At 37.6% G+C, this 576,716-nt stretch overlaps 27 protein-coding genes, 3 long non-coding RNA genes and 1 pseudogene across 61 annotated transcripts in view; 18 read left to right on the top strand and 13 right to left on the bottom strand.

Moving 5' to 3' along the window:
• Window positions 1-399, bottom strand: part of LOC137035362 (uncharacterized) — a 2,657-nt gene extending 2,258 nt beyond the window's left edge. Inside the window, exons 1-2 of the long non-coding RNA XR_010897059.1 lie at window positions 264-399; window positions 94-177 (exon numbers count right to left, since the gene is read on the bottom strand). This is a non-coding gene — a long non-coding RNA (uncharacterized lncRNA). The remainder of the gene's footprint in view (window positions 1-93; window positions 178-263) is intronic.
• A 65,563-nt stretch (window positions 400-65,962) lies between these two features.
• On the bottom strand, window positions 65,963-80,031 carry wdr3 (WD repeat domain 3). Of its 3 annotated transcripts, XM_067408658.1 has the most exons (28): window positions 79,293-80,031; window positions 77,937-78,095; window positions 77,021-77,207; window positions 76,708-76,917; window positions 76,498-76,616; window positions 75,672-75,750; window positions 75,349-75,444; window positions 75,113-75,208; window positions 74,886-74,987; window positions 74,116-74,213; window positions 73,903-74,004; window positions 73,587-73,817; window positions 73,380-73,473; window positions 71,163-71,264; window positions 70,958-71,043; window positions 70,727-70,865; window positions 70,061-70,117; window positions 69,860-69,960; window positions 69,480-69,591; window positions 69,054-69,188; window positions 67,911-67,961; window positions 67,768-67,833; window positions 67,589-67,681; window positions 67,355-67,405; window positions 66,883-66,926; window positions 66,611-66,739; window positions 66,381-66,474; window positions 65,963-66,263 (listed from the first exon to the last, which is right to left on the bottom strand). In XM_067408658.1, the coding sequence occupies exons 2-28, from the start codon at window positions 77,945-77,947 to the stop codon at window positions 66,108-66,110; spliced, it is 2,841 nt and encodes a 946-aa protein (XP_067264759.1). In that variant the 5' UTR covers window positions 77,948-78,095; window positions 79,293-80,031; the 3' UTR covers window positions 65,963-66,107. The 3 variants fall into 3 exon arrangements, with proteins under 3 accessions (XP_067264759.1, XP_067264760.1, XP_067264761.1); XM_067408659.1 differs by lacking the exon at window positions 77,937-78,095; XM_067408660.1 differs by lacking the exon at window positions 77,937-78,095 and having other exon boundaries at window positions 79,369-80,031.
• On the top strand, window positions 77,160-106,459 carry gdap2 (ganglioside induced differentiation associated protein 2). 2 transcript variants are annotated; one of them, XM_067408662.1, is made up of 15 exons: window positions 77,160-77,239; window positions 80,002-80,037; window positions 85,250-85,473; window positions 87,212-87,351; window positions 87,515-87,668; window positions 88,241-88,329; window positions 88,447-88,523; window positions 88,831-88,990; window positions 92,757-92,907; window positions 93,468-93,544; window positions 94,731-94,807; window positions 95,315-95,454; window positions 96,974-97,028; window positions 98,026-98,169; window positions 103,061-106,459. In XM_067408662.1, the coding sequence occupies exons 3-15, from the start codon at window positions 85,277-85,279 to the stop codon at window positions 103,100-103,102; spliced, it is 1,503 nt and encodes a 500-aa protein (XP_067264763.1). In that variant the 5' UTR covers window positions 77,160-77,239; window positions 80,002-80,037; window positions 85,250-85,276; the 3' UTR covers window positions 103,103-106,459. The 2 variants fall into 2 exon arrangements, with proteins under 2 accessions (XP_067264763.1, XP_067264764.1); XM_067408663.1 differs by lacking the exon at window positions 77,160-77,239 and adding an exon at window positions 78,577-78,594.
• An 8,380-nt stretch (window positions 106,460-114,839) lies between these two features.
• On the bottom strand, window positions 114,840-119,254 carry tent5c (terminal nucleotidyltransferase 5C). Of its 2 annotated transcripts, none has more exons than XM_067409694.1 (2): window positions 119,141-119,254; window positions 114,840-117,986 (listed from the first exon to the last, which is right to left on the bottom strand). In XM_067409694.1, the coding sequence occupies exon 2, from the start codon at window positions 117,970-117,972 to the stop codon at window positions 116,812-116,814; it is 1,161 nt and encodes a 386-aa protein (XP_067265795.1). In that variant the 5' UTR covers window positions 117,973-117,986; window positions 119,141-119,254; the 3' UTR covers window positions 114,840-116,811. The 2 variants fall into 2 exon arrangements, with proteins under 2 accessions (XP_067265795.1, XP_067265796.1); XM_067409695.1 differs by having other exon boundaries at window positions 119,137-119,253.
• Window positions 119,255-125,754: 6,500 nt separating this feature from the next.
• Window positions 125,755-229,706, bottom strand: man1a2 (mannosidase, alpha, class 1A, member 2). 7 transcript variants are annotated; one of them, XR_010897214.1, is made up of 16 exons: window positions 228,926-229,706; window positions 226,733-227,202; window positions 208,915-209,173; window positions 186,508-186,604; window positions 160,881-160,999; window positions 157,559-157,639; window positions 145,692-145,786; window positions 144,816-144,939; window positions 144,643-144,736; window positions 137,679-137,794; window positions 137,374-137,593; window positions 136,933-137,105; window positions 130,509-130,624; window positions 129,375-130,137; window positions 128,122-128,203; window positions 125,755-126,010 (listed from the first exon to the last, which is right to left on the bottom strand). XR_010897214.1 is itself a non-coding variant. In XM_067410696.1 (15 exons), the coding sequence occupies exons 3-15, from the start codon at window positions 227,041-227,043 to the stop codon at window positions 130,005-130,007; spliced, it is 1,938 nt and encodes a 645-aa protein (XP_067266797.1). In that variant the 5' UTR covers window positions 227,044-227,202; window positions 227,827-227,864; window positions 228,926-229,706; the 3' UTR covers window positions 127,910-130,004. The 7 variants fall into 7 exon arrangements, 3 of the variants coding, with proteins under 3 accessions (XP_067266797.1, XP_067266796.1, XP_067266799.1); XR_010897211.1 differs by having other exon boundaries at window positions 125,757-126,010; window positions 128,122-130,137; XR_010897212.1 differs by lacking the exon at window positions 125,755-126,010 and having other exon boundaries at window positions 127,910-128,203; window positions 129,367-130,137.
• Window positions 200,658-200,774, bottom strand: LOC137036529 (5S ribosomal RNA; annotated as a pseudogene).
• An 8,210-nt stretch (window positions 229,707-237,916) lies between the features above and the next one.
• Window positions 237,917-249,956, bottom strand: trim45 (tripartite motif containing 45). Its single transcript, XM_067409871.1, has 6 exons — window positions 249,144-249,956; window positions 244,293-245,044; window positions 240,187-240,316; window positions 238,947-239,061; window positions 238,699-238,825; window positions 237,917-238,611 (listed from the first exon to the last, which is right to left on the bottom strand). The coding sequence occupies exons 1-6, from the start codon at window positions 249,614-249,616 to the stop codon at window positions 238,460-238,462; spliced, it is 1,749 nt and encodes a 582-aa protein (XP_067265972.1). The 5' UTR covers window positions 249,617-249,956; the 3' UTR covers window positions 237,917-238,459.
• Window positions 249,957-250,679: 723 nt separating this feature from the next.
• vtcn1 (V-set domain containing T cell activation inhibitor 1) lies at window positions 250,680-254,629 on the bottom strand. The gene is made up of 5 exons (XM_067410041.1): window positions 254,463-254,629; window positions 254,290-254,354; window positions 253,662-254,021; window positions 251,406-251,663; window positions 250,680-251,159 (listed from the first exon to the last, which is right to left on the bottom strand). Exons 1-5 carry the CDS (start codon window positions 254,492-254,494, stop codon window positions 251,035-251,037), a joined length of 840 nt encoding a protein of 279 aa, XP_067266142.1. The 5' UTR covers window positions 254,495-254,629; the 3' UTR covers window positions 250,680-251,034.
• A 4,829-nt stretch (window positions 254,630-259,458) lies between these two features.
• On the bottom strand, window positions 259,459-297,762 carry LOC137036484 (protein mono-ADP-ribosyltransferase PARP4-like). 8 transcript variants are annotated; one of them, XM_067410687.1, is made up of 38 exons: window positions 297,626-297,762; window positions 296,362-296,535; window positions 296,118-296,248; window positions 295,714-295,852; window positions 295,276-295,471; window positions 294,008-294,113; window positions 293,790-293,868; window positions 293,611-293,709; window positions 293,345-293,503; window positions 293,100-293,237; window positions 292,860-293,018; window positions 292,368-292,519; window positions 292,156-292,287; window positions 291,617-291,715; window positions 291,312-291,495; window positions 291,062-291,209; window positions 290,582-290,724; window positions 290,163-290,294; window positions 289,989-290,075; window positions 289,748-289,912; window positions 282,412-282,455; window positions 282,171-282,249; window positions 281,914-282,051; window positions 281,583-281,790; window positions 281,356-281,426; window positions 280,870-281,057; window positions 280,688-280,787; window positions 280,404-280,574; window positions 280,029-280,109; window positions 279,844-279,924; window positions 279,655-279,750; window positions 278,926-279,171; window positions 278,353-278,561; window positions 277,307-278,256; window positions 260,940-261,088; window positions 260,744-260,846; window positions 260,530-260,662; window positions 259,459-260,455 (listed from the first exon to the last, which is right to left on the bottom strand). In XM_067410687.1, the coding sequence occupies exons 4-38, from the start codon at window positions 295,837-295,839 to the stop codon at window positions 260,254-260,256; spliced, it is 5,553 nt and encodes a 1,850-aa protein (XP_067266788.1). In that variant the 5' UTR covers window positions 295,840-295,852; window positions 296,118-296,248; window positions 296,362-296,535; window positions 297,626-297,762; the 3' UTR covers window positions 259,459-260,253. The 8 variants fall into 8 exon arrangements, with proteins under 8 accessions (XP_067266788.1, XP_067266786.1, XP_067266789.1 ...); XM_067410686.1 differs by lacking the exons at window positions 259,459-260,455; window positions 260,530-260,662; window positions 260,744-260,846; ... (1 more) ...; window positions 296,118-296,248; window positions 296,362-296,535 and adding exons at window positions 273,312-273,368; window positions 276,090-276,559; window positions 276,634-276,766; window positions 276,848-276,950; window positions 277,044-277,192 and having other exon boundaries at window positions 297,626-297,743; XM_067410685.1 differs by lacking the exons at window positions 296,118-296,248; window positions 296,362-296,535 and having other exon boundaries at window positions 297,626-297,743.
• A 129-nt stretch (window positions 297,763-297,891) lies between these two features.
• On the bottom strand, window positions 297,892-315,748 carry LOC137036485 (protein mono-ADP-ribosyltransferase PARP4-like). Its single transcript, XM_067410694.1, has 36 exons — window positions 315,636-315,748; window positions 315,232-315,370; window positions 313,977-314,172; window positions 313,566-313,671; window positions 313,348-313,426; window positions 313,169-313,267; window positions 312,903-313,061; window positions 312,655-312,792; window positions 312,415-312,573; window positions 311,950-312,101; window positions 311,738-311,869; window positions 311,160-311,258; window positions 310,856-311,039; window positions 310,607-310,754; window positions 310,117-310,259; window positions 309,699-309,830; window positions 309,523-309,609; window positions 309,282-309,446; window positions 308,965-309,008; window positions 308,724-308,802; window positions 308,467-308,604; window positions 308,136-308,343; window positions 307,909-307,979; window positions 307,423-307,610; window positions 307,290-307,340; window positions 301,738-301,786; window positions 301,454-301,624; window positions 301,185-301,265; window positions 301,004-301,084; window positions 300,815-300,910; window positions 300,231-300,374; window positions 298,855-300,130; window positions 298,580-298,728; window positions 298,384-298,486; window positions 298,170-298,302; window positions 297,892-298,095 (listed from the first exon to the last, which is right to left on the bottom strand). Exons 2-36 carry the CDS (start codon window positions 315,355-315,357, stop codon window positions 297,894-297,896), a joined length of 5,568 nt encoding a protein of 1,855 aa, XP_067266795.1. The 5' UTR covers window positions 315,358-315,370; window positions 315,636-315,748; the 3' UTR covers window positions 297,892-297,893.
• A 338-nt stretch (window positions 315,749-316,086) lies between these two features.
• LOC137036486 (uncharacterized) lies at window positions 316,087-318,193 on the top strand. Its single transcript, XR_010897209.1, has 3 exons — window positions 316,087-316,376; window positions 317,171-317,232; window positions 318,060-318,193. It is a non-coding gene; the product is annotated as an uncharacterized lncRNA (long non-coding RNA).
• Window positions 318,194-320,413: 2,220 nt separating this feature from the next.
• On the bottom strand, window positions 320,414-333,393 carry LOC137036481 (protein mono-ADP-ribosyltransferase PARP4-like). The gene is made up of 34 exons (XM_067410684.1): window positions 333,262-333,393; window positions 332,742-332,943; window positions 332,342-332,447; window positions 332,124-332,202; window positions 331,945-332,043; window positions 331,680-331,838; window positions 331,432-331,569; window positions 331,192-331,350; window positions 330,673-330,824; window positions 330,461-330,592; window positions 329,870-329,968; window positions 329,567-329,750; window positions 329,318-329,465; window positions 328,838-328,980; window positions 328,418-328,549; window positions 328,242-328,328; window positions 328,001-328,165; window positions 327,684-327,727; window positions 327,443-327,521; window positions 327,186-327,323; window positions 326,855-327,062; window positions 326,294-326,364; window positions 325,811-325,998; window positions 325,629-325,728; window positions 325,345-325,515; window positions 324,924-325,004; window positions 324,739-324,819; window positions 324,550-324,645; window positions 324,242-324,385; window positions 323,229-324,138; window positions 323,019-323,128; window positions 322,823-322,925; window positions 322,609-322,741; window positions 320,414-321,854 (listed from the first exon to the last, which is right to left on the bottom strand). Exons 1-34 carry the CDS (start codon window positions 333,385-333,387, stop codon window positions 321,626-321,628), a joined length of 5,196 nt encoding a protein of 1,731 aa, XP_067266785.1. The 5' UTR covers window positions 333,388-333,393; the 3' UTR covers window positions 320,414-321,625.
• LOC137036482 (uncharacterized) lies at window positions 333,298-336,306 on the top strand. The gene is made up of 3 exons (XR_010897207.1): window positions 333,298-333,425; window positions 335,149-335,296; window positions 335,418-336,306. It is a non-coding gene; the product is annotated as an uncharacterized lncRNA (long non-coding RNA).
• Window positions 336,307-336,572: 266 nt separating this feature from the next.
• ccdc93 (coiled-coil domain containing 93) lies at window positions 336,573-350,053 on the bottom strand. 2 transcript variants are annotated; one of them, XM_067409235.1, is made up of 23 exons: window positions 349,965-350,053; window positions 349,313-349,426; window positions 349,115-349,209; window positions 348,870-348,981; window positions 347,323-347,421; window positions 347,152-347,208; window positions 346,847-346,947; window positions 345,970-346,006; window positions 345,310-345,411; window positions 345,101-345,151; window positions 344,538-344,624; window positions 343,474-343,587; window positions 343,325-343,387; window positions 342,826-342,899; window positions 341,512-341,593; window positions 341,326-341,400; window positions 340,785-340,856; window positions 340,591-340,699; window positions 339,764-339,846; window positions 339,593-339,630; window positions 339,373-339,457; window positions 337,915-338,028; window positions 336,573-337,780 (listed from the first exon to the last, which is right to left on the bottom strand). In XM_067409235.1, the coding sequence occupies exons 1-23, from the start codon at window positions 350,046-350,048 to the stop codon at window positions 337,724-337,726; spliced, it is 1,905 nt and encodes a 634-aa protein (XP_067265336.1). In that variant the 5' UTR covers window positions 350,049-350,053; the 3' UTR covers window positions 336,573-337,723. The 2 variants fall into 2 exon arrangements, with proteins under 2 accessions (XP_067265336.1, XP_067265337.1); XM_067409236.1 differs by having other exon boundaries at window positions 345,310-345,408.
• A 2,072-nt stretch (window positions 350,054-352,125) lies between these two features.
• On the top strand, window positions 352,126-362,411 carry plcd4b (phospholipase C, delta 4b). Of its 2 annotated transcripts, XM_067408795.1 has the most exons (16): window positions 352,126-352,220; window positions 353,133-353,173; window positions 353,612-353,770; window positions 354,409-354,637; window positions 354,877-355,006; window positions 355,092-355,323; window positions 356,633-356,834; window positions 359,195-359,339; window positions 359,571-359,723; window positions 360,321-360,464; window positions 360,533-360,686; window positions 360,899-361,015; window positions 361,181-361,359; window positions 361,443-361,575; window positions 361,769-361,918; window positions 362,282-362,411. In XM_067408795.1, exons 2-16 carry the CDS (start codon window positions 353,152-353,154, stop codon window positions 362,368-362,370), a joined length of 2,238 nt encoding a protein of 745 aa, XP_067264896.1. In that variant the 5' UTR covers window positions 352,126-352,220; window positions 353,133-353,151; the 3' UTR covers window positions 362,371-362,411. The 2 variants fall into 2 exon arrangements, with proteins under 2 accessions (XP_067264896.1, XP_067264897.1); XM_067408796.1 differs by lacking the exon at window positions 352,126-352,220 and having other exon boundaries at window positions 352,912-353,173.
• A 1,284-nt stretch (window positions 362,412-363,695) lies between these two features.
• Window positions 363,696-371,027, bottom strand: znf142 (zinc finger protein 142). Of its 2 annotated transcripts, XM_067408793.1 has the most exons (9): window positions 370,992-371,027; window positions 370,833-370,884; window positions 370,257-370,371; window positions 369,768-369,902; window positions 368,858-369,685; window positions 368,174-368,351; window positions 365,176-368,065; window positions 364,987-365,092; window positions 363,696-364,180 (listed from the first exon to the last, which is right to left on the bottom strand). In XM_067408793.1, the coding sequence occupies exons 3-9, from the start codon at window positions 370,318-370,320 to the stop codon at window positions 363,702-363,704; spliced, it is 4,680 nt and encodes a 1,559-aa protein (XP_067264894.1). In that variant the 5' UTR covers window positions 370,321-370,371; window positions 370,833-370,884; window positions 370,992-371,027; the 3' UTR covers window positions 363,696-363,701. The 2 variants fall into 2 exon arrangements, with proteins under 2 accessions (XP_067264894.1, XP_067264895.1); XM_067408794.1 differs by having other exon boundaries at window positions 370,833-371,019.
• Window positions 371,028-371,354: 327 nt separating this feature from the next.
• Window positions 371,355-377,017, top strand: bcs1l (BC1 (ubiquinol-cytochrome c reductase) synthesis-like). Of its 2 annotated transcripts, XM_067409863.1 has the most exons (8): window positions 371,355-371,503; window positions 371,588-372,026; window positions 372,232-372,371; window positions 372,442-372,636; window positions 372,816-372,879; window positions 375,546-375,718; window positions 375,899-376,016; window positions 376,645-377,017. In XM_067409863.1, the coding sequence occupies exons 2-8, from the start codon at window positions 371,707-371,709 to the stop codon at window positions 376,895-376,897; spliced, it is 1,263 nt and encodes a 420-aa protein (XP_067265964.1). In that variant the 5' UTR covers window positions 371,355-371,503; window positions 371,588-371,706; the 3' UTR covers window positions 376,898-377,017. The 2 variants fall into 2 exon arrangements, with proteins under 2 accessions (XP_067265964.1, XP_067265963.1); XM_067409862.1 differs by having other exon boundaries at window positions 371,355-372,026.
• A 768-nt stretch (window positions 377,018-377,785) lies between these two features.
• Window positions 377,786-384,556, top strand: LOC137035621 (sterol 26-hydroxylase, mitochondrial-like). The gene is made up of 9 exons (XM_067409092.1): window positions 377,786-378,049; window positions 378,269-378,459; window positions 378,655-378,854; window positions 382,449-382,646; window positions 382,744-382,907; window positions 383,004-383,170; window positions 383,634-383,715; window positions 383,803-384,003; window positions 384,125-384,556. Exons 1-9 carry the CDS (start codon window positions 377,810-377,812, stop codon window positions 384,254-384,256), a joined length of 1,575 nt encoding a protein of 524 aa, XP_067265193.1. The 5' UTR covers window positions 377,786-377,809; the 3' UTR covers window positions 384,257-384,556.
• A 363-nt stretch (window positions 384,557-384,919) lies between these two features.
• Window positions 384,920-391,768, top strand: LOC137035858 (sterol 26-hydroxylase, mitochondrial-like). Of its 2 annotated transcripts, none has more exons than XM_067409584.1 (9): window positions 384,920-385,162; window positions 385,461-385,651; window positions 385,805-386,004; window positions 389,749-389,946; window positions 390,046-390,209; window positions 390,306-390,472; window positions 390,934-391,015; window positions 391,102-391,302; window positions 391,397-391,768. In XM_067409584.1, exons 1-9 carry the CDS (start codon window positions 384,923-384,925, stop codon window positions 391,526-391,528), a joined length of 1,575 nt encoding a protein of 524 aa, XP_067265685.1. In that variant the 5' UTR covers window positions 384,920-384,922; the 3' UTR covers window positions 391,529-391,768. The 2 variants fall into 2 exon arrangements, with proteins under 2 accessions (XP_067265685.1, XP_067265684.1); XM_067409583.1 differs by having other exon boundaries at window positions 385,006-385,134.
• A 1,901-nt stretch (window positions 391,769-393,669) lies between these two features.
• On the top strand, window positions 393,670-401,298 carry LOC137035919 (sterol 26-hydroxylase, mitochondrial-like). The gene is made up of 9 exons (XM_067409728.1): window positions 393,670-393,912; window positions 397,716-397,906; window positions 398,077-398,276; window positions 399,717-399,914; window positions 400,014-400,177; window positions 400,274-400,440; window positions 400,569-400,650; window positions 400,737-400,937; window positions 401,032-401,298. The coding sequence occupies exons 1-9, from the start codon at window positions 393,673-393,675 to the stop codon at window positions 401,161-401,163; spliced, it is 1,575 nt and encodes a 524-aa protein (XP_067265829.1). The 5' UTR covers window positions 393,670-393,672; the 3' UTR covers window positions 401,164-401,298.
• A 901-nt stretch (window positions 401,299-402,199) lies between these two features.
• On the top strand, window positions 402,200-421,453 carry mcm3ap (minichromosome maintenance complex component 3 associated protein). The gene is made up of 31 exons (XM_067409359.1): window positions 402,200-402,279; window positions 402,578-404,054; window positions 404,405-404,640; window positions 404,754-404,835; window positions 405,667-405,814; window positions 405,904-406,103; window positions 406,234-406,373; window positions 406,523-406,720; window positions 406,897-407,165; window positions 407,576-407,738; window positions 407,838-407,998; window positions 408,120-408,343; window positions 408,424-408,701; window positions 408,794-408,894; window positions 409,083-409,214; window positions 409,310-409,414; window positions 409,600-409,752; window positions 409,863-410,060; window positions 410,162-410,230; window positions 410,330-410,464; window positions 412,800-412,953; window positions 413,701-413,965; window positions 414,044-414,141; window positions 414,858-415,248; window positions 419,371-419,634; window positions 419,729-419,858; window positions 419,967-420,140; window positions 420,232-420,379; window positions 420,478-420,629; window positions 420,754-420,901; window positions 420,983-421,453. The coding sequence occupies exons 2-31, from the start codon at window positions 402,668-402,670 to the stop codon at window positions 421,154-421,156; spliced, it is 6,477 nt and encodes a 2,158-aa protein (XP_067265460.1). The 5' UTR covers window positions 402,200-402,279; window positions 402,578-402,667; the 3' UTR covers window positions 421,157-421,453.
• Window positions 421,454-421,929: 476 nt separating this feature from the next.
• On the top strand, window positions 421,930-429,604 carry lss (lanosterol synthase (2,3-oxidosqualene-lanosterol cyclase)). Its single transcript, XM_067409361.1, has 22 exons — window positions 421,930-421,977; window positions 422,490-422,658; window positions 422,754-422,892; window positions 423,120-423,228; window positions 423,627-423,748; window positions 423,851-423,947; window positions 424,040-424,175; window positions 424,303-424,411; window positions 424,499-424,617; window positions 424,778-424,875; window positions 424,965-424,992; window positions 425,106-425,162; window positions 425,244-425,315; window positions 426,482-426,532; window positions 426,621-426,770; window positions 427,689-427,785; window positions 427,873-427,978; window positions 428,056-428,121; window positions 428,215-428,295; window positions 428,825-428,995; window positions 429,077-429,155; window positions 429,249-429,604. The coding sequence occupies exons 1-22, from the start codon at window positions 421,964-421,966 to the stop codon at window positions 429,384-429,386; spliced, it is 2,208 nt and encodes a 735-aa protein (XP_067265462.1). The 5' UTR covers window positions 421,930-421,963; the 3' UTR covers window positions 429,387-429,604.
• Window positions 429,605-430,794: 1,190 nt separating this feature from the next.
• On the top strand, window positions 430,795-442,557 carry lmln (leishmanolysin-like (metallopeptidase M8 family)). 3 transcript variants are annotated; one of them, XM_067409079.1, is made up of 18 exons: window positions 430,956-431,066; window positions 431,180-431,247; window positions 431,568-431,665; window positions 431,757-431,787; window positions 431,903-431,985; window positions 432,115-432,232; window positions 432,742-432,920; window positions 433,043-433,148; window positions 434,947-435,041; window positions 435,589-435,706; window positions 435,792-435,899; window positions 435,979-436,055; window positions 436,188-436,298; window positions 436,722-436,854; window positions 437,741-437,900; window positions 438,000-438,130; window positions 438,348-438,558; window positions 438,835-442,557. In XM_067409079.1, exons 2-18 carry the CDS (start codon window positions 431,242-431,244, stop codon window positions 438,933-438,935), a joined length of 1,866 nt encoding a protein of 621 aa, XP_067265180.1. In that variant the 5' UTR covers window positions 430,956-431,066; window positions 431,180-431,241; the 3' UTR covers window positions 438,936-442,557. The 3 variants fall into 3 exon arrangements, with proteins under 3 accessions (XP_067265179.1, XP_067265178.1, XP_067265180.1); XM_067409078.1 differs by lacking the exon at window positions 431,180-431,247 and having other exon boundaries at window positions 430,795-431,066; window positions 437,774-437,900; XM_067409077.1 differs by lacking the exon at window positions 431,180-431,247 and having other exon boundaries at window positions 430,795-431,066.
• Window positions 442,558-443,210: 653 nt separating this feature from the next.
• osbpl11 (oxysterol binding protein-like 11) lies at window positions 443,211-461,633 on the top strand. 2 transcript variants are annotated; one of them, XM_067409780.1, is made up of 13 exons: window positions 443,212-443,505; window positions 443,952-444,020; window positions 444,605-444,780; window positions 445,032-445,111; window positions 446,215-446,403; window positions 446,527-446,725; window positions 451,103-451,245; window positions 453,332-453,472; window positions 453,592-454,045; window positions 454,139-454,325; window positions 456,583-456,765; window positions 458,012-458,165; window positions 459,490-461,633. In XM_067409780.1, exons 1-13 carry the CDS (start codon window positions 443,426-443,428, stop codon window positions 459,571-459,573), a joined length of 2,139 nt encoding a protein of 712 aa, XP_067265881.1. In that variant the 5' UTR covers window positions 443,212-443,425; the 3' UTR covers window positions 459,574-461,633. The 2 variants fall into 2 exon arrangements, with proteins under 2 accessions (XP_067265882.1, XP_067265881.1); XM_067409781.1 differs by lacking the exons at window positions 456,583-456,765; window positions 458,012-458,165; window positions 459,490-461,633 and adding an exon at window positions 454,608-456,576 and having other exon boundaries at window positions 443,211-443,505.
• Window positions 461,634-461,917: 284 nt separating this feature from the next.
• tgfbr2l (transforming growth factor beta receptor-like) lies at window positions 461,918-476,280 on the bottom strand. Its single transcript, XM_067409364.1, has 7 exons — window positions 476,055-476,280; window positions 471,496-471,646; window positions 469,436-469,638; window positions 467,414-468,246; window positions 465,786-465,927; window positions 465,585-465,712; window positions 461,918-464,614 (listed from the first exon to the last, which is right to left on the bottom strand). The coding sequence occupies exons 1-7, from the start codon at window positions 476,110-476,112 to the stop codon at window positions 464,336-464,338; spliced, it is 1,794 nt and encodes a 597-aa protein (XP_067265465.1). The 5' UTR covers window positions 476,113-476,280; the 3' UTR covers window positions 461,918-464,335.
• Window positions 476,281-476,853: 573 nt separating this feature from the next.
• On the top strand, window positions 476,854-492,229 carry snx4 (sorting nexin 4). 3 transcript variants are annotated; one of them, XM_067410393.1, is made up of 14 exons: window positions 476,854-476,975; window positions 478,077-478,201; window positions 481,524-481,662; window positions 481,747-481,896; window positions 482,234-482,281; window positions 482,736-482,791; window positions 482,900-482,972; window positions 483,308-483,369; window positions 485,112-485,177; window positions 486,525-486,614; window positions 487,539-487,638; window positions 488,298-488,443; window positions 488,871-488,985; window positions 490,939-492,229. In XM_067410393.1, exons 1-14 carry the CDS (start codon window positions 476,889-476,891, stop codon window positions 490,984-490,986), a joined length of 1,305 nt encoding a protein of 434 aa, XP_067266494.1. In that variant the 5' UTR covers window positions 476,854-476,888; the 3' UTR covers window positions 490,987-492,229. The 3 variants fall into 3 exon arrangements, with proteins under 3 accessions (XP_067266494.1, XP_067266493.1, XP_067266492.1); XM_067410392.1 differs by having other exon boundaries at window positions 482,900-482,987; XM_067410391.1 differs by having other exon boundaries at window positions 482,900-483,047.
• Window positions 492,230-494,021: 1,792 nt separating this feature from the next.
• znf148 (zinc finger protein 148) lies at window positions 494,022-503,944 on the top strand. Of its 2 annotated transcripts, none has more exons than XM_067409851.1 (7): window positions 494,022-494,148; window positions 495,842-496,303; window positions 496,519-496,644; window positions 496,885-497,008; window positions 497,098-497,181; window positions 497,413-497,531; window positions 498,320-503,944. In XM_067409851.1, exons 2-7 carry the CDS (start codon window positions 495,956-495,958, stop codon window positions 499,931-499,933), a joined length of 2,415 nt encoding a protein of 804 aa, XP_067265952.1. In that variant the 5' UTR covers window positions 494,022-494,148; window positions 495,842-495,955; the 3' UTR covers window positions 499,934-503,944. The 2 variants fall into 2 exon arrangements, with proteins under 2 accessions (XP_067265952.1, XP_067265953.1); XM_067409852.1 differs by having other exon boundaries at window positions 494,036-494,148; window positions 495,846-496,303.
• Window positions 503,945-504,384: 440 nt separating this feature from the next.
• Window positions 504,385-524,594, top strand: slc12a8 (solute carrier family 12 member 8). 2 transcript variants are annotated; one of them, XM_067410565.1, is made up of 14 exons: window positions 504,385-504,879; window positions 505,289-505,351; window positions 505,506-505,652; window positions 505,775-505,966; window positions 506,064-506,295; window positions 515,233-515,346; window positions 518,095-518,182; window positions 518,607-518,694; window positions 519,431-519,577; window positions 521,703-522,348; window positions 522,424-522,515; window positions 522,615-522,732; window positions 523,416-523,476; window positions 524,168-524,594. In XM_067410565.1, exons 2-14 carry the CDS (start codon window positions 505,316-505,318, stop codon window positions 524,337-524,339), a joined length of 2,133 nt encoding a protein of 710 aa, XP_067266666.1. In that variant the 5' UTR covers window positions 504,385-504,879; window positions 505,289-505,315; the 3' UTR covers window positions 524,340-524,594. The 2 variants fall into 2 exon arrangements, with proteins under 2 accessions (XP_067266666.1, XP_067266667.1); XM_067410566.1 differs by having other exon boundaries at window positions 505,481-505,652.
• Window positions 524,595-524,744: 150 nt separating this feature from the next.
• heg1 (heart development protein with EGF-like domains 1) lies at window positions 524,745-537,838 on the top strand. The gene is made up of 13 exons (XM_067410560.1): window positions 524,745-525,510; window positions 527,629-529,143; window positions 531,409-531,522; window positions 531,746-531,868; window positions 531,976-532,067; window positions 532,225-532,280; window positions 533,238-533,398; window positions 533,637-533,771; window positions 533,880-533,922; window positions 534,397-534,434; window positions 535,238-535,325; window positions 535,439-535,616; window positions 535,878-537,838. Exons 1-13 carry the CDS (start codon window positions 525,231-525,233, stop codon window positions 536,019-536,021), a joined length of 2,967 nt encoding a protein of 988 aa, XP_067266661.1. The 5' UTR covers window positions 524,745-525,230; the 3' UTR covers window positions 536,022-537,838.
• Window positions 537,839-540,389: 2,551 nt separating this feature from the next.
• Window positions 540,390-563,083, top strand: kansl1l (KAT8 regulatory NSL complex subunit 1-like). 3 transcript variants are annotated; one of them, XM_067410563.1, is made up of 16 exons: window positions 540,390-541,087; window positions 541,370-542,362; window positions 548,030-548,171; window positions 549,345-549,518; window positions 549,638-549,762; window positions 551,568-551,769; window positions 554,396-554,531; window positions 555,224-555,361; window positions 558,507-558,653; window positions 558,729-558,856; window positions 559,012-559,133; window positions 561,285-561,345; window positions 561,433-561,539; window positions 561,659-561,779; window positions 561,852-561,913; window positions 562,779-563,083. In XM_067410563.1, exons 2-16 carry the CDS (start codon window positions 541,431-541,433, stop codon window positions 562,834-562,836), a joined length of 2,655 nt encoding a protein of 884 aa, XP_067266664.1. In that variant the 5' UTR covers window positions 540,390-541,087; window positions 541,370-541,430; the 3' UTR covers window positions 562,837-563,083. The 3 variants fall into 3 exon arrangements, with proteins under 3 accessions (XP_067266664.1, XP_067266663.1, XP_067266662.1); XM_067410562.1 differs by having other exon boundaries at window positions 541,360-542,362; XM_067410561.1 differs by having other exon boundaries at window positions 541,339-542,362.
• A 4,125-nt stretch (window positions 563,084-567,208) lies between these two features.
• Window positions 567,209-576,716, top strand: part of map2 (microtubule-associated protein 2) — a 130,201-nt gene continuing 120,693 nt past the window's right edge. Inside the window, exon 1 of the mRNA XM_067408733.1 lies at window positions 567,209-567,256. The gene's annotated coding sequence lies outside the window, so the exon portion shown is untranslated. The remainder of the gene's footprint in view (window positions 567,257-576,716) is intronic.

Below are 576,716 nucleotides of genomic sequence, written 5' to 3'. Positions count from 1 at the left end.
TATCAGCTGATAAAAATTAGTTTAATTGTGTATATTTATATTTAATGCCATCTACAGTTGCAGCAATCCACACGCACATGCTTCCAGACAAACCTGAGAACTCCGTGAAGAGCCAGATGATGTCGGAGGGAGATTTGAGAAGGCTTATCTTCAGATAGATCGGGGAGCGGGCTGCAGCTGCGCTGAAATGATTTATATGGTCAGAAACACACACATGCTCTCTCAAACTCACATACTCAGTACTGCTCTTCTCTCACACTCACTTATTCGTACTCTTTCACATGTTTACAAGCAAAATTTCGAATGTATGATCTTCATGTTCTCCCATCATGCTCTCAACACCCTAGATGTGGCCAGACATACTGTACACAATACAACGTTCTGATGTGTCTGGCTCAGGCTGGCTGTGAAAAGTAGTTGTGGTCACTGATGAATCTTTAAAAATACCACCAGCACACTGGCCATGCAACAGCGGTCCAACAACTCCTTCACACCAAAGTCCTCGTGCTCTAGTAACATAGTGATGCATGCAAGTTGCTCCCATAAAATGTTTCTGTTATTAGTAGTACTTTGAGCATCACTGTGATTATTGCTCATACTTAGGGTTAAGGATATAAACAAAGCCTTTAAACTTAAACTTGGGTGTTTAAACATCTTAGATTTTTGTGATGTCTCAATTCATGTGGCTTTTTGAGAATTGTGTCATTTTTCTAAGCAATCGATTATGCCTAATTGGCTGGTAAAAATAATAAATATTAATATTTAACATTAAAATAACTATGGATGCAAATTAACTATGTTAAATGGAAAAAAAGGCTCCCAACCATATCGGGGGACACAACATCATAGAAACAAAAAACAATATCTTTGTTTGTATTTCAACCACATAGCAACACTCTGGCAAGAAACCATCCATTCCACATCAAGCTTTTTCATGGGCAAATGCCACTTTTGAGAAACAGATTTTTCTTTTTCTTTTACTAATTTTGTTGTTGTTTTCAATATTCAGACGGTGAACCTGTTGGATAGGGGATATAGTTTAGAAGACAAAGGGGGACAAATACAATATATGAGTTCAGTCTGAAAAGACTGTTGAAACTTCCCACATTGTGCCTGGTTAAAGGGATAGTTCACCCAAAAATGAAAATTATGATTTACACAACTGTTACATGTGACATTTATACCCTTCAAGCCATTCTAGGTGACAATCTTCTTTCAGACAAGCATAGATATATTTAAAGAAATATCCTTAGTCCTCCAAGGTTTATAATGGTAGTGATTTTGAAGCCCAAAAAAATTCATCCATCCATCATAAAAATAATCCATACGACTCCAGTGGGTTAATAAAGGCCTTTTGAAGCAAAGTGATGCGTTTTTGTGAGAAAAATATCCATATTTAAAACTTTATAAATTCAAATAACTAGCTTCAGGCAAATGACCGTAAGCAGAATGCACAAGTCGACTTGCACAAAATGAGTAATCCCTGAAGTGATGTATGATAGTGATGTATGAAGTTTAGACGCCTCTCACGCAGTGTTGTAGTACTCGAGACTCTGACTCAGTCTTGAGCTCAGTCTCGAGACCATATTGAATTAGGAATTGGACTCATTCCCGAGTCATTCAAAAAAACAAAAACAAACAAACAAACAAACAAAAAAAACATTCCCATTCAAAATATTTCATGATTAGGTAGCTAGTAGTGGGATGTCCGGATCATTTTACTGACTCGGATCTTTGAATCTCGTTCAGCAAAATTAACAAATCTTTTTTGAAATGTTACATTTTAAATTCCCCAACACATAGCCTACTAGCTACTTGCGCAAACGTTTATCACACTTGTTTAAAAAAAAACCAAACAAACAAACAAACAAAAAAAAACATAGGCTAATATAGCCACGAAGGCCAAATTATGATTAATTAATTGCTTAGCAGGGTTTGAGGCTATGCAGTCCGCTAGTTCACCTCCAGATCAGAGTCGTTCTTTCTTTTGTCACCTCATCACGTCTGTTCCCCAGAAAGATTAGATAGGCCTACCTCTCGTGTCTAGAACTCCAAACTTTCAGGTCTCGGTCTCGACTCTCTCTGACTCAGCCATCTCTGGTCTTGGGCTGCGTCCGAAAACTGGAAAATGCTGCCTTCCGAGGACACATTTCAAGGTATTAAGGCATCAAGGCACGCCGAATCCAATGTCTCATGAGATACCTTCCTCAGATCGATTTTTGAAGATGTGTCCTTAACTGCCTTTGATATCCCAAAATCCTGTGCTTTCCATTCTGTGACAGTTGAGCTAGAAAAATAAAGATGGCGTCCGAAAGTTGCGTTTGCTGCTCAGTTTGTGTATAAATGTACAATTTTGACCAACATATTTCAATTTTGATATTTCTATCAAGAAATTACTACTGTAGTAATTAAATCTTTGTTTAGTTCTCACCAAAGCTCACGCTATATTGCTGTAGTAGATCATTAAACTCAGAAGTCTGTCCGAAATCAAGTTTCGTGAGGTACCTTCATGCACAAACGCTGCCGTACAAGTCATTCTCTTATAAGATAGCGAGGCAGCAAGACAGCTACCTAGGTTTTCGGACGCAGCCAGCGGTCTTGACTTGGACTCAACATACTCTGAACTCGGTCTTGACTCGGACATGAATGAGCTGGTCTTGACTACAACACTGCTCTCATGGTTCAAACAAATAGGACTGGGCAACGAACTCACTCTACTCTTCAGTTATATTGAAATCCTCCAACATTTCTCTTAAAAAAAATAATGTTTTAGACCTACTATAATTCGTGACCAGTGTTTTATGTTTTGCTCTATCCTCTGCGCTTCCGCGTTCGTCACTGTGGCTGCGTCCGAAAACCTAGGTAGCTGTCTTGCTGCCTCGCTATCTTATAAGAGAATGACTTGTACGGCAGCATTTGTGCATGAAGGTACCTCATGAAATTGATTTCGGACAGACTTCTGAGGCAGTGTAACAGTTTAATGATCTACAGCAATATAGCGCGAGCTTTGGTGAGAAGTAAACAAATATTTAATTACTACAGTAGTAATTTCTCGATAGAAATGATATCAAAATTGAAATATGTTGATCAAAATCGTACATTTATACACAAACTGAGCAGCAAACGCAACCTTCGGACGCCATCTTTATTTTTCTAGCTCAACTGTCACAGCTGCCTTTGATATCCCACAATCCTGTGCTTTCCATTCTAAGGATACATCTATGCTTCCTTCAAAAATCGATCTGAGGAAGGTATCTCATGAGAGAGGAAGTGAAGCTAACATTGGATTCGGACGTGCCTTGATGCCTTTTTACCTTGAAATGTGTCCTTGGAAGGCAGCATTTTTCAGTTTTCAGACGCAGCCTGTGTCATGCCAGAGGCTATTCTTCCGCTGCAAATCGATGCGTATAACCATCTGTCTGAAGCTAGTTATTATAGTTAATAAGTTTTAGTAAATAGGATATTTTTCTTACAAAAACCCCTTCGCTTTGCTTCAAAAGACCTTTTGTTAACCTCCTGAAGTCATATGGATTGCTTTTATGATGGATGGATGCATTTTTTTTTTTTTTTTTTGCTTCAAAATCTAACCCCCCTTCACTGCCATTATAAAACTTGGAGGACCAAGGATATTTTTAAATATATCTCTGACAGTTTTCATCTGAAAGAAGACTACTTGTGTATGAAGACTGTAAAATTAATAATGTAAAAAAGTGTAACTGAAAAGGATTGCATGGACAAAAAATCATTATAGAAGTGGTGGCTTGGCACTTAAGATTGAATGGGTACTATGTAAATCGTGTATATGTGTGACTTTGCTTTGCCAGATAACATTGACCTGACACCCAGTGGTATCAGTAGTAATCTAATCTGATATCAAACTTCATTTGACTTCTTAAAGATGAATGTGAGCTAAATTTATCCTGCAATGGTGGCCTGCTGGGTTGCCAGAGAATGTGTAAATGAATAGAAAGTGTACGATGAGAGATCAGTAGGGGCTGATGCTATACACTTTTCTATTAGCTCACCTTACTGTCATAGGAAAGGAGAGAGAGCAAATGAAAAAGAGAGAGGGCAGGTCTGATGTGGTTAGCAGATGCATGTGCGTTATTGCAGAGAGGGGATTTGGACATTCTCCATATACTACGCTATAAATATCCTCCTGACGTTTATTACTCTCACAAGACTTCAGGTGCTAAAACACTTGGACACTAGTCAATTTTTCGTCCTTTTTAGACTCTTAAATTGAAATTAAAACATGTTATATTCTAAATTAAAACAAAGGAACAGAATAATCACAGTGATAAATTAAGCAGGCAATAAGTAATCACATGTAGTACGCCACAGGAAGTTGCTTACACAGCTTTTTAGTAAAACAGAGGATGTTTTAAAAGTATAATATTGTTGTTAATTTAATACAGCATACCAAAATGTGTGAGAGATGCAAGAACGTGTCTTGTGTGAAGGGGGTCCCATTTCAGATAAGAGTCCAGTTCTCACTAATAACTATGACTTTTGCCTCAATAAACACCTTATTAATGCTTATTAAGGGGTGTAGAATATGGTCATGCAGAATAAGGCAATAATATGTAGTTTATAAGTACTAATAAACAGCCAATATCCTAGTAATATGGATGCTAATAATCAACTAGTTAATAGTGAGAATTGGACCTTAAACTAAAGTGTTACCGTGAAGGGCTCTGATTGTGCAGTCACAATTACCATTGCTCAGCAAAATTTTGCAGTAAATGTGACCGCACCATGATCTTTCTAGTTAATCATTACAGTTGTTAATGAAATCAAGCACTGCTGGTCACCAGCATAAGGTATGTTTTTAATGCTGTGACAAGCATGGGATGCTGGTTGCTGGCTTCTGGTTTGCTGGTCACCAGCATGAGAAGCAGGAGGACCAGCTACTCCAGCTCTGTTTTGCTTGAGAACTTCATATGCTGGTCCACCAGCTAGACCAGCACTATACCAACTCTAACCAGCAAGCCTGGACCGACATGGAATTCATGCAGGTTTATGTTGGATTTTTCAGCAGTGTACAGAGGCCTTTTTGCTGCTCTGATCATTGGCAAAAGTTGTATTTTCAGGTGTATCCAGGTGGTCTGCATATGCTCAGAGTTTCATAGAAACACATTCTTTTATACAGGCTTCAGGCGTGACACCTCTGTCATCAGATGACTTTTATAAATTCTTTCATTTGTAGGCAGAGGGTGATGGTGGGAAACGTGGTTGATGGAGGAAGTGCCAAAAATGAATACACTCCATGCTATGCATTTTTTTTCTTCACGCTCGTTTTAATTCTTCTCCATTATCCTAAAGCTGCATGAAAAACAAAGTTCATGTGGTCAAGTACTGAGAATGTAAGCAGTTTGTTAGGTTAGTGGACTTTCTGGCCTGTCTGAATGGGGACACAGTTGATTAGAGATTTAAATTTGTATCGCAGCTGAAAATGAACTGAGACCACACGGAACCGACATGTAATTTTTGCTCGTACACGTTCTCGGGGGAGCCCTTACTAATACCTCTAGGTAATTTGGAGCAGCTGTCCACAGCTGGGTCGGCAAAAGAGAAAAGAGGAAACAAGAGAGATAGAAGAGGCAGATCTGGCGGATTTGGTTTTCTGTGTCACACATATCAGATTAGGAGAGCATTGGGAATGGACTTAAATTGCAGGCTATTTATCATACTGTACAAAGATATTAAGTTATTTCAGCCTGTGTACAGATAGAAGAGTGTACGTATCATTGGCGTAGCGTACAATGATTTGGTCATCTCAATGTTATGATAATCCACCAAAGAGAATCTGACACGTAACTAGTATGTGACACATGATTATAGTGAAATATTGGGGAAACACTAGTGCAGATGGTAAACTTTTTGCAAGTGAATATCGAATCGGACTTTCTGAGGAAGACTAATGGTGTTAAAATATTTCTAAATTAAATAAATATGAGGTAGAAACAAGTAGTTTGTTCTATAACCAATGCACAAACTGTACAGAACCAGACTTCAACACTGTAGGAAGTGTTTGGGGGTAACTAACTAAACGTAGTGACTACTTAACATTGGAAAGTCTGATTCATCATAGTTAAAAAAAAGTACAAATATTAGTAGTGCATTACGGTGACCGAGAGAGCTCAAAGCGCTGCAACTGAAAAAAACACATGCAAATAGGAAAAACATCAGCAAATTAAGAAAACATCTTCAACACATGTGCTGCAAAATTTCACAATGCAACCAAATACAGATACGCGCTGCAAAAGTTCACAATACAACCAAATACAGAAACATGCTGCACACAGCACAGTTATAAAGTAGCTCAACATGCACTATAGGCAATTTTCTTTGAATGCCTCTTCTGTGGCCTTTTATGGCCAACCAAAATCAGAATGTTCTTTTAATTACTTTAATGTTGCTCTGTTACTGAAATGTGCAATTTTACCCTACAAATGTCATTCTCCTTTATGCAGCATGCTGGATAAGTAGAACTTCAGGCAGGCAACAGGGCTGCTTGTATAGGACTCAGTATTGTGATGAGGGTGGGATTTAATGTGGATGCCAGGGCCTGAGAGGGTCCAAAATGTAACAGAGACCACAGGGTTATGAGACTTGACGCACATCTCCAGTTGGATCTGCCCTCCGAGGTGCACGGCTGAAATTAAACTAGTGTTCTGAGAAGTGTCTTTCTTAGTCATCTTACTTCAGAATAAAAACAGCTTGAGGATTATAAATAGACCTGGTCCATCTATTTATTTCATTCAGTGCCTGAAAGGGCTCAGTCTTATGGTCAGGTTTCAGATGGTCGAGAGGAGGGGGGCGTGTGGAATAGATATACAACCACAAATGTGTGTGTAGGAGTGTGTGTGTATGTTAAACAGAGTTCGAGAGCCAGTTCTCAGTGCATGCACATCAGAAACTCAAGGTCATGGTTAATGCTTTTTTCCCTCTGGTGATCTCCCAGTGGATCAGGTACAGATGATCCCAGTCATATTTCATGTGTCACACACTTAAAAAGGGGAAAGTAGTCATTCGTCAGCAAGCACGGCAGCTGCTGCCAGTCTACAAAACAACTTGTGTAAGCGGTCGCAAACAACAGCATCAAAGATCCTGCTGTCATTATAGTTTTCAATGTTTCCTTTGGGATAGTTCACCAGAAAAATTAACATTCTGTTATCCTTCACTCAACTTGATGTCGTTCCAAACTTGTATGACATGAGATATTTTGCAGAATGTTAATTTTGTTATTATTTATATACTGTTATAGTATTTATTAATATTATGATTATTTTTTTATGTAATTTTTTGTTAATATTGAGAATTTTTTATTTTATTTTATTTTTTCAGTTTTCATATAAATTTTTATCATTTTGTTATGTGCTTCTCTCATTTTTATTAGTTTTTGTTTTTTTAAAAATGCTATTAAGCTTTAATTTATATTTATTTCAGTTTTAGTTTTAGTAATTTTCGAACTTCAACTTATTTCCATTAGTTGCCAAGGCAGCATTACTAGTTTTTCATGTAATATTTATATTTTATTTTATTACAGCTTTATATCAATTGACGAAAATTATTTTAATGGTGTTAGTTTTACTTTTAGTTAACAATAACACTGGTTTCAACTGTTGTTGTACACACAATGAATGCCAATAGGGTCCAGAACAACAGCATTGAACCCCTCTGACTTTCATTGTATGAACAAAAAGAAACATTCTTCAAAATATTTTCTTTTGTGTTCATTAGAAGAAAGAAAGACATACAGGTTTGGAATGACATGAGGGGGAGTAAATAATGATTTTGAACTATCTTTTTAACACTGGAAGAGTGTTCACATTTCAGCTCTGTTGACCTTCTAGAAATATCTTGAATACGTAAAGATCTCTATGTTTCTGCTGATTTTTCAGAGTTCCAGAGTTCACTGCAGGGTTGAGAGAAGTCAACGTTAAGTTTATGGTCATGAAACAAACACAGAACAAGATGAAGAGAGGGTGATGGGCACACAAGAGGAAGAGAACAGGAGAAGGCGGAAACAACATTTAAAGGGCAAAAGGAATAGGTAATAATTTTAAATGCTTATCAAGGGAATAGGATATAACGATCTGAGCAGATCCACCATTCCCTGCATGAACCCCCCCTCTCCACTCTAACATGCCTTCCCACCCCCTCCCAGAGCACGCTTGCCTCCCTCTGTGAGGGGCCATGACGTCAGGCCCAGTATTTCACGGCCAGACACGGGCGATGACACAGGCAATTTGGCCTGTGAGTTCTCTCCAGCCTCGGACATGGTGTTACGATTACACGCTTCACTGCGGCTCCAACATGCCAAGGAAGGAGGAGTGGGGGGGTCTTTTAAACTAACTTTTATAGAGTACAGCTCTATCGATCTCTCTCCCCATAAAAAACAGAGTGGCTGATAGATGAGGCGAAACTGATCAGGTCAGCTGGAATGCCAGAGAGATGCCCACAATACCTTACAGAGGCAGTTCAGCATCATTTCCTTTTTAAAAAAGTGGTTCTGGGGTGGTCTTTGAGTTTGATCATGTAAAATAGATGACAATAATTGAAACGGACTATTTTTTTACTGCCAGTTTAAGTTTCATGGGCTCAGTGGGTTAAAAGGTGTCATTTTGTGTTCTGTGCTCTATTGAATCACTCCACCATTCAGAGAGGATGGTGGAGGATGCAGTTCTTGTTGCTGAACATAGGATATGAAATACAATAAATACAGATGTAATATGGCAAACTATTTAGGATCATACCAGGCTTTTTGGATTTTGAACAAACCCCTAAATTCTGCACAGCTTTTGCTTGACCTGTGCTATGAACTCATGCTAGCCTTCTGACACTCAACCAATCTTTACTGTCATACTGACTGTTTACTGACTAGGCACTGCGAATGCAAGTTTTCTTGCACATGTAAAAAATATGTGAATCGAATTACATAAAAACAGATAATCTGAAATCTGATTGGATTCATTTGGATTAATGATTCAGATTACTTTCAAATTTTATTCCAATCTTACACTGATTGTTACAGTTAAATTGTGACAGTAAGTCAATTCAGCAAAATGTAACTGTTCTCTCAAATGCAGAAAGCACAAACATTGTACAAAGGTGTGTTTCACCACTAGTGAAAATGCTTCTATTTTGTATTTTTCTAATTTGTTCTAATTTCCATTTTATCACCAACATAAACAATTTGATAACATAAACAGTTTGTCCCCCTTTTGGTATAATGATAGCAGCATGAATTACACAAGTTGGTCAAAGATTATTTCCTTTTTCAATGCCCAGAAAGGTACTTAAAACATTTAAAACAGTTCATGTGACTACAGTGGTTCAACCTTAATATTATAAAGTGACGAGAATAGTTTTTGTGTGCCATAAAACTAAATGACGATAAACGACAAATCAGTGGTTCGTAGCGCCAAAATCACGTGATTTCAGTAAACGAAGCTTCGTTATGTCATAAGTGTTTTGAAATTTCAATAGTTCACATGACTTTGGCAGTTTGATACACGCTTTGAACCACTGATTCGAAATAAAAGATTCGTAAAGCTAGGAAGCTTCATGAAGCAGTGTTTTGAAATAGACCATCACTAGATATTGTTGAATAAAGTTATTTTGTGCACAAAAGGTATTTATAATATTAAGGTTGAACCACTGTAGTCACATGAACTGTTTTAAATAAGTTTTTAGTAGCTTTCTGGGCATTGAAAAAGGAAAACAGATTTTATAAAAAATATCTTAATTTGTGTTCCGAAGATGAACGAAGGTCTTGCGCGTGTGGAACGACGAGTAATTAACGACAGAATTTTTGGGTGAACTAACCCTTTAAGGAGTTCACATGATCAATGTCACTTTATTGCATTTTATTGTATTGTACCTGAAAATATATTTCCATGTTTTAAAAAAAAATTGCAGTGTAGCCTCAGACTTTTGAAATCCACTGAATTCCAAAAAACACATTCTTTTATGAGATGATAATGTATACATACGCATACACTGACACAAATACAGTCTTAGAAACAATATTTCCATCTCACTCATTTCGGACCACAGCCAGGCTTATCCTGTAGGTGTTGCACCTTTTTTTTCTGGTTGCATATGGATCTTTTAGCTCTGGTCAGTCAGATTCCCTGGAGATGGAAGAAGTACTAGTGTTATATGCGTCTAATTTTCCTTGCTTCTGTTGCTCTCCTCTCTCTCTCTCTCCCCTGCTCCTACTCATCGCTCTGGGATAGAGGATTAATGTGTTGATGTACATTAGCTCCTGGGCCAGATGGTTTCTTTCATCACCTTTTTCTTTGCTTGCTTTCTCTCTCTTGCTCTCTGGTTCTTTCTCCCTCCAATCTACTTGTGGTGACAGAGCAAAACAAACTTGAGGTGCGTTAACACCTGACCATGAATCTTCATCTCGTGAAGACAGCGTGGGTAGCTCTGTTGTTTGAGTTACTTTCACTTCCTCTCAGATCCTTGAGGAGGTATCATTAAATGTCTGTTCTTTTGCACCCAATTAAACAGGAATAATACAACTGCCCTGACTAGTAAGTTTATAGTTTGAAATTGATACATAGACTTTTTATAGCATAAATTGTTTAATGAATTGAACATGATTTTAGCACTTTATTTTAGTGATTTTAGCAGATACTGTGAGTCTTTGGGTAACAGGCAAGAGCTACAGGGTGCTCACTGCTGGCATTGACACAATGAAATTTCAGTGATCACTACAATCCCAAGGTATTTCTCAAAAACTACAGGGCTCTAATTGCCTCATCCTGCCCAAATTTACCTATAGAGTGCTGCAGGAATGAGTCCTAAAACCCATAAATGAGTTACATTTTCTGGATCATTTATCCCAGTCAGTGGGTTTTTGGTTAAATGGCAAAAATAAGGTCTGTAGTTAACACCAGAAAAATATATTTTCACAATATATATTTATTCTACAACATAATAATATGTAGCAACATAGCAATATGGTTTATTTATTTATTTTTATTTTTTTATTTTACCTGTCATGAAAAAGGTGGTTGCTAACAAGTGGTTAAATGGGACTACAAAAGTTATCAGGGACATTAAACGTCATCACACAAAAGGTTAATTCACCCAAAAATGAAAATTCTGTTATTTACTCACCCTCATGTTGTTTCAAACCCTTAAGACTTTTGTTCATCTTCGAAACACAAATGCAGATATTTTTAAGAAATCTAAGAGATTTTCTATCCCTGCATTGACAGTCCACACAACTACCACTTTGACGCTTTGAAAAGTTCATAAAAGTACATTCAAATTGAGCGGTTTAAGCAAAATTTTCTGAAGAGACACAATCGCTTTGTATGATGAACAGTTTGAATTTAGGCTTTTATTCACATATAAACATTCACCAACACACACATCAATATGGTAAATTGAAACTCAAGCATGCTTGCGAGAACCAGAGTTTTATTCTCGTGTGTTAAGCAGCAAGAACCAATGAGATTTGTTCTTACTCATCAAGCAAGTACGGTAGAGCTTCTGTTTATGTCCGCTGATGTTTATATGTAAATAAAAGCCTAAATTCAGTCTGTTCATCATATAAAACAATTTCCAGCAGGGGAATAAGGTTTAAGCCTGTAATGTTGGCTAATACTAGCATTTTATGTGCTCCCTTTTTATATCTGCTCTAGTGTTTTATAGGTAGAGCAAGGAGGTTAGGGCTGCATAATATCCTTCCTTACATGCCCAGCTTCCATGGTGGTTAGCTGAAGTGATAAGTATAGTGGGCACACGATTTGATGCCCTGCACTTATTCACCCTCCTTCCCCATGAGGAGTGAGGAGTAGTCTTCCCCTTGTATGGACAGCAAGAGGGAGTTTGTAGCCTGGTGGATAAATGATAAGGTTTTGTCTCCTTTTAGGCTCGCTTCCTAGTCTGCTCCTGAAACACCCCTTAGAGTGGAGCAGGATTAAATGAACCATCCCAGGTGAAAAAAAGTACATTGCTATAATATACATAGAGTGCTCTATTTTTGTGCACTCATGTACTTAATATACTAAAAATTATTTTTTAGTACTTCTTGAGAACATCTAAGTGTACTCAACTGTGCTATTTTGAGACAGCATGAAATATGAACTAAAATGTGCTTTTAATATACTATCTCTGTATTTAAAACATGTATTTAGATACCACTTATAGTACATTTGAACCTATAGTGTACTACAAGTGTTAGCTAAATATATAAATATTTAAATACAGAGATAGTATATTAAAAACACATTTTAGTTCATATTTCATGCTGTATCATGAAATATGAACTAAAATGGCACAGTTGAGTACACTTAGATGTTCTTAAGATGATCTTAAGAAGTACTAAAGAATAATTTTTAGTATATTAAGTACAAAATTAGTGCACAACAATAGAGCACTTTAAATAAGTAAAATAGAGCACTTTTCATGATACAGCATGAAATATGAACTAAATACATTTTCAGCATCAGGAAAATCAGGCCTTTTCTAACAGAACATGCAACACAACTTCTTGTCCAGGCTCTGGTCATTTCTAGGCTTGATTACTGCAATGCTCTTCTGGCTGGACTGCCATCATGCACAATCAAACCTCTACAAATGATTCAGAACGCTGCAGCACGTCTCGTCTTTACCGAGCCCAAAAGAGCCCACATCAAGCATCTCTTCATCTCTCTACACTGGCTACCACTTGCTGCTCGCATCAAATTCAAGGCGTTGACGCTTGCTTACATATCTATCACAGGCTCAGCACCCTCCTACTTCCACTCACTGTTACGAGTCTACACTCCTACCAGAAGCCTACGGTCTTCAAAGGAGCAAAGGCTTGTGGTACCATCACAGAGAGGCACGAAATCACTCTCCAGGACATTCTCATTCACTGTCCCTTGCTGGTGGAACGATCTTCCTGCCTTCATCCGGAATGCTGAATCCCTGGCAACATTCAAAGACAGCTGAAAACTCATCTCTTTCGTGAGCACTTAACCTCATCTTAAAAAAAAAAAAAATCACTTCCTCTCTATTGTAGCTTATGATACTCTGAGCACTGCCAATAACTTTTATTGTGAGCACTTCTTGTCTATTTGCCTCGTCATGACGACTCGCTCGTTGTATTCCTCACTTGTAAGTCGCTTTGGATAAAAGCGTCTACCAAATGAATAAATGTAAATGTATATTATAGAAGTGTACTTTTTTTTTTCACCTGGGATATGGATAAGCTCATAGATTTCCTTTGGTTTTTCGTTTATTTCCCTCTCCAATTAATTTTTGAGCTTTAAGTAGGGAAATTGCTCCTCTTTGAGAGGATACTTGTCTTGGTCCTTCCCTGTTACCATGCCACTACTGGTATTGGACTTAGATAGAGTGTCTTTACCGAAGTAAGTATTGAGCTATTCTCCCCAGTTATGTTAGGGTCTTAAAGTAGAATGTAAGCTCCCCTGTGGTATTTAAAGGATTAGTTCACTTTTAAATAAACTTTTCCTGATAATTTACTCACCCCCATGTCATCCAAGATGTTCATGTCTTTCTTTCTTTAGACGAAAAGAAATTAAAGTTTTTGATAAACATTCCAGGATTTTTCTCCTTACTTGAATGGGCACCAAACGATTGAAGGTCAAAATTAGTTTCACTGCAGCTTCAAATTGTTCAACACGATCCCAGATGAGAAATAAGGGTCTTATCTAGTGAAACCATCGCTAATTTTCTGAAAAAAATTGACAATTATATACGTTTTAACCTTAAATTCTCATCTTGAACTAGCTCTCTTCTTCTCGTCTATTTGAATTCCAGCAGTGTAGACACTGCTAAGTGAATTACTGCCATCCACAGGTCAAAGTTTGAACTAATTTTTATATGCAATATGCTAGTTCAATAGTATATAACTATTATTTCAAACTTTGACCTGTGGAGGGCAGTAATAGCCATTATTTAGCTTAAAATTAAATAAAACCACCTATCATAAAGAAACAAGAACATGCTCTTATTTTTAATTAATGATACATTCTTTATAACAACTTGCTTACAACATTCTTCATTCTTTCATGCATACATATATTTATGTCTAAATTTAAAGGTGCAGTAGGTGATCTGGGAAATGCTAACATTAGCCTGCTAGCATTGAAAGCATACAATCCCACCCTCCCTGCAAATCTCCGTCCAAAGCCACGCCTCCTCCAAAACACATGAACGTGCACACACACACACCTAGCTTCACATGAGACAGCGTTAAACTGTCTCAAAGCACATAACATTACAATAAACGTAAACAACTTACAGAGCTTGTACCTAACTGCTGCAGATTAATTTCAGTATTGATACTGTTGACATGGAAACACATAATTCTTAGTCTGAGGATGTGAACAGCTCCGGTTAGAACGTCACGGGTCGTCATCTCTTAATTACTGTAGTTATGATGTGAATGAAGCTTAAGCTCATTGTTTTCATCTAGTGTTATCTAGTGAAACCATCGCTCATTTTCTGAAAAAAATTTAAATTTATGTAAGTTTTAACCAGAAATGCTCATCTTGAACTAGCCCTTCATCTTCTTCTCTATTTGAATTCCAGCACTGTAGATGCTGCTAAGCGTAATACTGCCCTCCACAGGCCAAAGTTTGAACTAATTTTTATATGCAATATGCTATATAGCAATTAGTTCAAACTTTGGCCTGTGGAGGGCAGTAATACACTTAGCAGTTTCTACACTGCTGGAATTCTAATAGAGGAGAAGAAGAGAGCTAGTTCAAGATGAGCATTTAAGGTTAAATGCTTATATAATTAAAAAAAAAAAATTCAGAAAATGAGCACTGGTTTCACTAGATAAGACCCTTATTTCTCATCTGGGACTGTGTTGAACAGTTTGAAGCTCCAGTGAAACTAATTATGACCTTCAATTGTTTGGTGCCCATTCAAGTCTACTATAAGGAGAAAAATCCTGGAATGTTTTCATCAAAAACTTTAATTTCTTTTCGACTGAAGAAGGAAAGACATGGACATCTCGGATGACATGGGGGTGAGTAAATTATCCGGAAAAGTTTATTTAAAAGTGGACTAATCCTTTAAGGCCAAGTGCACAGATCCAGTACACTGATACACATCCGATATTCTCTGTTTATGGTCACTTAAGACATAACCTACTGTGTTTATGTGAATACTCGCCAAACCTGCCATTTTTATATAATTTGGTGTATTTGTCTATTCAAGCATGAAAAGACGCAAAAGAGAGCTTTATTCAGTACCTGTACGCTGAGAACCTGACTGTATTGAGTTATTTCACGTCGTCACCATTTTTCAGATTTATCCATATGTCTGCTCTTCTCTTTCTCCCATAAATGTACATTTTTTTTAAAGTTTTATGAGGAATGCACCAAGTGTATGCCAACGAATGTACTGCCAGGTAGATCAGCACGTTACAGTTCAAAATGTGCTTTACCCTGCAGGACATCGGTTCTGACTGTACCTCTTCCCAAATTGCTCTTCCCTAACATTTTCATCTCATTTTTATTTGTTGACAAAAATGTCAATATATTTTTGTCATAGGTTTTGTCATTCAAAACTGTCTTTTACTTAGTTATCGTCTAGTCTCCGTCAGTAAAAAAATTTTGTTGATGAAAATTGACAAATTATTAATCAATGAAATACTGTTTGTAGGGCAGCAGCAGTAATGTTGTAGCCTGTAGGCTAGTTAGCAGGCTCCCTTTCTTACGTCTTAGCATAGAGCAAAAAGAACAGAACTAGAATCACATGACTTCTGTTTCTTTTACTTCCCCTTTGCATTAGTTGGCGCCATAAAGAGGAATATTGCTCCGTTTGGGAGGGTGCTTTCTAGGTAGAGTTCACTTATCGTAGGTAGGGTATGAGCTGCTCTCCCCCAGTTATCTGCTGGTCTTTAAGTAGGGCATGGCTCCCCTGTTGCCTATTTGGGGTATAGAGCCAGAGTAAGCAAAGCTATGCATTGCTCCTGGCTTGTTATAAAAGCACTTGCTCAATTAGTGCTTATAGGTCTCTGAGCAGGTCCCTGAGATTACTTGGACAGAGTTGAACTCTCTCCCCTATGGTTCCATGGTAGATAAGCAGAGCTTTAGATCCACTGCAGTTTCCTTAGGGGTTAACTTGAGGGCCTTTCCTCTATCAGCCCTTCCTCTATGCTTCTATGTATTTCATCTCCTTTTTTGATGAAGTGAGAGCCTTTTCTCCCCCTGAGAAGTAGTGGTGGATCAAAGGTTGTAGATTTGTTCTCCCTACTCTTTTTCAATATACTGACATAGCTAGTATCAGAACCTTGAGCTTGGGGCATTTAGGTTTTACCTGCCCTATGAAGGACTTCCCTTGCATTAGAGCATTGAAGCTGAATATTTATCTTGCTATTAGAGAAATTAAAGCTTAGGGAGTGGCTCCACTGTTTGAAGCCTTGACTCTATCTGATTTACCTATAGAAACAGGTTATTTTATGCCCACTATGGTTTACCTACTCAACCTAGTGAGGCAGGCACCTCCTCAGTATGGTGGAGTGGGCATTTGTTCCATACGACGCATCAAAGTTCCACTTCGAAAGAGAACATCTCAGGTTACAACTGTAAACCTGGTTCCCTGATAAGGGGAATGAGACGTGGCATCTCGTAGCCATGCTACAGGTTGCCTGCACTTCTCCTTTAGACAAAAGAGTTGATAACGTATTTTGCAGGTGCCCTCTTACACTCACTGGTGTTCCACTCATGACATCATAGACTGCCGTTGGCCAATAGTTTGGTACACATCTTCAGACACCAGGCACTGCCTGAGGGCGTACCCTATAGTGTCAACTCAGTCAACTCCCCTTCTCAGAGAACCAGGGTTACAATTTTAACCTGAGAAGTTTTTCTTATTTAATTATTGAAATATTATTTCAAAAACTTAGGGGGTACTATAAATAAATATTTCAGGACATAGGGTGACAAAAAGGTTTGGGAAGGAATTCATTATATCAAGACTTATATAATATATATCAGTTAACATTTTATTTGTGATTTCAGAAAGCAGGATGAGTAAAATGCAGGAGCTTTGCTTCCATGAAAGAAAGAAATATATTTCCAAATTTGCGCTGGAGGAAGCATCTTTTGCTGATTTGATATATGAGGCATTTTCTCCCTGTCCATTCCAGCCCTGTAGGAGGCAGTTTCATCCCTCTCTGCAGGGGAGCTCAGATTTATGGAGCTGAAACTGTATGCCTGTATATATGCCTTTTAGCCTGTGCTCCCTCTCTATCAACATCAATGTAGTTTATATAAGGAAGCGAATCATATTTATTTCTCGAAGCAGTTCATTCAGCATGGACACATCGGGCAGTTGTCCAAACACAGGCGGGCCGCCGTTTACAGGCCGTATCTGTATTTCTCAATGTTTTACTGCAAGATTTCTGTGTTTGTGTAGCATTACCGACTGGGTGCCTCATTTGAACTCCGGATGTATGGGATGGAAAAACTGGCCAGCGAACATGATCATTACAAGCGGCTCTGATCACCCAAACATATCTCTCTCTCCTGCGGTGCATCTGTTTCTGGCTGCATGCTTCTCTTGCAGCGCTCACCCTCCTGTTGTTTAGCCATAAACGAATATAATATCTTTAGCATGCCCCGGGGCCAGGGGGCTACTGCCTCTCAAGGCTGCCGGTCGAGGATGTGTCCAACTGCATCTGTAAACAGACGCCCGGCTGAGCACACGTCCTCGGTCCGGCAATGTAAACACACCGGCACTGAACGCACTTACAGGGTAATGAGAGCAGTACATAATCCCGCACACATGAGAGCAATCAAAAAATGTGTTTCTAACTAGTCGGCCCCCACCTTCTCCCACCCTCTTCCTTGTTCTATCTGTCGCTTCTCCCCAAAGCTGTATATGAAATCCTTCACTCCATGTCCATACTGTAACGCTTCGATTCTCAAAACATCCATTCGCTAATGTACGGTGGTACTCAATTCTGAACATGAAACCCATGGATAACAGGGTCCATCTGTAGCATACTTTTTGTGTGTGTACAGGAGTGATTGTGAGCGCACAATGTAAAGACATTGTTCTAGGCCTAATAAATCAAAAGGATTGCAATGCATTGCAACATCTAGAAGACATTTTTGATGTTCTGATGCAATGTGTGCATGCATGTGCAAATGAGAAGTATGTGGGATTTCTGTCTATGAGTGTGTCTTTTTGACCTGTTCACCACCCCTGCTGTGTGTGCATGGTATCCTCCCTCCATTTATCACTGTGTGGTCCCCTGAGGAAATGAGAGGCAGGGAGCAGCTCCCTCGGTGCAGGGGAGATATACAGCTGGCTCTGCCCAGACAGACAGCTTCCTCTTCTGACATATGGACCAGAGGCAGGGGCCCCAGAGCCAGCCTGGAGCATCCACACAATCATATTGTGCGTGGAACAGGCATCCACCTCTCAATTACTGGAAATTAAAGTCATTTGAAAATAAAGCAAACTCGCGTAATCCTGAGTAGGGCACCCTTGAAAGCTGTGATAATGAATTAAATTAAATAAAGAAATGATTTTAAATTATATTGCAGGCAATATTTGCATGCTTAAGTACATAATTGCTAGTGTTATTTTAGTGTTATTTGTATATTTATTAATATTTTAAATTAGATTTTATTTTAATTTTAGGAATTTCATTAGGTGCTTTTGTAATTGTATTACTTTTTTTATTTTATTAATTCTATTTAGCTTTAATATAATCTCCTGTTTTAGTTTTAATAATTTTAGTACTTCAACTTAATCTTATATTTATTTCAGTTTTTTGTCAAGACAACATTTCTGATTTAAGTTTTATTTTATTTCTATTTTATTTTACTTTAATTCAGTTTGTATGTTTTTTTTAAACAAAACCTGCATTGAATTTGCATATTCCAAATTGACAAAAAAAAATTGTCTATTACAAATATATATATATATATATATATATATATATATATATATATATATATATATATATATATATATATATATATATATATATATATTGGTGGTATGGTTCTGTTCTTGGCAAGAACTCCCTGCCCATCCATTCAAGGTATAATATGGATAAGAGCAGGAAGCAGCAGCAATTAATTTTATCCTAACCCTATCTCTACCCCTAAACCTAACCCTATCCAAAGCTCGTTCCTAAAATTAGATGTAAATGATGAGTGAATAACACTGATGTAGAAGCGCCTACCCCTGGTTCTAAGCCTAAACTTGACATAAACTTTAAACTTGTCAAAAAAAAAAAAAAAACAAGTAAAAAAACACAAATCTGAGTGGAATGTTGTTCCAGGACCAACAAAGATGTTGATCCAGGAACATGTACCGCATCTGCACCTGAGTGATCTGTCAGTGTTTCGTTTCTCTCTGTGTCCCACCCCTCTCCTGTACCTCCCCCACACACTCTGTTGGTTCCCTAGTCTTGAGTTACTGCTCGTTTGATCATTTCTCTTGCCCTTCTATCGCTCTCATTAATCTCATACAGGAAGAGAAGGCAAACTCATTCAAGGTTGTGACAGTAATGTTTTTCCTAGCTTTAGGTAATGGAGGTGTGAAGTGAATCTCAGCCTCTCTCATCCATCCATCCAACTTCACTCCCTTAATGATGCATCAGACTGGTCCATATGAAGATTACTGAGAAATACACCATTTTACACTGTTCGGTCTGATATTTTTAAAAAAATATACTTTTCAAAGAAGTCTGTTATACTCACCAATGCAGCATTTATTTGATCAAAAGTATAGTAAAACATTAATATTGTGAAATATTATTACAATTTAAAATAAATGTTTTCTATTTCAATATATTTTAAAATGTAATTTATTCCTGTGATGGCAACGCTGAATTTTCAGCAGCCATTACTTCAGTGTCACATGATCATTTTAATATGCTGATTTGGTTCTAAAAAAATGTATCTATTATTATTATTATTATTATTATCAATGTTGAAAGCAGTGGCCCTGCTTAATATTTTTGTGGCAATCCTTGCTAAATAAAGTATTAATGTATTTCATTAAAAAAACCTTACTGACCACAAACTTTTTAACAGTAGTGTAAATATTTGCAGTGTATTGCTTGCAAAAAAAAAAAAAAAATCAGATTACATTATAAATGGCAGAGAAAGATTACTCTTGCCTGCATAATGATGCACATCTTGGACCAGCCCCACATACTGTATCAACATTGGCCTCACAAATAGTGAGTTTGTGAGTATTGAAAAAGGCATGCTATAGTGGTTAAAAAAATTACACACCTCACCTTTAAAAGAACAATGAATGACTGAACAAGAAAGTTTTAGAGAGAAAAACCCCTGTGGAATGGTAAGGCGCCATGATATGACATATCTGGCTGCTGATTCTTCTACTCTGCAGGCTGCTAATGATCTCTTAAATGTGAGGTGAGGACTCAAGGGTGGTTACTGATGGTCACAGACCTGTCCAAGAGCCTGGGGAACACATATTACTGATGATAGTCCCCTCGCACCAGAAAGGCTCCAGATCACTTATGGGAGTCTGGGCTTCTGGAGAATCCAGCATTCAGATTATGCTCAATGAGTATGGCAGAAATCATGACGTTTGGCAAGTCCAGTACTGATGTGGACTGTCAGAAAATGAAATGAGGCTCACGCAGAGTCATTTATTTCACATGCAGCCATTATTCTGAGATCATACTTTAAGTACAGTATTCACGAACACACACCCTTTGAAAGCTAATTAAACTCCCAGCTGTTTCATTCATTTCAGTAGGGTTTCCTTTTCTTCTCAGATTTCAGTATAATTTTAGCACTTAGCCACACTTGAACAGATTTATTCAAATTCTGAGTTATGGAACTAATTGTAGTGTAATTGTTTTAGAAAGGAAATTAAATGTCAAACATGAAATGTGTTAGTGCAGTTTTAGTAGCCTCCACTTTTAATAGATGAATCAAATGGGCGAAAATCCCATTTCTATAATTTTACACAGCGTAAACACTGTTAGGAGGGAAGAATGTTGGCAAAGTGAAACGTACAAGGCCTTATGATTGTTTTCTTTAGTGACATACTGATCTCCTCCATTTAGTCTCATGTACAAGCATGAATGGGGCACATTATCTGTGTGATACTGTTTATAATCATCATTCAAAAGGGAAGAGTGAAAATGATACTCACCACAAGCATTTTTTGTCACGGATACAGTTTTGGCAGGCCTGGGTTAACTTAAGCACTGTATGTGCACTGATTTATGGGAAACAGAAAGCGATGATGCCTCTCTCATATTCATGTGTCCACAATGCCCTGCACTGGGCTGCTTTTATGCGCCACAGTGGGCAACTGTTGACCAGCTGTTTGAGGAAGCTGCAGTTGTGTCTAGCACTCACCAGCATCCCTCTGCCACAAAGAGACACCTGTAGATGCATCATGCAACAGATATTTGCACACATAGTAGAGGATGGGAAGTGTATAGAGGCAGGGTGTGTAAATATGGCAGCTCCCTAATTCATGTGTGCCGGCTCTTATTGATCATTAGTGGTTGGAACTTCATTTGATTTGTGAATAAACTTGTGCTCATGAGAACTTCATATAGTAAGATCTCACAGAGGGGACTCAAACAAGAGAAATGGAGATTTATGTCCCCAGTCTGCCAGTTGGGGAACATGATTAACCAAAATGCCTTCATCCTTTGCCAGTCTCTCAGACGCTCTCTTTCCCAATGTTTCAATTTTTCAGTGTTTTATAGGCATGACATTTAATGGTTCGTAGTGTAATAGCATATTGGAAAAGTAGAATTGGGTGTAATAATAGTTACAAAGAAAGAAAACGGAGACAAATAATAGGGCAATATAAATAATATACAGTAATAATGTCAAAATATTTTATAATTATTACTGTAAAAATGACTAACGTATCATATAACTATAACTATTTCTATATATTTATATATAATTGTAAAAAAAAAAAAAAAACTAAGTACTGATATATATGTTTTGGCAATATTCTAAGAGTGTTATAATAGTAAGAAAATATAAATAATATTAATTTAAACAATATCAAATATTATAGACAATGTTGTCATATATTTATAATGAAATATATATTAGTTTCTATTTAAGGAAAAGTTTAACCAAAAAAAGTAAAAAAAAATAATTATTATAAAAAACTAATTGCTATATATATTATATATGTTATATTATATATGATATATACTTCTTACTCCATACAACATTTTGTAAGAAATGTAGGTGTTTGGTTTGATAATAATCTTAAATTTGATAAACAGATAAGTGCTTAATTCCTGTTTTTATCATCTTCGTCTTCTGACGAAGGTGAAGCCATTTTTGTCTCTAAAGAAGTTTGAAATGGTTATGCATGCATCTCGCTTGGATTACTGCAACTCATTGTATATCGGTGCTACACGTCTTCACGTCTACAGTTGGTTCAGAATGCAGCATCTCGGCATCTCGAGTCTATCACACCAGTTTTGATTTCATTGCATTGGCTGCCATTCAAATATAGAATTGATTTTAAAATGGTATTGTTTGTCTATAAGTCTCTTCATAATCTTTCTCCACAGTACCTATCTGATTTGCTTCATCCATACACTCAGTCAAGAGCACTCAGATCAGCTGATTCTGGTTTATTGCAAGCTCCCAGGGCACGTCTCAAAAACAGAGGCGATCATGCTTTTTCTGTTGTTGGCCCTAAGTTGTGGAATAGTCTTCCAATTCATATTCGAGCTGCCTCAACTCTATCTATTTTTAAGTCTACTCTTAAAACTTATTACTTCTCCCTGGCATTTAATATTTCCTGACTTGCTGTGCAAAGATCCTTTATTTTAGTGAACCTCATCCATTCTACAGTGTGTGTTTTATAGATTGTGTCTTATTGTTTGTAATCTTGTTGACTGTTCTCTTTTGCATACTCTGTGCAGAACTTTGGTTGACTTTGGTTGTTTTAAATGTGCTATATAAATAAACATTGTATTGTAAAAGTTTTTGTTACGGTATGCTGGTTGAGAGACGAGGCAGATACGGATTTCCACAAATATGTACTCTTTACTTCAATAAACAAAGGCAGGAACACCAACATACATATGTACACAACAAAGAACCGACAAGGAGTGAATGGAGTGAGTGCAATATAAAGGGTGTGTTAATGAGAGAGTCCAGGTGCAGGTGATCCGTGATGATGGGGAGATGACGAGGGAAGTGAGTGCAGGTGTGGAGAACAGGAGGATACTGGGAACTGGAGTCCAGGGGAACAAGGGATCTGTAACAGTACCTCCCCCTCCCGGTAGGCGCGTCCTCGCGCCGTAGATGTAACAACCGGGAGGGGGGCGGGCGCCCTGGAGACCTCAAACCGGAGCAGGGGGAGGAGTAGACTGGAGTGGAGGTCTCCAGGGCAGGTCCAAAAACCATGGCGGGTCAGGAGCCGAAGGCGACCATGGCGGGTCAGGTGTGGCGGGCAGCCATGGCGGGTCAGGTGCAGCGGGCCGCCATGATGGGTCAGGAGCTGAAGTGCTCACGCCGTCAAGCCCAGTCGGCGCAGAAGGACCGGCGGGAGATGGCGGAACGAAAGGCTCTGCCGACCGAAGCGCAGCCGGGACTCCAGAAGGCCGCAGTAGAAGCAGTAGGACAGCCAACAAAAAGAACACCGGGGGGAGTGAGGAAGCCAACTGAAACTGAGGGACGGAGTGACGGAGCGGAGACGGAGGAGTGTAGTCCAGAGGGAAGGGCAGGCTGACGAGTGCACAAGGTGTGAGTGGAGGCAGGATGGATACTGGTGACGCTGGTGGACTAATGGGTAACGGTGGAGCAGAGGGAGGTTGGAGCCGGGGTGTAGGTAATCGCCCAGAGGTCCGAGGTGGAGATCTGGGCGAGGGGGCTTGAGGTGAAGGTTCCGTGTAAACATAACTGGATGGAGGTGGGAGAGGGAGGCAGGGAGGGAAAACAGTCTTTGGGCTTGAGGGTTCAGACACACAGTTCATAGGAGCAGCTGGCTCGGCGGCGGAGACTGGCGCTGCTGGCTCGGCGGCGGAGACTGGCGCTGCTGGCTCGGCGGCGGAGACTGGCGCTGCTGGCTCGGCGGCGGAGACTGGCGCTGCTGGCTCGGCGGCGGAGACTGGCGCTGCTGGCTCGGCGGCGGAGACTGGCGCTGCTGGCTCGGCGGCGGAGACTGGCGCTGCTGGCTCGGCGGCGGAGACTGGCGCTGCTGGCTCGGCGGCGGAGACTGGAGCCGCTGGCTCGGCGGCGGAGACTGGAGCCGCTGGCTCGGCGGCGGAGACTGGAGCCGCTGGCTCGGCGGCGGAGACTGGAGCCGCTGGCTCGGCGGCGGAGACTGGAGCCGCTGGCTCGGCGGCGGAGACTGGAGAACTTGGCTCGGCGGAGACTGGAGAACTTGGCTCGGAGGAGACTGGGGTTGAGGGCCATTTCATCCCCTCAAATACAATTAAAATCCCCACAGGCAACTGAGCGTCGGGCCAGTTAGTCAAGTAAGCAAGCTCAACGAACTCCTCCACATACCTCTCCAGCGAACGTCCTACCTGCAAGAGCCCGATAAGGCGATCGCTGGCTGTCAGGGTGAGAGGCGATGGAGGAGCTGGATCCAGGGAGCTGGGGAAAGTCTCCATTTTTTTTTTTTTTTTTTTTTTTTCTGTGGAAATCCAACGTCTTTGGTCGGTTCTTCTGTTACGGTATGCTGGTTGAGAGACGAGGCAGATACGGATTTCCACAAATATGTACTCTTTACTTCAATAAACAAAGGCAGGAACACCAACATACATATGTACACAACAAAGAACCGACAAGGAGTGAATGGAGTGAGTGCAATATAAAGGGTGTGTTAATGAGAGAGTCCAGGTGCAGGTGATCCGTGATGATGGGGAGATGACGAGGGAAGTGAGTGCAGGTGTGGAGAACAGGAGGATACTGGGAACTGGAGTCCAGGGGAACAAGGGATCTGTAACAGTTTTATTATAAGGCAAGTGTCCTGTAGGTCAAGGGGCATGATTTATAAATGTTTTTTTTTTATTATTATTAATTAATTATTCAATTATTTGAAATTATTCAATTATACAAATATGTGGTCATGTCTCACACATGTCTCAGATTTTCCTGCTGCTTTCCTACCTCCACAAAACTCTATCCATTTCCGTTCTGCCCATCTTCTCCCTGTTCCTTTCCTCTCCATCAGTTCTAGGCGTAGTTTTCTGGCAGTCTGGCGTAGTCTTGCCACCATCACCTGCTGAATCCCTCTCTCCGTGTTCCCCAGCCCCCACAGGTTGAGTTACACCAGATGTGGAGCCTTGCTGTTGGGAAGACTAATTGTTTTTCACTGCTACAATCTCATTGGAGCTTTTTACATGTTCATAAATGTATTTAACATTAGTTTTTGGTCTTCTTTTTCAGACGTCCCAGGCCACAGTCATGTCTAGTGAGGAGAGCAGAGCTGAGAGAGGAATGACTTGCTCATTGAAGTACATGGAACATTTTCCTCTGCCAGCTTCAACCACTGGAGTGGAGCGAAGCCATAACCATGATAGATAGTCCCCATGTGAGCATGTGTGGGTTTGTACCTGTTTGTTTGTGAATATCGTGTCTATTTACACATACATACATACTCTGGACCTGGCTGAATGTGTGTCTGTGACCATTTCAGACAATTTGTGAGGCAGGGTGTGTAGTTCTGCACTTTGCTGAACGTGTGTATGTGAGCTTCGGTCTCTCGGGCCAGGCCATAACAGTGATGGATGGTCCGTGTGTGTGGAGGCCGTTATTATTTGTTATGTGAGCGGGTGTGTGTGACAGCCGTTGTGAGCCGTACACCTGCTGTGCGAGCTGAGAGGCCGAGCGGGAAGAACAGCTGTACGCATTGATTTAGCAGCTCACTCCACAGTCTGCAGGAACAAATCAAGCAACAGCTAATAAAACCTGCCTTTATGATCGCGGCCCAACTGCCCCCAAAACAACTGGCTACATCATGTGTTTCTCTAACACCCGCTATTGCTCAAAATTAAACCCTGGACTAAGGTGTCACTTCTGGCCCCAGCAGGTTTAAATGTCTGAGCTAACGAGTATTTGAAGCTGATGTGAAACCAAGTGCAGATTTTTTATTTTTTTTTTCCTTCACTTTTTGGGAAAAAACATTGTAAACCAAAACATTGTAGGTTGTAAACGCAGGGGGTTAGTGTATATATATTTACCTAGGGCTGTCAATTGATGAAAAAAAAAAAATCACAATCACATGATATGCTAATGAAATTAATTGCATATCAGTATTTCCTGAGAAACGTCTCTAAACGAAGATTTAACTCAAATATTTTGTGGCCAATATTAAATAGGCCAGAGGTTTATAAACTGGGGTCCAGAGAAAACTTCTTGAGAGACGAAAAAAGATTTTGACAATGCAGACATGTGCACTTAATATGTTATTGAAATGTGTTTTTGTTCACAGAATTGTACAAAATTTTCATTCTGCTTTTTAGTTAGAAATCATGAGATGAATAATTGGGATTATCACTTTTTATCTATATACTATACTTATATATATATATATATATATATATATATATATACACACAAACCTGTATTTAAAATTAATATTTTCAAATATATTTATTTTAAATATATATTATTATTAATGTTTTAGCAAAAAAAAAATACAGATATTATATTGCAATATTTTAACAATTCCATGACCATATAAAAATAAATTATTATTTTTTATTATTATTATTATTATTTATATTTCTATATAAATGCCATCAAAAAGTTTTGAAAACCCCTGGAATACTGTATAGTCAATAAAAAAATTAACTATATTGTAGGGCTGGGTTTTGACATAATTTTAATAATTCGATTCGATTTCTATTCACAAGCTTTCAAATCAATTCCAATTTCGATTTGATTCCATATCGATTATTTTGGATATATATCAGATACAGTACATGGCAAAAAAAATCTCTCAGCTAATGCTGTAAACTACACATGGGAGTCAGTTGGTACTACATTACTATAATATTAAAATGAAATGAAATAATTTATATACAAACACCTTAATTACACTAAAGGATTTTTTTTTTTATAATAAATAAAGTTCTAAAACTAACTTTAGAATTAGGCCTACATAATTATATTTCTACTCCAATTCATTTTTTGAAATATAAACATTTAAATCGTGGCTGTCATAACATGGTGTATTCAAACATGCACTAAATATTGAAGAACAATAAAAATTATAATAAATAAGTAATGTGGTGCATATATTTATAAGAATGCTACTCTCTAGAGTTAATTTTTATAGCTAAGGAGTTTATGGTCCATGGTTTTTCTGAAGTAAATGTCATGTAACGTGACAGTGTTTACAAGCTGTTTTATTGAAGTCTTTCCGCTGTTGAAACACTGAGTGATTACACGTGACATGAAATGGATTTCGGTAAGTTGTACTGTATCTTTTAACATACCTTCAGATGTTCATTCATGTTTATTTCGTGCTGTAACTGGTATTAAAGCGGAGGATAGGATCAGTTCACGTGTGTCATGCTGCTGCCTCTCTTGAACTGAGCTGCGCTACAGCAATCTGTCACGTCACATTAAAGAGCATCAAAGCGGTATTTATTTTTTAAATTTCATAATAAAATGGACATAATTTGAAATCTGAGACTTTCATATCAAAAGTAACAAAGAACAAAGATTATTGATATGTATTGGATGGGAGGCGAGCTAGCAACTTAAAACAGGATAGGCTAATTTATTCTTGGGATTTAAGAATCTATATCGGTTCGTAAAAATGAGAAATTATCAATTCAGTCAAGAGCCGTCCACTGTTTGCACAGAGCGTGAACGGCTCCTTACTCACTATCTGCTGCCAATTCTCAGTGACTGTGTCCTGTTGGCAAGAGTCCTGTTGGTCAAGGGGCATGATTTATTAAATGTTAATTTCTTTTTAATTAATTATTAAATTATTTGATTATTTAATGATTGAATTATATATTTTATTTATTATTACTAATTGTTGTTTTTTATATTTTTGTTCCTAATTTCATTGTTTTGGTGTTCATAAGGTTCATGTGCTGGTGTCATCTCAAGAGTGTTAGCATTCCTGAAGAAGATTAGCTTTCTGATGCAGGACTTGTCTGTCTTTACACAGCTGTATGTTTGCTGTCTGGCCTGTGGGGGACTGTATCCCGTAACAGTGGCCCCATTGTTAGTACCGGGAGCTATGGTGTGTGGACAGACAGAGAAAGGGGAACCAGTCGAATACCAGAAGATTGGACATGGCTCCTGTTTCAGTGAAATCGACATCTGACACACACACAAACACAAACTAGAATGACACATATACAATATATGGCCATCAGTATGTGGACAACCAAAACACCACAGACTCATAATGATGAGTGTTAATTGGGGCAGTTGACTAAAATATGCAGTTATATATCTCACACACCAAGATTTACAGCAAAAATTCCTTTCTAGATAATCTGAGGCCATTTCACCAATGTCGTCTAGGCACGCGCATAAACAACCACACATGTGCAAACATTTTTTCAGCAGCCATTTGCTCCTCTATCCACACAGTATCTACAGCCTGGTGACAACTGGCCCATGGAGTGCTGGTGTGATGCTGTCATAGCTGGAGAATCGCCCACCTGTTAAATGGCCAGGGTGCTACACTGTCAGAAGAACTGGAATATTTGACGCACTAGGTGCTACACTGTCATAAGAACCGCAATATTAAGCAGGCTGGGCGTGATGTTGTGATAGCCACTGGAACATTGTTAAAGAAATCACATGTTAAGCCCAGATGGGCCCCTGGTGCTTTGGTGTGAAAGTGTAGACTGGCTGTGGCTTATTGTGCTCAACCAATGGCTTGTTAGTAGTTGGTTATGTCATGGTGATATAATTGATATATTGATGATATTCAAGTATACTCTAAGGTTATCAGATTAAATGAAAACAAGGCACATTTTAAATTCATATACAGTAACAACCCCTGAATCAGAAAAGTATAGTTTTTATGTATGTTGACTCTAAATTACATAAAATCAATATTATTATTAAATAATGAGCACATATGAACTGTAAAAACTGTTGTTGCAGTGCCTTTATTCACCTTAAAAATAAAGAAACCTTCCAACAATCCATTGCACACTTTTTGACATCCGGGGCACGTTCAAGCTCAAACCGGTGCGCAACGTTTTGCTACAGTACGTTTTCTGGGTTGAACGACATGTTCCCTGGAAACGGTGTGCAAAGGTGTGCAAGAGTTTGAGATACGTTTTCTCTTGTTTGGTGGGTGTGTCAGAAATGTCAGCCCAATCAGCGGCCAGATGTATATAAACCATGCAGTATTAAAGAGACAGCTCGCACAATGGGTATTAATGTAACATAAAAATACTAATATATTTTGCTATTGTATTGTGAAATGACACTTTCATAAAATTTTCTATACTCCTCTGATTATATAATGGTAAATATTACAATATCAAAGCACAACAACAGTGATCAGCAATAATGATAAGCCTAACACTCACAATAAAAATAAAATAGATCATAAGACTCGGAGGTAAGAAGTGGATTATCCTTCACCTGAAATGTTTGTCTTTTCATCCTCAAATTCAAGGCAAGTGTTGTATCAAAATAATTAGAAGTTTCCACAAATCCCTTCACTCGATTTGGATGTTCTCTTTTATTCTGGACGGCAAGGGCAGTAACTGTAACATCGAGTGTATTTTGCAGTATTAAACACGTATTTATACCGATTTCATCAGGCTCCGAAAATTCTTCAAAAAGAACACAAAGATTGGCCTTCTCAGCTGCCATAGTTGCAACTTTTGCGTCATCAGAACAGGGTGTTCAACGCACTTCCGTTTCCGTTTAAAAAACGTTTTGCAACGTTTTGTCGGAGCTGAGCGCAGCCCTGGTCACCCTAAGTGTGTTTTTGGTTTGTATTTTGTTTGTGTTCCGGTCCTTTATTTTGTCATTTTCACAGCCTTAGTTCCTGGTTTTGTCACGTGATTCCCATGCCCTCATGTGATCATGTCATGTGCTTCCCTTGTCTAATATGCCATGTTCTGATTGGTTCCCTTGTCTATGTGTCACGTTCTTATTGGTTCATTGTTTTATTGTGCACAGGTGTCTTGTTTGCGCATTAGTCTATATAGCAGTCATGTTTCATTGTTCCTTTGTCTAGCTTTGTTCCCTGTAACCTCTGTTGGTGCCTGTACTCATTCTGAATGGGTAGATATGTTGATTACTTATTGTTGACAGCTGGTTGAGATGATGCGATAATTGGATAGCTTATTTGACTTCCTCCCGAACTACGTTAAAGGTGCCCTAGAACCAGTTTTTACAAGATGTAATATAAGTCTAAGGTGTCCCCTGAATGTGTCTGTGGAGTTTTAGCTCAAAATACCCCATAGATTTTTTTAAATTAATTTTTTTAACTGCCTATTTTAGGGCATCATTAACTATGCACCGATTCAGGCTGCGGCCCCTTTAAATCGGGCGCTCCCTGCCCCCCAAGCTCTCGACTGTAATACAGTGCATTTACAAAGTTCACACAGCTAATATAACCCTCAAATGGATCTTTACAAGACGTTCGTCATGCATACTGATGCATACATGCATACTAATATTACACACTGTTGGAGAGATTTATAAAGAATGAAGTTGTGTTTATGAATTATACAGACTGCAAGTGTTTAAAACTGAAAATAGCGACGGCTCTTGTCTCTGTGAATACAGTAAGAAACGATGGTAACTTTAACCACATTTAACAGTACATTAGCAACATGCTAACGAAACATTTATAAAGACAATTTACAAATATCACTAAAAATATCATGTTATCATGGATCATGTCAGTTATTATTGCTCCATCTGCCATTTTTCGCTATTGTTCTTGCTTGCTTACCTAGTCTGATGATTCAGCTGTGCACAGATCCAGACGTTAATACTGGCTGCCCTTGTGTAATGCCTTGAAAATGGGCTGGCATATGCAAATATTGGGGTCATACATATTAATGACTATATAAAGACTTTCAAGTGTAATTGGTACTTACACAATGTATGAATAATTGAGTCTGTGAATGAATTTATGAAAGAATTAATAAATGGAACGAATGTGTACTGTAGTCTTGTACTGCAGCAAGTTTTATGAATCTGCTTTTGCCATAGTCTTAAACCTGAGTTTATTGGCAAGGCTCATGTAGGCATATATAATCAAAATAAATGAAGAATATTGTGGAATGGTCAGTTGAAGTGCTTGTGATCTGAGGATTTTTACAAACTGTATACGGCAAAAATCGAACCATGTAGGATTTTTGTGAGCTCTGTCATCGAGTGGATTTTAATAAGGAGGAGCTTAATGATGCTTTCCATGTGGGATTGAACAAACCCTTTACGGTCCATGTTACAAGGTGGGAAAAATTGGAGGCCAGAGGCCACTCCCATGGCAACCGTGGCCCAGACGCCTGTGCTTCCTAGTCCTGGTGGTGCTAGGTCCTGGCACCATCGGCTGTGCTTCCTGTTATGGCAGTTACCATCTGGTGTGTGTGGGCCACATACACTTCCTCCGAGGCAGCAGCGAACAGCTACAGCTCCTCCAGAAGTGGTAGCGACTGCTACAGCTTCTCCAGAGGTAGCAGCGAACAGTTACAGCTCCTCCAGAGGTGGTGGAGACCGCTACAGCTTCTCCAGAGGTGGCAGCGAACAGCTACAGCTCCTGCAGAGGTGGCGGTGACCGTCTCTGAACTTTTTATCTGCCCTGTCACGGCCATGGAAGCCATTTCTGAGCCCTTGGCTTGTCATGTTATAGTTAGGGAGTCTGTCCAAGAACTCACTGTGTCCTATGCTACGGCCACGGAGGCCATGAACTCATTGGGCCCTATTGTCATGGCCAGGAGGACCACTGATCCCCTGGGGTCATTTGCTCTGCTGAGGTGGTCATCTCATCCGCCAGCTCCACCCTAGTGGTACCCATCTCCCCTGGATACACCATGGCCACCTGTTCCTCCATGGTGTAGTCCTTTGCTCCATGATCCAGGCCCTCTTCCGCTTCATGGGCCTGGCCCTCCATCACTCCCCCTGTTCCGCCTCCACTCCACAACCCTCCTGTACTCTTCACATATGTGCAGGGTTATTGTTAACTAAACCTAAAGATAAATCCATAATAAAAACCTTTTTTGCTTGAAATAAAATTATCTTTAATTGAAATATATAAAAATGTATATATATATATTTTTTTACTTATTTTATTTCAGCTAGCTATATATTTTTAATTTTAAAATTTTAGTAATTTTGTTCATTCAAAATATTAATAAACTCAATTAAAATATTACTGGCTCTGTTTTTGTAACATAAATTTCCTAATGATTCATTTATAAACATTTTTTTTAATAAAAAAATACTTTTTTTTCTGTGAATTTAAACTATATTTAAGCATAAAAAGTCCACTGATTCAATCATTCATTTATTCAATTTAAAATGAGTTTTAAAGTCCAATAAAAGGCCGAATACTGTATATATTTCAGTAATAAAAGATGGTAGATATACTGACTGTAATGTAACAAGTCTTTTAAAGCCTCTACATTATTTGAGGTGGCAGTTATGAAATGTGAATGAAGAATTTGGGTAAAACTACAGTGCTGAGAGATTGACTTTGACAACTCAGTCTCACACACTCTGGCTGCCTATGATATCGGTTTCAGGAGTCCCCCTGGAAAGTAAGGAGCCGATATGCTAAAATAATCATCCGTCCTTCTGTGTGTGTAAGAAGTGGATTGTGTGAATGTATATTTTTAGAAGAGCTACAGGCTACAGCATGAGCATTGGCACACGTGTGCATTTCTGTGTGTATATGATCACTCTCAGTGTGTGTGGGTTTATGTGTTGGCCTGCTATCCTTATGTTTTTTCCATGGACAGATTTGGAAGGAGAGCCTAATGTGCCAAGAAGACCTACAGCTGCAGCATTTCATCACATTTTTATTACAGGTGCATATACAAATAACTAGCCACTGTGAAAGCAATGGACCTGAACATAATCTGAGATACACTTCACCTCTCCCATAATCCACTTTAGAATCTGCTGTGAACAGGGTCCTGTATGACAGAAAAGGTATCTTAGGAAAGTATAAATTATCATGTCATACAATTGTCATGGTGGGTTGCAAATCAAGTAGATTGCAGGATCTAAGCACAAACAGTTTTAAGTTTATTTCAGCAAAGAACTCAGGTTACATAAAACACAGGACAGAACAACCTCCTAAACGTAACAAATAACAGACAACTGAATTGAACTAAATACAGGGCTTATATACACAGGGACTAATGGGTTAATTGATAAGGCACAGGTGAATGGAATGCAACAATCAGACACACTTGAACAGAAAACTAAAACAATCAGTAACCAGGGATACTAACAGGCAGGGAATGGAGGATGACAGACCTAATTAACAAACTAGAAAACTAATCTAGAAACTGACATGAACAGAAAAACAGATGTGAGAGTGGGCGCTGACAAGAAGCGGCTTCAGACGAACAGAAAGCCACCAGGGCAGCAACGGCAGTTCAGGGGGCCAGAGAGGCGCCAGCAGTTTTGGGCACCATGGCAGTGGAGGTAGCTCAGGGGTCTATGGTGGTGCAGGTAGTTCTGGGGCCCAGGGTTGGCCTCCATGACCTTGACCCAGGGGATTCGCTTGGCCATTATAGCCAAGGACATATAGCAAAAATTTTCTTGGGAGGAGCTATGGGGTTGTGGACTGGAGCGGACTTTGGAATGGACTTATGGGCTGGAGTGGACACTGGATCGAGTAGAAGAGGACTCTAGAGTGGGCTCATGGGTAAGCTCGGGGACTATAGCGGGTACTGGGCTGAGCTTGGGGATGAGACAGGGTACTAGGCTGAGTTCAGGGGCGAGAGAAGAAATATGACTCTGGTCAGGGGCTGGAGTTTTCACTGGACTCTGGTCAGGGGCTGGAGCCATCACTGGATTCTCCCTCACGGGATCAGACTGGTGAATTTCTCTCACGGGAACAGATTGGTGAATTTCTTTCACTAGAACAGACTGGTGAACTTCTCTCACTGGAACAGACACAGGAATTTCTCACCGGATTCAGCTGAGGTGTCAGGACTGGAGGACAGATGAAACTCTGGACATTCAGAACTTCTCGTTGATAGAAATGATCTATCGACCAGAAGTTCTACTAAAATAACCACAGGTATGGAGATTTCACCCGGTTCATTACCCTGGTCAGATGACTCAGACATAACTGGTTCCGGGACGGACATTTTGGCAGGCACGTGCTCTTGCTCGGGGTCCATGGCGGAATTCAACTCCAGCTCTTGGTATGCGGGGGACTCGGGTTGAAGGTCTGTGGGGATTGGCTTCGAGGATAGGATTGGGTTTGCCACACGGGAAGCTGATTGGGAGAAACTGAGTGGTGTCTTGGTGTTCGTCCACCTCATCAACAGTATATGGTGATATACACAGCCCCAGCACCAGATCTAGGAATTGTTCCAGCAACAAACTGATATCTTCCAGGGGTAACAAACGACAGACATCATCATCCAATCCCCCTCAAAAACAGTAGATAAGAGTAAGGTCATTCCACACACTTGGGTAAGAATGTTCTAAGAACTCTTGCACATACTTCTCAATATTTCTTATATTCAATTTACAGCTAAAACAGCTGCTTTGAAACTGCAATTCATAACTAAGTACTTAAACTACAGTTAAGCCCCTTTAAAGATATTGGTTTCACAGACAGGGCTTAGCCTAAGTTAGGATTAGGCCTTAGTTCAATTAGGACATTTAAGTAGCTTTAAAAATGTTCACTATAAAAAAAAAACATTACTGGTGTAAATCTTGCAACAAAACAATGGCACTGACATATTTAAAGATATGTCAATGCAAGTTGCTTTCAGGTAAAACGGCTCAAACATACATTTTAGTCTAGGACTAGGCTTAAGCAATGTCTGTGAAACTGGGGGTAAGTTTACCTCAAACATACAAACCAGTATCATGATTAAGTTTACATTTTAGCTAACCTCGCCAATCAGTCTACAGTGAGTGTAGCTAGTTTGCATCAGATAATAACAGTGTCAATGATCTAGTGCTTGCTTAAACACAGCTGTCAGACTTAAAAATACTTGCCTGTAATTAAGTCTCTCCTAAGAACAGAGATAATTTGGTAAAGGAACTGTTTAAAGCCAAATTGAAATAAGCTAAAAATTCCAGTTTGGTTTTAGGAATAAATATAGTACGGAGTCTGCTTTATTAAGAGTATTAAATGACATTTTGCTTTCTGTCAACTTTGGGGATACAGTAATTTAAGTGCTTTCAGAATTGATTGCAGCATTCGACGCTTAGACCCTCTTACCTGTGGTGTTCCACAAGGCTCCATTTTGGCTCCAACCTTGTTTTCTCTGTACATGCCTTAGGTTCAATTGGAGAGTCTTTTCATTTTTATTATTTATTTATTTATTGCAGATGACACCCAAATCTATTTGCCTTTGAAACTTAATGACAAGAAAGGTTTGGAAAGCTTGCTTGCATGTTTAGCCGATATAAGATCTTGGATGTCTTTAAACTTTTTACCCTTAAATGAGGGTGAGATGGAAGCAGTTGTTTTTTGGGCCCTCTGTGGGTAAAACAAATTTTAATTTTAGCATTTTAAATTCCTACTTCAAACCGATGGGAACTGGCAATTATTTTTGATTCCTCCCTTAAAGGGTTAGTTCGCTCAAATGAAAATTCTGTCATTAATTACTCACCCTCATGTCTCTCCAAACCCATAAGACCTTTGTTCATATGATATTTTTGATGAAATCCGTGAGATACCTGGCCTCCAATAGACTGCAACAAAGTTACCATTTTCAAGGCCCAGAAAGGTAGCAAAAAATACATTGTTAAAATAGTCCATGTGACTACAGCGGTTCAACCTTAATGCTATAAAGCAAAGAAAACACATTTGTGCGCAAAAACCAAACAAAAATAGTGAACTTATTCAACAATATCTTCTCTTTCATGTCAGTCTCCTATGCTTATTATGTAGTAAACACAGTGCAGCAATTCCGGGTTCTACATCAGAATGTCGGCTCATTATTAGCCAGTCAGCAATATTGTGAAATATTATTAAAATAACTGTGATATATTTTAACATGTACTTTATTTTTGTGATGGCAAAGCTGAATTTTCAGCATCATTAGTCCAATCTTCAGTGTCATATGTTCCTTCAGAAATCATTCTAATATGCTGATTTGATGCTCAAGAAACAATTCTTATTATTATCAATGTTGAAAACCGTTGTGCTGCACATAAAGGTTCATAGTAAGAAAGATCAACTATAGATGCAAGGGCAGGTGGGCTACAACAATGGCATCTCATAGTTTAAAAAGTGTGTCAGAGAATGTCATTTTGTTTTAGTACTGTAAAATGAAGAAATTTATGCTACTAAATTGGTCATAATTACAGCACAGTATAATAAATCAAACTCTTCACACTCTCCCGGTCAATTGGCTACACCTTTGAAAGAATACAAATTTGAATAATAATAGGCATTTCTGCACTTAAAATAAATGGTAAGAAACTATTTCAAAAGTGAACAGCATTTCTTGTGGTGGCTCCATGTGTTTGCACAGTAATATAAAAAGTCAGGACCTGGGGGCCAATTCATACTCGTGCCCAGGGCTCCTTAGGAACAGCCCTTAAATTATATGAAAGGGAAAGGGCTGCCAGACAGAAAATTAAGGAGGAAAAAACTTTTCAAGTTGAAATATTCACTGGACACAACTTCTGGGCCCCAGACGTCCCTTTACGGCTCTCAGTCCCCTGCTCTCAGAATGAGTTTCCGCTCCATTTTTCCTACATCAAGGAACTGTCTGCACCCCAGTCCTTCTTACCCCCGCAGCCCTCTCGATAGTTTAATTATTGCACAGCAATGTCAGCGGATCCATTTTAGGTCTCCGATTTACTGCGAGCTTCTCACTGATGTATTGAGCCCCAGTCACAGGTATGAAGGCTCGGCCTGTCGGCATCCAATGAACACTCGCAGATCCGGTGGGGGGCTCCATTTGTGAAAGCCATCATCCTGCTTTACGCCTGTGACCTTCACATGTCCAAATGCTGTAAATATCCCAGTGGCCTTTGCAGAAATGCACACGGGCCGCTCACCCAGCTCACAGAGCCCTCTTGGCGTTAGAATATTATTAAACCCTGAAAGAAGGCCACATGTCTGGCCTCTTGTAATTATGGCCATGTGTGATTTTTCACACCTTTACCTGTTGAGTCAGATTGATTTGACTGGCAGTATTTCACATGAAAACTGAGGTAGGTCAAGAGTATGAAATGAATGATTCCTCTATGTATTCTCTTTCTAAAATGTGATACTGTATGTTTTACAATGGATGTGATACCAAAAACAATGAACTCTGTTAAAGCCATCACTGCCTCTTTCTCTGTCTGTAAATAGGCAGCGTTACAGCAGCACTGGAGAAAGTCACGGCTTTGGGTTACATGAGTTGCTGTGGTCCTGAGCAAGAATGGCAATTTAAAGAGCTCTGTGAGTGTAGGTCCCTGAGAGCACTTCATCAAGGCCCTGGAGCCAGAGGAAGTGGACTTGACTGTCAGTTACCGCACAGGAAAGGACCCAGTGTAAGTTTTACAAGTGTGTGTCTCTATATAATTCTTCAGCTTGCTTTGTCAACTTCACATGTTCTGTTTCAGTTCTGTCTCTTTTTCATGTAAACCTTTCATTTAAATAGAAAGGGAAAAAATACACAATAGTCGCTGCATATAATTAATAAGAAATGTTTTCTGCATAATTAAAGGTACAATATGTAAAATTTTTGCAGGAAAATATCCAAAAACCACTAGGCTAGTGTTATATATTTTGTCCAGCTGATTACAAACAATATCTCTAATGTTTTCAACTACTTGTAAATCATGAGAAAATTCCCATTCTAAACAGTGACACGGGGCAGTGCAGTCGCCTGTCAATGATGTCAGTTACCCTTTGTTACCACCTTTACTGATGTAGAAACCACATGACAACAGTGCCGTGGACAAATGCGGAAGTAGTGTCTAGCGTCCAGCACACCACCAGTTTGCTTCAAGCAGTTCCTTATTTACTTCTTGCACGTTTTATGGTGGATTATGTTACTTATTTATGGAACATAATTACTGTTTACCATCTGCCGCTGGTTCTGCCGACAAGGACAGCTCCCGTAAACTCATGACCGGAAAAGCGGAAGCGGCGCCGGCGACTGTGTCATAATAAAAGTCCTGCTGCTCGTGAGGCGTGTGTTGATCAATCGCTCCAGCTCCTCGTTCAGCTCCCGCAACACTCGGTCCTGCTCTGCTTCATACTACAGTAACGTTAATAATCGCATCCACGAACATGAGTTCTTCCAGACTCCAATCCCTATTCTTTTGCACCGTCCGTTGAGATGGAGACCACGTCCCAAGTTTCCGCTCTAAAACCTGGCGTCATCAAACTACGCCTTTGTTTTGAATAGGCTTCTAGTGACCTCTAGCGGAAAAAAATATCACAAATTGTACCTTTAAATGTAAGCAAATTTGTGACATTAAGCATGTGAACCTTTCTGTACAAAAGGTCAGATTTCCTTGTTTCTAGTGCTTCCACCACCAAATACTGTGACATTTTGAAATATAATTTTTATTATTATTATTATAATTTGTAATTAACATTTTTATATGAAATTAACAGAAAAATAGAAACATTTTCAGTAATGGTTTGAGATTTTGACTGTATGAATATATGAAAGGACACTTTTCTCTTTTTGAGAGTATGATTCATGTTTTAAACATTTACTGTATAATGTATTTTATAATGAATTTATCTGGATATTTATTTTATGAACATGGCATCAACTTGTCAACCAATGTCAGCTGTCCTTAGGATCCAAAGGTAAAATCTGAGTAGTTTACTGTGCTGCTGCATGTCACGTAATACTCTAACAATTTTAAACCAGCATTCTGCTTGTTTTTTTTATCATTATTATGCATGCAGGTTTTATTAATTGAGAAATCACATGGAATATTTGTTATTTTAAAAATGAATTTATCCATTTATAGGAAGTAAAATATTGTAAATGCTTTCCGTTATATAAGTTTTATCCTAAGATCTTGGTGCATTGACATATTATGCATCAACTTGCCATCTGCATAACACTTAACGTGTGGTCATTCTAGAATACTTTAATATCCATCACACACACCTCCACAGACATACTTTAAACATGGCAGTTTCTAAGAAAACTGTGTGTGTGGCATGTCCTACACATGTTCAAACATTTGCAGAGAAGGGTAAAATTTTGTGTCTTCATGACAGCCAGGTTCCTGTCAGGATTCATATCACTCCACAGCCTTTAGTGCCATGCGTCTGTCTGGGGGTGAAGGCATCTCTCACCAGCACATCTGGCCAGCAGGAGAAACCTACCAAAGTCCCTTCTGCACACATACATGCATGACCAGACAGAATGTTTTGAAAGCATACTATTAATTCATTAAGCATTTAGAGAATATCATATATTACATGGGACAGAGGTTAAGTGTGTATTTGTCATACAAATCTAATGGTTTTTGAATGTGTTTTGACTTATTAAATTTCCCAGGCCTGTATAGAAGAACGAGTCTCTGAGGATTTTTTGTTGCGAATGATTATAACATATTACTTTTTTTAGACAATCTACTGCACATATGTGGACTTTTAAATAGATCCTAATTAGAGGGAAAAGTCCCTTTTGTTTCACCATGTAATTGCCCGACCTATGACCTCTGAAACATGGGCTCACTTCAGGCTGTGTTTGAATACTGAGACTGACAGAAAACATGTAAATCATTTAAAGCTGATGAAAGCTGTGTGCTTTTGCCACTGAAAGGTTTGGAATGTTCTTAGTAGAGTTGTCAAAAGTACCGACTTCGGTACCAATCAGTACTGAAATTTTAAAAATGTGATGCTTTGAGTGTTGTTGAGCGGAGTCGTAAACACTGCTGATTGGCCATTGTGTTGACGCACTCATCGGATATGTCTGTGATTGGCTACAATGATCAACACATGGCAGCGCTTGATAGCACACGGAAGTGCTTGAATATGAAAGCATTTTGAAAGCGGGAGCATTTGAAAGCAGGCGTCTATCAGTGGACGCAACAGCGCTCAAAGCGTCATATTTGTAAAATTTCAGTACCGAAGTCGGTACTATTGACAACTCTAGTTCTTAGACTCATAAAGACAATGGATGCGTCCGAAATCGCATACTCTCTTGAGTAGGTACTTATTTTGAATAAGTACTTGTAGCACAGTTCGTATATAAGGGAAGAAGGAGGCGGGAACCGGCGAACATTCAACATAACTTTAATATAAAATAAACAAAGAACAAAATGAAAGTAATGCCGGCAAACCCTCGCGGACGTCTGCCGGCCACACGAACATAATAAAACATAAAATAATATCCAGGCCTGGTCCTCTCTCGTCCTTCACTGTCAGTGCTCCTCCTTTTATGCTCGCGGAGCTCATCCGTGAGAGACTCAAGGCCGGTGCACCTCGCAGGTGGAGCTCATCATTTCTCGCGTCTCCGGCCTCGCACCGTTCCCTCACGGCTCTCGCCCGCCCTGCTCGCCACATACCCCCATCGGGAGGTACTCCCGAAACTGCGCTCTACTGCCCCCCGGGGCCTGTCTTGGCGGCCGCAGCACCTGGGGGTAAGGACAGACAAGATGAGAGAAAGGAGACGGAAGCAAGGGGAGCGACAGGACGAGAGAGGGGAGAGAGGAAAAAGAGAGAGAGAAAAAAAAAATTCCCGGACACACTGCAGCTCAGTCCTCAGCCATGCGATGGCACTGGACGCTCGGTGGACGGCCCGATCCTCAACCGCCTCCTGGCGGTCGGCGATGGCTTCTCCGGCTGAGGGCAGCTGGCAGCGAGTCCGCCGTCCCCTGCTCCTCCCCTTCATGGCGGACAGTAGCAGGCTCCGGCCCACGGCAGACGACGGCAACTCCTCCGCTCCCTCCTGGATGGCAGCCACCCCACCTCATCCCAGGAGCACAGCATCGGGGTCTCAGTCCCACCTGTCACAAGGCTCCAGCACCACCGCCTCAGGCAGCCTCTCACGGTCTTCACTCCCGCGCTGCCCGAACTCCGCAGCACCACGATCCCCCTCAGCAGCAAGGGCTCTTCGACAGCATGTCCGTCCTTCCTCCCGGGTTTCGGCACCAATGTAACACAGTTCGTATATATGGGAAGAAGGAGGCGGGAACCGGCGAACATTCAACATAACTTAAAATAAACAAAGAACAAAACGAAAGTAATGCCGGCAAACATAAAATAATATCCAGGCCTGGTCCTCTCTCGTTCTTCACTGTCGTCGCTCCTCCTTTTATGCTCCCGGAGCTCCTCCGTGAGAGACTCAAGGCCGGTGCGCCTCGCAGGTGGAGCTCATCATCTCTCGCGTCACTGGCCTCGTGCCTTTCCCTCACGGCTTTCGCCCGCCCTGCTCGCCACAGTACTTACTTTGCATCTGCTAAAAAAGTGTGTTCTACATATTGTGAATGTGTGTAGTATGAATGCAATGTTGTCATTGTCATGTTGTCATTGTCATATGTCCAGTTACATTGCTTACAAATCCTCTCCCTTGGCCTCATGGGATAGTAAAGTTTACTGTTTTTTTTTCTTTATAAATACTGTTTGCCTACTATATATTAGGAAAGTATGCAATTTTGGATGCAGCCAGTCACTCGTTTCATTTCTGAATGAATCAGTGTTTTGATCAAATTGATTGACTGAATGATTCAATGACTCACTCAAAAAGACAGTCAGTTGTTGCCATTTACTGGCGTATTGATGTAAACACTGACACTGAAAAATCTCCACCACTAATGCACAGACTGACAGACTCTATAACAAACACTGACAAGTAATGCAGAGTTACAAACAGTGAAAAAAGTGCCAGTGCTGTTAAATATCAGCACTCTTGGAATGGAACTCTTGGGATATTATATAATCTTTAATTGAAGGAGGAGAATAAAACTATTTCACAATGGATTAACAATTATACAACCTGCAAATATGAAGAACCATTGTGTTTCAGGAGAACTAAGACTTTGTATCTGTTGATAATCTGTTGATTAACTCACATGCAGCCACCAGGCTACATGGTTCCATCTGTGTATTATGCATGATCCGGACAGATTACACTTGGCAAGTGAATTTGGAAAGGCGAATTTGGCAAACAAGCTGTGTGTAATGTGGCAGGTTGGAGAAGAGAAAGTTGCTGGTGAAAACTAAGTGGGGGGACAGCAAGTGTTGGGTATTATTGTTTGAACTGAACGGGTAAGATTACATAAAAAAAAAACTTTTCTTCTCTGTATTTCTCCTCTTCTCTGGCTTGCTTCCTAATCTAGTTGTGACAAACCTGACCTCGTATATTATGAATGTTGTTGGCTCCTTGTTGAATTGTTTTTGTTACTCTCTTGGATAAACGCATCTGCTAAATATAAATTGACATGCCATGCTGTTGACAATAAGTTTCCCTTTTGAGCGGAATGATGATGTTTAGTTCTGAATCTGTTTTGATCTCCTCTAATCTGAGACGTGGTGCTCTTTTAGTGTGAACAATATGCACCGTTTTTGAACATGGTCACCCTTGCCATCACCCACTCCTACTTGCAGTTCACCTTCACTATATTTAGCTCCGCGTCTCCTGCACCGTCACTCTGAACGCAAGCCCCTGCTGACATTCTGATTTCATCTGTGTTTGTCAGCCTGTCAGGCTCCTGTGCCTGCAGACATACTTGGGTGTGAGATAAACTTTCTGATAAGCTGTGAACAATGTTGTTACACATTAATGATTGATGCTACAGAAAGATGATGGATGAGCGTCTAACCCCTCAACCTCTTTCTTAATTTATTATATCAAATCTTAATTTATTATATCAAATTTAATTGTTAGAGGAGCACAAACTTAGTTGACACAACATGTGTTGGTTAACTTGTAACCAGAATTAAAATAAAATGGTAAAATTAATTTATATTCCTCCTCTCTTGTCCAAACAGCAACGGTAGTCACCTCTTCAAAACATATTCATAATCATAGTTAATTCCTATTTCATTGAAAAATCAGTTTAGCTTCAGATATTTGTAAAACTTTCCTATGGTTAGGAAAGAAAATTACACAAATACTCACAAATGTTGTATTGGCACATCAGTATATTTAATAAAATAGTGTGTAATTAACATCAAACATTTAAATCTGTTTTGACATCCACAGTGGTCTTTTTAATACATCTGTGTCAAAAGTGATCTGCCAATGCAACATAAACAGAGTCTGTTTATAGAGTCTCATGCAAAGAGAATTATGCATTCATAATTCCTTTAAGGATTTTGAATGTGTATTAAACTGACATAAATAATGGTCTAAAGCTCTTTTTAGTGTAAATGTGCATTAAACAGGTTTAGTGTTTGCTGTTTAATCTGTTTCTGCTTTGAGCATGTGCAGCAATGTTTCTTAGGAAAAAGTGATGATGGTTAATGTGCAATGTTTGATGTTGTTGGTTTAAAGCAGAGGTTTTATGTCTGTGTAGGCTGGGCCTGAGTTAGTTGTGCATGATGGGAGTAAGTATATGTACGGTTATGTACTGAGTCCTGAGGTGGTTTGTTTTTCCAGCTGTTAGGAGGGAAAGCCCAGTCCCTTGTGACCTGTGTTTCTCCAGCTGTTCTCAGATCAGCCGACTCAGCTGGGACCAGAGCAGGACCTCGATAAAAGGGTGTCTCTCACATGACTCAGTTTGTTTCTCTGATATTTAAACTCACATTCTCCTTGATTTTTGTCACAGGATCTGATGGTTTCCACTAAGATTTCCTGAGGGAAGGAGAAAATGTTTTGTTCCATATGCAAAAATTTTATGGAACTTTCCACCCTTCATTATTTTTTTTACCCACCAGACACAAACTTTGCACACAGTTTCAATGATATATATAATCTAATATATATTGTATAATAAATATATACAAACCCGATTCCAAAAAAGTTGGGACACTGTACAAATTGTGAATAAAAACAGAATGCAATGATGTGGAAGTTTCAAATTTCAATATTTTATTCAGAATACAACATAGATGACATATCAAATGTTTAAACTGACAAAATTTATCATTTTAAGGGAAAAATAAGCTGATTTTAAATTCAATCAACACATCTCAAAAAAGTTGGGACAAGGCCATGTTTACCACTGTGTCGCATCCCCTCTTCTTTTTATAACAGTCTACAAACGTCTGGGGACTGAGGAGACAAGTTGCTCAAGTTTAGGAATAGGAATGTTGTCCCATTCTTGTCTAATACAGGCTTCTAGTTGTTCAACTGTCTTAGGTCTTCTTTGTCGCATCTTCCTCTTAATGTTTTCTATGGGTGAAAGATCTGGACTGCAGGCTGGCCATTTCAGTACCCGGATCCTTCTTCTATGCAGCCATGATGTTGTAATTGATGCAGTATGTGGTCTGGCATTGTCATGTTGGAAAATGCAAGGTCTTCCCTGAAAGAGACAACTTCTGGATGGGAGCATAATGTTGTTCTAGAACTTGGATATACCTTTCAGCATTGATGGTGCCTTTCCAAATGTGTAAGCTGCCCATGCCACACGCACTCATGCAACCCCATACCATCAGAGTATGTTTTCCCAGTTTTCCAAAAAGAACTTCAAATTTTGATTCGTCTGACCACAGAACAGTTTTCCACTTTGCCACAGTCCATTTTAAATGAGCCTTGGCCCAGAGAAAACATTCCAGGAAAGCATTCCTGTATGTGATGCAGTGCCGTCTAAGGGCTCGAAGATCACGGGCATCCAGTATTGTTTTTCCAACTTTTTTGAAATTGGGTTTGTACATACATACATACATACATACATATATATGTATATATAACAACAATTGAAGATGACAATTCCCGTAATTCTGCGCTCAACTGCATCATCAAGCTATGCCTTTGTTTTGAATAGATGACCTCTAGTGGTGAAACATTACATATTGTGCCTTTTAATTAAAAAAATAAACAAAAAAAAAGGTTAAATAGAGAAAAAAAAAAACCTTTATAACCTATAGTAAATTTACACTATCATTCAAAAGTTTGGTTTTTTTTTTTTTTTTTTTGCAAGTACGCATAAAATTGGTCAAAAGTAAAGACATTTATAATGTTACAAAGATGCTGCTGTTCTTTTGAACTTTCTATTCATCTAAGGTGGAAAAAATGTATCGCTGTCAACAAAATATTAACCAGCACGATAATATAATATTATATTATCATCATTGATAATAAAAAGAAATGTTTCTTAAACACAAAAATCAGCATATTAGAATGATTTCTGAAGGATCATGACACTGAAGACTTATGAACGATGATGCTGAAAATTCAGCTTTGCCATCAGAGGAATAAATTATGTTTTAAACATATTCAAGTGAAAAATGGTTTTTATTTTTGTTACTGATGTCAAACTTTTGAATGGTAATGTATCTTGTTTAAGGGTGGTAAACAAGACAAAATACTGATTACTAAAATGACATTTTTCAGAGTTAATAATGACAGTAGATGAAAAGATGAGGCAATGAGGATAATGTAGCACGAAACGGTTAAGAACATGCAGGAAAAAGCACCAGAAAAAGAGTAGCATGAAAGTGATATGACAAACATTGTACCCTTGAAAGTGTACCCATGAGGTTTTGACTGCTGTATGGAATATAAGTCCTCTGGTCTTAAAGGGTTAACATATTAGTGCGGACGGTCCCAGCTGGTCAGACACGTCTGTCAGCACAGCTATTACAATCCTCTATGCCAAGGGAAGGGGAGCAGGGCCAGTGACCTTGGAACCAACTGAACATTATTTTTTGCCTGCCACCCAAATACAAATTACTTTTAGAATTCGCTTGTGAACATATGTGTATGAATGCGTATGGATTTAATGTGAACATGTCCAGTGCTTATAAGGTGCCATGTTTACATAAGTCCTTGTTCAGGAGAATGGTTTTCTGCTTTGACCCCTTAAACTTCATTCAATGTGATAATGCAACAATGGGTCCGTATGCTGAGTGTGAATATGTGTGAGTGCTGATGTCAGTGAGAGACCCTGAGGAGTGTAGGAGAGCGTTAATTTTGCTACTCAATAAAGAAGCTTTGTGGCCTTTACTTTAAAGCTGCATGTGGAGATTTAGGGAGGTCTCATTTTTTATTGTGAGTGATAATCATTGGTCAGGGGGTTAGTATGAGATCCATGGTCTACTTTTCCCCAAAAGGGTCAAGAGGTTATGAGCAGACATGAATTCCACAGAATTCCAAGGGATGCGAACACTCATCTCGCGCTGCATGTTTGTTTGTGCTTTCAGCTTGCGAGGACAGAACGACTCAATAGAAAAACACACGTCTTTTCTTCTCTCAAAACAGACACTTCAGGCAGAACTCGCATTCACAACTCAGGTGAACGTGATTTAGTTTGCTGTAGTGTGCAGCAGTCTCATAACCCTATTTGTGCTTTTGCATAACTGTGACTTCATATCACACAATGTAACTTTATCCACCTTATTTTAAAAACATAAAAGTGCCATTTAAGTAAGGGCGTGGCCTTATTTTTTTTTGTGTGTGTGTGTGTGTGTCAACTTTGATGTCATTGTGACTTTAAGGGAAATAAATAGAAACATTTGCTAATTTAGCTGTCATAGCACAAAATGTAAAATTATTCAAGGACAATAAGAAGGTATGAACAGCCATTCAATACCATTCTTATTAATATACAGATAGTATCTATATATTTAAAGTGACATTAAAGGTGCAATATGTAAGATTTTCTGTCCGCTAGAGGTCGCTAGAGGCCTATTCAAAATATTCAAAACAAAGGCTTGATGATGCCAAGTTTGAGAGCGGAATCTTGGGACATGTGGTCCTCAAATCACAGCCGGGGGAAAACAACTGGGATAGGACTCAGGAAGAAATCATGTTCATGAATGTAATTATTAACGTTACTGTAGTATGAAGCAGAGCAGGACCGAGTGTTGTGGGAGCTGAATGAGGCCGATTGTGCGATTGTGTAACACACGGCCCAAACTTTTATTATGCCACAGTCGCCGCTTCCGCTTTTCCGGTCATGAGTATGAGGTAACGCAGCTCTGTTTATCATATTAGATACATTTGAGTGTGTTGAAAATGATGTTATAACGTTACTCTGTGCGTTTGCCCGCTGGCTGCTGTGAGACACTGTTACACACTGCAGTAAGATAGATCGATTTTAGAATATCATATTAAATGCTGGATGGCTTGTGTTGATAAATGGCATGCAATTCATTTTAAAATGTATTGTATGATGGAGAAAATTCTGTATTACTGTTACTAAAAATAAATCTGCATCTGATTACACTATGTCAGCTACTTGACAAAATAGTGTTTTTCTCCAAGGCATGGTAAAGCATGGTACTCGCAAAAAATCAAGAAAATTTAAACAATAAGACTAAACGTGTTGAGCTATATAACAATAATTAGTTTTCTGTCTATAAATATATCAAAACAGTTGTTCCCTTGTCTATTAAAACTTGTACTATAAGTGTCTTTGGTGTTTTTTTTATGGTTTCTTCAAAATAAAACCGGAAACCGAGGGTAACGCGGGTATGAGGCAATGGACAGGCGACTCCTCACACGTCCTGGAGACTTTGATAAAATTTCAATATTTTTAGAGTTTACAAATAGTTGGAAACATTTGGGATATTGTAAGTACTCAAGTGAACAAAATATAAAACACTGGTCTAGTGGTTTTTGGATATTTTACTGCAAAATGCTTACATATTGCACCTTTAATATGTAATTTATATGTATAATGTAGCAGGGCTACATAAGGTCTATATGTACATATTTAATTTTCATATAAAATTAAGATATTTAACAACTTAAAAAAGTTAGCCTATAGGTTTTGAATTAATAGCGATGATATATGAAATTTCATTTAACTCATGGATTTAGTGAATAATAACCCCATGAATTACATTAACACTATAGTAACATGCCACTCTGGGCCTTCTGTGCCAATTCTGTTAGTTGGGGGCTAATTTATTTTTATTTTTTTTCACTTTAAAATAAAAATTATATTTTTTACTGCACAAATCCCTGATTAAGAATACACATGAAAAGCTTTGGCATTCAAATTAATACAATGCCACAGATCATTCTATTCCAGTGAAACAAAGTTAGATCAATTAATCTTAAAAATGTATCTTAAGGTGTGGCTTTATATCTCACAATGTGACTTTATTTATTAAACTCACAATAACAGCAATAAACATGTTACTTGAAAAAGTACCTGTTGACAAATTTCTACTGGCATATCTAGACTGAAAAAGTCTAGAAAGAGTGAGAATGTGTAGCCAGCAGCTCATGAGAAGTATAAGTGAAAAGAGTGGAGTACGGTGACAGGTCTGACAGGCCAGGCTGTCACAGTCCTCAAGACCTTGAGTTAAATATAGATGGAGGGATTGGATGTGCTCTTGGAGACATGAGCTGAGGCAGAAGGAGAAAGTGATGAGCTCTCCACTTGTAGGATCTTTCTAAACCCTAGCACGTCTGTCCATCACTTGTCTGTTGGCACCTTAGCGCTCAAGTCTCCTTCATCTCACGCCTTCCCTCAGCAAACATCTCCAGCTTTTAGAGCCCTGTGGTTCTGTCCCGATACAAACTGCCACATAAATCAGGTGCATCAGGGGCCTGCTAAGTGAGTGTTTGAGCGGCTTTGCTTGTGCAGATGAGTGAAGGTGAACACATGTGGGTAGTCTCCATGTATCTGGCATGTTTCTGAGACAAACAGTACTATCATGCGTTTCTCCATTAACATTTTTGCCATGGCGTTCCTCTTGAAGGTAAGACTACACCACACTGGTTCAATAACAAGCTGGCAGAGAGGCTAAACGTCTGAATAGTGTAGTACAAGATGAGCTTCTAGAATTCAAGTCATCATGAGAAAATGTCTTAACCATGTTGTCTTGCTGCTGTTCCCGTCCCTTAAATGACACGACAAGTTTTAACTGATACAGGCCTTTATGCAAAAGACTATGTTGCCAATGTTTAAAGGCCCCTTGTGGTTTGAGGAAAACCAGTGCTTCAGATCCATTGTCATCAGCTGTGGGTTCAGTTATTATGTAAAGTTATCATTGTCCTGAAATGGATGGAGGTTTTAAAACGTATTTAGAGATCAAGCTCAGTGACTCAGTTAAGCCTTGGTCCTGGCTACCAGGTCATAAAAATGGCTCACCTCTGATCCAAAACGTGACGGAATGACAACACGCTGGAGGCTTCTGGTAGTAAAGTTGGCTCAAGTGTGATCCTGGACATGGCATCTTAGTCTTAGCATCTCTGATCTGGACAAGTTATCAGCGAGACTTTGCTTGCCAGCTAATAAACATGACACTGGGATCTGTACATTGCATGCTTATACCAGCTGAAAGGCTTTTGCACTTGGAAATAAGTTTATCAGCAATTTGCAATATGGTTGTTTGCTACTGCTTTACATTTTGCAAAATTAATTGTTTCATTGGCATAGTTGAGTGTTTTTATTGAGTGTGATTTTTTATTTTTTTTTGGTTTTATTATGGTTTCATATGAATTTGGAAAATGTTTATACAATTAATCATTAATTACTCACCCTCATGTCGCTCCACATCAGTAATGCCTTTAATCCAACTTCGTAACACAAATTAAAGGGATAGTTCACCCAAAAATTAAACTTTGATGTTTATCTGCTTACCCCCAGGGCATCCAAGATGTAGGTGACTTTGTTTCTTCATTAGAACACAAATGATGATTTTTATCTCCAACAATTGCGTTTTGTCAGTTGTATAATGCATGGCAATGGTAACAAAATCTACGAGAGTAAAAAAAAAACATGCACAGACAAATCCAAATTAAACCCTGCAGCTCTAGACGACATATTGATGTCTTAAGACATCAGTAATCTTTTAGTTTTAAGTCGGTTTGAACAATCCAGATAGGTGCAAGTAAGTACCATTTTGATTAGCTGTCTTACCTACAATGTTTGTGCACTGTGTAAACAATAAGTGACGTATACATGCAAGAGAGATCACTTCCGCCACTTGCATAAACTACGCCAGAGCGCGTACACATCTCACGCACCGGATGCTGTGCGCGCACTAAAGGCAGTTGGACATAGTGGTGTATTAGAGGTAAAAAATTATATAAATACTGTTCGGTTTCTCGCACAAACTGATCGTTTTGTGTCTTAGGACGTCAATGTGTCGCCACATTGTTTAATTTGGATTTGCTTGTGCATGTTTTTTTTACTCTCATAGATTTTGTTCCCATTGCAATGCATTTTACGACTGACAGACCACAACGGTTGGAGTTAAAAATCATCATTTGTGTTCTACTGAAGAAACAAAGTCACCTACATCTTGGATGCCCTGGGGGTAAGCAGATAAACATCAAATTTTCATTTTTGGGGGAACTATCCCTTTAAGATCTTTTTGATGAAGTCTGAGAGGTTTCTGTCCCTCCATAGAGATCCAATGCAACCACTCCAAGGTCCAGAAAGGTAGGAGAGACATTATTAAAGTACTCCATGTGACTCCAGTGGCTTAAAATCAGTTTTATGAAGTGAAATGTGTGCTTTGTTTGTGCAAAAAAAATAAATAATAAAAAAATAATAATAATAATTTACCACTTTATTTACAAAATAATGTTATTCAAAGCGTGTTGAGCAACAATGTCAAGCAAACAGCTCCCGCGTGAACTTTTGACATTTTGAAATAACCCTTTAAAATGTTGTGGTAAAAGCATAAAATATATATATATATATATATATATATATATATATTTTTTTTTTTTTTTTGCATGTTGGTAGGACCACATGACTTTGATCTGGCAGAGAAGCATTTTTCAAATATTAATAACCAGTGAAACATTTTTTTACTTTTTTTTTTTTTTTTACATTTTCTGATTTGCACCCCAAAAATAACAAAATGCATTTTAATTCTGAAATTACAAACATGCTCATAGAACACGTGTATTCATGTCATTGTATGTATAAACTGGATATTTTTTTAATATGATAGGACAAAAAAACTTTGTATCATGTCATTAGCAGTTTACTGAGTTCCCAAACCAAGTGGGTCCAAATTTATTTTAATCATTTGATACATTGCACTTATTGTGTACATACATGTTTTTACATTGTACTTATATTTAAAAAAAATACTTGCATGTAATTACATCTGTAATTAATTTCTGAATAATTACACTGTTGACCCATCCCTTACACCTTAACCCAGCCTTAAACCCATACCACCAAACCTGTCCCTAACCTTACCCATATCCACCTCAACAGCAGCAAAAGTGTTTTGCAATACAATATGAAAACAATAAGTACATTGTACTTATTTTTATGTAAGTACATAGTAGTTAAGGCCACCTAATATAAAGTGGGACCACAAAGTGTGACATTAAGTTAAGAATAGAATGAAAGAGATGAAAATACTTTAATGGCATGATCTTGATATCTTGAGTAGATCTTTTCTCACTAGTATCGTATGTCTGGACTCAGTTCCTTTGGTGTTTCTCTTTTTGGTTGGCATGGATGTGAGATTAGTTTCCAGCTGTCCTAGTGAACCTTATCGCACTTCAATATTCTGGTTTGTCAGAGAATGAAATAACTTTTCTGTCCCCGGAGGCAGAGTGAGAGCGGCTGGGACCACCTGACACTGGATCACCCTCATGGAATCCTGGGAATGGTGGTGTTCATTCTGTGGAGCCACACCACAGGAGATCTGGCATCCTTGAATTGTGTTTATTTGTTGGCACCCTGTCGTGAAAACCTTCCCATCAACTGCATATTAATCTTGTCAGCAAATTTCTAAAGGTCTTTCTTCCTTTGCATCCACACCTCTCCCAGCTCAAGCTTCTGATGAATTTATGGCCCTCTCCTCACCTCCTCACGCGCCTCAGCCTCGCTCCTGTTCTCCTCCTGTTTCTCTGCTCCTCTTCTCCTTTTCTTTCCGGTCCATATATATGTCCTCAACACACACATGCATAAATATACAGGGTTCTTTGGTGACATGTAGCCATCATAGAAGGTACTAGGAGCTCCAGTGAAGAGAAACCTCTCAATCCTGCTGCAAGGGAGCCCTTCTTTTGACTGAAGCATTGGCCACAACCATGACTGAATACTCCTACTAGAAAGTAATCACTATTGGCTAACATTCCCTCACTGTGCTTTAAACATATGAGTTACATATAAATATGAATGTATTGTTTTCACATTACCATCCCCACATGGTGTCTGTGCATGCAAAGCACCAGATAAAATGAAAAACATCTCCTGCCCAGCATTAGTTTAGTTACAGTATGTATTAATATTTTTATATTTTTAGTTTTCATTTTAATTGTAGTTTAAGTTTAATTATGTGCGTATTTCAGTTTTAGTATTTTAATATAAACTTATTTTATTTCAGTTAGGTGCCAAGGCAGCATTACTATATTTTATACACATTTTACTATACACATTTTACCCCAAAAAATGATTCCAGGTCTGCAGATTCCATATGGATTTGCAAATTACTCATTTGAGGTTTGATTTAATAATATTTGGTAGTTGAATGGCCATTGTTTATACATTGTGGCCATTGTGTATTTTTAAAAGTAATATATTTAATATAATATGCACTGTAAAAAGTAATAACCTCTATTTACTCAATAAAATTGTAGCAACAGATTACAATTAATATTATTAATTAAATTCAACATATAAGAATTGAGTTAGAATTAATCAAATTAATTCCGTAAAAGTCAACCATTTAAAATGTGTAAATTAGCAAACATTACAAAAACCAAACTGCCCAACTAAATGCAACACTGATGGTGACCATAATGGTGACCATTTATTTTCATTAAAATCAATATCAACATCTAAACCTCTGTTAATTCTTGTGTTTTTCCTTCAGTGTAATATATAAAATTACTAAAATTTTACTATACCCTGTCAAAATCTGACAATAAAAGAACATAAAATTGAGGCCAAATTCTTGTATGTAAAACATCTACCTGTAAACTTCTTACAGTAGCTTCACAACCTTATGAAAATGGGTCAGTATATAAATTAGGACATAGGCTAAAGGTGTCCAGTTCAACTCTGCACTTTTTCTGTTGCTTCCCATCAAATTATCAGGTGCTTAATATTTGTGTTTTACAGGCTTTAGCCTGAACATGTGTGTTGGGAATCAGGTTACAGGGGAAGTCTTGTGTTTTAGGGGTCCAGAGAGACCTATAGTCAGAATGAGAGCCGAGCGTGTCCCCAGTACAGCACAGTTACCACAAACACAAGACTGCCAGAGAAAACTCAAGTAGAGCGCTGACATCATCATAACAACAGCTAATCCTTGTTTTGTTTTCAGAAAAGCGATCGGTTGAATGATAAGCTTGATTATTTGGTGTGTTTCTCTATGATGATGCGGAATTGACAATGGCCATATACTCTATGGTGACCCAGCAGACATATTTTCAGTCATGGCTAAAACAAATGATACATAAACACCTGCAGTGTAATGCACACCCTTTGGAACACTATATTAACAGTCTGGGGAGTTGGTGTGCCATACTGAAGCCCAAATGTCATGCAAGGACCAGGGTTACAGAAGACCTTTAATGCCTAGATGCAAGCTGCTTAGATTTACTGAGATGTTGAAATATGGGAAGAAGATCTGGGCCTATCGGAGTACAGCAGACTGAGCGAAAGCGAGAGGGAGGAAGGATCTGTCACAGTAATGAAGCAGTCTACACTTCTTAAAAAGAGGGTCAGGGTGGGTCATAACTCACACCAGGCTCTGAAAATAATAAAGCACCACAGTACAGGATTTATAACTTTCCAGCTCCTTCATGTTATATATTCACAATTTGTTATATCATGCAAGATTTCTTTGAAATTATAGATCCTAGTGCAGTATGTTTAAATTCTTTTCTCACCACTGAAAGAAACCCATGCTGAGGAAAACAGACAGTCCTGCAATATCACACAACTGTCACATGATCCTTCAGAAATCATTCTAATATGCTGATTTGATGCTCAAGAAACATTTCTTATTATTATCAATGTTGAACACAGTTGTGCACAGTTGTTCATAATTCTTTGATGAATATAAAGATTTATTTGAAACTTTTGTAACATTATTTATGTCTTTACCGAGACTTTTGATTCATTTAATGTGTGTTTTCTAAATGAAAATATGGATTTCTTTAAAAAATAATAACAAACCCCAAACAATTGAACAGTCATGTACTGCTGTCACGATCACCGTCTGCCCCTGTCAAGTTTCGGACTACATTTCCCATCATCCCCCCTGTCAATCACATGCACTCACTCCACCAATCACCTGTTGCCACATACAGTCATGCACACTCCACACTAATCACCACACCCAGCTGATACGCATTACCTGGACTATAAAGGACTCACACATACACCACCTCACCGCGAAGTCTTGTTTACCCTGTGTGACATTTCTGAGCGTTTCCCTGTGTTTATTGTCTGCCTGTTTTTCGTTACCGATCCTGCCTGTTTCCTGTTTATCGACCCGTTGCTGCCTGTCCTGACCCTTGCTTTGTATACCGACCTGTGAGTGATATCTGCCTGTCCTGATCATTGCCTGTTCCTTTACCACGATTCTGCCTGTTCCTTGCTGTTCCTGTTTGCTCCTGTTTGACCCTGCCTGTACGACCACTCTCACTTTAATAAATGCTGCACATGGATCTCTGCTTCAGTCCCGCTTCGTTACAGAAGACTTCGCCACCACCACGATCCAGCAGCTTTCCCGGAGGATCTCTACACGGTATGGACATTAATCAATTATTGTTGTGGAGTACGCAGGGCACACGATCACTGGAGGATTACATCACAGAATACCTGAACATTGCATATTATTCAGATCTGCCTGACTGTGCACTTATTGACTTTTTCTGCGATGGTGTCAACCAACCACTCAAAGAACAATTAATTCGTGAGGGACCCCGTTCTTCTCTTAGTCATTTCCTGGACTATGTGTTATTGACTGTTGGTTCTCCGTTTACCGTGGGGGTCGCGGAGGAATGCGACACCGAGATAAACCACGTAATGGCCGCTGCGCCAAAGGACATTCACAAAATGGCGGCTACCACCATAACAACACCGAGCCACATCTCCGCTGATCGCCCAGAGCCACGTCACGCCTTCGCTGATCGCCCAGAGCAACGTCACGCCTTCGCTGATCGCCCAGAGCAACATCACGCCTTCGCTGATCGCCCAGAGCAACGTCACGCCTTCGCTGATCGCCCAGAGCAACGTCACGTCGCCACTGATCGCCCAGAGTCACGTCAGGTCTCTAGATCAGTCCGGGAGTGGAGAGGGTTGCGTTCCAGTGTGACCGATCCACCGTTGATTTCAGTCCGAGCAGCTGGCATCCCCAAGTCTCCGTCGGCCGCTTCGCTCTCAAGCCCGCCGGCCGCTTCGCCTCCAAGCCCGCCGGCCGCTTCGCACTCAAGCCCGCCGGCCGCTTCGCACTCAAGCCCGCCGGCCGCTTCGCACTCAAGCCCGCCGGCCGCTTCGCACTCAAGCCCGCCGGCCGCTTCGCACTCAAGCCCGCCGGCCGCTTCGCTCTCAAGCCAGCCGGTCGCTTCGCTCTCCAAGCCAGCCGGCCTCTTTGCTCTCAAGCCTGCCGGCCGCTCCGCTCTCAAGCCAGCCGGCCGCTTCGCTCTCAAACCTGCCGGTTGCTACGCTCTCAAGCTCGCCGGTTTCAACGCTCTCAAGCTCGCCGGTTTCAACGCTCTCAAGCTCGCCGGTTTCAACGCTCTCAAACACGCCGGTTTCAACGCTCTCAAGCTCGCCGGTTTCAACGCTCTCAAGCTCGCCGGTTGCCATGGACTCTTGTTCGCCGATTGCAGTGGACTTATGCACCCTGGACGCGATGGACGAAATGGCTGCTTTGCCAGTGCCCACGGGCAAGATGGCCGCCCCTGCGGTGCTCAAGGATGCAGGGGTTGTTCCAGCCATTGAGTCCGCTTCAGCCAGTGAGTCTGCTCCAGAAACCGCTCCAGTCGGTGAACCATCGCCTCATCCTCGGAAGAGGAGGAGGAGGAGGAGGAAGGCTCCATCTGTTCTTCCCCCTCTTACGTCCAAACGTCTTGTCCTGCCGGCGCCACCTGTGCTCCTCGCTCTGCCGGCGCCACCTGTGCTTCTTGCCCTGCCGGCGCCACCTGTGCTTCTTGCCCTGCCGGCGCCACCTGTGCTTCTTGCCCTGCCGGCGCCACCTGTGCTTCTTGCCCTGCCGGCGCCATCCACGCTTCTAGCCCTGCCGGCGCCATCCACGCTTCCAGCCCTCCCGGCGCCACTCAGGAGTCTTGCCCTGACGGCTTCACCCACACGCCTGGCCCTGCCGCCGCCACCGAACCCCTTGCCCACGAACCTGCGACGGGCCCCGATGAAACCCCTAAGAACTTTTGGGGGGGGGGAGTATACCTAGGGGGGGGGTGTGTGTGGGTGGGAACCCTGCACGGCCGCGGTCATCAGCGGTCCCTGAACTGCCCAGACCACCTGACCTGCCGTGGCCGCCTGAGCCACCTGACCTGCCCAAGCCACCTGACCTGCCGTGGCTGCCCAAGCCGCCTGACCTGCCGTGGCTGCCCGAGCCGCCTGACCTGCCATGGCTGCCCGAGCCGACTGAACTGTCGTGGCCGCCCGAGCCACCTGACCTGCCGTGGCCGCCTGAGCCACCTGACCCGCCGTGGCTGCCCGTAGCACCTGACCTGCCGTGGCTGTTCTGGAACCTGCATTGGAGATTCCGTTCCTGTCAGCTGTTTAATCTCCAATGCACCCACCCCCCCTCCCTTATTGGTGTCATCTACGGCGCGGAGGTCGCGCCTTCCGGGAAGGGGCGTTATGTCACGATCACCGTCTGCCCCTGTCAAGTTTCGGACTACATTTCCCATCATCCCCCCTGTCAATCACATGCACTCACTCCACCAATCACCTGTTGCCACATACAGTCATGCACACTCCACACTAATCACCACACCCAGCTGATACGCATTACCTGGACTATAAAGGACTCACACATACACCACCTCACCGCGAAGTCTTGTTTACCCTGTGTGACATTTCTGAGCGTTTCCCTGTGTTTATTGTCTGCCTGTTTTTCGTTACCGATCCTGCCTGTTTCCTGTTTATCGACCCGTTGCTGCCTGTCCTGACCCTTGCTTTGTATACCGACCTGTGAGTGATATCTGCCTGTCCTGATCATTGCCTGTTCCTTTACCACGATTCTGCCTGTTCCTTGCTGTTCCTGTTTGCTCCTGTTTGACCCTGCCTGTACGACCACTCTCACTTTAATAAATGCTGCACATGGATCTCTGCTTCAGTCCCGCTTCGTTACAACTGCGGTCTGGATCACAATAGTGTTACAAGCAGTGAAACATCCCAGAGCTGGTATAATAAATATCAACACTCTCAGGATGCTGCTCGGCCAATCAGAATGGAGGACCAGAACTAACAACTGTATAAATTCCATACGGGCACTGTGTAAGGGACTCAAGGGAAACAAAGCCACACTTCCCCCCTAACAGTACCTCAGCGAAGTGTGATCTTACATCCCTATGAGCATGAAATTTCATAAGAGAGGGGCCGTTAAATCCCCCTTCCCCTTCAGTGTGGAAAGAGGGATCTCATTGTATAAATATTACACTGTATGCTGGTGTAATAATGAGATTCGAAATGCATTTGAAATTAAATACTAGGTGCCACAATAAATACAAGACACTGTAAAATGTTCAATGATAGATTTAAACCGTTTTCGCATCGTAATAACGGCCATGTCATCGAAGTGCACATAATATTTTATTGCGTAGAGAGATTTATGGCCCTGTGGCACTTTGGCCAGATAAAATGTAACTCAAGACACCAAAAGCACTTTTGTCGAACCAAAAAGATTTTTCTTCTCACCCAATACGAGATTACATCTCGCTCTTCTGGAGAAGATCTCTGGAGGTCAGGTCTGGCTCTGTTTAGCCCGTGCTAAAAAGGTTATCTGTAGCGTATGAAGGTGCTAAGCAGAGATCTTTCAGTGCCTCAGGGAGCGTCTGTATGTGTGTGTGTGTTCCGCTTGTTTGTGCAGAACTTCAGATGGGGATCACTCTTAATGGTTTTATTGAATTAATCACATGAGTGGGAGACCAACCTTGGCCAGAGGCTGCAGGAGGCCCGGCGTCCTGCCCGTCGTGGTGATGGCAGCCCATCGGAATGGCTTGTTGCTCCGCATACAGAGAGGGAACGAGCGCGGGGGCCACCCTTTAACTTAATTAAATGCTAATATGAAGCAGTCAGTACGTCTGCCTTTGTTGTACGGGGGTGTTGGGACGGATCTGGGCCTCTTAGTGTGTGCTGAAGCTGCTGAGATGTTATTAGTGCAGGATTACACCAAACCCCGGGGCTTTCAGAAGGGAGATGGTGGTGGAGGGAGTCCTGTGATGTGGGACCAGTTGAGGTGTGATCACTGGCCAAAAGATTAGAGCGAGATCTACGTCTCAATCCGGTTGTGTTGACAGATGGAAGGGAAGCGGTGTGGAACCTTGAGCGCTCTCTCGAATAGGACGGTGGCAACGCTCCTTGACTTATTTTTTGTGCTGTGGTCAATGAAATAGGAGAAAAATGAAACATTTTAGGCAAGCCGATGTGTTTATATCTCTTGGTATACCTTCACATCAGAAATATGGGATCTTTAGTGCTAATTTGAGAAAGTTTTACTGCTTAGTCTATAAAAATGAAGGCATATGTTTGATGATTGACAGGTCACTCTGCGGTCTGGGTGGTCTTTGCGGTGCTAGTGTGGGGGGAGGGATGGTTATGACAGCTTGCATGCCTTCAAGACATTTTTATTTTGTCCTCCTCCTTTTTTAAAAAAAAAAAAGTAAACCTTAAAGGGATTGACCATACCCATGTCAGGCATGAATATCGCATCCCCGAAGGCATTTCTGACATGTGGGGCTCCGAGTCCACATGTTCCCAGTAAAAAAGAAAAACCATATAGTCTCTAATGAATACAACCTTTCACTGACTTTTTCTGTGTGTAATTCGCTTTTTACGGCTCGTTTTTGACTTGGTTTACTTTCAATTCTTCACAGACTGCAGAAATATATCAAGTCTCGATGCCAGAGGAACTTCACGGGCGTTCTTTGAAGGCTCTCACAGCCCAACTGATTTGAGCCTCACAAATACATCAGTCTAAATACAGATTCTTAGCTGTGATCGATGTTGTCCTCGCACACACACCCCGTCTGGTGGTCTTAGACGTCCATCACGCAGGGATGTTTACATACCAGACCCTGGTGAACTTTACAAACACCCATTAATTGGAGATAATTACATCTGTTTAGAAACAGAGAGAAACAGCATACAGAATTTAAACTGAGCAGTGGACAAAACAATGAGATCCCTAGGACAGGAGATCCTATCATCCCCACTGATCCTCTGCTCAAAATCACGGATGTTGGATTTTCCTACCCACACCTGCTGCCAGACAGCTGAACCCAGGGATATGCAGGGACGGCCGGGGCTAGTTGTCACACTTGTTACCAGTTTCTATATAAACACAGACCTTAAAATCTTGGCTACAATGAAAAAAATCATTGAACATTTTCATTTTGTTTTATCACCAAGGACAAAAGATGCAGTTCATTTAATGTACGTTGACTTTTTGTGTCATACTATAATAGTAAAGTTGTCATAATGGATTTTTTTCAACTTTTTGACCCCAAGGCCCTCCATTGTCCACAACAATATTCAAAGAACCCATGACTTTTCCAGTTGTTCTTGATTTACTGGATAAAGATTAAGGATAAGAATTTTCAAAAATATTTTTTACTCAATTTTTTCAGTTTTTTTGAGTGGGTGAGTTCAGAAAGATGGCACAGACGATAACCTTTGAGATGTTTAGGCTCGTGATCCTGATTTTGGCCAATTGTAGTTTTAATAATATTAAAACAAATTGTATTAAAAGGGTTATGAAATATAACTCCCTGCTAAAAAAACACACATTTGTGCAAGTGCACTTTTGACTTTTGATGTGTGACAACTAGCCCCGGTCTCCTTCTTGTTATACTTCAAAAATGAAGTATGTAGACTATAAATTGTCTTAAAAGCCAAAGCAGGCACAACGGGTGAATAACACATGGGTGTGACAGCCTCTGTTGCGTTCAACCATTTTATATGGTTGAATATTAGTTAGGAACATGGGAAGAAAGTCGGGTCCATTTTCAGCATGTGTCGGTTTGTGTGTCCGCTGTGTGTGCATCTATAACTGAGGTTACATTGACATCTGAAACAACATCTGCTCACGTCCAGATCTAGCCCCAGCTACTCCTAAATATATTGGATAAGATTGACATTCATATTGTGTGTGCATGACTTAAAGAGATAAAACAAGCTATTACTATGAGTTTCTGTATACTACCAGTGTCTTTTCAAAGCTTCCATTTGTATATTTTTCTTTTGAAAGCACATAATCACTATGCACCAATCAGTTTTTTTTAGCAAAGCAGTGATCATTCATTGTCAATATGTTAGTATATGGGATGGAAAACTTTCATTGGCAAACGGAAGGTCACTTTGCTTGTGTAATGCAGATTTATGGCTGGATATATTTAGATAATGATGTAGATCAAACCTTTGAAAAACATGTCAAGGACGTTTTTCATTCATCACCCCTACTATATGTGCATCGTAAATCTAAAAGTTGTGTGCCATTATAAAAGTGTTTTGGGAACAAATCTTGACATTGTGTCCATAATCGATTTGTATTTATTTTCCTTGTTTAATTGGACAAATGAACTGCATTCCTCTGCCACAGTATAGGAGCATTATTGTTGGAGAAGGATAAACAGACGGTGGTCCAGAACGGATTGTAAAAGACTAGGATAAACAGTGAACACTGAGGAAAGGATTGAATGTCTGTTTATAGGGAGTATTATGAAGTGCATGACTCTGAAATGACTAATTACATCAGCTGTGTGGATTTCTGGGGAGAGCTCTTAAAAATGTCTCTCTCTGTGTGGGTTCATGATTGTAATGGGGTTCACAAAGCAATGGGGCGCTTTCAAAAGCTCAATCGGTCTCCACACCTTTGGCGAATCAATGTGTACTGGCTCAAAAAGGAGAACAGGACCATCTGACACAAATATTACATTCTGAAATTGGATCTTGGTTGTTTTATCTCAATTTAAAAGTAAATACACTAGAGCACAGGTCATCTGTTATTGCTTGAAATCATTTTCATAGGAGTGAATTCAGTGCTGACCGGCTGAATTGACTTTCAACATTGAAATGTGCTTGCCAGCTGGGATTGATCGAAGAAAAAAAAGGGGGGAAAAGAGGAAGGTGAGAAAGTGAATAAAATGTGAGCAAGCTAGAAATATAGATTAAAGGAAACTGAGAGAAAATATGTGTGTGCAATTCACCGCACTGTAATTATTCTGGCAAAATGGTTGACAACCAGATTTATGGTTATCTACATATTTTTTTTTTTACATTCAATAAAATGTTTGCAGTTAATTACAAGTGATAAACCAGTTAGCAATTGCTAACTATTTAAGACGTTTCTAAGAAGCCGAGCACAAACATAACACCAAGTATTGCTCATTGAGCAGCTTATGTAACATTTGTGTTGATCAAGTCAAATAATAATAATAAAACACCTCCATCTACCCACTCAGTAAAACAATATCTCTCATCTTGAGATTTGAGAAAACATTGAAATGGACAGTCACTGAAAGCTTTTGTCAGAAAAGCGTTTTTGGAAAAGCAATGCTGCCACCCAGTGGTCATTCCACTTACAGTAATCAATAAATATTAAGTAAGTATTAGCATTTTAATCGATTAGCCCAGTGGTTCCCTAACTTTTTTCCTTGAAGCACTGGTTTACTGAAAGGTTACCAGCCAAACACACACACACACACACACACACACACACACACACACACACACACACACACACACACACACTTATATCGATTTGCCTTCTTTCCCCCTCTTTTCTCTTACATCAGGCAATTTCTGAACCCACTGTGGATGTGTTTTTTCCCTAAACCATAAATCTCACTACTATTTTGCCCTGGTCTATTGTCCAATATTAAATGCCATGGTTATGTTTTTGTACATGTACACTGTTTTTGTTTATTTCTATGTGCTGTACTAAGTAATGTTTACATATAAAGTGATATACTGTAAATCAAGAGACACATCAGAACATTTTAATTTTGAGTTTGAGTTGAGTGACACAGATCCCCAACCACTGAGTCATCTGGCTGATTTAAAGCATGTACTGCCCGCTTTTCACCTCATAACATATTTTCCTCTTTATTACTTTGACTGCACATCAGTAATTGTGGAGATGTCAGGAACATTTCATACACACTCTCTCCATGCTGTGGATGTTATGAGCGCTCAGTTATTGCTATGAAAAATATCAACCACAATATAAAATAAAATTATTTCTGGACTTAACTGTAGAGTAGAAATTGTTTCAGACCTAGACCACTATTATTCTGTTGTGCTTACAACTAAAGCAGGAGGTTAAAAGGTTAAAGTTCAGACATCTAAGAGAAGGCCTGATGTCTCCAGCATGCTAAATATTCAGTCATTATCAGTGGGTTATGTTTAAATGAATGTGCTTTTCCATTAAAACACAGCTGTGTTTGATTAGTGCATCCTGTTTGATGAGGATTAACACAGAACGTGTTTAACATCAAACTTTTTCTGAGGAATTTTTAATATTGGTAGGTGTGACATTTATAGCTTTGAGACCCAGACCGGTCTCATAAAATGCTGCAAGCCTTTTTACGACTTTATAAATATACACTTCATTTGCTTTTTTCATTACTGTTAGATTGAACAGGTCTGAAAATGGTGTCTTAAGGGATTTGTTTCATTATTTCCAAGACACTAATGATTAGGATGTTAACACGCAGCAGGAACGCGAGGTGTGAGAGGTGGGTGAGAATCGCTGTTAAGACCGAGGAGCACTAAATAAGAGTGAAAAATGTTGCTGAAATAAGCAGCTTCAGTTTCCAGGTGGTGAATTATGAATCCCACATACGTATGAGCTTGTAACTCTAAATTCAGGCCAGGTTATGAGCTCAGTAAAGTCAGAGTGGATCTTCCACCAGTTAAAAATAAGGTCACCACAGCCTCAGTCATACACAAATATTGAACTAATTTATTTCCTCACTATTGAAAACTCTTTTGTTTTTATAGGCTCGCAGTGATCAGTGAGAGTGAGAATCTATTTTGATGACTCACTTTATCTTTTCCACAGCATTAAGCATAACTGAAAACATATGGGAATTAAAGTTGTGTGAATCAAGGTTAATCTGGGACAGTGGTAATGTGGAGCACCTAAAATATGATGTGTACATTTCCTCACCCCGTCATAATAATAAAAAATATTTATATCTAGAGTATCCTCATTTAATCTTGACCTCTCCAAATCCAACATTACATTCATTTGCAGTCCTTGCCATTGAAACATGTTCATTATGAAAAGAAGAACTAATGCCATACAGTATCATGTGCGTGAAACATTTCACAGTAAAACAGCTGTGAAACGGCCTCCTATTGTTGTTTAGCTTCTCCTCGGTGGTGCTACCTCACTTTCGTCCTTACATTGAAAAAATATATATTTTTATTGAGCTTTTTGGTTACACTTTATTTTAATGTGTCCATTTTACAATGTTATATTTAAAGGGTTAGTTCACCCAAAAATGAAAATTATGTCATTTATTACTTACCGTTCCACACTAGTAAGACCTTCATTAATCTTCAGAACACAAATTAAGATATTTTAGCTTAAGTCCAATAGCTCATTGAGGCCTCCATAGGGAGCAATGGACACTTCCTCTCTCGAGATCCATAAAGGTACTAAAAACATATTTAAATCGGTTCAAATGAGTACAGTGGTTCAATATTAATATTATAAAGCGACGAGAATATTTTTGGAGCGCCAAAAACAAAAACAAAATAACTACTTATTTAGTGATGGCCGATTTCAAAACACTGCTTCATGAAGCATCAGAGCACAAATGGATCAGTGTCGAATCATGATTCAGATCGCGTGTCAAACTGCCAACGGCTGAAATCACGGCTGCGTCCGAAAACCTAGGTAGCTGTCTTGCTGCCTCGCCATCTTATAAGAGAATGACTTGTATGGTAGTGTTTGTGCATGAAGGTACCTCACGACATTGATTTCGGACAGACTTCTGAGGCAGTGTAACAGTTTAATGATCTACAGCAATATAGCGATAGAAATGATATCAAAATTGAAATATGTTGATCAAAATCGTACATTTGTACAAAAACTGAGCAGCAAACGCAACCTTCGGACGCCATCTTTATTTTTCTAGCTCAACTGTCTGTCACAGAATGGAAAGCACAGGATTGTGGGATATCAAAGGCAGCTAAGGATACATCTGTGCTTCCTTCAAAAATCGATCAGATGAAGGTATCTCATGAGAAAGGAAGTGAAGCTAACATTGGATTCGGACGTGCCTTGATGCCTTCTTACCTTGAAATGTGTCCTCGGAAGGCAGCATTTTTCAGTTTTCGGATGCAGCCTATGTGACTTTGGCTCTCCGAACAGCAGATTCGACACACTGAAAAATATTCTCGTCGCTTTATAATATTAATATTGAACCACTGTACTCACATTAACCGATTTAAATATGTTTTAGTACCTTTATGGATCTTGAGAGAGGAAATGTCATTGCTACCTATGAAGGCCTCACGGAGCCATCGGATTTCAACTAAAATATTTAAATTTGTGTTCTGACGATTAACGGGTGTGGAACGGCGTGAGGGTAAGTAATAAATGACAGTTTTCATTTTTGGGTTAACTAACCCTTTAAGTAAAGTAATAAAAATAATTAAAGGGTTTGTTCACCCAAAAATGAAAATTCTGTCATTAATTAGGCTACTCACCCTCATGTCGTTCCAAACCCGTAAAATCTTCGTTCATCTTTGGAACACAAATGAAGGTATTTTTGATGAAATCTGAGAGCTGTTTATCTTCTCCATAGACAGCAGATTAATTACCACAGTCAATGTCCAGAAAAGTAGTAAAGACATGGTTAAAATAGTCCACGTGGTTGCAGTGGTTCAACCTTACTTTTATGAAGTGACGAGACAATATCAATATCTTTGTCGCTTCATAAAATAAAGGTTGAACCACTGCAGTCACATGGACTATTTTAACAATGTCTTTAGTAGCTTTCTGGGCCTTGATAGTGGTAATTAAATTGCTGTCTATGGAGGAGTCATAGAACTCTCAGATTTTATCAAAAATATCTTTTTGATTTTTTGTGTTCCAAAGATGAACGAAGGTCTTACGGGTGTCTAACGACATGAGAGAGATTAATTAATGACAGATTTTTCATTTTTGGGGGAACTAAGCCTACATGTACTTACTATAGGGTTATGGTGTGATTTAGGGTTAGATGCATGTAATTATGCACATTTTAATTTTAATTACTAATAGTAACTACTTGTAACATGTAACAAGACTTTATTAAAAATAAAGTGTTACCACATGCCAGATTTTTATTTAGTCTTATTTTGTTTTGTTATTTTAGAGTAAAAACTTAAAAAAATCCCTAAACTAGGTTACATTTACAATGTTGTTACATTTGCAAACATGTTTTCATAGAATCTGTTGCATGTTTTTTTCTCATTTTAGGCATTTCAGAACTAATTTAACAAACAAAGATAAGATTTTTTGCTGTGCATACAGATACAGTACAAGAAAGATGCAAATAGAATATCATCATAATGGCCATGAATTTGGTTGAAGTTTTGCACCATAAATAATTCTATATGTATAGATTCATATATATAGATATTAAAGAACAACAGCCTCAGTGAGTTGATTTGTGGAGAAATTAAACTTTATGGACTTTAACAGATACAAATGACACATGAACTTATAAAAACATCAGCATGATTGCTCTTCAGAATTGTAAAAGCACAAAGCTATACAGTCTGCTATAACAGTTGAAAGCCATCAGTTTTGTCATTGTTTCATGTGATTGTAAGCACGGCTCTTTCACGTTTCCTCCTCTTTCTCTTCTTCTCTTCAAAACGGTCTGTGGCATCAGCAAAGAACATCACGTCCTCTTTGCTCTCGATCTCACGCTGCAGGAACTGAAGACCAGCGCTGTTGAAACCCAGGACATCCTGAAAAACATGGGTAAGCAAGAACACACATGCTTACACAATCATATCTGATCATATGAGAGGAGTGATCACAGTGGCTAAACCCATTCTGTTTACTGTGCTGAAATCGGGACTCACCCTGATCTCTCGCACTTTAGAGATCGTGTTGGTCCGTAACTCGTCGATGACTGACAGCAGCATCTGATTACTGGTGATCTGACCAAAATGGACTCTAGGAAAATGGTAAGAGAGAGAACTGTTAGTCAGGACCAAAATCACATGGGCCTAGGAAAATAATCAGCTCAATGCTAATAGAGAATGTCATTTAATTACAAAATAGTAAAATAAACACAAATCAAAATTAATACCTGAGCAGGAAGAAGAGGCAACGGCAAACCAGCTCCACCTCCAGGCCCTGCTGTACGTAACCATTGAAGAGCTGCAGCAGATCCGGGACATAGGGAAACGGCAGCACCAGCAGAGACACCTCTAGCTCACTATCAACACACCAGAGAGAAAGAAAGATAAAGAGAAAAACACAGCTTAGAATCAGACTGACCCGTAAAACATAACGGCACATAACAGATGGGAAAATGCATGTGTTAGAGTGCTTTTGACTGGGCTGATGAAGAGCTCTTACCTGGACCGAACCTTCTTCATCACTTCCAAAACATATCGAGAGGGCTGCAGATATAAATGGAAATCATGGGAAATATGAGTGGCGAAACTTGTGCTTTAAGAAAATATAATTAAAAATTAATTCAGCTCTTTACTGTGGTGTATTAAGAAGAATCCACCGATATCAAAATCATGTTGTTAAAATTATGTTATGGTCAACAACCAATAAATATACAATACTGAAATTCTTATTTGTGTAAAAAATACATAACAGAAAAATAAAAAAGAAAGAAAGTAAAAATAATCATTTTATTTGCTACAAGTGAATTCAGGCATCAAAACATTCAACAGTGTTAAGTTATTCAATATATACCTTTAGAAATTCAATAATATCAACCATTATCTGATACGGTGCATATTGTGCATCCCTTATTATTAACCAAATATGACAACCAAACAAGCCCAGTACTCATAATTAAAAAACAAACACTCACAGAGACATTTCCAAAAGCCACAAGGATGGGGTTCATTTTAGGGGGTGGTAACTGCAAAAAAGCGAAAATAAAACAAGTAATTCACCTGCATTGTTAGATTTAAAATCCTTATTTTATGATACTTTTAAAGCTCCATTCCTAATTATGTGCAGACTAAAAGGGAACTTAAATCAATTATTTTGTTTAGTCTCTAAATGGAATTTGAGTATGCTTTTTTTCTAGAAAACATCATACCTCCTTCCCTGCTGCTTCACAAGCGGCTCTGTGCTCCTCCAGCTTTTTACTTTCCTCTCTATAGAGCTCAATGGCCTCCATTATTCGCTCAGCCTATAGAAACAAAACACGAGTGTCATTTCTCCATTACTGTTTATAAAGGAGAGGAGCTCTTTATGTGTACAGCTCTGCAGACTTACAGCTTTCACTGTCTCAATGGTCTTCTTCCCAGCAGGCTCTGCCTCTCCTTTAGTCTCTCCAGGAACCTGCGAGTTACATAAGGAAACACTGAGAACACGCTGAAACTTAGAAGGCAAAACTGATCTCTAGGAGAACCACTTACCACGGGTTCATCACCTTTAGCCAATGACTCCTCAAATTCTGCTTCCCTTTCCTGAGGAGAAAAATATTAGACACGTCAGCTAATATATTGTAATTTTATGTATAGAGTTCATTTTTACAGATGTACTTTTAAAAGCTGATACACTTGTTTTTTTGGGAGAATGAAAATACCAATAAAGTTTCTTCTTTTTTTTTTCTGGGCCCAGGTATGCAGTAAACATACAACTGTTTTACATAAACCAGTGAGCATTTTACAGCATTATAGGTACCAAATTATGTTTTATATATTACAAATACTTATAAATTATCATGCAGTAATATCTATTTTTAAAAATCTAGTGATCTACACTAAGTTTGTGGTCGGTAAGATTATTTAAATTTTTTTAAATATTTTATTTTATTTATTTTTTTAAAGAAGTCTCTTATCCTCACCAAAGCTTCATTTATTTGATAAAAAATATAATAAATAAATAAAAGCAGAAATATTGTGAAATATTATAACAATTAAAAAATATATATTTTCTATTTTAATATATTTTAAAATGTAATTTATTTTTTATGCAAAGCTGAATTTTCAGCATCATTACTCCAGTCTAATATGCTGATTTGGTGCTCAAGAAACATTATTATTTTTAAAACAATTGCTTAATATTTTTGGATTTTTTTTTTTTTTTTTGATAAATAGAAAGTTCAAAAGAACAGCATTTATTTGAAATAGAAACCTTTTGTAACATTATGAATGTCTTTACTGCAATTTTTGATCAATTTAATGCATCCTTGCTGATTAAAAAATTAACAATGTCTGTCAAAAAAAATCTTACTGACCCCAAACCTTTGAACAGTAATGTCTATCATTTAAAAATGAAAAGGACCTCAGCTAATTAGATTTAAGTCTTGACAAACCCAAGTCAAAAGATAATATTATTCTTAACAAATTAATAATACATCTGTAATCAAATAATGTAACACTTAAAGGTTAAACTCAATAAACATTACAAATATAACGTGTTTGAAGTCTTTGTAAAATTTCTTGCACACTTATGACAAGCCACTGCATATGTAAATGTAGGTCTTAAAATCAGTATTTAATTCCATCAAACCTGTTTTCGGCTGTGTGACATTCTGCTGAAAACCCAGCACTCACCATTTCCTTCTCCTCCTCCAGGATGATGGGCTCCCTCGTTCTCTCCCACAGCCTGAGGGACTTATCATGAGACGAGGAGACGATGTGGTCTCCATTGGGGCTGATGGCCAAGCACCAGACCTCACGATGATGTCCCTGAGGAACATATCCAGAGGGTCAAAAACACAGTCACGGGTATGAAAGGCTCTGTAATAATACAACAGTTCCAATACATCTTTGTCTGTGATTACATTGATTAGGGCTTAAGCAAAAGCAGACTGCGGCTTACGTAATGCAATCAGCCTCTGCTGCATATTGACTGGACTCTTATTATAACTCTAATCCTTTCAATATAACAGCTACTTCCACCTCAGCGACCTTTGGAAAACTCATTTCGGCTATGGAAAAATGCCTATTGAACACTGTCCAACTATCAGAGAAGGTCACCTCCAATGTCTGGATGTGCTCAAACTTGTCAGCGTCCCACTGCTTGATCTTTCTGTCCTTTCCCGCGGTGAAGAACAGATGGGTTTTAGGGACAAACTGAAGAAACATGACACTATAGAGGAAAAAACAACAGGGAAAAAACAGGATGACAAATAATGACCATCTGGGCTGATGTCATCCAGCGACTACAGCCCATGAGCGCTGAAGAGTAGTCAACACCATAGGTAGGTGACACCTGACCGAACACTGAAATCACTGTACTTGTCATCAACCGGTATAATATTCACTAATATAACAAAAAAAAAAATGTATAGGTAATGTAACAGGGAAAAGACTTTGCCAGCAATGTGTCACTATACGAGCAGCAGAGTTTTTATTACCTGTCATCATGTGCAAACATAGAACGATGACAGTCTCCGAAATCCAAACCCCATATCTTCACGTTTCGGTCTGCTGATCCTGTGGCTATTAAAGCACTGTCCTACAAAACAAGCACAGTAAGCCACAAACAACATTTTAGCACAATTACGTCATCCGTCAAAATGACTTGCGGGATGTGTAGTGTTAGTTAGTGCACTCACATGTGAAATGTCCAGGCACAGAACGGGCAGCTTGTGTCCATACAGCGACAGGAAGAACTAGAGGAAGTTGAGACAGAGGGCAAATCTCTTGTTATGCACAGCTCACATATCTGTCCTGTTGTTTTGAACTAAAGGCATATTACATTTGTGGCGTTTAGTTAGCTTATATTGTGCTGACATTTCTCTGACATTTAAGACACTGTGGCCCCATTTACAGTTGGTATTAAGTGTGTATAATTGGAATTCAATAGTCTTCACTCAGGAAATTGAATTGGACTGACAGGAAGTAGAATTTGCCGAATTGCAATTTCACAGGTAATTTAAAATGACATGTCCTGCTTCATCACTGGTCCATAAAATTAAAATAATTTTAATAAAATGTAATAATTTACTTTGAAAAAACAATACAAAAAAGTATTTTAAAAAAAAAAATTGTATATTAATCCAATAAAAAAGTAGCTCTGGAAATACATTTGAGACATATGGTATTACAAGGTGAAAATGGTAAGATGACCTGAGATTAATATAGTGTTCGTATCTTTATTGGTGGTGCAATATCCCTCGGTAAATGTAATTCAAATAAGTCGTATAGATTTAACATACGAGACGCCATCTTTTGGTGTGAGGAAGGTATTGTAATGCTGCAACACTGTTCTTGTGGTTTACCTTTAGTGTGTCTGTGTAAAAGATTTTGACCGTACAGTCGAGAAGAGAGACGGCCAGCAGTCTCTGGTCAGGACTGTAGCGCACACACAACACATCCTCATCTAACTGCAGGGTGCGCGTATGCTTTACCGTCAGTCTCCTGAGGATTACACAAAGCAATAATACATTAAAGCCAAGGAGAGAAACCTGGATGAGAGAGTCGTGATTTGTGATCACAGACAATAAACTCACTTGTTATTTCCAGAGTCCTGATCCTTTATGAGCTCAAAGTCCCAGAATTTCACAGTCTTGTCAGCACCCCCAGTTACAATCCCTCTCTGTGTGAACACAGACACAAATCAAATGAAAAAAGCCAAAAAAAGCTTAAATCCTCAGGAAGTCACTGTGGTGTTTTACAGGGATGAGAATTTAATCCATGGAGAGATCAATGTTTGACCTGGTCTGGAGAGAGACACATGGACCAAAGAGCTCCTTCATGTGCATCAGTCGTCTCGAGGAGGCTTCCTGAAGCCAGGTCAAAAATTTGAATCTTCCCGCTCTGACAGAAGACAAATAAGGAACAAAATAAGGAACAAGTTACACAAAAATAATGAAAAATGACCAAAGAACTAGTGTTTGTAGTTTAGGTCATTATTTATGGACTAAAGGGTTAGTTCACCCAAAAATTAATATTATTGGCAGACTCCTGTGTCAGCATCACACGCATGCTTCGTGTTGATCACAGCACGGCTTTGACAAATACTGAGCCGGCATTCAGACGTAAACACGGAAGCCTGCACTGCATTCACTACGTCAACCGCGTAATTCAAATTGTTAAATAAAGTCGTTATTTTTGTCTTGTTTTCTCGTCTCTTCATAACATTAAGGTTGAACCACTGCAGTCACGTTGATTATTTTAACTATGTCTTTATTACCTTTCTGAACCACAAAAGGTGCAATGACGTTGCTGCCTACGTGTGTTTTAGAAACCCTCGGATTTCATCAAAAATATCTTAATTTGTGTTCCGAAGATGAACAAATGTCTTACGGGTTTGGGAAGACATGAAATTTCTGTCATTGAGGATGAGTAATGACAAAATTTCATTTTTGGGTGAACTATTCCTTTAAAAGGAATTGAAAAATACTAATATTTTAAACTTTTTAAACTTATAAAACATCACTTCCGACCAACTGTCATGCAAGCGTTCACTTGTCACTGACTTCCAACCTGGCACAATGTTTTTACACACCAAGATTGAATATCAGTTTGTTACTGATAAAATAACTAAATTAAAATAACAAAATAAAACATAAATATTAGATGAAAAACTAATATTAAACAAATAATATTAAACAAATATTAAACAATGTTTTTAATTTTTTAAAAAATGATTTATACCAAAATAATGCCAAAATAACACTCAATCCCAAAATAACTGTTGAATAAGTGTGCAAAAATTCAATTCAATTAAAAACTAGTTTAATATCAGTCTATTCCTCACACACAAAAAAAAAAAAAAAACAATAACATATGGCTTCTGAAGACTTGTAATGTAGTGCACAAGTAGTATGGAATACTTTACAGTACTTTTTGTATTTTTTGGAGCTTGATAGCCCATAGTCACAATCTACTTTTTTTTTTTTTTTTGAATGGATGTATGGAAAAGAGCAGCTCAGATATTCTGCAAAACATCTTTTGTGCTCCACAGAAGAAAGTCTGCCATGCCGGTTTATAATGAGGTTCTAATTAGGGCTGGAAAGCAAATTTTTAATCGAATTAATTACATAATGTGGCGATTAATTAATCTAATTAATCACAAACTTATCGTACATCAAATTTGGCTGAGAAATTATCCCCAAAAGATAATTTGAAGTCATTATTGTGTAAAGCATCAAATAGACTACAAAAAGTAGATTCAGAAATAAATATTTTATTTCATTCAACATAGAATTTATTACACAAACTTTTGGGCCACAAGTTTGAGTAAATGATGACTGAATTTTAATTTTTGTGTGAACTATATCTTTATAGAACTATAGGCCATCTATAACTTTATTTTTTAATCAATATGGAAATATGAAATTGTAAACATATGGTCAACTGATGTTTCATAAATCATTTTCTTAGAGAAGTTAATTTACTGAAGGCTACCAAGAAAACTAGGTTACTAAGTGCAGCACGAATCTCTCCACAAAACTCAAATATAGTGTCCTCAAGGCTCTTCTCTGGCTCAGATATTACGTGTGCGCGCTTGGTTATGGACGGTTCAGTTGTGGGCACTAACCGACAAAAACATAAATCGGCGCCTAATATTTGAATGCGATTTGTCTTTAAATCACATCAGTTGATCTATTACGTGCGATGGGTGCTGCCACCGCAGACAAAGCCCAAAAGCACGTTTGAATTTTGCCCTGCATTATGTTCATCATCAGTCAGCTGTAGAAAATGTCTGATGACCTATGTGCGTCTATGGGCGGGGCAAGTGCGTTAAAAAATGTAACGCGCTATTTTTTCCCCTAAATTAATTAATCTAATTAACGCATTAAACTCCCGGCCCTAGTTTTAATATATAGGACGGGTTTGAAATTAAATGTTAATGTAATGACAGAATTTAATTTTTGGATCTCTTTGAACTCTCATCGATTGATGTTAGAGAAGTGAACAGTTACATACCTTCGTTCCTAAGATAATCTGTCTGTCTCCAGGAACAAATAACGAGCAGAGAGCATATTCACATCCCATGGTACGAATGACCTGCAAGGTGGACCTGACGGAAGTTTTTGCCAAAAAAAAAAAAAAAGAAGAAAATTTTTTTTTGCCAAAATCTATAATGCGAAAAAATTATATGTGATGGAAAATATTTGGCTTCACCACACTCACCTATTCCACACTTTGACGGTCTCTCCAGAGGCGGAGAGAATGGCTATGTTATCTGAGCTAAAGGCCAGCGTTCTGACATCTGTACGATGACCACTCAGTGTGAGCCGAGAGGTTTTAGTGCCAGTAGGACTTTTCTCTGTGGTCTTCAGTGTATAAGTCTCCACTGTGTTATTCTGTAGAAGAAGAGCAAGCTTCATCTCTCCATTAGGAGCCATAAGGCAGTCCATTGATCTGCAGGTGAAAAAAAAACATTGCCATCAATACTTGATAACGCATACAAGGGGAGCTATGCTTGATTGCAGGAGTACTGTCTGACCTGATCTTGGATGACGCTTTTATATTTGCCAGTTTTTGGATTTCATCACTCAACTTTCTTTCAACTACAGGCTCAGGTACATCCTCTCCTCCCTCTCGAGACCTGCAAAACATAACAGTTATTCAGGATACTATTCTTTATTAATTGGTATTAAGCAGCACTGAAGAAGAACTCCGCAACAATTTCACATTTCAAAACAGAGGTCTCACACACTTTGCTTTTTTCTTGGCTCTCTTTAGTTTTTTGTCCATTTTTTTCTGGACCTCCTCCTCTGATAGTACAGTAAAGACTTCAAGCGTAGCATCCAGGCCCTGTGGAGATTTTTTTTTTAAAGTTATCATATGATACAGGCTCAATTCCTTATAGCTGGATAACACTGTTGTGAAAGATTTCCTACCTATAAACTACTCACACACTGAAGAAAGAAAAAGCTACACTGCAGGCAGCTAACAAAACACTGAACTAAACTGAAGCTATTTAAGAAGCAATATATTCATAAATATAAATAGAAAATATTAAACTACAAAATTTAACTTAATTTTAAAAATAGCAGTTGTGTTATCTGGCACATAAATAATGAGGAAATCAATTAAGGTGATAGCAACAACTCAATTAGGTACATCTATACTATATATACACAAATAAACTAGAAATACCTAATCTACAGCAGAATTAAAACATTTCTCTACAAAAAAAGATGACAATTTTGCACAAGGCCTTAAGTGCACAGACTCAAATGTAAACCTAGCACTACATCTGAATCATTGAATGGTTTCTGTTTCGAATTAACTGATTCATGTGAGAAATTGAATAAGAAAGAGGAAATAGAGAATGTTAATTTTTGCCTAATTATTGTGTAGCTGCTTTTAGTTAGTGACTTCTCAATGTTATTGACCAAGATAATGAAAGTGGAATCCTTTTCAGAAGGATGCAAATTTTTTTTTGGAGAAAAAAGTATTCACAACTATGAAATATATACTTACATGGCATGCAAACACTTTAGCCTTGGCATCTGTAACCAAGGATACAACCCTGTCTCTGGCTTCCCTCAGAACAGAACCGGCTTTCTTACAGCTGAGTATCCGCTGTAGACAGAAATCAGATCTTTGGTAAACATATGAATGAAACCCTTTTAAACAATGCCATGTCAAGTCACTGGTATCCACTGAACACAAACTGAATAGGGTGAACTGGATAGAAGAAATATTACTTCTTCTGGCTCTTCATCAAGTCCTTCCTTATCCTCCTCCTCATCCTTAATAAGAGTTCTGACTTTCTTTTCCTGTGGTTCCCCAACTTCTTTACCCTGTGAAGACATTTGGTGTTATTCTGAACACATTAAAATGAGATCATTGTCAATTCTCTAAGACTACAGAGATCATTCAAGACCGTACTGAAATGTAATTCAGCCGACACTGTAATCCAGCATGAGTGATATCTCTTTACCTCCTCAATGTACTCAATGTCCCAGGCTCTGAGCTCACTGTCAGCAGACCCTGTAAGCAACCTATTCTCCTGGTTCAACAGGACCATTCCCCATACCTACGGAGATCAGACAAGGTTGCACTGTATTATAACACCAACAGATATTTGAACAGTGCTGGAGACTCATTCTCCAAAAGTAAAATAAGAAAACACCTTATGAGCAATTACACTGGCTTTATGTCCACCTAGGATGCCAAAGCGGCAAGAAAACACATTTAGTGTGTTGTGTTAATTATTTCAGAAAGATCAAGAAAGACGCAACAGTGTACAGCGATTCGATTTACCTCACTGCGATGTCCCACCATGGTCTTGAAACAATGCTGTGTGTCCAAGTCCCACCACTTTACAAAACTGTCCTTGGAGCTGAGGAAACATGACACACACAGAATTATTATAGAGTCAGTACACATAGTATCAGCAATTAAAGGCCCATTATTATTATTTATATGGCTTATTAATATACAGGTGCGATTAGTGAACTAATTGCTTAAATGAACAACTACTAGTCGACTAGAAAAATCATTAGTCTAGGGCAGCCCTATATATATAAAATAAAAATTATATTTTTATATATATATAAAAAATTAAATAAAAATAATATATATTATTCAGAATTTTTTGATATTTTTTATATATTTTTACTAGTGGGTGCAGGACACTATAGTTCATTTATGTGTAAGTGAGGATAGCAAAATAAAGTAAACTGTGACATATTATACCCAAAAAATCTTCATACAGTGGACTACCAGTAAAATTTATAAAAAATTTGGAAACAAATATTATTCAGACACTTTGACCTGACCATGTTTTGCTTAAGTGTTATCTGACATGATTGAGATTAATTTTTTTCTGACAAGTTTAACTCTGAGATCTTGTCATATTTTATTACCATTTTTTTTTAACTACAGTGAATAAACTGTATTAATGAATGAAATGTTCAAAGTGTCTGAATACATTTTTGTTTGACTGAATATATATATATATATATATATATATATATATATATATATATATATATATATATATATATATATATATATATATATATATAAATAATAATATATTTTCAAGTGTTGAATTCATTCAAATGAAATGTAAAGGCTGCTTTACCTTGTAATCAGCAGATTTTTGTTCTCCAAGAACAAAACTTGTGTAACTTCATCTTTGTGTCCTTTGAGTCTGTACAGACCGCTCTCATTGATGATATCCCACACAATCACATCTGTGTCCTGAAAGACAACAACATGAAAAATGACTTTAGTTCATGCAAAAATTAATATCCAAAAAAAAAACTACTTTTTTTTTAAATTGTAGTCTCACTCTTGAGCCAGTGACAAGACGAGCGCCCAGTGCATCGTATCTAATGACTGAGACAGCTGATTTGTGTCCACTGAAGGAGATGTTGCTTTCACCGTTCAGCAGGCTAAAGATGCGCACACCTCCATCCTCATAACCCACCGCTATGTGGACACCATCAGGAGAGGGACACAGGTACGTCACCTCATGCTTTTTACCTTCAAGTATTAGAACCTGAGATAATTAAAGGAGAGAGAAAGTGAGTGTAACATTTAGCAGTTTATATAAACTGATGAATCAATGTACTACTAAGTGGTCTTTTAAAACATTTAAATACCTTCTCAGCTTTGCGGACATCCCATATGAAGACATGTTCACAGGCTCCCACAGCGACATATCGACCTTTCTCACCACCCTTGAGGGTCACAAACGCGAGGTTGGCCTTCTGACTGCCTATCACCCCGAATACAGCACTCGCCACATAGCGCAGGTACTGCTTAGTTAAACCCATGGCAAACCAGAGGCTGTAGACACAAAATAAAAGTAGGGGAATCAGGTAAGTTGTGTCACTTTCTTAATCTAGAAAACTGCACAATTTGTCATGTGAACACATATTTAGAAAAGGCCCATCATACCATATATTGTGGCTTATCAAAGTAAATTTTCTACATGGCAGTTTTATATAACAATAATATTTAGTAATGTATGTAATGAATATGAAATGTATAAAAAACATTTACATTATTTGGCTAAATATTCTGGTGCAATGGAAAATGGAAAAAACAACATTTGCTTCAAATAAATTAAATAAATTGATACTAGGGCTGAGCATTGACAAATTGAATCACAATTGAATGCGATTCAGAAGCTTGCGATTTCATTTTGATTTGATTACCTTTGTTTCAGTATTGATTAATTTGGGGCCTATCAGGTACAGTACATGGCAAATTTCCTCAAAGAAAAAAATCTCTCTCAACTAATGCTGTAAACTATACAGGGAACCACAGCTGGTACATCATTATAATATTAGGTTAAGATTGATTTGTAAGCTACTTAAATATAGGCTAAATTACACATGAGGAAGTTTTTAATAATACATTTTTAATGACAATTATTTTTCTACTCTTTTTTTTAATGTAGGCCTAAACATTTAAATGGTGGCTGTCATAAAACGGATTTATACATTCAATATCGAAGCACATGTTAAAGGATTAGTTCACTTTCAAATTAAAATTTCCTGATAATTTACTCACCCCCTTGTCATCCAAGATGTTCATGTCTTTCTTTCTTCAGTCGAAAAGAAATGAAGGTTTTTGATGAAAACGTTCCAGGATTTTGCTCCATATAGTGGACTTCAATGGAGTCCAAACGGTTGAAGCTTCAAAAGCAGCTTCAAAGCGTTCTACGCGATCCTAGACGAGGAATAAGAGTCTTATCTAGAGAAACCATTACTCATTTTCTAAAAAACAAAAACAAAAAAAAAGGTTTTAACAATAAATGCTCATCTTGAACTAGCTCTCTTCTTCTCTATTAGAATTCTGGCAGTGTAGACACTGCTAAGTGTATTACTGCCCTCCACAGGTTAAAGTTTGAACTAATTGTTATATACTTGCAATAGCATATTGTATATGACATGACAATTTAGTTCTAACTTTGACCTGTTGAGGGCAGTAATACACTTAGCAGTGTCTACACTGCTGGAATTCAAATGGAGAAGAATAAGAGAGCTAGTTCAAGATGAGCATTTATTGTTAAAACGTATAAAATTAAAAATAAATAAATAAAGTAAACTGTAATTTCGACCTTCAACTGTTTGTTATATGGAGAAAAATCCTGGAATGTTTTCATCAAAAACCTTAATTTCTTTTCGACTGAAGAAAGAAAGACATGAACATCTTGGATGACATGGGGGTGAGTAAATTATCAGGAAAATTTAATTTGAAAGTGAACTAATCCTTTAAGTACAAATACAATGAATATGCAATAGCCTATAGTGCATATATTTAGTAAAATGCTCCTCTTGAAGTTAATTTCTGTAGCTGGATAATGAGTTTTTGGACATTGAAAGGCTTTTCTATTCTTTTCCAAACTGCGTAGGAACTCTGTTCGCCTCTAAATACTATTATATTCAGCTTGTTGAAAAATGATATTATTATATTGAGCTTGTGGTGGCCAACATAAATGCTCCGTGAAACGGCTAACACATAACATGGGGCAAATGCCACTTCACTACTTCATAAGTCATATTTTTCATCTCGATGGCAGCATACATTAGTTTTACCTTGTCAACATTAACAGATTAAACCAGATCTGTGCTAGTGACGTTGTTCAATGGTATTTTAGATTTTCGGCTTTACCAAATGAGGCTCATAACCACCTCTAAAAACTGCGATAGCCAGTTATAATGTAAATTAATCAAACAGACAATCTATATACGGAAAGTGAGCAACTATTCCTGCAACACCACGTTTTCAGGTCCATGCGACAATGTACACAGCAACGCGAACCACATGCAGTTCGTTCAATTATGTATATATAGAGAGCGAGAAATATTAGAAAGTAACAAAATCCAAATTAAGCCACTGTGTATAGAAAATGCAGTTACATACTTTGTCGATTAGATATTGTATCTGAAGTCCTTTAAGAAAATATTGCTTCTGTGGATGTGGAGAACGTCTAACTTACATGCTTTTCGTCGCATGTGTGACATCCAGTAAAGACAAAAGAGGTAGATTACCGAGCAGAAATACGATGTTACTTAATCAAATGTTTCAGGGATTCGGGTTTATGTGGATATTTGTGTATTGCTAAAATATATGATTGGATGCTTCATCATTACTTCCACTCCTTATGCGTTTAATTTATCTGTTCTTCTTATGAATTATGTGCCCGCTATCGATTACTTCGGTCTGTGAAGTCATGTCGCTGTCCATGAGGCGTACCAAAGTGCTTATAATTAAAATATTAATTGATTTTTCTATTCATTATACTTTATTATGCTTAATTTAATTCTGAGGTGACAGTAGAACGTCACTTAAAATCTATGATACTGTATTGGCTTGGTTTGTGCGTTTTCTACATGTATCGACAACATAGCTACCGTCCCTGCTGCAATCCCGGAAGTGATGATATTTGTCCTCGTGAATCAGCTGATAAGGAAACTCGCTGAATGTTGCAAACACGATGTGTTGACCACAAGCAGCTAAAATCACATTTTAACAATGGTCTATTTAAAAGCGGAAGCACAGGCGGATGACAGTGATCTCTAGCACTATATTTAACGGACTAATTTGAGCTAACGTGGTTTTGTTTTTGCAGTTGGCCGGACTGAATAGCTGCATCAGTGGACATCTGGTAGGTTGCTGGTCATTGCTATTGATGGTGTTTGTAATTTGTTTCATTTTCATCAAGTCGATATGGTTAGAATTAGTATGAGGTGTTGTTTTCCTTTCTATCCTTAAAGCAGTATTGTGCTGCATGATTTGTATGTGCTCTTTGCAATCGAGATGAGACTATCTCTTAACTCCTGGCTTTGTTTTTGTCGATGAAATCTAATTTGGGGAGTCGACCTTTACACATGCAGCTCATTTCTGCTGAATATCTTATCTGTTCCTGGAGTCCTGTCTGTCTGGACACTGATAGAGCCTCTCTGTTGTGCTTCAAAGTCAATTATGTTCATAAACAGAACACTTCTCACATTGCAGCTGCTGCACCTGGCACAGAAATTATTGCAGAATACTTTTTAAATTATTGTCACACTTTGGAAGATTAGAAACACATCTTTTTCCATTTTGAAGAAAGCACCACACTATTCAAATCTAATCACAATATATTATGTGGCTCTCAACCAGGAGGTCAGGGTCCACTAGGGGGCCTCAGCAAACTTCCAAGATGAGGGGAGGTTTCCCGGACAGAGATTATACCTAGTCCAGGAATAAAATGGCCTTTTAAGACAGATTAACAGAAATCTGCTTTCACTGTCATGGTTTAAAATAGTTCTAAACTTAGTCTAGTCCAGAGTTTAATAAGCTGATTTCCTGGAGGAAGACTAGAGCTACTCCAGGACTAAACTGAGGTTTAAATTAAATCTACCAGGAGGAAGGTTTAAAGGTGCCCTCGAATGAAAATTTAATGAATTTACCTTGGCATAGTTGAATAACAAGAGTTCAGTACATGGAAATGACATACACTGAGTTTCAAACTCCATTGTTTCCTCCTTCTTATATAAATCTCATTTGTTTAAAAGACCTCCAAAAAACAGGTGAATCTCAACATAACACCGACTGTTACGTAACAGTCGGGGGTGTACGCCCCAATATTTGCATATGCCAGCCCATGTTCCCAATATTATGAAAGGCATTAGACAAGGGCAGGCATTAACGTCTGGATGTGCACAGCTGAATCATCAGACTAGGTAAGCAAGCAATAACAACAGCGAAAAATGGCAGATGGAGCAATAATAACTGACATGATCCATGATGATATGATATTTTTAGTGATGTTTGTTAATTGTCTTTCTAAATGTTTCGTTAGCATGTTGCTAACGTAGGCTACTGTTGGTTAAAGTTACCATCGTTTCTTACTGTATTCACGGAGACAAGAGTCATCGCTATTTTCATTTTTAAACACTTGCAGTCTGTATAATTCATAAACACAACTTCATTCTTTATAAATCTCTCCAACAGTGTGTAATGTTAGCTTTAGCCATGGAGCACAGCCTCAAACTAATTCACAATCAAATATAAACACCCAAATAAATACTATACTCGCATGACCCGAAGCATGCATGCAGCATGCATGATGAACATCTTGTAAAGATCCATTTGAGGGTTATATTAGCTGTTTGAACTTTGTAAATGCACTGTATTATAGAGTCGCAAGCTCGATGGGCAGGGAGCATGAGATTTAAAGGGCCAGCAGCTCCTGAATTGGTGCATAGTTGATGCCCCAAAATAGGCAGTTAAAAAAATTATTTAAAAAAGAAAATCTAGGGGTTTTTTTTGAGCTGAAACTTCACAGACACATTCAGAGGACACCTTAGACTTATATTACATCTTGTAAAAAAAAAAAAAAACATTCGATGGCACCTTTTAACTTCAGATTAACGTTGTTTCAAAGAAGACGCATATATTTCATATATATATATATATATATATATATATATGTATGTATGTATGGTATATTTTCTTTTTTTTGGTGCTGTTCACTTTATTTAAACAATTTATTTTGATTTAACACCATTGTTTCTGGTTCATATGTGATTTCTTCATGTTGACTTGACTTGACTTGAAATGGTTACTAGAACTCACTTGAAGTTTTCATTTTGAAATAACATGTTTCAGTCAAGTAACCCAATCAAATAAGACTTCCCATCATGCTTTGCACCGGGCTGAATTGGGAGAGTAAATGTTGAAAAAGTGTAATTTTATGCATTTTTTTTTTTTTTTTTTAGAAAGATGAGAATATGGAGAGACTTCTTACTGTTTAATGTTCTATTATGTAAAAGTTTTTGTTATGTTTGTGTTTTTTGGAGATTACCATTGTGGTGATGTGTAGAGGTTTTGCTTGGGTCGAGGACCTGCTATCAAGAATTGTCTATTTTATATAGTGAAGTAGTAGTATAGTATAGTAGTGCTTTGGATCAAACCAGCCCATTTCTACCAAATCAATTTCTAGACTATCAACACTGATTATCACCTGTAAATGGTTGTTTAGTTTGTTGCTATGTAAAAGCATTAATAATCATGGGCCAGTTGTTCAAAAGTAATCTGATCGGATTACGGCCATTGTATTGGATCAAATCTTGTAAATGGGTTGTTCAAAAGGAAAAAGGGATTCTGAAATCAGATTAGATCACGGAATCCAATCCTAGTTTCAATCTGGATCAAGCCTTCAGTTTGTGTTGTTCAAAACTTGTCAGTAGGATTTGGATAACTTTGATCCAAAAAAACAGGATTATCCTGATCCCAACAGGGGGTAGGATTTCAAGGTGGATTCCAGGAGGAAAATGTAGTAAAACTTTAAAACTGGTCAAAAAAATACAACATTTATATCATGTAATATACATACACATTTTTTTTTTTTTTTATTTTGCTCTTGATTAGTTTAACTGTTAAATAAATTAGAAGTAGACATTAGCCTACATATTTAGCCTTTCGGTAACCTACTGTAAAGTAAAAAAGATTTTGGTGCCATAAAACAATCCCCAAACAGCTGTAAATATCCAACAAAAATATTATATTTAATTCAAAACCCATATTCTTTCTATCATCATGTCCTTTTAGGGGCTCTGTAGAGCACTGGAAATCCTGATTTGGTAATCTGGAAAAGTGTATATCTGGATCACAGTGATCCAATCCAAATTTTTCTTTGAAAAACCAGCAGAAAAGTAAGATGGATAACCTGATCCTGGATAGCAAAACATGGGATTTCCAAATCCAGATCATTCTGATCCAGATTAAACTTTTTGAACAACTGGCCCCATAGGATTATTATATACACAGAATGCATCTATTTAAATAGAATTCATTACAAACAGATGTCCAGGCATTTCTCTTTTTTTCCCCTACAGTTGATGTATTTTGCATGCTTTAAAAGAACTATCTCTTGTTTAGTAGGGCTGTCAAACGATTAATCACGATGAATCGCATACAAAATGAAAGTTTGAGTTTGCCTATTATGTGGGTGTACTGTGTGTAATTATTATGTATATATAAATACACACAAATTAATGTATATATTTAAGAGAAATATGTTATTTATGTACAAAATAGTTTTATATATAATATAAATTATATAAAAATATAAATAAATACATATACTTGTAAATATTTCTCAAATATATACATGAATGTGTATTTATATACACATAATAATTACACCCAGTACACCCACATATATTAGGCAAATTCAAACTTTTATTTTGTATGCGATTAAACACGATTAATCATTTGACAGCCCTATTTAGTAAAGTTTTTTTATTATTATTATTATTATTGCAGTCTTCTGCTGCCATTGTTTTCCTTGGATTTGCTTCTCAGTTCCATGCAATTTTAAGCTTTTCTTGGTTCATTCCATGTCTTCTAGGCAACCTCTCTCATGCTAATTCAGATTTGCACAGTTGGTTTTAAATTAATCCAGTTTATTTTAATTCAGGACTGCATAGTCCAGGTTTTAGTAATCTGTACTTAATCTGTGTTTCAGAAAGCTGTTTTTTAAGACATGATTAACTATTCTAGATTAAGGCTTATCCTGGCTAGTTCACCCAAAAATGAAAATAATGTCATTTATTACTCCCCTTCATGTCATTCTACACCTGTAAGACCTTCGTTCATCTTTGTAACACAAATTAAAGGGATAGTTCACCCAAAAATGAAAATTTGATGTTTATCTGCTTACCCCCAGGGCATCCAAGATGTAGATGACTTTTTTTCTTCAGTCGAACGCAAATTATGATTTTTAACTGCAACCGCTGCCGTCTGTCAGTCAAATAATAGCAGTGATTGGGAACTTGAACAATAAGAGTCGAAAAAACTTCCATAGACAAATCCAAATTAAACCCTGCGGCTCGTGACGGCACACTGATGTCCTAAGATACGAAACGATCGGCTTGTGCGAGAAACCGAACATTATTTATATAATTTTTACCTCTAATACACCACTATGTCCAACTTCGTTCAGCTTCCTGTTAGTGAGGTCAAAAAACGCGTTCTGAAGACGGAAGTGATGTCTCGCCCATATACTTCAATGAGCGCAAGACATCACTTTCGTTGTCAGAGCGCGATCAGACCTCACTAACAGGAAGCTGAACGAAGTTGGACATAGTGGTGTATTAGAGGTAAAAATTATATAAATAATGTTCGGTTTCTCATACAAACCGATCGTTTCGTGTCTTAGGACATTAATGTGTCGTCACGAGCCGCAGGTTTTAATTTTGATTTGTCTAAGCAAGTTTTATTTACTGTTATAGTTGAAGTTCCCATCTACTGCTATTATTTGACTGACAGACGGCAGCGGTTGCAGTTAAAAATCATTCGACTGAAGAAAAAAAGTCACCTACATCTTGGATGCACTGGAGGTAAGCAAATAAACATCAAATTTTCATTTTTGGGTGAACTATCCCTTTAAAATATTTTTGATTAGGAGGAAGTGCCATTGCTGTCTATGTCTCTGGATTTAATCAAAAAATTTTAATTTGTGTTCCGAAATGAACAAAGGTCTTAGGGGTGTGTAACGACATGAGGTTGAGTAATAAATGACATTATTTTCATTTTTTGGTAAACTAACCCTTTAAAATTGTTTAAAGGGATTTTATTAAAATAGTCAAACTTAATCGAAATGCTACAAATTCTAAAAAATAGGATGCATAACATTCAACTAACCTAAAGTAAATTTTAGATCACAAGTGATTTCACAGCATTACTGTGCTTAAAAATGTAATTAAGTCAGTCATTGTAACCATCCACTTACATGTTTAAACTGATGCAGACATGTGTGTGTATGATTGCTAATATGGCTCAGGTCACACTACAGTCTCTGTGTGTAAATGCTTCTTTGTGTCTTTCAGTTCAACATTTTTCAGTGAAGCAACAGCATGGATCCCTTGGGAGCTCGTTCCCAGTTTGTGGAAGTCCAAAGCCTCCACACATGGGACCAGCTTCAGGGAGTCCACGATGAGGTGGATGGAGAAAACCACTTAAGGGAGGAGAAAGACAAGCTTACAAATCATGTCAACTCCTTAACGTCCCCTTTCCCCTTCAGACAAGACATCAACAGCAAGATTGTACTATTGTAGGTGATATTTATTGCACTGCTATTGATATTCCTTAAACCTTCTGCTTTTCCTAGATTCAAATTTCTGCAGTTATTCAAGCTCAAATTGCTTAAAGGTGCTATAGAGGATGTTTTGTTTTATACATTTCTGAAATATTACTTGAAACTGTCTTTACTAACTGATAAAAGACTATTTATTAGGTGCACTGAAAGTAATAATATTAATATACATCATCTGTGCACGAGGTAGGGCCTTAAAAACATCAGCCAATCGTTTACGTGATCATCGCATAAACGATTGGCCCTCTGGCTTGTCAATCACTGCCATTACGTTCCTTGTGAGAGACGTGCATGCTCCAGTAACTTTCCACAGGCGCCGCATGCAATGTTTTTGTCAGGTGTTACAACTGCAGATTATGAGTTATCTGCGGTGAGTCCGACATAATGAATCCACTAACACGATACAGCGAATGCCGGTGGTAAACAAACACTTGTGTTCCAATACTCGTGCACGAGTTTTGGGAAGCGTTCCCTCTAAATGTGAAGGAGGGGGGCTGTTCTTACGCATGCGCTCATTTCAAAAACTCAGTAACAGTCTTTGGTTTAAAACATGTCTAAAACATCCTCTATAGCACCTTTTAATAGGGTTTTGGCTATAATGTCAGCCTTCGCCTTAAAATCCTAAGCATCAAACTTGCCTAACTCTTTTCTTTTGTTGTCTTAGTTTAATAATTGAATAATTTAGGCCTAACCCTTTTTTTTTCCTCTGCAGTCTGCACACACTGTGCTCTTTGCATCAGTTATTTGCACCAGATCTTTACTTCTTTTAGTCATTACCTCGTGCACACAAATCCCCCTTATAGCTCAGTCACATGCGACCTTCTGAGAAGTCCTTCTTGCTGTGCTTTCTGACTGATATAGCTGTGTTATGGCAGGATCAAATTCATAGTTTCTCTTTTTTAAGAAAGGGGAAATTCATTTCATGGAACTTCTCTATAAAGTCCATTTTATAAAACCGGTCCTTCTGGAAGTTCAGGCAGGAAAAGAATTCAGCAGTGCACATTGTTTTCTGCTAGCAGGATTTGTTCATAGAGACTTTATCCTTTCATTTTTGACTGTATACTTGTATATGTTTGTGTTCGTTATCTATCAACTTCATGTAAAGCGTACTTGGGTCCTTGAAAGGTGCTATATAAAAAAAAACATTATTATTATTATTCATCGGATTTCCATGCAACTGCAAAACATGATTTTTATTTTTCTTATCATTTTTCTTTTAAAAATGGCATGATTATATTAAGTTAATAATGTTATACTGTTAAAAAAAAAATGTATCAGTGTTGTTTTAGAATTTATATAGTGTTTTAGTATGTATTAATAATTTGTGCTTTTACTTTTATATTTTGAGTTTTCATTTTAATTTAAGTTTTAGTAATTTTGTTATTTTATTTTATTTTTTTTTGTTTTAGCAACTTTAGTACTTTAACTTATTTCACTTAGTTGCCAAGGCACCATTCCTAGTTTCTAATTTCTTTAATTTCTAATTAAAGTTTTTTTATATGTTTTTCCTTTTAATATTAATAGTTTATTTAATTTCAGCTTCATTTCAGTAAAAAATATTTTTAATGGTTTGTTTACAAATACAACACTGTTATTTATATGCTATATTTGTACTCATAGCTTTTCCATACCTTATGTGATTTTCTGGATGTTCTGTATGTGATATGTTGGGTTATATCATTCCCTCATTTTACAGTAATGGAGATGTGGCACTTTTAAACTGCACTGCAATCGTCAATACAAGCAATGAGACTCTAACGGACAAGAACCCCGTATCAGACAGTATCCACAGATATGCCGGACCTGAACTACGGGATGAACTACTCAAACTGAAAGGTAGGGGGCGCTACCTGGATAATAAATGAAGAACTGTTATAAGCATTTAACTTAGATCTTAAACTTTAATGCTTTTTGTTTTTGTTATACAGTTTTGGTTACAGATATTATCTCATCATTTTGTTGGAGTGTAAATGACTTGGCTGTGCTAATATTTTTCCAGGATGTCGAACCGGTGAGGCAAAAATGACAGAGGGTTTCAACTTGGCTGCACGCTTTATCGTTCACACAGTTGGACCCAAATATAAAGCCAAGTACCGGACAGCTGCAGAAAGTTCTCTATACAGCTGCTACAGAAACGTCATGCAGCTTGCCAAGTAAGCTGGATCATTGCAATAAATTTTTTGAGTCAAATGTCAGTCTGCTCACACACATGATTATACTAAGTAAACATGCTTAGTTTTTCTATCTGTCACTCACTCACTCAATCTCTAAGATCATACCAGACAGTTCAAATACAGTCATTTTAGGATGAACTGTTCCATGGCAATAAGGTGTTTATTAAAGTAAATTTCTTGTTCAATACCTGATGATTATTAATAGCGATGATGTAAAGAATAAACATTATGTGCTTGTGGTAGGAAAGGAAATTATCTAAGATTTGGATTTCAACTCTGAATACATAAGCTTTTGGAATTTTGAGCTCACCCTTGGGCCTTAGATAAACGGCATTCATCTATTGTTTGGGAATGACTGTGTGTGTGTGTGAACAGGAGCTGTTGATGACAGTAATGCTTGATTATGCAAATTACATGTCTTCAAAGATACTGCTGTCTGCTGCTATGTTTTTTTTTTTTTTTTTTTTTTTTTACCAAATGACAGATGTAAGCCATGTATAATTGAAGTGAAAAGAATATTTTTGTGTATGCTCATTGTGTTTCTGTCGCAGGGAACATGCCATGGTTTCTGTGGGTTTTTGTGTGGTCAGCACAGTCAAAAGGGCATATCCACTGGAGGACGCAACACATATAGCATTAAGTAATTTACTTTTTTATTATTATTTAACATAATTACACCACATGTTGAGGCCAGTCCTTTCTAAAGAAATTCAGAGGAACCTCATCAAATGTGTTTTCCCCACATTTATGTTTCTAGGGACCGTTCGTAGATTTCTGGAGAACCATGGTGAAAACATTGAGACGGTGGTGTTTGCTGTTTCAGATGTTGAGGAGGTGTGTGCCGTTTCATTTTCACTGTTACGCAACCGACTCCATCATTTAACTCTCAACTGCGCTCTTATTTTATTATGAACTTCTTGTTTTATTTCAAGGCCAACTTTAGTTGTGTTTTGTGGCTGAAACTGCTGAGTGTGAACTACAGCGTTATGCGGTAGAGATTCATGTGTTCCTCTTTAACAGTTGCAAAATGAATATAAAAAGATTTGTATCAAATGCCTGTATGGTTGTGTATGTATGTATGTATGATTGATTGATTGATTGATTGACCCTGGATGTGTTTGTAATTGATTCTGTTTTCCAGCCAGTGTACAGGAAATTAATGCCATTGTATTACCCACGTTCAAAGAAAGAGGAGAGGATCAGTCTGCCTCTCCTCCCTGCCGACATCGGAAATTCAGAGGGGGAACCCGTGGTCCCAGAGAGACAGATCCGCATTGCTGAAAAGCCTGGTAATCTAGAGGGTGAGCTGAGTAATTGTTCAATGTAACATCTTGCAGGCAGGTACACTAGTGTTGAAACGTTTATGACAGTATGTTTTTTTGTGAATATTTTGAATTTTTTTTTATTTTATTTATTTATTTATTTTTTATATATATTTTAAAATATAATTTATTCCTCTGATGCCAAAGCTGAATTTTCAGCAACCATTAAGGGGTGGTCACTCTACACTTTTCATTCCATTGACTTCCATTCATATGCACGTGAATGCTGGAGACTGGAAAAGCAAGTTCATGCTAAGAATCGCATTTTGGCACATTACAAAGTTCAAGTTTGGTGAACTCTGACCTACGAATTCAGATCATGTGAAGACGTGTGACCAATAGAAGATCGATAAGCCAAGGCCTTATAATAAGTCTTATCTTGGCTCAATTTAAAAAAATAAATAAATAAAAAAACACATTTTTGCAGTAGAGTAGTTTGAATATTTTTAATTTTTGTATTTTTTGTTATTTGTCATATGTTGAATTTATGTTTGTGATCATGGCTTTACTCTTTTACACATTTTTTTCAGGATTCTTTGAATAGAAAGTTTAAAAGATCAGCATTTATTTGAAATAGAAATATTTTGTAATCTTATAAATGTCTTTACTGTCACTTCCATTTTAATGCATCCAGTATTTATTTCTTTCAACAACAACAAAAAAAAAAAAATCTTACTGACACAAACTTTTAAATGTAAGTGTATATTTCTTCAGATTCCCAAACAACCAGTAGTAATAAATGTTTGCGATAAGGTTTGGATAACATTCATCTGGAGGACATGCATTTCTCAGAAACATTTTATATTGTAAAGGAGATTTTTTATTTTTTAGCTGTTGCAGAGAAACATCTGCAGTAATGTATTTGATTAACAGCATGATTAACAATGGTCTCCCAATAATGTAATAGATTAATTATTATGAGCAGCATGCAGCAGATCTAGAGCTGTTAAATGAGCCATTTTGTCCTTCCTGGCTATTCATCTCGTTCTGTTGTGGGTGTTTCATGAGTTCAGATCAGCTGGAACAGCCTTGTCCCACAACAGGTGCTCTGACTGTAGCAGAATCTTCAGCTTTCAGACAGGCCCAGTGTGAGCACAGCTAGAGTCGTGTGTGTGTGTGTGTGTGTGTGTGTGTGTGTGTGTGTGTGTGTGTGTGTGTGTGTGTGTGTGTGTGTGTGTGTGTGTGTGTGTGTGTGTGTGTGTGTGTGTGTGTGTGTGTGTGTGTGTGTGTGTGTGTGTGTGTGTGTGTGTGTGTGTGTGTGTGTGTGTAAAGGCACCAATGTTAACTTGCCTATATGAAAATTGGTGTATGTTTGGCTCACTTGCTTGCCATAGCACTCCAAGCACATGTGTATATTTATTTGTTAGTGGGAGATTAAACTTGTATATTTGTTGGCTTGCCATTATTTCAAGCCTAGATCATGTGGATTGTGAGCCAGCTGTGTTAAGGTGATCAAGTCTCACTAGAGCTGTTGATCCAACTCAAACAGGCCACATAAGCCAGGTCCCATGTAAATAAACACTGCACTTTCCTGCCTGTCTTTGAATGCTTTAAACCAGGACTTGGAAAGGCAGCCCAAGTTCTGTTACCAACTGAACTATTAAATAAACTTTTTCCAAATTAAGGTCATTTAATATTCTGCTTTATCAGTCTCATTCTGGATGTTTGCTTGAGCTTGAATGACAACAAGTTATAATCTGAACAAACATCTCTTAACCAAATTTACCTCTCCATATACTGAAGTGGCACAACAGCTTCCAGACTTCCTTGTTAATATGAAGTTAAAGGTGAAGTGTGTACTGGTGTCACCAAAAGGAATTTAAACTGATATTGCTTAGCTAGACATTAAGTCCAACACTAAACACGCACCTTTGGTCTTTCAGGCTGGCTGGGTAGCTAAAAAAAAACCTGAAACAAAGCAATATTTATAAAGGTCCACATTGTTACTGTTCACACTTACACTACGAAACCTGATTCATCTGTATGACTGATCTTCTATATTCAAATATTTGTATAATGACTTTTCCCAGACAGTCAACCTACAAAGCTGTGTTAGTTGAATGTCTTTTGCGTCACTCCACATTCTCTTCCTTCGCACATAAAATCTTTTAAAATGTATTTTAGGTAAGTAGCCTTATAATTAACTATAAAAAGGGGTATAATGCTTAGTCAGTTAGACCCAAAGATTAAGCTCCTTACTTGGGAATGGAATCCCATAAGGTTCAGTGCTGGGCCCTTTCTAAAGCAGATGATGCGCAGTACAGAAAGTTTAGTTTGCTACTAAACTTTGTCACTTATTTTTTATAATGATTTATTGTCTAAATGTCCTGTTACGTATTATTGCTATCTTGGGTTGGACCAAAACCCTGCTGAGGGTTTTTAATGAGGATAAGAAGTGTTTGTTCCTCTACAGTCTTTCTGAAAGACATTTAAAGGACACATTTTTAATGTTCATAACCTAGCTCTGCCGCACCGTGTCACTGATCTGGCTGATCTCTTCAAATCCTTGTCCTCATACGTGCCCTTTTATCATTGTGATGCAGGTCTGCTTGTCATTTTTGGAGTAATATTAAAGACAGCAGGTGACTTGGCCTTCACTAATGCAGCCCAGCTCTTATGGATTAGTCTATGAAGCCATGTAGAGGTCTCAAAGCATGCCTCAATCCACACACTTGCCTAATCTGCTTTCTCCAGTTTTTCTGGCCAGTTCCCTTAATCCCCATTTAATTTTTTTTTGTCTTTACGCTTTCTGTTATTCATGTACTTATTACCCTTACAAAAAGATGTGCTGTATACCATGGATGTTTCAGATGGTAATGCCATGATATTCATTGCTTTATTCATTTACCATGGTATTTATTGAGAGATTTGTATTCCTTTTTTTTTTTTTTTTTTTTTTTTTTTTTTTGATTAGTTCATTGTCTCTCACAAAGTTTAATGTCACATTGTGGTGAAGTGCTCCTGAAATTCAAATACCTTTTAGCTTAAAAGCCAAAAGCCTTACTCAAAAGAGATTGCTGATTGCTTTCTGTTCAGCAAGGCAGATCATAAAAGGACCATATGTTGCATTACAAAAACAGAATCTCGTACTTTGCTTCAACATGCTGTAATGATTCTGGCCAAAGATAATCTTCAAGAGACATCTGTGTCTAATTGAGTCCTGATGATGTCTCACCGTAGGTTTGCTAGCAGCTGACTGTTTGGCTGTGATCCTCTTATTTACCTGTTAGAAACCTCTTTGACAGACTTGTAGAGACACTATCATTTCTGGCTAAATTGTTTGCAGACTGACCTGTGACCATGTGGTTGAGCTGAGGAAATGAGAAATATTTAGTTTGTTGTTGGACTGGACTTTCTTTTCATGTCTGTTCAGATATGTCTAAGGTTGGCCCATAATAGAGATTTGGCATACACATGTAAACAAGAACAACAGACGAGGATTATTTTTACATTTTTCCTGGCTGTACATCACACACGCCACTGGCTTTCCCAGCTCTAATTGAGGGTGGGAGGCCATGTCTGGTTGAATGTACCACATTGTAGCGCTCATTGAACCTGGTAATGTTCATTCCAAGTGTGAGGATTTATTTACTTTTTTTACTTTTTATCACAGCAAAAGCATTTGTGCTTCAACACACTTATATGGTGTATTCGTTTTGCTTGTCTTGTAATATTCAGAACTTTGTGGTGTTCGCGAATACTTTCTAATAAGTTCATAATACTGATATTAATCTAATTTCTGCAGATGACTCCTGGGATGATTCACTAGAATCCGACCTGGGGCTGGTAGGAAGTCATGCGTTTGCTCGAATGGAAGGGGATGTGGATAAGCAACGTAAACTCATCCTTCAGGGCCAAATTTCAGAAGCAGCCCAGCAGAAACAACACCAAAGAAAGTAAGATGTCTTGTTGTCACATTATACTGTTGCTTTTTACAACTATATTTCTTAATGAAACCTCTTACAAATATTTACCATATTAGCTTACTGTAGTTATTTACAAAACAGCGTAGTTATTGACCATACTGTACAATCTTTGTCAATTAATGTGATTAATCTTTTAAAAATTAAGTAGGGCCGGTTGGTATAACATTTTAAACATTTAGATACATTTTTTTGAATGGAAAAAAACATTGATAGCCCTGATATAAAATTAGCCTAATATAATCCACCCCTAAAAGCCTTCCTGTCATCATATTTAAAGACTAGTCACCACAGTTTTGCTGTACTACCTACCATGAAACATTGGTTATCATGGCAGATGTTTGAAACGCTGGAAGCTTGGCAGAAACAGCATTCTAAAAACTGTCAGCCATGTTTAGCTATATACAAACTAAGGAAGCATTTGTTACGTTACAGACGTATTTATACTATAGAACTAGGTTCTCATATGTTTGTTATTTGTACATCACTACAAATGACCTAGAATGTCTAGTTTTTGGTGTCTTTTTTTACAGCTATAACCGCTGGCTTTGCAGAGCTCGTGCAGAGGACCTCTCAGACATAGCTGCGTTAAAGGCACTATATCAGACTGGTCAGTCTTTCTCTCTTTGAGTGTCTTTTATGCATTTTAATAATGTGTGTTTTAATTGTAAAGCTGTCAGTTTCACCCAATAAGTACAGTCAATTAAAAAAATATCAGTGATAAAATAACTAATTTAATCATGCCCTCTGACCCATATGTAAATTCCATAATAAGGGATTTTGCCTAAAGCAAAGTTTGTTGTTGTTTGTTCTTTGTTTGTTGTTATTCACACAAGGTTTTAAGGTGCATTTTTGACTTGTCACAGAGTCTTAAAATTAAACATTTAGTTAATTGGCATAAAAAGTAATTTGATGAAAATATTTAATGTCTGTGTAATTGTAGTAGTATGATATGATGAATGTTTGGTCACATGTTCACTTGTTCTCTGTGTTGCTGTATTTCTGTATATCTTTATGCACATGTGGACTTTGTGTTCTCTCCATCTGTCTGTTTGCACTCTGGGCAGGAAACCTTTTGTTCCGCCTCATTGAGCACAACATCAGGGGTTCTGTAATCCATTTCTCTCGTTTCACAATTTCAGGATAAAAAATAACCACCAAAGTAACGGTTTCTGTGTTGATAAATATTTATCATCATCATCTTTTTTTTGTTGCATGGCTCAGATAGTGACTGAAAGCTGACTATCGGAGTTCAAAACTTTACCACAGACTGTACACATTATATTTGTCTTGCTAAATTAAAACTTAAATTTCTTCTTTTAATCGTCTTTTTAGAAAACCGCAGAGCAATACTACTTTTTATAACTGAATGTCTAAATTACACTGACTTACTTGCCCAAAGGGGGGCAGACTTTCTCTAGCTGTACACCTCAACATGCATGTTCACTGTGCCACGTGAGGATGGACTATACTAAAACATCTGGCTATGCACATCCAGATGTTTCTCATAATAAAGTTCAAAACATTGATTTCAGTGTGTATGTATATGCATGCATATACATGCATAACTCTTACAGTTCTGCAGGATGAGTTCATTAAACAGGGTGATGCTGAAATGTCTAATGCATTTCTTCGGATATGACATATGAGAAAGCTGTCAGCAGAGGGAACAACCTAGGGAGCTGTGTCCCTCCTGACCATCTGACCATCAGTTAGGGACTCAAGCATCTTTTAGGTGTGAGGAAACATCCTTCCATAATGTATTTATATCATGATGTTTTTTTTCTCGTTTTCAGGTGTTGATATATGTGGTAGAACGGTTATGGTTGTTGTCGGCAGGAATATTCCAGTTACACTTATTGATATGGAGAAGGTAAAAGAGAAAATTCTCATGCTTCCATTTGCCATGTTCTGTGTATGGCAGAAAAAAATCTGGTTGACCAATTGCCCTGTATTCAGGATATCTTACAGTGCACCAAATGTTTCACATTTTGCCAGATTTAGCAACAAATGCTGCCTAACCAGATGAAAGCTCAACTTAACAGTGTTTTTAAAAAAATGTTTATTTAAAGGATTTAGTTCACTCAATTTAAAATCCTGTTTACTCACACTCATCAGACCTGTGTGGCTTTGTTTTGTTTCCCCCTTCTGTGGAACACAAAAGGAAAAATTGAAATGACATGTAGAGTAAATGATGACTGCATTTTCATTTTTGAGTGAATCTGCAACCTTCTTCTGATGATGTCCTCATTTGTAAAAACGGTGTTAAAAATAGATGAAAAAAAAGTATTATAACTATAGTTTAGTTCTTTTAGTATTTCTAGAATTTATAACTATAAAAAAAACAAGTTAACTAAGTTAACATGTGTTTGTGTCTTAGGCTTTGCTGTATTTCATCCATGTGATGGACCATATCACAGTGAAGGAGTATGTGATGGTGTATTTCCACACACTCACCAGTGAACACAACCACCTGGACACAGACTTTTTGAAGAAGCTCTATGACATTGTGGATGCCAAGTAAGAGTTATTTCTGTTCCATTACAGAGATACTACAAACCACCCACATTTCCTGCTCTCTACGGCCTTACAATATTTTCAAGATGACTTTGACCCAGTTTTTGGCTGAGGTATTCTTTCAAACCATAACTCACAGACTCCCATGGAAAAGCTAATCACAGTTTCATATAAATGCTGGCTTGGTGAGTTTGTTTTTATGAGCTTCTTGTGCCAAACAGTACTGTCTCCTCAAACCCAAACCCAAAAACACCACATATGTTGTGATAATCATAAGGGAATGTCTTGGGCTTCCTGTTCGATGAATGTCATAAAGATTTATACACCAAAGCTCAACCCTTTTCTAGGTTATTACAAGCTTGGAAAGAAGTTTGAAGTCAATCCACACACTGCTGAGTCATGTTTCCTCTGTTTTACCTGCTGCTTCTCTGAAGTATTACTCTAAATTGCTGCTCAAATGGTGATTGGTTCCTTTAAGGAAAGAGAAATAAAACTATTTTTGCTCAGATCAAGCATTTGCTCAGATTTATCAAGATTCGAACACTGAGAGAGATTACAATGACTTTGACACCTTGTAAACCTAAAGTCTCGATGTTCTCCTCTCACCCATCGATTTGAGAAAATCAGCAAACATCCACCACCAGAGGCCTGCAAACACTTGCATGGATGTAGCACCACGGTATGGCGATTGTTCTTTTAGTCAAACAGGACCTCATGATTACGGTTTTCCTGGCTTAGTTGAGGATTCTAGTCTTTGTTGTAAGTCAAAACCATGGGAGGTGATTGGTAGGTCAGCCATTCGTAATTTATACGGGGGACACTCTCAGCATGCAGGCAGAGGAAACCACAGTCTTGAAATAAAAAGCAGAAATGCTCTCCAGCTCCAGTCCCTCACACTTTCCGTACATTGTGGAGATCAGCGTGACTCATAACTCTGAGAGCCAGGCCAGTTTGACTCGTGTCGTTTATTATGAGGTATCAGCAGAGCAGAGCAGATCATCATTGTATTATTTATCCTAACAAGACATTGGTCTTTAAAGAAGCGTTTTACAGACATAATCCTGAGCAAGAGCGATGGGGTTCTGTAATGGTTCGGTAAGCAATCGCGGCCATGTTTATACCCGAGCTAGTCGGTGATGCTATGACTCCCTATGACCCCTGCTGTAGGGTTTTGGACGGGATGGGCCGTGTCCATCGTGGGAAAGGGGAAAGGTTGACAGACGCATTCCTCACTCTTTTCGAACACCCCTCGCTTCTGGCCGTCCATATCTCTATTCATCTGTATGTTTTGGACAACAGCGTGCGGCTTGGATGTAGCTGCTCCGCTGGACTCGATTCACCAACTTTTGCTCTTTCCTAAAAAATGCACTTTAGCTCTCTTTCTAATGGGTTTATTGTTTTTGTTAAGGCAATAATCCTTTCAAAGCCCAGTGCGCCAGAGGAATTCACTATTTGTGTAATAAGTAATTGGTTGGATGTGTTGATAATGTTTCTAAAGCCAGGTTTCCCTTTGTGTTTTCAGGTTTAAGAAAAACCTGAGGGCTTTCTACTTCGTTCACCCGACGTTCCGCTCCAAGGTAAATGAAATCAATTCATCAACTTAGATGCAAGTCTATTAAAGGCAGCACTAAATGTTGATCTCGTTTTGAGCTTTTCTTTCCGAGCTTGTACTGGTCTGATTTGTGGCGGTCAGCTCCACATGTTTCGCATTGACTAAGTAAGAAAGACCGTGTATGCGCCTGTGTAACTGAATATGTTGAAAAGCGTCTCTGAGACCACATTGAGATTCATGATGTGTCTGCACTAAGTGTTCCATAGTGTTCCACAGAACCAATTCAGGTAATTGAAGTGCTTATGAGAGCACGTTGCCACTGCCAGGCGTTGCTTTCATTTGCAAAATTATTCAACAATTATGCTTTGTGCACTCCAAATGTAGAGGAACCTCGGCAATTAAGTGTCAGATAATTGTTCATTTTAAAATGCATCCATTTCAGTCAGAGAATGCTCGAGCCTTGTAACAATCCCAGGTGTGAAACGTGTTCAGGCATTATGGATGAGTCATTGGAGTAAATGCTCAAAATGACTACAGAAACGGCTTTAGGAGCTGCAGAGTTTGCACTTAGCAATTTTGTAGTTGTCCATTGTAATACTGGTGTATTGTCTGTCATTTGTCAGTTACATTTGAGGAAAAATGTGTATAGTGAGATGAATAAATGATTATAAATTAGATTTATAATGATACATAAGATTTGCATTTCAAAAATGCTGTTCTATTCGTCATTGAATCAGAAAATACCAAAATCTTTTTTTTTTTTTTTTTAAACAATTTTACTTAAAAAAAACAAAAAAAACAGCCTTGGTGAGCAAAACAAAATTGCAAACCCCATAAATAAATAAATAAATACACATAAGTTTGACCACCTGAGACTGACAATGAACCTTTTCTGCAGGCTAAGCAATGCCTTTAATTGCCCATTTGTTACAAAAAAATAAGGAAAAAGTGCTATTTTGTACTCTTTTCATGGAAAGTTCCATCTTTGCCCATCTTAGGCTTTTGTTTGTGATTCCCATCAGGTCTCTACATGGTTCTTCACAACTTTTAGTGTATCAGGCCTTAAAGAGAAAGTCCATCACATAGAGAACCTGCAGCAGCTCTTCACCTGCATCCTGCCTGAGCAGATCGACATCCCTCCTTTTGTCCTGGAGTATGACACACGGGTAAGTATTCAGTCCTTTCACACACACACCTCAGTCTTATCCTCAAAAATTCTTTACCACACTACAGTTGTCCATTGAGGAAGGACAATTACACTTGGAAAAAGAGTTGTGTACATAACCTGACCTTTACTATTTTTTTTCTGTATTTAATCTGTATTAAATTCTGTCAACATTTATTCACGGTTACATTAATCAAATTCTCTGCAACACCAAAGTGACGTTTGAATTTTGTTACTCTCTTCCATGAAATGACAATGAATATGAAGAACCATAAAAGTGGTCTGTGCGACTTATGTATTTATGTTCCAAGCCTTCTGAAGCTATATGATAGCTTTGTGTTAGGAACAGACTGAAATTTAATTATGTTTGAGACCCATCTGCATGTTGGTGGCTTGTGAAAGGAACAATGGCATGCTCCTTCCATCTGTGGTGCTAAGGTCAGCTCCTTGGACAAGAGTGATTGACCCTTAAGCCTCCCATACTAGGGTAACAGTTGTAAATGCACAGTATTTACAAGTATAAGTATAACACAGTATAATGTGTTATATATATATATATATATAATAATTTTTTTTTTATTTTTTTTTCTGTATGCTCAGAAGCCATTAGTCTAATAATAAACAGATTGAAAGCTGCAAGTCTAATAATAGATTGAAAACTATGGCTCTTAAATCTCTTACAAATGATCACCTGGCACTAGATCTGCACGTTTAATCATTAAAAGATTGTCATTATTTCTGTTGCAAACATTCAAATGATCACAGAAGTACTGGGTTAAATAAATTGTTCAAACATAAGCACTGATGTCTACAGTTACAGTAGCGATGAAAATAGAGTAAATCACTTTTTGAAAACAACTTGACACTGTTAAAAATGTATTAGTCATTGAATCATTCATTCAAAAACCCTAATTTATCCACTAATGAAACAAGCTAAATCTTTATGCGCGAGTCATTGAATCATTCATTCAAACCGATTTAAAAAAATAATAATAATAATCAAATGAATTATCATTTTGCCATTTTGTTTAGTTGTCTGTTCAGAATTTTGGGAGAATCGTGATTTTTTTTTTTTTTTTTTTTTAAGAAAAAAATTGTGATTCTCAGTTTATACTGAATTGTGCAGCTCTACCCAGCTCTAGTTAAAATCTTTTCCAAATCGTCGAAACTGGAAAAACACGTACCGATGTACTGATGTGCATTTTTAGCGATCTAAATAAGCCTGTTAAAAGTGAAAAAAATTGTGTTCATTCAATTTTATTTTTGACAATACAATGTTTTCATATTTTTCTTCACTTCCAATGTGCTTGAATTATCTCATGCCAGGCTTTTGTTTTGTGCAACTATTCCTATAAGAGTGTAACTTTTCATAAAATGACCCATTTTATTATTTAAGTCTCTGACACCTTTCAGAGAACCGGATCTTTTCTGTAACACAAATTCTCCCCACAATCTCACATCAACAATCATCCAGGGATCATGTTATGTGTTGTGGTTTTCAGAGGGCTGAAGATAGTCTCAGTGTTGTTTCAGTTTGAGAAAACACATGTATAGTTAAAAAAAAAAAAGTTGTGTCTAATGTTTTTAAACACACATTTAGGAAAATTACTCTGCTTAAACATGTAAAAGATTTTCTCAGTGCTTAAGGTAATTGAAATATACAACTTGACCCATTTGAGATGCAATTTTATGCAAATTCTTTAAACAATTTTCCCTGTATGACCTGCTCTTTAAATGCAGCCTTAAGCACCGTTTTATTTTTAGTGAATCTGCTATATAAAAATATTTACTTTTTTTAGGCCTAAATGAGGTCCTTTTTTGTTTTGAAATGGATTGTGTTTGGCTTGTGGAAAGGAGATGCTAAAATAAGTCGTAAGTATGGGTGGAGGAAAGTCTTTCCCTTCAGACTGAAAGAGGCCTCAGCCATGAGAAACTCTGTGCTGCCGCTCGCTCCGACTCAAAGGAACACATCACATTTCATTTCTTAAGATTACGCTTCAGCTTCTCATTTGGGATCGGGTGAAATATTAAAGGAAACATGGAAACAAAAAAATCAGCTAGTTACTCTGGAATATGAGTAGACAAATTATGGCTGTAGTCGTCTGGCATTGCAGAATCTCATACAATTATAACGTGTCACTTAGCATGTTTTTCCCTCGATGTAGAGAACGTTGTAGTCAGTTTGAAATTTTGTGTTGCCTTTGTTAACTCACTATTGAATCCAAGCAAATTGCTCACACTAATGTAATAAAAAGATTTGTCACAGCTAATGGCAGACTTTATCCATGCATTGATTGGATCCATATGGACTGGACTCATTTAGTTGATTTTTTTTTTTCATCAAGTCATTCCTTAGCTCTTAGTTTTGCCGTTTCACCTACTCCCTACTGGTTTTTATAGCCATTCTATTTTATATTTTTTATTTTATTTTACCACACAAATGTCTCATTTAAAGCGGTGTCCTTAAGAGTAGAAATGCCATCTGACAAACTAAATGATGTATTACTGTATGGTCATATAGGATTTTTTAGATGTTGTTTTTGTCCTTTTGTTCCTGGGTTTAAAGGGCAGTGGATTAAAAGTAAATGAAAGCAGGAAGGAAGACACAAAGGTGAGGCAGCTGTGAAGAATCGATCATGCCACTAATGCGTTAAATGGATGGTCTTTCTCGTGCCAGGTGCATGTCGCCCTTTATTTATGTGTTCGCTGAGCAAGAGTGCAGACGCACAGATTTGATTAGAAACAATTTTTTTTCCCTGCAGGCTGTGTGTGTATTTGATTTGCATGAAAGACATTTTGTACTTGTGCTTTAGTATGTTAACACAAACTCAATGACTTTTCGGGTAAAAAATGCAAGCATTAATAAGTATGTCTGATTTTTGTTTTCATCCTTGCGCACTTCCAGTATGGGTAAACGTCGAAGTCACTTTAACCTTTATGATCAGAAATCATCTGTATCATCAAACCCAGGATCCCTTGGATAATATTCCACATGTTGTTTCGGTTGAAACCAAAGGCATTAAAGCTTTTCTCTGAAATTAAGTTTTACTTGTAGATTCATTTTGACTTTTGTGTTTTCATCTTTACTAGAGGTTTTTTTTTAGTTTTTTTTTAGGGAATATTCATGACCATTCATCAATGTGTTGATCACTTGAATGGATAAACCCATTTTCTCTTAATGTGTCTGCCCTTATTTTATGCAAGTATAGCGTGTGTTTTTGGTTTCCATGCCTTAACCTTGAATTCACTCCTGGACTACCATGCTCAAGTGTTTCCTGTCATTCTTTGATTACCCAGGAAGTTAATGGGCAGGAGGGGAAATGGCAGAATGAGTAAACTTTAATGCCAGTTTCACTCGGCTTTCTCTCTCTGCCCATTTGAATAGATGCAGTGCCATGGAAAGTCCAGCCACAGTCACCTCAAATAACCCAGTCAACTTTCCATAAAGCATCGAAAGGCCCCTAAAGGGTTTTTATTTTGGTATCTCACCTCTATACTGTGTTGGGTAGTAACAGGCTATGTAATCTGGATTACATAATCAAATTGCAAAAATCTTTCATAAAATACTTGTAGATAATTGCATGGGTTTTTTTATGAATAACATGAATTGTATGTTGATTTATAATCAAGACAACAGCAATAAAATAGTTTGGTAACACTTTACAGTAAGGTTCCATTAGTTAACATGAACTAAATGCTTTAGAAATATTTTTAATTGTTAGTTTATAGATGAAAAATAGATGAATAGAGATATAATAGGTGTCCGCACACTGAAATTTCACCTCCAAAGAGTTTGAAAGGCTCAACATTTTGACCAGACAGATCTTTATCAGGCACATGAAAATGAAGACCTGACTGGTCAAAATGTTGCACTGTTTGGTAAATAAACTCTTTGGAGCTGCAATTTCAGTGTACGGACATCTCTTTTCTCTGTTCATTCATTATTTTGTTATCCTGCACCTGAGCCCAATTTTGGTTTTGGATGTGCATTGCTTTTTTTGTATTTTTGAATATTATTGATTATGATTGGCTCCGAGGCTGAAGTAATTTCAGTAGGCCTCCACATGAATTCTGAAGACGGCAGGAGAGTGAACCGACATACATGATCCCAGCCTATTTTGTTGTAGAGTTACATACACTGAGCTTCCTCATTTGACCACATACAGAAAATGTGCAATGCAACACTTGTGTTGCAAGACGTCTTAAATCCATCACACACACACAAAAAAAAAATTTATGGAGAGGACTTGTTATTGTTGAATATGTTAATTTAGTCAAATTAAAATAAGACAAGATTTTTCTTGTGTGAATTGAAAAATTCTGGAGCAGGAGAAAACACCAACGCTCCAACTACCTCCTCATTTGAGCTAAAATCGCACAACTTCAAAAAATCTGCTTTTGCATTCATTCGACCTGAAGGCCTAAAGCACTTCTGCTAGACTGGCCTCACAGCTTCAGATAGCGAATCATCTGCTGTGCTGTGAGTCATACAGTAGCAACAGATTCTCATTAATTCCCAGCACATCACTTTCCCCTAAGTGTTCATTTGGCTATTGGAATCCTTACATACATTCTAATCCTCCAGTATATCCTAGAAACCACATCCCTTATCAAATACTTGCATAAATATTTACCTACTGAATATGTGTATTTCTATGGTAAATACAAGCTCTTGGGTTATGTACAGTGTAGCTATATTTAAATCTATCTTCATATTTGTGCTGACGGGCTCTCTAGGATGTAGGTGTGTCTTGGGCTTTTGCTGTGGTAATAAGGAACCTCTTACTAATTTGCCTTCAGGCTTTTTGGAGCGCATTAGTGCCTCTCACCCAGTCCATGACCTAATGTAAACTTTACTACTATTTATTCAACTGTGTTCTCTACTCTTCCAGGTTAACAGCCCCTATTACATGGCTCAGCCCTCAGGCCTGTGATGGTAGCAGATAAACTCAGCACTGAGGAGTTTTCCCGACACTCAACCCGATGACCCTGACATGAATTCAAGATGGATGCAGTCAAAAGTGCTACGTTTTCTCAGTGACAGTGAGAGACTGTTGATCGATAATGCTGTATAAACACAACCTGCTGAGAAACCTGCTGAACTGCCACAGACCCAGATATCATTGAAGGAACCTCTGGCCTGACCAAAGCTATTCATGGACAAGGTATGTGTGTGTGGTGTGGATGAAGAGACTGATTTTGACGAACATGCCCAACATACTAAACCAATATTTTGTACCATTGTGAAACACATGTACCAGTGTCTACATGAGTAATGGCTGGAAATTGACGAAACCATTCTGGATTTCATTTCTCATGTCCTTGTCCATCTAATCAAATTTAAAAGCCTCATATTTTGCCTGTCAAATTTAAAAGCCTCATATGTTTTGTAGTTTCATTTATTTCCATGTCTGCACAGTCACCAGAAGGAGCAGCATTGTGCTTTTATCTTGAGTCTCAAGCACTTTTACAGCTTTATCTGAGGTATTAAACAAACATCACTACAGATTCTTGAGCTTTGACAGCAAGCAAATTGTCCGTGTCTGTGTGTGTGTGTGTGTGTGTGTGTGTGTGTGTGTGTGTGTGTGTGTGTGTGTGTGTGTGTGTGTGTGTGTGTGTGTGTGTGTGTGTGTGTGTGTGTGTGTGTGTGTGTGTGTGTGTGTGTGTGTGTGTGTGTGTGTGAGCAGATGTGATGTCAGAAAGATTGCTCTAAATTCAGGTTGGCCTGTTGAGATTTCAGTTACCCTGTTAATAGTACTTTTCTTCTATTCCTGTCAATGGTACATCAGTGTTCTGGTGGGTTCCCCTGAGGTACACTAAAAATGCTAGTGTGTCGGTTTGTATTTTATTTGGTGAAGCTGATTTACATGCATGGCCAAAGGAATCTCACAGGCTGAGAGCTGATCTCAAAGTGAAGCCTTGTAAATAGGTAATTGTAGATACTGCAAATGCTGCCTCTTACTATTAATTCTGGTTTGTTTTTTAGTCAGTCTTTACTGTAGCGGTTCAGTGGTTTAATGTGCTAAATTTTGTACCGTTTTAAATGAAATATGATGTATGAATTATGAAGAGAGTGCTCTTTGAATAAATGGAATATCGAATATCGTGTTTGGGTGTCTTTTCAGGCCGAAAACTGTTGTTTCATAATTTTGTAATTTGTAAATTTCTCATTTTTAAAATAATTAAATAATCTGCCAGTACTCATCAGTTGTGCAAAAAAAAAAAAAAAAAAAAAAATGTATTCAGGTTAAGCAAAAAAATCATAGCTGTCCTTTTATGAAACCACGCACCGAACACAGGGGTCTATCAAACTTGGTAACGTTTTTTTTTTCTTGGTAAAGTTGTTTCAAGGCAAACAAATCTCTTTGCAATTAAGACATGGAATTATTTTCGTGGATGGAGGGGAAGCGGTGGTTTTGTCAGAAACCTTTCTGTTCACATGAATCAGATTTTAATATAGAGACACTTTGTGTGGAGGAAAAATAATCATTAGTATAGCAGCCACTGATATTTTCCCACAGAGTTGTACAATTACACAACCATAAACGGTTTGGTGCATAATGCCGACTAGACTGGATGGAAAGACATTTTAACCATTCAAGCCAGGGTGTGATGTTACATCCAAACCATCAGGGGAATAATGTTTATCATTATTTATATGACAACATAAATTTAACATGGCTGATGACAGTGAAGCAAAAAAATATATCTGGAATATTTACTAAATATCTTTTATTGGACAGATGTGCCTACTCTTTAGTGCTTTTTGTTAACACTGAGAGCCAAAACTGATCAGTTGTTGAAAACAACATTAAAGTGTTTTTCACGCTCCAAGGCAGTATCTACAGCGTGAAAATGTCTCCATCACCTTTGCATATCTGGCCACGTCAATTCCTTCCCCAATCTTTGCAAAACTGAATTTCATTCACATTGAGTGGACGGCCCTTTTCACGTCCATCCATATGTTCTCAGTCGGATTGGTCAAATAGCACATTATATACTTCAGTCATGCTGTTTGTTTTTAATCATTTAAGCACCACTGGTAAAGCAGCAGTCCAGCAGAGTGCCAGTGTCTCTCTGTGGTGGCGCATGTGGTGAGGAAAATGAATCAGTCTTTAACAGAGCTCTCACCATGTCTGAGGGGTCAGTCGAGCTGTAACACCTGGACAAGATTGCTTTGGCTTTATACTGTGACTTAGACCGAGTATGACAACAACATCAGGAATCAGCAGGGGTATCTGGGAAATGGAGACATGACACTGTGCCTCTCATCATCATTGGCTGGTCTGCAGCCTCGCAAGAGCTGTCCTTAAATAACCCTCCTTACAGCAGTCTTTTTTTTATTTTATTTTTTTTAGAAAATGCATTAATATATATTCATACATTCAGGTAATTCACCTAAACTCAACAAGAACAGATTTTTCATGCTTGTGCAATGGATCATAAACAATTATTGCAACCGTGGAACAGTCCGTAAGACACAACGGTAATGTAAGACAGTGCTAGAGGGAGACTGGAAGGACAGCTGATCGTTCTTGCAGTGCAAACCACGTGTAACCATATGTCAGACTTGCGAGTGCCTTGTTGGAAAAGTGGGTTAAAGGATTAGTTCGCTTTCATATAAAATTTTCCTGATAATTTACTCACCCCCGTGTCATCCAAGATGTTCATGTCTGTCTTTCTTCAGTCGAAAAGAAATGAAGCTTTTTAATGAAAACATTCCAGGATTATTCTCCATATAGTGGACTTCAATGGCCTCTAAACGGTTGAAGGTCAAAATTACAGTTTCAATGCAGCTTCAAAGGGCTTTAAACGATACCAGACAAGGAATAAGGGTCTTGTCTAGCGAAACAATCGGTCATTTTTGAAAAAAATGTAAATGTATGTGCTTTATATAAACAAATGTTCGCCTTCCAATTGCTTCCGCCAAAACCGCACTTTTGAATTCTTCAAAAAGCTCATCCCTGGATATTACAACATATTACTGCTACTTTCCATGCACTTGATTGGCATCTCACTCATTTTGACACTGTTGAGCACTGTTACAGCTGAGAGAGAGCAACCTAAAAACCTTTCAATCTTTTTGGCATCCAAATAACAAACACAGCTGCGCATAATGGAGTGCAGAAATATCAAGAATATTACATTTTGAGGGTATAGCTACAGTGTATTCATACAGTTATATGCATCATATCTTCTACATTTAAATTTTATTATGAACGACTGCTATTCAAAGAGTCAAAAACACATCTTCTTAGGCCTGCCTAATGCAGAGGAAGCCACCTCTTTTTCAAGTTGCGTAGATGTTGATATTGGAAGCGTCAGAGTTAGAGCCCCCTCTCCTTTAGTTGTGGGTTTATTTAATAAAAAAGAAAGGGGGAAAAAAAAAGATGAATAAATATCCATTTAGTTTAATTAGACTGCTATTTAGCATAAGTCTAAACTATAGTGAGAATAGATTGACAATACACTGTGAAACGAAACAGGGAAGTTAATGAAATGAATTGAGTTTGTTTCACTCAAATAATGATAGTTCATTGTACTATTGAACATTTTTTTTACAAGATGTAATATAAGTCTAAGGTGTCCCCTGAATGTGTCCGTGAAGTTTCAGCTCAAAATACATAGATTTTTTTTTAACTGCCTATTTTGGAGCATCATTAAATATGAGCCGATTTATGCTGTGTGGCCCCTTTAATTCTCGTGCTCTCCGCCCATGGAGCTCGCGCTTGCCTTGAACAGTGCATAAACAAAGTTCACATAGCTAATATTATTGACTAAACCGAAACCAAAATATGAGTGAATGTAATTTAATGTATATGAGTTTACAGTACTCAAACCATTTGAGGAAACTGATTGTCTTAAACCATTTAAGTTTTAAAACCAATAAGTATGAGTTAACATAACTTATCGGGTTTTACAGTGTATAATTCGCCAGTTGAGAGAGAATGGTTTTCTTGGTTTCTTAGTATTTAAAAATGATTTAGCAATTTACGCATTCTACTCACTAAAATAATAGTAAAAGACAAATAAAAAATGTGAATTCTATCAGTTATTTTTATTCATAGCTTCCACAAAATCATAAATGGCTCTGGTCACATGTACGCAAAATGATAAAGAGAAAGTCCACTGATGAAAAATCTCTAATTACTCCTCATGTCATTTCAAACCTGCATGATACAGGTTTGTTGACTTGCTTTCTTCTGTGGAGCATTTAAAAAAGCTGTTTTGAAGAATGTTGGTTGGCTATCCAAATAGTTTTGTCCATACAATAGAAGTCAATAGAAACCAAAACTGTTTGGTTACCAACATTCTTCAAAATATCTTTTATGTCCTGCCACATAAAGTCATATGGGTTTGAAATCACTTGAGTAATGAGGACAGGTTGTTTTTTTGTTTTTTTTTGGGGTGAACTATTCTTTTAAAGATCTCTTTATTATGATCTCATGGTTCTTTATACCCATCACAATGTTTGCTGACATCCAAATTTATTGATGCACTAACAAAAGCGTAGCGATCCAGATTTAAATCTACTGAAACGATCAGGTTTAAGCAGAATGAAACTGATTGATTGCCCTTATAGGCAGCATAGTGATTAAATGGATTTGGGTGAATGAACTTAAACGCTAGGTCTCTTTTATCAGCGCTGGTCTGGAACTGAAAACATGGCATTGATTAGCGAAGACCATCTGCTTATTGTACTGCTCGTTATACTGACGAAGATCTCCTCCAGTTGGAGGGCAGGAGCGAGTCATCGTGCTGTGTGAGCAATACTGCAGCTCAGTGGGGGGCAGCAGTACACTTACTACATGTCTGGTTTGTTGACTCAATGTAGAATATCACATTGTTTATCCACACGGATCCATTTATTGTAGTGTTCTGACTGTAAATGTTTCTGGGAAATGTTCACGCAAGGAACGTTTTGGCGCGAAGATGTTTATTTGAAATGCGAGAGCAAGATGAGAAAACTTCATGAAAGTAATGATGACATAAGTCATTTTTACGGACTGACATTTATAAGGGGTCTAATGTTGTAATTGCACAAAAGCGAAGCAAATTAAATAAACCCAGAGGTTTATTAGAAGAAAATAGTTTTGTTTTCTTTCCATGCTTGCAGCACGGTGACAAGCTCATACATAAAGGCTAAATTAAAAATAATAATAATAAATAAATAAAATAAAATACCATTCAGTTTTTAGTTTAAAACAAGATCCTGATTGTATCTTACTGAATGTTGTCAGGAGGTCAAAAGTCTATAATATGCAGGAACTGGCTGCATGCAGGAATCTGAGTATTTTATCAGTCATGTGTATTTAGTAGACAAAAATAGGAGGCTTACCCCCAGTTTCACATACAAGGCTTATGCTATAGTCCTAGACTAAAGTGCATGTTTGAGCTTGTTTAACTGAAAGCAACTTGTGCTGACATATCTTAAAATATGTCACTGTCATTGTTTTGTCTAAAGATGCACACTTGTGCATCTAGTTTAGGCTAAGCCTTGTCTGTGAAACCATGATACTTTTTTTTTCTTTTTTGGTTTACAATCAACAGTTTGCATTCGTACAACTTTTCTCAAATAGTCATGGTGTTTGACAAATTATTAAAAAAAATATATATATATATATATATATATTAATATTGCAAATGTTCCTACTAATATATAACATCATAAACAGTGCATCTAAGAGAGACCAGTGCCAATTGTCACCCTTTTACTCCAGTGAATAGCATATTTTTATATTAAGTTTATTTTTGAATGTCAGTTTAGGCACATATCTTGAAGTCTTGACAGCAGCTGAATGTTTCCACTGTTATTGCCAAAGGAAAAAAAGATAAAGGCTACTGACCGCATAGCAAGGTAAGTTATCATACTGTCTGAATGGCTTTTCAGCAAAATAAAACAAAATTCATGAAGCAGCAAAAATATAAAAGGTAACAAAAAGCATTGTTTAGACCAACAAATATTTTATAAACAACAAAACAACATTTTGAACAAAATTTAAGAACAATGTTTGAAAGCGACATTAACCTACTGGTACAGAAAACATGAATTTGAGTTAGGGTGAAGTCAGCTAAAATGGGCCACGTTTTGGTAAATGACTTATAATATACCATCAAATGATATTTTTTTATATCTCTTAAATACATATGTATTTTTTAAATGTAAAAAAGTATAATTGTTTTAAAAAAATGAGTTCGAGCATCAGCAGGTCAATTCTTGAGCAACGGCACAACATTCAGGTAAAACGGGCCGATATAAAAAGAGGCTGAAATCATTTTATTTTTAACAGTAAACTGTCTTTACAACACACCATAAATTTATTTTATTAAGTAGAAAGTTGAACAAATATTTTTATTAAAAATGAACTGATCATGTTGTTTCTGTGCATTGGTGTGTTTTGTGTGCATGCATGTATGCTTGTCAAATATTTGTTAAAGATTGAACATCTCTGACCAAAAAAAAAACCTTAACATTTCCTATAGCTATAGGTCTTAATATTGTACTGTACTGTACTGTACTGTCCTCCTGCCATACTGTCTGCAATGCATTTTTTTTTTTTTTTTTTAAAGACTTAAGATTTTGTATGGATACATCTTAGCTTATAATCCTATTTCTGTGTAAAAGTGTGTTATGCAGCCCATTTTAGTCATTTCTTAATAAAATGACGTTTTTCATAAAAATCTAAAGTTTCTTTTTTAAATTAAACTTTTTTTTATTTGAAAGAGAATGTCAAAACATTGTTCATAAACCTTTGCTTTTTTGCTATGCGTACTTATTATTGCTTTAGAACCCTTATTAGTAATGAATAAAATTTACTATGTCAGTCTCGCTTTCCTTACAATTTCTCTGACAAGCTTCACACTCTGCCCTGCCCTCCTCAAAAAACTCAGACCAGTCAGAACTATTGTTACATGTCAACAAGTGTTGAAGCAACAATGCAAGATCAGTTAGTGTGTTTGGCTGTAAAAATTTAAAGAAATATGACGCTACAACCTTATTTGGCCCATTTTACCTGATAGCCCATTTTAGCTGACTTCACCCTATTTGCATTGACTCAATACAAGCCTGATCTCTCCTGTAATATACAAAAATTGAAAAACGCCGTTGAATTCTTAGGAAATAATGCGGGCACAACGCAAAGTGGAGGACCTCGGGTGTGCATTATTTTCTAAGAATTCAACAGCCCGGAGTCAGTTATTCCTTACAAAACGTCACACAGTTAGTTCCAACAAGCATGTATATTCACACTGTAACAAAAAAATGTCTTCCTGAAGACAATCACATGCAACAGGCGCTAAGTCAGACTTGTGACTCAGCGGAGAGCATGTGGGGAGCTTGAGGTTGCGGCTCAGGTTCCTGAACACCATCACACCAGGGGGAGGTGCAAAGGAACTTTGAGAGGTATGATATGATTGTTTCTGAGAAATGCTACAGACAAGGTCAAATACCTAGCTTCAGTAGAGTTTACTCCCCCCTTACCCCACCCGTCTCGTTCTCTCTGTTTCAGCCACAAGAACATCTGGCATCCCTCCCTCCATCTCTCACCTGTTTCTCAGGACCTTGAGCTCCTATAAATGGCACCTCTTGAAAGATGTTGATGCAGGCAGTTTGTTTGAGCAGCCTGCCCATTTCCTGGCCAGGAAAGACAGTTTGCTTAAGCTGCTTGATTTCTCAGAGGATTGATACTTTTGTTGCAAGCAGCAAACTTATCACGCTGAACCCCTGTGAACCTCTACGGCCTTACAGGAGTGCCATGGGAATATTTTTTACAGATACAGCTCAACATATCACAAAGCGGATGTCAAACACACAATAATGTGTTTATCTTTTCTTTTAACTGCTCCTGACACAGTAGCTGTGACCATTACATACATTATATATTAACTACATACAATTTATAACCTGGGAAATAGACATTCCCTTCTCTTTGCCTCTAAAATGCAGTCGGTCCTGAAAACAAGTCTCAAAAGCAGTTTGATTAATAGCTTTGTGTTAGTAAAATCTCAGTATTCATCTTTTATAGTCTTGTAATGGTCTGATGCAATAAAATTTAGGAATAATTAAAGTCGGTCTGACAAGAGGCATAAAAATTATGGAGAAACACATGCTCTCTCCAGCATAACAGAAATCTGGCATGTTTTATACAACATAAAAATGCTGTTCTCTGCTCAGTCAGATGCCCCTTATGCAGAAAGGTTAATTATTTAAAGCAGGGAACTTTCTCTTGGCCACGTGTGCCATAAATGATACTACTAAAGAGAACGGAGAGGGAGGATTCTCTAGATATTGTACCGTACTGCTGTAAAGATTGTGCTGTGTGCTGTGCTTTCATTGTTTCCCTCTACATGTTTTCTATCAGCACTGTTCCAGAAATCAGTCATTGTTGGCCAGCCATTTTCAATCATTATTGTTCTCCCAGCAGCCTCCAGTGACTGAGCATTGGGACATGCAGTAACTGTCCTGAGCCCTTGATTATCAGCCACACACACACACACACACACCTGCATGTTTTACCCTTCATTTTGAGTGCATGGAATATGGGAGAGTTCCAGATGTTACCAAGTGAACTGTAAAAACAAGTCCTCCCTCAACATTCTGTTAATGCACACAATTAAATGCAACCATAGAAATGTAACAAATAGAATTCCACTATCCAGTTTTTTTTTTTCTTTTTTCTAACAGGCATTACAACCAAGAATGCTGTGATGACAGACAAAACTCAGAAGAAAAACATTTTATATTTCTGGAAAATAGTGTTCTATGACATTGTATTATGTTGAATAACCACATTTTTTGTGTCTATTTGTGGTCTAAAATTAGACCCTTGGGGTAAAATGACCCCCTCAGACATCTTTTCTTTCATTAAAATCTATAGGTTGAGTGAAATCATTCCATTTGATTTCACCATGTTTTTATTATGACATACTGTATCTTCTTATGGGCAATTAAATATGTACAGGCATATGAATATTTACGTAAGTCACAGAATAAGTTTACCTTTCAGATAAATCTCTTTTACTTGGAAATTTGCTTTGTCATTGATTATTCAACTAAATTGTCAAAATAAACTTTGAAATAAGAGTAGCTGATTTAGTATTTTACATTAATGGCACATATAAATAAAAATAGCAGGGCCATTAGGGCCAATAGGTAGGGGCCATTTTACCTCTTTTAATATGACATTTTATAACTAAATTAGCAAAATGTTTCTATTTCTTTCCTATAACAACAACAACATTAGCTGATGCATCATCCTGCACACGCTAAACATTTAAATATGTTACAGTATAAAGGAAAATCTACATTGTGGGAAGATGACCACTTAAGAACATGTTAGACACACAAATACATGTTAAAAAAGGCATATATATTAGATATATATATATATATATATAGACATTCAGAAATTTATATTTATAATCGGTTTATAAAAGTATTTAAAATTGGAACAATTTTGAATCATGTCTAATGAATACTAACAGGGAAGTTAGACATTTATTGGTGTGCTTATTTAAATGTAACTATCTGTAAAAAAGAAACCAGTTAGGGAATTTCAGTACACGCCTACATAAGTTAACAAAGATCAAAACCTTTGTGCTACTTTTTATGGCGAGCTTCTCATTAAATCACACTACAAATCTCAAGATAAATGGAGACATGTTCAAGAATAGGAGGCAAATAAACAAATTTAAGTTCAATTTAGCACACATTAAAAGCAAATCAAAATATGTTTAAGCATAGTGTAACCAAACCTTTTAATTTTTAGCCCACTGTGACTGATATAGACCAGGACTATGTATATCAGCCACAGAGAGCAGCTCCAGCCTGCAGAGACTGCTGATTCATACTTGTGCTTTTAAGGGCAGTGGAGCAATGCAGCAGAGATGAACACCACATGGGCCAGAGAACCCTTGGGAATAAACACCTCAGTGAACACTGATCATTCAAACACTTGAAACTATCAGTCTCCACCATTACGAGAAAACATTGTAATAAAGTGTCCCTCCATCTCAAACAGCAAATCTACTGTAGTAGTCAACATTGAAGCATAAAAAAAAAAATAAAAAAAAAATCCAATGTTAGAACACTTGAAAACTTAATTTTCAAAGAAAAGAGCATGAGAAAGAATGGGCTTTGAATACTTTATTATTTTCCCCTTGATACACATTTTCCTTATTCTCAATTCCATCCAAAGGAAAATTATAGTGAGGTAAAAGTGCTTAGAAACAAAATGGCATAATGAATTTACATCATTAAATCACCACGCCGACATCAGAGAGCCGACATAACTACTTCAAAATAATAGTGCGACTTATTCCATTTTTCACTTTTTTTAAACTCACAATCATTAGCATCCTCACAGACAGACAAGACAAATAATCACACACACAAAAAAAAAAAAAAAAAAAAGTAAACAATGTGCTGAAATCCACAACTCTACTTGCAACGTTGCAAAAGGGCTTCAAAAAGGCCTCAATCATCAAGACTTGCACTTTAGACAAGCACATCCAAATCCAATAAACCTCCCCTGCGCACGCACACACACAGTTACAGATGCATTCAGAGCGGTTACAAAAGCTCCAACACCTTTGTCTAAAGAATAAAGGGTAACACTGGGGAATATGGAATTACAGCTGACAGAGGGGACAGAGAAAATAAAACAAAATATGAATTCAATACACAAAGCATGTTTCCCCCCCCCATTTTTAACACTCCCTTTCCATGAAACATACTCTACACAGACTTCAAACAGGAAATGAGCCAAGCCTCATCACACCAGGCCTTGTCTAAGTGAAGCGCATTTGGACAGAAGATAAAAAGCATACTAAACAAAAGCCATAATTCTTTGATTTTAAAAGATTCTAATACACATCAAAAAAAAAAAAAAAAAAAAAAAAAAAAGGGGAGGACAGATTAAGGCTAGATTAATTATGCTGGCCAACAACTACAGATCATACAAGTGCCCTTTATATGCAGCGTAAGGAGAAGGAAAAAGAAAGAAAAAAAAAAAAAAAAGAAAAAAGGGGGAAAACCAGTTCTGAAACAGAAGTACTTGTTCCTGGTGCGCTGACTTTTTCCTTAATATCTCAGTTATAAGACAAAGCATTTCAAACAGTTAAACTTCTCAGGCCGTTTGCTGAACAGAAGTTACCATCAAAACACTGTAGCCCTTTATGTCCCTGAGACAAAAAAAAAAAAAAAAAAAAAAAAAAAAAAACCACGAACACCTTATAGCTTGTGTGTTCACAGGGCTTTGGAGTATGACAAGGCCGGTAAAGTGCATTTATTGACAAGGGTATTTTAACAATATTAGCCTTAGAGATTTTGAAAACGCCGTGTAATGCACAGTACTTGCTTTGGTTAGGAGGATGATGTAGAAGGAGGCATGAAAATTATTTAACTGGAACGACTAGACAACTACACTCAGAAAAAGCAGGGTGTGACATGAGAGTTGATAAGGTATGATGGACAAAAATAAATAATTTTTAGTTGTCTGTCATTCATCCTCCACCTTTAATGGAACCAAATGGTTCTGAAACCAGAGAGGATTGAGCTACAAGGTCTTTACATGCATTTCACATATTGTTATAAGCTAAGCCCAAATGGGGGACCACAAAAAAAAAAAAAAAAAAAAAAAAAAAAAAAAAAAAAAGGCACATGTGCGGTGTTGCTGGTTCAAACATTGGTCCAAAGTCTGCATGTCCCAAAAATATACAAAGGTGTAGGGGGGCCCAAAAAACAAAACACCACAACAAAACTAGAGTAAAATCCATTCCAGATCAATATGCTTTGGGGTGTGACCCACTGAAAGGGAGGCTATGTGACCCTTCTCATTACCCTAGAAGTCTGTGACAGCAGATAAGAGAAGGAACGTGGCCCTCATGGTTATCTTGTGCATGTGCTTGTACAAGCTGAAGCAGCAGGAGCTGTGGCGCGTGAGCAGAGACGAAACCTGAGGGGCAGGGGGCAGCTGTCAGCCATTACGTAAGAGCAGCTAGCAGAGTACTAGACTTCTCTGAATGGACGACTGTCGAAAGAGGAACTACACGTGGGCATGATGGGATGGGGGGGGGGGGCATGGGGGTGGGGTGGGAGACTGACAAGAATAGGCAGTCACAATTTAATACTGTCTAAATGTACAAAATAAAAAAGCATGGAATTGATTCTACCCAACTGACAATTGCAACTGTTCCTTGAAGCCATTACATCAAATTCACTGACAAAGGACTAAGACAGGAGACACTGAAGCCCAATAAAGACCAAGAGCAGCAACATCGATTAGAGCTAAACCTGGAAAGGAATCCATCCCAACAGGATTTTACATCCACGCATGGGTATATCCCCTGGCTACAGCGGTGAACCCTCCCACACTTCAATTACCAGAAAAGGCCTTGTGACATACCAGCGTTCACCTCTCATCTACAGTGACGCAAATCAGAAGCACGGGAAAGACAGTCGCCCCACTAAAAATTCCACCCCATACGGTGTCCATTCAAGGCACATCCAGAGAGGTGCAGGAAGGGATAATTTTAGAGCGCCGTGACACCATTTGGCTAGGCTGTTAGTTGGAGGTCTGGTTACATACAGCAGTGCTAAGTCTGCTAATGGCCACAAAAAGCTCAGGAGGACCGATCGTCCAACAGTTGATCCTTGTATGGACAAACCATGACCTCTCGGTCCCATTTAAACATGTACGCAATGTTAATGAGAGATGAAGGAAGATTAAACCACTAGATCAAAGGCTCCTTATTAATCTAGTTCATTAAAATGACTTTTTACTGCTCTCTCTGCTCTATGGGATGAGGACAAATCATCTTTTTGTACATGCTGCAATCAATTTCAATCTCACCCTGGATATAACTGGCAAGACTGAACAAGTTTACAAACTGCACAATTTCCCCAAAATGAACAGTTGAACAAGTCATCTGTATGCATTCACACAGCAAACTGAAGCGCATTGCTATGAATACTTCAACATTATTCTGTTCACATTTCTATTCATGAGAACAAAAAAAAAAAAAAAAAGCTTTAGCTGCCCACTAGTGTACCAAAAAACAATCAAAATCTCCTGATAACTTGAGACCTAAAATACTTATTTCACCTGTGCTCACATTTTTCATCTTTTTCTCTCCATTTTTTGTATTTTTTTTCCCTCTGAATTTCAAAGAACATTATTATTATTTTTATTTTTTTGGCCTTTATATTTTGTATCACAGGAAAAATATAACTATGCCCCAATATGCATTTCCTTCACTTTTAGGGTTATAATTAAGGCACTGTGGGAATTGTTTCTCTTCAACATTGAAAGAAAAAAAAAAAAAGAAAAAAAGTGTCTCTCAGAGCAGGGACAGCAATGAGAGCAATAAACAAACCTGAAACTTTAGATTATTAAGTAAAAAAAAAAAAAAAAAAAAAAATTCCAATCACTAAAATATATCACTTTGAATCAGAAATGTCTTGGCACCTCTGCAGAGAAGGAATTAAAAGGAAAAAAAAAAAGAAAAAAAAAAAAGTAAAGAAAGGAAACATTTGTCATTTTAAATATCCTTTATGCCTACAGAGGGAAGCATCCCTTATGGCCAAATATCTGGCTTTTCTAGCCAATTCATGGATCTTGTTGTTGAACAAGCATTTTGTGTCTTAGTTACAAGGCAACCAAGTTGGAATGGACTGGTTACAAGAGGCCACATAGTAGTTGTTGAAGTTCAGGTCTCTGACATACGGAGCCGGCTGGTAGTAGCAGGTAACATTGGACGCGTCCGGTATGGCATTCTGCTCGGCGAGCACCCGAAACGCCGTCAGCGAGATGAGGTTGAGTGTCTGCCGCCTCTCATGTCCCATGAGACACACGGTGCTCTCGTTCACAACCCGCCGCAGGATCATGAGGTAGTTGTACTTGTTCTTCTCCTCACCGACAAAGTGGCTTTGCAGATAAGCCTCCAGTTTGCGCTGTTGCTCACCAATGTCGGGAAAGTCAATGAAGAAACGGGAGCACATGTAGCGCTCCAGGGCCTTAAATTCGTCTTCGTCCGTGGGCCTGAAGTCCCTCACCAGGAGGTTGCAGTATTTGAGCAAACCACCTCCGCGGATCTCCTCCGGCCGTTTGGTGGCGATCAGCTTGTTCCTGAGGTGGTCCAGAGCCACGGCAAAGTCACCGTACACGCTCTCCCCGACCACAGTAGGGTGGAAGTGCCGAGACATGGCGTTTTCTGAAAGGCCGTAGTATGATAGCACAGAATCCAAAATGATCTGGAAGGAGTCCACGCTGAACTCGAACTGTCTCCGGATCGAGTCCACAAACTTAAGTTCCACATTGCGGCCATTGTTATTGGACAGCGAGATGAGGGACCATCGGTCCTGCTCCGTGTAGACTTTGACCAGCTTCTGGACGTAGGCCTCTTTCAGAGTCATAGGAGTGATCTTCTCTTTGTTCACCCCCTCAGGCAGAAAGTCTAATAAAGTGCTCAGAACCACATCTTTGATGAGCTGGAACTCCTCTTCCCGAGGAAGGTCTACCCTGAAGATGACGTCCAGGTCTTTGTAGCTCCAGCCAATGTCCTTTACCAGCACGTGGCTGGCAGTGGAGCCATTCAGACGCACATCTTTGACTGTAATGCCCCTCAGCTCCAGACGGTTCCTCACCATCTGTACAATATCCTTTAGCCGGACCTCCAAGGTGGGGAAGTTGCCACGTCCGTGGACTGGCACGACCTCTGTCAGCACGTCGTTCAAACGGCTCACTTGCTCCCAGGTAAGCACACTTTGCGACTCACTTTCGCTGCTAGATGAGGCTGAGGCCATGTTTATGCTGTTTCCTAGGACAAAAATATAAGTGCAAAAACAATTTCACTGATTTTCATTTAAAAAAATAAAAACTCTTCAAAAGATGTAGATCGTGAATATTTAGTTGAATAATGAGCCTGAACTGAAGTTAAACACCATGTACTTAAGGAACATTATATATATACACACACACAGTTTAACAGGATCACCACTCTCACATAACAGAAAAGCTAACAATGATTCTCAGGCTTTCCAGAAAGCCAAACAAAAACAGAACTGAAGCATTTATAATGGATCACACTCAGCTGCTCATCAACCAATTCATCATGATTCCAATAATAATTAAAAAAAAAACATCCTAACAGATCCCAAAACAGCGTTACTAAATCATGCACACTTATGAATAACTTGAGGACACTTATTCTTTGTTTGGTTCAACCCTGTCAGAATAACCTTCATATTTTGCATGTGTACATTGTAATTGTAGATCAATCAGATTAGGGGTTTCAAATATACAAATGGAATCACATGAAAACTTTATTTTTAAATTAACCACAACAGTTATATTGTAGCGTATTAAATGATACCAAAACAGTCTTTAAAGTTTTTTTGTTTTTTTTTTAATTCCCATCGATGCCTTGCAGGGATATTTTATTCTGTTTGGTAACCGCAATTGCCTTAAGAACTAAAAGTTAATTTTTATATATACTTTTTTTCTTTTTTTTTTTTTTTTTTTTTAATAAATGGTGGGATAATATAGGAAAATGCCTGTTTGAATCCTTTTGAATTGATTCCAAATTATGATGGAATTTACAATAAAAGATGTTACATGTTTGATCAATTTGATACATGGCTCTCGGCACTCTCGATAATATGAACTTTATCACAACCACAGGCAAATGTAAGCAAGTAAAAACATACGTACAATGTTCCAAATACAGTGCATATTGTAAACGAGCTCTTTAGCTTACTCGGAGTGTGATGCGTAAATTAAAAATCGTTTGAAACAAAGCGCACGTGAGATCGAAAGAGCCACAACCTGCGCGAGGTAAACGTTCAAACCAAACAAACCAAGTAATATAGCTGAATTTAATCCGAAACTAACGTTAAATCTCCCGATTGAATCCAAATCACACAGACCCAACGCGCTTATGTGAAGTATAAATATGAAAAACGTCGCACCTACTTTTCTCAGGAAATCCACCTGAAGTGCTCAGCAACGTGGTCGGCACAAATTAGTGGATGTCAAATAAGGTTTAGCGCCAGCACCTCCATCCATCTGCTCAGTCGTCAAACGCCAATGCTTCAGTTCTGAGAGCACACACATGCGCGCGCTCTTATAACTGCCTACAAAACAACCTGATTCTCCGCACCTCCACTGCGCACTATTTTTCTGAAGCCATGCCATCATCACGTGGTTCACACATACAAATATTTATTTTGTTTGGCAAATAAATAATCTAAATACATAATAATCTGCACTGTACTTACCAATACTCCGGTGCCAAGCTCCGCAATACAATGCATCTGTGAACTAAAGGCTCTATGTGGAATTCAAAAACATACGGCGTTCTTTTCGCTTGTATCAATGCGCCAGCCGAAGCCTGTGATTGGCTGACTAGGTTTTTGTGTTGCCAGGCGACCGCAGGCACATGTAGAATCTGACGTCCGGTTCATTATAGAGAGTAGCTGAGGCTTGGGAAGCTAGTGCGCATTTGATTATAACCTGAGGGTTTTGCTGAGATTATTCAGGGGTTTTTTTTTTCACAGGTGCTTTAGATAAACAGGGCTATCAGGAATATTTAAAGCTCAGTTACTTCTTTTTGTCAGAGTGAAACATTATAAAATAATTTGCTAATGTCTCATAGTGATCACACACACATTAAAATTAAATTAGGCTACATGCTATATTAAAGAAAAAACTGGAAAAGGAGGAAGAGATATGTTTTTTTCTAAAGCTTCAGAATATTCAAGAATGTAATTAGGTAGGCTATTACTAGAAATATTTGCACATAGTGATTATAAATAGGACTAACCTAACACTATCCCTCACATAAACCTGATTAGTATCAGCAGAGGACAAGCCAAACAATTTATGAGCCTTTAACATTTTGAGCACCATTTCAAAAGCATATATTCACTATATACATTAAAAAAAAGGGCCTAGCAAAAATATGCCACCCACCCACACACACACACACACATGCTCTATAGGTGGTGTCTTTCATAACTATGAGAAAAACAGACACTAATTAATATTTGTCCTTGAAAAGCTGGATCTACGAGAAACTCAAGAGTCATTACAGACAGACACTGAGTGGTCCAAACAGAATGAGACTCTCATGAGTGTCAGTGAAATTGTGAGTGAGCTTGAGGGAGTAAAACGGAATAAGTGAGTGTAAATTGGAACACAATTGGAGAAACCCTATACAGTGCAACATCAGCACATACAGCATATCGCTGATACTTCTGAGTAAATCAACAGAACTAGTGCAGCCTCCAGTGGAAATATGAGGGAGGGAGATTCCTGTCTGTTTGCTCTCTTCTAAATCTTTTTTTTTTTTTTTTTTTTAGCAATGATGAGGGTATAAATGACATGAGAAAGCGAAACAGGAAATGACTGCTCAATTGTATGTGAGGAAACTCCAGTTTTGTGCACAGGGTCTGAATCACAATCAGTTTTGTGAATGACGGAGAACAAGAAAAAGAGAGAATGAGAGAGTGAACGGAGAGAGAATTAGAAACTGGATCTGAGGGACTGTCCTAACAGTTTTGTGTTAATCTAACATGACGTCAATGGTGAGCACTTGCACATAATTATACAAGATAAGAAAGAAAACACACACACAAGATGCTATTCCCTGCTCCGATGACATTTATGATGGGAGCGTCATTCCCAAGCTGATTCATACACACACAGCAAGGAAAATTAAAGATTGTTATGCATTGCACCATATCTTAACCAGTCAATTAAATGTTGACAGCAATGAAAACAATAAAGTTTTATCTTAGCTTTTGCCTCATACACTCTTAAAAATTAAGGCATCTGTGGTTCCATGGAATTTTTCCATTCCACAAAAGTTCTTTATAGTGGAAAAAGGTTCTTTAGATGATTTAAATGGTCTTCACACTGAGGAAAAAATGTAATGGTTCTTCTAAGAACTGTTCTTTGGGGTTCTTCTGTGGTATTGCTGTGAAAACCCCCTTTTGAAACCATTATTTTTTTAGAGTGTATGAAGGGTGTTCAAATCAACAGTTATGCTTCTGGCTTCTGAAAAGGTTGATGCATTTGAAATAAAATGAAGCATGAACAATGTGCTACGTAAGAGAACTATGTGAAAGTATCTGGGTTATTACTGCCCAAACTGGTTAGTGAACCTTTTCTAGATTAGATTATTTTTAACAACTTTTTGACAACTGAAAAAAAAGGACATGAGTCATGACCACAAGATAAAGAGGGAGAGAGAGATTCTAGATGACTTACAGGAAGCTCCATCACAAAAGTTTGTCACTGCACTCAGAAATAAATAATGACTGTAACTCCTTAAACTAATAAAAAGTTTAATGCATTAAATCAATCTGAATTTTCTGAGATCTGAAGTCATTCCTTTGTTGGATTTGCTAGCATACGAGAACACATACACAACCATCAAACCAAGATTTATTTCAGCATCATCAAACATACGGCACCAAATGTCACAGTTAAAGCCGTTGAGAAACATTTAACAATACATGGAGTCTTGTGAGGCTAAGCAAGCATTTTCCTTCCCAGATGGATTTATAGAATAAATAAACTTTACAGAGAGCGCTGGATCGAGTAGAAATTAAGCAGTGTTTTGTTCAAAGGTGAATGCCATTTAGTTGGTGAGGAGGGGCAATGCCACCTGCTGCATCTGGGCCCAGCGCCAAGTGGAAATGACTCACTGTCCACACTACGGATGGTTAACCGGCGGCCATTAACACATTAAACACACTGAAGGAGGCGCGCACACGCACATACAGGCCATTAACACATTAAACACTCCACTACGTATGAGGACGTCCACGCAATTGTTTTTTTCCTCTTTCTATCATCAGCCCAGTGACTCATAGTGACATTCATAATCCTCTCCTTCCCGTGACATCAGCAACCCTCTGGGATCTATTGATTAAAATTCAGAGCTCCTGAAATACAAAAACAATGCAGAGGGTCTTGTGTGTCCACAGGAGAGAGGTCCGGTTAATACTGGAGGGACTGGAGCGCCGGTTCTCAACTGCTGGACAAATTCGCCTGTCAGCTGGTAGAAGCTAGTTACAGGGAAAATTTGAAAATTCTGTCATCATGTACTCACCCTGGGTGACATTCTTTCTTCTGTGGAACACGAGAGAAGATATTTTGAAGAATGGTGTTAACTGAACAGTTTTGATGACTCACACATTTTTTGTTTTCCCCAGAAGAAAGGAAGTCATTTGGTTAGGTTTGGAACAACATGAAGGTGACAAAATGATGACAGAATAAACATTTTTTGGGGAACCTTTAAATCAAGCAGATGGGTCAATGACACTCTGTATTCATTTATTCAAAAGGTTTTTAAAATGCAATTCATAAATGATAAGAAATATGAATTTCTTGTAAAATAAACCCTTGTTGAGTTAAGTAGTGGCAAATTATCATTATTTCTTAGAGAGATAACTCTACAAGCATGGATTCTGCAAGGTGTCCCGTGGTATCTGGAAACAATAGCAGCAGATCTTTCAAGTCCTGTAGGTTGCGAGGTGGAGCCACATCCCACAGATGCTCAAATGGATTGAGATCTGTGGAATTTGGAGGCCAGGGCAACACCTTGAACTCTTCATCATGTTCCTCAAACCATTCCTGAACAATGTGTGCATTATCCTGCTGAAAGAGGCCATTTCCACCAGAGAACACCATTGACATGAAGGGATGGACCTGGTCTGCAACAATGTTTAGGTAGGTAGCACGTGTCGAATTTATGTCCACCTGAATGGCCGGACCCGGGGTTTCCCAGCAGAGCCTTGCTCAGAGCATCAAGTCAAGTCACCTTTATTTATATAGCGCTTTTTACAATGCAGTTTGTGTCAAAGCAGCTTTACAGTGATAACTGGTATATAATTTGGCTGCACAGCAGCTCTTAAAGAATAGTGTCAATGCAGGCAGATCAGAAGCACTGTTGAATAAATGTCAAGAATACTATTGAATATCAAATGTCAAGTGTCCCCAACTAAGCAAGCCAAAGAGGATAGCGGCAAGGAACCCAAACTCCAACAGGTGACATCAGGTGGCAAATAGGTGTTAAAATGGAGAGAAAAAAAACCTTGGGAGAAACCATGCTTAGTCGGGGGGCCAGGGAGTGCCATCACTTCCTCAGGTAAACAGTGCACATGTACACAGCCATCCACGTGATGTCAAAGAAACGTGACTCATCAGACCAGGCAACCTTCTTCCAATGCTCCAAGGTCCAGTTCCGACACTAGTGTGCACTGTAAAAAATTAATGTGATTTTAACGGTAAAATACTGTAAAAAAGCTACGGAAAACGATTGTAAATAGGTTAACAGTAAGTTAAAAAACTGTAAAAGCTCTAACCAGACATTCATGCAATTATCACAGTAAAATGCTGTAAATTTTAGGATTTTTATAAGTAAAAAAGACAAAATCAATGTGTAATTTACAGTCAAAATCTGTAAACTGATGTTTCTACAATTCCCTGTGTGACACTCCACATTTGAAAGTATTTTGTTAAAATAATCATGTTTCTTAATAGTTTTTTGTTATCAGTTATGTTCATTAGGGTTACCATGATTACATCTTCTGTTGTTTAATGAATGTTTATTGCATTATTTAAGTATTGTGGGTTACCATGATGGTGTTTTGCGTTTGCGTGAATGACTCTTTGCACATTCTTTATAATAGTATATACTTCAGCTAGTGGAAAAGCTTCTTGTGATGAACTGGCTTTCTCTTTCACCACCTGCATTATTATGGTGGTTGTCAGTATATGTTAAAGGTACAAAACAGATTTTATTGCATTGTTGAATTTATTGGTTTACATTCAAATTTTCTTAAATTACAGTTTTATACTGTAAAGTTTACAGTTTGTTCTGTACAGTTTTTCTGTATTTTTTACAAAATTATTCTGGCAACCACAGCAGCCAAAATTATTTTGTAAAAACTACAGAATAGTTTTTTAAAGTGTGGCCATTAAAGACACTTTCGAGGGTGGACAGGGGTCATCATAGGCTCTGATTGGTCTGCGGCTATGCAGCAGAGTGTTGTGACACATTCTTTCATTAACATTTTACCAGACCTGACAGGATAGCCTTCACTGCCTTCGTGCTTTGAGCGCCCAACACTCTGTCGCCAGTTTGTGGTTTGTCCTGTTGGTAAATTCTCACCACTGCTGACCGGTGGCAACGCACAAGCCTTGCTATAACAATTTGAAACTTGTCAAAGTCACTCAGATCTTTAGTCCTGCCCATCTCTTTTGCATCCAACATGTTGATTACGAGAAAGCATTGTTTGCTTAGCATCTAAATCTACCCAGACCTTAATATGTAGCCTTGTTAGGAGATGATCAATGATATTTGCTTCACCTGTGACTGATCATAATGTTTTGGCTCATCAGCATATAGTAACATTGAGGTCAGATCAGGCATGATAACAAACATCATCTTGTGTAACCCATAATTTAGAAATAACCTCGGCAAATAAGACAAATGTGGCTGTGATCGTGTTGTAGGTTGAGTTTTCAAGCATTTGAAGCATTTTTTTTTTCCTCTCAGAAATACAACACACCCAGGGGAGAAAATATTTGTAAAGATCTTTTATGAAATGCCCTTTTCAATTTGGCAGCCTAGCACAGTATTCCCTTGAAGAAATGGGATCCTGTGTTTTCACAGTTCCAGTCACTCAAGCAGGAAGAAACAAGTGTATGTACACTGTACATACAATGCAATTTTAATGATCTCTGTAAATCCATTTCCCTTAAAAATGATAACTATGCTTTTTCAGCAAGGGGTATATAAACTTAAAGGGATAGTTCACCCAAAAATGAAAATTCTATCAACATTTACTCCCCCTCAAGTTGTACCAAACCTGTATAAATGTCTTTATTCTGCTTTACACAAAGGAACAATGTTTGTAATCAAGCAGGAAGTAGTAGGAAAATATAATACTATGGTAGTCAAAGGGGGCGAGATCTGCTTGATTACAAACCTTCTTCCAAATATCTTCCTTTGTGTTCAGCAGAACAACAAAATGTATACAGGTTTGGAACAACTTGTAAATGATCTAAATGATGAACTATCCCTTTAATAGTGCTGCATATTAAATTACTGGTGGTCCGCATGCTCTTCTGAAAGTCAAATCTATATTTGCTCCAGTGGTACTGTAGCTCTCAGCACACCTTCTCTCAAATCAGTTTGCTATCATTAATAGAAGTTACCAAATAACCTACCTGGTTCACAGTGACCTTGGTGCTTTTTTGTAGCTGCGTACACTTGCAACATGCCAGTTTCTCCAGCTTATCACTCACTGTTTTCCACAGAGCAGCAGTTGACTCTGTGGCCTATAAGATGACCCTAAATTACACTGATTTACTTTGAAACAATATTCACTAAGAAATAATTACAAAGAAACAGCACTTACTCCATTTATATTTATGTACAATTTTGAAAAATAATTTTTACAATGTAGTCTCTGAAATTTTTATGAATGGTAAAGACCACTCTGTACATAAAATTTAGCATTTGTTTTTGCTTCGGCTGAAGCACAAGATGCCTCCATTCATGGAAACTCAAGATTTTGCATTTAATTATGAAAAAAAGTAAAAAAACAAGCATTTTCACCAGTGGTCTTAGAGTTTTGGACCCCTCTGTATGTGTGGAAATCAGTCATCGTTCAGCAGATGATACCGAGGGGTCGCATGGTGTCACTAAGGTTGTTGAAAGAGGGCAAATGACACCCAGCTCATGACCTTTGCCTCCTGCTTTTGCCACCCATCCATCCTGTCCTGTCACGCTGTGGTCAGACCAGACAGCTCAATGACAGCGGACAGCTGAAAAAAAAAAGGAAATCCCTCATTTTTGCCCTCAAAACACTGCTTCTGCTAAACAGAGAGAGCAACAACAACATCCAGCTCATGTGTGAAATATTGTTTGCAATGGGGATGACGTGTACACAGAGCAGGGGTAATGTGCCAGGACCAGTTCACCACGACCTATAATATCAATGTGTGCTGCCAAGAGCAAAGGAGCATGAAGGCCTTAAAACAAACAGACAGTGCCTTTATCAATAACATTATTCCTGAAATAATGGAAATGTACATACTGTATCTATTTTCGATCTATATATTGAATGTGTTAGTAGAATATAAGAACAAAGGCAATTTACCATATTTACAAATCCACAAGGTTCCCACAGCTTTAGATCATTGAATAATGTTTCTAGTCCTTCATGATTAAGATTTAAAAAATATTTTAGATCACAGGAGCAGATTCCCATGTATAAAGCACCAATATAATTCAGTATGTATAATATATAATTAATAAAACAAGCCATTAACAGATTAATTAGTTCATGGTACCTAATGCAATAACTAATATCACACAGAAACTGTAGTGTTACCATTCAAACACTTACATTACTGTTCAAATGTTTGGGGTCACAAAGTTTTTAAATGTTTTTGAAAGAAGTCTCTTCTGCTTATCAATGCTGTGCATGATCAGAAATACAATAAAAACTAATATTGTGAAATATGAATAGAAAATGGTCATTTTGAATTGTATCTTAAAATGTCATTTATTCCTGTAATGGCATTACTCAGGTCTTCAGCGTCACATGATCCTTCAGAAATCATTCTAATATGCTGCTCAATATTTATTATCAATGTTGAAAACAGTTGTGCTGCTTAATGTTTTGTTTTGCAAAACTGTGATGCATTTTTATCAGATTTCTTATGAATAGAAAGCTGAAGAGCATTTATTTGAAATAGAAATCCACTGTAACATAAATGTCACTTTTGATCAATTTAACGCATCCTTGCCAAATAGTAGTATTTTTTGTTTGTTTGTTTTTAAATAAAAATTACTTGACCCCAAAATTTTGATCGACGGTGTTTATATTTTAAATATATTATATTTTAAAATTCATCCTATGGTTTGAATGTGGCTCAATGGAGGATTCAGCCAGTCCTATGTAAGCATGAATATGAAAATTATATTAAAAAGGTGCTAAAGAAGATGTTTTGTTTTATAGATTTTTGCAATATTACTTGAAACTGTCTTTACTAACTGATAAAAGACTATTTATTAGGTGCACTGAAAGAAATAATATTAATATACATCATCTGTGCACGAGGTAGGGCCTTAAAAACATCAGCCAATCGTTTACGCGGTCATCGCATACACGATTGGCCCTCTGGCTTGTCAATCACTGCCGTGACATTCCTTGTGAGAGACGAGCGCAGCTGCGCGCTCCAGTAACTTTCCACATGCAATGTTTTTGTCAGGAGACAGGAATAACAACTGCAGATTATGAGTTACCTGCGGTGAGTCCGACATAATGAATCCACTAACACGACACAGAGAATGCCGGTGGTAAACACTGGTAAGCACAAGTTTTGGGAGGCGTTCCTTTGAAATGAGCTGTGAAGGAAGGGGGTTGTTCTTGCGCATTTAAAAAAGTTAAAAAACTCACTAACAGTCTTTGGATTCTCAGTCGATGAAAAAATCCTCTCTATCACCTTTAACTACAGAAACTTGCATGGCTTTTCTGCCATTGAAGTTTAGTGATTTTTATTCTGATATTTAGTTTTTCATGATGTATCCAGGTCTTCTATGACTGCATTTAAATGAAGACATCTGATCCACCTGAACTATGAACTCCACTGTAAGTGTTTTATACGAGTCAATAAGAAAAGACTTGACAATAAAAGCTTTTGTTTTATTCAGTTCACTTTTTGTAACATCTTTATTGAATTTGTGTGGCATTTTAAACATATTTACAATTATTGTTTTTTTTGTTTGTTTTTTTTTGTTCAGTAAAAATACAAATACAGAACACCGCATTTTCAAAACTACCCAGCAACACCAGGGAAGAGTGCTGGCCTGGGCTTCACTCACCATTAGTCAAAGTCATGTCACTGAGAGAAAAGAAAATGACACATACAGGAGTAGCAGGACACCACTGCTGCCATCTAGAGGGGAGGAGAGGACGCGTCTCCTTCAGGCTGGGATGAGTGGTTTAGAAACTGAAATGACAGGATACAAAGAGAAAGACCCTTCAGTGGGGCCGATCGATGACCCCCAGCATACAGTCAGTGGTGCTCAAGTCTTTCTGAAAAACTGATTCCCAAACAGATTATTCATGACCTAAGATAAAATAATTAACTTCCCCTTCTCAGATCAACTACATGAAATATTCTGTGGATGTGCCATTTTATACAATAGAAGATTACAACAAACAAACAACCAACCAAACATGAGTTAGAGAGCATAAGGCTGAGCATGTCTTCCAAACAGACTGAATCAATATTCATTAAAGGTCAAATAAAGCAAACAAACTTTTTTTTAAATAAATAATAATAAAAAAAAAAACTTCAATACAATTGGCTGCAGGTCATGTTTGATCAAACTCAAGTGAATCATCTGATATCAGGAATCTGTTTCTGTCTGCCACCACCGGATTTCAGAAAATATGTCCAGGGACGTCCAGAGTGTTTACAGCCCAGGACTGAAACATTCATGGAAAGTCATGTTAAAACTCACATGAAATATTCAGAGATATGCATTTGACTTGAAAGAAAACACATCCAGAAACTGGAATGACAAGAAAAAAAAAAAAAAGAAAAAAAAAAACGTCTTTGACCTCCCAAGTCAAGATTATTCCCAAGTCTAAAACATCCTACACCATGGGCTTTGTTGTTATGCAACTGTATTCAAAATCTTTGCACTGGTTTTTGTGTTTTATTTACTCTGGGTTTATTGTACAGGGCACACCCAGTGTATTTTCTGAACTCTAAACCCCCATAAATATATAAATCTCTGTCTCATTGGCTATGATTAGTGGTAAAACTCAGCTGTTGAAAAAATCTGGTCTGGTCTAACAGAGCAGCACCATCGACAAATGAAAACAAATGGTGAGGACCATGAGCATTAGCATCTAAAGCGATGTGACTTCTCTCCACAAGCCACAGCTACTGCTTCTTCAAGTGTTATTGATTCAATGTATGGCAAAACCAAACGCCAGCCCATCCATGTTTCAGAAAGCAGAATGAATGACATTGAGCATTCAGAAAAGGATGAAAAGAAACATAGGAATGGAGAGACACAGAAAAGCTCAGGTTTCTGGAATGACAGTGGTGACTGTTTCATAGGCAGCAGCTGTTCGATAGCAGCACATGTCTGTTTTTACCTGCTAACCTTAACAGAGACGTCGGAGAGACAGTCTGAAGAGAAATCCTGGAGAAAAGAACATCCCTGGTTGCCTGTGGCCTAAATTCAGCCTCAGCTGGAGAAAGATTTCACAGGAGGTCAAATCCAACATCTGCTGTCTCCAGGAGCCCAGCTCAGAAAGCGAAAGGCTCTGAAGGCAGTCTGGTCCAGGAACCATTTATCCACCATTTTGAAGTGATTTAGTACTGAGCTGATGACACGAAATGCTGCCAAATTGGAAAAAAAGAAAGAAAGAGTGAACTTGTTAAAATCCTTCCCTGGTGAGAAATGCACATCCGTTTCAGGAGGTCTTTTTGTCCGCAAATGCGTGTGTATGGACGTGTCAGACCAGCGGCCACAAGAGAGAGACGCACACGATCAATTCGGCAGTCTGTCCTTCAGAGAATATATGAGAGAGACATAGATAAAGAGAGTTCAGTCTGTTTCCGGTCCCCTCCGTTCACCGAAGTCCCATGATTCACAGTCCAGGAGGAGACACTGGTTGGTGGGTACAGTTCTCTCCTCTCCTTTGCACTAGCAGCTGCTGTCTTTCACAAGGAGGGAGGTGTATAGAAAAGGGGTGAGCGAGGGGGAGGGCGCCCCCCCGGTGAGTCCACTCTACCGCTGGGTCTCGCTGCCAGGCAGGGTGATATTGCCCAGGTGCAGGACGGGCAGAGGGTGGGCCTCCGTGTTGAACACCCAATTCTCAAGAGGCAGCAGCTCATCACTGGAGAAAAGCAGATATAGATACCTACAAAAACACACACACGCAAGGATCATAAAATTAACCCGATACCAGTTCCAATCTAGGTCAAAGATCTGATGTATCCCATTCAAAACACATTTGTGAGAAACTGCAGTGCCTCAATGACACCAGCAGGTAGCAGTAATGACCGGCTGTCTTTCCTCTCCAGTTTAACCTGCAAATCCCACTTTTAGCTGATAGTCACTGCCTTTCACAGTGCTATCCATATGTTGCATTTTTAGATTGACCATTATATTAGTAACAGACCATTATTACACTGTTTAACGTACAAAAATAATGTGTACTCGCATAATGAACAAACTATTCATGTTACTATTCATGCAAAACAGTGTATCAGTAAATGAAATGACTTTTACTTGAGTGTTTCAGCCAGGAAGAAGCTTTGCTGGACGTCATCATAGGTGGGGTTGGAGGAGTAGACGTCTTTAACACCAGAGAAACCTCCGCTTACTCGACAGTATTTATCTATAGCCTGCAGAAAAGACGGGAAAAGTTGTATTCGGAAAAAAATAAACACACACACAGTATTACACACTACTGTCAAAAAGTTGGGGGTCAGTAAGATTAATTTTTTTTAAAAATGAATAATTAATTTTATATTCATCATACATCTATTAAAACAATTTATCAAGGTTTCTACAAAAATATTAACATCGAATAACACTGATGGGAAAATGTTTTACAAGCACCAGATCAGCATATTAAAAATGGTTTATTTCGGAAGGATCATGTGACACTGAAGACTGGAGTAATGATGCTGAAAATTCAGCTTTGCCGTCTCAGGAATAAATTACATTTTAAGAAATATTAAAATAGAAAGGTTATTTTAAACTATAATAATATTTCACAATATTAGAGTTTTTACTGTGTTTTTGATCAAATAAATGCAACCTTGGTGAGCAAAAAAAACTAACCAACCCCAAACTTTTGAACAGTACTGAATATATATTTTTTATATTCAACCCCATGACAATTTAATTGTTTAGTATTTTTTTCTTGCATATTTGTGAAAAATAGTGAAGGTCTATTTGATAACACATGTTTTTGTTCTTAATATGTTCATTTTTCATATTTTCACATACAGTATGTGACAGTATGTGACGTTCTGGAGAAAACAAGAAAATGGAGGCCTCTTAGATGAACATTTCATGGTAAAGTTTGTTAAAAGACGCTCAAGTCATGATTGTATGTCTTTGATTTGAATAGTGCACATTTCTTACATTTTCTTTGAGTGTCAGACTACTGTTCCCAAATTCAATTAAACTATGTGATATCTTGCCATTTCTAATAAAGTTACCAGGCAATTGGTGAGTAACTCAGTCTAGGCCAATTCCAGATGTACTTTTCCCTGTGCATTAGCTCAGAAAGACTTCTAAACAGTATGTGCAATATCAAGTGAAACCTTGTCCTAATCACCACTTTATGACTGCAAATCAAATCAATGCATGACTGTGTACTAGCAGTAATGACAAGCCAGAAATAGAACATATAAGAAGCCGCTCTTTTTCTCCAAGAACCAATAATGCTCCATTAGCGCTGCTCCAAGCCTCTCCAGGCAGGAGTGATGGAAGCCATCTGTGCCAGGAAAACATGGCATGATGAGCTCACCTACCTGGAGCAGATCTGCCTGAAACAGCTGCTACACTGAGGACTCGCCATACACCGTTAAAACGCAACAGATCCAGCCTCACATTAAAGGGTTGGTTCACCCAAAAATTAAATTTCTGTCAATAATTACTCACCCTCATGTCGTTCCAAATGCTTAAGTCATTTGTTCATCTATGGAACACAAATTAAGATACTTTTGCTGAAATCCGAGAGCTCTTTGACCCCTCCATAGATAGCAATTTAATTACCACTGTCAAGGCACATACAGTGGCATGAAAAAGTATGTGAACCCCTTGCAGAATCTGTGAAAATGAGAATTATTTTAATAAAATAAGAGGGATAATAAAAAAAAAAATCATGTTATTTTTTGTTTAGTACTGTCCTGAGTAAGATATTTTACATGAAAGAGGTTTGCATTTAGTTCACAAGACAAAACAATAGCTGAATTTATTCAAATAACCCCATTCATAAGTATGTGAACCATTGATTCTCAATACTGTGTGTGGTTACCTGATGATCCACGACTGTTTTTATGTTTTGTGATGGTTGTTCATGAGTCCCTTGTTTGTCCTGAGCAGTTAAACTGAGCTCTGTTCTTCAGAAAAATCCTCCAGCTCCTGCAGATTCATCAGTTTTCAAGCATTTTTTGCATATTTGAACCCTTTATAGCAGTGGCTGTATGATTTTGAGATTCATCTTTTCACACTGAGGACAATTGAGGGACTCAAACACAACTATTAAAAAAGGTTCAAATATTCACTGATGCTCCAGAAGGAAACACAATGCATTAAGAGTCGGGGGGTGAAAACTTTTGAAAAGGATGAAGATGTCACAATTTTTCTTATTTTTTTTTTTAAAATATCATTGTTTTTCATTTAGCACTGCCCTTCGGAACCAACAGAAGATACTTGCATGTTTCCCGGCAGAAAAATTAAGTACAATTTTCCTTGATATTTGAATTCAAAAGTTTTCACCCCCCGGCTCTTAATGCATTGTGTTTCCTTCTGGAGCATCAGTGAATGTTTGAACCTTTTTTAATAGTTGTGTTTGAGTCCCTCAATTGTCCTCAGTGTGAAAAGATGAATCTCAAAATCATACAGCCACTGCTATCAAGGGTTCAAATATGCAAAAATGCTTGAAAACTGATGAATCTGCAGGACCTGGAGGATTTTTCTGAAGAACAGAGCTCAGTTTAACTGCTCAGGACAAAAAAGAGACTCATGAACAACCATCACAAAACATAAAAACAGTCGTGGATCATCAGGTAACCACACACAGTATTGAGAATCAATGGTTCACATACTTATGAATGGGGTTATTTGAATAAATTAAGCTATTGTTTTGTCTTGTGAACTAAATGCAAACATCTTTTATGTAAAATATCTTACTCAGGACAGTACTAAACAAAAAACATGCATTTTTTATTATCCCTCTTATTTTATTAAAATAATTCTCATTTTCACAGATTCTGCAAGGGGTTCACATACTTTTTCATGCCACTGTACATACATACTGCCAAGTAAAAAAGAAAGTAAAAAAACGTTAAAATAGTCCATGTGTTACTACGTTTCTGGACCTTGAATGTGGTAATTTTGTTGCTTTAAAATATCTTAATTTGTGTTTCAAAGATCTTACGGGTACTATTTAGAGAAAATAGTACAGAACTTTAATATCAGTAATTAAATAATAAATATGAATAAATATCGTTTATTGGCCATAAAAAGAAAATAAGTGTCAGCTAATTCTGCCTCAATTTAAATATCATTCCTAGACAAAATTACATCATTTCCCCCATAAAACATCTCTGCAAACACTAAAGCAGTTCATCAAGCCGACAAAATAAAACCAAAGCCATTTGTTTAACTTCCGAGATATGGTGAGAACTGGGAAAAATCCTAACTGATCATGGTGATGAGAGTTGATGCCAAATAGATCAACACAACAGCATTTATCTATACAAAGAACAGTGCTAGGAACGCAAGGAGAAGAGACAGTGAGACCCTGGGAAGAAAGAGGTGCACAGAAAGAGCTGGAGACAGAAAATGATAAAATTAGAAGAGAAAAAGAGCCGATAGCAACGAAGGAACTCTGGTGACAGGGAACAAGTGAGCTTTATTCTGCTTTCTTTTTCCTGACAGAAATGAGGATAGTGAAAATGAGGGAGAGAAGGAGAGAAAGAGCCCAGGCACCGAGTGGCTCATCAAAAGAAGCCCAAATACAGAGAAACAGTACTGTAACGGCAGAACAATGACACCCAATCAGAGAGAAAACAATGACGCTCCATTCTCAAGAGCACTTTGAAACAGTTCTAAAAACACAAACACTCTCCCCAAAAAACACAGCCCAGGTCTTGCTGGAATAATAATGGCATCAAAAGAAAGGGAGGCATAAATCTAAAAAATCCTGATGGAGAGGTACAGGACTAATACAAGCAGCAAAAAGATGCCACAGATAGAGCGACTGGGACCACAGATGGATATCAAAGCGATGAGATATGGGTTTAGATACTGAAGAACATTCTGTGCCAGACACACAGTCTGACCTTATTCTGTCTCTGATATCTGGCTGAACTCTGATGGCTGGAGATACCAGCCGATGAGAAGCGAGTTGAGCTTCTGTTTGTGCTGGTGAAATCTGCACAGGCATTATTAAAGTTTTGCTCCCTTACTGGGATACACTGATATTAAAATTCTAACTGACACAATAAGTTGATAATTATTTTCACGTTTTAGATGATAAACAATGCTGAATATGCTAAAAAGCTCAATATTTTTTGTCAACACTGAATCACTGTCATAATGCATAGTATGAAATATGGATAACTATTTATTTTGAGATTCGACAATGTCCATAAAATAGAAATGGGACCTTTATTATAGTATAGCGCAATAAAAAATGCTCTTGAAGGGTTAAATCTTTGCTGTAATCTAGTGCTATCCTTTTAAATAGCAGTAATATAATAGCAAAAGTCATCTAAAATCTCATAAAGCAGTTTTCACAATTAAATATACAATATTTGGTTTTAGGCACTCCTTTCTGAGGACACTAAATAAATGTAATATTTACCCAATATCCAGTAAAAACAGATTTTCAGATTAACTGCTATCTTCATTATATAGGACCCGTGCTGGTAAAATGAGTCGTAATGAGCAAATTTACAAAAAACTCCAAAATTACGTATTATTTGTTGGAATCCGACAAAAAAAATGACTGAGCTGTACCTGTTTGAAGTCGATATTCAGCAAAGTCAAAGTTAAGTTAAAGTCAAGTTAACCCTTAAATGCATGACTGTTTCGCCAATCATTCTTACATATTCGGGTCTAATAACAGTTACAGTCATATTTGATTGCGTTCAGTACTTGTTCTGCAGTATTGCTGAGCCATTTCATGTTTTTCTTTTTATTTCGTTTTCTGTCTGCATGAGTCGTCACTTCAGCATTGTGTATCAGACATTGCCACCTTGTGGAATAAGGGTGAATTGCACTTATTCCGTCATCTAAGATTCAATTATTGTTGTGCAGAAAAAATATATGTACACTCATACACACCTCGGGTCGTTTGCGACCCTATACAATTTTTACAAAAAATGAATACAAAAATAGGCATTCTTTTATAATTTTATGATTTTTTTCTTGTTATATTCTTTATAATGAATTGATTGAGGAATACCAAGAAGGTTGATGTCTAACTTTAAAAAATGAACGAGGTGCAGGGTTGTGAATGACGTCCTGGGTCACTAAAGACCCGAGGTATGCATTTAAGGGTTAAAGTTTTCTGAAGGTTCCAAAACAAAATCACCTAGCAATGATATATTAAAATCCCTGGTAATGCCACCAAATTTGGCACAAATCAAGGCAAACACCATATCTATATTTATATCTATATATATATATATATTTCCCAAACAGTTAACCAAACGTTCACTTAAGAAATAACAGATAATGTTTGTGTGAATATTCGCCAAAACTGCGATTCTGTGTATATCGGGATTGCGCGTCTGTGGTGTCTTTGTGCACACGCTTTGGATTTGTCAGCGTAAGATAGTTTTGTTTACATCAGCATGAGTTTGAAAATCACATTCCATTGATTCAGACTCATACCATTGAGAATTCGCTATGAATATTCACAAACTTTGAATGCTGCGCTTAACAATGATACCAAACTCGTCATCCAGAAGTGAGCAGATAAAAATGGCATTTTTCATGGCCAAAGGAAAGATACTCCTTTCAGAAAATGTACAAATAAAGATACTTTTAAAAGTTTAATTGCTATTTGGAGCATTGGGATCACTAGACGAGGGCTTAATGAACTAATTTTTGTGACCAAAATTGATATTTTTCACTTGTTTTGCCGGTCAATTAAGGCCCCAGTATACTTCAAATGAAATCGAAGAATGAACTGATGTGGCGTCATTTCAAACAAAATCAGGCCAAAACGAAGTTCGTTTTGTGTTCTTTTTGGAAGTTCGAAACGGCTTGCCAAAATGAACTTTCAGGAAAAGTTCGCTCCAGCTGCAAAACACCTTCGTACTACCATTGGTCAGTGACGATAACGTAACAGGAGGTGTGCGCTGAGGCTCCGCCTTCACTCGCGTGAGACGCGTCTTTGACTATTTTGTGTTTGTCGAGGTAAGATCTCCACGTGTGAAAACATGAACACACTGGATAGCTGCTTTATAGTACAAAATGAAAAATGAGGCACTAACTGTTTTTCATGTTTGATACTGTAAAGCTGCTTGATTTTAAGCAATCCATTGAATAAAGTGCTATATGAAGACGTGACGTGACTGGAGTGCTAATTTGTAGAGCTCGTGCTAACATACCCATGTTGTTATGATCAGACGCTTTTCTTATGCTTTCTATAAAAATGCTTGCAGTTGTGTTTATTTTGTTACTGAGAAGAAAGTGCATGGCACATATTTACATATTCATCTAACTGTCGGTCTCAGCAGTGTGGGCGGCGTCAAATGTTCGTTTACAGTATATCGCTGGTCACGCATTTCGAACTTCATTTTACCCCTAAAAGAAGAACGAAAAAGAACTTTGTTTGAAGTATACCGGGGCCTTTACCAATACAGTCCTGATGTATTGTGCATCAGTAATGTTTGTTACTGTCATGAGTGTTTCTGTCATATAGATGAATGCATCAGGAAAGGTAGAGAGAGGAGCTGACCTGCGCTGCTTCCCAACCCCACTGCCTGTACTTGGGGTCGTGGGTAAATCTCCACATGTACCAGTATGTCTCGATGACCTCAGGCCTCAGGATGTAGTACTTCTCATTCTGTCTCACAGCCACGGCCTCCAGCCCGCTGTCAAACTTAAAGGCCTCTGGGCCGAGCTTCAGTACTGCAAAAAATAACAGGTTTATGTATTAGTTGAAACTTCGGCCCTCATTGCGCTATAAATGTGAAAACTATCTGTCTGAGAGCTTGTGGCTGAGCTGCAATCCATCAAAGTCTCTCAGTCAAGTTGTCTGAAATGGGAACAACACACTCTCAAAATAACCTCCAGTGTTACCATGGCAACACACCATGCTACAAAATATATTTGAAGTCCAAAGATCTAATGCGTTTTTTTTTTATACTCTTCATACTGCCCCCTCTTATTCACTAACCAGTGCGATCGTAGCTTTCGTGGCAGGTGTGAGCAATTTCTGCTCCGAGCTGCAGATAGTGTCCAGCTTTATCATCCGGTGACCCATCAGCCCCCAGGGCAAACATGCCCCCAGCAAAGCAAGTCAAATGACCCATCTTACGCTCCAAGTGGCCATTTTTCCACTCCCCAATGAAAGTAAGACCGCCGTTGGACTTACGAATGAGGTGACGCTCAATAGCCTGCAGAAAGAGAGAGAAGAGAGAATTAACAGATAGACACCGGTGCAGCACAAAACAAGTTGTCATGGCAACCAGCAGCCCTCACCTCGATGGCATCGTCGTAGGTCTTGCGTGCCTCTGTGTCGGTTTTGTCAGACATTAGCCAGGCCTTCAATAGGTATTCATAGAAACTATCACCCAATCCACCTACAGATGTGTGATCTGCAGAGCAAGAGAGACAAACGAGGAGAGGTGAGACTTTAGCTTTTCACAAGATTCACTTTTTCCAGACTGTTCAAAAGTTTGAGGTCAGCAAGATTTTTAGTAAGCAATTAATTTTATTTAGCAAGGACACATTAAACTGATTAAAAGTGCCATAAATATCTCGCAATAATAATGTAAAAACATTACCATTTCAAATAAACGCTTTTCTTTTGAAATTTCTAGTCAAAGAATGCTGAAAAAACATCACTGTTTCCACAAAAATATTAAGCAGCACAACTGTTCAACAATAATGATAATAATAATAATAGTTTCTTTTGCACCAAATCAGCATATTAGAATGATTTCTGAAGGATCATGTGACACTGAAGTCTGGAGTAATGATGCTGAAAATTCTGATTTTCCATCACATTAAAATATATATATATTTTTATACACATTTATTTTATAATATATAGAAAACGGTTGCTTTAAATTGTAATAATATTTCACAATATTATAGTTTTTACTGTATTATTGATGAAATAAATGCAGCTTTGTTGAGAATAAGACACTAAAAATAAAAAAAATAAAAAACCTTACCAACCCCAAACTTTTGAAAGTATGTATGTGTTTTACAGATTTTCTTTTTAAAAAACAAAAAACAATAACAATACTGATGCCTCATCCTGCACTACAGATTTATAATATAATATAAGAATAAAAATGCTCTCTAGAATAAGAATGCTCCTCCCCCAAATACCTGCAAAGCACAGTTGTGACATTTTAGGCTAAATTAAAAAGGGATGAGGTAAAAAAAAATATATATATAAGATGACAAAGTCTTGTAGTTTGTTGCTAGTTGCTATTTTTTTTATTTTATTTTTTAAAAAGAAAATAGCTTAAAAGTACTTGAAACGTACTTTTATTGAACTCTAATAATGCTAGTTAAGCTTAAGAGTAAAGTGAGACTAATAAATCCTTCAAAATGACAAAACTAGCCCAATTAGATACTTCTCAAGTCTTAATTTTGTGAAAATGCATTAAACTGGAGTAAAAGAAAAGCCAACTATGATTCTTACTGTTATTCTACTTGTTCAGATTTGGTTACTCTCTGTTCAAAGCTCAGTCTTTTAATGTGCCTGAATGCTGCTATAAAAGTGTATTCAGGCTTGACACAGACCCTCATTACAATAAAAATGCGCTGAAGTGAGCATGTTTTCGCTGGCGTTTATTCAGCATGGACACACACCAGCACACACCTAATCACTTATAAACACAGCCATTGAGTGTGTGTTCCACTTTGATACAGCTAATGACTGCAGAGTGAGTGTGTGTTTGACAGGCTGGGAGTCATTTGTGCTGGTAATGGCTCGTAATGGGCACCTACAACAGAACATGTAAACAATCTGTGTTGACTTGTCGGAGGGAGCTGTTGAAATTAAGACAGATATATCTGTCTATATTGAAGACATGGATAAAAACAATATTCAAACATAGGCACTAGGTTATTAATTCTGATATTGAACTATGGTGCCCATGATATCAAACATAGATCGAGTCTATCTATCTGTTATATATCTATGTCTGTCTGTCTGTCTGTCTGTCGATCCATCTAATACAGTACTAGTCTATCGGTCTATATCTGTCTACCTGTTCATATATCTGTTATATATCCATCCATGCTATCCATCCATCCATCCATCTCATCTATCTTATCCACCCATCCATCTCATCCATCAATCCTATCCATCCATCCTATCCATCTTATCCATCCTATCTATCTCATTGATCATCCATCCATCCTATCTATCTTATCCAACCATATTATCTATCTTATCCATCCATCCATCATCCATCCATCTTATCTTATCTTATCCATCCTATCTATCTCATTGATCATCCATCCATCCTATCTATCATATCCAACCATATTATCCATCTTATCCATCAATCCATCCATCCTATCCATCTTATCCATCCATCATATCTATCTCATTGATCCATCCATCCAATCTTATCCATCCATATTATCCATCTTATCCATCCATCCTATCCATCTATCCTATCTATCTCATTGATCATCCATCAATCCTATCTATCTTACCCAACCATATTATCTATCTTATCTATCTTATCATCCATCCATCCATCCATCCATCCATCCATCCATCCATCCATCCATCCATCCATCCATCCATCCATCGTATCCATCGTATCCATCTTATCCATCCATCCTATCCATCTTATCCATCCATCCTATCTATCTCATTGATCCATCCATCCAATCTTATCCATCTTATCTGTCTTATCCATCCATCCATCTTATCCATCCATCCTATCCATCCATCCCATCTATCTCACTGATCCATCCATCCATCCTATTTATCTTATCCAACCATATTATCTATCTTATCCATCCATCCTATCCATCCTCTCTCTCTCTATTTGAGTACCAAGATACACACAAAAGCTTGTTAACCCATCCAGGGAACAGACAGGATATACACATTCTCCAAAGAAGAACAAGAGAGCAATAAGCATGATGTGTTCAGGAGACAGAGGAGTGTATACTGTACACTTGCTGTATATAGTGTCATGGAAGAGTGAGGGAGGAGCCCATTAGCACTGTCACAGCTCATAGCTGCCAAGGCTAGAGAGCTGTGCTGCATTCAGCCTGCTGGGAGAGACCTAGCAGGTCTAGCATTCAGGAGATGAGCTGCCAAAACCCATTATGAAAGGTCTTTAGAGGAGACTGGGGGTGGAGAACAGATGCAGAGGTGATGGTTTTACAAGAGAGAGGTGTGAACACGCAAGTGACATGGCTAAAAATTGCATTTGCAATAGCTGGTTCAGAGTGAGAGCTAAATAAATCAATGAGGCAGCAACGAGGCAGGAAGCTGAAGCACTTTATGAGAGATCCTTTACACAGACACTGAGACAAAGTTAAAGATGTATTTTATGCTAATGGATGCGAGGGACTGGCTTGGAAGAGGCAAGACGTTGAAGCAGAGATGAATTATTCAACAGGAGAGAATAAAATACAGGGAAAGAGAGGGAGGGAGAAAAAAAACAAAAGAGAAAGTGAGAGAGAGAGCTGTCCAATCACAGGCCACTCATAAGTAACTCCTACCAGCCTGTCCTGCTACAGGAAATGGGACATGTTGGAATATGAGGGGGGGGGAAATGGATGTTTACATTTTCTGAAAATATTATAAGTGTAGAAGCCGCTGATACAATGCTGCAGGTAGTTCACAGCATTGCCATGTGGTTGGCAAGGAATATTGTTGTTGCTAGGGTGCTACTTACTGCCAAAATTCAAAAGAGCCCAGGTGTATATGATATACTGGTTCCAATGCTTATAACACAATCCGGATAGAGCCAGAAAAAAATGTGAAGTATAAGAAGATAAAGTTCAGACAGGATGTGTGGAACTTGACTGTGAGAACCTTGACAGGTTGAAAACAACAGAGAGAAGAAAACAAGCTGCTCAGAGACAGCAAAAGGAATAGAGAAAAAAAGAACAAAGAAAGAGATATGGCTGAGGTGAATGTGTACGAGTAGCAGAGAAAAGAAGGTGGTAGAAATCATAATAATTATAATGAAATAACAAACTATCAATAATTAAGATAAAGAATAATACATAGATGGTTCAGTGAGAAGGCGGAAAAAAAAAGAAAAGTTGTGACAGTGGAAAGATTGATTGAAGCAGAGAGACTCATAAACTCCCAAAAATCCCAGTCAGACCTCCATAAACCATCTGGGCCTTTATTTCACAGCCTCTTCTGGCACTGCTGCCATTCATAGAATGCCTGGATTTTCACTTCTGCCAATCAAAAACAACCCACTAACGGCCTCCCGCTGAAAAGTAAATGCACTCAAAGTCTTTAAATAAAAAAATAAAATAAATAACAACAGGGTGGATTTGAGTAACAGAGATCCAGGCAGGAAGTCTCTAAAGAGAGGCTTTGCCGACAGCGAGCGGACAGGTTATGGATAGAGAATGATGGGCTGAGGAGAAGATGTGGATCTAAAACCTAAAGGCCCCTGGAGGTGATGCTGTACAGACAGAGAGAGAGAACTGAAGGGACAGTTCACACAAACATGAATGTTCCGAAATCATTTCCTCACCCCATATGACTTACTTTCTTGTGTGACGCTCAAAAGATGATGTTTAGCACAAATGCTCATTTTCAGTACCTGGCTGTACTGTTTAATTGTATAGAAAATAAATTGTGTGTTCCAAACAGAAAACAAAGTCATACAAGTTTGTAATGAAATAAATGATGAGCGAACATTTTTAGGGTGAACTGTCCCTTTAAGGGTCCATGGGGCAACTGCAGTGTGGGAGGGGGAATAATACTCCACTATAATGGCCTGTCACTCACGCTTAGTTTTCATTTAGAAAATAGATCTCTAGTGCACGTTAATTATATTCTACCCCTTTGTACACACACATCTTTACACTTTACTGGATTTTAGTGTGTTTGTGTGTGCATGCTTACTCGCAGTGGGTTGATCAGGTTTAGCCTTTAGACACAGGGCACTAATTAAACCCTCATCTCGCTCAGTAATTAAGAGTTTGTTAAAACACAGCGGAGTGTTTTCACTACACATAATTACTAATTATATATAAAGAAAGAAACTTCCTCACATCCCATCTTTATTAAAGCTCGCTGATCAGCGAGGAGATGAGGATAAGCTGCTATTCTGTCGTCATTCATATTTATAGAATAATAAACCCTGGCAGAGGGATTATAAAAATCATCTGTGTCTATAAAAATACTTCATAGAGTTATATTTTGGATCCTCTGTTTGATTTGAATCTCTTCACACGATTATTGCAGCAATAAGAATACCGAAACAGGGCTCAGTAATAAGGATAACCTGCTGGGCTGAAGCAAATGTGAGAGGGTTTCAGATTGGTGCGTTGTCACTAAATCTTAGATTTGTTAATCATATCAAGATTTTGATCATTAAGAATTTTATTTGAAAGTAATTAATACTTTTATTCAGCATGGATGCATTAAATTAATCGAAAGTGAGAGTAAAGCCATTTATAATGTTACAAAAGACTTCTATTTCAAATAAATGCTGTTCTTGTTAACTTTCTATTCACCAAAGAATAAAAAAAAATCATCATGCATTGTTTCCGACAGCACATATAATAATAAATGTTTCTTGAGCAGCAAATCAGCATATTAAAATGATTTCTGAAGGATCATGTGACACTGAAAACTGGAGTAATGATGCTAAAAATTCAGCTTTGCCAACACAGGAATAAATTACATTTTAAAATATATTCAAATAGAAAACATTAACAGTAACAGTAACAGTATTGTTGATCAAATAAATGCAGCCTTGGTAAGCATAAGAGACTTAAAAATTAAAATCAATCATACCATCCCCAAACACAGTGTAGTGTATATCTAAAAAGAAGAGTCAAATAGCGGTTTAACAGAGTTTCTGCTGAAATCGCAAGACTGACCTTTGATATTCTTGGCTGCATCAGTAAGAATGAGTTGGAAAAATACAAACCAATCAGTATTGTTTTGCATTGTATGGCATCATTTTCCAACAAAATACTATTTATGAATTTAAAATTTATTATTTTATTTTTTTTGTAAATAAAACAACACTTAAGAAGAATATTAATATTTATTTCTGGTATTTGTCAAAAATGTTACATATATACAATATACAGTAAATAAAATATTTTTTTATGATAGGGCCAGCTAAAAATTAAGGGTGTGTTCACACTTGACATGTTTGGTTCGATTAAAACGAACCCTGGTGCGATTGCTCGGTTAGTGCGGTTCATTTGAACATGTGTGAACGCTGCCATCCAAACCCTGGTGCGCACCAAACAAAAGGACCGAGACCGCTGAAAAGATGGGTCTCGGTCCCCTTCCAAATGAACTCTGGTGTGGTTTCAATGATATATGAATGCAACACAGACCAAAAGCATGTAAAAGAACCAAAAACAGGAAGAGGAGACCCTAAAAAAGACAGAATCCTCACGCATATCGGTTCTTCTCGTCATAGTCGCGAATTTGCCCATCACAGGCATCAGATGCGCATGTCCATGAGCAGATCGTTTGTGTGTGTGACGGAGGGATTCCCGCTGCTATTTTGACTCCTTTACACATTTTATAAGCTCTTCAAGAGTTCCCAGCTGGCCAAAATACCATCATATGCCGGCTACGCGAACACAACAAGCGCATTTTTTCTCAGCAAACAGCATTGTTTTGGATGTACGGTAAGTTCCGTCTCAAAACAGGCAAAAAGTCATAAAATCCGACCAGTCAGGTTGTGAACATATCCATATGCCTTTAGGTTTGGTATCTTTTGGTTCGGTGATAAAAGACCAAACGAACTGAACTACAAGTGTGAACGCACCCTAAAAGTAAAAACTGAGCTTGACGAGGACAACAACAAATATACCTACTTTAAATCTATTACATCAGTTTACTTAACCAGCACTCGCAAAGCTTTTCCAAACAATAGGCAGCAAAATGTTTAATCTAAGGTATGTAGCATTCATAGATTAATGCAGTCCCAGAATATGGTGAATTTAGAGAAACAAAATTCATCTAAAATATTAGAAAGAGTCCAGGGAAAATTATTTTTTTTTTTTTATTTATTCAGAGCTGAAAAGATATTCTTCCATCGAATTAAAAATGCAAGACTTCACCCAACAGTTGTGTATGCCATGTATCTTTTTTGTTTATCATAGCATCAAGTTCACGTTGTGGGTGTTTGGAACCCTCTGCATTTCATACGGTGTGGGAATTCACACAAAGACTTTCCGGAAGTGGAAAGAGAGAGTTGCTTGTGCAGCACAGAGGATGTTAGTGGGAGGTACTCACGCTGGCCCCAGCGTCCTGTTCGAGGGTTCAGGTAGTTGGGGTAAAGCCCGTTGGGTCTGTCCATCTTAGCCAAGAGCTTCCGTATGTGCATCACCTAAACCAGAACATAGTTCACAACAGGACACAAACACAAAGGGCGAATAGTTACACAACATTCATATAGGCAGTCGTACCTTCTGATAGTAGGCAGGGTTTCCGGTTAGATATGTCAGGTGCACAAACTCCATGTGCAGCGTCCCAAACTCCGCCAGAATACTGCTTCCAGCTGACGCCCAGCCCCAGTTACGACCCACTCCACTGAAAAAGGCAGAAGGAAACACCCATGACATTTACGTAGAGTATGTTCCTTACTAGCCTGAAGCAAACAACCACCTTTACATATTTACAGCGTGTAGACAATGAAGAATTACGGTGAGCTCATTAAAGTCAAACTGCTTCATTCCTGCTCCAAACTAATTCCCTGCCACCCATTACTCCTCCATCAAGTCCAATATCCTGTGTTCTACTTGTACTTCTCATTTCCATTTAGAATGTATCCACACCATTCACTAAGAGTGTGTGTGTGTGTGTAGACTGAGAAAGGCTGCTCTACATGAATGGGGATTAATAAAAAGCAGAGTCGTTCTTTCCCTTGGGATTAAAAACGCCCAAAATGCAGTGGTTTTGTCTGTTCCTGAGCAATTTCTTCTAAACACCTAATTAACTGACAAAAACCATGTCAGGCAGGATTTGACCCTCCTCCCACCTCCCACACAAAAAAAACCTTAATGTACATTCACAATGCGCTCTGCAGATTAATTGTGCAATTTTCATTTCATTCTAATGAAATTATGTGGAAAGTGGAGTTAAACGGGAAGAAAGCCACAGGGACTTTTACAGACGCACAAGGTCTGACAGCTTTCCATTATGTGGCAGTCACCATCAGGACAGTGAGTGGAGGACAGACAGCATGGGAAAAAGATGAGGAGGCGGCAAAGATAGCCAAAAAAAAAAAAAAAAAAGGAGAGAAAGGATGTTAGAGTGAAAGGGAAGGTGTGTATGGAACATACCTCTTCAAATTGACCATGGCCCAGGGGATGCCTGTTGGGGTGTTGAAGGCAGGAAGCAGCTTTTCTGCCAGCTGGACAGCCTTCACCTTAAAAACCTAAAAGAGACAGAGACATACAGAGAATAGAAATAAATTATGAACCACAAGGGAGACAAAGCACACAGGTGGACATAAAGAATAAAGTCAGCTCTAGGCAATATAAAAAAAATAAAAAAGAAATGATAAAAAAAAACCTCTGTGGGTGAATCACACAAAAACATCTCAGGGTCTTTTTTCTTTTGATTTCAAGGTGAAATAATCAATTATAGTTACACAATTGCATTATGATAAATGTAATCTATTCAGGAACAATATGATTCTTTGATTTATTGTTAATTTTCATGACAATTAAAAATTAAAACTTTGTGAATACATGGGCTTTATTTAATTACAATTATTTTCAAAGGTTATTATAATTCCTGTAAAAATAATGTAAATGCATTTTTTTAAGTTGACAAAATAATTTTTTCTCAAAAAGAAAAAAAAAAAAAATTAATAATAATAAATTCAGTAACCAAATACTTCAATACATACATACCACACATAATTTACAATGTAAACAATGTGCACTACTGTTCATAAGTTACTGATTAGTAAGAAAAAAAAAAGAAAACAAAGAAATTAATACTTTTCAGCAAGGATGCTTTAAAGGGTTAGTTCACCAAAAAAAAATGAAAATTTCTGTCATTAATTACTCACCTTCATGTCGTTTCACACCCGTAAGAATTCGTTCATCTGAACACAAATTAAGATATTTTTGGTGAAATCCAATAACCTCCATAGACAGCAATTTAACAAACTTTCAAAGTCCATGAAGCAACGAGAATACTTAAAAATAATGACTTTATTCAACAACCTCTTCTCTTCCAAGTCAGTCTCCGACACAGTTGTTTTATTGAACGCAGTTCTGAGCTTCCGTGTTCTCTTAAGTCATTATTTTTGTTTTGTTTTTGTGCACAAAAAGTATTCTTGTCACTTCATTAAATTAAGATTAAACCACTGCAGTCAAGTTATTTTAACAATGTCTAGTACCTCTCTGGGTAGTGGTTAAACGGATCGTTGTTGATCCATGATCCCCATGGTTCAGCACGCATGTGATTCGTGGATCAATTGCATGTTTCACCGCAATAGAGTGAAAAGTTATCATTTGCACGTGTTTTGTCTTGCTAGTTCACACATTAAATAGATATAAAACCATTCCAGCGCTAGAAGAGGCAAAAGAGGATTTAATTCAGTATCGCACACCACGCTGTTAACAGTGCACACGGACGCACATACATACAAGGCTCGCGCACAGAGAGAGAGAGAGACGCGTTTCATATAGCTCGCGAACTACAAATTGAATTCTCTTTCGCGTCCTCAATGCACTTGGATGGTCACATACACGCATTATGTCAGTCAAAATACCTCTCTCTGCAAGTATTCTCGTAAACACATTCGGTTATGTCTTTATTGAATGAGGTGAGTATTTGGAATCGGATGTGTGTGTTACTCTTAAAGTGACAGTAACCTATAAATACTTTTTCTGTCATATAAATCAAACAAAACACTGCTTTAACAAAGATGAATCCATATTAAATTTACACAGTGAACAATGTAATTTTATATATAATTATTACATTTCTGTACATGAAAATTAATACTACAGTTAAATCTTATTTGTAACTTTATGTTGTATTTATCTATGCTTGCAATTGGTGTACAGTATTTTTTATTTTTTTTAGTCTGTTCACTTTCCTTTAATAATGTTTAGTTAGGCTAGTAGTTTCTGCTGTGGTATCAGAGTAGTCAAAATGGGCTAAGTAATAAATGTAAAGTTACCCCCCAACCCCCAATTTTTATTTTTTTTTGAGCTGATCCGAAAAATGATCTGATCCGTGACTTTATAACAGTGTTATGATCCGAACCGTGAGTTTTGTGATCCGCTGAACCACTACTTATGGGCCTTGACAGTGGTGGTTAAATTGCTGTCTATTGAGCCGTCAGACAGCTCTCGGATTTAATAATAATAATAATAATAAAAATAAATACTTCATTCATCAGTCATCCCTTTTAGGGAAATTCAAACATCCAGTAGCTCACACTTAACAATTACAAACATTAAAACAAACAAACACCCAACTAATAATAAAATTAATCACCACATCACTTAAAACTAAATCGTACATAATAATTTCATAAAATATATCTTAATTTGTGTTCCCAAGATGAACGAAGGTCCTATGGGTTTGGAACAACATGAAGGTAATTAATGACAATTTTCAATTTTGGGTAAACTAACCCTTTAAATTGTTTAAAAAAGTGAAAGTAAGAACATTTATAACATTAAAAAAAGTTTCAAATAAATTTAGTATTTTTAACTACTAGTCATCAAAAATAATAAAAAACAATGCAACAAAACAGCAAAACTGTTTTCTTGTTTCTTGAGCATCAAATCAGCATATTAGAATGATTTCTGAAGGATCATGTGACACTGAAGACTGGAGTAATGAAGCTGAAAATTCCGCTTTGCCATCACAGCAATAAATTACATTTCGAAACATATTAAAATAGAAAACAGTAAAAAAAAAATAAAAAAAAATTGTAATTATATTTCACAACCAAGAGATTTTCTCTCATAGAGCGCCTTTCAAAAAATCAATCTTACCAACCCCAAACTTTTGAACAGTAGTGCATAATGACACTTATCACAATGCAAAAATCCCTAATGGTTCTGAAACAGGCTTAAATTTTCTTTTATCAACAATATTCTTATTTATTTAATAAAATGATTTTATCCTGAGGTAAAATATATCCAAGACAAGGTCTTGATTGATTTTGTGTGATTCACCCCATAGACCAACTAACACCACAGACTCTGACTGGAGCGCTAAAATCTGTCCACAGCCTCAGCAGAGGGAAACCGACTACACTGCCTCACACAAAGAGAGAAAAAGAGGAGGTGAACACACATTTGAGACAGAATAAATACCCAATGAACAACACACCTGAATGTGTTTACTCACTGACTGTCAGATGGGAGATGACGCACTGGGGTTTGTTTGCCCTCGTCATAAATTTCATCATTTGAGCTGATTCAACCTTTGTGAAAAGCTGTAATTTAGCATCAACAACTACTACTGCTACAGCTACAGATGGACACATACAAAGCAAAGACAAGCCTTTCCTTGACAACATGATTAGAAAACATGTTTTTGGTGTGGAATAGTGGAATCAGAGCTGGTAAATGGAAGGTTCACAACTGTGCCTCAAATTAGGCACTTCAACAAAAAAATGAAAGTTCTGTCATCATTTTCTTGCTCTTATGAAATTCAAACAGATTTTGGAACATATCAGACGAGTAAATGAATTTTCTTTCTCTCTCTTTTTTTCTTTCTTAGATTTCAAATGTGCACCAATCAATATTTTATTTTCTCCCCAGTAGCAGCCATCATAATTTCAGCAAGACTGTCTGACTCGAACTCTGCAATCCCACCAAGTGCTTTTGAGCAACAATGGCTAAAAAATATCTTGTACTGATGACTCACTGGCAGAATTCTCAAAGCAGGGTAAAATCTGTCACTCATATCAGAGCGGGAACTGTGCGGTTGATCGTGTTTATTTAGGACAGAAGATAAAATGAAGACGTAGCAGAGAAAAGACCTGTGGTTCTCAGACAAACTGCACAGCTGCCCGAGCCACTGCTGAGGTTTTTATTTCCAACCCGTCTAACGGATGTTTATGTGTGGAGTCTATTAAAATGCACAGCAATTCACTGGAATAGATGTGCGAGGAGTATACAGCCTTTCATTATTTCCGACAAGCACACAGCAAGTAAGATGACAGTAATACCACAATGCTGTTTACAAAAGGAAACTTGCATTTGAGAAAAACAAGGCTGGGGAAAAAGAATAAAGGCAGATTCTATTTGCACCTAGATATTGTGGAACAAAGCAGGTGCAAATGGTCACTCAGAGGATGGAGAAAATGTTGAACAAATAAAGGCTGAGAAAAGAGTAGAGAAACTGTGAGAAACAGGCAGAGAGTAATACAGAAGACAGAGAAAGAAGCTAATTTAGGCCGAATGAGTGCTTCCCTCGGGATTTTACTAGTTGGAGCAGTATGTGTTTGTGTGCGTGTAATTCCCAGAATGCAGATTCTGAAGCTGAAGCCTAATCTGGTTGATGCAGATCATAAGCGCCAGAGATGATCCTGTTATTACACATATGAGGATATGAGCATGGACATTCCCCTCGATACAGCTTCCGCTCTCCGTACACAAACGCACACACGCACAAATGCATACACCATGGCGCCCTCAGCCTGAGATGTTCCTTAAACGTCTAATGGAAGCATATAAAGAGATTATGGGGAACACATTGGAAATGGAGGGAATGAGTGTTTGTACAGAGGATTCCACAGGGGTTCAGGGTTAAAGCTGGATTTCTGCCCTCTCTCTCTCACTCTGGGTCTCGGTATGTTTGTGCATCTGCAGTCTTTTATGAAAAACCTTCTGCCTGGTGTTTATTCTATCAGTCGTCATGGCAGCGCTATCGGGTGCTGCCAATCAAGGCAGACACAAACACCACCAATCCGACGCAAGCACAGCCAATCAGAGCATCAGCACCAGAGACGTTGTTTAATGAAGAAATTAGGCTGTCGTCTGTGAGAATGTTCATACGCATTTAGTCAAAAGCTTCTCATGTCCTCAAAGCAAATAGGGACAGTCAGTACATTTCTACAAACACATTTTCTGCCTTTATTTAAAATGATTCCTCCAAGTTTATAAATAAACTGCATGGCTTTAGAATAGACAAATCAGAGTCTACAAGGAAAAACAATGCACAAGGTGTCAAAAAAGACAATCTTCATTAAAGAAGCTACTCTTGAATGAACTACATACGATGTTGCTTTCAGAAGATTCCTCAGACCCATTAATCAAGAATTTAATGTTTAAAAAAAGGAGACACAAGCGATTTTGAGACATTGGCAGCCTGTTTGAAAACTAGCATCCACTTCAGCTATTTTAAAAGTTAAGCTCACTCATCTCGAACCCGACATTAAACCATATGTTAAACACTTGGGTTTTATCATTGATAGTGACCTTAAAATGGACAAACAAGTCAATTAAATTGTCAGATCCAGTTTTTTTCATCTTCGCTAAATCTCTAAAATTAAGGAGCATATTACGCCTATACTTGCTTCCCCCTCATTGGTTGCCTGTAAGATATAGAATTGATTACAAGGTACTCACACTAGTCTATAAATCCATTCATAATCCATAATCCATCATATCTCTCTGACCTCATTTCAATTCAATTCATCGGCCCTCTAGATCACTTCGGTCAGAGAATCAAAATCAACTAATGATGCCAAGAACCAGACTGAAACATAGGGGTAATAGAGCGTTTGAGGCAGTCGGTCCCAAATATTTGGACTAGTTTACCACTACACATCAGATTAGCATCTAATCTGTCTATTTTTAAATCCAAAATTAAAGCTCATTTACTCTCTCTTGCTTTTAATTTTTTTTTTTTCTTTTGCTTTATTTCTGTTTGTTTTTAGTTTAACCTATGACTGTAAAGCACTTTGGACAATGTACATTGTAATTATATGGTGCTATATAAATAAAATGACTAAATGACTACAAAGCTGGATTTGTTGTCCCCATTAATGAACCTCATATTTCACTCCAAAACAAATAGAAAATAATTATATCTTTGTCAATAAAGAAAATGAAGCTTACTTTTTTGTATTAAGCATACTATTATTTAAGTCTAATTGAAAAAAAAATAATCTCACTACAATATATGACATTTAAATTGTGTATATTTGTAAAGTAAAATTAGATAGAGGGTATTGGTATTTTACTGTTGTGTTTTTTTTAATACAATCATTGTCAACCATTGTCATTGTCAACCATTGTCATTGTCAACCGTAATGCATTAAAAATAGTTCACTTTTGAGCTTTTTTTATAATTCCAATTATTCTCAATGATGATTTGCATTAGACTTATCATTGAATTTTCTTTTCCTGTTTTTTGGATGATTTTTTAAATCAGCATAAAAGCAGTATAACTACTATTATCATGTTGTATAAAATTAAATAACTTATTAAACATTACAGGTAATGCGAAAACTTTTCCCCCATTACGTATGAAAAACACATTGCAAATCCTTTTTAATGCAGAATTTATTTTTCCCCCTTGCTTTTGATTTTTGGAATTAAATAACACATGGACGCTTTTTGTAAGATTGACCAATTATTTCGTCTCAGTTCTCCGCTCGGCCAGCATACGGTGTGTCTCATTTTACATCGATGAGTGTGGCAAACAAAACCACAGCTGGGATGTCAAAATAAACACTAACACCGGTGGTCTAGATGTACAAAGCCAACAAATCTTTATATAACCACTTGTTAGGCGCTCAATGATGTTAACTTAACAGCTCATAAAACATCTTTCTGGCAGTTTCCAGAGTGTTTTTGGGCACATTCTCATCTACAGACCAAGCAACTACAAACCAGAGGCTCTTAGAAAACCAGATATGTTTATAAGGAAATGTCGGTTTAGAAGGCCAGTTATTTGTATTCCAAGAGGAGATTTGATAGGTGACGGCATGACTAAAGTCTGCAGCACATCAAACATGCAGAAGAGTAGTTGACAAACATTTTCTCATCCATCAAATCCCTTCTTAAATCTCTGTCCTTATCTTGCCTCCACTGGGCCCGGGGCTGCGGTTCTGTTCTGCCTTTGATGAGATCCGTGTTTGACAATAGAAGAGTCTGCTGCTCCCTAATGTGACACCGCATATTCTCCACCACTGTGAAGGATATACAACCACAGGACAGCGCATCAACAGAGAGAGTGACGGGGAGGGCGAGAGGGAGAAAGAAAGCTAACCGCTGCATAATGCCTGGAGCAAATACCATTTCCACACACCATCGCTGCTGTAATAAATTTGCAAATCAAGACAAAGAACAAATATTTGCCTGTGTTCTTCACTTGCAGCCTATGATCCTATTTGGCTTGAAGAAATGCTAAGAAATAAAACCTCCATCAGCACTGTGTTTAAAGAATCCTACTGATTTGTACAGTAATTGGGCTGTCAAACATAACGTAACAGCCATCTCAAAAAGAACTGCCAAAATGTCTGAGTATCTGCAGAAGCAAAAGGTGAAAAAGTTATATTTGATTTTTGCACAAAGAATCTGGATTTGTATTTCAAAGATAAGAATTAACAACGTGCTCTCTAAATCCACTGGAAAATTACTGTTTGACATGAGACCTGAAAGTAAGTCATCTAAAATTGCTGGTGTGCCAGTGAGGTACCTGGAAAAAGTTATGAGGGTCTTAACCACAGAAGGAAAAAAAATTCTATAAAAACACATTCCAAGAAGTATTTAGAAAGAGTTATTCAAAACCGTTATTGAGCCAGTCACTTTTTATGACCATAAAGAGGAACAAGTGCTTCTTGCTTGTCTTCACACGTCTAATATTGAATGCCTTTAGGTAAATACAAAAAACAAAACAAAATATAATTATTTCCAATATAATTATTACAAATTATTATTAGTTAACAGTGCCTTACAACTTTAAGATTCTGTACTGAAGACCCTTTATTTTAGGACATAAGTGTATAAATAATAATAAAAAAAGTCAAAAATATAAATAAATAAATAAATAAATAAAAAGAGAGAGAAATGCACACTGCTTTCCATCATCAGTCATCTCCTCTCTAATGAAGACAGGTTGCTGAGTGGATGGCTTTATTAAACTCCTTTCATTCACATCATCTCCAACTTAACCCATTACTTTCCATCTTTCTCTCCCTCTATTTTTCAACAAAGCACATTGAAGAATGTGTTTTTTTTTTTTTTTTTCAAATGCATCGCTTCACTTCAGAAGGCCTTTATTAACCCACCGGAGCCGTGTGGAGTACACGTTTATAATGGATGGATGTGGATGGAAGCACTTTCTTCAGCTCATACTCGTGACCCCTGTTCACTGCCATTATAAAGCTTGGATGTGTCAGGACATTTATTAAAATATCTCTGATTGTGTTCATCAGAAAGAAGAAAGTCATCCAGTCACCTAGGATAGCTTGAGGGTAAGTAAAGCTTGGGGTAGTTTTCATTTAAAAGTGAACTAATCCTTTAAAGGTGCCCTAGAACTTTTTTTTTAAAAGATGTAATATAAGTCTAAGGTGTCCCCTGAATGTGTCTGTGAAGTTTCAGCTCAAAATACCCCATAGATTTTTTTTAATTCATTTTTTTAACTGCCTATTTTGGGGCTTAATTACAAATGAGCCGGTTCAGGGTACACGGCCCCTTTAATTCTCGTGCTCCACGCCCCAAGAGCTTACGCTTGCCTTAAACAACATAAAAAAAGTTCAAACAGCTAATATAAGCCTCAAAATGGATCTTTACAAAGTGTTCATGCAACATGCCTAATCGCGTAAGTACAGTGTTTATTTTGATGTTTACATTGATTCTGAATGAGTTTGAGGCTGTGCTCCGTGGCTAACGGCTAATGCTAAACTGTTGGAAAGATTTATAAAGAATGAAGTTGTGTTTATGAATTATACAGACTGCAAGTGTTTAAAAACGAAAATAGCGACGGCTCTTGTCTCCGTGAATACAGTAAGAAACGATGGTAACTTTAACCACATTTAACAGTACATTAACAACATGCTAACAAAACATTTAGAAAGACAATTTACAAATATCACTAAAAATATCATGTAATCATGGATCATGTCAGTTATTATTGCTCCATCTGCCAATTTTTGCTATTGTTCTTGCTTGCTTACCTAGTCTGATGATTCAGCTGTGCACAGATCCAGACGTTCTGCCCTTGTGTAATGCTTTGAACATGAGCTGGCATATGCAAATATTGGGGGCGTACATATTAATGATCACGACTGTTACGTAACAGTCGGTGTTATGTTGAGATTCGTTCTTCGGAGGTCGTTTAAACAAATGAGATTTATATAAGAAAGAGGAAACAATGGAGTTTGAGACTCACTGTATGTCATTTCCATGTACTGAACTCTTGTTATTCAACTATGCCGAGGTAAATTCAATTTTTGAATCTAGGGCATCTTTAAGTTTGCAGAAAGAGTCACGTATTTCCAATGATCCTGGGTTGAATATAACTATGCTACTAACTACTTTTGAATGGTTGTCAATGAAAGAAGCAGACTTTAGCTTCATGGTGTATAAGATACACAGCATGTACCAAACTACTCTGCTCTGCCATCATGAATCAACACTGCCGAGGGATGCAGGGGTGAGAGGAGCTGAGGAACAAGGGAGGAAGACGAAAGAAGACGAAGACAAGAGAGATTAAAGAAAAGGATAAAAGAAAAATCAAGAGGACCAAAAGACAGTGGAAGAGAGGACAGAGGGACAGCAGAGTAAACATCATCCATCACTGCACAGGGGCTCTGCTGGAGCCGGCTGACAGGCTAAAGAAAGAGAGAGAGGGATGGAGGATGTGGTCTTGCACAGGAGAGATAACCTCTAGAGCTGATAAAAGTCCTCGGTCTTTAGATCAAATTCTCTTCTTGAGAAACACCAGCTGGACATGAGTCCAGTACAAAACTCTCTCTAGTCCTGACTCTCTTTCATTCCCTCTACCCCCAGCGGCTCTCTCCATCATGCATGATCAAAAATCTCTTGGAGGCATGGCTTTTCAGTCTACGACACTCTGCCTTCACTCACTGCCTCTACCATCTGCTCTATGCTGCCTACACCGCATATAGGGGACATATGTATAGACACTCTGCCTGCGCCAAGGAGATTTAGAGTAGAAAACCTAGAGAAAGCAATTCATTAGCACTCCTATATATCTGAATGGTAACTTCTTGGCTGTTGCATTATCCCCCCTGAAAGAAAGCAATTTTAAATCTGCCATCGCTCATGGGCACTCAATGATTCTGGAAGGGCTTTTGAATGGTTGTCAATGGAAAAAGACGCATTGGTTCCCATAACGCTGAAAATACTGTATCTACCAGGCACATCTTTATGAAAAAGTGACTACTATAAGGAATTAAAGCTCTAAATTAAAAGGTAGTTCTGGGTGATGGCAATAGAAAGGTAATTTTCATATTATATATAAATGACCAATATTAAAATGATATACTATTTTGTCTAATTATTAAATCAAGAATGAAATATGAATCTAAACTCCAGCATTTTAAATGCTACAAGTGAATTTAGGCATTACAGCATTATAATGTAGAGCATGAAAAATGGATATTCATTTTGAGATTTACTAAGGATTATATTTAACTTAAATTTTTAGTGCTTTATCTAATGATTACGTTTCAGTTAGGGATGACAACAAAGGTAAATGTAAAAATAGGGGAAATGAGCAGCACAATGAAAAGTAAAATATTGACAGACACTGATAAATTAAAAAAATATATTGTGCATCTTTACAAAAAAGTGACTCAAAAGCTACTGTAAAGAAAGAAAGGACCGAAAGTAATGTAAAAAACACACAAAAAAAGCACCAAAGCCTAATTAATCTGCTGAGCGCTGCTTTTGTTTAAGCTAAACCAACATTTCAATGTCTTTCACAACATCAGTGCCTGCTTTGATTCTGATCTCTGTAAACAAAATCTCTGTACATGTTGTTGCCAAATGATGATGCCAAATTTGGGCACATTTTGTATGTAGCCTTTTTGGTGACTATATGCAATTACATACATATATAATTATATTACATACATATATAAATGCACTGTTAATCCAGATTTAATGACTCGTAAAACAATTCATTTATTCAGATCGCTTCTCTCTGTGTTTGCCAGTGGCAGTAAAAGCACTAGTAAATTTGACACTCTGCCTCCAACATTCGGCACATGCTGTATTGCATGTCTATGACAGCGCATATGCGGGAAGCGCTCAGATGAACATAGTGTGACTGTGCTGGACCTGAGGCCTGACACCCAGGCATGTCAAAACACTGTACTGACAGAACAAAAGGTCACTAGGGACAGAGAGACAGGCAGGGGACAGATGAGTGTGATGACTTTGTATGCAAGTGTGGCGAGTTCCACGTCCAGTATCTAAACTCATCTAATGAAGTGTGTGGAGTGGCAGCGAGGTCGTGCCGCATGGTTGCAGTTTAATTCCTTTGCATTTTCACCTTCAGACTAAAAGGAGAACATTATGATATGCAGTAGCAGAGATACGCAGCCCAGTGATGAGGGAAAAGAGAGGGAGAGTATTTGTGCCCTTCTCCATTAATGTCTATGGGCAGATAAGAGAGAATGGAAGCGTTAATTAACGTGGGCTTGAGAGAGGGACATTTATTTCCCCTGAAAAAGCTGTTCCTAGTTCTCTGAGCCATCATCACCACAGTAAGATGAACTCTCTCTGTCCAGAAACAGAGGCCGGTACACACTTCGATCATCCAAAATAACTATGGAACTGCACAGACAGAGAAAAAAATACTAGGGCTGCACGATTAATCGCATGCTATTCTCACGCGCATTTCGTCAGTAAAGCCGGTTCCCTGATTACCGCTAAATCACAATCACCTGCTTTCAAATGGAGCGCCATTTAATAGACTGAGCCGTAGATCACTGAAAAGCCACGCAATATCGCGTTCATATCGCAGATGAATCGCCTGCGATAATGAACGCGATATTGCGTGGCTTTTCAGTGATCTACGGCTCAGTCTATTAAATGGCGCTCCATTTGAAAGCAGGTGATTGTGATTTAGCGGTAATCAGGGAACCGGCTTTACTGACGAAATGCGCGTGAGAATAGCATGCGATTAATCGTGCAGCCCTAAAAAATACACTCGCAAAAATCAATAAGAAGTGATGATAACATACCTCCTGTCCGGAGAGGTAGTATGCAGCCAGAAGCCCTCCAATGAAGCGGATGTTGACCTCAAAGACAGATACTTCTGCATTCTGTAGAAACACAGGGAAAAATGAGAGCGAGTAAGAACACAATAGTGATTGCCCACTTTTTCAAGGTCTTTGGATTGCAAAGTACGTTTCCCACAAGTATTTCAAAAAAGACTAAACAAAAACAATCACCTAAGAGTTAATTCAAAACAAACTTAATTTTGGGGAAATGATAATAAAAACCTTCAAAAAGACATGATTGCAAATTATATTAAATAAAACAATGACAATACAAAACTACTGACATCAGTACAATATAAAACTTGTAACTTAAAGTCAGATATAAATCAGATTATATAATTAAGATTTTATGATTTTCAAAGTCTCTTATGCTCATCAAGGTTGCACTTATTTGATCAAAAATACAGTAAATACGGTAATATTGTAAAAATATTATTACAATTTAAAATAACTTCTTTATTTGAATACATTTTAAAATGTAATTTATTCCTGCGATTGCAAAGCTGAATTTTCAGCATCATTTCAGTCTTCATTGTCATGTGACCCTTCAGAAATTAATCTAATATGCTGATTTGATGCTCAACACACATTTCTTATTATCAGTGTTGAAAATAGTCACGCTGCTTTATATTTTTGTGGAAACCATGACACATTTTTTCAGGATTCTTTGATAAATAGAAATTGGAAATGAACAGCATTTATTTAAAGTATAAATATTTTCTAAGATTATAAATGTCTTTACTATCACTTTTGCATCCTTGTTGAATGAAAGAATTAATCTATTTTAAAAAATTGTAAATTAAATTGTAAAAAAAGAAAAAAAGAAAAAGAAAACCTTTAAGAGCCCAAATGTTTGAATGGCAAATGCAGGAATAAAATACAATATATTTAAAGGTTTTTTTTTTTTTTTAGCAAAATATTTAAATACATAATCGTTTGCGATTATAAAAGAACAGTATTGTTAAAACAATCTTTATGGAGAAAACAAAGGTCATTTTTACTTCCAGAAGTCAACTGTTGCACTATATATGCTAATTTAAACAAACATTTAAGCAGCTTCATTAATGTGCATGAAATATCGACACAACAGCCATGCAGTGCTCTCAAATTAACTTCAATTCTACGTCAAAGCTGATTCAATGATCTCTCAGAGAGACTATGTGTGTATGTGTTTGTATCATCAACATCCATTTTGTCAGCTTCAACCTTTATTTAGAGAAAATTACCATGAAGCATTTTTCCACTCAAACAAAGATCACAGCGCAAACAGCAGCTAATCACACACACACAGCACATCTTAAAGTCTAGTATTGCAGAATAACTAAATGAACCAATGCAGAAAAAAACATCTAAACAAAGTGAAGTTCAATGGCATGGTTGTGGAAGCTCCCAAAATCCTGTTTTAGCCCTCTCACAATCCCATAAGCCACTTAAAAACAGCACCTGTTTTTGAATATTGCTTATGAAATACAATCAGGTTTTCCAGTTGTGAACATAACGCTTCTAAAGCACCTTATATTGACTAGGTTTTACACTAATTTGATAAGACAAGAACACGCTGTAACCAACCCCTTTCACTTAGCATTCATTTAGCATGTCTATTAATTTTGACAAAAGTGAACATGCACCAGATTAATTCAGATATGACCGTTCCCTGACCAAGGTCCATTAATTCAGTTTTTGGTTTAACAGCTGCGATTAATGCTGATGGCAGGCAGCCTCATCCATCATCACAACAGAAGCAAAGAGAGGGAGAGAGAGAGACACGCATTCTTCAATGGAACACAAAAGAACTTATTTTTAAAAATGTCTCCGTGTGTTTTTGTACATATAATGAAAGGCAATCGGGTTCAATCAGATGTTTTGGATGTTCATTGTATTGACAGAAACAGCTGAAAGAGTCTCATATTTTAGAACAACATCAGGGTGAGGAAAATTTTTCATTTTTGGGAAACTATTCTATGTTAAACTATTTATTTCATTCTAAAATGATAGACAACACTTTATGAGACCCAATTGGTTGAAAAAATGAATTTGAATGTATTTCAGAAATTCACAAATAATACATTAGGTATCATGAACTAATAGTGAACAGTCAAAATATAATACTATATTTTAAAATGTAATTTATTACTGTGATATTATGAAATAACTTAAAATAACTGTTTCCTATTTTAAAATGTAATTGTAAAAGCTGAATTTTCAGTATCATTACTCATTACTTCAGTGTCACATGACCCTTCAGATATCATTCTAATATGCTGATTTAGTGCTCAAGAAATATTTAATACTATTACCAATGTTGAAAACAGTTGTGCTGCTTAATGTTTTTGTAGAAACAGAATTTCACATGTTTCCCTTCCTCCCCTATGCTTTGCAGTTTATTCCCCTCCTCCAAAAATTACTTCCAGCACCTCCATCCCACTGTGACACGCTAAGCCCTCAACGGCCAGACCCAACGGTCCAAGTGTGAGTCATCCCCTAAAGTGCACATGCTTCGTAAAATACACTTGTCCAAAAGTAACAGTGAGGAGGGGAGAGAGAAGAAATTAGGTCACTGCTCGAAAAGCCAAAAAGATGAACTAAACACGCAGAGGAGATTCCAGGAGCTGGGAGTCCTTCTAAGAGAAAGGCAGCAGAAGGGAGACGGGAGAAAAATGACAACACATGGAGACCAGAGAGATGATAAAGCTGAGAAGACCATACAGGTTCTCCATATCTGATGAAGGAGAGGGCGGTAAAACAACTGGTAGAGAGAGAAACTGGAGAAATCCCATTAATGGGTCAGAATGTGAATGCAGAGAGAGAAGAAGAGCAGGAGACACAGGGCCCCTGGGGCCACTCGCTGGCCCCGCTCGTTCTCTGATGTCTCTTTTGTCTTCCATTTTTTCCTCAACATCACCGGCTAATTCTGGAGGCAGAGCTCCGCCGGTTCGCATTGTTTCCATGGCGCCAGTCTTGTCTCCTAGATACGGTGATGTGTCGCATCAACTCTTTTCTCACCACACGTTTTCCACGAAGTGCCACCATAATCTGATCAAAACCTGAAAGATTCACACACGCTGAGGACTGAAGTCTTTGAGGAGTTATGGGGTGTCGAATGACTGTTAATACAGCTGTGTCAGCCGGCTGCCAAAGTATACGGCTTACCACTGTGAAATAACAGTGTCCTGAGATATCACTGTGTCTATAAACAAAAACAGACTTGCTTTGCCCCAAACCTACAAAGACAAGTGCTGTTAGTGATCTTGTGTGAGTTCATGTTTGAGTCTTGGCCACTTACCACACTGAAATCCAGGTTTTGCTCGATCCACTCCTGGCCGTCCTTAAACTCGTCATGGAGGCCCATTATGTAAAGGGTATCCAGGGCGTCTACTATAGTGGCCCCCATCTGGGAATTACCTGTGGAGAGGATGTGAAATATTTACTGAATACATATGCATACCATTAAAAAGTATGGGGTCATAATTTTTATTTTTAAAGAAATTAGTAAAATTATTCAGCAAGGATGCATTAAATTGAATTAAAAAATAACTAAAGACATAAACGTTACAAAAAAAAAAAAAAAAAAATCTCTTTATTAAGCTCTCTATTTATCAAAGAATCCTGAAAAATGTATCACTGTTACCACAAAATAAGCAACACAAATGATTTCAGAAGGATCATGTGACACTAAAGACTGGAGTAATGATGCTGAAAATTCAGCTTTGCCATCACAGGAATAAATTATATTTTATACCCCTGAGGCCGGATTTACTAACAGCTTGCACCAGCACAAACACTCTTTTGGCGATAAAAAACTACTGTCGGGATTTACTAAAGACACGCAGTGCATAATTAGAGCTGAAAAGGCGTGAATTATTACATATGCATTTGTAGGAGTTTCCCTTTCAGACTCAAAAATTATGGGAGGAGAGTATTTAAATGATTTACGCAACGTGTAACACGCGGTGTCTCCTCTCGCGTTTTTCGCGTCGGTGTGCACACTCACATTGGCACCCTTTGTTTAGTCATGAGGCGTTAATAGTGGACGTTAATCACACGCGATGTTCGTTCCGGTGTGTACAGGCCTTTAAAGCGGAACTCAGTAAGATTTGCAAAGCTCCCCCTACAGGTCATAAATACAAAATGTATTAAAATATATTAATTAAATTATTTCACAACATTACTGTTTTTACAGTATTTTGATCAAATAAATGCAGCCTTGGTGAGTATTTCTTTTAAAAATATAATTTTTGAATGGTAATGTACACAACTATTTTTATTTCCAGAGGACTTTAGAGGAATAATTATGATTATATGAAGAAAAAGACTGAAATTTAAGTTCTTATGGACACATAATCTTCCCTTTTAGTCAGCTGTTAAACCCTGCGAATGGATCATTAAGACAGTGATTTGAACTCAAAAAATTGATCAGTCTGATTTGTGATGAAGGATTCAGACATCACTACTACAATTCTGAATGCTCAAAGGAGAGCTAGAGCAGATATCAAGATTTAGCTGAAACTTTACCTTACCGTTGTATTTCTGTTCTAATATTTTTAAATTTGTTTGATCAAAGAACATGGGGAGCTCCTGTAACATGATCACCTTCTGTTAAAGGGCCCTGTTCGAGTTCAAGATCAGATTTCAGGAATCCTGTTATCCCACAAAGAGTGGAAAACTATCTAGACATGCTGTGTGGCAACTCTCTCTCAGTCTGTAGAACCGCAATATTATCATCATCATCATTATTGTCAGGAACTCTAAATCACTCTAAAAATACCCAGCAGCCCTCAGCCTCTTAGCTCTTCTAATCTGTCAGGACTGCTGCTTCAGTTTGTCCAGAGGCACCCCAAATGGCCCCAGCCCTTCACAAACCACAAACACTTTTGCCTTTCATCCCTCTTTTTTCAAGACCTAAAGCCCTTACGTCATTTAAGACTATACTTAAATTTACTGCCTTCCTCTCCATCGCCCTTTCCAATTCATTTTTCTACACCTTATTTCACTACAGAACCGTCACCAAAGACGTATTAGTCCCTCATCTGTGAGTTCACCTCAAATAAAATAAAATTACTCAAATTAATCCAAGAAAATAAAATGGCTGCAAAAGATTTAGATATAATCCAACTGGCTGCACATTCATTCCTCACTGCCTCATTTACACTCCAATAAATACAGTGCCTATCTTGACTAAAATCCACACTCTCTGGCACTCTCCTGGACTGGAAATCAGGCCTCATCATACTGAATGAATCTTGATTGGCATTTACACAAGGCTGGCATTCTGGATGCCAGACTTTGCTGGTGTAAATCAAATTAGACTCAATAAAGTTACTTGGGGAATTCCAATGGTAATCAGTCCAAGCTTCTCTCTCTACTTCCTACAAGCCATCTTTTCATCCCACGCTCCCTCACTTAGTGTCATCCATGCCAGTTTCATTTGGTGACAGATTGCAAGCTGTTCTAATATGAACGCACAAGTGGCAGCCGGCGTGATGATTTCATTCTTCGGATTCATTTTTTTCTTCAGATTCTCCACTGCCTCATCTTGAGAAAGAAACACTGGAGAGGTTTTCAGTGGTTGTGGTGTGGTTCAGAGGTTTATTTAGTTAAATGCAAGAGTTTTTGACTCTGGGTACTTATTTATACAAAAAAAGGAGGTAAATCTTTACTTTGTTGTATCTCCAAGCCAAAGACATGAATGAGAAGGCTTTTCCCACTCTATCCCACTCTAACTCTGTCTTGTCTCAAAGGTTTATCAAAAGGAATGGAGTGGGGGACAGAGCCAAACCCCATCCATATCTCACAGTTTAGTGCTCACCATTTCTGCTGCCACTGATTCTCCCTGGACCTTGAATGCAACATCTGCTGTGTTCATCAACAAACTGCCCTGGCTAAGTGTGTGCGAGAGAGAACAGTAGAAAGAAAAGAGAGCGTAATGAACAAGAGACATTAGACCACACAGATGGAGTTGATGGAGATTTTTATCTTGTATATATACACGCACTACCATTAAAAAAAACATTGGGTGGGTACGATTTTTTTAAATGTCTTTGAAAAAAAGCTTCTTATACATGCTCACCAAGGCTTATTTATTTAATAGAAAAGAAATTTCAGTAAAAACAGCAATTTTATTAAATACTACAAATCGTTTTCTATTTAAATACATTTGAAAATGTTATTAAAAGCTGAATTTTCAGCATCATTACGCCAGTCTTCAGTGTCACATGATCATTCAGAAATCATTCTAATATGCTGATTTGATGCTCAAGAAACATTTATGATTATTATCAATGTTGAAAGCAGTTGTGCTGCTTAATATTTTTCTGGAAACAGTGATACATTTTTTCAAGATTATTTGATGAACAGAAAATTCAACAGGACAGCATTTATTTAAAATTTAAATATTTTGTAACAATATAAATGTATTTAATCCCACTTATCAATTTATTGTGTCCTTGCTGAATAAACGTATTAATCTTACTGACCACAAACTTTTGAACAGTAGTCTATACCTTTCTATATCTTTATACAGAGTCTATATCTTTATACACAAGGGTGCACATAACTTTTGGTCTGGTTTTCAAGGGAGCGCGTGAAGATGCTGCATGGTACTCAAACTTTACGCAACACTCTTATCCTACAAGTTGTCATCATCACTTTCGTCCTGAACGCTCTCCTCACTATCTTCTTTGCTCTCAAACATGGCAGATGATGAAGATGATGATGTTTTGTTTTTATTTTACTAACATTAATGACACAGACAACAGCAAGAATATTAGGCTGCTGTCACTTTAAGACCAAATGCGTGGACCGAATATACTGACACACATCCAGTTTCTTTTTCAACCATTAATTTATGACATAACCAAGAGAACACTTGCCGAAACTGGTATTTTGACATAATTTTGTGTGTATGTGTCCATTCAAGCGCAAGTAAACTTGAAAGAAAAATTAATTTAGTGTCCGAGCGCTGTCTGAATGCCTCTCTCTTTCTGTCTCTCAGCATGCGCGCGCTTCAGGTGTGTGAGGTGCGCAAGTCCTGATTTTTGACTCTCCTTCTGTGTTAAAAATCATTTGAATGTGTAAATTGGCAAGAAAAAACACGTCCAAATGATAAACTTTCACATTATGATGGTTAAACTTAGCAGTTAATCCACAAATCACATGCATGCCGAACCACAGGGCCTGGTCCGTATGGATCATGGATAAACTGCGATCCGTTGCACCCCTAATAATTAATGATCACACTTATCATCATGATAGCTATCTTACCAGAGATGGAGAAAAATCCTACTCCTGTGTCCCTGTCCCCAAAAATGCTCGTACTTAAAAGCGCCTCCACGTTTTCTGGTACGCATCATTTATTTTTACCACGCATGCTCACCTGTGCACCAGTTATGTGCACCCCTGTTTATACAGGCTAAACTACTGCATAAAGAGCTATATGAAGATTATAATATTGCCTGACCAGATTATTTAAAGCACTTTTAAATTGCTTCAGATCAGACCTCCAGAAAGACCTACAATTAAAATCCACAAATCAAACTGCTCCAGTTTTAACCTATGCATCAGTAAGGAACGTAAAACGTGGGTGTGAACTAAACACCATAAAGCCTAATTGCCTTGTGGCTCTATTCTGTATGCATCATCTCTCTCAAGGAATGTTTTATTATCACCAATTTGTATTCTATAAAGTGCATTGAGACCAAGCACAAAAAAAAAAAAAAACATTTCCAGTGCAATTTCCACAATTGAGTCATGAGGCCAAAAGCAATGCTGAACTCTAAATAACAGTCAACTGGTGAGCTGGTGAACACGGCCGCTGTGATTGGCTGTTTAGACGCATCTTAATATGAGTAACCATAAATGAAAGGTTTCAGCATTTTGCAGGGTCAAGTCATCACGCTCCTGGTGAATCAGTGCATGATGAAACTATTACCAAAAATGCTGGGAGTATACAGATGCAGAATGGCTAAAAGGCACATTTGAATTCAATGTTTATGTAACATCCTGTTGGTGGAATTAATAAAAACGGCATCTGAAGCAGTGGTTTTATTTATAAATATCCTATTTTCCAATTTATTGCTCCGTTTTTACCAAAAGATAAGTATCGTAGTGACGCAATATTTGTTTGGTTATTTCTAAGGCTCACTTGAATTTGTCCTAGAAGTGGCATTATGATTTCTTAAAAGCCCGTCTTCATATAACATATGCTGCCTAGCAGTTGCCTTCGGTGTCAGAGGTTCTTCATCACATTATGACATGTGTGTTAGGTATTGCAGGCTATTTCAGAATGGACAACTTGCCTTTTCCCCGAGACACTTAACTTTGCTGATGCTCTTGAAATGAAAATCCAACATTAATTTCAAGCTCCAGTGCAGTTAACTCTAAGGATATTAGATTAACTTTTTAAGGTCACAAACTTATTTCTGTATTTCCTCCCCCCGAGAAATCTGAGAAGCAAAAGGAGAAAGCAGAACATGAAACATACTGTATATTCTGACCAGATAAAATGCTGCACAGTCAGAAGTGATCACCTTCAATCATCAGACTGAGACTCTAGAGCTCACGTTCCACAGACACGGGCTGCGTATTGTTTGCTGGAAGCTTTCGGCTCCGTTTTTCCATCAATTCTGCATTTACTTTTATTTCATACAGGTCTTAGCCATTACTTATCCATACAGGCTCAGATTGCAAACCCACTGGAGTGTGACTGGAAATGTGGGTGCTGCAAATGAAACTACAGGCTCTGCAGATCTTAGCTAGTGGAAAGTAGCAGCAGAATTGTGTAAATATTGAGAGAACGCAATACTGGAAAGCTTGAGTGTGCGTAGTGTGTATTTGCCATGGTTGAGGAATTCTTTTGAAGTTTGGGTTATTGGAAATGAAAACAAATCACATATATTTGAACTGTGGGGTTTCCTGAGAATTCTTTCCTCTTGTATTAATCCCATTCCAATTTTCGGTTGTGATTTTAAAATTACAAAGCTTAATACCACAGGCCTCAATTTGCCAAGACGTAGCCGCGAAATGTCACACACTGATATTAAAAGAAAGGTTCACTGAAAATCATGTTTAGGTCCTCACCCCAATTAAGTGTATCAGTGAAAGAATGAAATCACGTTCGCCTCATCAAGTATCACGGTCACCATTAAAGCTAATGAATAGCTCACGGTCCAGTCACATTAATTCTGCTGTGATACAGTAAAATGCTAAGGATCATTATTAGCAGTGCTTGCTATTATTACCACTTACACATAGGGTTAAGAATTTTAACAATTGCTTAATTCACATACACACTCACTTTTTTTTTTTTAATGATTTTTGAGTTTTAACTATTTCTTAGGCTCACCTAGGATGCATGCACGTGATTAAAAATACACTGAAAACAGCAATATCATGAATATCACAACTCAAAATAACTGTTTTCTACTAATATATTTTAACTTTTTTTTTTTTTTTTTATTCCTCTGATGGCAAAGTTGGATTTTCAACAGCCATTACTTCAGTCACATGATCCTTCAGAAATCATTGTAATATGCTGATTTGGTACTCAAGAAACTTATCTTTTTAGTATTTTGTGGAAACATTTGTCAGGATTCTTTGATGAATAGAAAGTTCAAAAGAACAGCATTTATCTGAAATATGATTTTTTGTAGCAATGAAAGTCTTTACTCTCACTTTTGATCAATTTAATGCATCCTTGCTAAAGTTAAAAACCAAAAAAAAAAAAAAACAGTAGTTAAGGTAAAAATATATGGTATTCCTACCAACTCAGCAGCAGAAGCGAATGCCAAAGGATAAAAATACTATAGAATAAAACACAGAAATAATGACCATGGCTCTCCATTTGATGGGATGTGGGCTTTTTGTATTAAGCTGGGTGCACAGTGTTTTTTTTTTATTCCCAACAGTTCTTGACTGTTGCTTGTTAGATTGTATGCTATGACCCAAGAGGCATCCTTGGGTAAAAGCAAAGGCAGACAGTCAAACATCAATCGTCTTTTATGTCAGACTTATACACATCATAGCTAAGATTTTCATGACTGACAGTGTAGACTGGCCATTTTAAGTCAGCAGTTCACAGCTATCCTGCTGTCCTCATTCACATGTGAAACTGAAATAATACTGCACAAAGCCAAGCAAGTCCTAAAGCCTGGCCTGGAGTCAGATGTGGCTGGGCAAAAGTGGTCTGCCTGGTTCTTTACTAGACAGCTGTCAGAACAGTCACACTGCAGGACTGTGACCCACAATTAAGCACACAGTACTTCAAAAGGTCAAGATAAATTGCTACGGCATTTCATAAGAATCTCATGCTAAGCATTACAAGATGATTATCCTCCATCACCAAAAGATAATTTATGACTAGCTCATAAATTCAGGAAAAAAGCAAAATAAAAATAAAATAAAAACAAAAACAAAAACAAAGCAAAATGGAACTTGACTCGACTGCATTAATGTATAATTTGTTGGGCTCCAAAAGATTCATTTACCTTTTGATGCAATAAAAAAAAAAAAAAAAACTTGCATGCTTGATTCATTTATTTTTCTATAATCTGAACTTTAGAGTCTGCCTGCACCTTGAGAAAGAGTTTGAAGGCCAGGTGCCACCACGTGCGCTCTTCACACTGTAACACACACATACAATCACAGTCCATGTACAGGTGCTCTGGTCAAAATAACACATTAGCACTCAAGTCACGTACATTCAGCTCTCAAGGGCACACTGGTGTCTGTCTGTCTCTCATGATCTCTTAATAAATAACTGCAGACATTTCAACAGCTTATTTCGATCACCGTGTCTCCTTTCTTACCAAATCTCTGCCTCCTTCCTGCACTCTTCTATCTCTGCTCTGCTTGTAATTTGGTGTTTGCTGTGTTCTAAGCTTGCTGTCACTCACTGCAAGTGGCTGATGAATATTTACTGAGTCACAGCACTTTGATGAATGGTTGTAGTGGTGATGCAGAGTGAGAGGTGTGATCCTGGTTTCTCAGACACACAGACTCTTGCACCATTTTAATGCTGCAGAGACTCATGGGGCACGGTATTCTCCGGGTAGTGCGGCAAGGACAGGGTCGGTATCATGTTGGAGAGTAACCGACTAAAAAATAGCAATGCCACTGACTTAACTCAATTTTTCAGTACAAACATAGCAGCTTGTTTTCAAACCAGAGCAGCTTTTCCAGTTAACAGCAATTAGTTACTATTAATACTATTATTATATACATTCACAAATAATATATTTAATCAAATAGGGCCATTTATTACGTTTCTGATTCAGTTATAATAATAATTATTATTAAATGACTATACAGTGCTTGCGTGCCAAATAATTACTGCTCTGAATTATTGCAAAATTGCAAAAAAAAAAAAAAAATTTAAGGGGTGTAAAATAATTCAAAAAATAAATTAAAAAAATAATTATATAATTATATAAAAATAATATATATATTATATATATATATAAAATTAATATATATATATATATATATATATATATATATATATATATATATATATATATATATATATATATATATATATATATATATATATATATATATATATATATATATATATATATATAAAAAAAATAAAATATCAATAAATATAATATAAATAATATAAATAAAATATTTGTACTGTAGCTACGTTTTTGTCTGCATTAACTGCATTGAAACTGTCAAGCTACAAGCCAACACTGGCATGTTATGACTTTTGTTCCATATTTTCTCCTTAGACATCTTCCATTTCTTTTCCCACACCTTTTAGTGTTTTGTTTCTAGGTCTCCTCTAACATGTCAAGGGCTTGCGTGCATTCCTGGTGGACTGCACAGAACCAAATTTGTGTGATTTCCCACCTGTGCTTGGCATCTTCTCATCTATTAAAAGTTTAATCCCAGCAGAACCTTGGTAGAGCGGGAATGGAGCTGGAATCAGTCAGTCAGTTGGGAACGTTTGCAGCATTTTCTTTCTGTGCCAGCTGGAAACATGCTAACTCAAAGTAAGCCTCATAGCACTAAACTGAGAACAATAAATACAAGCCACTTCAGAACAGTGCTGTGTGGTTCCCTCTACATTGTATGGATGTGTGCAAAAGTACATATTTTAAAAAATCCTCAAAAAGGGTATCCTTCAGGGTCAATGTCGCTAATCTAAGCGACCATCAAGACCCATTCATACTGCACTCTTGCCCTAAAAGCATCGGAGAGGACTATGAATCTTCTTGAAGTTGCAGAAAGCAGTGGTCTTCAGAAATACAGCTATGCAAGCAGACATCATGCAAGACGTGTAGGCTGTATACACACGTATTCACATGATTTATGGCGCCACGCATGACACATACAGCCCTACATTTTGCGCATACTAATTTTCTGAAGGAGTTCTGTTCTCAAAGAATCCATCACCTCAAACTCAGAGATGGCAGAGCTGGCATGACCTAACTTATTGAATGTGTTTGCCATCTGCAGGGAGCGGTGTATTGGCTGGGGACTAGACTTTTGCTAAGCAAGAATGCAATTTGCCTGTTTTATACAGCTGTACTAAGTACTGCAGAGAGGTTTTTCAGGTATTTAAAAACTGTATCAAGTAAACAATTAATACGCATCCACATACATACAATTTGTGTGTATATAATATGTAAAGGCACAGTAAGCATGTTTAGCCGCTAGAAGTTGTTTCAAAACAACAACAAACACATAGCTTGATGATGCAGTGAATGAATCATGGAAATTGTCGTCTTCACCACAGCCGACGGATATCTGACGGGGCAGAAATCATGTTCGTGGATGAGCTCATGTATTTAAGTTTTATTAATGTTACTGTGGTATGAAGCAGGGCGGGGCAGAGAGCCGTAGGAGGGGAACTAATCAGAGACACCTGCGTGACACACCGGTCTCAAGTCCCATGGAGGAGTGCACACTAGGCGTTTTTGTTTAGTTTTTGTAAAGTGAGGGACATAATCGATAATATCAGTTTACACATCATTAAAACAACAATTACAATATTATCATAGACAAAATATATTGCACAGCCCTAGTTGAAAGTTGTTATAATGTTAGGGTGAGTACACCCTAGGTGCTCTGAACTGTGCCCGAGTGTGTTTGACCCCCAGAACCCAGTTCGGAACAGCTACTACTTTTGTGCGCGCTCCTGTTATTATTACTAAGGCAAACATCTTTATTACTCAGATAGTACACATTTCAATTAATGTAATTAATTCAAGTGTATTTGGGTTTATAACGGTTCTGGTTCTCACCTTATTAATGAACAGGAATTGTAGTTTGCGAATAAAGCTGCAGATTTCTCCATTAACCTGTTAACCCGCACTGTCACGCCGACGCACCAAAGCTTCTTTGTTTAAATTAGCTCAAATTTACTGTTAGATTTAATATAATTACCTTGACAAACTATACATCATTAAAAAGATCTAAGACTCGAGCTTCAATTTTTAATCTTTATTTTATACTCAACATCGTATAGTGACTGTTATTTGTTAATATGCGTCGGGAGTTATGAATATGAGAAACGGAGTCGTTACCTTTTCATTGAAATATGAGCATCAGCTTCAGCCATTGAGAAAAAAACTCTGTACGATCATCCTGAAAAAACTCCACAAAATAACATCCCTCGGGGCTTTTAGCTTAAAAGCATGCACATTTGGAGAAATATTGATGGACTGTCATACGTTTATGTCAATTTTCTATGCAGAGGAGTCATATTTATTCAATTTTTACCCAAAACGCGCTGTAGTTATTATATGAGCGCTGTATACACTGACTACTGTGTTTGTAACATACCAGTAGCCGGAGGGCGCTCTGTGCACCTTTAGTCCACAAATTATACAGCATGAACAAGAGGCAGTCATGTGACATACACAGAACTAACAGAGGCTACCAGACATCGCTATAATCATTGATATAAACATACAGAACGTCACTTTTGAAAGTAATAAATACACGATTGTGACGATATGTGGTTTATCTGTGTTCTTCACGCCATATCAGGTATTCATAATAGTAGATTATATTTATAATGCAATGCTAATCGAGATAGCTTTTCTCATTGTGCAGAATAGCCTAAAATGATATATTTTCTGTCTGATTTTTGATCCAAAGCCACATCACATCAAAGAAGGTTATTTAAAACAATCGACTTGTAAGTTTGGAGAACAAACGTGGTTTTAATCTTATAAATTGTCATGTTTTGTTGGTGTGCTAAGCTAATATGCTAACGAGCCCAGAGATGCACCTGTTCTAATCTAAAGCTAATGCAAATAAATAATTTTTAATAGTAAAGCTCACTTTTTTTTCTCTCTTTTTTTTCCAAGAAAGGCATTAGATACATTTTGAAAGAAGGTGAAGTGAGAAGTTTGGTGAATGAAATGAGGGATTAAATCTTGAATAGAACATTAGTAATTATAATAGAAACAAAAGAAAAGAATAATAAGAGCCATAAGCTGGCTGGAGAGGTGTGAATGTGTTCAGGGGAGACTGAATCTGAATGGGGCTGTTAGCACCACAAACACAATATAGACAATACCCTTGAATAGATGACAATAAACATCAGTTAACATTTTAGAGTCCTTTCTAAATAAAGTCTCATGACATGGTCTTGAAAAACATGTAATAAAACTCAGAGTTTTAAACCTATCATCTTCAGATTTGAAATATAATATGGTCAGACATGTGGCTTTAGCTGCAGTGCATTTCTAGATTGACAAGGCCAACTTCACTTTCATTTTCATAAATATATTTCATAAAAATAAATTTCTAATAACTTTTCAAAATTTCAAAGCTATTTTAAACTATTTTCTTCTTTGTGACAATAATTAATTATGAGATTACAATAAACTGCAAAGTGTCTGCTTTCAAATGAGACCTTACTTATGCTTTTAGTGCAAAGGGTTCATGAACTGTATCTGTTTTAGTTTGGGTATGTCATTTTTTGGGATTTTCCAAAAGCGGGGGTTCTGGCTAACAGGTTAACTTACTCTACTTGTTGCACACTGCAGTAAGCTAGATCGATATTAGAATGTCATAATAATAAAAGATGGATGATGTATGTTGCTACATGTACGGTGGCCGAGAGAGCTCAACGCGCTGCAAATGAGAAAACATCTTCATCAGTTTGACAACACATATGCGCTGCAAACTCCACAACACTTACAAATAGTGAAACGCGCTGCAAATAAAGAAAACATCTTCATCAGTTTGACAACACATGCGCTGCAAACTCCACAACACTTACAAATGGTGAAACGCGCTGCAAATAAAGAAAACATCTTCATCAGTTTGACAACACACGCGCTGCAAACTCCACAACACTTACAAATAGTGAAACGCGCTGCAAATAAAGAAAACATCTTCATCAGTTTGACAACACATGCGCTGCAAACTCCACAACACTTACAAATAGTGAAACGCGCTGCAAATAAAGAAAACATCTTCATCAGTTTGACAACACATGCGCTGCAAACTCCACAACACTTACAAATAGTGAAACGCGCTGCAAATAAAGAAAACATCTTCATCAGTTTGACAACACATGCGCTGCAAACTCCACAACACTTACAAATAGTGAAACGCGCTGCAAATAAAGAAAACATCTTCATCAGTTTGACAACACACATGCGCTGCAAACTCCACAACACTTACAAATAGTGAAACGCGCTGCAAATAAAGAAAACATCTTCATCAGTTTGACAACACACATGCGCTGCAAACTCCACAACACTTACAAATAGTGAAACGCGCTGCAAATAAAGAAAACATCTTCATCAGTTTGACAACACATGCGCTGCAAACTCCACAACACTTACAAATAGTGAAACGCGCTGCAAATAAAGAAAACATCTTCATCAGTTTGACAACACACATGCGCTGCAAACTCCACAACACTTACAAATAGTGAAACGCGCTGCAAATAAAGAAAACATCTTCATCAGTTTGACAACACACATGCGCTGCAAACTCCACAACACTTACAAATAGTGAAACGCGCTGCAAATAAAGAAAACATCTTCATCAGTTTGACAACACATATGCGCTGCAAACTCCACAACACTTACAAATAGTGAAACGCGCTGCAAATAAAGAAAACATCTTCATCAGTTTGACAACACATATGCGCTGCAAACTCCACAACACTTACAAATAGTGAAACGCGCTGCAAATAAAGAAAACATCTTCATCAGTTTGACAACACACATGCGCTGCAAACTCCACAACACTTACAAATAGTGAAACGCGCTGCAAATAAAGAAAACATCTTCATCAGTTTGACAACACACGCGCTGCAAACTCCACATGTTTTCTTTATTTGCAGCGCGTTTCACTATTTGTAAGTGTTGTGGAGTTTGCAGCGCGTGTGTTGTCAAACTGATGAAGATGTTTTCTTTATTTGCAGCGCGTTGAGCTCTCTCGGCCACCGTATACATGGCATGCAATTAATTTTAAAATGACCTTGAATTTGGTAATTATGTTACTTATGGGGGATAAAAAAACCTCTTGGATTTTATCAAAAATATTTTAATTTGTGTTCCGAAGATGAACGAAGGTTGTACAGGTGTGGAACGACATGAGGGCGAGTAATTAATGACATAACAGACAGCATCAGGTCTATTATCTGGTATGAATGCATTTTTTAAATTTTAATATTGACAATGAAAATCTATACACACTAGTTAAATCCACACACATACAAAACGCAATTTAAACAGAATAAACAAATTCTCTCAAGTACAGTCATTTCAGAGATTAAATAAGCCTTCGCTATAAAAGTTACATCTGCATTGTTCACAGAAAAGAGGCCATTTGAACACAGATGGATGAATACATCACAGGCTTTAGCAGAAATGTGTCTAAGCGAGACATTTAGAGGAAAAACGCATGACTAACTGTCTGGCACTGTGCATACATCAGCGTTTAGCACGTGCTTGGGATGTATTCGCGCACAACTGGCATATTTTGTACGCAGATGAGAAAAGCCTAAACCCCAGTGTTAAACCGCTTTGTCTCTGCATTGCAGAAGGGGGTAGCAGTGCTTGGCACCTGCCTGAGCCGAGCTGCAGTCGCGCCTCTGCAGCCGTATATGAAGTCACCGCGGAGAAGACAACATGCCACAGGGCTCATCCCCAGCACTCATTACATCATTACCAACACAGTGGGTCATGCACTGATGGATCTCTAGACCAAACTCATACACACACGCGCCACAAGCACTAAACTCACACGCTGAGAAGCTGTGCATACTTCCCCATGTGCTCCACAGTCAAACAGAAAATCACACGCATCATTAAGAAAATATTAACCACCTAGGGAACACAATTCGTTGGGCAGTGCCGAGATGCATATATAATTGGAGATTTCAGCGAGGCTGGTGGCTGATGGGAATTACACAAATGAGGTCATAAATACCAAAAATGAATGGAGAAGTCAAATGCACCAGCTGACTGAGGCAATATTCTCTCATTCCAATCCCTTGTCTTGTCCCTTAGATGGCTGCTTTCCCTCCTCTCTTTTATTCTCATTGTCTGCTCCCCTACATCCTGAATACGATTACAATTGTACAGTTTGCTGAATTTTTCTACAAAAAAAAACAAAAAAAAACAAACAAGAGCGAGATCTATTTTTAATATTTTTACCTGTATGATACAAATGTTCAGAAGGTCATTGAAATTCTATTATTTAATACTAAAATTTTGATTTCCCAGCCTGTAATATTGTTATTGTAAATATGTTTAAGTTATGTTAAGCTCTGAAATATTTCATTGCAATATTTGATCTTCGCAAATGGCATCTTAAAATCAAAACAACTGTAATTGTCATGGAAATTCACTGTCCAATCAATACACTGTTATTGGCAAGTCAACATTATCAAAACTCTAATAGCGATATAAGTGCCATCAGTTCATGTTAAAAAAAAAAAAGCTTTGTTTACAGCATTTTCAATTATTATGTACCACAATATTTGTTAAGAGTACAACTACAATTGTACTTATTTTACTAGCACAAATTAAACAATGAATGAAGTTTTAAAACATTAAAGACAGAACTACTGTGAGCTACAGGGTTGTTTGTTTTGTTTTTGAAGCAATCATCATTAGTTCAGCTATTTATTTTTTTAAAATAAACGTGTTTAACAGTGGAATTCCTGGTGGAAACTACATTATTCATGATTCTAAAAAAAATCTCCACCAATCTGAGAATCGCAACAAGTAAATCGTGCCCACTCCCATGAAGCACTGTGAATGACGTAATAGTCGATCTTCTTATGCTCACACACTACTTAAATATTTGGGTAACACTTTATTTTAAGGCAATGTAGTTATACTTACTATAGCAATAACAATAAATTATGCATAATTGCAAGTAACTAACCCTAAGCCAAACCCAAACCGTAACTCTATAGTAAGTACATGTAGTTAAAGCTGCTGTCCGTAACTTTTTTTTGTGTTCAAAATTTGCAAAAATTATATAATGACAATGTACAACATGAATCAATTTTCCAAACCGTGTTTTTGTCTTACCATGAATCATTAAGGTACACTTATAATAAGTAGGGCTGGACGATATGGCCAAAATTTATATCACGATATAATTCTTAATTTCGGTCGATACGATATAATTCCGATATCGATATGAACTATATAATAGCCTCAGAAAAACTGCCAAGAATGGCCACAACGTCTGAAAAATGAATTTGCCAAATCTATGAAATCTCTTCCTATAAAACTATATAATATTTAAGAAATAAAAACAGTACAAATAAATTTATGTTCAGCTTTTATTTGTATTTAGCCTTCATACAAACATAAAAAATAAACATAAGACTCACTCACTTTTGTAATATTAATATCTTTAACATTAAACTATAAAGTAGGCTGATTTTATTATCCTTAATATAGATAAAAAAAAAAAGTGCTTCAGCCAAGATAAAGATTGTGAAAAGTAAAAACAGAAAAAAAACAGTGAGAAACAACAAAAACACATTGCTGGGGCAGGAACATTGTTGAGTGTTGATGACACTAGGGGTGCAATGGTTCAAATTGCTCATGGTTCGGTTCGTATCACGGTTTTAGGGTCACGGTTTTGGTACAGTTCGGTATGTGCTATTAGCACGTACCGAAACCGTGACCCTAAAAATAAGACTACTGTCAAATAAAAATAAAGAAAATAAGAACAAACGATCAAACTACAAGCAAATAAATACATCACAAATAAGTACAATAAAGCAAATATTCAAATAAAATAAACAGTGCTTTTCAGGTTTTCAGGTATCTAACAGCAGTTTTCAGGTACAGAATGGATAAAGTAATCAAATATAAAATATCACTGCATATTATCTTTACTGTATAAAATAAATAGTATTAATCATTATTGAAGTTACAAAAACTATTCAGTCAAGAGCAGTGAGTGATTTCTTTGTTATTTCTTGTTTGATTTAACATTAAAAACAGGCAGCAGGAATATTTTTTTCCCTTTTAAGACATGCACGATCCAGTAGCTACATATACTGTTACACATGCGATGTCTTTCTCGACTGTTATACGTTCACTTAAGACATAACCGACTATGTTTGCTAGGATACTCGCCAAGACGGGCATGTTGACTTAATTTTTGTATGAATTTGTCCGCCGAAGCGCAAGACGTGAAAGAGAACTCAGTATTTGCGCGCTGACTGAAATAAGCGTGTGCGCGCGTCGCATGAGCGCACACAAATCTTCTCACAGCGCGTGCGAGTTCTCTTTCGCGTCTTGTTCTTGAAGGTTTAAATCAGCAAAGCTTAAATGAGTTTAGTTTAAACACAGATAGCATCGTGTGCTGTTCAGGTCTCACCTGCGCTCGCGCGCTATCAACACCCGGGTGATGACGGCGTAAATGGACATTAGAGCATACGGCACTAGCTGTTAACAGTCACTCTTTGTAAACTGTTTTGTCCACGCTTTCTGATTATCGTTGTTGTAACGTTTTGTGCATCCATCGACTGAAACATACATTATCTGAACTCTGTCTGTTTTCCACGTTGCTATTTTAAACAAACCATATTAACTAATAGATACGCTGATGGCAGCGTTTCTCTGTGGTGTACGTCATCACGCAAATAGCCAATCGCGTTCTGCTCTTTCTAACGGCTGCGCCTCAAGTAAGTGAGAAATGTTGTAATGTAACGTTATATATCGAAATACCGGAAATGTGTTTAAAAATCATATCATCGTTATCGAAAAAAATTATATCGCGATATATATTGATATTGAATTATTGTCCAGCCCTAATAATAAGTGGTCTGAAACTGCTACTAGTGGACTATTTCAGACCGGACTGGTAGGACCCGCCGTAGAGAAAAAAAATTCAGACTGCAGCTTTAATCAATACTATTAAGTAATTATTTGAATAAGTACAATGCAACTACGTCACCTTAAAATAAAGTGTAAACAATATTTGAATATACGCATATTTGCAATTATAAAATATTTTTTCCTACATATTTTTTTTGCATATATAATAAACATTTAAATGAATAGTTTCATATTTGTCCATTGTTTTTATTTTGATTAGGTCTTTCTGGGGATTGTAATTCTTTCCCTCATTAAAGCCATTACATACAGCTTTATCACTTTTGTACCTTTGTCTTTTTGTCTGATTTACAAATACTTTATTGCTTCAAATCAAAGATTGTAACGTTGTGATTCACCTCATAGCTGGTTAGTTTGGCTCATGGCTTATAACTCATGAACGAAGACTTTTTAAAAATCCCTATATGAAAAATATTTTTGGAACCAAAGCTGCTGAAAAAGTGGATGGCCACGGTTGCACTCTTATGTATTACAATGGTTTTTGCTGGATTATTATCCCTGCAAAAAAGCTGCACACATTATGCAAAATTATCTTTGAAAAAAGCTGAAACAAATTCAATTATTTTGAACTACAAGAATCAGAAAAATCCTAGAGGGACTTATACCATGTAAATATACATTTTAGTGGCAAGAAAACTGATTTCTTGTCAAAGTAAAAAAAAAAAAAAATTTTTTTTTTTTATGAAATACATCTGCATTGTGATCAGATTTACAAACACCATGACAAGTTATGCAGCCCACCTCTAACATTAGAGCATCTAGTGGCCGAAATGCCTGCTAGAGACCAAAATCACTGCAAGTGTGAACATGGCTTAAGCCCCACCCCTTTCAACCAGTCAGGGAGAACCGCTGGGCTCTCATTTTATAACACAGCTCCTCATGGATTGTGCTCTTTTATTCCTGGGAACAGATATGAGGGACAAAAATGACCTAGTTATGGACAATGGTCTGAGCACCAGACTCTCGGCAAGGGTCCTCAGCTGATTAGCTGCAGGCTGGTGGGTAATGATTAACCAGAGCGCTGATTAAAGACTCCGTAGTCTGGATGCTCTGCCTCTTATCAGCCAGCATACACATTCTGACCTCAGCTAGCCCTGCCGTTACTATGGCAACAACACTGGACGTCGGGATGACGGAGAACATAATGGCCCGGTCTCCAGCTGCGGGTCTTGAGGGCTGTGCCCAGGCTAAAATTGTCTGGATTCAGCCTTCCCTCTCTCTCTTCACACAGCAGCACATGATAAGACAACTTCCTGCTCAATGTGTGAAGGGTTCATACTGAGGTTAAGCTTGACGAGTTCATTCAGCCATATCATGGCGGAAAGAAATGAAAACACAACGCTTGACCACTTTGGAAAATAAAAATCTCCACCTCTTTGTTTGTTAAAAACCTTTTAAACGGTGCAATCTTAATGACTGCACTAAAAAAATTATAGATTTTTTTTTTTTTTAAACCCAAAAGCTGGGTTCAGCCGGTTGGGTCATTTTATTGGTTAAATTTTATCCCCGGTGCTGGGTAGTTTTGGTGTAACTCAGCTACTGGGTCAATTTTACTGACAATGGTGGGTCTGTGCAAACCAGTTAAAACTGGATAAATTTGTCGACGGATGCTTTGTGTTCTGTTCTTCCGAGAGAAAATGTGCATGGGGAATCTACCTGAATGAAATTAAGATTTGTGTTACATTGTTTTTCTATTATTACAGTAGAAAGAGAAAAACATATGCAGTCCCACATTATAACTTATTTGTTTATATGCGCATCGCAGCTAAAATCTGCTGGGAACGCTAGCCTTCTACAAACGAAGGATACACCAGATTTACACTCAGGGCAAATAACACGCCACCATATGCAAGTTTCACCTCCCACCAAACGAATGGAGGACTAGGGCTGACACGACACAACATTGCTGTCATCTCATGTAACAAAGTTGCGACGCGCATTCAGTGTAAACAGCTCCGTTGACTCCAGTGGAGGCACTCTTTGATAATGTGCTTGCATAGAGCTGTGGTCGCACCATTCGTTTGGCAGGTTAAAGAAAACGTAAATGTCTTACAGACGAGATGACATAAGGTAAAGTTGTTTTTTTTGGTAACTTTGTAAACATGAACATTAGCATAATATTGCCATTGAATGAACTGGAACAGACATACTGCCTACTGATACCAGTTTTCTTCTCAAAGATTCTCAAAGACCGCTCCTGCCACTTCCTTTTCTAAATTGTTTTAATATTTTATGATCGTCAAAGAATGTCTTATCATTGAATAAAAATTATTTTGTATGAACTGTCCTTGTCCTAGCCTATATATAACATAATATATATATTTTTTAAAGAAATTCATACTTTTATTCAGCAAGGATACATTAAATTGATGGTTAAAACATTTATAAAATGTTAAAAAAGATTTATATTTCAAATAAATGTTGTTCTTTTGAACTGAACAAAATGCATCACAGTAACAAAATAAAGAAAAAAATAGGGGTGGGCGATACGACCAAAATCTATCGTTTTATCTTTGTTATTAAAAATAACAAAGATGCATATTACAATATAAGATGCAAATCAAATAAAGAGTGCTTTAATATTTTCAGCTACAGTAGGCATATTTAAATGTAGCATTCAAGAAAGAAATGAAACAAAAATGTAAAAATAAAACACTACATAGACATCACTCTATGAATGAATCTTAAAGCTACTTAAGTTATTCAGTCCATAAGTGCAATAAGACATAAAAGAGAACTTAGTTTGGTACTCACACTGTGTGACAGGCTTTTAGTGTGCGTGCACTTCGGGAGTATGTGCTCAGAAAAGCTTGTGTCAGAAAACGCTGCAAATAGTAAACTTTTGTGATAACAAAAAACTGCAATGTCACGTGAGTGTAACCGTATCTTCTGGTATATACAGTACACCCAACATTACCGCTGCATTGCTAAACGTGATTTTAATCGTTCATGAACTAAAACCGTGATAGTGCACACCTCTATTTTAAATTGTAATAATATTTCACAACTTTTACTGTTGTTACTGTATTTTTAATCAAACACCTGCAGCTTTGATGAGCATAAGAGACTTTAGAAAATTTAACAGGCTCCAAAGTTTTTAAATGGTAGTGTAAATCAATTCCATTTTAAGCATTAAATCATAATACATCAGAAACAGAGGAGCAGGCACTCGCTTCACAGTGTGAGCACACATGTTGACGTGTGGTTATTTTAGAATTATGATATCGCATGCATAAATGTGGCAGTTGGCTTACGCAATCTGACTCTGGGGTCTGGTCTGAGAATATTACCCGCAAACAAGGTGTTTGTTTACAGATCAAAGTGTATACCATCAGCCATCTGTCCAGTGCCTTCCAGCAGTAAAGTCTCAGGCTTTTATGGGTCAAATGTTTTTACACACACACACACACACACACACACAGAAAGAAAATCAATGGATGTCGATCGGGAGGATCGATAATGGGCGAGTCCCTGTCCCACCGCAAGAGTAAGCCACTGGAATGGTCAAAAGAGTCCTTTTGACCAACACATCAGATGTACAGTCAAGAGGTCAAAGCCCCAGTATGGAATTAGCTGAAAAGCATTCTTAAACAAGGTTTAAACACAAAAGGTGATGTGCTCCAAGACATAGTCAATTTAGTCAAATTTTTTGGGGCCTATTGTAATGTCACAAGTACTTCAATTGTGCAAAAGAGTATTTCACTTGTGACTAAACTGTCTTTAAATGGGATAGTTCACCCAAAAATGAAAAATTTGTTCATTTACTCACCTTCATGTCATTCCAAACCTGCATTAATCCATACAATGAAAGTCACTGGGGTCCAATGTTGTCGTTTTGGATCCCACTGACTTTTCACTGTATGGACAGAAACAGTTCTTCAAAATATCTTCTTTTGTGTTCAACAGAAAAAAGTTTGAGTTTAGAATAACATGAAGGTGAGTAAATGATTACAAAATTTTTGTGTGTAAGAACTGTATAATAAAAACTACTATAGTTCAGATTCACCTCACAAGGGTTAAGGTTGTTGCATTTTGTGCTTCATATATTTGTGTATTGTATATTTTTGGTATATTGTATTTATTGTCCCTCTGTTGTGTCTGCAATATTACAGTAATGTTTTTCTAAATGCTGAATGTTTACAACAAGGTTTGCACCTAAGTTTGAATTGAGTCTGGTTTAAGGTCATGTCCACCAAGCACAGGTCAGAAAGCTATATTAGCAATAAATGACCTGACACATACTCAACAAATTGGATAAAAACTATAACCTTTTATTCTACAAACTATCATAATCCTCACAAAAGCACTGCGGATTATGCATAATAATGGAAACGTCGCTCACAGAACACAGAATGAACTGTAATTGTTTTGACATTTATTGTTGAAGGTGATGGGTGTGTTACAAAAGCTGTGCTTTGACAGAGTAGCAGCAGTATTTTAAAGGAAAGGAGTTGAGAGAAATCCTCTTGCAGAGAGTTTTAGCTAGCTCTGAAAAGTTTTAGTGGACATTAAATGCATCAAGACTGTTGAAAGGCCGGATTTTAGTATGCTGCATCATCTTTGTTTCTAAAATCACCACCGCTAGATAAACTCACTCCAGCAACCAATCATTTAGTTGTTGAACTAACCCACCCCTTATGCTGTCAGATTACTAAAATACATAAGCAAACATCATAGATGTGGGGTGGGCAGTTTAAATTCAGCCAACAGAATGTGACAATATGAAACAGTCAGCAACGTCAGCTCACTCATCAATGGCTCTATATATAGTTTCGGCAGCTTTTCTATTTCAGGCTAGCCAAAACAACAACAACAACAAAACAATATAAGCTAGTCTGAACAACGAATCTGCTTTCTGACCTAGTATTAAGTAGAAAAAGTATCACTTCATAACATTGAAGGATTAGTCCACTTTTAAATAAAATTTTCCTGATAATTTACTCACCCCCCATGTCATCCAAGGTGTTCATGTCTTTCTTTCTTCAGTCGAAAAGAAATTAAGGTTTTTGATGAAAACATTCCAGGATTATTCTCCATATAGTGGACTCCAATGGCCTCCAGATGGTTGAAGCTCAAAATTACAGATTCAGTGCAGCTTCAAAGGGTTTTAAACAATACCAGACAAGGAATAAGGGTCTTATCTAGCGAAACGATCGGTCATTTTAAAAAAAATACAATATGCTTTATATAAACAGATGATCACCTTGCGTGTGCTTCCGCTTTCCACATTCTTCAAAAAGCTTACGCTGTATGTCTTACGCCTTCTCTATTTAACTTATGGAAAAAAAAAAAAAACTGAACTGGCACTGCATTCGCTCCGTAACTTGAATAGGGAAGGCGTAGGACATACAGCGTAAGCATTTGAAACACACTGCTAAAGAAGTTCCAGCTCCACATAGTACAGACACACGGAAACATACGTGCACAGAAACTTGTCAGTGCTACCCTATGACTTTATCTGTAAAATAGACTCACAGCTGTAAGGCTACATGGCAAGTCGCTGTTTGAAACCGTTAAACTTGCATCTTAACTAGGGATCGACCGATATGCATTTTTCAGGGCCGATGCCGATACCGATTATTACAGATCAAGGAGACCGATAACCGATATTTTGAACCGATATGTGTCTAGTGTAAAAATGAAAATTAATGTCAAAATTAAGAATAAAAAGGCCAAACCTAAATGATAACTTAATCAGGAATAGGGAGCTTGCGTCGCGTCAGGGCGTCAGAGCTCGTGCTTGATGCCCTTTCAGCTCTTCAAAATTGCATAATGGTAATTCTGAATCTGTATGATATTATGTGATATGATATGATATAATATTTCTCCAAATATGCGCAATTTTTTTGACTAAGAGCCCTAACGGAACGGACGCTGTTCAGTGAAGCGATGTGAACAACACAAAAAAAAAAAAAAAACAGCAGGCGTGAGTGAATTCATTCGTGTTGATAATCTATTCACAATATAACGTTAAGTTGGCCGAATGGTGAGAGAAGTAGGTTTTAGTTTCACTATCTCAGCACTGATGTGATGATCCGTTAAAGCATATCACTGCAATGACGGACATTGACCGGGAATTCACAGTATAATAACTGAACGGGGCTTGTCATCATAAATCGATTATATTTAGGTGTTTTGCAACTTCAGTGTAGTGATTTATTGCAACTTCAGGAAGGTTTACTGCATTCTTACCTTCGAGAGATAACTTATTGATATGTGATGATGATCACTGAAGCAGCTCCTGTGCTTTTGGTGTGAGACCGGAACATTTTCCAGCCACGCCAGCCGTATTGATTGGCCAGGCTCGTGACTCCCAACAAATCAGACGGACGATGGGCGGGGCTTAGTCTAGGCCACAGAGCGGTGCGCTCTTACTGAGGTGGCTGGATCAGTGCCAGATCGCGCATTTCAAAATAAAATGGTTTTATCTGCAAATCGGTTTTGAAAATGGCCGATGCCGATAACAATAAAAATGCTTAATATCGGCGCCGATAATCGGTCGACCCCTAATCTTAACCAGTTAAACTTACATATTTGCTATTAGCAGAGATGCTGAAAACTGTTGAGACACTAGCCGCTTTTCCATTATAAATTTGCGCAAACATTTTTGCGATATTTTCTAAATGTTGATAAAAAACTATTGCGAAATGACAGCGTTTCCATTAACCAATGTTATGCGACTAAAACACTTGCGATGCGTCATTTTCGAAAAGATACTTTCTGAGACTTATTTGGAGCATAATATTTGCCACGGCTTTTTCATTCTTTAAATGCCATTTCAATTCTATAAATGCACCGCCAGGTGGTGAGGAACGAGGAGTGAGGAAGCTAAGGAGCTATGAACGAGGGCGCACAGGTGCATAGACATCTAATACTATTCGTTTTTATTATGTTAATTAATTGTTAATAGATTAATATGATTAGTATTAGAGATTTCCTTTGATAACCCCATCCTCGTTTTTTTGTCTTGTACCCTCCCATGCATTTGAGGCACTGAAGCTGAGGCACACACACACTTTTCTATTTTATGTTTAAAAAATTCATTTCCTCATCATTTGTGTTTTATCTAAATATGTGAAAGAAGCCAGCCAACACCATTAAATTAAGACGGGATAAAGTCATCAGAAGATCTTGACCAGGCAGACACCGCAACATTGCCTCAACCAATGGCATGAGTGCCACACAACTTACATAAAGAGTCTGTTTGAACATAGGAGTGTTTCACTACTCTTGAAGTCAGAACTTCAGAAGAAGCAAAGCATAACGTGTTCTGCCAAAAGATCGGAGGGTGAAGAATGTGTTTTAATAGGGTATCTGAGAGAGAAACTTCTGGAAAAGAAGAGAAAAGTCATCCAGAAGTGTTCCACCAGTCTCTCTCAAAAATACACCCAAGTACGTTCACACAGATTGATCAATACATGTACGGCTGAGGAGTTCATTCCACATGTAAGGTAGAAACAGCGAGAGGCTTATTAAATATGAAAGTGAAGTGTGAAAGACACTTCAGCACACCGCACTGCAGCATGAGGCACAGAGTCTCACATCTCCCTTGTTTTTCCACACTCTCTCTCCTTCTCATATCTTTGTTCTTCTTCAAAAGCTCCCTTATATTTTGTTTAAAACACAGCACTGCCTCATATGAGACTCATTGGTCTTTCAGAGAAAGAACAAATAAAACCTCATCTAAAATCTTGGCAAGTTTCAGAGGAAGACGAAGTCGATTTGCAAGGCTAAATATTTAAAGACAATATTAAATGGCATTGACAAGACATTTAAGTAATGTTATTAATAAATTATATTTAATTATAAATAATTAAACAATTATATATTTAAAACTGCTGCCAAAATCACTGGCGCATTCATGGACTAATGGTTAGAGAGTCAGACTGCTAAGCCGAAGATTGCGGGTTCGATTCTCAATAGCAGGCACCTTGAGCAAGGCACCTAACCCACACTAAATTGTGCACTAAATTGGATAGGCTAAATGCAGAGGACAAATTCTAAGTATGGGTTACCGTACTTGGCCTTCACATCACTTTCACAATTTAAAAAAATAAAGTTAGAGACTAGGTCCTGTGAACATTAACTTTCAGCAACGTCGCAACTTGGCGTATTATGAATGTGCAGTCTTTCAAATCAGCTCATCCTATCAGGATTCAGAGTCAGAACTATTTATTTTATATTGTTTTTCCCTGCACACACAGCCTTGGTTACATCAGTAGCAGAATAAGAAGCAAACAGGATGAATTGCGTTTTCATGATCTTTGTTCAGGCACGCTCACATGTACACACACAGATCAGATTCAGTCCCACTAGTTGAATCTTCTTTAGCTCTGGAGCTGAGAGCCAGTGATAAACAACACACCCAAACAACAGAGAAATGATTCGGGAAGGCGAACTGCACAAGCACGTCTTATCGTTTGAGGGTGTGAGTTATAGATGGCAAAAGTGGATGTAGATGGGATTGTGTGTGTCTGTCCTTACCACAGTAACCCAAATCATCCCACAAGAACAGTCATTTACATGTAAATGAGACTCTAACATGCATGTGCGCTCCTTACTTACCGAAGATATTGGTGGAATGTCCTTTCTTGGCGAGGGGTTTGAGCTCGTTGTGGCCCCAGCCATATTGCCTGTAGCTGTCCCACGCATGTTTCATCATCTAGGACACAGAAATGACAGGAAGTTAGCCTTACCCATGATGAATACCAAAAAGTATGGTGAATATCTGCATTACAGCACCCACATCCTACTGACTGATTCATCTACTGCTGCCTGCCTTCATGACATCCTCATCGTAAACCTTTTAAAAATGGCGACTGGAAACAACTGCATTGTTCAATGCAAAATGTAGTAACATGAAAGCCAAAAAAGCTGTTTGATCTGATAACGAACAACGTGTTTTATCAGGGTAGAATAACACAGGGATACACAAAGGCCTTTGATGTAAAAGATGAAGCATCGCATCAGAGATGTCCCGTTACCCAGAAGCCCCCGCTGTGACCGTGACCGCGTCTGCTGTGCTGTCAGTCCCTTTTCAGGTCACTGGCCAGCAGCACCCTGTCAATGTATCTTCACTCTGTGCATGTGTGTTTCTCTTTTTTTTCCCCCTACTGGGGAAAGATGAATGGACACAGTGTGTGTCTGCGTCTCTAAGCGTGTCTTTGTCTCAGCTGTGGCTCTAGGCATGCTCTCTCTGAGCTCTCGCTCACATCCATTAAACGGCTGGCTGAGATTCAGCTCCGAGCCACTCCACATTTAGACATGTCTTCAAACATTACCACTTGGAGGAACACTTCCTGCAAAAGCAGAACCCTTGTGACAGGGATGATAAAAGGTGTGTGAAAAGCAAACGAATGAAATTATAAATTCTGCTCCAAAAGCTAGTGAGTTGCATTGCTGTCTACAGCTTACAGTACATAGGCTGTTGCCTTCTGAAGCCTAAAGTATACTTCGGTTTTTACACGCACGCTAGGGTGTGTGTACATCGTGTGCAATGTAAATTTCATCATCAGTATATTACGAGTACTTTTGTGAAGGAAATTAAGAGACAACTTTAAACGAGCACAAAGACATTTTTATCAGTCATAACTTTCTAGTGTACGCGTCGACCACCACACTACCATACTACCAAATTGAGAATATTTTGTAGGTCTGGGACAATACTATCCATACATCGTGATTCATGGATTGTTTCTGGTATTTTCCAAATGCATCGCAAATCGATTCTGAGCTTACTTTTTAACAGCAGATGGCGATCTAGGCTATTTTTTAACTGCATACTCAAATGCTCATGAAGAAGAGCGCTCGTGCGTTCGGATGAGTCTGACAATATATTTGCACCTCATAGTGCTTTTATGACGTGAGATTAACACCCTTGTAATTCGCTTCAACCATTTCAAACTTTATGAATGATTATTTTATAGCATGTTCAAGTGTAAGGAATTGGAAGGAAGCAGAGTACGGCTGTTCCTAAATGACGCAGTGCCATCTGCTGTTAAAAACTAAGCTCAGAATCAATTCGAGAGAGAATTGCGATACATATGTACGATGTCAGAATCGATCCAGAATCATTTCTCGATTCACGATGCATCAATGTATTATCCCAGCCCTAATACTTTGAAAGGCTGTGTTTGCCTATACACATACATTTTCAGGTCAAAACTGAAGTATACCTATAGTATATAATGAACTATACACTTGTACACTTACACTTTGTACTCCAAGTGCATACATTTCAGCATGGTTAGTTTTTTTTTACTACAAAGAAGCATTTGCCATTTTCCATTTGAAGGGAATGACTTTTCAAATTTGCCTGATGTGTTGCCGCTTGCTTTAGGCAGTTGTCAGATATGCATCACAAAACTGAATTCTTTTATGCAGCATCTTAAATGCAGCAATCATGCCACAAGAACCTAAAAATACAGTGAGCCTGCCAGACCACAAAGATAAAAGAACAAATCCTGTTCTCAGATGGAACCTCATAAATTACCAATTAGGAACATCCTATGAATAATGTGAAACACATAGGAAAGGTGACAATTCATTCCAAAAGAGTTTGACTTTAGCATGTTTCTAAGCCAATACCTCCATAATCCAAGTATAAAAATAGCACATACAAATATTGGGTTAAATTTGGCCAAAACAAGGTATATTGTTGTGGCCTAACGTTTAAAATGGCCCTAGCATAAGAAAGCATGCCCATGATATCTTAAAATGCTGTCTAGAAAGGCAGCTCACTAGGATTCAGAACAGAGCTTATGAACACAGACGCAGTAGACACCTCTGGAGTTCGTCTTACTGTTAAGTGTTGTTGTAGGCTGCCATCCCAAGCACAAGCCATAATTTTCCTTCTCTGTTCTCAGTCTAAAAAACAGAAACCCAGGAGAGAGCCAAAGCAATGAAAAGAAGTCAATAATTTCATTTTGTTCTCTGCTTTCAACCTTTCCATGTCACGCTGTGCACACAAAAGATTATGAATTATCACAATGCAGTCTTTCCTCTAGGTTTCCAACAGACCAAAAGCTTGCGGCTGATTAGACTGATTGTTAAACCCCCTTTAGTGTAGACAAATTAAAGCCAGCGATCAGCAAGAAGCCTAAAATACGAACTGTAAGGAGATGGAGAGCTATGAGTCTAAAGATCTCTCTTTCCCTTTCCTCTAAATTCCCACTTGATCATGCATAACTTCCAACCTCCCTCTCATGTTTTATTCAAGGGCTGTTCAGGGTCGTTCTGCCTGTCAATTAACAGTTGTTTTGACTAAGTGGAGGGCCTTGTGAAGCGTTGAGAGCAGAGCCTATCCGACATGAAGAGAACTTAAATTGGCGGTTAAATTAAGCCCAGGCTTTTAACTACCCCATGAAGACATGTCTGCAGGGACGCAAGCGCATGAGAGATAAACAAGGTGAGCCAGTCACAAGTGGCTGGGGAGTACATTTCTAAGATTTTTTTTTTTTTTTTTTTTTAGACAATTCTGCAAAGATGACCATTCTGTAATTGTTTACCCTCATCTCATTCAAAATTTGCTGTTTTTTCTCTTAAACAAAAAAGGCAATTTTTGAAGAATATGCATACCGCTCTTTTCCGTACAATAATTCATAAAGACCACATCTAGAAAAAAAAAGCTAGGAGCTAAAGGCTAGAAAAACAATCACAATTAAAAATCATATAAGCAGTTGATTTGACTCAAATGCCATATTGCAAATTCTTCTGAAGCTATTTGATAGCTTTGTGTAAGAAACATACAAAATTTTAACCATTATTCAGAAGAAAAAAAGAAAAGAATTGGCTCACAAGAATGATTAATTCACTGTTCCGGTTCCCGAGTTCAGTGCACTGACTCAAAAATCTGGTTGTAGCAGTTCTTGAGTAAATAATGGCACTTTTCCACTGCATGGTAAGGCTCGTTACGGCTCACTTTAAATAGTACCACCTCGGTTGAGGTTCCAAGCGTGCCGTACCGATTACAAAATGTGACGTGTAAACACTGCAGATCACGATTGGTCAGAAAGAATCGTCACTACCAGAGTCATTGGATTTTCAACACAAGACACCAAACCAAACGGCAGTAGAGGTGGCACTATAACGATAAGTCTATAATCCCACCCACTTTGAAGCAGTACTAAACTCAAGTGGAAAAGCAAAGTAGCCAAAGTGAAGAGAGCCGAGCTGTAGCGTGCCAAGTCGTACCACACAGTGGAAAAGATCCATAAGGTACTGTATAACTTGAGAAGACTTGGAGCATATAACAAGACTTATGAACCAATTTTATCATGATATTTTAGTGTCTTTGTCTTTTTTGGAACATAATGGATGTGGCTGCTAGCTCGTATGGAAACAGTGGTCAATATTCTTTAAAAAAGGTCTCCTTTTTTGTTCCACTGAAGAAGAAAAAACAAGGATTTTGAACTGTACTGTAGGCCTAAATAATACAGTTTTTGAATGAACTATTTATTTTTCAATTCATTTCAAAATGTAAAAAATATAACCCTATAATTTGGGTAAATTAGGTTTCAAAAAAGGTAATCTTGCTTTTTCCACATATAAAAACAAGACGAAGCAGCATTAGGTCCAAGAAACATTAATTGATTACAATATTCAATTATTTTTCCATTTGTTTTTTTGTGCAGTTACAAGGAGAATAGGTGGTGAAGGTGGATGAGTTTAAATAGGGGTTCAGTTGTCTAATGTAAAGTGTGGTAGAGAAGTGAAGAAGAGAGTGTAGGCAGGGTGGAGTGGGTGGAGAAGAGTGCCAGGAGTGATTTGTAATAGAAGGGTACCTGCAAGTGTGACAGTAGTGAGGCCAGCTTTATTGTATGGCTTGGAGGTGGTGGCACTGACAAAAAGACAGATGGCAGAGCTGGAGTTGGCAGAGTTAGAGAGGCTGCGATTTTCGTTGGGAGAAATGAGGATGGACAGGATTAGAAATGAGCATTTTAGAGGGACAGCACAGGTAGGAGAGTTTAGAGACAAAGTGAGAGAGGCAAGACTGAGATGGTTTGGTCATATGCAGAGGAGGGATGCGGGGTATGCCAGGAGAAGATGGAGCCACAGGGTAGGAGTAGAAGAGGAAGACCAAAGAGGAGGTTAATGGATGTGGTGATGGAGGACATGCGGGTAGTTGATGTGGAGGAGGAAGATGCAGAGGACAGAGCAAAATGGAGACGGATGATCCGTTGTGGTGACCCCTAATCAGGAGAAGCTGAAAAACAAAATTTTTTTTGTAGCTTCAACCTCAAAGGAAATAACATGAATACACAACAGAAAGGGACAAGAAAGAACGAGAGAGAAACAAATAAGTAGTCTAATAAAACACGACAGCGCTTCAGTTATTTAAATTTTAGAAAGGCATTATGACCTTTCATTCACAACTCTACAGTATTCCTCCATGGACTGTGTGTTCATTCAGTGTGTCACATCTAGTGCTGAAAGACTGTAGTTCATCAGGTTTCTGAAAAATGAGGTTCCTGTAAATGAAGGCAGCGCCGTATCACTGCGTTTGAAAGTGTGTTTAGTCTTAATTAAAGTCCTAAATGCGCACCAGTTTCAGCAGTCTGCACGCAATGACTAAGCATGCGGACTCATGAAGATTGCCAGAAAAAAAACAAAAAACTGTTTGGAAGTCTCATGTGACAACCCTAAAATTAAAACACAAAAGCCCAAAATTAAGAAGTGAAATAGTTTGGATTCTAAACAGAAAATTGACAAAAGGCAAGTAGTTCTCAAAACCAAGGCTCATTTGGACAATGAGACTTTCTCATCTATGCGCCTTGTGCATTGCAATTTCCAAATGTTATGTTCTAAAAGCTATTTGTATTCATCAAGTGGTTCTGTAGTTTACTCTGTAAATTCAGTATTCGGTGCATCCGCACAAAGCGACTAATTGATTTACTGGATCGGTCCCTATGGATCAGCACTCGTGTTCATATCAATTCCAGAGCAGACAGATACGATCATCTCCACCCTCCCATCAATCGAACACAGCACATTGTAGAGAGAACAAAGAGAGCGATAGATGAGCCTTGTCGGCGCTTTCTGCTCAACTGCTTGAGTGATGGGGCCAGCCTATTGTGCATTTCAATTACCATCCAGCTGCCAGCACACTTGTTTGAACAGTGATCAGTGCTCATATCAGCTCTGCAGGTGGATTGGTTATGCCCGTCAGGCCCTGCCTTCAGACTCCATGAGAGTCAGAGTGTAAAACAAATTAGATTGTATGTTCTCAAAAACGTAAGTGGTTACAATGCATCACCCTCTTTCCCGAGGGCACCGTCACCTTTCTTGGAGCCATTTGCTGCTTTCAAGCGCTCTAATATGATTTTTCTTCTCATTATCATTGGCCTTTTATTTTTGGAGTGCATGATTGCCAGGGAGTAACAAAAGCACTTGGGCATGTTACAAGGGGCATGCTGATGGTTTTTCCACTGCACGCTGGGAATGAAGCGTGAGAGGGAGATCCTTTTAGAGCACATCACACTGTCTGGAAGAATTCCTAGAGCAAAGACAAAGCCAACGCTGGAGCAAAGGGTGGAGAGAGAGAGAGACAGAGAGACAAAAGAAAGACTAATAGGCTTCCAAAGAAAGTCAGAAAAATGAGAAAACAATGGGAACAATAGGAGGAAAAAGGAAACAAGAGACAAGGCAGACAAACATTCGGTAGAAAGAGGTGAGTGGGAGAATCAGTCGTTTCAGCATGGATGAGCTTACTCTTATGCCACAAACGCTTTAGTGCAGTATATGAATGTGCAAACTATACATTTACAAAATTGACTCTTTCGTGAACTGCCTGAATGTTTAATTGACTAATCAGTCTTAAAGGGATAGTTCACCCAAAAAATAAAATTCTCTCATCATTTATACATCCTCATGTCGTTCCAAACCCGTATGACTTACTTTGTTCTGTGGAACAATCAATCAAGAGTCAATGTTTTCAGTCTTCTTTTGTGTTCCATAGAAGAAAGCAAGTCATATACCATGTATGGAACGAAATCAAACAAGTGGTTCCCCACATGAGGGGAGTTCACAAGGTGGGCACAGAAACTCACATGCTTTGAGGTCACATATGGATGAAAAGAAAAAAAAGGAAAAAAAAGCTCCAAACTAGGTGTGTTACAATATATTGGTATTGACGATAACTGAAAAAAAATGAAAAAAAAGAAAATAAATATTGATATTGTTTTAATACTACACAACACATACAATATTATTATATTATTCAGAGCCAGTGTCATCTGATTGACACTCCAGCATAAAAAGGTAGAGGTACTACACCAGTTTTAAAACAGAAAAAAAAAAATAAGATGACAACAACACAGTGTGTAGCTAGTACTGTTGAACAAAATCACGTCGGAGGAGATGACAGACGAAAGCGAGACACTCTACTCACAATCAAATATTGATCGCTCGCCAATGTAGGAGTGTTTTGGATTCAATAAAAAAAGATGGAGAGTTCGACACCCCAGTCTGCATGAAGTACCAATCAACAGTCAGTTTTTTTTAAGCTTTTGTACAAGTTATGGTTACAAACCCTCTTTCTGCCTCTCTATACTTGTATTTTGGGTATGATTCAATTCACAAAATAAAGATAAATTTGATTAAAAGCATTCTTTTCTTTCTTTTTTTAAATTTCTATAGATATCATAATATCATTATCGTAAATTCTTTTGGCCAAGATAATCATGTGAAATACGGGTATGGTGTCAGGTATGGGAGGGGGTCTAAGGTTTTAAGGACAGTGTCTTCAAGGACAAAAAGTTGGAAATGACTTTTCTAAAAAATGCATAGGAGTCACTACTGTGTGCATTGTTCCTAATGAAAAATCTAATAATCATTGCTGAGGACGGTGAAGTTTCACCTGGTCAGCTAATTACTGCGGAGCTTGAAAATACAGCATTCAGAACAAGCAGTGGGCGCACACACACACAAACACACACACACAAAAATGCCCTCCACAGTTTCCTCTAGGGGGAGCTGCATTAATTAGCATTAACCCCCACCAGGCACATGCAATTCATTCATAGATCACTCTTTGCTCTACAGCAAACCAACTGAGACGAGCAACTGTGAAAATCTGCAGCGAGGTCAAATAAGAACTGCCGCTCTGAAAGTATCAGGCAACAGAGCTGCAATTACCAGTTGCCCCCGGTGAAGGCCTGAGTCTCTGTGATTGATTTAGACTCCTCCCATTTTGCCACAGAGCTGCAGTTTGAAGTTATGGAGCTATAACGTGCCCACCCGGACAGACAGAATCCTATCTAACAGTCTCACTGGAGTAAATGTGACGACGCAATAGAAGCCAGACGATGATAAATTGACTTTAAGAGCCTTCTGAGACTGAACGACTCAGGACAGTTCGTTTTGGAGACAGCCTTTAAACATCACACCCAGACATTACTGCGCTACCTTCTGACATGTCAAATATAACCCATCATTCAACTAATTCAGATATATTGGGCCTTCAATTGCTTTTCACATCTTGCTGGAAAGAGCCTCTCTCTCCATTGTCAAGATTTTGTAAAGTTTAATAAGAGCCAGTTCTTATTAGCCACAGGTGTGAATAAAATACTTTGATGTTCTGAAGTCAGGTAATTTCTCATGTAATATGACCTCTGATGTTGTGTTAAACAGATGATTACCAGGTTTAGCTAAAAGATGAACACTAGGAGAAAGGCCCAGGAGTTTATAAGGATCAGCTCCCATGGTCTCTGTCACGAGTTGCTTCCTCAAGTGTCAAATACAAATATAAATCGGTGCAAAGCATCCATCATTCTAGGCGCTATCTATTTGGTAAATAAGACAATGCCATTTCCATCCTAGCCAAGAACCTAAAAACAGTAATATTGTGAAATATTATTACGATTCACAAAACCCATCCACATTTTTCATATTTCACCACAAAAAAAGAAAAAGAAAAAAGACTATTGTTGAGTTAATTATGTGTTTTAGAACCATTAGGGTTTTTTTTTTGCATTGTCAATGTATTTAATAAATACTGAATTCTCCAAATTCACATTAACCCTTGAAAACAGTGAATACAGTAATATTGTGAAAAATTCCAAAGAAGAACATTCATACGAAACAGAAGTTTTCTGTAACAATGCAAAGGTCTCTTTACTGCCACTTTTGATCATTTTAATGACATTTCTTTTGCATCCCTCATTTATCTTGCTTATCTTGAAGGATGAATCCTTTGTGTAACCTTCATGTCTTCCAATCACCCAAAATCCTTTGCACACATTTAAATTCACAAAAATAGAATTGGTGGAAAATGAGTAGGCACTGAAGTCATCTAATTTCATTATGTAATGCAAGACAAAAAATGATTTTAGAGATGAAGGCATTATGTTTTCTTTTGTTTTGTTGTAAATTAAATCACATAATGCTAAACTGTCCATTATGTAAATCACTGGGAGACCACAGACAGCTGTCATTCACTGTACTGCATTAATAAAAAAGCCAGACATTATGAAGATTTTAATAAAACGTTTCTTCTCAATTTTTAAAGGTGCCCTCGAATGAAAAATTGAATTTATCTTGGCATAGTTAAATAACAAGAGTTCAGTACATGGAAATGACATACAGTGAGTCTCAAACTCCATTGTTTCCTCCTCCTTATATAAATCTCATTTCTTTAAAAGACCTCCAAAGAACAGGCGAATCTCAACATAACCCGACTACGTAACAGTCGGGGTGTACGCCCCCAATATTTGCATATGCTCGCCCATGTTCCCAACATTATGAAAGGCATTAGACAAGGGAAGGCATTAACGTCTGGATCTGCGCAGGATCTGGCTCATTTATAATGATGCCCCAAAATAGGCAGCTAAAAAAATGAATTTAAAAAAATCTATGGGGTATTTTGAGCTGAAACTTCCCAGACACATTCAAGGGACACCTTAGACTTATATTACATTTTTTTTTAAAAAAGTTCTAGGGCACCTTTAATAGCATTTTCAGAAACCTTTATGATGCAGCCATGCAGATTTACTAGACCATCCCATTCTTAATGCTGAGAAGGAATCTATCAGAAGGACTGGTCTAGGAAGGAAGGAGCCTCGCTAAAAAGCAGCCTTCTAATTGAGACACTTCCAAGTAGGTGTGTTGGAGCAGATCGGGGCTAAACAAGGTCCTCCAGGAGCAGGATTGGACACACCTCATGGGGTTATATTGTACTGTATGGTGTTGTATTTTATTGTATCATTTCATATTCCAACATCTACTTTTACTATAATAAAATATGATTAAATGAGTGAAATAACAGAATACTAGAGTTGTCAAAAGTACTGACTTAGGTTCTGAAATTTTAAAAATGTGATGCTTTGAGCACTGTTGAGCGGATTCGTAAACACCTCTGATTGTGCCATTGGCTCATTGGATATGTCTGCGATTGGCTTCAATGATCAACACTTCAAAAACGTTGTAAATAGTCAATGACACTCTTCACAGTGCTTCCGAGCACTTACACAGATTCACTCGGGAGCGTTTGAAAGCAAACGCTTTCAAACGATGGAAAATCAGAGGAGCTCAACAGCGCTCAAAGCCTCACATTTTTAAAATTTCAGTACCGATTGGTACCGAAGTCGGTACTTTTGAAAACACTAAAGAGTACAATAGGACACAATATGACAACAAAACAATATGATAAATTATAACTTATACTGTACTGTCAAGTCTTATCCTGTTGTACTGGTACTGTATTTGTTGATTTTTACTTGATTTTCAAATACAGGCCCAATTAATTCCCTCAGTGACCTTGACTGCTGCGTATGGTCTCAACTTCTCCCAATCTCATCTTCACGACATATGCACAGCCACGAACCTGCCCTCTGATGCTCTTCGGGTCTCAGCACCCCGCAGGGTAAGTGCTCACACTGCCAACAATACTAACAGTAACAGAGCAGCACAGAGCTCCAGATTCTCATAGCAACATGCCACAAACACAACACACGTCAGATAATTGGCCTGGCGGCTAGTAGATGAGCTTTGACATATTACAAGGTGGATGCGGGTAATGAGAGTTCAAGTTCAGTTCAAACTCCAGGTCCCATTCCCCTTGACCAGCATAGCCAAAGAAATCATAAAATAAACATTTTATCTATGATAGTTCTAAATTCTGTCATTATTTACCCTCATGTTGATCCAAAAAAATTTGAGGAATGCTGGCGAGCAAACATTTTTTGTTGCCCATTGCCTTCCATTGTATGGAAAGGGGGGAGGGGAGACATTTTTCAAATATCTTCTTCATTTTCCAAAAAAAAAAAAAAAAAGGTCATACAGGTTTGGAATGACATGAAGGTTGATTAAACAATGACAAAAAATAGTTCATATAGTTCATTTTTGGGTGAACTATATACTAAGAAGTTCCCACTTTCACAGTAACAAAATCAATCCTTCACAGTGAAATCTGTATAATAAGCCAATACAGTAATCTATAAAGTTCACATAGTCCATCACAGTAAACATTAAGAGTAAGCATGTCAGCCATGTCAGTGACTGTCACTGATTGTTTCAAGCCCTGCGGCCACCATCAGAACAAGCAAAAGCAATGAGCAAAAACACACTAAGATGGTGAGAAGACTAGGGCTGGGTATACTTTTTAGGCACCGGCCGAATTGCCTCAATACCATCAAGTATCAAAAAATGTCTTGTCATTCAGTACCAAATTTCCATACCTTAAGGGGTTAATCTCGTCAACGTCAGTAAGCCATTAAGCGAAAATAGGGCTTGAATTTTGGCACTGGATGCGGGTATTGCTATTATTTTTACTCATTCCCGCAAATTTCCTGCTTATAAAGCAGGAAATTCCCACAAATTAATCCAAACAGATGATCAACAGTAATGTGATGAGTAATTCTTTCTGTGAGACATAGTTTCACAAATAGCGACAAGTGATTCTCTCCCTTTCAAAATGCGCGAAAGGCTTCACATAATCTTTCAAAATGAAATTGAGGCCCTGATGCAGCATGCCAAGGAAAATCAAAGTTTTTTGAGGTGATGTAATCTTGTTAAAAGGATTTCATAAAATCTGTATCGAAAAAAGTATCATTCAGGAACTGGTAACAAAAAATGTTTCAGCCCTAGAGAAGAGCCACACACATAGAGAGAGTCCATTATCCCTGTAATGGCTGAGTGCTGTGAAGGAACTGAGGAGCTTGTGTTGAGGGCCCCTTGGACAAATCAATATGACTGTAAGCTTATCACTAAGTTAATGTAGAGGGAGTATTATAAGTAATTACATTCAGAGAATTGTCAAAATGAGACTTCTGCAAGTGTGTGGAGAAGGGTTTATGACAAGATTATAAAAACCACTGCTCTGGGATGATAATTCCATTTAAAATCCAGAAGATTGAACAAAACAGGCACTCTGAAAACTCAAATACATACAAAAGAGAACAAGTGAGACACACAAAGAGCCAGAGTGAAGGAGAGCCAGTTTCACACCAAGCAAAAGCAGCACGAATTTCTTTCTCCACCCATATTAACAGGTATTCACACAGCCTGTGTAAGCAGAGGCATACATGTGAGTAGAATTTCAGTCTATTTTTGTTCCACATAGCTTGTTGAACTCATACTTCAGTTTAACAGTCGACAGATATAGATTTTTTGAAGGTCAATGCCACTATCTTAGAAAGCAGGGTGGCCAATGGCTAATGTAAAGCTGATATATATTATATATATGTATGATATCACACTATTTAATTTAAAGACCGTAAATAACATATGGTCCAATAAAATTTTATTTATTTTAGATATTTACTAAACCGGGACTGGTCACAGACACAGACATGAAGACGTACAGTGGCATGAAAAAGTATGTGAACCACTTGCAGAATCTGTGAAAATGTGAATTTTAATAAAATAAGTGAGATCATACAAAATGCATGTTATTTTTTATTTAGTACTTTCCTGAGTAAGATATTTTACATAAAAGATGTTTGCGTCTAGTTCACAAGACAAAACAATAGCTGAATTTATTCAAATGGCCCAATTCAAAAGTTTGTGAACCATTGAATCTCAATACTGTGTGTGGTTACCTGATGATCCACAACTGTTTTTTTGGTTTTGTGATGGTTGTTCATGAGTCTCTTGTTTGTCCTGAGCAGTTAAACTGAGCTCTGTTCTTCAGAAAATTCCTCCAGGTCCTGCAGATACATCAGTTTTCAAGCATTTTTGCATATTTGAATCCTTTGCAGCAGTGACAGTATGAAAACACAGATCTCAAAATCATACAGAGGACAACTGAGGGACTCAAACACAACTATTAAAAAAGGTTCAAACATTCACTGATGCATTGAATTTAAATATCAAGGTAAATTGTACTTAATTTTTCTGCCGGGAAGCATGCAAGTATCTTCTGTTGCTTCCGATGGGCAGTACTAAATGAAAAACAACGATATTTAAATATAATAAGAAAAACTGTGACGACATCATCCTGTTCAAAAGTTTTCACCCCCCAGCTCTTAATGCGTCGTGTTTTCTTCTGGAGCATCAGTGAATGTTTGAACCTTTTTTAATAGTTGTGTTTGAGTCCCTCAATTGTCCTCAGTGTGAAAAGACGGATCTCAAAATCATTCAGTCACTGCTGGAAAGGGTTCAAATATGCAAAAAATGCTTGAAAACTGAAATTTCTGCAAGACCGGGAGGATTTTTCTGAAGAACAGAGCTCAGTTTAACTGAAACAAGAGACTCATGAACAACCATCACAAAACATAAAAACAGTCGTGGATCATCAGATAACCACACACAGTATTGAGATTCAATGGTTCACAAACTTTTGAATGGGGTTATTTTAATAAATTCAGCTATTGTTTTGTCTTGTGAACTAAATGCAAACATTTATGTAAAATATCTTACTCAGGACAGTACTAAATGACAAATAACATGCATTTTGTATGATCTCACATATTTTATTAAAATTATTCACATATTCACAGATTCTGCAAGTGGTTATCATACTTTTTCATGCCACTGTACCTTTAATTTCATCAAGCCGATTGCTCAGTAAAAACCCCACAGTCATCATGTTTTCAGGCCATTTCAAGTTTGATTTTGACATGACAAAGCAGTGATATGAATGAATGAATGAATGAATGAATGAATGAATGAATGAATGAATGAATGAATGAATGAATGAATGAATGAATGAATGAATGAATGAATGAATGAATGAATGAATGAATGAATGAATGAATGAATGAATGAATGAATGAATGAATGAATGAATGAATGAATGAATGAATGAATGAATGAATGAATGAGGCATTTATATAGCGCTTTCATATTTACTACTGTACACCCAAAGCGCTTTACAATCATATCAGGGGTCTCTCCTCATCCACCACCAGTGTGCAGCATCCACTTGGATGATGCGACGGCAGCCACAGCACAACGGCGCCAGTGCGCTCACCACACACCAGCTGTATGTGGAGAGGAGAGAGAGTGAAAGAGCCAATTCAATGGATGGGGATTATTAGGAGGCCGTGATTGGTAAGGGCCTATGGAGGGAATTTGGCCAGGACACCGGGGTTACACCCCTACTCTTTACGAGAAGTGCCATGGGATTTTTAATGACCACAGAGAGTCAGGACCTCGGTTTAACGTCTCATCCGAAGGACGGCGCTTGTTACAGTACAGTGTCCCCGTCACTATACTGGGGCGTTAGGACCCACACAGACCACAGGGTGAGCACCCCCTGCTGGCCTTACCAACACCTCTTCCAGCAGCTACCTGGTTTTCCCACGAGGTCTCCCATCCAGGTACTAACCAGGCTCAGCCCTGCTTAGCTTCAGTGGGCAACCGGTCTTGGGCTACAGGGTGATATGGCTGCTGGTGATATGGCTGATATCTAATTGACAGTTGTTTACTTTTTTAATTAGTCTTCCATTAATGCCATTATTGTCTTCATTCATGGCGTTTCCATGAGAATGCGCACTAACCAATCATATCCAATCATAGCTCGATGGAAGCATTGCCTCCTTTCACGTGACTTTCCCCCATTCATTCAATTACCCCCCCCACTGCATGCTTTAGCGGTTCTGTTTTAACTGAATAGGATCAAGGGAGGAGAGCCTCCCGCGGTAACTTTACCTGCGGGTGTCACGCATGGACAGTGTTACTTATAAAAACAAGTGACTTTTACACTTTGTCACATTTTGTAATATTTGCATTGTTTTATTTTTGTAATATTGATTATTTTCTCATCCAGTTTTTTTGTTTTGTTTTTGAGGAGGCACTGCCTTCCCTTGCCTCCTTGGAGGAAACTCCCCTGATTCTAAGTTTGCTTAATAAATATGAATTTAAATCTAATTAGATTTCATGATGATGAATACGTTTGCAATAATTCTTAATATCACACTCTTGATAGCTATTTTATAAATTACAGATGGTATTAAAGTGTAATAATCCAACAATTGCTTTCCTGTAGAGAAGCAGCTGTATTACACTGCAGAAAAGTATGATAGCAGAATGCAAGTTTTTTTTTTTTTTTTGCTTGGTGTGAAACAGATCTGAGATTCAAGCTACAATATCAGAATCTATCATATAAACTCCTTTAACAAATACACACACACATACACACACACGCAAGAGCAAACCCTGACAGGCACCATTAACAATGTACACAGCTAACTTCTCTTCCTTCTTATCTTTCTTCTCTGAGCTTTAGAAACACAGCACCTAATCCACAAAGATGAATTCAGCGCTTTCATTTAATCAGACAAATCAAGAGAGGTGAGCTACTGTAGCAAAGGAGAGAGCGGGACATTGTGGGAGCGTCTTATCCTGTCAGCTTTAGTCCCTTCATCAGGCTAATCAAAGCTAGCACTGCGCTAATTCAAAAACAGTTCAGTGAATCACAAAACACACACAAAAACAGCTCAGAGGGCAGATTTGTAGTTACTTTGCATGAAACCATGCTGAAAGACAACAGCTAGACGGTTTGGGCACATATCAATCTGGTTACACTAATTATTTTGTGTGTTCTGTATGTGTGAGGTAAATCAAGTGAGTGTTGTCGTGTTTTGTTGTATGAAGTAAATATAGTGTGTAAACATTGTGAGGTAAATCCAGCATGTTTAAACTGTGCATTTATGAGAGGCAAGAATGTTAACATTTAGTATTTGTATAAAGTAAATCTGGTGTATTAGCATTTAAGTGTGTAATAAATCTAGTTTTAGTTTTTGTGTGACACCATGTCCTAACCAAACATGAAGCAATAAGATTCCAGCGACAAGCAATTTGTCTGTCCACAACAGACAAGGCTACATGGTGCACCAAAATCAAACACAAATTACAGCCAATCAGAAGAGACTGTGGGTGAGTGCTCTCTGCAAGCACTCTCACTCATAACAAAATGCATAAGCAAATAATAAAATTCATAAAAATGAAATCATTTTAACATTATTCAAAACATATTGTATGACCGATACACTCTGTCATCTAATACACTTTTACACAGTTCAGTTTGAATGTTCTTGTTTCCTTTAAGTTACTTTCAACATCTGAGATAAATGCATGATGTCTTCCATTATGGCTATTAAAGTCATGCAAAAATAATATTCAAAACACATAAGTATCTGAGATCATCACTGCACTTTCAACAGTGACATTGCAGAAACAAAAATCATTTAAACCATAGGCTCCCTTGTTTGACGCAGTGTATCGCCGCTGCTGGTCAGGACAAGAACTCAGATTAACATGGGAACAATCCATCAATCCATCAATCCATCCATCCATCCATCCATCCATCCATCCATCCATCCATCCATCCATCCATCCATCCATCCATCCATCCATCCATCCATCCATCCATCCATCCATCCATCCATCCGTATGAATTTTTATGACCATGGTAAGGTTTGAGCACTTTCCTATAATTACACTAAAATGCATAAACTGAGCTATGATTAAAACATTACAACTCTTTAGTCATCATACACAAACACAGCTGCTATCGTTTAAAACAAGCAATAAGAATGGTGTTACAATAAATGTTCATCAATAAATTTTGATCCAGCTTTCATTATATTTCTTGGGAGAGTCAATTTTTTGTGAGAAGTGTCATCAGCAGCCAGACTATTCACTAACTTTGAGAAAGTAAAGTGGCTGCCATTAATGCAAAATGAAGGCAATGGCAAAGGTGGGTTTAGGAAAATTGAGAGATGCTTTTGACATAACAAAGTGCATTTAAATGAAGGTAGGCCACACACACACACACACACACACACAGAGTAAAAAGGGTTAAGGCCCCAAAGTGAGCAGCAGATGGGCCCGCTGTGAGTAGTCCGCTGAGAGATGTTAGAATGCTAAATTTCATCCCGCAGAGTATTCATACAAATGTATGTGTCTGTAAGGAAGAAAAAAAGGGACGGTTGGCTCATATCTTTTGATAAATGGCAGATGTCCCCGCTATAACTTACATAGTACTAAAGGATGCCCCCGCCTAAAGAAGTTGATGCTGCCTCACCATCACCGCAATATAGTGAACACTGTGGGTGTAGAAATTAATCATTTCTACGATGCATCGCAATGCAGACGTGGACGATTCTGCATCGATGCAGCAATAGACCATAATCGATTATGGCCTACTGACGTTTCTTTGATGTCATTCGTCGCATACGTGCTCCTCGCAGTAGCGTAAATTGGTGGTTGGAGGCGACACACTAAAGCGAATAATAAAAAAATGCACCACTATTTTAACATTTACAGTGTGCGAGCACGCAAGTGTGTGAGCATTACTCTAACTTAAGTATACTTGACATTTTCATGCGCTTTTAGTATTTACTAGTGTTTATTAGTTCTAAACGCTCCTGTCGTATGCTAAGAATTAAGTTTTGTTTGATGTGTACAATCTTGGAGCAGATAAAATGAGCAGATAAAAATGACGTCAAAGAAACGTCAGTAGGCCTAATCAATTATGGTCTATACTGCCACATCGATGCAGAATCGCCCACGTCCCCATTGCAATGCATCATAGAAATGATTAATTATAACACCCCTAGGATTCACTATATTGCGGAGATGGTGAGGCCGCATAGTCAACTTCTTTAGGTGGGGGCATCCCTAGTGCTATGTACGTGATACATCGTGGAATCGAATCGTTGACATGATAATCGTAATTGAATGGAATCGTGAGACCAGTGACGATCCACACCCCTAATGAATGGGCCAATAGATAGAAATGCACCTTTCATATGGATTATATAAGCAGAGAGTAGTTCCTTAAAGGTGCCCTAGAATTAAAAATTTAATTTATCTTGGCATAGTTGAATAACAAGAGTTCAGTACATGGAAATTACATACAGTGAGTCTCAAGCACCGTTTTTTCCTCCTCCTTATATAAATCTCATTTGTTTAAAAGACCTCCGACGAACAGGCGAATCTCAACAATAACACCGACTGTTACCGACAGTCAATATTAACCAATATTTGCATATACCAGCCCATGTTCAAGGCATTACATAAGGGCAGGACGTCTGGATCTGTGCACAGCTGAATCATCAGACTAGGTAAGCAAGCAAGGACAACAGCGAAAAATGGCAGATGGAGCAATAATAACTGACATGATCCATGATATCATGATATTTTTAGTGATATTTGTAAACTGTCCTTCTAAATGTTTCGTTAGCACGTTGCTAATGTACTGTTAAATGTGGTTAAAGTTACCATTGTTTCTTACTGTATTCACGGAGACAAGACTGTCGTTATTTTCATTTTTTAAACACTTGCAGACTGTATAATTCATAAACACAACTTCATTCTTTATAAATCTCTCCAACAGTGTAGCATTAGCCATTAGCCACGGAGCACAGCCTCAAACTCATTCAGAATCAAATGTAAACATCCAAATAAATACTATACTTACGCAATTAGACATGTTGCATGACGAACACTTTGTAAAGATCCATTTTGAGGGTTATATTAGCTGTGTGAACTTTGTTTATGCACTGTTTAAGGCACGCACAAGCTCCGTGGGCAGGGAGTATTTAAAGGGGCCACAGCCTAAATAGGCTCATATTTAATGATGCCCCAAAATAGGCAGTTAAAAAAATTAATAAAAATAAATCTATGGGGTATTTTGAGCTGAAACTTCACAGACACATTCAGGGGACACCTTAGACTTATATTACATCTTTTAAAAAGATGTTCTATGATAAACCAATTCAAATTGAAAAGTACATATTTCAGGCTTTCTGTAGATATATTTCTCATATCTGTGAGGCAAGTAGCCTATACGCTGAGTTTCCATTCATTTTTGTGACACGCTCCAGTTTAGGGAGACCGAGACAGCAGAAAGTGCATCCTGTATGTTTTCTTTACTTTAAAAAGGCATAATGTTTTCTTGTTATTGTGAGTTTGAGTTTTATTGTGAATGTTGTATTACTCTTAACTGTATGACCAAAAATGACTTGTTTTAAGTAGTTTCCGCTTTTATCAGAAAAAAATGCTAGTGATCGCCCAGGGGCCACCATGTTTTGCAGTAAGAGTGCTATACTTCAGTTTCCACACTCTGCACTAACACTTGGATATGCGGCTAATAATATCGCACATTAATCTAGGTAACATTAGAGCGAGCAGCTTTGTAAAGTTGCTACTATTTACATGTTTCAATTGATAAGCCATATTTGAGGTCGATGGATGAAAGGCGAACGTTTGAATTTCCTGCCCAACTTACTGTAATTACCACAAGGATCCACCATTAACTATCTGTCTGAGTGATTTTGCCACAAGGTCTTTTTGTTTTGCGCCTAACCAACTTATATAATTTTGGTCAACTAAACCTCTTCTTGTCTACTAATGATTAGTTGACTATTAGGGGGCAGTCATACATTGCACATACAGTAAAGGATCCACATTTCCAATCTAAAACACATTAACACAGAGAGCAGATGGCAGTGACCTGCATTCCCTCATCCACGTCACTCTGCAGACCTCTCATTATGGCTAATTATGGGATTGTCTCATATTGTTTCTTGTTCCATGCATCACAAAGTTCAAACATTACCCTAACTAATCACAGGTAGTCATGTTTGTACTATTATACCTATTGACTAGCTTAGCATAGAGCTAAGAGCACAGAGCTTATTTTCTGCAATAATCCAAAAGCCCATGGAAAAATCCTAATAGTTTTTTGTTGAGGGAACCAGGGTGATGGTAGCTTTACAAAAAAAGGCCTACAAAAATAAGGCATCACTGCAGCACTCTATGGTGCACATTCACAGTGTAAAGGCCAATTCACACTGCACCAACAGATGCCAACCAACATGGACAGTCACCAGATTACGGTGCGTCACTTCTCAGACATTCCATGACGCAACAACAAGTGCCGACCAATGGCAACAGATGCAGACAGGGGTAACACACTGATCTTACAAAACCCAACGAAGTGTCTGTTGCCGTTGGTTGTCGTCTGTCACTGCAGTGTGAAATGGCCTTAAACTGTTTAAAACATTTTAATTATGTATGGTGTGGGTTGTGCCCCCCAATATGTTTCACCATATGAACTAACGTGACCCACTGTGTTTCACTACACACCACAGAGAATCTTCACGCTCTTTGGATGCCACCCCTGCAGATATGCTAGTCATTTTTACCAGCGGAGACAATGGGAGAATCAGTACCTGTACGGTCGAAGAAGCAGAAAAGATCTGAAGACAGAAAGACCAACAAAGACAAAAACGAGCATAACATTGGTATGGCATGCAACCTTAGTAGAAACTCCCAAGTGGCTTCTTTTTTGTTGGACAGGTAAGGGAATTAATTATTGTGTAGACCGATCTCAAACTCCCTAGTATCAGTATAATTTACATAAAACTCAAAAACAATCATGCTGATTCACGCCGATAGTGGGCAGTGCGGCAGCATCTAACACCATTGTGGTATTGATAATAAAAGTACAAGAAAGTACAAGAAGAACAGCAATGCTAAAGCTAGCTAAAGAACTACTGAATGCCCCAGACAATCACAATAACATGTTATGTTTTGGATCAGGAATTGAGGAAGGGGGATAATATTCAGCAGGCGAATAGGATCTTGGATGACACCGGATCAAAATTTCATTAACATTGGTTAAATCGGTTCCTTTCAAAACTGTTGAAGTGTTAAAAGTGACTTTAAACTGGGATTTACAAAAGACGTTATCCCATGGTTAAACGCATGGTGAAAAGCTCTAAAGCAACAATCATCTCAGCTTTAAACTCAAGGACACTAATTACTCCTGGAACATAACCATTACCAACTACACACACTTATGTGAGGACAAAACGATCATTTTCCAAATTACTGAAACAAAAGAAAACCATTTATTTCAGGTTTAGGAGCACATTAGAGACAAGTAGCAATTTGAAAGTGAAAATAATGGCATTTACTGCAAGCATTGCTGACTCATCATCTGCAGCCCACAGGCTGTTGAGCTTTATGTAAGAGGTCCTGAAGTGTCACCGCCAACTGAAACATTAAACATGATCAATACTAAAAGTCAACTAGATCTGAATATCATTTGTGTCCACAGCACAAACATTGCAGGAAACACACACACACAAGAGTATGAGAATTGGAACAGTAATGCTTGTCTTAGCAAACAACGCTAATAGACGTTTTCCAATCTGCTTCAGTTAGGAACAGATCTTACACAGTAAGACAAATTGTGTGGTACATCTGGAAGAACTAAAAGCAAAATCTGCATTACATCAGCAGTAGAAATCTGTCTGTTCCAGTCGAGCACAAATCAGCCAGTGGCTATTACTTTTTCAAAGATATTCTCATCCAAGACTGAAACCCATTTTGAAAAGCTGATAATTATACCTGTGGATAGCTCAGATTTAAAATGAAACAGATTAAACGGGCCAAAACTGTTCAATTTAAAAAGGAATGTGAAGTAATTAACTGAGAGAGAAAAAAAAAAACTTTTGTTCATTTCTAAGAATGTTTGCAACTCCTATAGTCCTCTCTGAGTTGGGCTAGACTATGACAAAAAATAATAAATCACGATTGATTTGGTCAATACTGTAATCACAATTATTTAACACGATTATGAGTGGGCAGTATGACCAAAACCTTTTGAGAGTAATTTATTTCATGATAGCAATTTATATATAATGAAGTAATTATTTTCCTGGAAAAATGTTTGCTATGATATCAAAATTTTAGATACCAGCGAAATTTCATAATTCTCGATACCAATTTCATTACCACAGTAGAATAATAGGCTAACTAATGCAAAAACTCCTCAAACAATTATTGACAAGTTAAGAGTAATTAGTACAAAAAAGCGCTAACTACTAAAAATAGGACAAATACAATAAAAAAAAAATGTATAAAATAAAAACTGAAAAACTTAAAGCACCATTTATCTAAGTATAGTATTCAGCAAAATAAACAGAATAATCAAACAAATAAAACAGCATAGTCTTCACTGTATGAATTTGTTTCCATCTTACTAAAGCTACAAAAGTCATTCAGTTAAGAGCAGTGAGAGATTTTCTCAATTTATTTTGTTGTGTTTGACTTACATTAATGTCACAGACAGCAGCAGGTATATTAGGCTGCTGTCACTTTAAGAGTTTTCTTTTGCACTTTTAATAGCCCTTTTTAATGTTTCGCAGTAGTAGGGCTGGGCGATATATCGCATGAGATTGTCACGCGCATTTCGTCAGTAAAGCCGGTTCCCTGATTACCGCTAACCGGCTTTACTGACGAAATGCGCGTGACAATGTCATGCGATATATCGCCCAGCCCTACGCAGTAGGCTGCATTTTATGAAAGTCACGTTACATGATTTTACTGATTTGCAAGTTTAGTTTGTGTTATTAAGGATGAGCAAAAGTGCACCACTGTAAAGGAAAGGAATTTATCTTCATTATCATGTTTCCATAATATATGGACATCAAAATCGATTTTGATTCGATAATCAATTCATAGTGAACTTGCAAGCACACTATTCATTTTAAAGGATATAAACACAAACTCCCATACCTCTCTGATTTTGTCCCTCTTTTCCTTGGTGTCAGGATCCCCTGGGTCACCATCATTGACCCCTACCAGTTTGGGCATGGGTACTGGAGGCAGTGGTTTGGGACCATCTTTCTTCTTCAGGTCCTCAGCTACCTTGGTCTTCTCTGTCTGGATCTCTGCCTTCAGCTCCTCTTTGGATTTGCGGAGCTTTTCCTTGGCTTCCTGCAGTGCCCGCTCATGATCTGCCCGGATCTTGTCACGAAGACTCTCTTCTTCCTCCCTGCAGGTACGCAACGAAATATATAAGAGTTACTTTAATTACAATTTACTTGAACTAACATTTAGATTTAAATTTATATCAAATGTATTTTATATAATTTAAAAAATATTATATGATTTATTAATTTTTCATTAATTAATGTAAATATAAATCTATATATGTTATACATGTAACACTATGTGTTATAATGCCTGTTTATAATTTTAAAGTTTAGAGTCGTGGCCTTATGTTAGACAGTCAGACTTGTAACCCGAAGGTTGCAGGTTCGATTCTCAATACCGACAGAAAAATGTAGGTAGGGGAGTGAATGAACAGCGCTCTCTTCCACCCTCAAATCCCATGACTCTTGAGCAAGGCACCTAACCCCCAATTGCTCCTTGGGCGCCGCAGCAAAAATGGCTGCCCGCTGCTGTGGGTGTGTGTTCACTACTCACTGACACTATTGTGTGTGCACTAACTTGGATGGGTTAAAATGCAGAGGACTAATTCTGAGTATGGGTCACCATATATGGCCGTCATACCACTTTGTATTTATTCCACCCATAGTACACACTAACAACAGGAACAGGAAGCAAATCTCTTTCGTCTCTCCAACAAACAGCCCACATAAATATCTTAATGTTTTGTTACCAATCTTCTAGAAAAAAATGGTAGAGATTTAATTGCAGTGAAAACATTTACAAACCTTTACACAGCTCATCAGCAAAGCTGAGATAGACAATCTACTCTCAGGTATTTTTTTTCTACAAAGGGAAAACAGAGCATCTTAAGTAATGCCGCTGAGCCTGCGCTGATGAATCTACAGCTCCGTGGTAAAAGTTATATTCGTATGTTATAACCTTGCAGTCTGAATTGAAAGTGATGGGTTAAAAGGGAAGGATACGAAGAAATAAAACAAAGACAATAAACAGTCCTATCTGTTTTTCCAATTGTATTGTCTCTGCTGGCAGAAAACATAAAAACAAACAAAAGGCATACAAGTGACAGAACTGACTTAGAGTGCTTTCACACAGCAATTTTGGTGTGCACCTGTGTTGGATTGACATCAGAGTTCGCTTCGTTTGGATGATGTGAATGGCATTTTTCGAACATGAGTGCACAGCTGCAAACATACCCGAGTCTGCATAAAAAGGGTGGTCTGGTGTATGCTTCATCTGAACAACGGTTGAGGTATGGTTCACTGCTGATTAGGGGTGTAACGATACTAAAACTAAATGTGACATGGTGATTTAAATGATGTTTGCGCTTTCACTTTGGAGAGTGAAAAGCTTCAGAAGATTATTTTTACGATGCCTTTATAACCTTTTTGGATCTTTGAAGTTTTAAAGAAATGGGCTTTAAATAGAGGTACAAAAATCTCTCAGGTTTCCTAAAAATATCTTGAAGTTGAACAAAAATCTTATAGCTTTTCAAACAACATAAACATATCATTTTGGGTGAAATATACCTTATAAATACAGTAAGCTGAGTCTTGGATAAAACTAACTCTATATCGCAAATCATACAGTTTACATCAACGATACATATTGTCTAATTTTTTCAGGTCAAGATCTCAATATCAGTACACCCCTACGACGAATACAGTCATACTAAAAACAGCTAAATGTATGATTCGAAAAAACTGTTTGTATGCATGTTCTCCCTCACTTTCCTGACATGTATATCTCATTTAGGCTCACCTTCAGCAGAAATGGACTTTTTTTTTTTTTTTTAGAACATTTGCAGTTAGGGGTGTAACGGTACAAAAAAAACCTCACGGTTCGGTACGTACCTCGGTTTTGAAGTCACGGTTCGGTACGGTTTTCGGTACAGCAGGTAGAGAAAAAACAAAACATAAAATTGCTTTTTTATTATTAAACAGTGGTTAACTGAACAAATTGCGTTTTTGACTTTAAATATAATTAAATTAAATTATAACTTAAAATTTCTTAAGGATAAAAAAAAAAAATTATCTTTGTTAATGCTATAAACTATTTAGGGAGCCCTTACTTGTACATTATGCTACTATAATATTAAAGGTTAACAACTGAGCTCAAACTATTAGCATAAATTCAATTGCTTTTTTTTTATATATATAAAATAATCACTCAAATAAAAAATTGTAGGCCTATGTAAACACGTAAGCTGCACCTAAGGCAGTTTTTGCATTAACTTCTAAATGTTTTTACGCCATTTCCATGTTGAAATATAATCATTTCTACACAGTGGCTGTCATTTTTACAACAGATTAATTTAAACGTACATTAAATAGTATAATCAGGATATCATTAAAAGGTTAAGTAAAATATAATGATTATATAGGCGAATACACTGCATATATTAAGCGAAAGTAGGGCTAGACGATTAATCGAAAAGTAAATCGAAACCGAAATTCAGAACCTCTAACCGACATAATTTTCCCATGTCGGTTATTTCAGTTTTTTTAATCCCCCTTAAAGGGTTAGTTCACCCAAAAATGAAAATTCTTTCATTTATTACTCACCCTCATGCCGTTCCACACCTGTAAGACCTTTGTTCATCTTCAGAACACAAATTAAGATATTTTAGTTAAAATCCGATGGCTCAGCGAGGCCTCCATAGGAAGCAATGTCATTTCCTCTCTCAAGATCCATAAAGGTACTAAAAGCATATTTAAATCGGTTCATGCGAGTACAGCGGGTCAATATTAATATTATAAAGCGACGAGAAGCGTCAAAAATAACAAAATAACGACTTATTTAGTGATGGCCGATTTCAAAATACTGCTTCATGAAGCATCGGAGCATAAATGAATCAGTGTGTCGAATCATGATTCAGATCGTGTTTCAAACTGCCAACGGCTGAAATCACGTGACTTTGGCGCTCCGAACAGCAGATTCGACACACTGATTCACTGTGCTCTGATGCTTCCTGAAGCAGTGTTTTGAAATCGGCCATCACTAAATAAGTTGTTATTTTGTTATTTTTGGCGCTCCAAAAATATTCTCATCACTTTATAATATTAATATTGAACCACTGTACTCACATGAACCGATTTAAATACGTTTTTAGTACCTTTATGGATCTTGAGAGGGGAAGTGACATTGCTTCCTATGGAGGCCTCACAGAGCCATCGGATTTCAAGTAAAATATCTTAATTTGTGTTCCGAAGATGAACGAATGTCTGTGGAACGGCATTTTTGGGTGAACTAATCCTTTAAAAACATACTACCGCGTGTGTAGCCACATGACTCCGCCCCATCCAGTCAATGGCATTGAAGCAACATGGAGGTGAATGCCCAGTCAACACACAGAGACGGCGCGCACAAGCAGTGAGCCTTGTGTCTTCACTAAACTTTGTCAGTTGTATGTTCTACGGTTCTACGGGACATTCAAGCGATTAGATGATCGGATGCATATTATTATATCAAGCTACCATGCACAAAACGCAAAGATCGTGCGCACTGAGAGGAACGCAGAAACTAGTTGTCAGCGCTGTCCTGTGATTTATCACTAAAGTAGCTTAGAAACACAAAAGTTATTATAGCATGTATTTTCCAACTTTTGAAGGAATTATTTACAAACCACAGCTTCACAATTAATAAAGAGACAGTATGACAGTATGACCCTTTCATTAGAAAAAATACCCCACCTTTAATAGTCAAGCATATTTACAGTACAAACCTTGTAAGTGAACTATGAGGGCAAAAAACAAAAAAATAAATAAAATAATCATTCATTAAATCGGAATCAATATAAATTGTTCAATTAATTGAGGTTTTGATTTTAGGTCATAATCATCCAGCCACAAGTGAGAGAGTTCATTTCTCTAGCGAACTAACAAACTTTGGAAACAGAATGGCTTTTCTGAGGTAAATACTTCATGACATATTTTTTACAAGCTTTCATTGTAAAAATGGCTTCTCACCGCTGTTGAAACACTGATTGAGCGATTACAAGAAATATGATCGTTTCAGTAAGTTGTACTGTATCTTTCATCATACCATCAGATGTTCTTTCATGTTATTCTGTAACTAGTAGGCCTATTAAAGAGGAAGAGATGATCGCATTCACTCGCGCTCCACGGTGCCGGTTGAACTGATGTACTGCCTGTACAGTGATCTGTCACGCCGCATCAAATCACATCAAAACAGCATTTTTTGTTTAAATTTCATGATTTTGTGGACAGAATTTGAAGGATGACACTTTGTTTCTTATCGAAAGTAACAAAACGCAGAGCTTATTGCAATTATTGGTGGTTAATGGTGGTTAGGCAACAATGTTGCAAGCCCTGTACCGAAGCGTGAAAGCACCCTTAATGAATCAGTCAGAAAGACTCAAGATCATTCTAAAAGAACCTGTCACTGAATCAGTTTTTGAATAAATATCTGACTAAATTAGCGAACTGAAAATCCTTAATTCCATTTGTGTCTGACTTACAATGAACCATATGCACTTAAGACTCCGTGACTAAATGTACATGGTGTTATGAAAAAAAAAAGACAGTAATTATGGTAATTTCGAATGCACAGAGTATTTTGTAATAAATGGGATTAAAATTGTATTAACAGAAACAATGTGTTACAACAATATTGTTGTTTTGTTTAGTATGTATGTAGTTAAGAGCAATTATGGAGGTGGAGTGTGGGAGAATGCACAGGAGACTCATCATATAATACAAGCCACAGTGTAACATAACGCCACACAAACACACACACAGAGAGAAGAAAAAGGGTGGAGACAGAGAAGATTTTTAGGTCTTGTGAATCAATGAAGCACACCAGACCAAAGAGCGAGCAGAAGGGGATTGTAAGGAAAAGAGGTCAGATGGATACAGTGACACAGACAGTGATATGCCGGGGAGACACAGGTTATCTCAGACTGGTTCCTTCATTGTTACGGCCTGGAAACGTTCGCCAGGTGACAGTGAGACTGAGTGGTGAAGACCGACAAAACATCTGCTAAAGTATACTGGCTTCACATTCATTTGAATGCATTACTTACTATATAGTTTATTACTGAAAATTTTAGCCACTATTTTGCATTAAAGTGCTTAATTAGCTTAAGAAATATATGCAACGACACACTAGGTTGTGGCACCAGAGGATAAGAGCTGTAATTACAGTAAAGTATTACTGAGTGCTGATGTGCGCATTTTTGATGCGGGAGTTAAATGGCTAGTCTGCAAACAGGGATGTGTGTGAGTTGAAAAAATGTGGGCACTAATGGCTCCTTGCAAGGGACATGAGAGCAAAAGGCCTCGCTAATGACAGTAAACACCAATAACACTCTGCATTGCATTAGCGTACAGACATCTAAAGTCTATGGTAATGCTCCACTATAATGGATTCACCTACAAATCTAAGCCTGCAACCACTCGCCCCCTCTCACATTATTATTTTGGCTGGGTTTTTTGGGGGTTTTTTTTGCCTGAAGTCTCTCTCTTTTTGAAAGGCTTTCTCAAAGCTGGGTTATAGTCTAGGTGATTTCATGGAAGGCTCATAATGTCAAACATGCAATTAGGAGCATGTCAACATATTTTTGAATCAATTACCCCAACTGAGACAAAGTCAGTCCAGGGCAAATCAAAGTGTGGCCGAATTAACATGTTTAGTTAAATCCATTGCATACGCTACAACTTTCATGAGCAATTCCATTATTTCCAGGCATTATGTGAACCCACCTACATCATCCAACAAGCTCTAGGTGGAATATTCTTTGGAATATTCATTATACAAGCTCCCTGTAAAAGAGTTAACATAAAAAAACCTTAAAGAAACACCATTTTGACTAATTTAATCTATAGTGAATAATGTATCCAAGTAATAAGACCTACATGAATACAGGGATTGTCGGAAAATGTTTGTCTAATTAAATGATGCGGGGGAAAAGAGGCATGAAGGCAATTTAACAGCCAGAAATCCTTATATAGTCTCTAGAAGGCCGTTCTAACAGGATGTTTTCACTTCTTTAGGATCTAAATACCTTCATATATATATAAAATTAGGGTTGCAAATTTTCGGTACATTTCCGGAAACTTTTCAGAAACTTATCATGGGAAGTTGAGCTGGGGAATTTTGAAAATATTCCAAGTCGGAAACTTAATGGGAATTAAAGGCAATTAATTGGAAATTTGGGGCAATTTATACAAACTGTTTCATATACAAACAAAAATAAACATTTTGTTTGGTGATAAGCAGACATGCATGCAAACTAATACAAATAAAAATGATATTTCTGACTTTAATTTATTTGCATGAAATAAACCCCCTAACTCCCCCACCCATGTCATGTTTGACAGTTTATCATGAAATATAGAACAAAAAAAAGTATATTTTTTATTACATGAATAGACAAAACTTATTAATAACAAACAATTACATGCATGTATTTTTCACCAAAACATTTTCCAAGAGTGTAAAATGCACAGAGGGATTTCCTTGAGCATTTTGAATGATGATGCAAATGAATCACTGAATATCTGTTGTGTTGGAAATGATTCACTGAATCTTAAAGGTTAAAATAAGTATAAATAAATCAAAATTCTGATGACTCAATTAAATAAATCAATTTATGAACCAAAAAACAAAACAAAAACACAAACTCAGGAGTCCCTCAAGTTACCTTAAAGGTGCAATATCTATTTGTAAATTGTGAGAAAATTGCAATTTTAACCAAGGCTCCAGGACATGTGAGAAGTCTCCCGTCAATCGCGTCATACCCGCATTACCCTCGGTTTCCGGTTTTATTTTGTAGAAACAATGGAAACGCCAAAGATGTTTAGTCTTATTGTTTAAATCTAATTTTCTTGATTTTTTGCGAGTACCATGCTTTACCATGCCACAGAGAAAAACACTATTCTGTGAAGTAGCCAACATAGATGCAGCTTTATTTTGAGTAACAGTATTACAGAATTTTCTCCATCATACAATATGTTTTAAAATGAATTGCATGCCATTCATCAACACAAGCCAATCAGCATTTAATATGATATTCTAAAATCTATCTAGTGTACTGCAGTGTACAACAATGTCTCACAGCAGCCGGCGAGCGAACACACAGAGCGTTACCTCATACTCATGACCGGAAAAGCAGAAGCGGCGCCGGTGACTGTGGCATAATAAAAGTTCGGCTCACGACGTGTATTGCGCAATCGCTCCAGCGGCCTCGTTCAGCTCCCACAACTCTCGGTCCTGCTCTGCTTCATATTACAGTAACGTTAATAAACATGATTTCTTCCCGAGTCCTATCCCAATTCTTTTCCACCGGCCGTTGAGGTGAAGACCACATGTCCCAATCATCAAGCGTCATCAAGCTACGCCTTTGAATAGGCCTCTAGCGACCTCTAGCGGCAGAATACATTACATATTGCACCTTTAAGGGTTGTGACATATGAAAGTAAAAACTGCATTAAAAATGCACAATATTCTTGACGTTGGTTAACTTTAATATTTTAAAATTTATAATATTGAAAATATGGTAAATAACTGACATATCACCTAGCCATATGAAACCACCTAGACACATGAAAGATTTTTTTTTTTTTTTAAATCCATACTTGTTGATCTCACTACTGTAATGGATACAGCAAAATGGTGGTGTTGTATAATGGATGTTAGATAGCACTGTCATGCCAAAAGAACACTGGTAAATTCAGCAGAGCTCACCATTGTCAAGAGACAAGCACTGATTATATTACACCCACCATGAGCAGGTGTTAAGATGCTCAGCTTCCATCAGTTTTTAGCGCTCAACACCATCTACCATCATTCTACCCACACATCCACCTTCAAAACTCAACTGCTTCACAAGTCAGAGCTTATCGTGGAAACACTGTCTAGCAGAATGGTTCCAGAAGCACTTTTGGAGCTGTTATCCCCCCCATGTGTGGCTCTCCAGGTTCTCATTCTGGCACAGCAGATTAATTCTGTACGCCTCAGGAGACCCAATCTATCTCAGACAGACCCATTCCTCAGCCCCATCATTAGGCTTTGATCAGGATTCATTTTCTGCCTTGCTCGTATAAAGAGACAGATAAGAGATAAAGACAGAGAGAAATGCAAAGAAACACCTAAAGAAATCTGAAGCATCAAGAAGAGCTTGAAGTATTCAGCCGCGTTATTGAGGAACACACTGCTTCACTCGCCCACGGATAAAACAGCTGACTGTATTTCCTTTCCATTAGTATTTAGTGTAGTACATATCCACAGTGCATGCAAATGTTTATGTGAAAGTACTTGCATGTGATTCCCCTTGAGAACTGAGCTCATTTTCAACAAAATACCACCTACACCTGTGAAGCCACGTGGCTACTGGCCCATTTCACAGAAACTAGAAAATAAGGTCAGCAACTCATATTTCCAATATATAGTTCAGGAAGCGCCTTCTTCCTCACCCTCCCCACCATTCCTCGCTTTCTAGCCCCATCTTGCCTTTCAAGAGTTCAAAGACACAACGCTGTTTGGTGGTTTCTTTCTATATCACTCTCAGCCTGAAGCTGCTCTGGGGAATAACAGCCTCCTGGTATCAAATGATGCATACAGGTCTGACTACAGCCTTTAAGTGGACAGCACTTGAGCGAAGCAGAGCCTCTCTTTATTCCTGCCTAAATTTTTCATGTCTGTATTTAAAAACAAATCTCTTTTCTGACTTCCATTCGTGTCTAATTTGATGTAAAGCTGCCTCATGAGGATGGACAGCTGTGTGCAGTCGACTCTCAGTCATTTTTAATCGCTTCAATCATGAAAAACAAACCAGGAGCGATATCAACCATGATTTTTAATGTTGCCATCTTGACTCATTTCATCAGACAAATGTTTAGACATTTGTACACAAAATTGGATTAAAAAATGCTAACTTTTTTTACTTTCGAGATGATAAAAAGATTTGATTCAATTAATTAAAAGTGCAAAAGTGAGGTCATGTGAAAAAGTATGTGAAATGTTCATCTTAGCATAGATGTAGGCAATATAGTTCAGTATAGTTTTATAGATTTAATACATCCCAGAATAAATATAAACACATTCAACTACAACAAATTTCTGCATCTCTAGTTTAAACTGTTCCTCTTGATCCAAACATTGTATTTCCATTTTCGCCATTGACGTTGAATTTGAGAATAATTTTAACCACCGATTAGGCTCTGAAAGATGATCAGCAATCTTTTTGCTCGGTCACGTCACAACAAATGCCCCCTTTAATAGCAGATTTCTATCACCTCTAACTGGAATGAAACTAAAATATGTTTTCTACAATAACATAACCACTATTTTTGAGGAGCACACTATCATCTGGACAGGTCTCTCTGTCCGTTTCCCTGCTCTAATAGAAACAAGCCTCTAATAAAGTGCCTGAGCTCAGACACTTCAAATTAATCTGCCCCTTTCTAAAGCTTTGGCAGGAGCAGTTACATTTTTCACTCAGATCGAATCTCCAAACTCAAACGTAGCTCATCCAATTTAAACAGTATCAGGACTAAAATTGAAAAATAAACTCAGGGTTTGGTTTAACTCAAGCTGACCACTTTCGCACTTACAGAGGAGACTTAAGCTCCATGTCAGGTTGGCAGGTGTGAGTACTAACTCAATTAGCGAGAGTCACAGGGCATCTGTTACATCAGCCCACCACAGTGACACACTTTCTCAGAGAACATGAGCCACTAACAACTAACACGTCCACTAATTTTCCAACAACTCAGCAGGCCAACCAAATGGGGGAGTTCACGCTTTTCTACACTGATCAAGAGGGGATTCCTTGAGAGACAAAATTAAATCGTAACACACTCAGTACTGGCTTCCTGGAGAAAATACCTACAGACCAGCAAAGTTTACTTTAGCTTTCCCTCAGGAGGTTAAGTAACCTTGTCGTTTTTAGAGGTATTTGTGATTTAAATCCCTTCTGAATCCAGTATGTCTGTGTTTTTCTTGCACAAACTTCTGTAAATATTAGAGTTGTTTGGCTAGCTCAAGCAGTCCTATGAGCAATCTAATCCCATCCAGATAGAAATAATTATATATTGTGGATATTTTCACGATGCTTTTAATTTCTTTTGACCTTTGTTGGATACCGTAGCTTAAGCTAATTTTACATTGTGCATAAATCTGCCTTATGGCCCTTCATTACGGATTTAGACCTTTTTGCCAACTTTCTGGGTAAAATAACAGTTGGTGGTTCATGCACTGCCTGCTGGCATCCCATCTGATGTTTAAAAAAAAAAAAAGAAAAGGAAGAAAATGGCCCCGGCAGTGAGAGACAAGATATTTATAAACATAAATTAAAGGTGCCCGAGAATTAAAAATTGAATTTACCTTGGCATAGTTGAATAACAAGAGTTCAGTACATGGAAAAGACATACTGAGTTTCAAACTCCATTGTTTCCTCCCTCTTATATAAATCTCATTTGTTTAAAAGACCTCTGAAGAACAGGCGAATCTTGTTACGTAACAGTCGGGCTCATTAATATGTACGCCCCCAATATTTGCATATGCCAGCTCATGTTCGAGGCATTACACAAAGGCAGGACGTCTGGTTCTGTGCAGAGCTGAATCAGACTAGGTAAGCAAGAGAGAACAAAGAGAACAATAGCGAAAAATGGCAGATGGAGCAATGATAACCGACATGATCCATGATATTTTTAGTGATATTTGTAAACTGTCTTTCTAAATGTTTTGTTAGCATGTTGCTAATGTACTGTTAAATGTGGTTAAAGTTACCATCATTTCTTACTGTATTCACAGAGACAAGACTGTCGTTATTTTCATTATTAAACACTTGCAGTCTGTATAATTCATAAACACAACTTCATTCTTTATGAATCTCTCCAACAGTGTAGCATTAGCTGTTAGCCACGGAGCATATAGCCTCAAACTCATTCAGAATCAAATGTAAACATCCAAATAAATACTATAATCACATGATCCGAAGCATGCATGCAGCATGCATGACAAACACTTTGTAAAGATCCATTTTGAGGGTTATATTAGCTGTGTGAAGTTTGTTTATGCAATTATAGAGTCAAGAGCTCGGGAGGGGGCGGAGAGCGCGAGCAATTAAAGGGGCCGCAGCCTGAATCGGCGCATTTCTAATTATGCCCCAAAATAGGCAGTTAAAAAAAATTAATTAAAAAAAAAAAATCTATGGAGTATTTTGAGCTGAAACTCAGGAGGAGAAAACCCGCGTAATTTAAAAACTATTTTATTGTGTCATGAAATGTAGTTTTAAAAGTTTTTTCAGGCAGGAATGTAGTTGTTTAAACCTCAAATCTGTGGTTTATTTATAAAGATAGCACCTATTTGAAAATTTGATCTGACGTTGTCGGAGTTGTGAGATCCAGCCGATCACCGGGTGCTCAGTGCTAATGTACCCAGCCGAGAGCAGCTGTACCTGGGCTAGTCCTTCTGACATTCGCTGCTGACTCAGATGTCTCTGTAGTGGTTAAAAACAATATATCATTCATCTTATTATTTATAATTTGTTCCCGGGCATATCGTTTTTGCTGAGGGCAAAGCGAAGTTTTATCACTTATATATATATATATATATATATATATATAAATATATAATATATATATTTACGTTTGACTGAATTGCCCGCTTGTCTTTATTTCTCATTGTATAGCTTGTCATATTTTATACTTATACTTTTATAATGGTTATTATTGATAATTAAGTTCTGCAGAGTGTAGCTCCACCCTTTTGGTATGGCACTGTTGTGCTTGGTACCCCAATGAAAGGGTCCCAAAAAAGTGGTACGGTACGGTTCGGAATTAGGGTACTATTCACAACTTTTGACAATGGAAACGGCAAAAATTGCGTACCGTACCGAACCACTCAGTGGAAACGAGCCATAAGAGTCTCCATCATAAACATGAAAAAAAAATTCAAACTTAATCATATATACACATACAAATGTTTTTCAATGGGTTTCATTCAGCACACATCTACAGGACATGACCTTCCGCAAAACTCACATCCAAACAATGGATGTTGTTTGATAATACAGAGATCCAAATTCCTCTCTAACCAGTAAATGAAAATCACAGATGTTAATAATTGTGGTTTTCTAAATAAATGTTTGAGTTAACCCTGTCCAAACAGCACTAAAAGCAGCAAAGGACTAATCACACTGCTGGACTGGTGAAAACCAACAATGATCAGGCCCAGGTAAACAAGGGTATAGGCCGCTCTAGCATGGCACACAGACAGTCATAACAAGACATGGGTTGGCACAGATCACAGTCCCCCAGGTAAGAGGCGGATCAGTCAGAGCGCTTGTGTTTGGCTTCAGAGCTCATGGCCAGGATGAGCTCTTTGAGTCATGAGCGAAAGCAGATGGGCAGCAGGTTCAATAGATATGATTCATCACACATTCATAACCTTTACTCTGCTTTTTTTTTTTTTTTTTATTTACCAAAACTGATTCAATTTTAGGCAAATACAGATGGAGCATTACATAAAGATAGTGGAATGATGCAGAAACCAACTTAAGATTAGAAAGTAATGACTGTACACAAACAGAACACGTCGCAGTAAAAGCTGCTCCAGACAAACACATCCATGAATCCAAACTGAGTTTAGGTCACTCATAATAAAGCAATAAGCCCAAAGAAGCCATTGTTTACAGAGATTTTAGAACAATTAAGGGGCGTTGTTAGGCGTGACATACGAGGACTGAAATTGTCCGTTTAATAATGTACATTTGGGAACGCAATATGAGCCGAACATCTTCCCAAACTTGTAAAGAAAAATGCTTATAAACTGGCCGTTGTCGGCAAAAGAGAGGTTTTAAAGGTGCCCTAGAACATTTTTTTACAAGATGTAATATAAGTCTAAGGTGTCCCCTGAATGTGTCTGTGAAGTTTCAGCTCAAAATACCCCATAGATTTTTTTTTTATTAATTTTTTTAACTGCCTATTTTGGGGCATCATTATAAATGAGCCGATTCAGGGCTGCTGGCCCTTTAATTGCTCGTGCTCTCCGCCCACGGAGCTCGCGCTTGCCTTAAACAACATTAAAAAGGTTCAAACAGCTAATATAACCCTCAAAATGGATCTTTACAAAGTGTTCGTCATGCAGCATATAACTCCTAATTTAGTGCTTATGCTAGTTAGTTACTTGTTAAGTTTAGGTATTGGGTAGGATTAAAAATGTAGAATAAAGTCATGCAGAATAAGGCATTAATATGTGCTTATTAATTGCTAATAAGTAGCTACTATTCTAGTAATATGCATGCTAATATCAATTTGTTAAAAGACCCTAAAATTAAGTGTTACCAGACAATCCAACCAATTAATATTTTTAGTAATAATGACTAATTAAACAAATGAGGTGGATTTTGCTGATGTTCAACATCACACTCATCTACTTAACCAGTTATCATTTCTTTTTACAATTGATTTTACTGATAAATGGTTTAGACAAGTCACAGAGCTATAAACAATTAAAAAATTCTCTACATCAGTTAAAGGACATATAAAAATAATGTAACATTAATATAAAAATATATTAATGCATTCAAAAACACACACACACACACACACACACTCCCCATTCAATTACACACACACACACACGCATCTTTCATTAGTTGAAGGGCTAATGCTAATTATTTCAATTGGACATCTAAGACAATGCCTCATGACTGTAGTGTCAAACAGCTGTTGTATGTGTTTGTGTGAATGTCAAGCTAAATGAAAGGGGCATGATGATAACAGCAGAGAGAACGTGAACATGCCTGTATGTGCAAGCATGAATGCCTATTTATTACCATCACGCTTGTCTGATGGGGAAAATGGAGCATGGAATATGACTGTGCCACCTGAGCACTTACTAAACATGATAAATAAATGCAACTAACTCATCTAAGATGCAGAGAAGACACTGAGCTAAATATATACTGTCATTATGATATGCGCCATATTTACAAATCATCACATTAAACAGCACAACCATGCCAACTGAAGACAAATCACATGGTCACCATGAACATTAAAAAAACGTGGTTGAACATGTGGAGACATCCCGCAGCAGACAGGATCCCATTACCTGTGTAGTGTGTCTAGCTTTTTGACTACAGTCTGAGGAATAGGCAAATGTTCAGAACAGACAGATCAAATGATGTTTAGTAGGTTTAGAAATCAAATCAGCAGAAAGAAAAATAAAAACAAATAATAATAATAATAATAATAAATATAGCTGCAAGCAGCGATGACGGTGGCACCACGGCTTCAGAGCAACTGTGCACAGCAGGCAATGAGCATTTAAAGCGGTTAAACATAAAAGGACTATGTCAATTTCACACCACATTTACTGCAGAAGCTGATGCTCCTATGATCACAAACCACAATAGCCACATCCATGAGATTGTTTAAATTGAGATTAATTTCATGTCATAGAATGTCATAAGTCAATTTCAAATGAGTGCTGAATATCATCCTAATCTGCCATGTCTGTGTTTTTTCTCAGACAACCCCTATAAAATTTTTAGAGCAAATTATATACTATTTTTTGTGCAAACTCCACAGTGCTCTGAAAAGTGTAATCCAGTCTTAATGTGAATGTCTGTGATTGCTGATGTTGTATAATCCTAACACTAAATCTTATGCACCATCTTACGCATTTCTTTCTTTTTGCAGCCACTTTGCATCCATATTTTTTGCAAATTGGATATCAATCATCGAGGACAATCAAGATTTCTTTTTTTCAATATCCAAAATAATCCCATTTAGCAAATTTTAACTTCTTTTCGGTGGGGGATAGAGATTACAGATGAAAGTCTAAGCAATCAAATGGAAAGAATTTGCATACGAATAGTCTGGTTTATATTTTTTCCAATATAAAATAAGCATAGATAAGCAAATGTTCACGATATGATAATTGTATATCCTCATACTTCTATACTACTACAACCCTACTGGTATTAAGATATGTTTTGGTCACAAGTTGACGAGGGAGACACATTCTCATTTTCACCTTTAGTTTTAATCCAAATATTTTGTCCACTTTCAAGTTTCAACAACTTCTGTCGTGATTTCTTCAAAGGGAGGGTCTATGGCCGGCCAGAAGTATGGGCATTTTCAGATCTTTTGATCTAAGGGATGAAATAACAGCTTGCTCACACAATTTACAAATTAACGCAAAAGGAGAGCGTTCATATGTAACATACATACAAAACATACAGAGAGCAGCAGATTTAATTACTGTTTTGACAGCCGCAAGACCATGTGCTTGGTATGTCTTCAAATTAAACTTGGCTCTTCAGCTGACAATGTTTAAATGTCGTCCGACTAGTTCCCATAATATTTACGCATTAGGTCAGTAGGTGGAGAGACGGGGGTCTTTTGTGGCAGTTCGAACACATTTGACCACGAGAGTCTAATCTACGTACGAAAGCAATCCAGTCAAATGCGTTTTCAACTACCTCTGGAAGTGGTCGAAAGTGGACAAGCTCAAAACCTTTTAGACACTGTTTACAGCTGGATTTAGCATCATCCACTTCTGATCGACCAAAATGCATCTGACCAGGAGTAAACAAGGCAGTGCTGGGGAAAGTTACTTTGAAAAGTAATGCATTACAATATTGCGTCACTCCCTAAAAAAAAGTAACAAATTGCTTTAGTTACTTTTTATGAAAAGTAATGCGTTATATTACTACTTCTCACCTGGGTTGGGCTTGCTTGTTTGTTTTTTAATTACAACAAAAAAGTTTTATTTTTAGAAAATCTTAAGGCCCTTTCACACCAAAAGTGAAATGAATAATGAAGGAAATGCAAATTTATGCCTTGTACAGTAAAGGGCGCAGCTCCAACAAACCTTTCAGCTGTGCCGCCATTCTGGATTAACAAAATAATAGGATACAGGAGAAGAAAGTTCTTATTTCTAAATATAAAGTAATCATTTTTTGTTTATTAGTATAGTTGAATTGGATCAATGAAGGTCAGCAGCAAATTCTGAGATTCCATTTCACTGTTTTTATTCATTTTGAGGATTACTGAATGTTTTTTGCAAGTGAGATGAGTAAATGCATGTTAAATTTAGTGTAGAACTACAATAACCATCATGTTCACAAAGCGGCACACACAACACCTCTGCACTTTATTCCTCTCAACTTGGGGACAGGAGAGCTCTCAGTCAATAAATGTGAAAAATAACTTAGATATTTTGTTGTAAATTGAAAAAGTAACGAGTTACTTTACTAGTTAATTGGAAAAAGTAATCTGATTACGTAACTCAAGTTACTTGTAATGCATCACCCCCAACACTGAAACAGGGCCTCTGTCTCTCACACACACATATACATGCAGAATGTCTGACAGTATATATACACATGCAGAATGTCTGACAGTATATATACATGTCTATCAGCTCAGCAGGTTTATTTTCTAGTGTGCTTAAGAGACTCTGTTCAATCCAGCCGGTAAAATTTCAAGACGGTCCTCAGTCACACTAATGCCTAGCTGAGACAGAGTCAGCATTTGCCACATGAAATGTGCCATACATTTCCATAAATGAAAGCTTGGGTGACCACAAAAAAACAAACACCCGAGCTGCATTTAAATCAAATGTTTTTATCACTGCAAGAAAGTATTGTATTGCAAAAAGCGTGGGGGAAAACTGCTATGATATTAAAGCACTGGATGCACAGAAAATAAGCTGACATTTTGATAACATCTTATGTTGCTCAGGGAAAAAGTCATGCGACTTTCAAACAACATTAGAGTCAAAGATTCAATGCTTTTTTTTGTTTTGTTTTGTTTTTTGGAAGTTGCACGCAAACCTCACTTGGTTTGACGCATGTAGTCTTTTTTATTTAGACAAGATTTTAAACCCAGCAAGCAACGCATCAGTAAGCCATGGCTTGGTTCTTAAGGCAGAGTACAAGCAGCAGCTCAATGGTGAGAGCAGAAACAACACATAGAGGCCCCTGTAACAACAAAGAAGCAGAAAGCGCTTTCTTTCACCGAAGTTCACTTAAACTCTCAATGAATTGTGGTGCACAACTGAAGAGAGAAACAGAGAGCCACACAGAGAGCCGAACCACTGACTGTGTGGAGAAGAAAAGCCTTTTATAATTTTGGAAGTATTGCTAGGAGAAAAAAGTAGATGATAAAAAACATCAATCACAGAATGCAATATTTTTAGAAAACTGAAAGGAGTGTCTGTTTTTTGTGTAGGAGTACTGTGGTTCTTTGCCTTGCAGTTAACATACACTTTTCCGAAATTATCTTGGAAAGTTTTTGAATTTGAAGCCTAATAAAAAAAACATTCCCAAAGATTTCAGACTCTAAATCACTTCACTGCTATGGATTGGGGGAATAAAAAAAGCTTTCAGACGTCACAGGGCCATTAACAACATATGCACTGAATATACATTTAAAGCTTTTTCCACCTGCCATGAAATAGACATGAAACACCTAGCGGTATGCCGCTTTCCAATTACAAAGTGCATGGTAAGATTAATAATATTAACAGAAAGAAAAAATCTCAAACAATCCTTTTTCTTTAAATGACTTTTTTTTTGCTCACGCATAGATTTGCATAGAAGCATTTCAATTTGTTTTGCGAATAAATCATCACAGTAATAAAGCCATCTCTGAGATCTCACCTGTGCCGATGCTCATCGTGAGCTCCCACGCCATGTATAACCTGTCTGCTGCTGTGCCTCGCTTCCTTCTCCGACTCGATGTGCGGTATCAACACGTCCTCCAAGCCAAAGTCAAAGCGCTTGTGTTTGGAATTGTCCGGGAGGAAGAAAAACGCTCCAAAGCACAAGGTGATGAAGGCACTGAGGATGAGGAGGAGGATGAACTTCTCGGAGAGCCGTAAGGTGGCTCTGTGATGCGGGAATGAGGAGGCACCTGGCGAGAGGGTAGGTATCCTACGTCCCGAGAGTGGCAATAGAGCCGGCGTGGTCATATTTTGATGATGAACTGGAATATGGTGGGATAAGTGTCAAGGTTGTTTTTGTGTAAGCCACACTATTATCTCATTGCGGTAAAGGGGAGCTTTACCGTCGAATGTCTTCTTATCATAGAAATTGAGGTGTCTTGTAGATCACAACTGATTCCACTTGCTCTGAAAACAAAGAAAGATATTTTCAGATACTGACTGTCATAACAGCATTCAACAGAAGCTTGCCATTAAAAATAAACTTCAGTTTCCATGGCAATTATATTAAGCAGCAGAAAGGACATGAGTCTAAATTTTATTAAACAACAGATAGTTCCAGCCATCTAATTCGATTCCTCGGTTCTAGACTAGCAGTCATTTTATAGTGATTAGAAGTAATTTGGGATTTTATTTCTGCAATATATATGTGCCCTTCAAGTGGAGTAGGAAATATCGCAATTAAGAGTTACGAGCATATGAATAAGTGGAAAACTCTGAACTCTAGATGATACACAAGTTGCAGAGTGTCAATTTGAAACACTAATATAAATATATTTGAATTTGATATATATTAATTTGTGAAATCACAATAAAAGGTACAAGTTTCCTATGTGCACTTGATGGTAGCAATAGATAGAGCAAAAATAGTAAGAGTGGTATTCTAGTGTACTACTTTGACACCGCCTTGCATACTTAATATTAGTAGGTATAACATTTGGTTTGAAACTTCAAGAGTGTTAAAAAAAGTATGTTCCATAGTATGAATGAATTTCTGACGTACTACATCTGCCATGTTGTCATGTGACCTACCAATGTCAGCTGTATCACTTCACTGCCATTCACAACGCCTGTCTCATGGCCCCATGGGATAGTAAAGTGTTCATCAAACAAAAATCACAAGTGGTAGGTCAGTCGGGTAATTTCATTTACAGTTTTATAAATTTGGACATACTACTCATCTCGCATACTGTTTTTCACCTACTATATTGTAGGAAAGTAGACTGATTTGGATGCGGAGAGAGGTTTTCTGAGCCAAGAGAGGAAATCTGTGTCGCTCCACTCCACTCAAATACGCTGACCTAGGCCAGCTTTTAGTCCGTTTTGCATGGTGACAGGCAAAGCCTAGTGGTTTGGCTTACTATTTTTGTTAGTGGAAAAGAAATACACCAACTAATCGGTCAAATTTTGTCTGAAACGCAACTTACTTGATATTAATTACACTAAATTGAACTCTATAAATATTACACACCCAACTGTGCGGTTTTACTGAATAAAAGCAATGCTGTGAATGTGATTAGCTATAGTACTGTGTAACACTCCAGCATGTGTGATATTGCTTAATTGTAAGGATTAAGAAAGGAATCTTAACCCACTTATCAAGACCTTTTCCCTACGATTACTATTCCAAAACAAGGGCTAAAAACAAAAGGGCTAAAAACAAAAGGGCTAAAAACAAAAGGGCTAAAAACAAAAGGGCAAAACAAGGGCTTTGGTTCAAACGTACATATTTAAAGACAAAAATTCAGCACGAGGACGTCCAAGCAGACGTTATAGTCCAAAACTACTTAAAATATTGTTTATTTGATGGTCTGGTTTGGACTATATCACGCTCTGGCAAAGCTTTACATTCATGTCAAACACAGGTTAGCAAACCAGCAAATGCGAATATCCATTCAAACGAGATCAGCATTATATCAAAACAACAATCATATTAATGAACATGCGCCAAATATGTTAAAATCGTCATATAGACTGTCTTTGAGACACTTTGAGCATGACAATGTGACACCTGTACAAGTGCTTGATTACAGCGCCACATCAAGCGGTTCATGCTCAAACGCCGGTCTTATCTTTAATATCAGCCAGTATTTTTTACAGATGCATGGATGAAACAAATTTGCACACATACCGTGAGGGTCTTTTTATCATTCTGATCCATGATCCTTGCTTTGATCCGAATGCTTCTCGGTGTCAAGGCGGGTTGGGTCGTGTCGTTATCTTCACGATGAACGGCGAGTCCGCCCTCACCGCCGCCCGTTAGGCGTATTTATCTTAAACTAGCAATACGTTATCGATAGCGAAAAAATCAGTTTGATAAGACAAAATAGCATCGCAACCTAGGTAAACATGAAGAAAACTGTCCGACCGGATAGTGAACACAATGTTACGAGTTTTTGTTCTGCATGTTAACGATAAAAGTTCCAGTCACATCATGCGCTTACAGCGGTAAATATCGCGGAGCGCGCGGACGGCGTTTCAGCACAGGCCTGATCCGCTTGATGCCGTGGCAGCGTCTCTGAACTGGAGAGCGATATCAAGAGCCGACACAATAATGAAAGTAAACCATGGGTGTATCGCAACCGCTGGGTGATCCTATCTACATAATGCCCTATTTTAATAAAAGATCAAGCCGGCCTGCGCTGGACGTGTGCTGCGCCTTTTTCCTCCACTAAAGGCATTCAGCTGGCAGCCTTGTAGCGGACTGATCCCGTCATGCCGCTGCTGCATCACCTTGTCGGTGCCTCTGGATAAATCGGCGCCATAGACCGTAAATCCACAATTAATGCCTGAAAGTTGTCAGGTTCACGTTCATGTCCCTGCTTCTATGCTCTGAAACATTCGCGATTACCACCACCGCCTCCCTTACGTCTTCGTTTCTCCTTTATTTCTGTAGCCGTGTGCGCCGCCAGGCTCCAATATCCAGGATGTTGTTACTGCAACAACTACTCCTCCTCTTCTCAGTCCTCCAACATCCAGTCAGCTGCCGTTTGGTAAACCCAGGGAGCGTCGCTAAAGTACGAGTCTCTCTAGGCAACGCAAACTGAATAGTGGTAGATTGTGGACAGAAGAGAAAATAGAGCATTTATAGAAGTCATTTTTCAAAGTTCCTAAAGTTGACTTGAAATACTCTTTTTTGCTTTTTATGTCTACTTTATCATTGTTTTTTGTGTTTCTGTATGCTTGTTTAAGTTTAGGCTATGTTCAGTTTATGAAAAATTAAACATGCACTGTAAAAAACAATTATTGGTTTAACTTTAAAAAGTTACCTGGTTGCCTTTAAATTTTGAGTTCATTGAAATTTGATTTAAAGAGTTAGTTCACCCATAAATGAAAATGATGTCATTTATTACTCACCCTCATGCCGCTCCACACCCGTAAGACCTTCGTTAATCTTCGGAAAACAAATTAAGATATTTTTGTTGAAATCCGATGGCTCCGTGAGGCCTCCATAGGTAGCAATGAAATTTCCTCTCTCAAGATCCATAAAGGTGCTAAAACATATTTAAATCAGTTCATGTGAGTACAGTGGTTCAATATTAATATTATAAAGCGATGAGAATATTTTTGGTGCGTCAAAAATACAAAATAACGACTTATATAGTGATGGCTGATTCGAAAACACTGTTTCAGGAAGCTTCGGAGCATAATGAATCAGCGTATCGAATCATGATTCGGATCGCATGTCAAACCGCCAAACTGCTGAAATCACGTGACAGCTGATTCGACACGCTGATTCATAACGCTCCGAAGCTTCCTGAAGCAGTGTTTTCAAATCGGCCATCACTATATAAGTCGTTATTTTGTTTTTTTGGCGCACCAAAAATAATCTTGTCGCTTTATAATATTAATATTGAACCACTGTACTCACATGAACTGATTCAAATATGTTTTTAGTACCTTTATGGATCTTGAGAGAGGAAATGTCATTGCTGGCTATGCAGGCATCACTGAGCCATCAGATTTCAACAAAAATCTTAATTTGTGCTCTGAAAATAATTTTTTACAGTGTGCACAATATGACTAGATTTCTGAACAGTTCACAATAAAGTTTATGCAACGAAAAAACTTTAAAAGGTTAAGATGATTATTAGTTGCATGCATTTTATAATTATTTAAATAATTATAAATAAATTATTAATAATAAATAAAATATTCCAAAAATAATAACAATAATAAAAATACAAAATAAATAAGAATATTTCAAAAATAAAATAATTTAAAAAAATAATTTAAACTAATTTTTTTTGTGATTTAGGGATAATGACCGACTGACTGTATCCTTTACTTAATTTCAAAATGATCAAGTTTGTCATTTTACAACATTAAGTTACAATTAATTATTAATAACATTAATAAGTAAACAGATTAATTATTTATATGATCATATATAGAGTATGCAATCATAGGAATCAAATATATGTTAAAAAATGTAGTGACGCAATCATAGAAATTATTTACATATAATCAAATATATGTTAAACTTTAGATTACGCAATGTTTGGAAAGATATACATTTAATCAAATATATGTTTAGAGGACTTTGAGGACGCAGTCTTGGGGTTGAATATAAAATAGTTTGCGCCCTTGTACATCATGCATCCATCAAAGTGCATGTTCACATTCTGCTGAGCAGCCGAAAAATGAGGCCATTTAGATCAGCCTGTGACTTAGTCCTTGAGCTGCCATAAGTGTAGTTCTTTTCACTTGATTTAAGGATGATTTACCAGACTAACCCACAGAAAGTGTCAGTGCTGTTGAAGGCTGTGGAGAAAAAAAATCGTGTGTGAGTCATACTCAAGAAGTCAGTGCCAAGGGACTGGATCTGCTGTCAGTCAGTTTAAGAGGCACACATTTGACACCCTGACAGAAGTCGCTGTCAGAAAGAAGGATTTTCGCTCTGCTGAGTTTCTCAGTTTTCTGTGAGAATACGACACAGATCACTGGCCAAAAGAAGAATCACCTTAAACCTCAGACCCTATATACAACAAAAAAGACTGGATTAATAGAAAATAATTCACCGCAAACCTCTGTAAAGGCAAAAAGAAGACAAAGATACTGGAAAAAGGAGGGGAAATGGATGATTGAAAGGTTTATCTATTACTTTAAGAGCAGTAGAGGTGAGACTGAGACCATCCTCCAGTGGGCCTGCATAATGAGTCAGGATGTGTTCTGAGCCTTTGAACTGAGGAATGGTGAATGATGATAGTTTAAACTCTGCAAGCAAATGAATGGGATACAGCTTCAACCTTGAGAAGTCCAGGCAAGGGCGAGTTGATTGGCTCTGCAGGACCAAAGCGGCTGTCAATTGCATATCCTGTCACCAATAAATGTAGATAAGGGTGACTGTATCTGACATTCCAGTTAATGAGGCGACACAGCACCGCCCATAATGCTAAATAAAAAGGGGAAGTGAGTAGAAGCAAAAACCGTCTCCGTAACAGAGGCACCCATGGAGAAATCTAGGTTAAACTAATAATTAAACAATAGTCTAACAGTTACAGTAAACAATATAATCACATCTGAGTCATATAAAACCAAATAAAACAATTAGGTTAAGGTGAAACACTTAAAACGCTTGCCTTAACTTTAATGAAACAATTAATCAGCATCATACAATGAAGAACAGCAGCACAATTTCATCTTATTGTTTTTATATAACAGTTCATTAAAGAAGAGGTTAATATTACTTACATGTTGTTGGGCACAATTACCAGTTACTAATGTGTCCAAAGAATATAGTTCTAAACTGTCGCAACACACAGAATGAATGATCCTTGAATGAATCAGTGTTTTGGAACGAATTAGTTGAGTGAATGATTCAGTGACTCACTCATAAAGATGGTTCAATTCCTGAATGAAACAATCACTGCATCCGATTATGCCTACTTCTATACTATATGTGAAAGTGTACAAATTCATATTACTCATAAAACAGTAGTGTGTCCTACTGCTTCAGGTGAGATTCTGGGCGAAAGTCCAAACAGCGTTTTTGCGCCCTTGAAGGGCACTTCGAGAAAGGGATGACATTTGTAGGGTTGTTCCAAATGAAAGTGAACAGCTGAATCCCTTCACGAAGGGCCCTTCCACAAGTCTGTTAGCAAAGACTACATGTTCTTTGCAAGTTCTTTGCCAAAGTAATTTTTGATAGCTAAGAACTTTACTGTATTAACATAAAAATTACTCGCTAAATACGATGTGCAGTACATAAACATATTAAAGGATTAGTTCACTTTAAAATGAAAATTACCCTTAGATTTACTCACCCTCAAGCCATCCTTGGTGTAAATGACTTTCTTCTCTCTGATAAGCATAATCGGCATTATATTAATAAAGTATCCTGACGCATCCAAGCTTTATAATGGAACGTATGAGTAGGGAGCTCAAGAAAGTACATCCATCCATCCATCATAAACATACTCCACATGGCTCCAGGGGGTTAATAAAGGCCTGAAGTGAAGCGATGCATTTGTGTAAGAAAAATATCCATATTTAAGAAGTTATAAAGTAAAATATCTAGCTTCCGGGACACCGCCTTCCGTATTCAACTTACTAAGAAAGTGTAACACCTCTTGCAGTTCAAAACGCTTACACTACATCCTACGCCTTCTGTATTCAACTTACGAAAAAAGCGTAACTGACACAGCTGGCAGAAGCTAGATATTTTACTTTATAACTTCTTAAATATGGATATTTTTCTTACACAAACGCATCGCAGAAAGCCTTTATTTCCCCTCCGGAGCAGCGTGGAGTACTTTTATGAAGGATGGATGCACTTTCTTGAGCTTCAAACTCATTGGTCCCATTCACTGCCATTATAAAGCTTGGATGCATCAGGATATTCATTAATATAACTCTGATTGTGTTCATCAGAAAGTAGAAAGTCATATACACCTAGGTTGGCTTGAGGGTGAGTAAAGCTTGGGGTATTTTCATTTTAAAGTGAACTAATCCTTTAAAGGGTTAGTTCACCCAAAAATGAAAATTCTGTCATTTATTACTTACCCTCATGCCGTTCCACACCCGTAAGACCTTCGTTAATCTTCAGAACATAAATTAAGATATTTTAGTTGAAATCCGATAGCTCCGTGAGGCCTCCATAGGGAGCAATGGACACTTCCTCTCTTGAGATCCATAATGGTACTAAAAACATATTTAAATCGGTTCATGTGAGTACAATGGTTCAATATTAATATTATAAAGCGACGAGAATATTTTTGGAGCGCCAAAAAAAACCAAAATAATGACTTATTTAGTGATGGCCGATTTGAAAACACTGCCTCATGAAGCATCGGAGCATAAATGAATCAGTGTGTCGAATCATGATTCGGATCGCGTTTCAAACTGCCAACAGCTGAAATCACGTGACTTCGGCGCTCCAAACAGCAGATTCGACACACTGATTCATCTGTGCTCCGATGCTTCCTTTTGGGTGAACTAATCCTTTAAGTATTCACTTTTATAGCTGACTTGCTCATCATTTTATTTTATTTATTTGCAAACATTTGGCCACACCTTAGTTCTGATCTTATACAGTTAACACACGCTGCCTTGGATTCATTTTATACTTTACATCTTAAAAATTATACTATTTGATCAACTAATAATATAGATCATATGCTTCATGTCCCCTTCATGACTTTTTTTTTTTTTTTTTTTTTTTTTTTAAATCCCCTCTCTTTAATAGTGCAAGTGAGCATCTCTATCTATGTTACTAAAAATATATGAGTTGCCCAAAGGGGACTGAACACTATGTTATGCAAGTTGTCCTGGAAACCACATTTCTCCTGGTGAATGAATTATTGACAAACTGCTAATGTTAACTAATCCAACTGAATAATTCAGTCGCAACACAGTCCCGGATTCAAAACTCTCGTTATTCTCCCCTTCAGTGCTTTCGCGGGCGTGATAAAGAAGCTTTTAGCCCGGGTTGTCAAGCTTTGTCACAACAATCTGGTCTCGTCACTGTGACATGACATGATGCTGACAGGTGGGGAAGCGTTCTCACCTTGCGAGGGATTGATGGGAGATTAGAGATCTGAGGCAGACTGTAGTCACATATAATGAATACGGTAAAAGCAGAGTGTGTACATCAGACAGAACGATTTACAAAAGGGCATGTGGAGGAAAAATAACAAGAGCAAGAGAATTTGTGTATAACTCAAGTGTGAATGATAAATGAAGTGTAGATAGAGACGAGCTTGTAGAAGTAAACACTGCCAAACAAGACAATGCTTTTTAGACAGAGATATGACAAAAACAATGAGAAGAGAAGGCAGCTGAATGACTGAGTGCATCAACAGATATGATAGCGTGCAGCTCTCGAGCCCATGAGGGTTACGTAAAGGCGTTCACAGAAAAAGTGCACACCGAGGAATACGAGGTCTCTGGAAAACAGGCAATGAGTTTAACGATGCACATCATTAGTGACGTCTTCTGGACGACATATAGCAGCCATATTATTACACAACTGAGTATATAGGCTAAATGATGAGCCAAAACATTATGACCACCCACCCACCTAATAAGATATTGGTCCTCCACATGCTGCCGAAACAGCGCCAACCCACTGACCTGGACTCTACAAGACTCCTAAAGGTGTCCTGTTGTATCTGACACCAAGACGTTAGCAGTAGATAGGCCTACTTCAAGTCCTGTAGGTTGTGAGGTGGAGCCGCCGTGGATTGAATTTGGTCCAGCACGTCCCACAGATGCTTAATTGGATTGAGATGCCAGGACAACACCTTAAACTCTTCATGTTCCTCAAACCACAATGTGTGCAGTGTGGCAGGGTGCATTATCCTGCTGAAAGAGGACACTTCCACCAGAGAACACCGCTGTCATGAGGGGGTTTACCTGGTCTGCAACAATGTTTAGGTGGTGGCACGTGTCAAATTTATGTCCACAGCTTTCGACGGTGGACAGCGGTCATCATAGGCACTCTAACTGGTCTGCAGCTATGCAGCAGAGTGGGATGCATTTTGTTGTAAGTAACACTTTCCTTTCATAACCATCATTATAATTTTGTGTGACTTGTGCCATTGTAGACCTTCTGTTGGCTCAGATCAAACGGGATAGCCTTTGTTTTCCTTGTGTATCGATGAACCTTGGGTTCCCAACACCCTGTTGCTGGTATGTCCCTCCTAAATTCTCACCACTGCTGACAGAAAGCAACCCTCAAGCCTTGCAGTTTCTTAGATACTCTGACCCAGTCGCCTTGCCATAACAATTTGGCCCTTGTCAAAATCACTCAAAATCACTTTATTCCTGCCCATTTCTCCTGCATCCAACATGTTGATTACGAGAACGGCATATTCACTCGGCCTGCACCAGCCAAAGCATTTGACCATGTTCTTCACCAACACATCAAGATAATGACACTCTACTGCATCTTTTCTTAAACTTCTTTCCATCTAACAGCCATTTAGATTCTATCCAGGTCATGGCATCAGTGTAACAGACCCTCCCCCCCAAAGGGGCTTGAATCTGTGATGTGATCTGTGATGCGCGCTGTCAAATCCTATGCATGCAGATGAATGCAGTTATTTTAGCACCCTAGAATGCATATGTGGGTCACAAATGAGATTCTTTGAGATCTCTGTCAATCAAAATACATTTCATTGATAATTTAGATTATGTGTGGGTGACCATATCAAAAGTGGCAGTAAAGACATTTATAATGTTACAAAAGATTAGATTTCAGATAAACACTGTTCTTTTGAACTTTCTATTCATCAAATAATCCTGAAAAAAAATATTGTACACAAATATTTTGTACAATTGTATACATTAAATGTTTCTTGAGCAGCAAATCAGCATATTAGAATGATTTCTGAAGGATCATGTGACACTGAAGACTGGAGTAATGATGCTGAAAATTCAGCTTTGCATCACAGGAGTAAATTACTTTGTGAAATATATTCAAATAAAAAACAGTTATTTTAAATTGTAATAGTATTTCACAAAATTACTGTTTTTACTGTATTTTTAATTAAATAAATGTAGCCTTGGTGAGCAGACGAAACTTCTTTTAAAAACATTAAAAATCTTAGTGGTTCCAAACTTTTGGACTGTACTGTATATATATATATATATATATATATATATATATATATATATATATATATATATATATATATATATATATATGTGTGTGTAAAGAAGGGGTATTAATTGGGTATTAAGATGAAAAGCACTTCATACAAATATCTATCATTAGAATAGATAAATCCAGATATTATATTGGACAGTTCTGATAAACTCAGTCAGTTGTTTGCAGGCTTACAGAACTACTCATCTCCTTGACTGTGTGAGCTCAGAGATTTCAAAGAGAAAACTGAGAGTTCAAAGCATGTACGGTGTCCTTCTGAAGGACTGTCAGACTGATGGCTACTTTAATCCACTGCTTTGTATGTGCATGGCATAGAGGGAAAATATTAGAGGTCATTGTCTGAGATCTTTCAGTCCTTTTTTCAAGTGAAAAATATATATTATATAATGTAATGTACATTTTAAAAATATATATTATGTAATATAATCGTACGATTTTATTTTTTAAATAAGTATTTAATATTAGGTGGTCACATGAACAATTAATGTATAATTTAATAGTAAATTAAATATTACAAGAAAGGCATTAAAACAAATGTTTATTACAGATTATGTATTTCAGTAAGGGTTAGTGTTGCTTTCAGTCTTCACAGGTACACTTTTTAATAAGGACTGATTGACAGAGAAAGACAGCTCCTCTTCACTGAAATTTAGCCATGTACTTGCAAAGCAATGTAACTTCCTCACAAAGCACTACTGCCATCTAGAGTTAGAAAGAGCAATCCAGTATGTTGCCTAGAGATTCACTTAGTTCTATTGTTTTCAATACTTTCCTCAAAGTCGGTGATCATTGCCCAAAATCAGTACAAATTAAAGTGGCAAACCAAATAACCACATAGAAATGATATTTTGCTCAATAAGTAATGTAAAACCACATGGCGGTGAGACCTAAAGTACTTAAAGAACTTCTGTCCTGTATGTTTTATAGATCTGACTACACAGAAAATATACTATGCAAAAAAAGATCACAATTAAACAGTCACAATTTGACAAGTGCCTACAAATGGAGAGGTAAGAGTTGTTTAATCCGAGGTACCAGTTCAGCATAAACAAAGACAGCTGAAATGTAAGGATGCATATAATAACAGTTTTTGGAATGGAGTCATGCACACATAAAAATAAACCATTATAACACAAACCACATTGTTTATATAACAGGGTATTATCAAGGGAAACATGCTTTTTATGATAAAACAATAGAATAAAACAATACAACAGACATTAACAAAATATCCAGACATTAATAAAATGTTTTAGTCAACTCATGCAGATTATGATAAAATATGGATGAAACAAATATTTACAATGATTGTACAGTAAAAATACTTTAGTTTTGAATGTGTAAATAAAACACTAGTTTTTAAATTGTTATAATACTGATACAAAAGTATTAGTGTTGACACTTTGTAAAACAGAACAGATAGAATGTAATTTTAAATATAATTTCTCAGTTGCGGCCATGATTATGAAGGGGCACAATAAATATTGGCACTGCTGATGGTTATGAATTTATGGTAAAAATGTGATCAGACAGAGTGTATTTTTGCTTGTTGTCTCAGAGCTCCACAGTCCGGAGATGACCACGAGGAGAAACGGTGCCCAGGTTATGCAGAATACACTCTGAAGCCTCCACTACACTGCCACAACATGACCAGTGGGGCTTACCGGGGTGTCCTTTATGACCATGTCCACAGCCCTGAAACCCTCCTAAGTGCGCACACACACAGATACAAGCATGCCCTTTCATTGGATTAAATTAATATTAGATGAAAACAATTTTTTGTGCTACATTACCTGGCATGGTCCCTGTGCAGCCACAGCGTGCCTCTTTAGCTCCCCCACTAGAGCAGAAGGAACAGCAATGGAATATGCCACGGTGACGTCTGAACTTCCTCTTCACATTTAAAACGAAAGGTGATCCCTGGAAACCACAGATTGTTGGAATATCAGTCCCAGAATCACTGATACATCCTTCAAACTGGCCAATAATGTTGTTGTTATTATTTTTAAACACAGCTGTTTTGGTTCAACTGCACAGTTACCTGGACGTGCTGTGCTTTAACACAGACCCACACAGAGTAAAGACCTGCTTCAGCAGGGGTGTAGGACACACCATAGGAGCCATCACTGTTATCCACCACTAGCGCTTCCACAGAGCTGTAATGCCACAGAGGGGAAAACACACATGAAAAAGAGAAGTCACAGTCGGATGTATTTAAAAAAAAAAAAAAAGGGGGGGGGGGGGGTGTTGAAGATCTTAAAGGGTTAATGCACCTAAAAATGAAAATTCTGTCATTAATTATTCACCCTCATGTCGTTCCACACCCGTAAGATCTTCATTCATCTTTGGAACACAAATTAAGATATTTTTGATGAAAAGCTGCCTGACATCTGATAGACTGCAATGTTATTACCACTTTCAAGGCCCAGAAAGGTAGTAAAGACATTATCAAAAGAGACTTACATGGAAGAAAAGAAATGGTTGAATAAAAGTCATTATTTTTGTTTGTTTCTTCCATACAAAAAGTATTCTCTTCGCTTCACAACATTAAGGTTGAACCACTGTAGTCACATGGACTATATTAACGATGTCTTACCTTTCTGGAACTTAAAAGTGGTGATAATGTTGCAGGCTATCAGAGGCCAGAAAGCTCATGGATTTCAGCAAAAATATCTTAATTTGTGTTCTGAAGATGAATGAAAGTCTTGTGTAAAAAAAATTTACACATAAATTCTACAAATGCACATAAAACTCATGCGCTCAACTGAGGTGGATACTTTTTTTTTTTTATCTGATAAGATGACATGAATATCTACAATAGAAACATTTACTGAATAAATCCCTCGATGCGCCTCAACATTTGATGTTATTGGATAACTGGACCAATCAGCAGACAATTTCTTTGCACGACATCTCAAATGTTGGTTTGATCATTCCGAAATGCCTGAGCCAAAGTCTGTCATCAGAATGATTTGGTATAATGACCTATCAGAAGCGTCTCACATGATTGAGTTTCCCAATTGCAACATCTTAAATTTTTATTACAGCTAACACCAATTTCCCAGGAAGCGACAATTTTGATCTCTTGAAAACATGGGATCGAAGCACTCCTTTATTCACAAATGTTTAATGTGATATTCCAACTTTGCACATAAGTTAAAATCACAACTTTGGATGGAAACTTCACTAATGACAAAGAACACTTCGGATCGGAGTCAGAATGAACCCGCCCCGGTCACATTTTTAAAAACATGGTGGTCTTAATTTTCCTGTATACTTACCAACCCTTCTTCTCCTTGTGCACTATGCTGACCAGAACAGGGTCTCCACCTCGACCCATCTGTTCTCCAGAAGAGTCCCTGCAAACCAAAGTGAACTCTCCCCGCTGGCCTTCACGACCTCGCTCCACACCTGGGAGTTATTCACACACAAGGACAGACATGTGAGTCGACACACAGGCTATGCAACGGAAGCAGCAACAGATCATTTATTCCATATTGTGATGTACATCTGAGTGAAGCGATTTACTAAAAAAAAATGGATGGATGAAGGAAGATCTGAATGCGAGCTTATAGTCATGGGAGACCGATAAATGATTGAAGAAGTCTGTCATTTCACAGCAAGATCACAGTTACAATATTTTGATTAAGAGGTAAAAAACAAAAAACAAAATTTTATATATATGTGTATATATTTATATATATGTGTATGTATGTATGTGTGTATGTGTGTGTGTGATTTTCATTGCATTCCTACTTTAAGAAAGACATTTTTCTAAAAACAACTTAGATTTTTTTTATTTATTTTTTTTATCCACCTTATTTTTAACGCAAGTGCAGCCATTGGGTGGAGGTGAAAAAAAAAGAAGGTTGAAAGACGACTTTTAAAAAGTCTTGCACATTCAAAGAGAATAGCTTACGTCCACGTTGCAAAATAGGGTGGAAAAAGGAGGGGTGGGAAAATACCATTTTATCTTAGTAAACTGATCTGATGACAAAAACTGCTATGGAGTGTCTCGTATTTCCATTAGCACTTTACAGAAGAGCACACAGAGCAATTTCTGTGACAGTGGGAACCCTGATATGGATGGCCAACCTGTACAACCACAGGCAAGCAGCAGTATATTGACCTCCTAAAGTATGGCATGCTGGGACAGAGCTGGATAAGTGGCCGTTTTACACTCCAGGAGCACCAGTACATAAAAAGGTTGGGTTGTCATGGAAGCCTGGAATGTTGTCTGCTATTTATCCCAGTGTCCTGCCCTAGGCCTTTGGTGTGTGCACTTGTGTATATATGTTTGTGTGTTTGTGTGTGTGTAGGGGATCAAATGCCAAAAAATTCTCACTTTCATACTTTAGATCTTGTCACAGAGAAAACTTCAAATATACAATTTCATCTGAACTCTATGGTTTCTGAGGAACAAGCAATGAACTGTCATGTTTGACAAACAGAGCTTAAGATTCCACAGTAAAGCCACGAAACCAAACTCTACTACAGTATGTGACCACATAGTTTCATGAGTAAACACTCAACAGCGTCACATTTTTAAAATTTCAGTACCGAATTGTGGTCGGTATTTTTGACAACACTACTGTACGATGACTCTCGTGCATATGTCAAAAGTATACTTTGGGCTTTACAACGTGTCCTAATCAGACACAATGCAATAAGATTCCAGCGACAAGCAATTTGCCTCTCCACACCAGGGCTGTGTTTAAAGGATTAGTCCACTTTCAAATAAACTTTTCCTGATAATTTACTCACCCCTCATGTAATCCAAGATGTTAATGTCTTTCTTTCTTCAGTCGAAAAGAAATTAAAGTTTTTGATGAAAACATTTCAGGATTATTCTCCTTATAGTGGACTTCAATGGCCTCCAGATGGTTGAAGGGCAAAATTACAGTTTCAGTGCAGCTCATAGACTGTAAAAAAAAGATGGACGACGCGACGCCGCTTCCTTCCATTGTAATGAACTGAAGCCAAAATGGCCGACCGAATGGGCGCTGACATGTTACGCAATACGTCAAAAAAAAAAAAGTTTGGAGCCTGGGCATGCGAAGAAGGAACTGTCAGTGGAGCCAGAGGCGGAGCAGCGGTATCAAGCTTCCGCCCAAACGCACTCGCAATCAACCACGCCCCCTGAACTTCTTACTCGTTTTTTTTATTGGCGGTTCACATTGAACTTCTCTTTTGCTTGCTGAAATAAGGTAAGTTAAATACAAATACAACATCTAACGACTTAAATTTAAAGACATAATAATATACTATATTAAAACTGACGTTGGCTATTTTTTAAATGATTTAAAATGAACAAGTCTTTCACGATGTGTTGGACACTATGGTTGGACAGCAAAATTAACGATCTTTAGTTAATGCAGTCTGTCAAAGTTATCATCATACAGTTTATGGCGACCACATGCATTTTTTTTCTCATATAAAATAAATATATTTTGAATGGATTGTTTCATTTTTGTTATCTTCATTTTAGGATTAACGTTAAACAAAATGACCTCACATTTCACAACCACCACAGAGTTCAAACGTAAGTATAAATAACATAAAAATATATAGAAATAAATGTTCTATTTTGATTTCAGCGTTAAGCTTCTAATTTAAGAATGATATAAGCTAACTCAAGTTTTATTAGTTATTTGTCCCAGCTATATTCAATCCGTCCGGAAATCAACAATAGCTGCATAACGTAGCTGCTAATTCAGTAATGTTAGATAAACTCAATAATATGCCACTAGAAACAACTCAATGGTAATCCTGCCATTTTAAATAAAATTAAACTAACGGTAACATTACAGGAGATCGATTTGCTGTAAGTGCTCTATAATTAATTAGAGTAGGCTATCATTAGTTTTGTCCTGCTAATTATTATTTTTATACCCATAAAAATAATTAGTAACTGCCAGATAACAATCACCTGCTTTTTTTCTGTCATGGCTAACGTTAAGCATGTTATCTTAGCTAATATCATTTATTAATTAGCTTATAAAGCCCACATTTAACGTTACCGGAAAAAACTGAGTGATCCTTCAGATCCTGTAGGTCGGTTAGTACAGTTTACTGCTGAACAACTCATTTTGTCGTTGTAAAAATAACACAAAAATCGAAAATTAAAAGTTAGTGATATATCTTCAATCTCCCCTCGAAGCTCCGACAGTTAAGAGAAGCTGTCAATTAAAACTGTCAATCAAACCGACACGCCCCGTTTCTATATCATCAAATTGCTAGCTAAAATCAAACTTATCACAAAAAAACACAATTGAATATATATCAGCGTGATAACTACCTTAAATGACCAAAACCATCTTTCTGAAATTTTTTATTGGAGAGTAATTAATTTTTTTTTTTTTGACAAGCGCCATTCGTTTGCATTGAGAGGGCAGGGTTTATGACTTGTACTGCATCCAGCCTCCAGGGGGCGATGATAGAGCCCGTGGCATCACTTTTCAGAACGTATGAGACACACCCGGTGCAGCTTCAAAGGGCTTTAAATGACACCAGATGAGGAATAAGGGTCTTATCTAGTGAAACGATTGGACATTTTCAAAAAAAATTTTTAAATGTATATGCTTTATAGAAACAAATTTTCGAAACGAACTGTCATTTTCACAAAAAAAAAAAATTAAATATATATAAACAAATGTTCGCCTTGTAAGTACCTCCCCCAAAACCGACTTACAAGGCGAACATTTGTTTATATACATTTACATTTTTTTTTTTGTGAAAATGACAGTTCGTTTCGCTAGATAAGACCCTTATTCCTCATCTGGTATCGTTTAAATCCCTTTGAAGTTGCAATGAAACTGTAATTTTGACCTTCAACTGTTTGGAGGACATTGAAGCCCACTATAAGGAGAATAATACTGGAATGTTTTCATCAAAAACCTTAATTTCTTTTCGACTGAAGAAAGAAAGACATGAACTTCTTGGATGACATGGGGGTGAGTACATTATCAGGAAAATTTTATTTAAAAGTGGCCTAATCCTTTAAGTCCACTTTTTTATGCCCTTCACTCACTAACTTCTCTCCATCTCGTTCACTCGGATGTACTTCATTGCTTACATTGCATGAGTGCCCACTACTGGCTGAACCCTTGCAATGTGTTTAAAATGAACACATTAAGCCCTTGATCACTTGGAATATGCTATGGAGTTGCTGTGGTGACGTCACAATCGTGTTGTTGGATCTGCCTAAAGTAAACATATGAGTAAAATCTAGGGGTTGAGGGTCTGTCCAAATAAACTTCTTTCATCCACCTGACGAAGCTGAACATACATCAAAATGGTGGTGGGGATTCCCCCGAGGGGAAGTGCTTAGGGAAGTTCACGAGTACATGTCTAAAAGTGGAGTTAAACGCAGCCCAGACATACTCACCTTCTCCCTGGATACTGCATTTGCTGGGATCCACAGTCTTGGCATGTACAACTCCTACCACAGGAAATCCCTCCACCTCCCCAGCACTCTCCTGTGGAAGGAAACAGATGCTGCTGGCATTATCATGTGCGATAGTCGTTGGGTGTGGATCATATCCTGACTCCACAAGGTTCATCAATCTCCTCATAGTAACTCCTTTGGCACTGAGGATTTCGGCATCTGAACCGCACGTGAGCAGACGCTCTGCAAAGTCCACTCCACCGCGGACATCAGACAAGGCCTGCTGCAGTTGAGCCTTCTGCAGATGAAGTTGGTTCCTGCGCTGCAATTTCAAGTCCTCCAGTGACCGCAGCAGTGAACAGCAATGTGCCTCCACCGCGCTGGCATAACTCCGAGCAAACGCCCGAATCTCACCTGCCAACGTGTCAGTCCGTGCCTGCAAAGCCTCTTGGGATGTGTCCACACGTCTCAGTGAATCCTCCAGACGAGCAAGACGAGGCCTTAAGCTCCTGACTACCAAATCCCTGATGCGATCTCCATGGCGACTGATGACCTCATGGGCAGAGTTGCAGTGGTGGTCGCGGTGAAAGGTGGCCGCACACTCCAGGCACACGGTGAGGTCACATGGCTCGCAGAAGAGCCGTAGCTCCTGACCAGGATGCAGCGAGCACAGAACTGGTCTAGTGAGACGACCCTGAGATTTCAGCTCCTGTAGGCTTTGGATAGAGTGAGAGGAGGTCCTCTTCTGTCTCCTGCAGGGAAGATACGCATTACAGGACTTACTTTGCATTCAAGTCATGATGGATTGTATTTAAGAGTAAGAGCACATGAACGCCACCACAAATTCGTCATTTTGATTGGAAAACCCTGGATTTTCTTTAACCTGAGAGGTTCTGAATTGGGGGCATTTCAGTCTGAAAACATGGTGGAATCAATGGATGAAGCATCTGTATTGACAGTAAATTTGTGATTAGAATGAAATTATTGAATTTCCCCGATGTACAATAAAACATACCAGTTTGCAAAACGTAAAGAGATAATTTAAAATAAACCATACACATGAGTCGACATTTTCTTAATTTGTGTTTAAGTGAAAGTGCAATAATTCTAATGAAATTACAAAAAAAATAATGATCATAAATTGAGCCACATAATCATGATTATTAGTTTAAAGGGGTGGTTCAGTGTTTTTTTTTGCTAGGCTTGATTGTGTTTTGGGGGCGCAGTCTTAATGCTTTTGTTTTTTTTTTAAAAAAGCTGTATTTTTCATATATTTTACCTTTATTCTACACCTCTGTATCCATTGTTATATGAACGGCTCGTTTGACTTCCTGCTTCTATGAAGCCACTCCCTCCGAAATACGCAATGTGCCCAGATTGGTTAGCTGGCCCAGTGTATCCAGAGCCATCGTGATTCGCTGAAGCGTCCGGAAACGCCACGCCTCTTACCATTTTAGTTGTTACCGGTTACGTGGGCTTCGGTGAAAACGTAAACAATGGCGTCTATATTGCTGTATCAAATTGAACCGAACCTCTGCAATTGCGTTTATGAATGGTATTTCATTTAGTATTTATGTCAAAGTGTTTAGATGCTGTCACTGCTGTTTGTTAGCTTTCAATATACAGTTTTATCCTGATTAAAGCTTTAATGTAGCCAAATACATGACTGAGTAGTCGCATTTTTGTAAAGGTATCGTTTAATTTATAGCATGAACAACTGTTTGTCTATGAACATAGAAGTTTGTTGGTGTTTGTAGAATTTAGCTAACTGGCTAGCGAAGCAAAAATGCGGTGGTCTTTGTTTACATCCTTGATGCAACCAAAAATAGCAACAGATGATAAATAGCAACGGATGAAGCTCGTTGTAGTCCAAACCGGTCGTTTTTGTAGGCATTAAACTGCCATAACTTTAAAAGACAATATCTCCGTTTGCATTGAACTTTCAGCGATGTAACTTTGCAGATACTGTTTATGCTCAAGCAGGAACATTACACACTAACTAAAAGTTAAAAGAGTGAAATCGCATTGAACCACCCCTTTAACCATTATCATGCCGCCCTATGATTCAAAATCACATGATGCAGATTCTTCATCATTTAGTAGAAGCAAAGTTTTTGCTTTATTTATTTATTTTTTGTAAAAAATGTGCAATCATCCATATGAGATCTAACCATAGTGATTTGAAAGCACCTGGTATTGTAATAACAATTTCCCAATTTGTAAACAAACTTCCCTGGAGTACTTGAACGCAACATTATGCAATGGCTGGTTAAATGACAACGCATTAGGACGGGTGTACAAACTCAGTCCTGGAGGGCCACTGTCCTTCAGTTTAGCTCCAACTTGCTTCAACAAACCTGACTGGAAGTTTCTAGAATGCTTAGTTTTCTGTAAACTCAGGCTTGATCCAGGGTTTGTGATTAACTCTGAAAGTGAGTCATTGACTCGTACATCCAAACAGATTTATAAAAAAATAATTAATTAATATTTTGTCAGAACCTCTAGTAAATTACATGTTTTTTTCATTTAGTTGTCATTCAGAATCGTGATCTCAGTTTGAAACAAGTTTTTCAATTTATCCAGATTTATTTAATATGCATATAAAATATAAGAAAGATAAGAAATATTTATTTATTTTGTTTTGTTATAAAAATTTTGTTGTTTGCCTTAATTAAAAATGCATTGGTTAAATTTTATAAAGGTTATTATTTTTTTCAATAATTATCGGTACCGAACAATATGAAACATTATATCGTGATATGTTTTTTAGCTGTATTGCCCAGCCCTACATGTGCACCTGAAAATGTGACACGTGCAGCAAACAGGCAGGAATAAACACTGCTGCTGCAGCGAAAGTTTGAGACGGCAGCTGAAAGAAAATATCTGACTATCAATGCATGCGAGTCAAATAAACAGGCCTATTAATTTAGTTTCACAAAAAGATCAAATGAATACATCTAAGTTTATTCATTTTAAAAGCTTTATATATTAATGCATGTATTAGCAAAGTTTAATATTAATTGTAAATTAATATAATTATTATATGAATTATTTATTGGGGTTGGAGCTGAATTCTGAAGGACAGTCACCCTCCAGGAGCAGGATTGGACACCCCTGCATAATTAGGGGCTGTTCCTACAGGACACATCTTTGTGACAGGCATTTGACCATTCAAGGTGTAATGTTACATATGAATAACCATAGGTCTTGACCTTTGACCCTTACCCAAATTTCTAATATGGTCACCCTCATTTAAAGGATTAGTTCGCTTTCAAATTAAAATTCTGATAATTTACTCATCCCCATGTCATCCAAGATGTTCATGCCTTTCTTTCTTCAGTGGAAAAGAAATTAATTTTAATTAAGATTTTTCTCCATATAGTGGACTTCAATGGAGCCCAAACGGTTGAAGGTCAGAATTAGAGTTTCATTGCAGCTTCAAAACGTTCTACACAATCTCAGACGAGGAATAAAGGTCTTATCTAGAGAAACCATCACTCATTTTCTAAAACAAAATGATATAAGTTTTAACAATAAATGCTCATCCTGGGCTGCGTTCCAGTTTGGTTTTAGACATGCACTCGCGAACTTCACTAAACACTTCCCCTCGGGGGAATCCCTGCCGCCATTTTGAAGTGCGTTCCACTTCGTGAGGTGGACGAGGGAAGTTTATATGGACAGACCCTCGCTCTCTCGATTTTAACCGAGGGAGCGAGTCTACTACATATGTACACTTCAGGCAGCTCCATAACCCACAATGCAACACGATTGTGACGTCACCGCATATCGCGTTTAATTTACCCCACCACAAACAACTCTATGATATATTAATTATTTTTTAAACATTTAAAACACACATATACATATAGAATGCTGTATTAAACAATTTTGTAAGGGGAAAAAATAAATAATAAATTAGCTTCATTGCGGATTCCAAGTGATCAAGGGACATTCCAGTTCAGCCCATACAAAGGTTCCACCATAAGTGGGCACTCGTGCATTGTAAGCAATGACGTACATCCGAGTCAACGAGACCGAGTGAAGTTAGCAGGGAAGGGCATTTAAAAACCGAACTGGAACGCAGCCCTGAACTAGCTCTCTTCTTCTCTATTAGAATTCCAGCAGTGTAGACACTGCTAAGTGTATTACTGCCCTCCACAGGTTAAAGTTTGAACTAATATACTTGCAATAGCATATTGTATATGACAATTTAGTTCACATTTTGACCTGTGGAGGGCAGTAATACACTTAGTTGTCTACACTGCTGGAATTCAAATAGAGAAGAAGAAGAGAGCTAGTTCAAGATGAGCATTTATGGTTAAAACATAAAATTTTTAGAAAATGAGCAATGGTTTCTCTAGATAAGACCCTTATTTCTCTTCTGGGATCACTGTAAACTGTAATTTTGACCGTTTAACCGTTTGGGCTCCATTGGAGAAAAATCCTGGAATGTTTTCATCAAAAACCTTAATTTCTTTTTGACTGAAGAAAGAAAGACATGAACATCTTGGATGACATGGGGGTGAGTAAATTATCAGGAAAATTTAATTTGAAAGTGAACTAATCCTTTAATGTTCCAAAATCACATACTCTATGTTTAGGTAATTCTTTTTTATACAATATAAGTCAGTGTAAACCAAAATATGTGGGTCTCAATATATTTTTTTTTAAAGAATGTAATACAGGTTGGAACGACATGAAGGTGAGTAAATGTTGACAATTTTCATTTTTTAGAGTGGGGGTTAACCATTTCTTTAACATCTCCATTTGTTTTCCAGGAATATGAAACGACTTGAGGGTGAATAAATTACTTTGTATTTCTTGTGCATTACCAAACAGTAATAAACTAACCTGTGGGCCTGACTGCAGAAGTCGCATAGGTTGACACAGCAAACCTCACAGCGCTTCCCCGCGCCACTGTCGCTGCACAAGTCGCACAAAACGCTGCTGTCCACTAGCAGTGTCTCCATGAACACCTCGTCCAGCGCAAGATGATCAGTGGTCAGCCCCTCCACTCCCGATGGCGGCAGATTCACCTCTGAATCGCACTCGGGACACAGGATTGTTGAGCCAGAATTGTGCCCGTGCGCGTCATCTTCAGGCGAGCGTCGTTCCCCGTTCACGCGACGCACAGAAAACGGCTCGAGCTGGCGAACGCAGTCCGCGCAAAACGTGTGCAAGCAAGGCAGGATTTTAGGTTCTCGATACATCCGATTACAAACACCACAGATCGCTCTGGACTTCTTTCCCGTGTCCCCATTGCTTGTACTCAAGACTGTTTCTCTATTTTCTTCTTGAACTAAACTCTCTTTGCAAAGTGACATCGTACTTGTTATTTTTACCAGGATTTTACTATAAATTTATTCAAAAACAAATTGTGGTATGACAGCGGTAGCCTGGTTTTGGTGCCATTTCCAAAAAAAAAAAAGCAACTCAGACCAAACTTTCTGAGAGTTAACTTTTTCGCTCATGTTATTTGAGAACATGCCTCGCCATCCAATCATGTTATGTGTTCAGCTTTGGGGGCGTGGTCTGAAATCTGACCTATTCTAGCAGTGTAAAGAAGCACGTGTGGAAGATGGGTGTCCCCATCTGCTGGCTAGACAGATCAAGTTAATGCTTTATTTCTTGCTGAAATGTAATGAATCCATTTACAAAATACCTTTAATTAATCCTTTTACAAAAGTTATTTTCAATATGGGCATTTGTCTAGCCTAAACCAGGAGACACTGTAATTGTAATAGACTAATAAAAATATACAATGTAATACAAGTGTCATGTTTTTGGATATAGGATTGACAATATCAGTCAGCTATTAAATAGCAAAGGTCTTTTGTTATCACTTTACATTAAAGGGTTAGTTCACCCAAAAATGAAAATAATGTAATTTATTACTTACCCTCATGTCATTCTACATCCATAAGATCTTCGTTCATTTTAGGAACACAAATTAAGATATTGTCGATGAAATCCGATGACTCAGTCAGGCCTCTATTGAAACGAAGGTCTTACGGGTGTAGAACGACACGACGGTGAGTAATTAATGACAGAATTTTCATTTTTGGGTGAACTAACCCTTTAAAGTATTCATTCATCTTTGTTAACGTTAGTTAATAAAGATACAAATGTTATTTATTTTATGTTAGCTCAGGTCCACTGCATAAGATACAACTTTTGATTTTATAACAATATTAGTAAATGTTGAAATTAATAAATGCTTTAGAAATATTTTTCATTGTAAGTTCATGTTAACTAATGTAATTAACTAGTGGCATAATTGTAAAGTGTTACCTTTTTTATCATTAGTGAATTTCTAAACAGGGTTATTGGGGCCTAATAGATGCAATAGTAAAATAGATGATGTGTCTCAAAAATGAGTGTATTGAAAATCCTTTATTGGTGATGCAAACATTTTCCAAGAACAGTTTCAATAAAGTGAAATAAGCTATGATAAACAATATTACATACGTTTGCAGATTAGCTGATGCATTTTGTCAATAACAAAATAAAAGATGTTTCATATGAAAGAATTCATAGGATTTATCATGTGAAACCTGAATTTGGATATATATCCACTTCTACAGCACAGAGTAAAATGTTTAGAGTTTAAAAAAATAACAGTTTTTCTTTCTATTGGTAAATGTCATTATGGTTTAGGATTGATTCAATTTTAGTACGTACTGTAAGCAACCAACCAAGAAAATCATGTCAGACTTTTGTACTGTAACTGACTGACCATGAGTCAACCACTGAAGAGACGTGTCTGGATTACAGAGAGAATAAGGATGACTGTGAACGGAAGAGAGGATGACACTTTTGTAGATGCAGCACTGAAAATGAAGAATGTCTTCACCATCACTCTGTTTTCTGAGGAATAATAATCATAAACAAATAGCAATATTAACTTACTAATAGAAACTCATGATCAACATAGCCAAGTGTAATTCTGTTTACTGAGTGACATCCATTTTGTTTGTCCACACTGCAAGTTGTCATCAAATTTGTTTTAACAAACTTGATTTGCTCTGTGTAAATATTATGACTATGGGTGAGTCCTGCTTAATAATTAGTTCCATCTTTACATTTTTGTTTTGTCAGTATCTACTATTTTACCTGTTAGAGTTGCCTCTGAGATAGCTTTCGCAACACTGTTCTGGATAATACAGGTGTATGTGTCATTCTCTTTTACTGGGTCTTCAAGGACAGTAGCAACTCTCATGATTCCAGCAGAGTTGTCAATAAATTTGGTGCTGCTGTTTAAAAGCTGCCCAATCGGACTCAACCAGCTAACCTCTGGTTTGGGAAACCATTTATAAGCCTCAGCGAACAGAGAGCCACCTGCCCGTTGAGTAAATGTGGGAGCTGTGAAAGCTGCAAATAAACACACAGATCAGGGTGAAAAGCAGCATCCAGATATGAGCAGATATACACTAAATATGTGTATATATATCATTTAAATATATAATTTCAAAGTACACTATTGATGTACACTGTAAAGATTACTGAAGTATGTTTAACAAGAAGATACTATAAGTCTTTCTGCTTCAAAATTTCATGTATAATTAAAACACAACATGCCATTTCATTGTAATTCATTTCTGATTGAATTTTTTTTTCAGTGTATCCAAATATAGTCAGATTAATTAAGTAATTTTAAATAATATTTAGTAGTAAATATTATATAAGAATAATAATATTATAGAATTACTTCTCTATACATCTCGGAACATACAACAGTGTATGTAAATTATGAAAAAATGTAAATTTTCCCATGATTTACTCAGGGAAAGTCATTGAATAATGTAAACACAACTTTTGTGTCTTTATCAGCTTTTATAAAACGGTTAGTTCCTGTCCTTGATTCTGATTGGTCAATAGCTGTGTTTTATTCATGATAAAACACATCTATGCCCACTTCACCCAACGGTTCTGTGTATCACTACACAACACCCTTAGCAACCTAAAATGTTTGTTCTCAATTGATATTGTTCATTGAAGCTTACTGTATTATGTAGAAGAGTGTTGGGAGAAAAAGATAGAGTGAGTGAGTTTATTACCTGCATTCAGATTTAGCATTTTACTTCAGGTCAGTCCTATGTTCATAATAAAAAATCTATTTAAATGCCTGCTGCAATAGAGTGCCCCAGGGATGACGCGTTTTTGTAGGCAAAACCCGGAAGCAAGTGAGCATTTTAGGCCTTCCGGTTCCAACGTCGTAAAGTCTATGGGCTTTTTGAATGGGTTTTTGCTAAATCGTCTGAAATAAGGTCTGTGGTTAACAAAGCCTCTAAATACTTTCCCGTTTTGATCTATGACATAAAACACACCAGTTATAACCCACTTGTGATTTTTTAAACTTTTACTGTGTCTTAAATTCGGCGGTTGCTAACAAATTGCTAAAAGGGACTACTTCCTTTGGCGGGGACTTTAGACGTCATCATGACAAACAGGACATTTGGACAGCATTTCTCATGAAAAAGTGGATAAGTATTCATACACAGCGCAGATCATAATCAGTGAGCATGTTTTTAAATAGAGTTGTTTTCTAAATAAAGTTTGAGGACGCTTGGTGGTGACAAAGTTGATCCGCGACCATGGTGTGCTGTAGTCCGTTTATAGCCTACTGTTAGCCTTTTATATCTGACAACTTTATTTAGGCTTTAAAATCTATAAATGTTGTGTTAACTTGTAAAGATTATCTTGATAGACAAAACGTGTAAGTGTCATAACCCTTTGTTAAACAAAGAGCTTATTTTCTGCGATTTTCCAAAAGTCTATGGGGAAAATTAATAGGCTTTCAGTCGAGGGAACCCGTGCGCTTATAACTTCTGGGTTGGCCTACAAAAACGCGTCATCCCTGGGGCACTCTTGTCCTTTTAACAGTTAAGGGGTTTTCCCGTGACTGACAGCGCTAGTCAAAGCATTTGTCAGTTGCGTATTGTTCCATGTTCACAACAATTTAGTCTTTTCAATGTAAAAGTCTTCGCTACTGACCATCACACTCATAAAGACAGTCTTTGCCTCCATCTAATGGCGTAATAATGTAACTTCTGTTGCTGTTCACAATCAGGGACTATTTTTCTGGCGGAAGGAAGGCTTTTAGTAAAAGTTGCATTGATACATATTTTTGTTTTAATATTTGTATTGTGTGGTAACCGTTTTATAAAAGCAATAAGGTACTCGAGGCTAGTGCTGTATCGTGAATAAGTCACAGGGTTTTGAAGAAATCATTTGAGAGAGTGATTCAGTGACTCACTCATAAAGAGAGTCACTTGTCATCACCAACCTGCAGATCTATAAAGCAGAAATATAATGTCTGGTTTTAAACATTAATTTACTTTAAAATAAATAAACAAAGAATGTATTTACCAGCCACTTTAAGGTTAATGCTGGTTGTCCCTGAGACTTTTGGTGCGTTGACAGTGCAGCGATACACACCCTCATCCTCCATCTTCACATTTCTCAGCAGAAGGGAAGCGTTCCCCGTTGATATAGCAGCTGAGAACAGTTGAGCCCTGTTTTTGAACTGTGTGTTCTGCCCCTGGAGCTGGGCTGCTTTGTTCTTGTATTCATAGACCACACCACTGAGAGCATCTTTTAGCCAAGTAATTGATACATCACTGAATTGCTCATTGCCACTGCTGCTAAGAAACTTGCAATCCAGGACCACATTCTCATCAAGATTCCCCACAGTAGAGGGACTACTGCTCTCAACGGTACCTTGGGAGGCTTGAAATCAAACATGCAGACAGACGTTTAGTTTATACCTCAAAAGCCCAAATGCACTATTATAAGTTATACAAACTATTAAAGTGATGATACAAATTTTGATCTAAACTATCCAGATAGAAATTTGTTGCCCATTCTCAATGGGAAAGTGCCCGAGCAACATAGCTCAACAACATTGCCTGTCAACATTGCTCAAAAAGTTGCCCCATATATCATCACCTTTAGAGTTATACAGTAATCACACAAAATACATGAATGTTTTACTAACCTGAGAATGCAATAGCCAAAATGAAAATGATGAGTCCAGAAATTACTACTATCAGAACAATCATACTGCAAAAGACATACATTTGATGAACAACATTCAATATTAACTCACTGTGTTATAATTTTCTACCTGAAATGGCTTAAAAAAAAAAGAAAAGTTGCCCATTCTTCTACCTCGTAAAGATTATTTGTCCAATTGTAGCCATTCTGGTAACCTGTTCCTACTTTCAAGCAGTATCTTTAATGAATCGAAGTACCACTCTGCTCAGCATCTCTGTAGATGGCATAATAAATCAACGGGCTAAGAAGGACGAGCACTTTCTAATCCCCTCAGACTAGTTTCAAACTTTACTTCCACTGAAGGAGTTCAGCACCTACTCCCTCTGTCAATATTACCTTTGAGAGGAGTGTCTTGACACTCTTGATAACACACATCTTGACAAGAGTAACCGTTTCACCTAAATAATTTACAGGGATTGTGCTCACGACACTAAACACAAACGGTTGCAAATGGTCCTGGGGGGCCACTTTCCTGCAGAGGTTAGCTCCTCCAACATGCCTCAACATACCTGTATGCCTGGGAGGTCTAATTGGGGTTAGAGCTAAACGTTGCAGAACAGTGGCCCTCCAGGAGGAGGATTGGACACCCCTGGGCTAAACAATAATCCTTTAGCTTCCTTGAGCCAGTTTATAGACCAGGGGTCTCCAAACTCGATCCTGGAGGGCCACTGTCCTGCAGAGTTTAGCTCCAACCCAAATTAAATACACCTGAACCAGCTAATCAAGGTCTAATGGGGCATACTAGAAACTTCCAGGCAGGTGTGTTGAGGCAAGTTGGAGTGGCCCTGCAGGACAGAGTTTTGGAGACCCCTGTTATAGACAATATTGTTGTTTTTAATACCTCAAATAAGAGTCAAAGTCACACAATTGTAAGAGCACACAGAGGAAGAGCCAGAAATGTGATTTCAACTAAGGGAGACCCAAAACAATAAACTGTACAAGGGGCCCAGAAACCCCACTGATGGCCCTGGGTAACGTTTCCCAAAAGCATCTTAAACCTAAGTTGATCGTAGAACCATTGCCACCAATGAAGCTATGATCAACTTAGGCTTATGATGCTTTTGTGAAACGCTGCCCTGGTCAGGTGTGTTTACACATTCAGTTCTGCTTCATTGAACTCCGTCTTGCTGTCTGCAATAATGTGTCATTTGATATCAGCAAAGGCACACATTGCATTAGATTACTTCATGTCCTTTAACTTGTTTAACTATCAACTATGTAAGTCAAACCTTTGTTCTGTCAGTGTTCACTTTTTTCTAGCCCTGCACTTAAAATAGCCTGCCAATAATCTGTAATAACAGTAATTGCAGTATAGCTTACAATAATCAGATTTTTACAGTTTACATTCAGTATGGAAAGCGTGTTTTCCCTATGGAATGAACTGGAATGACTTTTTATCTCACAATTCTGATGTTTTTTTGTTTGTTTTTTCACACAACTGCAAGTTCATACAGGTATTTCAAAATTCTGAGAATATAGTTATAAACTTGCAGTTGAAAGAAAAAAATTCAGAATTTTGAGATATAAACTCGCCATTGCAATGAAAAAGTCAAAAATTTTTATATGATTATGTGAAATCATATACCAACTGAAAAAACACTGTAATGCACATTAACGTGGGAAAAAACTGTGGTATTGCAACCCAGGTGACTTTTTACTGTCTTACTTCACTTTTCACAAAAATGGACAGAGAAGTCTGAAACTACTGGCTCTCACCCATAACTGGTATTATCAGGAGTTCAGGTTATTATGATGAAATCAATCCTGATGTGAAAAAATTACAAATATTATTTCAAAATGGAAGTACATGGAGATTATGTATAGTGGAGCACAAAGAAATTCTGTTTAAAAAAGTACTGTGTAAAATCACATTGAAATTTGTGAGAATGTATAAAGGACCATGAAATGATTTAAGAAAAATAGCATGAGATCCAGATTTTACACCAAATACTAAGCTTTTTTTCTTCAGAACTGAATGGAAAAAAAACACTTTGATTGTAGCAACAAAACATGGACTTGCTATTGGTGAAATATATTGGTTAAAAATGTTACTTTAAAGAGAAATGTAAAAAAAAAAAGTTCGTCAACTGCTGAGGCACTGTAAAAACCTAACAGTCAAATTTATGAAATTGAAATGAAATGCTATATGTTTTGCACAATAATTAATGTGGAAGAGGTCTGTTAAGGTTTAATGTTGTAATGATAGGATTTATAAGAGTTTCTGTTATGTCTGCATTTTGGAAGAATACAGACTGTGGTTATGTAGAGACTGTTAAGACTATCACTGTTTTGTTTAAAAGTGGTAATTGCACTTGCAGTGTCTCATTTTTAATAATTTAATGTAATAATTAACCCCACGTTTCACAGACAAGGCTTAAGCTAGTCTCAGACAAAAAATGCATGTTTGAGCTGCTTTAACATGAAAGTAACTTTTCTCTGTGACATATCCTAAAATATGTCAGTGTCATTGTTTTGTCTTAAGATGCACATGTTTTTTTTTTTTTGTTTTTTTTTTAGGATACGTTTATAAAAGCTACTTAAATGTCCTAAATGAACTAAGGCCTAACCCTGCCTCAATCTAACCCCTGTTTGTGAAACCAGACCATATTGAAGTGGCAGCAAATATTTGAGTGGAGTTTAATTGTACATTAGGAAATTGAAATTAATGTGTGTGTGTATATATATATATATATATATATATATATATATATATATATATATATATATATATATATATATATATATATATATATATATATATATATATATATATATTTAAACCACCTTGAACATTTCGTTCATTAGTACAGTTTATTCACTATAGTTAAAAAAAATGGTAATAAAATATAACAAGAACTCTGTCAGAAAAAAAAATTATCTTAATTATGTCAGATAACACTTAAGGTCCCACTTTTGGTCCCAAATTTTTATCAGTTTTACTGATAGTCCACTGTATGAAGAATTTTTGGTTATAATATGTCACATATTTGGGTATAATATGTCACAGTTTCCTTTATTTTGCTATCCTCACTTACATAAATGAACTATAGTGTCCTGCACCCACTAGTAAAAATATATTGAATATCTTTTTAATTCTATTATTATCTGTTACATCCAATGTCTTTAAGCAATGTTGCCATGTATGTTCCGAGTGTTTTTGTGCAGGAGAAGGTGTGGCCTCTACAGAGGTCCCGATTGGTCTGGGCCCGGTTGGCTGATTCCTTCTGCTGTGATATAAGGACCACCCCAAACACCTTATGAAGGCCGACTTTGTGCCATTTTGTTTGTTGCTCTGTTTTGATTTCTCTTGTGTTTGTGTGTCCTTTGTAGAATTTGTTTTTGTTCAGTTCGAGTTATAATTTTCAGTATTGCTTTTGCCTTTAGTTACCTTATGTAAATATTATTTGTAAATATTCCAAGGGAAGTAGGGAGTGTGATGCCATTTCTTTTTGCATATGTCTTTATTTTATGTTTTGAGTTAAGGATGTTAGGGAAGTTCCTTTGTAAATTTTCTTTGATGCTTTTTTTTGGTTTAGGGAATTTAGATGGTACTTAAATTTGTTATTTTTGTTTGTTATTTAGGCCTGGTCCATTCCTGAATTTAATCCCTTTGTTTGTTTATTTTCATTATGTTGTGTTAATAAATTGACCTTTGTTGAAAATTTATCATCGAGTGAGCACACATTCATTTATGTTACTGCTGGCCCTTAAAATAATGACAACAAAAACCTATTAAGCTTTCCCAACATTATTGCCCAGGAAAATAGATACAGTAGGCTACAGTTTCATCTCTTTGTGGGATAACATTTTAAAAATAACGTTTTTATTTGTTGACCCAACCTGACATTTTTTAACACAGTTTAACATTTTGGTTAAAACATCCTTCATTGATTTTATTGTTCATTGTGGTTTTATTGTTCTTTCTTTTGCAGTTTTTTGGTTACATCTGCATAGCTGTTGGTTTTCTTTGGATGGTGGCTGATATCAAACACCAAGGTTGGGATGTATTGTGTCAGATGTTCTTGTCAGTGTTTGAAGGACTGTTTCTGCCAGATCTGTAACAACTCCCCCACCTGTCAGAGTTTGAAGGACTGCTGTTGCAAAATTAAACCATACTACGAAAGGCGGTATGAGGAGCTTCTGTCTGTGGAAACAGATAAACACCTGGACAAAAAATAGCCAAAAAGAGAGCAAAAAGGATATGTTCAAATTACATTGTTGCTATTGAAAATAGTGAGTTTAACACAACCACACAAATGTCTGAAGAGGCTAGGAAGGCTTTGTCTGAAATATCTCGCCCCAATTTTTATAGGCCTACACCAGATCTTTCTGGAAACATGAACCATGCATGACGGCACGTCTGTTTGATATAATTTGTCGCATTTTATAATTTGCCTCATTTGTAACAATAATTCATCTAGAGGATATGCCTATGTGTATTTCTTATTTGTTTTTGAAAAGAAAATCAATGAAAAAATCTAATGTTTCCATTGTTTTATGAATTCAATTCTAAAAAAGTATCCTCTACATCAAGATTAAACTAGCATTGGGTGTTTCGTGCTACTAATAAATACAAATTGCAAAACAAACAATTCCACCCTACTAAAAAAAATAATAATACAGTAATCTGATTGTCAGACAGCCAAAACTTTCTGTTAAAGAAGCCTATATCTTTGATATTTTGTGTTTCTGCCTGACCAGAAGTGAGGGGTGACAGTGACTAAAGTAATCAGGCACAAATGCTAAATAGTTGCTATAATTACAAATGGCTCTACAAAGAAAATCCTAGTCTATGATTGTAAAGATTTATTGTATATACTATGATTATTTTAATTAATATTATTTATTTTTGCCAAAGAAAGTTTAGTATGGAGCATCAGTGTCTGCTTACACAGAATATGAGACATTCCGTGACTGTGTGTGCAGCTCCTTGAGACATTGTAACAACAATTAATCTACAGTATATGTCTATATCTCATTTGTTTTTTGTATTTTCTGTTAATCAGTTTCAAAGATCAGATTCTACCACATTCTACTTCATACCACAGTCCAAACCCAAGTGTATGTTTATTTTTTACTGTCACTCACTATGTGGTTATATAATTATACTGTAACATGAAAAACACATACACTTCACATAAAATGATGCTTTAATAAACTGTTTTAAAACCACTAAAATAGACCAAACATAAAATAAATTATCATCCTATTGACATATTTGGCTTTCAAGGTGGTCTTTATTTTTTAAAAATACACTTCCACCAAAAAGTATCTGGACTAAAAAATCTTAATGTCTGAATCCCTTGATTGAATGCAATTTATACATCCACTAAAAATCACTTTGAGACCTGAATTTATTGGCAAATGGCATTTTTTTTACATATCTAATGCAATTCAGACATTTTACGAGACAATTTTCCAAATATATTGTTGTTCATCCAAAAATCAGCAAACATAAACTGAAGCTCAGCCATTCTTGACATGCGAGAACAAACCTCATTGATTCTTGTGGAAGCTCAAACGTGCTGACGTATCACGAGAGAATGAACTTCACATTCTTGACTAAAACTCAATGCTGTAAACATTGTTCGCTGATTAATGTTTATATGTGACTATGATTAATAAATGCCTAAATGAATCTAATCATCATATACAGTGATAGTATCTCTTCAGAAGACTTATAAGTCCCTCAATTCATGTGGATTTATTTTGCAATCTTTTTATGAACATTTTGAAACGTCAGAGTTTTGGGTAAACAGACTTTCAATGGAGGGACAGAAATGTTTAATTAAAAATGTCTTCATTTGTGTTCCGAAGATGAACAAAAGTCTAAGGACTTGGAACTACATGAGTATAAAATAACAAGCAGCAACTGTAAATGAAGAGAGAAGTGTGTGTCCAGTTTCTACATGACTGATACACCCACACGTCTCTCCAGAACAGCTTTGAGAGGGGAATATGGGTTTGGAGAATCACAGCCCAGCAATTGACGTGTAGATGATTCCCAATCCCGGCCGATCTCCAGCCGGCTGCACACACACGGATACTGTCTGTCTGTCCGACAGGCCCAGTCCACGGCTCTCTTCACTGCCTCCCAGTGCATCGGTCTGAATGGAGAAGAGCACAAAGTTACGGATCCAAAAATACAAGAGTGAATCACTATGAGGACGTGTGCTCGTACCTGGGCTCCTGGGACTCTTTCAGCCGGAAGAGAGACTCGAGCAACTGTCCCACTGCCAGCTTCTTCACCCGGATCAGTTGCAGCACCAGCAGAGTCGCCACCAGTCTCAGAATGTCCACGTGAGCCTTCACACCTGACAGACAAAACATGTGACTGATTAACTGATTCTGACTGTCTGAAAAATAAAGTAAATTTGACTTCAAAAAACTTATACCAAAGGAACGGATGCCTTTCTCCTTAAGGAAGACATTGGCAAAAAAGTCTACGTCCAGGTTGAGGAAGCTGCTCAGCCTCTCAGTGCACTCCCAGTATCCATCCTACATCCAAACACAACACATACATTCATATTCCCTTGACTTACACATTTACATACTGTATATAATGTAGTTTATTAAATTATATGTAAAAACCTCATGTTGAAGCTCAAACAGCTCATTCCAGGCCACTGTGCCAGGTCTGCTTGCTTTATCTGCCCTTACTGAAAGATTCAGGATGTTGTCAAGCTGTCTGTATTTTTCTGTCCTAGGAAGACCAATCTTAGGAATGCTATGTTGTTTATCTTCATGGAGACAAAGTATATAAAGACAAGACAATGATATAAAAATTAGACAATTTTTTCAAAGATTTTTCCCTCCAAATCAACATTGATCACAGAGGAAACCTCATCAATGTGAGCCAACTTACACTGTACTGAATCTGCAGTGCCTAGTTGCTGTTGTAGCTTTTGTCCTTGTACTTGTTTTTGTGTTGCTTGGTGCATTGGTTGTGGTTGTTGTAGATAAATTGCTTCAGAATGTCCAGTGGATGAGGAACCAAAACGGCCAAAAGGCTCATTTGTACTTTGGAGGAAATCATCACAGCCACTTGATGTAGGGGAAGATATACTTGATGTATATATTACGGGAAGACGAAGGACCTCGGGGCCGGCAGCCCTGCTACTCCTTGAAAAAGTGTCCACCCTTCCAAAACCAGTAAGAGGAGGAGTAAGGCTGGAACTGTTTAGACTGTATGAGTACTGCTTAGATGCAAAACGAGGAGGAAGAGGACGACCTGCAAAGTCAGGAGTTGTAGTGGCAGGCTCAATCTCTGAGAAACTGTGAAGGGCAGGAGTTTCATTTGTTGAAAAAGATGCGCCCACCCTGCTAAAAAAAGCTGGAGGAGCAGAGCTGGGAGACGAGTACGACACAGGTGCAAGATTAAAAGGCTGAGGAGGACCTGTAAAGAGACAAGCTGAGGTGTCTAGATTGGGTGCTGCGGCACGGCGAAGGGCATAAGTTTTACTCTTCAAGCGAGGGGCATAAGTTATATTCTTATGGCGAGGGGAAGAAGTTCCACTCGTGCTGCTAAAGGAATCAAGGCTGCATTCTATGGAAAGAGATTCCGCTGATGCAGAATTAAGATGGGGAGGAGGCACTGAGGCAGCAGGTGGAGGTGGAGGTGGAGGGGGAAGCCTGTCAGTCACGGAGTCAGATATGGACTCATATCTGGCATCAACAGAAGGAGGTTGAGAAGAAATCCAGTTAGTGAGGGAGGGAGGTTCCATTGATCCACGAATGACACCAACTTGATGAGGAAGGGGATCACCAAATAAGGCACCTACAGGAGTCGTGTCTGTTTGGGATTCAAGGCTGTAATTTGAGGAGAAAGGTTCAAATGAGAAACAGGCAAATTCATGGTGAAAAGGCATTGAGGTGGCAACTTGGGTGGTAGTAGGAGGAAGTAACCTGTCACTCATGGTGGCACCACCAGAAGGAGGAGGAGAAGGTTTCAATGTCTCAATAAGATCAAGATCCATATCAACATCCACTGAGAGGAGACAGGCTTCTTGATAATAAGATTCATATTCATCATAATCTGCTCCTCCATAACAATCCAGCAGATCAGGAGACATGGAGCAGCTACTGGACGATTCCGCTGCATCTGTCTGAGAAAAAAAAAAGGTTGAGAATACTGAAGATCTGAGTACTGAATGATGTCAGATTGGATCACTACACTACGTGACAACAGCTGTAATGAACTCTTTTGTTACGTATATGTGATCTTCTTCAGCAGCAATAATATGCGCAGCCTTGAGCTTCTCTTCAGTCCAGCCCATATATGGCAAAATATCCACATCCTCCTCTGATATGAGTTTAGGAATATCTGTCAATCCAGTGTCAAGCTCATTCTGGTCCTACAAAGAGCAAATAAGGACACAAAATTCATTTTAGTTTATCTTTCATTTATCACACTTTAGCAGATGTTGATATATCAGACAAATATATGGAATATTTTCATTATCAATATTTGGAAGATTTTCATTATCTAGCATCTGCAATAAATCTTGCTGGTGTGCATCTTGAGACAAAACAATGGCACTGATATATTTTCAGATAGGTCAGTACAAATTGCTTTAAGTTAAAACAGCTCAAACATGCATGTTATTCTGAGCTTAAGCCTTGTTTCTGAAACCAGGGTTTAGTGTCCAAAGTAGGAAAATGCAATTCACAATGTGCACAGATGGTTACCTTTTATTTTTTATTAATTGTTTTATAAAAACTAATAATTAAATTAGGCAGTTACAAGGAAAAGCTGCCTAAAACCATGTAAGAACCATAATTTGAATAACTAAATGATTAGACATTAAAAGAATAAATGCTTGAGAAAATGATGTCTTAAACTTGTTTTATTAAGTTTATGCATTAAGAGTAATAAAAAAGTAATATGTAATGCTATTTATGTACATTTGTTTGGTCACTCTTTATTCTATAATGATTTGTTCTGTTTTACTATAGAAGCATCTTCACAAATAGGCATTTACTATGAAAGAAAGATGGGGCAGCATAGTTTGAGTTTTTTGATTGTTTCTCTTGACTACGAAAGAAATTTTCAGTAAACAATTGAAACTTGAACAAAAACTTTGCCCGAAAGAACAATGAAATATTACTGCTACACATTTAAGCCCAGTTTCACAGACAAGGCTTAGATTAAGCCCTGATTAGCCTTAGTTCAATTAGGACATTTAAGTAGCTTTTATACACTTTCCCTAGAAAAAAAAAAAAACATTGCTGGTGTGCATCTTGAGACATAACAAAGGCACTGACATATTTTAAGATAGGTCAGTACAAGTTGCTTTCAGTTAAAACAGCTCAAACATGCATTTTAGTCTGGGACTAAAAATCTTAATTTTACAGATTTATAAATTAGATTTAAGTTGTTGAATTAATTTATTCATTTTTAATACATTATCAGTAATCATACCCTCTCTTCAATGGCGAAAAAGCTTGTGAACTGGGACAAGATGGAGAACTCTTTACTGAGCTCAATGATGTAGGACTTCAGCTCTGCTTTCTTCCCCTGTTAGAGAGACACAAGACAGCAAATCAAGTTCTTCTGTTAGCAGATTTGCCAGTTCTAATAAAAACAGCAACATGCAGCCAAATATTGTACCTCATGTTCTGCCTCATTGTTGCCTAGAATGCCATCTTCATAATCTCTGATGATCGCTCTTGCTGTTAACTTGTGAAGGAACTACACACACACACACACACACACACACACACACACACACACACACACCTCAAATGTCTGATAAACAACTGATGATGTTTCAGATTATATGAAGTATTGAAGATGCTCACTCACAGTTCCTTTCGTCTTTTGTAGTTCTGTGGTGGAAACCATTGTTTTGATCTCATTCCCACTCAAATCACCAAACAGTGTGGCCTAAAAGAGTGAATATTACACAATTAACAATAAATAAATACATATAAATAAATAGCTGGGTATTAGATATTTTGATCTTGATAAATCTCACTCTGAAAATGCTTCATAAGGTGATGTTTTTAACCACTGTATTCAAGGAGATTGAATAAAAATTATAATTTAAGATCTAAAATACTGCAGAAATTTCATTAAAAATAATCAAGGCATGTTTTCCACATGCTTGTCACTAAATGAACATAAGAAATAATATAATCATTTTCATTAATATGCACCAATATATCAATACAGCAGGTCTACCTGAGTGCAGTGCGGCACAAAGCCGTATATGAGAGTGTGACAGTCACTGAAGAGGGCGTGAAGCTGTGAGGGGGCTTGAACAGGAGGGGGCGCTGTGGGATTAAACTGCTGCCACTTCACTGCCACTGATCTGCAGCCTGGAGACTCCATACGCTGAACCTGAGCGCGCACCTGAAATTACCAGCAAGTCTGTAAATATCAAGCCTCAGAGCGGCCCATGTTGAAAAGATAATGCTCCTTTTTTGTTAATAAAAAGCAACAATCCAATGAAAAGCGTGATTCACCTTCTCTGCCCAAGTGTGTTTCATCTTGGTGTCAAAAAATTCATACGTTCCTCCACTGGCTTGAGCCAAAGCTCTGAGCATATGACGATTAGCTGTCAAGCTAGAGAAACACAATCAAACTGTAGGTTCAGAAATTAACTAGAGTGAGAAATAGATTTGTGTTGAACTCTTCAAAGGCAGACCTGAGTCCGCAGGTGAAGAGGCGCGTGTGGCAGGAGTTTTCTCGGACCAGCTGTAGGGTCAGAGGCTGATTCTGAACATGTCCATCAGAGAGCAGCAGGATGTTCCTCACGCCCCGACAGGGAGGCAGCAAGCTCAGGATACGGAGAGGACGCCACAGCTCAGTGCCGCCACCAGCACCACTACAGGACTGAAGACACCAGACATGCAATGATAAGCAAATCAACTTTAGTGATCAACTTTAGTGATTAATCAAGGGGTCAAGGTTCAGCTGGTTAGTGTGGTACAGTTAGACCCTGATGGCAGATGCTGTAACTACAACACTATGGTGGCAAAACATCTTAAGTTCAAATGAAGTGAAGATGATGCATTATGGGAATGGAATGATGTCTCTTGATGAAAGGAATCAAAAAACCTGAAGAATATCTCAGTATGTCCCCTTTCAAAACACAGAAACACTCATCTTTAGGCATTTTAACATTACTCACCATAATAAAATTTCTGGCTGGTTCAGATGCTTCATCTAAAGGCACTGGTGCAGGAAAAGCTTCCTTGTAATCTTAAAAACACACATTTTAAGAATAACATGTCAATATGTGAATGAACAGTTCTTCATCCATAATGCTTCACTACAAATCACAAGAATAATAGGGAAATGAAAGTATCAACATGATGATCACTAGAAGAGCAGCAGACTGTCTCAGTGAGCACTAACCAGTGCTGAAAGAGATGATGTTGATCTTCAGTGAGCGGTCCAGAGATTTGAGGACTTGAAGGGCAATCCTGCGGGCGTTCAGCATGGCGTCTCCCTGCATGGACTTGGAGGAGTCCAGTAGGATGACCACATCGCTCACACTGGACGGACCTCCAGAGCTGGACACCCCGCTTGACTTAAAGTCTGGATAAAACACCAGCATGCAGGCCTGCAGGGATCAGAGAGTGTCAGAGAAGGACCGATCTGTGTGGATTTCAGGTCTGGGTGTGTGAAGGAAAGAGAGACATTTTTGTCTGCTGTATGAATCAGATGTGACTGATCGTTTCATTACCTGACTATCTTTATCCGGATGGTTCTCGACCCACATCCTGGGCATGTGGATATTAGAAAGACTGAAGGACACCTGTAACCCTTCAGATCCAAGAGTTTGTCCCGGTAACGTGCTGATCACTGCCTTACAGTCTGTCATCTGAACAGGAAAAACACTGATACTGTTAATAATACCGTAATTAACCAAATATGTTTTATTTTCTTCAGACAATATAACAAGTATTTAGTAAGAAAATCCACAAATATGAGTAAAATAACCTTGGTTTTGATGCGGTGAGAAGAGCTCAAGTTGATGATCTCGTAAGGCATTTCAATGGACATAGACAGAGAAAACTCCCTGAGGAAAGAGAAAGGAACAAATGAAAGAGAGTGTGATGTTATGAAGACAACATGGTTTGCTAAATAAAATAATTGACTTTTATATTGTTACTCATCAGCAGATGCATTTTGATTTTTAGTGAATTTCTCTGTGGATTCTCCAGCGTTTGAGACTCTCACCCTTCTGACTGAAGCTCCGTCACACCGATCTTTTCAACAGTTGTCTGAAACACAACACAACTTCTTTCTTTAATGGACTAAATGTAAGTTAATACACTGTAAATTATAGGAATGCACCAATATGTACATTTGGCCAGTACTTATAAAGATGATTCTTTATTTTTGGAAGTCAATAACCAATATATCAGCCGATAAATCTAAATCTTAATGAAAATGTTTGAGAGCCTGATTACAAAAACAAAAGGCTCACTAAAAAAAGCACTTCAACATAAATCAAACATATACAGTGGAAAACTGCTTTTGACTCTAATGAACAAAGAAACTGCAAGGAAATATCTAGATTTACCAAATGTAGCCTAGTTTGAACTAGGTAAGGATTTCTTAACTTTTAAAATGATTTTTTTTTTTTTTTTTTCATTTCTTTCATTTCTATGGCCAACTTTCTTTTCTAAAAAAATCTATTGCCTGACCAAAAATATCATTACACATAAATAATGCAAAGTAGTCATTGGACAACATTACTTTCATAAAGAATTAAAATACATGTGCCAGGGATAAATACATGTGCCAGGGATAAATAAATAAAATATTAAGTTTACTCAGATCCAGCATGTTTGTATATTTAAGAACAGGTACAGTAGCACAACTAGAAATGGTATGGGATTGTATGACCTTTTTGCTGCTTCGTCTGTGAAGACACCAATCAAATCATGATGGTGAGCAGTGTGCATCTGTGTGGCTCAACAGGAAGAAATAATCCATAATTTATCAGCTTTAATATATTGGCTTAATTTTCTTATTGGCTCGATTACAATGACATTAAAAATAAGCATTTATCGGCCGGTTCATATATAGTGGACAATATGATATATTGTGCATCCCTAGTAACTCAAACAGTAGTTTAAAAACAGTGACTGAAGACCAGCCGTGTCGTACCTGAGTCGTCTGATTAAGGGCGGCGCTCTGTTGCCATGGTGCCACACTGCCAGCCAATGAGAAGACTATAGAGCCTGATCTCACCACCAGCTCAGTGATGAACGTCACCTTGATCAAAACTGTGGCTCCGGGAGGAAGGTTCCCCACGCTGATTGTAAATACATCCTGCCTCACATAAACACATGACCTTAAAGAAGCCTTCTGATACAATATCAGAAAGAAACAGTAGAAAGTAACTCACCGGTGCATCCTGGTCCATCAGGTAGGCTCCATGGCCTTTTTCTATGGCTTGCTTGTACTCCTTACGAGCCTGTTCTTTTTCCTTTACCTACAGGACAAAGAAAGACATTGAAAACTGATGAGAAAGCAGTTATGAAGAGCAGAGGCTGTATTCGACAAAATCTGAATGACCTGCACCTTTCCAATGACGTGTTTTCCATTGATAAAGGCTTCAAATCCACACACTGCTGCCGTCTCCTCCAGCGGAAAGACGTACTTTGCTTCAATGGGAACAGCACTCTTGTTTGTGTAGGTCTGAAAAATGATGACCTGGTGACAGAGCAGAAAAAGATTTGGTTATGGTTGAAGTTTGAAATTGTCGGTATAATTTCATCATTCTTTCTGGCTTTTATTTTTAAGTTTTTTTTAACTTCTTAATCACCTTGTCATGTATTTTTTCCCTTATGCCCACCATTTTTTATATTTCATAACATTGTTTAACAAGTGAACCTTGGAGTGAGAGAAAACAGTGATGCTTTGACTGAAAAACTCTCTCACTGCACTGCCTGCTTTATATCGCTCATATACTCGCAGTAACATCAACTGTAGAATCACACCTGACACAGTAGGTCCATCAGCTTGCACCTCACATTGACAGCCTGAAGAGGAAGTTTCTGACCACTGCTGTCCAACAAACCTGCAGTCATCTCCTCCAGAGGGTTCTTAGTGGACTCCAAACCCTCACTGTCATCACTGGACACTAAAGAAACACATCAAACAAAATCCAGTGATGAACTTCACAAATCCAAACAAAAGCATTCAGCATTAGAGAGTATCAGATGAATTCCTGAGGAATGATTTTCCTCTCCAACATGTCTCCATGTTCACCATAATTATGAGGAGTTGTTCAGCGTGACTCAAACTTTGGTCACTGTTGTGCTATATGTTGAATCGCTGCCCACATGGATATGGGCTCCACCATCATGTAGTTAGATTTTTATGGATTTTAATGGATTTGACAGCCCTTGCTATCATCTACAGATTCCTCCACATATAAAAGCTCTCTCTACATGTCCTGTTCACTGAACGTTACTCACAGACGTCAGACGTGTCAGCGAGCTGTGTGAGCTCCACAAAGGTGTTGATACGAGGCTGGAACTCTTTTAGCTCGTCCCCCTCCAGAGTGTACTGAACCACATACTTCAGTCTGATCTGCTCTGTGTTATAGACGACAAACTCATCATCCTGTCAAATACAAACCCACAGACACAAACACAAAGCTCACATTAGATCCCCAAAACATGAGCAGAACATTTAAGTACATAGAAAATGACTAAGAAAAGCACCTCAAATTCAGAGAGTCTGTTGGGGGTGCGGCGGACTCCATGTACGCTGTGGTAGCCATCAGGGGCGCAGGTCAAAGTGGCATCTTTCTTCAGCAGGTCTTTGCAGCGACCCAACGCCACTTCACACACCAACAGCAGCCGAGAGCCGTCAGTTACACTGGGCTTGGAGTATTTCACACTGGTCCTTTAACACAGAGAAAAAAAAACTTACTGACTGACTCAAATCTTCAGTTGTCATGAAAATGGAGTCAAAGTGTTTATAAATCTGTTATATTAAAGGATGGTAATGCAGAAGACCACTGACTTTAGAGAGTTACTGAAGTAGATTCCTCCTCCAAGATTCCCGATATCCGTCCTCTCAATTCCATGCTGTTCGACTCCAACTCTGGGCAGCAGCAGACCTCTACATAGAATATTTCATCAGAAATGTATATTTAAAAATGAACAAATGATATTACATGATTATTGCAGAAGGGTAAATCATTGAGTAGACATTACAAAAATTACTTCTGTCAATTTAGTCTGTTTTTTTTTGTTGTTTTTTTTAAAGTTTTTCAGGGTAGGCCTACATGATGATTTTAGTATTGCTAATTTCCTCTATTTTTAGATTTCGATTACTTTTGCTATCATTTATAAATAATTTAATAACAAGGTTAAATATAATCATATTCCATTTAATGCAAATCTCAACAATGATGTCGATTTTTGTACATTACAATGTTGGGATTCCTAAATTCACTTAATATCAGCCATAACAAGAAACACGGTTCAATCACACTCACTGAATCGGTCTTCTCTTACTCCTCCACAGTATATGGTCTGTCATAGACATAGGTTTGTGTGGTTTTCTCACTGTATGTAAATATATTTTTTAAAGAATATGCTCTTACCTTGACAGTATTCCAACAAAACTACTGGGACTAGTGGAGTGAAGGAGGGGCTTAATGTTGCCTAAATCCTCCCAAAACATCTGAAGCTCCACCCCTCTGCTTACCCGCAGAATCTGCTGAATCTGAACAGGCCTGTAGTGGACACAACATTAACACCATCATAATATATTCATGTTTGAACTTCAGACCTCAATCACCACCATCAAGTTTACCTGTCCTGAAGCAGTTGAGAGACAACATGAAACTCAGGGTTTAGTGGCGGAACAACCTCAATGCTGCACCTCAGAGCTCGATACTTTCCCACAGACGAGGGCGAGGGGCTTCCCAGAGTGGATTCACTCACATTCAGAATGTCTCTGATCAGCTGAGGACGACAGAAGAGTTAAAAGTTAAAGTCTGCACTGTGGAGTTAAAAATCCAGATTGGAGAATCTACAAAAATACCCAAATGTGAAGGAATTTCATTCAGTATTTGTTTGACTGTCTTTAATTTATGTTGATTTATATTACATAATCATTGTATTACAGTAATGATGTATCTATATAACTGAGAAACATTTTTGAGAATAATGAGTATTACAAAACAAAAACAAAAATATGAGGTAAAAAGAGCTTCATTATCACGAAAACAATGACAAAACTTAGATAAAATCTTAATAGTCATAAAGGAGTAATAACTGTATACTATAATTGCATACGTGTTACCTGACAAAGGTCTAGTTTCTGAGACACAAGCTTGTGTTTGGAAGGAGGGTCGATCATTCTGAGGGGTAGAAGAGTGTTGACCTCCTCTAGCAGGGCCTTGACTTCATCCTCTTTCTGAGTCTTTTGTGCCTGCAGTAACAATCCCTCCACCCTGCTCACCTGCAACAGTACAGAGTCATTAAACGAGACTTTCCTCCAAAAAAAACAAAACGCCCCCTATAGGTCGTTTTTCAAGCACCTTATTACGACCTGTATTTATGTTTTAAAGTCACGCACCCTCTTGCTGGCGTAAAAATAATGACAGTGTTGTGTTACGTCTGTCGTCATGAAATGACGTATGACTGTTGTTACCAATCAAAATGCGTGTTCATTTAAATGCAATGTGTGGAGTTTTTACACCATTTCTCTTATTTCCATTTAGCAAAACTCTTTTTTTTTTATTAACGATTAAATCCAGCCCATCCCTAAACCTACCCCTTAGTGATTTATAGTGCATACTCTTTATGAGCACATGTGTTCCCTGGGATCGAGCCCACGATCACATGATCACATAATTTGCATATTGTTATTGCAATGCTCTGCCACGAAAAGCTACACGAAACCCGAAAAATGACACAGATAAAAGGGAACAATGCATTAAAATGAAAGTGTCCTGTTGTCGAGAGGGGCACCACTTTAGTAAACGCTCCTTATGGGACATATAGTAGGGAAGTGACAAACGACCTATATGGTCGTATTGGTTGGAGAACATGTTGCACTAAACACACAATATTCATGTGAGCTTCATGACTAGATGTGTGTGTTTAAACTCATTCTCACATCATTAAGGCTGATACTGGAGACGGGGACTGTCAGGATGTTACTAAGGGAACCAAGAGCTTCGGTCCAGACCAGCTCCACAAAGACGCCAACTTCCTGTGATAATGTGCTGCAGTTCAGCTTCTCCTCCAACAGAAGCTAATTAAAAGAGTGAACAACACTAGTTACAAACCCATTGGACATGTTATATATGCATATACTGTACAGTGTCAAATGAATAAATTGATCTGTATATCTGTTTATCTAACCTGCTGCAGGCTGTAGGATGCCAAGCGCTCAACCTCAGGAGGAAGTGTGTGAGTCTTTGTGAATCCTTGTGTCTCCATCTCCTTCATCAACAGCAGATACGCTTCCACAGCATCCTCAGACGTCACACAGCACACAATCTTGTCCTGCACCACTGCGCTCTGTATTGAGTGTCAAGACTGTCAAGTTTCATTACCTCTCTCACAATATATGAGTCCTATGATAACAACATCTAAACAGTTTAAATGGTGTTTGAGTTGATCAAACCTCAGTTTCACTCAAGATTGAACACAACACACGATACTGCTGGCCTGCTCGTCCTCTGGCACTCTGCAGCTCCAAAACAGACAAAGTCTTGGGTTTGACCTGCAACACAGACATGAAAACACTTTCAAACTCAGGCAGTGATCAGTGAGATCAGTGGAAATAAGACATTTCTCACTCACCCTCTCAAAAACTGAATACTTGGCCACTTGAAAATGTGAAGGAAATTCAGGCAGGTCATGGTCGCCTTCTTTGTAAACTCTGCATTGGGTAAATTAAAGGATGAAGTCAGGTAAACTATCACATCTAAACTGATAGAAACTGATGTGAAAAAGTAGAATAATTAATAAACTTCTCAATAACACTCCAGCAGTGACAGTGACAAAAAACAAAAGCGCACCTGAACCTGCCGAGATGAGGCCCATCCTTCTCAAGAGTCTCAATCTCAGTCTTTGGGAGTTCAGACTGACCTTTGAGCTTCTCTTTTTTTAGTATCTGGGTCGACACTTTATGGTGGAAAACAACACTATGTCAACAGTGCCACAAAAATGCATGCTTTATCATTTAATACTCTTATAACCTAAATGTAATGTCAAATACACTTTACAACAAAAAAGTACAGCAAACTAAGAGCACAAACGTACACAGATACTGAAAACACACCCAGTGTTAGCAAATACAACTAATCTGGCTGTGACACTCCCATCCATTGTGTGCCTCCCCCTCCATTCACATCTCATGTGACTTGACACAAACATCTGTTCAATACTGAACTGATTGATTTAAATTAGGTGGTTTAGGAATCTCTGACCTGGATGAGAGATGAATTCAGAAGTGGGATAAGCCGGCTGTGATAAGCAGGCCAAATCATGCTCCGTCAAAGGCAGGAGATGCCCTTCATCCAGACAGCTCCACACATACTGGATCCCAACCACTGGGATCTGGAGCTTCTGGATACTTCGCTGCCGGTTACTGCTCAGGTCATTCACACTGCTGGTGACTACAAAAGAGCACTGGAGAAGAAAAAAGCAGGTCAGAAGATACACTGCAGCTCTTTACTGACTTTAGTAGGACTATTGCACTGTAGTGAGAAATAACATGAAATTACCCTTAGTTCATTTTAAACAAATCAAATGTTTGTACACTGTGTCAGTGTCATATGAAACCCAACTATTGCTAAAACAATCATTTGTGTAACTGCTCTTAGTTTGATTAAAAAGACAATCATGTAGTAGTTATTGAGAAAATATTGATGCGCACTACGAACCTCTCTGTTGATGACATAAGAGATGTTTCCTCCATTATCTAGAAGAGCTAATTTCAGCTTCTTCTTCTCTTTATAAGGCACATTCTTCACATCTACCACCACAGTACAGTTTTCAAACACTGTCATGATGCCACCGTGTCTGAAACATGCCGAGAAAAGCGACAGTAAATAACCTACTGTAAATATAAATATTGATAACATGATGAACACTATAAAACTGAATGTTTCTATTCATTAAACAAAGCAAGCTTAATGCATAATACTTATATTGGTATATACAATTTAAATGATCTTTCTCTTGATATAAAGTATTTAAACAGTCGACAATTATCCAAATCCCGCTGCAGTTTCTCTCTTGATAGTGTTGTCATGTCATGTCATTAGCAGACTGAAGAACATCTTACCGTGAGTCCAGAGACGCGTTTAGATTTTAGGAAAATGTCACTAACGAAGACGTAAATCTGTTGTGCAAAGTTGAGTATAAAAAAGTGCTTCCTGACTCATACATACGGTAAAGACACACCCCCGTTCCTCCCTGAGATTAAAAACAAAACATTAAACGGGCGCCATCCAGTGGTTAAAACGGGAAAAATGCTATCTTAAAGGATTAGTCCACTTTTAAATAAACTTTTCCTGATAATTTACTCACCCCCATGTCATCCAAGATGTTCATGTCTTTCTTTTTTCAGTCGAAAAGAAATTAAGGTTTTTGATGAAAACATTCCAGGATTATTCTCCTTATAGTGGACTTTAATGGGCACCAAACAGTTGAAGGTCAAAATTAGTTTCAGTGCAGCTTCAAATTGTTCTACACAATCCCAGATGAGAAATAAGGGTCGTATCTAGTGAAACCATCGCTCATTTTCTGAAAAACATTTAAAATTATATAAGTTTTAATCATAAATGCTCATCTTGAACTAGCTCTCTTCTTCTTCTCTATTTGAATTCCAGCATTGTAGACGCTGCTAAGCATATTACTGCCCTCCACAGGTCAAAGGTTGAACTAAATTGTTACATACTATTGAACTAGCATATTGCATATAAAAATTAGTTCAAAACTTTGACCTGAGGAGGGCAGTATTACGCTTAGCAGTGTCTACACTGCTGGAATTCAAATAGAGAAGAAGATGAGAGCTAGTTCAAGATGAGCTTATTAAAACTTATATAATTTTCAATTTTTTTCAGAAAATGAGTGATGTGCTGCGTCCCAATTCGCATACTATGCGTCCTAAATAGTATTCGAAAAAAGAATTAGTATGTCCCAAATCGTAGTATGTTGAAATGAGTATTCCAAAGATATCCGGATGGTGTACTTTCTAACGGCTAATATTGCCCATAACACATTGCGCTGTTGACGAGGATTCGATTAGAACTACAAATACGAATAAAAAGTGTTTAAAAACTACAAACATGACAGACGTGCGAGGTATGACGGTTAAGATAAAAGGGCTTGAATGATTAATAAGCAGTTTCTAACCTGACAAAAAGATATTTATTAAATGTTGTCCATATTATATTTCATCTGCAACAGCATTGTGAACTTTTATAACGATGTGTTTGGTCATTAACTTTTAAATGCATCATTATGCAAAGATGAGGAGAGTTCTCTGCATGAAAGACCCATGACTGGCAGATCAACGTGCGACTACATTTCTCTCCGAAACGGAAGAAAATAAATTTAATTCAATGTGGAGGATTTTAACTGTGACAAGATGATTGACAGGGTAGTTTAAACAGTTACAGGTTGAGTAACTAAGCAACAGAACGTCCGTTAAAGACGCAGTTTTGACAAGGTAGTATGTCCAAAAACTTGCATACTCTTCTACTACACACTCAAAAGTATGTACTTTTTCTTTACAAAAACAGTACATACTTTTAGGACGTAGTATAAGTAGGCGAATTGGGACGCAGCAATGGTTTCACTAGATAAGACCCTTATTTCTCATCTGGGATTGTGTGGAACAATTTGAAGCTGCACTGAAACTAATTTTGACCTTCAACTGTTTGGTGCCCATTGAAGTCCACTATAAGGAGAATAATCCTGGAATGTTTTCATCAAAAACCTTAATTTCTTTTCGACTAAAGAAAGAAAGACATGGAACTCTTGGATGACATGGGGGTGAGTAAATTATCAGGAAAAGTTTATTTAAAAGTGGACTAATCCTTTAATTTGATCTAAAATACCATAAACCTTTTAAACCGCTATAAATTAACATTAGATATCCTTCACATTTAAGATAAGCCTTTTGTTTACAGTTTTTTAATTTTATATATATATATATATATATATATATATATATAAAATTTATTTTTTTCATTTCGGCTAATCGAAATTAAAAAGAGAAAATTGTGTTTTATTTTACGTTAAAAATATAATAATAATAATAATAAAACAAACAAACAAGAACCCAAAGATTTTCTTTGATATCACTGACACCGACTCACATTATTTTAATGACGGATAAAAATTGAGCAGACAAACTAGTCCACAAGGATTTTTGCAAAATGAATCTCAAATCTCTACTACAAATACAGTTAATCGCAAGTAACGTGATCACGGCACTCAAATTATTGTGTCCATTTACACATGAATATAATCACAATAACAAATGCTGCTAGTAATTACAAGTGGCTGTACAAGTAATTACTAGTTTGATTATATAGATATATGATTCCCCCATCTCTGGCATCTCTGGTATAAATGGTTTAAAGCACCAGTGTGTAAGTAGATCACTGTGAAACTAATATTTACATGTTTATATATATTTATTTTCATTTTAAAGAAAGACAACACAAGCAAAATTTTCAACAACACACTTGTCATAAATTTTGTTACATTTTAAATGATAAATCAACATACTGCATCATGATCACAGATAATGTGATGAACGACATCAATGGTTGTTCTGCTAGGACATCTGTGTGAACTTGAGGAGAAATTACTTCATACATCCACCAAAATCAGTAGATTACAAAAGAATTATTAGATTAGATGACAAAAATGATTACACTAGATTAAAAAGAACTGATGCCTAGTTCTGAAAAAAAGCTTTAAAATGACACTGGATATTTTCTATATTTTAAGCAAGCAGCAACTGTAAATGAAGAAGGAAGTGTGTGTCCAGTTTCTACATGACTGATACACCCACACGTCTCTCCAGAACAGCTTTGAGAGGGGAATATGGGTTTGGAGGATCAAAGCCCAGTAACTGACGAGTAGATGATTCCCAATCCCGGCCGATCTCCAGCCGGCTGCACACACACGGATACTGTCTGTCTGTCCGACAGGCCCAGTCCACGGCTCTCTTCACTGCCTCCCAGTGCATCGGTCTGAATGGAGAAGAGCACAAAGTTACGGATCCAAAAATACAAGAGTGAATCACTATGAGGACGTGTGCTCGTACCTGGGCTCCTGGGACTCTTTCAGCCGGAAGAGAGACTCGAGCAACTGTCCCACTGCCAGCTTCTTCACCCGGATCAGCTGCAGCACCAGCAGAGTCGCCACCAGTCTCAGAATGTCTGCATGAGCCTTCACACCTGACAGACAAAACATGTGACTGATTAACTGATTCTGACTGTCTGAAAAATAAAGTAAATTTGACTTCAAAAAACTTATACCAAAGGAACGGATGCCTTTCTCCTTAAGGAAGACATTGGCAAAAAAGTCTACGTCCAGGTTGAGGAAGCTGCTCAGCCTCTCAGTGCACTCCCAGTATCCATCCTACATCCAAACACAACACATACATTCATATTCCCTTGACTTACACATTTAGATACTGTATATAATGTAGTTTATTAAATTATATGTAAAAACCTCATGTTGAAGCTCAAACAGCTCATTCCAGGCCACTGTGCCAGGTCTGCTTGCTTTATCTGCCCTGACTGACAGATTCAGGATGTTGTCAGGTTTCACAAAATGTTGTTTCCTAGGAAAACCAATCTTACGAATGCCACATCGTTTATCTTTATGAGACAAAGGATAGAAAGACAAGACAATGATATAAAAATTAGACACGATGGAAAGATTTTTTTTCCTCCTGATCACAGAGGAAACCTCATCAATGTGAGCCAACTTACATTGTACTGAATCTGCAGTGCCTAGTTGCTGTTGTGGTTTTTGTCCTTGTACTTGTTTTTGTGTTGCTTGGTGCATTGGTTGTGGTTGTTGTAGATAAATTGCTTCAGAATGTCCAGTGGATGAGGAACCAAAACGACCCAAAGGCTCATTTGTACTTTGGAGGAAATCATCACAGCCACTTGATGTAGGGGAAGATATACTTGATGTATATATTACGGGAAGACGAAGGACCTCGGGGCCGGCAGCCCTGCTACTCCTTGAAAAAGTGTCCACCCTTCCAAAACCAGTAAGAGGAGGAGTAAGGCTGGAACTGTTTAGATTGTATGAGTACTGCTTAGATGCAAAACGAGGAGGAAGAGGACGACCTGCAAAGTCAGGAGTTGTAGTGGCAGGCTCAATCTCTGAGAGACTGTGAAGGGCAGGAGTTTCATTTGTTGAAAAAGATGCGCCCACCCTGCTAAAAAAAGCTGGAGGAGCAGAGCTGGGAGACGAGTACGACACAGGTGCAAGATTAAAAGGCTGAGGAGGACCTGTAAAGAGACAAGCTGAGGTGTCTAGATTGGGTGCTGCGGCACGGCGAAGGGCATAAGTTTTACTCTTCAAGCGAGGGGCATAAGTTATATTCTTATGGCGAGGGGAAGAAGTTCCACTCGTGCTGCTAAAGGAATCAAGGCTGCATTCTATGGAAAGAGATTCCGCTGATGCAGAATTAAGATGGGGAGGAGGCACTGAGGCAGCAGGTGGAGGTGGAGGTGGAGGTGGAGGGGGAAGCCTGTCAGTCACGGAGTCAGATATGGACTCATATCTGGCATCAACAGAAGGAGGTTGAGAAGAAATCCAGTTAGTGATGGAGGGAGGTTCCATTGATCCACGAATTACACCAACGTGATGAGGAAGGGGATCACCAAATAAGGCACCTACAGGAGTCGTGTCTGTTTGGGATTCAAGGCTGTAATTTGAGAAGAAAGGTTCAAATGAGAAACAGGCAAATTCATGGTGAAAAGGCATTGAGGTGGCAACTTGGGTGGTAGTAGGAGGAAGTAACCTGTCACTCATGGTGGCACCACCAGAAGGAGGAGGAGAAGGTTTCAATGTCTCAATAAGATCAAGATCCATATCAACATCCACTGAGTAGAGACAGGCTTCTTGATAAAAACAATCCACGGAATCATCTTCATCATCATCTGCTCTTCTATAACAATCCCGCAGATCAGGATACATGGAGCAGCTACTTGTCGATTCCGCTGCATCTGTCTGAGAAAAAAAAAGGTTGAGAATACTGAAGATCTGAGTACTGAATGATGTCAGATTGGATCACTACACTACGTGGCAACAGCTGTAATGAACTCTTTTGTTACGTATACGCAGTGGTGTACGGGCGTACTTCCTATTTATTAAATATAGGCATTTGGTTGATGAAACATTGATTGAAATTAAGATACAATTTCTACAAAATGAAATTCACTTTAAAGAAAGACTTACTATAAAACAAAACTTAATGAAGTGGTCAAACTCATGTCTGACCCGGTGACATTTAAAAAAAAAAATAATAATAATATTAGGCTATAGCCCAATATTTAAATATAAATATGAAACTAAATTGGCTACATTTTTATACCTCTGGCCGACGAATGCACCGGCGCATTCTGATGGACTTTTTTTTCCTCATGACAGCTGAAACTGTTGGGGGGGGGCTCACAGACTTGCAGTACGCCACTGCGTATATGTGATCTTCTTCAGCAGCAATAATATGCGCAGCCTTGAGCTTCTCTTCAGTCCAGCCCATATATGGCAAAATATCCACATCCTCCTCTGATATGAGTTTAGGAATATCTGTCAATCCAGTGTCAAGCTCATTCTGGTCCTACAAAGAGCAAATGAGGACACAAAAGTCATTTTAGTTTATCTTAGCTTATCTATACTTAAGCAGATGTTGATATATCAGACAAATATATGGAATATTTTCATTATTAATATTTGGAAGATGTTCATTATATAGCATCTGCAATAAATCTTGCCGTTGGACCTTTAGGTCCAGTTTCAAAGACAGGGCTTAGATTAAGCCAGGATTAGCCTTAGTTCAATTAGGACATTTAAGTAGATATTTAAATGTATTAAAAAAAAAACTTTTTTGCAACATGGGACAAAACAAAGCCCTGACATATTTTAAGACAGGTCAGTGCAAGTTGCTTTCAGTTAAAACAGCTCAAACATGCATTTTAGTTTGGGACTAGCTTAAGCCTTGTCTGTGAAACCAGGGGATAAAATCTTATTTTTACAGATTAATAAATTCAATTTAATTTGTTGAATTAATTTTTAATTCATTTTACATTATCAGTAATCATACCCTCTCTTCAATGGCGACAAAGCTTGTGAACTGGGACAAGATGGAGAACTCTTTACTGAGCTCAATGATGTAGGACTTCAGCTCTGCTTTCTTCCCCTGTTAGAGAGACACAAGACAGCAAATCAAGTTCTTCTGTTAGCAGATTTGCCAGTTCTAATAAAAACAGCAACATGCAGCCAAATATTGTACCTCATGTTCTGCCTCATTGTTGCCTAGAATGCCATCTTCATAATCTCTGATGATCGCTCTTGCTGTTAACTTGTGAAGGAACTACACACACACACACACACACACACACACACACACACCTCAAATGTCTGATAAACAACTGATGATGTTTCAGATTATATGAAGTATTGAAGATGCTCACTCACAGTTCCTTTCGTCTTTTGTAGTTCTGTGGTGGAAACCATTGTTTTGATCTCATTCCCACTCAAATCACCAAACAGTGTGGCCTAAAAGAGTGAATATTACACAATTAACAATAAATAAATACATATACAAATAGCTGGGTATTACATATTATGATCTTGATAAATCTCACTCTGAAAATGCTTCATAGGGTGATGTTTTTAACCACTGTATTCAAGGAGATTGAATGAAATTACAATTTAAGATCTAAAATACAGCAGAAATTTCATTAAAAATAATAAAGGCATGTTTTCCACATGCTTGTCACTAAATGAACATAAAAAATAATATAATCATTTTCATTTATATGCACCAATATATCAATACAGCAGGTCTACCTGAGTGCAGTGCGGCACAAAGCCGTATATGAGAGTGTGACAGTCACTGAAGAGGGCGTGAAGCTGTGAGGGGGCTTGAACAGGAGGGGGCGCTGTGGGATTAAACTGCTGCCACTTCACTGCCACTGATCTGCAGCCTGGAGACTCCATACGCTGAACCTGAGCGCGCACCTGAAATTACCAGCAAGTCTGTAAATATCAAGCCTCAGAGCGGCCCATGTTGAAAAGATAATGCTCCTTTTTTGTTAATAAAAAGCAACAATCCAATGAAAAGCGTGATTCACCTTCTCTGCCCAAGTGTGTTTCATCTTGGTGTCAAAAAATTCATACGTTCCTCCACTGGCTTGAGCCAAAGCTCTGAGCATATGACGATTAGCTGTCAAGCTAGAGAAACACAATCAAACTGTAGGTTCAGAAATTAACTAGAGTGAGAAATAGATTTGTGTTTATCTCTTCAAAGGCAGACCTGAGTCCGCAGGTGAAGAGGCGCGTGTGGCAGGAGTTTTCTCGGACCAGCTGTAGGGTCAGAGGCTGATTCTGAACATGTCCATCAGAGAGCAGCAGGATGTTCCTCACGCCCCGACAGGGAGGCAGCAAGCTCAGGATACGGAGAGGACGCCACAGCTCAGTGCCGCCACCAGCACCACTACAGGACTGAAGACACCAGACATGCAATGATAAGCAAATTAACTTTAGTGATCAACTTTAGTGATTAATCAAGGGGTCAAGGTTCAGCTGGTTAGTGTGGTACAGTTAGACCCTGATGGCAGATGCTGTAACTACAACACTATGGTGGCAAAACATCTCAAGTTCAAATGAAGTGAAGATGATGCATTATGGGAATCGAATGATGTCACTTGATGGAAGGAATCAAAAACCCTGAAGAATATCTCAGTATGTCCCCTTTCAAAACACAGAAACACTCATCTTTAGGCATTTTAACATTACTCACCATAATAAAATTTCTGGCTGGTTCAGATGCTTCATCTAAAGGCACTGGTGCAGGAAAAGCTTCCTTGTAATCTTAAAAACACACATTTTAAGAATAACATGTCAATATGTGAATGAACTATTCTTCATCCATAATGCTTCACTACAAATCACAAGAATAATAGGGAAATGAAAGTATCAACATGATGATCACTAGAAGAGCAGAAGACTGTCTCAGTGAGCACTAACCAGTGCTGAAAGAGATGATGTTGATCTTCAGTGAGCGGTCCAGAGATTTGAGGACTTGAAGGGCAATCCTGCGGGCGTTCAGCATGGCGTCTCCCTGCATGGACTTGGAGGAGTCCAGCAGGATGACCACATCGCTCACACTGGACGGACCTCCAGAGCTGGACACCCCGCTTGACTTAAAGTCTGGATAAAACACCAGCATGCAGGCCTGCAGGGATCAGAGAGTGTCAGAGAAGGACCTATCTGTATGGATTTCAGGTCAGGGTGTGTGAAGGAAAGAGAGACATTTTTGTCTGCTGTATGAATCAGATGTGACTGATCGTTTCATTACCTGACTATCTTTATCCGGATGGTTCTCGACCCACATCCTGGGCATGTGGATATTAGAAAGACTGAAGGACACCTGTAACCCTTCAGATCCAAGAGTTTGTCCCGGTAACGTGCTGATCACTGCCTTACAGTCTGTCATCTGAACAGGAAAAACACTGATACTGTTAATAATACCGTAAATAACCAAATATGTTTTATTTTCTTCAGACAATATAACAAGTATTTAGTAAGAAAATCCACAAATATGAGTAAAATAACCTTGGTTTTGATGCGGTGAGAAGAGCTCAAGTTGATGATCTCGTAAGGCATTTCAATGGACATAGACAGAGAAAACTCCCTGAGGAAAGAGAAAGGGAACAAATGAAAGAGAGTGTGATGTTATGAAGACAACATGGTTTGCTAAATTAAATAATTGACTTTTATATTGTTACTCATCAGCAGATGCATTTTGATTTTTAGTGAATTTCTCTGTGGATTCTCCAGCGTTTGAGACTCTCACCCTTCTGACTGAAGCTCCGTCACACCGATCTTTTCAACAGTTGTCTGAAACACAACACAACTTCTTTCTTTAATGGACTAAATGTAAGTTAATACACTGTAAATTATAGGAATGCACCAATATGTACATTTGGCCAGTACTTATAAAGATGATTCTTTATTTTTGGAAGTCAATAACCAATATATCAGCCGATAAATCTAAATCTTAATGAAAATGTTTGAGAGTCTGATTACAAAAACAAAAGGCTCACTAAAAAAAGCCACGTCTGAAGCACTTCAACATAAATCAAACATACTGTCAGGGTTCTGTCACTTCGGTCTAGTTTATTTCTTGGTTTTGTGACAGAGCTCTGACACTCCCGTTCTTGTCGTGTTTTTGTGTGAGCGTACGGTCTCGAGTGTTCTCGGGGCTGTGCGCTCTCTTGTCTGCGTGCCTTGTTTCATGTTGGGAGCGTGGCGTTCGGATCCCGGCACTCGTGTCTAGTTTGGTTTCGGTTTCGTGTCGGGATTCGGACATTCGCGCTCCCAGTCCTGTCTTAATTGTGAGCGCACGGTCTCATGTTTTGTGTAGCACGCGGTGATTTCCACCTGCCGCATGCTTTCATGTTGTGTTTTTGTGATGTGTTGTGTTAGCACGCAGTCTGTGTTTCACGGGCTGCGTGCTTCCATGTTGTCTTGTTTTGTGTGAAGTTTTCATAGTCACGTGTTCATGTCTGGTCTTGTGTAAGCACATGGCTTGTGATTTGTCTTCATTGGCCAATGGCCATGTGCTTGTGTCTTTGTTTTGTTTGGTGTGAGCACATGGCTTGTCATGTGTTTCTTTGTGCCATGTGCTCTCATGTCTATTGTCTTGACCCTGCCCACCTTGTTACCTCATTATTGGTTGATTTGCCCCACTGTCCTCCCTCATTACCTGCCTCATTTGCTCTCCTATTTATTAGGGCCCAAGCGAAAATTCGCGCAGGGCCCTCTTGTTCTTCTAAGGATTATTATTATTATTTTTTTTTTTTTTTTACGTCTTCCGGGGCTTTTTGGGGGCCTTAACATGCTCAAAAACTCTTGAAAATTGGCACACACATTGGAATCCGCGGCCATTAGGACGCCGGAGAGGCTGGTACCCGGGCGTGGCAGGGGGGCTCGACAGCGCCCCCTTGAAAAAAGTCTGAAAATTTGAGATAGGACTAACTGCAGAACCACAGAACCATACGTCATGACAGTCTGAGGACGACAGTGCCAGACTAACAGCCTGAGGGCGGAAGTGGGCGGAGCCAATTTATCTCCGTAGGCATCGCTCCATTTGGAGCATTTTAAAGTTTAAAACCATGTTAATGTGAAATATTGTATTAAAACGATCTAACTGAAATTATAGATATAGATTCACATTGTGTTAATAGCTTAATCATATACACAATCACGTTAAGATATATATATATAGCCTATGTGTGTATTAAAATCCCCTTGTAACCTTTTAATATTTTAAAAGTTCATAAATTTGTTTTATGTCTTAAATGATTAACTGAATATAAATTGAACACAACAAAGCTTAAACACTAAAATCGATAAACATTTATTAATTTGTCATAAAATATTTTACTTAAGCATTTCAGAATGAATCATTGTTTTTCATAATATATAATACGCATTACACGGTTGTACACTAGAATGCATGAATTAAACACATTCAGATCCATCAAACCCAAAAACAAAAGATATTTATTTAATTTTAATAAAATGTACTAAAATGTAAGAGCAAAAGCATTATATAGCCACTAGCTGTGCTTTGCTCTAAAAAAATACAAAATCAAACCAAATTGAGTGTAGATTGAACAGCAGGTACATGATGACAAATTAAATCTAAAAAAATAAACTTTTTTTGTAAAATGTCCATATCATCCTTAATTTGAAAGCAAAACACTAAAGGCTCTTTGGCCAGTTGTCTGTCATCATCTGTTTCAGCCTGTGAAAGTTCTTGTTCCTGGTCTTTTTCTTTCAATATCAGAAAGCACAGCTCTTCCACTAAACCCGTAAAGACCTTTGATTGTTGTGCAGCGCAGAAGTCTTCTGTGATCCGTGGTTCCTTCATGAGAGAAGGGTATAAACAAATGGGATGAGATGTTAAAAGTGTATTTAACAACACTTTGTGTTGTAGTCAGGATGCAGCACAGCATGTATAATAAAGTTTTGACATTCTGTTTTTCTCATGTTTATATATTGAAGACTTAAATCATACTCTGTCACCAATGAAATTAATCAGTTATGTTCAGTATAATTTTTTTTTTTTTTTTTTTTTTTTAAAAGGCAAGCAATTCACATGGCTTTTCACGCTACATTTAACCCCGGGTTATCGTCGTCCTAAACACCACTTTTAACCGTGGGTAAAGTAACGCTCCACATATTGCTTGTATATTTACATGCTTTTGACAGTCACAGAAACACTGTGCATTGTATATAAATAGAAAATTCAGCATTGGAAAGAAAAAAAAAAAAAACAAATGCTGACAGAAAATGCAACAATTGCAGAGCAGAAAATACTGTTTAATTCTTTTATAGTCTGAAATGTTAATTCAGGATAAACTTGATCTATATGTAATGAGGAAGTTGACTATATGTAATGAGGATGTGCAATGCCTAAGCATTTATGAAAACATATTGTGTGCTTTGTTCATCCAATCAGTGACACTGACACTGCAAATAAGGATGTTAACCAGGGTTTAGTAATGTACAGTGCATATGAATACTCAGGATTAATTGTTAACCTCAGGTAAATGATGATCAGTGTGAAACGTGAATCAAGATAACCCAGGATTCTGTTTACCTGGGGTTAACAATCACCCAGGGTTAACTATTTAAAGTATGAAAAGCCCTCATATATGTTTTTCATTCTAATGAAAAGAGAAGTTCATACATTTTTAAAAACTTTTAACTTTTCCTTTTTTTTGCTTACCATTAACATGAAGATCCCACACAGCCGGTCAACTGTTTCTAAAACAATAGAATATTATTAAGTTATTCCTGAAAAGATGTGACAGATATAACACACCATCTGTATAAGTAGCTTATGTGTTTATGAAAGTCTTATAAAACTAACCTTGTTTTTGATCAGCTTCTCTTGTTCTGGGGTGATTCTGCTTGTCAATTTACTGCATTGCAAAATCAAAGAAAAACTTAGATATATAACCATAAAAATTGCATAAAAGAAACAAGTTTCATTCTTCTAAAGTCAAAATTACTACTTACTTCATTGCAAAAACAACATTTTAAATTCAGAATACAAAAGAAACGTTCATACCTCCATGAACGACAGTTTTTTTTAAGTGAATTTGAAGCTGTGCATTCAACCTGTGCCGTCTGGTCGGTTTAAGAGCACTGGGCAGTGGAAGTTGTTGCAGCACGTTTTGCATCGCTGTAAATGAAGTAAAGCGGAGCATCTCCCGATACTAATATGCCTCTAAAATCCACAAAAACACTGATCAGTATTGTAAAATGTAACCAATTAAATAAAATACAGTACCAACAACAAGTAAAATAACAAACCATGAATATGTAAACACCCAGGTGAAAAAATACTATAGTAAATACTATAGTGTTTTTGAACCATACTGTATTTACAACACTAATGAATGCTACATAATACTATAATATTAACTATAGTGAACTGATAAACTAGTATAAATAGTATACTTTAGTTTTTACTACAGTAAACTGTAGTGTATATTGTAGTATAATATACCCTAAAATTGTAGAAAACTTAGTACAATATTGGGTAAAGTAATTTGTTTATATTATTATAGCTGCCATATTATCACAGCAACTATAGAATTACCACAATAAATTAATTCAAGTATTTATAGTACTATAGTATGGTTCAAAAACACTATAGTATTTACTATAAATGACTATAGTATTTATTCACCTGGGCGCAAGCAACGTGAGACGATTTGTAAAATATCAAAAGACGTGATAAAGTGACTTTGAAGCCCATTTACAAAATATCTGAGTCATGTTAAGTGTTAACGATCGAATAAATACACAACACATAAACGTGATCGATTAAAAGCACAACACAAAGAAACTTTTTACCGTGTTCGCTTCTTCCGCCATGATTGTTTGCTTGTTTGTCGTCAACTCCGCCCACATCCAACGTGAGACTATTACTCCGCCCACTTCCGCCCACTTCCGCCCTCAGGCTGTTAGTCTGGCGCTGTCGTCCTCAGACTGTCATGACGTATGGTTCTGCGGTTCTGCAGTTGGTTATTATTGGAAAATTTGGTCCATATATTAAACATGCTTGCACGTATTAGTATGAAACTCGGTACACATATAGACCTCATCGGGCCGAACAACTTTCGCGCTCTAAGTTAATCGCCACGCCAACAGGAAGTCAGCTATTAAGGGTTGTTTGAAAAACGCATGCTCTGGAATTTGATATACTCCTCCTAGACGATTAATCCGATCGCCACCAAACTCGGTCAGCATGAAGTCAAGACACTGATGATTAAAAATTGCCAGGGGATTTTTGATATCTCGAACGGTTTGGCCGTGGCGAGGCAACGAATTTATGGCGAGAAAAAGGAAACAGGAAATGTGTTATAACGTCTTAATACATATATTGATCTTTATGAAACTTCACGAGTGTGTTCGTTATAGGAGTCTGATCACATGGATGTGACTATTGTGAGTCAAAGTTATAGCGCCACCAACTGGCAGCAGGAAGTGTATCACTTTTTGAAATGTTTTGAGATCACCCTCTTATTTTTACCTGATTTGCTTCAAACTTCATCAGTGTAATGTCAATACACAGCAGATGTAGACCTATGACAGGATTTTTGATATTTGAAATATTGTTGCCATGGCAACAGGTCAAACTGTAATAATATTCTTGAGTGTTTTTGAGGCTCTTAACATGCTTCTAATTGCATGAAACTCGACACACACATCAATATTGTCAACCAGTAGACATGGACAAAGCCATAGAAATGGGCGTGGTGGAGGGGCTCAGTAGCGCCACCTTTTGACAAAAGTGGGGGTTAGTTTTTCCTACAGTCACCAAACTCGGTACACATATTATTCTCATCAAGCCGGACAATTTTCTAATTTACATTCATTAGCTCCGACCAACAGGAAGTCAGCTATTTTGGTTTGAATGTTAATTTTTTGAAAAAACAGGCTATGAATTTTATACTACTACTCCTACAGGGTTTATCCAATTTACACCAAGCTTTTTTAACTTGTTGCTAACACATTGAAGTTGTTTAATTGCAAACGGATTTTGGATATCTCAAACGGTTTGGCCGTGGCGAGGCAACGAATTTATGGCGAGAAAAGGGAAACAGGAAATGTGTTATAACTTCTGCGTACATTGATTGATGTTTATGAAACTTCAGGAGTGTGTTGGTTGTAGTAGTCTGATCACATGGATGTAACTATTGTGAGTCAAAGTTATAGCGCCACCAAATGGCAGCAAGAAGTGTATCACTTTTAAAATGCTTTGAGATCACCCTCTTATTTTTACCTGATTTGCTTCAAACTTCATCAGTGTAATGTCAATACACAGCAGATGTAGACCTATGACAGGATTTTTGATATTTGAAATATTGTTGCCATGGCAACAGGTCAAACTGTAATAATATTCTTGAGTGTTTTTGAGGCTCTTAACATGCTTCAAATTGCATGAAACTCGACACACACATCAATATTGTCAACCAGTAGACATGGACAAAGCCATAGAAATGGGCGTGGTGGAGGGGCTCAGTAGCGCCACCTTTTGACAAAAGTGGGGGTTAGTTTTTCCTACAGTCACCAAACTCGGTACACATATTATTCTCATCAAGCCGGACAATTTTCTAATTTACATTCATTAGCTCCGACCAACAGGAAGTCAGCTATTTTGGTTTGAATGTTAATTTTTTGAAAAAACAGGCTATGAATTTTATACTACTACTCCTACAGGGTTTATCCAATTTACACCAAGCTTTTTTAACTTGTTGCGAACACATTGAAGTTGTTTAATTGCAAACGGATTTTGGATATCTCAAACGGTTTGGCCGTGGCGAGGCAACGAATTTATGGCAAGAAAATGGAAACAAAGTGTTATAACTTCTGCATACATTAATTGATTTTGATGAAACTTTGGCTTAGTCTTCGTTGTACAAGGCTGATCACATGGATTTGACTATTGTGATTCAAAGTCATAGCGCCACCAACTGGAAGCAGAAAATGTGTCACTTTCAGCATACATTGAGATCACCCTCTTATTTTTACCTGATTTGCTTCAAAATTCATCAGAATAATGTTAAAACTTGGCACATGTAATCCTTTGAAAATGGGCAGGGAGGAGGGGCTCTATAGCGGCACCTTGTAGTGCAGTAAATATGGAGTGAATTTGACATAGTCCTTTGATGTTTAACCGTTTTAAGTGCCTATTGCCCGCTGTGCACAGTTGCCCTGAAGCCACCGGGGTGGCGGTGCCACCGGGCTTGGGCCCGCCATCGCTGCTCGCAGCTATATTTTTCCTTGTGTTTGCAGTCCTGTGCTGGTTCGTTGTCACTGAATGTCGTATTTCTCCTTGTGTGTCGTCAAGTCTAGGCCATTCAAGTCAAGTTTAAGTTCTAGTTTGTTTTCCCCCTCGGGGTTGTTGTGTTTTTGTTTTATTTCATTATTAATAAAAACCCTCTTTCTTCCTGCAATTGAGTCCTCACTCCTTCCACCCACCCAACCTGACACATACAGTGTAAAACCGCTTTTGACTCTACTTAACAAAAAAACTGCAAGGAAATATCTAGATTTACCAAATGTAGTTTGAACTAGTTAAGGATTTCTTAACTTTTAATTTTTTTTTTTTTCATTCCTATGGCCAACTTTCTTTTCTAAAAAAATCTATTGCCTGACCAAAAATATCATTACACATAAATAATGCAAAGTAGTCACTGGACAACATTACTTTCATAAAGAATTAAAATACATGTGCCAGGGATAAATAAATAAAATATTAAGTTTACTCAGATCCAGCATGTTTGTATATTTAAGAACAGGTACAGTAGCACAACTAGAAATGGTATGGGATTGTATGACCTTTTTGCTGCTTTGTCAGTGAAGACACCAATCAAATCATGATGGTGAGCAGTGTGCATCTGTGTGGCTCAACAGGAAGAAATAATCCATAATTTATCAGCTTTAATATATTGGCTTAATTTTATATTATTGGCTCGATTACAATGACATTAAAAATAAGCATTTATCGGCCGGTTCATATATAGTGGACAATATGATATATTGTGCATCCCTAGTAACTCAAACAGTAGTTTAAAAACAGTGACTGAAGACCAGCCGTGTCGTACCTGAGTCGTCTGATTAAGGGCGGCACTCTGTTGCCATGGTGCCACACTGCCAGCCAATGAGAAGACTATAGAGCCTGATCTCACCACCAGCTCAGTGATGAACGTCACCTTGATCAAAACTGTGGCTCCGGGAGGAAGGTTCCCCACGCTGATTGTAAATACATCCTGCCTCACATAAACACATGACCTTAAAGAAGCCTTCTGATACAATATCAGAAAGAAACAGTAGTAAGTAACTCACCGGTGCATCCTGGTCCATCAGGTAGGCTCCATGGCCTTTTTCTATGGCTTGCTTGTACTCCTTACGAGCCTGTTCTTTTTCCTTTACCTACAGGGAAAAAAAACATTGAAAACTGATGAGAAAGCAGTTATGAAGAGCAGAGGCTGCATTCAACAAAATCTGAATGACCTGCACCTTTCCAATGACGTGTTTTCCATTGATAAAGGCTTCAAATCCACACACTGCTGCCGTCTCCTCCAGCGGAAAGACGTACTTTGCTTCAATGGGAACAGCACTCTTGTTTGTGTAGGTCTGAAAAATGATGACCTGGTGACAGAGCAGAAAAAGATTTGGTTATGGTTGAAGTTTGAAATTGTCAGTATAATTTCATCATTCTTTCTGGCTTTTATTTTTAAGTTTTTTTTAACTTCTTAATCACTTTGTCATGTATTTTTTTCCTTATGCCCACCATTTTTTATATTTCATAACATTGTTTAACAAGTGAACCTTGGAGTGAGAGAAAACAGTGATGCTTTGACTGAAAAACTCTCTCACTGCACTGCCTGCTTTATATCGCTCATATACTCGCAGTAACATCAACTGTAGGATCACACCTGACACAGTAGGTCCATCAGCTTGCACCTCACATTGACAGCCTGAAGAGGAAGTTTCTGACCACTGCTGTCCAACAAACCTGCAGTCATCTCCTCCAGAGGGTTCTTAGTGGACTCCAAACCCTCACTGTCATCACTGGACACTAAAGAAACACATCAAACAAAATCCAGTGATGAACTTCACAAATACAAACAAAAGCATTCAGCATTAGAGAGTATCAGATGAATTCCTGAGGAATGATTTTCCCCTCCAACATGTCTCCATGTACACCATTATTATGAGGAGTTGTTCAGCGTGACTCAAACTTTGGTCACTGTTGTGCTATATGTTGAATCGCTGCCCATAAGGATATGGGCTCCACCATCATGTAGTTTGATTTTTATGGATTTTAATGGATTTGACAGCCCTTGTTATCATCTACAGATTCCTCCACATATAAAAGCTCTCTCTACATGTCCTGTTCACTGAACGTTACTCACAGACGTCAGACGTGTCAGCGAGCTGTGTGAGCTCCACAAAGGTGTTGATATGAGGCTGAAACTCTTTTAGCTCGTCCCCCTCCAGAGTGTACTGAACCACATACTTCAGTCTGATCTGCTCTGTGTTATAGACGACAAACTCATCATCCTGTCAAATACAAACCCACAGACACAAACACAAAAACTCATATTAGATCCCCAAAACATGAGCAGAACATTTAAGTACATAGAAAATGACTAAGAAAAGCACCTCAAATTCAGAGAGTCTGTTGGGGGTGCGGCGGACTCCATGTACGCTGTGGTAGCCATCAGGGGCGCAGGTCAAAGTGGCGTCTTTCTTCAGCAGGTCTTTGCAGCGACCCAACGCCACTTCACACACCAACAGCAGCCGAGAGCCGTCAGTTACACTGGGCTTGGAGTATTTCACACTGGTCCTTTAACACAGAGAAAAAAAAAACTTACTGAGTGACTCAAATCTTCAGTTGTCATGAAAATGGAGTCAAAGTGTTTATAAATCTGTTATATTAAAGGATGGTAATGCAGAAGACCACTGACTTTAGAGAGTTACTGAAGTAGATTCCTCCTCCAAGATTCCCGATATCCGTCCTCTCAATTCCATGCTGTTCGACTCCAACTCTGGGCAGCAGCAGACCTCTACATAGAATATTTCATCAGAAATGTATATTTAAAAATTAACAAATGATATTACATGATTATTGCAGAAGGGTAAATCACTGAGTAGACATTACAAAAATATATATATATTTTTTTAAGTTTTTCAGGGTAGGCCTTTATGATGATTTTAGTATTGCTAATTTCCTCTATTTTTAGATTTAGATTACTTTTGCTACCAATTATTAATAATTTAATAATACGGTTAAATATAATCATATTCCATTTAATGCAAATCATATAATTATAATGTTGAGATTCCTAAATTCACTTAATATCAGCTATAACAAGAAACACGGTTCAATCACACTCACTGAATCGGTCTTCTCTTACTCCTCCACAGTATATGGTCTGTCATAGACATAGGTTTGTGTGGTTTTCTCACTGTATGTAAATATATTTTTTAAAGAATATGCTCTTACCTTGACAGTATTCCAACAAAACTACTGGGACTAGTGGAGTGAAGGAGGGGCTTAATGTTGCCTAAATCCTCCCAAAACATCTGAAGCTCCACCCCTCTGCTTACCCGCAGAATCTGCTGAATCTGAACAGGCCTGTAGTGGACACAACATTAACACCATCATAATATATTCATGTTTGAACTTCAGACCTCAATCACCACCATCAAGTTTACCTGTCCTGAAGCAGTTGAGAGACAACATGAAACTCAGGGTTTAGTGGCGGAACAACCTCAATGCTGCACCTCAGAGCTCGATACTTTCCCACAGACGAGGGCGAGGGGCTTCCCAGAGTGGATTCACTCACATTCAGAATGTCTCTGATCAGCTGAGGACGACAGAAGAGTTAAAAGTTAAAGTCTGCACTGTTGAGTTAAAAATCCAGATTGGAGAATCTACAAAAATACCCAAATGTGAAGGAATTTCATTCAGTATTTGTTTGACTGTCTTTAATTTATGTTGATTTATATTACATAATCATTGTATTACAGTAATGATGTATCTATATAACTGAGAAACATTTTTGAGAATAATGAGTATTACAAAACAAAAACAAAAATATGAGGTAAAAAGAGCTTCATTATCACGAAAACAATGACAAAACTTAGATAAAATCTTAATAGTCATAAAGGAGTAATAACTGTATACTATAATTGCATACGTGTTACCTGACAAAGATCTAGTTTCTGAGACACAAGCTTGTGTTTGGAAGGAGGGTCGATCATTCTGAGGGGTAGAAGAGTGTTGACCTCCTCTAGCAGGGCCTTGACTTCATCCTCTTTCTGAGTCTTTTGTGCCTGCAGTAACAATCCCTCCACCCTGCTCACCTGCAACAGTACAGAGTCATTAAACACACAATATTCCTGTGAGCTTCATGACTAGATGTGTGTGTTTAAACTCATTCTCACATCATTAAGGCTGATACTGGAGACGGGGACTGTCAGGATGTTACTAAGGGAACCGAGAGCTTCGGTCCAAACCAGCTCCACAAAGACGCCAACTTCCTGTGATAATGTGCTGCAGTTCAGCTTCTCCTCCAACAGAAGCTAATTAAAAGAGTGAACAACACTAGTTACAAACCCATTGGACATGTTATATATGCATATACTGTACAGTGTCAAATTCATTTAAGATGTTTATCTGTTTATCTAACCTGCTGCAGGCTGTAGGATGCCAAGCGCTCAACCTCAGGAGGAAGTGTGTGAGTCTTTGTGAATCCTTGTGTCTCCATCTCCTTCATCAACAGAAAGTACGCTTCCACAGCATCCTCAGACGTCACACAGCACACAATCTTGTCCTGCACCACTGCGCTCTGTATTGAGTGTCAAGACTGTCAAGGTTTCATTACCTCTCTCACAATATATGAGTCCTATGATAACAACATCTAAACAGTTTAAATGGTGTTTGAGTTGATCAAACCTCAGTTTCACTCAAGATTGAACACAACACACGATACTGCTGGCCTGCTCGTCCTCTGGCACTCTGCAGCTCCAAAACAGACAAAGTCTTGGGTTTGACCTGCAACACAGACATGAAAACACTTTCAAATTCAGGCAGTGATCAGTGAGATCAGTGGAAATAAGACATTTCTCACTCACCCTCTCAAAAACTGAATACTTGGCCACTTGAAAATGTGAAGGAAATTCAGGCAGGTCATGGTCGCCTTCTTTGTAAACTCTGCATTGGGTAAATGAAAGGATGAAGTCAGGTAAACTATCACATCTAAACTGGTAGAAACTGATGTGAAAAAGTAGAATAATTAATAAACTTCTCAATAACACTCCAGCAGTGACAGTGACAAAAAACAAAAGCGCACCTGAACCTGCCGAGATGAGGCCCATCCTTCTCAAGAGTCTCAATCTCAGTCTTTGGGAGTTCAGACTGACCTTTGAGCTTCTCTTTTTTTAGTATCTGGGTCGACACTTTATGGTGGAAAACAACACTATGTCAACAGTGCCACAAAAATGCATGCTTTATCATTTAATACTCTTATAACCTAAATGTAATGTCAAATACACTTTACAACAAAAAGTACAGCAAACTAAGAGCACAAACGTACACAGATACTGATGGATCTGAAATGGTCAATATTCATATTCATGCATTTTTATTAATATTTACTTTTAATCAATTATGGCTTATGATTTATCAGTTTTACTTTTGCATTCACATATTCATGTACTCCTACTTTATATATTAATTCTTATCATATTTTCAAGTTTTTACTTGTTATTGTACCCTTATGGTTATTTTTATTTTATATCTAAGAGTATGTATGCATGTTCAGTTGTTCTCCAAGTGTTCCAATGTGACAGGTCACGCTGACACGTTTGTGGTTAGACATTGGACGCCTGCACAATTAACCATTTGAATTTGAATCTGATCAAAATATGTCTGTTATTTTTCCTGATGACATTTAAAAGGGTAAAATTTGCAAAATTCCCCAAAGGGGGTTAAAACAACTTTTTTTCCTCTATTTTTGACACTGGACCAGTAGATGACGTGATGGGTGAAATTAACCTTTTCTTTTAGAACAAAAACATCAATTTGAGTGAGATTTAAATTTCCCTATATGCTCATGGTATAAAGCTGATCGAGTTATTGATAATTCAGCTTTTTCCCCTCCTTTGCTCTCCTTGGCTTCTGCTTCTTGTCTCTTATCTGCAAATGTCTTAATTATTGCTCTTTTTGATCTTCATCTATTAGATACAATACTCTGGATTTTACAATACTCTAAATTTTATTATTAACAATTGACTAATACTTTGTGATGGTTATTTTACCTTTTGGTTTTATTAAGTATTTTCATTATCGAGTAAAGTTTGCGTGTGAGGCTAAATTTAATTGTAATGAATAAATAATTTTTCATCAACTTATATCTACTGCCTGGATCTCATTTTCACAAGTTTTTGCATCAGATACTGAACAAAACACACCAAGTGTTAGCAAATACAACTAATCTGGCTGTGACACTCCCATCCATTGTGTGCCTCCCCCTCCATTCACATCTCATGTGACTTGACACAAACATCTATTCAATACTGAACTGACTGATTTAAATTAGGTGGTTTAGGAATCTCCGACCTGGATGAGAGATGAGTTCAGAAGTGGGATAAGCCGGCTGTGGGGCCAAATCATGCTCCGTCAAAGGCAGGAGATGCCCTTCATCCAGACAGCTCCACACATACTGGATCCCAACCACTGGGATCTGGAGCTTCTGGATGCTGCGCTGCCGGTTACTGCTCAGGTCATTCACACTGCTGGTGACTACAAAAGAGCACTGGAGAAGAAAAAAGCAGGTCAGAAGATACACTGCAGCTCTTTACTGACTTTAGTAGGACTATTGCACTGTAGTGAGAAATAACATGAAATTACCCTTAGTTCATTTTAAACAAATCAAATGTTTGTACACTGTGTCAGCGTCATATGAAACCCAACAATCATTTGTGTAATTGCTCTTAGTTTTGATTAAAAAGACAATCATGTAGTAGTTATTGAGAAAAAGTGATGCGCACTACGAACCTCTCTGTTGATGACATAAGAGATGTTTCCTCCATTATCCAGAAGAGCTAATTTCAGCTTCTTCTTCTCTTTATAAGGCACATTCTTCACATCTACCACCACAGTACAGTTTTCAAACACTGTCATGATGCCACCGTGTCTGAAACATGCCGAGAAAAGCGACAGTAAGTAACCTACTGTAAATATAAATATTAATAACATGATGAACACTATTCAACTGCATGTTTCTATTCATTAAACAAAGCAAGCTTAATGCATAATGCTTATATTGGTATATACAATTTAAATTTTCTTTCTCTTGATATAAAGTATTTAAACAGTCGACAATTATCCAAATCCCGCTGCAGTTTCTCTCTTGATAGTGTTGTCATGTCATGTCATTAGCAGACTGAAGAACATCTTACCGTGAGTCCAGAGACGCGTTTAGATTTTAGGAAAATGTCTCTAACGAAGACGTAAATCTGTTGTGCGAAGTTCAGTATAAAAAAGTGCTTCCTGACTCATACATACGGTAAAGACACACCCCCGTCCCTCCCTGAGATAAAAACAAAACATTAAACGGGCGCCATCCAGTGGTTAAAACGGGAAAAATGCTATCTTAAAGGATTAGTCCACTTTTAAATAAACTTTTCCTGATAATTTACTCACCCCCATGTCATCCAAGATGTTCATGTCTTTCTTTTTTCAGTCGAAAAGAAATTAAGGTTTTTGATGAAAACATTCCAGGATTATTCTCCTTATAGTGGACTTCAATGGGCACGAAACAGTTGAAGGTCAAAATTAGTTTCAGTGCAGCTTCAAATTGTTCCACACGCTCATTTTCTGAAAAAAAAATTGATTCAATCATCAAAGTTTTAATCATAAATGCTCATCTTGAACTAGCTCTGCTAAGCATATTACTGCCCTCCACAGGTCAAAGTTTGAACTAAATTGTTATATACTATTGAACTAGCATATTGCATATAAAAATTAGTTCAAAACTTTACCTGTGGAGGGCAGTAATATCTCTCGGATCGTGTTGAACAATTTGAAGCTGCACTGAAACTAATTTTGACCTTCAACTGTTTGATGCCCATTGAAGTCCACTATAAGGAGAATAATCCTGGAATGTTTTCATCAAAAACCTTAATTTCTTTTCGACTAAAGAAAGAAAGACATGGACATCTTGGATGACATGGGGGTGAGTAAATTATCAGGAAAAGTTTATTTAAAAGTGGACTAATCCTTTAATTTGATCTAAAATACCATAAACTTTTTAAACCGCTATAAATTAACATTAGATATCCTTCACATTTAAGATAAGCCTTTGTTTACAGTTTTTATATATATATATATATATATATATATACATTTTTTTTTTTTTCATTTCGGCTAATCGAAATTAAAAAGAGAAAATTGTGTTTTATTTTTACGTTAAAAATATAATAATAATAATAATAATAAAACAAACAAACAAGAACCCAAAGATTTTCTTTGATATCACTGACACCGACTCACATTATTTTAATGACAGATAAAAATTGAGCAGACAAACTAGTCCACGAGGATTTTTGCAAAATGAATCTCAAATCTCTACTACAAATACAGTTAATCGCAAGTAACGTGATCACGGCACTCAAATTATTGTGTCCATTTACACATGAATATAATCACAATAACAAATGCTGCTAGTAATTACAAGTGGCTGTACAAGTAATTACTAGTTTGATTATATAGATATATGATCCCCCCATCTCTGGCATCTCTGGTATAAATGGTTTAAAGCACCAGTGTGTAAGTAGATCACTGTGAAACTAATATTTACATGTTTATATATATTTATTTTCATTTTAAAGAAAGACAACACAAGCAAAATTGTCAACAACACACTTGTCATAAATTTTGTTACATTTTAAATGATAAATCAACATACTGCATCATGATCACAGATAATGTGATGAACGACATCAATGGTTGTTCTGCTAGGACATCTGTGTGAACTTGAGGAGAAATTACTTCATACATCCACAAAAATCACTAGATTACAAAAGAATTATTAGATTAGATGACAAAAATGATTACACTAGATTAAAAAGAACTGATGCCTAGTTCTGAAAAAAAGCTTTAAAATGACACTGGATATTTTCTATATTTTAAGCAAGCAGCAACTGTAAATGAAGAGGGAAGTGTGTGTCCAGTTTCTACATGACTGATACACCCACACGTCTCTCCAGAACAGCTTTGAGAGGGGAATATGGGTTTGGAGGATCAAAGCCCAGTAACTGACGAGTAGATGATTCCCAATCCCGGCCGATCTCCAGCCGGCTGCACACACACGGATACTGTCTGTCTGTCCGACAGGCCCAGTCCACGGCTCTCTTCACTGCCTCCCAGTGCATCGGTCTGAATGGAGAAGAGCACAAAGTTACGGATCCAAAAATACAAGAGTGAATCACTATGAGGACGTGTGCTCGTACCTGGGCTCCTGGGACTCTTTCAGCCGGAAGAGAGACTCGAGCAACTGTCCCACTGCCAGCTTCTTCACCCGGATCAGCTGCAGCACCAGCAGAGTCGCCACCAGTCTCAGAATGTCCGCATGAGCCTTCACACCTGACAGACAAAACATGTGACTGATTAACTGATTCTGACTGTCTGAAAAATAAAGTAAATTTGACTTCAAAAATCTTATACCAAAGGAACGGATGCCTTTCTCCTTAAGGAAGACATTGGCAAAAAAGTCTACGTCCAGGTTGAGGAAGCTGCTCAGCCTCTCAGTGCACTCCCAGTATCCATCCTACATCCAAACACAACACATAAATTCATATTCCCTTGACTTAAACATTTAGGTACTGTATATAATGTAGTTTATTAAATTATATGTAAAAACCTCATGTTGAAGCTCAAACAGCTCATTCCAGGCCACTGTGCCAGGTCTGCTTGCTTTATCTGCCCTTACTGACAGATTCAGGATGTTGTCAAGCTGTCTGTATTTTTCTGTCCTAGGAAGACCAATCTTAGGAATGCTATGTTGTTTATCTTCATGGAGACAAAGTATATAAAGACAAGACAATGATATAAAAATTAGACATTTTTTTCAAAGATTTTTTCCCTCCAAATCAACATTGATCACAGAGGAAACCTCATCAATGTGAGCCAACTTACACTGTACTGAATCTGCAGTGCCTAGTTGCTGTTGTAGCTTTTGTCCTTGTACTTGTTCTCGTGCTTGGTGCATTGGTTGTGGTTGATAAAATGCTGCAGAAAGTCCAAGGAATGAGGAACCAAAACGGTCCAAATGCTCATTTGTACTGTGGAGGAAACCACCAAAGCCACCAGATGCAGGGACAGAGAGTGGCGCAGGCATGGAATGACCAAAGACAGCGGGGGCAGCAGTCTTGCTTCTGCTTGAAAAAGATGCGCCTATCCTGCCTAAACCAGTAGGAGGAGGACTAAGGCTGGGAGACGAGTACTGCTCAGATGCATGATGACGAGGAAGACCTTCAAAGACAGGAGCAGTTGAGGAGTCACACACCATCCCTGAGAGACCTTGAATAGTTGAAAAACGTGTGCCACGTTTTGCAACAGTAGGAGAAGTAGGGCTGGGAGTCAAGTATGGCATTTCTGCATAACTAAGACACATTGGGGGACCTGCAAAAGAGTAATCGTCTAATGGAGGAATATGAAGGGGAGGAGGCACTGAGGCAGCAAGGGGAGGTGGAAGCCGTGCAGTCATTAATTCAGTCGTGTAGGCAGATAAGGACATCATAGCATCACCAGAAGGACAATGAGGAGAAATCCAGTTAGTGTTGGAATGAGGTTCCACTGATTCATGAATGACACCAACATGATGAGGAAAGGGATCTCCACATAAGGCTAGTGGGGTTGTATCTCTCTGGGATGCAAGGCTGTCCTTTGAGGAGTAAGATTCCACTGATGGTGAGAAACATGCAAGTCGAAGGGGAAAAGGCATTGAGGCGGCAGTAGTAGGAAGAAGCCTGTCACTCATGGAGGCACCACCAGAAGGACGAGGAGGAGGAGGAGGAGAAGAAAGCCTTCTAGCCTTGGAGAGACGTTTCCCTGACCCAAGAATTAAATGGGCCACAGGACTGGGAGCATCCATTGAGGTGCCAAGCTTGGCGGCAAGGCACGGGGAGGGTTGAGGCTTTGCATCACTTGCATCAGAACTAGAAGAAAGACGATTATAGGGTCTTGCGGAGCCACTGAAACCATGAATGCTACCTTCAAAACGTGAAGGACGCCAGCTACTGGTGTAAGGAGGAGAAGGGGGAGATGCAGATGCTTCTTTTACAAAATCATCAATAAATCCATAGGCATCCCCTGAATCATCTTCATCCTCATCTAATACTGCTCGTAAACAAGCATGACGCAGCAGATCAGGAGATGTGGAGCAGCTACTGAATAATTCCTCTGAATCCATCTGAAAAAATAAAAAAGTAAATAAAAATTATTGTTGAGAATACTGAAGATATGAATACTGAATGATGTCAGATTGGAGCTGTAATGAACTCTTTTGTTACGTATATGTGATCTTCTTCAGCAGCAATAATTTGCACAGCCTTGAGCTTCTCTTCAGTCCAGCCCATATATGGCAAAATATCCACATCCTCCTCTGATATGAGTTTAGGAATATCTGTCAATCCAGTGTCAAGCTCATTCTGGTCCTACAAAGAGCAAATGAGGACACAAAAGTCATTTTAGTTTATCTTAGCTTATCTATACTTTAGCAGATGTTGATATATCAGACAAATATATGGAATATTTTCATTATCAATATTTGGAAGATGTTCATTATATAGCATCTGCAATAAATCTTGCCGTTGGACCTTTAGGTCCAGTTTCAAAGACAGGGCTTAGATTAAGCTTAGATTAAAACTTTACTGGTATGCAACATGGGACAAAACATTGAAGCCCTGACATATTTTAAGACAGGTCAGTGCAAGTTGCTTTCAGTTAAAACAGCTCAAACATGCATTTTAGTTTGGGACTAGCTTAAGCCTTGTCTGTGAAACCAGGGGATAAAATCTTATTTTTACAGATTAATAAATTAAATTTAAGTTGTTGAATTAATTTTTAATTCATTTTACATTATCAGTAATCATACCCTCTCTTCAATGGCGACAAAACTTGTGAACTGGGACAAGATGGAGAACTCTTTACTGAGCTCAATGATGTAGGACTTCAGCTCTGCTTTCTTCCCCTGTTAGAGAGACACAAGACAGCAAATCAAGTTCTTCTGTTAGCAGATTTGCCAGTTCTAATAAAAACAGCAACATGCAGCCAAATATTGTACCTCATGTTCTGCCTCATTGTTGCCTAGAATGCCATCTTCATAATCTCTGATGATCGCTCTTGCTGTTAACTTGTGAAGGAACTACACACACACACACACACACACACATACACACCTCAAATGTCTGATAAACAACTGATGATGTTTCAGATTATATGAAGTATTGAAGATGCTCACTCACAGTTCCTTTCTTCTTTTGTAGTTCTGTGGTGGAAACCATTGTTTTGATCTCATTCCCACTCAAATCACCAAACAGTGTGGCCTAAAAGAGTGAATATTACACAATTAACAATAGATTTTATTTATATATACAAAAATATATATATAAATTTTTTTTTTCAAATAGCTGGGTAATTCACATCTTAATATTTTTTTGTCACTAAATGAACATAAGAAATAATGTAATCATTTTCATTAATATGCACCAATATATCAATACAGCAGGTCTACCTGAGTGCAGTGCGGCACAAAGCCGTATATGAGAGTGTGACAGTCACTGAAGAGGGCGTGAAGCTGTGAGGGGGCTTGAACAGGAGGGGGCGCTGTGGGATTAAACTGCTGCCACTTCACTGCCACTGATCTGCAGCCTGGAGACTCCATACGCTGAACCTGAGCGCGCACCTGAAATTACCAGCAAGTCTGTAAATATCAAGCCTCAGAGCGGCCCATGTTGAAAAGATAATGCTCCTTTTTAGTTAATAAAAAGCTACAATCCAGTGAAGAGCGTGATTCACCTTCTCTGCCCAAGTGTGTTTCATCTTGGTGTCAAAAAATTCATACGTTTGTAGGGTCTGCACAGTCTCAAGGATGAGCAGGTCCCACCATAAACTGTGTTTAAGCCTCAATTCACGGAACTTTGGTTTGTAAATCTTACATCGATTCCGGCCCGGCAGACACTAATGGATCACGAGACCTTCTTTTTATGACTATTTCGATAAGTCCCAAACCTCTCCTCTGTGACTTCAAAGGAGATGCGAAAACCACGGATCGGGTTTCGAAAGACAGGCCCGAATTCCAAACGGTCATAAAAAGAGAAAATACACGCACGCACCCACAGACACACACTCACATACAAAGACTGTATACACAAATATTATACCTGCAAATATGAATGTACCTGCCATTGTAGTGCTCGCTGCATGTATGTGTTACTAGTATAGAATCGTAGAATTGACTGTAGTAGGTTAGTTTTCATGTTAAACGATAGTAATAGAGTGTAAAGTGTATCTTCTTTATATGACGAGCGACACCTGTCGAGTTTGATCTCTCCGTAAAGCTGTGAATCCGAGCTATTCACTCATGTACGTTACATTTCTGCCAAATGCATCGTTCAATGTTTAATAATACTATGAAGGAAATGCACTGATTCAACATACCATAAATTTATTCGGGAGACAGGACAAAGGAATGTGGAAACCCGCCAAATTGCAACGCTATCATTGGAGGACGTTATCAGTAAGGCGTTCTGGTTTGTTGTCTTTAAAACACCATGACACGCGTCTTTTCTGCACAAGTTTTCTGCACGAGTTCCTGCCGTCAAGACGGACTCTCTTCTTTATTTTCCGGTCATATTACAACAGTTAAACCCTCGTTTGAAACTTCGCCGAAACAACCTCCGGAAGAAGAAGCAACTATCAAACAGAGCGCTCCAAAACTCCAAGCACCCTGACTAACCTATGCAAGTATAACGTTTTTACGATCTTAAATACTGAGGTTCCTTGCTGGCTCTTAAAGGTGAACTGTTGCAATTTGACCTGCTTTGATCATCTCTTTCGTTTCTGCCTTTCCCTCTACTTTGTATGTATTTGTATTTACTTGTGTCCATTTAGCCGTATAACCTGTGTATTACCCGTTTCGTATATTAAACTCATTTTATCCATGCTTTTTGTTCACTTGCTCATTTTAGCAACAACCGAGTCACTTTAACGTTCTGATTCTAATATCCTTGCTCTATATTTGAAGGCTATGATAGAAAGTTAGTCTCCCGGCCCGAGAATAACATTTCTGTCATGATAATCTGTGGATAATTGTCCGTTTCGGTGGACGAACTGATAGTTTTCCACATAATTATTCAACCAGAACTAATCATATATGTGATTGATTATAATTCGTTGTAGTTAATTCACCATATATGTTTAATTCCCCGTTGGGTCGATATATGAACGTCATAAAGCTTTCTGAATTATGATATTCATATTTCATCCATAAATTGATTAATAACTGTACATCGCTACATTTAAATGGTGGAGAATTCGGGGCATGAATAAACAAAGGTTATGAGCTTAAACCACTGTCAATTTAAAAGTGTGCATTTGATAATTCCAGTCAGAATATGTCAGACGATGCGCATTTTGGTCACTAATTGCTGGCTTGTTAGATGCTGATAAAGTGATGGCTTGAATTGACATCTCTACTGTAACTGAAAGAGTCTACTCTTGACACATTTTAGCATATGTTCAAATGGTATCAGTGTAAAGTTAATCTGATTTTAGCGAAGAAATCCTAATCTCAGTATTAGAGCGTAAGCCTGTGTTGACGAAGGAATCTCAGCTCAGCGGCATGTAAACTGTACCAGAATTGATTATTCTGCTTTGGTTGGAGAAATACCAATTGCAGTATTGCTTAACCTGTTTCTGATGAATGAATCTCAGTACAGTGTTATATAAATGTAGATTTGGGTAATGCTCCACTGTTATAGTTAAGATTGATGTCATTCATCTAAACTTTGCCTGCACCTACAAGCATAGCTACCTTTTGACCAAAACTGTGTTTCACTCGCTGAAAGGAACATCAGTATTCATGCACAAGACGGACTTAACTATATATGCTTAAACAAGCTTTGACTTACAGCAAACTGTGTAATTACCCTTTAAACAAGTACAAGACGTTGTTTAAAGTAGAGAGAAGAGTTTACATGAGTAAAATTTGCAAATGGCAAAACATATTTGCATTTTACTGAATGTAAAATCAAGTTTTTGAAAATCTGAAAGTATAGGCGTCACATTTTAACTCTATACGTAACTTGTTTGAAATGAGCAGACAGTCTCAATAAACTGTTTGAATTGCTCAGATGTGCATTGGTTCCCATGACAACGACTTGTCACAGGAAGTGCTAACTCATCACCCTGTGATGCCATATTGTAAACAAACCAGGCTAGGTGGCTAAGCTAACCTCACCTAGCAGCCCTGCACCTCAGGCTAAGCTAAATAATAGCTTCTACAGTTAGTGGTTAGCATCATTTATGTGAAGCCTTTAACTACAGCTTGTGTGTATGCAGTGTGAACTGATCTAAACCCATTCTGCTGTTTTAGTCACTTCTTTAAATCTTTTTATTGATTTTAATTATAATAGCAGTCAGCTATTAATTTTTACTAGTATTATTTCTTTCATCTTTGTGATTTACTTACATCTTCCTTTTTTTCTTCTGTGGTTTAATTTCCCAATATAACCACAAGCAACTAGACATACTCTCCTTCTTGATTTTGTTTATTTACAACAGTTGCTTCCAATTTTATGAACCAGCTACAAAAGTAATCTGAACAATTACTAGGGCATAATTTTGAGCACCACTAATAAGCAGAATCTAATAGGAAAGCTCTCTTCTTCCTCTCCCTTTTTCTTTCCTATTTGTTCAGAGGTCAAGCCTGTCGTGAGCCATCAGTAAGAAATACTAAGAAATAATTTGACCACAAGAACCATCTTAAGTCATTTGTTAAACCTAGCTGTATTTTATACACCTGGCTGCTCACTGTGCCTTTAGCCCTAAATTCTGTTTGATCTTGCAGTAGTCTCTTGCCCTTACTCTCACCACAAGCGTGCCTAAATGTTGCAGATGCTCAGCCTAACTGCCCAGATGGCAGACCAAAAGGACTGGCTAGGTGTCGTGAGGAACACCCTCCTAACCAGTGCTGCTGATCAATTACAGCACCAGAGCCAAAAGCAACTGGACAAAGATGGAAGAGAAGTAAAGGCAGATGACTCAAACCAGAGGTATGGTCACAATGATCTGACTGAAGTCAACTTCTTCCTGGCCCACATCCTCACTGTTTTGAAACAGGAGGTGAACAACCTCAAACTCCAGATCACAGAGACTCACTAGGAGCTGATGCATGCTAAAAGCCACATAGACCAGCTAGAGATGGAGGCTCGGGACAGACACAAGGACCCTGACAGAATAGAGACACAGAAGAAAAGAGAACTGAGACTCTCTTACCTGCAGCAAACAGAACCACTGCAGGAGAAACATCTCACTTCACTGCATGGAGTCAGCAGAAGAACCTCCCCCAGCCAAGCACAGAGGTACAGAGGGGGAAGCCAAAGCCTTCTGCTTGACACCTTATCAGCCAATTTCCTGAAATCCTCTGCAGCTGCAGAAGGAGAAGGATTAATTCAGACAGACCCAGGTACCAGACCTACCACAGGGAGAAGCCAGGGATGGGAGCATCCTCTTCCTGCAGACACAGCAGGATCTCCAACAGCAGGCAGCACAAGGACGACTGGACACGCCTGCATCGGACCTGCAGGAGCTTCTAACGCTAGTAAGATAGCTCCTTGAACAGTTCTTACCTGAGGAGTACTCAGAAGTAGAAGCTTCTGACCACTCACACAACACCAGCTCAGAGACCTGAGCTTGTCTACTGTCTACATCAACCGCAATGGAACGACCACCACTCCAAGAGACACATACAACCAGAGCCCATCACAGCCTTCCAGCCTTGTGTGCCAGTGGTGTGTCTGATCTCTCTACACCTTCAACGCCGTTCGCTGTTGTCCATAGAAAGAACAACAACGATCGAAAGGGGGGATGTAGCGTCTGGACCAATCAGCCACACAATTATTCATGGTATTTAATGAATTACCCATAAACTCACTCTCACTATCAAAGTTCTCTGAACTCATCCCCCTAAAACTGCAACCAACATCCCAAGTGTAGCTAGCACACAGGCACAACTAGGTGTCCTGTTACAGTTATATGGTACTTTTATGATCCATAAGAATGCTGTAGAGACTAGTGACTCATCCTTCCTGAGAAGGACAAATAAACTCTCTTAATCCTACGTATTCTCTATATAACCACTTGGGAAATGTATAAACATGTATCCAAGTTTCCCATCTCATGACTTTCCTTTTATAGGCTTTATTCTATGTATTAATTCTCTCTTTTGAACTATTTTGGTATTAATGTTCCATAGTTGCAAATGTATAGTTAACTGAGATCACATTGGCAGCATGCTTGGTATCTACGGACTCCAACTTTCATTTCCTATTTGGTAATTTATGTTACATGTTACTAACTCTGTGACACATTAGTATGATAAGAATCTAGAGGGTTCTTCTCTCAAACATCCAATCCAGTGTCTTATGCTAATATCTTGCTACAGAACAAAGACTCGTAAAACTTCCCTCCGAGGGGGGAACTCCTTATTGGCTCAGACACCTTAAGAGGGTGTGATGTCTCCACCCCTTATATTCATGGATCACAAGATAAAACACTGCTCTTCCTGCTCTTCCTCCTCTTCTTCTCTTTTACTGATGAATGCTGACGTCAAGATGATGCTTTAAGAAGCTAGAAGCTTCTAAGGAACCCCAAGCTTGTGCCAGGCCTCGGCCTAGACCTTCCATTCACCAAAGATCCTCTGAATCCAGCCGGTTCTCTTTCGTCAAGAAAATATCAGCAAAGATTCAACAGGAGCCTCCACAAATTGCATCAGGACAGTTTTAATTCAACTTGGAGAGACATGCAAGTATCAAACTTAGTCTCATTATCGGATACATTGAGTATCCTTACCCCTTTTAAAGAAGGGCCTGTTAAAACTAAACTGATGGTTTGCTCAAGGCTGTTGATCTGCTGAAATGTCCAACAATGATGTAGCCTCTTGCTTCCTGTACTCTGCTCTAGCTCTCTCTCTCTCTTGGTAAACTGTATGCATGTATGTGTGTGAATATTAGAGTAGTTTAAGTGTTTAGTCTAGTTAATAAAGTCTTGTTCATGCCACACGTAAGGTTGTCCGTGTTTTGCGCTCATATACGGGAGTCCCTATTCATGTCGGTCCTGACTACAGGCTTTTAGTAGAATAAGATTATTTCCCATAACCTGGAAATGAACATTTCTTAGAATTAATAAACCATTAACACTGTGTGTTCATTGAACAACAGGTTAATTGATTGTAATATTAATTTTATTACATTAAGTTAATTTTATTGACTGATTAAAATATTAATAATTAATTATAACTAGTTATGATTAATTATTCATATTTATTTTGAGCTAATTTGCTACACGTTCCTCCACTGGCTTGAGCCAAAGCTCTGAGCATATGACGATTAGCTGTCAAGCTAGAGAAACACAATCAAACTGTAGGTTCAGAAATTAACTAGAGTGAGAAATAGATTTGTGTTGAACTCTTCAAAGGCAGACCTGAGTCCGCAGGTGAAGAGGCGCGTGTGGCAGGAGTTTTCTCGGACCAGCTGTAGGGTCAGAGGCTGATTCTGAACATGTCCATCAGAGAGCAGCAGGATGTTCCTCACGCCCCGACAGGGAGGCAGCAGGCTCAGGATACGGAGAGGACGCCACAGCTCAGTGCCGCCACCAGCACCACTACAGGACTGAAGACACCAGACATGCAATGATAAGCAAATCAACTTTAGTGATCAACTTTAGTGATTAATCAAGGGGTCAAGGTTCAGCTGGTTAGTGTGGTACAGTTAGACCCTGATGGCAGATGCTGTAACTACAACACTATGGTGGCAAAACATCTTAAGTTCAAATGAAGTGAAGATGATGCATTATGGGAATGGAATGATGTCTCTTGATGAAAGGAATCAAAAAACCTGAAGAATATCTCAGTATGTCCCCTTTCAAAACACAGAAACACTCATCTTTAGGCATTTTAACATTACTCACCATAATAAAATTTCTGGCTGGTTCAGATGCTTCATCTAAAGGCACTGGTGCAGGAAAAGCTTCCTTGTAATCTTAAAAACACACATTTTAAGAATAACATGTCAATATGTGAATGAACTATTCTTCATCCATAATGCTTCACTACAAATCACAAGAATAATAGGGAAATGAAAGTATCAACATGATGATCACTAGAAGAGCAGCAGACTGTCTCAGTGAGCACTAACCAGTGCTGAAAGAGATGATGTTGATCTTCAGTGAGCGGTCCAGAGATTTGAGGACTTGAAGGGCAATCCTGCGGGCGTTCAGCATGGCGTCTCCCTGCATGGACTTGGAGGAGTCCAGCAGGATGACCACATCGCTCACACTGGACGGACATCCAGAGCTGGACACCCCGCTTGACTTAAAGTCTGGATAAAACACCAGCATGCAGGCCTGCAGGGATCAGAGAGTGTCAGAGAAGGACCGATCTGTGTGGATTTCAGGTCTGGGTGTGTGAAGGAAAGAGAGACATTTTTGTCTGCTGTATGAATCAGATGTGACTGATCGTTTCATTACCTGACTATCTTTATCCGGATGGTTCTCGACCCACATCCTGGGCATGTGGATATTAGAAAGACTGAAGGACACCTGTAACCCTTCAGATCCAAGAGTTTGTCCCGGTAACGTGCTGATCACTGCCTTACAGTCTGTCATCTGAACAGGAAAAACACTGATACTGTTAATAATACCGTAAATAACCAAATATGTTTTATTTTCTTCAGACAATATAACAAGTATTTAGTAAGAAAATCCACAAATATGAGTAAAATAACCTTGGTTTTGATGCGGTGAGAAGAGCTCAAGTTGATGATCTCGTAAGGCATTTCAATGGACATAGACAGAGAAAACTCCCTGAGGAAAGAGAAAGGGAACAAATGAAAGAGAGTGTGATGTTATAAAGACAACATGGTTTGCTAAATTAAATAATTAACTTTTATATTGTTACTCATCATCAGATGCATTTTGATTTTTAGTGAATTTCTCTGTGGATTCTCCAGCGTTTGAGACTCTCACCCTTCTGACTGAAGCTCCGTCACACCGATCTTTTCAACAGTTGTCTGAAACACAACACAACTTCTTTCTTTAATGGACTAAATGTAAGTTAATACACTGTAAATTATAGGAATGCACCAATATGTACATTTGGCCAATACATAATAATTCTTTATATTTGGAAACCAATTACATATAGTATCAGCCAATAATAATGTCCGCCAATGAATCTAAATCTTGTTTGAGAGCCTCATTACAAAAACAAAAGTCTCTCTAATAAAAGCCACATCCCAAGAACTTCAACATAAACAATAAAACATAAACCAGCCGTGTCGTACCTGAGTCGTCTGATTAAGGGCGGCACTCTGTTGCCATGGTGCCACACTGCCAGCCAATGAGAAGACTATAGAGCCTGATCTCACCACCAGCTCAGTGATGAACGTCACCTTGATCAAAACTGTGGCTCCGGGAGGAAGGTTCCCCACGCTGATTGTAAATACATCCTGCCTCACATAAACACATGACCTTAAAGAAGCCTTCTGATACAATATCAGAAAGAAACAGTAGAAAGTAACTCACCGGTGCATCCTGGTCCATCAGGTAGGCTCCATGGCCTTTTTCTATGGCTTGCTTGTACTCCTTACGAGCCTGTTCTTTTTCCTTTACCTACAGGACAAAGAAAGACATTCAAAACTGATGAGAAAGCAGTTATGAAGAGCAGAGGCTGTATTCGACAAAATCTGAATGACCTGCACCTTTCCAATGACGTGTTTTCCATTGATAAAGGCTTCAAATCCACACACTGCTGCTGTCTCCTCCAGCGGAAAGACGTACTTTGCTTCAATGGGAACAGCACTCTTGTTTGTGTAGGTCTGAAAAATGATGACCTGGTGACAGAGCAGAAAAAGATTTGGTTATGGTTGAAGTTTGAAATTGTCAGTATAATTTCATCATTCTTTCTGGCTTTTATTTTTAAGTTTTTTTAACTTCTTAATCACCTTGTCATGTATTTTTTCCCTTATGCCCACCATATTTTATATGTCATGACATTGTTTAACAAGTGAACCTTGGAGTGAGAGAAAACAGTGATGCTTTGACTGAAAAACTCTCTCACTGCACTGCCTGCTTTATATCGCTCATATACTCGCAGTAACATCAACTGTAGGATCACACCTGACACAATAGGTCCATCAGCTTGCACCTCACATTGACAGCCTGAAGAGGAAGTTTCTGACCACTGCTGTCCAACAAACCTGCAGTCATCTCCTCCAGAGGGTTCTTAGTGGACTCTAAACCCTCACTGTCATCACTGGACACTAAAGAAACACATCAAACAAAATCCAGTGATGAACTTCACAAATCCAAACAAAAGCATTCAGCATAAGAGAGTATCAGATGAATTCCTGAGGAATGATTTTCCCCTCCAACATGTCTCCATGTACACCATAATTATGAGGAGTTGTTCAGCGTGACTCAAACTTTGGTCACTGTTGTGCTATATGTTGAATCGCTGCCCACATGGATATGGGCTCCACCATCATGTAGTTTGATTTTTTTGAATTTTTATGGATTTTAATGGATTTGACAGCCCTTGCTATCATCTACAGATTCCTCCACATATAAAAGCTCTCTCTACATGTCCTGTTCACTGAACGTTACTCACAGACGTCAGACGTGTCAGCGAGCTGTGTGAGCTCCACAAAGGTGTTGATATGAGGCTGGAACTCTTTTAGCTCGTCCCCCTCCAGAGTGTACTGAACCACATACTTCAGTCTGATCTGCTCTGTGTTATAGACGACAAACTCATCATCCTGTCAAATACAAACCCACAGACACAAACACAAAGCTCACATTAGATCCCCAAAACATAAGCAGAACATTTAAGTACATAGAAAATGACTAAGAAAAGCACCTCAAATTCAGAGAGTCTGTTGGGGGTGCGGCGGACTCCATGTACGCTGTGGTAGCCATCAGGGGCGCAGGTCAAAGTGGCGTCTTTCTTCAGCAGGTCTTTGCAGCGACCCAACGCCACTTCACACACCAACAGCAGCCGAGAGCCGTCAGTTACACTGGGCTTGGAGTATTTCACACTGGTCCTTTAACACAGAGAAAAAAAAACTTACTGACTGACTCAAATCTTCAGTTGTCATGAAAATGGAGTCAAAGTGTTTATAAATCTGTTATATTAAAGGATGGTAATGCAGAAGACCACTGACTTTAGAGAGTTACTGAAGTAGATTCCTCCTCCAAGATTCCCGATATCCGTCCTCTCAATTCCATGCTGTTCGACTCCAACTCTGGGCAGCAGCAGACCTCTACATAGAATATTTCATCAGAAATGTATATTTAAAAATGAACAAATGATATTACATGATTATTGCAGAAGGGTAAATCATTGAGTAGACATTACAAAAATTACTTCTGTCAATTTAGTCTGTTTTTTTGTTTTGTTTTTTTTTTAAGTTTTTCAGGGTAGGCCTACATGATGATTTTAGTATTGCTAATTTCCTCTATTTTTAGATTTCGATTACTTTTGCTATCATTTATAAATAATTTAATAACAAGGTTAAATATAATCATATTCCAAATCTCAACAATGATGTCCATTTTTGTACATTATAATGTTGGGATTCCTAAATTCACTTAATATCAGCTATAACAAGAAACACGGTTCAATCACACTCACTGAATCGGTCTTCTCTTACTCCTCCACAGTATATGGTCTGTCATAGACATAGGTTTGTGTGGTTTTCTCACTGTATGTAAATATATTTTTTAAAGAATATGCTCTTACCGTGACAGTATTCCAACAAAACTACTGGGACTAGTGGAGTGAAGGAGGGGCTTAATGTTGCCTAAATCCTCCCAAAACATCTGAAGCTCCACCCCTCTGCTTACCCGCAGAATCTGCTGAATCTGAACAGGCCTGTAGTGGACACAACATTAACACCATCATAATATATTCATGTTTGAACTTCAGACCTCAATCACCACCATCAAGTTTACCTGTCCTGAAGCAGTTGAGAGACAACATGAAACTCAGGGTTTAGTGGCGGAACAACCTCAATGCTGCACCTCAGAGCTCGATACTTTCCCACAGACGAGGGCGAGGGGCTTCCCAGAGTGGATTCACTCACATTCAGAATGTCTCTGATCAGCTGAGGACGACAGAAGAGTTAAAAGTTAAAGTCTGCACTGTGGAGTTAAAAATCCAAATGGGAGAATCTACAAAAATACCCAAATGTGAAGGAATTAATTTATGTTGATTTATATTACATAATCATTGTATTACAGTAATGATGTATCTATATAACTGAGAAACATTTTTGAGAATAATGAGTATTACAAAACAAAAACAAAAATATGAGGTAAAAAGAGCTTCATTATCACGAAAACAATAACAAAACTTAGATAAAATCTTAATAGTCATAAAGGAGTAATAACTGTATACTATAATTGCATACGTGTTACCTGACAAAGATCTAGTTTCTGAGACACAAGCTTGTGTTTGGAAGGAGGGTCGATCATTCTGAGGGGTAGAAGAGTGTTGACCTCCTCTAGCAGGGCCTTGACTTCATCCTCTTTCTGAGTCTTTTGTGCCTGCAGTAACAATCCCTCCACCCTGCTCACCTGCAACAGTACAGAGTCATTAAACACACAATATTCCTGTGAGCTTCATGACTAGATGTGTGTGTTTAAACTCATTCTCACATCATTAAGGCTGATACTGGAGACGGGGACTGTCAGGATGTTACTAAGGGAACCGAGAGCTTCGGTCCAAACCAGCTCCACAAAGACGCCAACTTCCTGTGATAATGTGCTGCAGTTCAGCTTCTCCTCCAACAGAAGCTAATTAAAAGAGTGAACAACACTAGTTACAAACCCATTGGACATGTTATATATGCATATACTGTACAGTGTCAAATGAATAAATTGATCTGTATATCTGTTTATCTAACCTGCTGCAGGCTGTAGGATGCCAAGCGTTCAACCTCAGGAGGAAGTGTGTGAGTCTTTGTGAATCCTTGTGTCTCCATCTCCTTCATCAACAGAAGGTACGCTTCCACAGCATCCTCAGACGTCACACAGCACACAATCTTGTCCTGCACCACTGCGCTCTGTATTGAGTGTCAAGACTGTCAAGGTTTCATTACCTCTCTCACAATATATGAGTCCTATGATAACAACATCTAAACAGTTTAAATGGTGTTTGAGTTGATCAAACCTCAGTTTCACTCAAGATTGAACACAACACACGATACTGCTGGCCTGCTCGTCCTCTGGCACTCTGCAGCTCCAAAACAGACAAAGTCTTGGGTTTGACCTGCAACACAGACATGAAAACACTTTCAAATTCAGGCAGTGATCAGTGAGATCAGTGGAAATAAGAAATTTCTCACTCACCCTCTCAAAAACTGAATACTTCGCCACTTGAAAATGTGAAGGAAATTCAGGCAGGTCATGGTCGCCTTCTTTGTAAACTCTGCATTGGGTAAATTAAAGGATGAAGTCAGGTAAACTATCACATCTAAACTGATAGAAACTGATGTGAAAAAGTAGAATAATTAATAAACTTCTCAATAACACTCCAGCAATGACAGTGACAAAAAACAAAAGCGCACCTGAACCTGCCGAGATGAGGCCCATCCTTCTCAAGAGTCTCAATCTCAGTCTTTGGGAGTTCAGACTGACCTTTGAGCTTCTCTTTTTTTAGTATCTGGGTCGACACTTTATGGTGGAAAACAACACTATGTCAACAGTGCCACAAAAATGCATGCTTTATCATTTAATACTCTTATAACCTAAATGTAATGTCAAATACACTTTAAAACAAAAAAGTACAGCAAACTAAGAGCACAAACGTACACAGATACTGAAAACACACCCAGTGTTAGCAAATACAACTAATCTGGCTGTGACACTCCCATCCATTGTGTGCCTCCCCCTCCATTCACATCTCATGTGACTTGACACAAACATCTATTCAATACTGAACTGATTGATTTAAATTAGGTGGTTTAGGAATCTCCGACCTGGATGAGAGATGAATTCAGAAGTGGGATAAGCCGGCTGTGGGGCCAAATCATGCTCCGTCAAAGACAGGAGATGCCCTTCATCCAGACAGCTCCACACATACTGGATCCCAACCACTGGGATCTGGAGCTTCTGGATGCTGCGCTGCCGGTTACTGCTCAGGTCATTCACACTGCTGGTGACTACAAAAGAGCACTGGAGAAGAAAAAAGCAGGTCAGAAGATACACTGCAGCTCTTTACTGACTTTTAGTAGGACCACTGCACACTTTGGTGTCACTTTTATTTATTTTAAGCATTATAAATCATAAAGCACAATTCACATGTTACTGTAGTGAGAAATAACATAAAATTACCCTTAGTTAAAGGGTTAGTTCACCCAAAAATGAAAATTCTGGCATTTTGTTTCTTACCCTCATGCCGTTCCACACCCGTAAGACCTTCGTTAATCTTCGGAACACAAATTAAGATATTTTAGTTGAAATCCGATGGCTCAGAGGCCTCCATAGGAAGCAATTAACACTTCCTCTCTCAAGATCCATAAAGGTACTAAACACATATTTAAATCGGTTCATGTGAGTACAGTGGTTCAATATGAATATAATAAAGCGGCGAAAATATTTTTGGTGCGCCAAAAAAACAAAATAACGACTTATTTAGTGATGGCCGATTTCAAAACACTGCTTCAGGAAGCATCAGAGCGTAATGAATCAGCGTGTCGAATCAGCTGTTCGGAGCAAAGTCACGTGATTTCAGCAGTTTGGCTGTTTGACACGCGATCCGAATCATGATTCGACACACTGATTAATTTATGCTCCGATGCTTCATGAAGCAGTGTTTTCAAATCGGCCATCACTATATAAGTCGGGTTTTTTTTTTTTTTTTTTGGCGCACCAAAAATATTCTCGTCGCTTTATAATATTCATATTGAACCACTGTACTCACATGAACTGATTTAAATATGTTTTAGTACATTAATGGATCTTGAGAGAGGAAATGTTTCCTTCTTGTTAACGAAGGTCTTACGGGTGTGGAACGGCATGAGGGTAAGTTATAAATGGCATAATTTTCATTTTTGGGTGAACTAACCCTTTAATTTTAAACAAATCAAATGTTTGTACACTGTGTCAGCGTCATATGAAAAACAGCTGTTTATCTACATCTGCTAAAACAATCATTTGTGTAACTGCTCTTAGTTTGATTAAAAAGACAATCATGTAGTAGTTATTGAGAAAATATTGATGCGCACTACGAACCTCTCTGTTGATGACATAAGAGATGTTTCCTCCATTATCTAGAAGAGCAAATTTCAGCTTCTTCTTCTCTTTATAAGGCACATTCTTCACATCTACCACCACAGTACAGTTTTCAAACACTGTCATGATGCCACCGTGTCTGAAACATGCCGAGAAAAGCGACAGTAAGTAACCTACTGTAAATATAAATATTAATAACATGATGAACACTATACAACTGCATGTTTCTATTCATTAAGCAAAGCAAGCTTAATGCATAATACTTATATTGGTATATACAGGTTAAATGATCTTTCTCTTGATATAAAGTATTTAAACAGTCGACAATTATCCAAATCCCGCTGCAGTTTCTCTCTTGATAGTGTTGTCATGTCATGTCATTAGCAGACTGAAGAACATCTTACCGTGAGTCCAGAGACGCGTTTAGATTTTAGGAAAATGTCTCTAACGAAGACGTAAATCTGTTGTGCGAAGTTCAGTATAAAAAAGTGCTTCCTGACTCATACATACGGTAAAGACACACCCCCGTTCCTCCCTGAGATAAAAACAAAACATTAAACGCGCGCCATCCAGTGGTTGAAACGGGAAAAATGCTATGGTAAATTTAATCTAAAATACCATACTTTTAAAATGTATCTGCCGTTGTTTTCTGTTTTCACTCTGCAGCTCCAAAACAGACAAAGTTTTGGGTTTGACCTGCAACACAGACATGAAAACACTTTAAAAATCAGGCAGTGATGGAGGCTACAAGAATCACTTGTTGGAATGTGTGAAAGGTCCTGAGGTCCACTTATAACGTACTGACACCTAGTGACATTTCAGTGATGGATAAAATAGAGCAGAAAACGCGAGATAGGTATAAACGGAGGTCGGAGCCAGCTGCAAGTGGGTGGAGCAACTGCAAGTGGGTGGGACATTAAGCCGCAAGTGGGCGGTACAAACTAATAGAAGATTTTGATTGGTTTGTTTAATGTCATGTAATATTGTTCACGCTCCTGGTGGCGGTAGCGCGTGAATTTGGTTGCGATCCGTCAAACAGAAGAAGAATAAGAAAAAGAAGACGAAGAAGAAGCTGTCTGACAATATGTTTTTTCAAACAACTGCAATCTGCTCTCCAGGTTATGGATACAGTAGACCATAAACAGGTAACATTAATGTAGCTTAATTGCATGTCAGTTTTGCTAATGATTTGGACTGTACTGATTTATAAACTGTTCTTAGCGTTTGCAAATCGATTTAGGATAATTTATCATTTTAAAATTATTGTTTTTTCTTTGCTTTCTTTAATGTGAACATGAAACTAAAATTCCAACTCATTGGAATTTTACACACACACACACACACACACACACACACACTCTCGCATGCTCACATTGTTTTTTGTGATTTGTTGGCACATTCCATAGACGTAATGGTTTTTATACTGCACAAAACGTATTTTCTATTGCCCTACACCAACCCCTACACCTAAACCTAACCCTTTACAGGAAACTGCACATTTTTAATTTAAAAAAAAATCCTTCTGCATGATTTATAAGCCTTTTGAAAAATAGGGACATGCTGTAATGTCACATAATACCCACCGCATCACTGTGTGTGTGTGTATATAATATGTAATATGTATATATGCACTAATCAGTTATAAGATAAGTAGAACTGTGTCAATTTGGGTTTCATGTTGACAATAAAATGTATGGTAGTTCAGACCATGCATATTTTTCTTTTTTCACTAATTGAAAATTGGCATTCAAACTTCAATATTCATAACCATGCTTATCAGCACTGTTGATAAATTCTTTTGTTGTTGTTGTTTGTCATTAATCCAGCCTGCCAGCCATGACACTGCCTTGCAGGCACTGGCATTTTTTTACAGAACTTTATTTTGCTTATCTTTATTTAATGTTAATTTACCTCTGTCTTTTTTGTTTTTAACTGATAGAGAGCTTGCCCCCAAAAATCGAACCAGGACTGTGGTCAGAGACTGTCCTCAATGACATTACGGTGAGATTTTTTTTGTAGGCATAATATACTTGTGATCACAAGTCCTGCTTTTAATATGTAAGCCCCAAATGCATATGTTGTGTGTTTATCACAGCAGTTAATTTATTGATGTTTGATTTCATCACTAGGATTATGAAAGACAAAGGATGTCAAATAACTGTGGAGTATTTGTCTTGATGGCAAGTATATGTAAATGAGGAGCAGAGAATTGTAATCACTCGCAGTCTTTTACCCATTTGATTTTTTTTTAATTATTATTGTTTCTTTGAATACAGTATGCACTGTATGTTACTCTGGGGAATAAGTTTGACTTCACTGAAGTAATTTTTTTTTTTTTTTTTTTTTTTAGATTTAGCTTTAGTTTTAGCTTTAGTTTTTGTAGTTATATATTTTAAATACAATTCAACATTATACTAATTTATGTAATTGGCGAACATAAGGAAATGGTGATGTGCTGTCGTGCTTGACAATTTCTCGTTAGAGTAAGTGTTTTTGTGGTGTTTTTAAGAAACCTTTAAAGAAAAGAAAAAAATAATTCTTGTTCACTTGTATGCTGTCAACAGTTAATTCTGTTCAACAAGTCACTGAACAGAATGATACAGTGAATCACTCATAATACTCAGTAAAACTATATTCTGCAAACCCTGGGTGAAAGAAATAGCAAAGTGTTTCAGATAAAAATCATAATAATAATTATTATGATTGTTCTTGAAATGTTTGTGCATGTTAAACAATAGATATAAAGTCATGCATATCTTGTATGGCATGGGGAAAGTTTTAATTCAGGTCAACCCTAGTGTTCATTGTGGTTTTTGTGCACCCACCAGGTTATGCTGGGAAGGGCAAGCGAGGTGAGCTTTCAGGAATTTACAGCGAAGCCATGCATCCAGGATTTTGCAATGTCCACTGCATACAGGATTATTGTTCATAATTTGTTTTAGAAATAAAATAATTTACCCACCCTGAGTCTGAATTGTGATTTGAGAATACATTTATTTGTGTAATGTTCTGAAGAACGTTAGTTGGTCATTTGCTGTAATTTGAGTAAAAACAAATATGAAAAATAAAAAATGTTCAGTACAGGTGAATAGTAAGTAACAGTATTCAACATTTTCTTTATGCATCACACATTTATTTCCTGAGTGCAATTGCATCTCACTTTAATATGTTCTTTGTTAGGCTACTGTAGATTGTAAAATACAATATCCAGAAATATGCTTGAATTACATTACAGCTAAAAGGATTTAAAATGGCATCATCACAAAGGATGACAAACGGTGTAAAAACGTGATTCAGTGTTGACAATGAATGGTATTTGGATACAAACAATAATTACAAAAATGTAAGAATTTCAATTCAAACTATGAAAATGCGTTATTTATACATTTTTTAAGATACTATGAACTCCAGCCTACTTGTGGCATAAGCTCCACCCACTTGCTGTTGTTGACGTAAGCTCCTCCCACTTGCGGGTCTCCGGGCTGCAGCGATATCTACTTGGAGAACGCAGACAATGATTTTTGCACAATCATTTTAATTTCTTTTCCCAATCTCTACAACAAAAACAGTTCGTTATAAGTAACAAGTAAGTGCCCTCCTCTAATATTGGCACCCTTAGTAAATATGAAGCAAAGGCTGTGAAAATAAATCTGCATTGTTTATCTTTTTGATCTTTCATTAAAAAAAAATAAGAAAAAATCTAACCTTTCATTTAAGTAAAACAACTGAAAATGGGGGGTAAATGTTTTTTTTCTAGTTCACAATGGCCACAATTATTGCAACGTCCTTTCCCCAAAATAACAGCTCTGAGTCTTCTTCTATAATGCCTGATGAGTTTGGAGAACACCTGACAAGAGATCAGAGGCCGTTCCTTCATACAGAATCTCTCCAGATCCTTCAGATTCCAGCTCCATGTTGGTGCTTGTTCTATTCAGTTCACTCCACTTATGTTCTTTAGGGATCAGGTCTAGGAACTGGGATGGCCATGGCAGAAGCTTCATTTTGTGCTCAGTGACACATTTTTGTGTTGATTTTGTGTGTTTTGGATCATTGGACTGATGGTAGATCCATAAGATTTCTAGCAGAAGTGGTCAGGTTTTGATTTTTATCTGTTAGTATTTGATAGAATCCATGATACCATGTATCTGAACAAGATGTCCAGGACCTCCAGCAAAACAAATAGGCCCACAAGATTAAAGATCCAGCAGCATATTTAAAAGTGGGCATGGGGTACTTTTTATCCATGTGTGCACCAAACCCATCTGGTGGGTTTGCTGCCAAAATGCTCTTTTTTTAGTTTCATAGAACCAGGTCCCGTTTGAAGTTCCAGTCTTGTCTTTTTTTTGGATGAGCAAGGAGGATTTTTCATGAAACCCTCCTAAACAACTTTTGGTGATGTAGGTGCTGTTTGATCATTTTTTTTAGGCTTTCTGACCCCAACACTCAACTAATTTCTGCAATTTTCCAGCTGTGAACCTTGGAGAGTCTTTGTCCACTCAAACTCTCCACCTGACCGCGCATTAGGACGATTTAGGACACTTGACATTTGATATTCAACAGTATTTTTGACATTTATCCAACAGTGCTTCTGATCTGCCTGCATTGACACTATTCTTTAAGAGCTGCTGTGTAGCCAAATTATGTACCAGTTTTCACTGTAAAGCTGCTTTGACACAATCTGCATTGTAAAAAGCGCTATATAAATAAAGGTGACTTGACTTGACTTTAGACACACGTCCTCTTCCAGGAAGATTTAGTTGATTGGAACTTCTTAATTATTGCCCTGATGGTGGAAATTTTCAATGCTTTAGCTATTTTCAACAATCTTTTGCTGCACATCATAACTATATTCTTTGGTTTTTCTCATTGTGATGAATGATTAAGGGAATTTGGCCTTTGTGTTTCCTCATATTTGTACTCCCGTGGAACATGAAGTCATGGCTGGACAATTTCATGCTCCTAGTCACCCTGGTGTACTAAAAAATGTAAATATGAATTGGAATATACGTCAGAGATATTTTATTCAAAAGAATTTCTAGGGGTACCAATAATTGTGGCCAACATGTATTGGAGAAAAACATTTATTTCATAATACATTTCCCCCTCCCCTACTTTCAATTGTTTTCCTTCGATGAAAGGTAAGAATTTTGTGAATTTTTTGAATGAAAAATCGTAGACGCTCTTGTTACAATTGGAATTTTGTTACATTTGAAATGTCAACATACTACATGAACATACTGTAGATAATGTGATGAACTACATCAATGCTTGTTCTGCTAGGACATCTGTGTGAACTTGAGGAGAAACTACTTCATATATCCACAACAAAAGAAGTTTTGTAATTTAATCCAAATACTTTAGAAAACTCTGGAATACTAATAAGGTATGTAACACAAAGGGACCACCAAGAATAGTACAGAAAACATCAGTTTTCCACAATATTTCATGAAGGAAAAAATTTAGACAATATAAAAATAAAAAAAATAAAAAATGACTGATGCTAAAGAAGGCATTAAGAGTTAGGGTGTGTAAACTTTTTGAATTGTACTTATTTTGTCTTCTGGGAAACATGTAATTATTATCTTCTGAAGGGCAGTACTAAATGAAAAAATATGATTGTTAAACAAAGAAAAATTTAGACATCATCCTGTTCAAAAGTTGTCACCCCCGTGGCTGTTAATGCATTGTTTCCTTCTTGAGCATCAGTGAATGTTTGAATGTTTTGTACTATTGTGTATCAGTCACTCAACTGTCCTTAGTGTGAAAATATCTAAAATAATACAGTCATTGCTGTCAGGGGTCAAATATGCAGAAGATCCTGGAAAACCTGAGTATTTGCAGAACGTGGAGAATTTTTTTGAAGAACATTGCCCAGTTGAACTATTCAGGACAAAAGGGAACCACAAACAACTATCACAAAACATGAAAACAGTCATGGATCATCAAGGTAACGACAGACAGTTAAGATTCAAGGGTATGTACATTTTTGAATGGAGCAATTTTTATAAATTCGGTCAGTTTGTCTTGTGGAGTATATGTAAACATCTTTTATGTGACATAGCTTATTCAGGACATTACTAAATAAAAATAACATGCAATTTTTATGATCTTTCTGATTTGTTAAAATTATTCAAATTTTGCATATTCAGAAAGGGGTATGAAACGTGAGCAAAACCATAGCTTAGGATGCTTTTGCAGTTTGTCAGAGTCGGAGAGTCACCAATTGCTGTTTACATTAATGTTCAAATGAAATAAATGACATTAATATTCTAAGTAATCACTTTGGTAATCTAAATTATTTTTTGGATGTAACTAATTTGATTACCACCCATTTAAATGTAACTGTAATGAACAATAATAATAGTTACTCAAATTTTGTATTTTAAATATGTAACTAAGGTACATGTATTCCATTACTCCACAACCCTGCTGATACACCCACACGTCTCTCCAGAACAGCTTTGAGAGGGGAATATGGGTTTGGAGAATCACAGCCCAGTAACTGACGTGTAGATGATTCCCAATCCCAGCCGATCTCCAGCCGGCTGCACACACACGGATACTGTCTGTCTGTCCGACAGGCCCAGTCCACGGCCCTCTTCACTGCCTCCCAGTGCATCGGTCTGAATGGAAAAGAGCACAAAGTTACGGATCCAAAAATACAACAGGAAATCACTATAGGGCTTTTCACCGTGTGCTTATGTTTCTCATCACAGCTTTTAACCCTGGGTGAAGGTACATTTCACACTTGTAATTTAGAAGTGGGGTTAACACCGCTTTTTACCCGGGGTTTTGAAGCCCTGCTCCAAAGCAGGGTTAGCACCGCTTTTGCAGTTTGACATTTGTGATGCCAAATGTGTGTAGTGTGAATCGATGATCGTGTTACAATGTTAAGGCAAGATGCTTTGCAACAGACAGCCAATCGTATGTCTTGTATTCACATGCTTTGAACAGTCAAGTTGTGTAAACAGTAGTTTCAGCGTTTAAAGGATCAAATGGTGAAAAAAAATGCAACATTTGGAGTGAAGAAGAGACCATTTCATTCTTACCTTTATAGTCCGAAAAGTCCATTCAGTATAAACTTCAGTATATACAGTCGGCAATAAATAATACAAATAACATGGTGCGTTCGTCCAATCAATAACACCGACACAGCAAATATGCAAATAAGAACGTGAACCAAGGGTTTTAGAATGCTCAGTGTGAAATGTCAGTTTATGATTACGCGGCATTAATCAATTACTCCATGTAAAATGATTAGCAGTGTGAAACGTGAAGCAAGATAACCGGTTTACCTGAAGTTTAGAATGATCCAGGGTTAACTACTGTAGTGTAACTTCAAGTGTGAAAAGCACTAATGAGGACGTGTGCTCGTACCTGGGCTCCTGGGACTCTTTCAGCCGGAAGAGAGACTCGAGCAACTGTCCCACTGCCAGCTTCTTCGCCCGGATCAGCTGCAGCACCAGCAGAGTCGCCACCAGTCTCAGAATGTCCGCATGAGCCTTCACACCTGACAGACAAAACATGTGACTGATTAACTGATTCTGACTGTCTGAAAAATAAAGAAGATTTGACTTCAAAAAACTTATACCAAAGGAACGGATGCCTTTCTCCTTAAGGAAGACATTGGCAAAAAAGTCTACGTCCAGGTTGAGGAAGCTGCTCAGCCTCTCAGTGCACTCCCAGTATCCATCCTACATCCAAACACAACACATAAATTCATATTCCTTTGACTTACACATTTACATACTGTATATAATGTAGTTTATTAAATTATATGTAAAAACCTCATGTTGAAGCTCAAACAGCTCATTCCAGGCCACTGTGCCAGGCTTGCTTATTTGTTTTCCCAGAAACAAGGATTTCTTCCGTTTTTTTAAAGGAAAGCCCGTAGTGTCTTTGGTTTCAGCATAGTGAGAAATTAGACATACATTTTACATGTGCTTAATCCGTCTAAACATTGAACAAATTGGGAAACTCAATGTGAGTCAACTTACCAGGTGCAGAAAACGCAAAGGGTTTTTGTTGTTGCTGAGATGCTCCAAAGCTAAAGGCTGAGAAACCAGAATACCCTAGAGGCTCAGTTGTGTTTTGCGGGATAACAGGAGCGCTACCATATCCAACAGCAGCAAGCTTACAAGTTTTAGGTTGACCAAAGGAAATAGAGGCAGCATGAAGAGGGGGAGCCAGTGATTTTTCCATGTAACACATGGAAATAGGTGCAGATATTTTGGCAGCAAGAGAAGGAGAAGGAGGAGGAGAAGAAGGAGGAGGGGGAGGAGTTATGCAGAGAGGCTTCGACATAAGGTGAGGAGGACCACAAAAGGCTTTCTCTCGAAGAGAAAACACTGGGGTGTCGACTGGCTTTGCTAGCAAACTGTTTGCTGGCAAACTGGGTTGTCGAATTTTGCAAGAAAACCTCTCTCTCCTGGAGCAAGGTGAGGGCATCAAGGCAGGAGGAGGAGGAGGAGGAGGAGGGCGGTGAGTAATGGACAGAGATTCCATTGACACATAAATAGAGGAGTCTTGAAGGTGTTCATGATGAGAAGCACGCACTGGGGCACCAGTCATGATGCCAGGGGAAGGCTGAGGCTGTGGAGCACTTGCCATACATTGAGAGAATTGCATGTTACGAACAGGCATATAATCTAGGTTTTCAATCATCATTTCTTCCAGTGCCGAGTTTTCATAAAGATCAGTGCTACTAAATATAGGAGTGAAGCATGTCTTTAAATAAGGAAAACCATAAGAAAGAGAGCTGGACACCGTCTCATGGACAGTGGGAGCTGCAGGCGCTGCTTCTAAGTCATACTCTTCTTCATAGCAACTCCCCACAGAACGTGTAATACAATCAAAATCCAGGAGATTAGATGCGGACATGTCACTGCACCATTTCGCTGATTTCAACTGGAAAAAATAAATAAAAAAAATTCACTTTTGTAAATACTGAATGATGACAACTTTGATCACTACATTACGTGACAACAGCTGTAATAGACTCTTTTGTTACGTATATGTGATCTTTTTCAGCAGCAATAATATGCGCAGCCTTGAGCTTCTCTTCAGCCCAGCCCATATATGGCAAAATATCCACATCCTCCTCTGATATGAGTTTAGGAATATCTGTCAATCCAGTGTCAAGCTCATTCTGGTCCTACAAAGAGCAAACGAGGACACAAAGTCAATTCTTTCATTTATTTTACAGATTTATTTATTTATTAGATATATGTTTTTGAGTTAATTTTTAATAAATATCATGCAAAAAGAAAATAAAAAAAGTTGTCATTAATTGTGATGATATGTTTAGAAAAATCATACCCTCTCTTCAATGGCGACAAAGCTTGTGAACTGGGACAAGATGGAGAACTCTTTACTGAGCTCAATGATGTAGGACTTCAGCTCTGCTTTCTTCCCCTGTTAGAGAGACACAAGACAGCAAATCAAGTTCTTCTGTTAGCAGATTTGCCAGTTCTAATAAAAACAGCAACATGCAGCCAAATATTGTACCTCATGTTCTGCCTGATTGTTGCCTAGAATGCCATCTTCATAATCTCTGATGATCGCTCTTGCTGTTAACTTGTGAAGGAACTACACACACACACACACACACACACACACACACACACCTCAAATGTCTGATAAACAACTGATGATGTTTCAGATTATATGAAGTATTGAAGATGCTCACTCACAGTTCCTTTCGTCTTTTGTAGTTCTGTGGTGGAAACCATTGTTTTGATCTCATTCCCACTCAAATCACCAAACAGTGTGGCCTAAAAGAGTGAATATTACACAATTAACAATAAATAAATAAATAAATATACAAATAGCTGGGTAATTCACCTAAAACATCTTAATATTTTTTACAGCCTTCTGATTTATAGTACATATTTTGACCTTGATAAATCTCACTCTGAAAATGCTTCATAGGGTGATGTTTTTAACCACTGTATTGAAGGAGATTCAAAATTATAATTTAAGATCTAAAATACTGCAGAAATTTCATTAAAAATAATCAAGGCATGTTTTCCACATGCTTGTCACTAAATGAACATAAAAATACTATAATCATTTTCATTTATATTCACCAATATAACAATACAGCAGGTCTACCTGAGTGCAGTGCGGCACAAAGCCGTATATGAGAGTGTGACAGTCACTGAAGAGGGCGTGAAGCTGTGAGGGGGCTTGAACAGGAGGGGGCGCTGTGGGATTAAACTGCTGCCACTTCACTGCCACTGATCTGCAGCCTGGAGACTCCATACGCTGAACCTGAGCGCGCACCTGAAATTACCAGCAAGTCTGTAAATATCAAGCCTCAGAGCGGCCCATGTTGAAAAGATAATGCTCCTTTTTAGTTTATAAAAAGCTACAATCCAGTGAAGAGCGTAATTCACCTTCTCTGCCCAAGTGTGTTTCATCTTGGTGTCAAAAAATTCATACGTTCCTCCACTGGCTTGAGCCAAAGCTCTGAGCATATGACGATTAGCTGTCAAGCTAGAGAAACACAATCAAACTGTAGGTTCAGAAATTAACTAGAGTGAGAAATAGATTTGTGTTGAACTCTTCAAAGGCAGACCTGAGTCCGCAGGTGAAGAGGCGCGTGTGGCAGGAGTTTTCTCGGACCAGCTGTAGGGTCAGAGGCTGATTCTGAACATGTCCATCAGAGAGCAGCAGGATGTTCCTCACGCCCCGACAGGGAGGCAGCAAGCTCAGGATACGGAGAGGACGCCACAGCTCAGTGCCGCCACCAGCACCACTACAGGACTGAAGACACCAGACATGCAATGATAAGCAAATCAACTTTAGTGATCAACTTTAGTGATTAATAAAGGGGTCAAGGTTCAGCTGGTTAGTGTGGTACAGTTAGACCCTGATGGCAGATGCTGTAACTACAACACTATGGTGGCAAAACATCTCAAGTTCAAATGAAGTGAAGATGCATTATGGGAATCGAATGATGTCACTTGATGGAAGGAATCAAAAACCCTGAAGAATATCTCAGTATGTCCCCTTTCAAAACACAGAAACACTCATCTTTAGGCATTTTAACATTACTCACCATAATAAACTTTCTGGCTGGTTCAGATGCTTCATCTAAAGGCACTGGTGCAGGAAAAGCTTCCTTGTAATCTGTAAAAACACACATTTTAAGAATAACATGTCAATATGTGAATGAACTATTCTTCATCCATAATACTTCACTACAAATCACACGATTACAAATCCCACGCTCACTCTGTTGTGTCAATAATATCTCTGAATTTAAATTACTCAAAACTCACCTATTTTCTGAATGTTATACCTCTTGATTTGATTAATTGATTACTCTGCATTATTACTAATATTTCTCTGAATGTTATGTCTCTTAAGTACTGTTTTGTAATTTTGTACTTGACTATTTTTCTGTATACTTCCATTATTGTTTCTCATCATTGTCTACTTGTATTATCTCTTCACTGTTAATTGTTCACTGTAAAGCGTCCTTGAGCTCTGGAAAGGCGCTATATAAATAAAAATTATTATTATTATTATTATTATTATTATTAAGAATAATAGGGAAATGAAAGTATCAACATGATGATCACTAGAAGAGCAGCAGATTGTCTCAGTGAGCACTAACCAGTGCTGAAAGAGATGATGTTGATCTTCAGTGAGCGGTCCAGAGATTTGAGGACTTGAAGGGCAATCCTGCGGGCGTTCAGCATGGCGTCTCCCTGCATGGACTTGGAGGAGTCCAGCAGGATGACCACATCGCTCACACTGGACGGACATCCAGAGCTGGACACCCCGCTTGACTTAAAGTCTGGATAAAACACCAGCATGCAGGCCTGCAGGGATCAGAGAGTGTCAGAGAAGGACCGATCTGTGTGGATTTCAGGTCTGGGTGTGTGAAGGAAAGAGAGACATTTTTGTCTGCTGTATGAATCAGATGTGACTGATCGTTTCATTACCTGACTATCTTTATCCGGATGGTTCTCGACCCACATCCTGGGCATGTGGATATTAGAAAGACTGAAGGACACCTGTAACCCTTCAGATCCAAGAGTTTGTCCCGGTAACGTGCTGATCACTGCCTTACAGTCTGTCATCTGAACAGGAAAAACACTGATACTGTTAATAATACCGTAAATAACCAAATATGTTTTATTTTCTTCAGACAATATAACAAGTATTTAGTAAGAAAATCCACAAATATGAGTAAAATAACCTTGGTTTTGATGCGGTGAGAAGAGCTCAAGTTGATGATCTCGTAAGGCATTTCAATGGACATAGACAGAGAAAACTCCCTGAGGAAAGAGAAAGGGAACAAATGAAAGAGAGTGTGATGTTATAAAGACAACATGGTTTGCTAAATTAAATAATTAACTTTTATATTGTTACTCATCAGCAGATGCATTTTGATTTTAAGTGAATTTCTCTGTGGATTCTCCAGCGTTTGAGACTCTCACCCTTCTGACTGAAGCTCCGTCACACCGATCTTTTCAACAGTTGCCTGAAACACAACACAACTTCTTTCTTTAATGGACTAAATGTAAGTTAATACACTGTAAATTATAGGAATGCACCAATATGTACATTTGGCCAATACATAATAATTCTTTATATTTGGAAACCAATTACATATAATATCAGCCAATAATAATGTCCGCCAATGAATCTAAATCTTGTTTGAGAGCCTCATTACAAAAACAAAAGTCTCTCTAATAAAAGCCACATCCCAAGAACTTCAACATAAACAATAAAACATAAACCAGCCGTGTCGTACCTGAGTCGTCTGATTAAGGGCGGCACTCTGTTGCCATGGTGCCACACTGCCAGCCAATGAGAAGACTATAGAGCCTGATCTCACCACCAGCTCAGTGATGAACGTCACCTTGATCAAAACTGTGGCTCCGGGAGGAAGGTTCCCCACGCTGATTGTAAATACATCCTGCCTCACATAAACACATGACCTTAAAGAAGCCTTCTGATACAATATCAGAAAGAAACAGTAGTAAGTAACTCACCGGTGCATCCTGGTCCATCAGGTAGGCTCCATGGCCTTTTTCTATGGCTTGCTTGTACTCCTTACGAGCCTGTTCTTTTTCCTTTACCTACAGGACAAAGAAAGACATTGAAAACTGATGAGAAAGCAGTTATGAAGAGCAGAGGCTGTATTCGACAAAATCTGAATGACCTGCACCTTTCCAATGACGTGTTTTCCATTGATAAAGGCTTCAAATCCACACACTGCTGCCGTCTCCTCCAGCGGAAAGACGTACTTTGCTTCAATGGGAACAGCACTCTTGTTTGTGTAGGTCTGAAAAATGATGACCTGGTGACAGAGCAGAAAAAGATTTGGTTATGGTTGAAGTTTGAAATTGTCAGTATAATTTTATCATTCTTTCTGGCTTTTATTTTGACATTCTTAGTTTTTGATCACCTTGTCAAGTATTTGTTCCCTTTTGCCCACCATTTCACTTTTTATATTTCATGACATTGTTTAACAAGTGAAACTTGGAGTGAGAGAAAACAGTGATGCTTTGACTGAAAAACTCTCTCACTGCACTGCCTGCTTTATATCGCTCATATACTCGCAGTAACATCAACTGTAGGATCACACCTGACACAGTAGGTCCATCAGCTTGCACCTCACATTGACAGCCTGAAGAGGAAGTTTCTGACCACTGCTGTCCAACAAACCTGCAGTCATCTCCTCCAGAGGGTTCTTAGTGGACTCTAAACCCTCACTGTCATCACTGGACACTAAAGAAACACATCAAACAAAATCCAGTGATGAACTTCACAAATCCAAACAAAAGCATTCAGCATTAGAGAGTATCAGATGAATTCCTGAGGAATGATTTTCCTCTCCAACATGTCTCCATGTTCACCATTATTATGAGGAGTTGTTCAGCGTTACTCAAACTTTGGTCACTGTTGTGCTATATGTTGAATCCCTGAGGATAAGGATATGGGCTCCACCATCATGTAGTTAGATTTTTATGGATTTTAATGGATTTGACAGCCCTTGTTATCATCTACAGATTCCTCCACATATAAAAGCTCTCTCTACATGTCCTGTTCACTGAACGTTACTCACAGACGTCAGACGTGTCAGCGAGCTGTGTGAGCTCCACAAAGGTGTTGATATGAGGCTGAAACTCTTTTAGCTCGTCCCCCTCCAGAGTGTACTGAACCACATACTTCAGTCTGATCTGCTCTGTGTTATAGACGACAAACTCATCATCCTGTCAAATACAAACCCACAGACACAAACACAAAGCTCACATTAGATCCCCAAAACATGAGCAGAACATTTAAGTACATAGAAAATTACTAAGAAAAGCACCTCAAATTCAGAGAGTCTGTTGGGGGTGCGGCGGACTCCATGTACGCTGTGGTAGCCATCAGGGGCGCAGGTCAAAGTGGCGTCTTTCTTCAGCAGGTCTTTGCAGCGACCCAGCGCCACTTCACACACCAACAGCAGCCGAGAGCCGTCAGTTACACTGGGCTTGGAGTATTTCACACTGGTCCTTTAACACAGAGAAAAAAAACTTACTGAGTGACTCAAATCTTCAGTTGTCATGAAAATGGAGTCAAAGTGTTTATAAATCTGTTATATTAAAGGATGGTAATGCAGAAGACCACTGACTTTAGAGAGTTACTGAAGTAGATTCCTCCTCCAAGATTCCCGATATCCGTCCTCTCAATTCCATGCTGTTCGACTCCAACTCTGGGCAGCAGCAGACCTCTACATAGAATATTTCATCAGAAATGTATATTTAAAAAAGAACAAATGATATTACATGATTATTGCAGAAGGGTAAATCATTGAGTAGACATTACAAAAATTACTTCTGTCGTATATTTATAGTCAGATATTAGAGGGGTTGTTTTTTTAAGTTTTTCAGGGTAGGCCTACATGATGTTTTTAGTATTGCTAATTTCCTCTATTTTTAGATTTCGATTACTTTTGCTATCATTTATGAATAATGTAATAACAAGGATAAACATAATCGTATACCACTTAATGCAAATCTCAACAATGATGTCCATTTTTGTACATTATAATGTTGGGATTCCTAAATTCACTTAATATCAGCCATAACAAGAAACATGGTTCAATCACACTCACTGAATCGGTCTTCTCTTACTCCTCCACAGTATATGGTCTGTCATAGACATAGGTTTGTGTGGTTTTCTCACTGTATGTAAATATATTTTTTAAAGAATATGCTCTTACCGTGACAGTATTCCAACAAAACTACTGGGACTAGTGGAGTGAAGGAGGGGCTCAATGTTGCCTAAATCCTCCCAAAACATCTGAAGCTCCACCCCTCTGCTTACCCGCAGAATCTGCTGAATCTGAACAGGCCTGTAGTGGACACAACATTAACACCATCATAATATATTCATGTTTGAACTTCAGACCTCAATCACCACCATCAAGTTTACCTGTCCTGAAGCAGTTGAGAGACAACATGAAACTCAGGGTTTAGTGGCGGAACAACCTCAATGCTGCACCTCAGAGCTCGATACTTTCCCACAGACGAGGGCGAGGGGCTTCCCAGAGTGGATTCACTCACATTCAGAATGTCTCTGATCAGCTGAGGACGACAGAAGAGTTAAAAGTTAAAGTCTGCACTGTGGAGTTAAAAATCCAGATGGGAGAATCTACAAAAATACCCAAATGTGAAGGAATTTCATTCAGTATTTGTTTGACCATCTTTAATTTAAATTTAAATTACATTCATTTGATTTAAATTACATAATCATTACATTACAGTATTTTAGAAAATCTGTGTATTACAGTAATGATCTATATATTTAATTGAGAAACATTTTTGAAAGTAATGAGCATAGCAAAAAAATGAGGTAAAAAAAGCTTCATCATCATGAAAACAATATCACAAAACTAAAATCTCGATAGTCCTAAAGCAGTATAATAATTTTATATAACTGTTTATGTGTTACCTGACAAAGGTCTAGTTTCTGAGACACAAGCTTGTGTTTGGAAGGAGGGTCGATCATTCTGAGGGGTAGAAGAGTGTTGACCTCCTCTAGCAGGGCCTTGACTTCATCCTCTTTCTGAGTCTTTTGTGCCTGCAGTAACAATCCCTCCACCCTGCTCACCTGCAACAGTACAGAGTCATTAAACACACAATATTCCTGTGAGCTTCATGACTAGATGTGTGTGTTTAAACTCATTCTCACATCATTAAGGCTGATACTGGAGACGGGGACTGTCAGGATGTTACTAAGAGAACCGAGAGCTTCGGTCCAAACCAGCTCCACAAAGACGCCAACTTCCTGTGATAATGTGCTGCAGTTCAGCTTCTCCTCCAACAGAAGCTAATTAAAAGAGTGAACAACACTAGTTACAAACCCATTGGACATGTTATATATGCATATACTGTACAGTATCAAATGAATAAACTGATCTGTTTATCTGTTTATCTAACCTGCTGCAGGCTGTAGGATGCCAAGCGCTCAACCTCAGGAGGAAGTGTGTGAGTCTTTGTGAATCCTTGTGTCTCCATCTCCTTCATCAACAGCAGATACGCTTCCACAGCATCCTCAGACGTCACACAGCACACAATCTTGTCCTGCACCACTGCGCTCTGTATTGAGTGTCAAGACTGTCAAGGTTCATTACCTCTCTCACAATATATGAGTCCTATGATAACAACATCTAAACAGTTTAAATGGTGTTTGAGTTGATCAAACCTCAGTTTCACTCAAGATTGAACACAACACACGATACTGCTGGCCTGCTCGTCCTCTGGCACTCTGCAGCTCCAAAACAGACAAAGTCTTGGGTTTGACCTGCAACACAGACATAAAGACACTTTCAAATTCAGGCAGTGATCAGTGAGATCAGTGGAAATAAGAAATTTCTCACTCACCCTCTCAAAAACTGAATACTTCGCCACTTGAAAATGTGAAGGAAATTCAGGCAGGTCACGGTCGCCTTCTTTGTAAACTCTGCATTGGGTAAATGAAAGGATGAAGTCAGGTAAACTATCACATCTAAACTGGTAGAAACTGATGTGAAAAAGTAGAATAATTAATAAACTTCTCAATAACACTCCAGCAGTGACAGTGACAAAAAACAAAAGCGCACCTGAACCTGCCGAGATGAGGCCCATCCTTCTCAAGAGTCTCAATCTCAGTCTTTGGGAGTTCAGACTGACCTTTGAGCTTCTCTTTTTTAAGTATCTGGGTCGACACTTTATGGTGGAAAACAACACTATGTCAACAGTGCCACAAAAATACATGCTTTTTTTCATTTAATACTCTTATAACCTAAATGTAATGTCAAATACACTTTACAACAAAAAAGTACAGCAAAACAAGAGCACAAGCGTACTGAACAAAACACACCCAGTGTTAGCAAATACAACTAATCTGGCTGTGACGCTCTGTGTCCCTCCCCCTCCATTCACATCTCATGTGACTTGACACAAACATCTATTCAATACTGAACTGATTGATTTAAATTAGGTGGTTTAGGAATCTCTGACCTGGATGAGAGATGAATTCAGAAGTGGGATAAGCCGGCTGTGATAAGCAGGCCAAATTATGCTCCGTCAAAGGCAGGAGATGCCCTTCATCCAGACAGCTCCACACATACTGGATCCCAACCACTGGGATCTGGAGCTTCTGGATGCTGCGCTGCCGGTTACTGCTCAGGTCATTCACACTGCTGGTGACTACAAAAGAGCACTGGAGAAGAAAAAAGCAGGTCAGAAGATACACTGCAGCTCTTTACTGACTTTTAGTAGGACCACTGCACACTTTGGTGTCACTTTTATTTATTTTAAGCATTATAAATCATAAAGCACAATTCACATGTTACTGTAGTGAGAAATAACATAAAATTACCCTTAGTTAACTTTAAACAATCAAATGTTTGTACACTGAGTCAGCGTCATATGAAACCCAACTATTGCTGAAACAATCATTTGTGTAACTGCTCTTAGTTTTGATTAAAAAGACAATCATGTAGTAGTTATTGAGAAAATATTGATGCGCACTACGAACCTCTCTGTTGATGACATAAGAGATGTTTCCTCCATTATCTAGAAGAGCTAATTTCAGCTTCTTCTTCTCTTTATAAGGCACATTCTTCACATCTACCACCACAGTACAGTTTTCAAACACTGTCATGATGCCACCGTGTCTGAAACATGCCGAGAAAAGCGACAGTAAGTAACCTACTGTAAATATAAATATTAATAACACGATGAACACTATACAACTGCATGTTTCTATTCATTAAACAAAGCAAGCTCAATGCATAATACTTATATTGGTATAACAGTTATACAATTTAAATTTTCTTTCTCTTGTGTATATAAAGTATTTAAACATTCGACAATTGTCCAAATCCCGCTGCAGTTTCTCTCTTGATAGTGTTGTCATGTCATGTCATTAGCAGACTGAAGAACATCTTACCGTGAGTCCAGAGACCCGTTTAGATTTTAGTAAAATGTCTCTAACGAAGTCGTAAATCTGTTGTGCGAAGTTCAGTATAAAAAAGTGTTTCCTGACTCATACATACGGTAAAGACACACCCCCGTTCCTCCCTGAGATAAAAACAAAACATTAAACGGGCGCCATCCAGTGGTTGAAACGGGAAAATACCATACTTTTAAAACCGATTTAAATTAACATTCGATGTTCCTCGCATTTAACACATTTACAGTTTTTAATCTTTTTTTTTTCTTTCGGCTAATCAGAATGAAAAAGATAAGAAAAGTGTGTTTTATTTTGACGTTAAAAATATATGAGATGATTAAGACCGCAAAATAAAAAACAATAAATAATAATTACAAATCTGGTTTGTGACCGACACTATAGTATAGACACCTGACATTATAGTGACGGATAAAAAAAGAAAGCTGAAAACCATCTGACATCTGATCTAACATGATCACTGTACTCAAATTATTGTCTATTTACACATTAATATAATCACAATAACAACTGCTGCTAGCAATTACAAGTGCCTGTACAAGTAATTACTAGTTTGATTATATAGATAGTGTATGATTCTTCTAATAATCATTCAATTTAGAACCTTTAGAACTTGTGTCATTTTTTCCTTTTTCACAGAAAGTGCATCAGCATCTCTGGTATAAAGCACCTGTATGATTATACAGAAAACATTCTGTGACTGTGTAGTATGTATGCATTTAACACAATTTTGCTTGTGCTGTCTTTCTTTAAAATGAAATATATACACACATATATTTACTATATGAAACTGCTCCAAGACTCAAAGGTTGGAGATCCAAATGCAGCTTTTATTAGAGGAACAATCCAGAAATGTAATCCAAAATACAGGTAACAGGTCAATATCCAGACAAGCAATCTAAACAAGCAAACAAATCAGGGAACACAGGCAAAAGGATAATCCACAAAAAGGCAAGCAATCCCCCCAAAAACAAGAGATAAGAAACCAGGGAGAATGCTCAGAGATGCAGTATAACTACTAACAAAACCTCACAGTGAATGACAGAGTGAACAGGCTAGATATAGGCAGAGGTAATGAGGTAAATGAGACACAGGTGTAAACAATCATGGCTTCCAAATGACTGATGCTCAAGAAGGCAACATTATGCATTAAGAGTTGGGGAGTGTAAAGTTTTTGAATTGAATGAATGGTAAATTGTTCTTATTTTGTTTTCTGGGAAAAATGTCTTATGAAGGGCAGTACTAAATGAAAAAATATCATCTTTAAACAAAAATAGAAAAATTTAGACATCATTCTGTTCAAAAGTTACCCTGCAGCTCTTAATGCATTGTGTTTCCTTCTTGAGCATCAGTGAATGTTTGAACAAACTTTTTGTACTATTGTTTATTGGTCACTCAATTGTCCTTTGTGTGAAAAGATGAATCTAAAATCATACGGTCATTGCTGGACAGGGGTCAAATATGCAGAAGATGATGGAAAACCTGGGAATTTGCAGAACCTGGAATTTTTCTGAAGAACATTGGCCAGTTTAACTATTCAGGTCAAAAGGAACTCACAAACAACTATCACAAAACATGAAAACAGTCATGGATCATCAAGGTAACGACAGACAGTTAAGATTCAATGTTTAGTATTTTATTGAAAAATGATAGTTACCCAAATTTTGTATTTTAAGTAAGTAACTAAATTACATGTACTCCATTACTCCACAACCCTGCAGATACACCCACATGTTTCTCCAGAACAGCTTTGAGAGGGGAATATGGGTTTGGAGAATCACAGCCCAGTAACTGACGTGTAGATGATTCCCAATCCCAGTTGATCCGACATGAGCCTTCACACCCGGCATCTTGTATAAACATCTTGATCCCATCCCAGCGATTATTAAAAGGGAACATATGTTTTGTTCCAACTTTCGGATTTAATTCATGTTGAAGCACTGATCCCATTCCAATTGCCATGTGTTTTTGGTGTATGTATTTAAAGCTGTTTTCAGGTCTGTAAAGGGTATAGAACATTTGACTGGTTCTTTAGATAATGCTTCTTTGGCAGCATTGTCTGCTTGCTCATTACCAGAAATCCCTGATGTGATGACACACGTACTGTGATAAAGGCCTATAAACCAGTTGCTCTGATGTCTGTCATTAATGGTAATCAAAGAACAAATGTAACAGAGAAAATTGTAGCTTTAATAAGGATTAGCCGATATTTAATTTATAGTTTATCCAGTGAAGACTGTAAAGTGTTTGATAACTTTATTAAACTTCTGTATAATTCCTATCTGTTTGACAGGTTGAAAGGTCACAGGTAAATACGACATTTATTATAATGTTGAAATTGTTATACTATAATGTTTTGGGGGTTTTTTTGTTTTTTTTTTATCAATTTCATAGAGACATCAGTACTAGTATTAGTATATCAGTATTTGAAGTTACTAAAATTACAATATAAAAATATTAAAAACTCTGTTTTTACAGAAATCACAGAAAAAATGTGATTAGTTAACTTTATAAATCGACTGACAGCACTTACAGCATATATGATAGCACACATATATGTACAGTGGCATGCAAAAGTTTGGGAACCCCTGGCAGAATCTGTGAAAATGTGAATAATTTTATCAAAATAAGAGATCATACAAAATGCATGTTATTTTTTTATTTAGTACTGTCCTGATTTAGACATTAAGAGCTGGGGGGGGGTGTGTGAAAACTTTTGAACAGGATAAAGATGTCCAATTTTTTCTTATTTTGTAAAAAAAAAAAAAAAAAAATTTATATATATATATATATATATATATATATATATATATATATATATATATATATATATATATATAAATTTTTTTTTTTTTTTTTTTTTTTTAGTACTGCCCTTCAGAAGCAACATAAGACACTTAAATGTTTGCCAGAAGACAAATTAAGTACAATTGACCTTGATCTTCAAATTCAAAAAGTTTTCACCCCCCGGCTCTTAATGTATCGTGTTTCCTTCTGGAGCATCAGTGAATGTTTGAACCTTTTTTAATAGTTGAGTTTGAGTCCCTCAGTTGTCCTCAGTGTGAAAAGATGGATCTCAAATTCATACAGTCACTGCTGGAAAGGGTTCAAATATGCAAAAGATGCTTGAAAACTGAAGAATCTGCAGGACCTGGAGGATTTTTCTGAAGAACAGAGCTCAGTTTAACTGCTCAAGACAAACAAGAGACTCATGAACAACCATCACAAAACATAAAAACAGTCGTGGATCATCAGGTAACCACACACAGTATTGAGAACCGATGATTCCCAAACTTTTGAACGGGGTTATTTAATAAATTCAGCTATTTTTTTGTCTTGTGGACTATATATAAACATATTTTTTTGTTAAATATCTTACTCAGGACAGTACTAAATAAAAAATAACATGCATTTTGTTTGATTTCTCTTATTTTGATAAAATTCCTCACATTTTCACAGATTCTCCAAGCGGTTCCCATACTTTTGCATGCCACTGTATGTGTATAATATATATTATACACACACACACACACACACACACACACACACACACAAGGTTTGCCTAATATATATGGTTTGTCCATATTCATTAATATCAATTTAGATTATAATCTGGTTTTATAAAATAACTGGAAATTCAATCAATATTCAGGGATTGACTTGATAGGTAGTGTAGAATCTATTGTATGCATTGTTTCTGCCTACACTAGTATACAAACAATATATTCAATATTTTTTAATCATGAGAGTCGAAGAGAGTGCTGCTCATTCACTCCCCCCACCTACATTTCCTGCTGGTATTGAGAGTCGAACAAGTCCGACTCTCTAACCATTAGGCCACAACTGCCCCATGATGAGAGAAGTTGATGTAGTGGCTTAAAAGATGCTGATTCTATTTTGTATGTGGATTGAGCTTAACCAGCATCAGTTTAAAGACTTATTTTTTGGTGGTTTTCCCTTTTATTATTATAGATATTTTGTAGACAGGAAGTTATGTAATGAATGTGTGTGTGTGCATGTCCAGTTGTTATGATGCTCCCTTTGCCCTCAGTTTAGACAACAGCATCTCGTTCTTGCGGCACTCCTGAAACAGACAAGAACATGCATGTTATGAATCTGTTTCCTCAATCCAGAATATAAAGTAGATTAAGGTCTACACCCTTCATAAAGGAAGAGGGAGGAAATTCACATAAAACAGATTTTTTTGTGAGTATTTACCTCTTTAAAGTCTTTGACGGTTTTAAAGTAAAGTCTCTGTTTATCCAGCAGCTCCAGGTATTCATCATTCAGCTGATCTCTGCGCATCTTATTCTCCTGTCTTTTCTTTTCCATCTTTAAGTGCATAAATACACATGTTAGAAAACCACACTAATGCAATTCCTGTTAAAACCACAAATAGAGTGGAATGAACCAACTTATATGCAAAATGGAAATAAATGAGCAATAGAGCTCCAGAGGCTGACGTCACGCAATCTAAACTCCCATTTTGGCAGGCCATCAGGAGAGCGCTAGAGCAGCTATAGCATTGGTATCGATAGTGGTCAAACAATAATTTAAACCAGACCTTACCTAGAACCTAAAACCTTACTATCTCAACATGGTGGACTGCTGCTGTGCGCCAGGATGCCAGAACAAAGCAAAGGGGAAATCATTTTATTGTATTCCTAAGGATCCCGATTGAGGACTGAAATGATTCATCCCAATAAAACATGCTAACCAACACAACAAAACAGAGAGATGGGAGCCATCATTTTGGTACACATTATCTTTAAGGTGTCTAGTATTATTATATGAATTCACAATTATTCAGATGTTGATGGCAACAATAGTGACGTTGGGAAAATAAAGATGGTTGTTTTTGTTTATTTTAATCTTAGTATTCCTATAAGTGTTGTATAAGGGTTATGTTTAATAGTAACCCTAAAATGACATAAAATAGTTTAAAATGTGCTAAATAACTGGTCTGATATAGGCTATATAAGAATTTTCAGTATACACATTATTGTGACCAAACATAAAACACAATTTTTCACACACTTTTCCATAAAAATTAAAAAAAAATAATTATTGATTATTTCAAGGGGCAACTAATTACACTATTTTCATGTTTTGGAAAATTTTGAGATTAAACAGGTTAAGATTTCATGACATTTATGATGTCTACTGTACAGTGATATGGCTATGTTGGCTACCTACAGTACAAGGACAGCTAGAGTCGATTAAGTTAGCCAACAACACAGATGACTTTCTCTTCCAATGACGACAAAGCAGGTTTAAGCTGGCAGACTCTAAAGTTAAATATTCATCACAAAATTAGATTGCGTTCATTGCGTACCCCTCCAGGCTTTTGTAGGCTTTTAAAGAGATGAGGTAGTTGTAGATATCAGGATACTGCAGGTCAGAAAGGCTATCTGTTCCTTTACTGATACACGTTAAAAGCACCCCGGGGGCATTATAGGGATCTGTTATGTTTAATCTATTAAATCTTGCTATGTACAGGTCTGTCTTTTGAGGATGAACTCTCTTTCCTTGAAACTAGCGGCATTCATTTCATATTCGCTCCTGGCTGTCCCTGCCTGCCAGTATGGTGTTATAAACAGAGTGGGTCACGTGACATCCGGAGCTCTATAGTAGCATATTTCCTCTATTATATGATGTAACAATCTAGTTTCGTACTTTTATGCGGCTCTGTTTGATTCCTTCCACAATTTGCTCCATTTGTCTGAGAAACTGTTCTTTACTTCCTGATGAAGCCATGGCCCTAAAAACAAACACACACGCTTTACACACATGTACCTGTGCCTTCAGGAAAGACGTGTCTAAATTAATCTTTAAGGCTGTTCCTGTAATATTTTGAAATTCCTACATGGATCCTAGAGCTTTATTTGATACTCACTGCTGGAAATGATCATGTATGGAGTTCAGCAGATTAACCTGTGAAAGTAAAGATGTTGTTTCATTTCCACTGCACATCCTTTTAAACACTACACTCTGATTATAGTGTCTGATTCTATTCATAAATACAAGAAAATTCATTCCCAATAGCATAGCAAAACTAAGCCGATACCTCCTTCTCCAGGTAAACTTTCTTGTCATCCAGGGTGTTGTAAAGCGTGAAGAATTGTTTTGTTTCTTTGTGTGTTGCAGAAACTGAAAAATACCAAATGTATAATTAAAGAGTGCTTATTAAAGCTGTAAGCCATTTTATGATGGGTTTGATTGCAGCCCATCCAATCAGATCTATCTATTATATATCTTTTAGGGGGTAGTTCACCCCAAAATGAAAATTCTGTCATTACTCACCCTCATATCATTCTAACCCTCGTCAGACTTTAGTTCATCTTCGGAACACAAATGAAGATCTTTTGATGAAATATGAGAGATGTCCATCCCTCCATTGATTGCTCTTGCAACAACCACTTTGATGCTTCAAAAAGTTCATAAAGAGATCGGAAAACTAATCCTTATGAATCGAGCGGCTTAGTCCAAATATTCTAAAGAGACTCCATCGCTTTTTATGATGAACAGATTTAATTTAGGCTTTTACTCACATGTAAACACTGATCAGTGAACATAAACAGAAGCTCAACTAAACCTGAATGACGCACACGAGCAAACCTCTTCTGGAAGCTCAAACGTGCTGCGTAACACACAAGAATGAAATGCACTGGTTACACAGCAAGTTTGAGCTTCCAGAAGAGGTTTGTTCTTGTGTGTTATGCATAATTAATTGACAGCATTTTAATTTTGGGGTGAACTAACCCATTAAAGTCGCAATGTTATTGAAGTAGCAAGAGATCTTTCCTTCGTGTCATACAAATGAAATGGATAAGTGAGAAAAAAACCATGCATTTAGAAAATAGATCACGCCAACTTTAAAATACCAACACACACCTTGGCTGTAGAGCTCAATGAAGCGTTTCTGATACTGGGTCAGCTCGGCTCTGTTGGGAACCTCGTCAATCTTTCGCTGCAGAATGGCAATCTCGCGATTCCTCTTTGCCTGCAGGGGACAGTAAAGAAAAACACTGAGTGTAAAGAATCTCATGCAATTTTTTGAGTAAAACCATCAGCTCAACTTGACCTACCATGAGCAGACGAATCTTCTGTAGTTTTTCTCTGTCGGTAGTGTACTGCTGATCAATCATCATTTTCATCTCCTACAAAAACACATGCAGAGAATGAGTCTGAGAAACAAAACTAGACTGCCACAGTCCGGCTCCGTTTCAAAACTTTGGAACACAACCACTAAGAGAATTGTTTCAAAAAGGTAGGCTGCCTTCTAAGATACCTTCTTTATTGTTAAATTGTTAAAGACTTGATTTGAGGATTGAGAATTTTAGGGGTTTTTTGTTGTTGTTTTCTCCACCATAATATACCACCATAAAATCCTGTTGGTGTGGGGTAATAAGCCAAATGGCATTCAATCGGCCATAAAACTCAATAAGAAGAAGATAGGCTAAATTCTTTTGTTCAAATACTATCCCCAAAGCATTGAAAGAGGTAAGACAAAAAATTTTATCCAAGAAGGTATTGATTAAAAAAAGCTATATCATATTAAACTTTTTGGGTTTTTATCCAATATTTGTTTGTGCTCTGTATGATTATATTTAAGATTGTCACCAGCACCTTCTTATCATCTCCTTCGTCTCCAGACTCCAGCTTCAACTCTTCAATATTCTGCTGCAGACGAACCATTTCCTCCTATACACACATATACATTACCATTAATGATACTCAAGTCTTCAACATTACTCACTAAAACAGAACAAACCAAAGCAAGTTAATGTGACATGGTTGTTACTATAAACGTACGCGGCAGTGTGAGCGGAAAGTTTGCTCTTGATGTTTCAGGTTTTCATTCATGGCCACCAAAGCACGAAGTTTCTCCAGCAACCTAAAATATGAAAACAAACATAGTACTTAAAAAAAAAAAAAAAAAAAACAGACACTGACACTTAAGAATCATCATGCTTTTTGGCTTTCAACTTTTAGAAAACGAAGTGTGAAGTCAAGTTTCTCAATTGATTTAAATACACTTTGGTGTCATCGTGGTGCTAAGCTGATGGCACAATGCTCTAATAAACATAAAATATACAGCAAAAAGTCTATTTCTAATTAGACTGAACTATGTATTCACACATTTACTCTTGTTTGGCAAATTTTCAAATAGTTTTCAATGGGAGCATTGCATTATTTAAAATATCAGCAGCGTAGAACCCGGAAGCGCTGCACTGTGTTTACTACATGAAGAGCATAGGAGACTGACATGGAAGAGAAGAAATTGTTGAATAAAGTCATTATATTTGTTTGTTTGTTTTTCGCACAAAAAAAAGTATTCTCGTCACTTCACAACATTAATGTTGAACCGCTGTAGTCACATGGATTATTTTAACGATGTCTTTACTACCTTTCTGGACCTTGAAAGTGGTAATAACATTGCAGTCCATCGGAGGCCAGAAAGCTTACAGATTTTATCAAAATATCTTAATATGTGTTCCAAAGATGAATGAAGGTCCTACTGGTTTTGAATGACATGAGGGGTGAGTAATTACAGAAATGTAATTTTCTGAACGAACAAACCTTGCAAAGTCTTGTTTTCTGAGAAATTAAACAAAATTAAGTGAAGTTTATGCTTAAAACAAGAACAAATATCTTTAAATGGTTACGAAAATTACTTTTTCATTTGAATTAAGTAGATTTTTCTGAACCTGTTGGCAGATATTTGTTCTTGTTTTAATCATAAAATCACTTTCACAAGATTATGAAATTGTCTTATGTCATTTTGCTTTTAAAGTAAATGTATCTTTATTTAAAGATATTAGATATTTGCACTGGAAAACAAGACAAAACTACTGAAAAAGAACATCACTTTTTTTGCAGCGATAAAACTGTACAATAAAAGTTATTTCCATATTCTATTTGTAAAACAAATTAAACAGTAATGGAGATCTGTTGGAAATTGTATTTTTTTTTTTAAACGTTGAAGTGTTGCTAAAGCACCTCATTGTGTGCTTCCTAGACATTTACATTTAAAGAACATATTGACATGTCATGTTCCCTTCAATTTATTTATTTACCTTAATAAAACCTGCTGAAACCCTGATTACAGGTGCTCTGTTTACTTACCCAGAATCAGCCTGAGACTCCACATCCTCCAGTGAGCTCAGCTCTCTCTCTAGCTTTTCAGTTTGCGCTGTGGCCTAAAAAAACCCCACATACATTAAAGTCGGCATGAAATGGCAGATGCGATAGTCTTTTCTCCCCTATTGTGATGTATATCAGAGTTAAACGGCTTCTCGAACAAGAAAAAAACGTAGGCTGAGACTTGATTTTGTCCATCAGAATTGATTAGATCAAGTGTGATCTCATGTGAGTGACAGGTTGTCCTGCCCTCGCACCAGTAAACATCATCAGAGAAGAGATGAGATGTTGAACTTACTTTGATTAAAAATTATGAGGGAACATTAATTGAAAAAACAAATAAATAAATAATGTGCACTGAAAAATTATTTATAATAAATACTGCAATATTCCATAAAAATAGTCAATTTTGATTTCATGGTGACTTTAACAGTCCAAGTAAACACGTAATCTGTCAGTATATATCTATATCTATCCGTCTTACCTCGGCTAGTTTGACTTTAGCATCCTCACATGCCGCTCTGGCCTCCTGCTGTTTAGATTGCAGCTGAAATAAAGCAAGAAACAATGAAGAAAGAAACAAACAGAAGAAATAATGACTGTGATATTAGCAATGTGAGGTATGAGCATTACCTCTGCCAGCTCATTTGTTTTTTGAGTGATTTGTTTGTTGAGTGATGCCAGCTGACGTCGGTGTTGTTGCGCAGGCCCATATCTCTCTGGCCGATCCTCCACAGAGCGCTCTGCCTGTTCAATGACACGTATGTACAGTAAAGCCTGGCATACATTAAAAAGCTTTTAAAAAGATTTTACAACACTAGGCATTAGACACTTGACGCATTTGTAAATGGTTACAGAGATGACTGAGGATCACAAACTACCACTAAATTCAAACTCGAATACCTCCCTTCTATATAGTATGTGAAAAACAGTATGCCATCAGAATAGTATGTCTGAATACAGAGTATTCGAAAAACAGTAGGTAAAAAAGTACCCATTACCACTCATTACTTCCACAGAGATCCTGAAGTGCGCATTTATCCCATGAGGCCGCATTTACCAACTGACGCTGGTACGTCACATGACAGTAACAACACGGCTAATGTAGTACATCCGAATTTAATTCATACTACCCATACTCATACTATATAGAACATACTTTTTAACGGTTGTGAAGTATGTTCAAAATCAAATGTAGTACCAACTCATTATGTGATTTTGTACCAGATTTTTCAAGTCGTTCAGAAAACAACAAACTCATGCAGGAATATGTGCCTCACTGCTTGGAGACGCATGATAAATGAAAATAATATGCGTTCTAAAATCGTCTCAAAACATCAAACATGTTTGATATCCTCCGACTGGATGGAACCAAAGTCTGTGCCCGTCATACACAATGGGAATTACTGGGATTTTCTGGGAAAACAAAATCTGCAGACTCTGCATGCATCTTAAATCAGCTCCCTAGTTCAGGGCACTGATCAGGGAATTAGCCATTTTAAGGGCAGTCTTAATCATAAAATCCTTCCAGTGCAATGAAACGTTTGCTCCCTTAAAAGTCTTATGTCTTATAATATATAATGTCTTAAAAGTCTTCTTGTTTTATAATTAACATTTATAATTATTTTACAGCAGAAATCTTGCAGGTATATGAAAGTATTTTTCATAATGTAGTATGGAGTTTTCACTATGCTCACCTTTTCGGCATACTCAGTGGCAATTTGCTTGATCTCCTCAGACTGTAGCCCAACAATCTGCCCAACTGTGCTGGCTGACAACTTCCCCTACAAAACACACACAGAAATAGTGTGTAAAATAATGAGACTATTGACCATTTTTATATATTTTCTTGGTAAAAGGGCATCTGCTGAGGACAAACATTATAAGTAAATAATCAAATTTTAAAGCAAAAGTTCACCCAAACATAAAAAGTCATTCCGACCCCATATACTTCTTTAATTTTATTTTTTTTTAACCTTTCTCTACCTTATTTTTTAACCTTACTCCACCTTTAAAATTTAAAAATTAATTTTATGTCATCATTTACTCATCATAATGTTGTTCTATGACTTTCTTCAGCAATTTGTGGGGAAGAAAAAAAAAAAAGATTTTTGGATAACGTTGTGACTTCAAAGACAAAAAAAATCGGAGACTTCTCAACTGAAATTTTCTCAAAATATTTTTTTTATGTTCAACAGATAAAGCAAGTCATATATTTTTAGTTAACTTTTGAGTGAAATATCACTTTAAACTACTATACCTCTTCAGTTGCCATGGCAGCCATTCCAGTCATCAGGGCCTTGATTCTGAGCTGTAAAAACAGTCAAACAGAGCCTCTGATTGGTTAATGAAAAATTAACATTGGTCAGATAAATAGTGGGTGATTAGGAACGCGATAAGACATGCTGCATGACTAGGAAGTGAGAGTTCATTAAAGGACAAGTGTAGGTTCATAAGATCCTAACTGACCTCCTCTGCTGCCTGCAGGTCCTCTTCTTCAGACACCTGGGCCATTCCAGGTGGCACACCCTGCGTGCCCTGAGCCAGCACTTGCTTTTGCTCCACTGCCTGCTAGAAACATCATCACATGATCAGACTAACAACAAATCAAAACTAACAAAGGTCAGTACCAAGCCCTTCTCTCCATCTGTGATCTATTATACCCAGATGGACACCACAGGGGTGGTTCGAGGGTTGGTGCGTACAAAAATCTTCAAAGTCAACAGACATTTTCTGCCAATTTTGCTCCATGTAGAACTGAAAGCTGAGAACTGAAAACATTTTATATTAGTCTAAATGACATTACACTGGGTTTGGATGATTGAACTACAATATACACCAGACATCAAGCCAATAGTCAAATGTCTCGCTTGCATTAAGATTTTGTTTATTTACCAGGAGTAATCCCATACCTTTTAATCAGTATATAAATAATATACATCAAGAAAATATAAGAACAACTTCTAGCCAATTCTAGGACAGTGCAAATCTTACTGAAATGACCAATACTTCAATGGAATTTACTCATTTATCCATTTTAACCATGGACAAATGAGTCAGCTGCTTAATTGTAACCTTCCCTGACTGGACTTTTTAGGTGATGTGGCCGAAAGAACATCTGATACTCACTGTGCCTGCTTTAGACTGTTTGCTGAATCCATAGCGCCTGGAAAAAACAGAAAATAAATCATTTGCAATGCTTCATGTTCACATTACAGACAGCATGCAGCTCACGGCAAGAGTCGGTTTCAAAACACACCAGACTACAGGAACGACACACCACATGACAGGAAATTACATGAACAAAACCTTTAGATGCAATTTGTGAAGAACAGGGCTTGGGCAGATGCAAAAGTAAAGACATTATTGCAGTTGATGCAAAGCCATTACATCTCACTGAAAGTCAATCTGTGTCACTCCCATTCTCAGAAACTGAACCTCAACAATACATACTCACTGTATATACTGTGATATGAGAAGATACGGACTGATGAGTGAAATAAAAGACACATGGAAAGAATAAGAGGAGGAAATGAATAATGAAAAGATTAGAGGAGTACAGAAACCTCTGAATTACAATAATAGATGTCATTAATGGAGATTTTTTTCTGACGCAGTGATGCCAATACAATGAGCCAGGGAACAGACCAGTAAAAATAAAGGAAACAAATCAGAGGATGAATGAGAAACAAAGAATCTGAATAAAAACTGGATAAATACTGGATTAACCCCACCTCCACACACATGCACACACACACCTGCCCCCTCTATTTTGTACTAAATATATTGTACACTTAACAAAAAACCCAAAAAAATGTTGGTACCATATTTTAATGTTATTTATCAAAGTGCTACTTTTAAAACATATGTATATATCACAGTTTCCACAAAAATATTAAATAGCACAACTGTTTTCAACATTGATAATAAGAAGAATCATCAAATCATCATATTAGAGTGATTCTGGAAGAATCATGTGACACTGAAGACTGGAGTAAGAGTGTACCTGCCGAACTCCAGCAGGGTGGAATGAACCCGAGACTCTTCATCCAACAGCTCACCAGCATCTACCTGCCGTTTATAACGCCTCTGAGGAGCATACACCTCCTACAACCAAACACACAATATATAACAATATTTCACACCTCACAATCTATATATCATCAAATATATACAAAGGAACTGATGGCACATCAGCTCTGTAGCTGGGCAATATTAAATTCAGCAGAGATGAAAAACCCAGTAAGCCAAGCATCATACTTTAAATCTCATGATGTGTTGATGATGTATAAAAGGTTATTAGATACTTACACACACATTCACCACAGTGCTAATGGCTCTTTCCTTCCTTAATGCAAACTCCTCATCCTAAAAGAAACACATTTACTGAGACTTCAAAGATTACAGATTGTAAAATGTTTGATATATTACAGTGTTAATAATACATTATATTTATATTTCAGTGTTGACCTGTTGTCTCACCTCAGGAAATGCATGTGTTTTCTGGAACTGAGAGATGGAATATGACCTGACATAATCTCCCATCTCTTCCCGGGTTTCAATCGCCTTTTTTACCAGCCACTATAGGCCCCACAAAAGATGCATCGTAAGAATTCTTGCACTGTATTTCAAGTCATTTAAACTAAATACACTCCTTTAAGTTTGGGGTCAGCAAGGTTTTCTTTTTTGAAAGATATTAATATTTTTATTCAGCAAAGAGGCATTAAATTGATCAAAAGTGACAGTAAAGACATTTACAAAAGAAGTTGACTTCAAATAAGTTTTAACTTTCCATTCATCGAAGAATACTGAAAAAAAGTATTATGGTTTTCACAAAAATATTACTGTTTTGAACACTGCTATTAATAAGAAATGTTTCTTGAGCAAGAAATCAGCAAATTAGAATGATTTCTGATGGATAATGTGACACTGAGTAATGGCTGCTAAAAAATCAGCTTTGCTATTACAGGAATACATTTCAAAATATATTAAAAGGTGCAATAGAACATGTTTTCAAAAGATGTAATATAAGTCTAAGGTGTCCCCTGAATATGTCTGTGAAGTTTCAGCTCAAAATACCCCATAGATTTTATTTTATTCATTTTTTTAACTGCCTATTTTGGGGCATCATTAAATATGCGCCGATTCAGGCTGCGGCCCCTTTAAATTCTCGTGCTCCCCGCCCCCAAGCTCGCGCTTGCCTTAAGCAGCATAAAGTTCACACAGCTAATATAACCCTCAAAATGGATCTTTACAAAGTGTTGCAGCATGCAGCATGTCTAATCACGTAAGTATGGTATTTATTTAGATGTTTACATTTGATTCTGAATGAGTTTGAGGCTACACTGTTGGAGAGATTTATAAAGAATGAAGTTGTGTTTATGAATTATACAGACTGCAAGTGTTTAAAAATGCAAATAGCGACGACTCTTGTCTCCGTGAATACAGTAAGAAACGATGGTAACTTTAATCACATTTAACAGTACATTAACAACATGCTAACAAAACATTTAGAAAGACAATTTACAAATATCACAAAAAATATCATGGATCATGTCAGTTATTATTGCTTCATCTGCCATTTTTCGCTATTGTCCTTGCTTGCTTATCTAGTCTGATGATTCAGTTGTGCACAGATCCAGACGTTAATACTGGCTGCCTTTGTGTAATGCCTCGAACATGGACTGGCATATGCAAATATTGGGGGCGTACATATTAATGATCTCGACCGTTACGCAACAGTCAGTGTTATGTTGAGATTCGCCTGTTCTTCGGAGGTCTTTTAAACAAATGAGATTTATATAAGAAGGAAGAAACAATCGTGTTTGAGACTCACTATATGTCATTTCCATGTACTGAACTCTTGTTATTCAACTATGCCGAGGTTAATTCAATTTTTGATTCTAGGGCACCTTTAAAATAGAAAACAGTTATTTTGAATTGTCATAATATTTCACAATATTACTGTTTTTACTGTATTTTTGACCAATTAAATGCAGCCTAGGTGAGCATAAGATATGTAAGTGTACCTGTACAACAGGGAAGATGTGGATGAAATCCAACCCTTGGATCTGATGAGGCTCTAATCGATGAGGACATTTCATTCTGGGCAAAACTGACACAATCTTCTCTGTCAGAGCACTTAAACAAAAAAGATACAGACAATCACATTTACCAGAATTTAGTTCAGTCTGAGCAGGAATGTTTTTGTCGGTCTTCATTCTTCTTATGTCACTGCATTACGAGAAATAATGTTGTTTAATCTACGACTCACATTTTCTGACCGATGGTGGAATTTTCTTGGAAGAGCAGATCAACGTCTATGTCAAAGTTGCATGTAGTTATACACCAGGTCATTCCTCCTACCACCTAAAGTAAAAGCAGGGACTGTTCATAATTAAACTAAAGGTGTGTAAAACACACAGTCATGTGGTTGGGAGAAAACCATACAGGTGTGTAAAATCTGATGTACCTTGTCAAAGGGTGACAGTCCCTTAATACGTGCTCTGAAATAACCAGCCGCAAGCAACAGCTCCAAAATCTCAGCAAGCTTGACACTCTGCTCCTCATCCTCACGTGTCTCCACCTGTCAGTCAGTACATATAGCTGTCAGTATGTTTATTTAAAGAGTGTCAGCACACAAAGTCTAGATTTTAAGTTAATATTTTTCTGTTACTTGTCACTGAAGAAAATAAAGGAAGTATTTATTGATATTAATGAACTTTAGTATATTCAAACAAAGTTTGAGCATGCATACATTTGCAGATACCTCATTTATTATATTAAACCTGTTATTTATTTTCTTAATGCACATGAATTGAATTATATTACTGTAAATTGTTACTCTATTGACAATAAACAAACTCAATGAGGGAGGGGTAATAACATTTACATTTTAAATGTATAAATTTAGCAAACGCTTGTATCCTCACTTTTATATAAGTGAGGAGGACATATGTGTCTCTTTACAATTGGAACACAACACTTTATACAGTATTTATATTTAACAGATACGTTAAGAGTCTGGTTTCTCTGATTGAATGCATAACCTTAAAAACGAAAAAACTGTCTGCAAATGCAAATGGGCGCACATGAGAGTTTAAGTGTTTTGTTTTCAGTGCTACCTTGATGAGATTGCCCTCCTGATCATACTGCGCTCCGATTTTCGAGCCCGTTCTCACTCTCTGGAACACAGAGGTGGCCGCCATGATGATCACGATGTGTCACGTGAGATGAATAACGTGACGCAAAAGTTGTCACAGTCAAAACCGGTCAAAACGGTCAAAACCCTTTAAATGCGCACCGATGCGCACTACCATAAAAATAAATAAATTAATTAATTAATTAAAAAATAAATAAATAAATAAAAATAATTATATATATATATATATATATATATATATATATATATATATATATATATATATATATATATATATATATATATATAGTGAACCCGTACTTATTTTGTCTGACAAAGACAACATACTAATGTTGTACATGCTTGGTTTAGGTTGGCCAGAGAGAAAAAACAAACATACACTCACTCATCCAGCTGACTGGCATGATACTTATAAGGGCAGTATGAGGAACAGTTCTTCTCATTTGTTCAGCTGGTCATAATTGTTTTGACATTTATTTTTATGGCAGGAGCATAGAAATGTGACACCGGGTTATTACTCCTGAACCAAGCTATAGAATTGGGAATATGCATAAATGACAATAATAAGACAAAGTGGCTATTCTGTAGACTTGTCTGTGAATTAATTTGTTTAAAAGTAATATTTTTTCAGTATGTTTTCTGTATATTAAATATGTTTACTTCATGAGTAGGCCTACTTGATGACAGTAGGTATACTCTTTTGATTTGATGTGAATAGACTATATAACTATATCATCTGAATTATACTCCTGTTACCAAGGACATTTTAATGTTACTGTCTTATTTAGAGAAAACATGACAGTGACCTTAGTTGACTTCATTGGCCTTAGGAGTTCATTAGGGCTTCTTGAGGACTAAAACCCAAGAGGATGCTTTCTGTGCACGCTGTTGAATACATGCTGATACAAATTTAAGCTGCTTATAAATAGGGCTAAACAGCGATTCAAAAATTGTACATATATATTATTACATAATGATTGTTACATTTAGTGAACCACCTATAATTTTTGATATCAACTAATCACAAAATATGTATTTAGGTGTATTTCCTGCACGTATGTGTGAGATTGCTCATGCATTTAATCAGTCTTGAAGTTCAGATGGAAATGTAAGAAAATAAAGGCCTAAAACCAGTATGATGGTTGAAGCATCTTCAACAAAAGTCAAATAAAAAAAAACAGATTTATTTATTTATTCAGGGCATAAAAATACATAATCCTGACATGTTTCTATTGCACATCAGGATTCCAGGTGCAGCATATTCACTTCAGAATATTTGGTTAAATGTTCTACTCTGTTTAATTCATGCAAACAAGAAAATAGAACTAATAAAACAAAAAGATACAATGTATCAAATGTACATGTCTAATCAAATTTTTATTTGTATTAAAAATCATACTAATTGAAATTAATATACCTTTAAATATATGCACTCAGCATTACGATATTTCTGCATATATGTCCAGGTGGTCTTGAAGATGTTACTGGTCTAAGTGTTGTTAAACTAAAATGTTTTAGAATATTTTGGGTTTTGTCAGCAAATTCAATGCTTTGCTTGTATTTGTATCTTTCCCCATTTGTAAGTCAATTTTACCAAATTAATTTATGTAAATATAAATGTAAATGTGGGTTGTGCATGGCAAAGACTGGCACCGTTCTGTACATCCTGCTGATTTAGTATTCTTAGGTGTCTAAATGGGTTTATAATTCAAGACCCTTGGAAACAAACTGTCAATTAACTCTTTTGAATTCATTTTGAAATTTATGTTATATACTAAAATGAATCACAAAATTCAAAATTGTGCATTTTGTGCATAAGGTGAACTCGTTTATAATGTTTCTTTTTGAAAATACTTCTATAATGTAGACTTTGTGTATTGTTTATTATTCATCAATTGTTTGAAATGCAGCTTGTTTTTTTAATTTTTCTGTATATATTGTGGAATTATAGAAATTATTTATGCTGTAAAATTGTATGCTGCATTTTTAACAAGAGCAGAAAACAGAACTATTGCACCTAATAAGGCAGAGGGGGAAAAAAAAGGAAAAGTGGGAGTGTCTAGGAAGGAATGAGGCAGAGGAAGGGGTGTAAGAAGGAGGCTGTGGCTATGCATCACTGTGAAGCAGCCTGGACTGCGGCTTTGTTTTCCCAGACCTGCACACGCAGCAGCAAAGACACAGAGCCCATCCTCCTCATCGGATGTTTGTATATCAGACGGTGAGTTCTGCTTTTTCTCTTTTCCTGAGTCACTCCTCAATATTTGCTTCAGCCCTCTCCAGACTCCCTTTGCTATGTGTTAGGAACATTACTTTGTCAGCATTTACTGTTGTTAGTGACTTACATCAGAGCATATAGTATTCATTTGAACTAAAACTTTGTAACTGCAATATTTTAGGACTGTACACATTTAGAAACAAATGCTGTTTTTTGCTAAAGGCTCTATTTAGGGTATAAATCACAGTGAAGATCAGAAATGCTATACATTATCCGTTTATTCAATACAGAATAATGGCAGGAAACATAAAAACATAATTTGATTCTGTTTTATCCACTTGGGAAATAACAGAACATAATGATGGTGCCAGTAGAGGATCGTGTGAATCTCAGAGACATATTTAGCCATGACTCATGAGTCTATGTCACGCCTGACTGGATTGCTTCACATGTGCCTGAATGAACTTGTTTTTTTTGGGGTTTTTTTTTCAATTTGGAGAACATTACTATTTTTTCCTCATTGTAAAATAGGGCATATTGGTTATGCAATCAGTCTATTTCTAGATTTTATTTAGCCTGTCCTTGTTTTCACTGAAGAAAAAAAAAAAAAAAAAACAGATAGGACAACGTGCAACAACAATTTGAAAGAAGCTTGTGGGCTCTTGTCTCATCATAGTACAGCACTCATAAGGAGCCACATTAGTGACACCTCAAAACAAGCTGTTAGTGGGACTAAATGCACAATATATTCAAGAACACTGTGACGGAGAGATGTTTACATTGAGCTATTTGATTCAACTCTCAACTCAGACTTCTCAGCAGTCTATCTTTAAATCATTATTATTATAGTAGTGTTAACATGGAAATTATTTGAAATTTTTTGAGTGAGACAGTGATACTTGTTTTTGTCTGCAGAAAAGGTGCACTGTAGAAAATGGAATCACCTCAAAAATGCTGTGAGTAGACAGACTCTGTGTGTGTGTGTGTGTGTGTGTGTATGTATGTGTGTGTACACACGTTTTTGTGATTTATGAGGACACAAATTTGTATAATGACACGGATATTACACTGTATACACATTTTTACGACGTAAAAATGAAATATGAGGACATTTCATGAGTCCTCATAATTAAAATAGCTTTAAAAACATACTAAACAATGTTTTATTAAAAATGTAAAAATGCTAAATGTTTTCTGTGATGGGTAGGTTAGGATGGGGATAGAATGTACAGTTTGTACAGTATAAAAACCATTAGGCCTATGGAATGATAGCAAAACAAACCTGTGTGTGTGTGTGTGTGTGTGTGTGTGTGTGTGTGTGTGTGTGTGTGTCCATTTAAAGTAAGCTTGTTCTTTCTGAACATTACTAATGGCCATTTCCCATTTTCTGACAGGTAAACAGAGTCATCAAAACCTTGATGCAATGAAGGCAGGGATGTTTCTGCGGAAGGTGAAGTCTCGTATGTGGAAGCGCCAGCGGCACTACAAACTTCAGGAGGACTGCAAGACTATCGCATATAAATCCAGCTGGGCAATAAACTCTTATTCTACCTGTATGACCTGAGTTAATATTTTTAGTGTTTATCATGGTTTATATGCTTCAGTAAACATGTTAGATTGATAAAGATTGTGTGCATAATTAATCCAAGACTGGGGTAAAAATGACTGATTTTGTTAGCAAAATATAGGCGGAGTGCCAAAAAAAAAACACTCAGACTTATTTGCGAGGAAGCCATTAGGTTGCAAATATTGATTGGACTTTGTAATTTGATTGTAATTTTGAAAAAAATCCAAAAGGTCTTTGTGATGAGAAATAAAAGTAGATACGTTAGGGAAGTAGATCAGAAAATAGTTGGAAGTCTGGGGAGAAATGCATATTGGTGTGTAGCAACAATCTTATATGAATTACCATAATATGAAAGGGGATGCAACAACTGTCATTCTCACTTTTTCATTATCCACCATGACAATGGTTTCTGAAAAAAAAGGAAAAAACTTGAGATGAATATCTTTAGCTGCTTCTAATGAAATTAAGAGCTCCATTGATTTACTATGAACAATAGTAAAGATTGATCAGTTAGTAATAATGAAGCTTGCTTTCCATGCACTAAAAATAAAGTTTATTAAAAACTGAGAAGAAGGGCTCTGAAAAATTGAAATAAAAATCTTTATTGATTTATTTTTTTTCCAGTCTCCATCAGTGATGTGGAGGCTGTTCGTGAGGGACATCAGTCGGAGGCCCTTCTCACTGTAGCAGATGAGTTTCCTGCTGACCGCTGCTTCACGCTGGTGTTCCGTGGCCGCAGAGGAAACCTGGATCTGGTGGCTGAGTCAGCGGAGGAAGCTCAGTCCTGGATTCAGGGCATCAAAGCCCTCATGGAGAACATGGAGAACATGGATGAGAGCACCAAACTTGACCAGTATCCTTGTTATAAAAATGATATTTTCACCCCCTTTTTATGGTATATATTTACTTGAGGCAAGTTCTGATCTTTATCATATTTTATATATTTATTCAAAACAATAAAACAGTAATTCATTTTTTATATATTTTAATTTTAGACAGATTGATTGATTGATTCATTGATTGATTGATTGATTGATGAACTCCAGCTGTTTACTACCAACTTATATTATCAGCCTAAATCACTCCGTTCAGATGGATTTCAGACTGGTTTTTGAAAGCAGATCGAAACAAGGATGGCAGAATGAATTTTAGGGAGACAAAAAAACTGCTGAAAATGATGAATGTGGACATGGATGAAGAACATGCGTACCGTCTTTTTATGGTGCTTAAGAGTTGTTTATGTGATTTTGCATCATACATTTGTATCATGTTGAACCGCATTATCATTTTTTGATGTTTTCTCACAGATGGCAGATAAGTCTGAGTCAGGAACCCTGGAAGATCAGGAGTTTGTGGAGTTCTATAGGATGCTCACTGAGAGGAAAGAGGTGCTGGAGTTATTCCAGGACTATTCCAGTGATGGACAGAGCTTGTCTCAGTGTGATCTGGAGGAGTTCCTGAGAGAGGAGCAGTTAGAGGGGGAGGGCAGTTATGAACATGCCCTTCAGCTGATTGATCGCTATGAGCCTTCAAACACAGGTAATGATCAACTATCAACTACTGCTATACTCTTCAGTTTATAATTTTTGTAATATATATGAATATTTCCCACTCTTTTATATTTAATTAAATAGTTGAAAAAAATGTATAATTTAAATAAATTCTGATAAAGTTTACTTTTTATTTTAATGTAGGAGGGACAATGAAACAATTAGCTGAACTCCAGCTTCTTAACTTTAGCTTTGCTTAAAGTTTGCTTAATATAGCATTTTTATATATTAAAAATATACATTATTCATTTTATTACATATTTTAAAGGGATAGTTCACCCAAAAATGAAAATTTGATGTTTATCTGCTTACCCCCAGTGTATCCAAGATGTAGGTGACATTTTTTCTTCAGTCGATCACAAATGATGATTTTTAACTGCAACCGCTGCCCTCTGTCATTCAAATAATTGCAGTAGATGGGAACTTCATCTATAAGAGTGAATAAACCTTGCTTAGACAAATCCAAATGAAACCCTGCGGCTCGTGACGACACATTAATGTCCTAAGACACGAAACGATCGGTTTGTGAGAGAAACCGAACAGTATTTATATCATTTTTTACCTCTAATACACCACTATGTCCAACTCCGTTCAGCTTCCGGTGAGTGAGGTCTGATCGCGCTCTGACAACGGAAGTGATGTCTTGCGCTCATTGAAGTATATGGGAGAGACATCACTTCCGTCAACAGAACGCGTTTTTTGACCTCACTAGCAGGAATCTGAACAATTATTTGAATTATTATTTGAATGACAGAGGGCAGCGGTTGCAGTTAAAAATCATCATTTGTGTTCGACTGAAGAAAAAATGTCACCTACATCTTGGATGCACTGGGGGTAAGCTGATAAACATCAAATTTTCATTTTTGGGTGAACTATCCCTTTAATTATAATTTTTAAATGATTATTATTTTTATTCATGTTTTTTTAATTCATAAAAATAGTTTCAGAACAGTAACTGGTAGACCCATGCAGTACCACCGTTAGTCCCCAAGGGATAATGACATGTACCCCCTTTTGAAGACCCTTGCTTTAGGTTTACAAGTATGTCTCTGAATGTATGAATATTCAATTCATTTTGGAACTGGTTGGTTTGATTTGAGGGTTGATTTGAAATTTATTTGTATGCCTGTGAGGAAAATTAATGGAAAATACTTCTGGGTGCTCTTTTAATAATGGAGTAGTTGAGCACTTAATCTAGATCGCTGGGCAACAGTGAAGTGGTTCTTTACTCATCATGATTACTGAGTAACGGTGGAAGTTTGATCAGATAAGAGGCTTCATTTTGTCTTCTTGTATAGCCAGAATGAATCATTTGATGACAATCGATGGGTTCCTAATGTACCTGACGTCTCCTGAGGGATCCATCTTCAATCCAGAGTGGCAGGGCCTCTTTCAAGACATGAGCCAACCTCTCGCCCACTATTACATCTCGTCCTCACACAACACTTACCTCATGGAAGACCAGCTAAAAGGACCAAGCAGTGTTGAAGCCTACATCCAGTGAGTTCTGCTTACTTATGGTTATACTGACATGTGTGTAGCAGATAAAGTGGCTGCAATCAAGCGCATGACGAAGGAGTAAACAACAAAAACAGCCTTTAATGATAAATCAGCGAGAACACGCAGGAGATTTCAGGAGTAATAGTATAACAACCACATAAAGATGTAAACAAGACCGAACAAAGTGAATGAACTGAAGGCTTTAATGGTTAGTTATAGACCTTTGTTCATCTTAGAACACAAATTAAGATATTTAAAACACCTCATGTGAGTACAGTGGTTCAACCTTCATGAAGCTTCAAAGTGTTACAAATCTTTTCTTTTGTTTCAAAAGAATCAGTGGTTCGGAGCACCAAAATCACATGATTTCAGTAAACAAGGCTTAGTTACATCATAAGTGTTCTGATTTCAATAGTTCAAGTAACTTTGTCAGTTTGATACGCGCTCCGAACCACTGATTCGAAACAAAAGCTTTGTAAAGATTCAAAGCTTCATGAAGCAGTGTTTTGAAATCAGCCATCACTAGATATTGTTGAATAAAGTCCCTATTTTGTTTTTTGTTTTTGGTGCACAAAAAGTATTCTCGTCGCTTTATAATATTAATATTGAACCACTGTACTCAAATATGTTTTCGGTAGCCTTCTGGATATTGAAAAAGGAAATGATCTTGCTGGCAATGCAGGTCTCACTAAGCCAATGGATTTTATCAAAAATATATTAATATGTGTTCAGAAGATGAACGAAGGTCTTACGGGTGTGGAACGGGTAATAAATTACATAATTGATTTTTTTTTTCATTTTGAACCAACCCTTTAATTACACAGACTACACTCAAAAAAATAACTCTTTGAATGAACATAAAAAAATCATGGAAAGGATTTCCACATGATTAAGTTGCTTTATTTCAGCATTATGCAATTCTGTTATTCTAATTTAATGCACTTACGTTGGGTCGATTTAATTTATTAAGGTTGATTCAACTTATTTACTATGGTTGGGCACAGCTTAATTTAATAGTGTCAGCCCAACTAATTTGCAATGTTTTGGAAAATAAATAAAAAGCAATAAATAAATAAATAAATTGTTTTCATATACATTGTTTTTTACAATTAATTCTTCTTGTTTAATTTTGTGATTTATATAACTTTTGTGATGTTCTGTGTTGGAAATCTAGATGTAATACTGGATTCATCTTAATACTTGCCTTAACCAAAAACATTGTAAACTGATCATAAGTCTATTAGTGGCAATGGTTTTACAGTCAACATAGGCTTACAATGCTTTTGGGAAATGCAACCCAGAGCACTACCACAGTGATTACTTTCTTATTAAAGTAATTCGAAAATTTGTTAGCAGGTCCTCAACCCAAGCACAAGTGCAACAATTCACCACAATGGTAACCCTAAAACTATTAATTAACAGAAACTTTTAAATACCAACATAATAGAACAGTAAACATTAAAAAGTCTTTCCATTTTCTCATCTTCCTAAAAACTGCTTAAAATAACACTTTATATTTACACTCCTAGTTCAGCCCCTTTGCAAAGCATGATGGGAAGTGAAAATCCTGTTTGATTGAGTCCTGGTTGGGTTACTTGATTTAAACATGTTATTCCAATATGAAAACATCAAGTTAAGTCAAAGAGTAATCATTTCAAGTCAATTTAACATGAATCAATCACATTTAAACCAGAAACCTGATACAATGGTGTTGAATCAAAATAAATTGTTTAAATAAACTGAACAGCATCAAAAAATCTTTTTTTTTTTTTGAGTGTAAGTAAATAGAACAGGTGCGTAAATGAGGAACTAATAAGTACAGGGAACTCAGGCAAACCAGAACAGGGAAAACAGAACCAAAATACAATGAAACAAAACAGACATAGAACTACACGTTACAATGTGTCTGGTTCATTTCCCTGATCTTTGATGATGTAATTTGCAGAAAAGGATCTTTTTGAGCATGTAATTATTAATATCTCACATGCATACACTCTTAAAAATAATCGTTCCAAACAGAGTGATGCCATAGAAGAACCATTTTAAGTTCCCCAAAGGACCTTTCAGTGAACATTTCAAAAAAAAAAAAAAAAAAAGAATATTTCAATAATCTGAAGGATCTTTTTCCACTATAAAGAATCTTTTGTGTGAAGGAAAGGTTACATAAATGTTAAAGGTTCTTCATGGAACCATCAATGCCAATAAAGAACCTTTATTTTAAGGAGTGTAATAATAGAGTGTTTCCGTTTACTCACTGTAACTTCAGAGAAAGCATGTGTCCGCTTAGTTGAATGCGTTGTGCTTTGCTCTATGTGTTAATGACTGTTGCTGTTCATTTGTGCTGGGTTGAACATCTAAAGGGCTCTGAAGCGAGGCTGCAGGTGTGTAGAGGTGGACTGCTGGAATGGAGCGAATGGGGAGCCGGTAGTTTACCATGGACACACATTCACATCTAAGATTCTCCTCAAAGACGTGATTACTACTATTGCCAATTATGCCTTCAAGGTGATCTAAATGCCCCAACACTTATACAAATACATAATTATTTGCATTATATATATATATATATATATATATATATATATATATATATATATATATATATATATATATATATATATATATATATCATTATTAGTATTAATATTAACATTATCTTAATGTTGTTGTTGTTGTTAATGTAAATTATTTGCACAGGTACAGATTTCTTAATCTTCCCATCATTCCTACTTTTAGGCATCTGAGTATCCGCTCATTGTGTCCATTGAAAACCACTGCAGCATAGATCAACAGGAAGTCATGGCTCGATATTTCAGAGATATCCTGGGCGACATGCTGCTGACGAGCACATTAGACGGCGGAGTGGCCAGTGAACTCCCATCCCCAGAGGTGAGCTCAGGTTAGCTATTCAGGGCCTTATAGATAGTGGTGCACTTAACTGCTCTTATTGACTTCTGTTTGAAAAACATGACTGACATGGATCTTCAAATAATGTATGGTCTCATAATCATAATACTTATACTGTAATGGGCACTTTCATTATCTATTGATGATCACATGAAAAAGTCAGATTCACATCACCTATTGTTAGATATTGTTTTTTTTTTTAAATATCTGTTACAATGGAGGTCTAAAAGTCAGACACCATGTTGAAACTTTGGGATTTTTTTCATTTAAACCTGGAAATAAAAAGTAAGTTTAGAATATAAAAATGTGAAATGTAAATTGTTCAACTTCTCTCTCAGATTGTAATGCAGATAATATATTTTGTAATGAAAATATATATTTTAATTGCAGGTAAATTAGAAAATAGCATTTTCACTTCAGACTGTATGTATTTTATATATATATTTCTAAAGTGTTTTTACATAAAAAGAACATTTCATTTTAAATCATATATAGAAAATTCAGTTTTTATATAATAATATATTACTATTTAATATAAGGGATGTAAAACAAGTGTATTTGTTGACACATTTCTTTCAGGCACTTAAGAGGAAAATCCTGTTAAAAGGGAAGAAGATTGGAAATGAACCAGAGAGCTTCACAGGTGAAGTTAGTGATGAGGACGAGGCAGCAGAAATGAATAAGGACAGTCTGGCATCAGAGAGTCCACCAACAGATGCAAAGGTAAAAGTGGAAATATTGAGATATTGAGAAATATTGAAATATTGATTGTTTGCTTTTTCCCTTTGTAGAAATCGAAACAAAATCTATGCAAGGAGCTCTCAGACCTTATGTTCTGTAAGAGCGTACATTTCCACAGCTTTGAGCATTCCCGCACCTCTGCTAAGCCTGATGAGATGTCTTCATTCTCTGAGTCTAAAGCCCGTAAATATTCAAAGGAAGCAGGTCAGAAAGACTTTTAAGGGATAGTTTGCCCAAAATTCTTGTTAGTATATTTTCAACCTCATGTTGTTCAAATTCTGCTGTTATTTTTTTTCTGGAAAACAAAAGGAGATTAAGCCGCTTTTTGCCTTTTCATTTCTATACAAAAATATAAATATTATGTAAAGTGATGGATGATAAAATTCTGAAATCTTTTTTTTTTTTTTTTTTGCCAGGATCAGATTTTGTTCTGCACAACACAAGGCAGCTAACAAGAGTGTATCCAAGTGGAATGAGGACGGATTCATCAAATTACTGTCCACTGGACATGTGGAACATGGGATGCCAGATTGGTTAGTATGGTAGATATTGAATTACATAACATTATGTGAGTAACACAGTGGAAGAATGGCAGATAAACCTTATAAAAACACTCAATGTAAAGAGGAGCAGGGAAACACGGCTAATGTGTTGTAAAGTGGACGATGTATTTACTGTAATGTGTTTCTGATTCATAGTGGCATTAAACTTCCAGACAGCAGGAATGGAAATGGATCTTAACGATGGGCTATTTACTCAGAATGGCCGCAGTGGCTATGTTCTAAAACCTGAGATACTACGCAACAGAGAAAGACTCTTTGATCCTGAAAAACCAGAGGAACGTGAGGATTACCACCCTTTACTCTTCTCTGTTAAGGTATTAAACAGTATTTGTATTCCTTCCACCAATTCAGTTTGAGATTATATTTGTTGATGGTTCTTTGATTTTTTTTTTAAAAGGTTATTAGTGGACAACAGCTCCCTAAAGTAAAGCAAAAAGAATGGTCCATTGTAGACCCCCTGGTAAGAGTGGAAATTTATGGCGTTCCTCTGGATCAAGCCAAACAGGAAACCAAACACATTGACAACAATGGTGAGGAAGTGAAGATGAAATGGTCTGAAGTGTTGCCAAATCTGATCAGAAATCTATTATAGTTCAATATGTAACTTTACTGTGGAAATAGACATTTCATTGACTTAAGATGACTAATTTCTAGAATTTTCCATTGGAACCATTTAATTCCTGCTACTTGAAGTATTTTTTCTGTTATTTTTCTTCTGGGCAGGATTCAACCCATGTTGGAACGAATCCTTGCGGTTCACAATCCACACCCCTGAGCTGGCACTGGTGCGTTTTGTAGTTGAAGACTATGATACAGCATCTAGGAATGACTTCATAGGGCAATACACTCTTCCTTTTACCTGTATTCAACCAGGTAGGCCTATATTAAGGACAATATCATTAGATTTTAACAAAAGAAAAATATTCTCGGTCTCATTCATTAACCATGCAAAATCCACACAAAAATCTTCATTCATCAATAAATTTAAGATAAAATTGAGAACCAATTGAAACTACATTTACACAGGTTCCAGATGGCCTTAGAAAAATGTGATGTGTGCGTGTATATATCCTGTTGTGAATCCGGCAGAAATTTTGTGTGCAAATCTTTTCTGCTCACATAAAAAATGCTTGTACGCAATTATTAGTGAATGAGACTCAGCGTCTTTAGGCCTATACTCTTAAAAAATTTCATATGAATTTGGCTTTCTTGCAAATAAAAGGTTTCTCTTTCCAGGATATCGCCATGTGCATCTGTTGTCCAAAGATGGAATGAGTATCCATCCATCCTCCATCTATGTTCAGATCAAGATCACAGAGCTGTGATTTCACAATTCTAGTTTTATTTATAATGCTTGAAACTTGTTCTTAAGTGTTCATATTTCTCAGACAAATCTGTAGATTTTAAGAGTCCCTCTGTAGCAGTTGCATGGTGTTAGTAGTGCCTTCTCAAAGAAAAAAGACCCCTAAGTACGGTGCAGATATGCTTATTTGGTAAATGCAAGTTTTACTTTTGATTGTTTAATCTATGCAATATTAAGTGTACTGATAATCAGAACAATTATTTATTTTTCCTCCTGTTTGAAAGTTACACAATAAGGATAGCTTTCCTGTAGCTCAGTGGTTAGAGCATGGCACTAGCAATGCCAAGGTCATGGGTTCGATCCCAGGGATTGCACATACTAATGTATAGTATAATGCAATGTAAGTCGCTTATGGATAAAAGCGTCTCATAAATGTAAATGGATAGAACACAGGTTGTACATTATCTGAATTGGTAACACTTTACAATAAGGTTTCATTTGTTAACATTAGTTAACTACATTTGTTGAATTAAAAATGAATACTTCTACTGCATTTATTAATCTTAGCTAATGTTAATCTCAACATTTACTAATACATTTTTTAAGATCAAAATTTGCATCTTTTAAAGGATTAGTACACTTTCAAATACAAATTTCCTGATAATGTACTCACCCTCATGTCATCCAAGATGTTCATGTCCTTCTTTCTTCAGTTGAAAAGAAATTAAGGTTTTTGATGAAAACATTCCAGGATTATTCTCCTTAGTGGACTTCAACTGGCCTCAAACGGTTGAAGATCAAAATTACAGTTTCAGTGCAGCTTCAAAGGGCTTTAGACGATACCAGATGAGGAATAAGGGTCTTATCTAGAGAAATTATCTGTCATTTTCTAAAAAAAATAATTAAATTATATACATTTCAACCATAGATGCTCGTCTTGACCTAGCTCTCTTCTTCTCTATTAGAATTCCTGCAGTTTAGATGCTGCCAAGTGTATTACTGCCCTCCACAGGTCAAAGTTTGAACTAAATTGTCATATACAATATGCTAGTGCAAGTTTATATGACCTTATTTTTAAGTGTTACCTCTGAATTTAAATAATTGAGCATGGTATAGTGCCTTTAATAAATAACCCGAAAGCAATTGTTCAGAGTAAATGATTCTTATGCTCTCATTATTATGAATATGCCCAGGTAATTATCTTTTTTTAATGCCTTAAAGGAATAAACATTCTGTAAAAAAAAAAGAAAAAGTTTATTCTCTGTGGTTTGAATGAGGGTTCTGAATACAATGACATGTAATACTTACACATGAACAAATGTCAATTTAAATGCATACAGAAACAGTGCATGGCTACATGTCCCTTGCTGTTTGCATTTGCTCTAATGCAGTTTGCCCATCCTCTTGTCTCTCTTCACCAATCCATGTCTTCTGTGTACCCATACTTGAGGTCTCTTGGTCTTTACCCACACCATCTTGGACAGGCAAGTCTGGATGGTGTCTCTGAAGGTGCTTCACAACCTGAAATTTCTGTTTGGCCCGATAGGGACAGTGGAGGCAGTTAAATGGCAGCTGATTGGTGTGGGACAGGTAATGATGGCGGAGACCCGCAGGCCAGCGGAACGCCCTTTGACATATGGAGCACACGTAAGGCCGTTCCTCACTGTGCTTTCTCTGGTGTGTCTTGAGCAGAAAGCGTGTCTTGAAAGCCTTTCCACACTTTTCGCAAATGAAGGAACGCACGTCTCTATGGCGTGTCTCTCGGTGGATGCGCAGGGCATCAGCACGGTTGGTGCGGTACTCGCAGTCCTCACATGCATACGGTTTGGCACCTGTTAGAAACGAGGAAAACATCAAATACCCCCTTTCCACCAGCACAAACCAGGTGCTAGTTCAGAGCTAGTGCTAGTGCCAGAGTTGGTTCAACTGATGAACCTTCTAAGAACCGGTTTGCCTTTCCACGGGCTAGAGAGCCACCACAGTGCCAGGTCTTGCGTCACTGTATATGTCTCATATTTCACAGCAAAGCTAGCGCTGCAGCACCAAACACAAACACACCAGGCTAGATGCATCGACTTCAGGCATAGCGATCGGCGCATTACATCAAAGCTCCGCAAGAACGATCCAAAAGCACAAGAAGTCTTATGCTCTACAAACGCTCCCGCGGATAGGCGGCACCCACCGAATCGGTCCACGCTGCTCCGATGCATCTCGAACAAGCCTTTTATCAACAATTGCGGATGTTTCACTACTGTTGATGCTCATGGCTTTGCGAACCTACATCGGCATCTAAACACGGCTTGCCGTAATTTGTATATAGACGGAGATTACAATCGAGCTACTATCAGCTTGATTAGCCGCTATTTCAAAAATGGCGGTCACGGGTGTCTTGTTGGTCATGGTAATCCCGCCCCCAGCCCCTGAAGCAAGCGGTTCTTGCTTCAAGCCCAGCAACGTTTTGGTGCTACTTACGAACCACTTTTCCTGGTTCGGAGCTGGTGCTTTGTGTGTCGAAAGACAAAGAACTGATTTGAAACTAGGCTCTGGCTCCGAACCAGCACTCAAACTGCCTTGGTGGAAAAGGGGTAAAGGTGTGCAGGAACTTTACAGTTAGAGTAAGTTAGACTATAGCACATACCTGTATGTTTTGTCATGTGATACTTTAGTTGGTTAACCCATTTGCATTTGTAGCCACATTCTGGGCAGAGATATTTTCTTTCCTCCATGTGAATCCTCATATGATACTAAAATAAAGAGCACCAACAGAAATGTCATAATCCAAATAGCCAAACCTTGAATCACCATCTTAGCTAATAGTTATTCATACCTTTAGTCTTGAAGGATCAGCACATGCATAGTTGCACATCTCACAGTGGTAAGGTTTCTCTCCTGTATGGATTCGAATGTGCCACGTGATCTTCTGTTTGTTCCTGGTGGAAAACTCACATTCAGTGCACTTAAAGAGGCATGTTCCTCCATGTGACCGCACATGCTGGTCAAACACCACTTGGTGGGTGCAAGAGAAACCACAGACATCACACTTGAGAGTTTTCTCCTCTGCTGGCCCATCTTCATGCTCATCTAACATGTGCTGGACCAGAAGGAGCCTTTTATGGGTGCTGAAGGAACAAACCAAGCACTGATGGGTGATGGATATTTTACTAAGTTTTTCTGGACCATCTTGAGGACCTTTTGTCTTGATTTCAGAATGTTCACGCTGCGTATGTGCTTTGAGAGCAGCTTGGCGGCTGCAGGTGAAGTTACACTGAGTGCAAGACAGGCTGTTAGCATCTGGATGTGCTCTGTTGTAGTGCTGCTTCAGGGCTACTTCGGAGCTGAAACGTGCATTGCATTTGCTGCAATGGTAGGTAAGATCACCAGTGTGGCAGCTCAAGTTGTGGCGGTTGATGTCGTTGAGGTTATATGCTCTGTAATCACAAAGTGAACAGAAGTGCGTTGCCTGTTTGTCATGAATGCGTTGATGGTGCAAGCGTAGTCTGGACGTGGTGCCGAAAGTTTGGCCACAGACTTCACAGCTATGTCTCCCAACACCTGTGTGCAGGGACTCATGGGCCTCCAGCCGGTAACGACGAATTGTGCTAAATGAACAGAAGCGGCATCTGTAAGGACGGACTCCCTCGTGCTTCACGGCAACATGCTGTGCAAGGCAGCGCTTTTGTTTACAGGTAAAGGAGCAAAGATTGCATTGAAGGTTACCTGACATTTTACCCCCAGTAGCCTTCTTGTCTTTCTTATGACCCACTATATGATGGTTGAGAGATTTTTCTGATTTGGCAACAAATGAACAGTGCGGACACTGTAATTCATCTGGTTTTAAACAGCCCTTTATCTCATGGCTTGCTAGAGCTCTCTTCTGGTGACAAAGAAAAGGACAGTTGGGACATGAGAATCGAGGTTTGGGGTTTTGAGGTCTCTCTTCTTCTGCTGAATCTCTTTCTGAGTCATTTGCCCCATCTTCCTCTGGATCATGGTCTGAGTCACTAGGATTATACTCTAGCTCAAATTGCTCTCCCATTTTAGCCAGACGTACCTTATGGGTGCTTCCGCTGCATGTTGCACAATGCCGATCTATTGTGACTTTCCTGACAGATGAGAAAGGACATTTTCTGCAAGTATACCTACCATCATCTTCAATATAGCCAGAGGTCTCATCGTTTACCGATCCCTCCACTTCAGCCAGCTTGTTTCTACTCCTGACAGTTGCCTTCCCTCCTTCCTCATTTACTACAGTTATAATGGGAGACTGTGGGCCTTCAGGTTCAGCTGAACCTTGTACTCTTGAATCTGTAGAATCAGTGACTTCAAAAGGTTCAGGTTGTATTGTGAGGAATCCTGATTTAGGAGTCGTACTCTGCATCTGTATAGATGCATCATTCTCTGAACTACCTACACAGCTCCCTGATTTACCTACAGAGTTTGCAAAATCAAACTTCTTTCTGCCCCTCAGCAGTGACAGGCACTTCCGGAGGCGATGGGTGTTCAAAGAACGTTGCTGTTTAAACTTCATGCCACAGTCCTGGCAACGTAGTCCTGCTTTCATGACCTGGCAAGATGACTTGCAATGCCTGATTAATGCTGCCTGCTTTCTGGTCACATAGGAGCAACGGCTACACTGATACATATTGTCCCGCGTCTGGACAACAAGCATCTGCACCCTGCCCTCTAGTATGAGTGCTTTAGCCTGGTCTTTATCCTGTTTTCTCATGACCTTCAGACAAGTCTCAGAAGCTGAGGGCTCTACAGAGTTATCCTGATGTTGTCCCTCCCTGCTCTTTACAGTCTCTGTCACTGGAGGCTGGTCTTCAGAGTCACTTTGATCCTCACAACCTGCATTGACATCATCATCCTCAATTGATGGTTCTGGGAAGTTCTGGTGGATTATATGCAATTTGTGAAATTCAACATGACTCTTAACTTGTGCATCAAATGCAGTGTGCTGTATGTTTACTGTCTCAGCAAGAATCATTTGTGTGCTCTCCGTGCTGGTTTGGGAAGTAAAAAGTGGGGTGCCGCACTGCTCTTTATCAGTTGGATGTCCTTCAGAAAGATTACTTGCCTCTTCTCTTGCAGACTCAATACCAAGACTGACCTGCCGTACTAAAGTAATTTCCTCAGTTCGTCCAATAGTGGCTGCTATTGCTTCATCCTCATTATCATTTATAGACATATCTTGTGAGTCATCTACAGTCTTATTAGACTGTTTTGTATTACCTGTTTCTTCCCTATATTCTGAATCTGAAGTCTGAGGTGCTGCGGTTTTGGAGAAAAAGTTGTGTGTCAAATCCGCAGAGTTCTGCTCTTTCTCTTTCTCTGCATACTTCTCAAGCCACCCCACATCTCCAGGCACATATCCGTGAGATTTCTTTTTGTGCAGGAAAAGCCCGGTGTTGCTAAATGTGGTGTACTGGCAGAGCGCGCACCGGAACACACGTGTCCGGGTGTGTCTGCAGTTCTCATGGTTATGCAGGGCTTGCCGGTACTTTGTTGTGTAAGGGCAAAACTTGCACTGGTAAACAGGAGTTTGGGGATCTGCGTTTGTGGAGTGCTTCAGCTGCATGTGGTTGCGCAGTTCAGTTTTTCTCTTGCAGGAGTATGCACACACCTCACAGATCAGGGATTTTTCCTGGTGACGGAGTTTATGACTGTTCAGCTGGTCAATGCGGTGGCAACGATATGGACACTGATTACATTTGTACCTGAGAGAGATGAGAGGCAGGTCAGTAAAATTTAGTAAAAATTGATTTTTAATAAAATAAACTGAAATGTTTTTTTTATTACATTTTAGTTACAAACAAGGTACAAACCTCAGATCTCCTGCATGCTTACGCATGTGGACACTGAGATAGTGTTTCCATTTCGTAACATATCCACATTCTGAGCACATGTGCTGCTTGTCATTGGAGTGCGTCAGCATGTGCTTTGAAAGGTACGTCTCATCACGGCATCTGAAGTCACATTGTGTACATTTGTGGGGCTTTTCACCTGTAAATATAAATGTTCAATCTGTTCATTCAAAAATAAAAATGTTATCATCAATTACTCAGTGTCATTTAATTTCAAACTCTGTATTATTTTATGTGAAACGCTAATGAAGATGTAATATCCATGCTGTTCTTTTCCACAGAATAAAAGTGGATGGTGATTAATACTGCCAAACTCCAAAAAGGAAAAAAAAAAAAAAACACTGTAGAAGTATCATAAAAGCTTGCTATGAATTTTGAGAGGCAAAGGGGAAGATATCTACGTTTCATTTGGTTCCTCACACAAATATACTGTATGACTTCAGAATACTTAGAATATATCACACGATTTGTATGGACTACTTTTGTTACATTTATGTATTATATTGTAAAGTAGGGCCTAATTTCTTTTGTATTTCATTAAATAATACAGGGTTTGAATAACAAGAGTGTGAATAAAATTACTAATTTTTATTTGAGTGACCTATCCCTATAAGCACTTCTATGCTGAAAAATTGAATATCTTACCAGTATGCATCAGCATGTGTCTTTTCAGGACTCTTTTGTGAGCTGTTACAAAGTTGCACTGCGGGCAATGTTGTGTTTTCTCATTGGCATGAAAGTGACCAACATGTTGATCAAACTCTACAGGGTTGAGGGTGGAGAAAGGGCAGAAGCTACAGTTCAGTTCTTGTTTCCCTGGATGTCCTTGCCTTTTGTGCTGCTGAAAATAGCTCTTATTTGAGCACGAGAAGTCACAGTGGGGGCAGTGATAAGCCTGATGTGTGCGGAAATGTTTCTCCATGTCTTCTTGCTTCTCGAAAAAGGCGCCACAGGCGTGATGACGGCACTCTACGGCCTCAATTTGGTGTGCATCTAATGCATGCTTTTGAAGCTGCTTCTTTTCTGTACACTGAAATGAGCAGCCTTTTTGAAAGCAAAGCAATGGCTGTCCACCTTGTGTCTTATTGTGAGACTTCATATGGATCTTTAATGCCTGACTCTGACTGAATGTCTTTTGGCAAGTTGGGCACTTAAACAGCTCTCCATTGGGAATATCATCCTCTTGATGCCCATGCACGCTGGCAAGGTGTCGTCGCAAAGAGTTGCGTTCCACTGCTCCGTACTCACATAGATGACACTGGTGCAGTTTCTGTCCCGTCTCTCTCAGCATGTGGATGCGTAGCTTACTTTTGCTAGTGAAATAGTGTTTGCAGGTGGGACATTGCAGAGTGGGGTCGGGAAAGTGGATGCGCATGTGTTCTATCAAATGGGAGCGAGTCTTGAAGCAGCGTCTGCATTCAGAGCAGATGTGGGTGCGAAACATGTGTTCAGTGCCTTCAGCAACATGTCCCACTAAACAGAAAAATGGGAACTGGTCAGACCTGGGATTAGAGTTATTTTAATCACAACATTTCATAACATACATGGTATTTACCTTTAGATGGAGACTTTCCATGGGTAATGGAGGCAGATTTTTTACCCTTTTTTGTTGAAGCTTTCAATTTTTTGGCTACACTTTTCCTGCTTCTAGGTTGCACAGGCATATCCGTCTCCTTCAAATGAGACAAAACTACAGGAGATAGAAAATAAAACACTTATTATTGACAAAAGACAAATTGCATACCTAATATATGTGGTATAATGTATTATCAGCCTGTCATTATTACAAAATTACCTCCTTCAGGTTAGGGTGATATGAGATTTTGTGATCATAACTAACTGATTGTACAATATATTTTTATACAAATAAAAAAACATTGATCTGGGGTTGTAATTATTTTACTGGCAAATATAGAGTGATATGAGAGAAGTGAATCTAACAACTGACCAATAAAAATCAAATATTCCAGACACACATGCATGCCAAAAGTCTTACTGAATATATAATTAATGTTAAGTTTTTATAAGCATAATTGTATTTTACCTGTTGCATCATTTTCCACATGCATGAGCTGTTCTGCATCACATCCAGGCTCTTGTTGGTCCATATTATAATTCGGGTAAAACTCCACAGGACATCAGTCAGTACGGGATAATGTCTATCAAGAGGGGTAAAACTTCAGTAAGTGTTTCTGTCTCAAAGGGCAAAACGACTGTTCTGCATCACCAATGAGATCAAATGATTAAATGGTTTCTGGAACACCAGACTTGAGATTGAAAGCCGATCAGTTTTAACACAACATAAAGGATATAAAGCAATAAGCAGTAACAGTACACACATTAATACAGTGCACATTAATACAGTACAAATATTATCTAAACAGTTAGGAAGAGGTTTTGTTGGAGCAAACATGTTTCTATTAAACATATTTTAGACCTACTGCGCCTAGGTTCGTGTTTCATTTGGTCTGATAAACAAATAAACAACGCATTCTCAAGGAAGGTTTCAAACAGCAAACTGCTCGAATATGGTCATCATCAGGTTACAATAATAGTGTTAACATATTAAATAAAAAACCTTTATTATACTCATTACTTAAATTAATTGATAAGATATTACCTTCACTTGTGATGATGGAAACAATGTAAGCGGCGTCATTTCTGGCCTTTTTCTGTTCAAAGAGGAAAAAATATTTTGACATGATCATTTTGTATACATGTTGAAGAATTATCAATTATTAAACACCCCAATTCTAGAGATAACTGTTCATAAAAATACCCAAAAGTGTCATAACGAGACTACGTTGTAAACCGTCTCAACGGAACTATTAATATGAAACACAATTCATACGGAACTATTTTCCCGAACAACGGAAATAACACAGAGGTCGCCATGTGATTTGTCCATTTAATTTGAGTGAATCGGTTCTTTTGAACAGTTTGCCCGAAAGAACATTCCAATGTGCATACTATCAACCGTAAATAGTATTGAATATTACTAATTTCACATACTATTTAGGATAGATAGTATGCACATTGAGACGCAGGCCTGGTTAAAAAAACACGAATTTAAAGTAGGACTGATATTTGAATCGATTCAACCGAGTAAAAAAGATTCGACTCACCCAAAAGAATGATTTGTTCACGCTGCAATGAGAGAGACCGAGTGGTAACTGTAGGTAGCCTCTGCTTTATTGCACTATTTATCTGATTCACACCTTTTCCGTTTGACTGTTTTAAGCTAACAGAGAAAATGTTGTTTGTAAAATGCGGTGTGATATTTGCACTACCGTAAGTATAGTGACTTTTTAATTCTGCATTTATTTAAATAAAAAATATAGACCTGAATAGTGACAGCTTTGTATGTTTTATCAGTCTCTCGTCAGAATGAAAATGGTTTCACCTCATGTGCTGTGAATGTAGGATGCATATTGCTTGGAAGGGACAAAAAGACTTTAGTTAATTGCTTAGGAGAACCTTAAGACACCTTCATCATGACCCTGTCAGATTTCATTGGAGCCCTGAAGGACAACCCTTACTTTGGGGCAGGATTTGGGCTAGTTGGTATTGGCACAGCACTTGCAGTTGCCAGAAAAGGGGCACAGTTTGGCATGATCTTTTTTAGGAGAAATTACATGATCACACTGGAGGTCCCCAGCAGAGATAAAAGTTATCACTGGCTCTTAAGCTGGATCACTAAACATGCCAAACACACCCAGCATCTGAGTGTTGAGACCTCATATATGCAGCATGAGAGTGGGCGAGTCCATACGCAGTTTGATTTCCATCCAAGTCCAGGCAACCATATAATTTGGTAAGATCATAATTTATGTATTTATTTTTTTGTATATTTATAATATTAATTTATTAGGTCTAGCTGCTATCTTCGTAAGGACTGACTAGCATTACCAGTCAATGTGCAGTTCTGCTCATTATACCCCTTATTGTTACATTACTTACAGGGATCAAAGCAGCACATCTAGGTATTCATCTCACTAATCGAGGCTATGTGTTTTCAGGTATGGCAGGAAGTGGATCAGAGTGGAGAGGACCAGGGAAAAGCAGATGGTGGACCTGCACACTGGAACACCCTGGGAGTCTGTCACCTTCACTGCTCTGGGCAGAGACCGGCAGATATTCTTCAACATACTTCAAGAAGGTATGTGACTGTCAGCTGAATTCTTTAGAAATGTGTTGCAGCCTTAATGATTGATTCTGTGTCCGTACAGCACGTGAACTTGCTTTAAAGCAGGAAGAGGGCCGGACTGTGATGTACACTGCACTTGGAGCGGAGTGGAGGCCATTCGGGTTTCCAAGGCGACGACGACCCCTGTCTTCTGTAGTGCTGGAGAATGGTTTGGCGGAGAGGATTGTGGATGATGTAAAAGAATTCATAGGCAATCCTAAGTGGTACACTGACAGAGGTGAAATAAAAAATAATAACTTTAGTCAAAAAATCTGTTTTTAAACTTCCATATGAGCAAAAAAAGCATGCATATCTCTAATGTCACTAGAAATCATTGTTATAAATCAAAGTATTGCTTTTGTTTTATGTTTTAATTCATATCTAATTTCAGTTTGTTTTTGAATATGCTTCAATAAGGCATTCCATATAGGAGGGGCTATCTACTATATGGACCCCCAGGCTGTGGAAAGAGCAGCTTTATGTAAGTACAGTTACTTTCTTATGTTACTATGAATGAATAATAGTGTCTTATAAAGTATTGTTTTTATATAGAGTGCAGTTTTTACCCCAGAAGTCTAGTGCAGTCAAAGCTACAACAACAGTGGCTGGTGATGTTCAGTTATAAATAAATATCAGAGGGGCGAATTGTGTGTTTTTTTTTTTTTTTTTTTTTTTTTTTTTTTTTTTAAGAGATGAATTATTTCATTCAGCAAGGACACATTAAATTGAAATGCTGTTCTTTTGAACTTTCTATTTATCACAGAATTTTTCCAGACTTATTAAGCAGCACAACTGTTTTCAACATTGATAATAATAAAAAGAAATGTTTCTTGAGCAGCAAATCAGCATATTAGAATGATTTCAGAAAGATCATGTGACACTGAAGACAGGAGTAATGATGCTGAAATAATCATAATATTTCACAATTTTTACTGTTGTTTTGAACAAATACAGTGGTGTGAAAAAGTGTTTGCCCTCTTCTTGATTTTTTTTTTTTTTGCATGTTTGTAACACTTTAATGTTTCAGATCATCAAACAAATTTAAATATGAATCAAAGATAACACAAGGAAACACAACATGCAGGTTTTAAAAGAAGGCTTTTATTATGAAGGGAAAACAAAATCCAAACCCACATGGCCCTGTGTGTAAAAGTGCTTGCCCCCTTCTGTTAAAACATAACTTAACTGTGGTTTATCACACCTGAGTTCAGTTTCTCTAGCCACACGCAGGCCTGATTACTGCCTTATCTGTTCGCAATCAAGAAATCACTTATGCTGCGTTCCAGGCAGGTTTTTGAGCCCGTAAGTCACGACTCCAAATCATGACTCACGACTTTGTAGCGTTCCAGGAAAGTCACGCCAAACTGCGTAAAAGTGTAAACAAACCAACATGGCGGACCGTATGGGGCTTATGCTCATTAACAATTATTTCTATCGCCAAAGGTGCTTACTCCTTGCTTATTTGAGGGAAACAGAGGAGGAAAACGGCGCATAAGGCAAGAGAAGCTGTTATACTTTTTATTTTACCATGCACTTGCATAAACACCACATCCGTAGGGGTTACCATTGGTGTTTTGCGGGCTATGTGACGTCAGAACCCGTAACTGGGAGCACATCGATCTAGTACGAGTTCATGGGTGGGAAGTCACGGGTTTGACTGCCGTTCCAGTGCACTTTCACGGGTAGAAGGATGGAAAACCAAGGGTAACGGGTTGCCTGGAACACGGCATTAAATTTGACCTGCCCGACAAAGTGAAGTAGACCAAAAGATCCTCAAAAGCTACACATCATGTTGAGATCCAAAGAAATTCAGGAACAAATGAGAAAGAAAATAATTGAGATCTATCAGTCTGGAAAAGGTTATAAAGCCTTTTCTAAAGCTTTGGGACTCCAGCGAACCACAGTGAGAGCCATTATCCACAAATGGCGAAAATATGGAACATTGGTGAACCTTCCCAGGAGTGGCCGGCCGACCAAAATTACCCCAAGAGCACAGCGATGACTCATCCAAGAGGTCACAAAAGACCCCACAACAACATCCAAAGAACTGCAGGCCTCACTTGCCTCAGTTAAGGTCAGTGTTCATGACTCCACCATAAGAAAGAGACTGGGCAAAAATGGCCTGCATGGCAGAGTTCCAAGACGAAAACCGCTGCTGAGCAAAAAGAACATAAAGGTTCGTCTCAGTTTTGATCCCCAAGACATTTGGGAAAATACTCTGTGGACTGACGAGAGTGTAATGTGATGGTCTGGGGCTATTTTGCTGCTTCAGGACCAGAAAGACTTGCTGTGATAAATGGAACCATGAAATCTGCTGTCTACCAAAAAATCCTGAAGGACAATGTCCGGCCATCTGTTCATGACCTCAAGTTGATCCAAAACACACCAGCAAGTCCACCTCTGAATGGCTGAAGAAAAACAAAATGAAGACTTTGGAGTGGCCTAGTCAAAGTCCTGACCTCAATCCTATTGAAATGCTGTGGCATAACCTTAAAAAGGTGGTTCATGCTCAAACTGAATTACAACAATTCTGCAAAGATGAGTGGGCCAAAATTCCTCCACAGTGCTGTAACAGACTCATTGCAAATGATTGCAAACGCTTGATTGCAGTTGTTGCTGCTAAGGGTGGCCCACCCAGTTATTAGGTTTAGGGGGCAAGCACTTTTTCACGCAGGGCCATGTGGGTTTGGATTTTGTTTTCCCTTCATAATAAAAACCTTCATTTAAAAACTGCATATTGTGTTTACTTGTGTTATCTTTGATTCATATTAATTTGTTTGATGATCTGAAACATTAAAGTGTGACAAACATGCAAAAAAATAAAAAATCAGGAAACACTTTTTCACACCACTGTAATTGCAGCCTTGGTGAGCTTAAGAGACTTCTTTCAAAAACATTAAAACATCGTACAGACCCCAAACTTTTTGAACATTAGTGTACTATTTTGTATATATGTATATGTATGTATTATTCTTTAATGGTATATGTTGCTAGACAAAATGCAAATGGAACATGCTGCTATTTATACATGCAGTGCAAATAACATCTGACTTTTTAAATGGTATAGTATTGCTGCTTGCAAAAAAGCAATTTTACACATAGATCAAAAGTGCGATTTTGAGTCTTACTATTCTGATGGTATTTCAGAACTGCGCTGGCAGGTGAGCTGGGTTACAGCATCTGTCTGATGAGTCTCAGTGACCGCAGCCTGTCTGACGATCGCCTCAACCACCTGCTGAGTGTCGCTCCGCAGCAAAGCATCATCCTGCTAGAGGACGTGGATGCAGCCTTCGTCAGCCGGGAGCTTCAGCCCACAGAGAGTATGTCTCACAGACTGTTGTGCTTCTGAATTCTGTCTATTTATAATATAATGTAATTACCATCACATGTGATTAATCATGATAATCAAGGTTGGGCCCTTGCCATAACGTCAACAGTACAGTGGAATATTCCTGCATTTGTTGATGTAATTCAGTCTTTCTTTCCATGTGTTCTTACAGATCCATTGGCTTTTCAGGGTATGGGAAGGCTCACTTTCAGTGGACTTTTGAACGCTCTGGATGGAGTTGCATCTTCAGAGGCCCGAATTGTGTTTATGACAACTAATTTCATTGACAGGTAAAACTCATTACTGCAACTTGTTCATCATGAATTATGCATTACCTTTTTGTTTGTTGTACTTTGGAATGTAAAATCCTGATTGATTGTTTTGCCCTTTTGCCTCTAAAAATTTTATTATATATATATTATATATTTATTATAATTAAAGGCTTAGTTTGACCAAAAATGAAAATTCTGTCATCAATTACTCACCTTTTATGTTGTTCCAAACTCATAAGACTTTTGTTCATCTTCAAAACACAAATGAAGATATTTTTACTGAAATCTGATAGTTTTCTGTCCTTCCATTAAGTCTTTTGAACCGAGTAATCGAGTAATTGATGACAGAATATATATTTAATATATAACAATAATACAAATTTTAATACAAAATATATTTTGTACAAAAAAATCTAATATTCATTCATTCAATATATAATGCTCTAGTTTCTCTTTAAATTGCTTTTTGTGAAATCTTGATAAAATATATATATATTTTTTTAAAAATCCAGTAATAATGAATGAAATACCCAGTAGTCATGAACACCTGCAACCGTGAACCGTGTGTTTTTCTTGGTATTGGTGACACTGTATTGTTTCCTTTCTCCCATTTCTCTTCTTTTTTTTTTCCCTCTGTGTGCTGAAGACTGGATCCGGCTCTTGTCCGACCTGGCCGTGTTGATCTGAAGCAGTACGTGGGCCACTGCTCTCACTGGCAGCTGACTCAGATGTTCCGGAGGTTTTACCCTCAGGAGTCTGCGGCCGAGGCGGAGAGGTTCGCCGAGCAGGCGCTGGCAGCACACACAGACCTCAGCGCCGCTCAGGTACAAGGACACTTTATGCTCTACAAGACAGACCCGGCTGGCTCCATCAAAAACATTGCAGAGATCAAGCAGTGAATACCTACAGAGACAATACAGACTTTTGAATGATGCAGACTGAGCAACAGGCGAGTGATAAACAGTGTGGTTGAATCATTCTTTGACATTTACACCGTCTGGATAAGGACTCTTCACACATTTGGAGCAATAAAATCCAACTTGTGGAAAATCTGTCTATTTTCCTTTGTTATTGGTATTGGTTACACAACAACAGATGAAATGATGTATTAATTGTTATAATATTTGCTTAGCTCAGAGAGAAATCTATTTTTTGCACTTAACATCAATATAATATATGTAATCTAACCTTTTTTAGGTGATTGAAAAAAAATTTACTAAACATTCAGCACATTTCTTTTAGGGAAAAGAGCCATTGTAAAACAGGTATGTGATTTTGAAAAGGTTCAAAACCTTTTCTGTGTGTTTTTTCACTACGCCCTGTAGGAACTGGTACAGAGGTTAATGTTAAAGGGATAGTTCACCAGATTGAAATCTGTCATCGTTTCCTTAACCTCATGTCATTCCAAACCTGTTTGACCTCATTTCTTTGATGTAACGCCAAAGAAGAAATTTAGCAGAATGTTCACACTACTGTTTTCCAGGGACCAGGGGCAGCTGTGGTCATCATTCACTTTCATTGTATGAAAAAGAACATCTTTTGTGTTCCACAGAGGAAAGACAATGGTTTTAAAATGACATGAGGGTGAGTAAAGAATGACATTTTTGAGTGAAGTAAATTTCCATTTTCTCTAGAGTTGAAGTATCATTATGTGCATGAGAATGGTGTTTCACCTGTTTAAAAGAAAAAAAACATGCAATATTACATTCAAGATAGTGAAGGGTTAACTAGAGAGGCTTTTGCCCCACCTCCCTCTCCCTCCCATGTAAAACAGGATCAGTGTTTCCTTCACTCTTCTCCCTGCTTCCGTAATGGCTGTTCGTTTTGCATGGAGCTCTGCAGAAAGAAGGATTGGATTTGGTCTTCTGAGGCCCAAGACAGCGACCACGGACATCAGGAGAGGGGCAGTGGGTAATGCTGCTGCTTCTGTCACTGTCCAGGACAGCCACGGGAAGCTCAAGACTGTGGCTGACCTCCCAGAGATCACAACATTTAGGATGCTGTACAGACTGATCTTTAAAGGGTACATGAATCGCATGCATGAGCTACAGGTACAAAGAGATACCACAGCTGTAGTTTATTTATCATGTGACTGTAACTGTAGAACTGTTAAAATGATTTCTGCCTCCTTTTATGTACTCACGCTGTCACTGTTTTGTTGCTCTAAACCAGTTTGGAGATGCAATGCAATTTAGCTCAAAATTAACCAGATTTTTTTCTTCACTTACACATCTTGTTTGTTCTTCAACTCTTGTTTTTCATCTCTCCAGTTATATGAAAAGCAGCTTTATGGCTCCTTGTACAAAGTGAATGCTGGAAACTTCCAATCCATTTCAATAAACAGTGTGGACTTACTGGAGGAACTCCTTAGAAAAGATGAGAAGTTTCCTTGCAGAGGAGACATGACTCTGTGGACAGAGTATCGTGACATGAGAGGCATCGGCTACGGTCCTTTCACAGAGTAAAACATTTGGCACAATGATTCTGTATCCATAACATTTGTATGTTTTGCAACCTATACATTATGTAAGACTACATGTGGGGAGATTTTATGAGGTGAAAGTGCATTTGGCTAATGTAGCTGTGTGGTGTTATGTAAACTTATCATGTTGTTGTTTTTGTTGCCCTTTTGTAAAGAGAATATGTTCTTCAACAGAGAAGGAGAGAAATGGTACAAACTGCGGGCAGTGCTGAACAAACGCATGCTGCATCCAAAGGACTCTGTTCAGTATGGAGATGTGGTCAATGCGGTGGTCACAGACTTCATCAAACGGATTTACTATCTGCGGGAAATGAGCCCCACTGGTGATCTTGTCCCTAACTTGACCAATGAGCTTTACCGCTTCTCCCTTGAAGGTATTTCCTCTCCATACGCACTTGAAATGAGATAAAATCAGTAATACTTTACAATTGTCTAATTTCTTAACATTTAGTTAATGCATTAGTTAATTGAACTAACTATGAGCAATATTTTTTTATAATTAACAATAATTAACCTTTTTTTGTGAAACTTTGGCATATTTTTTTTTCCTTCAATGAATAGAAAGTTTAAAAGAACAGCATTTATTTATTTTAATTTAATGCGTCTTTGCTGAATAAAAATATTAATTAAAAAGAATAATAATAATAATCTTAAGGAGCCCAAACTTTTGAACAGTAGTGTAGAAGACGTAATATTAAAATATACTGGACACAGTTTTTTTAATTACATTTATTAATTCAGTTATTTCAAACTTAATAAAATAGTTTAAAGTATTAAGATATATTTTTATTATTATTAAGTTATTTTACAGAGTGGCATCCTTCTGCTATAAGATCCCAGATATGTTGTCATGCAAAAGAAACAGCGATCTGCTTTGGGTGCTGCAACAAATTTACTGTATTGTAGATTTTAAAGATCCATTTTCATAAAACAAACTATAGTCTTCATATTATAGTACATGCTAATTTATCATGCATGCCAACCAATAGCATGAAAAATTAAAATAAAACTGGGGTTTTGTATTTTGTATCAAAATACTGTAAAATACTTTGTAAGAAGTCTACATGATGACATCAAAATTGCGGCCTCTGATTGGTGCCTACTCTGTAGTTTTCAGAGACTTGTTGCGATCAGAACAGAAAATTGATCCATATGGAAGAAGGTCGTAAAGAAACGTGCAGACTGCCAGCTTTCCATCAATTTTTAGCATGAATTGCTATAATTTTAAACAGTTCATGTTAAGTTTTGGTCTTCATTTTGGAAGCCTAGGCAAAATAGAATACCAATTTACAAAATGTTCTTGAAAACATTACTGAGCAGCAGCCCCGTAATTTTTATGATTAACAATCAAATGATTAATTGGTTATAAACTAGTTGCTATGAATACAGGTGCCATGAGTTGTCTTCTTATGAATGACTTGTTTGTCATTGAGTCAGTGTTGCTGATGCAAAGTAGGCCCTTCATTACCAAACACAAGTAACTAAATTAGGATACAATCATTCATTACAGTCATTTGCAAACATTATACTGTTGGTTACTTTAAAACTAACCTTCATCTGGAAGATCACAGGGATATGTGAGTATTTGATCTGTTAAAGCCACAATATGTAAACTTTCGCCTCTAAAGATCGCTAATTCAAAATAAAGGCGAAGCTCGATGACACCTTGATTTCACGGAATCATGGGATGTATTGTCTTCACGTCTACAGCCGGTGGAAAAGAATCGGGACAGGACTCAGGCAGAAATCATGTTTATGTATATATAATCATGTATATTAACGTTATGTAGTATGAAGCAGAGCAGGACCGAATGCTGTGAGAGCAGTAACGAGCCCACTGGAGCGATTACTAATGAGAGACGAGTGCGACACACAGCTTGACAGCAGCGGATCTTTTATTATGCCACAGTCACCGCTTCCGCTTCTTCCGGTCATGTGCACGTAGGGTAAAGCAGCGCTGCTTATCATATTAGATACATTTGGTGTTGAAAGTTGTTATAATGCTACTCTGTGCGTTCGCTCAGCGGCTACTATAAGACACTTGATGCACACTGCAGTAAAATAGATCGATATTAGTCATGGTAAAACATGGTACTCGCTGTAAATCAAGAAAACAAGATTCAAACAAAAAGTCTTAGGGCCAGATTTACTAACTGCTTGTGCCAGCGCAAACCCTCTTTTGGCGGTAAAAAACTACTGCCGGTATTTACTAAAGACACGCAGTATAAAATTAGCTCTGAAAACGCGTGGACCGAGTTGTTTGCGGCTGACCTTATTGCATATGCATTTTTAGGAGTTTCCATTTCAGATGCAAAAACTTATGGGAGGAGGGTATTTAAATGAATCACACGATGCGATTTACTAATGTTTGTGCTCGTCAATTTACTGGTATTTACACCATTATTTAACGCCCTAAAAAAGCACGTCTGAACCAATTTTGTGACATGGCTGCAATTGGTGCTGCTAGGAGGAGACACCGCAGAGAACAGAGAGCACGTGGTAGAAGGATTATTAATTTCTTTAAAATGCCAGACTAAGACCTTATCCGAACATATCGTTTGCCAAGCTATGTTGGCCTATAGGTATGTGTATGTGTTTGTCAGATTACATGTTAAGTTGCGCCTGTGTCCACCTGCACCTGATGAGAACATCAGCATCAGGATTCAGCTCTGATTTTTTGCGAATCAACTCTAATTTGCACTGCTCTTGGTAGATTGCGTTAGTCATTATGTAAATGATCTGACCGTCAGCAGATCACATGCAAAACTTGCCACTCCCATCAACACATTTGTGGAATTGCGCTCTCACGGTAATTTGCCCCTTTAGCAAATCTGGCCCTTATTGTGTTAAGCGATATAACATGATGAGTTTTCTGACGATGAATGTATCCAAACAGTTGCAGTACTAAAGTGTCTTTGATGTTTCCATAGTTTTTCGACAAAATAAAATAGGAAATCGAGGGTAATTATGTCATTGATAGGCGACGCACGGACACGTTGTGTGTCCTGGTTAAAACTGCTTTTTTCTCTGGATTTAGAATTTCTTGGAAACATTTGGGATAATGTAAGTACACAAGTCAACAAAAAATATAACATTGTTTTAGTGGTTTTTGAATATTTTAATCTAAAAATCCTACATATTGTGCCTTTAACTGGATGCATATGTCAGATTTATTGCATGACTCGGGCAGAGAAAAGCTGTTGCTATCAAACATTGTTTACTTCAGTTTAATCAGCTGAGTAAGTGTAATGGTGAAGGGACAGATCAAATAGGCTAACTGATGGAAGGTTTGCAAAGAAATTTCATGCTCCCTTGTAAAAGTATTTTGTAGTATTTTCAAAATACAAAAATACAGTAGTTTTGATACATGGTTTGGCTGCTGTATTTTGTAGTTTATTTCGATACATTTAAAATTAAGGTATTTTGTATTTTATTTTAAAATACATTTTGATGTATTTTTGCCCATCCCTGGTTGGTCGTCATTATCAACACGCAGACGTAAACACTGGTACCTTTTTATTTATAAATCCATCTTGGGCCAGTTGCCTCCTTATCTTTGCTCCCTTACCCAACATAAATCTTTTGGAGCTTATTCTTTGCATTGATAAGATTTGTACATCCTTTCAGTTCCATCTGTACGAACTGAATTTGGAAAATAAGCCTTTTGGTATGTGGCACCCAGTGATTGGAACTTTTTACAAAACTTGAAATTACAGACCCCGGTGTCGATGAACACTTTCAAATCTTTTATTAGCGAGCTGTTAAAGGAAGAAATGATTTGTAAATGTTTTTGATTTGTACTGATGATGTGTCTTTCTTTACTGTGTTTGATGTGTTTTTAAGTATTCTGTGCTGCTCATCTTGGCCAGGTCACTTCTGTAAAAGAGATTTTTAATCTCAGATCTTTTAATCTTTTTCTATTGCCCACAATAATTGTGAATTTTTTGCCCGATCCTTTTCTCATACAGGAATCTCATCTATTCTGTTTGAGACACGCATTGGCTGCCTGGAGAAAGAGATTCCTGCCGAGACACAAGATTTCATTAATTCTATTGCACAAATGTTCACCTACAGCATGCCTGTGGTGGTGCTGCCCAAATGGACTCGCAATTACTTGCCATTTTGGCAGTGGTACCTCAATGGCTGGGAGGGCATATTCAGATTCGGTAAGCTTGTTAGTTCACAGGTTTTTCAGATAGACTACAAGAGATACAGACTTGTTGTGCGGTGTGATGATGTATTGTGCTTACGGATTAAACACAGCCGGAAAGATGATTGACATGAAGATGGAGGCCATTCAGAGGCGTGTGGATGCAAATCAGGAGGTTGCCGGGGAGTATCTCACCTATCTGCTTTCCAGTGTTAAGATGAGCAGTAAAGACGTTTATGGAAGCATTTCTGAGCTGCTGTTGGCTGGAGTGGACACAGTAAGAAAAACTGACTCTAGCTTTGACCATTTAAACAAAATATATAAGTGTTTTATAATGATTGAACATAAGGCTTTGTTTCTCTTCATGTTCTAGACCTCCAACACCATAATGTGGGCACTGTATCTCCTCTCAAGAGATCCAGAAGCTCAAGAGGCTCTATATCAGGATGTAACCAGAGTCTTAAAGGGTGACAGAGTCCCATCAGCACAGGAAGTGAACAACATGCCTTACCTCAAAGCTGTCATCAAGGAAACACTAAGGTGGAGGATTATGTTGTGTAACTTTGCCTACAGACAGCAATTTTGTGATTGCATTGGGGAAGTTGTGGCCTAATGGTTAGAGAGTCAGTCTCAGTTCTGGGAGGAAATATAGGTGGGGGGAGTGAATGAACAGCGCTCTCTTCCACTCTCATTACCCACAACTGAGGTGCCCTTGAGCAAGGTACCTAACCCCCAATCGCTCCCCAGGCGCCGCAGTAAAATGGCTCAACCACAGCTCCAGGTGTGTGTTCAATACTCACTGCTGTGTGTGTGCACTTGGATGGGTGAAAAGCAGAGCTCAAACTCTGAGTATTGGAAACCATACTTGGCTTCACATCACTTTTCTTCTATCATATATCTTTGAGAAGCCAAACTAAAAGTTGACAGTTGCTAACCAAACAGCAAATTCTGCATATATATTTGCATATTATAATTCTCTTTTAACATGTAATTTCCTGTGCAGGATGTATCCTGTGGTGCCTATGAATTCTCGTCTTATTGCAGAAAATGATGTTGTCATTGGTGGACACTTTTTCCCTAAAAAGGTAAATTGTCCTCATGTTGTTAGGAAGAAAAGAAGAGTTGCCAGTTTAGAAATTGGCATCACTAAATCAGCTGTTTTTTTTTAACAGACAACATTCACTCTGTGCCACTATGCAATCAGCCATGATGAGAAAGTCTTCCCAGAACCACGAAAGTTTAAACCTGACCGCTGGCTCCGAGATGGCAGAACAAGACCCAACCCATTTGGGTCAATCCCGTTTGGCTTTGGAGTCAGAGGCTGTGTTGGCCGTCGCATTGCTGAATTAGAGATGCATCTGGCTTTGGCAAGGGTAAGAAAAACAGACAGATTTATTTTTGATTTTATGCCAGACAGTTGTATTACATTATTTTGTAAAATTATTTTGTATAATTACATTAAATTGTGCTTTTGATTGCATCTTTTCATTCCAGCTAATCAAGTTGTTTGAAATCAGACCGGACCCAACTGTAGGTGAGGTTCAGTCAGTCAATCGCACAGTGCTTGGGCCAGACAGACAGGTTAACCTCCACTTTGTGGAGAGACCGAAGACACATGAAGCATAGCTAAAGAAGACCACTGTTTCAGCAAGACATAAGCTGCATGTGTACATACGAAACTGATCAGCTGAAGTGAATCATGTGAATATGTCAACTTCTTTATCTCCAGTTGTATATGATTCTGTTGTGCTTTGGAATATGCATTATAAAGGACCCTGTATCACACTGTGAAAAATACTTTTTTTCCCATCCAATTTTGTATAGCTCTTGCCATTAAATTATTTTTGTGCATTGTATTTCATTATGCTGATACATATATTCATGTATTTTATGAAGTTCAATTAAGAAATCAATTAAAGTTTTTAATGAATCCAAAATATGTGTTTTATTATTGTTCAATATTAGTGGAAGGGGATTTATGAATATTTATAATACATCACTGCAAAAGTTATATACTGGAACGCAGTGAGGGGAAATGAAAATAACAGCAACTGATAGAAATTAATTAAATGACTTATCACATTTGACAAATACATTTGTATACTATATACATACATATGTATGTATAAATATATATATATGTGCATGTGAATTGTGTTTCACAAAAACGTGTACAATATTACATTGCAAAAGATAGTGAAGGGTTAACTAGAGAGGCTTTTGCCCCACCTCCCTCTCCCTCCCATGTGAAACAGGATCGGTGTTTTCTTAACTTTTGTAACCGCTTCCATAATGGCTGTTCGTTTTGCATGGAGCTCTGCAGAAAGGAGGATTGGATTTGGTCTTCTGAGGCCCACGACAGCGACCACGGACATCAGGAGAGGGGCAGTGGGTAATGCTGCTGCTTCTGTCACTGTCCAGGACAGCCACAGGAAGCTCAAGACTGTGGCTGACCTCCCAGAGATCACAACATTTAGGATGCTGTACACAGCGATCTTTAAAGGGTACATGAATCGCATGCATGAGCTGCAGGTACAGAGAGACACAGCTGTAGTTTATTTATCATGTGACTGTAACTGTAGAACTGTTAAATTGATTTCTGCCTCCCTTTATGTACTCACACGGTCACTGTTTTGCCTTTAAGACACTGAATAGAAAGGAAACAACTGTTTTGTATAATTGAACAATTGAATAATTCAGTAGCTATACTTGTTTATTTGTTGCTCTGAATTGATTTGGAGATTCATTGCACTTTATCTGTAAATCAACCAGATTTTCTTTTCACTAGCCTGTTTTGTTTGTTCTTCACCTCTTGTTTTTCCATCTCCAGATATATGAAAATAAGCTTCATGGCCCCATGTACAAAGTGAATGTTGGAAAATTAGAATCCATTTCAATAAACACTGTGGACTTACTGGAGGAACTCCTGAGAAAAGATGAGAAGTTTCCTTGCAGAGGAGACATGACTCTGTGGACAGAGTATCGTGACATGAGAGGCATCGGCTACGGCCCTTTCACAGAGTAAAAACATTTGGCACAATGATTCTGTATCTGTAACATTTGTATGTTTTGCAACCTATACATTATGTAAGACTAGATGCATTTGGCTAATGCAGCTGTGTGGTGTTATGTAAACTTATCATGTTGTTGTTTTTCTCTCCTTCTCTTCAACAGAGAAGGAGAGAAATGGTACAAACTGCGGAGAGTGCTGAACAAACGCATGCTGCATCCAAAGGACTCTGTTCAGTATGGAGATGTGGTCAATGCGGTGGTCACAGACTTCATCAAACGGATTTACTATCTGCGGGAAATGAGCCCCACTGGTGATCTTGTCCCTAACTTGACTAATGAGCTTTACCGCTTCTCCCTTGAAGGTATTTCCTCTCCATACTCACTTGAAGTGAGATAAAATTGGTGACCCTTAATGCATTAGTTAACATGAACTAACTATGAACAATGTATTTTTACAGCATTTCTAACCTTTGTTAATGTAAACCCAAAACTGAAATTTCAGTTATGAATTCCTCACCCTCATGTCATTCCAAACATCTTCACCATTCATCTTCAGAACACAAATTAAGATATTTTTAATGAAAAACGTGAGCTTTCTGACCTCCCTATAGACAGCAGTGTCATAACCAATTTCAAAGCCCAGCAATGTAGTAAAGACATTGTGATTACAGTGGTTCAACCTTAATGTTATGAAGCGATGAGAATACTTTTTGTTTGCAAAAACAAAACAAAAATAACGAGTTTATTCAACAGTTTCTTCTCTTCCCTGTCATTCTCCTATGCTGTTTAAGTTGTAGACACATTGCAGCTCAAGGTGCTCTAGGTTCTACGTCAGAACGGCATCTCATTATTGGCCAGCTTCTACGTCAGCATTTTACGCATGTGCCGTGGTGCTCATGTGAACAGCATAGGCCAATGCTGAGTCGATGTTCTGACGTAGAACCCTGCGTTCACTACATGAACACTGTAGGAGACTGGCAGGGAAGAGAAGAAATTGTTGAATAAAGTTGTTATTTTTGTTTTGTTTTTACGTATAAAAAGTATTCTTGTCACTTTATAACATTAAGGTTGAACCACTGTAGTCACATGGACTATTATAGCGATGTCTTTACTACTTTTCTGGGCCTTGAAATTGGTTATGACGTTGCTGTCTATAGGGAGGTCAGAAAGCTCTCGGATTTCATCAAAAATCTCTGTTTGAGAGAAACATTATTCCCCACATAATATATTTTAGCAAATATAGTAATATACTAAATAATAACCTGTAACGTTTAATTGTCAAATTTAAGCAATTTAAGGTACACTACCATTCAAAAGTTTGGGTACGGTAAGATTTTTTCTCTTCTTTGAACAAAAACACTGTGAAAACAGTAATATTGTGAATTATTGTCACAATTTGTGATGTAATTTAAAAGAAAACTGATTTGCATTTTAATAAATTTTTAAAATGTACAAGTACATCGCAATAAATTAGAATATCATGAAAAAGGTTTTTTTTCTGTAATTTAATTCAAAAAGTAAAACTTAAATATATTCTAGATTTATTAGACATAAAGTAAAATATTTCCAGACTTTTTTTGTTTTGTTTTGGTGATTACAGCTTGCTACTCATCAAAATCAAAAAATCAGTATCTCAAATTATTAGAATATTTAATTTCTAGTTCAAGTTACCATTCTCAGGGTATAAATACTGGGTTTAGGTCAGTAATACCAACAGCAGTCATGGGGAAGTCTGCTGACTTGACAGTTGTCCAGAAGACGATCATCAAGACCCTCTACAATGAGGGTAAGCCACAGAGGGTTATTGCTGAAAGAGCTGGCTGTTCGCAGAGTGCTATGCCAAAGCATATTCATGGAAAGTTGACTGGAAGGAAAAAGTGTGGTAGGAAAAGGTGTACAAGTATAAGGAATGACCGCAGGCTTGAGAAAATTGTCAGGCGAAGCTGATTTAAGAACTTAGGAGAGCTTCAAAAGGAGTGGACTGAAGCTGGAGTCAGTGCATCAAGAGCCACCACACACAGACGTCTCCAGGAAATGGGCTACAACTGTCACATTCCACGTACCAAACCACTTCTGAACCAAAAACAACGTCAGAGGCGTCTTTCCTGGGCTAAGGAGAAAAAGAACTGGACTGTTGCTCGGAGGTCCAAAGTCCTCTTTTCAGATAAGAGTAAATTTTGCATTTCATTTGGAAATCAAGGTCCCAGAGTCTGGAGGAAGAGAGGAGAGGCACAGAATGTTGCTTGAAGTCCAGTGAAGTTTCCACAGTCAGTGATGATTTGAGCTGCCATGTCATCTTCTGGTGTTGGTAGACTGTGTTTTCTGAAGTCCACAGTCAACGCAGCCATCTACCAGGAAATGTTAGAGCACTTCATGCTTCCTTCTGCTGACAAGCTTTATGGAGATGCTGATTTCATTTTCCAGCAGGATTTGGCACCTGCCCACACTGCCAAAGGTACCAAAAGCTGGTTCAATGACCATGGTGTTACTGTGCTTGATTGGTCAGCAAACTCACATGACCTGAACCCCATAGAGAATCTAAAGGCTATTGTCAAGAGGAAGATGAGAGACACCATACCCAACAATGCAGATGACCTGAAGGCTGCTATCAAAGCAACCTGGGCTTCCATTACACCTGAGTAGTGCCACAGGCTGATTGCCTCCATGCCACGCCACATTGATGCAGTAATTCATGCAAAAGGAGGCCTGTGGTGAGGGGGGCATGGTTCAGCGAGGTTTGCAACCGGAGAGAATAGCGGGAGACGCTTGGTAAGTGAGTGGGTTGAATACAAATCAGGAACACCTGTTTCTCATTCCAGTGATTGGCGCGTAGACAGGATAGAACGCCGTGAGAAGCAGGAGTGTGTGTGAGAGAGAGGGGAACTGCTGACTGAGTCGTGTCGAGGTTCTTGAAGTGAAGCCCTTGTGGATTGTGTATACTGAACTTGGAGAGAAGTCCTTCTGGATGGTGTATACCGAACCTGGAGTGAAGCCCTTTGTGGATTGTTTTTTTTTTTGTAGTTGTGCGCTGCACAGTCTTTCTGTTGAACCTTTTTGAAAGCTAATAAAGTCTCAGTCAGCAGTTGTTCGTCGACCCTGTCCTCTTCCTTCCCCAACTACGAACTTAACTGTGCTACAAGGCCCAACCAAGGTTTGAGTGCATAGAAATGAACATACTTTTCAGAAGCCTGACATTTCTGTTTAAAATATCCTTTTTTTATTGATTTTTATTTTCATTTTTAAGTATTCTAATTTATTGAGATAGTGAATTGGTGGGTTTTTGTTAAATGTAAGCCAAAATCATCACAATTAAAAGAATCAAAGACTTAAAGTACTTCAGTCTGTGTGCATTGAATTTATTTAATACACGAGTTCCACAATTTGAGTTGAATTACTGAAATAAATGAACTTTTCCACGACATTCTAAGTTATTGAGATGCACCTGTAATGTGTTCCAAAGCTGAATTTTCAGCATCATTACTTCAGTCTTCAGTGTCACATGATCCTTCAGAAATCATTCTAATGCTGATTTGGTGCTCAAAGAATAAAATGTTATTATTATCAATGATTGATATCAAATTTTCTTCAATAGAAAGTTCAAAATAACAATGTATTTTAATTTTATGTGTCTTTGCTGAATAAACGTGTTCATTAAAACAAAGAATCTTAGTGACCCCAAACTTTTGAACGATAGTGTAAATTAGAAGACGCAGCAGACCCCTTTACCTATGATTATATTCACAATCTCCCTGGTTCACAAAATATTTGCCCACATATTAAAATATTATGGACACAGTTTTATTAATTTCATTAATTTGAACTTTTTTTATAATTAAGTTCATTATATGGCATCATTCTTCTATAAGATCCCAGATATAATGTTGTCATGCAACAGAAACAGTGATCTGCTTTGGGTGCTGCAACAAACTTACTGTATCGTAGATTTTAAAGTCATTAATTTTATAAAACAAATTATTTTCTTTATATTATCATTACAATTAATGTGCATGCCAATTTATCATGCTTGCCAACCAATAGCATGACACGTTTTCCATTTGCCCACAATAATTGCGAATTTTTTTTTGCCTGATCCTATTTTCATACAGGAATCTCATCCATTCTGTTTGAGACACGCATTGGCTGCCTGGAGAAGGAGATTCCTGCTGAGACACAAGATTTCATTAATTCTATTGCACAAATGTTCACCTACAGCGTCCCTGTGGTGATGCTGCCCACATGGACTCGCAAATTCTTGCCATTTTGGCAGTGGTACATCAATGGCTGGGAGGGCATATTCAGATTCTGTAAGCTTGTTAGTTCACACATCTTTTTCAGATAGACTACAAGAGATATAGACATGTTGTGCGGTGTGATAATATATTGTGCTTATGGATTATGCACAGCCGGAAAAATGATTGACATGAAGATGGAGGCCATTCAGAAGCGTGTGGATGCAAATCAGGAGGTTGCCGGGGAGTATCTCACCTATCTGCTTTCCAATGTTAAGATGAGCAGTAAAGACGTTTATGGAAGCATTTCTGAGCTGCTGTTGGCTGGAGTGGACACAGTAAGAAAAACTGACTCTAGCTTTGACCATTTAAACAAAATATATAAGTGTTTTATAATGATTGAACATAAGGCTTTGTTTCTCTTCATGTTCTAGACCTCCAACACCATGATGTGGGCACTGTATCTCCTCTCAAGAGATCCAGAAGCTCAAGAGGCTCTATATCAGGATGTAACCAGAGTCTTAAAGGGTGACAGAGTCCCAACAGCACAGGAAGTGAACAACATGCCTTACCTCAAAGCTGTCATCAAGGAAACACTAAGGTGGAGGATTATGTTGTGTAACTTTGCCTACAGACAGCAATTTTGTGATTGCATTGGGGAAGTTGTGGCCTAATGGTTAGGAGTCAGTCTCAGTTCTGGGAGGAAATATAGGTGGGGGGAGTGAATGAACAGCGCTCTCTTCCACTCTCATTACCCACAACTGAGGTGCCCTTGAGCAAGGTACCTAACCCCCAATCGCTCCCCAGGCTCTGCAGTAAAATGGCTCAACCACAGCTCCAGGTGTGTGTTCAATACTCACTGCTGTGTGTGTGCACTTGGATGGGTTAAAAGCAGAGCACAAACTCTGAGTATTGGAAACCATACTTGGCTTCACATCACTTTTCTTCTATCATATATCTTTGAGAAGCCAAACTAAAAGTTGACAGTTGCTAACCAAACAGCAAATTCTGCATATATATTTGCATATTATAATCTCTTTTAACATGTAATTTCCTGTGCAGGATGTATCCTGTGGTGCCCATAAATTCTCGTCTTATTGCAGAAAATGATGTTGTCATTGGTGGACACTTTTTCCCTAAAAAGGTAAATTGTCCTCATGTTGTTAGGAAGAAAAGAAGAGTTGCCAGTTTAGAAATTGGCATCACTAAATCAGCTGTTTTTTTTAACAGACAACATTCAGTATGTGCCACTATGCAATCAGCCGTGATGAGAAAGTCTTCCCAGAGGCATGGAAGTTCAAACCTGACCGCTGGCTCCGAGATGGCAGAACAAGACCCAACCCATTTGGGTCAATCCCGTTTGGGTTTGGAGTCAGAGGCTGTGTTGGTCGTCGCATTGCTGAATTAGAGATGCATCTGGCTTTGGCAAGGGTAAGAAAAACAGACAGATTTATTTTTGATTTTATGCCAGACAGTTGTATTGCATTTATAAATTGTGCTTTTTGATTGCATCTTTTCATTCCAGCTAATCAAGTTGTTTGAAATCAGACCGGACCCAACTGTAGGTGAGGTTCAGTCAATCTATCGCTCAGTGCTTGCGCCAGACAGACAGGTTAACCTTCACTTTGTGGAGAGACCGAAGACACATGAAGCATAGCTAAAGAAGACCACTGTTTCAGCAAGACATAAGCTGCATGTGTACATACGAAACTGATCAGCTGAAGTGAATCATGTGAATATGTCAACTTCTTTATCTCCAGTTGTATATGATTCTGTTGTGCTTTGGAATATGCATTATAAAGGACCCTGTATCACACTGTGAAAAATACTTTTTTTCCCCACCCAATTTTGTATAGCTCTTGCCATTAAATCATTTTTGTGCATTGTTTTTCATTATGCTGATAGATATATTTATGTATTTTATGAAGTTCAATTAAGAAATCAATTAAAGTTTTTAATGAATCCAAAATATGTGTTTTATTATTGTTCAATATTAGTGGAAGGGGATTTATGAATATTTATAATACATCACTGCAAAAGTTATATATCGGAACGCAGTGAGGGGAAATGAAAATAACAGCAACTGATAGTTAAATGAAATTATGCAACAAATGAAATGACTTGCATCACATTTGACAAATACATTAGTATACGGTATATATATATATATATATATATATATATATTATACAAACCCGATTCCAAAAAAGTTGGGACACTGTACAAAGTGTGAATAAAAACAGAATGCAATGATGTGGAAGTTTCAAACTTCAATATTTTATTCAGAATACAACATAGATGACATATCAAAGGTTTAAACTTAGAAAATGTATCATTTTAAGGGAAAAATAAGTTGATTTTAAATTTCATGGCATCAACACATCTCAAAAAAGTTGGGACAAGGCCATGTTTACCACTGTGTGGCATCCCCTCTTCTTTTTATGACAGTCTGCAAACGTCTGGGGACTGAGGAGACAAGTTGCTCAAGTTTAGGAATAGGAATGTTGTCCCATTCTTGTCTTATACAGGCTTCTAGTTGCTCAACTGTCTTAGGTCTTCTTTGTTGCACCTTCCCCTTTATGATGCACCAAATGTTTTCTATGGGTGAAAGATCTGGACTGCAGGCTGGCCATTTCAGTACCCGGATCCTTCTTCTACGCAGCCATGATGTTGTAATTGATGCAGTATGTGGTCTGGCATTGTCATGGTGGAAAACGCAAGGTCTTCCCTGAAAGAGACGATATCTGGATGGGAGCATATGTTGTTCTAAAACTTGGATATACCTTTCAGCATTTATGGTGCCTTTCCAGATGTGTAAGCTGCCCATGCCACACGCACTCATGCAACCCCATACCATCAGAGATGCAGGCTTCTGAACTGAGCGCTGATAACAACTTGGGTTGTCGTTGTCCTCTTTAGTGAGGATGACATGGTGTCCCAGTTTTCCAAAAAGAACTTCAAATTTGGATTTGTCTGACCACAGAACAATTTTCCACTTTGCCACAGTCCATTTTAAATGAGCCTTGGCCCAGAGAAAATGCCTGCGCTTCTGGATCATGTTTAGATTTGGCTTCTTTTTTGACCTATAGAGTTTTAGCCGGCAACGGTGAATGGCACGGTGGATTGTGTTCACCGACAATGTTTTCTGGAAGTATTCCTGAGCCCATGTGATGATTTCCATTACAGTAGCATTCCTGTATGTGATGCAGTGCCGTCTAAGGGCCCGGAGATCACGGGCATCCAGTATGGTTTTCTGGCCTTGACCCTTACACACAGAGATTGTTCCAGATTCTCTGAATCTTTGGATGATATTATTAACTGTAGATGATGACAACTTCAAACTCTGCAATTTTTCTCTGAGAAACTCCTTTCTGATATTGCTCCACTATTTTTCACCGCAGCATTGGGGGAATTGGTGATCCTCTGCCCATCTTGACTTTTGAGAGACACTTCAACTCTGAGAGGCTCTTTTTATACCCAATCATGTTGCCAATTGACCTAATAAGATGCAAATTGGTCCTCCAGCTGTTTCTTATGTGTACATTTGACTTTTCCGGCCTCTTATTGCTACCAATATTAACATTTTTGAGTGTAATATCCATTTTCTTCAGAGGTGAAGTATCATTATGTGCATGAGAATTGTGTTTCACCTTAAAAAAAAACATAAAAAAAAAAAAAAAATGCAATATTACATTGCAAAAGATAGTGAAGGGTTAACTAGAGAGGCTTTTGCCCCACCTCCCTCTCCCTCCCATGTGAAACAGGATCGGTGTTTTCTTAACTTTTGTAACCGCTTCCATAATGGCTGTTCGTTTTGCATGGAGCTCTGCAGAAAGGAGGATTGGATTTGGTCTTCTGAGGCCCACGACAGCGACCACGGACATCAGGAGAGGGGCAGTGGGTAATGCTGCTGCTTCTGTCACTGTCCAGGACAGCCACAGGAAGCTCAAGACTGTGGCTGACCTCCCAGAGATCACAACATTTAGGATACTTTACAAAACGATCTTTAAAGGGTACATGAATCGCATGCATGAGCTGCAGGTACAAAGAGATACCACAGCTGTAGTTTATTTATCATGTAACTAACTGTAGAATTGTTAAAATGATTTTTCTGCCTCCCTTTATGTACTCACAATGTCACTGTTTTGCCTTTACGACAGGGCTGCCAACTTTTGAGTTCAGCTTAGAGTGAAATTTTGGGGGTGGAGCTTTGGTCATGGGGAGGAGCTTATTGAGGGGCGTGGCTTGCTTTTGTACTGTTTTTTTATGATAAAGTTATGTAAAATAACTGCTCAGTGCTGCAAAACAAACAACTCTGCTAATGCTAACTTAATTCTATATAAACTATTAGGGGTGTGACGAGACGGCGAAATACATGACTAGAAAAAATAGACTGCAGGTGTATTTGAAATGTTTTAACTAATCATCTTGTAATGAATGTAATTTCAGTTCTACTTTCTGAGACTGAATTATCATATGCAGTAAAAGACAACAATACTCAAGCACTGTAAAAGGTTTTGCCACAAACTCAACTGACTGACTTCTCTTCTGTATGATTTCAGTCTCTTCAGACCTTACTGTACATGATTTATGTGCTTCTACAACCTTTGACCTCCTAACTGAACTCCTTTTCACAAACTTATCATAGAAATATAAACAGTATAAATAAAAATGGTAACACTTTACAATAAGGTTTAATTTTTTAACATTAATGTATTAACCAACATCAACAATGAGCAATATCTTTGCTACAGTATTTATTAATCTTTGTTAATGTTATTTAATAAAAATAGTCATTCATTGTTAGTTCATGATAGTTCACAGTGCATTAAAGGTGCCCTAGAACTTTTTTTTAAAAGATGTAATATAAGTCTAAGGTGTCCCCTGAATGTGTCTGTGAAGTTTCAGCTCAAAATACCCCACAGATTTTTTTTATTCATTTTTTTAACTGCCTATTTTGGGGCATAATTAGAAACAGGGGCGGAGCCAGACATTGTAAACATTCGGGGCTTAGCCCAAACTTATATTCGTCCAAAGACAATTTAATTTTCTATTAACAGCTTTACTGACATGAAAGGAGCTTTTGTTGGCGTATTCTTGTTCAGAAAATGTATATTATTTGACACTGTAATTTGTAAAACTTTGTTGGATGTACCTCCTCTAGAGGGGTCTGGGGGCATGCCCCCCCGAGAGAAAATTTTGTACATTTGTACATCAATCTAGTGCACTCTGGAAACTCAAAATTAAGAGCTTAAACCCATGTACAGTGTGCAAATTGAACAAAGAACACAGCATTGACTTGTACCTGGACATTAAAAAGGGTTCAAACTTCTTTTTTACAATACTTTTCTACTCATTTCTTTTTAAAAGATAAATCCTTGAGCTTCAATTTTGATCACCAAATCGCCAACTGATCGCGTGCGCAAATGTGCTCACTTCTCTTTAAAACACACAACACAGACAGACTGTATATATACTTAATCGCTTTCTTTTGCCATATCACGGTTTCGATTTTAGCTCGTTGACAAACGTAGTATGTTTTAACTTTTCAGTTCATTATGAAACGGTGGAAACACTGAATGAATGTTTAGCTGACAAATGTGCTAAAGTTATCATATCGGTTGTTATATAACAAAAACCTTTCCACCGGACCGAGAGAGAGTCTCGAGGCCTGCCGCTGCTCTGAGTGAGTGACAGGAGGCGAGGCTCTGTACAACTGCGGTGTGCGTGAACTCGCTCTCGGAGAGAAGAGAGAGAAAGCGTTGCCGGTGTATGGTCGGATAGCCCATAGGCTACCGACAGCAAAGAAATGTATTCTATAGGCTAGATTATTTTTATGGTCTATTTTTACAGGCTGTATGCAGTATATGCAAAGCCAAAGCGCAATTAAATAAAGCAACTTATGATTTCGGGGGTTTACATAGGCTATTGTTCAGTTTCATATTTGCTCAGTCATTACATTCATTGCTCAGTCATTACATTCAGGGCTTGACTCAAAACATTCGGGGCTAAAGCCCCGGCAAAATCAGCTGGCGCCGCCCCTGATTAGAAATGAGCCAATTCAGGGTGTGTGGCCCTTTAAATCTGGTGCTCCACGCCCCAAGAGCTCGCGCTTGCCTTAAACAACATAAAAAAAGTTCAAGCAGCTAATATAACCCTCAAAATGGATCTTTACAAAGTGTTCGTCATGCAGCATGTCTAATCACGTAAGTACAGTGTTTATTTTGATGTTTACATTGATTCTGAATGAGTTTGCTAGTGCTCCGTGGCTAACGGCTAATGCCACTGTTGGAGAGATTTATAAAGAATGAAGTTGTGTTTATGAATTATACAGACTGCAAGTGTTTAAAAATGAAAATAGCGACGGCTCTTGTCTCCGTGAATACAGTAATAAACGATGGTAACTTTAACCACATTTAACAGTACATTTGCAACATGCTAACGAAACATTTAGAAAGACAATTTACAAATATCACAAAAAATATCATGATATCATGGATCATGTCAGTTATTATTGCTCCATCTGCCATTTTTCGCTATTGTTCTTGCTTGCTTACCTAGTCTGTTGATTCAGCTGTGCACATCCAGACGTCCTGCCCTTGTCTAATGCCTTTCATAACGTTGGGAACATGGGCTGGTATACGCAAATATTGGGGGCGTACACCCCGACTGTTATGTAACAGTCAGTATAATGTTGAGATTCGCCTGTTCTTCGGAGGTCTTTTAAACAAATGAGATTTATATAAGAAGGAGGAAACAATGGAGTTTGAAACTCACTGTATGTCTTTTCCATGTACTGAACTCTTGTTATTCAACTATGCCGAGGTAAATTAAATTTTTGAATCTAGGGCACCTTTAACTAATGTTAACAAATGAAACCTTACTGTTTGTGCTTAATATGATTAAGAGAAAACTGTTAATCATTTTTATGGTAACACTTTACAATAAGTGCAACCATAATCGCACTCTCTCAATATTCAAAGAGCAAATAAGACCAATTTTTTCTATGATACAGAGCTAAGAGATGGTTACAACTACACTGCCCGGCCTAAAATAGCTTTCATATTGAGAGATATTTGCATTCACCAGGGAGCCTCTTTCAAAATGCAGGGTATTGAAATCGCGTTTGAATGCGCGCTCGCGTTTACTTTAACTTTCGTGATCGCGCGTAAAGCAAAAAGACAGTGGAGGCGTAATATAAACGTAGCGGTGGCATATTCTTTCCTAATCGTCCTAACCACTCTGTCATGGCAACATCACGAGACTACTTTTCGCCTCGACGAGAAATCTCGTCACATTTTAACTATATAACAGCATAGGCCTATTAGTTACTAGCCTAAACTGGACGGAGACACGGAGCGCCCTGTAACTCACTGACCTGCCTACGTTCACAATTCACACGGTGCAGATAGGGAGAACGGCTGACTACACAGTTTATGGGAATAAATTGTGTATTTCCCTCACAATTTTCACAAAAAAACTCACTAGTCTGTAGGCTACACTGTCTGTCTGGTCTCTACGCGTTGCTTTGCGAGATCATGCGGCGCGATTTTTTTCCCCTCACTGCTGCAAGAATCTGCGTGAGAATATGGGGGTGTGGCGTGAGAGCGTGAGAATTGGGTCATGCGTGAGAGTAGCGAGCAGCCTTGCTTTACGACACTGAATAGAAAGGAAACAACTGTCCTGTATAATTGAACAATTGAATAATTCAGTAGCTATACTTGTTTATTTGTTGCTCTGAATTGATTTGGAGATTCATTGCAATTTATCTGAAAATCAACCAGATTTTCTTTTCACTAGCCTGTTTTGTTTGTTCTTCACCTCTTGTTTTTCCATCTCTTCAGATATATGAAAATAAGCTTTATGGCCCCATGTACAAAGTGAACGTTGGAAAATTAGAATCCATTTCAATAAACAGTGTGGACTTACTGGAGGAACTCCTGAGAAAAGATGAGAAGTTTCCTTGCAGAGGAGACATGACTCTGTGGACAGAGTATCGTGACATGAGAGGCATCGGCTACGGCCCTTTCACAGAGTAAAAACATTTGGCACAATGATTCTGTATCTGTAACATTTGTATGTTTTGCAACCTATACATTATGTAAGACTAGATGCATTTGGCTAATGCAGCTGTGTGGTGTTATGTAAACTTATCATGTTGTTGTTTTTGTTGCCCTTCTGTAAAGAGAATATGTTCTTCAACAGAGAAGGAGAGAAATGGTACAAACTGCGGAGAGTGCTGAACAAACGCATGCTGCATCCAAAGGACTCTGTTCAGTATGGAGATGTGGTCAATGCGGTGGTCACAGACTTCATCAAACGGATTTACTATCTGCGGGAAATGAGCCCCACTGGTGATCTTGTCCCTAACTTGACCAATGAGCTTTACCGCTTCTCCCTTGAAGGTATTTCCTCTCCATACTCACTTAAAATGTGATAAAATTGGTAACCCTTAATGCATTAGTTAACATGAACTAACTATGAGCAATGTATTTTTACAGCATTTCTAACCTTTGTTAATGTAAAAATACATTTGTTCATGTTAGGTCACAGTGCATTAAATAATAATAACAGATAAAACTTAAGATTGTAATAATATAATAGTAAATGTAGACATTTGCATTATCTAAGATGTTGCAATTCAGAAATGCTGTAAACATATTGTTCATTGTTAGTTTATGTTAGTTCACCCAAAATTGAAATTTCTGTCATGAATTCCTCACCCTCATGTCGTTCCAAACCCGTAAGACCTTTGTTCATCTTCAGAACACAGATTAAGATATTTGCGTCAGCATCTCACGCGTGTGCCGTGGTGCTTGCTTGACACAACTTGCTTGACACAATTAGGAAGAGTAATCAGAAACCAACCTGACACTACATCATGCAGGGCCTAATTATGCAACATTAAAAATTTCACATCAAATGGCGAAATTAAATAATTCTTTAAAAAATGAAGCATAATTGCTTGGCAAATACAATACTTGTAAACATTATTCCTCACATAATATATTTTAGCAAATATAGTAATATACTAAATAATAACCTGTGATGTTTAATTGGCAAATTTAAGCAATTTAATGCACTCTACCATTCAAAAGTTTGGGTACGGTAAGATTTTTTTCCTTCCTTGATCAAAAACACTGTGAAAACAGTAATATTGTGAAATATTGTCACAATTTGTGATGTAATGTAATTTAATGCATTTTAATATATATATTTATTTTAATTTATTTTAATTTAATTTTAATATATATATATATATATATATATATATATATATATATATATTTATATATTATTATCAGTGACTGATATAAAATTTTCTTTGATAGAAAGTTCAAAATAATAGAATGTATTTTAATTTAATGTGTTTTTGCTGAATAAACGTGTTCATTAAAACAAAGAATCTTAATGACCCCAAACTTTTGAACGATAGTGTAAATTAGAAGACGCAGCAGACCCCTTTACCTATGATTATATTCACAATCTCCCTGGTTCACAAAATATTTGCCCACATATTAAAATATTATGGACACAGTTTTATTAATTTAATTCATTCAAACTTTTTTATTATTAAGTTCATTATATGGCATCATTCTTCTATAAGATCCCAGATATAATGTTGTCATGCAACAGAAACAGTGATCTGCTTTGGGTGCTGCAACAAACTTACTGTATTGTAGATTTTAAAGTCATTAATTTTATAAAACAAATTATTGTCTTTATATTATCATTACAATTAATGTGCATGCCAATTTATCATGCTTGCCAACCAATAGCATGACACGTTTTCCATTTGCCCACAATAATTGTGAATTTTTTTGCCCAATCCTTTTCTCATACAGGAATCTCATCTATTCTGTTTGAGACACGCATTGGCTGCCTGGAGAAGGAGATTCCTGCTGAGACACAAGATTTCATTAATTCTATTGCACAAATGTTAAACTACAGCATGCCTGTGGTGGTGCTGCCCAAATGGACTCGCAAATTCTTGCCATTTTGGCAGTGGTACATCAATGGCTGGGAGGGCATATTCAGATTCGGTAAGCTTGTTAGTTCACACATCTTTTTCAGATAGACTACAAGAGATATAGACATGTTGTGCGGTGTGATAATATATTGTGCTTATGGATTATGCACAGCCGGAAAGATGATTGACATGAAGATGGAGGCCATTCAGAAGCGTGTGGATGCAAATCAGGAGGTTGCCGGGGAGTATCTCACCTATCTGCTTTCCAATGTTAAGATGAGCAGTAAAGACGTTTATGGAAGCATTTCTGAGCTGCTGTTGGCTGGAGTGGACACAGTAAGAAAAACTGACTCTAGCTTTGACCATTTAAACAAAATATATAAGTGTTTTATAATGATTGAACATAAGGCTTTGTTTCTCTTCATGTTCTAGACCTCCAGCACCATAATGTGGGCACTGTATCTCCTCTCAAGAGATCCAGAAGCTCAAGAGGCTCTATATCAGGATGTAACCAGAGTCTTAAAGGGTGACAGAGTCCCAACAGCACAGGAAGTGAACAACATGCCTTACCTCAAAGCTGTCATCAAGGAAACACTAAGGTGGAGGATTATGTTGTGTAACTTTGCATAACTTTGAGAAGCCAAACTAAAAGTCGCCAACCAAACAGCAAATTCTGCATATATATTTGCATATTATAATCTCTTTTAACATGTAATTTCCTGTGCAGGATGTATCCTGTGGTGCCTATGAATTCTCGTCTTATTGCAGAAAATGATGTTGTCATTGGTGGACACTTTTTCCCTAAAAAGGTAAATTGTCCTCATGTTGTTAGGAAGAAAAGAAGAGTTGCCAGTTTAGAAATTGGCATCACTAAATCAGCTGTTTTTTTTAACAGACAACATTCACTCTGTGCCACTATGCAATCAGCCATGATGAGAAAGTCTTCCCAGAGGCATGGAAGTTCAAACCTGAACGCTGGCTCCGAGATGGCAGAACAAGACCCAACCCATTTGGGTCAATCCCGTTTGGCTTTGGAGTCAGAGGCTGTGTTGGCCGTCGCATTGCTGAATTAGAGATGCATCTGGCTTTGGCAAGGGTAAGAGAAATAGACAGATTTATTTTTGATTTTGTGCCAGACAGTTGTATTGCATTTATAAATTGTGCTTTTTGATTGCATCTTCTCATTCCAGCTAATCAAGTTGTTTGAAATCAGACCGGACCCAACTGTAGGTGAGGTTCAGTCAATCTATCGCTCAGTGCTTGGGCCAGACAGACAGGTTAACCTTCACTTTGTGGAGAGACCGAAGACACATGAAGTATAAAGAAGACCACTGTTTCAGCAAGACATAAGCTGCATGTGTACATACGAAACTGATCAGCTGAAGTGAATCATGTGAATATGTCAACTTCTTTATCTCCAGTTGTATATGATTCTGTAGTGCTTTGGAATATGCATTATAAAGGACCCTGTATCACACTGTGAAAAATACTTTTTTCCTCCACCTAATTTTGTATAGCTCTTGCTATTACATTGTTTTTGTGCAATGTATTTTACATGTATACATAATGTATTTTATGAACTTAAAAAAATCAATACAAATTTTTAATGAATACAAAACATCAGTGTTTTATTATTGTTCAGTAGTGAAAGGGGATTTATGAATATAATCTATAACTGCAATATATATATATATATATATATATATATATATATATATATATATATATATATATATATATATATATATATATGTACATATACATATAAGAACCTTGTGTGTGCATTATTTTTCTAGTAATTTAATGGTCCATTGTCAGTTATTCTAATCCTTACATCAAAGAATACATATATTCTGCTCTTTACAAATGCAATCTTAATTTCAGATTTGTTTTGCATCCAGATAAAACTCAAAGGTAAGTGAGAAAATTATTTTAAAGTTCATTTTTTAAAAACTTGAGTTATCCAAATATATCCAAAACTTATCATAACAATTGGAGTGAAAGAAAAGTTCACATAAATTAATGGGACTATGTTTTACAAAGTTGTATTGCTGCTAAATTTGTGTGGAATTTTCTTTCAAAATAGGGGCAAGACATGCTTATTTACAGCAAATGATGTTGGTTCCAAATTATGATAGCAATCCTAATATCATTTCTGTATAATATTTGACGTGTAGGCCTAAACTTGTGGCATGTTCTTCTTCTATTTCACATTTTATGCATATTTGTTGTCATATATTTTTGTGGATTTCTAGAAGGCAAATGTTCGTTCATTTTAGCCCATACATTCACCTGTAGTACTTCTCTTCATCTAATGTTGTCGTGCTCGTGCCTGCCTGTAGAGGCCGCAATCGCCTGGACTCTCGTTGGATCGACGCGTATGTTCACGAAGAAGAGAAATAAACATCCTGTCCGAGTGCGACGAGAACAGCGCCAAAGTATTTGCAGATTTTATTCCTTTTAGATTTGAATGTGCTTAACTTTTATAAATATAATGTAGAGATATGAAATACATTCAAGTTAAGTAACGTTAGGTAATTTTGGGAGTTTGCGAATTTAAAACGTGTTCAGCGTTCAATACTCAGAGCAACATTCGGCTTTATTTTTTCTTCTTTGAGCTCTTAACACTGTTTAATTTGGTTTGATATTATAGAGATTTCTGTTATATACGTTCTAAATTTGGGTTTAGATAAACTGGTAAGCCACAAGTAACTGTTTTCTGTCTTTATTTTACAGGATTCAGAAGACGCTGGTCATGACCAGCAGACAGTTTGCTCAGGATCACGTCAGTAAATCTTAACAGTTGCTGTTTTTACTTCATCCGTCATGAATCCAAACTTCTTTGGTCGACCACAAACTGCCTTTCAGGCACCGAACAACACTAATCAGCCTGGAAACCCATTTCAGTCCTTTGCCCAGCAGAATGCAGCACAGGGTGTTGGCTTTGGACAACCCTCTGCCTTTAGTCAACCAGCTTTTGGCCAGTCAACACAACAGTCTTCTGTCTTTGGCCAAACGCCTACTTTTGGCCAGGGCGGTGGGTTATCTCAAGGTTTGGGGCAGCCGTCATCGTTCTCCTTTTTGGGAACAACCCCAGCCTTTGGGCAGCCAACTTTGGGTCAAGGCACGCTTGGATTTGGACAGCCACCACCACCTTCATATTCTCAAGCTACAGGACAGATTCAGATGTCTACTTTTGATCAGAGCTCAGCTTTCGGTCAGCCTTCTGCATTTGGTCTTTCCTCCAGCGTCTCCCAATCATCAACAAGCTTCAGCAGCACTGTTACCAACCAGCACAGTTTCGGTCAGCTTTCTGCCCTTTCTGGAACCACCGCAGCATCCAGCTCCTCAATAGGGGGTAGGACTGATAATCCCCCTGGTGGGAACCAGTTTACTTTCAAGCCACCCAATGAAGCTGTTTTCAAACCTATTTTCAGCGTCAGCCCAGAACCTCCCAGCTCAAATCTGTCTTCAGCCTCTGAAACTATTGGATCATCCAAGCCCATAACTAGTACTATGGGCACTTCCTCTGGTGGTTCGTTGTTCTCATGCGTAAAGCCAAGCGCTCTGGGCTTCAGTTTCTCTCAGCCAGCAGCAGCTCCTTCTGTCTCACTCTCTAATGCTAATTTTTCACAAAAGGAGACTCTTGGTGGTGGCAGCAGCATTCAGTTCACCTTCTCCCAACCTGCCAACCCTTCCAGCAGCAGTACACCTGCTTCACAGCCCACGACTCCCTCCACCTTCAGCTTCACAGCGCAGACCCTTCAGCCTCAATCAGATACCAAAGTACCTGCGTTTGGTGGTACTGGCATTGGATCCTTTGCATTTGGGGTCCCAAAAACTGAAGCCCCACAAAGAACGGAAGATAGAGCAGATGATGGGCAGAGCAGTGGAGGAGAAACCGCTTTTGTGAGTTACGGCATAAAACGTAAAGAGGAGCCAGTGGATCCAAATGCAGCTAAAAGTGATAGTAGTGAGACTGGAGCCGACGGCCCAAGACAACCCGCTAAACGCCCGTTGCTGAAAGCCCGTGGCCCAGCTGGAGGGCTTTTTCGCAGTGCTATGTCTGACCTACTGAAATCCAAAGTCAGCCCAGTCAAGAGAGAAAATCTTCCTTCAGAAAGACCAGATCCACCTGGTCCAGCCAGTGATGTGGCCACTACACCTCTGAGATCTCAGGCTCCAACAGTTTTGAAAAAAGCAGAGGAAGTTTGTAAGTTACATTTCTTTTCTTTTAATTTTAATTTTAGGGTCTCACTAATGTTATTGTTACTTTCATGTCAAAATTCTGTACTATTTTTGTCTTGCTAAATTAAAAAAACAAAACACTGAAAACTTTCATTTAGTCATCACAGCATTATAATGTACAATATGAAAAATGGATATTAGTTTAGAGATTACATTTAAAAATTATTTTTAAGTGAGCTTCTGATGATTGCAAAGATAAACTGAATGTCAAAAAAGAGCCTGCACAAATATCCAATATCGACTGATGCTGATACATTACAAAATTTTGATACAATTTTTTCTTGCTAACATTGTTGTGATCACATGTCTTTGTAGCGCTCAAACCTGAACCACAGGCACACACTTCAGGTAGACGTGCTGCTCGAAAAGAGAGCACAGACAGTTTGGCTGGCCTCTCTCCTACTGATGCCACTGTTATACAGTGCAAAGGCATCCCACCCAAGCTCAACAGGAAGGACATCATCACACAGCATTTTGAGCACTTTGGGAAAGTGCTTAAAGTGTATTGCAGGCCTCAGAAAAATCTGGCCATTGTGCATTTCCAAGATCATGTGAGCATGACTAGTTAAATACACGATACAAAATTCTCATTGCTAGTAAAGTGATTATATTTAATTGAATGTGTTTGTGATTTTAATTATTTGAAATCTCTCCTTCCTTCCAGGCATCTGCAGCCAAAGCGAAAAAGAAAGGAAAGCTGTTCCAGAGGAATGAAATTCAAATATTTTGGCAAAGAAAGAAACAAAGTGAGTAACCGTACTAATTAGAAATTTGTTTGCTGTTTAATTAAATAAAATAAAAATTCATTAAATGTAAGAATTACTATGTACTAGGACTGTGAAATTAATCAAATTAAAATCAAAATTGTGGTTTGGACTTGTGGTAAATGTTAAACCGCAAAATGTTGCAAATGTGCGGTGTTAATGTCATCCATAAAATTACTGATTAAATTATATATTTCAACAAAATAATGAATACAAGATGAAAATGTTTTTTAGTCTTCGTTAAAACATTGTCAGCGAAAATATGATATAAAGAAATAACACTGCAAGATTCATTAACAATGTTCTAACTATGTTTTTAAAGAATAAAAATTTATAAAAAATTGATTCAAATATTCCAGTCATATAATGTTTGGCATTTCCTTGCTTGGGCTGAAAGCTAAATTCACTCTCAATCAAACTAATTTTAGTTCACCGTTTCGCATTTGCTTTTTTTGGCCACTACGAGTTGCATTACAAATCTAATTTAACACAACACTGGGGCCACAGAAAATTAGGACATGATAGCCTTTTTTTTAGCTGTGGACTGATGAGCATATGAAAACCTGACCTGTTGGGAGATGTCGAACATGTGATCTGCAGTTTAAATGTCATTTTTATGCCTTGTTTTAATGTGTTCTAGCCTTTATCTAAGCAGAAACAGTAATGTTAACTGCTCTTAAAATTTCAAAGTTTCAATTACAATATGATTTTTTTTTTCCTTCACAAAATTATGCCTAATATTTGTCTGTATTAAACAGAATGCTGTGAACTTTATCTTTTTGTACAGTTACGCTCATAAAGTGTCATTTACAGGTCCAGGCGAAAAAACTGCTAGACCTTCAGAGGTCAAAGATTTGACAGAGGACTTGGAGTCTGGGGCTGATTTTTTGCAGTCCTCCCCTAGTCGTATGCCTCTTCCCAGAGCAGTGCCCATCAGCACCACTAGCTCTATTATTAAAGGGTGATTTAAGACATATAATATCAAACAGTCCCTTTGCATGATGGTTATTTGACCTGATTATTTATTTCTGCATGTTTTTTCTATTAAAGCTCTCCGATCAAAAAGTCATCTGTTGCTAAAACACTTCAGTTTGATATTGAGACACCACAGTCAGTCTCAGAGGAGCAGAGTGTAGAACGGCCTGTTAATAACCTGCCCTCAGTACTGCAGCCTCTCGTCGGTCAGGTGGCTGAAACAGCAGAGGAAAGATACCGCCTCCTAGAGCAGAGAGATAAGATTTTACGGCAAGGTAAAGCCTTGAGTGTCTCTGATCCAATATTGTACTGAACTTATTACAATATTGTTTGTAATAATATATTATCTTTTATATTGTTTAGAATATAAATTATAAGACAATAATTGTCTTTTTGTCTCTGAAGCTCGACCCAAAAGAACAGACCTGGATATGTCTAAAGTGTTTGTGGGAACATGCCCTGATATGTGCCCAGAGAAAGAACGGTATATGAGAGAAACCCGCAACCAGCTGAGCATCTTTGAGGTTATTCCAGAAACAGAGAAGGTTTGTGACAGTCCAGTCATATAATGATCTGAAATCCACATATTTATTGGAGTTCTTCGCTAAGGTTCAATATTTTGTAGAACACTATACCTTGCTTTGTTTGCCTTTGCCGCTGGTTACCTTTGAGTTATTTGACTGAATTTGCTTAGGTGGATCATTTTGCCGCCATCAAAGAATATAGCAGGTCTTCGGCCGATCAGGAAGAACCTCTCCCTCATGAGCTTAGACCACTTCCTGTCCTAAGCATGACTATGGACTACTTGGTGACTCAGATTATGGACCACGGGGAGGGCAATTACCGTGATTGGTATGACTTTGTCTGGAACAGAACCAGAGGCATTCGGAAGGTGTGCATAACTTTGATTGTTTGATTTAATGTCTTATTTCTACTGATTTTATTTAAAAATAATAAAACTGATTGATCTAAAATATTCATTGTGTTAATGTGAATATTATGTTGCCATTGTGTGTTTTTAACAACTTAGCCTTTTTTTGTAATTATTTGTCTGAACCTCTCTTGTAGGACATTACCCAGCAGCATCTATGTGATCCAGTAACAGTATCACTCATTGAGAAATGTACCCGTTTCCACATTCACTGCGCCCATCACCTCTGCCAGGAACCCATGATGTCTTTTGATGCTAAAATCAACAATGAGAATATGACAAAATGCCTGCAGAGTCTGAAGGAGATGTATCAAGACTTAGCCACCAAGGAGGTGTACTGTCCCAATGAGGCAGAGTTCCGCCAATACAATGTGTTGCTTAAGCTCAATGATGGAGATATTCTTCGGTAAACCTTACTTTTTTCTTTTTCTTTTTTTTTTTTCCTTCTTTTTTGTAGCAGTAACACTAATCAATTTGAATTTGGAATTAGCCGTTCTTAGGCAGTCATCCCTGTAGCTCAAACAGCATGGCACTAACAATACCAAGGTCATGGGTTCAAATTATGAACTGATAAAATGTATTAATTTAAAGGATTAGTTCACATCAGAATTCAAATTTCCTGATAATTTACTCACCCCCATGCCATCCAAGATGTTTGTCTTCCTTTCTTCAGTCAAAAAGAAATTAAGGTTTTGAGGAAAACATTTCTCCATATAGTGGATTTCAACGGATTTTATCTAATGAAAAGAGTAGCAATCAGCAATTTCTTGCATTGATGGTGTAAATAATACAGATTTATTTGTTGTGTCAATCCAGTGAGGTGCAGCAGTTTCGTAAAGTGGTACGGGAGTCTCCAGAGGTGGATTTTGCTGTGCAGGCCTTTGCAGCACTCAACAGCAATAACTTTGTCCGGTTCTTTAAACTTGTGAGTGCAGCTTCCTATTTGAGCAGCTGCATACTTCACAGATACTTCAATCAGGTAAATGCATCTTAACCAGTGGGTAGTTCTGTATTTATGAAGTACTTTGGCATTCATTACACCTTTGAGTTTCTTAACAATTTTTGTTTGTTTGGTTAGGTGAGAAGTAAGGCACTGAAAATCCTCAATGTGGCCTTCACTGTTGGGTCCCAGAGATCCACCATATTCCCAGTTGAGGACTTTGTCAGAATGCTTATGTTCCGCAATGCCACAGAAGCCACAGACTTTATTCAACAGTATGGCCTTAATATCAATGATGGGTATGTTCTATTTATTTTGTACTATGTACGATCCTTTCTCAAAGCAATAGTGTCCAATATTATTTTAGAGATGCAGAATTCTCGAAAATGAATGCCTTATTTTGTCTATCATTTTGTCCAGCATGGTAGAACTTAGTCGGACAGCATATCAGGAGCCTGATTTCTCATTACCGCAGAGCAAGTCTGTGGCTATTGAGAGGAAGAGAACTGTTCTGATTGGAGAGGTGGTGAACGGTGGACCGCTGCCCAACCCACCCCAGCACAGTCCCGTTTGCAGCTTTGACTCCAACAACAAGTACACTGGAGACGGTCTCTCTTCAGAGGCTCCACCAGCTGCCCTGAAAGGTGTGAATGCACTTCAGTTCTTACTTCATTAGTGAAAATTAGAATGTGCTTGTACTTATAAGTTATTTTGTTCTTGGCAGCTCATCCACAGAGGCAGGAGTTGAAGTCTGTGGTGGAGCCTGACTCCAGGCCTCAGGTGAAAACAAGGCTTCTGGCTGAACCACGGCTGTTCATGGACTTCCCCGGCATGACAGAGCCTGTAAAATCTGACGATACGGAAGAAACCGGAGAGAAGTCCCAAACAGCAGAACCCACTCTGCCTGTTGTGACACAGCTAGTTTACCAACCAATATTAGCCCCACAGCCAGTCCGACCTCCGTCTCCTCCACCCAAAACAGAACCAGCCTACACAGATCAAGTAAGACACTTTTTAATCTTAACAGCAAAGTGTGGCAGTCCTACATTGTGCTACATACATCAGCTCAATAATGTTCCTATGATCTCTGGCAGGATATCATGTCAGAGGTGGATGCGGTGCTTAATGAGGTAGTGGAGGCCGAGGTCTCTGATGTAACACATGCAGCTGCTGAATATGTGTCCGTAGCCCTCAGGTAGGAACTCTTTCCTTTCTTGACATACAGGTTTAAAATTTTTGAGGGTGAAAATGAAGCAAACTATTTTTCAGCCAGAAGATTTTTCACTTACATTTAGCCAAAAGCCTCTTTTTATCACAAAACAAAGCAATTTTTTTGAATATAGTGTTTGTGTCTTAATGTATCTGCTCACATGTTTCCTGCAGTGCAAGTGACAGTGAGCTGGAAACGGTTGTGAGTGAAGTCTTACAGCAGCTGCTGAGGGAACTGTCCACATCAGAGATCAGAGCTGAGAAGGAGAGAATTGCAGAAGAGAAACGCAAGAAGGAAGAAGCCAGGTGTGTGAAAGACCCTGTACATTCATGTTTTAATACAATGCATGTGTTTTTGTGTTTTCGTTTCCAACTCTCCTTTCATTTTTGTTTGATTTTAGGCAGAAGGAAGCTTTCCTTGAGCAGTTCAGTGGTGAGCTGTGTGCTAAGATCAGTGATGAGGTGCTAAGAGAGAGCATTAGAGCGACTGCTGAGGCTGAGATAAGGTACGTCATCCTACATAACCATCTCACACAGGTTTTCCTTACTTTGGTATTACTTCCTTAAGATTAATTGCTTTTTGTATTCTTCATTTGTCAGTCACTTTGGATAAAAGCATCTGAAAAATTAATAAATGTAAAATGTATATTTTATTATGCTATTAACTGGGGATACGATTCTTCTCTTCCAGGCTTGCTTTAGATGAGAAAGCAGCTTGTATTGCTCGCTGCTCTGCGGAGGAATGTGAAAGCATAGTAGAGGAGACCATGGCTGAGGAAGTGGCCGTGATGGCACAAGAGATCCTGGAGTATGAGTTGAGGCGCATCCACAAGTTCATCAAGAGGTTTGAGGAGCTAATTTTTTCTCTTTATGCGTATAAAGGAGGTCTTGGAGGTGTGTATTATCCCAATTCTTTAGAAACCTTTAAAGAACAGATGTGTGCATTTGCTCTAGGTGGCGTGACGTGGTAGCCGTGCGTCGTCAGCTAAAGAGACAGATGCGTGGTTTCCCTGCAGCCCCTGGCTGTGTAGATCCACAATTCAAACTGAAGGCCCTTGTCCCCAGTGCTCCTTCCAGCCCCTGTCTGGACCTCCTGGCTGAGGGAATGGTCAACCTGGGCAACTCTGGGAATATGGCATTTTCCTGCACTAGGTCTGTTATTGGAGATTTCAATTTGGTAATTTTATTGTGCTTGGCTTTGTTTGTTGTTTTAAATTCATCTTAATGATTGTTCCTGGTTCTGACTTTAATAGATTGCTTAAAATGAGACAAGAAGCGGTTCATCAAATGAAAGTATCCTACTACTACAATCTCTTACTGAGGTAAGTACAATAGGGATATAGTTTGGCATAGATATACAAGGATGCAGATCATTTTTATCACTGTGATTGTCTGTATGCTTAATTGTCCTTCTTTGGCAGTGAGCGTGTATGGATGCCTCTTGACCTCCCCACACTTGTGGCAGAAAGCATCCCTAATGCACCTGACAGAATCTTCTGGAAAGCCACACTTCTGTTGCCAAATGGCTGCGATAGCGACATAAGCTTTGCCAGCAGGTAAAGAGTGAAATGATGGGAAAAGGTGCCATCAAACGTTTTTTTACAAGATGTAATATAAGTCTAAGGTGTCCCCTGAATGTGTCTGTGAAGTTTCAGCTCAAAATACCCCATAGATTTTTTTTTTTTTTTTCATTTTTTTTTTAACTGCCTATTTTGGGGCATCATTAACTATGCACTAGGGTTGTCATGATACCATAAAAATGTCTTACGATACTATACCAGCTGAAGTATCATGATACCAAGTAGTATCGCGATACCATGCAGTATACAAAATGAACCAAACTTTCATAAATACATGAAAAAGACCAGATTTTTTTATGAATACTTCATTAATGAGAATGAATAACAGGGTTTTATTACCAATCAAATGAATCATTGTAAACAAAATTCATCTTAGCACTGCACAGTAGCACAGAAGCTGCATGAAGTGACATTACAATGTAGCATTTATACATTTGCACTTCAATTACAATTGCATAAATAATGTTATGAGATTAATGTTTCAAATATAAAAATCTGAATATAGAAATATGTTTGGGGGAAAAATGATAGGCCTACTCTTATATGGTAAAAAATTATCAAATAGGCCTGCTTTTAGATGGTAAAAAAAAAAGATAGAATAGGCCTACTTTTAGATGGGAGACTAAAGTCACCAGTAGGTGGCAGCAAGTGTTAATGATTAACTCAATGAATCATTCAACCGATTTGTTCAAAACGGCTGATTCATTCATGAACAAAGCGGAATGGCTTTGTGAGTCAGTGACTCGACCAATTTGTTCAAAAACAGATTCATTTAGAAACGAAACAAAAACAGAGCTCTTGCTCATGTCACGAACTATCAGGAGCATTTTTGCCAGCATATCTTGAAATTTCCAACCCTGGCTGGAGAGCAGTATGTATATTAAAACATATAATACATTTATAATGTTAAAATCACGATTGAAATGATAAGAACCAAATGCAAAGCCGCTATAGCCTATTGATGAATGGAATTGCATTTGTCTGAATCGTCTTCGCAAAGATGTTTCTAGAAACAATCTATTACACCTTTTCCAGAAATGGTCAAATGAAAAACAAAAAAACTGCGAGAATTGATTCATATATAAAGATATTATGATGTTAATTAAGTGAATTTCAGACCCTTTCTCCAGAAAAAAATGCAGTGCGAACAACAACGCGCAAGTGCAACTTTATCTCATTGCAAAATTAACTGAAGCATTGGGAAACAATAAGGCGCTAATTCTACAGAGCATTTACTACACATGGCACAGCAGACAGGCAACGGCAGTCTCTTGTAATGTTTTTGCAGGTGTGCATGTTCAATTCAAGTGTACCTGCCGCACATACAACATTCCATACGGTACTGACGATACTACCGTTTAAAAATAGAATGGCATCGCCAGTATTTTGAAGCTTTAGTATCGCGATACTACCATAGTACCGGTACACCGTGCAACCCTACTATGCACCGATATATATATATAGGTTGCGGCCCCTTTAATTCTCGTGCTCCCCCGCCCACGGAGCTCGCGCTTGCTTTAACCAGCATAAACACAGTTTACACAGCTAATATAACCCTCAAAATGGATCTGTACAAGAAGTTCGTCATGCAAACTGCATGTATGCGTCGGATTATGTGAGTATTTTATTTATTTGGATGTCTACATTTGAATCTGAATGAGTTTGAGGTTTTGCTCTGTGGCTAAAGCTAACATTATACACTGTTGGAGAGATTTATAAAGAATTAAGTTGTTTATGAATTATACAGACTGCAAGTGTTTTAAAATGAAAATACGACAGCTCTTGTCTCCGTGAATACAGTAAGAAACGATGGTAACTTTAACCACATTGAACAGTACATTAGCAACATGCTAACGAAACATTTAGAAAGACAATTTACAGATATCATGATGATATGGATCATGTCAGTTATTATTGCTCCATCTGCCATTTTTCGATGTTGTCCTTGCTTGGTTACCTAGTCTGATGATTCAGCTGTGCATATCCAGACGTTACTGGCTGCCCTTGTCTAATGCCTCGATCATGGGCTCACTGGGCTGGCATATGCAAATATTGGGGGTGTACAACCAGAGTGTTGTTACGTAACAGTCAGTATTATGTTGAGATTCGCCTGTTCTTCGGAAGTCTTTTAAACAAATGAGATTTATATAAGGAGGAAACAAATGGAGTTTGAGACTCACTGTATGTCATTTCCATGTACTGAACTCTTGTTATTTAACTATGCCCAGATAAATTAAATTTTTAATTATAGGGCACCTTTAAAACATATGAAATTATAACTGATCTTTTGTTTATGTATGTTTACATGCAGGATTCTGACAGACTGGCTTGAGGTTAAATTGGGTGGAGGAAATCAATCCGAAGAGAGTGAGAAAGAACCACAAGGACAACTAAAAACGTTGTGCATCAGTCACAGCCTGACAAATATTAAGGGACAGACTCATGAAGTTCACGTTTCTATAAAGGTGAGCTTCAGAAGAAATAATTTTACCATGAAATGAAGATTCTGTTATTATTTACTCAGTGATGACTTGGTTTTCCGGAAGTTGGCATCACCTTGGTTCTCTTGTAAAAAAATCAATAGGATATTTCCATTGTCTTTTGGATTTTTGCTGAAAATAAGCTCTGTGACCAACAAAAGTTTATGGTTTTTACACATATTGGCCATCAAGATGATCACAAATGAACAGAACATTTATGAAGTTTGAAGCCTAAATACAATAAACAGAAGTAAAAAGCTAAACGTAGGCTATAAACAAACTACACCATGGTTTCAAAGTTTGGGTTAGAATAGTTTGCAAACCATGATTAAAAACACAATAAGGCTGTAAAAGCGAACTAGTGAATAGATAAGTTCAGCGAGATGATGTTTAATGTACCTGAGTACCCCTGTAGTCAAAACTAGCCACTTATAAACAGCTGCTTTTTTCAAGACAAGTAAAAGCTTTAAAAATTGCAATGGGTATTACTGATGTATTTTATTTCTTACAATAAAACATTATTTCGAGTTTGTGTTAACCACATACCTTATTTCAGGCATTTAACCAAAAACCTACTTAAAAAAAAACAAAAACATTGACTTAAGGACGATGGAACTAGAATGTCTACAAAAATGTAATTCCTCCAACACTCTATGAAGCTCGTTAGAATCGTATCCAGGTATCCAAATGTCTCTGCATTTACAGATAATTAACCCCTTTGTCTGTGTGCAGGCATGTCATGGCCCCCTGAGTGCGGATGACCAGTGCTTGCTGGAGGAACAGAAGGAGCTCCATGGTACCAACGCACTGCTGATGCTGCTTCCCCCTCTTAACAGTTCTAGACAGGGCGAAGAGGATGAGGATGTGACCCTGCTCTCTGCCCTTCTCCAGCTGAGGCAGGTACAGCAGGCTAGCTGCTGGCACTCTCCTCTACCACTGGTTGTGGTGGTTACTACCAACCAAGACAGTGGTACCAGTGATCAGGGTTTGGAAGAAGGCAAGTGTTAAAAGACATAGTATAATAGACATGAGTGTTAAAGACTGCAATCTGATTATTTTATTGTCTCTTTCACAGCACTCATGTTGAATATGTTAGTGAAAGATGGTCTCATCTCTGAATACATCTTCGTCCATATCCCAGCAACCCTCACTGACCTGCAAGGCTCAGAGCAGGTTGGTCTGCAAAATATTTTTTTCTTAATAAATATAGTTAATAAATTATAATCATACTGGTATCATAAACATCTTACTGAGGTTTTTAAGAGGTTATGTCCAGGTCACATTTCTCCTTGAAATTGGAAATTTTATATATATATATATATATAATTTTATTATCATTTTTTGAGTACAGAAAATTAAGCCATTTATTAGGATGATTTATATGACATATTAATGATGAATCTAATATTTTATTTATAATATGACTTCATATTGTAGTAATATATCTTAAAATCATTAGTATACAGTAGGGCTGCATGATAAATCATATTATAATCATGATAACAATTTTTTATATAATTAAATTAAAAATAACTGTCATGAAATTGGCCTGGTTATTTGTCCTGAAAACATTTTTTCATTTAACCTCTATTATATTGCTGGTAAGAAGCCTCCACTATTCTTCCCTTTTCTCTTAAAAGGATACATTTTCTGCCCAGTGTTTTACTTGCTCTTCTCAATCTGGCAACCATGCACACGCATTCTCTCCGTGCTGCACAGACAATCATGTATATGTTGGAGTTTAGCGATGTCCATTATGTAATTCTGCTAGAATGAATGCGACATTCAGCCAGCGTGTATTCCTTTCACGAACTTTCCTCACTTAGGCATTTTTTAACTAAATATGGATGATGTACTTAGACATTCTCTTTAAAACTGTTCCACTTCAGATGAGTCTTGTTGTGAGGTGGCTTGCCGCCCGCTCTCCCACTGGCCCAGCCCTCTGCTCTCAGACCCTGCTGCAGGTTGTTGAGTTAGGCCTGTGCCGTGAGTTCCACTCCAGACTACAACGAGACAAGCAGGACAGGAAGCATGCAGGTCTTCCGTCTCAACACCCGGAGCCTATTGTGGAACTCTGTAACAGTGTGCTGAGTTTCCTGGCTGGTGTGGTTTCGTCAGAGCACCTGTCCAGTCTCTGCTGGCCACCTCCTGAATTCTCTCTCCCTGAGAACAGCGAGCTGATTCCTCATCAGGCCTGGAACTCTCCAGAACACCTGGACTGGCTGAAGAGAACCATCCTCAGTCGGCAACTTCCTGAATGGGATCTGCCTCCTGTTAATGGTATGGGAGAATACTATGAAAAACAGGAAGCCTGCATGCCAAACTAATTCAAAGTTCAGGATCTAATTTTTTGGATCTTCAAGTTTACTTAGCCCAAACTTAAGGAAGAGGATTAGGGCCAAGCAATAATAATAATAATAAAAAAAACCATCTCAAGATTAAAGTTGTTAAATTACAAGAAAAAAATTGTTAAATTTCAAGAAAAAAGTCGAGATAAAATGTTGAGAATAAAGTCATTAAATTACGAAAAAAAAGTTGTTAAATTACGAGAACAAATTAATTAAATTATGAGAAAAATGTTGTTAAATTTCGAGGAAAAAGTCTAGATAAAATGTTGGGAATAAAGTCATTAAATTACGAGAAAAAAATCGTTAAATTATGAGAACAAATTCGTAATTTAACGAATTTGTTCTCGTAATTTAACGAATTTGTTCTCGTAATTTAACGACTTTATTCTCAACATTTTATCTTGACTTTTTTCTCAAAATTTAACAACTTTAATCTCGAGATGGTTTTATTTTTTTATTATTGCTTGGCCCTAATCCTCTTCCGTACAAACTGGTAGTGTCCCGTTTTGAACAAAAATATTAAGCTACAAAAACTTTTCAGCATTGATAATAACAAGAAATTTTTCTTTGTGACACTGAAGACTGGAATAATGGCTGTTGAAAATACAGCTTTGCTATTACAGGAATACATTTTAAAATTTTAAAAAAGTTATTATTATTAGGGGCCAAGCACCGAAGGTGCTTAGGCACCTATTGTTATTGTTGGCGTTCCGTACGCTTATTAGGGGCCAAGCACCGAAGGTGCTTAGGCACCTATTGTTATTGTTGGCGTTCCGTACGCTTATTATTATTCTTCCGCTTCTTCTTCCGCTCTTGAAGTCTATGGCAGCCCATAGAACCGCTTGCGGGAAAGTTGTGAAATTTGGCACACAGTTAGAGGACAGTCTGACCTTTGTCCATAGCAAATTTGGAGTCTCTAACTCAATCCCTCTAGCGCCATCAGCTGTCCAAAGTTGCACTTATGTTTATGTTAATAACTTTTGAACCATAAGGGTTAGAAACAAAATTCTTTTTCCTCTGATTCCTTGGCTCAAGCCGAATCGATTGCACCCTATGACGTCATTTTCCGTCATGAAACTTTTTAACTTTCTGAAACTTTTCCTCCTAGGCCGTTACTCCAATTTTCACGAAAATTGAACCAGATCATCTTCAGACCATGCCGACAAAATGTTATGGAATTCAAGTTGATTTCTCAAACCGTTTTCGAAAAACACGCAAACGAATTGTACGTAGTGCTTGCGAAAATAGACATAAGGCTGTATCTCCGCAACGCTTTATCGTATTCAGACCAAACTTGGTAACTGTCATCACAAGCATGACCTGAGGCAACATGCAGCGTTTCGGCGCAGCGCCACCTAGTGGTGCGGAGATATGAAAAATGGCTATTTTTACTTATAACTTCTGATGGGTTTGGCCAAAAATCATGAATTTGGTCTCGTTGGATTCGGGGAATCATGCCGAGTCGAATGATATCCAATTTTCCCATATTGGACATTTTGGCCGTCGGCCATTTTAAATTTGGTGCTAAAATGCTGTATTTTACGAACGCATTAGTGTATCGTTATGAAACTCGGTATGGGTCATCAGCACAATGCCCTGAAGGAGCATACCAAGTTTAGGACCAGCGCCACCTTGTGGTCAAAAGTTATAACAAAATTTACAAAAATGCTAATAACTTTTGATAATATCTACCGATTGTAATGAAACTGGTCTCAATAGATTCCTTGGGTCATGCTGAGAACATAGATATCAAATTTGCCATATTCAGCTGAACTTCCTGTCCGCCATATTGTTTTTCTTTAAAAACCTACTTTTTCAAACTCCTCCTAGACCTTTGCTCCGATTTTCACCAAAATTGAACCGTATCATCTTCAGACCATGCCGACAAAAAGTTATGGATTTCAAGTTGATAAGTCAAACCGTTTTCGTATACCGGAGCAAAGAATTTGAGAGATGATGCAAAAATTACTCTTGAAGCTGTATCTCTACAATGCTTTGACATATTCAGACCAAACTTGGTACGTGTCATCACAAGCATGACCTGAGGCATCATACAGTGTTTCGGCGCAGCGCCACCTACTGGAGTGGAGATATGAAAAATGGCTATTTTTGCTTATAACTTCTGATGGGTTTGACCAAAATTCATTAATTTGGTATGGGTCATCAGGACAATGCCCTGAAGCAGCCTGAGAAGTTTCGGACCAGCGCCACATCGTGCTCAAAAGTTATAACAAACTTGACAAAAATGCTAATAACTTTTTTTTCTAATTGCTCACTGCTGCTGTTGGTCTGATGCTCACGGCCATGTTGGCTGGCTTCTTGTGCCGTTTTTGTGCTTGGCCCCGTAATTGCTGCTTGCAGCTATATTTATTATTCTTCTTCTTCTTCCGCTCTTGAAGTCTATGGCAGCCCATAGAACCGCTGGCGGGAAAGTTGTGAAATTTGGCACACAGTCAGAGGACAGTCTGACCTTTGTCCATAGCAAATTTGGAGTCTCTAACTCAATCCCTCTAGCGCCACCAGCTGTCCAAAGTTGCACTTATGTTTATGTTAATAACTTTTGAACCATAAGGGCTAGAAACAATTCTTTTTTCCTCTTATTCCTTGGCTCAAGACGAATCGAACGCACCATATGACGTCATTTTCCGTCATGAAAATTTTTCCGCCATTTTGAATTTTCTGAAAAACTTACTTTTTCGAACTCCTCCTAGGCCGTTACTCCGATTTTCATGAAAATTGAATCAGATCATCTTCAGACCATGCTGACAAAAAGTTATGGAATTCAAGTTGATTCCTCAAACCGTTTTCGAAAAACTAACGAACGAATTGTACGTAGTGCTTGCGAAAACAGAAGTAAGGCTGTATCTCCGCAACGCTTTATCGTATTCAGACCAAATCGTCTATCGTATTCGGCGCAGCGCCACCTACTGGAGTGGAGATATGAAAAATGGCTATTTTTGCTTTTAACTTCTAATGGGTTTGACAAAAATTCATAAATTTGGTCTCTTTAGATTCGAGGCATCATGCCGAGTCGAATGATATCCAATTTTCTCATATGGGCCATTTTGTTCTTCGGCCATTTTGAAATTTGTGCTAAAATGCTGTATTTTGTGAATGCATTTGTGTATCGTTACGAAACTCGGTATGGGTCATCAGGACAATGCCCTGAAAGTGCTTGAGAAGTTTCAGACCAGCACCACCTTGTGGCCAAAAGTTATAACAAAATGTACAAAAATGTTAATAACTTTTGACTGCATTCACCAATTGAAATGAAACTGGTCTCAGTAGATTCTTTGGGTCATGCTGAGAACATAGATATCAAATTTGCCATAGTCAGCTAAACTTCCTTTCCCCCATATTGTTTTTCTTTAAAAACCTACTTTTTCGAACTCCTCCTAGACCGTTGCTCCGATTTTCACCAAAATTGAACCGTGTCATCTTCAGACGATGCCGACAAAAAGTTATGGATTTCAAGTCGATATGTCAAACCGTTTTTGTATAAATCTTCAGTGCTTTGACATATTGACACCGAACTTTGCAAGTGTCATTGTCACCTCACTCTGACCATACCACAACAATTTGGACACAGCGCCACCTATTGGTCGAAAGTGATGAAGCAGTAAATCCTCATTTTTGATCATTTTTCAGCTCTTTCACATAAAATGATCTTAATAGGTCTTTAATTGTTCACTGCTGCAGTTAGCCTGATGCTCCCAGTCGTGTTGGCTTGCTTCTTGTGCCGTTTTTGTGCTTGGCCCCGTAATTGCTGCTTGCAGCTATATTTATTATTATTATTATTATTTCACAGTTTTACTGTTTTGACTTTTTTCTTTTAAAAAATAAATGCCTGGTGAGCATAAGACTTTTTTCAAAAACATTAAACAAATCTTAATTATTCCAAACTTTTGACCAATAGTGTACAGTATGTTGGCAGCAGGCATGCCTGGAGTCTATTATATTTTAGTAGAATTTGTGTATTTGACCCTGAATTGTGTAAATAAATGCCATGGATTTTTATGGTGGCATTAAAACAATCTCTTCCCTTACTCCTCAGCTTCCTGGCCACATTTGTGTGCCTCTATAATCCAGTACGTATCCCAGATCCCCACCTCGCCCTTAAGCCAACCCATTCTAATGTCCCGCCTGGAGAACCTGCTAAGAAGAGTGAACTACCAATATTTTCATGTGAGCGGTGCAGATGTGGATGACTATGAGAAGACTGGACCGTCCTTTCACGAAATTCCCTGGGACGATATCATATGCCTGTGTGTTGAGCATCGTATGAAGGACTGGAGTGTAGAGCCTCTTGTGGCAAAAGGTGGGAATAATAGATTAGTAACTGAATTACAATTTTGAACTTCAGGCGTTTTCCATTGTGATTAAAATGTATATTTTAACTGTTCTAATCGCAGATGCCCTCACAGATGATGGCGAGATTTTTGTATATTTTAATAAAGACAGCCTGAAGAGTTTCCGGCCCCCTGACAGTTGGATAGAGGCTGTGAAACAGACTTACCAGGATAAACAGCAGGCCTCAGAAGTGTAACTATCACTCTTTTACATTTTTATTATTATTCACAGTATATTCTTATATAGTATAACAGCCTTACAATAAAAGATTCAAACACAAGTTTAAACATTTTCTTTTAGGTCTAAAATCAGGCCCACCACTGCAGCCAGACATTTCCCCAAGCAGAAGCTGTTTCAGAGTCACATAGACATAGACGAATGGCCTTCTGTTCATGATACTGCACAGATTCCCATAGCGCAACGCTTTGAACAGATTCTCTCTTCCATACGCAATATGAATGCTGAGGGCCAGAGGTCAGCTTTAACAAATTTAATATTACAGTTTACTGTTGGCTTTTTTTGCTTGTTCCTGCTGCAGTAACTGTTCCTTAACATGTTTCTGTAGAATTGGAGAGCAGATACAGCGTCGAATTGAAGCTGATCCTTTGCGCCCTGTGTCTTTTCCTCTTTCCCTGACCTCCACCGACCTTTCAATGCCTCTGTTCATGACCCCCTCCCGAAAGTGTTCTGCTGCTGGCGCTGTCCATATACAGGTAGAGTTATACCAGAGCCTTCGTCACAACTGGAAGTATTATTTTAAAAAGTTGTGATTTACTATAATTGCGTTGAATCTCTTTTTCTGCTTTTTAAGGAAAAGAAAACCGTTGACCTGGTTGAGAAAATAAAATCTCCTAGCAGAATGAACAGACTTTGCTTTGCACCAGACAGCACACAGACTCCCATAATGGAGCGACTTCAACACACTCTCTCAATCGTTCAAGAGATGAATGCTGAGGGCCAGAGGTTAGGTTTATTATTTTTTTCCCCCTGCAATAAACTTTTTCACAAAATTTAGAAAATGCCCCTTTTATGCTTTTACGGCATTATGGGATTTTGTGTCATTTTGTTCTTTGACTTGCATATCTAGAATTGGAGAGCAGATTCAGCGTCGGATTGAGGCGGATCCTTTGTCCTCTGCCTCTTTTCCTCTCTTCCTCCCCTCCACCCTTCTCTCTTCACCTCCTCTAGTCATGCACTCCTCTTGTAAGCACCCTGCTGCTGCCATCCACATGCAGGTACAGTATGCCAGTATAATTAGTGCTAATATGAAATTAAAAAGTAGCTTTCATTATAATGCATTTGTTTGTTTTTTGAAGGAAGTGGAAATGGTTGATTCTGTTGAGAAGACTGGATCTCCAAGTGCAAAAAGCAGACCGGTATCTTTATTCCAGCGCTTGCAGGACTTGAAAAGAGAGTTGTCAAGTCAGCAAGAGGAGGAACGTGTGTGTGGCCTCAAGCTGAAGTGTCTTTTAGACATTGTAGAGAACTGATGTTTCAATATAACAGCAAATGCTCAATGCCTTTCTTGCAATTTGAATGAAAATGTATTTTATTTGGTTATTAGCAGTCTTAGCGGTTTTATTTTTGCTGTTTTTATTTTATATATTTGATTAAATGCATTTGCTTAAACCATTTAATTAGATCTTGGTGTGTTTTCATGTACTTAATCATTCATTTAGAGTTTGTACATTTGTCTTCACTCATACTTTCCCAGTTTCTGAATAAGACAATTCAATGTATTTTGTTCATCACAGTAGTTCTGTTGTATTTAAATATATATTTTTGGACAACGATAAAGATGTTTTTATAAAACTTATGGCCATTTTGTTGAAATTCTTTTCCAAATATACTGAGGAACATTGTTTTAACGGTCGGGAAGTACGTTCAAATTCAACTCATGTAGTATGCGATTTCGGACGCAGCAAATAATGTTTAGAAAAAGTTTTATTTACCCGGTAAATTACGAATTAACATTAGATAATTAATTATTCATGACGCTCCAAACGTGGTTGGCTTAAACTGGATTTTCACGCCCATTTTACTATGTTTCTAACTGGTGATTGGAGGACCTGTCCTCTGGTCATGTCTCTCCATTCGATATCACGCTCGGAAGGCCGCGCTATGTATTATTGGAAACGTAGTTTAGGAATGAAGCCCCTTTCAGTTCTTTTAACGATCTAAGGTGAATAAAAAAACTACATTTCCCAGGCCGACCTAAAGGAGGCGTTTAGCGTCTCGATCAGCTGAAATATGACAGGTTCTTTTCAGTTTACAAGTTTTGCACTTGCACTTCAAAGATGACAGAGGGAACGTGAGTATAAATTGTTTCATATTTGTGAATACGTATGTTGCTTTAAGAATTATGCAGATCTGAAATTAATATATTTCTTTAAGACGCGTCAAACATAATAATAATTATGCCGATTTTGGTTTTAAATAATAATTATTATTAGTAGTAGTAGTAGTATTCAAAGTGTCAGTATTAATAAAACAGACAATATGCATATCAGTTAATGTTTTGTCTAATGTAGTCATGAAACTACAAGGTGTTTATTTAATTAATTATATATTACAAAGAGATTATTAGTATTTCTACATATTATTTTTTACTGACAAACCTAACCAAATTTTAAATAAAGAAATAAAAAAACAAAAAGCTTTTGTTGTTAAGAAATGCCCTTACTCTTCCATTCATATTCATATTTGGATACACAACATCAACTGAACTTTTTAAACATTTAAGGTTTGACATGAAAAATGTTAGTTGTTTTTCATTTAAAAAAATGCCCATCCAAATGAGTAACAGTCAAAGGATTTGTTCAGGTGTTTGCGGAGAAGGGGGGGCCCCTATAAGACTGAGCCCGTTACAGATCTCAGCTGCTGGAGGTTGAGTAATGTGGAGGGCAGACAGACTTGGAGGTACATTGAGGAGGCAGACAGCCGGGACAGACAGCAGAGCATGCTGGAGTCTCACTTTCTGGGACTGGATACGGTAACATTACAGAAAATTGTGTACACTGCAACACATGGCATGCATTACATTTTTATATTCATATTCACATCTATACTGTTTCTCTTTGACCTCAGGCTGAATTTATCTCAGCGTCCCCTGCTGCACACACTGCGGTAGAAGCTGCACTGAAGGGAATGGACTTCTACAGCCACCTCCAGGCTGAAGATGGACATTGGGCCGGGGATTATGGTGGACCCCTTTTCTTACTTCCAGGTGATTGGAAAGACTTTATTTGTTTAGTCATTAGATGAAACCCAATAAAATAACCAATAATAAAGTAACTTTATTAGAGGTCTAATTTTTATGTATAGATAATGCACACACCGATAAATGTAGGGGTCCCCATGGTCCTTGAAAAAACAGAAATATCAGAATTTCAAAGCTATTCACTTTGTTGTGTTAAATTTTCCTTTTATTGCTTATTTGTCGTTGGATTTCAGGTCTGCTCATAACCTGTCATATTGCTAAGATCCCTCTGCCAGATGCATGGCAGCAGGAAATGGTTAGATACCTTCGCTCTGTGCAGCTGCCTGATGGAGGCTGGGGCCTGTGAGTATTTCATTTAGTTTTAATATTCCATAATGCAAAAACAAATCATTATCATTACTGTAATGCAAAAACAACAATGATATAATACTTACATTTACACATCATGGTAATTTTTGCTGTTTTTTTATTCTAAATTCTGAGAATCAGAATCAAATGAGAATGAATTTTGAGAATAATGGGAATTACAAAAATCCTGGCAAAAAAAGTAAAAATGTCCAGATGCATTACAATAATGAGAATTTGGGGTCAAATTGTCATTAATATAATGTCACAAAGCTGCAAAATTGGGTCCTGAAACAGACCAATATTAATAATATTTTCTTGTTTAATGTCTAACATTACTGGAATAATAAGGGAACTTTATGACTTGATGATGGACACAAATATTAATTTTCCAGGCACATTGAAGACAAGTCGACTGTTTTTGGAACAGCTTTGAATTATACCACCTTGAGAATTCTGGGAGTTGGGCCTGATGATCCAGATATGGTTCGGGCAAGGAATACTTTACACAGCAAAGGTCTAGGACTGCTGAAATATAGACATTTACAGTTCATATGCAATGTATCCCATTGAATGAGATCAAATTGTTCAGCCTCAGTATTGTCCCGCTCTGTTACAGGTGGCGCTGTCGGCATACCCTCTTGGGGTAAATTCTGGTTGGCCATTCTCAATGTATACAGCTGGGAAGGAATGAACACGCTCTTTCCTGAAATGTGGTACATAGGGAACTTATTAGTTTACAGATTTACTGAAGTTTTTGTTTTGAGCATTTATGAAATTGCATTTGTTTTGCTATTTATTCTATCAGGCTGTTCCCTTCCTGGGTGCCGGCACATCCCTCCACATTATGGTGCCACTGTCGGCAGGTCTACCTGCCCATGAGCTACTGCTATGCGGTCAGACTGTCCGCCGATGAAGATCCTCTGGTGCTCAGTTTAAGACAGGTGAAGGTTCACAGTTTCACCACTAGAGGCCACTCTGAGACCACATTAAAAACAGGCTTGTTTTTACAGCTAACTTTTTGAACTCAAGTATCCAGTCACAGTTGTTGTTTTTTTGGCTTTTGAACAGGAACTCTATGTCCAGGATTACTCAACTATTGACTGGCCAGCTCAGAGGAACAACGTTGCAGCCTGTGACTTGTACACACCACACAGCACCCTTCTTACTATCGCTTATTGTGAGAGAAGTGTGGCACCTCTGTACAAAATAATCTTTTTTTACCTTTAGATTTCAGTTAATAACACTCTCAAACATGGTCTTACAGTGATCCTGAATGTGTATGAAGCTCATCACAGCACTATGCTGAGAGAAAAAGCAGTGAAGGAGCTTTATGACCATATTAAAGCAGACGATCGCTTCACTAAGTGTATCAGCATCGGCCCGGTGAGAGAAAAGAGAAGAAATTTTGTTTTATGTAATATAAAGTCAGCTTGAAATCAATACTGACTCTATTTTACTTTCTTAATAAACTCCCCTAATCTTATTGTAATGTTTTATCAAAATGATTCATCATTTAATGTTCATAATACTTATGTTTTCTCAGATCTCGAAAACGATCAATATGTTGGTACGCTGGTATGTGGATGGACCCACATCACCTGCCTTCCAGGAGCATGTGTCAAGGATTCCTGACTACCTATGGTTAGTGAACTGATTTTAATTATATACTTTATATATTATTTAATTATACTAATATTTGGTCTTCTTTTTTGTGATCCCCAATGCTCCAGGATGGGTTTGGATGGTTTTAAAATGCAGGTAAGATGTTTTCATGATGAAGAATCAAAACTTCTAAATTTAGTTTTATCTGTTCAGTCAAACACTTTTAATTTTATTACTAACATTGTTAATTGCAATTATATTTCTATCAGGGTACAAATGGATCACAGCTATGGGATACTGCATTCGCAGTACAAGCATTTCTTGAGGTACATATCTATCATTAATAAACCAGAAGCTGGCACATAACTGATGAATTCTCTGATCAGTTGGGCTTGTTTTCTGAACAGGCAGGTGCCCAGGACGTCCACAGGTTTGCAGAATGCCTCACACAGGCCCATAATTTCCTTGATCTGACTCAGGTGAGCATGATAAAATCTCATTTTTAAACATCATATTCTTCATTATTACAGCCTACTTACTCATATAGTTTTAACTAAACTGTGTTGTGATTATTAAAGGGTTAGTTCACCCAAATATGAAAATTCTGTCATTTATTACTTACCCTCATGCCGTTCCACACCCGTAATCTTCAGCACACAAATTAAGATATTTTAGTTGAAATCCGATGGCTCAGTGAGACCTCCATAGGGAGCAATGACACTTCCTCTGTCAAGATCCATAAAGGTACTAAAAACATATTTAAATCGGTTCATGTGAGTACAGTGGTTCAATATTAATATTATAAAGCGACGAGAATATTTTTGGAGCGCCAAAAAACAAAAACACAATAACGACTTAGTGATTGCCGATTTCAAAACACTGCTTCAGGAAGATTCGGAGCACAAATGAATCAGTGTATCGATTCACGATTCAGATCGCGTGTCAACTGCCAACGGCTGAAATCACGTGACTTTGGCGCTCCGAACAGCAGATTCGATACACTGATTCATTTGTGCTCCGAATCTTTCTGAAGCAGTGTTTTGAAATCGCTAAATAAGTCGTTATTTTATTTTATTTTTTGGCGCTCCAAAAATATTCTTGTCGCTTTATAATATTCATATTGAACCACTCACATGAACGGATTTAAATATGTTTTTAGTACTTTTATGGATCTTGAGAGAGGAGGTGTCATTGCTCCCTATGCAGGCCTCACGGAGCCATCGGATTTCAACTAAAATATCTTAATTTGTGTTCTGAAGATTAACGAAGGTCTTATGGGTGTGGAACGGCATGAGGGTAAGTAATAAATGACAGAATTTTCATTTTTGTGTGAACTAACCCTTTAATGCTACATTTATTAATGTTTTAATCCAAATACAGTAGAGTTCAAAAGTGTGAGACCACACTGAAAATCTTGAGAATTTGGAGTTTTGAAAAAATAAAACAAAGTAAATGATAACTCAAACAAATGATAATTCATTCAAGGTCACTAATCAAATTTGTGGCATTTCTTTTGTACAAAAAGTCCGTTTTTATATATTAAAAATTTTAAATAAAGCAAAATAGAAGCATTTTGTTTGTGGTTTCAGACTAAAATGCAATCTTTGTGTCTCTATGAGGTCTAACCAGTTGCTCATTATTGTAGATCAAAGATAATCCTCCGGAATACGAGAAGTACTATAGACAAATGAACAAGGTAAACATTTGTGTATTACATTTCAGCTTTCCTCATCAGTCTTAGTTTGCTCTTAAATACTTTGAGTATGTGTGTTTGTTTGATTCAGGGAGGTTTTCCCTTCAGCACACGGGACTGTGGTTGGATAGTTGCGGACTGTACTGCGGAAGGGCTGAAATCTGTAATGCTACTGCAGGAGCAGTGCAGTTTCCTCAAAGAAAACATTCCCAAGGAAAGACTCTTTGATGCTGTCAATGTGGTAAAAACCTTATTTGCAATAGAAACATGTTTAACATTCTCTGTCTGTGACTTACCAGTGCAGAGCCACAATAATCTGATTTACATTACACTTACCATAGGAACAATCCCCTTGGAACGCCTAGGGTTAAGTGTCTTGCTCAAGGGCACAACGGCTCCTGGCTCAATCCTAATGAGCAAATCTCCCAGTTACCACCTCTGAGCTTAAGCCACTATGCCACACTGAGCCTCTTTATGACTCAAATCTCATCAACACACACATAGAAAGTGTTAGACCCAATGTAGGGGTCCTTAGTCCGTTTCTTTAATCTCAGTACCTCAAAAAATGGTATCTTTCTTCATGTTTACTTAAAAAAGGGTTTAATTCTGTTTAGTTTTTATCCATAGTCTCATGTTATACTTCTCTAATGCTCATCCACGGCTTCCTCTCACTGAAATCACAAAGTAAAAGGCATCCAAACTCACAAACTGTGTGAGAGAGAACTTTTCTTCTCTCTTTTGCTCAGCAAGGCTGCAATTAATTGATCAAAAATACAGTAAAAACAGAAATATTGTAAAATAATACAATTTTAAATAACTGTTTGAATATACTTTGAAATGTAATTTATTGCTGTGATGGCAAAGTTGAATTTCATCAGCATCATTACTCCAGTCTTCAGTGTCACATGATCCCTCAGAAATCATTCTAATATGATGATTTGGTGTTCAAGAAACGTATTATTATCAATGCTGAAAATAGTTCAAAAGAGCCGAATTTATTTAATATAGAACAGTTTTGTAACTCTTACTTTAAAAAAAAAATCACTTTAATGCATCCTTGCTGAATGAAAGTACTAATTTTTTTTCAAAAAATCTTATTGACCCCAAACTTCTGAACGGTATTGTAATTTTTGTGTAAATCTCTGTGATTCTGTTTCAGCTGCTAAGCATGAGAAATCCTGATGGAGGGTTTGCCACATATGAGACCAAACGGGGCGGAAAACTTCTGGAGCTGCTGAACCCATCTGAAGTATTTGGTGAGCATGCAGTAAAATGTCATATTCAGTTGTCAGTGTATTTTCCATCAGTTCTGACATGTCTGATTTCACCTCTTTCTTTCTCAGGTGATATTATGATCGACTACACGTATGTTGAGTGCACCTCAGCTGTAATGCAGGCACTCAAACACTTTCACAGTGTATATCCTGAGCACAGACCAGAAGAGATTAGGTACACCCAAACATAATATTTCAACATATTGAGATTTGGGCAAAAAATTTGGTAAATCACATCTCTTGATCACATAGGGCTACTCTTCAGCAGGGGCTGGACTACTGCAGGAGGATTCAAAGACCTGATGGCTCATGGGAAGGGTAGGCGTTGGTTCATTTGTTGTCAGAGACATTATTCTGTTGTTTCTTAGTCTGTTTATGAAGTATATTATCTTTGGACGCTGCTTGTATTAGGTCTTGGGGAGTCTGTTTCACATATGGAGTCTGGTTTGGTCTGGAGGCATTTGCGTGTATGGGCCACACTTTCCAAAATGGGTATGTTATTTTTTTGTGTCCTGATGTTGATGTTCATTTAATAAATCATCACCGTTCTTTTACTGCACTTTGCATTTTATTTAAAGTGCCCCTATTATGCTTTAATACTGTTTGTGAATGTAAAAGTTCTATGAAGTTCAGAAGATCAAGGTGCACGATAAATGAAGTTATTATCTCCCAAAAGAAAAACCAATTCTGAACTGCCTGAAATTGAAATTCCGATATGAGCGTTTAGTTTCCAACATGCTGTAATCGGTCATTCAACGGACTAGGCCATCTGACCAATCAGAGCAGAGTAGGCACTCAAAAAGGAGGGGTTTAGAGAGACCCGATCCTTTATTGAGCTATTTTAGACACTATGAGAAAAGAGATGATGCTGCAATATATATTATGAGAAAATTAAAGTGTTTTTTGACCTTGGATTCATGTAAAACTGTTGTAGGAGACCTCCAAAACAAAATTAGGAACCTTTAAAATAACACAGTAGGGGCACTTTAGGGCACCTCATTCGTTATTTTCTGTGTTGCAGATCTGTTTGTGTGGAGGTGAAACGTGCCTGTGAGTTCCTTCTGTCGAAGCAGATGGAGGATGGAGGCTGGGGTGAGGACTTTGAGTCATGTGAGCAGCGATGCTACGTTCAGAGCAAGAACTCACAGATCCACAATACCTGCTGGGCTTTGCTGGGGTTGATGGCTATCAGGTAACATCAGAACTAGTGGTTTTTAGATACATCTACAGAAGTGCATCCTTAATTTACTAAAAAATAAAAAATAAAATTTAGGTACCCTGACATCAGAGTGATTGAACAAGGCATTCAAGTTTTGATTGATAAGCAGCTTCCCAATGGAGACTGGCCACAGGTGAGCAAAGCTGTTTCCTGGTCTCCAAAATTGAGACAGAGTTCTTAGTACTCTGTCTAATAAAATTTGCTGGGTTGTTTCCCTCTTTTTTAGGAGAACATTTCTGGAGTGTTTAATAAAAGCTGTGCCATCAGCTACACCTCTTACAGGAATGTGTTTCCTGTGTGGACGCTGGGCCGCTTCTCACGGCTCTACCCCTGCAGCTCACTGGCTGGGAAACTCAAACTCTGAGTCAGATACTGTGTACCTGTGCCTCAAATAAGCAGTCTCTGACAGAGGATATAGATGATTCTTCTTTGAAACAAACCTGTTTGCTGCTCTTTAGAAAGTAGGATTGATTTGTTTAGAATATTATCTACAGAATATTTTATTCAAATCATTTTAATTTGTTTAGAATATTATCTACTGAATACTCTATTTGTTTTTGTACACATTTAACCTTGGGACCAATGCTTTGTATTCTGTAATTGATTCTGCAATTAAATTTGAATGTTCTAATAAATCATTTTATATTTTGGCTTATTGTTTTGCATTTCTCTTCTTACTGTGTGTCTGAATTATGTTTTATAATTCCTCTTATGGTTTGGACTGATTGAAATCAGTTTGGATTAACATTGTTGGGCAAACTGCATCTGCTCAATTAAAGGATTAGTTCACCTTCAAATAAAATTTTCTTGATCATTTACTCACCCCCATGTCATCCAAGATGTTCATGTCTTTCTTTCTTCAGTCGACAAGAAATTAAGGTTTTTGATGAAAACATTCCAGGATTTTTCTCCATATAGTGGACTTCAATGGAGCCCAAATGGTTGAAGGTTGAAATTACAGTTTACAGACAAGAAATAAGGGTCTTATCTAGAGAAACCATTGCTCATTTTCTAATTTTTTTTTAAAAAAATGTATATGTTTTAACAATAAATGCTCATCTTGAACTAGCTCTCTTCCTCTTCTCTATTTTAATTCCAGCAGTGTAGGCGCTGCTAAGTGTAATACTGCCCTCCACAGGTCAAAGTTAGAACTAAATTGTCATATACAATATGCTAGTGCAAATATATAACAATTAGTTCAAACTTTGACCTGTGGAGGGCAGTAATATACTTAGTTTCTACACTGTCGGAATTCTAATAGAGAAGAAGAAGAGAGCTAGTTCAAATGAGCATTTATTGTTAAAACTTATATCATTTTTATTTTTTTTAGAAAATGAGCGATGGTTTCTCTGGATAATTCCTCGTCTGGGATCGTGCAAACTCTTTGAAGCTGCACTGAAACTGTAATTTTGACCTTCAGCTGTTTGGACTACATTGAAGTCCACTATAAGGATAATAATCCTGGAATGTTTTCATCAAAAACCTTAATTTAAAATTTTAATTTGAAAGTGAACTAATCCTTTAAACATGCAGTCATGAGGTAACATAGCTTACATTATCTCTTTACTATTTTTTTTCTCTTTTTTGACTCATTCTCCAAATATTGGAGAGTGTTATAATGTCAGTTTTACATTTTACACAAAATTAAGTTTAAATTAGAACTGAATTTATTAAAAATTTCTTTTATTGTCCAAAGTAGACACCATATTATTACATTTATACTGGATGCAGACTTTTATTTTGACATTTTATCTCGAAGCATTATTTCTGCATTCACGTTGCTCTGGATTTATGGATGAAGCCGGTTTAATGAACTGCTTATTTTCTCACTGAGCATCCCTCAATTTTGTGCGATATCAAAGGGCTTTCTGCAGCATGACAGAACGGAGATATGACTGTTAATGTCACGGTTTGAATGATGGCGTCAGGATGGCGGCAGCCTCGATCAGTTACAGCTGCTTTACTCCTTAACACCATCATCTTCTTCTTCATCACCGGCGCACAGACCCACACCTGTGACCATAAAGTGCCCCTGCCTACAGAGGTTAGTTCTTATCGTTCTTTCTTCCGGCCCCCAAATATGAGATGTGTAGAAAACTGTTTGGATGTGCCTTCTTAATATCATGCCATGTTCTGCTTTCCCCTTCAAATGAATAGTGACTGAGGCTGTCAATCTGCCTAAGGTCTCCTTTTATGTTCCACAGAGGAAAGAATGTTACATGAAGGTGAATAAATTGACATAATTTTCATTTTTTGGTGAACTGTCCGTTTAAAAGACATTAATCAGGATGGTGTCACCTTAAAATGAAAAAAAAAAAATAAAAAAAATAATAAAAAAAAATAATAATAATAAAAATACTCATCTTTATGTTGTTCTAATCTAATTATGTCTTCTGTGTAACATAATAGAAATTATTTAGCAGTCTAAACTTGTTTTTCCATTTAATGAAAGTCACCCCTCACTTCTCAATCTATAAAATACTATTTTATAATATTATTTAACCAATACTTTAAATAATCTAATCTCTGCTGTTTGCATTTCTAGGTGATACATAAAGTGTTTCTAAAGCCAGACAGATTGATCAAAAGAAGCACTGACCAGCAGTTAAAGATCCAGATAGAGTACGACTCCAGCTTGGATGGGTTAGTTGTTGGTTTATTTTTAATTAAATGCAGGAATGCCACATTATCTTGACCATACATTGACTTCACAATGTCCTTACTGCTCTCACAGGTTAGATGAAGCCAAATGCAGCCTTGTGAAGGTATATTTTGACTTCTTATCATTCAAATGTTTTTTTTTTAAAACTTAAAAATGGCATTTCACCTCTAATTAAGATTTGTGCTTGCATTATTGATCTTTTTCTGCTTTGTTTCAAGTACAAGCTCCTCCCACAGGCTATTGATTATCTTCAGAAGGCCTTCAGGGTTCGTAGGCAGTCTGGTCCAATATTACTGAGCAGGTAATTCTCTTCTGAGCTGTGTTGTCTGACAGTAAATCCTCTTAAAATTGCACTGGGCTCTGTCCTTCTGGATGCTTGGTGGGTACTTAATCTTTTTTGTAATCCCCAATATATTTTCTTACTTATAAGGCAATGTGAAACCAATCAGTACCTTAGGAAAAGAGATGATCCACATCGCTACTGTCAAGGACCTTGTGCAGGCGTCACCAAGTGTGGCCCAGTTGTTGTCCCTGAACAACATTTGCAGGTCTGTCCCTCCAAAAAAACTTACTTATTATTACAATATTTTTTTTGTCCACATAATAATGGTATTATATTTTTGTTGCATATAAACCATATAGATTAGTACGTCCAAAAGCATCAAGTGATTTTGTTCCTCATGTTTTAATTTTGTAGATTAATATGAGCAATGTTCCGCATACATATTTCATATTTGTTTGATTTACCCACCAAAGCCTAATTAGTGTACCCATTGGCATATAATGAGCAGTGTATTAAAATTAAGTTGTCAGCCTAATCATTTGTTTAAATTGGGTCAGATTTTACTGTAAGAGTTAACAGAAATACAACAGAAATAAGTAAAATAGAAATGGTGCATTTACATAATTCCCAGGAGACTTAAAGCAACACAATAAAACCAGGAAACTTGTGTATAGAGTCTATTTGCAGTACATAAAGTATTGAGTAATCCTGTTGCAGCATGAAAACATCTGAAACATTTGTGTATTTGACAAAAAAAAAGTTCTTCTCTTTTAGCAATGCAGGGTTTGCAGTGAGTCTGGAAAGTCCTGCGGTCCCACCGGTCCTCCCGATGGTGAGGGGGTGGCAAGGGCAGATTTTGTGCTGTACGTGAGTGCGATGACTACAGAGCGTTGTGGACAAGAGAACATCGTAGCCTATGCAGCATACTGCCAGCTGGAGTCTGAACTGGACAGGTAATGACAAGAATTAATGAAGTAGGAATGTAGGTGATATTGATTTGCTTTTCGTTACGCTGTGATTTAGTGTGCACAGACTAATGTGCTGCTGAAAGTAACTACAGAATTTCTTAATACAGGCCCATCGCTGGATATGCCAATCTGTGTCCCAATATGATCTCTACTCAACCTCAGGAGTTTGAAGGGATGCTGTCCACAGTCAAACACGAGATCATACATGCCCTGGTAACAACATTAAACTCTGCACATCCACTTGACTTAAAGGTGCCCTAGAACTTTTTGTTCTAGTAATATAAGTCTAAGGTGTCCACTGAATGTGTCTGTGAAGTTTCAGCTCAAAATACCCCATAGATTTTTTTTTAAATTCATTTTTTTAACTGCCGATTCAGGGTGTGCGGCCCTTTAATTCTCGTGCTCCACGCCCCAAGAGCTCGCGCTTGCCTTAAACAACATAAAAAAAAATTCACACCGCTTATATAACCCTTAAAATGGATCTTTACAAAGTGTTCGTCATGCAGCATGTCTAATCGCATAATTACAGTGTTTATTTGAATGTTTACATTTGATTCTGAATGAGTTTGAGGCTGTGCTCCGTGGCTAACGGCTAATGCTACACTGTTGGAGAGATTTATAAAGAATGAAGCTGTGTTTATGAATTATACAGACTGCAAGTGTTGAAAATGAAAATAGCGACGGCTTTTGTCTCCGTGAATACAGTAAGAAACGATGGTAACTTTAACCACATTTAACAGTACATTAGCAACATGCTAACAAACATTTAGAAAGACAATTTACAAATTTCACTAAAAATATCATGGATCATGTCAGTTATTATTGCTCCATCTGCCATTTTTCGCTATTGTTCTTGCTTGCTTACCTAGTCTGTTGATTCAGCTGTGCACAGATCCAGACGTTAATACTGGCTGCCCTTGTGTAATGCCTCGAACATGAGCTGGCATATGCAAATATTGGGGTCATACATATTAATGAGCCCGACTGTTACGTAACAGTCAGTGTTATGTTGAGATTCGCCTGTTCTTCGGAGGTCTTTTAAACAAATGAGATTTATATAATAAGGAGGAAACAATGGAGTTTGAAACTCACTGTATGTCTTTTCCATGTACTGAACTCTTGTTATTATTATTACATTTTTGAATCAAGGGCACCTTTAAAGGGTTAGTTCACCCAAGGACATTTCTGTCAATAAGTACTCACCCTCATGTTGTTGTTCCACACCTTGAACACAAATTAAGATATTTTTGATGAAGTTCTAGAGGATTTTTATCCTCAATAGAAAACAATGAAATTACCACATTCAATGTCCAGAAAAGTAGTAAAAACAGTTAAAATTGTCAATGTGCCTACAGTGGTTCAACCTTAATGTTGTGAAGTGACGAGAATACTTTTTGTGTGCAAAAACAAAACAAAAATAATGACTTTATTCAACAAATTCATCTCTCCCCTGTCATTCTCCTACGCTATTTTCATTGCAGCGCTTCCAGGTTCTATGTCAGAACGCCGACTCAGTATTGATCGATGCCTGTTTACGTGAACAACACGACGCATGTGTGCGATGCTGACACAGGAGCCAGACAATACTGAGCCAGCGTTCGGACGTAAACATGGAAGCGCTGAACTGCGTTCGCTGCGTACGAGTCTGACAGGGTAGAGAAGAAATTGTTGAATAATGTTGTTATTTTTGTTTTGTTTTTGCACAAAAAAAAGTATTTTCACCACTTCATAACATTAAGGTTGAACCACTGTAGTCACGTTGACTATTTTAACAATGTCTTTACTACCTTTCTGGACCTTGAATGATGGTAATTACTTTGCTTTTTATGGTGAATAAAAAAAAAAAACTTGGATTTTAGCAAAAATATCTGGAAATGAACAGGAACTTAGGTCTTACGGGTTTGGAACGACATGAGCGTGAGTAATTAATGACAGACATTTCATTTTTGGGTGAACTAACCCTTTAAAGAGACGTTTTATAGTTTGTTCAATTATGTGTTTTGTTTCTAAGGGTTTTTCAGCAGGACTCTTTGCCTTTTACCATGATGATGATGGAAAACCTTTGACACCACGTTCTGCAAGTGGTCTACCTGCATACAATGAAAGGTTATTGTTATGTTCGTTTATTCATTACAATTCAGCTTGAAATATTAAAAAATATTTACATAAATATACAGTAGTATCATGCCTATGTAATTCAACTTCTAAAAAATTTTAACTTTGACAATTATATTGCAAGTTAAAATGGTTATTATTGTAGTAAAAAAAAATGTATCTGTTGTTTTCATAGATGTGAACTCCATTGCATATACCGTGGGAATTGAAGATCGGATTTATATTTGTTCTGTGAAGACACATTTATGCAGCCAAGTGTAAATGGAACCATTTTAACAAACCAGATAGCTATCCGATCAGTTAAAACACATGAAGTGACCATGTGTAAACAGGCTCTAAGTTTACTTCCGATTTAGCTGTGTTTACCATTTAATGTTTCTCATATGCAACAGAAATGGCAGAGCTTATCAGCTTACCAGTGCGACCTCTACAAAAAAGTCTCACCAGCAGGAAAAGAGGTCACAAAATGTGACCATTTAGTCACAGTATAGAGCCCTGACATACACTGTGTTTATTTTGTTCTATATATCTCTTTCAGTTTAGGGTTATATCAGTGGAGTGATAAAGTCATTAAAAGAGCAACTCGGCTGTGGGACATCCGTGGTGGCCATATGGTTAGACACACTGTCCATCTTTTGGCCACCCCACGTGTAGTGGTAAGTATTTCTTTTTCTTTCCTTTTAAAGGAACACCATGTATATAATCCATTTAGCTACATGATTTGTTTTGATGTTTAATCAGGAGGAAGCCAGGAGACATTTTAATTGCCCCATTCTAGAGGGCATGGAACTGGAGAACCAGGGAGGTGCTGGCACAGAGTTCAACCACTGGGAAAAACGTCTGTTAGAGGTAATAAACAGTACACTTAACAGTGTCAGTACTGTCAAAGTACTATTTTTATTGATTTCAGAATGTTTTATTTTGACAGAATGAGGCAATGACTGGATCTCACACTCAGAACAGAGTGTTTTCCAGAATTACTTTGGCCATAATGGAGGATACAGGGTAAGAGAAGTATTGTTGCTCATCGGTAATGCAGTTAATTTAGGTGTGAACGTTCATGTTTAAGTGAAATTAAGCATTAGAATTGTAAGGTTGTCTTGTGATTGACTCCTCTGTGTTATCTTCTGTTTTAAGGTGGTACAGGGCCAATTATAGTATGGCAGAGAACTTGGAGTGGGGAAGAGGTTTGGGGTGCGACTTTGTGATGAAAAGCTGTAAATTCTGGATAGACCAACATCGCCATACGTAAGCTTTTATACATGAGATGCATAAATACAATTTATATATAAAAATGCATATGATAAAACTCTGTGCACCCTTGAATAAATATATTTGTTGTAGTAAGTGCACTTACGTTTATGCATTTCAGCAGATGCTTTTATCCAAAATGACATACCAGTGCATAAAAACTATTTTTGTACACAACAATTTAATCAGTTCATTTTTTTCCATAGAAATCAAACTTGTGATATTACTAGTGCTACTGAAACAGATTATGAATATTGTACATTTGCACTAGTTCTTTATTTCAGGTTGGACCCAGTGTCTTATTGTACATTATCTAGAGAAATTGGAGTTTCATAGGCTTAAATATATAGAATTGTGCAAAAGGTTTGGGCCACTGGACGCCTATTCCTGATGGGGTTTTGCCTTGTGTGTTTGAGCCAGGAGGCCAACACTAAGCCCATACTGTGATTCTGTGAGGAGCGCACCTCTGCAGCTCACCTGCAGGCAGGACCAGCTGGCAGTGGCCGTGTGCAACCTGCAAAAGTTTCCTCATTCACTTCCTGTAGAATATCAGGTAAGATTAGCAGAACTGCAAATGTAAGTAAGCATACTGGTGAATAGCCTGTGTAATCTTCACTTCAATCTTTACTCAATCTGCTGTTCCCACATTAAATATAAACATTTAACATTGTTTTTCTATAAAGCTGCTTAAAACAATATGTATTGTGAAAAGAGCTAATAAAATGAATTGACTTGTTTAAATCCAGTATGACTGCTTTTATAGAAAGTTGATGTATCACTGTTCAGTAAGGACTGGTTAGTTAACATTAGTTAATGCATTAACTAACAATGAGCAATTCATTTGTTACAGTATTTATTAATCTTTGTCAACATTAGTTAATAAAAAATACAATTGTTCATTGTTAGTTTTAATTGTTCATTAAATAATATTAACAGATACAACTTTTGATTTTAATAAAGTATTAGTAAATGTTTAAATTAACAAAGATTAATTAATGCTTTAGAAGTATTTTTCATTATTAGTTCTTAAAGGGATAGTTCACCCAAAAATGAAAATTCTGTCATTGTTTTCTCACTCTAAAGTTGTTCCAAACCTGTATAAATTTCTTTGTTCTGCTGTAAACAAAGGTAGATATTTGGAAGAGTGTTTGTAACCAAGCCGATTTCGCTCCCCATTGACTGCCATAGTATTTTTTTTCCTACTATGGTAGTCAATGAGGGCAAGATCTGCTTGGTTACAAACATTATTCCAAATATCTACCTTTGTTTACTGTAGAACAAAGAAATTTATACAGGTTTGGAACATCTTGAGAGTGAGAAAACAATGACAGAACTTTCATTTTTGGGTGAACTCTCCCTTTAGGTGATGTTTACAAATTAAATCGTATTGTGAAAAGTTAAAAGATTGATTAAATCATATTGATCATATCATCCTGTAGTATTTTGACAATATCCCTGGTGTCCCTGAGGAGGATTTATCAGCATACGGAGGGGCCGTGGAGATCGCAGACTACTGTCCCTTTAGCCAGGAGTTTAGTTGGCATGTGGGTGGAGAATACCAGCGCAGCTCTTACTGCAGGATACAGGAGAACCAGCCAGGTGAGATGCCACTCCCTCACATCCTTTCAGTGTTTTTTTTGATGTAAACTCTTCCTCCATTCCACAACTGTTGAGACTATTGTGGTTTGCTTTTTTTAGCCACATGGAGAAACTATGGGGCGGAACAGTACGGCCCAGGATCAGTGTGTCTATACCAAAAGTCAGCATTCGTAATGGAGCAGTGCACCAAACTAATGACCTACCCAGACTGGGGCAGTGGTTGCTATAAGGTAACAAAATTAGCAGTGAGTGAGGGTTGAGCTCATTCAAAAGTTTGGGGTCGGTAAGATTTTTAAAATGTTTTTGTTATGCTCAATGTTATCCTCACAAAGGCATTTAGTTATGCATTTAGTTGATTAAGTAAAACAGTAATATTGTGAAATATAATGTATTTGTATGTGAAATAATCAATTTGAAACTAATATTTTACTATGATTTGTGGTGCAGGTGACTTGTACAGCCCAAGGGTTGTTGGTTTGGGTGCAGAACGAGTCCTATCCATGTGTTCGTACTGGTCAGGTGATCAGCGTGAGCGTACGAATGAATGGATGGGTCTACAGCGGGCAGCTCATCTGCCCCATCTGCTCTGACTTCTGCAGCGTCTGCCCCCTCCCTCATGAGATACCCCATCTAAACACTACCAAGAGTGCTCGCTTAGGTGAGTTACAGTCAGACCAGCATCACATGACCACATTAGCCATGTTTCCATCCACCTTTTTTATGTGCATTTTGGGTTATCGCATAAAAAACAGTGGATGGAAACGCCAAGATGCACAGAAATGTTAAAAATGTATGCGCTCAATTGAGGTTGGATAAATTTAACAAAATTTGAAATGGTTACTTTAAATTTCACAGTATTACACCGCCAATGTCCAAAGTGAAATGTTTGAACCTAATGTATTTCAAATTATAATATAATTCTTTCTTCTCTCAGATCCTTGCTCCAGATCTTCCTGTTTGGTGGTGGACTTATGGCAACTCCTGTTAACTCTTACTCCACTGCTGATCGGCTTCCTCCTTTGCGGCAGGGACTGAATTTAGTCCTGGTGGAATGGTTGAACTTGCTGCTACATGCTTCCCTTGAGGTTTATCTGCTGTGGAGGGCAAAACAGCCATCACTTCTGTAGTGTAGTGTAGTCTGCGATCTGATAACTTTTCTCTCTATGCAGAGGTGTGGATTGTAGATGCGATTGAAAAAGCCATTGATTGCACTCCTCCTTGCCTGGCTGTCAGGTGCCAGCGAGCTGTAGATCCAATGTGAAGCCATAGTCATGGAAGCTGCGGTCTTGCAGCACGGTTATGCAGGTGCTAATTATTGTTCCCTCTGTCTCTGTGATGGACCTTGTAGCATTTTGGGTCATAAAATTGGCGTTTGGCTGAGAATGATGGGAGATATTCTCTCTAGTGTTCAGCTAATGGTGCTTCTGTGTTGTTTGTGAAATTACTTGCTGGTAATGTTTTGATCAGCATATTTCAGGTCATGTGACTGACGATGCTTATGAATTTGCATGGAGAAGGGCAGGTGAGATCTCTGTAAAAGTCAGTGTAAGTGCTGAATTGATTTGTTTTTTGATAATTTATGGAAATTTGAATGATACCATTGTGTAAGATACATACGTTAGAAGAGGTTTAAAAGTGTTTGATTTGATTAATATACAGTCCAGAAGTCTGAGATTACATTGAAAAGCTGGAATTTTGTTTTTATTTTTTATTTGTAGTTAAATAGAAAAATATGAAAAATAAAGAAAAAAAAAGATCCAAATTTGACATTGATCATGTCTGTACAGCTTGAGTACTGCTGTCATCAAAGAAAAAGGATGACAAACCAAATACTAAGAAATTCTGAATTTATTAACATTTTTAATTCAACTTTTGACTCTTTTAATTCAACTTTTGAAATTGTTATGCTAATGTTATATCTTTTGTAATACATTTTATACTAAATTAAATGGCAAAATAATAATTTTCATTAGTGGTCTCAGTCTTGTGAACCTCGTTGTACGCGCATGTTTAAGTTTTATCACATCTTAGTTATCAGATATACAAAATTCAGCAAGGAAAAAACAGTCAGTCTTAAAGGTGCAGTAAGCGATTTTTGAGAAACTGTTGATATTTGAAATCAAACCAAACAAACACACCCCTCCCTTCATTGCTCCACCCCCAAAATCCACGAACACTCAATGCACTCTTTGTCTCTTTATCATAGCTGAAGCAAAGCAAAATAAAGCTTAGTGAAAAATAAAGCAAAGATGACAAACAAACAACAAGGAAGAACAAAAAAAACATACTGTACACAAGAGTATAAGCAAGAGTTTTGCTAGTCCCCATCAGCATGACAACTCCAGACAAACAACTTTGACACTCAAAACTGTCCTGTTATAGCTAACATTACAACAACAGCATATCTGGTTTCTGTGAAACCGCAAAACCAATGTTACTCACATATGGAGCAGAAACAATGCATCCACTGCGTCCATTTTCAGGCCTTCCTGCTTTGGTCTCTCCAGCGCTCTCCAAAGCTTTTCTAATATTAACACAGATCCTAAATCCCTTGCCAATGATATTCCTCTGACGTTTTCTCTTTTGTAATGTCTCTCAGCCATCTCCCTTTCTACAGTCTTTCTTCAAATCTCACTCTCTTTCCTCCCCCCATCATGAGTGGACACGCCCCCTACTGCTGATTGGCTACAAGTTTGTTGTGGTGCTCGGTCAACAGCGTATCTCAGAAATCGCTTCCTGTACCTTTAAGACTGATTCTTTGTTTACCTTGAAATGTGTTGCCAGATTTTGGTCCTGAAGGGCTGTCCTACTAAGGCTGCTGATTATAGATCTTTGTTGTCTTCTAACAAACTCGCTAAAAGCCCTTGAGAAAAGTGCTTTTTATAGACCTTTATATGAGATCAGATGACATTTTGTGGATTAGTTTGCCTTCAATGAGATGTATGCATCATTTTTATTTTTTTATTTTTTAATGATGCTAATATAAAAACTTTTGTCATGATTTAAACAACACTTTAAACCAACATTAATTTGCATTTGAAATGTAGCCATTTATTTTGAAGAAAAAACTGAGAGCAAATACCAAGGTGTTGCACTGTATATGTGATTGTTACTGTTTAGGTGTTAGAGGACTAGTGAAGGTGTCTGTAAAGTAATCATCTGGTATTTTAATTTTATTTTTTAAATGTTATATTTATGAAGGAATTTGCGTGGATACTGCTGTCATCTTGTAACTAAATACACCAATTCCTAGTTCATAAAAGTTGAACATTTTGCCATTCATAACTTTTTAGTATTTTAATATTTGACTTCTTTTTATTAGGTAATAGTGTGCTATCAATTCAGGACACAGTATTAGTTAAATTCAAACTAATAGTTTTGACAATGCTGAGAGAAAACATGGCAGCTTTAACTAGAACACTGATTTTAGAGCCTTTGCATATGGAATATGTTGTGTAAATATATACATGTTTCTATAGATGTACTGATAGCTCCTGTGTTAAGAATTTTATTTTGCTTTTTGAGTATGCTGTTTGATGAAGAGATTAATTGTGTGATATATACAGTGTGGAGCAAATGAGTTTATGGATTTCATAGTGAAGCTTAGAGTATCTACTCTAAAATATAGTGTGATTACGGTATGAATTCACATTTACTGTATGTATGTATGTATGTATGTATACGTTTATATTCCGAAATGTTGGACTGAATGAGCCTTAAAGTTTTAGGGGCTTATTATTATTTAACTGAAGGAGTTTTATACTCTCAATCAAACCTCAACTGAAATGCCTTTCCCTTTATGGTATTCACTCAGACATATAGTTTTAACAGTATATTTTAACATAATTTTGAGTTTTCTTAGATTGAAAGCAAGCCTTCTTTGCATTATGCTCATATAGGAGACCTATTTCCGGGATATTGTAATCATTATTGCGAGCACTGAGGCTTAGTAGCATTGGAACATTTACAAATTATTTTATTTACTTATAGTTTTTCTGTTTACATTTCATTTGTCAAAAAAGGACTGTGATACATTTTACAAAAAAATATAATACATGTTTTAGTTTTTTTTTAATTCATTTGAATTATTGCTGCATAAATAGCAATTTGTTCACAGTTTGACTGCTTACATTTGAAATTCTCATGTTAAATTCTCATGAGTTAAGTAAGCAGTTCTTGCACCATTTGAATTAAGATTAGCTTGGAGAAAAATCACAATTGTGAATTTATCAGAAGAAATATTTTAATTTAATTTTACTATGTTCAGACATAAACTCTGGTATGACTTGTACTCAAGAACAGACATTTCAGTTTTGTCTTTGTATGCTGTTTTCTTTATTTTCTTTATCATTATTTTATCAACATGTTAATTTAATAAACAACTTTCAGAATGTTTTGGTTGGAAAATGTTGTGTGGAAGCCACTAAACCATTCTATGTTGTTTAAAAAATAGAATTTTCCAACAAGAAAGTTTTTTTGGGGAAAAAAATATAGCCAGAATGAAGATGAAGTGAAAATGTCAAGCCATGAGACTGTTGTAAGACCAAAGACAAGTCTATGCAGAGCTAAAAATCTACCACATAATCATCTTTTGTATAGTATATGGTACATTAGTGGTTTCTTTTAATGGTACACAACTAAAAGATACGTTCAACGATCAGACACCTCCTGTTGATACATAATTTGCATTGTTAACAGTTGTTTATTTTCCCAATAAAAGGAATTCTAACAGAAATGTTTTTTTTTTTATATTTAACCTTTTGAAGTAAATATTTGAAGGTAGTAAAACTTTAGTTGTTATATGTCTATCTAAGAGTTAAAATATTTATTTAGCAATATAATATGATATTTTTTAGATCTATTTTAGAAATATTTATATTTTATATGATAAAAAATATTTTAGGCAACTGAGGGGATAAATTAAATAACTGAAAAACGTATGATTTTTAGGCATATGTTTTTAGAATTTATAAACTACATGGGATATTTTTACTTTCAAATTCAATATTATATAAAAATCTATATAGTTCACTATGATAGTTCACCATAAATTGACTTTGAACGTCACGAAGGTGGTTTCATCACATCTGGCCAATCAGAATGAGAGCTGAGCGGGCGTGCTTCCGGCTGGTCTCCACCTAGGACTTTTAATTTTAAAATTTATTTTTTTTTCGAAAGTAAAAATCACTAAAATTATAAAATTTCATTGTAGTAAACTATATTAATATTATCGATATACTATGCATAGCTTAATTATACCCAATCAATTCCGTTTGTGCGGTTTAATTTTTTTTTTTTTAGACCACCTCCTGTCACATGATGCGGGTCGCGAATGACTTCACGCTCTGTCATGGCTGCACGAGACATAAACATGCCAGCGGTTCTGTAATTCAGAGCATTAAACCAGTGCGATGGTTAAAAAAGCGGCCATAACAAATCATTTTGACTTGAGCTTCGCCATATGAAATTGGTTGGTCCTTGTTTGAGTGGTTAGCTGTGTTGTAAATCCTAGGAAAGATTCAATCATGCAGTCTGAAGCCGTCCTGGAGCATCACGGCAGCTCACAGAGTTCCTGCAGGACGGGCTCCAAATCATGGCAGTACAGGTACTTCACATACATATTCTCCTTTTGAAACAAAAGGTGTTTACATAAGAAAAACTGCTCGAAATGAAATAGCAAAAGCAATACCTTTTGTGTGAGGAGGAGATGTGTAAAAGTCCATTTCCGGAGTAAGGTGGATACACTGATATATTTCTGTTATCATTTACCCATGTCGTTCCTTCCATATGACTTGCTTTCTTACAAGCACCACAAAAGGAGATGATAGGCAGAATTACAGCCTCAGTCTCCTGTCACTTTCATAATAGACGATAGACCATCATCTGGAATAGTTATATGGATATTACTCTTCGAACATCCTGTGAATGGTCTATGTTCAGCTTTATGGTTGATATTTTGTGATATGATCTTTTGGTAATAGTTTGAATATCTGACACACCACTAGTGCTTTTACAACATTGAATATAATTAATTTTTTTTATTAACTGAAGTGATCTGATGGAAAAGGTGGATGGGTATTTGATGAAGTACACCAATCTTGTGACTGGATGGCAGTATCGGTGAGTCTGATGTATCCGTCTTTTATGAACAAGCCCAAATGGAATCTGTGCAGATTTAGTGGGAAACTTTTTGGGAATTCTGCAGGTAAAATATAATAATAATCCTTATAATATAAGTGTGCCAATTCAGTGGACATTTGTAGAGATCTGAGAGTGCATATTTCATGCAGGGTTATTATAGTTAGATAAATCTAAAACCATTAAAAAAAAAAAGTGTTACTTAAAATAAATATAAACTCAATTATCATTAAATAATTATTTTAGTCTGTTGTCAAGGCAAACATTTCTCATTTTCATTTAGTTTAACTAGATATACTAAAATAATCACAACTAAAACTGAAGAGAATATTAATAAAACATTTAGTATAAAAACATATATAGACAGTATATAGACAAAAACACACAACAAAATAACTAAAATTAAGATGAAAACTGATTATAGGTATTAATAAAAAACTATAGGCTCTGATACTAAAATAACACTGATTCCACGTGGGCCTGCTTTTGTGCTCAGAGCCTCTTCTGTTTAATCAACAAGGGCGCAACCTTCTGTCTCTAAAGCTGGTATGTTTCACTCACTGTAGATATTTTGTGCTCAACAATGAGGCAGGGCTGCTGGAATACTTTGTTAATGAGCAGTCCAGGAATCAGAAGCCCCGGGGCTCGCTGCCGCTAGCCGGTGCAGTGATTTCCCCCAGCGATGAAGATTCACACACCTTCACCGTCAATGCCATCAGCGGAGAGCAATACAAACTCAGAGGTTGTCACGTGATCTCTTTTCACTCTTTCTCTTTTTCTTCTTCTTTTTTTTTTAAATCTCAGATGGTTTCACTTCCTTTTGAAGTGTGTGGTTTAGTATAAACAAAACAAACATAGATGATGCTCTTTTAATCATACCACAAGCTTTTTGTAAAAATTATCCCGTGTATCACTGGTCTGATCTGAAATAATATGATCCCAATAAAATATTTTATGTTAAAAATCTTTTTAAAACTGTTTGTGTAACTTCAGCCTCAGATGCAAAGGAGCGTCAGCACTGGGTCAGCCGACTGCAGATCTGTGCGCAGCACCACACGGAGGCGATGGGCAAGGTGAGACTTACAACCAGACACCTGTTATACTGTTAAAACAACTACAGCTCAGTGACTAAGTTACAGGAACAGACAGACAATCTGTTCAATTACAATGCTGCAAAAATCTAAGATTCAGTCATCAATTATTCCCCATGATGAAATCGATCCTAACTGGATTCTCCTAACTGTCTTCCAAGAACCAAAAACCAACCATAACTGCCATCAAGTCTGGTATGATGTGAATATAGTATCACTACACAACACCGTTAGCAACCACTCTTAGCAACATAAACTGTTTGTTCTCAGTTGATATTGTTCATTGAAGCTTGCTGTATTATGTAGATGAGTGTTGTGAGAAAGAGATCGAGTGAGCGAGTTTATTACCTGCATTCAGATCTAGCATTTTCCCTCAGGTCAGCCCTGTTCATAATAAAAAAAATCTGTTTAAGTGTCCAATGTATTATCTTGTCCTTTCAACAGTTAAGGGGTTTTCCCGTGACTGACAGCACTATTCAAAACAGTTGTGTCTTGTTCTGTGTTCACAACAATTCAGTCTTTTCAATGTAAAAGTCTTCGCTACTGACTGACACACTCATAAAGACAGTCTTTGCTGCCATCTAATGTAATTAATGTAACTTCTGTTGCTGTTCACGGACATGGACTATTTTTTCCGGTGGAAGGAAGGCTTTTAGTGAAAGTTTTCTTCATGAAAGTTGCATTGATTACATATTTTTGGCTGTAATATTTGTATTGTGCGGTAACCATTTTATAAAAGCAATAAGGTACTCGAGGCTAGTGCTGTCACATAAGTCACAGCTGAAGGGGTTGCAGGCACTTTGCTTCATGTTGTGCATAACAAGGCCCTTCAACCGTGACTTATTCATGATACAGCACAGCCTCTCATACCATTGCTTCCATATACAAGTTTTTATAAAGAGCTAGGCAATAATAATTTTGCGCTGCATATTTGACTATATGTGACTGTGATTTTGTAAAATTTCTCCTTTAGTGTTCCATGGAAGTAATAAAAACACAGATTTGGATCAAAATGAAGTAAATGATGATAAAATTTTAATTTTTGTGTAAACTAATCCTTTTAGCACTTATCCATAATCCCACAGACAAACCCACCACTTCAATCTCGCAGTCTCTCCATGGCATCTCAGGGCAGTGGCAGCTCTCCAGGATCTCAACACAGGATCAACCAGAACTCAAACGCCTTGTTGGGCCTGTCCCAGCTGCAGCGCGGCTCCTCTCTTTACTCCAGTAGGAAATCGCTGCTGCCTGATCACTTGCTGGAGGCCAGAGAGGTGAGAATGAGTGATGTTTTTAGATCCCCAGTTGCACAGTCAATTCGTAACTTTAAAAACATCTGATCTGAACTTTTTGAGGTGTAGGATGTTCATTAACCAATTGTTTTTGTTCTGCTCCAGATGATGAGCCAGGCGCAGGGCCAGCACAGAGACCTGATCCAGAGTATTGAGGGTCTACCCTCCTCCCAAGGTCCCTCTCCCTTGGATCAAGACCTGCTGCTGCTGAAAGCCACCTCTTTGGCCACTATGACCTGTCTCAGTGACTGCTTGCATATCCTGCAGCTCCAACAAGTAGCTCGGCAGAAAATTCCTCTCGTTGGTGAGATTTTTTTATTTTATTTTCTGTGTGTCAATCCTTGTGTTAAATGTAACAGCTAGGGCTGGCTTAAAAATATTGATTTCTCGATTTTATTCGATTCTCATTTCAAAGAACCAATATCGATTCTTAAATCCTAAGAATAATATAAATAAAATAAAGTTAATGCCATTTTGGCGCTCTATAATGTGGCGTGACAGATCGCTCTAGCTCCTCAGTTCAAGTGAAGTGGCAGCATGGAGTGCACGTGAATTGATCCTGTCTTCCGCTTTACTACTAGTTACAGAACGAAATAAACATAAATGAACAACCGAAGCTATGTTAAATGATACAGTAAAACTTACCGAAATCCATATCATGTCTTATGTAAACGTTTGGTGAGTATTTCTACCAGGGAAAGACGTCAATAAAGCAATGTAAACAGTGTCATGTAATCAAATGTCAAAACTCGTTAGTCAGCTTGAAAAATAGAGGAGCATAGAGGAGCATTTTGCTACATAATAGCATATTGCATATTGTATTTTTCCTTAACCTGTCCTTGAATATTTAATGTGTTTTTGAATAAATACGTCATGTTGTTTTGAAAGTCATAATTTAAATGTTTATATTAAAAATACACAAAATAACATAATTATGTAATTAAAAGTTTATTATAATAATGTTATTATCATGAAAACTTCGTTATTGCCAATTTAAATGTAAGCAACTACAAATCAGTTAATTTTAACCTTTAATATTATAGTAATGTATCATCTGGGGTTCCCTTTGTACTTTGCAGCATTGGTTGAGAGAGATTTTTTTTTTTCTTCAATTAATTGATATTGAATCAAATCGAAAGCTTGTGAATCAAAATCGAATCAAATCATAAAAATTTGTCAATGCCCAGCTTTAGTAACAGTTTACACATCATACTTCATACATATGTTTAGACTTCCACATCACATATGTAATGGTAATGGCAAAACTAAGCCATGATTGAATGGACAGCAGGGGAAAAATGATAATAGTTATTATAAAAAATTCATAATGGATTCATAATGCTTGACATCTTGCTCTGTCAGGCTTTTTGCCTCTGTCAGGCTCTTCTAATCTTAGACCTGACTTTACTATATACTTTGTGCTACTGCAGTGCTTAGATGTTAAGTGAAAGCACTTCTCTTCCAGTAAGAGGGTTATTTATAAGCTCAGCTTCCCACACAGGAATTTTTCTTGACTGGTGCTGCTCACATGTGTCATACAGCAAGAGTCTCTTGTATTCCTCTCTGATTTTTTTGACAAGATTATATCAAAATTGGCAGCATATCCTACTTTTATATTAAAAAAAAATTATAGTTTTGTTAAGTTAGCAAGTGTTTCATAAAAAAATCATAATTTAGCTTTAAATTACCATTTTCCATCCTATTTCTGACCCTTAAGATTAAATGGGCTTTTTTTTCCTTCTTTTTTGCTGTACCAGTAACACTTACAGTATCTCACAGAAGTGAGTACACCCCTCACATTTCTGTAAATATTTTATTATATCTTTTCATGTGACAACACTGAAGAAATGACACTTTGCTACAATGTAAAGGAGTGAGTGTACAGCTTGTATAACAGTCTAAATTTGCTGTCCCCTCAAAATAACTCAACACACAGTCATTAATGTCTAAACCGCTGGCCACAAAAGTGAGTATACCTCTAAGTGAAAATATCCAAATTGGGCCCAAAGTGTCAATATTTTGTGTGGCCACTATTATTTTCCAGCAATGCCTTAACCCTCTTGGTCATGGAGTTCACCAGAGCTTCACAGGTTGCCACTGGAGTCCTCTTCCACTCCTCCATGACAACATCACAGAGCTGGTGGATGTTAGAGACCTTGTGCTCCTCCACCTTCTGTTTGAGGATGCCCCACAGATGCTCAATAGGGTTTAGGTCTGGAGACATGCTTGGCCAGTCCATCACCTTTACCCTCAGTTTCTTTAGCAAGGCAGTGGTCATCTTGGAGGTGTGTTTGGGGTCGTTATCATGTTGGAATATTGCCCCTGCGGCCCAGTTTCCGAAGGAAGGGGATCATGCTCTGCTCATTCATGGTTCCCTCAATGAACTGTAGCTCCCCAGTGCCGGCAGCACTCATGCAGCCCCAGACCATGACACTCCTACCACCATGCTTGACTGTAGACAAGACACACTTGTCTTTGTACTCCTCACCTGGTTGCTGCCACACACGCTTGACACCATCTGAACCAAATAGGTTTATCTTGGTCTCATCAGACCACAGGACATGGTTCCAGTAATCCATGTCCTTAGTCTGCTTGTCTTCAGCAAACTGTTTGCAGGCTTTCTTGTGCATCATCTTTAGAAGAGACTTCCTTCTGGGACGACAGCCATGCAGACCAACTTGATGCAGTGTGCGGCGTATGGTCTGAGCACTGACAGGCTGACCCCCCACCCCTTCAACATCTGCAGCAATGCTGGCAGCACTTATACGTCTATTTCCCAAACACTGGGATACCTCTGGATATGATGCTGAGCATGTGCACTCAATTTCTTTGGTCGACCATGGCGAGGCCTGTTCTGAATGGAGCCTGTCCTGTTAAACCGCTGTATGGTCTTGACCACCGTGCTGCAGCTCAGTTTCAGGGTCTTGGCAATCTTTTTATAGCCTACGCCATCTTTATGTAGAGCAACAATTCTTTTTTTCAGATCCTCAGGGAGTTCTTTGCCATGAGGTGCCATGTTGAACTTCCAGTGACCAGTATGAGAGAGAGGGAGTGATAATGGCAAATTTAATTTAACACATTTAACACACCTGCTCCCCATTCACACCTGAGACCTTGTAACACTAACGAGTCACATGACACCGGGGAGAGAAAATGACTAATTGGGCCCAATTTGGACATTTTCACTTAGGGGAGAATCACTTTCACTTTAAGAATCACTTTTTTTAATGGCCAATCTTACTATCTAGAGAGCAGAGTGGCCAATATAATGTGATATAGTACAATTTAATAATAAAAAATAAAAATTGTACAGAAAATATGCAGTGTAAGTTTTGTAAATACTGTTGGTAGATTTTGCCTCTGCCCACTTTTGTTTATCGGCCAATCGGGCACAGATATTAGACAATAAAAGAGCCAAATATTAATTGATTAATTATCCCGGGCTACGTTGCCCAAAAGTATTATAAGCCTAAGTAGATCGTAGAGATCTTTGGCACCAATAATTTGTGCAATCTAAGCCAGGCTTATGATGCTTTTGGGAAATGCAGCCCTGGCTGATATAACAATCTATCACTAGTCATGTTTTCAAATTCATCTTTTTGGCATGTTATGATTTATGTTAAAAGGAGCAAGTACAGCCTCCCTTTTTGTTGAATGCTTTCCCAGTGTAGATTTTGTAGTTGGCTGATCGAAATGCAATCCAAAGATGAATAATGTAGAGACTTTTAGAGAACCACAAATGCTCTCATTCTCCAAATCTGCTATCAGACAGTTATTGAATACCTTAAATCACATATTCACTGCGACTCACTGATCCTTATGTGTAATCCAGGTCAATGCGATAAGATCAAAATACACAATGCCACACGTCTCTGCTCACATCACAGTGTCGGTGTGTACCAAAATAACCAATAGCTGAAAAGCAAAAAAGGTAGATAATTTTCATAGTAAAGAAAAACCACAAGTGTTTGTGGTCGCAAATCCAATAATCTCAGGTCATGTTTGTGCCTGTAGAATTTATGACCTAGAGCCCTGCTCGGGGAGTGGAATATTGTTTTATAATTAATGAGGAACTGTATCCACCACTGATAGACTTCTGCAGGTAACCAGAGCTCTGCTGGCGTCACTCAAGCGCGGCGGTTGACAGACTTGCCAAATTGTGTTACCATACGGTTGTCAATTCTTGGATGCATATGTCTCCTGTCAGATTTGCTTGTTTGTGGACCCAAAAGCCCTTGGACGGACATTTATTTTGCAAAACTGAAGACTTTTGTGCTTGACTTTAATGCAACCCAGTCATGAAGCATACATATTTTATTACTCTCTGACTCGAGAGAAACAATATGTAATTATTCCACAGTTCTAGGATCACCTGCTTTTCCACTGTTGTTGAAGTAGTGAGGTACCTTGTGAACTTTCTGAACTTCCTAATGACTGGAACAATGCAAAAACCACCAGATTAGTCTCCACGCCAAAAGGCAAACACATCAACAATGGGCAGGGCCTCATGCAGACGGTGAGACCCTGTTCTCAGGTTTCCACAGAGAGCTCTGTGTCAGTTGTCAGAGTGCTAAACACCCAGAATTCCTGTGGTGTTAAGAGGCTGCTGTTGGCTTGTGGGCATTGTGCTTGTGGGCCGGTGATATGAGCACCCCTGAGCCAGGTTTTGTGTGCCCTGTAGGCCCTGCACTTGAGTGGCTGGAGCCAAAACTCCCCGACATCCTGAAGAATGGAGGGACGCTACCCAGCATCACCAAAGATGACGGTAAAACAGTGGGAACCGTTCTAGAACCTTTAGAAATGGACTCCTGTGATATTGCTGGGGTAAGATTTGCTTTATCTAAACTTTCTTGCTAACTGTTATGCTCTGTCATTCTTGCTGTTATCAGTCAATCATTTTACAAATGGGTCTGAATGATTCATTAGCAAACAAATCTGATTTAGAATAATCTTTGAAAATCCTTATTGATTAATCACACTTGACTTAAATAGTTGTGGAAATTAATTGTTTAAAAAGTGTGGAATCTAAAGTGGTTGTCCAAATAAAGTGTGGAAAATTGATTTCTGAGCATCTGAGGATCTGTTTTAATTACACACACATTTCAGAATGGCTGTTTTGGATTGTCTGGTCAAATATTCTGTATTTCAAAAAGGCATTTATCACTGAAGTTGCACTTATGTATGAATATCATTGTGTTAGATAACAAAATATCAAACCATGTGGCATCCGCAAACAAATTATGCTTTTCTCAGAACTCAAGTCATTTCTGATTTATTTTTTGTGGTTAAATTACGTTTCGAACAACAGGTGTCCTACAGTAGCAGTGTAATCACTAGTATAGTTTAACAACTTAAAGCTTGTTTGACCACAAATATTTCTGCCTTAACCTCCATTGGTTGAACCAGTGTTGTTATTTCGGGTTGGTCGGGATGCTTAAGCAAGCAGCAGTGTTTTGGTAGCACTGAAGTGACACACCGTTTATACTTTTCTGAAGAAATCAAATACAAAAGTGACAGTAAAAACTTTGCTCATCAAAGAATCCTGGGGGGGGAAAAATTTAAAAGCTTCCACAAAAATATTAAGCAACAACTTTTTTCAACATTAATTATAAATGCATCAAATCAGCATATTAGAATGATTTCTGTATGTAATGATGCTGAAAATTCAGCTTTGCCATCACAGGGATAAATTACATATTAAAATATATTTTTATATATAAAATATAAAAATATTATTTTTAAAACTGTAATAATATTTCACAGAATTACATTTTTTACTGTATTTTTGATCAAATAAATGCAGCCTTGGTGAGCATAAGAGACTTCTTTCAAAAACCTTTGAATGGTAGTGTTTTAACATTGTGAGAATTGCATGCTCCAGCTTTATCTATGGATATTTTCCACTAATGTTTCATAACCATGAATGCTTTGTCTTCATTTTAAACAGTATATTTTTTTTTTTATCATTTTAAAACCTATTGTGAGGCTCTAAAAGTGTGCTATTTTTGCTTATAATAAAAATCACACTTGGTTTGATATTTCGTTATATAATGCATTAATGTATATTTATATACATTAGAATGTATATAAAATGCCTTCATACATTTTGACATTCACACATGTATTTAAATATTTACATATTTTGAGGCCTTTGTATGTTAACACAGCAACACAATTGTGCACAATTATATTCATAGCAGATGCTGATGATAATTACTAACAACTGACATTGTTTTGGAGAAGGCTCTGAGTGTCAAGAGTAATCCTTTGCTTCAGTTACCTTGATGTAAACAAACACCCGAGCCTCCCCGATTATCAAACTGTAGACAGGGCTCCCTATTAACCTAAGTAAACTTGTCTGCGGTGTTAAATGTTAAATGTTAAATGTTTTTTTTCTGAATTTTCTTGCATATTTTTTTGCTTCACTTAACTGTACCCTACCATCATCCACTGTTTTAAGCAACATAGCAGATAGATTTCAGTTTTTGGCAGGTGTCATTAGCGGTATTTGCTGAGGCAAGCAGAACATATTACTGTTCCTTATACTTAGGGTTTGGGATTTAAACAAGCGAAATGTAACTTGTCCCACAAATGATGCCTCAAATTGGGTAGCATGTTGTGCTTTTACTTATTTTAATGATCAGATTTATGAATTTCATGGTAAAATGGGAGATAAATCAGAGTCATCAACTTACATTGAAGGATGGACTCGAGCCATATCTTGGCTACAGAATATCATAGAGTAAAGGTTCATGGAATACTTGGTATTACCTTGCAATTTTAAAATAATGATTTCCAACACTGGCAAAGTTATAGAAGCCATTAAAAACCCCTGTAGAGGGGGCTCTTAAAACTAGTTCTGGCCTTGGTTGAGTAGATGTAATCATAGAGTTTGGTGTGTGTGTTTCAGGAGCAAGAGGAGATTGATGCCACGCAGGAGGTGGACGATTCCTCTCCGGTTGAGGAGGAGGATCTGGGTGCTGTCGAAGAGGAGCGCAGCGTCATTCTGCACCTCCTCTCTCAGCTGAAACTAGGCATGGACCTCACCAGGGTATATCAGCTCCATCTCATAAATGGCTTCAGATAAGGGTTTCAATCGTACCATTTTAAATTAATTCTGTTATACACTTAATTCATTGTGAAATAACAGTGTTTCACATGGGCGTATAGGTGGTCCTGCCTACTTTTATACTGGAGAAGCGCTCCCTCTTGGAAATGTATGCAGACTTCATGTCCCATCCGGACCTTTTCGTGGCCATCACCGATGGCTCCAGCCCGATGGACCGCATGGTCCGATTTGTGGAGTATTACCTCACTTCCTTCCATGAAGGTCGCAAAGGTGCCATTGCCAAGAAGCCCTACAACCCCATCATCGGAGAGACCTTCCACTGCTCTTGGAGTGTACCCAAAGCGACAACACCTCCGACAGGTGTCCTGAAAGAGGGGACCTCGTGCACGTCAGACTGCTACAATGTCCGCTTTGTGGCTGAGCAGGTTTCCCATCATCCCCCTGTCTCGGGCTTCTATGCAGAATGCCAAGAGAGGCAGATGTGTGTCAACACGCACGTGTGGACCAAAAGCAAGTTCATGGGCATGTCCATTGGCGTCTCTATGATCGGAGAAGGTGAGTTTCGCCTGCCTCACACTTAGTTTACTATGAACGTTTCCATGGATCCATTGTTGATTTATTAGGAATGTTAACTTCCTGTGCTCGCAGGTAATCTACACCTATTAGAGCATGGTGAAGAATACACTTTTAGTCTGCCGTCTGCTTATGCCCGCTCTATCCTCACTGTGCCCTGGGTGGAACTGGGAGGAAAGGTCAATGTCAACTGCACCAAGACGGGCTACTCTGCAGTCATCACCTTCCAGACAAAGCCTTTCTATGGGGGCAAGCTGCACAGGTCAGGATCACACTGGATCACATTACGTAACTCCATTTTCCATCTCAGTATAGGGTTTTCAATGTAAATTTATACAGCAGCCCTGATGAACTGTTAATTAGTTTACACTACCTTTCAAAAAAATCAGTAGGTAATGTTTTTTTTTATTTTTCTTTTAAGAAATGTGATGCTTTTATTCGGCAAGGATGCATTACATTGATCAAAAGTGACGGTAAACACATTTATAATGTCACAAAAGATTTCTATTTCAAATAAATGCTGTTTTTTTTCTATTCATCAAAGAATCCAGAAAAAAGTATAGAAGTTTCCACAAAAATCTAAAGCAACACAACTGTTTTATATTAGAGTTTCTGAAGGATGAGATGAAGACTGGAGAAGCTGCTGAAAATTCAGCTTTGTCATCAGAGGAATAAATTTTTTTTTTTTTTAATATATTTAAAAAGTTATTTTAAATTGTAACAATGTTTTACAATATTGCTGTTTTTTTACTGTATTTTTTTAATCAAATAAATGTAGCCTTGGTGAGCATAAACGGTTGTGTAAATATCCAGATTGTATATTGTCCAGACAAAGTTCTGAGCAAAACACTGTATAATAAGGTCTCATTTGTTAACATTAGTTAATTAACTAACATGAACTAACAATTAGCATTATATTCTTATAGCATGTATTTCCCTTTGTTAATGTTAGTTAATAAAATATTCATCTTCATTTTAGTTCACAGTGCATTAACATACATTAACAGATACAACATTTGAGCTTAAAAATGTATTAGTAAATGTGGAGATGAGATGTTGAGATGTTAGTTCTCATTAACTAATGTAGTTAACTAATGTTAACAAATGAAACCTCTTTGTAAAGTGTTACCTGAAACACTACATTCAAAAAGAAAAATGTAGGGCACACTTTATCCATCTGTGATAATTTTCCACCATATCTTTGATCCCCAGTATTAAACTGGCTGTTTTTGGTGCTGTGCCATTAAGACTTCAATGTAAACGCCATATGAAATGAGATGCAGCACTTTTCTGTGTTTATAGGGCCTGTTTACACCTGGTAACATGTGTTTTACTGATTGGACAGCAATCTGATTTGTTAAAACGGTTCCATTTACACTTGGCCACATAAATGTGTCTCCGCAAAAAAAAAAAAAAAAATCTTCAATCCCCGCGCTATATGCAAATTTAACGGAGTTCACGTCAAGTAAAGCAACAGATATGAGCAGCATTTTATTTATCATCAGCTATTTTCAAGATCAAAGACCGCAATAGGAGAGAGAGCGCCATCAGCACTGGTAAGATCATTTAGTCTCACTACTTTTAATAAAGATGTTTGTGTTTGGAGCGTCTGCGACTTACTTTCAGTTTTATTTGTGGCAGTTTGCACGTTGGCTTGATACTCGGCTACTCATCTGCAGCGATGCGTGTTGCAGTAGCGCCATCATATCTGGCTATAACGTCATATAGCCTACAGCATTTTGGTAGGAGTAGCCTAAAATTTACGTATGTGGTTTCAACTGGATTTCGTTTGGAATGCATCTCAAACCACCTCCTGAAGTGGTTTGAGTAATCAGATTTAAATCCATCTCGAAAGCGTTTCAGAGGGCATTTACACCTGGTCTTTTCACAGTCTGATAGCTATCCAATCAGAGAAATGCATGAAGTGACCAGGTGTAAACATGTTGTGAAGTTGCTGTGGGGTCCTGTTAGTGAAATATTATTTTCCTATCTGTATTCAGTTAATGCCACTGCTTATACATGATTAATTTAGTTAATTTTATGAGTTACAGAGATTTCAAAACATGTTTTGTTTTTGACATATACATATACTGTACATAGGTGTTTGTAAATCCAGATTTTTATTGTGTGTATATGTCAAAAACAAAATATCTTTCATGATTCAAATTTATGTAATAATCTCTGTACCTCATGTAAAATTAATTATGTATTAGCAGTGGCATTGATTGAATATGCAGGAAAATAATATTTTGCTAACAGTTCAATATAGTGTGCATTGTTCTATCACATTGTGACAGGTTCACACAAAACAATCTAGCAAAGATCAGACAGAAATGATCATGGACCTTGTAAAAAATAAATGGAAAAATATTTTCACAAAAAGATTGGCTAGACTCCTGCCCTAGTATCAGTAAATGGTCTTTTTGGACTATTGAGGAAATTAGTTTCTGTGGTACGAGTGCTTTAATCAGAAAGCCGAGCCAGTGGACTGTAACAGAAGCCTGTGCTTTGTTCCTCAGAGTGAACGCGGAGGTCAAACACAACCCCTCCAACTCTGTGGTGTGCCGCGTGCAGGGCGAGTGGAACGGTGCGCTGGAGTTTACCTACACCAGTGGGGAGACCCGTGTCGTAGACGTTACCAAGCTCCCCGTTACCAGGAAAAGAGTACGGCCCAATGAGCTGCAAGGACCCTACGAGTCCAGGTAACATTAGTTAATTGATTTATGCAAAAAGTTTATTATTGTATTCAAGCCACTCAACAGTGTTAATGTCAATATGATGTCATATATTTTTAAAATAGCAAACTTAACAGCACACTAAACTACAAGATTAATTATAAAAACAAGTAATTTAGAGGAATAGTTTCAAAAATGATATTATTAAGGGCTGAGAAAAAGAAAGTTAGATGGCTTTGGAATGATAGTTAAAGGGGTGGTTGATTATGGTTTCACTTTTTTAACTTTAACTAGTGTGTAATGTTGCTGTTTGAGTATAAACTACATCTGCAAAGTTATAACGATCAAAGTTCAAAGCAAAGGGAAATATTTTCTTTTAAAGTATTTTCTACAACAAATGGCTGGTAGGGACTACAACAAGCTTCTTCCCGGGTTGGTGACATCACTAACCGTAAAATTTACATAAACCCTGGCCCCAAGAACACGCAACAAAGTGGTGAGGCCATGTTATTGCAATACAGTACGTAACACAAATGCAATAGCGTGTCATAAAAGCAAGATGACAACTTATAACCAAGATGACAAGGTCTAACCGTAGTTAAACTAAACTATACCTGTTCTATCTTCATGCAGCATATATTTTCTGGCTCTGTCGGCATCTTACAACAGTTCCCATACAAGCGATTTATAGATTATCATGAGAGAATATGCTAATCAATGACTTTAAGATAGTTAACTCCACATCAGCTACATAAATTCATCAGCTAACCATTCAGAAACATCCTGTTGCATTGTACATGTTGTCACTTCTTCTTGAGTCTCTCCATCATTGTCCGACTCCAGTTTGAACATAAAAGGCTGAACAGTTTCAGTGAGTCTGTGTGAGAAAATCAGAGCTGCTAACAGGAGCTCTTGAAACTCCACCCTCTTCTTGGGAGCAGCAGCTCATTTACATTTAAAGGGTCACACAAAAATGGAGCGTTTTTGCTCACCGTCAAAAAGTGACAAATTTAACATGCTATAAAAAATCTGTGGGGTATTTTGAGCTAAAACTTCACATACACACTCTGGGGACATAAGAGACTTATTTTACATCTTGTAACAGTGCCATTGTATGATGACCCCTTTAATAAAGCAAAATTGTTTTTGGATCAACTATTCCTGTTAGTGAAAATCCTAATTTTATAATGTCTTGTTATTTGTGGATTCAGACTGAAAAAGGTTTAATGTGGTGCAAGGGCTCTATCATTAACCAGTGCCTCTTCTCCTGTAGGAGATTGTGGCAACACGTGACAGAGTCTCTGAAGGAAAGGGATATGGATAAAGCCACGGAACACAAGCGTTTCCTGGAGGAAAGGCAGAGGAAAGAAGAGAGGCATCGTTTAGAGACGCAGACAGCATGGAGGACCAAATACTTTGAGCGCAAAGTAAGAGCACATCTGCATCTTGTATTTTTTTTTTAATCGTATAATAATTTCTACATAAAATAGTTAATAGTTCTACATAAAATAATTCAAATAAATGCTGTTTTTTTTTTTTTTTACTTTATATTAATCATAGAATCCTGAGTAAAATTTACAATGGTTTCCACAAAAATATTAAGCAACAAAACTGTTTTCAACATTGATTATAATAAGAACCATTATTAATAATTTTTGCTTCAATTATAAACGTCATTAATCATCATCACAATGAACAAGACAACTCATCTCCTCTGATTTGATTTCTGTTAAGCTTATCTGTACTCTATTTCTCCAATAAAAAAAGACAACTCATCTCTTCACTAGTCTGCTTTTACAGTCTCCTTGTGTTTATACTCATGCTTTTATACTCAACTCTTCTGTCTCAAGTTTTCCATCTGGTAGATTTTAAATAAAGATAAAGAGTTGTTGGAATCTTAGTGGTGGGTTTGTAGCCTACCCTTAGGTTTTTACTCCTACTAATTGTATTTAGCCTTCAAAGTAGCTGTGTTATTTGTGAAGATTAACTTGATGAACAACACTTGTAAGAATCATACACTTTTGTTGGTCACAGAGCTTATTTTCTGCAATAATCCAAATGCCAATAGAAAAATCCTATTGCGTTTTTGTCGAGGGAACCACAGTGATGCTAACTTCCGGTTTGGCATACAAAAATATGTCATTGCTGCAGCCCTCTATTGGTGCTTTTCCACTGCGTGGAACAACACGGCTCGGTTTTGCATGGCTCGGCTTGCTTTTCCACTGCAGTTTAGTACCGCTTCAAAGTGGGTGGGATTATAGACTGATATAGTTGCGCAGCCTTTACTGCCGTGGATCTGCTCCTCGGCTACTAACGACTCTGCAACTCATCTACTGACCGCAATACAGCCATTTCTTTTTTCAAGTTGCGTGCGACGGTCGTTTATAGCAAGTCGTTTAAAAAAGTCACAGGTACAAATGTTACTACAGACTATTTAAATCTAGCAGGTTTGGTGTCTCGTGTTTCAAATCCAATGACGCTGGTTGTGACGATTCTCTCTGACCAAGCGGTGATCTGCAGTGTTTACACGTCACATTTAGTATCGATACGGCACGCTTGGAACCTCAACCGAGGTGGTACTATTTAAGCGAGCCGTACCGTTCCGTACCGAGCCGTCCCATGTAGTGGAAAAGTGCCAAAACGTTACCTGTACTGAGCCGTATCAAACCATACCATGCAGCGGAAAATCACCATATTTGCATAATCTTAAGTATTATGTTCTTCAGTTCTTTTTTTTCTCTCTCTTTCCAGGGTGAAGGCTGGGTGTATTATCAACCACTGTGGAAAACGGCAACCAATAGCTCTTCCCCAGTTCCCCCTCCACAAAATCCATGACCTCTGACCTTTTACGAGCTGAGTTCAGGCACTGTACAGCCTCCTGCTGTAGTAAACCTCTGGTCCAGTGTTCCTTCTCTCACAGATGAAGACATACACTCTCCTTTGTATGATTCCTGAAACATAACTTCAATTTGAGTGTTTGTAACGCTTTGTGGACTTGCAGGTTTGCACTCTGATGTTTATATTTTGCATCCCTCGATGGTAAGGTTTTTGTAGAACTACACAGTGAATGATTTCTCCAAATCTGCACACAGATATTCTTTGTTGATGTTGCCTTAACAAGTGTCGTATGTAACGAGGGCTGAGTACAGTGTGATGGTTCTTAATGTGGGATTGTGTTTGAGGTGAACTTCTTAATCTGACCAGACTGTGGTATACTGTATTTGACCACGGTACAGGCAAATTTTTCGGAATCTTTTAAAATCGTATAGGAATTATCATGATTTATATATCAAATGAAGTGCAGGATTAGTAAGCTCATTCAAGCTCATAGTTGAGTTCAAAAGGACAGCTGTGTCGATAACTGGCGAAGATGTTGTTATTGCTTTTTCGCAGCTGGAGTCTTGATGAGAGAGGAATCGTTGGCTTGGCTTTCGTATTATGCTGTCTTTTTCTCATTCTAGCTCTGGTAAATGAAGCTTGCAGGCGCTATACACAAAATCTGAGCCAGATCAAAGTGTTGTGGTAGAGGCCTGCTCTTCTGATTCTGCTGGATGTTCAGTGAACAGTTATGTTGGCTTCAGAGATTATAAAGGGATAGTTCACCCCAAAATTTTCATTTACTCACCCTCATGTCATTTAAAATGTGTAAGACTGTCTTTCTTTTGTGGAACACAAATATATTTTTAAAAAAATTGATACAATGAACGACAACATGCTTCGAAATATCTACTTGTGTTCCACAGAAGAAAAGTCATACAGGTTTGGAACAACATTGCTCCCCCTCATATTCTTACCTAAGTAGATAGCACTATATAGCAAGTCTTCTAAAGTCATATGATGATTTGTGTGAGGAACTGACTGAAATTTAAGCTAACTGGTATCATTGAATATCATTTGCCCTGTTAACTTCAACAGCTTAGACTTTGGTTGGCCCTGCTGAAAAAACAAACAAACTTAAAACCAGCCTAAACACCAGCCTGGTTTTAGAGGGGTTTTTTTGGGGGCACTTTTCTGCTGGTCAGAGTGAAAGACCTGCTAAGATCTCTGAACTAGGTTCGGACAACTTGTATAGTTGTATACAAGTTTTATAGAGCACTTGTATAGTGTGTTTTTGGATCTGAGAGGTACAGTATAAGTCAAAACTAACTTTGCCTGCATGGAAAAGAGAAGCTTGGACATTCTTCCTGACAACTCCTTTTATATTTCATGGAAAATCAAAAAATAATACAAGTTTTGGAATGACATGAGGGTGAGTAAATGAAGCCAGAATTTTTATTTTTGAGCAAACTCTTCCTTTAAGTGCAATCAGATGTGTTTATAGCATGTGTTCCTTGCAGAAGGTTCAGGTTTTAGTTAGCTGATCATGATGGTAAGAATTTTTTCGTTTGTTTGTTTTAACCATGTGAAATTTGAGGTTTCAAAGTTGTTCAAAATTTTTTGTTTAAACGCTTCATCGTTTGATCTGCCAGCTGAGGACAGTTGCAGTGACGGTGCTGGCTGAAGTGTTACGTCTCTCATATAATCTCTGCTTCAGCCCTGGCATTGGTTGCGCTGAGAAACTTGTGGTGCCTTATTTGTGTTAGTCTTCCTCCCTATCCACCTCACAGCCGTCAGCTTTCTCATTAAAACAGAGTAAGACTGAAGCCACAGCCTTTGTATATATCTTCTGTCAATTTCTTGTCAGCAAAACACAGAATTCCCACAAAGTTTTTCGTACATCAGCTGTGCTCTCCACTCAAGTCATTCTGCTGAGCCATCAACCGCACTGATGTTTTAAATACACTCCCTGTATGATTGAAAAAATAAAATGGTTAATATATTGGATGATTTCAGCTATTAATGAACTTTTTTCATTTGATTTGATGACCGTGTCGTGTGGTATCAAGAGGAGAGGCAAATATCTCACAATGGGTAGTTGAAATGTGTGACGTGCTAAACAGATTTTCTTTTATAGTTATTTATGCAGGTATATGACCTAATTTTAAAGGTTCAGTTCACCCAAAAATGAAAATATTATAATTTCCAACAAAATATATAATCTCCACAAAATATTAGTCTCCAACGTGTGTTTACGAGAGCACCATGACGCATTTGTGTTGTGTTGATGCGAGAACAGGCATTGTTGCCTGAACGCCCGTTGTAGATTAATATTGTAAATAAAGTGATAAATTATGTTTAGGGTGTTTTTTGCGCATACAAAACATTTGCGTTACTACAGTCGCTCCACGTGAAACCACTGGAGTCACATGGAGTACTTTTAATGATGTCTTTACTACCTTTCTGGTAGTTGCATAGGCTGTCAATGGAAGGACAGAAAGCTCTAAGATTTCATCAAAAATATCTTCATTTGTTTTCTGAAGATGAACAAATGTTTAATGGGTTTGGAACAACATGAGGGTGAGTAATTAATGACAGAATTTTCATTTTGGGTGAACTAACCCTTTAATTATTGGAATATTTTGTTCTTCATAAACATTGATATTTTTTCACATTGCAGGACCATTTAAAATAATCCAGGGAAAGCAAATCTGGAGAAGCCCTTTTCTGCCTTAGAGTAAAAAATACTAAAGGTAATTGTGACATTTCTCACAATTGTGACTATTTTACATAATATAGCTTTATATCTTACAATTGCAATTTTATACTTGTCAATGCAACCTTATTTCTCTTAATTGCAACTTTATTTCTTGTGATTGCGACTTTATATCTAGATTTGACTTATGTCACAGTGTGAATTAATATCTCACAATGAGACTATTTCATGTTTTAAACTTTCTCACAATTACCAGTTTTGTTGTTTTTACAGGCAGAAAAAGGTTTCCATACAAAACAGTGATTACAAATGTTGAAAAATGTACTGCACCTAAAATATACAGTTTCCCTTTATACTGTATTGCTGTACACTACCATTCAAAGGTTTGGGGTCAAAGTTTTTTTTTTTTTTTGAAAGCGAGAGAGAGAAAGAGAAAGACTTTTTTATTCAGCAAAGATGCATTAAATTTATCAAATGACAGTAAAGACTTTTACATTGTTACAAAAATATATTTATTTCAAATACTGATTCTTTCTATTCATCAAAGAATCCTGAAAAAAAAAATGTGTCCCAATTTCTACAAAAATAAGCAGGACAACCATTTTCACCAATATTCAATATGCTCACCCAATCAGCATATTAAGGTGATTTCTCAAGGATCATGTGACACTAAAGATATTTCACAATATTACCTCTTTTTACTGTATTTTTGATCAAATAAATGCAGCCTTGGAGAGCATAAGAGGTTATTTTACATCAAAAACATCAATATACATCACTGACCCCAGACTTTTGAATTGTAGTGTAAAAAGTGTAACCCTGGTTTAAAAGTCCATGGACACGTGATGCATATACATTTTATGTAGTGATTACTGTACAGCTGTGAAGCCAGTTCACACTAGGAATGGGCAAAATGACTCAACACATCTTTGTTTGCTTCATCTTCAGTAATGGAAAAAGCATAACAGGTTGCCATATGTTCATGTTGACATTCGCACAGAAAGTATTTATCTCCATTAGTTCTTTTTCCAGTGTGCAATCTGGTATGAATTTTCCCTGTCCCTCAAAGTAGCTCTGTAGAATTTTGGGTGAACCTCAGATTGCTTAAAAAAAGTTTAGCTGGAGTGTAAATGCAGGCTGTTTAGAAACCAGACAAGTCAGTGTCATGCTTTTCTCTTCGTCTGAGACCCGAGCTCATTGATGTAACATAAATCGTTAGCTTATTGAATACTGTTTACCATCAGAAGCAAGTCTGATGAATCTTTTAAAAGTTCCTTTGTTCTTTTAATTAGGATAAGCTAATTGATTATCATCAAAGTCTAGAATGAACAGGATGTTCCTTAACTTCTGAAGTAGGACATTGATAATCCCAGATAAAAAGCCTTCATGTAGTTATTTAATTAAAATAATCAGGTCAGTGGTTAAAAAAGGGTCAGTGCAAGAAAAACTCATTCAGAGCAAAAGGAACATCAGATTCAAATCACATTTGGTAGCTATTCTAAAATTAGTTGAAAGGAATATAACCCTATGTGAGCAATAAAATAAAAAATGGGCTTTTTATGTCTAAAAACAGAAGTTATATTGCTGGTGTATCATCTTTTTGAGTCGTAATTTCAGCTGCAGGTCTGCGGTTAATCAAATTGAAGTCCCCCAAAACCGAGTTTATGGGAAAATCACGTGGTTTTCATAAGTGAGTGAGTCAGAAAGGGCGATGGAAAATTTGAAATCAGAAAATGATGTGTGGTAAACATTTTTGGGAAAACATTTTAGTAAGAATGTCGCACTTTTCAGCTCTCTGCCACGTACCCTCGACTGCTCCACCTGCAATAGCTTCTTTTTTTTTGTTTGTTTTCTTTTTAGTTGCTTTGAGGCACAAAGCAGCCTTTAGAAAGTTTCATCTCGGCTACATCCTTTACAACATTATACAAGAAAATAAGGATATTTTAGAATGGAAACCCTCTTTTGTCCGTCGATTTAGATTAGCGTTTAAAGAAAAAAGGAGACCAGCTCCACATAATGAATCAATATGCATTACAAGAACAAGTCTTGATTTTTCCAGGCAGGTCACATTTGACTCGGTTGCCTGGAGGAAACTGAGAGCTGCGTGTCAGCTGTAACATGCGGACTGATGCCAGTGCTGTGGTCCGTGCAAGGAGGAAGGGAGGGGAGGGATGGGGTTTGGTCTTCTGTCGATGGCAATATGGGTGTGTGGGAGCAGATGGAGTTCTCCAGCTCTTCCTGTGCCAGAGTGTTAAAGCGCTCCACCACGCAGTGTGCCGTCAGACGAGCCTCCGGGTCTTGATCCCAGCACTCTGTTATAGTCGCACACACGAGCTGCATGCCCTAAAACACCAGGCAGAAATGTGCGATTTATGAAGAGAAATGTCAGTAACACTTATATCTCTATATATATATATATATATATATATATATATATATATATATATATATATATATATATATATATATATATATATATATATACAGTACAGTCCAAAAGTTTGAAGATTTTTAATGTTTTTAAAAGAAGTTTTGTCTGCTCACCAAGGATACATTTATTTAATTAAAAATACAGTAAAAACAGTAATATTGTGAAATATTATTACAATTTAAAATAACTGTTTTCTATTTGAATATATTTCACAAAGTAATCTATTCCTGTGATGCAAAGCTGAATTTTCAGCATCATTACTCCAGTCTTCAGTGTCACATGATCCTTCAGAAATCATTCTAATATGCTGATCTGCTGCTCAATAAACATTTAATGTGTACAATTGTACAAAATATTTGTGTACAATATTTTTTTTCAGGATTATTTGATGAATAGAAAGTTCAAAAGAACATTAGAATGATTTCTGAAATGATGCTGAAAATTCAGCTTTGCATCACAGGAATAAATTACTTTGTCAAATATATTTAAATAGTACACGGTTATTTGTAATAATATTTCACAATATTACTGTTTTTTACTGTATTTTTAATTAAATAAATATAGCCTTGGTGAGCAGACAAAACTTCTTTTAAAAACATTAAAAATCTTAGTGGTTCCAAACTTTTGGACTGTACTGTATGTCTATCTTTATCTATATCTATATCTATCTATATATCAGAGATAGATATATAGATGTGCACATAAAAAAAATGTATTAAACATATATTTTAGTATTTTAAACATGTGAATCTATCATGCATATATTTTAATATTGCATTTTATGAATAATATTGCATTATATGTATATTTATTCACTATATATTTGATGTATATGTATATGTTATCAGTTTCATCAACATCCAGTTATAATTGTGTACCCACTGGATGTGTCGTCCAGCTCGCTGGAATATCTGGTCGTCCTCTGTCTCTTAACACCAGGTCTCTCATGCTGTCTACACAAGGTTGCTCACACACCTTAGAGCCAAATGGGGGTTCATAACTCTTTACCTCTGTTGAAAAGAAAACAAGTCTTATAGTATGCTTTTCACTTCAAAAAAAATTACCATTGAGAACTTTACTTGCCTCCTATGACGTCACACCTAGAGACCATTTCCCACAGCACCAGGGCCATGGAGTAGATATCAATCTGTTTGAAGGACTCCAAGTCCTCAAGATTCACCCTGGACTCCAGAACCTCAGGGGCCATATAGCGTGCTGTCCCCACCTACAGGATATGGACCATGTGATTTAAATTGGACAACTCTGCCAAATTTAATTACCAATGGTTTCATGTGATTACATTTGTGACCTTAACAAATCAACCACAGAGCTTTTAGGTTACACTCAAATAGCTTGAAGAAATGATCACCATGCCCACAGCAGTTCTGCCCACTCAGATGATGCATTTAGAAATCATTTGGTTTGGGATGGATGTTTTCTTTGTGTGTAAAATGGATGCAACATTTGAGGGCTATGGCTATTTTCCGATACCTAGAAAGCTGCCTACGCAGGCATTATAAGCATGATTATGTTGTCTTCTAGCATTCCTTGTTTTGACCAAATTCTGAGAAACTACTGAAATCTGTTTCCTAGGCGCCATTTATCAGACGTAGTCGCTGCCAATGTGCAGCCATCTAAATTGTCCCAAATTTTAAGATTATCTGAGCCAATATTCTCGTGGGCAGTGCCTCCGTCATGTAACGTGGTTGCACTTCGGGTGACCCAAGTTTGAGTCCTGGCTCTGGGACCTTTCCTAATTCTGTCCCCCTCTCTGTCCCACTTTGCGTCCTGTCTGTTTTCTGAACTATCCTATCTAAATAAAGGCAAAAACAGAAAAAATATATTTTTTTTTAAAGAAATTACTCACGTTTATTCAGTTGGATGCATTAAATTGATAAAAAGTGACAAGACATAATATTAAGAAAGATTTCTTATTCAAACAAATGCTGTTCTTCTAAATCTTTAGCTCATTGAATAATCCTGAAAAAAAATATATATATATCACGGTAGCACAGCAAAAATCAGCATATTAGAATGATTTCTGAAAGATCATGGAAGAAGACTGGAGTAATGATGCTGAAAATTCAGCTTTGCCATCACAAATATATTTTTTATTCAATTGTAATAATATATCACAATATTACTGTTTTTAGTAATGGTAAGCTTGGTCAGCATAAGAGACAAAAACATAAAACATTTTAAAAACAAAAAATCTTACTGACCCCAGACTTTGGAATGGTAGAGTACTTGTTTAGATTCAATACCATAAAGTATTGATAATAAAAAATGTACTATTTTACCCAATATGTTTGTATGCTGCATATATGCATATCAGATTATCATGTAATTGGCTTACCAACAAAAAATATGTAGAGCGTTACAAATATCTGACTCTTTTGAGGTTTAATTTCATTTGGGATGCCGCCTTAGATGGCAACTAGTTACGTAGGCAGCAGACATCACGGCAGCTAACTAGATTTTTTTTTTTTAAAGTTATATTTATGGGCCTTTTTTCATAGAGGACCGTTGAGAGCAGACAGGAAAGCATTGGGCAGAGAGAGGGGACAGGATCGGCAAAGGACCTCGAGACGGGAATCGAACTCGGGTTGCCGTGAATGCATTTGCACCGTATGTCGGCGCACTAACCACTAAGCTATCGGCGCCGGCGCTCACTAGATTATTAATCAGAGCCAATATTTTGTCCTTCCTACCTGTCCACTGTTGGCAAAATCATCAACGGTGAGGGAGAGGTCGAGTCGCAGAGCCAGTCCGAAGTCACAGAGCGCACACTCGCTGTGGTTCTTCAACACGATGTTGCTGCTCTTCAGGTCTCTATGGGCGATGGGCACTTTTGGTGTGCCGCAGGGCGTTGTGTCACTGTGCAGGTGCGCCAGGCCTCTCGCTACAGAGCCTGCCAGTGAACACAGCTCGGTCCATGTGAGGACATGGCCAGCTAGAAAGTCCTGAAGGTTGCCCATGTTATAATAGGCCATGATGAGCCAGTATTGCCTCTGGGAGGCAGCAGCAGTACCACCCCGCTCCTCAGCCGTCAGGAACTGCACCACATTCTCATGTTTTAAATTGGCATCAGAGAATATGGCTCTTTCGTTACACCATGAGGAATACTCCACCGCCGGGAAGATCTTAACAGCCACCGTTTCGTACTGCCCACCCTCATTATGACTGAGCCGTGCCCGCCACACCTCTGCGAATCGCCCCTTACCCACCAGAGCCTCCAGCTGAATGGGCAGCTGCTCTGTGTTGTGGTTTAGGTTATTGGCACAAGTCGATGATATTTCTGAATTTACGTCATCGCTGAGGGATGACAGCTTGCCACGGTAATCGCTGCCATTTACTTGGCCCTCGGCTGGATCCAGAGACTGGTAGTGTGTGCGCCGTGGTCCCCAGTCTTTGGGTTTCTTGCCAGGCTGACGTGTGCGGTACAAATAAAAAGCCATGGTGGCAATGACAGCTACCAGAAGGGGTGGAACCAAGCTTATGACTACTACTGGAATGACGTCTTTAGACTTCAGCTTTGAGAATCCTGGGAAAAAAAGGGATTGATTACATTAGCACACATGGGCTCTGTTCCCAACCCCATTGAAGTGCCTTGCTACAGTATATAGACAGCTGCCTTTTAAAAGAGCATCCTGACTGAAATGCTACTTCATAAGTGGTTGATTTGGATAGCCAACAAAGGCATTTGGGGCTCGACTCATAAATCGTTTTAACAGAGTGTTAACATTTTGCTAAATTAATATTGTTCTAATAAGCTAAACAATACATAATACAAAAATACTATTTTAGTTATATTGTTCATAATTATATATTGAATAATTTTATCAAAACTTTTCTGTACTGAAAGAAAAATATTTAAGTGTTGTCAAATGATTATATATATGTATACACACACACACACACATACATATATAAATATATATATATGTATATGTATATATATATATAATATATATATATAATATATATATATATATACACACAAACTTTTATGTTAGATGCGATTAATCGCGATTAATCGATTTGACAGCACTAATGTTAATAATCTTTTTTTTTGTCTACCATCTTGGAGGATTTTTTTTCACTAAACTCATTGCAGTGGATTATGGGATTGACTTGGGATTATTAACATTAGTGCTGTCAAATCGATTAATCGCGATTAATCGCATCTACCATAAAAGTTTATAAATATATATATGTACACACACACATATATTTATATATTTGTGTGTGTGTGTATATATATATATATATATAATATTTACAAACTTTTATGTAGATGCGATTAATCACAATTAATTGACTTGGCAGCACTAATGCTAATAATCATTTTCTTTTTGTCTACCATCATGGAGGATTTTTTTTCACTGAGCTCATTGCAGTGGATTATGGGATTGACTTCTCTGCATGTTTATAAATAATATATACATTTTATTTTTAAAAATGTTGAATAATGCGTGGGTGGTGGGCAAAAACTAATAAAACATTATATTAAAAAGATAAGATGCTTCCTTAGAATTTGGCCAAAAGTATCTTGCTAGGCACATTATCATAATAATGCACCTTTGATGCCTTAATATGCTGCCTACATAGGAAGCTCAGTGGGTTTTGAAATAGAGCCATGGTTATGGATTGCAAAGCAAAAAGTTTTAACCAAAAAAGAGTTTTAGTAGTGTTGAAATATTCATTTGATTGTACTACTTTTCATAACATACCATTGGCTCCTTTGTCGAAGATGAGTCTGTCGTTGCACTCATGATCTCCTATACAGCCGCAGATGAAGAGCAGGCCGTCTTCAGAGGGCTGAGGTGTCATCAAACACTCTTTGGAGGAGTAGTTTGCTAGCATTATGTTCTCCAGCATATCCTTCGGGTTATAACACAGCGTCCGCACGCTCATGCTCACATTGTCCTTCTTCCTGTGAGAAAAAAATGTCAGAAACATCACTTTAATTGATAAAAAAGTGAGAAAATTCTTCAAAAAGATATCTCCTGTTCCTGTGATGAAATTGAGAATGAAAATTAACCAGGGAATCCCTGCTCAGAGGTGCACTTTGTTCTTTATGCCAGAGTCTAAACTTTCCTGTGAGTTATAAATGTGTTTGCTGTTTATCCTGCATTAGAGGAGTCTTTATTTGAGCCCTCAGAGAAGAGCCTCTTCTTTTTACACACAGCTTGCTGCTACTGCAGTCACTCAAAGGTCACTTCAACTGGCTTCTTCATAGGCTGAGAAGGGTGGAACTGGCTTAAAAGGAAATCTCTTGAAAAGTGACCCATATTACACTACAGATCCCAAGCGCTTTAAGGCAGCTAAATCCTTATTCAATGGGACCATATTGAAATTCAGCACTAAACTTTTTAGAAAATATTTCATCCAGAATATGGTCAAATTGTAGTTTCCAGCACAATTTAATCAGTAACACAGTATTGCAGCAACACTGAAACAAACAAAAAAAAAAGAGTGTGATAAGTGTTTTCCAGTTACAGAACAAATGATTTGGTTCATTTCAGTGAATCAAAAGCATGCAGTGCAACCTTTCTGCTTTCCATTTGGAAGGGCTCATCCCTATGCCCTAATCCCTTCAAAGGGTTTACCCTACAAAGTGAGAGCTTCGAAGGGATGAAGGGTGTAGGGGTCAAAAAAACTCTTCTTTTGGAACGCACTTCAGCGTCATCAAGGAGTAGTAGACTGTGCAAGCTGCGCCCATTGTTTATGGTTAGTTTATTTATTTTAGGTTTATCGCACCATATTGTATATTGTATCTATGTATTTTAAACATTTGAATGGACTGATAAATGGAGCTGTAAAGTATTTTTGTTGAAGTACAATGTCGTTTTGACCATAATAATGTACCAAATCTAACTCGTTTAAATATTACAGTAGTATAGAAAAATACTATACATACTAAATAGGTAAAATCGAACTCCTAACCTCCTGTACCCATTCTGTGACGCCAAACAACTTCCTTGTGCAAAGGATCATGGTGGCCTGAAGTGTCCATCAGTTGTACCCTTCGAAATCCTTCATTCCGAAGGGCCCTTTGAAGTGGCCAATTTTGAGCACTTCAGTTTGGAACGACCCTTCAATATGGCGGCCGTGATTATTTTCACTCCAAAGTGCCTTCGGAGGGCGATAGATCCCGTTTGGAATGCACCGATAGTCTGTCTCCTCATGAACTAAAGATTCGAATGGGTTGGCTCTTTTTACTGAATCAAATACATACTGTACAGCTTACAACTTTGACTGAGATAGTGAGACCTAAATTAGTACAGTTACTGACTGTTCATATTACAATGTGTATTTAAAGATGCACATTATGCATTAGTATTTTATAAAAATTAATAATGTTACCACATTTTTTGTTTGTTTAGTATTGTTTTGTAGTGCTGTAGTATTTAGTGGGTTAAATATGGACAAACCCAACCACTGGTTTAAAAAATTTAATTAAAACATTTAAACCAACGGTTGGGTTTGACAATATTTTACCCATATTTGGACTGAAACAACAGCATTTTTAGAGTGTATTATTGAAGTTATCTCATCATTTGCAAGACTTTCTCCAAAATATTTATTCCTTAAAAGTATTAAAAACCATTAATGGAATTAAGGAGACGATTCTCAATATCTAGTAATCATCTTGGTGTCTTATAATGTACTGCAGAGGCTATGCTGAGATTTTAAGCCATTCAGTTGTGCCTTAGAGAACAGAGTTCATACTACCAAACTCAATTATACACGTCACATATGCATACTTCAAATTTTGCTGTGGACTTACCATATGGCTACACACACTTCTTCAGTCAGAGTACAGTAAGAAGTCAGACTGCAGTTGCTCATGCAGACGTTGTCTTCACATACAGGACTCGAGTGGTCACACCATTTACAGAGGTTGGTCTTTATGAGGGTGAAACTCTGCACCTGCAACACTGCAATAGGGACAGACCATAGGTATTTTATAATTTACACAATATTAAAAAAAAAAAAAAAAAAATTTCTTAATTGAAGATTTTGGACAGTTGACAAATAACATGATTATATAACATGGTAAAAATGTATATGTGTAAATATCTTGTTTTTCTGCAACATTTTAGCTTATTTATATATATATATATATATATATATATATATATATATATATATATATATATATATATATATATATATATATAGAACTAACCATTTAATTTGGAATTTTAAAAATTAAATTAAAATTTTAATATTTTGAATTTGTTTTGGTTTTTCGTCATTTTTAATAGTTATTGATTTAAAAATATATATGTTTATATAGTTTTTATACATTTTTATTTCAGTTTTAGTTATTTTAGTACATCAAGTTAAAGTAAATGCAAATTAGAAATGTTGACTAGCTGAAATAAAATAAGTTGAAGCTTTTATTTCAGTTAACATTAATTTTTTATGTAGTTAATATAATAATAAGTTAATATAATAATTGTATGATACATTAAAAACTTAAGCCAAAACTCAATAGAAATTCATAAAATATAGACGATGGCCTTGGGAATCTCAAAGAAAAATGATTTATTGCATAAGCGCACAAATAACTAATGCGTGCAGTCAAAACGGTCTAATAATGATGAAACCGATTGCAATGCAAAGTTATAAGAATGAAAGCTGTAATGACAGCTGCAATCAAGACAGCATTTAAGAGCAAATCTTTAAGCTACGTGACCCATCTGGAGTTCATAAATCTCTAATTGGATTTGGATGAATGTAGTATATGGCCTGGTGTGTGTATTTGGTTTGGTGCACACATCACTGAAAGCATGTGTATTCATGAGAGTGTCAGGAGTTCCTGTGGTTAAGTGGGATAAGCCTGAATTCCTTCCCACGCACACTGTCTCTTCTGTCCTGATACTACCACATCACGACAATATTAATTGTTTATTAAAAGCAGATGAGGGGTGGGAGCCGTTTCGCTGAAGGAGTGCAGCGACCTTACAGTAAACAGTATTAAAAGAAAGAGCAGAGATATTTAACACAGACTTCCAGATGTCCGCTGATGCCAACCATCAAAATATACAACAGAGAGGGAGAGAGAGCTCTTGCATGAAGTAGTGAGGGACATGAAGGGAGAAAGAGACAACAGAGAGAGAGAGAGAAAAAAAAAACTTAGGGGTAAGCACAAAAGCCCCCCTTCTATAAACTTTAAAGTAATTAAACTCTGCAGCAACTGCTCCAGAAATAAATTGAAGCCAGAAGCGCTCACACTGGCCAAGTTTGAAGCTCAACCCCTCTGTGCTTATGGGAAAACCAATGGCTGTGTGCTTACAAGAGATGCTGGCCTGCAATTATTTGGTTTGCACTCAAGCAAGTTAGTTCCCTATTTGTAATTCAAGTATGATAATGAATATATGTAATAATATGTAATATATTAATGTGTGTATTTACACAGTATAGCAGTTTTCTGTAATAAAATGATACTGGTATTAAAACGGTAAATAGTAAAATAGTATTTGAAAGCCTAAATATATTTCAACTCAGGTCAACTCTTTCTCTCAATCTCTCAAGAAACATTTATTATTATTATTATCAATGTTGAAAACAGTTGTGTACAATTTTTTCAGGATTATTTGATGAATAGAAATGCATTTATTGGAAATATAAAGTTTTTGTAACATTATCACTACCGTTCAAAAGTTTGGGGTCAATAATATATATATATATATATATATATTTTTTTTTTTAAATGAATACTTTTATTCAGCAAAGATGCATTAAATTGATCAAAAGTGACATTATAGACATTTATAATGATGCAAAAGCTTTATATTTCAGATAAATGCTGTTCTTTTGAACTTTCTACTCATCAAATAATCCTGAAAAAAATGGTACACAACTGTTTTCAACATTGACAATAATAATAAATGTTTCTCGAACAGCAAATCAGCATATTAGAATGATTTCTGAAGGATCAATGTCACATGATCCTTCAGAAATCATTCTAATTTGCCAATTTGCTGTTCGAGAAACATTTATTACTGGAGTAATGATGCTGAAAATTCCGCTTTGACATCACAGAAATAAATTACATTTTAAAATATATTCAAATAGAAAACAGTTATTTCAAATTGTAAAAATATTTCACAATATTACTGTTTTTGCTGTGTTTTGGATCAAATAAATGAAGCCTTGGTAAGCAGAAGAGACTTCTTTTAAAAACATTAAACAATCTTATCGTTAAAAAAGTTTTGACCATATACATATACATTTTTTTATATTATAATATATATTTTATATTTATATATATTTCACAAAAACATTTTTAAATAATAAAAAAATAGATCTGCTGTTCAAAATAAACCAAATAACTGACTTATACATCTAAAAATGTATATATATATATATATATATATATATATATATATATATATATATATATATATATATATATATATATATATATATATATTCCTCCTATATTCTTATTATAGAATATAGTATAATATATAATATATTCCTCCTATATTCTTTCTATATTCTTATTCTTTCGCATGCCATAAAGCATTTTCAGGGGCCCCAGTATGCAGTAATCAAACTATCCCACTGGGTGGCAGATTTCCAAGTTTTTCCAATTCCTCTTAAACTCAGCTTGATCCCTGAAAGCATTTCCTGATATTAAATGAATAACAGTACAGTGAAAGCAGCACTGGCATAACTGTCGCATTCATGACAAACAGATGTCTTCAGAAGTTGCTGTTTTAATGTTGACTGTGGCTCCCATACACTCCATGAGTGCCGTTTCAGTGTTAAGGAGGGTGAAGGGCCTGTCCCTATAACTCACTGATAAGAGGCGCAATCTCTCGTCACTGCCAGAGAAATGTTGTTATCTCATGCCAAGTAATAAGAATCAACCATTTATCATCATTCAGAACAAGATGCCTCTCCTCCACGGGTACCATGCAAACCCATGCCTACTAAGAACAACTTCTTGGACTCAAGGCAAACAAAGGAGAAAAAGAAAGTCTGTGTCCACTGAGAGGTCACTAGGGTTGGGTTAGGCCCAGTCAGCATTGTACCCTCTGTTTAAGTCATTACAATATTGCCATTGTGGGCAATCATGATAACAAAGCAGAGCAGCATCAAGGGATCTAGATGGATGTCTTTGTATTTTTATGTACAGTCTCTCTGTGCGGTCACATTCGCACACACTGACACTAGTGGCCTTTCCATATTTCCCAGATTTTTCTTAGAGTCGTTTCAGACAACAGATGGGTTATGATGATAAGTGAGGCCGAGAAGTGATAGTTTTCTTCTCTCCGCCCACATGGTAATATTTCATAATTGTTGTTGTAAGTGGAGCTACTCTACACACACCCAAACCGTTTAAGGAGGCCCCTAAGATCATTTGGATTCTCAAGACTTGGTTTCCCTGTTGGAACTTTCCTAGCATCGTGTTGTTTTCATGCGGTCGTGCATGGCATCTTTTATGCCCATTGTAGAGATTCTGTTTTTAATTAAACGCATATTTTTGGACTCGCAACACAATCATGTATGCAGATTTCTTATAGTAGCCTATACCTATATAAAAAAAAAAATACAAAAACTTTCAATGGTGTCCAACTGATTTTTATACTGTACTGACTTTAGATGGAAACTTTTCTAAAAAAAAAAAGAAAAAAAAGAAGGAAATATGATGGACATTATATATTTTGGACTTCTCAGGAGGTTCTTAGCTTTTTTATTTACAATATAGATATGGTCATAATTTTATATTTTATTTTTAAAGATCATAACAAGGAATTCAAATATAATATTAATAATTATTCCAGAATACTAGATTATACAATTATTTTCCTCACTTAAAATTGTGATTTATTCAATAAAAAAAAAAAAATCTTACATAAAAATCTACATTTATTCCTTCATTTCTTTTAGCACTAATGTATCAATCAAACCTATATAAGAAATGTGCAGCAATCAGGAGGCAAAATCACTTTGGATGATGCTTCAGGAATTCAATCAAACTATAAAACTGTATAACTTATTATTCAAATCAATCAAACTTGAACTTTAATATGATTTACTGCATTTGCAAGCAAACCAAAATAACTGCTTTTCATGGAAGTCATTTTAATGGTGTATTTTAAACAGACTTTAAACTTTTAACCAACCAGTTTATGGTAATCCATAGACTAACAGTGGTGTGATTTTGTTTCTGTAGTCAAATGAAGTATTTTTTGCTTAGTTTATAGGCTATATTAGATATTATCTTGAGTGTCAAAGAAGTTTTGCACACAAACTCAAAGACAAAGCTGTGATGCGTGGAGCCTCCAGACAATGAAAGCAGATCGAGAGAAGTGAAGATCTACTCACGACAGAAACACAGAAGAACAGATGTTTGAGCCCACAAACTGCAGCCTCCGCGATCCATAATGCCTCACAATCCCAAGATCCCAAACTGTTCAAGCGATTCCGTTATTTTCTTTATCTGCTCGTGTCAAAGACACAGATAAGCTCATCTGTAAGAGAGTTCTGGATTGTGTGTGTGTGTGTATGACTGAGTTCCGTGTAGGCGGATCCAGATGTTTTTAATCCAGATGTGAGTGAGAACGGATCCGCCCAGGAACTCACATTTATCAATGCACGATTCACAATATAGGCTACAGAGGGAGCGATGAACAACAGTCCAGCTTGTGGTGAAAAGCACAAAACCTCCAATCTATCACCAATCTAAGTTCTTTCTTTCTTTCTTTCTTTCTTTCTTTCTTTCTTTCTTTCTTTCTTTCTTTCTTTCTTTCTTTCTTTCTTTCTTTCTTTCTTTCTAATAATAGCCTAATAATAATAATAATAATAATAATAATAGGTCTAATTCCATATAGGCCTAGGTAATTTCTTTTTTTCCAATGTAAATCATACAAAACTGTCAGATTCCACACTTTTGTTGTGACGCAACTGTTGTGTTGTGACGCTACAACTCTTCAAAATGTAAATATTAATCATCTTAATGAAGTTTTTAACTAATCTAGGCTACATTTTTTCAAACCTACGATTTTTTTTTTAATTCTGTAAACTAATCTTCATCATTTAAACAAAAGAAAGAATTTTATAGAATATTTATACTATTTTATGAGTAACCGTCACGCACGCGTGCACGCGCACACTCACAGTGAAAGTGTCCAACGCGCAAGCGTGAGAGACGGGCAGACCATGGCGGATTCAGGAAGCGAGGATATAGCGGTGATTGGAAACACAGATCTGACTCCTTCGGAGTCGGAAAACAACTTAAAGAACACGGTAAAGCCCGCTGCCGAACCTTTTAATACGATGTGGCCCATAATTTGTGCTGTTTTGTAGATGTCGCGCGCGCGAGCGCGTGATATGTGGGGGACAGCGGTGTTTTGCTTTGGCTCATGAATGGCCAGATATCAATATTGCTAAAATACCAGCAGGTTCTGCGAACACATAACATGAGCTACATGCGTGCTGTTGTACTTTTTTATTACAGTGTTCATGAATTATGTAACGAATGATTATATAAAGCCACACAAGTAGAAAGTTGCTTTACTTTATGAAGAGCCTTTGCCACGTAACGTTAGTTTGTAAACACCCAGTATCTCATACAGTCATCTGATGTGTCAGTCCGCATCCTTGTTTCATGTTTAAATCATGTTAGATAGCGAATTGTTGGCTCTTGTTTACTGCTTCATACTTGAATTTCTTTATGGGTTGATTCTTGAAATATGGGGCAAAATATGTCAATATGTTTACCTATTTTTTTAAATAGAAATTCGATCAATTTCTAAGTGTTTGATTAATTTTTAAGTCTAAATTAATCAAACACTTAGAAATGAATCAAATAAACGCTGCGATGTTCTTCATACAAACGTACAATTTAATTTGGTTTTCTTTTTATGAAAATTATGATATTATCCCTTACTAAACTTACAGCTTGTCATGATACTCTGAAACCATCCTGTATAATCCAAAAATTCGTTAATTCAGTCTATATTAATAATAATAATTATTTTTTGTGACTTTTTTTTGTAGTCTGATGTTGTGTACCCATACTGAGCCATACTATAAGTATGGGAAAAAAATAATGTTGTGAGAAAATGAAAACAGGAAATATAACCCAAACGTGAATACTTCTGATTTTTTTAAAAAAAGGGATGAGTGCTTCGATATGTCCAAACTTCCTGTTTCAGCAGGAAATATGTCAAAATATCAGATAAATATGCTCATAGAAATACCTGTGCCTTTCTTAAGTGTCCTCAACCATTTTTTTTAATGTATTTATTTATTTATTTATTTATTTTTGCATTGAAAATATCATAAGGATACTGTAATGGTATAACCTGCATATTATTGTGATTTTCTCTGGACCAAATGTTTCAGATGGTTGAAAAAGGGACAAGTCTTCTGAAGAGGATGGAGATCAGTGTGGCTGAAGCAGAGAAGAGGACCGGCAAGAATGCCGTCAACATGCAAGAGACTTATACGGTGTATCTTATAGAGACAAGGTTAGACACTTAACTTTCTCAGTGCTAAGTCATCATTAAATCTATTTTCTAAATTCATGTTTTAGATCTTATCGTGAACAATTCATTCGTGTATGTGTTTTATTTATTTATTTTTTTTGCCCTTGTGATTTTTAATCTCAGTCATTACTTGATCTTCCAGTGACATGATTTACTTCTCTCAGGTGACTTATGCCGTTCTTCTCCAATCATTCTGTCCATATAAGCACCGGCCATTTCTTATAATCGATTGCAAGCATGCATTAAGATCCATCCTGCCTTCATCCAATCATCATCTGATGAATTATAACATGCATTTGGAGTTTTGATTGACGTATACCATTTATTCTGTGGTTGAGTCTTGAGTCTAGTAGCAATGTAAACCCTAACATGTCAGCATTGCATGTGTTCCTTTTTTGACATGATAATGAAGGTCATGGGTTTGGATGCAGTTAGATTAGAGATATGCAAACAATGTACCTGTAATAACAGCTGGAATTATGGAGCTAATGAAACTAATTGTTTTACGTTATATCGAGTAGTAATATCGTTTGGTTATAATATGCATTTTCTTTCTGAATATGAATAACTATCTGTAGATAAGGTAGGTTTACACATTGATTTTCTGACTGAACTATGCTCACGCTGTACTAGCGTGACGAAATGCAAAACATCAAAGAGTCAAGGTAGACCAGCTCAGAAACTGTGGAAGCTGGACTGGTAGAGACAATCGGATTTCCTCTCTTTGCTTAAATGTTTACACTAGACTTCTTTTTCCTGTGCCTGGGTCTGTCACTTTAACATGTTCTTTCGACATCAAATAAAACAAAACAGAACTATCCCACCGGACAGGAAGTGATATGCAGCAGAAGTGTAACTTTCACCTCTCACCCTGCCAAGGTTTGCGTTGGAAAGTGGGACATGTCATTCTGGAGAGGGTGATGAGTCAGCGCTTCAGGCAGATGTGCTTTGTCTGTGTTTCCAGCAGGGCCAAACACGCATGCTGGCCAGAGTGCAGTAACATATTATCACATGATTCGAAAACAATACTTAGTGGTCAAACTCATAAAATCACTGTCTGCAACCAAGACATGTTCAAACATGTTTTTTAGTACCGTCTCAACTGGAAAAGCACCCAGAACTAGATTTTTACATTTTCTAAATTAAATGAGAATGGAGCTTGTTCATGCAAAACGTTGCTGCCATGTTGCTTGGGTGTTGTGGGTGGGATTTGCTATGCTGTTTCTTGAGCACCAAATCAGCATATTAGAATGATTTCTGAAGGATCATGTGACACTGAAGAATGGATTAATGGCTGCTGAAAATTCAGCTTTGCCATCACAGGAATAAATTGCATTTTAAAATATATTAAAACAAAAAACATTTATTTTAAATTGTAATAATATTTCACAATATTACAGTTTTTAATGTTTATTTTTGCTAAAATAAATGCATGCTCTTATTTTTAAATCCCTTGGGATGTTTCTAGCACCATGCTCTACAGTTTTTAGCATGTTGTATGTGTTTGCTTGGGTGTTGTGGGTCGTTGCAAAGATATTATGATCTCTGTGGCTTAAGTCCCTCCTTCTGGGTTTATTCCCCTATTTTATTGTCCCGCAAGGAAAATCACACGTTTGATGGCTTGGAAATGTAAAATCATATTTCTGCTCAACAGGCTGCATGATTTGAGGTATCGTTCATATCTGTAGCACAAACTGTATGTAACTAGTTACATGCACGGGGTTAAAAGGGTTTAAAAAATATATAAATGGTAGTAATCGTGATGCTTGCATTAACATAAAATTCTTGCCTATATTGATTCTTTATACACAGAGATAACTAAACAGTGCTGTATTGTTGCCCGTTCCCATAAAAGGAAGCACATGTTTTTGCAAGGACCATGTGGAAGGCATACTGCACACGCACACAGTGGGCTTTAGAGAGCAGTTTGGTGCCGCTGATCTCGGGGAAAGTTGTACAGAAAGCCTGTCAGCCAATCCGCCCCTTCCTTGTGCTTTGATTTCATCATGGATTATTAGTGAGGAACACATTATGTGCTCCCATTTCTTCCCCAGAGCCCTTGGATGTTAAGCTCTTATTTCAAAGTCTACAAGTTTTTCTTCAGTGTTTCCCCCCTCATGTATATTTCCTTCTCTGTATTCCATTTGTATTATTCAGGACTCCAACAGTCATAAAAAAAAAAATCAGGGATTTTTTTTTTTTTTACAAGGTAAATAATATGTAAAATAAGTGTTTATTTAAGTTGAGCATTTATGTTCTCTACAGTTCATTGGGTCAAGATGATTTTTGAAAGAAGTCTCTTATCCTCACCAATACTGCATTTATTTGATTAAAAGTAGAGTAAAAACGGTAATATTGTGAAGTATTATTACAATTTAAAATAGCTAATATGCTTTTATAATGTTTATTTTTTTTCTTGATGGCAAAGCTGAGTTTTCAGCAGCCATTACTCCAGTCTTTACTGTCATATGATTCTTCAGAAATCATTCTAATATGCTGATTTGATGCTCAAGAAACATTTCTTACTGTTGTCATTGTTGTAAACAGTTGTGCTGCTTAATATTTTTGTGGAAACTGATACTTTTTTTCAGAATACATTAATAGAAACCATTTATTTGAAATACAAATATTTTGTGACATAATATGTCTTTACTGTCACTTTATCAATTCAATGCATCCTTGGTGAATAGAAGTATTAATTAAAAAGAGAATCTTACTGGGGGGGAAAATAACTATATTATTATATATATATCATGACGTTATATTGGCCAACTTTTTGATCTGTCGACCACTAAAAAGGAACGACTGGAAAAGCCATTGAAATTCATTGGTCAAAAAGTAGTGCCTGATTATTGCACAATACGAACTGAGTAGTGACCCTGCAGAGATGTTTAATTAATGCAGGAGAGTTCATATGCATGCTCCTACACTGCAGTGTGATTTAGTGGAGTTTGGCTCCTAAATTAGCCACACTCATGGCTTCATGCACTGGGAATTCAGCAAGATTACACAGCGCCGTTAAACCTTTGGCATGTGTTTGAAAAGGCCCTTAAAATGACTGCTTTCATAAACTAGAACTTGAAACCTCATAGATCTCTACTCTGTTTATTTCAGATTAATTTTATTTAGAAATTAGCCTAAACTGTTACGTTACTGTTACCACATTTTATGACGGAAGTGTTTTTAATATTTTTTGAAGATTTTATATATATATATATATAATATATATATATATATAGTTTATATTATATATATAGTTTATACCAAACCTACTTCTGACAGTCTGTTAATTTATTGTTTTTAGGCCTGTGGATGCTGCATCAGAAGGAACCAATCCTGTCCCAGATTCTCTCTGGAGGCGTTACAGCGAGTTTGAGCTCCTACGAAACTACTTGTTAGTGACCTATCCATTTGTGGTGGTTCCGCCTTTGCCTGAAAAACGGGTATGTAAACAAGATGCTTTGGTTACTGCTGCTTGTAAATACAGTTTGCCTTCATACACTGTAACTTCATGCTTTGTACAACAGGCTGAATTTGTTTGGCACAAGCTGTCAGCAGACAACATGGACCCTGACTTTGTGGAAAGGCGTAGGGTTGGACTAGAGAACTTCCTGCTTCGAGTGGCCTCGCACCCAGTCTTGTCCAGTGACAAGATCTTCTATTCATTTCTCACTGAGGTAGAGAGCTCTCACTAAAGCTGTCAGGACAATAATGTTCTTCTGATGTAAAGATTTGTAATTAATATGTAATGTCTAATTAAATGTTAAATGTAATTAATTTGCAATTAAATGTATTTGTAGATTTTTAATTAATTTGTTTCTATTTCTACCAATCAATTCACAGCTTAGTTAGAGAGAGAGATGAATTAATAACATGGTAGCCACATATGCAGTACCAATGAAAAAAAATTTCTGAAAAAGACATAAAAAAAAAAACAAAAAACTTTAACTGGCATGTCATGCTAATAGTGACCTTTGTCAGTGTCAGAAATTGCATCCTTTCTCTGCCCCACAGGAAAATGGTTGGAAGGAAACCGTGTTTGAGACAGGATTTCAGGCGAAGGTATATCAGCACTTTCCAGTTCATTGGGTTCTTTCTCTCTTTAAACCTCTAGCCACGACTTTACGTTATTATATAAATGTTGTTTATATATATCGCTTCTCACCATAGGTCAATATTCATATGCTGATATGAAGCTGACTAAATATGTGTTGATTTCAAATAAAAATTGTGTGAAGTGACTGAATTGCTACTGCGGTGAGGAATCTGTTATCAGTATGCTGTAGTTTATGTAAACAGACACAGGAAGTCTGTTGGACCGGTCTGGATCAAACACGAAAGAGCAGCAGTATTTTATGTTAGTGTATGTTATTGCCATATTGCAGTGTTTATCTGATCTCAGTCGTTTAAAAAGATTGTTGTAAGGAGTGGCCGTAATCCTGCTTTACACCATCTGAACAAACAAAACCCAAACATGAATCTGTCTGTCAACATTTGGCCTGTGTCCTCTTTACAGGCCGATTCGAGATTAAAGGCTTTGAATGCCACATTCAGAGTGAAGAACCCAGACAAGTAAGTCATTTTTGCAAACCGTGTTACGCAGTGTCATGAAATGCATAAAGATATGACCGTGCTGTTTGTTAACCCTGAAACTAACCTTGACCTGTGTGTGTTTCACAGGAGATTTGCAGAAATGAAACACTATGGTGATGAGCTGCAGTCTGTTATTTCGCAGCTGCTGAGAGTTCGGGCGGTGGGTGAAAACAAAGTCAGCACAGCCGAATATGCAGCTCAATCTATTAGAAAAAGTCCTTTCAGTCCAACAAAAGTATATATTTGGTGTTATTAAGGATGATATTTGTGAGAAAATGAATTCTGATGATTTTATTAACAATTCTTTGAGCACTTTTTAGGAAGCACCTTTGTTTACTAAAGAAAAACATTACATTTTAGGCAACCTCTTTAATTTAAAGTATAAATCTAAATTTAATATTTGGTTGCATTAAAATTATAAAGTGAATAATTTCACTTATTTCAATAAGTTCAACAATTTTTTTCTCTTTTTTTTCATTTCTTTTTTCTTTTTAGAGAGCAGCCGATCGCCTGTATGGAGTCTACAAAGTGCATGGAAATTATGGAAGAGTTTTTAGGTAATATTGTCATTAAAGGAAACAGTTCACTCTGATATGAATTATTTGCTTGTCATGTTGAAACCCATATTACTTAAATTTTTTTCCTATGGAACACATAAAAGGCCTTTTCACACTGCGCTTAACCCCGGGTTATCAATGTTCTAAACACCGCTTTTAACCCTGGGTGAAGGAGCATTTCACACTTGTAATTTAGATGCGGGGTTATGAAACCCTGCTCTGTAGCACCGCTTTTGTGGTGTTAACTTTGCATTGCAGTGCCAAACTTGTACAGTGTGAAATGATGCGGTGTTAGAATGTTACAAAGATGCTTAGCAACCGACAACCAGTAATGTGACATACATTCACACACTTTGGACAGTCATGGAAACAAAGCATGATGTAAACAGTTGTTTCTGCGTATGATAGGAAAAATGTCAAACGGCGATGAAAAACACGACCATCATTGAAGAGACAATCTTACCTTCTTACCTTACCTTCTTACCTTTTATAGTTCGAAATGTTCACTCAGAAAAAACTCGATATTACATTCAGCAATGTGTAATATGAGGATGCGCAATGACAGAGCCTTGATGTAAACGGGTCATGTGCTGCGTTTGTCCAGTCAGTGACAGTGACACTGACACTGCAAATATGCAGATAAGGACTTTAACCCGGGGTTTAGGATTATGCATTGAGAAAGGGTAGCGTATGAATACCCAGCATTAACTGTCAAGCCTGGGTATAGTATGAGCAGTGTGAGACGTGAATAAAGATAACCCAGGATTCTGTTTACTAGGGGTTAAGAATGACCCAGGGTTAACTATTTCAAGTGTAAAAAGGCCTAAAGAGATGTTCTGCAGAATGTCCAGGCTCTTGTTTTCCATATAATGACCATGTTTACATGCATTTCATTATCCGATTAAGGTCCCAAAAAAAGACTGTTTAGGTTCCTGTCAGCTAATGAAACAGTAGCACATGAAACCTATGTACTCTACCGTTAAAACGTTTGGGGTTAGGAAGATTTTTTACTTTTAGAGAAAAAATAAATTTAAGCAAGCATTAACTTGATCAAAGGTGAAAGTAAAAGCTTTTACATTTTTACAAAAACATTCTATTTCCAAAAAGTTCTGTATTTTTATATTCATCAAAGAATCCTGAAAAAAATGTATTGCTGTTTCCACAAAAAATATTAAGTAGCAAAACTGTTTTCAACATTGATAACGATAAGAAAAGTTTCTTGTGCACCAAATCAGCATATTAGAATGATTTCTGAAAGATCATGTGACACTGAAGACTGGAGTAATGATGCTGAAAATTCAGCTTTGCATCACAGGAATAAATTACATTTTAAAATATATTAAAATAGATATTGTGGAACTTTCTTTCCAACAGTTCTTTGTAATCAGAGTATTACTGTTTTTACTGTATTTTTGTCAAGTAAATGTAGCCTTGGTGAGAATAAGAGACTTCATTCAAAAACCTTACAAAAATTTTGGACGGTAGTACATTTATAAACTTAATTCCTCTTTATTTGACCCAATTCTGTGTAATGAATTAACCAGTTGGTCCAGGTTTTATCTCACAATGTTACAATCACAATAATGTACCCTCATTTTAAAAAAAGAACCAGGCATGTTTTATAATGTGCTCTGTGAACTGTTTTTGTGAGAAGTATTTTTGGGATAAATCTTTTGGGTTGTGATTGTGTAGCTGCGGTCAGCTGCAGTGGTTCAATGTGAGTCTTTGTTTGTTTTGGACAGCGAGTGGAGTGCCATTGAGAAAGAGATGGGAGATGGGCTGCAGAGCGCCGGCCATCACATGGACGCGTAAGTTCACAGCACATGCAACGCAGACGAAGGCTGCTTTATGAGCCATTCTCATGTACCTTTATAGGATTAGTGCAAGATTTTATTGCAGCTGGTTTTGGTTGTATTTCTCCTACCTGGGACGATCCCGTTACCCTCCAAGAGCTCATTGAGGGACCTGAAATATAAAAGTGCTGTATGATACACCCCAGGACTTTCCTGTGATTCTACATGTGTGTGCTTCTGGTACTGAGCTGTAAAACACATTTGCCAGATTGATCTGAATCCTCTCATATTTCCATTCACGACCCCCCTCATAACAAGTAGCCAGTAAGATGAGCCCTTGGGAGGCTCGGGTTTTGATTTTGCTGGCAGAAGGCGCTGTGAATCTCCGGGAGCCATGGCCAAAACATTTAGCGGTGTGTGTGTGTGTAATATATATATATATATATATATATAATTTTTTTTTTTTTCTTCAACTTTATGAATATGATGATGTTATAAAAGGGACTCTTTTGCAGTAGTGTCCTTAGTGAGTCTTTAACCAGTCCTTTCATTTCTATACTGGTTTTGTAATGCTGGTTTCTCTGATGGATTCCAGATTGCTGTACTTGACAGAAAGGTCAAAGGTCAGAGCCAATGCGCTGCTTGTCTGTCTCAGCACTGAAAGAAACAACCTGTCCATCATCAGCACACATTTGGGCAGCTGTCAGACTGTTTTATGGATCATGTTGTTCACCTATTCCCAAAAATTCCTCAAAATACCCCAAACTGGCTCTGCTGCGGATTTGGCATTAGTTCCACAGGCTCTACGTATGATTTACTGAGGATAATACATGTAGTTTCACCAGAATGCCAGTGCGTGACATTAGGTTGTGGGCGGTATGACCAAAATATTATATCATGGTCATATAATTATTTTTCTTGGAAACTCAACAAAAAGTGGTATAATACACATGGTAATGCCTATTTTGTGAATTTCAGTGAATTTAAATGAATTGGAATTTAATGGAAACAAATGAAATAAAAAAAAATTATTTATAACCAAAGATCTAGCATTAGTGCAAAAACAAACATTGAGTTAAGTTTTCAGGATTGTTTGATGAATAGAGAGTACAAAAGAACAGCCTTTACTTGAAAAAGAATGTCATTATAATGTAACATTATAAATATCTTCACTTTTGATAAATGTAATGCATCCTTGCTGAATAAAAGTATATTTCTTTTTTAAAAGTGATTTCTTTGAACAAAAAAAATCATATGCATTCTTTTGAATGGTAGTGTACACACACCTGTGACATTATCAGGTGAAGTTCACAGACATGTTATGTCAACTACCCTCTTATCAGCTACTTTTGTATATTACAGGTACGCTGCTTCTGTAGATGATATTCTAGAGGAAGAGGAGCATTACGCTGACCAGCTGAAGGAGTACCTTTTCTACGCAGATGCATTAAGGTACTGTATTAGTACCTAAAATTTCCTTAGTTACCTAGAGAGTTCACTCAGAATGAGAATTGTAATAATTTATTGCCAGCTTCTTTCAAGAGGACCTATTATGCCCTTTTTCAAAATCTTGATTTTGTTTTTGGAGTCTACTAGAATAGGTTTGAATTTTCAAAAATATATATACATATATCTTTCACATTTTACATCACCTCATGAGAGGGATTCGCCTCTCTTCCTAGTCTGTCAGTAACACTATTTAGTTCCTGTCTCTTTGAAGCCCCTCTGCTCTGATTTGGTCGGCTGGAACAGTGTGTAGTGGTCAGAAGCTTCGAGCGAGTTTTGGAAATGTCATGGTCCTTACCATAACTGCGAGTTTCAACACACAATTAACGCAATGCAACCAAGCCTTGCCCCTTTTTATTGGGTATGCCTTTGGCGGAAATTATTTAAATGAGGGATATTGTGACGTGGAGTTCAGAAACAGTGCTTATTAATATAGAGAATAACTCTCATTGGAGTGGACTTTGTGCTTTGTAATTTTGCAGACCTTTTTCATGCTCAGACAGCAACATTACACACTAAAGAAAGCTGAAAAAACCCAAAATAGGACCCCTTTAAATGTAAACTCAAGTAAACTAAACACAAGCTGTTATAACAGCGAGGTGAGGTTGATTAGAAATGTACATTTTGCTCACACTGCACCCTTCCCTGAACTCTTGGGAGTCGATAGCCTCCACTGGCTGATAAAGTTACACACATGCAACTTTTTGTACACTGTTTTCTCAAACCCCCATCAGTGCCCGGTTTTTCTGAAAGCGATCATGCTGCAGGTCACCTAGGCTTTCAGTTCAACAATTTCCTTAAGAAACAAGGAGATTATCTGCTTTTTTGGTTGATTTTGTTGATTTTTGTGGTTAATGTGTGTTTTCACAGGGCAGTGTGTAGGAAGCATGAACTGACACAGTATGAACTGGAGATGGCCGCCCAGGATCTGACCTCAAAGAAACAGCAGCGGGAGGAACTCGCCACTGGGGTCAGTGTCCATTCAATCACATGACAGCTCTCTGAGACAGAACTCCACATTACCCTTCTTATGTTTGGAATGGGGGACTTTCCAGCATTTCTTAATGTTTTTATTCCAACTCAGGTCCATGTCATATCAAAAGAGGAAAAAATAAAGAGACAATTATAAAATGTGTATAACATATAAAACATTTTAGTTTGATTTTTCCACTTTGAAATGTATAGGATAAAAAACTAAAAATTTTAATCTAAAATAGTTGTATATAATGCAGTATTTACTTTTGGCCTGCAGCCCTCAATAAAGTTATATTTTTGTCTCTTTATAGTAAAAAGTTTGGCTTTAGAAGGGTTTGAGTTTGCACACTACTGAGTGTTTTTAACAGTTTTACGCAATTAAAATTGTGTGCCTTGCCATTTGGGTGAATAGAGCCCGCTGAGAATTACCTCATTGGCACATTTAACATGTAAACATTTGAGCTGCACAAAAAGCCAACGATATACATAACACATTCTGACCCGATTGGCTGATATGGCTAATTGCTAGGCCCCCTTGGCCAAAAAAAATGGGAGGAAAACGTCCATACTTCAGCTTTCTGCAAATAAACATTGGAGGAAGAGTGTGGCTTACTCCAGCCAATGGGTGTCATTGACTTTTCTTTTGCTGTGTAGACGGTACGGACCTTCTCTCTGAAGGGGATGACCAGTAAACTGTTTGGACAAGAGACCCCAGAGCAGAGAGAGGCCAAGCTGAAAATGCTGGAGACACAGATTGAAGAAGGAGAGGAACTGGTCAAAGAAAGAAATGAAGAATGCGAGTAAGCAGTGCACTATTACCACACGAATTAATTAAACCCTGTGATCATGGCCCAGCTGTCTTCAGATCATATCAGAATTATTGAATTATTGAGATCAGTCTTGAGAGACTTGATTTTATGCTTTTGATGACAAAAAGCAGTAAATGTTATCAGAAAATATTACTTAAATTGGGGGTTTATGAACTGCATCAGCTTCTCATTCTCTGTGGAAGCACAAAAATTATGAAATACACAGACATGCTCCAAATGCACATACTTTGCTCATATTGTTGCGGCCTCTGTGAAGTGAGGTGAACCCACAACCAGGTTAACTATACAACTGAGTCAGTCTTAAAAATATGTTGATTTGAGGATGTAGCAGCTCATGTCAAGCTTCATTCCATTTCACGGCAAGAATGTTTCAAAATAGCTTTGTCTTTTTTTGTAGCGAGTTTGTGAAAAGTGCATGGGTGGACATTGAAAGGTTCAAAGAGCAGAAAGACCATGATCTCAGAGAGGCTCTCATCAGCTATGCCATCATGCAGATCAGCATGTGCAAGAAAGTGAGTATGGTCCAAGCCAACAAAATAATAAATGATTTTTTTATAGACCTGTTTTGTTTTCGCAAACAGCGATGATGTTTTTTTGTGGGTGGAGCCTACCTGGTGGCAGAAAATGACAGTTCTGCAATAGCAGTCTATGGAAGCCAAGGAATAAAAGAATAAAAAAGCTAATTTCGAGTTTATATCTCACAATTATGACTTTTTTTTTTCTCTCTCACAAATCTGAGTTTATATCTCATATTTCTTAGAAGGAAAAACAGAATTGTGAGAGATACTCATTATTCTGTCTTTTTTTCCCTCAGAATTGCACGTTTATATCCAGCAAATCTGACTTTTTACCAATCAGAATTGTGGTATAAACTCAAAATAGCGAGTTATAAAGTCCGAACTGTAAGATATAAACATGTAAATGCAAGAAAAAAAAAGTCAGAATTGTGAGGAAAAAAAATGTTATAGGCTATTTAAAATTATCTATGTAAAATTTTATAGGTTTAAAAATTATTTCAAGCCGTAACTGCTGTGTATGTATGTTCCCTATGAAATGCATGTGTGAAACTGGACCACAAAACCAGTCTTAAAGGTGCCCAAGAACATGTTTTCAAAAGATGTAATATAAATCTAAGGTGTCCCCTGAATGTGTCTGTGAAGTTTCAGCTCAAAATACCCCATAGTTTTTTTATTATTATTATTTTTAACTGCCTATATAGGGGCATCATTATAAATGGGCCGATTCAGGGTACGCGGACCCTTTAAATCTCGTGCTCCACGCCCCAAGAGCTCGTGCTTGTCTTAACCAGCATAAACAAATTTCACACAGCTAATATAACCCTCAAGATGGATCTTTACAAAGTGTTCATCATTCAGCATGTCTAATCGCGTAAGTACAGTATTTATTTGGATGTTTACATTTGATTCTGAATGAGTTTGATAGTATGCTAACGGCTAATGCTACACTGTTGGAGAGATTTATAAAGAATGAAGTTGTGTTTATGCATTATACAGACTGCAAGTGTTTAAAAATGAAAATAGTGACGGCTCTTGTCTCCGTGAATACAGTAAGAAACGATGGAAACTTTAACCGCATTTAACAGTACATTAGCAACATGCTAACGAAACATTTAGAGAGACAATTTACAAATATCACTAAAAATATCATGTTATCATGAATCATGTCAGTTATTATTGCTCCATCTGCCATTTTTCGCTGTTGTCCTTGCTTGCTTACCTAGTCTGATGATTCAGCTGTGCACATCCAGACATCCTGCCCTTGTCTAATGCCTTTCATATGCATTGCTAAGGACTTTATTTGGACAACTTTAAAGGCAATTTTCTCAATATTTTGATTTTTTTTTTTTTTTTTTTGCACCGTCAGATTCCAGATATTGAAATAGTTATATGTTGGCCAAATATTGTCATATCCTAACAAAACATACAGATCAGACATACATCAATTATTTATTCAGCTTTCAGATGATGTATAAATCTTAATAATAAAAAAAAGACTCTTCTGACTGGTTTTGTGGTCCAGTGTCACATATGTGAATATTATGTAGACTTACTGTTTACATCAAATTCATGCTTTAATAGACTAATCATTGCAGGTTTCATCAGTCCAGTCTGTAACTTGCAACATAAACATCTCCGTTTAGCTTCAAAGGGCATCTTCAACGACGATATTCTAGGAAATTGTAGACTATATTTATTTGTCTACCGATTCTGACATCCAAAGGCACAACAAAACATTTTTCTCTTATTCTGGATTTTGCCCATTTTCCTCCATTTGTTACCGCGGTTTTTCTGCTACCGCTATGCGAGCGCAGCTACAAGTGACGTAACTGTGACGTCTGCTCCTAATTGGTCTATTGCAAAACAAGCAAAACCCCTGTCTCTATACTAAATAGACTATTTATAAGGGAGAAGTTGCATTAAAACACAAGCATGCTTTGTTTTAAGGGAATTCAAGTGTGGAACAACGCTAAAGAGTGCTTCAGTAAGATGTGAGGGCTCCAGCCATGACAAGCAGAACACCAGGAGGCCTTGGAGATGTCAATCCAGAGAAGCACACACTCCTAGAGACTGACCATGGGGACTAAAGTCTTCCTCTCAATCCTAAACTTTTGTCAGCCTCTTGCACCAGAGGCTTTGGTGTAAAAAGGTATTGAATAATATTGACATACACTAGTTTCAGTTTCAGTCCAAGTAATGAATGAATGGGGTGCTGTTTTATTTATTTCCATGTTCACCAGCCAGATTTTAGATCTGGTTACTTTTGTGACTGCACTATTTCGACCTACACAAGAGTTTGTGAAGGTTACATACAATTAATGACTTAACACTTCAGACAGAAACAGAAGAACAACTTAATTAAGATTGATTCATCTTGAACTATGGAATGATTTCTTTATAATTTTGTCTATTTTTTCTTTTTTCTTTTTTAGACTATATGCTTTTTGATGCCAATATGTTTGCTAAAATGATTCCTTTTTATACTTTCCATTATCTTTTTACTACTTTAGTTCACCATAAAACACAAAAGCACAGATTAAATTGTCATAGCAAAATATAAGGGTTGGTTTTGGGAGGAAAAAATTCTTAGTGAATCCAGCAGTTCCATTTTTATCATACCCCACACCCCTCCCCATAATGGTGGTCTCCCACATCTGGAACGTGTCCAGTTTCTGTGGAACATGCAAAATGATCTTTATCACCTGGCGCGGAGGACACCAAGAGTCAGATTTCCTATGAAAAGAAAAGTAACTGGTCTTATTCACATGCAAACTAAATTTACCCTGACGCCCATACAGCAAACAAAGTCACATAAATTCATAATATGCTGGTCTGTCACTTTTTGCACATTCAGACATAAAAAATAAGATGTTTATAACCACTGACCCCCTCCCTTTATATGGTTCAGTTCATCTGAGAAATATTAATATGCTGTTTATGCCTTTTTCAAAACTTAACTCTGCATATTTTCTTTGTCCACTATGAATGCCATATTTGTCATCTGTTATGATGAGTGGGTGGGTCAATGTTTTGATATGAATCTGGCTGAAGGAATACGAAGGTCACAGGAAAAGCAGGATATAATAATTTCCCCATTTTAGAGCTGCATGTGTAATTCTCTTTGACCCCTGGTCATTCAGTTCAGTTTTTGGTTTATAGTGGAGCAGAGATAACCATTTTTGTATATACTGTTAAAATCATTGATGTATAACACTAATGGTAATAACAATAAAAAATGCCATTATCATTTGGCTTGTGTTTTCATATGTTATGAGTGTCATATAGTTTTACTGTCTTGTCATTTGTCCAATTTAAATTTAAAATGTAATGCATCTTTATGATAGTCTTAGAGATCATTTTTGTGTAGTTCATTTTTTTTTAATCATATTTCAGTTTATATAAAATGAGTATGAGTGGTAATGAACTTACTCTTTATGATGATGCATATGTATATCAGGATATTATTTAACCAAATATATTTAATCTAAACATACAAAATTAAATCGAGTTTAAATCTGTCAACCGACAAACGTCAGTTGTCTCTACACTAATTTGAGATGGGAGAAAGTATTGTAACAAGTATTTTTTTAAAAAGACATCACCTTTAACTTAAGATGTCAGTAGAGTGTACTGCTGAAAATGGTACATTTTTTTAAATTGACAAAATTGTAGTAAACATGCTGCCTTTCAGCCATTTTCTCAGGAGGAATCTCTTTCTCCATTTGTTTCTGAGCTGTAATGCTTCCCTCTAGTGGTGTGTTATGTGAACAACTTGATATCACAAGACCTATCTGAAGACAAGTGACATGGTGAATGTTTGGTTTTGTTTGAGTTTGCAAGACATGACGGTTTGGCATCTGTTTCACACAAGCTTAACAAGTGGACACTCTCTGTCTTTAAAGGGTTAGTTCACTCAAAAATGAAAATATTGTCATTTATTACTCACCCTCATGTCGTTTTACACCTGTTAGACCTTCGTTCATCTTCGGGAACATAAATTAAGATATTGTTGATGAAATCCGATGGCTCGGTGAGGCCTCTATTGAGAGCAAAGCCATTCAAACTCTCAAGATCTATAAAGGTACTAAAAACCTATTTGAAACGGTTCATGTGAGTTCAGTGGTTCTATCGTAATATTATAAAGTGACGAGAATACTTTTTGTGTGCCAAAAAAAAACAAAATAATGACTTTTCAACAATATCTATATGGGCCGATTTCAAAACACTGCTTCTGAGCTTTATGAATCTTTTATTTCGAATCAGTGATTCGGATCTCCTATCAAACGGCTAAACTGCTGAAATCATGTGACTTTGGCGCTCCGATTCACTGATTCGATTCGTAAAGCTCCAAAGCAGTGTTTTGAAATCAGCCTATATTGTTGAAAAGTCTTTATTTCGTTGTTTTGGCACACAAAAAGTATTCTTGTCGCTTCATAATATTAAAGTAGAACCACTGAACTCTCATGAACTGTTTTAAATATGTTTTTAGTACCTTTATGGACCTTGAGAGTTTCAGTGGCTTAAATGGAGGCCTCACTGAGTCATCAGATTTCATCAAAAATATCTTAATTTGTGTTCTGCAGTTATTTTTTTTTTCTTTATCCAGTTGTCTTTAATTTACAAATCGAGTCAAAAACCCCAGACTAACATTTTTAGCTTTAAGTGGCATTATTTACTCTATTCAAGTTTACTTTAGGCCGCTGTTTGTTTTTGTTTTTTAATAACAGAAACTGGGAGTGTCGATATATTAAGTTAAACAGATTTATTTTTGAATTCTCTAAGATTCCATATTATGCATGTTTCCCCCAGTATTGTTAAAGTTAGTCTTTGAGTACAGTATAGAAATATAACTAAGTTTTAGACAGGGTGAGATAAATTTGATCTGGTTATTTGATTATAAATAAATATATTTATATATTAATATAAACCTTACTTAAAAGCTGAAAGTATTACATTGCTATAAATACATTTCAAACAGCAAGCAAACGCGACCTGCCACTGAGTCTCGGGTCCGCTGCGATCCCACAATGCACCGCTGCGCAGCTGCAGATGGAATGTAGCTCGCTAGCATGCTAGCCGCAGCATCGCAGTAAAGTTTGACAAACACATCATGAGCGGCTCGAACCCGCCGCCAGCGCTTCACTGAAAACACATGCGGTACGTATACTCTTCATCCGCGAGGGTCTGCTTGACAGTCATCCGTGAAAATGTTTGCAGTGCGGTCTCTGTGCGCGTGATGAAATGGCAGCATAGAGATAGATATCAGGCCGATTTTAAACTCTACATTAATGTATTAAAATACATTAAAGCCATTATTAAAATGCAGATGTTTTATTAACCTCACGTCAAATTAAATGAGCGGCTGTATCTGTGATTGACAACAGGCAGCCGTGTTGTGCTTGAGTGTCACACTGTAAACACAGTCATGTACTTTCAGTTTATTTTGTGATTCATACACGAGTACAAGTTTGCATGCACAAAGCTTAAACTCGATTTTTGTGCCATTTAAATCATACGTTTATCCAGTTCATTTGTGTATTCTATTTAATCTAGGTTGATGATTGACATGTCAGATGCATTTGGGCTATTCTGCTTTTTCCTTCTTCACCTAAACATCTAATGTAGTTTTCGTTTTGCTACAGTCAAGTTTGGCTTGCTCACTGGGTGCATTAAGAGACGATTAACTTTAAAGAAGCTTTGAAACAATATGTATTGTGAAGAATGCTACACAAATAAGATTGATTTGAAAGTCTCTCTCCTCTGGTTACATCTGTTAGGTACTAAGGATGCAGAACAGCTCATGTGTGTAAAATAAGAGAATAAAGGTCATCTTGTTCTGTGTTTCACACTGTTCATACATTTCCTGATTTAGTAATTAATCCTGATCAGATATGTTTGTAGATATGGATATTATTACAATTAATATTTATGAGGTCGATGACATTGATTAGAAAATTACAGTAGGGTTCAACACGGTTCTAACCTTTTTTTTTTTTTTTCAAAATTAAGTGAAGCATTGCTTTACTTGGAATTCAGTATAAAAAGCCTTAGTGGGTTTCTGAAGTTTGAAACAGAAAAATAGATATGCTATTGTTTATTGATCAATTATAGGATGTTAAGTTGGATGATTAGTTTTATGTCACATTTATTTATTTATATAGTGCTTCATACAATACGGATTGTTTCAAGACAGCTTCACGGAAATAAACAGGAAAATAGCAGTGTTAATGTTGCAGAGTTAATCAGTAATAAAATAATTTCAGCTATAAGGCAGCTCTGCAGAAAAAAAAGTGTCATTGTTCAGCTTACTTTAGCTCAAGCTTTTGTGTTTTCCTCCAATAGTGTCAGTACAGTTAGATCAATAATATTTTCTGTATATTAATTGTCTTTTAAGTCCCATTAAACCAGTAAGCAATTATGTATTACAAACCAATTTGAGTCAACTCATCCAAAATGAAAAACATGAATCTGACATAAAAAGTCAATAGTGCTTCCTTATTTAATTATTTCATGCTCCAGTGGCAATTGTGACAATGACTGTTCAAGACATGTCAAGTCAGATTGGGTCATTTCTTCTCTGCCTAGCAGGTGATGAAAATGTTTTTTGTTTGTTTTTTTGCTTGATTGTGCATACAGGCTAGACCAACATTGGGGTCCAAAAGTCTGAGATCACATTGAAAATATCCTTTTTTTTTTTTTGTTCATTTATACCTGCAAATAAAGTTTTAGGATTTTGAAAAGGTCATTTTCCATTTTCTCAAATCTTGCTGGAGAACATGAATCATCAGGTTCTTAAAGTGCGTGTCAAAAGGTTTGTTTTCTTACAACCCAAGCTTGTTGTTTCTCTCAGTCAGGTAGACAGAGGGGAGGTGCTGTGAACACAACCGTGTTGACTGCTGATAGGAATCCCTATGTTGGTCCTGTCTCTTCCTGTAGCTTCAGCTCAACTGCTCAGCGTTCAGCGATGAACATTGATGACAAGCTGGAGGGGATGCTTATGAAATGTGGCCCTGTGGGGCTTCACCACTCATCCAGAGGTTTGGGACCCTCAAGGGTGGATGGAAGAGGAAGAAGAGGCAGTTTGGATATGACACTTGGGGAACGGAGCTTGGCTAATCATCCCCTTTTGGCAGAGGATGATGATGACGATGATGATGATGAGGACCTGGCAGGTGGAAGCCTGACCTCACATGATCTGATATCCCAGGATGACCTGATGGTACATGAGGAGACAGTGAAAAATGACGGACAGGATGAACCAGCTTTCTCACAGCGAATCTCCCATAAATTACATTATACCCTCAATATGCCAGTAAGTGTACATCCATTTGAGCTGATTAAGAGCTAATTACTGCTCTATCTATCTATCTATCTATCTATCTATCTATCTATCTATCTATCTATCTATCTATCTATCTATCTATCTATCTATCTATCTATCTATCTATCTATCTATCTATCTATCTATCTATCTATCTGAATTCAGTAAATTAATTTAATGATTTTTGTTGCTGCTGCTTCTGTTAGATCAATATAAAGCAGGAGATGAAAGTACCAGACTCACTGATTCTGAATAAAAAGGAGAAGAAACCAGGGAGAGACCCATCCGACTGTCACAAAAAGAAGAAGAGAAAGCAGCGCTCGCCTGCAAAGGTTTAATATAATGCATCTGCGATGCAACTTGAGCATCTAAGAAACAGTATACTATTAGTACTTTAAGCGAGGGAAAACTTTACAAAACAGTGGTGCAAAGGCTAATGTTAATTTTCTTAATGTTCTTTTATGGTATTGGTTAGCCATACAGTGTTATGGACATACAACATCATGATGCTCCAAAGGAGCACAGGCATGAAAGATAAAGAATTGTATTTGAACTGAATTCCATCTTGATAGATTCTCACTATTAATGAAGATGGCTCCCTTGGACACCAGAATCCAAAATCTCATGTCTGTGAACACTGCAATGCTGCTTTTCGCACAAACTACCATTTACAAAGACATGTCTTCATTCACACAGGTAAGTGTGTGGTGTAATGTGCTGGTCCTGTGGGAATAATTGACAAATAAAAAAACAAAACGGTGAACAAAAATATACTTTTTTTGCAGGTGAAAAGCCTTTCCAGTGCAATCAATGTGACATGCGCTTTATTCAGAAGTACCTTCTTCAGAGACATGAGAAGATCCACACAGGTAAGCAGATGGGGATTAAAAATAGTAGCAGAAAAGAAGTGTCATTTATATTTCTCTTCAGGGTATTTTAAGACTTGTAAGGTGGAATTTTCAGAGTCAATGATGTATTTATAAATGTGGTCCATGTTTTGTGGTACATCTTTATATACTGACCGGTAAAGAAAGACCAACTTGACTTGTCTAAATTGTTCTTTATATTGTTCATAATAGCCTGTCATGTCTCCCCTTTAGGAGAAAAACCATTTCGCTGTGATGAGTGTGGAATGAAATTTATTCAGAAATACCACATGGAGAGACATAAGAGGACACACAGTGGGGAGAAGCCTTACCAGTGTGACTACTGCCATCAGGTAAGGGCAGTCCAAAGCTTAAGTTGATGATACACGTGGCAACTTTTTGAGCAATGTTGCTGGGCAATGTTGCCATCAACGGGCAACCTGATGAGACACAGGGCAACTAATTAGAGCAACGGACAGTTGGCTTGTTAGGCACTTTATTTCAACTTATCAAATATTTTCTTAATTTCTATTAAATATAAATGCCTTTCTGATCTGAAATTTTGATTAGAAAAGGGAGAAGACTGAGTTTGGCAAAAGGCGGATTCAAACCCATGTCGATCGCGTCAAAAGCTAAATTCACGTGCTATACAGCCTACACCACTACAAATGTTAAAAAGATCGCATCTTTTTAGTATTTACCTGAAAACATTCAATGGCTAAATTACAGCCAACGCACATTAAATTGGACACCTGTTGGTATTTTGAGCATTAAATGAGGTAAATTCCCTGTTTTGGGTTGACACATGACAACTTACCAGCGTAAAAAGATATAAGTTCATTCTCCTTTTCTTCGCTCCACTGCCATTGAGAGGCCTCCATCTTGTTTGAAATTTTTTTTAATCTCAAAGCTGGTCACGTGATCGGCTGCTAGCATTCTGATTGGAGGATTTCAAAAAATTGCCCATATCTAAAGTATCCAGATATAAATTTGTTGCTCATTCTCAATGGGAAAGTGCCCAAGCAACATTGCTCAAAAAGTTGCCCCATGTATCATGACCTTTAGATTCAATACTGGGCAATTAAAATTTTAGCATTCATTAAACAGACTGAAACATAGTGATATATATTTTTCCTAACAGTTTTTCTCCAGAACTGACAGAGTACTGAAGCACAGACGAATGTGCCATGAGAATAAGGACAGGAAGGTGCAGAAAGCAGCTGCCAAAGACGGCCCTCTTCGCACCACAGAGAGCTTGGGCTTCTCTTTTCCTGCCAAGGAATTTACTCTTCCCAAGAAGAAACGTCAGAAGACTTCTGATAAAAATCGGGTCTCGCTCACCAGTTCCACTATTGACAAAGTGGTTGAAACTGGTAACGAAGAGAAGACGGAAGACCGACTCGCCAAAAGCGAGTGTCTTCCTCTTTACACTGTAGCCACCAAAGTGAAGGACGAGTATGTAGTTACAGATTATTCTGTTGAGCTCCCTGATTCCCCGCCTGGTAACAGGCATCTTGCAGGGGAAGAGTCAAATGATGAGATAATTAGTCCTCCGAAACTAGTGCTGAAGAAAATCGCCAGCAGGAGAGGTTTGAAACAGCAGGCTCTAGAACCATCCCAGAGTCTCTCTCCCTTGTCCTCATTCGAAGAGAGCAAAGTTACGAGATACACATTTGAGATTGTGGATAACAAAGGCCTTTTAGATGTCGAGGCAAATCCTGACATGGAGTCGGTTGACGCCCTACAAGGAGGACAAGCAAAACCAACCGGGAGCAGCACAAACTATGACGATGCCATGCAGTTTCTTAAGAAGAAACGATACCTCCAGGCGGCCACGGCTAACACTAGTCGAGACTACGCGCTCAACGTGAGCAGCATTGTTTCGCAGCCCTCTGTCACTCAGGCAGCTGTAGCGAGCGTCATTGATGAGACCGTTCCCGCCACAATCCTCTCTGAGACTCAGACGCTGAACGTGGAGATCAAGTCCAGTAACGAGAAGAATGTTCTTCCAGACGAGGTCCTGCAGACACTTCTCGATCACTACTCCAATAAGGCCAATGGGCAAGCAGAGATTTCCTTCAGTGTGGCGGACACCGAGGTCACATCCAGCATCTCTATCAACTCTTCCGATGAGAACAGCCCCAATGAGGCTTTGGGAACCAGCTCACAAGCGCCTCCGGCCGAGAAGGCCAGCCTTCTGCAGGAGTACTCCAAGTTTCTCCAGCAAGCACTGGAAAGGACCAGTCAGAACGACACCTACCTGAACAACCAGAGTCTTACGTTTGTAAATGACAGTGCCAGTCTCGCTGGCCAGCCTTTGTTTTCCACAGAGAAGCAGTTCACCTCCCCATCCCGGTTCAGACCAAGCATGAACTCTCCATTGAGATCCACCTTGGAGAAACCTAACTTTAGTCTTTTAGTAGATTCCCAACACTCCTTCTCCTTTTCAGGTGATGAGACAAATCCTTCCTCAGATTCACCGACGGAGGACTTCCTCGACCAAGTAACCTCTCCCAAAAAGACAGATGCGCAAAGCATCAGTCAGACATTTCAGATTGCTACATTTGACCAGAACTTTCGATCTCAATTCCCAAGCTCACGATCTGGAATTTCCTCACAGTTTAGCCTTGCCAGTGGACAAGTTAGCTTGAGAGGTCATGGAGGAACAGATTTTCCAGAGTTCTCTCTTGTTAATGAAACAAGAACTCAACTAACTTCATCTCCGGATGCTACAAGCAGCCAAACCTTTGGCTAAAAAAGAGCTTTTAATGATTTGAAGCATTTTAAAGGCACTTTATAGTTCTGTCAGTGAAGGCAATGTGATCTCTGTGCAAATACTTATGATTTTCCATCTTTAAGCTATCACGCATGTGTGTGAATTAAAGGAGTAGAGTGATATACACACGTTAGATTTCATTATCAGCATTCTAAAGGAGAGTATGAAATACTTTTTATGTGTCATTGCATTATTTGTGTATTACAGTTGTGTCCAAAAGTATTGGTTGTGACAAATTTTGTGTTTCGCAAAGTTTGCTGCTTCAGTATATGTAGATTATTTTTTCATGTTTCTATGGTATACTGGAAAGGCTTTTATTTGTAAAAACTTTCAATATATACAAAGAGTCAATATTTCCAGTGATGACTCTGCTTCATAACCTCTACATTGCGCTCTGGCCAAATCCTGACTGATGGCGATCCATTCTTGCCTTATTAGTGCTCAGAGTTGATCACAATGTGGGCTTCTGCTTGTCCACTCGCCTTGTGAGGACTGACCACAGGTTTTCTATGGTATTAAGATCTGAGGATTTGCCTGGCCACGGATCCAAAATTTTAATCTAATGATCTCCAAGCCACTTCATTATTGCTCTTGCCTTGTGACATGGTGCTCCATCATGTAAGAAAATGCACTGATCATCACCAAATTGCTCCTTGGCCTTTGGGAGAAGTTGGTCTTGCTGGAAGTTTTGATACCTTTGTTTATTCCTGGGAGTGTTTTTGGCCATAATTTTGAGAGAGCCCACTCTCATGAAAAGCTTCCCCAAACATGGATGGTCTCAGGATGCTTCACTGTTGGCACGACACCAGACTCTGGACAATCGATTTTCCTGATGTCTCAAACAGTCAGAAGGGAGCATCATTGGAGAAAACAACTTTGCAAAAGTCTTCTGTTGTCCAGTCCTTGTAGTGCCTGCAGAATTTCATTGTTTCTTTGGTTTTCTTGGAGAAAAGTGGCTTCTTTGCTGCCCTTCTTGACACCTGGCCATTGTCCAAAAGTCTTGGCCTCACTGTGTGTGCAGATGCACTCGCCCACCTGTTGCCAATACTGAGCAAGCTCTGCACTGATGGTGACACGATTCCATAGCTGACTCCTCAGGAGGAGACGGACACTCTGGGACGTCCTGAAGCCTTCTTCACTGCAGTTGAACCTCTTTGAAGGTCTTGATGATCCGGTAAGTGGTTCTTTCAGGTGCAATATTCTTTGCAGCAATTTCCTTGCATGTTAGGCCATTTTGATGCAAAGCGATGATGGTAAGACGACTTTCTTCAAAGGTACCCATTGCTAACACAAGGACACAATGATTGAAAGCACTTCTTCCCTCCTTTTTATAGCAATCGGTCTGCTCTTGTAATCAGAATGATTTTACCATCTAGTTTTGGTTCACAATTTCCCATGTGTTGATATGATTAGTGAAATGATGTTAGCTGGTAATTTTGTGCCAGGGCCAAAAAAAACTGTAAAAAAAAGTTTTTGTGATAAAGTTGAAAGCTTTGCGAAACACAAAATGTATGTCACTGCCAAAAATTTTGGCCATGACTGTACATATATAGTGCTCGATAATGCACTTTGGCTTGCCAGATTAGTGTTAGCCTGTGCATTTCCAAAATCAAGCATTAAAGCTACTACTGCAGTACTGTTGTAGTAGTCTAAATTGGCTTCCCCAAGAGAAAATTTTAGTTAGTGTTCAGCTCTACTGCTGAAACAACAGGCTCACCGGACTGACCTAATAATATAGGTCTATAGAAACTACCCTAACCTAGCATTACAATCAGTTTGTTTTGTATTTAATTAGTTTTGTAACATGTTGTCTGAAGAGGTACTGAAAGGACCTTACTTTGCCCTAGACTTGAGTAAGGCACTTACCTCTGGGTTGTTCCTCTTTGTGATTAATGTACTTTTGGTTTAAAAAATGACAAGTAACATTTTTCACTCCCCTGTTGATGTAAGCTAAATGTATTTAATCTTTTTGAGCATTTAAATATGTGTTGGAATGTTTTTTTTTTTTAAATATATATATTATTATTTTTGCTTTCACTTCTCCCTGAAAGATTCTCTCCAAGGCATGTCTGTTTCGTTTAGAGTAATCTGCAGGTATTATCATACTGAGTTTGTATGGACCTAGCCCATAATTCTATATAATGAGATTATATAATCATGAAATATTGTTTGCACATTTCTCCTAAGGTTATTGGATCAAAACAATAGAACTATTAGAGACTGTCTTGCCAATCAGATTTGAGCTGAACATGGGGAACAAGTTATCTGTAGAGGTTTTGTTTTAACATATACCGCATTTTGGGGATGCAGTTTTAGCAATTGTCCAGGGAAACGGCACTAACAGGTATGCACTTTTTCATCTGTTATCATTAGGCTGACTTAGTTCTTGACTCAATGGTTAGTGCATTTCATCACTTTGATTTCATTTGCTCACAGTCTGTTTTCTTGAGTTTCCAGATGCACTCATGATCAGATAAATACTACCCATTAAATAGCATGTTGAGCTCATGGGCCATTTTTGTTAATGTTTTAAAGCACTTTTCAATACCCACCTTCCCTCTACATAATGTACAAATCTGATATAATTGATATCAGTCTTGAGTGAAATCAAGAAAGATGATTTAAGAATGTATGGCCTGAGATAATATTTTTATGATTTTTCTTTGTCTCAAAACACCCATACATTAGCAAATCCTATGTCTTTACATCACTCGCTGTTACTTATTAGATTAATATAGAACAAAAAATAGTGTAATATTTGGTACAGTTGAACTAATATGTATATGTACACATAACATTTGTTTATTGCACATCTCTCTTTGTTAGCTTAGCTTTGTTTCTGTTTTCTCAGATTATGGAAATTTACCTGCTTGCCCCATAACTGTATCTTGATTAATCTTAGGTTTATGATTTTTAATAGTTGTATCATGCCAAGCTGTACACTCAGTTGATTTCTTTGTAAATCATAAAAAAAAAAAAAACAAAAAAAAACAATGATGTAAATTGTTGAATGGTTGTATGAACAATTTACACAGATTTGTTCTGCTCTGCTTTTTTTCATAGTCGGCATGTTCTGGGTGTCAAAGACATTTTACTGTGCTTTTGATTATAGTTTATGGTTTATTTTATGTGCCTAAACATTCCTTTTATTGTTTCTTTATTTTTACATGTTGTAAATAGGTTGTATATTTTAAGTTCTGCATTTTGCTGTTGGAGTGTAGTACATAGAGAGAGTGCAACAAGATTTAAGAATATTTGCTGCCATTTCGGTTTACTCATTCCCATAGTCCCTGATGGCTCTCAGCACAACTTTTGTGACAAAATCAAGTTTGTGTTCTTGTTTGTGAAATTAAAAATGTACTGTCCTCTCTATGAATTTCCTCTGAATGCAGTTTTAATCATTACAATCTGATTACAAGAGCTTGTATGGATCTTACACCCTCAGAGGATGACTTTTTAGGATATTATTTATCATTTCAATATCATGTGCTACCTGCATTATAAATATTTAATCAGTAATTACTGCTACAGATGCTCCAGAATTGAGAAAAATGAAATGATAATTTAAGGGAAGATCGTAATGCTTTATTTTCATGTAGTAAATTGTGTGATGTTTTTTTGTAAGCTCAGTTGCTGTAAGAAGAACGGTCATAATCCATATCCAGACTCAAGACTGTTGTCCTTCTTAATTGATTGGTTATTTTGAGCATCAAAATCTCATGGTGTATCTGATGGTGGATCATTGTTTTTTTTTTCAAAGTTGAATTAGAATGGAAAACTGAAATGTTTTATTTAGTAAGAGAGCTCTTCTAAATAGTTTTAGACATTTAATTTTATTGGGGAGTGCATGTCCTCTGACTGTCTTTGTACACTGGTTATATTTTTATATGTATCCATTTTATTGTAGCCGAATTATTTCCATAGAATATACTCTAATGCAATACTTTGCCTAAGACTTGGAGAAAAAGTTCTGATTGGATGTTTTTGATTGCGTGCCTCTTGTTGTGTAATATTAAATTTCCAAATACATCAAGTTGTTGAGTGCTATTTCCTTGCGTCTTGATCCACATCACAGGAATAGTTTGCCCCTAAGCGCTACTATGTGAATCTCACGAAACCAGTCAAGAAACACAAACAAAACAAACCAAGAAATATGTTTTTCTTACAGTTAATAGTCTATATGACTTGAAGATTTTTGGTATTGTGACAGTTTCAGCACATTTCCTCCTGTGAGGCTACAAAAATGGTTTTAATCGTTTATACAAGGCCAAAATTAAAGTGATCTTATAGTGATTTTAATATGACTTTATGTGACAAATGTCAGCTAGCTGGTTATAGAAATGATCACAGAAAATGTCAATATGGACACACTAGAACAGTGAGGTAACTTACACTGAAAACACACCTGAGGTGGCGCTGATAGAACACATTTGTTTAATGACGTTTATTGCACACGTAGCGTTTCCATTAATAACAGCGGCAAACAGACAGCTGTTGGGTTACTCAAATATATAACTTTACTGGCATATGCCTATATTAAATAATTAGAAAATAAATTAATCAAGCGATTTTAATTACTAGCTATACTAAAACACTGCCGTGAGCTTTATTCTCTCGAGGGAACAGTGATATTGAAAACATCACCGACGTAAGTTTAGTGTTTACATGATGTCCTATGCGTAAACGAATCGTTTTGACTAATGCGGCACAATTTAGTAAGTTATCTCATTATCCAAAAAGCAAAACTTTTTAAAAAATAATGTTTACTGAAGTTTCGGCCTACGTAATAGAATAGTGGAATCTAAACGAACCGTTCAAAAGAACCGATTCACGGAAATGAGTTGGACCACCAAAGCACTCAGGTGTGTCCGTGGCTCTCACATTCTCCACCTGCTGCTGCATCCGGGAGCATATCGCGATTACAGGTATGTGTGCGATTGTCTTTATGATTAACCAAGGAATTTACAGTTCAACAATTTCACAAAACAACATTTTGTTCGTTTATTTAGGGCCGCTGGCGTTTTTAATAGACTTCACAACGAGCCATTGCACTGTATAATTTTGGTAAAACACAGTCAGTACCACACAAGTTAGTCACGTGAAATTCAAATACTTAGTTTGCCTTTTATCTTAAATATTTAAATTTTGTTCAAATGCTGAATATGATTTGCCTGTCGATTGCTAGTAGTTCCCAATGTGTCACATATTAACAGACAGCTTTTGTTGGCTTTAATGTATTTAAGCTACGTGGCCATCGCCTAGTTGGCAAATGTTGTTAAATAGCCTCTGTAAGGCAATGTTTGAATATACTAAAGTCTTTACTTTTGGATCCAGCTACTGTAATCTTGCCCAAGAGGGAGCATGAATCCTCAAGAATTATTCCATGAAGACGCACAGGTAATGTCCTATCTGTAAGTTTTGCCATACAAATGGAAAAGTTTGCAATAAATGAAAACCATAAGTTCAGGACCTGTTATTTTTTTTTACCTTGGGTGGTGGATCTGACACTAATGGTGAATTATTTAGATTTGAGTGACACTGGTTTGTGTAGGGTTCCCAGAGTAATGCTCGACCATGGTGGAAGGTGCAGCTCTTCGTCTGGGAACCTGTTCTTTTCGGCACCTGGGATGGAGTCTTCACTACCTGCATGATCAACATTTTTGGGGTGGTGCTCTTTTTACGGACTGGCTGGCTTGTGGTAAGTTACGTTTTATTACAGGTTTCCAGATGAATTTTGTGTATATGTGTATCAGACAATCTGCTATTAAATGGGGATCAAATGGAAATGTTAATTCTCCTTTTCCATATGATCATCTTTAGGGTAACACAGGTGTGTTGCTGGGCATGCTTCTGGTGTCCATGGTGGTATTGGTCGCTGTGATCACGGTGATGTCAGGTGTCGGTGTGTGTGAGTGTTGCAGCGTGGGTAACGGTGGGGTCTACTCCATGATCTCCACTGTGCTCGGAGGGAGGGTTGGAGGAACTGTGGGGCTCTTGTATGTGTTTGGACAGGTGAGCAGCTCATGCCTACATTAATTATATTGCATATACAGTAGGTGGTCAGTTCACTGTTTCTAACTTTGGTGACAATCGTGTGTCTTGTTGGCAGTGTGTGGCTGGAGCGATGTACATCACTGGTTTCGCAGAGTCCATTGCGCAGGTGCTGAGCTTACAGAGCATGTGGGCAGTGAGGGGCATCTCTGTGGCCGTTCTGCTTGGCCTTCTTGGGATTAATCTGGCCGGGGTGAAATGGATTATACGCCTTCAGTTGGTTCTGCTGGGGATTTTAGCCATGTCCACTCTGGATTTTGTCATCGGGACATTTAGTCATCTAGATCCAGGTGAGCTATCGTGAATGCCAATGACATCAGGGCTCATTTGCAATAAGATAAACCAAGAGTATTGAGTTCAACATATGCTCTGTATCTTAAGGTATAGCTAGGTTTTGTGTTTTTAACTGGAAGTCTTTGATGAAACCAACACCGTAGATCCCATATTCAGCTTCTATTCAGCAAAATGAAATAATCAGTTTCTGGCACAGTTCTATATTAGTTCATGTATTTATTAAAATCCAAAATAAAACCATTACTATACCATAAAGTAGTGCTTTAGGAAGATATTCTTGCCCTGCAGTGTTGTTTTCACAGGCCCTACTAAACAGTGCCTGCCTTTCTCATATTGACATTTCTTTCTTTGCACATTTCCTGGCAAACCTGCCAGACGAGGATATAGTTCAAGTCATTTTGTATGCTAAATTTGGTGTTTTTTTTTTTTTTGTTTTTTTTTCTTTTACCAGCATACATTTCTTTTATTTCTATAATTCTCTAGTTTCACAAGTTCTTATTTCTGTCTTTTTATGTGCTTGATATGCATTTATTGTGGTAGTTGAAAAGTATTTGAATTCAGCTCGCAAGTGACAGAACATATACACTACTGTTCAAAAGTTTGGGTTGGTAAGATTTCAAGAAATCATTACTTTTATTCAGCAAGAATGTATTAAATTGATCAAAAATGACAGTGAAGAATTTTAGATTGTTACAATGCATTTCTATTTTAAATAGAAACTTCATTTGAGTCTTGAACTGTTTTCAAAATGTACAATAAAAAATGTTTCTCGAGCACCAAATCAACATATTAGAATGATTTCTGAAGGATCATGTGACAATGAAGACTGGAGTAATGATGCTGAAAATTCAGCTTTGCCATCAAAGAAATATATTACATTTTAAAATATATTAAAATAGAAATGTTTTTTTTTTATTATTTGTAATATTTCACAACAGTACTGTTTACTGTAGTTTTTGACCAAAGAATTGCTGCCTTGTGAGCATAAGAGGCTTCTTCTAAAAACATTAAAAAAATCTTACTGAGCACAATTGAACAGTAGTGTATGTAATTCTATTTAAATATTGCTTGTATGGTCTCATTTAAAAGTTGTCCTCTGATCATGCAGAACTCCAATTATTATTATGAGGTCATTATATATAAAAAATTGATCATATTGATCATACAGAACTCCAGTTATGAGGTAACGTGTCCTTGCAACAACTGTCCAGTAGGTGTCAGGGTAACATAAGTGTAGCTTTGTCCCATGACCCAAACAATGCTATCCTGTGTGTTTTTAAAAGAGTCTTTTTGATATTTGTATTATAATGGCAATTTACATGTATTTACTATTTATCAGTTTCAGTTTTTTCCATGAAACCATTTAGGCTTGACAAACAGTTCAAGATTTTGCATACCAGCTCCAGGCTGTGATCTGGCATTGACAGAATAGGCATTAAGCTAGTTAGACCTCCAACAACCGCTCTGCATCTGCTGGAAGGTGTGCACAAGGCCACTAGGGAGTGCAGAGGTCTCTTTCTAAAATAAACACACTGATTGAACTCCAAAACCAATCATAATATGGAAGTTGAAGGAACAGGAATGTGAAATCACTTGTTTTCCCGTTGTTTACTGTCATCTAGTCATCTTGGATCTAGAACTAGCTTAATTTAATAAAAAATATTATTTAATTAATATTAGGTATATTTCATGTTTTTTGACTGAAAGCGTATCTAAATGAAATGGAGCATGCTTATAGTCTAAAAACTGGAATATGGCAAAACATCTAACAAATTCCTGTTAAAGTTCTCCCAAGCTATAATCACAGAAATTTCAGCTCTGTCACACATTTTATATTTTTAAGGCATTTAAATCTGCTTGTGCTTAAAGTTTCACTGCATGAAGTGAGCATATGTAAATCATGAGAGGGGGTAAAATCTCTTTTATAAGACTATTATGGAGGTATACTTAGTTCAATTTAATATAGGTTTATAATAGCAACTAATCTTCCTGCAACAATTTACATGAGATATCTAATAGTCACTTGCTCTAAGGACAAGTATGCAGGCATTCTTAGTCCATTGTAATTTTTAAATTTTTTTTGGCTGCCCACTTCAGACGAGGTCAGTATGTACTTTCACATTGGGTTTGCAGGAAATCCATCCCAACACTTCCTGTTCTCCTGATTACTGGTTTCCTGTCCAGAGAGGAGGCAAGACTCAAGGAAAGATGGTGTTCTCACTCTCGCTCTCTCTACAGAGAAAGTCACACTCGTTGGGGTGTAATGGACTGAATATGAGACATTACCCTTTAACTGCTGCTACTGCGGCTGTCGTCTTGCTCTGATCTCTTTTAGGAGCTGGACTTGGGCTGCAGTGGGAAAAGGAGGTGCTGGTTCCTCCAGGTTTTTCCAATTAAGCTTTGTGGTTATAAAGTGATCTCACCATTGGCACAACTCCAGGGGGTTGCACGATTTAGGCCGGGCGCCGCATGGGCGGGTTACCTGCCAGTGGCAGGAAAAAAGGAGCTGCTGTGCAGATGTGTTTACAGTTTGATAATGCTGTTAATCACGTAGTCAAGGCCAGGTGGTCAGCGCAAGGAAAGCTTCATAACCTTGATGATATAGAGATCTCAGCACATCCATATTCCATGGCAATTTAAAGGGATATTTCACCCTAAAATTGGACTGTTTGTCTTTCATAAGCTGTGTGATTTTCTTTCTTCTGTGGAACACAATACGTATTTTGAAGTACTCTTCTTATATAATAATAGTGAATAAAGACTGGGGCTTTCAAGCTTTAATAAGGACACAAAACCATGTTAAAAAAATAATGAAAGAAGTTCATATGACTAATGCACTATATTGCAAGACTTAAAGGGTTAGTTCACCCAAAAATTAAAAATGCGTTCATCAGCGAATCTAAACAGAAACTAAACCATACATTCTTGATGAGCGAGGTCAAACCTCATTGCGTAACACATGACAATGATCCTCTCATGTCAAGCAAGCATGCTTGAGCTTACATTTACCATATCTGATGTGTGCATTGATGAATGTTTATATGTGAATAAATTAAATCTGTTCATCATATAATGAAATATCTTCATTTGTGTTTTGAAGATGGCCAAAAGTCTTACAGACATGAGCCAGGGTGAGTAAATGACCAACCCTTTAAGTCATTTGATAGATGTATTTGTGAGGAACAGACTGGCATTTCAGTCATTATTTACTGAAAATATTGCCCTCCAGTGAGATGGTACCACTGCGACCAAATCGAGTGAGTTAAAGGGATATTTCACCCAAAAATGAAAATTCTGTCATCATTTACTCCCCCTAAAGTTCTTCCAAACCTGTATACATTTCTTTATGCAGTACACAGAGGAAAATATTTGGAACAAAATCTGCTTGGTCTTTGTTCATGTTTTTCTATGAATAATGACTTTTTATTATTTCTTTTTACTGGCACAAAGCTAAAATTGTATGACTTCAGAAGATTTGAAATATAGTGCATGAGTCATATGGACATCATTAATTGTAGATTATTACAATGTACAATTGTACATTTTGGAGTCTGAAAGTCCCAGTCCTCATTCACTTTGGAAAAGAACGTCTTGGATATTTAAATGATAAAGAAGGAGGTCGCATAGTTTTTTTTTTTTTTTTTTGTGAACTATTCCTTTAAGGCCTAAAACGCCGAAGAAAGCTTAGAGGCTGAGCACATATCTTGGTTGTGAAATAATTCTTGGTAAAGGATATGTTTGAATTATACACTCAATCTACCATCGGGCACCAGTGTGCCTAGGCTCATGTAGCCAGAATGGGAGAAGAGTGATGATTTATTTAATTTTTTTGTAATACTGCTACCTACTTCAATGTTTTGTCAAATCATTTGAAAATGTTATTGCTGGAAAAGGTGAAGAAAATGTGAGGACAATCCTCTAGAGTGTTCATACCATTGCAGTGAGCGCATTTGTGCTAGATTAAAAAAATGAGAGCACCTCCTAGTTCTGTCCCTTTCCTCCTGCCTGTTACCACACAAGAGGAGCTGTAAGAAGAGCTTTCCTACTGTAGACATTTAGACTGTTATTGTTGCAAATACTGTTGGTTGGAAGATATTGCTGTATTATAACACTTAGATTTCATGTGAAAAAAATGAAACTGAATCATTTCACTTATCTCCTCAGAATTAGCTTGATTTTCACTCGCATAATAATTAGTTTTGTGAAGGTATGATGTTTGTGTTTTGTAGGATCTGCTCTGTTTTCGTCAGCTCTAAACTCAAAGACACTCTATTTAAGCGCCCAGAGTTGGACAGGAAACTGACATGCGCTCATAGTTTTGGGTTAAGGGTGTTGACCGGGCTCACCCACATTTTTGGCCTGAGACAAAAGAGCAGACAGGAAGCAGATCCGAGTTCTTCACTAGAAGAGTCCACATCATCACTTCCTCTTCCAAATCTTCAGATCAGAAGGACTCTCACTATAAATATCCAAACTGCAATCAAAATGCTTAGAAAGGTGGCAGGGAGGGCAACAGTAATGCCCCTGCTCTTATCCGCTGTGTCATTACGGCCTGTACTTCATGCTTATGGACTGTACTTCATGCTTAAGGGAATGACATTTCTATTCATTCATGAGTCAATACACAATATATGCGGTTTAATTTTTTGGGGGGGGGGTTTGACACCAAACTGTTACATGTACTACTGTTCAAAAATTAGAAGTTGTTTTTGAAAGTCTCACCAAGACTGCATTTATTTGATCAAAAATAAAAAAAAGTGAAAAGTAATACTGTGAAGTATTTTTACAATTTAAAATAACTATTTTCTATTTTAATGTATGTAATTATGGTTGAATTTTACATATTCTTACATAATACTTTCATATTTCAGGATTCCTTGATGAATAGAAAGTTCAAAAGAACAATTTATTTATTTTGCAACAAAGTCTTTACTGTCAATTTTAAACCATTTCATGCAATCTTGATGAATATTAAAATGGTACTGAACCCAAACTTTTGAATGGCAGTGTAACTGAAGGTTGTTTAGATCAAGAGATGCAAACTAGACTACGTCAAAGCCTTTATTCTTGCACTTGCTATTCCAAAAAACGCTTAACATAGCTTTAGGAAAGTTCAGAAATCAATGTAATTATGTAAAGATAATGCATATGTTGTGTTTTTCTTTTTAACTACTTGTGTGTTATAATTGGAGTACTTTATATCTGTTATTTCTAAGGCTGCATATACCTAAACTTTCTTTATGCACTTCCTCTCTTCCTCTTTCTCCTGATCATCTCTATTGTGTCTTATTCTCTTTCTAGCTCTCTCTCCTTGTAGCCAAGAAACTGTGAAGTGTAGGAACAGGCAGGGCTTCTGAAAGGGTGGTGACTTCCTTTTGGATAAACATGTCATTAATCCAAGAGAACGCATTCTTTCCCATCACAAGATAACCAAGAGGGAAATGGATCATGCACTTACATAGCCAGGGCCCTGTAGATCTCTCTCTGGATGAGTGCCTTGTCTCCGCAGAGGTGACACTTCCCCCCTCCCAAACCCACTGCCATCTTTCTTTCTTAAGGGGCCTCAAGATAGCTTAAAATGATTTAAAATAAGACAAAACTAGCATTAAAATATGCCAAAAAGACAAAGAAAAAAACTTTAGGGCTGCATGATTTATTGCACGATACGAAAAATAACATTGAATTTAAATGCGATTATCTCTTAAACGCGATTCTTAGTGCGATTATGAAATCGCAAAGGCTGCGCTTTATTTTTTGTGTGTAGCTTGTCAATGAAGTATGGCTCCAAATGCTAATCCATCTGAAAGCACTGCGAGTTTGAGTCGCTTATAATGTACATTTGAAAAAGCAACATGCGTCAAGCATCTTTCCATGAGAAGCATTTATTAACATCTTGTCCAACAAAAGACAACATTTAATAACGTTTTTACTCCAAACTCACTTCATAACGACAGCTGAGTGTCCTTCTGTGAATTGATGTGGCTTCTTACACAGAATAAGGCAGCCGTGTTTATTAGTCATGTTTAATCAATCAGAGCGTTTCAGTCTTCTGTCTATTCAGCTACAGCGATATGACGTGTTATCTTCTTCTGCGGCAGGGCATATTTAGAGTTTCTGCGCAAGAACGCCCTCTGGCTTTCAGATGGTGAAGCATTCACTACTGATCACAGAGCCTTATGCTGCGTTCACACCGAACACGTTACTACCAAAGCAGAGTCCCTGATTGGTTAACGCGCCGCGAATTTACGCCAAAGTTCAGATTTTTCAACTCGGGCGTTTGGGCGTCAGACGCTCAATTCGCACGTCAGCCGCGTGAACGCTCAATTCGCGTGTCAACGGCCGATTCGCGCCGCGCTAGACGCTTGATTCGCGCCGCAGGACACCTAGACACGCGTTTACATTGACTTAACGTGTAAATCAGACGCCTCAGACGCCCCAAACGCCCGAGTTGAAAAATCTGAACTTTGGCGTAAATTCGCGGCGCGTTAACCAATCAGGGACTCTGCTTTGGTAGTAACGTGTTCATGATGTAATCAGTGGTGGAGAAGAGAACAAAGATGTCGCTGTGTGTGGCCACCCTGAGCTCTATGATGTGTCATTATATTTTTTATCGAGACAGGAATAAAAAGGACCTTGCCTGGAAGAGAATAAGCGAAGAAATCGGACAATCTGGTTAGTTGTAAAACTTTTTGCATGATTTTAGCCGTTGATACTAGCCCACCTTCTAGCTAGCAAAAGTCGGCCGGCATAACCGTGTTTAATTGCCGCTACAGGTTTCCAACTGACGAGATTATGTGTTTATTCAGAGGATCTGTGCAGAAAGAGATGAAAGCCCCTCCCATGACGCAAATTCGCGTCTGAACACACTTTGTTTAGACGCGCGAATTGAGCGAATTTTACGCGCGTCTGAAGCGTCTGACTTCAAAATGTTCAAGCGTCCAACTAGACGCGTCTGGCGCGAATTTGACGCCCCAGACACGTTCGGTGTGAACGCAGCACAGCTCTGACAAGCTGCGCATAAAATAATCGCAGCCTTCCCCAAATCATGTGCGGTTTTATCGCGATAAATAATGCAGCCCTAAAATTTGCCTCATGAGCAACATTTTATTTTCTTTCAAGAACAAAGGTTCTGCTGGACTTGGAAAAAACCTGTATGTGTGTGTATATATATATATATATATATATATATATATATATATATATATATATATATATATATATATATATATATATATATATATAATATTATACACACAGTGGGGATCGAAAGTTTGGGAACCCCTTTCAGAATCTGTGAAAAAAAAACAAAAAAAACAAGAGAGATCATACAAAATGCATGTTATTTTTTGTTTAGTACTGTCCTGAGTAAGATATTTTACACAAAAGATGTTTACATATAGTCCACAAGACAAAACAATAGCTGAATTTATTAAAATAACCCAGTTTAAAAGTTTGGGAACCATTGATTCTCAATACTGTGTGTGGTTACCTGATGATCCATGACTGTTTTTATGTTTTGTGATGGTTGTTCATGAGTCTCTTGTTTGTCTTGAGCAGTTAAACCAGGAAACCTGAAAATGCATTATTTGCTGAAAAATTTTCTCTCCTGTATCTTCATATTATCCATAAATGATATGTGAAAGATTATCAGTGAACAGCAAAATTAACTTTAACTCTGCTTCAGTGTTATTTTAACTCTATGTAGAGAGGGACCATATGTTCTCTGAGCAGAGTTGATTTAACTCTGGCGATTTTGCTGTGTATTTGTATTTTGGCCTGTTCCTCACACAAAATATTGTATGGCTTTAGAAGTCATGGAATATAGCTAATGAATTTTATGGACTACGTTTATGGTGCTGTTTTTGTTTTTCAATAATAAAAAAAAATGATCATGCTGGTTTGGAATGACGTGAGGGTGAGTAAATGATGACCGGGTTTATTTTTTGCATGAACTAACCTATTAAGAGGACCTATCTGTGGCATGTACTGTACGGTATGGAATACAAGTAATTGTACACAAGTATATAAACCATCTGAAATATACAGTGTCATTGCTATCCAGACCTTAATAACTGCCTCCCTGAATGAAAATACCACTCTTGAGTGACGGTTTAGCAGAATGGTGATATCTCTCAGTACTGTTTACGTAAATGTTCCACGGCGCCTGTTCTTGGATTGTTTTGTTTGCCTGTGAACACACCCAGAGCTTAGTCCAGCATTCCCTCCATCATGTCCTCGGCACAGAACTATTGAACTTGGCATGTTTTCCCAAGAAAAAGGCCGGCCCTTGGTTTGCACGCATCTTGGCGGGGCGTCTGTCCCCCTGGGTTGTTACATAAAGGGTGGTGACGGTCAGCCGCAGACACCTGGGGCTGTGCCTGTGCATGGCTATGGAGTCTAAAACTTTAATTTTTCAAACCAGATATCTGTCCCACATTACCCTACGGAACCACTCCCTTTGATTTCATGGTGAAAAAGGTTATTGTATCGGTGTGCGATAGATCAATATTGTATGTCATGGATGGCAGTTTGTGGTCTTGTACAGGGGAATGTTTTCTAGTAAATGTCGTCACCACATGATGCAAACTTGTGTTTTAAACGAATGCAGAACATGAATTCTTCTTCAGGAAGGTTAGGTTTTTTGAAATTTGTTTTTATTGTTATGAAATATTTAGACTTATCGGTCTTATTTTTCAAAAAGGCCAACATATTTCGTTTTGGTTTTCAAAACAAATATTCTAATTTACAGGAAAACATTTGTGTGTGTAATGTCTGTCACATATACTCAGTGGAGACTGCGGTATTTCAGAGATGAATCTGATTCTTATCACTGTGTCAGTGCAGACTTTTTCCATAAAGCACTTTAGGCAGACTGAAGGTTGCAATAAACAGTCATTCCTAACATTGTTTTGTGCTGAATATGTTTATTGCAGAGCATGGATTCATTGGCTATTCGGAGGAACTGCTGCGTAAGAACACTCTGCCAGACTACACAGCTGGCGAGACTTTCTTCACCGTGTTTGGGGTTTTCTTTCCTGCGGCGACAGGTGACTACACACACAAACAAGAAAAGTAAAACTGTGATAACAACCACTGATTAAACAATACTATGCTGATATGAGAATTTATTTTTGCAATTAGTGAAGTTTACGCCTGTATAAGTTACTTGGTAGCCTCAAATTCTTGCAGCTGTACATTAGTGGCTGTGGTTTGATTTAGGATGTAGACTTCCCAGAAATCTTTTTCATGTTAGAAAATTTTCATCTCATAGTTAACACATTTTTGTTGCGTAATGAGGTTTCACTCTGAGCCTGCATGGTGTCACTATATGGCGCCAGCAAGCCGCACCCAAAGTCTGCTTGAAAAGGTAGTCTTGGACAGGGGATTTCAAACCCTGTTCCTAAAATATAAAGGCAGCAATGTAATTTTTTTTCTTTTTTTTCTTTTTTTTCTTTTTTTTTTTTATGTATGAAAACCCTTTTATATTGTGTGAAAAATACTAAGTGTGATATTACAAAGACAACAAAACATGGATGCTGCCAAGTTCATCCAAATTCTTGAGGAAAACCTGCATCCTCCTGCTAGACAGCTGAAGATGGGCAGGACTTTCACCTTTCAACATGACAATGATCCTAAACATACTGCCAAAAGTTCAATGCAATGGCTTAAGAATAGGAAGGTGAATGTCCTTAAGTGGCCAAGTCACAGTCCTGACTTAAATCCGATAGAAAATCTGTGGATAGACTTGAAGAGAGCTCACCACAGAATTTGACTGAACTTGAGCAATTCTGCAAGGAAGAATGGGCAAATACTCCCCAATCTAGGTGTGCAAAGCTAGTACAGACATATCCAAAAAGATTAATGGCTGTTTTTATAGCAAAAGGTGGCTGTACAAAGTATTAAATCAGGGACTGATGACTTTTTAAAACCCGTTATTCTAGTTTTTTAGTTTTGAATAATCCTTGAGAATGTTTCAAAATGTTATTTTGACTTTGATGGTAAGGGTTATAATGTGTACATGCATACATTTCAAAGTTAAGACTTTTATTTTCCAGGGTGTAATGTGACAAAAGGTTAAAATTTTCACAGGGTATGATGACTTTCTATAGCAGGGGTGGGGAATGTTGATTCTGCAGAGTTTAGCTCCAACCCTAAAAAAACACTCACCTGCCTGTAACTTTAGTAATTCTGAAGACCTTGTTTAGCTTCAGGTGTGTTTAATTGGGGTTGGAGCTAAACTCTGCAGGATAATGTCCTTCCAGGATCAGCGTTCCCCACCCCTGTTCTATAGGCACTGTAAATAATTGTTTCCACAATTAAATAATTGGATTTATTGACATTTGTACTTAAAGAAATTGCTAAAACAAATCTAGAAAATATCAGCGATTTACACTTAAAGGGTTAGTTCACCCAAAAATGAAAATAAATAATATAATTTATTACTCGCCCTCATGTTGTTCTACACCCGTAAGACCTTAATTTATCTTCGGAACACAAATTAAGATATTTTTGATGAAATCCGATGGCTCAGTGACCCCTGCATTCACAGCAATGACATTTCCTCTCTCAAGATCCATAAAGGTACTAAAAATATATTTAAAAAAGTTAATGCGAGTTCAGTAGTTATACCTTTAATATTATAAAGCGACAAGAATATTTTTCAACAATATAGTGATGGTCCAATTTCAAAACACTGCTTTGGAGCTTTACGAATCGAATCAGTGACTCGGAGTGCCAAAGTCACGTACTTTCAGCAGCTTAGCTGTTTGATAGGAGATCCGAGTAACTGATTTGATTCATAAAGCTCGGAAGCAGTTTTTTGAAAACGCCCATCACTATATTGTTGAAAAGTTTTTTTTTTTTGTTTTTTTTTTGGTGCACAAAAGGTATTCTCTTCGCTTTATAATATTAACTATATAATATAACTACTGTACTCACATAAACTGTTTTAAATTTGTTTTTAGAAGAAATGTCATTGCTTTGAATGCAGGCCTCACTGAGCCATCGGATTTAATCAAAAATATCTTAATTTGTGTTCTGAAGATGAATGAAGGCCTTACGGGTGTGAAACGACCTGAGGGTGAGTAATTAATGACATTATTTTCATTTTTTGGTGAACTAACCCTTTAACTTTTTATTTTTTATTTTTTTTTAATAAAACTATATGCAAATGTTTTTTTTTCCCATTGTTAAAAACAAGTGCTGTAAATAGAAAAAATAATCCCAATTATTATCATGATTTCTGTCCAATCTTTAGAAAGCAGAATAATACAGAAGTGTTATCAAATGTGGTGAATGTTTAGCATAATGATTCTTTAACATTTACATAATTTAATAAGTGCAAGTTGTCTGTTCAGGTTTGAATTCAGTCTGCATTATGTCTTCATCCCAACATACAGTACAACACTTTTGTGACGCTTATGACTTTCCTATTTTCAGAAGCAAAAAATCCCATAAATGAAAACCAGTATATATAAAATTAGAAATGAGAGAAATAAAATAATGATCTAATAAATGTCAGAAGAAACCCATATTTCCCCTCTCCATTCTCGTCTTGTTTTGCCACACACAATACAAACCCACCTCTGCCTCCTGCAAAAGACTGAAAGATTGATTAGGGCCTTGTGTTGCTCAAATGAATTGTTCATTCATGATCAAAGTTTCCTTTTCGCTTCTGTTAGAAGTCAGGAAGGTGTTTCAAGTGAGCTCTGATAATGTACATCTATCTGTTGTTCAGGTTTTGGATGGCCCCTTGTCTCCAGTCTTGTTTTCACAGTAACCCTCTGTGTGTGTAGGTGTGATGGCGGGATTCAACATGAGCTCAGATCTCCAGAGGCCCGAACACAACATCCCCGTGGGAACTCTCGCCGCAGTCTGCACCTCGTATGTGTCCGTCAGCCACAGAAATAATCTTTAATTCTTTCTTTGTTTATATTTAGCCTCTTTTGTATTGACTATACAAATACTGTAGAGCAGGCTCCAAAATGAAAACATGAGAAACGGAATCACAATGAACCTTCATAAACAGTGTATGATACTATGACTTGATGTTGTGTTATTTAATCCTGTGATGCCAAAGATGAATTTTCAGCACCCATTACACCAGTCTTCAGTGTCACATGATCCTTCAAAAATCATTCTAATACGCTGATTTTGTGCTCAAGGAATGCTTCTTATAATCATCAATGTTGAAAACCGTTGTGCTGCTTAATATGTTTGGTGAAAATCATGATAGTCCTTGTTAGATAATTTCTCTATAAATAGAATGAATTCAGCCCTGACTCTTGCATATTGTGGGAATCTGCAGGTGGTTCCTGTATCTCGTCTTTGTGTTCTTACTGGGAGCCATTTGCACCAGAGAGGCGCTGCGCTATGATTTCTTGATAGCGGAAAAGGTAATCTGATGTTATTACAGGGTTCAAAGGATGGCCATCTTCCATGGGTTTTTCCACTGCTAAGACTCATTGTCTGAGCTAAATGTGAGACTTGAGAATAACATTATTCGCAGATAAAATGTTATATTTGCATTTATTTTCATGCTAATGTCATTCCACTCATGTGCAGGCCCTCTTAACCGAGGCATTTAAGGTCATTCTAAATGCTACAGCTGGTGTACGCGTTTGAATGAGAACGGAGCCCAGTTGCGCACTGACCTTGCACATACCCTGTCACTTGGCCTGATAGCCACACAGCTGCCGGTCAACATAGATTACAGTGGACTGCTGAACTAAGCTACATAGTTTATGAATGTGTAAGCCTGTAGCTCGGTTGTGGCTGACCCACAGCTGTTCCTTATTGTGGGCTGTGGTGTGGGGGTTAACACTCTACCAGAACTACTATCATTACAAACAAAACAATGGATATAAAATCTTTTGTATTCTTCTATATTAAATTTACAATTGAAACAATGCATTTATACAGTACATCATTGTGCTACAGAAGTTCCATACACATAATCTTACTGTATTATTTGTAATTGCCCGTTCTCTCATTATGTGTTCTGTCTGATTGCACGTGGTTTCTTTGATTTACTTTCAACACATTATAAGCACTTTTCAGTCTGGCCAAGCGGAACAGAGCTGGGTGGAGCCCCCTACACTCTCTTCCCCTCTGTGTTTGTTTTTTTCCCAGGTCTCCTTGGTTGGTTTCCTGTTTTTGCTGGGCCTCTACATCTCCTCACTCGCCTCCTGCATGGGCGGCCTGTACGGTGCACCCAGGATCCTCCAGTGTATCGCTCAGGAGAGAGTCATCCCAGCTCTCGGATTTCTTGGAAAAGGGGTGGGTGCTTGTAGGGATATAATAACTATATTAATGTGGCTATTTTCAGCAAGGGGAATTTGAATCAGTGTGGTTTTGGTTCATTTTGTAAATTCCTCTTATTTAGATGCTAATCAAGGCTAAATCTGTTCTGTGAATATAAAGCAATTGAAAGGCAGAGATGTTCTTATAGTGAGTTATGTCAGATACTAATAAATGATCAAACTGATTAACAATATGCTTTGGATAATGAGTGAAATTAAACATTTGTTTTTAATGCCACTTTAATGCATTGTTTACTTTTTCACGCTCAGTGAGTAGCTCCATAGACAGGATAAGTTCCTAATTATAGTGTGCCTGAGTGTGCTCTAAAAAAATGCGAAGGAATGAATTGTAACAATTGTGGCTTTCAAAAAGCACAGCACACCCTTTCCCTCGCCTGAGCTCTGTCTGACCCCTCTCTATGGGCTACAAGCTCGCCTGAGACATCTAGCCCTGAATCAAAGTCCCAGAACAAACGCAGGAAGCACAGAGAAGACCAACCCTGGTGGACCTGGAGCTGTGCCAGCCAGTAGCAGTAGCGCCCTGATCCCACAGACTTATGGGATCTGGGTAATGACTGATCTGAGGTGACATGAAAGATGTTGTCTTTTTTGGGGGGGATGTTTTAACTGGATGCTTCCACTCATTACATAAACCAAAGAGTGTGAAAGAAATGAGAGTAATGGAGCCAAACTAATAAAACCCATAATGCAACCTTGCAAAAAATTAGAAAAGCTTTAAAGGGTTAGTTCAGCCAAAAATTTTAATTCTGTCATTAATTACTCACCCTCCTGTTGTTCCACACCCGTAAGACCTTCGTTCATCTTCGGAACACAAATTAAGATATTTTTGATAACACCTGATGGCTCAGTGAAGCCTCCATTGACGGCAAGATAATTAACATTTTCAATGCCCAGAAAGTTATTAAAGACATGTTTAAAACGGTTCATATGAGTATAGTGGTTCAACCTTAATGTTATGAAGCGACGAGAATACTTTTTGTGCGGCAAAAAAACAAAATAACGACTTTATTCAACAATATCTAGTGATGGGCGATATAAAAATACTGCTTCATGAAGCTTCGAAGCTTTACGAATCTTTTATTTTGAATCAGTGGTTCAGAGCGTGTATCGAACTGCCAAAGTCACGCAGCTTTTTTTTTTCAACAAAGGTCACTGACTTTGATTTGCTTTACACTAAATAAAGGAATACATGTTTTTAATTTCCACATACTCTGTTCTAAAACCTAGTTCTCAGATTGATACATCCTGTAGATTGATACTGCCTATGTAGATGGCAATTTAAGGTAATATAGAAATGCATATTGTTACTCAAAATATGTTTGTCTATTATATATTTTTATTTTATTACAGTATTGCATTCTTAGCTTAGCAGCATGTTACCAAAATCTATTGTAATCAATTGAATTTCCTATGGTTTTCACATAGGCAGCTATCTTCAAACTTGTTTGTATGCAGTAGACATTAAAGGTGCTAAAGAGGATGTTCTGTTTTATAAATTTTTGCAATATTAATTGAAACTGTCTTTACTATCTGATAAAAGACTATTTATTAGGTGCACTGAAAGGAATAATATTAATATACATCATCTGTGCATGAGGTTGGGCCTTAAAAACATCAGCCAATCATTTACGCAATCATCGCATAAACGATTGGCCCTCTGGCTTGTCAATCACTGCCATGACGTTCCTTGTGAGAGACGAGCGCGGCTGCGCGCTCCAGTAACTTTCCACACTCCACAGACGCCGCATGCAATGTTTTTGTCAGGAGACAGGAGTAACAACTGCAGATTATGAGTTACCTGCGGTGAGTCCGACATAATGAATCCACTAACACGACACAGCGAATGCCGGTGGTAAAGACTCGTGTCCCAATACTCGTGCACGAATTTTGGGAGGCATTCCCTCAAAACGAGCTGTGAAGGAGGGGGGGCTGTTCTTACGCATGCGCTCATTTCAAAAACTCACTAACAGTCTTTGGTTTCTCAGTCGACGAAAAATCCTCTTTAGCACCTTTAATGTAACTGATTTAGGTTTTGGAACAGCCATATATTTACCTTTCTCCCATTTCTTTATGTATTACAGCGAGGGGCCAATAAGACGCCTGTGGCTGCCATCTGTCTGACCAGCTTGATCTCCATGGCCTTCATCTTCATTGGCCAAGTCAATGTACTGGCTCCCATTGTCACCATCAACTTCATGCTAACCTACAGCATAATTGATTATTGCTATTTCTGTGTGGTGAAAACCTATGAGCTGCAGGTCCAGCAAAGGAAGACGCTGATCAGGAAGTCGAGCTCAAGAAGATCACTCGTGTCCAGCACTCACCCCCATTATGGCAGCAGTGGAGCCATCAGTGACTCTTTGAACGGCACTCTGCTGGAGTTCACCAAAGACATGGACCAAATATTTCCATTGCCCAGCACAGACACCGCTGAAGAACAGAGAGTGTCTATTCCTGCTTCCAAGTCCCGGGGCAGGAAGTCAAAGATTCCAGCTAAAGAAACACTGATGAACAGTTTTGGGTTGGACTTGAACAGCAATGGGCCATTAGATAAAGGAAAAGATGAAAGGGAGGCGGAACAATCTGTTGGATTAGATGATGATGCCACTAGCCAGATAGGACTTATGGAGTCTGACCTTACAGCAGGAGCCAAGAGGAAACAGTCTTTGCCTAATTCTGGCCCAGTTGAACTTGAACAGCTCCCAAGAGAGCAGATAGACAGGAATGGTAAGTAACTCTCTACAAAACCTTACATAACTCCTCAATATAGTGTATTTCACCTTAAATACCTTTTATTCACAGGTACAGAAACAATTCTTGAAGGATCAGAAATCAGATCAATGCAAGGTTCAGTCTATGCCAGATTTTGCAATCACTGGGTTGCGTTAATCGGTGTAAGTTCGGCAAAAAATATCCAGTGCTTACTGAAAGCAGTTCCTGAAATTTTTAATATTCAGTTCATTTTTAATTTGTATCTTTTTGTCTTTCTTCAGGCATTGTGCTCTTTTATGATAATGTTTGTCATCCAGTGGATGTACGCATTGATTAACATTACAGTCGCCCTTATCCTCTTTCTCTACATTGGAACAGCAAGCCCAGGTTTACCAACAGGTAATTGTACCTAACTTTTATTTGATTTGAGTAATCTTTGGAAAATTGGAGAAGTTAACCAACTTGCTCATAATAAACTGCTTATTTCAGCCAAATATGTGGTCTAATATTTAAACATTTAGGCCTAATAAAGGTAAGAGGATAGTTCACCCAAAAATCATTTACTCCCCCTCAAGTTGTTTCAAACCTGTATAAATTTCTTTATTCTGCTGTACACAAAGGAAGATATTTGGAAGAATGTTTGTTATAAAGCAGATCTTGCCCCCCCCATTGACTACCATAGTAAGGAAAAAAATACTTTAGTAATTAATGGGGGGCAAGATCTGTGTTGGTTACAAACATTTTTCCAGATATCTTTCTTTGTGGGTAAATGATAACAGAATTTTAGAATTTTTTTGGGGTGAACTCTCCCTTTAAAAGGCATTTTGCCAATTGGGAGTTGATTGGATCATTGCTGTGATCTCATGTGAGTGACAGGTTGTCCCATCCTCGCGCCAGTAAACACATCATCAGAGAAGAGAAATATTTTTATTAAAGATTATGAGGGCACATGAATTTAAAAAAATAAAATAATGCTGTGTATGGATAAATCAATTGTATTAAACACTGCAATATTTTGATTTTATGATCACTTTAAATGATTTTCTTGTCAGAAAATATAAAGTTACATTCTCTGCCCACAGGTGCAGCAGCTCGCTTCAGTTTCTTCAGGTGGCTCAAGACCTCGCTGCATAATTTGGGAAGGTATGACGTTACATAATCTTATATAGGCACACTTGATTTTCAACATAAAGTGTTCAACACAACGTTTCAGCGTTGTGTGACCAAGAACCACCCACTTAGACAGGAAAAGGCAGTCTGATCGACATGTTTTTTCATGATATTTAAGGGCAGGTTTACCGGATACAGAAAATACCACAATAATGGTGTGGCATTTCCATCAATGCTTCTATAGAAAACAGTGAAAAATAGAAAATGTGTATAGATTTTGAGATTTATCCAAAAGAAATAAGTACTGATTGTTTCAAAGACATACCTTGGAACACCAATCAAAATAATACAGTTTTGCTTATGGATATTTTGTTACCTTGATGCCTCCTGTAAAATTCAGAATATTTCAAATATGTTACCATTTTTAATGCCACTGTCCTGAAAAACTTTGGCATATCTAGAGATTAATTCTTCCTTAAAATTGCTAATATGCACAATTCCATATATACATATATGTTATATATATATAATATATATATATATAACACTGTCACCTTCAACTGTGGAAATTGCGAAGAGCCAGCCACTTGTTATTTTTGGTTGTTTTTTTTGTTTGCGGTATGCATCACAAGGCTCGTGGTTGTGACACCTGAAGCTGACAGTAAAAACTATGGTTATACTCAAAACTGAACCTCACTTTGACAATCATTGGCTTTCTTCATAGGCGAGATGGGGCCCTTCAGGACCAGATTGTGGTGACACCCTCTTTGTCAGCTGTCGGCATGGAGACCAGGCAGCTGACAGAGGAAAATGCAGACTTTGCCCTCCGTGATCGTTACCATCACTCCTCCTTTATCACCACCACAGACAAGATGGTACATCATCAGTCCAACTGAGCATGTAACAACCGTGCCCTGCTAACCAGCTGGACTGAAACAGTGGACACATGGGACTACATAATCTTGACTGAACTGAGCAGCGCTTGAAATTCATATTTTTATGTAATGCATTTGTCAGGTAGTACTTGGAAGACTTGGAAGTTTTATTTTCCTGGAAAATCTGAAGGAAGCTAATAATGTGTTTGGAAATTGGGAATGTGCAATCAAATGTAAGGTTTAAGATTATATTACTAAAGTAAGTTTTGTCTTTTATTTTTGCTTGACTTCATTGAGCACATAGAAGCATCATGTCCACCCAAACTAAAATGCACCCCCTCCAATTTGAGTTCATTTTGAATGCAACTACCAAAAAAAAAAAAAATAAATCTCTTAACTTTGATAAATAAAATGCACAACTTTTCTCGGTAAAGAATCACTCATGTTGTCAGAAAATGCCAACTCTCTTTAAAAATAATATAAGGTTGCATTGTCACTGCTGTTATTTACATTTTATAAGTGTTTTTTCCATTTCTTAATGCATAGAAATGTGTAAAAGTGGGGAGCAGATTATTTTGTGTACTGTTAATGCTAACTAAGGTGGGGGAAGAAGAATCCCACCTGTTGTGGCTTCATCTGACTGTCATGTCTGTCTGAACCGAATTGAGCACACATTTGTGTAAGTGCGTTCATCCAGAGGAATGGGGTGGAAACCGCTATCGCCTGCCCGAGGGGAGGAGTCACCCACTGCTCCGGTTTCTCACTCTCACTGCCTGAAATAAAACCCTTCTAAGCCTTCATCTCCAACTTTAAACCTATCATAAGGAATTTACTCATGGGGAACTGTTAAACGGACTCACTTTCCGATGGTGACCCGGACCACTTTGGCGTTTTATTTATTAGGAAGTCATTATGATGGAAACGTGTGTCGCGAGAAGCGCTCACCGTGTGGTTTTCACGGTCTTTATGCTTGTCCTAAATACTGTGATTGCCGAAACTTTCTCTACAGACACGGACACGGACACAGATAACCCATTGAGTACCGAACCTTTTTTTACTCGAACAACTGATTTAAAACAAACGTCCTTCTGGCCGGGGAGAGAGGCCACTGCTACAGCTGTGGATCTATCGAGTGGACCGGAGGAGATGACCGACATTCCCGCCAGTGTGTTCATCACTGGAACGCGAGCGGGTGAGACTTCCACGCGCCTCTGGATGACCAAAAGTGTTGTCTACAGTAGATAGGCAGCTCACTAGGTTCTGCAGCAGCCTCAGTCTATAGTCAGTATAAGTAGATAAGACTAAGTTTATTTTGTGGTGTACCACAGTAGTGTTGAAATGAACCTTTTGCAGTTGTAAGAAATATTACAAAAATTCCACCTCCACTCAGAAGTTGATTATTTGATAAAGACTGATTTGTGTAAAGGACAGGAAAAATATTAAATATATTAAAATATAATATTTTATATTTATACAATAAATGATCAATGTCTCAGTACCATGCATTATTATTATTATTGAAGTTGCAGTAGCCTACTAGTAGACTAAAAAGAAGTGTTTTTACTATGCAGCTTAAGCATATTGTCAACTATTAAGTCAGTATAATGAGATTACTTACACTCTGTTTCCTCAGTTTTTGGAAGAGCATCTCTTTTAATGAATTACCTCCCATCCTGGTTCATAAACCGTTCCATTTTCTTGAGCCAATGAATTCTGTTCAGTCTGCAGTTATTGATTATTATTATTATTATTATGTGATTTAATTTGAAATAATTCCATTCCATGTCATTTTGGCATCAAGTGTGCAATTATTTAAATACAATTAAATGCAGTGAATTGGCTCTGATATACTCCATTCCTCAAATATTTTGTAGTGAATGTTGAGTGATTGGGTATTTAAAAAAAACTTTTTGCTGCCATTATGGATTAGCATTATATTGGCCAACGGCCACTCAGCTTTCTAGGTATCGGTTTCAGATTCAGAATTACTCTTTAAAAAACCCCTTATGGTTTTAGGGGTGCTTTCAAATGAGCTTTATAGCCTCTGATCACATTGAAGACATCAAAGGATTTGCTACCATTATTTCTGGTAATAATCATTCATGTGTCATTGGATCCAGATGGGATATCAGTTATGTGGCACGTTATTCTAACTTTATTTTCACATGCATAATTAGGAAATGTTCTGAGAAGAATGAGCTTCTTTTAAAAATAATCGGAAGTATAAAATGTGAGTTGAGAAATATGTATTTTGTTTTCCAGACTTTTACAACTGTGATTGTGCACAATCTTTCTTGTATTTTGCATCAGTCTGAGTTAGACACATTTCATGTTTTTTGATCTCGTGCAGTATTGTCCAGATCATATTAAAACTACTTTGTGTAAAACAGCTTGTTCTTAGGCCTGTCTTCATCCCCATCAGTTAGAGCTTACTGGATATAATGCAATGAACATAATGCAAGCTCAAAGATCTTATGTTGAAAGACCTCTGTAATGCAAGCTGAAAGAGACATTTTCAGCAAGTGAGTCAATCCTTAGAATGGGACATAACATAAAAACCTATCATGGCTTTCCACACTACATTAAACTTTGAATCCATCTCATTCTTCAACAGATGTAAATATTGTGGAAACATTAATTTCACAATAGCTCATTTAGATTCAAATGGATTTCTGCAAACCAGAATTATGAGCGTTGTATGCTATCATGTTATTTTGTAGCCATGTGCGACTAAGAAACAAAGCAACAAGTATGTCTTACTGTACTTTATTCAACTGATTTACGTATTTTAAAAGATACAATCTAAATGAAAGTGAAAATTTATATTAAGAGTATCTAGGGCTGATTTGTTGACCATAAAGGTGATGCTACCAAATAATTTTTTTAATAAGTGTGCACCAAGAAGCATCCTAATCCAGTCAGCGGTTCACTTGATTATAGTTTTGCCTGTGTATGAACTCCATGCAGGCAGTGACAACGCTGTAATATGGACTTTGCTAGGTCAGCTGAAGGAAGGAAACCGCAGGTCCCAATGGGTCAGATCCCCTCCATTTTTAGGGCTCAATCTTTTGTTAGGTTAGACAAGCTTGGCTGCCAATTGTTCTCCACCCAAAATCATTACATCCGCAGTCACTTCTGAAAACATCTCACATAGTTCATAAAGTTTCCCAAGGCTCACACTACATGAAGCGCACCCTAGTGGTCATGCTTCTCAAATTTCCCAATCCTGAATTTCATTATTATTAACTGTTTTGATGTTTTAAATATATAGTTTACAATATTTTATTGTTCTTTATTTTTTCCAAACTAGGACATTCAGAAAAACCTTTACTCATCTCTACACATACAGCGGATTGGACGACTAGGATGGTCTCAGATGAGTCCACTGAACATCTGCGGTCTGATGAAGAGCTTACCCATAATGCCACAGCCCAGTGGGAGGGTTCATCAGTAGCATCGCACAGCATCACCAGCCACCAGCCAGTGACAGAGGCCCGAACAGTGCGAGACATTTCCGTAACGAATCTGAGAGGTGTTGACACCACCGACTCGTTCTCTCACACTGATAGCACCTACATTTCCACCACCAACCGAGTTGGAGAACGCACACTGCTCTCGGTGAACTCCAACAGCACCTCTGCGTACACAGAAGACTCCAACTCCTCTGTTGCTGGGAGCTGGGAGCAAAGGACATCAGGATCCACCCAAGTCGAGGAGAATACAGTAGAAGATGTATCTACAGTGTCTGATAAGACTGAGCCCACTTTTGAAGATCATGATGCCACCAATGCAACTCAAGGCCTCTTTTTGGAGACCGAGCAGTCAACGTTTTCCCAAGGCACTGAGTCACAGACAGGACAACCTAGTGTCACAGGACAGACCTTTGAGCAGGTGTCCGATAATGACAATCCAAATTCAACACCCCCGCTTACAGTGATCAATACTGTTGAAAAGGAAACAGATGTCACATCGGTGAGCAGTGAGACACCTTATACAGAAACCGGTGGCTCTGTTTCGTCTATCCCACCCTTTACCTCTGGCGAACACACCAATGCCACTAGCACATCCCAACAAAGCAGTGATTCCACAGTGACTTATTCAGTGGATACTGGTGCTTCCACTGAATTTTCAACCGGATCTGTCAGCTCCACTGGCCGTGAGGAATCCAAAGGGTCTCCGACCCATACAGTGGAGGAGACGACTATTCAGGGCCTGACTACTGCACCCCCAGTGGTTGAAGATGTAGCCACCACAGTTGATGACTCTGTGACTTGGTCCCTTACTAGCCAACCGCCCTTTGTCACCAAAACCGATGATCAGACAAACACGGAAGTGGTGCCAACATCTACCGCACCAACAACTCAGAGGACACAGGTTACGGAGGAAGCCACTAACAAGGCATCTACCGTCTACAGTTCTACCAACACATTCACTACCATGCCTCCTCCCCTCACCACCCGTCAGCTCCAACCAAGCACCACACCGCAAGCACAATCGGAACACACTACCATCGTTACCACTGATATTGTTCAGGTGCTGTGGACGACACGCTCCACAGCTCAGGGCCCGGCTACATCCACTACTGGTGTACCACAGGCACCCAGTACATCTGATTCTGCTGATGTCACCACCTTGCATATAGAAACTAGTACGGCCACGCCAGGGAACACTACTGCACATGGTGGACGTGCAACAACACCTTACAGCAAAAGCACCCCGACCAGGACCACTGTGGCAGCAACCACCAGGAATCACACGGAGAGAAGCACCACAGAAATAGGAACCACAACCATGCAGATGCCTTTTAGGTCAACAGCATCAACAGGTATGATATCAACAAATATCAGGTATTTATACAGTGATGTACTACAGCAACATTCAGATCACCTTTTTTGTTGGTAATATTAATGGTGCTTGTTGCACCAATGCACAGATATTACAATTCTGTCCCATGACCGATAAATGTTCGATATAACTTTTATGTATGGTACCGTACATTTTTTGGGCTCTATCATACATCCGGCGCAATGTTTTTTACTAGTTTCGGCCTGACGTAGTTATCATTTTCATGTCCTGCGCCACGGTGTTTAAATAGCAAATGCATTTGTGTGCCCATTGGCATGCTGGTCTGAAAATGAGGTGTGTTCAGGCGCATTGTTGGCATGTTGCTATTTTGAGGCAACTGAAATAGACGCCATTGACCAACTGAAACCGGGTCTAAAGTCAATGGTGCAATATATATATATTGTTATTTAAAGAGCACGTTAGAAGAGAGCTTGCAAATTCTGCCAGATAAATAGCAAATCCACCATGGTGCGAGTGCAACTGGCTTTTAAAGAGAATGGGAGATAGGTTGGTTTATTGCACATTACACCCAAAACACATTACTCATTAAGAAAATAGGGACAACCCTTTTAGACCATGCACCGGGTGTGCCGACCATTTTCCCCGTCATTAAACTAGCAAAAGTGGATTTGGACATGCCCTAAGTGCACGTGCGCTGTGTGCTTTAGACCATGCGCTTAGATCGTTAAAATAGGGCACATAATGTTACAAAAGATTTCTATTTCATATAAATGTTGTTACTTTCTATTCATTAAAAAAAATGTATCAATGTTTTCACAAAAAATATTAAGCAGCACACTCGTTTTCTACATTGATAATAATAAGAAATGTTTCTTGAGCACCAAGTGTTTTATTAATAAAGTTCGGGAGGAGCATGTTCAGATAATTAACCTAATTTATATAAGAGGAGCGCATTCGGTTAATCAACTCAGTTAACTATAAGAGGTATATATACAGCAACCTTACCTCTGTTCATTGACAGTTTACCAGCATTCCTCCACCACCCCATCTCCTTACTTCTAGTTCTTAATTGACTCTAATTATATGTAAGTGTGAACTCGTGAAATCAGTATAGAAATAAATTGTATTTTAAAATATATTCAAATAAAATATAGTTATTTTAAATTGTAATAATATGTCATATTTATTATAGTATTTCATTTTATTCATTTTTTTACTGTATTTTCAGCTTTTTTGAGCATAACAGACTTCTTTAAAAAACATTAAAAAATCTTACTGGCCCCAAAACTGTGAACAGTAGTGTGTGCATTTGTCTAAATAAATTTAAAAAATGAAACACTAAAAGCTAAAATTAAATGCTACAAGTGAATTTAGGCATCACAGCATTACAATGTACTTTGCAAAAAAATGGATATTCATTTTCAAATTTGCCAGAAATTACATTTACCAGTTTTAATAAATTATTAGTGTTTTTAAAAGATTAACTTTAAGTGAGCGTTAGATGAAAGTTAGATGAAAAATAGGAGAAATGAGCATGCACAATTGAATCTACAATATTGGTTGATATTTATCCAAATATGCATAATTTATCACACATCGATTGTGTAATAGACATTAATGATAATTTAAATCAAAGAGATGTATGCTATTCATTTTTTTTTTAAATGATCATACTTAAAGGCATAGTCCACCCAAAAATGAAACCTCTTTCTTCATTTGCTCATTTTGTACCAAACCTGTATGACTTACTTTCTTCTGTTTTTAAAAGAACATTGGAGGCCAAAGACTTGTTTTGTATGGACAAAAACACTGCAACATTTCTCAAAATATCTTCTTTCATGTTCCACAAAGAAAGACATTCATACAGTTTTGGAAAGACATGAAGTTGAGTAAATGACAGAATTTTCACTTTTGTGTGGATTATCCCTAAAATCTTCACTTAGCAGGTGATGAAATAGACAAACAAGTCCTATAGACTTACACTGAAAGAGAGACTTGGGTCTAGTAAGCAACACTCTTGCAACCGCATAGCATGGTGTTACTCCTAAAACATACTCAGAATACCTTAGCAACCACATAGCAACATTCTAGCAACCACACTTGCATACTGAAGATGATTTTTGCACATACAAGCACTACTTCTCTTCAGGAAAAGTACAAATCTTAATGTTAAAAAACACACAATTCAGTATGTATAAAATTTTTAAGTTATAACATACATTGTTTGTGACATAACATGTTCATTTGAATTACTTCTGAACAATTCTCTCTTTCTCCTCTGTAGGTCATGCGTGTGGACCTAAAACCTGTGCAAATGGAGGCCGCTGTGTTAGATCAGCTGAGGGAAGTTACCACTGCCAGTGTCTGCCTGCATGGACAGGACCCTTCTGCACTGAAGGTAAGAAGCCCACTTTAATGTACACTAACTAAATTGGAACATCATTCTTCCTGGATGTTGCAGTGAAAAGACTTATTGGTGTAACTTAAGAGGGCAGAGACAAACAGGAACAGGAATTGACTGTGGGATCCCTAATGCCACAATATGTATATTAGTTTTGTAATACATTGGAGTTGGTGACAAAAATGAGCATGGATTGATTATGCGTTGTGTTTTTCTGTAGATGTGGATGAGTGTGTGAATAGTCCGTGCCCCCAGGGTTCAGTGTGCGTCAACACAGGTGGCTCTTTCAGCTGTGAATGCGCCCTGGGCTTTGACCTGGAGGATGGCCGCAGTTGTACGCAAGGTAGGTGGTCAGTTGTCCACACTAAAATAATATCCAGAATACTTCAAGTTATTTCTTTGATAACTCTATGCCATCCTCATTTAATTTGCTTTGACTTTACCTTGCAGTGAAGACATTTTTGGGCACCTTCACCGTCAACAACTCCATGCACCTCAGAAACTCAGGTCTGCATGAGCTCCACAGAGAGATTCTACAGCTGGTATGCAACAATATGCTGCATTTCACACCTGACCTCTCCACCTTAAAACCACACAATGCAGCTAATGTTATGTAGCAACCATTATGGAACATGATAAATTAATGTATTGAACATGGAGTTGGGGTTTATTTGATACATGTTTGTATTGTTTTTTCAGCTCAATGCCTCTCTCTCCACCTTCCATGGTTACAGACGCTCCACTTTGGGTAAAAGGTGAGTTTCTACTAATCTTCCAAATACCCAGAAGGAATATTAGGCCATACAAGGCATGAAAATCAATTTAATTGTTCATACTGTACCATGCAACGACTGGAGTGTCAATATCCTTTTACTGTACCATTTTACAACGGTAGATATATTTGTGTAGGCAGGACTGTTTTATGTTTTGTACATGTGAGAAGAATTATTGTGAAATTACAGAGTAAGATGTGTTTAAAAAAAAAGGAAACATTGCTTATAATGGGTGTAACACAAAGCACAGTTTAGTTGTTTACAGTTACTAAACAACATTAAATGGATTAAATTAATTTGATACATTTTTAATAAAGTTTAAATATTTAATAAAATTATTAAATTCAATGGATTATCCAAAAATGAACTATATATATATATATATATATATATATATATATATATATATATATATATATATATATATATATATATATATATATATATATATATATATATGTAGCCTACACTTCTGTTGAAAAGTTTGAGTTTGGGAAGATTTTTTTAAAAATATTTTCTCAAAGGTTTTTTATGCTCACCCATTGGTTCATTTATTCGACACAGTAAAACAGTAATTACAATTGAAGTTTTCTATTTTAATATACTTTAAAAACTTTTCATGTGATGTCAATTTTTTTGTAACATGTTTTTACTGTCAATTTAACTTTTGATCAATTTAATGCATCCTTGCTGAAAAAAATACAATTATGATTAATAAACCACATGCATATGTTCAGTCATATAAATATATCCATTCTATGATTTAATGCATTTAATTTCCAGCTAAAAATTATTAGAGTGTGATACTGTTATAAATAGAGATTCTGGTCATACCAGTTACAACGTTTCAGGAATTCATATTCCTATTATATGTAAATTCATACTTTCATTTCTGACTTGAGTTCAGGGTGTGATTTTTCTTTGTTCCCAAATGTGCAGAGATGGAGAAGGTGTGCAGATCTCAGCGGTGAATATGTTTTCACTCTCCACCAATGTGACCAGCACGGACGTCTACAACAGCATCCAGATGTCCCTGAGCAACTGCAGCCGGACGTACTCGCACTGCACCATTAAGCTTCAGCACCAGCTCTCATATCAAGGTACCATTCATCGCTCGCTGTTTGCTTCATACTCTTATCTCAAATCCATTCCCTCTGTTCCTCCACTCCACTCCACCACTTCAGAGATATGATAACACCAGTCACGCAATACACACGGATAACACATTCTTGAGGGGGGCTGTTTCAATTGGCCTCTACAATAATATTTTGGAAAGCTCTTTGTGGCACTATTTATCTCTGGGAAACCATTTGTTCTGAAGCACTTCTTTCCGTTTAGTGGAGAGCCTGTGCTCGGCTCAGAAAACCAAGTGTGATTCGCAGTACTCTGAGTGCAACGACACTAGCGGGATCCCATACTGTCAGTGCCACCCGGGGTACTTTAAAAAGAACCCAGGCGACATGACCTGCAGAGGTACAACATACTCTTGTCCCTTTTCAGTTGTTTGAATAATTAAACTGTGGGATTTTGTGGAGTGTCTCATTTTACATGTTTCAATTCTTTAAAATTGCAATTTTTTAGACTGTGGAGATGGACTCAAGCTTGTTAATGGCAACTGTGTTGAGTAAGTATGTGGTTTATTAAATATCACTGTAAATGACCCGTCAAAAGTTTGGACATACCTACTCATTCTATATTATATGGGAATTATGTTAAAATGTTAAACAAGTCTTGTATTTTAGCTTCTTCATCATAGCCACTCTTTGCTTAGATTAGAGCTCTGAACACCCTGGGCATTCTCTCAACTTCATGAGGTGCCACCTGAGAAGCTTTTTAAACAGCTTTGAAGGAGGTCCCATTTATGCCGGGCATGCTTGTTGCTTGTTGGCTGCTTTTCCTTCACTATCCGGTCCAACTCGTCCATTTCCAATTTCAGGGGTTTTAGCATAAGCCTTTAAATCAAAAGCTTTTTAAGATCATGGGAAACAAATTGAGCCAATAGTGTCCAAACTTTTCAGTGGTAGTCTGTGTTTATATTTGTTTTGTACATATGTATTTTGTAGCAAAAAACTAGACTTGTTTTTTTACTTTTTCACAGGTGCATGTTTGGATTTGGAGGTTTCAACTGCAATAATTGTAAGATTTTATTTTAATTTATATTATATTTGTATTTATAAATGCTTTAAAGGGTTAGTTCACCCAAAAATGAAAATTCTATCATTAATTACTCACCCTCATGTCATTCTACACCTGTCAGACCTTTGTTCATCTTCTGAACACAAATTAAGATATTTTTGATGAAATCCGATAGGTATATGACATAGATAGCAATATAATCAACACTTTCAAGGTCCAGAAAGGTACTAAAGACATTGTTAAAACAGTCGACGTGACTGCAGTGGTTCAACCTGTTTACATTCAGCGCTTCCAGGTTCTACGTCAGAACGCTGACTCATTATTGGCCTGCGTCAGCATCATACGAATGCATCGTGATGCTCGTGTAAACAGCATCTGCCAATACTGAGCCAGCATTCAGACGTAGAACCTGGAAGTGCTGAATGTAAACAGTGTCTCGTCGCTTTATAAAATTAATTTTGAACCACTGCAGTCACGTCGACTGTTTTAACAATGTCTTAAGTACCTTTCGGGACCTTGAAAGTGTTGATTATATTGCTGCCTATCGGATTTCATCAAAAATATCTTAATTTGTGTTCCGAAAATGAATGGATTTGGAATACGTGTTTGGAACGTAATTAATGTCATTCATTCATTCATTACTTTAATGAAGTAATTAATGACAGAATTTTTATTTTTGGGTGAACTAACCCTTTAAAAGTAAAAGATTTAAAAATAACTTAAATGCAATGTGATATATAAAGACTAAAGTTTTCAATAAATAAAATATTTTTATGTCGCTAAAATAACCTTGTGTTTAATAGTTTATAAGCTGATAGCTGTGGTGGTCTCTCCTGCTGGAGGAGCTCTTCTTTTGATCGTCGTCATTGCTCTTATAGTCACCTGCTGCAAGTAAGATCATAATAAAAAATTGCAACCTTCTCCTTATTTTACAGATAAATTGCTTTATTTATGTTTTTAAAATGACAAAAATGTCTCAAGAATTTTTTTCACTGCATCCTCAGAAAGGACAAAAATGACATCAACAAAATCATCTTCAAAAGTGGAGACCTTCAGATGTCGCCCTACGCAGAGTTTCCTAAGAGTAACCGTGTGTCAATGGAGTGGGGCAGAGAGACTATTGAGATGCAGGAGAACGGCAGTACCAAAAATCTCCTGCAAATGACAGACATTTATTACTCGGTATGTTCATATGCACTTATCTTTTGAACTTTTTATGTTTGACCTCCAAAGATTTCATTGATCATTTATACTTTATTGTAAAACTAGAATTGAGCCATGGCACATATGCAGGCATTGAGAGTTTGAATCTGTCTCATGAGGTTTGGTTAAAAATTATTAAAACCAAGAAGAAAAAAAAACACTTCACATGGCCGTGCACATCCTGAATTGGTGGATTTTCCACATGATTAACTAATTTGTGGCTGCTATTCTCTCTTTTAGCCTGCGCTGAGGAACTCTGACCTGGAGCGTAATGGTCTGTATCCGTTCTCCGGCCTCCCCGGTTCAAGGCATTCCTGTATCTACCCAGCTCAGTGGAACCCTTCCTTCATAAGCGACGATTCACGGCGAAGGGACTACTTCTGACGGCCTTACCCAGCAGGCGTGCAATTTGATGCTGCATATAGGCTCTCTTGCTGTGGTTGCACTCGTTGCAGATTCTGGAGCTGGATACTGACCACTAAAGGCCTTTGAATGTGAAAATGAGCTGGCAGAAAAAGACCATTATCTGTGAGACTGGAAGAAAGCCGCAGAGCCCTGTCGGGTCAGTTTAGAATTTGAACACAATGCCACAATAAGATTTTAGTTTCTGGTGCGGAGCTGATGAGCTGACGTTCTCAGCTCCCCACAGAGCGTGGAATTTAAACAAGAATAACACAAAAGATGCCTGAGCTACAGTATAACTTTTATATCATAAAAGTTTGCACTATGAACTCCTCACACAGATATTATCTCAAATGGAAAAAGCCATAAATGTATCATATTTATACTTGGAATAATGTATCCAACTGGTTTGTACTGTGTTTTTGTGAGTGATGGATGTCTGTTTGAGTATGTTCATCAAAGGTTAAAGGGATTGTTGACCCCAAAATGAAAATTCTGTCATCATTTTCTCACCCAAAACCCGTATGCCTTTCTATCCTCTGTGAAACACCAAAGGAGTTATTTGCGAAAAGAATGTCCAAACTGCTCTTGTCTATAAAATTATGACACACAAAGCATGTAGATTCAGCTGACTTGGAATATATATTATTGACAATTATCAAGTTTTATGGTGCTTTTTTGAGCTTGACAGTCCGCTTTCACATACATTGTATGGAATAGAGCAGTGTGAACGTTATTCAAAATATCTCTTTTTTTTCCACATTGGAAATGGTTTGGAACAACATGAGAGCGAGTATATGATGACATTATTAAATTTTTGGGGTAAACCATCTCTTTAATGCTTTGTAGTGGTAACGTTTTATTAGAAAAATTGTGAGATTTACGCTGGAGAACTGAACCTGTGCAAAAGATGGTAGGATTTTGAAACTATTACTGGATGCAGCATTTGTGTGAAATGTAGCAAATATTGCCACAAGGTGTTACGTTTTTTTGAACAACAGTAATAATCATAAAACGCAGTGCTGCCTTGTTTTCCTAATTTATTTTATTTAAGTTTTCTGATTCAGATAAAGAGACTGTAGTATTATCTGAGGACCTCCCATGTGTTTGTATGGATGCTTAGTGGTGCATGAGAGGATGGACTCCACCTGGTGCCAGGTGTCCATTTTATTTTAACTAATGTGTGTTCTTGTGAGATGTGCTTTATTTGTAATCTTTAATATCAGAGACTGCTTTCTTAACTCACTAGTATTTTCCCCTCCTCTGTGGATGGTCATTTTAATCTGGCGTTGTAGTCAGGATTGTATTGTAAAATAAAGGAGAAATAAAGTTAGATTTCTTGTGTTTGTTTTACCTTCATCTATTTAATATTAAAGAATAGTTCACCCAAAAGTGATATCTGATCCCTCACTTAGCCCGACCTTAAAAACTGACCAGTCCTACCTACTGACCTTCGGACCGATCTGTGGTCGTTTGCATTTTGTTAGACAACTTTTTACACTTTATTTATGTAAGAAGGATCTTTATATTTGGATAGTTGTACATGTTTTCTTTATGACTTAAAATTGATTACCAGTTCTCTGTTAATTTCCCCTTTTGTTGAAATTCCAACTTAGTCATTCTCGCATGTCTCGTGATCAGTCTCAGACCTGATAAGGTTCGTCTAATGGCAACAATTTTTGATTCGAGAGCAACGAAGCACAAGACTTGGTCACTTTTATGGTCACTTTTTTATTAGTCCAGGGGTATTCTGTAAAAATTACTTTTTATTATTTACCATGGAAGAAAGAAAGTCATAGGCTTGAACGACATGAGGGTGAGTACATGAAATTCTGGAATAATTTCTGAAACATGTTGTCCATAGTCATGTGGTGCTGTCCTTTGGTTCTCGAAATGCAAGTGAAAGCAGATGGACAAAGTAATGGCTCAAAAGATTTTCCACTGAGCTGTGGACAAGAATAAATACATTTATAACAATGAAGCATAACATTGACCACAATGAGTCATTCAAAAAGGTGGAAATGATTCATATAAAAACTAATTTCCCTTTCAAAAGACAGGCTATCATTTCTGTAGTATTTTATTTTGTACATGGAAATGTACAGAAGAACTGAACTTTTACTGTTCCATAGGAGTACAGATGTTTGTCATTTATTCCCACTCTTAAGGTATTTAAATTAGGCGGAGCCTTGACACCTTTTTCCTCTTTGTGGCCTGTGGAAAAATGGTTTTGTTCATTGTTAACTTTAACTTTTTGGCATTTACTGTAGTGATTGTGCCTGTTTCTTTTGCCACTCTTCTGTTATTTGTCTACTGTATGTTTTCTTCACAGAAAGGGTCACTCACTGCTTAAAGTTGCCATAGAACTTTTTTTTTAAAAGATGTAATATAAGTCTAAGTTTCAGCTCAAAATACCCCATAGATTTTTTTTTAATAAATTTTTTTAACTGCCTATTTTGGGGCATAATTAGAAATGAGCCAATTCAGGGTGTGTGGCCCTTTAATTCTCGTGCTCCACGCCCCAAGAGCTCGCGCTTGCCTTAAACAACATAAAAAAAGTTCAAACAGCTAATATAACCCTCAAAATGGATCTTTACAAAGTGTTCGTCATGCAGCATGTCTAATCGCGTAAGTACAGTGTTTATTTTGATGTTTACATTGATTCTGAATGAGTTTGAGGCTGTGCTCGGTGGCTAACGGCTAATGCTACACTGTTGGAGGGATTTATAAAGAATGAAGTTGTGTTTATGAATTATACAGACTGCAAGTGTTTAAAAATGAAAATAGCGACGGCTCTTGTCTCTGTGAATACAGTAATAAATGATGGTAACTTTAACCACATTTAACAGTACATTAGCAACATGCTAACGAAACATTTAGAAAGACAGTTTACAAATATCACTAAAAATACCATGATATCATGAATCATGTTAGTTATTATTGCTCCATTTGCCATTTTTTGATATTGTCCTCGCCTGTTCTTCGGAGGCCTTTTAAACAAATGAGATTTATATAAGAAGGAGGAAACAATGGAGTTTGAGACTCACTGTATGTCATTTCCATGTACTTTGCATACTCTGTTTTTCTTCAGTCCTCTAATGCACACATTTTGATTGACATTTGAATGATAAAAATTATTCCACATCATTTCTTGGCTCATTTGGGTAAGTTTTATCGATAAAACTTAATATATATATATATATATATATATATATATATATATATATATATATATATATATATATATATATATATATATTATCATCACACAATATTGCCATGAGGCAACAAAAAGAAAAACTGAATTTCTGAACATGCAAAATAATAATAATAATAAAAAAATAATTAAAAAAAAACCTGACAAACATCTTCTCTACACCTTCATACACACATACTTTTATGTACAGTTCATGTCATTTTAAATAAAATTACTAAAGCAAATAATCTTGCCTTCTCGCACCATATGTTCCTTTGACCATGTGTCAGAACAGGACATCCCACCTTCAAATGGTGCTTGATAGTGACTCCCACGCCTTACTGGACTGTTCTTTGATACTTTTTTTGACTATTCTATTTGGTTGCAAACATTTAAAGAAACATGTACTAAACATAAGGCTTAAGAAAACTTTCCATTTGAATGAGGGCAACACTGTGCTGTAGTAGAGGGTTAGCCTAATGTTGCCATTCTAACATTGTCATTGGTTTTACATTATATATATATATATATATATATATATATATATATATATATATATATATATATATATAAAAGATATGCAAAGAGCTTTGACACTGAGAAGGGCAAATGGAAACTAGACCAGAGTAAAAAAGATATATGCATAAATAAACACATTTTATTTACACATTGATTTTATTTTTATTGCCTGAGTACTGCAAATGTTATGAAAGAACAAAATTATTTTTTTAAATCTTAAGTTATTGTTCCAGGTGTTATGTGACGTGGAATATTATTCTACACACAGATGAGGTCATTAGTTATTGGTGACGTGCACTTGTTGTTTCAACTCCTATTTCAAATAGCTGTAGTCCCACCTGGTGGTCTGAATGCATATTACAACCAAATTATGTTCACAGCAGCTGAAGGTTTCAAACAAGCGTTTCAAGCCTAAACACGCACTTAGCAAGAAGTAAAACAAAACAAACCTCAAGAGCAGCTCTCAAGAAAAACCCTCCTTCCTTACCCAAACCGAAAGGGGTGTATTTTCTTTAGAAATTACATGAATCATCTGATAATGTCACATCACCGTCTATTGATGAATAGGTAATACAGTATGTATAAGGATATTTTCTAACCTGACAGTTCAAAAGTTTGCCACAAATATGCCAACTATCTCATGGCATGTCTGGGCTACTTGATACAATCAGTTGTTTTCATTGACTGCAGTCACAAACATTGCTAGTTGTCAACAACAAACGACGATAACACTCATTTAGGTCTAAAAACTAAAGATTAAAAGAAAACTAAACATATGCTCTTTTTATATTTATGAATAATATAAATATGCTATGATTTTAAAAATAAATATTAGATTTTTTTTAATATTATAATAACTTTTTAAAATATATTTTGCGTCCAATGAAAGTAACTAACAGGGTAGGCTACATAAAACCCTCCTTCCTTACTCAAACTGAAAGGGGTGTATTTTCTTTTTCTTTATATTTATGAATAGCCTAATATAAATATGCTATGGTTTTTAAAATAAATATTAGATTTTTTAATACTATAACAACTTTTTGAAATATATTTTTGCGTCCAATGAAAGTAACCAACAGGGTAGGCTACATAAACACTCACGCGCACTTTCTCTCTCTCTCTCTCTCTCTCTCTCTCTCTTTCGTCTCGGTCCTCCGGTGGCGGCTGTTCAGCGGTGTGAAGGAACATCGGACGGATCGGTCGATTTCTGCTTATAAAACTGACAAATCAGTATGTTTTATCACTTGCAGGAATGTATTTATGATTCATTAATGGGTGATAACCTATTTCTGGTCTGTCCGATTTTTGTTTTTGAAATGAGCGGCTGTTAAAGGTGAGATGACGTTATATTTCCATCCTGCCGTTATTTTCGTAATATTACGCTTATCGCGTGAGCGAAAAATAGTTGTAATCTATCCGTTTACAAACATTTGCAGTTGTTCCCTTGTTTTTCTGCTGTAATCAGACAGATTGTTTTAAATTTCTATTGTTATTGATAAAGTTAGCGGATATCACAAACATTATTCACTTTCACACAGTCACATTGTACGTTTGTATAATATTAATCGGTGTCTCTTTTAATAGATCTGCACGATCAGTTGACAGTTTCTTTCAGATGATGTTATAAGCCCTGGATCTGACGATATATCCATCAGTCCCAGGACTGGGAATAGGGAATGACACATCCAAACATCAGATCAAAATCCATTTTATCCTCTGCTTTGGGTGGAAATATGGACTGCAGCGGTGTTTCACTAGGTGTGGATGTGGAGAATAGTTTTGGACAGAAGATTTGGCAGAACTTTCCTTCAGTGGTCCATCTGGACCTCCTATCCTCTAAAGGTTCTCCTCAGCTCCCGGAGATGCTCCTGTCACCCATGTTTCAGGATTCATGTCCCAAAGCCTTTCTGCTGTCAAGTCCAGAACTCACCCTACTCTCATTGAACAGAAACTCTCCGGGTTCTCCAGCAGGTGCTCCACAATGTTTCATGCCCACTCTTGAAGACAATGCACAATACATGGTACAGCCTAGTCACAACCCCAGACCTCTACAACATGGTTGTTCTACAAGAGTCTATCAAGTTGGCACCAAATCACTTTCCTCAGAGCATGCACCACATCAAAACAATAAGAACAATGCTTCATGGGTTGACAGTGTGGAGGAAATGGAGGAAGGATTGATGATTCAGTCATTGTGGCATCTCTCCCAGCATGTTTCATTGGCGAATCGAGCCGGACGTTTACAACAGAGGGTGTTGGCCATGCTTGGTGAACATGCTTCTAGACACTATAGCCACCAACTGGAGGGTTTGAAGAGCAAACTTCTTGAAACACATTGTTCCCCGAAGTACCCCATGACATCAGAGCATCTTTTTGAGACTTTTAATGCTGTAGAGATGCAGGAGGTAGAACAGGCTCTTGGAAGAAACCTTCAATACCCTCAAGCACACGGGCAACCTCTGAAATCCAGAGATGTGCAGAGTTTAGTCCGCAGTGGTCATGCTGTTCTGCACAGGGTGCTGGAGTCTCTGGACTCAGACGCCACAGGGAGCAGCTCAGATGAAGAGTCGGAACATGAGGACACCAAAGAGACGTCAGCGGAACCGCAGTGAGTATGATGTGATGCTTAATGGCCTTCTTAATGAATTTTGACCTTGAAATCAAGTTGAGATCTGACACATGGAAAGAGATTAACCTAACTGGAACACATCCAACTGTATAGTTCAAAAGTGGAACACAAAAGTGGTAATTTTTATTTTCACACAGCTCTTTTCATACAACAGTTCATAGTGAAAAAATAACAGTTCATGTCTATCTAGCGTAATACAAAATGGCAAAAAGCACCACAAATGTGATCTGTATTTGTTTCTGAATCCATGATAGCTTTGTGTGAAGAACTGACAGAAAATTGTCAATCAACTCTGCTCAGAGTATGTGTGGTCCCTATCTAAATAGTGTTAAAGGTGCCGTAGAATGGAAAATTGAATTTACCTTGGCATAGTTGAATAACAAGTGTTCAGTACATGGAAATGACATACAGTGAGTCTCAAACACCATTGTTTCCTCCTTCTTATATAAATCTCATTTGTTTAAAAGACTTCCAAAGTACAGGCGAATCTCAACATAACACCGACTGTTAAGCAACAGTCGGGATCATTAATATGTACGCCCCCAATATTTGCATATGCCAGCTCATGTTCAAGGCATTACACAAAGGCAGGAAGTCTGGATGTGCACAGCTGAATCATCAGACTAGGTAAGTAAGCAAGAACAATAGCGAAAAATGGCAGATGGAGCAATAATGATAACATGATAATTTTCTAAATGTTTCGTTAGCATGTTGCTAATGTACTGTTAAATGTGGTTAAAATTACCATCGTTTCTTATTGTATTCACGGAGACAAGACTGTCGCTATTTTCATTTTTTAAACACTTGCAGTCTGTATAATTCATAAACAACTTCATTATTTATAAATCTCTCCAACAGTGTGTAATGTAAGCTTTAGCCACGGAGCACTATCAAACTCATTCAGAATCAAATGTAAACATCCAAATAAATATCATACTTACGCGATTAGACATGTTGCTGTTACGGTGGTATCCCAGAGAAGACGAGGAAGGCAGGAGTAGGAGCAATAATGTAGTTTAATAACATAAAGCAGTCAGGATACACGGAAACACTAGCAACATCAAACAATACCGGACACTGGACTGAAGACAGGGAGGAACTTAAGTACATACACTAACAAGAAACAGCTGGGGATGAAATCAGTGTCCATGGTGAATAATGAGTGGCGGGAGCAAAACACAAAGGAACACGTGACAGTCAAACAACCTGGACGAGACGGTGGACGTAACAGTAGCTCCCCCCTCCGGCAAGGCGCGTCCTCGCGCCGTGGAGGAACATCACAGGGGTGGCCGGAGGGGGCTCTGGAGGTGGGCGGAGTGAAGGTGATGGAGTGATGGAGGGAAGACGACGATCCCCTGGTGGCGTGGGTGGATGACCGCTGGCACAGACCCAGAGCTCCCCAGATCCGACAGTCCACGGCCGGGTAGATGGAGGGCGGAGTCCAGATGCTGAGGGCATCTGGGGGATGACCGACGGAGACTCGGCAGGTGGATTCTGGTGCGCAGACGGAGAGCTGGCGAACTCCCGCGACGTCGCTGGCCTAGGAGACTGCGGCGATGTACAGGCGACGATCAGCGGAAGTGTAGCTGGAGATCCCGAGGGCTGCGGTGACGTCGGCTCGACCGAGGACAGAGGCGACTCCGAGGGGAAGGAGGAGCCCTCTGTAGCCGAAGGGGTGGAAGGACGGAGAGTACTCGACGTCTCGAAAGTCCGTGGCGGAAGAGGAGGGACGACTGACCAAGGGGGAGCCGGCCGGACGAGGGAGGCCGGAGGAGCCGTCAGTCGGAGGGTCTCTGGCGGAACCGTAGCTGGGAGGAGCCTGGACGGAGCCGGCAGGTCGACGGGCCAAGATGGAGCGACGAGGACGGCAGCTGGAGGCGAAGCCACCGGAACCTCTGGCCTACGTGCTGCTGGTGGGAGTGTGACCTGCGGCTCTACGTCACAGGGGTTCCCCGGAGACGGCGCAGGGCAGATGACATCCAGCAGCGATGTAGTAGGAGGACTGGCTGAGCGAGGTGTTGACAGCGTCGATAGTGAATCTGTAAATAAAACACAGTCCATAGTAATGTCTCTGTTAGATGACGAAGGTAAACATGACGGGTGGGTTTGGGTGGGCGTAGACTCATCGTTGAAGTCAATCAGCCAGTCCTCCCTCTCCGTAGTCGAATCTCCCTCGTCCGTAGATGTCGTGGGCTCACACCCCTGGTCAGACGTCTGGTGGAGTTCCACTTCCTGGGCGCTGGTCACCTCTGTCCTCGGGGTCTCGGGATCTGGTTGACCTGTAGCTGCCGGTGGTAACTCTCCGTCTGCGGGGGGCTCGCACGAGTACTCCGCGGTCCGTGGGGAAAGTACGGGCTCTGGGTCTGGCTGTGCTCTGGATCGGGGACGAACGCTCTCCAGACACCTGATGATGGATTCCATCCAGCTGAGTCCAGAGGTGTCTGGGAGGTCCACGGGACGATGGTAGTTGGCCCCGATCCAGAACAATGACTTCAGGGTTTCGTCGTCGTAGGGGCAGGAGAGTGCAACACTGATGAATTCCTTGGTGAATAAACAAAAATCGTGGTTTTTCTGTGCCACTAGCGTGAATCTGCTGCAAAAATCCATCTTTCGTGTTTTTTGGTCCGGTCTTCTGTTACGGTGGTATCCCAGAGAAGACGAGGAAGGCAGGAGTAGGAACAATAACGTAGTTTAATAACATAAAGCAGTCAGGATACACGGAAACACTAGCAACATCAAACAATACCGGACACTGGACTGAAGACAGGGAGGAACTTAAGTACACACACTAACAAGAAACAGCTGGGGATGAAATCAGTGTCCATGGTAAATAATGAGTGGCGGGAGCAAAACACAAAGGAACACGTGACAGTCAAACAACCTGGACGAGACGGTGGACGTAACAGTTGCATGACGAACACTTTGTAAAGATCCATTTTGAGGGTTGTATTAGCTGTGTGAACTTTGTTTATGCTGTTTAAGGCAGTCGCGAGCTTGGGGGCGGGGAGCGCGTGAATTTAAAGGGGCCGCAGCCTGAATCAGCGCATATTTAATGAGGCCCCAAAATAGGCAGTTAAAAAAATGAATTTAAAAAAAAATCTATGGGGTATTTTGAGCTGAATCTTCACAGACACATTCAGGGGACACAAAATGCGTTCTACAGCACCTTTAGAATAACACTGAAGCAGAGTTAAAGTTAATGAGATAATTAAACAATTAATTAAATGACGATTGTGCATTAGTGATGAACACCTGCTGTTAACAAGCAGAATCACTGAAGAAAAGAGAAACACAAGAACTACAACTGACTTCAGCCACAGCCTTATCAATTGCTTAATTATCTCATTAACTTTAACTCTGCTTCAGTGTTACTTTAACACTATTTAGAGAGGTACCATATGTACTCTGAGCAGAGCTAATTTAACTCTGGAGATTTTACAGTGTATTTGCTGATAGTTCACTGATAAACATTTATTAAAATTCAGAAATTTAGAAAAATTTTGTTTTCTAGTAAGATTTTTTTTAAATAGTTTTCTATTTAAGATATTTTAAAATGTAATTTATTCCTATATTTAACAGCCTTTACGCCAGTCTTCAGTCACATGATCTTTCAGAAATCATTCTAATATGCTGATTTGATTTAATTTCAGCAGTCTTTGATGAATAGAAAGAACGACATTTATTTTAGATAGGAATCTTTATAACATTATAAATGTCTTTACTGTCACTTTTGATTTTTCAGTTTAATGCATCTTTGCTGAATAAAAGTATGAATTAAAAAAACAACCTTACTTTTGAATGGATACATATATAATAGAATATAATTGACACTATGCAAGTCAAAATATTTAAGACTCAGCTTCAAAATACCAAAAATATCCTTGGGTGAGACCTTGAAGTAGGTGAATTGGAGGGTAGAATTAATCTCTACATAGTAGTTGCCAGGCAGTAAAAGAAAACTTTTAATGACAGGCCAGCCGTGAGTCTTTGGCAAGCAGCGAGGGAGCGTAACGACAAGTTCGGGAAAACAAACAGCCCCATAGAAGATGGAAAGAGATTTGGCTGTGGCAGTGCTATATGTTTCTTTAAGAGCATTGCTCACAGACACAGAAGCATTCTGTTCTGTACACAGCTGTTAAGAAATTGTCACCATATTTCTCCCCCATGTTGAAGATTTTTATCTAGTGTGTTCATGTGCAGCTGGCTCTTCTTCCGATCTTGTTTCTGTACAGCCGCAGTGAAACAGACAGCTGCACTCTCCTTTCCCTGGGATGAGTAAATAAATAGAGATCAGGCTGCCCTTCGACAGCCCGTAGATCAGAGCTTTCATGTCCCTCTCTGTTATGTGCTCGCCCACTCTGCACTTAATCTGTAAGGTCGCAGCATAAGCTTGAATGGGAGAACTTCCAGTATCAAAAGACATGTCTTTGAAGAGAATATCTTTCAGGAAACTTCTAGATTTCTATGGTCTTAGTTTTACTTAACTATAATATCCCTAATTTGCATAAACTTGAACTTGGCCCATTGCACTCATGTTGCAATTCTGCTAGAAATTGAGTGAACGCCCCTTAGTCTTTGTTAGTCTTCATTTAACATTGGGCTGATGTGGTTGTTGGATGTGCTTCCCCTCAGGCCTTGACAAAATAGTTTCAGTGACTTTTCCATATGTCTTGACAATCTCAATTACAATCCATGCATCTCATCAGAGTTTTAAACCAGTGGCCATTGCTCTGGATTCTCAGAAGATGTTGGATATGAGAACATTGAAAGGTTTTAAATAAGTTATCTGGCTTTAGTAAGAGAATTGCTTAAGGGCACTTTTTGTGGATAGAGATTCGGCTCTCAGCCAGTGGAATGCACACCTTTGACGTCAGTACTCTCTTTCTTTTCACAGATGTTCACGTTTTGAAGTGGTTAAGTTGTGGTTACTTAATTCTGAAAAAAAAAATCAAAGGACCTAAAGTTTTAGTGGAGCTTCAGTGTCTATTTAGTTGGCTTTGGAACATATGCAGTGCAATAAAGAGTTTATGTATTTGGTCTTGTCTCCCTTTAGGCATTAAATGAAGAACTACGGAAGCAACAGCCATCTATGGTCTCATATTTTCAATTCAGGAATGGTAGATATGATTGCTCACTTGTTCTGTGACTGCCTTTTGTTTTGATAAAGCAGGGATGTGCCCTGTAAATGTGTTTTGACTCCGAGAGAGAGAGAGAGAGAGAGAGAGAGAGAGAGAGAGAGAGAGAGAGAGAGAGAGAGAGAGAGAGAAAGTAGGCTGGCTAAGAGAGGTGAAGCGTTTGTTTATACAGGGACCAAAACGGTTGGCCCAGGAGGAGATCTCATTCTTCCCAGTGTATTTGTGTAAGTTCACTGATGCTCCACTGCTTTGTGGATATTCCTGGAATTTGCCAATTTGGGGGTGGTGGTGGTGTCGCTCTAATATATAGAGCGACTGATCTGCTGATAGGAAGACAGACAGATATCTGTATGGTCTGATACTGAAATTTTTGGGTCCGTTTCTTGAACAGGTTTCCTAAACACTCTGCCAAGGTTGCTCCTAGAGGATTGTCTTTGTGTGAAGTGTACTGTAAGTCACTTTGGATAAAATCTCAGCTAAATGACCTTTTCTGTGTTTTGTGGGAGGGTAGTTGTCGTGTCTGTGAGTGGAGATGGCTGAAGGACAGAGCTGAACTCTGCAGTCGCTGGACATGGCTGCAGATGAGACTATCTGAGCTGGACTCTCAGATTCAGAGGCTTGGAAAACTCCAGCAGCAGATCCTCTCTAATAAGGTAAAGAACTAAGACAGCATCTATTAGATCAGGAAGGAAATGGGTGGTGCAGTTAGAATGTCACAGTTTAAGAATTGGCTCCCTTTCAGTTCATATGTGAATTTGATTTGAATTGGCAATGTCTTACAAGATGGTGACTTAGGAAGACTGAAAAGGAATTACATAACAGATGAATTAGTCCAAGCAGTCAAAATATAAATGTTGTGACAATGACATTATTAATTTTGACTTTTACTATGTCTATTCTTCCATAATATGTGGAATAATTTAAAGGTGCCCTAAAATTAAAAATTGAATTTACCTCGGCATAGTTAAATAATAAGAGTTCAGTACATGGAAATGACATACAGTGAGTCTCAAACTCCATTGTTTTCTCCTTCTTATATAAATCTCATTTGTTTAAAAGACCTCCGAAGAACAGGCGAATCTCAACATAACACCGACTGTTACGTAACAGTCAGGATCATTAATATGTACGCCCCCAATATTTGCATATGCCAGCTCATGTTCAAGGCATTAGACAAGGGCAGCCAGTATTAATGTCTGGATCTGTGCACAGCTGAATCATCAGACTAGGTAAGCAAGCAAGGACAATAGCGAAAAATGGCAGATGGAGCAATAATAACTGACATGATCCATGATAAATCTCTCCAACAGTGTAGCATTAGCTGTTAGCCACGGAGCATAGCCTCAAACTCATATTGTCATCAACATTTTAAACTATTGATTATAAGATATATTTAGTAAATAAGAGAATTCTGGGAAATGAAGTGTTCTTCCACCACATTTTTAAAATGAAAATTAATGTATTAAATATAATGCACATCATAAAATATAGCACACTTAATTTTCAAGAATGCTCTAATTTACAAATTTAATTAAACATTGATTATTAAACATTTTGAAATGTGATTCATACTTAATTAATGATATGGGGAACATTTATTTATGGAAACATTTATGATAACATACATTCACACCAGTTATAGAATTTCTTTGAATTTCATTTAATTCTACTATTTTAAATTCAATTTTGACTTGCAATATACTAATGCTATTTTATACTTCAATTCAGATTAATTTAAAATGAACTTGAATAAAAAAAAAAATTAGTTCAATTCTGAATGGTGCATTGACTGTTTTAGATGCATGTATCCTTAATATGCCTTCCAGGGTCATGTGGTTTTAGCAGAGTCTCAGCCCCTGACAGACAGGCAGATCCAGCACACCCTGTGGACAGAGACTATGGATCTATCATTTACAGCTGGGAACATGCAAGATTTGCACTCTGATCTAGAGATGGAACCCAGCAGCCCCACACGTCTTCTGAGGAACATTGAGAGACAGGTGCTAAAGAAAAGCAAGAGGCACTTAGAAAAGACAAGATAAAAAATAAAGATGGAAATGTCATTTATTCATAACTGATTAAATCAACCCACTCAATTTATGTTTGTGTCTGTGTTCAGAGTGCACAGCTGACTCAGATTGTGAACAGCCTGATGCCATCTTTGAGTGCTTCACCTTCTTCATCACCTATGTCTAAAGGACCCTGCAATCGCTGGAGAGGCCAACAGAAAACAGCTTACAGCAGGTGAGGAGCAAACCAGCACCTACAAACTCATCAACAGGCTAAAATTCACCTCAGATATGGATTATTTATTTAAAGTGTCCCTATCATGCTTTTTTTTTTTTTGGATACCTTTAAATGTGCCATCAAACGTTTTTTTACAAGGTGTAATATAAGTCTAAGGTGTCCCCTGAATGTGTCTGTGAAGTTTCAGCTTAAAATACCCCATAGATTTTTTTTTATTCATTTTTTTAACTGCCTATTTTGGGGCATAATTAGAAATGCGCCGATTCAGGCTGCGGCCCCTTTAATTGCTCGACAATAATGACATTCTTGTCTCTGTGAATTCAGTAAGAAACGATGGTAACTTTAACCACATTTAACAGTACATGCTAACAAAACATTTAGAAAGACAATTTACAAATATCACTAAAAATAGCATGTTATCATGAATCATGTTAGTTATTATTGCTCCATTTGCCATTTTTCGCTATTGTCCTCTCTTGCTTACCTACTCTGATGATTCAGCTGTGCACAGATCCAGACGTTAATACTGGCTGCCCTTGTCTAATGCCTTGAACATGAGCTGGCATATGCAAATATTGGGGGCGTGCATATTAATGATCCCGACTGTTACGTGTTATATTGAGATTCGCCTGTTCTTCGGAGGTCTTTTAAACAAATAAGATTTATATAAGAAGGAAGAAACAATGGAGTTTGAGACTCACTGTATGTCATTTCCTTGTACTGAACTCTTGTTATTCAACTATTCCAAGGTAAATTCAATTTTTAATTCTAGGGCACCTTTAATGTAGTGTGTAATATAGCTGTTTTTGAATGTAAAAGGTCTGCAAAGTTTAGAGAATTCCATTCAAAATTCTTCCTGCATGAAGATACATAGGTTTGTAACAAATTTGCATAAAGCCAACCTATGGTCTTTATTAGCAGCAAATGAACAATGTCTATTTTGACCCGCCCTCAAACACCTAATAAACACCTTAAGATGCTGTTTACTGTGCTGCGAAACAAAACCCACTTTGCATGCACTTCAAAAGGATGAAGACTCTAATTCATAAAGTAAAACCAATGCCGTAATTACTGTTTATATGACTGTATAAACAAGTGCAGAGGAAGCTTCCAGAGCTTAATTTCAGACATGGAATTGGCCGTTTAGTTTTCGACACGCACTATAAGCAGCAGACCAATCACAACAAACTGGGCCATTTGACCAATCAGAGCAGAGTAGGCTCTTGTAAAGAAGGGGTTTAGAGAGACTGAATGCTTTATCAAACCATTTCAGACACTGCAAGAAAAGAGGTGATGCTGCAGTGTATATTTTGCGGAAATAGCATAATAGAGACACTTTAATAACAAAAATGGAATTGTGATTATTAACTGTCCTACATGTTATTGAAGCATTGGTTGCTAGATGTTTATTGTTCAAGAAACTAGATCGATAGAAGAATATTCACATCATTTCTGTCATTGTTGACACAGTACAGATGATTTTACTCAGTCATACAAAAGCTCTAGAGACACCTGCAGGAAAGCTGTTGGTCTTGATTTCATTCATGAATTTTGTATTTATTACAGAACTGTAGAAGCTCCCTCATTCTGATAAATATTTTGTTTAAATTTATGTATCTCATGTGAATGTTAGGATGAATCATTTGGCCCAGTGGAAAACTGAATGAGCGAACAAGACATTGAGAAGAAATAGAAAGGGGGAAAGGATGAGAAAATCTGAGTGGAGAAGAGAACCAATGAAACTTGCCATCTTTATTTGTCATATGATCAGATTTCTGAAGATTTTATCCCTACTTTTACAGCCAAGTGACACACACGGGTACCTTTGTTTCCAATGAGCAACAATGTTTACACAAAGTCAGGCAGAAGAGGAAGCGAACATGTCACAGACGACAGTATCTCCCTCAGGTGGATGTCATCTGTATGTCAGCGCGGACACGACCGCTTCTGACCTATCACAAGCCTAGACTTTTCGTCATGGACCCCTTGTCTCACAAAAAACAGGTTGGCATTTTTAACCCAAATTGATGTAAAAGTGTCTTAACTTTTGGGAGTCCAATCAAATATTGAGTCAAGTAAAATACGGCATGGCATAGCATACAGTACTGTTCAAATGTTTGGGGTCAGTAAGATTTTTTTAATGCTTTTGAAAGAAGTGTCTTATTCTTACCAAGGCTAAATTTATTTGATACTGTCAAATGTTATTACAATGGAAAATAGCTATTGTCTACTTTAATTTTTTTAATACTGTATTTTATTCCTGTGATGGTAAAGCTGAATTTTCAGCAGCCATTACTCCAGTGTTCAGTGTTACACGATCCGTCATAAATCATTCTAATATACTGATTTGCTGCTCAAGAAACATTTCTTATTATTATCAATGTCGAAAACAGTTGTGCTGCTTAATATTTTTTGGAAACTGTAATATTTTTTTTTTCCAGGATTCTTTGATGAATAGACAGTTCAAAAGAACAGCATTTATTTGAAGTAGAAATCTTTTGTAATTTTATACATGTCTTTACTGACTTTTGATCAACTGAATGCATCTTTGCTGAATAAAAGCATTCATTTCTTTAAAAAAATAAAAAATCTGACTGACTCCAGACATTTGAATGGTTGTGTAAACATAGTCATTGCTGACATAACAGCTTCAGTGTGCTTGGGTAAAAAAAGGCTAAGCACATTTGTATGTGGTAATGGCTGAACTAGTGGGAATTGCACTGATGTGTGTTTGTGGTCCAGGCATGTGTGTTTCCTCAACAGCCCCCAGGGGAGCTCAGAAAGAATAGCCTAGCCTTTTTCTATGCTCTCCTTGAAAACTGCTATCACACTGTGCTTAAGCCAGCTGCACTTTGATAAATGACGATAATCTTGTAATTGCTGGTGGCTGATTTGAGGTCTACCCTGCTGTCCTTCAGTGTCCTCTGTCATCCTGGAACTGTAAATCAGACATACTTCATTTTAAGGCCGGAACCTGGATGCAGCGGGACAAAGTTGTATTTAACAAAATGGAGTGTAATAAAAAGAAATAGACAAACAACATTAAATCTTTTATAGGAATAGTTCAGCCAATAATGAAAATACTGTCAAATTCTACCTAAACTTTGTTCCAATTTTGAATTCATTTATTTATTTCAAGGAACACAAAATAGAAATCTCAGTCAAAGCATATTGTGATTATGGGACTTGTGATTGTGATTTAAGCTTAAAAAATGACAAAAAGTACATAAAAATTGAGTCTGCAATGTAGCAGAATATTCAAAATATATTTTTGTTATGAGTTTGCTGGTGAGATATTACCTTTAAAGGAGCTACAGAGGATGTTTTCGTCGACTGAGAAACCAAAGACTGTTAGCGAGTTTTTGAAATGAGCGTATGCTTAAGAACAGCCCCCCTCCTTCACAGCTCATTTCGAGGGAACGCCTCACAAAATTGGAACACAAGTGTTTATCACCGGCATTCACTGTGTTGTGTTAGTGGATTCATTGTGTCGGACTCACCGCAGGTAACTCATAATCTGCAATTGTTACTCCTGACAAAAACATTGCCTGTGGAAAGTTACTGGAGCGCGCAGCCGCGCTGGTCTCTCACAAGGAACGTCATGGCAGTGATTGACAAGCCAGAGGGCCAATCGTTTATGCGATGATCGCGTAAACGATTGGCTGATGTTTTTAATGCCCTACCTCGTGCACAGATGATGTATATTAATATTATTCCTTTAAGTGCACCTAATAAATAGTGTTTTATCAGTTAGTAAAGACTGTTTCAAGTAATATTGCAAAAATGTATAAAACAAAACATCCTCTGTAGCACCTTTATTTGTCCATGAAGTTTTTCAAAGAGTATATCATAATTTTTTTTAAGATTTAAGATTTAATCTTCAGTACCAAAAACTGTGAGAGTTGGTAAGTCTGATTAATTTCCATGAATCAGTTCAGACTGTTCATTTCAATGAATCAGACAATTACTGATTCAATGATTAATTTGTGAGAACACTTAAAAATTGGTCTCCATGTGGCATTTTCAGCTATCCATGTCTTGTTATATTGGTGCATATAAATGAAAATGCTTATTATTCTTCCTTCATTTAGGGGAAAATAGTGGAAAATGTGATTATTTTTAACTATGCTTTTATTCAGGTTTGGAACAACATGATGGCAGAATCTTCTCAGTACAAAACTATTCCTTTAACGAAGGAGTTTGAAGTTATTTGTGTGTGTGCCAGCCCTCTTCACATTGCACCATGACTCACACCATGTTTTGAGTCTATTTTCCAGCTGGTGCCTGGTTCACTTCCTTTAACCTTGTTTATGATTCTCATTTTGTAGCTGTCTGATTTTGGCTGCCATGATTTTCCTTTTCATGCATTGCTTATGTCGTAATGGTTCCCCAGAGCACTGCGTGTCATAGATTTGGCCTTATTAACTTAGCCGTATACGTCCAACTCTTTTTATTTGTTTTAATGCTCAGTTGGAAAAATCAGGACTGGATCATTTTAGCTGCAAACCAGGCCTTTAGCATCAGTAAGAGCCGTTTGATTAGTAATTATGCTTCCCAGGATTTGTAATCTCCCATCTGCTCATAACCTCCCTGTTTTGGTTAGATTTGATTTCTTTCTCTCTCTTCACAGGTCCTGCAATCTTCCTCTTCTCTTTTTCCCAGTTGCGCCTCCTGTGATTCTGCCTCTGTGTGCACAAACCTTGAATGCCCCCGCAGAAAAGAGAGAACAGACGGCAAAGTGCATTGTGTTCTATCACTGTCCTCAGGTAGAGAGATGAATGGTTTGGTTTTTCTTGCTCCGTCCACCATCTTGCAAGGATTTTTTTCCTATGGAGCCTGTCGCAACGCATTGTAAATTGACTTCTGAACAAAGAATACATGTGATGTTGTTTTAGATGCATTAAAATGCTACCTACGTAACTCAACGACCTACGCAACTCTCTATGCTTTGGAGCAGCTATCTTAAACACTAGAAGAGTGTTCTTATTTGTGCTGTGGTAATTGGATGTTATGATATTAATGGTTTTATAAAGGTTAAAGGTTAATACTACAGCAATCCATTAATCACTCATCCATCTCAGTGCATTAGCCTGTCATTTTAATTCACTCAGAATAAATTGTCTCATATCGGACTGTTACTCCATCAGCATGTCAAAATTGTGCTGTTCCTGCAGTGGAGTAGGTAGATTAAATTAGCTTTGGTTGCCATTAGTATAAATCTCTGCATTCGGTTTATACTGTAATATGACTCAAATGCAACCTCCAGTCAAGTCTGACGTTTTTCACATTTGACAATGTTTTAACATTTTGATAAGGTGTTTTAATGTTATGTACAGATGTTTCCATACTAACTACAGCCTCGTATCTACTGTATCACCACTATATTTAGGTTCAGTGCAACTATTGTTTTCCTAATGTGTGTTATATAAATGAGGTTTGACTGTGTTCTATTCATCAGAAACTCCATCATCCTTCCATCTGCAAAATGCTCCGTTTGAAGAAAATGTGCTTCAGCGATCTCTCCTCGTGAAGAAAGAGCGGTCCAGTCTCCATCACTGTCTCGGCTCCAGAGGCAGAGTCTCCCGATCGTTATTCCGTAAGAATCATCTCATGGCGTTTGTGTGTGGATGCATTTAAGTACACGTGTTTAAAAATGTGTTTGTTCTTCCCATTGTTTCTTTTTTGTCTACTTTAATAGAAATGACTTTAACAGCAAAACCATGTGTCAAACAAAGAGACTTAAATTAAGTTCAGCAGTTTGCCATTAGGATTTTGCGAAGCTAAATATGAGACACTTATAATAATACACACACAGCACACCTGATTATAAGGTAGAATAATGAAAGGATCATGTGACACTAAAGACTGGCACTGAGGCACTGTACACACCTACACACACTTAAGCACAAACACCAATGATCTTTCATTGTGGTCAAATTATTTATAGCTGAAATATATTGTAGTCTTTTAGCCCCCTTATTTTTCCATGATCTCCTTGATATTCTTTCTATTAATATTGTAAATACACTATTTACAATATATACATATATTGTAAATACAATATATGTATTTATATATACACCCTAGATACTTTATTAGATTTAAGTTTTCATTTATGACCCATTTCTTTATTATTCAAAGAACAATTTGGTTATAATTTATATTTTTATACACTACCATTTGAAAGTTTGAGGTTTATTCAGCTAGTAAAGACTTTTACATAGTTTTTACATTGTTTTATGGTTTCCACAAAAATATAAAGCAGCACAACTGTTTTCAACATTCATAATAAGAAGTACCAAATCACTAAATTAGAATAATTTCCGAAGGATCATGTGACATTGAAAACCAGAGTAATGGCTGCTGAAAATTCAGCTTTGCCATCACAGGAATAAATTACATTTTAAAATGAATTCAAATAGAAAACGGTTATTTTAAATTGTATTACTATTACACAATATTACAAGTTTAATTGTATTTTTGATCAAATAAATGCATTCTTGTTGGACATAAGAGACGAAACAAAATTTCACCAACCTCAAACTTTTGAACAGTAGTGTATATTTCATTTTTTTATTTACTATTTATTTATTAAAACATAAAATGCAATCGTAAACCTAACCAAATTGGTTTCCATGTTGTGATATCACAACAGTGTTTGCCTAAATAATGTTCAGGCACCTCTGTCCTCGATACTTTTTAATACACAGTGGCGCCCATTCCCAGTGCAGCTCTGAAGGTCATGTTGAAGTCGATAGCTGCTCCAGAGTCTTAATGCAGTGCTGGGGTTGAAGTGAGCTGACCTGGCACTGGACTCTGACTCATGCTCTAATCATTAATGGTCTGCCACTCTTCTCTGCTCTGCTGGTTATTGTCTGACTAGGGGGCCTAATGATCCTGAAACAGCAATGCTATTCTTAACAGAGAGATATTGTCAGAGTGAGTGAGTGATTGCACTGGAATGGAAGTGTGGTAGGGGTTTCTAAAGTAAAAACACACCTCATGCTGTTTAGTTGATTTTCTGTCAGTGCTTTGCAGCACCCCTGTAGTCAGTGAACGAACAAAAAACCCCCCAGAAAAACAAACAAACAAACAAAAAACCTAGGAATATTTCCTTAGCAATTGTCGCATGGTCCCTCCATTCCTCTTTTTATTACATGACCTGATGTGTATGATGTGTATCGGGATGTTCTTCTGAAGTCCAGTGTGTGGGATGATGTAAGGTGTGTGTAGGCTGCTGGGTGGGTTTAGTCATAATGTTGTGGTGTATTGTCTATGTTTATCTCTGTGGCTCAGGCGGTCTATCTGCAATCCTGTAGCTTCCAGACCATGAGTGGAGATCTACACAGACTCACAAATCACACTAACTCACAAATCCATCCTCAAGGCACAGTACACATCTACACACCAGTGATATTTCATCAGGGTCAGATTATTCATAGCCAAAATATATTGTGGTCTTGTAGCCTACTTAGTATTTCCATGATCTCAATATTCTTGATCTATCGATCTATCATCTATTTTTTTTTTTAATTATAATCATTATCAGAGGTTATTCTCATTAGATTATCATGACTTAAAAAATATATACAGGTGCTGGTCATATAATTAGAATATCATCAAAAAGTAGATTTATTTCACTAATTCCATTCAAAAAGTGAAACTTGTATATTATATTCATTCATTACACACAGACTGATATATTTCAAATGTTTATTTCTTTTAATTTTGATGATTATAACTGACAACTAAGGAAAATCCCAAATTCAGTATCTCAGAAAATTCAGAAAAGGTTCAATATTGAAGACACCTGGTGCCACACTCTAATCAGCTAATTACCTCAAAGCACCTGCAAAGGCCTTTAAATGGTCTCTCAGTCTAGTTCTGTAGGCTACACAATCATGGGGAAGACTGCTGACTTGACAGTTGTCCATAAGACGACCGTTGACACCTTGCACAAGGAGGGCAAGACACAAAAGGTCATTGCAAAAGAGGCTGGCTGTTCATAGAGCTCTGTGTCCAAGCACATTAATAGAGAGGCAAAGGGAAGGAAAAGATGTGGTAGAAAAAAGTGTACAAGCAATAGGGATAACCGCACCCTGGAGAGGATTGTGAAACAAAAACCATTCAAAAATGTGGGGGAGTTTCACAAAGAGTGGACTGCAGCTGGAGTCAGTGCTTCAAGAACCACTACGCACAGACGTATGCAAGACATGGGTTTCAGCTGTCGCATTCCTTGTGTCAAGCCACTCTTGAACAACAGACAGCGTCAGAAGCGTCTAAAGACAAAAAGGACTGGACTGCTGCTGAGTGGTCCAAAGTTATGTTCTCTGATGAAAGTAAATTTTGCATTTTCTTTGGAAATCAGGGTCCCAGAGTCTGGAGGAAGAGAGGAGAGGCACACAATCCACGTTAGAAAATTAAAGGCAGTATAACAAATACTGCTATGACCTTTAAGTAATTTACATTTTACATAATATATCATGTTTGCATTACAGTAATAAGAATGAGATGTATGATTTATGTATTATATTAATGATATCAATGTAAAAATATGCATAGGCTTCATTTACGTTAGGCAAAATATAATTTTTTATTTCTTTCTTTTGTTATTTGGGAGAAATATGAACTGGATGTGATCTTGACATGTTTTGTGAAACTCACCCATGTGTATTATGAATATTCTTTGTTTTCTGTTAAGTAGGAATATGTCTTTTATGTTGTATAATTAATGATTACAGACTGCAGTCACCGACTGAAAAACCGAAGGCATTTGAAGAGACACAGAAGGGAGAGCACTCCTATACGATGGGCATGTACCCAAGAGCACAGCAGTCAAGCTTACAGGGAGGGCAAGAGGAGGAGGCAATGCTCCGACAGGCCAATGGGTACATGTGATAAATTTAACTCATATACAACAAAGACTCTGAGATGTTTAAGGTAGTAATACTGCTTTGTTCTAGACTTGCAGATCTCCAGTATTACACCCAATTCTGATCTGGTCTCCCAGAGTGATGACAGTCATGTGGAGGAATCTTCAGAGGATGTGACCATCTCTTACTGTACACCCATACAACAGAGAAACTCACAGGTCTGCCCTTTGACCAAACCATGAGAAATGCTGTATATCTCAGTTTGCTCTAATCCAAACAAACATCAGTGTTTTTTACCTTGAGGGGAATTTTAATCTAGTTAGAGGTTAATATTTTGAGGAAAATAATCATATACTGTCCTTTTTTGTTTTAGTTCCCATTGCGCAGGAGAAACTGTGAGAGTGTTTCCAGAATTGATGACATTGTCATTCCCATGTCTCTGTTCAACTCATTGAAAGTGGAAAGACTTCAGTATAAGAACATTTTAACACCCAGGTATTGATTGTTTTCACACAGCAACAGTGACATTGGGACCTGTTCATTATACTGCACTAGAAATACACTACTATTAAAAAGTTTGGGGTTGGTAAGAGTCTTTAAATGTTTTTTAAAAAAGTATCTTTCAAAAGTGATTCAGTAAAAACTAATATTGTGAAAAAATATTATTACAGTTTAAAATAATGTTCTATTTGAATATATTTTAAACTGCACTTTATTCCTGTGATGGCAAAGCTTAATTTTCAGCATCATTATGGCAGTCTTCAGTGTCACATGATCCTTTAGAAATCAATCTAATATGCTGATTTGGTGTTCAGGAAACATTTCCTATTATTGTCTGCTCCGAGACACAAAGGTTGAGGATCCAAACACAGTATTTATTGAAAGGGTAATCCACAATCATAATCAAATAGCCAGGCAAAAGGTCAATCACAGGGTTAACAGTCCAAACAATAACAGGGTCAAAACCAAGGCACAGGAAACCAAATGAGTAGTCATGCTGACACAAACAAGACTTAACAAAGAGTGACCAGGCTTTATATAGGCAGAGGTAATGAGGTAAAGGAGACACAGCTGAAAACAATGTTTGAAGATGAACCTGGGCAATGGATTATGGGAAATGAAGTCTGTAAGGGAATGACAATAGTCTGTGATGGAGTACCCCCTGGTGGCTCTCAAGGGCACTCCAGCTGGTGATTGTGACAATTATCAATGTTGAAAACAGCCGTACTGCTTAATATTTTTGTGGGAACTGTGATACTTTTTTTGAATAGAAAGTTAAAAAAATATATTTGAAACAGAAATCTTCTGTAACATTATAAATGTCTTTACTGATCAATTTAAAGGTGCCCTAGAACTTTAAAAAAAAAAAGATGTAATATAAGTCTAAGGTGTCCCCTGAATGTGTCTGTGAAGTTTCAGCTCAAAATACCCCATAGATTTTTATTAATTCATTTTTTTTTAACTGCCTATTTTGGGGCATAATTAGAAATGAGCTGATTCAGGGCTACTGGCCCTTTAATTCTCGTGCTCCACGCCCACAGAGCTCACGCTTGCCTTGGACAGTGCATAAACAAAGTTTACACAGCTAATATAACCCTCAAATGGATCTTTACAAAGTGTTCGTCATGCATGCGGCATGCATGCGTCAGATTATGTGAGTATTGTAGACTGTTATATTGTTTACATTTGATTTGAATGAATTCGAGGCTGTGCTCCGTGGCTAACGGCTAATGCTACACTGTTGGAGAGATTTATAAAGAATGAAGTTGTGTTTATGAATTATACAGACTGCAAGTGTTTAAAAATGAAAATAGCGACGGCTCTTGTCTCCGTGAATACAGTAAGAAATGATGGTAACTTTAACCACATTTAACAGTACATTAGCAACATGCTAACGAAACATTTAGAAAGACAATTTACAAATATCACTAAAAATATCATGATGATATGGATCATGTCAGTTATTATTGCTCCATCTGCCATTTTTCGCTGTTGTCCTTGCTTGCTTACCTAGTCTGATGATTCTAATGCCTAATGCCTTTCATAATGTTGGGAACATGGGCTGGCATATGCAAATATTGGGGCATACACCCCGACTGTTGCGTAACAGTCGGTATTATGAAATGAGATTTATATAAGAAGGAGGAAACAATGGAGTTTGAGACTCACTGTATGTCATTTCCATGTACTGAACTCTTCTTATTTGACTATGCCAAGATAAATTCAATTTTTCATTCGAGGGCACATTTAAGTATTAATTTCTTAAAACAGAAAGCCATACTGACCCCAAACTTTTGAACAATAGTGTATTTGAGTGCTAATGTGATGTTAGATCTGCTGTTTAAGTGTTTTGGTTTTAACTCATAAAATTGTTATGAATAATAATCATTTGGTTATTTTAGTACTTCAAAAAATACATTTCATTTGTAAAGTATTTAATTCACTGAATAACTAGGCATTACTAAGTGGAATTTTAATCAAATATTTTTTCTTTGAATTTCCAAAAAAAAAAAAAAAAAAACTATATAATGATGTGTACCTATAGTGTGATGCAGTCTTGGTCATTGAGTCACTTTAAATAACTGTGCTGATGCATAAAGATGTGGATCAATTCATGTTTTGTGTATCCTATTCTCTTTACTCCAGTTGGCGAAAGGTGGATATTTCTCCTTTATTGAAAAGAGAGGAGGATGAGCAGGAGGAAGGGGTAAGTTTTATAGCTACTTACTGTAGGTCATAAAAATGGTGAATGTCATCAGTGGCAGTTTGTTGTGATGGGCTTTATCTCTCTCAGCTGGAAGCAATAGAAGATGAAGATTTCTTTCAGAGACACCAGAGTTACGAGCGTAGAGAGAAACTCTGCTGGTCCAACTGGGATCAGGACAGAAGAAACAGGATCAGGTCTGTGTGTATTATGGTTATTGTATATGTTCACTTACTGCACATATATTCATCCAGTACACACTGCTGATGATTGAACTTTTCTTTGTTGTTTCTTTCCTTTTTCTCTCTCTTCACAGGCCATGTAAGAGAAGCTGTTCTTCTGTGTTCGTGAGAGACCACCCTGCCCACTGTCACCCACCTGTATATTCTCCTGTCCCCTCCACCTGGACCTTCAGTCCCAGTGTGGAGGACAGAGAGGTAAAATCTATTTTTAATTTAATTTAATTTAATTTAATTTTAATTTAATTTAATTGTTTCCATCTTATGTAGGCATTGCCACCATGGAAGAGGCGTATGTTCCCCCTGACTGGTGAAGATGAGGAAACTTTGAGGTGTGATGAAGATAATATTTAACGTTCTTCTCATTTCTTTAATTGTGCTTCACAATCCTTATGTTGTTGGAGGTTGATTAATTTGATAATTCCTAATAAATCTCAGTGTTTTCTGTGTGTCCCATAGTGCCATAACTCCCACTATTGGACAGATTAGGAATAATATGCACACAATACAGTCACGGAGTGTGAGAAATACATTTTTTTATTCAGCATGGATGCATTAAATAGTGATAAAGGAAGTTGAAGGCTTTTACATTGTTCCCAATTTTTATTTCAGATATATATATATATCATGGTTTCCACAAAAACATTAAGCAACACATCCGTTTTCGACACTGATAATAATAAGAAATGTTTCTTGAGCACCAAATCAGCATATTAGAATGATTTCTGAAGGATCATGTGACACTGAAGACTGGAGTAATGATGCCGAAAATTCAGCTTTGCCATCACAGGGATAAATTACATTTTAAAATATATTCTAATAAAAAAGGTCATTTTGAATTATAATAATATTTCACAGTATAACTGATTTTTGAATCAAATACATGCAGACTTGATGAGCACAAGAGCCTTCTTTCAAAAACATTAAACAGTTTTGCACACCACAAACTTTTGAATGGTAGTATAAATCATTTCAGATGTCACAATCCTGTTTAATCAAAATCACATTTAGAATCAGTTAGTCAGTTTTTGGACTTGTGATAACTAAAATGCAAAATTACTACAGTTAACATTGGAGAGAGGAATCAAAGCAGAGATTGCATTGTTTAAATGCAGTTAGACTTTTATTAAATTTTAGAGAAATAAATGCTTTTCTTGTTTGTCATTTGTTTGACTGATTATTCTGTGCTGTTTACAGATGTCCAGAGCACCAAAGCACAACATCTGAGATGGACCAGGAAATGACATCATGCTGAGGCACAATCTCAGCCATCATGGTTCCACTCTCAGTCACATAAATCACTCTTTCTGCTCTTATTCTGTTATGACACAGTGTAGTAACCTGATGTTTCTCACATTGTTTCTTTAGCCTCTAAAGTTTTTTCCTCAAAATATTTTTGTATAAATTATTTTTAAACAGTGTTTGTATCCTACAGCCTTGTCCAGTGTAATTTATTAAACCTGCACATTAAAAGTATAAACTGTAAGGAATTACATAATTTATTGATGTAATTTATTTTTGTGATATATTTATTTTAATACAAGTAGAGTATATTTTTGTGCTCACATTTTTGAATGGATAGAACAAATCATTAAGGATTTCTTTTAACTCTCATAACTAATTTTACCATCATTTATCCAGTACTGTGGGAAAAGCACTGTTTGAAAAGGAGTATAAATTTACCTCATACAACATTAAAGTGATTTAGGCTGCCTCACTTTGAAGTTAACAGTCTTCCTTTATCACATTTTATAAACACAAGGGAGACCTTGTTATTTGAGGAACATTTCAGATTAAATAGAACTCAACATGAATGGAGAGATTTTGTGTTAGTCTTTCAATTTCCAGAAAAAATAAATAAATCATCTTAAAACTCATCTTCCAAAAGTACAACTTCATCTATGATTTATATTAATTGATATTAAACTCAGATTGTTCCTATAGCAGGCAGGCAGAGTACATGGGTGCAATAAATATATCAACCACTGAGGGGCACTAATGTGCCGCATTTGTTCCTTAAAATCGAATTTGCTAGAAAACAACCTGTTTATGGCAAAGGGGACAAAACAGTAGCTTGATCACTGAAAACTACTTGATGATTCTTCCTGGTCTGTTTGTCAAGCTTTGACAGCTCAAAATCTTATTACATTGATCCTGGGTCTGTGTGTGCACAGCATGTGTGTGTGTGTGTGTAGTCTTTGATCTCTTTGCAGTAAGCTGATTAGGTCATCTCACAAGCAGCCCACAGACATCCACACACTCACTGGGGAAAGGCTAATTGGCTATAAGTAGGGGTCAAGGTTACTGGCTTCATCTGAGCCTGTCCATGAGATAGATAGGGAAGATATTATCTCACTCGCTTTCCTCCTTCTTAAGCACAATGACGTTCACTATACTGCACTTAAAAGTCTGAAAGCTGATTTAAAGTCTGAGCACAACATTAGCTTAGAGACTCTTTTCCCAAATGTAGTGAGCTACATTTTTAGACAGCATACTAAAACTAAAATACTTTTTAAAATTAGGTTTATTTTAGTAATACTTTTTCAGTTTTTAATTAAATATTCTACATTTTTCCAGCTTTGTCCACCATCTTGGATTTATTTCATCGCTGTGCTTGGTGCAGTGCATTTTAGGATTCCCTACACCATATTGGATGCATATGCATTACATTTAGGCAAAACCATGATATTTCGGAACAGCCTCTGATGCCGTAAATTGCTGGTAGACAGTTCCCTAGGTTTTGGAACAGAGCATCAGAAATCTCTCTCTCACTACAACTATCAGAACGCTGTGTTTTGCTGCAGAATAGGTGAATACAGCCGGCGTGTGACGCATAGCTACAGTATTGATCCGGCCTCTCTTTCTCTCCCATTCTCTTTTGTTGTGAACTCTGAGAATGGAGATAATTATTTATAGCACCAGTGAGAGAGACTCAATGATTTACTTCTGCCAGCAGGGGGAGTTTTACAAGGACTTTGCTGCAGTGTGTGCTGACAAGCACTGGAGCAGGTTTATCACTTTGTATGGTAAACTTTGAAGAACATCAATGGAAACAATTAACAGATTACACACACTCACTGGACCCTATACAAATCGAACATTTGTGGACATATGGACATTTGTGGATATTTGTTTATACATTTGAATATATAATTCATTCACAATATTTATAGCGCCATTATACAGAAAGTATATAAATATATACAGTCAAACCAAAAATTATTCAGACATTTTTTATATATTTTTACTAGTGGGTGCAGGACACTATAGTTCATTTATGTAAGTGAGGATAGCAAAATAATTTAAACTGTGACATATTATACCCCAAAATTCTTCATACAGTGGACTACCAGTAAAATTGATAAAACTTTGGAACCAAAAATTATTCACACTTTGACTTGACCATGTTTTGCATTAGACTAACATAAGACTCATTCTTTCTGACACAGTTTATCTCTGAGATCAGTCATATTTTATTTCCATTTTTTATAGTGAATAAACTGTAGCTATTAATGAATGAAATGTTCAGTGTTTGACTATATGTTCTGTCATGAAACTCCAGATGGTGCAGGCTGATGGGTCCTTAATGCTAACAATCACATTGTTAACTACACAGCACAAGCTGATTGGTTTGTGTTGCATCTGTAGCCAATGATCTTGCTGCTCAACATTTAAATAGTTGGTCAATGTTTGCTGTAGCAATTTGCTGCGTGCTTCCAGTTCCTCTGAACAGTGGCGGTTCTTGCTCGATATGAATGGATAAGACGACACAAGTTGCTCTATCTTACATAGTTTGTCAAAAATATTGCGTTTGTGTAAAAAAATACATTATGATGTTACAAAATTACATTTTTCTGTTTGGTTATATAAACTAGTTTGACAGAAAAAGGAATATTGTTGCCCTATGTGTAACAGCATAGAAAGCAACATAGCAAAACATAAGTGATATATTAGCCTAATGAGTGGTAAAACCTTGACTGCACATTCTGTTTTTTTTTTCCTGTTTTTTTCTTTCCGCAGGCGCCCTATGTCACCCCCATCAAGATGCCATCCTTCACGGTTATCCATGTTGCCCATGCCAAAATCCGCCACTGCTTCTGAAATCCACCACCTTCCCCAGCTCCACCTGTATAGGTCTGCTATGGGTAATTTCATAAATGCTATTTGTGCAGCATATCTGCTACCATGCGAAACTCTCTGAGCATATATATATATATATATATATATTCCAGTATTTAAAGCACCAGTATATTTTTTGAACATACACAGCATATTGTGCTTTTAAATTATTTAAAAAACAATATACAATTTTGCCTCTACATTTTAGATATCTGGTGCAATTTGTCACTTTCTGTGGGCAGTAGTGTTTGAAATCTGTCTGAAGTTTTTTTTTTTTTTTGTCTGCACATTGATCTGTCAGAATAAGCTCTGTGTACATGTGAGCTGATATAACCAGAACCCTTGACTGCAGTGAGAGACATCACGACAGACATGAAACTCTCCTGAATGAAGTACTAATGCACGCCCAACTCTCACCCCTATTTGCCTGTCTTGGAAGGGCTGTCTCCATAGTGATAAGAGCTCTTGAGTGTCCACTGGAACTTCATTCAGCTCTTCTAATTTAAGAAAATGGAGAAGATGGAAGAGCATCTCATTTTTAGTGTCTCTCTCACTTTGTCTCCTCTATATTTTCATCTCTATGACAACATGACTCAAACCATATCTTTTTAATTAAGCTTTGTATCACTGCCAAGCATCCGAGGTTTAAAGGGCGGCGTTTGTTTACTAAGTTGGAAAAGAAAATCCATTGTGACTATCAACTAAAACGCACACTGGTGTAAACATGTCAGTTGTTTTAACTGGACTCTCGAGGCTCATTCATAATTTATAGGTCTCTAATTTCCACCCGGAGATGAATGTGGTTAAAGTGAGTGTGAGATTCTGTTGCCTGATACTTAGTGTGTTAGTGTTACATGCTTTGAAACCCATGTTTACTTGTATGTCCAATTTAATGTCACACATTTACTATGTTATTAAAAAAAAACCTTCAGTCACTTTTTTATGTCTTTGCAAACTTGTATGCATTTCTTTCTTCTGTGGAAAGTCTGATATTGTGAAATATTATTGTGTGTTTTATTTATATACATATATATATTTTTTATATATATATATATATATATATATATATTATTGTAAAATGTAATTTACTCCTGTGATGGCAAAGCTGAATTTTCAGCATCATTATTCCAGTCTTCAATGTCACATGATCCTTCAGAAATCATTCTAATATGCTGATTTGGTGTTCAAGAAACATTTCTTATTATCATCAATGTCGAAAACATTTGTGCTTCTTTTTGTGGATTTTTTGATAAATCCAAATTATGTTTTCATTATAGAAACAGAATTTTTTTGTAACAATTTAAATGTTTTACTGTCACTTTTAATTGAACTGAATCCATCCTTACGTAATAAAATTATTAAGAAAAAATCCATTGAAAGATAAATATTGTTATATAGTCGCATGGGCACGTCCACACTGTGATTTACGGTAATTATTCAGTAGTGGGCGGGATTACGCGGCAGTGGGCGGGATGTAGTGTGGGCGGCTCTTCACCACCACCGGCTTTCACAGCGCTCCGAGAGGAAGCCTGCAGCGGACGCAACACGCCGAACAGGTAAACCTCTATATTTCATTATTTACATAAAGCCATAATATCAAGTTTAAACGGTCAGCACGATTTGCATATGTATATCTGCATATTCTCTGAAGTTCTCTGACACCCTGCTATTTTAATTCCCCTAATCCGTGCTTTCGAAGATGTTAATGGGACAGATAATCTCTGTTGCTTGAGAAAGGACGCATTGTTCCATTCACTGCAATGTTGCTGATACTGTGCTTCAGATTGATGGAATAACACTCCCTAATTCCTTTAGATACAATGCTTAACTTTTGAGAATGTGTGCGAACTTTGATTTGATTCTCAAACGAGCACCTAAATTCTTCATTTTTATATGTTTAAAAATGCTTCTTTGTGCTGAAATCCAATGATTTTCAATGTATAGCCTACACATAGTCATATAATTTGTTATTAAGGTTGTGTATTATTAATACAACTAATTTGATCTACATATGAAAAGGAGGAGACCTGGTCATAGACATGATTTGGTTTTGTCGCAGAGGAGATTTTGCAGTCCAGCGGAGATGGTGCTGAAACAACAGCTACCCAGTATTAAGCACCGCTGAGTTTATTCTGCACCTCTTATTTTTATCTGTACTGATTTTGATATGTATATAGGCTATATGGTGGTTATGGTTACATTTGATCAGTGTGCTTTTCCCATCTTTAAACACCTATCATGAAAGGTTTTGTTGAATCATGTCTCGCAAACCATCGCCTTGAGACTATATAAAAGACTCCATCAGTGATGATGATGCTGTTTCTGATAAGACATGATGCATTCCTGCATTGGCAGTCTGCCGGCTTATTCATGAAAACAGAGCTGTGAGGTTTAATGCAGCGCCCTGCACTGGATGACTGATATATCTGCGCAGTCCCTATGTCCCTATATGTGCCATTTATCTTATAACGTCCAATGGCATGCAAGTGTTAGTGTGTCTAAACTTCGCAGAGTCCGCACCACCGGTCATGAGCTATGACCATCTGTTAGACTGACCGCTTCATCAAACACAACAGATGTTCAAATGCAGACAAAAAGTTGGACCCCTGCATTAACACACGCGTATCCACGGTGGGGACTTTCCATTGACTCATGTTGGCCCTTATACTGATGATGTTTTCTACTCATACCCTTACACATAATCTTCATATAAACATTTTTATGATTTCATTAAGATGCTATTTAGTGTGTTTATTAAGTCATTCCATTGTAGGGACACTGGTTGGTTCCCATGATTAAAAAAAAAAAAACTGGACCCACACACATTTTTTTTTTTTTTTTTTTTACTGAATTTGATCAATTTGAAAAGAGTGTATTTGTTCGCTAGGCTAATAGTGATTTCCAACCAACTATACACAATTCACCCAAAAAATGAAAGTCATCTTTTTCATCACATGCTCACCTTTTGTTCTAAACCTGTGTGGCTTTCTTTCTTTTGTGGAGCAAAAGAAAGAAAGAAAAAATTTTTTCTTGAAAAAAAAATGTCTGTATGATGAAAGTCAAATTCACAATAACAACATTGACTTTGTTCTAAAAAATAAAGTCATTGGATAGGTGTTTGGGATGGCAGGAGGACATAATTTTGAGACAACTATCCCTTTAAGCAGGTTTTAGGGTGTATTTGAGTTTGCTTTATTAAAGGTGCAATATGTAACTTTTTTGGTCATTTTTTTATCTTACCCTAATTCATAGTAAGCCCGTATTTATATTTTAGACCTAGCGGGATTTTTTTTTTTTCGCACACGAAATTGAGAAATTGCATACTTACTTCACTCGTCCGTGCCTCTTCAGAAAAGTTGCTCCGGACTGTTCTTTCAAGAATTTAATAAAAAACATAATTTACTTTGACACATGTGGGAGTGGCAGAGGTTAGTTTTCACAACGAGCAAGAAAGGTCGACATGGAGCATGTTACAGTTCACCCAAAAATGAAAATAATGTCATTTATTACTCACTTTCATTACATTCCACACCCATAAGACCTTTGTTAATCTTCAGAACACAAATTAAGATATTTTTGTTGAAATCTGATGACTCATTCCCTCTCTCAAGATCCATTAATATACTAAAAACATATTTAAATCGGTTCATGTGAGTACAGTGGTTCAATATTAATATTATAAAGTGATGAGAATATTTTTGGAGCGCCAAAAAAACAAAATAACGACTTATTTAGTGATGGCCGATTTCAAAACACTGCTTCAGGAAGCTTCGGAGCATAATGAATCAGTGTATCGAATTATGATTCAGATCGTGTGTCAAACCCCAAACTGCTAAACTTGCTGAAATCACATGACTTTGGCGCTTCGAACTCAAAGAATAACACAAGACGTGTCACTCGTTTTGTTTTGAATGGGAGAAAGTGAAACGCGCAATATGGCGGAATAAGTCCCGCCTTCTAAATAAGAGCCAATCGCCGACTGGTAAAGTCATTGGACACTGCAGCGGCCAAGCACTGGTTTCTATAGAAACAGTCAGACGCGCGCCTCCGAAATGAGGCACAAGAGACAAGCATTTAGGTCTGCATGTGCATTAGTGTTAGCCTGGGTGCCAGCCCGAACCCCGCCCACAACATTTTTTGGATGGGAAGTTCGGTCTGGACTTGATCCATTGTGGAGTAATTATGCTCGGCTTCCAGAAGGCCGAGCCAATCAAATTGCCAGGGCGGGCTTTAATCGATGATGGACAGGCTATCTGCGGTTACGTAACCACTACGTCATCAAAGAGCGCTTGGGGAGTTTGATTTACAAGCGATCCAACCAATCAGAACGCCGCATCCGCCATTTTGTCCAACAAAGCAGTCAGGAGTTAGAAGATTAACATCGGTGGAGTTAAACTTGAAAAATTGTGCATATTGACGTCTTTTCGCGTTTGAAACAACATTCATTCTCATATTCATTCATGTTTATTTGATGCTATAAATGGACTAGTAGGAAGAGATGATCGGTTCACGAGCCTCTTGAGCTGAGGCGCTACAGCAATCTGTCACGATCATGGTCACAACACATTAAAGAGCCACAAAACGGTTTTTATTGTTTGAATTTTTTAAATAACTACACAGTTTGAAAGCTGGGACTTTGTTTAATATCATAAGTAACCTGCTCTGTCTCGTCTGTCAATGTGTTGTCAGTTTCTTCTTTGCTCCGCGATGTATTTTCCACTCTGTGTGGCGTGACAGCGCCACTGCTTGTCGGACAAAGCAACAGTAACTAAGGGGGACGAGTCTTTGCAAAAGGTCAATTAGTTTACAACAATGATGGCTGTTGAAGAACTGAAATGTGTACATTCCGCCATCGCGTCCGTTATAGAAGATATCGACAGCGCATTAATTTTAAAAGAGGAACAGAGGACCGCGATCAAGGCATTTGTCGATGGGAAAGATGTCTTTGCCGTCCTTCCTACGGGATTCGGCAAAAGTTTGATTTATCAGCTGGCCCCGATGGTCGCTAAGAAGAGCTCTGTTGACAACTATGCGTCGCTCAACATACGTCACTTACTCTGTAGCTCTGATTGGTTGTAGGTCTATCCAATTGAGGTCTTTCCTGGATCGGTTGAAATACGCCCCCATAATCAAAGCCCAATGGAGCAGTATCAGACGCATATTCTGACTAGAATTGAGTATGACCACGTCAGGCTAGATAGTTGTTGTCAGATTTCATTGGGGATTTCAAATATGAATTACATCAAATATTTCAAATATGAATTTAATCGAAAGCTTGGCAAACAGCTTTGGAGAATTTGATGTTTCCCCATTCAAAGAGATAGGAGCTGCACTTGGATGCCCGAGAGGCATTTCAAAGATGGCCGCCGAGTGAAATGAGTTGTCTTAAAGGGACTTTGTTAAAACTGCTGATTCATTATGCTCCGAAGCTTCCTGAAGCAGTGTTTTGAAATCGGCCATCACTATATAAGTCGTTATTTTATTATTATTTTTTTTTTGCCGCACCAAAAATATTCTAGTCGCTTTATAATATTACTATTGAACCACTGTACTCACATGTTTTTAGTGCCTTTATGGATCTTGAGAGAGGAAATGTCATTGCTCCCTGTGCAGGCTCACGGAGCCGTCGGATTTCAACAAAAAATATCTTAATTTGTGTTCCGAAGATCTTACGGGTGTGGAACGGCATGAGGGTGAGTAATAAATGACAGAATTTTAATTTTTGGGTGAACTAACTCTTTAAATCTCTAATCTCCGGGGAATCACCTGTTTTAAAACGATCACAGAATGGACGAGAGTCTGCTGGCAAAAAGAGAACGCGACAAAGCTCGTAAAAATGGAAAGTCAAGATTGGCTTGCATGGCATTTCAGAGAAGGCGAGAACTGAGCGATTTGAAATGTTGTAAAAGCGACTCGGTGATGGCGTTTTTTATTACTTAACAGGTGAGTAAGGTATTTTATTGAACAGATAAATTGTCATTTGTAGCTCTCTAACAGAGTTTGTTGTAAAATATTATCTATTGTGCCTTTCATTTTGGCTGTTGTAGCACTGTGCTGGAATTTATTTTCGAGGAAGTCTATTAATGGGTATTGCTACTAACGTCGTCAGCTACTCAGCTCCCTTTCATCTAAACTTGTTATATCTCTTAAGCATAGTAGTGAATGTTTAATAAGCAGTAGGATAACCATATTCATCCGCACAGTCACGCAGAGCCGAAACACAACCAAAACAATGTTCTTCCGCCAAATGCATGCAGTTTTTTTTTTAACCGCTAGAGGGCCAGATGTTTCTTATAGTGTATCTTTAAAATTGAATAGGTTAATACAATCAAGTTTAATTAATCTGTTTTCTTCTAAAGGAATTTGTGTGGATGACACATGCAGAATATACAGTATTTGCTACTTAGTGAGTAGTTTCACGTTTGGACAAAAAGACAATTTGACATTGGCTTTATGAAGCATTGTGATTCACAACCAAAATAAAAACTATTGATTTAAAGATGTTTATGTAGAGAAACAATACATTGCAAAATGGGAGTGTACAGTGCTAAAGAGTTCCTTTGGCGCAATTTGCTTGTTTTGATTCTGTTTTATGGACATTTCTTTGTAGAGTCATGGGACATGTAGATTTTCTTCTAGAATTCTGCTGTTAAACATACCATCGATTAGCAGGTTTCCGGGGGATTTGCTTTATTAAACCTGCAAGAAAAGTAATCAATTAAAATAATTAAGTGTGATTAACCTCAGGATTTTTCTAGCTCCTTTTAAATGAATTTGTGTGGATGACACTTGTAGTAGAAATAATGTACAGTATGTGCTACTTTGTGAGTCATTTTTCACCCAGCCTATTGATTTTTTTTAATTGATTGTTTGACTTCCAGTATTAAAGGTAATGCTTAATTATATGCAACGTGAGTTAAAGGAACACATTTTTGGTTTGGTATCGATGAAGTCGTCCTTGAGCTGTACTGTTGGGGGTCCATCGTGCATACAAAATGAGTCGTGTACCATGCAAACAAAGGGAACCCAATTACATTATTACAACCTTTGTTCAAACAATTGCTTTGCCTACTTCAGTGAGTGTTATGATTACATTAACATTTTAAAGAGAATGGTCTTTGTCCTTGTCTTGCTGTTTTCTGCTTATCCAGACTCAAAGAGCACCTTTGTATGACAGCCTGTCATACTGGAGTGGTTGTTGTGCACTGGTTTTACCTGTTGTGATTCACAACGCAAAAAGCTGTATATACTCTGCTTTAGCGAAATATGTGAAAGAGCACTAGCTGTGTTATTCAAAAGAGAGAGAGTGATGTACTCGGCCTAATTAGATTTGCATAGTATGATGTTGTGGTCATGGATTTCCATTGGCTGTAAATGCTCTGAAGATGCAGGTATATGCGTAATGTATCTCTAATGAAATGGTAGCGACTCTAGTGAGGCATTAATCCCAGCCACCTTTCCATCACCTCATGCTCACTAGATCAATGAGGCTGTAGGGTCTAGAACATTCCCTGAGTCAGGAGGACACGTACCGCTCATGTCCTGACTTGATGAGTCCTCGGGTAGCCCTACCTGAGTGCATCTGGCTACTGTTGAACTCGAAGGAATCTGTTCTACTGTAGGTTTGCCATGGTGTACTGCGATTCTAGATTTTATGTCAGGAAAAGGGGAAAACAGCTTCTATATCAGTCGGCTAACAAATAAGCTGTTTCCCAGTTCATAGGCTGCATCCTCTGAAGGATGTGGACTTCAAAGGCCACGCCTTCGAAGGCTGCGAAGGTCAGACCAAATTTTGTTAAATAGGACAGACTAGCCTAAAGAGGATTGTTCTTGTCGCCTAGCAAATTTTCTTACCCCAGGTAGGGCCATCTTACCCCTTTTTTAATATTTGATATTTTGTGCTATAACAACTAAATTAGTTTCTGTTTTTCTTTTAATAACACATTGGCTGATGTGATTATCATCCTGCACATACAAGTAAATCCACACTGGGGGCATTTTCCCTCATCTTACCCCTGTGCGATTTGTTCAGTTAGCAGCCAAAACATTTAACTATGTTCAGTAGCCCAATTGAACAATAAATTGGATTCTTTTTGGCTTTTTTGACTGAGATTATTGTCAGTGGTCAATTAACAGTCTCTTTATGAATAGGCTAATTGCAGATATTTTACTCAAGGTTTTTTTTCATTGAAAGAAAAAAAAAAAATATCCACAACAAAACAGAACACCCCACCAATTTCAGAAGAGAAAATACCCCCCCCCCATATAACAGTCAGACCATATTTCAGATATTTTAATGAATTTAGAGGAAATATTCTGTAAAAAATGTTTAATTTCTGGGTAAAAATTTGTAAATCTCAGCTCTGTTGCTTTAAAGGCTTAGTTCACCCAAAAATGAAATATCTGTCATTAAGTACTCACCCTTATGTCGTTCCATACCTGTAAGACCTTCGTTCATCTAAAGAACTTAAATTAAGATATTTTTGATAAAATCTGATGGCTCAGTGAGGCCTGCATTGCCAGCAAAATAATTAACACTTCCAATGCCCAGAAAGCTACTAAAGAAGTATTTAAAACAGTTGTGACTACAGTGGTTCAACCTTAATGTTATGAAGCGATGAGAAATAACGCCCTTTTTCAACAATATGTAGTGATGGGTGATTTTAAAACACTGCTTCATGAAGCTTTTTTGTTTCAAATCAGTGGTTCGGAGTGCCAAAGTCACATGATTTCTGTAAACGAGGCTTCGTTACGTGATAAATGTTTCGAAATTTCAGTGGTTCACCACTGGGGGGCATGACTTTGGCAGTTTGATGCACACTCTGAACCACTGATTCAAAACAAAAGATTCGTAAAGCTTTGAAGCTTCATGAAGCGGTGTTTTGAAATCGCCCATCACTAGATATTGTTGAATAAAGTTATTTTGTTTTTTTTGGTGCACAAAAAGTATTCTCGTCACTTCATAACATTAAGGTTGAACCACTGTAGTCACATGAACTGTTTTAAATCTGTCTTTAGTAGCTTTCTGGGCATCTGAAAGTGTTAATTGTCTTGCTGACATGAGGGTGAGTAATTAATGACAGAATTTTCATTAGGCCTATTTTGCATATGTATGTCTGGACACTCAGATCTCTAGTTCTTATGAGCATGGGCTGTTTAAAAACCCATTCCAGTCAGCCATTATACTTGTTAAGTTGAGGTATTATTGGCTTTGTTCTGACAGCAGAAATCAGCATGTGGTTTTTACCTTGCATTAGCAGGGCTTGAAGTAACTGAAATCATGGGGACTGAAGTTAATTTGTGTTAATTGCTTGCTGCAAATAAGATTCAAACAAGGCCCTTCCTACTATACTATTTGAAGTAAGGGAAATGTATTAAATTTTCTTTGGCATTTTGTATAGTACATGGCTTTCCCAGGTTTAACAGAGGTATTGTGTCTTTGACAGGTTTGACCTTTGGTACCAGATTAATTTACATGAATTTCTAACAGGTACAGTCAGTGTGTGAGAGCAGGAAGTTTATTTGGCCTGTGTAAATGTGCGTGAGTGTGCTCGGAGTGTAGCAATGGGCTCTCACTGGGGAAATGTTCATGGAAAGTGAGCTGCAGTGCTGTGGACCCCAAAACAATGATCTCACTGTTCTCCCAGTGGGCTCCCGAAAAGCAGGTCACCTCTACACCCAATTACCGCAAGCATCTAACACTAGATAATGCACATTCCACAAATGCAGAATGAGTGTTACATCTGCTGACGTTTGACATTTTTTCATTATAAGGAAATGAATTGCCCAGGAATAGATTTCAAATTGTTTAATGTTGTTTATTTGTATTAATCACACTCTCAGGTATACATGCATGTTCAGCTAATAATAATATTTTAACAATCATTCAGCACTTTTTCAAAATTGCTTGATTAATAACAAACATTTAATTAACCATTACATTTAAATGCATTGCAATTTTATATTTATTTTATTTATTTCTTTAATTTATAAACTATTATCTGAGTAGAATATATTATTTATATTAATAAAGCATGATTTATAATAAATTATTGTTGATATTTGCATTAAAGGGTTAGTTCACCCCAAAATTATGTCGTTCCAAACTCGTACGATTTTTGTTCATCTTTGGAACACAAATGAAGATGTTTTTGATGAAATCTGAGAGATGTCTGTTCATCCTTTGCAACGACCACTTTGATGCTTCAAAAAGTTCATAAAGAGATTGTAAAATTAATCCATATGAATCAAGAATTTAATCCAAACTTTCTAAAGAGTCTTGATCGCTTTTTATGATGAGTGGATTTTTTTTTGGCTTTTACTCGCAGTCTTACGATTTTGGAACTACATGAGGGTGAGTAATTAATGACATAATTTTCATTTTGGGGTGAACTAACCCTTTAATAATAATAATAATAATAATAATATTAATAATAACAACTATTATTGTTGTATATTGTTATTGTATAACCTTGTGCGCTGGATGGAAACATGCTTGCTTTGCTAGGAGTGTCTCAAGTTAGATGTTGTCAGTGCAGATTGCCCTAAGCTGTCTAGTGGTCTAATCTGTCTGCCACTGTTTGATTCTGAGCCACCCATGGGCTCTTCTTGCTCCACAACCCTCCCCCACTAAGCTTGGGGCAGAACAAAGAACCGGCGTCTTTCTCTACCTTGAACCTGCGCTGCAGGCAGCTGATGAGGAGGAGGAGGCCGGCTATCAGCAGGAGAACCATCACCCCATCTGAGCCATATCCCTATAATTTCCCCAGGGCTCAAGGGCAGCGTTAACAAATAAGGGTTTTTCACATCCAGTTTATAATCATTTTATTTGTCTGACCTCTGAAGGAGAACATGCATTTCTTTGCAGCGTAGGATATCAGTTTCAGTTTGGGCATGATAAATGTGTTATAGTCATAAAAGCAGATGTTCTCCGTAAGCTCATCTGCCTGAAAGATAAATGTGTGTCTGGGAGTGTTTTAGCGTGCACATTTCACACGGTTCAATGATGTATTGAGT

The sequence above is a fragment of the Chanodichthys erythropterus genome, chromosome 14 (assembly GCF_024489055.1).
Source record: "Chanodichthys erythropterus isolate Z2021 chromosome 14, ASM2448905v1, whole genome shotgun sequence".
NCBI classification, from domain to species: domain Eukaryota; kingdom Metazoa; phylum Chordata; class Actinopteri; order Cypriniformes; family Xenocyprididae; genus Chanodichthys; species Chanodichthys erythropterus.
The sequence above is the reverse complement of the archived record's forward strand: the minus strand, read 5'-3'. Positions and strand labels throughout refer to the sequence as shown.

Excerpts from the sequence above, each read along its gene's own strand:
- wdr3 (XM_067408658.1), bottom strand. Across the intron at positions 76,617-76,707 it reads GTCTTGTCACTGGCTCAAGA|GACACAGATGTGATTGTGTG; the intron begins GTGAGACTACAA and ends GTTGTCTTTCAG. Across the intron at positions 67,406-67,588 it reads GTGAAGCAGCAGGGAAGGAG|TTACCACCCCCTAAAATGAA; the intron begins GTATGATGTTTT and ends GCTTTTTTGCAG.
- gdap2 (XM_067408662.1), top strand. The coding sequence starts at position 85,277 with ATGGATCCCTTGGGAGCTCGTTCCCAGTTTGTGGAAGTCCAAAGCCTC. Across the intron at positions 85,474-87,211 it reads AACAGCAAGATTGTACTATT|TAATGGAGATGTGGCACTTT; the intron begins GTAGGTGATATT and ends CTCATTTTACAG. Across the intron at positions 87,352-87,514 it reads TGAACTACTCAAACTGAAAG|GATGTCGAACCGGTGAGGCA; the intron begins GTAGGGGGCGCT and ends ATATTTTTCCAG.
- tent5c (XM_067409694.1), bottom strand. The coding sequence starts at position 117,972 with ATGGCCTCAGCCTCATCTAGCAGCGAAAGTGAGTCGCAAAGTGTGCTT.
- man1a2 (XM_067410696.1), bottom strand. The coding sequence starts at position 227,043 with ATGACCACGCCGGCTCTATTGCCACTCTCGGGACGTAGGATACCTACC. Across the intron at positions 137,795-144,642 it reads AACAGGACGCTGGGGCCAGC|ATCACACATCTGTAGGTGGA; the intron begins GTGAGTACCTCC and ends CTTGCTCTGCAG. Across the intron at positions 137,594-137,678 it reads CCTACGACGATGCCATCGAG|GCTATTGAGCGTCACCTCAT; the intron begins GTGAGGGCTGCT and ends CTCTTTCTGCAG.
- trim45 (XM_067409871.1), bottom strand. The coding sequence starts at position 249,616 with ATGTCACTTTGCAAAGAGAGTTTAGTTCAAGAAGAAAATAGAGAAACA. Across the intron at positions 245,045-249,143 it reads TTCTGCAGTCAGGCCCACAG|GAGACAGAAGAGGACCTCCT; the intron begins GTTAGTTTATTA and ends TCTTCCCTGCAG. Across the intron at positions 239,062-240,186 it reads CACAAGGAGAAGAAGGGTTG|CTCTGTGGAAGCGCTAGTGG; the intron begins GTAAGTATACAG and ends GTGGCATTACAG.
- vtcn1 (XM_067410041.1), bottom strand. The coding sequence starts at position 254,494 with ATGGCTACAATTGGACAAATAATCTTTACGAG. Across the intron at positions 254,355-254,462 it reads GGACAAATAATCTTTACGAG|TATGATTGTTCTGATAGTAG; the intron begins GTAGAAGAATGG and ends TGTCTTTTGCAG. Across the intron at positions 254,022-254,289 it reads TTTGGCTATTGCATTCTCAG|CCTCCCAAGGTACCGTTGAG; the intron begins GTTAGTAAAACA and ends TTTGATTTCAAG.
- LOC137036484 (XM_067410685.1), bottom strand. The coding sequence starts at position 297,717 with ATGTATGAAGTAATTTCTCCTCAAGTTCACACAGATGTCCTAGCAGAA. Across the intron at positions 291,496-291,616 it reads TACTTCAGTAACTCTCTAAA|GACCAGTGTGAAATACTCCA; the intron begins GTCAGTGGTCTT and ends TCTGTGTTAAAG. Across the intron at positions 281,427-281,582 it reads CATCATCTCTTTCAGCACTG|ATTACAAGGAAGCTTTTCCT; the intron begins GTTAGTGCTCAC and ends TGTGTTTTTAAG.
- LOC137036485 (XM_067410694.1), bottom strand. The coding sequence starts at position 315,357 with ATGACAGTGTTTGAAAACTGTACTGTGGTGGTAGATGTGAAGAATGTG. Across the intron at positions 313,427-313,565 it reads CCTCATCTCGGCAGGTTCAG|AGTTTACAAAGAAGGCGACC; the intron begins GTGCGCTTTTGT and ends TACCCAATGCAG. Across the intron at positions 309,447-309,522 it reads TGATGGACCAGGATGCACCG|GATGTATTTACAATCAGCGT; the intron begins GTGAGTTACTTT and ends TATGTGAGGCAG.
- LOC137036481 (XM_067410684.1), bottom strand. The coding sequence starts at position 333,387 with ATGACAGTGTTTGAAAACTGTACTGTGGTGGTAGATGTGAAGAATGTG. Across the intron at positions 327,522-327,683 it reads ACGGAGCTTCAGTCAGAAGG|GGAGTTTTCTCTGTCTATGT; the intron begins GTGAGAGTCTCA and ends CTCTTTCCTCAG. Across the intron at positions 327,063-327,185 it reads ATCCGGATAAAGATAGTCAG|GCCTGCATGCTGGTGTTTTA; the intron begins GTAATGAAACGA and ends TGATCCCTGCAG.
- ccdc93 (XM_067409235.1), bottom strand. The coding sequence starts at position 350,048 with ATGGCGGCCACCTCTGTGTTCCAGAGAGTGAGAACGGGCTCGAAAATC. Across the intron at positions 349,427-349,964 it reads AGGAGGGCAATCTCATCAAG|GTGGAGACACGTGAGGATGA; the intron begins GTAGCACTGAAA and ends ACTGACTGACAG. Across the intron at positions 339,631-339,763 it reads AAGTTTACCTGGAGAAGGAG|GTTAATCTGCTGAACTCCAT; the intron begins GTATCGGCTTAG and ends TTACTTTCACAG.
- plcd4b (XM_067408795.1), top strand. The coding sequence starts at position 353,152 with ATGGAATCACCTCAAAAATGCT. Across the intron at positions 353,174-353,611 it reads GGAATCACCTCAAAAATGCT|GTAAACAGAGTCATCAAAAC; the intron begins GTGAGTAGACAG and ends ATTTTCTGACAG. Across the intron at positions 355,324-356,632 it reads CTATGAGCCTTCAAACACAG|CCAGAATGAATCATTTGATG; the intron begins GTAATGATCAAC and ends CTTCTTGTATAG.
- znf142 (XM_067408793.1), bottom strand. The coding sequence starts at position 370,320 with ATGGACCAACAAGAGCCTGGATGTGATGCAGAACAGCTCATGCATGTG. Across the intron at positions 368,352-368,857 it reads ACACATGCTGATGCATACTG|GTGAAAAGCCCCACAAATGT; the intron begins GTAAGATATTCA and ends TTATATTTACAG. Across the intron at positions 364,181-364,986 it reads TCACATGACAAAACATACAG|GTGCCAAACCGTATGCATGT; the intron begins GTATGTGCTATA and ends CGTTTCTAACAG.
- bcs1l (XM_067409863.1), top strand. The coding sequence starts at position 371,707 with ATGACCCTGTCAGATTTCATTGGAGCCCTGAAGGACAACCCTTACTTT. Across the intron at positions 372,027-372,231 it reads CCAGGCAACCATATAATTTG|GTATGGCAGGAAGTGGATCA; the intron begins GTAAGATCATAA and ends ATGTGTTTTCAG. Across the intron at positions 372,372-372,441 it reads CTTCAACATACTTCAAGAAG|CACGTGAACTTGCTTTAAAG; the intron begins GTATGTGACTGT and ends GTGTCCGTACAG.
- LOC137035621 (XM_067409092.1), top strand. The coding sequence starts at position 377,810 with ATGGCTGTTCGTTTTGCATGGAGCTCTGCAGAAAGAAGGATTGGATTT. Across the intron at positions 378,050-378,268 it reads ATCGCATGCATGAGCTACAG|TTATATGAAAAGCAGCTTTA; the intron begins GTACAAAGAGAT and ends TCATCTCTCCAG. Across the intron at positions 384,004-384,124 it reads TGCATCTGGCTTTGGCAAGG|CTAATCAAGTTGTTTGAAAT; the intron begins GTAAGAAAAACA and ends TTTTCATTCCAG.
- LOC137035858 (XM_067409584.1), top strand. The coding sequence starts at position 384,923 with ATGGCTGTTCGTTTTGCATGGAGCTCTGCAGAAAGGAGGATTGGATTT. Across the intron at positions 385,163-385,460 it reads ATCGCATGCATGAGCTGCAG|ATATATGAAAATAAGCTTCA; the intron begins GTACAGAGAGAC and ends TTCCATCTCCAG. Across the intron at positions 385,652-385,804 it reads GGCTACGGCCCTTTCACAGA|AGAAGGAGAGAAATGGTACA; the intron begins GTAAAAACATTT and ends TCTCTTCAACAG.
- LOC137035919 (XM_067409728.1), top strand. The coding sequence starts at position 393,673 with ATGGCTGTTCGTTTTGCATGGAGCTCTGCAGAAAGGAGGATTGGATTT. Across the intron at positions 400,178-400,273 it reads TGTTGGCTGGAGTGGACACA|ACCTCCAGCACCATAATGTG; the intron begins GTAAGAAAAACT and ends TTCATGTTCTAG. Across the intron at positions 400,441-400,568 it reads GTCATCAAGGAAACACTAAG|GATGTATCCTGTGGTGCCTA; the intron begins GTGGAGGATTAT and ends TTTCCTGTGCAG.
- mcm3ap (XM_067409359.1), top strand. The coding sequence starts at position 402,668 with ATGAATCCAAACTTCTTTGGTCGACCACAAACTGCCTTTCAGGCACCG. Across the intron at positions 412,954-413,700 it reads AAGTTCACGTTTCTATAAAG|GCATGTCATGGCCCCCTGAG; the intron begins GTGAGCTTCAGA and ends GTCTGTGTGCAG. Across the intron at positions 414,142-414,857 it reads ACCTGCAAGGCTCAGAGCAG|ATGAGTCTTGTTGTGAGGTG; the intron begins GTTGGTCTGCAA and ends GTTCCACTTCAG.
- lss (XM_067409361.1), top strand. Across the intron at positions 424,176-424,302 it reads TGGTGCTCAGTTTAAGACAG|GAACTCTATGTCCAGGATTA; the intron begins GTGAAGGTTCAC and ends GCTTTTGAACAG. Across the intron at positions 426,771-427,688 it reads TCTTTGATGCTGTCAATGTG|CTGCTAAGCATGAGAAATCC; the intron begins GTAAAAACCTTA and ends ATTCTGTTTCAG.
- lmln (XM_067409077.1), top strand. The coding sequence starts at position 430,938 with ATGATGGCGTCAGGATGGCGGCAGCCTCGATCAGTTACAGCTGCTTTA. Across the intron at positions 432,921-433,042 it reads CTGGAGTCTGAACTGGACAG|GCCCATCGCTGGATATGCCA; the intron begins GTAATGACAAGA and ends TTCTTAATACAG. Across the intron at positions 435,042-435,588 it reads CTACCTGCATACAATGAAAG|TTTAGGGTTATATCAGTGGA; the intron begins GTTATTGTTATG and ends TATCTCTTTCAG.
- osbpl11 (XM_067409780.1), top strand. The coding sequence starts at position 443,426 with ATGCAGTCTGAAGCCGTCCTGGAGCATCACGGCAGCTCACAGAGTTCC. Across the intron at positions 444,021-444,604 it reads GTGACTGGATGGCAGTATCG|ATATTTTGTGCTCAACAATG; the intron begins GTGAGTCTGATG and ends CACTCACTGTAG. Across the intron at positions 458,166-459,489 it reads CCAAATACTTTGAGCGCAAA|GGTGAAGGCTGGGTGTATTA; the intron begins GTAAGAGCACAT and ends CTCTCTTTCCAG.
- tgfbr2l (XM_067409364.1), bottom strand. The coding sequence starts at position 476,112 with ATGGATCGCGGAGGCTGCAGTTTGTGGGCTCAAACATCTGTTCTTCTG. Across the intron at positions 465,928-467,413 it reads ATTTTGCCAACAGTGGACAG|GTGGGGACAGCACGCTATAT; the intron begins GTAGGAAGGACA and ends CATATCCTGTAG. Across the intron at positions 465,713-465,785 it reads TAGGTGTGACGTCATAGGAG|AGGTAAAGAGTTATGAACCC; the intron begins GCAAGTAAAGTT and ends TCTTTTCAACAG.
- snx4 (XM_067410391.1), top strand. The coding sequence starts at position 476,889 with ATGGCGGATTCAGGAAGCGAGGATATAGCGGTGATTGGAAACACAGAT. Across the intron at positions 483,370-485,111 it reads AATTATGGAAGAGTTTTTAG|CGAGTGGAGTGCCATTGAGA; the intron begins GTAATATTGTCA and ends TGTTTTGGACAG. Across the intron at positions 487,639-488,297 it reads GGGAGGAACTCGCCACTGGG|ACGGTACGGACCTTCTCTCT; the intron begins GTCAGTGTCCAT and ends TTTGCTGTGTAG.
- znf148 (XM_067409851.1), top strand. The coding sequence starts at position 495,956 with ATGAACATTGATGACAAGCTGGAGGGGATGCTTATGAAATGTGGCCCT. Across the intron at positions 496,304-496,518 it reads ATTATACCCTCAATATGCCA|ATCAATATAAAGCAGGAGAT; the intron begins GTAAGTGTACAT and ends TGCTTCTGTTAG. Across the intron at positions 497,009-497,097 it reads ACATGTCTTCATTCACACAG|GTGAAAAGCCTTTCCAGTGC; the intron begins GTAAGTGTGTGG and ends CTTTTTTTGCAG.
- slc12a8 (XM_067410565.1), top strand. The coding sequence starts at position 505,316 with ATGAATCCTCAAGAATTATTCCATGAAGACGCACAG. Across the intron at positions 505,967-506,063 it reads TCTTGTATGTGTTTGGACAG|TGTGTGGCTGGAGCGATGTA; the intron begins GTGAGCAGCTCA and ends TCTTGTTGGCAG. Across the intron at positions 519,578-521,702 it reads TCGGATTTCTTGGAAAAGGG|CGAGGGGCCAATAAGACGCC; the intron begins GTGGGTGCTTGT and ends TATGTATTACAG.
- heg1 (XM_067410560.1), top strand. The coding sequence starts at position 525,231 with ATGATGGAAACGTGTGTCGCGAGAAGCGCTCACCGTGTGGTTTTCACG. Across the intron at positions 531,869-531,975 it reads TGGCCGCAGTTGTACGCAAG|TGAAGACATTTTTGGGCACC; the intron begins GTAGGTGGTCAG and ends TTTACCTTGCAG. Across the intron at positions 532,068-532,224 it reads ACAGAGAGATTCTACAGCTG|CTCAATGCCTCTCTCTCCAC; the intron begins GTATGCAACAAT and ends TTGTTTTTTCAG.
- kansl1l (XM_067410563.1), top strand. The coding sequence starts at position 541,431 with ATGACACATCCAAACATCAGATCAAAATCCATTTTATCCTCTGCTTTG. Across the intron at positions 559,134-561,284 it reads AAGAACATTTTAACACCCAG|TTGGCGAAAGGTGGATATTT; the intron begins GTATTGATTGTT and ends TCTTTACTCCAG. Across the intron at positions 561,914-562,778 it reads GAAGATGAGGAAACTTTGAG|ATGTCCAGAGCACCAAAGCA; the intron begins GTGTGATGAAGA and ends TGCTGTTTACAG.